Source organism: Pezoporus flaviventris, unplaced genomic scaffold (genome assembly GCF_033815535.1).
Source record: "Pezoporus flaviventris isolate CSIRO_AGI_PZ_B2104156 unplaced genomic scaffold, CSIRO_AGI_Pfla_v1 ptg000078l, whole genome shotgun sequence".
NCBI lineage: Eukaryota > Metazoa > Chordata > Aves > Psittaciformes > Psittacidae > Pezoporus > Pezoporus flaviventris.
This window is the reverse complement of record NW_026892626.1, coordinates 15,069,139-15,575,458: the sequence shown is the minus strand read 5'-3', so window position 1 is coordinate 15,575,458 and position 506,320 is coordinate 15,069,139. Positions and strand designations below refer to the sequence as shown.

Below are 506,320 nucleotides of genomic sequence, written 5' to 3'. Positions count from 1 at the left end.
GGGGAGCAGCCCCAGGGGGAACTGGGGCAGGGAGGGAGACGACAGCACAGTTCTTGTGCCACCCCAGTGATGGGCCCAAGCACTGGTGCATCACTTGGATGTGGGAACAGCACCTTGGCCATCTCCATCCATGCAAACGAGCCAGCTGTGGGCTTGCTCCAGCCAGAACTCTGCTCAGGCACTAGCATGGCATGACACCATGTACAAACATGACTGCCTGTGCACATGCAGAAATAATCCCTCCTGGCATGTTGTAGCAACACCTAGAGCCATTTTGAGATGCTGCCCTGCTCTGTTACATGTGTGCAACAGAGCAATCTGAACCAGGAGGAGAAATTAAATGTTCAAATCAAGCAGCTGTGAAGGGGACAGAGAGAGCAGAAAGAAGCTGGGGTAGAGTTTGGCATTACCCAAGAGAGCAGTGCAAAACCTGACTGTCCTTTGTCAAATATTTGTTTGGCAGTGTCATTGCTGACTCTTTCAATACAGCGATATTCAGCAGGAATCTGTTTTGCACTATCAGTTGTGAGCAAATGAATGTAATGGGTTGTTATGGTCACCCAGATACCACTGTATTGGGCAAACAGAGATCTTGCAAAAATGGTGATAAAAGGGTATATTTCTGCATTTATCTGCTGGATAGTGTCTGCTTAAAACCACTTAGTTCCTGTAAATGAAAGGCTGCATTTCTTGAGCATTTCATATGGCTGTTGCTCGCTATTCTGATGCATGAGACTTAATACGTATTTATCAAGCCCCAATTCAGCAAAGAAGCTGCCTGGCTTCAACACTGCAAGAAATCTGTTCTACCCCCAGACTAAAGCATGATTGAAAAGCTGCTTTGACAGAAAGGAACGATGCGAACTGCACACTGGGCATGAGCTGCTTGATGGATTTACCCAGCAGCTAAGCAACACATTGATGCTCGCAAGGAAAGCACAGCCCTGACCCGGGGAAGGCAGAAAAGAGTGAAGGAAAGCAATTACTCTAAGGAGGACTCTGCTGTCTCTGTGCTAGTCCAGTCCAGCATTTCTCCTGAGCGCAGTGCCAGTCTAACGGGCTTAAGGGCGATACAGCTTCCACTGATGTAAAGTGTGTGTTATTAGCAAGAGAGAAAAGACTTCAGGATCTGCAGCACACAAATACTTAGAATACAAAAGAGGACAGTGTTCCCTCAAATTCCTGCCCACCTCCCTGCAGCCCTTTTCCCTTTCCCTTATGTCAGCTGTAAGTAGGCTTTAAATGCTGTGGTGGTTTTTGTCCAAAGTGATTTGCAGCAATATAAGTGATGAACAATGTGCCCTGTATCTATGGAGCTGCTTTCCCCAACGCACCTGCGCTCAGGAGCAGCCTCATGTCCTTCTCCAGCTGGGTGGGTTTTAATTCTGCTGTGTGTCACAGGGAAATCACAGGGCTGTGACACAGGAGCAAATGCACTTATACACATCTCATAGGATTTTCTTCCTAACCAAGCGGCTGCAAGAAGTTAAATAGAATTCATTGTTTTGAAACATATTCAAGTGTATGATAGTATCTGTCTCACACACACACACTTGCACCATGTCTGACCCAGCCTCCCATGAGATTTGTACCTTTTTTCTCAATTCAATTGCATGACTTTTAACCTTGATCCTTACATCTCTGCAGTGTCAGTCCTTGGTCCTGATCTGGGACAGCCCATATAAATCTGCCTGCCCGCAGATGCTCCATCCACAACACGGATCTCTGACCAGGAGGTACCTGTGAAGCTCACAGTGGCATTGAGGATGTGGCCTGCTACTGAGGGTCTGGGGAGCACAGAGCAGCCCTAATCCCATCTGGGACACCTGTAAATACCCCTTCTTTAACTAGAACAGCCTTACAAATCTTTCACAGTGGCTCTGAGCCAGTTTTAATCCAGATGGCCTGATAAGAAAGGGTTGGCCTGTGGAGGAGGTGATACAGTGATAGAGGAATTCTTTCTTCTCCTGCACAGCTTTTAATCAGCAGAAGGTTGAAGAAATAACAACACCAGTGAGTCAGAAATGTGGTGGGAGCGCTCATGGTCCTGAAAGCACACAAAGGATACAAACCCACCATTTTTTTCCTAATGCTAATAGGCTGCTATGCTGAAGGAAGCGGTATCAGAGACAGTAAAAGGCACACAGACAGCAGAACCAGTGCAAGGTGGGCATCCTTAAATCCTGCTCGGTCAGGGCTGCTTCCTACAAGGTGCTGTTTGCCTTGTGCTGGGTGCTGAGCAGCAGCATCAGCGCCTGGCGAGATGGGGCTAAATGAGATGCTGCATCTGTTCACTCCCTCCCAAGAGCAGCACAGCCTGGAAAGATTGTTCTTTGTATAGTAATGAATTTCTTCATTTTAAAATCAGCTGTGATCCTGTTTACTGTAAACTCCAATATGCTTCAAATGTTTCTATCACAGTTTATTTAGGTTTCACAGGGATTTTTTTCCTTTCAAATCACACTTACCAAGAATATATTTTCACAGCAAGTTCTCTGAAATACAATAAAGACCTAGGAACATCTGATGCCCAGACTCTGCCATTCCCTGAGATAGTCTATGATTTGCTCATCCCCCATGCAGAAATGCTGTCGCTTTTCTAGAATCCAAGCCAGAGCCTGTCTGATGTATGATAACCCATTTTGGAAAGCCTCGAACAAGACCATTTGTTGTCGAGATAATTTTACACAAGCAATACCATTTCATGGGTGGCTGTTAAAAGAATACATAACATTTACACTGGCCTGTGTGCTTTCAGCTTTAAACCCATTCAGCTAACTTACCTTCATTTTGGCTGGCAACTTAGACCTCAGTGAAATCCGTAACACAAGCCAGGTCTAAATTATTTGCTTTAGTCGTTTTTGAATGATCTCATTTTCTCACTTTCCATCGATGCAAAGAGGGAAAAATGCTCTTCAACAGCTAAAAACAACTGAACCAGTAAGTATAAAATCTGATATCAAACACGAAGCATTTCAGCCCAAAGGGAATATGGTTTTGGACAAGCTTCATGCATTGTCTGTAGGGTTGGAAGCAGCCGATCTTAAACATCTTGCTTTACAATCTGCCCAAAAAGCTAGAGGAGCCGGTGAAGCTACAGAATTTGCCTTCTATTATTGCAGAACATTTAAACAAAAAACACAGGACCTGTGTGTTTACTGTCCCAAACCTTATATCCTGATTCACACCTATGATGATGCATGATATACAGCCAGTATATATATCATGATATATATCTGTATACAGCTCAGACCCAGACGCATTGCCCAAGGACCCATGTGGGAACAGTCCTGGACTTCAGCCAGTGTAGCATGCCAGTAGAGGACCTATTCTTCGCTTTGGGCATCACTGGGGACTAGCAAAGACACCTCTAAACCATGTTTGCTTTCAGTAGGTCCTGAGCATCCTTTGGGATCACTGGAGCCTCTCAGCTGGGAGAAGATGCTAGGGGAGAGACTCTCCTGCAGATGTCCCATTGCTTTGCAGACACTTCTAAAGCTCTGAGGAAGCCTCACCATTGATGATATTTCCAGCACTAATGTTGGTTCCCAGTAAAATCCTGGATTAAGCATGAAACTCATTCCTTCTCCCATTCTGTGCCCTTCTTTCCAGTTGGTTGTATTAATTAGACATGTTAGTGCAATGAGAGCATTTGCTGTAAGTGCTGGAAACCCCTGGGTTTGCAATCATGACACATCACTTTAAGGGCACACTGTCAACTCCAGGAAAACTGCTATAAACAGTTTCACTTACTTACATGACTAATAATACCACAGAGTATTAAAAGTGAAAGGATTTTTAAAATCCAATTTACTTGTCTTTCATCTTGGCCAGTGAAAAAATCAATGAAATGCATCTTAGTTTAGTTTAGAGTAATTTTCACTTACCAGGTCCCTCATGCTAATGCGCCTGCTTTACAGGCAGGAGGGGACATGTTTACCTGCTTGGAAGAAAACCCCTGTGCACCCTGGGTATTGAGATAAATGCCAACTCTCCAAAAGCAAGGAGAGAGAAGTAAGGCGGCATGAAAACACGTCCATCGATGTGCTTTATAAATATATGTTTTACACAAATGAACCAGTTGCTGAATTTAACCAAAGACCATTCTTCATCAGCAAAGTCATAATCATGTGAGGATTTAATGATTGAATTGAGTTCGGTTTATGTTAGCAAGAGATTACAATTATAAAGTAATCTTTGATGAAATTAAAGGTGCTATTTTTCTTTTTAAAGGTAGGATTTCAAAACCCCAGCCATTAAAAGTAACCTATAGAAAGTTTGGATCTCAAGTTTGAATTAGCCAAACTAAAAGATAAAAACAGGGACTCTGTAGCCTTCAGAAACATCGACTGTAATCTCAAGGGCTTGTTTATGCCTGGGTTATATATCCGTTTGGGGCTAGAGAGGGAATGTGATTTGAACCTAATTTAGACATTTTGGTACCTTTATTTTCCGTATAGCTCAGCATGTAATTTGCTGGATGTCGTCTCCCACCAGCCTCCTTCCACCTGCCCATTACTCTACCAGCAGACCTGTCCCTATCCCATCCCTGCTCAGCATCTGGATTTTACTGGCCGTGCCAGTTTAATGCATCACTTTGACAAGCACGGACCTCATGGTCTGCTGCTGCAGGAGCCTAGAGCCCACAGCCCCAAACACACTGATTTCGGGGATGTGCCAAAGGGCATTGATATGTGACCAGCCCAAGCAGTGGGGGACCAGGCGCTGTGGCTCTCCCCAGGCTCTCTGAGCCATGCTAGAGCCTGTGGTCCCTTCAGCACATTTAATTCCCAACATAGAATCATAAAATCAAAATATGGTTTGGGTTGGAAGGGACCTTAAAGCTCATCCAGTTCCAACCCCCTGCCATGGGCAGGGGCACCTTCCACTAGAGCAGGTTGCTCAAAGCTAAATGCCCGTCATGGTAATTTGGTATTTTTACTCTTTCTCCCTGTCTTCTGGCTGCACTAAATTGGGATGATGCTATCTCAGGCTTGCTCCCTGCTTCTCCTGGAGCTTTTAGCTAAAATCTAGCATTAGCAAAATGTGCCTCTGGAATAAGGCCTCATAAAATATTGTTAGGATTGCTAGGCAACCCAGAGGCATGTTGGGAGCTGAAAGGAGCCTTAAGTGGGCGTAGTGAGCCTGTGCTGGAGTCTCAGATGAAAAAGAGAGGCTATTCTTTGTGCTTCCATTCTAGCAACACTTTGCCTTTGATTTGCTTTTGCAAAGAGGTCAGGACGCGCTGCTTCTGCACGCCCAAAGGTACATCTCTCTGTAATTGTTGGTGCGGTGGCCTCTACCCACAGATTAATCAGCTGGATGAGAAATGAACCTATCCAGGGCTTTTCAACAGCAATAAGAGTAAAATGAAATTTTTATGGTCATGAAGATACCCATATTCCAGCTTCTTGCATCTTCCGAGGACTCCTTTTGCCATAAAGAGGGGCCGTGCTCAATAATAACTTGTTTTATGTGGTCAACAAGGTGTTGCCTCAACCCTTTCTACATGCTGCGAACTGACTCCGTGAGGAAGGGAAACAAATAAAAAGCATATAATTTATTGGCTGGGTCTAACACGACTAATCATCTATTTGCAGATACATGCACAAGGATAAAAAGCAAACTAGGTTTGCAAGAACAAGAGGAGGGATTACTGTAGGCGTAAGCAGGGGAGGTTTACTGCTGATTTTGTTAGCTAAGAGGCTAAAGAGAGTCTCTGGTTTACCCCTTCCTGCCTCCAGCTCAAAAAGAAGAGATGCTGTCCCTTCCTGAGCACACATGAATCCGCATCTCATCCTTCCAGGAACATCTTGGCTACCCAAAGGAAGATTCCAGCCCTTCCCTGGGCAAGCCTCTTCCTTTGCTTCCATCCCAAGCCAAGCCTCCAGCAGGCAGCCCTGTGCTGTGCTTTCCTTAGTGGAAAACTTGGAAAGCTGGAAAACTACACACACTTAGCAGCAAACACAGCACCCACGTGCTGAAGCTGCCCTCGTGACTCTGGCTTTTGCTCCATCCACCCAGCATTGCTAAAGGCAAATCCTAGTGGCAGGTCCCATAGGAGGTGGATGTGCCTCTGCTGAGAAAAGCTGTCTCTGCCAGAGACTGGCCTTTGAGCCAAGCTGAGTATGTGATTTGTTTCCCAGTGCTTGATTTAGCATATGATTTTCAGTTCAAACAGCTAATGGCCAAGCTGACTCATGCATCCATCTGCAAAGAGCCTGTCCGGCTCCTCTGTGCAGAACTCACCAGATCCTTTTCAGGGGTCATGAATGGCTTCCCTTCAATCTCCAGTGCTCTTGGGTGGCTGAAATCCTTTATTCACCTCACTTTGCTCCCATACTGTCCCAGGACTTTGTCTGCTCCATGTTCAGACTGGGAGTAGTTATTCATGCCAGACATTTCATCAGCGTGAATGAGGGGCACTGAAAATTAATTGTGAGAGCAGGAGCTGATGATTTTGGCCCATCCTTTGTCAATGAAAAGATTTCCTAAGCATCCAGCACTCCTAGATACTCCCATATAATACAGAAAGGACCATTAATGAATATTACCACGAGGCTGTTGCTGGGATCTGACATCCCACACAAGCTTTCTGTTGGAAGCTGGTTTTCAGTTCATCTTGAAAAACAGAGAACTGAAGGGAGCAAACCTTGGACTTTTGCACATTACAAGGTTTCTTAGACAATGACATATGGTATGTGCATGCTAGAACTACACCTTTTATTTCTCATGGCCTTTTTGAGCTAGATTTAGGTCGGGAAAGGTGCCTGTAAGGTATTTATCCAGTCCTGGTGGTGAGCTGGCTGTGCTGTTTTTCTGCTCTGTTAACATTGCAGGTCTCATGATACATATTTCAATGCCAAATGGTCCAGGCCAAAGCACTTGACACTGCCACTCTGTTCCTCTGTCATGAGGAGCACATGGGGGTTTCTTCTGATTTAGGGCTCTCCAGCTCCTGCAACCTCCATCTCCTTCCGCAGATTCATAGGTCAGTTTTGGAGGAGCATGAAATTGGACCAGACCTTGGCTTTCTCTTACTTTTCCCAGCAAAGCTCCCTCTTCAGACCAGAGGTGACTTGGTTCTTAGTGTTATTTTAGTAGCTATTTTAATTAACAGCGTGGCAGCTGGAAGTGTCAGAAAGATGGGAGCCAGGCACCATAAGAAATGATAATTGCAGACTTGGAGCAGTGCTAAGAGTTAACAGAGGGACATTTAATCCAATTCTCAGCTTCCATTCTAAGAGACTTTTAACTTTCCAAATCAAGAAAAGGAGTAGGGGAGGGGAAGAAAAATCATCTCCATTGCAGTGCAATTTCTTAAGCTTGTTCACAGCCCAAAGGTGAATTTTTGTGCGTGAGAAGTTTGAAGAAAATCCATTCAGCTGTTTCCGAGGTTTCAGAGCATGAAAGCAGCATCTGCTTTAAAAGGAAAAATAAAGAGAAATTCCCTTTGCTCATCAGAAGCAAAAATGGGTTTTGGTTTCACGCCTCTGATTTAGTAGATCTTGAGCTGTCCCCCGGAGAAAGCTGTCCGTTTCTGTATTGATTTGGAGGGGATGGAATTGTGTTGTGAAGCAAAAAGTACAAAATTAGGGATGCCCAGACAGGAGGGACTCACACCCCAGGCTCCTCCACTCGTGTTCAGCCCAACGCAACGTGTGCCGTGGTCCCTGAAGTGCCAATGGAATGCATTGCATGAAGGTTTCTCGCAGCCTCGTTGGGGTGGGTTATTTTGGCTTCTGGAGTGATTTTGGGAGCGCTGTTTGCTGTGCTCAGGGCTGCGCTATAGATGGCAGTGCAGGATGGAAATTGCGGAGCCCTTCGCTCTTGAATAACAACCCTGGGCTGGGCTGGCTCCTGCAGCTTGTCCCGGCGGAGGTGGCCAACCTCAGGTCACTGATTTCTGCAGATGTGCTTGCAAATCTCACTCCGTTTGTTGCCTGGTGCCTAATGACAACCCAAACGTGAGCCCCTGCATTTGCAGTGGGCAAAAGGGACGAGGAAGCTCTCTGCAAATCAACTCCTGCTTCTGAGAAAACACACCCGTGCTCAAAATCCACTGGCCGTCATGTTGCAGCACAGGAACGTTTTGCATTTCAAAGGGAGCAGGCAGGTGATTTCTATGGTTCTCAGCACAGGGTCACATCTACGGAAAGACTGCTCATACTGGAGCTCTGCTGCTATGACTGAAAGCGTGATCCTTCTCATCATCCCATTGGTGTTTATAAGGACACTAAAATCTAGCCAAATGCAACCATTTGCAACGAATTTTGCCTATTTTATTCTCCCTTTGTACAGTTCCCTGGAGTTTGAGGACTAAAAGTAAGAAAGGAAGCAAAATCCAACTCAGTTCTGCAATAGGAGATGCAGTGCTGGCAGGAATAGGGATGCTTCCAAACAGATCATGATGGGAAGTGAAGAATATCATAAACAATTACAGCAAGATGCTTTTGAAAAGTCCCTGCAGGTACCCAGCTGCATCTGTCGATGCTTAAGCACCTTCAGAAATCTGGCCACCAGCCCGGTACTCAAGATGCTAAGAAATAAATCAGTGAAGAGTAAAAGGCAGATGAAAGACAAATTCCTTTTGCCATTGGCAGGATGAAAGGAAACCCCCAACTTTTTTAATGATTGGGGTGGAGAAAACCGCAGACAATAAATGCCTGAAGTTGTCCTCTTCCTTTGGAAAACAGGATTAGGTACCAGCAGACTTTTTTGTTTCACCTTCAGTGAACTGTCCAGTGAACATCTCTCCTCCACACTCTCCGGGGCTGGATGCATGATCCAGCGAAGCCCTCTCTGACAAGGACATGTGCAGCACTCTTCTCTTACAGGAGTTTAATGTGATCTTACACATCAAGGGGATTCAAATGATGAGAATGAATGGCAGTAGCCAACCTTATGGCTTGATAGTCTGATGAAATGATGTCCTGGCACATCCATCACATTGTTCTGCTGTCAAGATAACTCCCAGCTCTGGAAGATGAGTGTATTTTTCTTTTACAGCGTTAAAAGAACGCGTGTGTGTGCGTGTTTGTGAGGAATCTGTCCTCAAGCCTAACTACTACATAAGTGCAACACAGCCAGATACATAGAATCTATGGTTCAGCTCCAAACAGGGAGAGCGCAAGTGCACCTAGCTCCATCTGAAGGCACATGCATGGGATGAAGCCCACACTGTGTGTAAGCAAGACCTGGGACTTTGCATGGCACAGCAGGTGAGACAAAAGGACTGAAGGAAGATTCATTTCTTGCCAGTGGCATATGTGGACTTGGGGTGCCAATCCCTGCACGTTCACCTTGGAGCTGTAGCCTTGAATGAGAGGGAGCAAGGTGTAAATTTGAGCGCATGCATGGAAGCACCACGGTGAGGTTATTTGCTAAGCACAAGGGTTGGGGAGTTGTGTGGATGCAGATGCTCACGTTGCCCAGGCAACATTCACTTTTGCAAGGTGCCCCTTTGTCTCTGTGATTTTAAGTGCGGTGTCTCACTTGAAAACACAGATTCTCCAAGCTGTAAATAAGGCTTATTATGCCCTAATGCTCTTTCCCCACATCTTTTCAGAACTTGTTACCAGCAGCACTGCTTGTGGCTAGGTAACACAGGAAATTAAAAGCAGCTCCACAACTGTGGCTTGCACAGAGTAGGAGAGATCTCCAGAGAGAAGCACAGGTAAGATGTGGTGCCTGGGACAGTGGGTGCAGGACACCCTGTGCTGCATTCCCTGTGCTGCAGAGCAAATAGTTGGGCTGTGGGGTTAGGATTTAGAGCAAGGATGAACCTTTACAAAAAGCCTTGAGTTTATCCTGCATAAAGTCCTTATTCCAACTTCCAGAGCCCCTCTAGCATTGCATATCGTGTTGCTGTTATTGCTCTGACTGCAAGGCTCCATACCCAGAGAATAAGGTTTAACGCTGCACTGTCCATGGACTACATTTGTGAGCAATAACACAAATGTGTGCACTGACTGGGGACAGCCAGTGTTTTCCCACCACGTCCCATTTCCCAGGATGTAACGTCGTGGTTTGCACTAATTACGGGATGCTGATCCCGTTATTATGGAGCAAAACTGCCCAGTCCTGGAAAGAGCACAACGAAAACCATTGGAGTGGTAAACTTGAAATGAAGTGGAAGTAATATGTGCTGCATACAGGAGGCCAGATTTGCTAATCAGACATTGCTGAGGTCAGTAAGGTAGAGTGAGGAAGGGAAGACATCTTGAGTGGGATGAAATTACCCTTCCTGATGAAGGGGCAGGCAGGAGGTATATGGGATAAATCATCTGTCTGCACCTCCCAGCCAAAAAGCAGGATTCAAATGCAACGTGAGAGGAACTGCATCAAGCAAGGAACCTCTTCTCTGAGCGTGGAGGTGGCATAGGAAGAAGTGGGGCAGCCAAAGGGGTGCACTTGCATTTGAAGGAGTGGGGAAGGATGAATGTAGAGCAAACCCCTGGAATGTCCTCCTCATCCCTTCCCATGGTCCCCATGGGTCCAACAGCCTCTGCAGGCAACAGCCAACTCCTTTTCATTGTTACGTAGCATTTAGTCGCCCTATTTTGCTGCTTTCCCTTTGATGCAGTGAACCTGTGGGGAATAAAGCCCAGTGGGAGATTACTTACGTGGTTTCTAACCCATTAGTTTCTTTTATTGGCTGTTGCCTCAATAAAAAAAGGAGGAAAAAAAATAAAAGAAGAAGAAAATCAAGGAAAAGTAGTTCAAGGTGTGGAGAATTCACGTGGCAGGGAAATATATAAAATGTTCTTGGCTTTGTCCACCTTGGCTCCAGTTTCAATCATCTCACCATGCCGTGCATTTATCCTTCTATTATTACACATAACGACAGGGAAATTTTAGCTAGTCCTATGCAAAAAGCCAGCCGGCCCCTCTCTCCACAACGAGAACCATCCTGGCTTGAGCTCGCATCACTTGGCATCTGATTTCAGCCTAGCAGGGGGTTTCAGTACCAATAAACATCTTGCTTTCATGCGAAGAGCTGTTCCAGCTACATTCTGTCCCATCTTTTGTGAGCATTCAAGGCTCTGTGTTAAACTTCGTACTGATCACGTAAATAGCAGCTCTGCTTCCCTACAGGGCCCGACTTCGCAAAGTGTTTTGATACCTGGAGTATGAAAGGTTCAATAGGAAACTTATTCCCTTGGCTTCCCAGGACTGTGAACCCAGGGCTGATGGCTTTTCCTCTCCTTGGCAGAGTATGGTCCCGGGAGGAGAGCTGGGTCTTGTGCTGGGTCTGTTTAAGGCAGTTTATACACAGGCATGCAGCTAGAAGGCAACAGAGGGAGACCCAAAGCCACGGTGCAGAGATGATCCTTAAAGATTTAATTGGTCTGAAAGCTTCCTGGAACACTAAGGAGAGACCAAAACAACACAACTTTGAGCAGGAAGCATCCCAAGCTGGAAAGCACGGGTGGCTTTGCTCCTAACAGACACGGTTATCAGTGTGATGGGCAGTCATTTGCACTGCTGCCCTAAGAAATCCTCCAGGGATGGGATGCCCTGGTCCCACTGGTGAGAAGCAGCTCCCTTCACCCTGGAGAAGCTGTCTCAAGCCACCACATCTGACAAGCACAGACCAAGACCTCTCCCTGCGGCTGCATTTCCCCAAGTCATTGCTGAGATCTGACAGAGGAGCGCTGTGAAATCCATGGCCTGAAACCCAAATAAGATCCCCCCCCCCGGCATCTGCATCCTGGCTGCCAGACCCGTGCCACCCTCACCTTTTGTGCAAATAAGTGAGAGCAAACACAAAACCTCTTCAGCTGCAGCCATGCAGAGCTCGTGGGGAAGAAGATTAATGGGAGCTACGAGGGAGCCTCATCATTCCTTGTTTGGGAATCAGAAATTCCAATTGAAACCTGCCGTGACTCATAGCTATGTGCTGGCACACATTCGACCCTGTTTGGATAAGGAAGGGCAGATCCTGTTTGGAGCTGTCTTATAAAACCTTTGTGACTGTGTGTTTATCGCAGCAGGCTAAGAGGGCACTAGCAACTTTGCTGACCTTGCTGTTTGCAGATGGCAGCGCCTGACAGCCCTGGAGCTGATGCTGCTGTGGTGGCAGCTTTTGCAAGAGACAGGATAGCAGAGGCAATGCATGAAATCCTCTGAATCCCGGCCCACGAGCCTGGTGCTGAGCCACCAACAAATGCCACAAAGCATAGAATGGTTTGGGTTGGAAGGGACCTTAAAGCTCATCCAGCCCCAATCCCATGCCATGGGCAGGGACACCTTCCCCTAGATCAGGTTGCTCCAAGCCCTTGGGTAAAATGAAGCTGCTTTCCTCTGTGTGAAGGTCCAGATGGCTGGAGGGTACAAGTGGAGTGATGGCGATTTCCCCATGAGATGGATGGGAAAAAAGAGTCTTTTGCAGGTATAAAGTCTCCCCTCCTCTCAAAGACTACACTCTTTGTTATGTGAGTTATTTGAATACCAGCAATTACTTGAGTCCCACGTGCCTTGGGAGAAGGGAAGATTTGAGGTATCTGTGCTCAGCCCTTGGGGCCAAAGAATGGACTCATCTCTATCTTCCAAGGTCCTACCAGGTCCTCTGGGAGGACCCACTATGAAACTGCCCTTATCCATGAAGAAGACATAGAAGGAGGCTGGAATTTGGTGGCCAAGCTAACATACAACCCCCTTTCACCTCAAATACCTGATCCTAAGTATTCAGACAACTGAGTTTTAAAGCCTCACCTCCAGGAAGTGACAGCAGTGAGTTACAGGGTGGTTGTTTTGTTTTGCATTAGTAATTTTTGAGTGTTTAAATAGCTTTTTTCTTATGAGGAAAATCCACTCCCATACATAAGGGTGAAGCCTGTTTCCGCACCAATGTTTCCCCTTCCCTGCTTCTCACACAGCTTTATTTGTTGGCTGGTGATAATGAGAACTCCACTGCTATTGATTTTTTTAAAAGCACATATAACTTTAAAACACTGTAGATATTGCATGGACTTTGGAGCAAGATAAGAAGTAATCACATTCACAGCATCTCCAGCCCTTTCATTATCTGGACAGCAAACTCCAGTTGCATTTCTGGAACAGACTGACTAGCTCTCCTGAATATTCTCATTTGCTACAGAAATGATACTGGAGGTAAATGAGCACCCCACAGGGCTCTAACTTCTGACACAGTGTTTTTCTGACAGACAGGAGAATTGACATGGCCAGGTTGCTGCACAGCTCTGTGGAATGGGCTGGAAAAGAGAAATATTGGCTTAACTTCTGCTTAAATAGTGAATGGTCTCCCTTTCTTAGTATAACCTTAAGGTGGAGCAAAACAGTTGAGCTGTAAGAATGTACCACAGGGGAAGAATAATAGAAAGCAGAAAAAGAGAGGGTTATAGTCCATCTTGCCAGTGATGTGACTAAGGCAAAATCCTTTATTCTGGAAGAGCTTGTCCCTATACACTGGTCCAGGGGTTTTCACAAGGCACCGGGGCCCCAAATCCCCCTCCCCCCCGTTGTCTCCTGGGTACAGTGCAGGGAGAATGAGGTGTTCGAGCCAAGCCAATGCCCTGAGCTGTAGCCTGCAGAGCCCGTTGCTGCCTTCCTCCTCACCCTTAGCTCCAGTGGAATCAATGGGATTAAATGAGCACAAATGAAACAAGAGCTGGCTCCTTCACTGCTGCGGCAAGTCAGCGTGGAAGCTGGCCTCGATTCATCTATCTAAAGCTCTGTATTGAATCTCAGCTGACAGCTCCAATAATGATAATAGATACGGCCAAAGCTGCTTCGTATTTTCTTTGGAGGAGGCCAGGTTCTTCCTCCCTGCTCGCAGACAGGCTAACTGTGCTGCCAGCTCCCATCTCTCAGGTGTTCTGAGGGTTCAATAAGCAAACCGCGCTCCTCATGCTGCCAAAGGTGACAAAGGAGGACCTAGCTACCCTGCACAGTTATCCCAAGCCCTTACCAGGACGTTTACAGGAACCCCTCTGAGTTCAGAACCTCAATAGCAGCCAGGGACATCCCAGGCTTCACCTTTGATTTAGTCTGAAGCTTCCCTACCTTGGCATAACAAAAGAAATGGTACCTTCGGGATGCCACAAACGCATCCCACGAACCTCTTCTCCAAGAGGACGCGGCTGCTGCAGCCAGCTCCCAGCCCACAGAGCCAAGGACAGAAGTGCCAAGGGTGTGGTATGGGTACAAGGACACACAAAGCCAGGCTAAGCTAACCCAAAGCTCAGGAACGTAAAGTCAAACCACTTCAATATGAAAAGCATCGAAGAAACAAAAAAAATCATGCAGGGAAGTTAAAGCGTCTGGACTTCTGGCATTATCCACACATAGATGGTGAAAATCACTTCTGACACTTAGCCCTGCAGCCAGCCATGCCAAGTTAACCCTGCCCAAGCACCGCAGCCCTAGCAGTGGGGTTTAGCAAGGCTCAGGTTTTACCCCATCTCACAGCCCAAGCTGAGCTCAGCTCCACTGGGGATGTATCACTAAACAAGCTGGGTCAGGTAGCGATGCAGTAGCTCAGGGATGTTTATACAATCAGAGGAGATGAACCCTAAAGGAAAGGGCATCCCATGTGTTTGGAGAAACAAATCAACAGGGAATAAATTGGTCTGCCTGCAATAAATGATGCTTCAGGGAGGCATAAACAGGGAAGCAACCGGGGCACGTGTGGCTGTCCCTGCACGGGGTCTCGGCACGTTCTGTCTTCCCTGTGTTTATGCTGGTGACTGCGAGCTCTCCAGAGCCTCGTCAGGTTTTATGGTGTGTATGCATTATTAGTGCTTCACAGGTAAATAATGTCATATTTCACTGTTTAGTGCTGAAAATGCACGGTAAAAGGCTAAAGCCTGAAAAGTGCAGAAAATAATTTATGTGGGAGGAATGAATTTCCCATCATGTCAAACCGCTGCCAGAATTTATCACAGTCCCCTTCAGTCTGGGTCTCTGTCCAACATTTTAAAGGTCTGCCTTTGTCATACATATAGGCCTGGGGAAGCTGAAGGTTATTGGGAAGAGGGGGAATTGCTGCTGGTGCTTGGAGTGAGAAGGAGGAAGGTGGGGGCTCCAAAGGGCTCTTCCCTCAGTTAACATGGAAGGAGGTGCAGCAGCAGCTATGAGAGCTGCTGAACTTCACGTTAGTTATCACAGAATCATAGAATGATTTGGGTTGGAAAGGACCTTAAGATCATCCAGTTCTAACCCCCTGCCATGGGCCGGGACACCTCACACTAAACCATCTCACCCAAGGCTCTGTCCAACCTGGCCTTGAGCACTGCCAGGGATGGAGCACTTACCACTTCTTTGGGCAACCCATTCCAGTGCCTCACCACCCACAGTAAAGAACTTCTTTCTTGTTTCTACCCCAAACTTCCTCTGTTTCAGTTTAAACCTAATTCTACAGTTCTTGAAATGCGTAAACTGGCATGGAGGGGGATGCCAGCTGTCAGCCAAACTGTCTGTAATGATCAGCACCTCTTAATTAGGGTCTGAGTCTCACTCTTCACTCAGACACTCAGCACTGGTAACTCGGAGCAGAGATGTAAGGATTTATCGCCTGTATAAGGATTACAGGATAAAGCCATAAAACTTCAGGAAAATGTTTTGAAACTGCCTTCTCTGCTGCTGCTTTTTCCTCAAGAAGCTGCCGTGCTGCTGAGCAGGAGCATCAACCTGAAGGAACAATTGTGGTTTAAACCCGCTATTTCTGTCCTTGCCGTTTATACACGTCTTGTCGCATCTGCACCTGAATTCACCTCCGAGGCGTGGGTACCAGCCAGCGTGGAACCACAGCCGGAGCTCTCCACCGAGAGCATGCCGAGCTGTTTTCCAAAATACACTTCCCTCTAAATCAAAAGAGCAGCAGGAACAGCCTACAAATACTGGGAGCAGTGCAAGCATCCTCGCTGTGGAGAGACTCTCTGAAAGATCTGGGGCTTTGGGGCTGGAGATGCCCCCATCGGCCAAGCCAAGCCCTTCTGCATACAGCCATGGTGCCTCCTGCCAGGAAGGGGGAACTGGTATGGATAGGATAAAAGCTAAAGGGGCACAACACTGTATTAAGGCACAGAAGGGTCAAAGAAAAGTCCCCTGAGAGACAAGATGCCTGTTTTCTTGGGACTGGTAGAATTTATTCCGATGGGACCCATCCTCTCCCAGCCAGTTAGGGATTTCCAGGCTCAGCCTTTTGAATCCCATCACACTGGTTAAACATTCAACCGGGTGTCTGCATACATGAATCAGGCAGGGAGAGATGTTTTTAAAGGCAGGCCTGAGATCAGAACTTGTGACACCACAAAAGATTTATTCGCATGAGCTCCTGAGTTCAGATAAACCAGTTCCAGGGGCTCTTTGTCCTGGGTCAATGCTGCTGGGTACTTAAAATTCATTGGAGCTCTCAGACTCATTTCTAATCTGCAATAGACATGACACAACTTTTCTCTTTCCCTTTTTTTTTACAGCAGAACTATCTTAACACAAATGCATACTGAAAAGGACTTATCACAGAGTGATTCTGTACAGCTCAGATGACCTAAATGCCCATGTATTTTGCTCACATAAGATAATTTTAGGGGCTGGTTCTCGAAATAATGCCATTTACTTCTAACAGAAAAAGCCAACAGTGTGACTTAAAGCTGAAACTTTAGACCCTGAGGAAATTCTGTTTAGAAAACAGGAGAGAAAAAGGATCTATTTGGATGCACTGACATGAGGTAAGAAAACAACCTAGAGATAATCCTTCTCTAGCATTACAGGGAGCAGATCAAGTAGCTGACCAGAGGGAGTGGGGATGATAGAGCAGCAATTTGGAAACACTCTTTTCAGGTCAAATGCATTAAAAACAAACCATCTTTGTTATCATGTACAGTCCTTTCAATGAACCTCCAAGCATGACAGCCCTGACATCGACCATTTTTATACATCTTCATCTTGGGAGGCTGCCTCATCTATCCCAGTCCACCAAAGAGCAATGAAGAAAACAAGCCCCTACTCAGGTGACGGAGAGGTGAATGATCTGTGATCTGAAAGCACATTGAGAAAGGATTCTGGTTTCTTATATTACAAATACTGGAGTCTCACGATCCTTACTAACTAGTGCAACTACAACCACAGTGAAGCGTGACCTGAGAAACAGTCAGGGAAGGGGCAGCAGTGGCAGGGACACTGACTGAAGACATGATGTTATTCCTGCTTTAGGCACAACCTCGTGCAGTGCTTTGCTTTATACTTTGGATGAACAATTTGATTTGTCACCCTGACAAATCCATTGTTCTGAATGAGTCAAGTGCACTGACTTCACCAGGCTGTGACATACCAATGCAGAAGTCTCCTTGGGCAATGACGTGCACAGACACTTCTTGGAATGATTCTGCCAGAATTATGGTGCAACAGAGCAGCACTTGCACGCAGTTGCCCCATCAAGCTGTCTTCCCAGAAATACCCAGGAAAGAACCCGATCTTGTGTTAGAAATACATCTCTTCTACTTTGCATTTGCCCAGGGTTCTTGTTGCCCCCTCCTTGTGGGATGTAACCTCGTCATTCATTGCATTGCAGGTAAAAAGTCATCTGTGGAGCTAGCAGGATGCTTCAAATGGAGCATCTGAATCTTGGCTTAAATGCTCCTTCCTTTTAAAGTCAGAGAACCTCAAGCAGATGCCTGTATTGGGTTGGGCAAAAGAATGCAGTGCTCAGTTAATTAACTACCCAGATATCACATAGCCTTTGTAGCTGTCATTTCTTACAATGAAAAGGAATATAATGATATATTGTAAAGATTATGAAGAAGTATCAGGGATATTAATTTAACTGAAAAAAACCATCAGAAAAAATGCCCTAGTTTCCGTGTAGTTCCAAAGCTCAATATATGGAACAAAACATCCAGGGGAATTAATTATGTTTTGTTGAGGTTTTTTTTCCTGGTGAGCTTTTGAAATCTACGTGCAGGAGGGTATCAGTCATCTCTATACAGAGCTCCATAAAGTATCATTAGAGAGTCCTCCAAATACATTGATTTTTTTTTTATCCAGCAGCAGTGTATCAGTATTTTAACCACTGACAACAAAAAGTACCCTCCATTATGAAGTGTTCTCCTGTGGGTAACTAAACCACTGTGTATCAGGGAAAACAAACAGTTGCCTCCCCACATCATCTGCTTATGCAGAAAGTGAACTCCTCACACTGCTCTGGCAGGAGAGCTTTGGTAAATTTAATATATTGCTCCCTCCTCCCACCAGCTGCCTTATTTAGCCCCATTTTACATTATCTGAGCTTTTCCCCCTTTCTTCTAACCCCACGATAAGACGACTCCTGAGCTTTCCAGGCCACGACTGTGCTCATTTCCAGCCTAGCATTTATTTGTGGCTGGGTCATACCCGTTTGTGTCTGCGCCAACATCATAATTTGATTAAATAGCTTTTCTACCTGGCATTTATTTCATAGCAACCTCCTTTCAGCCCAGTTATCCCTTAGCTAGAGTAAACAAAGGTTTTCAGGGCACATCTCCAAGGGAGTGAGGAGTGCCACTGAGGTGCTGGATCCCCCCTAATTGGACCCCAGTGGGCTCGTATGTTCAAATACCGGGCGGCTCTGTTTTGGGCACAGAAATGAGCTCCCATCCCAGAAAATCTTATGGCCAGAACATATAATTGTATACCCTGAACCACAAAACCATGGTTTTATTGGTTGTTTTATTTTTGTCTCTGTCTCCTATCTGGCTGGTTTATTCTGAGCATCCTTTTTAATGTAGCTGTTCAGGCAGTTGGGTGCAAAGTCTGTTCTGCAAGTCTCTTGGCATACAACTGGCTGATAACACTAGCACTGTGGACTTAAAAGAGGAGGTTAGACGCAATCTACTTTGAAGGGTCTGAGATAATCCATTGGTTTGTTTCATTCATTTGTTCACTTGAAAAAGAGAGCCTTAGTTATAATCTTATTTTTGCTTATGCTTCCACTTATGTTAAACTAAATGATTGTATTTTGTTCAGCCCAAGGAGGTTTTACTCTGAAATTTTCTTCTGGAGTGTCCTGAATTACTTATCAACACAGAAACTAAATCAGTTCCACTGCTTGCCACTTTGGTGTTCCTCCAGTGCAGAAAACTGCCATCTACCATGCAGATCACCCGAACTCAGCATCACTGATAACATTTCTCAGGGTCTGTATCTAGACAGTTTAAACTACTCCATAACGGTACAACTCCCCAGCAGTATTCATATCCCAAGTAGCACTGTAGAGTCTCTACCACAACCGGTCCAGCCCTGGGAATCTAAAACATATTCCCAAAGGAGAACTTCTTCCATGACCATACTCAAAAGTAAGGTAGACCTAAAGATTCAGGCTTATCCAGCCTGGCCCTCCTTATGCCTGTGTAGTCCTTTTCGTCATGGACCCAAAATGTTAACCACTGTGCCAATAATTCTTTCTCTTCTGAACTGTTCTTTCTCCTTCACACCTGTGCCCCAGTCATAATTGCTATTCCACATTGGTTTTATTACCCTGCATCATTTGGTTTCACAGCTTATGGAAGAAATACCTGGTTTTCCATTGTACTGCCCAGCCCCCAGTCATTATAAAACAAGAAATCCCTCCTGCTTATCACACCTCGCTCACAACCTGGGTTAGGAGCACTCCCTTTATTACGCTGCACGTAACAGCATAGTGTTATTTTGCTCTCCTGAAAGCCATTAATCTGAGATACTTAGAAGTGGAAAAGCAGCTCAGTTCTCTTCCAAATTTGTGGCAAACTTTGGCTCTTTAAACCTCTCACCTTCAACCTGTGTCTGCCGCGGAAGCACAGTGGCAACACAGGAGCTATCGTACAGTGCAGCAGCCTAAATGATGAGGGTGAGCATCACCAATCCACCATGCACTGCATCTCGTGTGTGACATTGTGAAGTCTTTGGGCTCCTCTCTGAAGGTGCCCAAGCCATCTCTCAAACACGACCTCCTGGCTGGCTTGCCATACCCCTTAGCAGTTTAGTGGGCACCACAGCCAAGAGCTGGAGGTTTTGAGTTTTAGTAGAGAGCAAGTTGGGGCATAAATGGAGCTCTGAGCTAGATTGACATGTCATGTGAAAACTGGACATTCGTTCTTGGGTCACTGACTTTCCTCTGGCAAGGATTGAGGTCTTGAGGTCTGATTGATTTCCTCTGGCAAGACATGAGATCTTTCTGTTTATCTACCAGCTTTCTCAATAGGGTGGTGGTTTTTTGTTTGTTTGAAGTCAACAGGCACAGTCCATTTGGCAGAGATCATATGACTGCAACGCAAAACCAGCAGCAAGACTTTGCACCTATCTGGGATTTTTCTACAAGTTTCTTCCCAGAGACTATTTTGACCCTTAAAATGACTCAAACAGGACAAGGACTGAAGCTTATTCTTACTGAGGATGGAGAGGCCTACAGCAATCCTATTTCATGAATAAACTGATAAATGGTGAGTCAAGAACGTTTGGTGCCTCGTAAATTCAGATTCCAAGGCTATGTCAAAAGTGCACAAAGGAAAACAATCACTGCTGTGATAAGCTCCTGAATGAGGAAGCACCTATTTAATCACATGCTCTTTCAACATCTCTGAATCAAGAAAGGTGGTACTTGACACGGGCTTGCATAAGTATGTCATGAACTTGCCTGTTCATGTCAAACCAAAGTAGACTGCTTTCGTCACAAAATAATCTACAACTGAGCTGTCTCTGAAGGTCAGAGCAAAGGCACAGGTGAACTGAGATACAAATGCTGCTAAGTCAAATGGTCTCTCCCAGGATGTGTCCTGTATCACTATGTGGACCGAGATCAACTTATCAGTCAACCCAACATCAATTACAGCATCAGCTTCGGAGACAAGTATGCCAAGCATCTCTAACACCCAGTTACTTGCACCCAGTTCAGTCAGTAAACACCCTTTTGAAGATGGCAGCTCTGCCAATAGGATGGGAATTACTCATTTTAGAGTTCTGAATGAAGCACTAAATATCCTGTAGTGCACACCTGTGCAAATGTACAGCCTCCTGCCCTAACATTATGGCCATTAATAAACACCATCCAAGTAGCTCAGCTTTCTTCATCAACATAATCTTCTCTTAGCATGCCCATTCCTCTAGGAAGCTATCGCTTTCCTGCACTATCCTTACAGAAGAATCATCATAAAATCTGTGTTTTGCCTTTGACTGTCTCTTTTGGCAGCTGCTGCCGTAGGGCGGGTGCTGGTTTTGTTCACGAGCCAGTGTTTTGGACATGGTGGTACTTTAACTGCTTACACTTGTGGAACGACAGGATCTCTCTTACAAAATGCCTGGCCACAGGCCATCAAACGAGGTGGGCTTCTAAAGCCTTTACAAGGGCCAAATTCCTGCCTTTGTTAGAAGCTGCTTCTGACCCACCACAGGCAGCGTTTGCTCCTCACATCACAGAAAGAAAGAGATTTTAAACAAAATCTTGAATTCTGCCAAAGTCAATTCAGCTGCCAGAAAAGACCTTGCCATCCAGCATAGGAATAACCTTTTCACGTCTCTTTCCCCTTTGTAAACAAACTCTGACACCTGCTTTGGGATTTACCTTTTCATTGTAATTTAATTTAATATATTTTGGTGTAGGAGCCCATGAGCATCAATGAGAAGTCAGTTACTACTCACTATTACAACAGAGACAAGAGCTGAAATGCCCAGCAACGTATGTATTAAATACTTTGAGCCTTAGACAGTTTACCCAGTCATTTATTCATCACATGAATCTTGGGTTTCAGGTTGCCATACTTTGCTATCTTTGTGTTCCACTCCTCCTCCTTTGTGACAGAAGGACAGCCCCTCCATCAGCTGATTGGACACAAAAGGTTGCACGCTGCAAAACACTCCTATTTCCCCATAGACTTAGGACAGACATCAAGACAGAACTCAAAGGCAACCAGAGAAGAACCAAAATGAACCTTCTTCCCTCCTTCCTTACGGACACATGGGCCCTTTTGCTTGTTTTCATAGTCCTCCTGCTAGTGTGAGTAAAATACTCTTTATTGGTTCTTTGCTCATGCCATATTCCTGTTCTTGCTACTGTTTGTTTTTATGCAACTGGTCAGCTGAAGAGCAAACAGGTAGGTCTGATTTCCAGCTTCTAACTAGGCTCTGGGAATTGCAGAGGAGTCTAAAGACCATAAAGATGCGTGATCTTGCTCCAAGGTTTGGAGTATTCCTGTGCACTTATGATTTTGCTGCTAAGCATCAAAGCAATAATCAAATAATAATGGTGCCAAGCATTCATTACCAGCAGGGTGCTGGCTTCAAGTGAGGGTTGTGCTCCTTTAGGTCACTTTCCACAGAGATACAGCCTAAGGAAAGCTCTACTTCCCTGACTGAGGTTGTCTTATGGAGGGGAACAAGCAGTAGATGACCCTGCTGCATGACCTGCAAAGGTGGGAAGCAGCAGAAAGACACCAGAAAAAGAGCATTCATAAGATCAGCTTTTACTTCTCCTGACTCCTTCTGTAATGCCCATGTAAGATGCTCCACACAAGGGCACCTGGACCAGAAGGGATGCTTGTAGAAGCCAGATTTGCCACATGGGGTGCAGGGGCAGCATCTCCTGCCCCATATCCACAGCCCAGCCTTGCTGTGTGAAGATAAAAGCCCAGAGCAAGGTCAGCTCCCTGCTCCTGGCTTTTCCTATCCTGGCAGTCTGCAGTGTACCCTGCTGCTTCAGGGGAGCTGTGATAATGAAAAATGCTTTTCTCCGCTTTGCTGATGCCATTCGGTGCTGCAGCATAGCAGGGCTGGCTGAAAACCCCCTTCTGCTGGGACACAGAGCATCTCTGCTAGCAACCCCTGCCAGCAAGGCTAGACTGACAAACTTTGTAGCATTGACAAGCCCCGAGGCAGAGGCAGCGTGTTGCTAGCCATAAACCTTAACGATTAATGTGGTACAAACAAGTACAATCTATTTGTCTGCTCTGGCAGTGCTCCAACCACAGCGGTTCAGTAAGCTCCGAAACTTTGCTGACCTGTTTTTCAAACCTTTTCCTGCCATTTTGATCACTCAAAAGCCTCTTTGGGGCAGACTTTAAAAAGAAACAAAACAACAACCAACCAATAAAAAACCCCCCATCCACTCAAAAAAAGATCCACCCTCATTCTTGACCCAAACCCTCATATTTCAATGACGCTGTGGCCGTCTCCTATTGCTACTTACGGGACTCCCCATCTTCTGCAGCCACTTACAACTTAGCTATGACAAAAGGGATGAAGCCCAGAGCCTTCTGCTCTGCTATCTGAGCAAAAATAGAAATTTCACTGCCCATTAGCACAGGGAGGTGTTTCAGGTGCTTCTTGTCCATCTGGGGTAACTCTGTTCCAGCTCACACATGGAAGAGTATCAGGCACTTCTGGATCACTTCCTTGATAAGAAGTAGTAATGATTATTCTCTAGCTTTACACTGAATTATCCTTAGCCTGCAGAAAACCATGTCGCATTTCAGTCATAAGAGCATCAGACTGAGTTTTTCTGACTGTGTCTCAACTGGATTAAGCCTAGCATACATTCCAATAGTGTTCTGGGGCTTTGTGCCCAACCCAGCCTGGCATTTCCTGGTCCTCCCACAGCAATGGCTGTCCATGAACATTACAGATAAGAATCCCCAGCCATTTTATACCTAGTACTGAGTTAATGTCTGACAGAAAAAGGTTAAACATTGACCAGCTGAGCTCTGGGAAACCTTCCTGCACCTGCAAACACCCCATTCCTTGGTTCTTTCTTGCTCTGTTTGGACTTTAATGCGAGGGTGGTGAGGCACTGGTATGGGTTGGCCAAAGAAGTAAATGCTCCATCCCTGGCAGTGTTCAAGACCAGGTTGGACAGAGCCTTGGGTGCCATAGTTTAGTGTGAGGTGTCCCTGCCCATGGCAGGAGGTTGGAACGGGATGATCTTCAGGTCCTTCCCAACCCTAACTATTCTATGTTTCTATGACTATAAGGTGAGGTCTGCTTTTGTGCTCTGGCACAACCTGTGCTGCAGGGACCGATCACATTTGTGGACCCCCAGATTTAGAAAAGCACGACTATTGCAAGGGAAATCCCTTAAATCTCAGCCTAGACTGTGGCTTTTCAGGAAAGCATCCCAAAGATGCCAGCTGCTGCCACATGGCCCAAATAGGATCTTGGATAACATCCCTCTGCCAAACCTTTGCAGTTTTACATCCCTTCTGCAACCCCGCTCGCCTGGGAAGCGGCAACTACTAAATAAAACCAACTACTTTGAGGAGCTCTTTCAACACAGCCAAAGACAACCTTGAGAGGGCTGCAGCCCAGGCCCTTGTTGAGAAACAGAAGGCCCCGAGGTAGAAGTAATAACTTGACAGCTTCCAAAAAGGGTGCTTCAGAGGAAAGAAATCTGCAAAGCTGTCAATAAAACCTAAAGAGAAACCCATCAAGACAAGGCTCCCCGATGCACCATTGAGCTAGCGCTGGGTTAAGGGGAAGGAGAACAATAAATGAAATAAAGTCCAGCTTGAACAAAAGCCTGTTTGGGACATCCCTTCCGGCGCTGCTTTGATTCCTGTTCAATAAAAACATGTAAGCTTGATGTTCCTTGTTCCAGCTCTCTTTTCTGCCTCTCGTTTGGTTGGCAATGAGCTCCGCTTTTGACTTTTGCTAAAGGCTTTAAGGTCCTGTTTGCTCCAGTGCACCTCTGCCTTCAGGAGACAGCTGCTGTTATATCCAAGTGATCCCTCCTAAGCTCTGTATGGCAGCAGTAAGCTTTACCATGTTTATTAAGCAGTCTGTACAAGGCAACTTTCTTCTGGGCCGCTTTTCCAGCTCCCCGATCAGCCTTCTCTACCTTGGCTCCAAAGGGACGTTGCTGCATCCTCCAGGTTTAGTGAATGCTCTCAGCCCCAGTGCCACTGAGATGTAGCACTCAGTTGTGTTTTCTGTCCCACAGATATGGGACCTGGCCATTTGGTTTGTTCAAGAAGCTGGGTATTCCCGGGCCAAGACCTCTGCCGTTCTTTGGGACATGCCTGGAATATCGCAAAGTAAGTGACTGAAGCCTTCCTTGTTCCAGAAATATCTGCCCTTTACTCATACAGCTAAACAGATAAGTGGCGATGATAAGTTATCTCCAAATGCCAAGCTCTGCTCAAAACCATAAGTGCAAAGGCCAATGTGGGATCAGGGCACACCACCACAAACCACAGGGCCTTGACTTTACAGCATCAAACACGCACTCCTGGGTGGCTGATTTAAGCTGCCCTTTGCCAGCATCCTGGGAAACATCTCATTCACAAGCACAATGTACATTTATGCTGTCCTTTGTGACGTTTTCAGGAGGGGCGAGAACTCAGAAGGCAGCTCTGAAGATCAGTTTACAGATATTCCTCCCAACTCGCTGTCTCCAGCATCATCCCCTCCGCTGCATCATCCCCGAGATAACTTCTAAATTGCTTTCCACAGGGTTTCTTTGAGTTTGACGACGAATGCTTTAAAAAATATGGGAATGTCTGGGGGTGAGTATGAACCACTGGTCTCTTCTTAAGGTAAAACCAGAATCCATCCAAAGGGGAAAAGAAATTCAGTAGGAAAGTTCCCTTTTCTCTACCTGCAGCCCTGATGGCCCCAGCACAAGTACAGCAGCAATAGGGTGCTTGTGGTGGCTTAAAGCCTGATGATGGCAGGGCTGTGCTGCTGTCATGCTACATGGAAATTGCTTTGACATATACTATGAAAGCTGTCTTAAAGTTGGTAACAAAAGGCACTCACCTGCTTTTAACAAAATCAGCATCAAAACTATTTACTTAAGGGAGAATCTAGAACCAGGAGGTCAGGTTCCTCTGGTTTACCAACAGCACAGGAGCATGAGTGACTCCCAATACTGAGTTAAGAAGCAGATCTTGTGCTGCTGGTCCTTACTTGCCACAGTAGGACCTAGAGCAATTATTGTTGCTGTGCTCTGGACACCTCCTAAGGCTTTTGTTGCTGCTGTTGTAACTCGGGCTACAAACTCGTGGTGTATCCTCTATAGTACATCCATCGGTCCCCTATTGCAGCTTCAAAAATGGAGTCTGCAAAAGATATCTTTACATAAATGGGGAAAGTGCATCAATCCACTTAATCTACATCTGTTCCAGGAAAACATTCAGAACTGGCAGCTTAGACAAAAACAAGGATTGAGTTTTATCTCCAAGGATATTTCTGTGCTGTCAGCCCAAGTCTCCAGACACCCAATTCAAGAGCCTGAAAGGGGTCGAACAAGTTTCCTTCTAATACTGTAATGTGTTTAAGTGCCTGGAAAACCACAAAGATTCAGGAGAGAAAGTGAAGACACTTGCTTCATTTAGTATCTGGTCCTTTGAGGGACTGAGCCCTTTTCATTTCCTAGCAAATCTGGGAGGTGTTTAGCCCCCTTTATCTACAAAACCAGATGGGAGAAGGCCTGGGAGTCCTTTTCCATCTCCACTTCCTATGTTTCTGTACTTAGGCATCTGCAGAACAGCAAGACTGTTGATGTAGGAGCATTTAACACATTTTGTTTCATGGGAATCAGGCAAGCTTCACACTTCAACTATCTGGGGTTGCTTATCCGTCTCCTCTCCCCACCAGGATTTATGATGGCAGGCAACCTGTGGTGGCCGTCATGGACCCCCAGATCATTAAATCTGTGTTGGTGAAAGAGTGCTACTCCATCTTTACCAACCGAAGGGTAAGAGCTGAAGCGTGATGTACCAAAGAGTCCAGAAAATAAAGTACAGAAGACAAGCACGTAGCAGGGCTCCCACAGGGGCTGAGTGACTGCACTATAGGGATTGCTGTAAATGGCCACTGTATGTCACTGTTCCCCAGCCTTACAGCCTGGGGACTGCATACCCAGGCTGGCAGAGGAAGCTGGCTGCCTGCACATCAAATTCTGTTCTCATCCATATATTTAGATGGATGAATTCGAATCTGTGTGAGCATGCAGGAACCTGTAAGGGTCCGGTTAGCACATGTGCCACAGCCGGAATGCAGGCTTTAGGTGGTACGTTCAGGTGTGGGTACAGACAGTTTGTACACATGGATGTTGGGCTTGCTGGGTTACTTGGTCTGGATACAGAAATGGCATGTCACAGCTGGTTTACTGCAGGAAAGGAGATTATTTATGTATGTGTGTCTTGAGAGAGGCTGTTTATAAGGCCTTAAGCCTGCTGCCTGTACTAAAGCCCCTGAAATAGCCTAGTCAGGGACTTGCATGCTACATTCCCATCCTCGCTAGGAAGCTGCTATCTTTCCTGGGGTTAACACTTTGCTTTCTTCCCCTCCAGCGCACAGATCTAGCAGGGGTGCTGAACAATGCCGTCTCATTAGCTGAAGATGAACACTGGAAAAGGATTCGTACTGTGCTCTCTCCAACCTTCACCAGTGGGAAACTAAAGGAGGTAAAACACAGAGGAGCAGGTACAAACTAAATCAGAAAGTCAGTGGACAGTATGTTCAGGCTGGGATTGTCACAGGGATCTGATTTCTTCTGTCAGAACCTGGCAACTGAGCTGGCCTCTTTAATTTATGCCTCATTTAAGATGAAAAAGGTTTAAAATAAAACCTTAGCAGAAAGATCATATTTGTAAATATTCATGACACTCCTTGTAGCCTTTGTAAGCTTGTCTTAAAGGAGGGAAGTGTCCTATACTTAACTGACGGTATCTGGCTTCTGTTACAGATGTTCCCTATAATGAAACACTATGGAGAAATTTTGGTGAAAAATGTCCAAAAGCAAGTAGAAAAGAACAACTCCATATCTGTAAAGGAGTAAGTAGCTCCTAGGAGCAGCAGACTGCAGCAAACCTTGTTAACTTCATTCTTTACTGGCAACAAAGCTTGTTCACTGGGTAAACCAGACCTCCGAGATGAGGAATGAGGATGAGGATCCAGCCAAAAGCCTGACTAGATTTGAATCAGAAAACTTAAGCTGGGGTGTTAGTGAAACTTCCTAGAGGCACATCCTCAGAGGGAAGTCTTTGAAAGGGGATTAGATAGGGAGAAAAATGCTCCAGCACAGTTTTGTGGCTCCACAGATCCAAGATAACGCCAAATCCGCTGGGAAAACCCAGTTTACCCTCCATAGACTTCAGATCTCAATACATTATTATACTGCAGAACACTGGGGTTGCTGGTGCCTCTGCCCCAACACACACCACTACTGGATGTCCTGCTGCTGGGGGTAGTGGGGAGGGAGGCTGTAGTGTGGCCATCCTCATCAGTGCCCTCCATATGGGCTCTGGAAGAAAACCCGTGTATTTCACCCTTGGTTTCAAAGCAGAAATGCAGAAGCAGCAGACACATGCAAGGAAAGCTTTCCCCTACTAATAAATCCTCATAAGGAGAGGGCTTGGACAGTTTGCAGTATTATAGAGCTGTGCTGGGTTGAACAAGAACATTTGCATGCCACGTTTGAAGCAAGGTATTTTACCACCCCTCCTAAGAGGCTAACACATGCTCAAGAGCCACAAGCTGCCCTAGCACTAACCCATTCATGTAGCCACACACCCTCAGAAAAGCTGTGCTATTTCTAAACGCACAAAGGCCTGAAACCAAAGCTTTCAAAATCTGTCCCTTTCACTCTAAGTGATTTCAGTTACCACTTATCCAATTTCCTTTTCCAAACCAGGGTGGGAAGCCTTATGAGACCTTTATTTGAATGTCCCATAAGCATTAGGAATAAATACACCCACTTGGCCTGAATATTTAACCACAGTCCATCTTTTCCATCTTTCCTCAGCATCTTTGGAAGCTACAGCATGGACGTCGTCACCAGCACTTCATTTGGTGTGAACATTGACTCCATGAACAACCCCAAAGACCCCTTTGTCAGAGAGATGCAGAAGCTGGTCAAGTTTGACTTTTTTGACCCACTCTTCATCTTGACATGTGAGGGCTTTTTGTTGATAACTTCATTCAAGTGTTAAAATGCAACTTTGGCATATTAGAGACTGGTGCATTCTATACATTAACCAATCAACTATTGCTTAGATAACCTTACTAGCAAGGATGGAAGTTCTAAAGGCTCTTCATTGTTAGCTTCATGCTAAAACTCTGGTAAGGAGATAGGTAAAAGCTTCCTCCACCTTTGGCATCCACAGTGCAAGAAACACATGAACATCCCAGCCAGTATCCAAATAAGTGCTGAGAAATGATTCAAGGGTGGAAAAGCAAGTTGAGGTGTGAGGCTTGAGTGGTGCTATCTGAAATGCATTTTCTGGGAGGTAGTTCTGAGTGGGGACTGTAATTAGATGCAATTTTCTAGCAGTGAAATAGTTCAGTAGTGATGGTGATGGACCTTAAATCACTCGCAACCTTAAAATCAAGATTAGATACCTTGCTAAAACACAGGGAAAGTTGTGATCTGTGCATAGGGGAGGTTCTGGCGCTGTACTGAAGCTATACATGAGCTCAAAATCTAGTTTCCACAATTAAGGAAATGCTCTGATGGGCACTTGAAAATGTTTGCATGAACACAGCATGGCAGTGACTAGCTCAGCCTGCAAACAGAGTTCAGGATTTGCACTGTTTCTCTTCTAAGCCGCATTCCTGCTGTAGTGCTGTACAATGTACAGAAGTACCCTGTCCTTAGAAAACAAGGCCTTAGAAAAAGGAGCTGACATATGCTTTGGTCATCTCTTAAAGCAATGACTATACCCAGCTCAGCTGTTCCCACTGGGAGAGGGTTGCATCAAGACAAACTATCGAAAGGGAAGGAGAAAGAGTCAAAAAGGCAAAGTCCAGACTTTTCCCAGGTAAAGAATCAAGAAAGGAAATAGTTTTAGTAGCATCATTGCTTCCTCAGTAACATCCATACCTATCTTCTGAGGTAGAGTTTACTTACAGCGTGCGATTTTATTCTCTTCCCCCCCCCAGTTGTATTCCCATTTGTTACTCCTCTTTTGGTCAAGATGAAAGTAAGCTTCTTCCCTACTGATGCTGTAGATTTCTTCATGCGATCCCTCTCCAAAATTAAGCAGGATCGTGAAAAGGAGACCCACAAGGTAAGCGAGTGTGGACTTGCTAGAAGCTGTGCCAGGCAATACACTTAAGTGGAATGTAATTAGAGTAATGATATCAAAGGTGAAGCCAATGTACAATGACTGAATCCATTGAATCCACTGGAGTGTAAACACCCGTTCTCAATACCATCAGAAAAGCCTCACCTGAGCAGTCCTGGCAGAGCAGCAAGTGGACATAGCGCATGGATCTGAAGCTAAAGCCAGATAAAGGCTTGGGACAACCCAACTAAGCTCAGGTTTGCAGAACTTGTTACAAGTCAGAGTAAGAGACTCCCTGAGGATGATTAGACAGGGGATGAGAGAGAGCAGAGTAAGCAGCACCAGAGCAGCCATACCAGCTGTCAGGTTTGTGCCTTTTCCTCCCACTTTTCACACGCTGACGCTGTTTAAAGGCAAAATGCTCCCATTTACAGTTCAGATCCCTTTCCAAAAATTCATCCAAGACCCTCCTTTCCCACCCAATGGCTTCACAAAAAGGACAGACACGTCTCCAAAAAGAAAAGCAAGTGTTATGTTTTTCTAGTGAGGAAATCATGTACATTTTGAGGATGCTTTTGGTTTAACAATTGTGCTTAGGCTATGAAATCTGCTTATCTGAGCCCGTCGAGGGACCCATCACCAAAGAAACTCTCCTGCTTTTCTTCTCAGGGCAGAGTAGATTTCCTGCAGCTGATGATCGAATCCCAACACTCCAACGATCACGGGAGCAATGAAGCAAATCACTCATATAAGGGTAATAGAATCATAGAATAGTTAGGGTTGGAAAGGAGCTTAAGATAACCCAGTTCCAACCCCCTGCCATGGGCAGGGACACCTCATGCTAAATCATATCATCCAAGGCCTCATCCAACCTGGCCTTGAACACAGCCAGGGATGGAGCATTCACAACCTCCCTGGGCAACCCATTCCAGTGCCTCACCACCCTTACAGGAAAGAACTTCCTCCTTATATCCAATCTAAACTTCCCCTGTTTAAGTTTTAACCCATTACCCCTTGTCCTGTCACTACAGTCCCTAATGAAGAGTCCCTCCCCAGCATCCCTATAGGCCCCCTTCAGATACTGGAAGGCTGCTATGAGGTCTAATACTATTTAAATACTCATCACAGCCACAGGGGCTGTGGGAATGAGGGGAGTTGTGGACCCATTTTGCAGGGAAAGGCTCAGTGGGTCACCACCATAGGTACTGACTGGCTCCAGGCAGAAGCTTTTGCCCCTTGCTGTCAGCATGAGGACTGAAGGGAATCCCCCAGGTCCTTTGTCAGGGAGTAGGACTGCCGTGTCCATCCCATCTGGCCATCATCTGGCTCCTCTGTCAAATGACTTCTTTCAGACAGACAGAGCAGCTCGATGTTAATAGAAAGCAAACGCAACAAACCTGCCTAAACCCCCCCTCTGGCTCCCTGTTCCTAGTTGAGACCACCAGCCAACACTGGTTTTAATCATCTCCTCACGTCCTCTCTCCTCACAGCCCTGACTGACACAGAGATCCTGTCGCAAGCATTCATCTTTATGTTCGCTGGGTATGAGCCCACCAGCAACATCCTCTGTTACCTGGCATACGAACTGGCCACGCATCCCGATGTGCAGCAAAAACTGCTGGATGAAATAGACACCGTTTTACCCAACAAGGTAAGGGGATGTTGAGGGGATGGTGAAGACCCTCTGAGCCTGCTGTCCTCCTTGTCCAGTCAAGGCAATGAGAAATCTTTAACTCCTAAACATCCTCCCGTTGGATCAGGCACACGCAAAGACAACTCAGCCCTGCAGTGATTTTCTTTTTGCAGCTGAAACCCTGCAGGTACCCCACTCTACAAACCCATTTGCCTTAGTCTGCACCCATACACAAGTGGATGTGGATTTCCAGGCATTGCCATCACTGAAAGGTGGAAAACGAAAGCAATTCTGCAATTTCTACCTTCCATTTTGTTCTTCAGTGAGTCTGAGGCATAGCTGGCGCAGTACGAGTTGGGCACACTGGTCTCCATAGTCATTTTAGGACAATCCAATCCTCACACCAACATACCTGGTCACCTCTACCCTGTTGTCCTACAGGCTCCTCTCACTTATGACGCCATGATGCAGTTGGAATATCTTGACATGGCAGTGAGTGAAACCCTTCGGCTCTTTCCCCTTGGAGGACGACTTGAGAGAACCTGCAAGAAAGACGTCGAAATCAATGGAGTGACCATTCCCAAAGGAGTCATTGTTATGATCCCACCCTACACCCTGCACCGCAACCCCGAATACTGGCCAAACCCAGAAGAATTCAGACCAGAAAGGTACAAAAGAGCATAATGAAAGCAAAGAACTATCACACTGCTTTTTCCTCATGTGGTAATTAAGTATTAATCTCTGATTAGCTTCCTAATGGTGTTCTTCTTATCTTTTTACAAACAATACCGATGAGAAACTGCAGGCTCATGGGAATGGCATTTGAAGAAAACGAGCTTTGCACTTATAGTAGGGTTTCAAACAACATAATCTTATTGGGAGAATGACATTGATACCTCACAATGTCTTGTACACAGTGGTGAGGCTTGCCGACAGAATAGCTGCTGAGCTTTTGTGACTGCTAGCCATTGCCGAGCCTGTTCCCTTCACACAGGCTTTGTTACCAAATACACCAGAATCAACCAGCACTGATCCTTCCGGAGCTGTTTTCCCTCCTGTCTTCAAGGCAGTAATAACTTTTCCCTAGTTGGTCATTTTTATGTGTGGCGTCTACCTCTCATTCCCAGCAAGACTGAAGCCATATGCTGCTATCCTAACCAACATGGCTTGCGGTTTAGAATCATGGAGTGGTTTGGGTTGGAAAGGAGCTTAAGATCATCCAGCTCCAACCCCCCTGCCATGGGCAGGGACACCTCACACTAAACCACGGCACCCAAGGCTCTGTCCAGCTGGCCTTGAAGGGAGGGATGGAGCATTCACAACTTCCTCAGGCAACCTATTCCAGTGCCTCACCACCCTCACAGTAAAGAGCTTCCTCCTTATATCCAGTCTAAACTTCCCCTGTTTCAGTTTGAACCCATTACCCCATGTCCTGTCGCTACATTCCCTAATTAAGAGTCCCTCCCCAGCATCCCTATAGGCCCCCTTCAGATACTGGAAGGCTATGAGGTCTCCACACAGCCTTCTCTACAAAGCCCCACCTTTTTCAGCCTATCTTCGTACAGGAGGTGCTCCAGTCCCAGATAGGAAATATTGGTCACTTCGGGAGAGCACTTTGCCTAGATTTTTACCTTGCTTCCAACTTCTAATCGTCTGGATGGACATAGTTAAAATCACTCAAGTGGGATCCCACCATGTCCTAGACACTCAATTGCTGGGGTACACAGAGACACAAAAAGCCAGACAAGGCTGTGTAGGGTACCAGTAAGAGATCTCTGGATAAGTAATACAGTTATGTAGCTTTTTGGGGTTTTGCTGCCTTCATTTCTCTTCCCCAACCATATCATTATCCAGATTCAGTAAGGAAAACAAAGAGGGCATAGACCCGTATACGTACCTCCCCTTTGGAGCTGGTCCCAGGAACTGCATTGGGATGCGCTTTGCTCTGCTGACTCTGAAAGTTGCCATCGCCATCCTCTTGCAACATTTCACCTTCCAGACCTGCAAAGAAACTCAGGTGAGGAGTACACTATGTTTTGAAACTCTCACATGAAGAACCAGGTGCTTAAGTTTCACACTCTGGGTGCCAATGCTTTGCACCTTCAGGTAGATGCCCTTTCAGGCACTACAGGTTAAGTTATGGCCAAACAGTGGCCAAGTTTCTTTCCTTTAATCTCTACTTATTCAATTTGTCTGTTTCCAAGCGTGTTTCCCTCTTATTGTTGCAGATCCCTCTCCAGCTGAGTTCACAGGGACTCCTAAGACCAAAGAAACCAATTATTCTGAAGTTAGTCCCCCGGACCAACGCTGCATCAACAGAGGCATAAAACCCAGCTGTCTCTGCAACAGTTCTCCAGTGTCTAATGAGAGCTGTGCTAGAAAAGGGATCACACATCAGAGGACATCTCTCCTACACGTACAGACACACAAGAGCAGCTCTAGTTAATTCTGGAAGCAATTACTACATATTTACTAATGAACATAGCTGTCAGAAATGCATCATGGATCACTGGGCAGTGACAATACACAGCCTCCTTAAATCTGATTGCAGAAAACAAGAAATAAATCCAAATGAGAAGCTGATCATCCTCTTCTAAGGGAACTTCTCCATCTGGAGAGAAGGAATTACTGCTGCAGCCAAGAGAAACAAGGTGTGATGGAAATTCAAGTCACCAGACCCTGTGAGGCAGGGATGGGCGACGTTCTTGGTCTATTGATGCTTGAGATTTCATGTGTTATAATTGAGATGACTGGTGCGAGACTACATCCTAGTTACCAAACCTCTCTTGTGCCATGTGTTAATTAAACTAAAGTGTGTACAAATACTGTCATTAAAAATGTTTGAGAGCTGCTCTGTGTTGTGTATAGCAGCTGATCACTTCCTATTTAAAAACCGTATTCAGCCTCAACCCTTGAAATTATCCATGTACATTGCTTTCCACTTAATTTAATGAATCTGATCCTTCATTTAATGCTATCAAACCCTCCCATTTGTACAGTATTTTACAAACACTGTAACTCCCACCTCTTAGTGTGATTAAGAGGTTGCCTTCAGTTCAGCATTAGCCAAACCTTTTCCACGCTGGAGCGACAGGATGAATTGCAGTGAGCAGCAGGAGCCACTGCAGGAGGGCCACTGCTCCTGGCAAAATTGTCTGGACACAGCTTTTAGCTGAGCCTTGCCTCCCAGAGCCATTGGTGGAGTTTACACATTACTCATGGTAGGATTTTATCCTGCTGTGAACTGCTTTGCTTTACAGCTTGGGCCCTATGGGCCAGTCCTGCCGTCAGCATGATGCTTTGACCAAAGGACTTCTGCCATCCCTGACCATCTAAACAGGGAGTATCAAAAGGCAGGTAGGAGGTTGCCCCAGGTTTGAATTTCACATGCCAGTTAACCCCAGTATATTGTGACACCTACAAACCAAGAGGGATGCTAATAAAATGGGAAAGGATTTTAGAGGGGCTGCAAACCAGACCGAGGCACCCCTTAAATCTCTTCCAGCAATACTTGCCAAATCATGGTCCCTAATTTCCACCCCCCAAAAGCTACATGCTTCTCTCTTTAGTCTAGCAGACAGAACAGCAGCATGACCCTAATGCCCCCATCCAACATAATACACATTCACTCAAGAATTCATGTCCATTCTTTAACAGTGGCAATGGGCTTGGGAGTAGCCAGCCAACAGTGCAAGGGACTCCTGATCACTGGAAATCCCCAAACCAAAGCTGTCCGTTTTTTCAGTTAGATACAGCAACATTCACCAGCCTTTAATTCAAGAGTAAGCAGCTTGTGCTGTCCCAAAAGGCACATTAAACAATTATAGTGCTCCCTTCTGATTCATCATGTGTGAAGAATTGTTTGGGTTTTGCTATGTACACAACAAGGCATAGTTAGGAGTGCTGCCAGTACAGCCCTTCCTCAGTTCAAACTGTTGTTCATCTCTTAACAGAGGTTAAGAACCATCACTGGAAGATACAGAATCATAGAATGGGTTGGAAAGATCATTCAGCTCCAACCCCCCCCGCCATAGACAGGGATGCCTCACACTAAACCATGCACAAAGCTTTGTCCAACCTGGCCTTGAACACCACCAGGGATGGAGCATTCACAACTTCCCTGGGCAACCCATTCCAGTGCCTCAGCACCCTCACACTAAAGAAATTCTTCCTTATATCTAACCTGTCCTGCCCCTGTTTAAGCTTGAACCCATCACCCCTTGTCCTATCGCTACAGTCCCTGATGGAGAGTCCCTCTCCAGCATCCTTGTAGGCCCCCTTCAGATAGGTCTGTCATACCTCTAATGCTGCAGCAGCTCTGATGGGGAGAGTGCAAAGTCCCTGTCCCTAACAGACTAGTTAAAAAAAGCATTTTCCCTATAGAAAGATAGTGCTAATCAAACCCAACTCCAGATTCAAGGAAAGGGAAAGAAAAGGGAAGCCATCATGAAAACAGCAAGTCACTCGCATGCCAAACGATTGCTTTGAAGTATCTCCTGAACCAAATCAAGCACTTCTGCATGGCAGTCAGAACCAGAAGGGGTTAATCCAGCCACAGCCCAACACAGGCAGCCCCTGCCCAGCTCATGGCATCTCCGGGAATGAAGTCATTAGCGTAACTGTACAGATCATTCTTCCAAATGTGAAGAATGTGACTGATTCTCCGGCTTCAGCCAATTATGACCTGCCAGGACTATCATAACAGCCCATAAATAATGTGTAACAAAATCATGGTAATGAGTCTTCTAGAGGAAAATTAGATCCTCTGTGTCTTAACACTGTAAAATTACTTTGCTTATAAGGGCTGCCTCCATCATTCCCAGCACTTTCCATTGCTTTGCTGGCTGTTCCTCAGAAATGGATGTAACTCGAACAGGAGTCTGTTGGTCCTGGTAGCTGTGCATTCACCACGTTTGTTTTCAGCTGGTTGGGCCGTTTCCTCTTCACCCCACACCTATCACTGCTTAACCTGACTCTCAAAGGTTTTCACTGATAAAACTTATTTACTCTACTTAAACCTTGTTGACTCTTCAGCTGCTCCAACACAACCTGGACAGGCCTGGGACTGTGCCAAGAGGATTGAGTCTTTGTCAGAAGAAAGCTTCCAAAACTAATACAAGCTAGAAGTTAACTCTGGGGGCACTTCTGTTTCTCTTCTGTCCCTAAATCCTCCCAAACCCTAAGTAAGAAGGAAAAATAACTAAGAAAATCAATGTTACATCAGCGTTTTCTTTTAAATATGCTTTTCCCTATGTTTTACAGCTGTGTCTCATCAGAGATGTTATTGCTGGATCACTGTGTGGGCTTAATGGACTCACACCCTGGTAAAACACAAGCATCACTCAGGAAGACGTCTGTAAGTATGCAGAAATAGAGTCCCCTCAATACAGAAAGGCTTGCTGGGAACTTCCCAAAGGAGATATATCCCCTATGATATGAGAACTGCTGTTGTTTCAGTCCTGATGAAAGACAAAGAGGTTGCTAAGTGGGGAGATTTGTTTCCTGTTTCTTGGTTCACTACAGCAGAGTAACCATTAGTGCTACAGTAACTTGCCCAAATGATGTAATGCTTCCAGTTGATTGCAATGATCAAATGGATTCTATGAAAAACAGGTTTCCTGCTTACAGCAGAGGAACATTTCATGCGCTTCACCAAGTCAGTTATTGGGCTTTTCAATACCAGCCTGAGTCCTGACAGATACAAGAATGAGCTGACTGTTACCAACCCAAGTGTCCCTAAAGTATTGAAGCCTTTTGCAATTCCACCTTGCCTTTAAAGTACAAAATGAAACATTTTGGGCCATATTTCACATGAAAGGAAGAATAGCCAGCATTGCTCCTTTTTACCTTACCCACTGCTGAGGCACAGTTTCTCTATAGATAATGTGGCATCAGAAGCCTACAAGTCAGAAAGGGCACAGGAGCCAGCATGCAGAATCTCATATCCCCTCCTTCCTCTCTCCATCTCCATAGAATTAACACGCCAGCATGGGGGAATTACCAGGCTATGACAGATAGATTGGAAACATGGAAAACCTGTAACTGAATTTACTCCCTGACATCACTTTTATCTGCTGTAATGGAGAGAATGAGGAGCACTGAATCTCTCACCATACAGATATGGAAGTTTGAAAGCCCTTAGCACTGCACAAATGTTGGCAGCATATTTTATTTACTGCATCATTAGAGGTTAAAGAGACTCGTTCTCCAGAGGATTCATTTTTTCAACCCTTAATATCAATTAAAGCTAATTTCAGCTCTACCCTAATGATTAACATAAAGTATGGGAAAAGCTCTAACTGAGCATTTCTGTTCATTACTTCAATTCTCTTGCATTGCTAGGGCACTTTATAGGTACTGATGCAGCTTTACATCATGCATGACACAGTTAGTTTTCCCTTCAGAGCTTTTTCTTTTTGTTACTGAGCACTTGAAGATGTTGCAAAAAGATGCTCAGAATACTTTTGATGATCTGGATCAAAGTTTGCATTTAACCAGTTCATAGGGATGCTCTCTACAGGCTTTCCTAGATGGCTGGGTCCAATATCTAGGTACAAATCTAGCTTGTTGCATGGCCTACAGCTTCCATTTCTCATGTATATACATATATAAATATATATACATGTGTGTATGTATGTGTGTGTGTGTACTCTGATATATTTATGCAGCCAGAAGCTTACAAATGGAGTGGGGAGGACAATATTACTGTTCAAGGGAAAGTGAAATACCTTGCCTGCCACTTAAGAGCTGAAGCCAATCCAGTCCAGCTGGATGCATTCACCCATCTTTGCATGGCAAAATACTAGTTCCATCACGACACCATTGAGTGCCCAGAAACACAAGTTGTAGCTCATCCCCTGCATTATATCAGGGCTTCATCCAGCCCAGCTGAGAAAGTTCAGGTGCCTCACCACAGCTCTTCCATCCTGGAGTGCCCAGCTGGTTTTGCTTTGGAATCATAGGTAATAGGACTGCAAAACACACTTGGAAAACAGACCACGCAGAGCAACCACCAGAGTCTTGCACTGACTTACCCTGGACTCATCTAACCTTTCCAGAACTTCTCTACTTGTACCCTAATTTTAGGGTATTTATTGTTAACAAACACTAATCTGGGATCAATCTGTATCCAAAGGTCACAGCAAAAAGGCAGAGGGAAGATGAGGAGTGATACAGATGCTCCTCAGAAGGTCAGCTGCTGCCACTCGGGCTGCTCTCTGGTGGTAACCACACATCAATCAGCCCACCGACAGCCTTAGCAATATGTATGGAAGCAAGCAGATGTCTGATGCTCCCCATGATTATAACAGACTCCAGTAGAAATCAGCAGAACGTGGAAGTAGGAGGCATGCATTTGCAGATTCCCCTTGCCAAGAAGTGAAGGGTTTCCCATGCTGGCTGTTGTACTCCTGTCCTGTCCTACAGCTCTGCCCCAGGACTCCACACTGAGCTATGTGCATCTTCTCAGACAGGTCACTGACCCCACCACACCTGGTTTTCCTCTTTTCAAGACTGCAGGTGGCTTTCTGCTTCCCCCTCCTGAATTTCCATGTTTAGCTTTCAATGACTGGAATTCATTTGGCTGGGAGTAAGTGAAACAGCTCTCTTAAGTGGAAGAGCTACCTAATAAAGTTTTAATGGAAGGTATTATTTCTGATCTTTACATTACATTAAAAGCCAGTCAGGAAATGAAAGCCCAGGAGGTTCAGGAGTGTTGGAAACTCAGCAAGAGAGTCTTTTCTTCAGGGAGTTCACAGTCTAAATGTTGCCCCAAGAAACAGAATGTGTGACGAACACAGACAGCTTGTGCTATTGCAGACTTAGCAAGCATGTGTAGATATATATACACACATGTGAATATATACACACACAGGGGTATCTATATTGTCTTCAGAGAGAGTCTCCAATACCAGGTCTGATATAGAATCATAGAATAGTTAGGGTTGGAAAGGACCTTAAGATCATCCAGTTCCAACCCCCTGCCATGGGCAGGGACACCTCACACTAAACCATGGCACCCAAGGCTCTGTCCAACCTGGCCTTGAACACTGCCAGGGATGGAGCATTCACAACCTCCCTGGGCAACCTGTTCCAGTGCCTCACCACCCTCACAATAAAGAAGTTCTTCCGTATATCCAACCTAAACTTCCCCTGTTTAAGTTTTAGCCCGTTCCCCCTTGTCCTCTCACTACAGTCCCTAATGAAGGGTCCCTCCCCAGCATCCCTATAGGCCCCCTTCAGATACTGGAAGGCTGCTCCGAGGTCTCCACGCAGCCTTCTCTTCTCCAGGCTGAACAGCCCCAACTTTCTCAGCCTATCAACCAAGGCAGTGTCTGAAGTGAGCAGCTTAGCGCTTAGACCACGGCACAGTGCATTTACCTGCTCCAACGTATACAACTGCTTTTTACCAGTGGCATTTAAACACCAAACCCGCTGCTGTCTTAAGGGGCTTTTGTGTGTGCGTGACAAATAGCATTGCTCAGTTTGGGCTCTTCACTAACCCACAACCTGAACTTAAGAAACCTTCTCACCACCGGGTCATAGCTGTGATTTTCTTGCTGTGCTAAACTTGTGTGCAGCAGCAGCAAGAGCATTACAGCAATCTGGTGTCAGCAGCAACAGCAAATCCAAGCACTCCTCAGCCTCCCCGTGGAGGGACAGTGACATTCAAGCACATATCAGGAAAGAATTAGAATGGGTCAATTTTCTGTGACATTGGCCTTTATGTTTCAAGTTATGGTTGGCTGCGAGGGACCACATTTACTTATTGATGTTTAAGATGGTTTTGTACCAACTTAAAACTAAAAGACGACTGGTTTTCCAAGATGGAAAGTAGAGATTTACACTGTCAGCAACTCCAAGAACTATAAAGACCCAGCACTTCAAAACCTCCCCCTCAGCTATAGTATCCAAATACTTTCAGTCCCTGGATCTGGGCTACCGCAGATCCCACCCTTACATATACCTGTCCCTAACCTATGCTGCTAATCCTGATGAGATGGCTCTCAACACATCCAAGCATAGCTTGGGTGCCAACACTGTCCTCAAGTCAAACAGATTTTAAAGCTGTTTTAAAGCAGCAAAAGGCAAACTTCAAAATGCCAGAGCATAAATCTTCATAGGGATCCAGCAGACCCAGAGGAGGAAGCAATGAAGTTACAGCAACGAGAACACAATGCTTCAAAAGACAGAACTTGGCAATGGTGTCCAACAAGAAGCCATCACAGGGAAGAGGCTGGACCCACTGCTGTGCTAACCCAGCTTTAAGGACAGCAAGAACAACAGTAATTAAAATACAGGGTAACAACCCCCTGCACAACAACTTCTGGCACGGGTTTGGCTTGTTTACTACACAGCCCCATCAGCTCTGGGCTGGGTTTTCTGCCTTCTCTCTGCTCGCTTCGCAGCGGCTCCAGAGAAGATACTTGGAATTTCACTCCAAGTTTCAGATATTGGTTTCCTCTGCAGCACCTCCTCCTTTACAAGAGCACAGAAGCTACCTCCAGGCTCCCTCCCTCAGTACACGCTGCAGCTGCACAGCTTATCATTTGCCACGCTTACTCAATACTTGCAAAACTCTTGGGGGTTAAACCTTGTTGCCTCTGCCCATCTACGTATTGACTCCCAGGTAGACTTTGAGACCCAGCAGCCAGCCCCTCTGGGCTGTTGAGCCCAAAGGGAATGTTCCCATTCTTTAATTCACCCCTGAAGCCACAAGCAAGGAAAATGAAGTCATCGATCAGGCCTCTTCCTTCCTCACTCCTCATTCACAGCTGGAAGAGCAATGCAGGAAAGGACATCAGGCCAAAGAGCAGCCGGCTGAACACGTGTCTGAGTGTGACCCGCACATGCTTCTGTCCCAGGGCAGCAATTGCCTGGCCGGCCTAATCTCCCAAGCCTGAAGCTTTCCCTAACAAATAGGTGTCGAGATTGTACATTTCAGTATTCCTCTTTCATTTGTAAGTTCATTTTAAATCCATTTCCGCAGCATTTACTGGAGTTCAACTGAAATTGCTTTCAGAAACATGGGAAAACTGAGGGTGACTGTTTTTCCCAGGCCAGCTTTATCTCACCTCTGAAGCCCAGCCAACCATCCAAGTCAGAAGGTGGGACAGCTGGGAAGGGTCCATCAGAAGCAGCATTCTTACAGCACATTATGTACTTGTTAAACCTAGCCTGTCAGGTGAGAGTTCATGTTTGATGGCTGCCACTGAACACCGCTAATAAAAGCATCTGGTTTTGAGATAAGTGGGATCCAAAAGGATTTATAACTCAGGTGGTTCCTTGGGAAAGTTGTGTGGAAGAGGGCATACACAAGCAACGCTGTGCTGAGATGCAGGGGAGAGGGGCAGCGAGGCAGCTAAGCCAGCTAAAAGGGATCTTCAGCTTCAAACACACCACGAGCAGTAGGGGGGCTTTTTGAATAAGGAGAAAATTCATTAACTTCATGTCAAAGACCACATAGAATTTAATGAAATCCTTAAGTAAAAGATGCTAAGCATTTCCTAGGCCTCCTGGATCTTTTCCTTGAAGATCTGCTAAGAAATGTGAAGGAACTGCTCCACTTCAGCGCCGTGCTGCGAGACGAGATGCTATCCTGCTATACGCTCTTTTTTATAGCCCACTTTCTATTTTTATTCCTGTTCTCCTGTGGAAGTGTTTGCTAATAATATGATAGGATGCTTTGTCATGAAAAAGACTGGTATCATTTATCTGTTTTTGAACAGAAATTCTCAGTATAAATCTAATAAGGAAGAGCAAAAAGAAAACCCCTATTCTACCTCCTGTTGGAGGAAAAGGATTCATTTACGCAGAGAGATGAAAAGCACTAAGTATGTATTGCTTGGCAAAATGAGGAATTGTAGAGAGCTGTCTTTATGCATTTGAAGGGTGTAAACATCAAAGAGGCAGAGGAGCTATTTAGAGCATTAGGAGGAGGCACATCTAGGAGACAAGAGCTGAAATTAAATGAACATCCTTAACTTAAAAATCGTACTTCTGCCTGCAAATCTGTTTCCTGGTATTATTACTTGTAGCACTCTAATGAGTATAAATGAAGCTGATAGGAAAAATCTCATCTATTTTTCATATCAGATCAGCAGACCTTACTGTAAAGTTTATAAAGCCCACATCCTGCACCTATTCCCAAAAATTTAGGAGAAAAGCATCCTTATATCTCCCCCCTCATCTTTCTATTTCCAGCAAGGAATGATCAGTGTGATGGGTTACTTCCTCCCCCAGTGAAGATTTCAGCCTGTCTTGGCTAATCTGGGATCCAAGTCATTGAAGTTGTATGGGTGTAACAGCTTTTACCCCAGTGGACTGATGTGTTGCCAGTCATTAATAACAAACAACAGCATCCTTGCCCACAGCCCACAGGACACACACACGGTCCTACAGGATACCCATGCTTGGCTGCTTGGGATGCAGTCAATTGCCCCACTGTCCCAAATGAAAACACCAGTGGGGGGAAAAGCTCTATAGGAAATGAGCATCTTTGTTCTCATCGAGGCTTTGAGCCACACTTCAGGAAGCTGCTGGGATGTCAAGGACAAAGTTCTGCTCTCCATTACACCAGGCTGGCTGTGCCCAACTGCAGGAGCGGGCCCTCCGCTGCTGCGGAAGCACAGGGCATGCCAGCACTGCAGGGGGCTGCACATCCCTGTGTATGTGCCTGGATAATTGGAAATGTCATGCAGCTGGAGGCTCGCAGCTGAAAAGCGTCATTTTATTACATACCTCCCCCTTCTGATTCCTACCAGACAGCCCAGGATAACAAGAGCTGCTCCTCTCTATGCTTTCATTTCTTAGTAAGCATTTTACATCTGACTGACATGACACTGACTGGGGAGGACTCCCCACTCTCAGCCTCCCCAGAGAAATTCTCAAATCCATCCAAAAGAACATTATTTTTCTCCCTCTTTTTTAGCCTAAGGAGGATACTGGCCTCTGATCCCCTATTAGCCTTGAAAAAGCAGTAGAGAAGAGGCCTTCTGTGCTCCCTCACTACCTCCAGTAGAGGTAAAACCCAAGGGAGCAGAGCAACTACACTGCTAAATCAGAGCACAGAGGCCATGCAGGTCATGACTTTGCAAGCAGCCTCATCCCTTCAGTCAGAAACCAATTCATTATTAAACACAGTATTTCATGTGTGTAAATAAATGGGAAGGGAAATGACTGCAATAAGCTTCTGGCAATGGCCAAGATTCACAAATAAATGTATGATATTTTAACAGAGAACATATATTAATGCAAAATAAATGTGATTTTTGTGAATGACAAGCTCTGATTTAGATTCCTGAGGTTTCCAACCCTAAAGCATCATAAAAACATTATAATGAAAAATGCTCCAAAGCAAACAGGCAAAGATGAACTTTTGTGTGTAAGAGGGGAATTGCACTGCTTCCCATGCCCCCTGCCTGGGGGGCCTAATGCTTGTTCACAGCCCAAGCTGTGATCCTAAAGGAATTGAGCATCTGATGTAGTCACAGCTCTGTGCAAAGCCTGTGCAGCAGGATGAGGAAAGCTTATCTAAACAGGAGGCCAGTGGCTGTGGTACTCAGGCACAGGGGTGAGGCTGGGAAGGGGACACAGACACTTGGGGCAGGGATGTCTCCATCCTTCCCTGGGCACCACCATGAGCACCCTGCTCCCCTCTGCAACCACTGCAGCAAGCTCACATGTACAAAGCACAAGTCCCAAACCACCAGTTTTAATCCTTAAGCAAAGCAAGGCCTTACCATGCTGGCATTAGGTGAGAAGACCACTTTCTTCTGATGGGTTATGGGATTCCATGGCCAGCAGACACATGGCTGTGCCTTCACTGGAGACCTACACCCAGCTGAACTCATGGAGAAGACTGCTGCTCCTAGGCTGAGCTTAAATAGGCTCTAGGCCCATGGGTGGGGGCAAAGAACTCAGATGAGGCTGCTCAGGGTCATTAAGACCTGTTAGAGCCTGGGCAGGTTCACGCTCTGCCCAAGGCTTTGAACTCTGCCTGGCCCCACCAGCCATGGTAAAGGCTTCTCCATCCTCTGCAGGAGGAAGTCTCCTCTGGACACTTTACAGCATGTATGGTTGAGGTCTGAGTGTCTTCAAGCTTGGTGTATGGGTCGGAAGCAGAAGATTATAAAAGCCCATTTCTGGCCTTAAACACTAAATCTTTCTTATCTTTTCTACCCTTTTCCCTCCAGTGTGTTTGGATCTCATAGCCTGGATATGGCACTAGTACTCCAGACAGGGCACTGGGAAAACGAGCAGCCCCAGCAACCCCTTTGTCAGGATAAGGAGTAACTAGTTAGTTTTGAAGTTGTTTCTTCTTTTTTCCTCTTGGCAACAAGCATTAAAAGACTAAAGTACTGCTTCAGCTTTCAGGTGACTGGAACAGACTTTTAATGATCAAGTTGTGTGATCATCCATGCCAGGCTTCTCTTGCTGCCTGCATTTACTGAGGGAAGAGATTGGCTTCAGTAGTCAGTGGTATCGATGCACGTAAGAACAAAATCGAGTCCATCTAACATAGAACAGGTAAGAAAGACCATTATAGATCAGCAGTTTGGCAGGAGTTCCTACAGCACAGGATGTGAGTGACAGGGAAATTCAAGATGGCCAAACAAAGGGAAGGAGACCATCCAACGCTCCCAAGTGTTTTCATGCCGAGCCTCCTCTGTCCTTTCGCCTCCCCTTAACATGAGAACACCATTTTCACTGCAGGCTTTCATAAACTGCAGCAATAACTGGAGCAGAAAGGTAGTAACCTGCACAAGGGCCAGCACACGACTGCATTACCCGCAGGAGAGCTGAAGAAGAAATCACCCTGCTGTGTGTTTCCCGATGCCGCAGGCTACCGCAGAAGATGCACCATGCCAGGGCATGCGGCTTGGTAAGTGAGAGATGGGTCCATTTATTTCAGGAGTGAATCTGGCCTGGGGCTGGTGCTATTTGGAATGAAGTTGGACTCAGTGACCTGTGGAAAGCACTTGTTCAGCACCTGGTTCAGTTAAGAGCCCCATTTGCAAACAGTAAAATCTGGATGTTCTACCGACCAGAACACGTCCAAATCCTCTCAGAGTTTACTGCTGAAGTTAGGATTTTCCTGTCTCTTCATGAAATGGGCTTTTGTTTTCGGGGCTCATACCCATTCCACAGCACATTCCACTAGATGAACATCCTTTCCTGAGTCCTTCCCTAAGAAGAGTGAACATGAACGCCCTCCCCAAAATCTCTGAAGCTCTTCTTGTGTTGAGCTTTTAAAGCAAAGGCACAAGAAAGATGCTCAGAGGGGAGGAGATCACAGCGAGGCAAGGAAAGTCAGGGTGTGAAAGCACCCAGCAGAGAAGGAAAGCTGGAAGAGGAATGTGTGAAAGACTGCCTTGTGCTGCTAGTCCCTGTGCTAGCGGCTCATGGAGAGCACAGCGCATCATATGCAGGGCATTCATACCAAAAACCCCACAGGACACACTAAAACACAGCCAGAACAAAGGGCAGACTGTTGAATGAAGCCATTCAGGTGACAGGGGGACAGAGACACAAAGCAGAGGAGTTAAGTGTACCTTAGTGACTTGTGTGGGGGCTTAGGAGAAGATGGAGAGACAAAACATCCAAACATCCCAATCACTGTCAGCTCCTAATGGGTACAAAATGCTCGTCCCAAATCCAGTAGAATGTCAGTGGCCTCAGGAGAGTACAAGCAGGAGCCAGCAGCCAGCACCAGTTGCCTTCTCTGTCACCACAAATAACCTTGAACCAGATACCTGCACACCTTGGTGCTTGGGAACACATGGGGTTGCTGGGAAAGGAAAGCAGGTTTGTTTTACAAGTTCACCTTCCTCCACTGCTCCGTCTTGGGCTGAGGTTTGCCACATTGGCTGGGCCATGCTAGAGCATTAATTGCTACCTAGGAAATGTATAATGGGGATTTTGGAGGCTCACTTACCTCTATTTATCTCCCTACTTCTGTTAACTGTGAAGCTGTGGGATGGGGATGTGTGGCAGGACTGTGTGGAATGGCTTGGATCTCCAACAGCTTAGACACCCTTGCAGCAATCACTGCTGCAAGTGGTTGCTGCCTTTCTTTGACCAGAGTTAAGTCCCTTGCAGTTAACAATAAACTCTATGGGCTTAAACATGAGTTGGGAAAGTAAGAAGCGAAGTTCTCATCTAAAAGCAGCATCACAAAAGGCTCCATCATCACCAGGCTCCTGGCGGGGGGAGGCAGCAGGTCTGCAATTGTTCCCCCACCTCAAGTGCAGAGAGACTGTTCCTTTGCACGGTGTATATGCTTTTGCATGAGAAAAGCTTATAAGAAGAGTAATTATAGGGGAAAAAACGTGTCTCTTAACTAAAAGAAAAGGCAAGAAAAGAATAAGCACATATGACACCACCTGGGGTACATCAATCACAGCAGACCAGTGGAAGATAACAAGCTGGATAAACTGTTCATAGGAGCCGCCAGCTATTTATCTAAATCACATTGCTCAGCACTGTTGAGAGGCACTTCCCCTTCTTCCAAAGGACAGATGAAAGCAAGGCTCCTGTGATGTCTCTTTCCCTCATCCCTTCTCACACCTTCCCACCCATCTGGGAGCTGCTCTCTCCTTTGGGAGCCTAGCGGCTGCTTGCTCTCCAGCTCACCTCACACAAATGAGGCTCTTCCCTGAGGACCAGATTTACTGCTTGTTAATATTCTGGCCTCTGCTTTGGCAATGATGGGCTAATTTGAGAGCCAAACACAACTGTTTGTCTGTGTAGCCCTATTCCAGCCTTGCCCTGGATTTATACTGCTTTGGGGGTAGGAGGATATAGGGAATACGCTCTCTACATCATCCTCTTCATCGGGTAGCGGAGCTGTGCTGCATCCATCCATCCCTCAAACCAAGAACGTTTCACCAACTGATTAAATTACATGAAGCTTATGCAGGAGTTACAGAAGGATTATCTGGAGTTTATCATGGTTATTATAGAAAATGATTGTATTGTTACTATAACAGAGCTACAGAAAGTAAAGAGGAATCACAGGAAACTTGGCAAGAGCTCATTAGCAATGTGGCACAGTCTGTAGGAGCTAATTAAAAATGTCTATACCTCATAATAACCATTTATCTCATCACAGCCTCCATGCCCTATGTCTCTTTGGATAGAGTGAGAAGGAATGATCTCTCACTGGTGAATACAGCAATACATACTGACTACAGCATAATACAAATGGCTTTGTTCCAGGATATGAAGCCACCTGCTCCACCTGAGCTGTGGGCTGAGTGTCCTTGCCTTGCACACGAGGCCACATTAGATGCTCATGGATCTCCTAGAGCCACTGTAAGAGGTATCTCAGCCAACCATGCCAGGTTGAATGTGAGACGATGGAGACAGTCACTGGAGATGCTGTTTGAGACATGAAACGACTATTAAACCAGCATAATAACAGAAGCATTTCCATTTACTGTGCTCAAAGTCTTACAGAAATCACTGGCACCTCTAGTGTCCCTGTTCCCAGCAATCTGCTGCTCTGGATTCCTTACTAGCAGGGTGGGATTTTCTCAGACAACATCCTTATCCCTTCTGCAGGCTGGCTCCTTCTGCACCCTTTCAAAGCAAACAAAACAAATGACACAGCTCCCAGTTAATCTGTGTTATCTGGAAAGACAAAATCAAGGTGAAATTCAGTTTGTCAACAGGGATGTGAATGCTGACAGGAGATGGATCGGAACAGGAGAATGCTAGCTGTAGTACCCCGACAAGTCATTTCTCACACTCAGGGTGCCTGGATGCAGACGGATCTTCTTGAGATGACACTTGATGAACTTGTTTTGTTTTGGAGTTTGGATTGACGGGATCTGTAGGAAAAGCAGAGAAATAAATCTCCAAAGCCCCGATGGTTGTGGTATGGTTTTCTGTTCTGCACCACGGTACTGACCAGCATGGAGGAGAGCAGGACTGAGAGGCAGAGCCAGTCTGCCTCACTCTCCAAGGAAAGGGGGTACTTACATTCCTTAATCCATCCCAAAATATCAGTCTCTTGGAAACAAATTTCTTGTCCTGTTTAATCTTTGCACACCTCTGCAGTAAATCAGATGGAATGGGTGCTGAAAAGCAAAATCCTTGAGCCTGCTTCAGCTGAAGTCATCATAAAATCAGCATCAGTGATACTGAGATTACACTTCTTGGGACAGCAAGGACCAAGTTTGAAGTCCATTGGCCTCCAATACAACCTGGCTGATCCTCAGTCATTCAAGACATTGCTCCTCTATGCAAGAGTTTACAATGTCTTGGCCAACTAAAGGCTCTCCCTCTTCCCAGCATCTCTCTGACATCGGTTGACCATGGTTTTACTGTGTTTCTTTGACCAGATAGAGATCACATCCATAGCCTCAGGCAGAAGCCAGAACTATTTTACCCCAGATCATTTATTCGTTTATTGTTGCATCCTAAGGAGAACCTCTGTGAACTCTCCTGTTATTATTATCATTATTACTATTAACGTATGTGAACACAGATGATTAGATGAGTAGTTGCTGCTCTTAACCAGTGCATACAGCCTGGCCTCCTTGGCAATGGGGAACACTTTCTCTCAAAGCCAGCCAATTGAATCTCACCACTTTGCCCCTTGGGCAGCCCTGTCTGAAAACTCAGGAAAGCAAACCAGGTACTGCAAATCCTGGCACCTCTCCCAGAAATATCACCCTCCTTTCGCACACAATATGAGAAAAATCAGGTTTTTCCTCCTGCAACCTGTGCACACTTTCCCCTTTTCAGCTTTCCCTGCCAAACTCCATCCTCGCATGCGTTCCTGCCTGAAACTGTGTTGTGTCAACCTGTCTCCCAGACGTCCTCTGCTTTCACAGGCAGTTTCAAGCACAAACAGCAACCCAGCTGCTGCCCCAGATGGGGAAATCTCTTTCCGCAACAGTGGTGGTCAGTAAAGTTCTTGGTGGATGAAGCAAGCCACGACTCACTTCTATGGCTTTTCCAGGAGATGCAGGACATTGAACTTAACCGAGATTTCCCAACAGAGAGTAAGAGTCATGGGGCTCCTATATTGTTTGAGTGGCCAAACATGAGCCGTTTCTAAACTGATGCTTTCCTCCCACTGAACTCAGACTATCTGTTAAACCAAACCAAACCAAAAATTCCTGGTGAAATCAAGCTGGGCCAGCTTTCCTGAAACGAGGACAGTTAGGAGGAGCATGAACTTCTCTCCCCTTTGACTTTACCTGTCCTCATACCCAGGACCAGACTGAGAAAAGAGGCAGGAGAGAGCACACATCCTATAAGAGATGTCCTCTGGGAACTGTACTGGGATGAAATGCTTCAAAATCTCACCTGAAACAAACCAACCTCAAAAGACTGCTGTAAAATCTAGATTTCCTTGTGGTAAAACACAAAAAGAGTAATTAAATGAACTATGTAGGTTGTTTAAGGACGAACAGAGCTAACCACCATGGTATAAACTGTTAATACAGGCTAAGAAAGACAACAGGGTAGTCTGTAGGATTGTACATGTATTCACTGCATGTATCATGAGACATCTTGACATACACACGCAATGGAAATGAGCTGGAAGGAAGAAAGAGCACGGAGCGTTGACAAATTAGGAGACAGAGAGAGGGAGGGGGATTAATCAGCATTAGTGCTGCTTTCAATCACTGCTTCCCTATAGAAATTGAATTTCTCGACTCGTACCAAGTCACCCATTATCAATACACGCTGCTGTTTTCATTCCTCACTTCTCTGAGCAGGCGGCAGCAATCTCCTTGTGCTGCAGCCCTGGCTACAGTGTAAAGGGGTTAATTTGCTCTCACTTCCCGTCCCTTTAAATACAACCCATAAATTTGATTGTTTGCTTGTTTTTATTACAAGAGCTGTAGCTCTTCTGGAGAAAATGCACCTCACATCAATACCCTGCAGTTTTCCATAGTGAAGTTTAATCCTCCTTCAGCAAAGGTAATGGTCACAGGTTCTAAAACCTTATGGTGGGAGAAATAAGCTATTACTGGCCACAGCATAAGAGCAAAACACAAGTCCTCGCAACCCAGAGCCTGCAGCTCCAAACTATGGATGTAACATGACATATATATAATGTAATCCTTTCTGTATCTGTTATACATACATATGGCTCTTGCATACATATAAATACGTATACATATATATATGTATGTATAGTTCGGGTTTAAACTTAAACAGGGGAAGTTTAGATTGGATATAAGGAGGAAATTCTTTACTGTGAGGGTGGTGAGGCACTGGAATGGGTTGCCCAGGGAGGTTGTGAATGCTCCATCCCTGACAGTGTTCAAGGCCAGGTTGGACAGAGCCTTGGGTGCCATGGTTTAGTGTGAGGTGTCCCTGCCCATGGGAGGGGGTTGGAACTGGATGATCTTAAGGTCCTTTCCAACCCTAACTATTCTATGATTCTATGATTCTATAGTTGAAGTGGCCACAAATGATATCTGAGAAAAACAAGTCTCTGTTTTTCATTACCACCTGTAATTCCACCTGGGCTCATTACTTCTTTCATCAAAGTAATGAATAAAGCTATAATTCTCCCTAAAAGCTGTGCTGTGTCTTTCACTGCTTGAACACCAGCCTGGCACATCAGTGGAGCACAGGGATGGGAATTAGGAGCGGTTACATCCAGGTGTAAGAGCTGAACTTTCCGCTTTACCCCGAAAGAAGAAGAAATGCAGCAGTCCTAGGAGATTGACATTTGTTTTCATGCTGTAAGCCAGACCAAATTGGAGCTGGGGCCAGGCTGCAAAGCATCTGGATGTCTTCACAAAGCCAGCACTCAGCATGAGTTGGAAATTTGGCCTTGTGTCTCTGAACAAGCCAAATATAGTTTGTCCATGGGGACCACCTGACCTCCGTGCTCCCTTCCTAACTCTGTGTGTTTTATCTGATGGGCTTCAAGGGATTTCCTCCCATTATTACAAATGTCTCCTGAGATACACTGAAAAGGATCCTGAATGCCTGGAAAACCTCTCCCTGTGAAGTCAGCCCACGGAGAAGCCTCTCAGAGGAGATGTAAACCTTAGGAGGGTTTATAGGAGCTCTTCCAACATCTGTAATTCCTGTATCAGCAAACGCTTTACATGTTGCTCTGGGAGCGGGATGTGGAGAAGGGAGAGTTATTTCAGAAAGCAACTACTTAATGTCTACAGCTCTACATGACAACCAAAGAAATGTAATCCCAAATAGGTTTCCTAATTTGGACTGTATTAAAATGTATATATATATTTATATATACATATATACACATGTAAAGTAACAGCATTTCACTCACACAGTCATTTTCCACTGGCTGATGATGAGTAAACTCAATCACACCCAGGCTCTGCTGTGCTACCAGGATGCTGGAATAGTGAAATAGTGAAATATTCGTGCTGGCTCTGTTCTAGGGGTTTTCTTACCTAAAAAGAGGAAAATGATTGCCCCACTTAATGTAAAGGAGGCATCTGGGTTAAGAGCAGAGCTGCACAAGGGGTTTTACCGTATGGTAACAGGGGCAACATCAAAAATGAGGGAGCAGCAGGAGGCTTTTGGTACAGGTTGAAAGCATACTTAATTCTGGTCAGAATGAAACCTCAGACTGCTTTGTTTGCAGTGAGGTGATGGGTTTGTAGCCTATCCTACAAACCCAGATTGGTTCTGTATAAAGCGTGCCATAGCCATGAGAGGAATCAATAGAGATGCCTCTGTGTGTGCATGTTTTATATTAAGACTTAGTTGATGACTTCTCATCAGTTGAAAGAAATGTTCGGCATCGCTGCTTGAAATTATCCAGCTGCAGCATTTGCTACTCAATCCAATCTCCAGTTAATTTGATCCTTCATTTATCTTGAACAAAGCCTCCTAATAAAAACATTTGTATTACAAATGATACACTTGATCAATGGGATTGCTTTAGGCAAGTATTTGGTAATTTGAGCACTAACTATAAAAACTTCTTATTTCATCAATGTAGCTGGCCAAAATTTGGAGTGAAAGCCCCAAAGCTGTACATCACTAAACAAGCCAAAATACCAGGTTATACAGATGTTCTTTTCAACATTATTGCTAGAACTGGCGAGTGTAATCTGTGTCATATTAGCCCTAATTATTTTCTGTAAGATGATTAATTATTTAGTTCACTCAAAGTGATAAGAATGGAATGAATCAAAATAAGAAGCTGGATGGGCAGGGAACTATTATTACTCTTTCAATCCTATAACTCTTTTGGTCAAATCAATGAGATAAAGACGCAGATGGGAAAAGCCAATGAGCAGACCCAAGAACAGTACCCGGGTTTGGTAGGTGATGGTAGGTAGATGCAGATCAATAGTAGACCCATTGCAGGGGCTGGGAAGCTGCCCTTGGGAGCACTCAGGTCTGCTGCATCTCTGAGATGGCTTTTGAAACACACAAGAGCTTCCGTGTCATGGGCTGCTCTGCAATGGGTTGTATGGTCTCCCCTCCAGACTTGGGTCTGAAGTAGGAAACATTTTTTCTTGGCGGCCAAAGTGGATTTCTGCTTTATTGCATCTGTTGCTGTCCCTGGATGCTTTGAGAAGCAATCACGGTGCTTGGAATTTTAGCCCATGTTTATTCTCATTAATGGTGCTATTAATCTGCATTTTCCTCTGGTCTCAAAAGACCATTCACTCAGAGGTGCTCCTGGAAAGCAAAGACAAACGCTCTTGGAAAGCAAACCCAAATTCCAGGTCATGATTCCTGTTCTATGCTATACATGTGAAGAATGAAATAATTCCTCTATTTGCCCAGATTTGTGCATGAATCCACTGAAAACCTTGCAGTAGCTCCAGCATCCCTCCTGAGCCTTGCTCAAAGAGCTTGATTTGACACAAGTACCAGCAGATACATTACGAAAACAGTTCAGAAGGTCTAAAAACTGCTCCCAGTGTACACCGGGCTATTTTTCTCTTTGTTTCTCCATCCCTTTTAAATCAGCATTTTCAGGACCCCATTTCAAACGGAAGGCCAGGAAGCAGCGGGGTGAGGGCTCTCTCCTGTCACATCGCGCGCCGACTCGTACAGCTCACCAGCCTCAAATCTCTTTCAATCCATCACTTATTTCCCTCTAGAAACTTTCTTCTTCCTCCCCGCATTGTCTTTGACTGTTATTTATTTATCTGGTTGGTTGACTTCAAGGGACGTTTCTCCTGGCTGGATAAAGACATTTTGCAAACAAATGCATGGAAACATTTCTGATAGCTCTGCAGAATGAGCGGGCACGTTGGGTCCCCGTGGGCAGGTAATGCTTTGTGTCAGTCAGCAGCCACTGCTCTGCTCGATGAAGGAGCAGCATTTTTACAGCCGGCACGGCTGCTACAACAACAGACCCCCAAGCAGTGGCAAGGACCAAAGCAGGAGGAATTAAAGGGCTGCTCGAGGTTCCATGGGGCTCTAAGGACTCCGCTGGGGAGGATAAAAAAGAATTAGGAAGGGCTTTCATTGACAAGGATATGTTGCTCGGGCTTTGATACGCACACTAAAGAGAGTAATTGTAAATACGGGGGAGGAAGGCTCTCCGTGGCTGAAACTATCATTTATACCCTGCGGAGAGTTAAAAAAACTCCTCAGCTAAGAACTTGGGTAGAGACTCTACCTCTTGTAGTGTTTTACAAGACACCCCAAAGGGCCCAAGACCCAAACAAGGGTAGCTAAATAGGCAGAAAGGATTTATAAAGGAGCAATGCATAACAAACACTTTTTCACCCTGTTTCAAGGAGCTCCATTTCTCCCAAGACACGGAGAGGGAAAGATGTGCCTCGCCATCATCAAAGTGTTCTGCAAAACAATCACCTTTGGGCGAGGCTGCTGAAGGAGAGGCAAACACGGTGAGGCATCCGTTCAGCACCTGGAGAGGGGAGAATCCGCTCTGAGGCACCTCGACGCTTACTTTATGTGAGAAATCATCTCTCTAGCTGCAATACTTCACTAGCGAGACATATCAAGTGAATGGAATCCACACAAATGAGGTCGTTAGCATAACCGAATATGCTCTTTGTTCCTTCAAGAATGAAAAATATGAGTAATTCCCTGGCAAGGCCCAATTACTGGCTGCCAGCACTAGCACATGGCTTATATCTATTATGAAATAATAAGATAACATTAATAAGATTCCCAGAAAGAACATTAGACAGCCAATCTCCCAACTGTGTACAAGCAGTCTAACTATTCAGGCTGTCTCCCGCCTGCATAGCTCAACACTTGCCAGGTGTGTGTTGTCATCTTCAGTGGGAAAAGTTCAGGTCCAGCAGCTTTTAAGCAGGAGGCGCTGAGTGGGAAATGGGGTGGGAGCTCTGGGAGTGCTGAAATATACCAGGTAGCTGCTCTATTTTAAGGAGCTTCCCTATCAGACATAAATGTGAGAGCTACAGCAAACACTCACACCGCTCATGAAATGTTACTGTAGACACAGAGCGATGCCGGCAGCTGTATATCGGGTTGTTAAGCTGCACAGGCATGGCTCAGACGTGTGCTGGCAGTCCTTCTCAGAGTGTCTGAATCATCCTTTTTTTAGCCCATTTCCTTGTGTTCTTGAGGCTCATGACCCTGTATGCACACACAGCATCCAGATCTGTTTCATGGACGTACCAGCACAGGCAAGGAATTGGGCTTGTGGTCTTTTATATGAGCATCACCCCCTCTTCCTGAGATACCTATGGAGACAAGCTTAAAACAACCCAAAACCAGACCAAAAGACAGACATATAGTTGAGCATAAGAACACACTTTGCTCAGAAGCCTGGTAAAACGGGAGGCAGCTGAGATTTCCGTCACTGTTATTTAGCAAGATGCATCTCAGGCATCCAGCTCTCCAGGGCCAAGGGCACATTGATACCAGCAGCCAGACACTGCAAGTTTGGCACGCAGCTAAATTGGCTCCACAGCCTCACTGGCCCTTGTCGGGGAAGGGAAGATGCTGAGTCTCAGCACATAGGGTTGTAATGAGGATTAATAAGGCGTGTGAAGACACTCTGTAATTGTCCGGCTGGCTGTTTCCTTTGCACCTTATGTTATCATTTATGCTCGTGCAAAGTGGCTGTAAAATGCTCCAGGGCTGATTCAATATAACTCTGCAGACTCTTTGTACAGGTGTAAATTGCTCTGTGCTGTTCAAGGCAGTGTCTAAAGGCAAACTAATCTGATCACCTCTGTTGTCTTTTTTTAATCCCATAAACTCCTCTGCAGCCAATTGAACAATTTAATGCCCAATAAACTACAAAATATCAGTTATTTAATGCATTAATTTACTCTCCAGAATCAGAATTTGCAGTGCTGGCCCTGAGGAAGGCTGGAGCTGCTGTGGTCCTGTGGGCTGGCCTCTGCCATAAGACCAAACAGAGGAACATTCACATCACAAACCTCAGGGGCTTGGTGCCGAGCGGTGGTGAGTCTGAACCCAGGTGGAGGCATGAAAAATGAAGTAATGACATAATTTTGGAGGGAATGGGCAAAAAACAATACCTGACCCTGCCAAGACACAGGAAACAAACAACTGCAGCCCTACAGGAGCTGTAAAATGAGCTTGAACTAAAACATATGGGCTGATATTACAGGGAATAACCCTTAAGAGGTGGAAGGCTTTGAGAGGTGCACTCCTACAGGTAGCTTTAATCCCTGGCAGCTGCAAGGCTTCAGTAATGAATGTCAGACTGCTGGCCAGCTGCGAGGGGAATAAACATCTATTTGCCTTCAGTGGAAGTAGCATCAGTTTGACACATGACATTCAAACGATATGAACTTTAAAAGTGCGGCTAAATGACTGCTGTTTGACTTGAAACCTTGAATCTGACGGAGGAGCATGACAGCCCTTTACCTTAGCTCAGTGGGGGATTGAATCACTGGGCTTAAAAATGGAAGATCAAAGTGTTTCTGCAAATTCAGGCCGTGGCGTGTCGCGTGTCCAGCTGATAGTGTATGTGTGCCTGAGCGACTACAGGGGTAAAGATGGGTCCTCGTGTTGTTGTGCCCTTCAGCTCTGAAGACGACTGTTGGCACATGGAGGACTGAGGAGCCACAGAGGTATCTCTGCGTGAACAGATGAGGAGAAGCTGGGGAGGGATGAAATTTTGGGGTTGGGATGGAATGGAGTGAGAAAAAGGGGTTTTTCCCACCTGGTCCTGTCCCATGGTCCAGCACCCCTTCTCCTAGCATCCTCCTCCTAGCATCCTTCCTCTAGCATCCTTCTCCATAACGGTGGGCCTCTCATCAAGGCTTTTCTGCATTTTGCCTTGTAGGACACCAGCTGAGCCTGCACCATGTCCATAACCAGCTTGGTTTTGAGTTGTCCAAGAAGATAGCTACAAAGAACTTACCTCTCTATTTTAGGCGAGTTTGTTATGCACATGTTACATTAACCTGTCAGCTTAATACCCCTGCAGTCATAACACTTTTATAACCTACCTGCTGAAGTGCTTTTGCTTGCAATCCTCATGCTAAAACAAGAGCTCAGGACCAAAGCTGCTGCAGGAAAAAAAAACCACTGCTTCCTGACCTTTCGGCAGACTCTGTGGCCTGATTATTCCATCAATAGTAACTGAATCGAGCATTCAGAAAGGGTGTCTGGAGGCCTGATTCTCTTCAGCAGCAGGTCCAGTGTAGCACCAGCAGCTATAATGTGGACAACCTCTATGCAAGCCTGGGTCGGGGTCAGGAAAGTTCCAAGTGTCTTGGAAATTGTGGCAGGCACAACTACTTTAAAAGGGACTTTTAAGGTCCTTTTACCCAGGGACCTTGTGCTCACTGGCTTGCACAGTGATGAGAGAGGACTGAGAACCAGTGAAGCACTCAAGCACGTTAAGCCCAGCAGTGATACCACTTCAATGAGTGAGCACCATCTCAAGTGCAAGTGGGTGCTCTTGCTTGAAACAAGCCTAAATAATTGAAGCGCGAGTGAACAGATCCGGATTTGGATGATGCAACTTGATGGTGAACTATGCTTACAGCAGGAGCTGTTGCTGAGCTGAAGCTATGTTTGCATTAGGAAGCAGTCCTGTGCTATAGGAGGGGGATGAGCAGAGAAAAGGACTTGATGCTGAGAGCCCTATATTCATCCTATGTGCTTTTTTTTAGGGGGAGTAGAGGACTTGCTTCAAGCTATTAGCAGCTGGAGCATGCGAGATGGGCTCCTGAAACACTTCTGCTTTAGTGTCCTCCAAAAGGAAACCCATTTGCTCACTCCATGACCTTGTCGTGATGTGAATCAAAGCATGGCATAAAGTGGACACACAGCAAAGCTCACTGTTGCCTAACTGTAAGTAAGCAATAGTAATAGTAACTGTAAGTAGTAAGTTTCACCCAGGTAGACTGAGGTACATGGCTGTGGAAGAGCACAGCCTTCTGGCTACAGGGCAGGGGTTCATGCTCTGGAAATCAGACCAGAAAGGATTGACACAGAGCATCCCCCAAATAGCTGCTCAGGCTAGAATAAAGCCAAGAAACTGTCCCGTGTACCATGCCTGCTGGAAAACTCACAGGGTCTGAGTGATTCCCCATTGCAAGGTCCAACCCAACCACTCCACAAAGCCAAAACCTGATGGCAAATCTCCCTCTATGACAAGTTGGAACCGACGAAGGTGTGCACCTTCTGCTCCTAAGCACGACCAAATTCAGCAAAATGAATATGAGATTTGGCACAGCCCAACCTTGTTTCGCCCCTTGGCAGAGTCCTGTGCAGGTGCTGGGAGATAGAGCAGTGCTGTGCACTCACCACTCGCTTCATCAGCATGGGGTGCCAGCGGATGAAGATGCTTTTGAAGAGAGATGAGAGAGGCTGAAATCCTTTGACACCTGCGAGTGAACTGTGTATAACAGAAATGTTAAGCAGCTTTGTGAGAAAGATTATCCTGAAGGATGTTTTCCCTAATGTTGACATTTGTGTGCGAGTGATTAATTCCAGCACAGGCGTGGAGTGAGGAGGCAAAACGCTTCCTTCGCTGTCACGGGGCAAGCTACGGCCTTTGCTCCAGCAGGGGTATTAATTCATCCCTGACCTGTGACACTGTGCGTGGCTTGATCAGCCTCATCTCCTCGGTCACCTCTCAAGGCAGAGACGTGAGGATTTTCCATGCCCCTTTCCATGAACTGCTGTGACAGCGCAGGCACTTTTGGGCTGTTTGTTCTCCAGGGGTCTGACTGCTTCTATCTATTGCTGCTCTCCCCCGAGATGTGCCATCACAGTCAAACACAGCGCCCTGGCTTTAGAAAGGGGACAGTAACTGCTGAACATCAAGATGAATTGTCAGTTTTATACGTCGGGGGCAGAAGGGAGCTGCACTGCAGCAGGTTAGGGAGGCACAAGGGGAAGCTGCGGCTGCCGGAGCTGCTGGGAATTTTCTGACCCTCTCCCCCAGCTCCTCGGTGACTCTCTAGGGAAGCAGCCTCACTCTCCCCCTGCACTTCCAGCCAAGGGTGTCTTTCACTGGGGGACTCAATCTGCTGCAGGAAGGTTATCGTGCCTCTGCAGTTTTCTGCTCAGTTCCTAAAGAATATAGAAAGGAAGTATAAAATCAATGTCTAATACTGTATGTATAATATATCTATATATAAAAGACTATAAAAGAAATACAAAAACTGCTAAGTAGTGAATAAAGTTCCTAAGCCCATTTTTGCAATAGGAACCACTTCACACTATCCATGACTCTACTTTGCCATTTATTTTGGACTGTTGCACCTTAAACTCTGCATCTCCAGAAGAATCTCTTAGTACTGATGATACACACAGAGATTCGTTCGGGTTAAAACTAGGTTTCGTCCCCCAGGAATCCAGGCAGCATTCTGTACGGTACTGACTGGGTTGGATGTATACGCGCATGCAAGCATTTCACCCAGTGCTGAAACGTGACAGCTTGGAAGCAGAAGATATCCTCCTGTGGAAGGAAGCAAAGCAGGCACATGAGGTGTTTAGGAGTGAGCATGGAGAGCCCTTTGAGTCCTGCAGGACAGGGTTCTGCAGCATGGAGCAGATGCGGGGCTCAAACCCCTCCGCTTTCACAGAAAGACAGAGGGCTGAGACTGGCAAGACCATGCACTCAGTAACTTGTGGTGCTGCAGGGTGACAGTGGAAGAATGAATTGCAAAATGAGAACTTTTATCTCCACTCTGTGGTGCTGATTTTGAGGACCCTTTGAGGATCTCATCAAAGGAGTGAAGAGGCCCAGCTGGCAGAGGTGGTGGGGCCACATCATTATCGAGCCATTGGCTTATGAGACCGACAGATAGATTCATATGTATACGGATGAAAGAGCAGAAGGCTGGCATCAATTGGTTACAGAAGATCTAGGTGAGCTCTTTATTGCAGGTAGGCCTCCAGTAGCAGTTTCTGGGGGAATAATATGATAAGCTGGCACAGAGATATTCTAGAATCTATGTCAAGCAAGAATTTGCAGGTCTCAATAGCCAAAGGCAGGATGTTTCTTCCAGACTGGGGTTCTCCAGGGCATCTGAAGGCTCTCAGTGCTGTATCCTGCATCGTTATTAATTCAGTTAAGTTGGTCTTACGCTGGCCTAATATAAATCAAAGACTAAAAGGTGTTACGTAGCAGTATAGATGGTGCCTGTGTTGAGAAATCCATCTAAGGGAAATGGCTGCATGCCTGTGGTAAAATAAGCAAACAATCAGGAAACGCACGTGGGGCACTTCTGTCCCACTCTTGCAGATCTCCAGTCATTAGGAGTAACTGCTTGTCACTCGGCTCCTCATCTGTGCTCTGAACCATGCCGAAGCCATCTAAAATCACAAGAAAATCTAAATAAATCAGCATCAGGAAATCTGCTGCGGGTGTTCACTCCTGCAAGGATGCGACCATTCCAACGCTTGTCAGGGTCAGAGCACACAGCTGAGGAAATAGCCCGGGACAACTCTGCATTCCCGAGAGAATAAAACCAGAAGACACACAGAGTCACCCAGCAGGCAGTAGGAACAGGAGCAATGGTAGCATTACTTAACTATGTGCAATTTGCTCTCACTATCTTGATTTAAATTACACTGCCAGAAGAGACTGACAGTGTCTGGAATCAAATTGCTTAGAAAAGTGCCTCTTCAGAGGGAGAGAAAAAAATATGCCCAAATAACTTGAGTGCAAATGGTCTTGCAAGATGCCTATTGTGATCCGGGACAGCAGGATCGGGGGCTCATATTCATTAGAATAATGCTCAAGTAATTATGCTGAGCCAAATCCCTAACGCCCTGTGGTGAAACGGGGGGGTTGCAGAAACAGGGGGGTTGCACCACTGACTCTTCTACAGCGCACACATCAATCTGGGCCTCAACTCAACGTTTAGAGGAGGCACCAACAAACAAGAGCCTCTGATCCATTCTGCTTCCTTCGCTCCTCCACATCAGCATGGGCTCTGGGGACCAGCTTCAGGACGATGGATTTCTTTGGCTGGGTGAAACCGTTCGTGTCCAGAACCAGCAGGATCTTGAGCAAGAGATAAAACCAAAATAGCCATATAAGCTGGGAAAAAGGACATTCACGACACCGACAGGACCCCTGCAGCCCGCATACACCGTGATCACCTCTTGTTTTCAGTGCATTTCCTAACTTACAGGTGTACTTATAGTAGGACTATTACTATTACTGACGCAAAGCGGCTATGATTTGGGGTTTAATAGCCCTCAGCTCTTGAATAAACTGCGTAGTGAATTCTGGCTTTAACATGGCATGGTCCTAAGAGCTTGGTGCGCTGATAAATACTACACACAGAGAGGAAACCCAGCCAAAATCCATCTGGGAGCTGCAGCTGAGGAGGGACACGCAGTGACGTGGTTAATGCTGAAGTGTGTAAGCACTAAGGGGAACTAGATCGTAATGGGAGCTGGAGGGGCAATAAGCTCTCCAGAAAGAATGAAACTAAGATTGCTGCTCAGGCTGAGTACCAAGGAAAAAGCGATGGGCTCTCATGGGATAGGCTGGAAATCTCAGTAAAAGGAACACTGAAAGCGGGTGTTCAAGGGAGTCATCTTGCAGAGGAGGGAAGAGTGTTTTACCAAGTGTCCTCCACCAGTTCAATCCCAGCTCTCCTCTCCATCAAGACAAGGGTGATACACCCCCAACCCAACAAGCTACATTAACATCCCCACATCCCAGTAAGCTTTGTTTCAGGAAATTTAAGTAGTGTGGGTCAGAGCTCAATGTGCCATCCATGAGGAGCGAGGGGAGGCTGCAGCTTCTGTATGTATCTATTCCATGGGCATGCTTCAGCATGAATTTCCCCCTCCCTCTCTGATCTCATGTACACGACATCTGTAGAGAAAAGGGCTGAAAGAGCCCCCATAAACCTATGGGCACCAATAATACAATACATATTTAACTTGTCTCCTTTTAATTAAAGGCAGTTATAAAAAGAATCAATTTTATGGATTGCAGAGGACTAGGAAAATGTCATTAGACTTGGGGGAGGGTGGATAGGTCACTGCATTGTTAATGGACTATTACAGTCTTTCACCTCCAGGTTACTAGTTGAGCTGCAATCTGAATGTGCAGATATTCCAGCTGAGCACCCGTGCCAAGCAATAATTCAATAAGGATTCTTCTGTTTCTTACAACAAATGTCCTTTGAATACACTTGCTGTCCCCTCTGCTCTGATTTCCCAAGCTCGCCTCGTGAATGAAAGGGTATTAACGGCACAGCCTTTTGCAGCAGCCAGTGCAGCAAGCCAGGACGGGGCTGGAAGCTAACACCAAAAATAGAGCTACCTGCCTCTGAGCCACAGGGATATGCCATTATTTGAGGAGGATATTCCCTTTCTGCTCTCTGCAGCAAGGTCTTCCTAAGCCCGGTCAAGGCAGACTGGCAGTGCACCCCTGGGGAGCGAGAACCCCACAGCTTAGGTGCACCCAAAGGGAAGCAAAGGACTGTAGGGATTTCAGCCTGACGTGTTCCACCAACATTGAATTCGCTCCTCTAAAGGCTTAAAAAAATGTATCAGTAACTCGTGGTGAACCATTTAAATTGAAGGAGAAGATTTAAATGCAGTTATTCCCGAACGCCTCTCCAATCCCCAGTGAAATCTTCCTCCCTGATCTCTGCATGAAGTAGTAAAACCCAAGTCTGCAGACAGGGTTCAGTGGTTCTGAAGCTAGCAGCCTCTGAACTCCCGGGGGGGAAGAGAGGGATTTAATGTGCATGAGAGACAGATCCCCGTTTGTCCTGAGATGGATGCAAAAGAAACTGTAGAGAATCATCTCAGCAGGACTAAAGGGCAGATAATGAAACACATCATCCCATATCCTCACCCGCCTGTCTTTGCATGTTCTGAATGAGAAGTTTTGCAACAGGGCAACCACAGCCACTTTCATGATGAGGAGAGCAAACCTCATTCCTATGCAGTTCCTAGGGCCAGCCCCAAAGGGCAGGAAGGTGTAGGGCTCAATAGACTCTCTGCTCTCTTTACTGAACCTGATTACAACAACAGCAAAAAGAGAAGTTAGAGCTGTGGTTGCACAAGGTTTCGGTTCTGAAGTGATGAGGGGTCTGGGAAGGCAAAAGCTTTTTGTGTTTCTGTGCATATTAGAAGAATCAAGCAAAGTCCCTTAGTTCTGTCTCAGTGGACACCTTGTGCCTCTGCTTTTATCCTGCTGCTTGGAGCTGGTTGCGCGTCTCCCGGTGCATCGGGTGAACAGGGAATACGTGGAATATGCTAATGGATTTTGTAACTACTCTTTTCTCAGAACTCCCTCTCAACTCCAAAAACTGAACCCAGATTTCAAACCCTAAGCCTCACAGGTCTGCAGCTTCGCATCTTCCTTCCCTTTAGATCAAAGCACTGAGTGAACACAAAGATGTTCTCCCCCTGCATGACTAAAGGCAGGCTTGCTTTTGAGACATGCCAGCCGGTCCATTCCTCATCATGAAAAACAGGGAAGAACAATCAGCTTCACAGGGAAATTTGCCACTGAGCATTTTCAGTCATACTTCTTAGTGATCAGTTATTTTTCATGTCAGAAAGCTTTTCATTCCCAGTGCACGAGGTCCAGGTACAAACCTCAGCCACGCTAAATCAGCAGTGAAGTATCTCGCTGCTGAGACACCGGCACATCCCTCTGATGAACTCCCAGCAAGCCAAGTGATCCCTAAAGGGCTCCTGCCCAGATACCCATGCCCAGTAACATGCCCATTGCCAGAGTACTCCCATTTGGGTGGTTCCCTCTGCATTCAACACAAGGTGACCATAGGGGTCCATAGGTGATTTCAGCAGCAACCATCTCCCTTCCCAACTTCTGCCTGATACTGCTATGTTTTGTCCCAGAGATCACCACATCCCCACACTGGGGTTAGCTTCCAGGGGTATTTCAGCTCCTGGTGCAAGGGTACAGATGTGGTCCTGCGCTCTCTGGACCAGCCCTCAGCATCTTTGTGGCCACCAGGTCTGCCTTGGGCTATTGCTTCATTTCACAGGGTCTGTCAGAGACTCCTAAGCAAGGATTGTTTCATGACTTGAGCTGAAAAATCAAGTTTTATTTCCTGCCCATCTTTGCCCTTCCACTGCTGATTTGCATGGCATCGTGCCAGTCACCCAATGGCTCTTGTTATAATATCTGGCCGTAAACCCCTCAGTGTTACAGCTGCTGGGAGCTGCTCTCACTGTTGCTGCCTTCAATGCAGTTAATTAAATTCCATGCACAGTTTATGGATGTAGATCATAAAACTCCCCTCATGCTAATGCTGGGACTAGATGTCAGACAATGATAAATGCCTAATTTAAATGTTATAATCACGCATTCCCCACTTTCCCTGCCATTTCCACTCCCAGGGCTAAGGTTGAGCATGCAGCATTCCCCCTGCCTATCCCATCACCTCTCAGGCCTGAGCTCCTCCAGCTGCAGCCAGTATGCTGGGTCACCATGCAGCATGTAGGCTGGGATCATGACCACCATGAGCTTTGGAACAGTCACACACCGTTGTGCTCCACGGTCTTCTTGCAGACCCTGTCAATTCATTCACCACCCAAGGGATTCATTCAGCACCATATCGAGGTACTCCATCTGTGTGATGGCATTGTATATACATGGGAGCAGCCTGGGGAGAGGAATCAGGATGGTTGGGAACATGGGACTTCAGCTGCCACCCCAACAACCCTGTGATGCTTCTGCTCCACACACTACAGTCCAGAGGAGGGGAAACCTCAGAGCCAACATCTCCTCCATTCTATCTTGTTTCCAACCTGCCTTTTGGTACAACCCCAGCTTCTCTCCACCTTCCTTTTCCTTGTTGGGCAGGTATTGATCTCATCCTGGAGTCAGGGTGGGTGGCCAGGTTGTATGATAAATACCTGAGCATGGAGCTGGTGGTCCCATAGCCAGCAATGACAAGAGCCTGGGCCAGAATATCCTCATCACTTAAGGCTGAAAAGATGCATAAAAGCACATGCAAGAATCTGGAAACTACAATTTTGGTCATTCAGGATCCCACTTGTCAATCTAAGCAGTGTTATTCATATACTTAACAGTTGGTAAAGGAAACAGGAAACATCCAGCTAACCTTCTGGTACCACAAAGGGGTGGATCTGTTGTACAGCCAGAAAACTGCTGTCGAGACCAGCAGTGTTACGTTGCTCTCTTCAAGAGCAGAATCAAGGTATGTGCAGCCCAAGAAAGTCTCTGCTATCTTCTGGGACATATTCCAGGGAAAGTTAGAGATGAAGAGATGTCCAGCAGCTGCTCTAAACCATGAGGTGGGCTTTGTGCTGCCGAGAGCTTAGTAGCCCTGAGCATATTGTGGCAGTGCTAGCAAGGACAACTCAGGATTTAACACTGGTCCTGGAGTAGTGTCCAAGCACTGCCAGGATGCAGCCTGTGGTGCAGGACATCATGCAAATATCCTGCCTTGGCACCTCAAAGTTTACAAGCAGCCTGCTTCAATTGAGATTGATGGGCTGGGACTATGCCTTGGCTGAGCCATTACTTTCTAAATCTAACAGTTTACCTAGGATGAGGGACAGGGAAGAGCTCAGAGATGAAGGCACACACAGCATATGTGCTTTGTGTGCATTATGAAATACAGCCAATGGAGCTGGCCTTGAGAAGACAAAAAATGGGAGTAAGGAGATACTCACCCTGTTTGCTTTTTGCTGTACAAACAGACCTCAGGATTTATCACAGGAAATGGGATGTAATAAAATAGAGTTGATATGAAGACAGGCTGAGAAAGTTGGGGCTGTTCAGCCTGAAGAAGAGAAGGCTGCATGGAGACCTCAGAGCAGCCTTCCAGTGTCTGAAGTGGGGCTATAGGGATGCTGGGGAGGGACTCTTCATTAGGGACTGTAGTGATAGGACAAGGGGTAACGGGTTAAAACTTAAACAGGGGAAGTTTAGATTGGATATAAGGAAGAAGTTCTTTACTGTAAGGGTGGTGAGGCACTGGGATGGGTTGCCCAAGGAAGCTGTGAATGCTCCATCCCTGACAGCGTTCAAGGCCAGGCTGGACAGAGCCTTGGGTGCCATGGTTTAGTGTGAGGTGTCCCTGCCCATGGCAGTGGGTTGGAACTGGATGATCTTAAGGTGTTTTCCAACTCTAACTATTCTATGATTCTATGACATCCAAAACTACCACAAGTTCTGGAATCAGTGCTGCTCCTTCCTCAGGATGCATCCACAGTGAAATGAAATGGGGAAGAGAGCACAGCTACCCCATTTGAGCAGAGCAGAGCACAGCAAGCTGAGGAACATACCATGCCCATGACCACGATGGGGTTTGTCTTCATAGCTGACAAGGGGTCTATTGCTGCAGCATGGAAAAGGCTCTCCAAAACGGCCCTTTCCCCACACTGAACACAAACTTTCCTGCCAGCCCCACACAGTTTTACTCACTCCTTTATGGTCATGATCTCACCCTTGGCCACTTTCTTCTCAATGTTTTTCACTAGTTTTTCACCGTAGTGATTAATGATAGGGGACATCTGAATTGCAAACCAAAGCAGAAGGCACTTCTTGACTCTGCTACCTCCATCAAAGAAGGCTGGGCAGTTCCCCCATTTGAAGGGAAGGGCTGTACTCAGAAATGGCCCAGCCCTCCGCCAGCTGTTGCAAAGTACCAGTGGCCTCTACTTTACCTCCTTCAGCTTTCCACTGATGAAGGTTGGAGACAGCACAGTACGAACCTTTTCCGCCTCTCATCTTCAGCCATGCTGATGGCTGACCCCAGGATCCCACTGAAGCCAAAGTTCTGCGCAGGAGGAATGTTACAACAAAAGGGACATGGTTATAAAAGGAGATGGGTGAAGATTTCCAGCCCCCTTCTACACCATAGAAACATAAACCAAAAGAGACCCACCAACAGCTGTGACTTAGCCCCTGAAGTCACATCAGCTCTACCTCAACCAGCTAACGTAAGTGTTAAGAGTCATAAGTGACATAAGCTTTAGGGTACATCCAGGCTGATGTCCCAGTGTCCCAACCAGAGTGGCCTCTACACCTTCCAAACAGGGTTTTATTGCTGATACCATCAATACACAGCAACTACTTGCTGAAGGGCTCAAAGAACACTTCCTTTCTTGCTGCAAGCACTCTGTGCTGGAGAGCAAAGCACGGGGCTAAATACCTACCCAGCGATTAGTGAAAAGAGTGTAGCACTCTTTCACCAGGATGTTTTTGAGGAGGATGGGGTCCAAAACGGCCAGCACAGGCTGCCTGCCATCAGAAATCCTAAGCCAAGAGAAACACACAGTCAGACCATTGCTCACGGTCAGTTAAAGCATAAGCAGCCTACTCTGTGGCCAGAGCCATGCACATCAACTGCTGCAGCCCGAAGCGTTTGAGTCAGCTGAGTCCTCTCTGACTAAACAGCCAAAGGGATGATGCTGAAACTGGTTTATCATGTAGTAAAAGAGGAGAAAGGGAAAGAAAGTGCCAAACCCAGGCAGCAGGAGCACTTCTAGCAGTTGTCTGAGTTGCCAAAGCAGTGTGGGTTTAGATAAAAGGCAGCTTTTGCCATAACACTGATGCCCTGCACTTGGGCTGTGTGAGCTGTTTCCACAACTGGAGTCAATAAACCCACACCTAAGAGTCTACGTGCAGGGTAAAGAGATTTCCCTGCCTGGCACTAGGAGGCAATGAGAGGGGAAAAGCTCATCTGTCTCCTCCGTTTGCCAAACAACAGAGTCAGAGAAACTTAAAAGCCACGGTGCGGGCTAAAGAGCAGGGAGCTTTGGTCGGCAGCTGAGGGGAGCTGCTGTCTTCAAGAGGCTTGAGAACATTTAATCCTTCCAAAGAATGCACTGGATGTCATGAAGCCTCCCAGGGTCTGTTTTTGCACAACAGTTTAGCTTCAGCTTGAGAGGGTCTCAGTAGAAACAAGGTAAGAGGCTCCTGCACAAAACCAGCGCTGTGCAGGGAGCAGGGAGGCAGGTTGAAAGGTAGCTCATGGTAGCTACCTTAGCTAGTTGAAAGGTAGCTCATGGTTGAAAGGCAGCTACAAGGCTGTGGGAGAAGCAGGGAGCAAGATGAAAACCACTGTGGCAGCCTGCAGTTTGCTTTCTGCTCAAGACAGCCAGAAAAGCAGCTTCAAAGGCGTGAGGCTCAGTGTGACACCGAGCAGTGGAGGGTGTATTCAAAGCTGAGGCAAGCAAATGATTCCCTGAACTGGTCACCGTTATCCAAGCCCTGCACCCTGCTGAAATCCCAGCAGGAGAGAAGCCTTGGAGAGGTGGCTGGAGATTTTGCCTGTGGTGAACCTGTATTTTCATTCAGTGCAGGATTACAGTGCTGAGGCATGGAGGCAATGTACCTCTTTCCATTGTATTTCAGGGCCATTGAGCACCCCCAAATGGGCAGTTTTGTTCTGCAAAAGGAAACTCACCCCCAGATTTTGCCATACTTTTCAAAGCACTTCTGATCAAACTCCAGGACTCCCTGCAAAAGAAGCAATGAACAGTTTGCCAGCGAGGAGTGACTAAAGCAGGGCACAGCTGGCAGTGCCTTATGCATCCCGCAACCCCGGTGTAAGCGGCAGAGGTTGGGGTACCTCTTAAGCATCATATAGACATAGGGGACGTTTGTGCAGGAAGGAAAAAGAGATCATAGAGGGAGGGGAGAAAAAGCACTTTCAACTTCCGCTAGCCATCCTGAGCTACAACTGCAATGAAAACAAGGTACCACAGGGTACACAGTTTCAGTGTGAACAGTTAGCAGGCACAACTAGATACCATGGGGTCCTATCACCTTCATCTCAACAAGTTAGTGCTGTCACTGCCTTGTTCTCACAAGAACTGCACCCACAGTTACAGACCTGGCTTGGTGATGGCTTTTTTGGTTTGCTTTGTTTCCATTAAGGTTTTAACTGATGCTACAGGTAAGGATGAAACTTATGGGACACAACATTCACCATGCATTAAACCATTAGTAAGAGATTACCTGCGTGCTGTAAACCCAGCAACCACAACCTCTTTCATTGAAGCTAATATATTTTGGTGTGCATTTACAGTCAGCTACCTGGGACCATCTACGACCTACTTACTTGGTAAGGTGTGGGGACTTTGTAAGATTTGAGTTTTATTTAGAAACCTATTTGTCTGGCTAAGTCTCAGGCTGGCCCATCAGCAAACGGCTTTAGTGGGCATTGCTGGGGCTAATTCAGTCCCCCCCATGGGGATGACACAAAGCACATGCAGTTCTCAGGGATTAGCAGTCTCAAGCATCTCTCCAATGTTTTTCTTTCTTTGTTTCCAACAGAATTCCAGCTGCTGGGGAGCAGGTACAAACCCAGGGAGAAACTAACAGCTGAAATTACAAAGTAGATGAAAAATACAGCACGCCTCATTCAGGTCAACCTGAATTTGTGCGTTCTCTGTGTGCTCAAATTGCTCCCTACCTGAAAGCATCGTTTCCATCTCACTGCATCAAGGGCAGAGGAAAGAGATGCGGTAAAAGAGCACCAGCTACAAATAAGCATCTAAGACAGCTTCGGAGCAGCAGCAGCTGCTGGTACTCACATGCCGGTACTCCAAGAAAGTTCCCAAAAATGGAAGTGGCCATGGCCCAGGAACACCCATCTCCTTGAAGGTCTGGAGAGGCCATACGCCATAGCTGCCAAGCAAAGAGCATGTGAGATGCATTTATGCAATGAAAAGAGAATATTCTTCAGCCTGAGCACAGGGAATAGCTTTAATAACTGGTTTGTGTTGCCCAGAGAAAGATGGAGTTAGGGACCAGCTGAGGACAGTCCTGCAATAAATGTAGGATCATGTGGGGTGCAAGATAAGTGGGGGTACATTGTGATAGAAGACAAGGGCTGAGCGGAGCTGCAGCCCAGCTTAGGCAAGCACAGCGTACCTGGGCACATCAGGGCTTTATCCAGGGGCCTCATTTTGTTCCCCAGATCAGACACCAGTGACTCAGGTGACTGAGGAGGGATCTCAGAAGGATTAAGTTCTCAAGCTGAGACCTGCCCTTGTGTTTGTCTTTGCAAAGACCAACTGTGATGCTCAGGTGGTAGGGCCACAGCAGCCCAGCAGCCGAGGAGGGACGTAAATTACAACAACAAAATGAACTTTTTTGCCTGTATAGCTCACTACAGCTCCCCTGAGCAACATAAGCAAAAGGGCAATTTTGCCAACATTACTATTTAAACAAGGGCTTCTGCTGGCACAAGCACGCAGGCAGACACAGACATCACCCGCTGCCCTGCTCCCAGCTTGCAGAACCCAAGGACACCCTGTCCCCTTTGCTGCCAGCCGGAGCTTGATGTGGTTAAGAACACGGAAGTCCCTTCTCCTTTTGGATCTGATGAGAACACCAAACAGATCAGGAAGTTCTGCTTTAGTTGCCTCCCCCCCAGTCCATCTTCCTTCTTCCCTTCCAGGTGGCAACGGGAAGGCACAGGGAGCCCTGGAGCCCCCCTTTACCAGCCTTTGGCTCTGCCCTGGAAGACTGACGATGAGGTTTTGACACTAATCATGTACTTGGGCACTTCATACAGAGGGTGATGACCCCAGTCCCTCCCCAGGTGCAGGTACAGGGTTCTCCTCCTCCCAGTCACACTGAGGGACCAGTCTCTACTCACACGACCAGGAGGTTAAAGAAAAGGATGAGCAGCAGCCAAGTGACAAGAGAAAAGTTTGGCATGAGGTCCATTGCGCATCCCAGCCTGCCCTGAGAGCATCCGTCTCCTGTGAAGCCTGGCCTTCAGCCACGGCCAAGCTCACATGACAGAGAAGGAGGAGTTGTCTTGCTTGTTGGTTGCTCAGACTTTAACCCTTGGGCAGGTTCCTCCCTGGATTGAGATGTCAATAAGATGCCCAGCTCCGAATGTCTTGAGAAACTGCTGAAAGGAGAGATTTTACAGGAGGAAAAGTTAATACAGTGTGAACTCCGTAACTCCTTTCTCCTGCCTCAGGCCCAAGCTCTATGGGCTTCACAGGGGACTGCAAGGGAGCCCCTGGCTGTTTCTACAACAGCAGTGATACTGAACCAGACCTGCTCCTCCTTACCCTGTCCAGTCTTGCTTTTGCTGGCTTCATCCCTTTTATTGAGGGGTATAATTGGGAGAGCTAAGGAATTGCTACTGTCCCCCCTAACCCAGCTCCTGCTCCCGGCTCCCTAACCCAGGTTTCTGGCTGTGCGGATGTACTTTCCCTTGTGCCTCTTCCTCCCATCTCCATTTATCTTTTCCTCCTGCACCTCCTCTTTAGGGCCCAGGAGATAAGGGGCTGGAGGAGACAGACTGGCCGGGAAACACTTACCTAGGTTGAAAGGGGTCTCTTATCCTCAGGATCACAGACTCAGTGGGGAGAAGGATGAGGTCCTGTGGCGACACAACGTGTGCTTGCCCCTGAGCCGATGGGAGTTCTGCCAGGGTCCCACTGCCTGGGTTAGTGGTTTTGCTGACCAGGGCTGGGGCATGGGGCTCACTGGGAGGTCAGCCAGCACCAACGCTCCCCAGCCACGGTGCTTAAGGATGGGTTCCCATTTCCCTTTTATCCCAAACATTGTTTGTTCTTGGGCATCGCACATGATGACTTCTGTTGTTTCACTGTAGGCAGCTCAGCATCCTCCCGCAGACACACACGTGGGACCAGCTGCTTTCTACCAGAGAGCAGGATAAATCCCTTACACCTATGAGCAGACTATGCTGGTGGGCAGCTGCAGGGATGGGTTGGGACATGGCCTTCTTTGCCCCCATCACACTGGGAAGGGCCATGAGTCTCCTTCATGCAGCCCAGCTTGGTTCCCTTCCCCATGTCCTCTGAGCCCACCAGCAGACCCTCATGGATGAGGGGAGATAACAAGCAGCCAAGGACCCCACATACGCATCAGTCTCCTGCGCCAGGGTTTGCTCTCCTGCCTTTGGCACACTCAGCCTTGAAGAAACACAAGCACACCATTGCCTGAATCCACAGATCTCAGCAAATCATAGTTGATAAGTAGTCCACATCCCACCTAAAATTGCTGCCACGGCTCAGAGCTGCAGGTGGGGTGATTCTGAACACTCACTGTCACATACCTGTATACAAATTGAATGTATTAAAGTGGTGCTTTTACACTTCCACAGCCCTTTGGACCAAATGCTATGGTAGAGGATATACTTGCAGAGGCTGGTTTTTTAATGTCTGTATCACTGAAATGACACCCAGGAGGGATAAAGCAGAGGGGAAGGCGCTCAGATCATGTTTCCTGGCAACATTTAAAGGGTTTTAGCATTGTGGGCAAGCAAACCACGCAAGAGTGCTGCAGGTGAGGCTGCATTTTCTAAGACAAAGGGAGAAGATTGCCCAAGTTTGAGCTACACAGCTCTTGCCTGCCCAAGGCAGGGAAAACATCTCATAGTACTGAAAGGGGGAGTGATGAATGCTCCCCACTGCCCTTGTGCAGCAGATGTGCTAAAACAAGCGCAAAATCACAGCAGCAGCAGACTGGGTTGGTATCAATGCTTCTCCTAATTTCACCTGTTTCACAGAATTGTTACTCCCCCCCCCCCCCCCTTTCAGATAATAACCTTAATAGGAATTGTCTCAGAAAAAGCTCTTACACCCCATTGTTAAGTCGCATTAATGGCTTTCAATGGCTTCTTCAATGCGCTGGGCTACAGGCACAGAGATGGTTTATAGCCCCCCTGATGCTTCCAGGGTTAATGATCTGTATTTGTGCAGGGTCCAGAGTGGTCAAAGGGAACCTCCTTTTCCAGGCCATGCCCAGACATGGCCTCAGACCCTTTGACATCTCCCTTTTTACTGACACCAACATGGTGCCATTGCTTTCCGCATTAGTAAGAAAACCCAAGGACTCTAAAGAGGCTTGTGGGAGCCCTGGCGATATTCACAGTGCATAAAAAGACTATTCTGACACCATGGAGACAGGAGTGACTTAGTGTGAACCCTGCTTCTCCCCATGGCAAGGTCTCCTATAGTCCTGGACACTGCCATGGCCCCACATGTTCGTCCACTGGCCATCATACAGTCCATTGCACCGCGGTGACTCTTGGCATGTTTGCTCCTGTCACACCACCCTGACAGCAATCCGGGTTCAATATTAACCCACATGATATCGACCAGTCCTTATTGCAGCAGTGGCAGGGAGCTTGGCTTTCATGTGCTGGATACTTTCCCTGGGTTTGTGTTCCTGTCCTCAGCACCCTGCTGCTGTGGTCAGCACCCTGCACTCCTCTGCACCAAGAGGGGATGTGTGGCCAAGCAAGGTAGGTGTGCGGGGATTCAAAAGCTGGTGGTCACCATGGTTAACATGAAAAGAAGGGGAGTTGAGCTGTGGTATCTGGCCATAGTTTTAGCTGCTATATTGTAGACTCAAAGATTTTCCTTTCCTCCACATGCTGTGGAGAAACCCATGTTGTAACATACGATAGCCTCCTAACAGATACAGCAAAACGTCAGCCTTGCTAAAAATCAGGCTTTTATTCACCGATTGTCCCATCTTTAACAATTCTCTTCTCGTGTTCCTCTTGTCCCACAAATGGGATAATGAGCTGTTTATTTCTGGCTCTTCCTTACAAACCTTGCTCTCAATGAGCCTCTTGAAAGGACTAAATGGGCAAGCACCAGATGTACAACTTCCTTGAAGAGCTCCAGCAGCCGGGGGATGACGGGGGGCTGGCACTGCTTTCTGCCTGCCCTCTCGCTGAGCCTGAAACCACACAGTGCTTCATGCCTGGCTATTTCTGAGACCTCCGCAGAGAAAAAACACCACGTTGCTCCTTTCATCCAGCAAAGCTGCTGAATGCTCCTGTAAGCGTCAACAGCTGAAACCCATCTCCCTTTCACTCCTCTATAATTTCCAAGAAAGGATGGAAAATGACAAGCCACAATCAGTGTTACAGCATAAAACCAATCACATAAACACAGAGGGGACAGTGCTGTGTGCACCCCCCACACACTTGGACACCAGCTCCTCCAAGGACAGCCTCTCCTTTGCCTGCCAGAGAAGAACTTCTCTGTCTTTTCAGGCCTCCCAGCTGGTGGCTCGGGCTCACTTGTAAAGCAGCCAGTGCTTTACAGAAAGAGAAGTGGCACTGACACATTTGCAATGACCTCAATTTCTGCTGAGCCTCTTCCAGATCAGAAGTCAAGCCAGAATAAAACAAAAGTCATGATGCAGCCCTGAAGACATCAGCTTTAAACACACGACATACAGCCCTTTCTACCACAATCCACTTACCTCCAAGCCCACCCTATCTCATAGGGACACATGTTAAAGCCAGCCCAGTGGGTGTAATCTATCTTAGAGCCAGGATCTCTGCTCAGCCAGACCCAGCACTCAGAGCAGCATCATTGCTCAAAGGCAGAGTTTGGTCCATCTCTTCTCTGGTGCCTGGGCTCTGGTTGATTTTTGCAGGCACATCCTGAGCATGGACTAAGGGGCAGGGATGAATTTGTTTCATTTGTGATTCATTCAGCTTTGTGGACAACCCACCAGCAGGTGCTGGATTCAAACCACCCTGAGTATGCTCAGGCACAGCCCATGCCAAGAATCCAAGCAGGTATGGCTGGAAGCTTCTCACTCAACCTCACCAGAAGGATTTTTCAGTCCACATCCCAGTGATTTTTCTTACTCAATCCACCAGGAGTTTTCTATAGGAACTAAAGCCAGATGTGTAGCTGGTGGGATTAACTTCTACTTGCTTCATGAAAAGCTTTATTGAAAATGAGCATCTTTTTCTCACCTCTTTAATTTCTTCTGTGGTCCAGAGGCAGCTATGGATCAATAAAAGTGTTTTCATCGATCACCCTGGATGTTTTTTGCTGGATGGAAGATCGAAATGCTGAATCCTGCTTCTGCCAGTCCTTTCTATAGCGAGGAGTTAAAACATTTCCTAATTTCCACCAGGTTACGTGAGGTTTTATCCCGGAGGATACAGTCTCACAGCAGATTAAGTCATAATCTTGTAAATCAATCCAGAAATTTGCCCTGCTTCATCCCAAATTCTCCATAGTTTAGCTTCTCCAATGACTCCAACTGCTCTGCTCCTCCCCTGCCTCTCACCTCTAGGGTGTCTATACCCATCATATCTACCATTCTATACCTATATAAAAACCAATACAAAATTATATATAAAAGAGTTTGTGCTTACAAGTTGGGTCTTGTACTGTTGGAATTAAGACTCAAATTAGGTCAGTCATGTTCCCCTGGTAGGGAAAGAATGATAGTGCTGGAAAACAGACAGTTTAGAGGGACCCAAAAATAACTCAACCTGCTGTTCTGTAAGAAAGATATGTTTCCTTCGCCCTGCACTGAGGATATTTGCAATTGAGGCCACTTGGGCACAACCAGTCACACAAAACGTGGCTTGGTCCCACAGGCAAAGCTAGCCTGTGCCTCAATTTCCTCCTACCAAAGGAGGGATATTAATCCTTCCCAATTCAATAGGGCTGCGGTGAGGTTACCTGAGTTTGTAAGGCATTTTATCACTGTTGGCATGAGGCCCCAGGCTATATTACACATGTCGTCTTCCAGACTTGCTTTTAGCCTTATCTGCACTGTCTGTTCAGTGCAGAAAGTGCAAGCATTTGCATGAACTCAGATTATCAAGGGTCAGGGTGAAGGACAAGCCCATGGCTTCACCACTGTGAGCACTGTTGCTTTGCTAGATAGAGTGCACGTCCCAGCCAGATCAGCACACGTGGTGCACTGAATGCCCTGGAAATTGCACAGTGTAGGGAAGAGCCTTTGAATGAAATTGTGGGTGTTGGCTGCTTCTTCCTCTGAGCTGTTATTGTCACTGGAATGCATCAATAGTTTGTTGTTTGCTCATTCCTCCATAAGACAGGTGCAGATTCTTGGACTGTGCAGATGACTTCACCAGTTTCGGTGCTGCTGAGAAACTTGCCTTGTGAAACCTCACTGAATGACTTCATGCATCAGACTCTTCCGATTTAGGATTATCCTAACTCATTCACAACCAGTAATGAACATGCCAATTGCCTACTTAATGAAGGTCTCTACCAGTGGCCACATCGCCTTGGCTTAGCGGGACATGGCCTGCATTGCAAAGGAAACAAGACAGCGAAAGGACTCCTGCTGTTGGGGCACAGTGGAAGTGAACCAAACCTCAGCAAAAACATGTGTTCAGCTGAAGTTCTTTTTGATTTTGTGGGAAATGCAGGTTTCAAATGAAAGTAATTGGTGAGGCAGGAGGTGCAGAGAGAAAAACCAACAAGAGGCAGGCTTAAAAAGAAAGAAGCAAAGAGAAACATAAATAACCCTGGAGCAAAAATGCAGAAGGAAGAATCAAATGAGACAAATAGGAGGAAAACGATCAGTAATGAAAGCCCAGATTACTTGATTCAGTCAAGCCACTGCCTGGGCTGGTCAGGGCAGGGCAGGAAGCCAATCTCTGTGTTTTTTTCTGATATTGTTTAGACTACAAATGCCATGGCAGATTTCCCATCCACTCCAGTGTTTATGTCCATGCTCCAATCCTAACCACGATAACATGTGCGGAGGAAACACGTTCTGAGAAGAGTAAGGGCTGCAAGCGGGAGGATTACGCACTTTGGAGCCGGACGACTTCAGAAAAGCACTTCTGCATCTCCTGGCAGTTTTGCAGGATGTCTCATTCACAGAACGCTGCACTGTGAGGATTTTGATCTTCAAAATGGGTATGTTGATACCTCTGGGTTATTACAAGCTATCAGCCACACAGGACTGCTTGTATTTATACAACACTGCATTATTTATAATATCCCTTTCAGGAGAGATATTATATGAGATACGAATTCTTTACTCAACAGTTTGACTTCTTCCTCCCTCTCCCTCCACCCCTCAACTCTCCCACTTGGAAAACATTGATTTCTCCCCCTCATTTTTCCCACCAGAGCTGTAGCAAACCTGACTGGGTTTAGTTTACTTCTCTAGGCCAGATGCTCAGCTGGTGAAAATCCCCAACAATCAACCTGGAATAACAGAGCTGCCCTGATTTCCATCAGCTGAGATCTAGTCCTGCACCCCCATCAGCACCTTTGTGGGAATTGATCAATGGCTGCTACCACTCTGCAGGGGAGGACAAGTATTATTTGAGGGGATGAAGGTGTACAGAATAGTGGCCCCACTATTCTGTAAGTGGCTTCCACTTCTGAATGGGTTTCGACTCTCCCTTATTCAGGATCTGGAAGAAGCTTCTTACTGCAAAATAACAAAATATTTAAGGCTGATCAAATTTCAGGTGGAAACCATTAGAGTCAGTTTAGCTGCAAAGCAGCAGGGGTTGTAAGATTTTACAGTCCAGAACAGTGAGGAATTTCAGTGTTACATTTTCACTGTCCTGAGCTGTTAACTCATCAGCATGCTGGCAAGGCACCCAGAAACTTCCTCAAGACAAAAATAACAGAAAGAGGCTAGAAAATATTTTCTTTTTCCCCAAAAGAAATGTACCAAGGACACACGTTTCCAAAAGGGTTCTTTTAATTAGAAGCAAGTTTGCAAAAGAAGAAGTAACTCTCTCATATAAAATAGTGGAGTGGTGAAGGTGAGGCTAACAAGAGGTGTGGAACAAAAATCCAGGGCAAATCCCCAAGGAAACACTGAATTAAAAGCAACGATCCAATAACCATAGTACACTGAAGGGTAACTCAAACACAGCTGTGTAAGGTGGTCCTACCCCTAAACTGACAGCAGATACCAAATCAGAGGACGGATTCCACCCCAAGAGTGGCAAAGTGAGCGGCTACAAACTCACCGTAACATGGTGTCCTTGTATCTTTCTGCTACCCAAGAGCTCCCACCACACTGTGACAGCTCCCAGCACTGCACAGGAGCATCACAACATCAAAGGGGGAGCACCCGTGGCACTTCCTAGCTGCCCCTCCTGCAGAATGCCACCACATGGTAGCAGAAAGGTGTCATTCCCAGATCTAGAGAATAAGACATAAATGGGAAAGCGCTCCAATATAAAGCTCTGTAACCCCATTCTAGTCTCTATATCCAGTGATTCAAGCCCCAAGAAAGTGCACAGTGATCAAACAGCATCAAAATAATGAATTTCCTGCCAAGTCTTGAGACTCCAAGGCCATTTAAGATGGGAAGGTGGCAGCTTTGAAAAGACAGAATTCTGAGTCAGAGACTGAATTTCAAGTCCCAGTGGTATCTCACTTGTTGTTCAAACAGATCTCACCTGTTCAATGTGTTATGCTGTGCTTATCAGTTGTGGCTCTCTTCTACCAGGAGGAGCAACCTTTACACCTTCACAAAGTACAAAGCCAACTTTGTCTGGGAGGGCTGGGGGTGGAGATGCAGGGGAGAAGGGATACAGAAGTACAAAGAACTGATGGGACTTGTCAGGTGGAGCCATTTAACGCCCATGCCCAGCCCAAAATGTTCAGTAAATGCGCTACCAATTCAAGGGTGGCTTTCCCTAAGGTGGTTTCAATGGGTACTCTACAACCACGTGGTCATGCATGTGGCTTTGTGTAAACACCACGGCAACATACCTCTCCCCACGTGACCTCTAGTATTGCCGTGATGATGTATGGACTCCACACGTCAGCAAAACCCTATAAAAACAACCTAAGAAATGTGATTGAACTAGCAGGAACTCCAGGTTGAACGAAGCTGTTTGCAGTACAACCTGCCCATCCAGCAACTGCTCTGTGTTGGCTTTTCCTCTCCAAATACAACCCCTCATTGCATGTGCCCTTCTGGCTGCTATTGACAAAGGAGATCACTACAGATAGGAGGTCTAGGAATCATATTCAGTTTTGGATATCACAGGTTTCTAGGACTTCAAGAAGTCCAGTGGCCCTGATAAGGGTTATCTTTCTTGTGGGATATTTTTGGGATTTAGTTTTTGACATTTCCCAATAAATTCCTTTTCTGAAAAGATTTTTCAGAAACAAGTTGCCCTGCATGATCTAAAAACAGCAAGTGGGAGAAGACACCAGCGCTCTGTATGTATAAACAGCCATCCCCCCTCCTTTTTTTGGAGAGCAGACTGGATAATCTTTGGATGACTCAATGGATTCCTTGAGGGAAGCAATGACAAGGATAATAAATGTATCCCTGTGTCAAGACAGATTTGGACATTTATTCTAAACAACTGCTGGAGCAGCTTCTGGCAGAGACCTGGGTATAAACAGGAAAACGAGATCCTGGCCCATCTGAAAAGCATCACTGGCTTTAACACTCAAAATGAAGAGGGAAAAAAAAATCCTTTTGGGTAATGGATTAGTTTCTTTTTCTGGATGTTTTTTTTCCTTCTCTCCAGTAATGCCAACTGCTTCCAAAAGTGGGATCACTGGTTGTGGTGTGATTCCTTTAGCAAACACTGATGAAACCCCTTGCTCTGGGCTCTCCCTTCTTCATGCCTGGCCCATGAAGGAGTTTCACAGAGGTGACTCTCAGGGTAGGGAAAAAGAGACTTCCAATGAAAGTAAAACAGTTCCCTCTCCTGTCCCTACTCACTGCTGCCACTTGCACCCGAGCAGCACTGATAGTGCACCAAAATTGGAGGATTAAAAGCTGGGAATGGAAAATATTCCACCCAAAGGTGTGGGCTGTGCTGAAGACTATGTGTCATACTGACTTTTGGGGGATAAAAATGTTCCACTTAGAGTGGAACAGTACAGCTTTTTCACTTCTGTGCTCTTTTGCACATGATTTATGATAGGTACAACCTGAGGTTTGGTGCCGTTGGGAGCAACAGGAGCATTGCTGATGGTGATGGCTGGTGTCATCTCAGCCCTGGGAGGGGGATGGACACTTAGCCACATTTTTCCTGCAGGGAATTGGATATTTCCATGGCTACTGCATGAAAAATGAGCTCCTATTAAATCCAGCATCAAAAGACCCCAAGAATCATGGCAAAGTAAATAAACAAAATATCCTAAGAAGGTGTTTTAAATATAAGCCTTCATTTTTCAAGACTGTTCTAAACAAGAAGACAGAAACAGAAGTGGATTTGATGGGTGAAGTTATTGTAACAGGACAAGTAATGTTTAAAAGGCATATTTCAAGGCTGTGATTCCCAGAGATTACACGTATGAAATAGAGCTTTCTTGCTAACTGATGGAGTGCTTCCTTCCAGATAGAACAATTTAGCTGATATCTGAGGTAAATAAAATCTACCCATTAATCATATTTTCTAAGGACAGCACGTTAACAAGAAGGCACAGGCATCGTGCATGTAGCTATACAGGATCCTGGGCAGCAGAACAAACATCCTATGCTCATCTTATGGATGAGCAGGGCAGTGCACTTCCATGCTCTGCAATTGCTTAAGTAAAATAAAACCACTGTGGGCTGGACTGGAACAAAAATACCTTTGTTTGGATCAACAGGTCCTAAAGGAATCACACCTAACCTATTATTTTGGCAGCAGCCAGAAGAAAAGAGCCATACAGCCAACTCAGCAAGCTCAGGCTTTTGAGCAGCAGATGGTTCTGAGAAAAAAGGAACAGTCTCTTCTCCTCACTTTGTATAAATCGTGCTGCTCCCCACGCTGTCATTCAGTGGAGCAGTGGCCACAAAGTCCATTTCCTTTATTCCCCATTGTTCCCTTGCTTTTTTGCTCAATGAGGTATCAGATCAGCCCCAGGGAGTAACTGCACCCTACACCGATACAGATCTGGCAATACTCAGGAGATAACAGAGCTGCTTGCACTATGCTTTCCTTTGGAACAAACTCTTCAGTGTTCCATCTACTTCCTACTAATCTATATCCCTAAGCCCTTAGTGGTCCTTGAACAGCACTACTTCTCATACCCGTTGGATAAGCACCACTAAAATTTCAACAGCAATTGCATTGCTATGTCACATGGATATAAAACAAGGTGTTTAAAATATGTAATCTGATGCAAGAAATAACAAAAGAAAACAAATCAGAAAGTCATGTAGATGATTTTCTCTAAGAAACAAAAAAAAAAAAACAGACTGCAAAGAAATTTTGGCAGCTCAGTAATTAAAGCAAAGTCCATATGGCTTAAGAGAACAGTCAAAGTGCACAGAAGGCAGTGGGGGTTTTGTTTGCTTGGCATTCCTCTTCACAGTGAGCTCAGTCATTCTTTTAGAGCCCCTTCTCCATCCCACACATATCCTATGCAGGTGCAGAGAGGGGGATGGCTCACAAGGTTTTGGCTCAAGCTCATGTCTTTGTATATTCCTTGCCATCTAAGGAGCTGTGTAGGGATCATTATCCCAAACTCAAAAGCCCTTAAACACACCCACTGGACTTTTTGGTTTTGAACTTTTTCTTTCTGGAGCCTTTGGAGAGGAATAGCAATCCAGTGCCAAAGCTATCCAGAATGTGTATGCACCAAGAGCAGCAGCGCTTGGAGGCATTGCCAAAGAGGAAAAGCAGTTCTGAGCTTGTCTGCCCTGTCCAAGAGGCACTGAAAGGCGACAGCAAGGCTGAGCTTGCCCTTGGACCTCAACTGTTCAGGTGAGATGCCGCCAGGCTACTTCTAACCAGCCCCTGTGGGCAGGAACAGGCAGCACTGTAATCAATGTCAGGTTGATTTCACCAACCTGCCTTGAAGACACCAGCACCCTGTGCCACAGCTGTCCCACATCCCTCCAGAGAGGCCAGGGACAATTTGCAATAGCAGCAGTGCCCACACGTGCCCTGATGGGATGTCAGGAAGCAGCAGGGTATCAATTGTCCTGGCTGACTTACATTCATCTGGGAGGACATGCCAGATGCTGGAGCGGCAAGGACTTGCCTACTTCCAAATTCAGCTTTCGAACTCCTGTGGTTAAAATGTCTGGTGAGCCAGGGCTCTTGTTAGGTCCAAGGGCTGGACTTGGATTCTTTAAACTCCTGATAACTTCCTTGCAAGTAAACAACTTGCTGCAAAAATGTGACAAGACTCAGGAAAAGGACAGAAAAGAATAAAACAAAAAGTGACTTATACACAAGGATGGAAAAGAAACTAAAAATCCTCTCTCTTCTTTCAAAGGCTATAGCTTCAAGGGCACAAAGAAGATTGTAAATGCGTACAAGGTAATTCATGACCCTAATGCTTGCAGAACCTGGTTAGCTGTATTTGGAGACACTTCTGCCAGATACAAAGCTGAAGAATCAATAAAAGGCACCTGTGGACACCAGAACTCACCCAGTCTGTGTGATGTGTCTTTGCACAATCAACTCAAACAAACCCAGCTACTGTGTACTGGTTTACACACCAGTCAGCAGTACCATGGAGTCTGGGCAAGAAAGGGTGTTCAACTTCTATTGACAGGGCAGGATAACTTTGATGATCAGAAACCTCCTCAGTTAGTAGACTCTCTAGCCTGTCGGTGCAATCTTAACTGAGAGATTCCTCTGGCTTCCTGGGTTGTGGCCACTGACTTCTTAAAAGTGACCAATTCCAATGGCACAAGGAGTCCATGAGGGAGGATCAGAGCCACACCAAAAATAAACTGACCTTGCATCTGAATTCTTCCCACTTCCTTCACCCACTACTGCCTACAGCGCTCTTTTGAGTCATCTCCTCTTCCAAAGGTCCTGTAGTTGGAATATTTAAAGAATGCAGCAGGTCCCATTTGAACAACAAAGAAAAGCAGGTCAATAATTCAGTATAAATACACTGGGAGTGAGCCTAGAGCAGACACAGTGACACATCTGAGCCTAAATTGATCAGCCAGTGCTCCTAATCTGGGGAGCAGCAATGAGGAGAGAGGAGATGTCTGCTTTTCATGTAGGGTTTTGTCCTTTTTATGTCTTCCTACTTGGCTTTGATGGCAGGGAAAAATTAAAAAGAAAAGAGAAAAGCTAGAGAAAAAACAAAAGAAAAAGGAGCCTGGGAGGTTTTATGTTTTCTCTTCAAATCACATTACAAAGTCACTCATTGCATCTAGGGAATTCACCTCCTTGTCTGGGAAAGGCAGGACAGAAGGAGGGGAGAGAAAGAAAGAGGAAAGAGAAGGGTGTGGGAGCTGCTTCCTGAAGCAGTGTTACAAAAAGCAGTTAAAAAACCCCTACTATTCACAAGTGGTTAAAATCATCACTTTTCAGAATTCCTTTTTTTTTTTCCTCTTTTATACAAAGGTTCAGCTCGTTCAGCTCCACGTTTTTAGAGTTGATTGTCTTCAGGAAAAATACCCAAACCCCAGCCTCATCCGTGTTCCCATCCATTTCTACCCTGATAGAGAAGTTACCCACAGTTCACCGCACGCATAGTCACTGCGCCGGGTCCCCCCGAGTGCCGCCGGCAGTTGGGCTCCATCCTCCATTCCCATCTCAAACAAAGGAGGAGAACCCTGTCACTGGAGTCCGGGAGCCGGGCGCGGGCTGTCCCGTTGGGGTGTACACCCCTCCTGAGCTCTGTGTCGTGATGACAGTCTGGAAATAGGGTTCTGTCTCGCTGGCGGCACACTCCTCGTATCTGTAGGATGCTGGGTGCTTCACACCTTTCTGCTGCCGCTTCCATGAGTTGTAGTAGGTGGGGTCGCTCATGTAGTGGTTCACAAAGGAGTGCTTTGGCAACTCATCTTCATAATCTGAGTCAGTGGCCTGGAGCATCAGGAAAACAACAAACGTAAATCAGCCATTAGCATCCAGGATTTAGCCTGTTCCACCTTAGAAGAAATCAGAGACAAGTTTAATATCACCAGCTGACAAAAGCTGTGATTATAGGGTAGGATGGTTTGTAGTCCGAGTGTAACACATGCTGGCCTGTAGAAAAGCACTGTGCTCTGGTTTAGCCAGGCTTTGCTGCTAGAGGGAGAGTCCCCTGATGAACACTGGTGATAAGAGATGCAGAGAAATCCCTCCTAATTCATTGCAGAATGCTGTGACGGGAGCTATGTTGACAGAAGATGCACGGAAGTGTAGAGATGCCACAGAGAAACCAACAGCTTTCAATCACATAATCAACAAGACTGCAATTACAACTGAGAATCTCTTTCCTGATGCAAGGACATCCCTGCAAACATACTGAAGTTAGCCAGACGTGCTGTTGTTTGTGGTGGTCAAACCAGGGCACTTGCACAGTGCTCTGCATTGAGCTTTTAAGCATTGAAAATTAGTTCTATCACTGAAAAGGAATTATGCAAAATCACCGGGTTTTTTTTCAGGCAAACACATCTATCTGTATATGTTCAGGCTGATTACTGGTGGTACAGCAAGATGCATAACCAGCGGTGACAGAAGAAAGAGAAGGCAAAAACTGGAGAACAATGGCCAGACAGGAGGGGTGGCTTTCTTGGGACGGCTTGGGAACAGCTCTGTGTTCAGAGTGAATCTACACACTTGAAACATTGATGCACGACGGCTGCATAGCTTTAAAGCTCATATCAGTAGTGAGTGAGAGCTCTAGTGAAATATAACCAGCTAAGCTTTGTGCATCTGTCCCTCCTCTGAAGTACTGCTGCTGTGATACAGCTGGAGAAGTCACAGAGGGCTTGTGCATCTCCGAGTGCAGAGATCACAGCAAAGCCACAGTATCTAAGTGCCCGTTTTCCTTCTGTTCCCACCTATAACAGACCCATCCCATACAGCACACAAGCATTTACCCAGTCATTTCTGTATCTCATGCCTTCTCTCAGAATCAATCCTTTGAGCATGCAAAAGCTTTTATTCCCCCCCCCCCCCAATAATCCACGTAAGCAATTCTAAAGGCAATTAAATATCAAAGTAGTAGCTGCCTAAGACTTGCAAGAGAGAGGCAGGTAAGTGCAGCTCGTAACAGTTAGTTGCTGCAATCAGTTTCAAAAGGTTGGTATCATTCTGATCTATGACACCTCACAGCAAACACACACCCTTCTTGATCCTGTCTGTCACACAACTAGTCTCTCCTTCTCTAAAGCTCCTTTTTAATGGTCTCTGAAGAACAATCCTCAAATGCCTTGCAAACCATCGTTTGAAAAGGGCACCGCATCCATCATCCCACTTCTTTGCCTAGATAGCTGCTTCAATACTATTTTGTGCCCATTTTGCAGCAGAGTGTGATGGACAGAGCTGAGAAATTTTTCCCAGTTTTCCAAAAGTCTGAGTAAAGCAGGTCGTTACAGCTTGGCAAAATTGCCCTTCCTCCATTACCCATGCTTTGGCTCTTTCGGAATGATGTACTGTTTGATTATTTGAAGACTACAAAGCCTCAGGTGCCTTGACATGTAATTACTATTACAACAAAACCCTACCAGCATTTAATACTTATTCCACAAGGAACTCGACAAGTCTATCTCCTAGAAAAACACTCCTTTGCACCAACTGCCAGCCTTGAGAAGCCAGCACCCAACTCCCTCTACTGACCTTCCTGAATAGGTGTTTTTTGTGGCGTGCCTGGAATATTCCCAGATTTGGACCACTTCATAGCCAGAGGGTGCAGGCAACAGTTCCAGAGCCTTGGCACCAGTGCAGGGAACATCCTGCCAGCACTGCCCAGTCTATTTTTGTCAGGGGCTCCAACAACAGTGCCTCTGCTGACTGCAGATGTGGCAGCATGGCAGGGCATAGCAGCAGGCAGCGACAGCTCAGGCTGGCTCATTCTTAGCTGCAGATGCAACCAACTTTACCTGCAGATCAAAGATCCCCAAACCCTGGTTTCTTCCATTCTTATCAAGAAAAGAGTTGTTAACACTTTGCACCAGCCTACACTTTCAAACATTCTGCTGCAGCTCCACCGTCTACCTTTAAGGTTAAAAGTGCCTGGGAAGATGAGGGGTGATGTGGGCATGCAGAAGAGAAGTCTCCGCATCCTGAGCAGGTTATGGGTCACTCCTTCCCCAGTCCACCATCACTATGACTGACTTGGACACTCTCCAAAGAGACAAGCCCCTGCTGTAAAGATGAATTACAGCTGAGCTGAGGCATCACAAACATAACGTAAAGAAAAGAAAACCCACCACAAACTTCTAGTGGCTCCTTACTGGTCTCCCTGATGTCCCCACAGACATATAGAAACAAGACAATTTAAAGCTCTAAGAAGAAATGCTGAGAAGTTGCATCCAGAAGACCAACACAGGACTTGCTAGGTGTAATAATATACTGATGGTGGCCCTTGATTTCTGTCCATTGCTAGCAGAAAAACACTCATCACAAAACTAATATAATTTCTGTACCTAAGCCAAGTTCTTTCAAGACTGCCAAAAGTCAACATAATAAAGAGGAGAAATACTGGGAATGCTTTTAGATGGGCTGCTGCCATTTGAAACTTGGACTTACCATGAACAGAAAGAGGGAATTCAAAACAATACCCTCTGCTGATAATCTGTTCGTGATACCAAGTGAAAGAGAACACTGATTTGGTGTAAATAAGGCCAGTGCCTTTCAGAAGCAACTTTCATGAAACATATATAGCCGCATTCGACTATTATTAGCACTGATGCTGGAAAGAATAACCTACTTGTTAGTGCCAATTCAGTCTGTTTTCTTTGTGTTTCCCACAGAACAGGCAGGAACTGACTATTCCAATGTTTCTAAAGTATCTTTAAAGTTCTGCTCTGAACCATGCTTACCAGCAAGGAAATTCCTAAATTTCCATCCCACATCCCTCTCTGCCCTGATGAAAATCAAGAAGTAGCAAGATAAACCTGTTTTGCATGACAATGCAGACAGCTTATACTAGAGGATTACTTTTTAGTGGTTTTTAAACTATCGAGTAAATAGAAATGCTGCAGGGTTTTTTGCTTTGTTTTCAGTTTTCTCCCTTCCCTGACTGTGGCTTTGTTACCTTGGAAACCTCCATAGGCTGAAGCGGGATTGGGTGTGCGGTGACATTACCAACTGTCAACCAAAGGTGCATGGATGCCTTTGAAATAACAAATGCAGAAAATAGGAGCCTATTTAAGTATTTTATTGATAGCATAAAGTACCCGAGTGCTGTTCAGAGGCAAGTCAGCAACCAGAGTTGGCCAGCTTAGTGAATGGGAAATGTGCAAATAGCTCCAATTACCTTCCATTTTTTTAAAGTGACTGCATAAGGAACAACTTTATGAGATTATTTCTAAAAATGTAGAAGGCAGCAGTTTCTTCTGGTTGACATGAAATGAATGTAATTGAAATGAAATGCTGTAAAAGAAACAAGGTAGCCTAGTATGCAAAAAGATTTCTCTGGACACAAGGAGCCCTTGCTTTTTTAATGTGCCACCTGCAGCTGGTTTCCACACAGTGCCCAACTTGTCAAAATCATGAGGACTTTGTTGGAAACAAGTTAAAACATATTCCCTATTAAGTGTTAAGTGGAAATTTGTAATATCTTCCTACTGAGCTGAGAAACCAAAAGCCAGCTGCAGAGAGCACCTGGAAAGACCAGAGCACCACCAGCATTTAGCACTGACTGATAACATGTGCTATGTGGGAGAATACTATCTCCTCAAAACAGGTTTTGGGAGACCACAAGGACAAGTGAGAACACACAAACAGATACCATTCCCTTCTGTAAAACTGCTCTTCCATGACTGGGTGCCATCGCAGATATATCTTCACATTTCTGTACATGGTGAACACCAGATTTCTTCAGATTATCTGTCCAGAACCTCGTCCACTTGACTCATTATCTAAAAGCCTATTATTATTAATCACTTGGAAATTACACTCTTAGCACTCTCTTGCTCCATACCTGCCAATTAAACACTTTAACCTCATTAACAGCACTAGTGCTTGGCTTTCATGACATGGAGTAAGTTAACCTCTTGATTTATGGATACTGAGTACTGCTTGGTCTTCTTGATTTTCTTTGTTTCTCTCTTGCTCTCCTCGTCAGGAGGGAGCTCGGAGGAAAGCTCCCAGGCAGATGAATTGCAAGTGCAGTCAGTCAGCCTGAGAGTTTTTCACAGACTTCTTCATGCTCAGTAAAGCCCATGAGATTTGAAGCCAGAGAGCTTCCTTCTTTTCCATATAAAATCTTCACACCTCAGGCAACAGGGGTAAGACTAAGCAGCAACAAGATGACATGGGGGTTGAAAGCAAAAGCACAGATTTTGGCTCTGCCTGGCCTTTTGTGCATGGTGTTAAGTGGAACTTGATATCCACGCAAAGATGTATTAGAGGGAACAGCATAAGGACCCCTTTTTGCTGCAGATGACCCAACCTGCGTAGAGCTCTTATATAAAGATATCTTTAACTCTTCATATAATGGGAAACACTTCTTCTGCCTGTTAAGAGAGATGGAAATTCTGAAATTCTCAGAAAACAGAACTTGTTGTTAAGATCTCCTCTGAGAATAGAAACATACAAAAAAATAGAAAAGACAAACAGGAAGAGCTAATAGGCACAGGAATACTCAAAAAGAGAGTGGTCAAACATGTATACCCACCTCTGCCCCAACTGACCCTCAACTCCTGTCTGTACAAGCAAACACAAACAGCATTTTCAGGCTGATCAAAAGGCAGCATCTCCTATTGCTACCTCTACTGGGAGTGTATTAACATTTCATGACTAAAAGCACACCCCACCACAAGAAAAACCCGACAGGCATCAAAGACATTATACAGAAAGGCTGCATATCTAAGCCCCAAGGAAAAACAGGAGGCATATTTTGTTCAGATACTCACATACACACACAGATTCACAGAAACATTAGAATCTCAATTGAGACCTTCAGGCTTGACTGCAATACACAGTAAATAAATAATATTAATAATAGCCTGAGAAAAAAACCAAAACAAACCCAAAATTACTTTCTTCTATGATGCACAAACAGTGCATACAGAAGGCAGTAATGACACCCTGCAAGTAGACTTCTGCACATTACCAGGAAATACCACATGGGGCACTGAAATGAATGTCAAAAGGTGCCAGTGCTAAATTTGTGATCATGCTCAGCAAACTCTTTTAATGACAGGTTTAATGCCGAGTTGTTACAGTGACATGACCAAAGCACTATGGGTTTAATCTGGAGGGTAACATCGCACAGACAGCAGCTTGAGCTGCACCAAGGAAAGCTGCCTGCATGACAGGTCGGCCACAGGGCAGCACAAAGCAGCAGGCTGTCCATGGTAATTAGCAGGAGGTGAGAGCCAGGTAGCCAGGAAAAGCAGCTGTAGCTGCAGGTGCAGAAAAGCTACAGATGAAAACTGTCATCACCTTTCACTATTTGCTGCTCTTGATTTATTCTTGCTAGAAGGGTCAGGTTTGGAGTAGTTTGGCCCACTGCTCACTTCTTGCGCTGTCAGTTCAGATTTGTCAGGATCTCAGCTGACAACACAGTTTTAGAGACAGAATTACCTTTCTGGATATCCCTTGAAGTCTGCCTATTCACCCTTGGCCCCTGTCGGACTACAGACCACATGCACTTTCTTTCTTCTTAGAGGGGATATAAGACACAAGATGGAGCACTGCCAGATGGATAATGCCAGCATATACCCACCTTCCTTTGATAACAGAGGCTAAAAGCAACCCGAAGAGAAGGCTCCACTTGAGTTAAACTAAAGCTGCAGGCTGGGATGTTCAGAAACTTGAACGCTGAGTGCTCACAGCTATGGCCATGTGCTCCCTGGCAGGTTACTCATTCCCCACTTACTCCCCCTATAACAGAGGCAGTAGTTACCATCACTCAAGACCACTCTTCTGAACCTTGGTGCTTGCTGTAGCTTTCTGAAAAAGGCACTGTGAGAACTTCAAACCACATCCCATACTTCAGTCAATGCAACAGTCCAAAGTGTGTCTCCACACAGCTGGTAGCTCCAGCCAGCTGGTTATTTTGCAGTATATGTAGATTTTCCTAAAAGTGCTCCAAGTCTGCAGCCCACAGGTAGAAGGGGAGGTCAGCACACACTGGCTGACTGACTGACTGCACTTGTCTTTTTGTGTAACACTGGAAAAACACAAATATCCACCAAGGCCAGGTCTGGAATCTCCCCTGGTTAGGTCCTGCTTGTTATTCTTTCCTTTGGCACTTTAAGATATGATGTGAATAGCCCAGTGAATTGGACATTTTAAATTCCCCAAGACAGTGAGAACACAGTATAACACAGGTATGGGATTTGGACTTCAACGACCTTCCAGGATTCAGCAGGCAAATGAATGTCAGCAGTGACTGGCCACCATTTGGTAAGGCAAAGGGAAACCCTTACCTCTGACTCTGATACCTCTAGGGGCTTCTCGTTGAGGCCCAAGCCTTCGGTCAGCACAGCTCCATTGTACTTGTTGCAGATATCCTCATCAGAGTAGTGCAGCCCCCCTGGGCTTGGGCGAGGAGGAGACCTGGGAAATGTAAAGGGTGAGTGTACGGGATGTGACACAATTAAATCATGCTTAGAAACCAGAATCCCAGCCTGAGGCAGTGACTTGGGCATTAAAGTCCACCCTAGATCCTACAGACAACATTCTCTCCCCTTTGCCTATTTCACAATTGCTTTAAGCTAGACAAAAAGCCACTTCCAAGAGCTTGGTGTTGCCAGCTTCTTACCTGGTTCCATTTTTCTTTGAGAAGGTGCTCTTCATCAGGTGTCTGCTATTGAGCTCCAGAGCAGTGAAGCCTCCATTATCCAGGGTGACCGACTCTTCCACATTGGAGATGGTTTTACCTGGACCCAGGCAATGAAAGATTCAGCTGAAACAAAGGCACTTTTCCTCCATCTACAACTGCAGGAACTAACTTTCCCTTCTGTGTTCTGTATGACACCATTAATGATTTAAAAATCTCTTTACCTTTATTAGTGGCAAATGAGAACAATCAGAGTGAAGGAGAAGAGTTTATTACAAGTGTGAATGAGCAGAAGGAACCAAAAGAGGGGAAAGAAGGAGTTGTTGATGGCTGCATTTCATTCCAAAATATCTAAAATAGTATAGATGAACTATGCTACAAAAGTTCTTATCCTTGTCTTTTGACTATAAATAGAAATGAGGTGACTAATTCAGGTAGTCACTGAAGATGTCCTAAATCAGATGCTGTGAATCCCATTCATGCTAACTGAAGCAAAGCAAGAGAAAGTAAAACTACGAAAGACAGAGAAAGAGGAAAAGGAGATAAAAAAAAGGCAGGAAAGAAAGTAAGAGAAAGAGTAACTGGATAGGAAAAGGGAAAAAGATGTCAGAGCTGTAATGAGGATAAGATGTAGATGTGAGAAATCACTGGACAATGTAAAGCAGGGAAAAGGACAAGGGACTGGAAGAAGAGGAAAAATACAGCAAAGTATATTATTTTTGGTGATCAAATATAGCACGAGCTTATTCCCTCCCATGTTCATTCTTTGTAATCCCAAAGGTGCGAGCTCAGCTCGTGCCCTGGGGAGAAGGAAGAGGTTGCATATTGGTGCTTTGCAGCAGACAGGTACTTTATCCTTGGCTTCAATTTCAGTGCTACATTAAGACTCTGTGAACACTGGTATCTGACAGTACAGGTCAGACCTGTCTTTTCATGTCTGTTCCTCAAATACAGAGCAAAACTAAGAAGATGAGAGATTTCCTATGAGCTATGCATACAAATACGTAATAGTATTAACTTGGTAAAATGCCATGGTATTCATACATCTTACATCTCACGGGACTGAAATCTGATTTTCTAACACCTGTTAGAAGTGAGTTATAAAGAAAGAAAAGATCTTCACTTTGGGACTGAATTACTAAATACTGCCTGGAAGATTCCTTCATTACATTAATCACTAAGAACAAGTAGTGCAAAGACCCATCCACCTGATTCTACTCATTAACATGCCTTCTCTGGCACCTCCTGGCATTAGCACAATTTCTTGCTGGAGGTGGAGGAGGCTATCAGAGAAATACACATTCGAACAACTCTTCCAGGACTTTTTCATGTAAGGAGAAGAAAAGGTAAAAACAATACTCAGAGCTCAAGAACGAGGCCTTTTGAAAGGGGACTATTTTAACATTCCTAGTCATAGAGCAGGTAGCTCCTGTTTCCTTTCAGAAAGGAACCTGGTAGAAATTGTAACTAAAGGAAAATTCAAAGCTTGACACTCATGCATTAAAGTCTAACAGGTTCAGATATCCAAAACACCTCCTAGCTGCTTGGCCCTGTAACTGCAGCTTGGCCTGGGTATGAATGCGACTTGCAGGACACTATTTAATACAAAGGAGCTGAGACACAGTCCTCACACATACAGACCTAGAATATCTGCACTGGGTACAGCCATGGAAAAGCAGAATCTTTTGCCTTCTCCCCATCTAGCAGGGAGTCATGACAAAGCTAAATAAAGTCTCAGCTTATTCCTTTTTGTGGTCTTCTGCCAAGCATTTCACACAGGCTCCTTGGCTTTTGATACAGTCCCTGGGACCTCCAGATGCTTTCCTGTCCAAGCCCACGGTTGGGTATCATCCAGAATCTGATAAGATCAGGCACTCTTTGCCCAGTATGGCTATGGGCAAAAGCTGTTTCTCCCAAACCAGATAGAAAAAAAAATAAACCTGAGTTTTCTGCCAAACAAAATACCTATAAACAGAGTTCACACTGATTAAATCAGGGTTTCAAAAGGAAGACATTTCTAATTCCCACAGCTGTTGACGGCATGTGCACAGAATGGAGCCAGTGTCTTACCTGAACTGCAGTTCTTGTACTTCTTGCTCTGGCCATGCAGGACCAATGCAAACACCACCAGAAGGATGAGGATCAGACTTGAAAGTGCCATCACCAGTAGGAACCACCACTCCTCATAGAAAGGCGATTCTGTTTGCGCTGAAAGAGCAAAAAACCAAATAACAATTCCTTCTTTATGCTCCTTCAAAATTTTCTCTTCTTCCCCACAGTGAACAATGCATCTGGAATAGTGTTCAGGAGAGAGAGGTGCTCAAAGGAGTTAACTCAGCCTGCTCTGCAGCCAGGCTTGCTGACACTGATGGCAAAGAGAACAGAAATTTACCACAGCTCCATCTCTGCGAGCATCTTTCACACACCCAGAGCCTTAGCTAAGAAGTTATCGCCGAGTGAAGAAATGGAGGTTTCTTCCTACTGGCCTGCACACCTACATTTCCTGACTACTGTGGTATGCTTAGTACTCCCTGGGTCAAAGGAACCACCAATATATCTATCATGACCCAGAATTATTCCACTTTTTATGAGGCTTAACTTGCCAAAATTCTGCTCAGTGTCTCTGAAAAATACAGCTAGCACCAGGGAACAAAGTATGCTTGGTTCAGTGTCTTTCACTGCTTCCATTAACTCTAACTTCCAACATTCACTGCTCCTCTGTATCTTTTCCCCATCAGCTTAGCCAAGCCTGATGTGCAGTACATGGGTATCAAATCAGTTGCCTGGATTTTGTGCAATCTCAAGTCATTTCACCTCATTTGACTTCAATTGGAGACGCAAAGTGATACCAGCTTCGCCCTTCTACAGTTACCTTGCCAGTCTTGGTTTAAAGTAATAAGTATTGTTATTTTCTTGCAGTGATATTCTCTTTGTCAGCATCCCTCAGCTTAGTGGGAAAAATGCTGTTGCTGGAGCGCAACCCAGCAGCTGTATGTAATTTCCCTGTAGTCCATAACGTAGGACACCACCTGGTAGGAATGGACAATGCCAGGAGACCAACTTCAGCCCCTTACTATCATGGAACCCAGGCACTCTCTTTCCCCAACTGTCCTGAGCTCTGGATCAAAGCATAAGTCTGGGGTAAGCCTCATGATACAAGCTCAAATTTGTTCCAGATCACTGCATATTCTGCAGCAGTGAAAAGCAGCCACAATCCTTCTTTGCTAGGAGGCCAGCCCATGCCAATAAAGTCCTAAAGGCAAACTGCACAAGCCATGCTGGGCTGAGCAGATTCAGTGCCATTTATACCTCCCTGTGCTAGCTGAAGTGGCCAGCCAAAAAGGCTTTATACTTTTATGACTGTGAATCTCAATGGAAACCTCTTACTTTCATGCAGCAATTTGAGATGAACACTGAAGCATCAAAAGGAAGTGAATTAAATAGTTCTGTTCAAGTGGAGAACTTACAAACAAGTAGCTTATGTATAAAAAACATCAGAAGGAGATGCATGCCCAGCTTCAGAGGAATAATGTCTTTCAGGAAAGGGAAGACTGACACTATTACCGATCCTTTACATTGTGTTATAGCCTCTGTGAAACCAGAGATAGGAAAAACATTGACTCTAGGTGTTTGAAGTGGGTTGTCTATGCCCTTGTCCTGAAAGAGAAAAGCAAGGGTAGCACTCAGTCTGAAATCCATAGACAGCTCTCATGGGCTAAGTGGTTAATTGTGTAAGGACAAACAGAGCCTTGATGGCGACAGCAGCTTTTACTTCTCTTGCCTGCTGGTAACTGTTGAATGCTGTTTATGCTTCTCACTGGAGGAACAGAGATAAAAGCCACTCCAGGTACTGGAGCATTGCCAGGTTCTCAGGACTCTCCAGCATTTTGAATCACAAAGCTGCTTTATCAGGTTCTTTTATTCCTCTTGCCTGTCTTCACTGACACAGCAAGGGTGAAACCTGTTGCTCAAAAGGAACCTGAAGTACAGCTGTCTCTGCAAGGGTAAGAAGAGACCTGAGTAAAGCACCAAGCTCTCCTACTTCATAACAGGCCACTGAACTCTGGCTGTCTAGACATGGCAAGCTGAGTGGAATTTGCTTTCTGAGGTACTGAAGTTCCCTTCAGAAAACCAGAGCACTGGGCTGCTGAAAGAGATTTTGAAGCATGTTTAAACCGTAACTCTGTTTACAGGGAATAAGCACAATAGAGCAAGGAGGCTGGGAGAAGCCTGAGAGCATCACCAACAAGCTGTTCTGACGAAGGAGGAGTGGAGGCATCATGCTGTATTTGAACTGCCAGGCAGAGGATATCAGGAATGATTTTGTGAAACTAAACTTAATAGTTTTGAGAGCCAAATATAAAATAACACAGAAAATATTTATCAGAGAACCTTAAGGAAATAAATAAAGAAGGAAGCAGAGCAAACAAACCAACAGATTAGGAAACGTGAAAACCCAAACAGATTGTAGACTGTGTAAATTAGTCTTAGGGCAAGAGATCTCATATATAAACACACATGAAATTCCTGAGAAGGTTCTTTGTCAAGCTTAAAAATGGCACACATGCATTTTTCTTCTTGAAAGTAAAGCACACTGTAAGAACAAGCCTCGATTCACCACAATATTACTCTGGTTTCATCCTAAAACAAGTGAAAACAAGTTGTCCTTGGTTATTCATTGCAACTAGAAAATATGGGTTGGGGCTTTTCTCCTTCTTTTCTCCCCAGCCCAAGAAATTCCATTGGAAAAGATATTAAAAAAAGATTTCCATGATTACCTGATACTGCCACAGAGGGAACACTGGGTTCTCCATAGCCAAATTCATTGACAGCCACCACCCGAAATTCATAGGTCACACCCTGTTTGAGCTTGTCCAGGCCAACTGTGTAGGAGGTAGCACTGTGAGGGATGTCCTTCACAAACATATCCCACAGTCCTTCATCTAGGAAAGCAGCAAGGAGAGAAATGGCATGAACTGTGTGACTTGGCACTTCCTCTTGCTTACTGAAAAGAATTGCTATTAATGGTGTGTTTCAAGCATAGGCAGTGGACATGCTTACCTGAAGGCTGCTCAGTGATACACAAAAATGTCAGAATGCCCTGCAGGACCCCATCTGTAAACGTACTTATTTATGATGAGGTCTAATAATAATAGCCCAGATGGAAGAGGTCTCCTCTAAAATGTGCAGCAGCACCCCCAGTGACCCGAGCTGGCTAGAGCAGCTGCCAGCCATCTGGGTCCCTCCCCATCAGCTAAGATCACCGCATTAGCACGCCTGGTATTTGACAGAGCAAGTAAACCTAAAGCAACCTGCTCCATCAATGAGTCTTGATCATACAGGTTTTGCCTGCTTTTTGCATTGCAAAATCGACTTCACTTTCAAAGTGCATAGGCTTTGCAAAGTAATGTAAGATTTGGGTCTTGGTAGTACTGTGGCCTTGCATGAACTGGTGCCTGCTGGACTGGTGTCACTGGAGTGCTGCTTGCTCCACAATATCAGTAGTGGTATGTCCTTGGCATGTGCTGGCCCACAGCACAGCAAAGCCCACAAGGTGAGACTTCAGCGCTGCACTTCTGTACCATGCATTTTTAAACAGGAATGAGCTTTTGTTTGTATTATAAACCTTTGAAAGTTCTTACAAACACGAGACCACTCTGATGAGAGTGTTTCAATGGGATAATCTTGGTTCTCAACAGCCATACTGACATTAACCCTGATGCACATCCTCAGCAGGCACCAGTCTAGCCCCTGATCCATACCTGTAATCTTATATTCACTTGACTACATTGGAAAGAACTTTCAACAGGATGGATGCTCTTATCAATGAGAAAAAATCCCCAAACCAACCAGAATTAAAAATGACAGTAAATGATTTTGAGTGCAGGAACCAATCATTAATCTAACTGGACTGCTCCTCAGTAACAACTGGTGCCCAGCACTTTCTCTAACAAAATGGACTTACTGTCTATGCATAGGGCCAAACTCTCAGCTAGCTTAAACCAGTGTAGCTCTGATAGACCTGACCTCACAAGTATCCCATTGGGCTTTTACTTTCAGTTATCAAAGCTGTTCGAGCAATGTCTATTTTTCTCTGCATGTCCCACAGCAATGGGAATATGATGATAACCTCTGCATAGATACGACTCCAACTGCCTGCTTTGAAAGAAAGTCCTCTGCACTGTGAGATTTGAGCATCAGCATGACTTCCACAGCTTCAGGTGTTATCGAGGTAACAATAAAGCAGGAGCCAGCAGCATACCCTCAATGACTTGTTCCACTGCTGCAATGTAAGGCAGGAATCTGTTCTCCTTTGCTTTGCATTTACCTGAATATAAACTAATTGGAGTCACCACAGCGATTCCAGAACTGTGCTGCTGTAACAGGGCAAAATTTGGCCCTTAGCCTGTGCAACAGGGCCCTTCTGTGCAACAGGGAATAGCAGCAAAGATGGATTGATTAACACTGCAGGTGCATTTCCATGTGGATGTTTTAACTTTGGCATCTGTAAATATTGCCTCAATAATTTGTACCATGCTGCACTTCTAGCAACACACAGAGTGACTAACAGCCCCCAGTCTACATCTTTTCTGGTCATGAGGACTGACAGTCTCAGTGGATGCAAAAAGCAGGCTGAAATGTTACTGTTCCAGCTGCATCTGAGAAATACCAAAGAACAATAAAAGCATAAAAACAGGTAATTTTTCTGTCATGCTTAAAATTCAGACCAATATATTATTCACCAGCATGTTCAGAGTATAATGAAGTTATCATAATGTACCATTGTTATGTATTAGTTGGATATTACAATGGCTATAAAACAAGAGATAAAATATTGACTTCCTTTTTACAGGGCAATAGAAGGCTAGATTATTTCTACCACGTAATCTTACAATGTAATAAAAAGGGAGTTTGGGATTTAGTTCTCTGAAGTGGATGGAGTGAAGGATGTTTTTTCAAAGTTAGATTGTTGTAACCACCACCACTAGGAAGATGCATCTCAGACTATAAAATATTGCCATAATTGCTAGAATTGCCTGAGCTTTCATAAACACATTTGTAAACAGCAATAAGAGAATTTGAGCCCATTGTGAATTGTCTGAAAAGCAATTTGTTTGCATTGAAAGCTACTTAGATGGGGGAAGAGAAGGCAACAATAAAAATGAATGTTCAACACTCATTGCAACAAACACAACTGTTCACACATGCACTTTCTCACTCATTTTCTCAAACCTATCAGGGTGCGCAGTGCAGAATATCCTACGGACCAAGAAGTGACATTTAACCACTCTGGAAAGCTTGAAGTAAGTTGGGAAAACTGCCCTTAGAAGTCAACGTTGCATTTCTACCTCTCTGTCCTGTTGGCTATGGTGGCGATGGTGTGGGACAGCAAAGGCTGCTGGTGGATGCTTCTTCAGAGGGGATTCCTGTCTTGCAGGGACTCGAAGATGCTCCAGTTGGTGGCCATATCTTCTCTGGCCCATCCCTGTTTCACCCACTGAAAAAACCTTTGCTCAAGCTTATTTTTCTAGGAAACAGGGCTTGGTCAAGATGGAACCCAGTGTGTGTGACCGTGGGATGCCAGAGAGGTGCTGATGCAGCTATAGTGGTCAGTAGTCTGCAGGGTGACAGCCTGGGAAGAGGGATATCCTTTTATTTCCTCCACTGCTGACCTCAAGCCAGTGCTATTCACAGGAGAGTCTGTGGCCTCCCAAGACCTGGCCAACAAGATTTTTAATTCCAGAGCCTCAATTAATTTATCTTATCTCCATCTGGAATATTCATGTCCCTCTTCGTAGACGGATCACAATCGGATATATCCAAACTAAAAAAGCATTTTCAGTGGTGAACTTTGAGATTAAATATCAAAAACACAACTTGTGAATTCATTCACTGCATCTCTTCTATCCCTCAAAACCAGGTTTGCTCTAAATGTTAGAAGTTCAGCTGAAAGAGAATTCATTAAAAGGTCACTTATGATAGCAAAGACTGGCCTTTAAGTTCAGTAGAAAAATCATTAGTAAACTGTACACAGTATTTTCCACTGTTTAGGGAGGAAGGACACACGTGCTGTAGCTGGGACATCAGCTGAATATTAACTCATAGAAACTGCCAAGAAAAGCAGTTTGCCACACCACACTCTTGTGAAGAGGAGCAAGGCTCACCAACCCCTGCCCCTACTGGGAAGGAGGCAGCAGAGCTGTCAGTCGGATCACTAGCACCACTCAAATACTTTTCCTTCAGTAACAGCTGCTCCTTTCTTCATTTCACACTGACTTTCACTGGGCACTTGGTCTCTTGAAAAAGGCCTAAATGTGTGATGGAACAGGGAGGGTTCCTCAAAAAAAAAGTGGTTTATCAACACTTCACCAGACCCTGTCTCAGCCTTATGTCTTGCTGATGGGAGATTTGATCTTTATCTCCCAGCCTCAACTCCTTCATCCAAACTGGGAGGCATGTGCATGGGGAGATGATCTGAATGAGAGGGGAAGGTGAAACCCCTCTGACCCAACAGCCAGCCTGTCCAGCCTGTCCCAGCCACCCTCTGGCCAGGTGCTGGCTGTCCTGTGTCAGCGAGGAATCATCATAGAACGGTTTGGGTTGAAAGGGACCGTAAAGCTCATTCAGTTCCAAATCCCTGCCATGGGCAGGGACACCTTCCACTAGATCAAGCTGCTCAAAGCCCCGTCCAACCTGGCCTTGAACACTGCCAGGGATGGGGCAGCCACAGCTTCTCTGAGCAGCCTGTTCCAGCTGCAGCCACACACAGCACCCACTGGCCAACCTGGTTTCACAGGCAATTAATCGGGGTCTCCACGCCGAATAAAACTGTCAGTCAGTAATGAAGGCTCCCAGCTCTGCTAACTCAGGCCACTAACAAATAACTGCTGTGCGGCAGCTGGGGAGATGGAAAGCTGTCAGTTATTTGGGTCTTAAACACCAGCCTTCCCCTCCTGGAGTAAAAGGAGAGCTGAGCTGCAAAACTTTCTCCTAATTACACATTAGGAGGTTTATGAGGGGAGAAGCTTCTGAGAATTAAGGACTGGCTAAATGTGAGTAGTGTTCCTCCTGTATCCAATTAAAATGTGGATGGATTTGTCAGAGGCAAAGGGTTGGATTATCATGTAAACTAGTGAAAGGATGAGAATGGGAAGTGAATGCTGACAAACTGTCAGCCTTGGCATGTCGTTTGGGAGTGGAAGTGAAAAAGGCCCCATGGCAGATGCCGGCAATGCAGCTGCACCCTTCACTTTGAATTTACTGACTTCTGCTGGTTTGCGTCCATGTTTGACACTGCACTCCCTCATTTGTTTAAAAATAAACAGAAAAGGAAGAAAACAGGAAAATATTACTCAAGATACCAGAAAGAAAACTAAAGTGAGATCTGCCCTCAGGGTATGAGAAATGAAAACCAGCATTTATGGGAAGGACTATCCCCTCTCTGAGTAGATGGGTTCTTCTTCCCCAAAACGCCTGCCGCATTCATGGAACTTATCTTCTCGGAGAGCAGAAGAAAACACTGTCTTGACTTGCCTGTATCCTAAGCTCATGATCTGTGGCTGATCTCAGGTTTACTGGCCTGTTCATGCCAGCCAGCCAGGGTGCTAGAAATACTGATATTGCAAACATGTTAAGATGCAATTCTCTTCCACTGGGCTTAAGTTATCCCCTGCTTGGGAAAAGCAAACAAAGGAAGTCCAAAATGCATGATGGGAGAGGAAGCAGAAGAAGAAACCTCAGCTTGTCCTGGGTGAGAGCCTTTTCCCAAGGCAACACAAGCCATGAAGCAGATTGACTGAACACCTCCCTGGCTGTCCTGAAGCTGAGGATGACTGCAGGCCAACACACACACAAAGGTTTCCTGCTGGCAGTTAAGTATCCAAATGCACTCCTGGCAGTGTGGATCTGTAGGGTGTTATACAGCAAATACCTCCTTTGTAGATAGGGGATAACTGGGAAGGCAAGTCCACATGAGATGCTTGGTACCTGACAGGCCATATGTCCACCACTGAAGCACAGTACAGAGAGAGGAGCCTTGGATGGGGCATGGGGCTGGGAAAAGAGGGATGAAACCAGTTTCTCAACTCCTTCCAGCAGCACTGGGAACCTTAACATCAATGTGCCATTTCTGTCTTTTCCTCTGTAGGTAAAAACTGACGGCATGATGTAACACCCATTCCTCAGCCAGCCTAGCTGATGTCTAGGGAGTGCTTACAATGGCAGTGACAGAGGCTGCTTAATTGCATTTCTTGTAATGCACGAGGAGCTAAACTGGAATCCATTTCTCCGGGGACAGAGAAGTTGAAGGAAAAGAAGAACTCTTCTGTTTCCGTAATGTCTTTCTCTAGCCCAGATCACTCTGGAAAAAAAACTGGTTTGCCTGCTCCATCCCCATGTCTGAGTATACTCAAAATGCAGAGAAGGCAGTCAGCATGGTCACCTTCCATAAATCTGGGAGAGAAATGGGGAGATCAAATGAGCAATCTCAGCTGCCTGCTAACTCCATTGCTAAACCCAGCAGGGCAGCTGGAGCCCAGGAAGACACAGCAGGGCTCCGAAAAATTCAAAGGGAAGGGACAAAAGGGGGTAGGGCTTGCTATTTCTGACAGAAAGCCACCCTCCTACTCTGATGGAAGAGTCTTGGCAGGGAGCTAGAGCAGGGAAAATGAGATGATACAGCATTTAGCGTTTGGGGTAATGAGGCCTATAATAGATGACACTTGAGATGTGAAACGCTAAGGTAGTGGTATTGCATTTAAATATTGGCAACAAGCTAAAGCTTTTCATCTGTCCAATGTCCTTTTTTTTGATCTTAAAAAGACAAATAACTTTTCCTTCCTTGATTTTATGTGAAGGGCACAAGTCAACTGCTCTTCTCTTGGACAACGACTCCTTGAAAACAAAAGTTGCTCCAATCCATGTTCTACTGCCCATACAAATCAATGTGCAGAAGCAAATTCTTAGAAGGATATTAAAAAAGAAGCTGCTCTCAATGACCAGCCCTGACAGGAGAAATTAGTTCCCTGCTTTTGTTAAGCTCACAATTCAGATTTCAAACTTCTCCATGCAGAGATGAGGAAGAAAAAGCAGCACAGAAAGGAAGCTGATGCTTGGGTGAAGTAAGTAAATGTTCCAATTAGGCTGTCTCCTCTCCTGGATCACATTTCACGCTTCCTACAGCTGCAACCAGAACGAAGGATAAGAATCCAGCATACAAATGCCTAGTTCATTTCCTACAGCAGCATGAATAGGATTAAAATAATCTGGAGAGGAATTAAATGCCTCAACAGTCAGGTTGCAAGAACAGGAGAATAAGACCTCCTCTGTATGTTCCCAGATCAGTGGAGTAGGGCCAGTAGAAGTGACCCAGGGTTAATGCAGCTCAGACCTGCCTTGGAGGGACTATTTTCTTCCTACTCAAAAAGAGCGGGCCACAAATCCTACATCCTTAGCCATGAACTGTGAAATGTTTGTTCACATCGAATGGCGAGACAAGCCCAGGAGCATCAGTGTCACCATTGCAATGTCACCAGCCATATGAGCTGAATTTCCACCTTGCAGATAATGTGTACATGGGCTGCAGGTTTCCCTCTAAAATACTTGTACTCAGAAAGCCCTGCTTGGGGAAATCAAGCCAGTGAGTGAGCTTCAGTGTACAGCTTTGGTTTAACTTGTTATCTAAACAATGCTGTTCAAATAAGACAGTATATTCTACCTATGAAGAAATAAGGGCAGAAATCAATAAGCAATGTAAAAGAAATAGAAGCACAGCAGTGTCATGCCTCTAATTAAATAGAAAAGTAATCTTGAGTGCTTTGGGAAACTCCAGTGCTTTGAGAAGGTACCCATTTTCCTTGACTTTGTTTTGAAAACAATTCTCAAGTTAAATGACAGAAATAAGGAAGAAATTTTAGGGTCATGGCAGAGCCTCACTACAGAGCAAATTCTATCAGACGCAGGTATGGGAAGCTGCATTTTCAGTGATGACCACAGAAACGCAGGCCATAATTTTGTTACTGGTCTGTTTGAGTATAATTAAAACCACTGGTTTTAAATGCAACTTTACATTCGAGACACAGACAAGAAACAGGATTTTTTTATATAGCCAAATAGATAAGCACTCACTTAACCAATACATAATCAAGCAATGGGCAAGCACCTAGAAGTAAAAGAGGAAAGAACAAGCAGCCAACATGGATATGTCAAGTATAAATCATGTCTAATTTCCCTCTGTGACAGGGTAGCAGACCTCGTCAATAGAGGAGAAAGAGCAGACATCATCTATCCTGACTTCAGCAAAGCTTTTGACACCATGACATTCAAACACAGCCTATGTGAAACAAGTATCTGGTAGATGCATCATCAGCTGGAAAACTGCACTTGGCGAATGGTTACCAACATCCACTGTCAGAGTAGAATGGAAATTAGCGAGTGATATTACACTGGGGCATTCACCAGCTTTCCTTAATGACTTGGTTACCAGAAAGTGTGCACTTATTCAATTTGCAACAGGTACCAAGCTGAAAGAGGCTGGAGTATATCCTTGCTTTTAAAAGGACTTTGTCCAACCGGAGAAATATTCTGGAAAAAGCAAGAGAGCAGCTTCAGTAAAATCATATCCCAGAAGCAAAGTTGCTCTGGGAAAGCGCTAAGAAAAACTGTGGTAATGAGGGGATTCCTTTTCCCCTGCTAATGCCCTCCCTGCAGAACAAATGGGGAAACCAATGTGTATGTGATGCTGAAGTCCTGGCCCTAGTCTTAACAGTAAAACAGCAATTAGCTGTTGTGTTCTGCTGCAGAAGAGGACAGACTTTTACCTTTGGTCCTCAAAATACAGCTTGCAAGTACTTATTAGTCCTTGTACATGAAAGATGCTGTAAGCATTTAAGTAGGTTTTAATTATTAACTATATTAGCTCATCAGCTGGATAATTTACCAGTGATGTAGCACAGCGAAAGCCAGACTATTCAGGGTAATTTTCTGTGACTACTCCTAAGCAGATGAAAAATCTGATAAACTACATAATAAACCAGCAATGGTTTAATATTGGCTCACAAAATTCTCTCACAAAATCCCACTGCCTTACTGGGATGACAAACAATCTCTCCACTGCGGGATGCTTTTAGTGTTGACTGAAGGAAGGGAACTCATGGCACCAAGCTCTCTGTGTTTCCCATGCCTTACCTGAGGGTCGTGCCTCTATAATGTAGCCAGTTGTAGGTTTTTCTCCTGAGTCTCCCTCAGTCCATTGTAGTGTCAGCCCAGAAGCAGATTTTGTCACCAGAATTTCCTGAGGGGAGCCAGGAGACCCTGAAGGATGAAAAAAAGAATAGCAAATGGTGGTGGCATCAGAGACAGATTGCAGTATTAATTTCTTCCACTGATACAGGGGAAAAAAATTGTCTAGCAGTATTGATCAACATATAGACACCTTGATCCAGCTCAGTGGGTATTGACCTAATTTTTTCCACTAGTTCTAGTACCAGTATCTAGTATCCATAGACCAATGGCTGGGTTTTACAGGTACCTGTGTTAAGAATAGAAGAAAACACTCTCATTTTGACCATTAGCATGTCAGCAGGGGTTGCACATTGCCACTGATATTTCTGCCTTTAGAGGTGAACCCAGCCTCCAAGTTTCAGGGAGAGGTTTGTGAGGACAGCTGCCTGCCCATTCACTTGGGAAGATGCCATGGCCACTTTGAAGAGGATTCCCACTTTATACTATCTGTGGTGGGGCATGAGAGTTCAACTGTGGATCCACAGTGCTGTTGTCCTAGATCATGGCTATGGAGGGTACTGTGATAAAACGGAATCTTGCTTGCACCCAGAAAGGTGGAACTGCCACATGTGGCTCTCATGGAGGAAGCAAATGCTTCCCTGAGCTGGAAAATCAGAACTGTGACCATTGCACTGATGCTCTGTGATTTACTGGACAGGCTGGTATCACTGGAGGGCATCTACCTTGTTAGATTATCTGCTTATCAAAATCACTGACCAAATAAGAAAGCCAACTCTTTTATACAGACATTGAGCCAAGAGGGGAATGTTGCTGTTCTCTTGACATCTCAGGAAATTTGCAGACTTCTCTATCTGCATAAGCCAGAGTCAGGAAAGAATAATTGTAAATTCTTTTTGGCTTTGTATCCAGGAACCTCTGCTGGTTTCAGTTATTCCAGTTTGACTCCACCACAGAGCAGTACAGTCAGAATTATGCACTGTGCTGTCAGGCTGCAGCTTAGAAATCCCTGGCTAGCCCATTTGCATTATGATTTATTCACACTGTTTTGTTTATTCACATAAGACTTCTTGATTTCAGGAAAAAGGGAAACATGTTTTTTATGGGCAGTTGCAAAACCCACTGAATCATGTCCTGAGCTCCTGTGACTCAACTTCTCCTTGGCTTGGAAATTTATGTGAAACCCTGATTGCACTATTCCCCACTGTTGGACCATCTTTGTATAACTGATGCTTTTATTGTTCCACTTACCTTCTGCTGGCCCAGCTGTAATGTTGGCTTGCAGCTCAGGTCCATAGGCGATGGTTCGGGCTTGCACTTTGAATAAATAGGTCATACCTTTGGTGAGATCTCGGACCTTCAACCAGCGTTGCCAGTTTCCTTTTATGTCCACAGTCACCACCTTACTTACTCCTGGAACAGTCACACAGATAAAAAAACATAAGAGAAGGTTGCAACGCAAAAAAACGAAATCAAGTGGAGTTTATTACATCTAGATGGTAAGTAAAATTATCTAACAGTTTGCTAAGAAAGTATTTCTTACAATTAGCAGGAGTTTAAGTAGTGATAATAGCCAATTTTCAGCACTGATAAGTATAATTAGAGTTTAAGCTTGATAAGTGGGTACTGACAAGAAAAAAACCTTACAACACAACTGGGAAATTACCAAGAGACTACATGCAACTTCACTAATTACTCTGGGAAGAAAGGAGGAGGTAAATGAAGAGGACTGCATGTCGTAGATAGCTTCCTAAGCAAGCAGTTCTCCACTGCTTCTTTGCCAAGTAACCTGCAACATTGCCTGAAGGAGGAAACAAGGGCCAGTTTTTTTTTTTCCATCCAACTCATCCTGTCATTTCCACCATTGCCAACTGAATGCAAAATGAAAGATGTGTATCTCACAGGTAACTTGTGGGTGTGAATGCCACTGCAATAGAGGATGCAATCAAAGCACTATTAGCTTGGACAAGCCTGAAGTCGTGACTTCAGGGTGTTTCCCTCTTCTCACTCTCCAAGAAGTTTCCTTACACGGATGAACTAAAATCAGTGGTGTTTCCTTTATCAAAGTTCATAGCTAGTTTCACACTTAGGTTCTGAATGCTACATAAAGGGCAGAGTGGAAATGAGTGCTTTGAAAACACTGAGATTTTCTAAAAGTCAGTCAATGGAAAGAATTTGATTTATAAAATCAAATGAACAGAACAGAAAGTTTGATTTCACAGAGTCCTTTTGGCACTTTTTCTAGTTCTGCAGATGTACAGAACACATTGCAAACCAAGAAGATGGGAAAGGGAGAACTTTTTTCGCACTGACAGACAGAGAAGTCTGCTTGCTAGTTTATCTTTCCAGAAAAATGCACAAGGAAGGTATTTCTCAATCCAGATGCCTGTTTTATGCAAATTGAAACAATAAGTTCAGTTTTATTGGTTAAATAAAGAATAACGTCCAAGCAATTTCTGCTCAAAGTTTTCTCCCAGATACCATTTATAACTCAGGGAATCTTTCCTTGGATAACAAGGAAGCAGTAAAAGTGTTCCCTCCTTCCCTAGGTGTACTATTTCGTTTCTCTAAGACAAATCAGGAAGCATTTGTCATTTTGAAGTTATGGTCTCCCCAAAAAAGGAACTGTTAAAAAAGGCTCCAGGGCAATTTTGTTGTCTATTATTGTGTAAAACATAAAGCTGTAAAGCTTAAACAATAAAAGGTCAACCAGGGAGAAGGCTGTGCTAAAGAACAGATCCCTCTTAGAAAGTTGTGCAAAATGAGCAGCTTTTAAGCAGTGGCTTCTGAACGGGAGGACAGGAGATGTCACAGTGAGGACACTCAGCTGAATATAATGAATGGGTGTGAAGTCAAAAGATGCAGAAAAAAAGCTCCAGGGGGGTCTGGTCCATCCATGTTACTGCACTGTAGTGTTGGCACAGAGGAATGTAAGACTTGGGGCTGCAAGGACCCTCTGGGATCATGGGGTCTGCATGATCTACCTACAGTCAGCACCACTACATGCTCTATCTTCAAATGAGCTTGGCTCTACCTTGTTCTCTAAATAAAGGAGTATGGCTTTGCTACAGGAGGAAAATGATGGCATCAAGGGAGGGATTTCTTACCATGGTCAGAGAATAAATATGTTTGCTGAAAGAAAAATGTTGGCACAAAAGCAAATGGATAGAAACTGGGAAATAAATTTAGGCAAAAATTCAGAATCTGAGGCAAAGCCCTCCATAATGTCCTTGCTTACATCAGAAATTTCTACAGGGGAAGGAAAGACAAACTAGAGATGGAGATAGTATAGGCAGAAGTGGGGGAAAGAAGAAAAGAAAACAAAGATTCTGAGGATGTTAAGTCAAATACATACAGAGAAAACATGATCTGACACTTCCACATTTTCAGGGGAGAAAATGTATTCTTAAACATTGTGTAGGAATGAATAAAAGGCAGGAAATGCCCAAACATCCTGAACCTCCTGTATACTCTGTATACATTTCTTGCTCAGAATTAGAAAAGCTTTCTGCATTAGTTCTTTGTGCTCAGACCTGCCAGCCATAAAGGCTGAAAGTGCTTTTATTCTTGTATTTTCATTCCTGAATATAACTTTCTCAGTGCATGAGACATGGATATTTAGACAATATAGATCTTTATTCCTTACAGAAGAAGCAAATACAAGTGATTGATATCCTTATTTCTTTGGAAAAGATTTTAAAATGGCTTGGCAATGGCTGAAATCACTCTGCCTGCTGCCACACTGCCAAAGTCAGACATCCTATTGAACTACTGGCAATCTACCAGGAATATACAAATATTAATAAGACCATCCACAAACTTTTGCAATCTTTTCTAATTCTCCTTCGGAATGAATTTACATTTGTTTTCAGAGAAATTGCCAAATCTTTCTCTGTTGTTTTTCTGGCAAATTAATGAAACATTTGTGGGCACAACACTGTTGTGGTCTAGCTTAAATCTAGTGCTGGGGTAAAAATGCTGCTTGAAAACTCCATGTAAATAGACACAACTAAATCTCTCACACAATTATTCTACCCTGTCAAAAGCAGCAGAGGTACCAGTGATGACTAGCACATTTGATGCCCCTGCAATCTTTGTGATAACAGAAGTGACACATGATGTGATAAGCAAGGCAAATGTGTCTGACTGATTATTCTGGGATGGAGCCTAGTCAGCAATTTCAAAGTGCAACACAGGGAGACAATCAGGCACTCTCAGGCTGAGTTTCTCCTTTGCCCACACCAGGTAACGATGGCTGTAAAATGACTTTTCAAATCACATAGAATATAGTTTGTGCAAGAAAATGAGAGGGGGCAGAAAAATACCTATAATCCACAATATTACAGTTTGCTGAACAGTTTTGGTCAAAGTGGAATTGTTTTACTTGCCCTCTGCCACCTGGCTTCCCTTGGAAAACGACAGAGAGTAAGTAGGAAATTGGGCAGAGATAAAAGCTACTACAGTACTTTTCTGTCATTTCTCCATGAATATGTATGATCAGAGGTCTGTCTTACCCTGGATGGGAGCCAAGGGCTCATAGACTACTCGATAACCCTGCAGGACTCCATTTGCTGCTGTCGGCTCGCCCCAGGACACATTGAGTGTCGTGCAAGTGATCTCCGAGAACGTCAAGAAGCTGGGAGCACTGGGTGCTGAAAGGATGACAAACAGAAATGAACTCCAGTAGAAATAGTTAATCTGATATATATAATAAAACATTGGTTTATTTGCCCAGCCTGAATGTAAAGGAAACAAGTTGAAAATGGAATTTTTCAATTGTATTCCAATGTCTGGTAATCAATTAGAAAGCCAGGTGTCCTAAAAACACCCAGCAGTCAGCTGCAAAGCTGAATCTCAAAAGCAAGCAAGAAGATAGGACACAGAAGGGAATGATCCTCAGAAGGGTGCTGTGTGAGCATACAATCCAAGTGTACACCTCCACTGCCACCAACAAGGGCACTACCTTAATCCTCTGCTAGAACACTCCCACCACGGAACCAACACAGAACCATCACATCCAGCACAGAACCCAGTTCAACTAGGTGGCTGCTGAGCCAGCTTTAAAAAAGGAGGAATGACAAAACGCACAACAATTCTCTCACAGGACTGCCTGGGCAATTTCCAGGCACTGGAGATGAGTTCCTTTATATTTTCAGGTGTGATGGCAGAGGCCAGAAACAGACCCATAGATGCTTTCTGGACCAGCTTGTGAAGAGACTGGTCCTTCTTGGAGGTCCATTTATTTCCTCTGCATCACTCCCTTTCCCCCATGGTCCACATATTTGATCCTTTTTAACCCTCCATGACCACTGCAGAGCAATGACGCATCTGAAAGCTAAATCTGAACACCAGTGCCCTCCTGCATCCACCCATGTCCTCAGCCATTGCCCAGTTACATGCTGGTCACCACCAAGGCTGTGCTTTGAGACAAGACAATGATCCCATACCCGCCTGGTGTGTCCTGCCCTGTGAGGGGCTGCTTCTGGGGCCATCCCCGGCTGCGTTGAACGCGGAGATGCAGACCATGTACCGTGTGTGGCTGGTCAGGTTCTTGAGCCGGACAGTCGTCTCCGGAAGGAAAAGGACCTTCACTTTCTCTGTGTCATTCTGGGTGTCGCTCTCCCAGTAATAAATCTGTTGTAACACAGAGATGTTTCAGTATATCCTACATGTAGAAAATATCTGGGCACTGCAGCTATAAAAAATGAGGAAGATGGCACAGTCTTGCTCTGGACTCCTACACTAAATGGGATCCTAACACTTTTCACCATCTTCCCAGTCTTTTCTCTTCCTTTGGCAAATTCCTAGCATCAAAGTGGTCCAGTGACCACATAGCTGAGTACATCACTCAAACATAGAGCACAGGCTGAAGAATGTGGCCTAATGACAGCAGATATGAGCTGCCAGAGCTCAGCATGAGAGGGCAGTTTTTAAATTCTCCCTGAAAAGCTAGCTGCCTGTCAGCACTGGCATCCTGCTATGATGGTCCATAAATTCACCTTTGTATGCACACAATGGTTTCACCATTTGTGGTCACGGACAGCCAAACAAATGTCTTCTTGACAAGGGTAATAAAGACTTTCCTTAAAGTTTCTTGAGGTACTTTTTCCCATTCTTCACTTACGTAATTTTTATCCTGATGCCATAAAATTAGGCTTTGGAGAAATTGTTTCCAAGAGGAAAAATGGTGCCAGCCCTACTTATTGGACAGGCCTGGCAGCGAGAGCATTACAACAGGCCAAAGCAAGCCAGAAAGTTGCGAGAATGAGCCAAGGCAAGACTCCTCCTTGGCTCTACAAGCCAGGCTGTTAGAGCTCTCTATATGTACAAAAGGAAAAGAACATGAATTGATATATAAGGATGCTTGCTACTGCCAAGAAGGGATGCCAGATTATTCACACTGGCTTGGTTTTTCTTTGCTTATGGACCTAAATTCATGGAGAGAGGCAGAGCCAGACACTGAACCAAAGCCAAGCTCAAGTGTTTGTAGACTTGCCCATTTCCACTCTCTGAGGGTCCATTCTCATGCTGGAGAAGCTGAACAACATGCCTCTGAAACATGCTCATCTCCTATGAACCAAATGCAATTAATACTATGATTTAATTTTGTTAAAGTTAAGGAAATGAAATCATTCTTCCGAAATCTGACCTGGCTCAGGCTTCTAGCTTAGAGAAAGTTCTGCTTTTCCTAATGGCTTGTAACAGTTAATTTTCTTCAATACATTTCTTGCCCCTAGCTCTCATGTCTGTTGCTTTTTGGAGCAGATATGTTGCCTGCATAAGTAAAGCTGCCTCCTTATCTGCATACCCTGTTTCCCCATGCTCTCCTTCTCCACAAAAAGCAACATACTTCTTTTCTCTCCCCCTCATTCTCTTTCTTTTTGTTTTGGGACTCAGTGCCATTTCTGTACTGCAATCTGAATGCTGTTTTAATTTGCCTTATGCAGTGAGGGCAACTGTGAGATAGCTCTATGAACTACAAGTAATAGCAACGCCAAGCAAGATAAATGAAACCAGGAGAAATGGGAGATTGCCTTGTAGCCTTGGATGTTCCCATTCTGGCTGTCAGCCGGAGGTGGGTCCCAGGTGAGCTCCAACTGGCTTGCAGAAAGGGAGTTTATTTGGATGTTCTGCGGGGCCAGTGCTGGTGCTAGAGAGAAAGGAGGACAAAAGAATTAACAGTGACAAGCAAAACTAGTTCATATCCAGGATGCAATTTCCCATTTGCAGGATTCAGGATGGGCTCTGTTTACGCCACAAGTCAGCTAAGAGAGTCAGCCCTGGAGGAATCTATCACACGGAAGTCTCAGCACACGTGGACTGAGGAGCAGCCAAGCCTCCAGAGGTGGTTGCTCCCACACAGGCTGGGTTAGACATAGAACCAACTTGATCCTGCCAGCAGCTTTGAAAAAGAAAAGAGAATTTCATCTTCATTCTATCATTCTGGGTTTGCCTTGGGCAGTGATGCTGGGAGCGACTGGGAGCAAGGCAGCTCCCCTGCCACCATTAGCCTGGCCACCCTCTCAACAGCAAGTCTTTATAACAGCCTCTTTGCAAGGGTCCAAGACTTAGGGCCAAAATACTGTCCAAAATTACCTCCCAAACCAGTCAGATGCTAAGCAATTCAATTAATATTTTATGTAATGACAAAATGACTTTTAGTTGTTACTCGCTAGCTCTTTTCGATTATACCTTCACATACACACACTGGCCCTCTTTGGCTCCTGATGATATTTCTTCCTTGGATTGTGCTATGCCAGAAAACTAATCTTAGAGTGCACCTGGGTCACACCATCCTTCCCTTTGTCAGGATGCAGCTCGGTGCAGGTGGATTTTCTTCCCCAGCGGCTAGCAAGGACAGTCTGTTCTCCCGACCTGCTGTCTCTGCCTCGGGCAGGTCTCAACAAAACAGCACATGTTCTGTTTACAGAAAAGGTGCTGAAGCATGTCCTGTTCAAATTCCCGAAGTAGGGAAAGAAAGGCAGGGCGAAGGGTACACTTCTGTACGTTCACAGTGCCATAGCCTTCACCCTGAGCACCTGAGAAAGCTCCTCTTTTCTCTGCCCCTTTATGGGCCATAAATAGAAGTGTTAAAACATTCACTGCTCGAGTTAGCTCCCCTTACCCCTTCCTCTGGAGACTTCTTTCTTTAGAGAGAATGACCTTCATAAGTCACACTTTTCTACCAATACTCCCTCCCCCCGAGTTATAAAATAAAATAGTAATTAACACCCACTCAGCCTGACACCAACTATTTATTTTGTTCTAACTGTGTGGTTTCCATATTATCACTGCCCACCCTGCCGTTAATGGAAATGTTAATAACCAGCGCCAGGTTGTTGTGACAGATGCTTGGGCTCATTATCAGAAATTCTTATTTACCGCTCCATTAAACGACAGAATTGCACAAAAAACAATTCAATCAAAACTAACTGGAGGAATTTTAACAGCCACATTAATAATCCCAAACATAAATAAAGTTAATGTCTTTTGCATGTTTGCCATCGGCAACTCAATTGCAAAATTATTGCTGTACAATTAAAACGTGAACAGCAAAATTGAAAATAGCCTTTATTGCGGGGCTCAGTTAAAACTGTTTGTTTATAATATTTGTTTCTTTTTTAGCTGCACATAGTGAGTGCACAAGGTGACAGTGACCACCAGTTAAATACAGCTTGTTCAGAGGGGTGCACTCGTTTAATTGTGGCTCTGTCTTCTGGGCTTCATGGTGGAGCGCAGGAAGTTCAGGGCAACAGTACTGCTGTCAAAGACCAAAAAGCTCGAGATTTTGAGACTTCCACAGCATACAACAGAGCGTGAGGCCAAGCTGATCACACAGTACAAGCCTGAAAATGCATCGTGGAGATTTGCAGACGATGACATGCTCAGGGAAACAGGAATATGTGCAATCGCGGAAGAAAATGGACCACTTTAACAACGTATTTTCTTTCGTGGTAGTGACACTACTGCCTGTCCTCAGCTGACAGCTTCAAAGTGCTCTCAATACCCAGGTCTAAAGCAGCATCTTTAATAGTGTTTTTCTTTGGATCCCCTGCGTCAGCCTGCAACAATTGCTGCTTCTGAGATGTGACCATTAGAAGAGTCAGCGTGTGCGACCTGCTGCCAGAAAAACACCATGTTTCCTCAACCCCTTTTTGGAGCACATCTAAGAAACACAATGGTTAAAACCTGCCAGTGATCACTCTGCAGTGACACACTCACTGCTGGAGCTGCACTTTTGCTGGCACAGCGGCAGACAATTTGATGGGAAGGAAAGAAAAAAGAGGCTGATGTTGAAAACGACATTTCTTTTCACTACCCCAGATCCGCCATGAGATGTAAATTGTTTGGTTTTGTGCCATGTGTGTCTGTCCCTCTGCTCAACTTTCAAAGGCTGATGTGTACCTCCTCTTCTAAGCACAGATTTCTTGCTGACAGAAGGACAGCAGAACAGTGCTGCTGCTGCTCGATGTGGCTCTGTGCAGACAGCACATTACATTAAGGGTGAAATGAAATACTTTAAAAAGAAGGAAACGCACCCCTAAGGCCTCTGCCTGTTTGAAACCCCAAACCATTCACTGTATGTATGGACAGCCTGTGCCAATAAAAAGCAATTTTAAAGGTGAATTCAAAAGCCTATTACCTTCTAGGAATGCAGTTCAAGATTACTGAGCTCTGAGTTTTTTCATGACTGTTGAAAGCATGAATACATAAAAATCAAGATTAAAGCTAACCTCACATGGCTTTAGCTGTTAGTGACATTATCAACTATAGCAGGAGTGACACAGACCCCTGAGGGTCCAAACTCAGCCCTTGGCAGGTGGAAAGCATTTCATCTTCAGTACGTATCCATGAAGTCTAATTCTGTGCACATATCCTGCCTTGGAATTTCATGCAGATATTTGTCTGATTCCAGTTCACCTTTGAGACTGTCTCCTTGAAACACTTTCTCAGCCAAAACCATAAGGAGAAAGGCTGAGCAGGTTGTATAGTAATTTGGAAAAAAAATAACAATAACTATGGACTGGGATGAGATTGGCAGAATCAAGTAAAAACAACTCTATTGGGAAATGCGGTGAGTGTCAAAATGAGCCCATAAATAAAGTTATACATCTAAATTCACATTTAAACATATCACTGCCCTCATTTTCCAGTCGTGCTGAACAGCCTCTGCTCACACTGCAGTCAATTTGAGCTTGCAAATGCTTATAACCTTTAAAGAGAAGGTGCTTAAAATCCCCAGTGGCCTGCCTGTGACAGAGCTCTGTGCATTGCAGAAGGTTCACCTTACTTTTTCTCACTGCTTCCTTGGGATATTTGCTCTCTGTGTCACCCAGAGCTTTTTATCAATACAAAACTACTATTCCTTTTCTCAGTGACAGTTGCCACGATGCTCTGTAGCACAGGTAGGCTACAAATCCTTGTGATTCATTTGGTATACTCGGTAACTGTTTTTATGAAGCACTCCTTGCTGCTCTTACATCTGCTGCAATTGCCAGCTAGGAAAAGATTTCTCCTCTACTGATTTTCTAATTGCTTCTGTAATGCCAGTATTATGTCAGGAAATTCACAGACAAGACTGGGACAAGGTTTCCTGACACTCATGCCATTTAAATAAACATGCAGGCGAAAAAAAAATGAGGAGAAAAATGCAGTGAAAAAGAGACTGAAGATTTTCTGTGCATCAGCTTGATCCCACAGTTCCCAACAATCCCAAGCAAGTTTCAGTTTTGTAAAGGCCTCTGATCCTTTTCTGTCTAGCAAGCACTTCCTCCTTAGTTTATCAAAGCATGCCTTTGTGAACATGCCTGCTTTTATTCCCTAGTAATCAATATATTTGCATTTTGGTGTTAGCACCTAGAGGCCAGAATCTCATTGCGAAATGTGTTGCATAAACACAGAACAAAGACACAGCTCCAGGCCTAAAAAGCTTCTAATCTGTATGTCTACACATTATAATGGAGGGGTGGTTCTGACATCCCAGCTGTAATCTTATCTACCTAGTAACAACAGAAGAGAGAAGACACAGCAGTAATATTCAGTTTAGCATGTGCTGACAAATCTTGCATATGCAGCACCTCTGAAGTTTACACACTGATTCCTGGCACACACAGTCATGGAAAACAGAGGTGGAAAGCCTTTGGAAAGGGCTCAGACATCCATCCCCCTGTGTCACACCGGGATCATCTCTGCTGCTCAGATGTTGGTGTAAGCTCCATCCATGACCTCTCCCCGGATTCCCCGGCCACCTCCACACAGATTCTGCCAGCATTCCCCTATTTTAATAACTCTTAAAATAACCCTCATATTATTGTTTTTCAAATGTCTAGCCTATCCTATCCTCATCTTATTGAACTTATGTCCCCAGTGGCATGGAGAACAGATTGTTTCTTCTCCCGCTGCAGCCACTGCCCTCAAGTTATGGAGTAGGCAAGCAACAGTTAAGTGGATTTTAAAAGCCAAACACAACATAACAAACAGAAGGACACAAGATAAAACAGCAAGACTTGATCTGCAGAATGGGCAAAGCAAAACGCAAGGGGCTTTCTTGCAGCATGGGTTTAGAGAAGGAATGCAAAGATGATACCTCCCAAGAAAGAACAAAAAGGTGCATCTGCAGATGTTCGCAGTCACTCCTTCCACGATGGAAAAGCAGCATGAGAGAAACATGTTCAGTGTTTATTGGCCATTTTCTTGCAGTGGCTGGGAAAGAGAGGTGGGAGTGAGGCACACTTCCCCTGTGCAGCAGTACCTCTGCCATAAGGAATGCTGCGTGAGCGATGCTGATTAGTTCAATAACAATTAGTTAATTGTGCTTTAGAAACGGCTACTGCGAAGCAGCTTTCCGCTGTGACAAAGCAGCACAAGCTATCTTTAGAATGTTTCCCACCATTTTCTAGCTGGTTTAGGCTAGGATATGTTTTGTGATGGAAGTATGTGCTTTTTCCAAAGACTGCACTTTCTGGGGTTACTTTGTATTTCAGAGGCAGTAAGACAAGCAGAGACACATATAAAGGATCTTAACTCCCTCGACACAACTCCATTTGCTAATATTAGACTTGAGTGCTCCTACCCTCATATTCAGGCATGACAGTTTGGCACCAAAACCTGGTGTTATTAGCTTACATAATTATTAACCCAGTTACTAACTTTGCCCGCCCTGTGTTACCCCCTGTGACCTGAAATGAGTCTCAGGAAAGGAGCGACCTGGTCTCCCCCACCTTCTACTGGGTGGGGAGGAGGTTAAAGCAGCTGGAAAAGCCAGGTTTTAGTAGGAAATAACCCTTTTTTGGGGGTGTTGATAGATGTGTTGATTTACATGATTGTAAGAGAAACTGAAACATTTCCTAGGGTACAAGAGACCAATGGAAGTCAATACAAGACTAACTGGAACAACATCTTTCTCACCGTCACGAACACTGATGAAGAGGGAACACAAGCTAACCAATGCAAAACAGAAAGACAAACAGGCAAACCTACCTTGGTGGACAAGAAGGGGTGGAGAGGAGGAAAATATCTGGATGGAAAATTTGGGAGTCTAGCACACCCACAATTGCTTTACTCTGTGCCATATTACTTGGGTAGGCAAACACTTGGTCCCCTCCCTGTATGCTACACTTGGTAATTTAGCTGCGTTCTGACACATCAAAATTTTAAGGGTACTGAAGTCATGAAAAAGCATAAATAAAAGCAGCTGCAAATGATACCCAAATGTAACATCCCCAGCTTCTCTGCTTAGTACTGGGAAGCTTCCCAATATTGGCTAGGCCTGTCTTCAGCATCTGCAGAGACATGAAAAGGATGTGGGGGTGGAGGGAGGAAGGAGGGAGAGATGACATTAACCACACATAATGGAAAACACTGCAATGAAACAAGGTCTAGAAATGGAGTATCCTTTCCATGGACACAGACTCCATGGAGTGGAGCCATTTTTTTGAACTGAGAAGGCTCAGGAAACCTCCATGGATATGACTTATTCATGAAGAACCTTCATAAACTGGCAAGTGACTGAAGTAGAAGTAACTCGCATCCTAAACCTCACTCTCTCTTCCAGCGGTGGTGAAATCACAGTTGCTGTGATTGCTAATCTTTTAATGTGGGGTTCAGATTTTCCAATTCATGTGCAATCCAGGATTTTCAGGGGACAGACATGATCTGAAGTTACTGTGACTGCATAAGAAGTTACTGTGACTGCATTACCATGCCTACAAAGGAAGCAAATCTCATGGAGCAGTACTGTGAAACAGTTACAGCCTTCAAGCAAAACCTACACACTTTTCTTTTGCTGAAGCTCACAGTTCTACTTAGCTAATATAAACCTAAAATAGGCTATCACATTGCGTACTGAAATTATCCATCAAGGGACTGAGAGCTGTTGGCCCTAAAGTAAAGCCCTTACAGAACTGTCAGACTGCCTCTGGAAACAGCATACAGGTGGCTAAATCAGGAAGGGGATAAATAATATAAGGAGTTTTTTCCTCTTTTTCTTTTGTGTCAACAAGGATACGATCACACACAGGGAGGCAGCCCATCAGTCAGCAGAGACGGCCCCATGAGCAGGAACAGCAAGAGTCTGACAAGCATTGGTATGCACAAACAAACACACAGGCATAAACCTACAAGCTAAAATCCCCTTTCACTTACATAAATGCAAATGAGGATTAGGTCTGCTAAAGCTAGTAGACCTAAGCCAGTGTGTAAGTGAGAGCAAGGGTCAGCTCAGATGAATGCAGGATTCACCCACCATGATGTATTGAAGATTGTTCAAGGGTGAAAGGGATGGTGAAGAACTGCTGAGTGTTTGATACTCTGGCCTGATCTTCTCTCGGGAGCACTGGGAGGAGCAGGAGCAGCAGGTGGGAACATCCTGCTCTCAACTCTCTCAGAAATGTCTAGCCATTAGGCAAAGGCAGAATTACCTACCTACTTCAGACTATCTCCCCAGGCTCTCTGGTTCTCAAGACTCCTCCTCCTCCATTTAGAGCCATGTCCCAGTCATAATCATTTATTAATCCCACACTCTAATATCACAATACCACAAGACAGGAAACAAAAGCACCCACTTAATGTTCAACTGTAATGGTAGCACCTACTAAAGCCTTAAAAGCACCAAGAACTCCTTATGCTGCACTAAAGCCAAGAGAGCACACAGAATAATTAGGGTGAATCTCCACTGGGTTTGCCACAGACCAAATGTTAAAAGCCATATTAGAAAAAAGTCCAACTGAGCAGGTGAGATCTGCCACTGTGAGAACCTTTTGCTGTGGCTTTAATGCAAGTTTGGGTAGCTCACCTCCATGAGGGATTCATTTAGGATTTACAGATTGCAATGGGGAACCCATGGAGGGCTGTAATCTTCTGCTTCTGAGAGAGATTTCATTTACATTTTCTCAACTCTGAGTGAGAGTCTTCTCTTTCTTGGTTTATTTTGCAGACATAGCAACCCTGAGTTGAAAACAGTGGTCCCATACCCGCCCAACATCATCTCAGTGTCCAAATTGCTGCAGCCAAAATATTTTAGGATATTGCTAATTCATTCTTTCATTACAACAAAAGGCAACTGTCTACAACAGAATCATAAAATCATACAATCGTTAGGGTTGGAAAGGACCTGAAGATCATCCAGTTCCAACCCCCATGGCATGGGCAGGGACACCTCACACTAAACCACAGCACCCAAGGCTCTGTCCAGCTGGCCTTGAATGGAGGGATGGAGCATTCACAACTTCCTCAGGCAACCCATTCCAGTGCCTCACCAGCCTCACAGTAAAGAACTTCCTCCTTATATCCAATCTAAACTTCCCCTGTTGAAGTTTTAACCCGTTACCCCTTGTCCTGTCACTACAGTCCCTAATGAAGAGTCCCTCTCCAGCATCCCTATAGGCCCCCTTCAGATACTTGAAGGCTGCTATGAGGTCTCCACGCAGCTTCTCTTCTCCAGGACAAACAGCCCCAACTTTCTCAGCCTGTTCACAAAAAAAAAAAAAAAAAAAAAAAAAATAGAAAAAAATAGAAAAACAGAAAAAAATGGACAAGCTGAAAGTTGCCAGTTCCATGACTGACGACAGACACAGCAAACAGATGTCAGAAAAGAAAACCAACTGTGTTTTCTCTACAGCTGGCTTCACAGCAAAGCTGTACAGAGGAGGCAAAGCCACAGGAGTTGAGACCCATATGAAAATATGATGTTTTGCTCACATGTCACAGGATGACTGAAACCAAGCAGAGCAGGGCCGCACAATTAGAGGCAATAGAAATTTGGCTGCAAATATAACCCTTTAGTCAAAAATACTCAAGCTCCAGCCTGCGTGTCCTTGAATATGAGTTATCAGCCAGGGGCTTCCCTACTTCTTTACCAGTGCAATTTATGGTTTGTCTTACTTTACTACTGATTACTCATATATTTGAAAGGAAGGTTAATTCCTTTGCTTTTAATGGAGTAGGTCTGCTGTTAGTTCAATACAGCTTTGCATACATGATTAGGCTTCTCCTTCCTCCACCCTCTGTGCACTGTGCAGGGATGTCCCTGCACTCAGTTCTTCACAGGCTATATAACACTGCAGCAGAACAGCTAATTTGTCCTACCACTCCCACTGCTGCTTGCACCTACTACAGAACAAACACAGGAGTCCTGATGATGAATTTGAGTGCAGAAAAACTGTCTGTCTGTCTTGGGTTACAGTCAGTACTAACAATTGACATCAAATTGTTGGCTTTGCGAGATGGAAGTTCATCACCTGAGCAAAACGTTGCATGGCAATTGCAGCCTAATGCCACCCTCACCAGCAATAGCAGTGACAGAGATATAAGCACATGCAGTTGATCAAAAACTGATGATATTTTTGCTTGGACAGAAACATCTCTCCTACACTGAGACGTGATAAAGAGAAGCAATTACACCACGGCTAGGCAGGAGCTGCCGCACTGTATAAAGCATTCTGCTGTACCAAAGACTGCTTATGACCAATATGAACAACTTAATGAGCTGTTAATGAAGCACGCATTCGGCTTTTACTTGCAGCATGAAAACATTGCAAATCATTTTAGGGGGCTTCTGGATCATCAATGGAGAATTAAAGATGTCAAATAAGCCCATCAAATCTATGTCTCAATCTGGCCACTGCTTTCCACTGCATTCTCTTAAAATTCATTTTCCTATATGGTAGAATAACTTGCTTTGACAGCAGTACGACTCTAACTCAGACCTCGCTTCCTTCTGCCTTGACATTAGATTTCAGTCTCCAGAGAGCTGCAGGGATGCCTTTCTGACACATTGACATTAAGGACACTTCCTCCACAGACTCACATTGGCACAGTTACTTTCTGCCTTACCACTGTAAGAGCAGCTACTGAGCTAAGCTACCAAATTTGGAAGTTTAATTATGAAACCTTTGTGCTTATCCGTAAACAGATTAAGAATGCAAAAGTAGCCTTAAAAGAAAAAAAGCCAATTTGAATAGGAAAGGGAGCAAGGTTTATATAGAGAATTCATATCCAGAATTCCCCAGCATTGCAGCAATACCAGTAACACACAAGGAATGACTAATGCTCCAATGTAGGCACATTTTAGTTATTTTTTAGGTTGTTTTTACTCTCCTGTCACAGCCCAGTGGGATTAGATAATGCAGCCAAGTGCTATCTATACTGCTATTACAACCAGTGGAGCTGCATTGATGGGAACAACAAATCCAAACTGGATTTGCTGCAGACAAGCCCCAAGTGGAAACCAGCTATAGAGGGAGTCTGGAGGAGTTTAAAATCCACCAAGAAATACTGATGAGATGTACCCAGTGGCTGAGAAATGGAATGCTATTGGCATACAGGTGTAATGGTTTCCATTAATGCAAGAGAAACTAAAGAATTTTCTTCCCCAAACAGGAAATGTCTCACCATTTCTTTTTCTTCTTCACCTTCCTGTGCTTTCCCTTTCCTGCTCTGTCTGACTTTACTCTCTCTTTTAGCACACTAAAGAGAGGTGAAGAACACAGCTGGGATCTTTAACTCTGAGCTCAGATGAGAAGTTCTCCTTCCTTAGGAAGACAGACACTGGGGTCAGCATGAAAACCCAGTGTCACACCTGGAGCAAGGCATTTCCAGAACAGCTGCTTAAAGATCATTCACAACTGAGCATGATGTTTGAACAGCTCTCCAGATTGAGGGGAGGGGAAAAGGAGACCAATGTTTTAAACACCCTGCCATCCTGCAAAAGTAGCCTTTTGCTGATGCTCAGAAGTGTCAACAATTAAAAGGTAAATACCTGAACATTTCAAAGGCTTGGTGCTTTTAAAATGCCAAGGAAGGTCAACTCCCTTTGTTTAAAGTTTGAGGAAGTAAAAGCACAAAGTTATTTATGATACTACTTTCCAATAGCTTTCCTCCATCCCCTTTTGTTTATCAAGGGAAAATACTGTCCCTAGGCTGACAGGTTTTAGACTATGCGAAACGTGAGATTTCACTTATGTGAATTGGCCATGATAATCCTTCTTCTTCCCTCCTTCAGTGGCATCTGGGATGGAAATGCCCACCCAGTTCTCCCAGCTTTGCCAGCAGCAATGTGCTCCCTATCTGCATACGCACAGTCGGCCACTGAGAGACATGGCCCACGTGTCCCAAACAGATAGGAGAAAACAGCCAAGGGGGCCACAGCACACTGATGGAAGCTGCCAGCTCTAATGCACTGAAATGTTGTCATTCCTCTTGTAGGCTGCTAACAGGGAAGCACAGGGGACTTCTCTGCACAGCATCGTCTCAGCTACATTCAGGGCAGGGAAGGAGATAAAGCTTCTGTGCTATACAAGAAAAGGAGGTAGTGCTGAGGGAATCCCTAGAGTAACCTATGATGGAGAGGTGACACCAATTAGGGTATTTTGTATGAACACAGGAAGAGAGTGAGGCCTGGAGAAAGAGATGAAAACACTGAAGGACAAAGAAGCCTTGTTCTGACAACCTTCTCTGGCATTAGCATGAGAGACAAAGGGACATAGTCCAAGCACATATAATCAGGTAAGAAGCGACAAGAGCTCTTTGGTAGAAGCAGTTTATAAAGGGGAGCCAGGTGCATGGAGTTAAGTCTTTGCTTCCTTACTCTTTCCTCCTTAGGAGGAAAACCTAAATCACTATCTTTGGCCTTGGAGCTTTCCAGATGGTTTTTATTTCTTGCCTGTAAAATGCTGGACATGGTCAGGCAGCTCTGAGTGTGTCCCCTGATGCTACTGGCAGAGCAGAGCTTCCTTACATATGTCAGCTATGGTGAACAAAATAAAGACTGTGAGCTTCAGGAACAGGTGTGGAGCTGCAGGCAGAAGGGCAGAGGATAACTGGAGGTAACAGTGGGACATTTGCTTTGGTGTCTCCTAGCTTTGCACCAAGAGGTAGACTCAGGTTTTCTAAGACAGTAAGAAAAGAGAGGTAAGAAGCAGCTGACCACCTGTCCCACCCCTGTTCCTTTCCAAGCTACAATTTCACTTGGAAGAAAGCAAGACAGCCACGAAACCTTTTCTGAAAGATAATGGTACAACCAAGGCAGCATTTCAACAGCTGACTTCTAAGAAGAGGATCTGTCTCCCAGCTCTTCTTACTGCTTGTCTTTCCCACTGCTCTACCTGCATTCAGAGGTTGTTATTAAAAAGAACAGTAACAACAACAAACCACCCTCATCATTTCTTGTGAATTCTGAAGGTCACCAATGTCACCATCAGTTATAATGACACAAGTCACTCCCTTCTTCACACAAATGGATTTACAACCAGTTTAAAGGCTAGTGTCTCTGGGTGCACTTCACCCCTTCTGCTACTTCCTCTCCGTGCACACACACTCTCCTCTGGCAGCAGCTGCTGGAAGAAATTATGAATTCCATTATTTTTCATCCAAGCCAGCTTTGAGTATATGGGAGAAGCACTGGAGGCTGCAGGCTCGTTAGCAGAGGATTTGTATTGTTACCTTCCATTTTATTCACCTTCCCAGATTAGGTGAAGCACGCCTGCCCCAATCTCTTTAATTAAAATGCAGGTGGTGGACTCTCCTCAACTCCAGAGCCCACCACACAATCAGATAGTGACAGCAACCTGGTAGAATAAAGCTCTTGATATAGTGGCTGCTCTAACAGAGTCTTAATTTCAGTTGAGCAGAACAGCACCTCTGGTAGCAGCTGCATTTAGGGCTGGGATGAATATCAGTACCCAGCCTCTTGCTGAACACTCACTGACTTTCCAATCAAAGCCAGCATCCCTGACAGCTGAACTGTTAAATGAATTAACAAGGCGAGAAGGGGGTTTGCAGTGGGGCTGTGACTGCCTTCCTAATTTCTGCAAGTGGTGGCTTTCAATTTTTCTGTCATTTGTCAGGAGATGCACATGATTCTCTAATGAGCAGGGCAGAGCTGCAGCCAGCTCTAGAAAGGCAAAATTACAAGAATCTTCTAGTCTGTGAAGGAGAGAGATCCAGATGCTTGAGGCAGGTGGGGGAAGGAACTGGCTCTGTTCAGACTGAGCAGGCAGCGCATCCTTCCTGGCTGTGCTGAGAACAAGGAATCCCAGCCCACCCTCCTGACATGAGGAAGAATTGCTCTCCATGCCAGTGAGTTTTGCAAACATTCAGGCAGAACTCAGTTTTGAGCCTTTGATCTTATGGGCTACTGTAAAAAGAAAAAGGTTTTGCTCCAAACCACATCACCAAACCCCAAACCATTTGCATCCAGCTCCTTTATTCACCAGGCAAGTCAGGATACAGAGGTCTGTCACTCTGGTCTGGCCTGTTGCGTACGAGCAGGCTGTTCTCTCTCCAAATCTCCCCCTGCTCATCAGTCAGAGGCAAGTGAGACCTGAGCACTTGGGCTGCCTAGGGAGGCTGTTGACTAGGGTACAGCTCAGTGGCACTCCAGGACTTAAGGGAACCTTCCCATTGGGTGTTTTTTGTTTGATTGGCCAATCTGGCAGAAGGTTGGTTTTAATGTTTTTTCTGTTCCAAATTTGCCAGGAGGTTCCATTACTGGAGCTTTTATTGTAAAAATCCAGATACGAGGATAGGAAAATCTTCCAGTCTAACAGAGGAGAGGACAAGGAGGAAGCAACGAATTAGACACATTTCCTTCTGCATCATTCATCTGCCTGCACCAGACACAGAAGCTGAACAGCCCATCAACCCTCTGTATTATTCCCAAGTGCCCCACACTGTATGAAACACCAACCAAAACTGCACAGTATTGGGTATTTGACTGAGCTGGTCTAAACCCAGCACACTTTCCCAAAGGCAAGTGCTGTATATTCTTTTTTACAACTGAGAGAGGAATGTTCTTGCACCTACCTGAATTACTGGAACACATATGGAAGAAGGAAGCGTTATTTAACAATACTGAGATACATGCTATATGGGCCTTTCAGCCTGGAGACTGGTTCCCTTCAGTCATTTTGTGTTTAGTGCTATGCCTGTGTTGTCAGCACTTGTTTATTGGGCAGGTTTTCTCTATTTTTAACATGGATGCTCCAGTTGCTGAAGCTAAGCAGACCCATTTTTTCCAGCTTACTGCTTAACTGCCTTTACCAGGGGTAAGAACATCAAGCAAACAATAACAACAAAAAACTTGTATTTCCACAGCACACTTAAACTCAAAGGTGTCACAAATCAATTTGAAACTTAAATTGCAATACCAGCTCCAATCACTTTACTCACAGTATAAATCACAGCCAGTTCTGGAGGTGGAAGAGGCAGTTCTATAACAAAGTGTAATAACTTCACACAACAAGAGTGAAAATTGGCAGGAAGATCCTACATTCATCATTTCTACCACATGAACCTGGCTTGTCCCTAACCAGAGGTAAATGCAGGATCTCTAAAAAAAACCATCAGAGGCATGCTAAAACTTCAGATACACCAGTCCTGCCTGTGAAAAAAAGCCTTCTGGATGTATCAGTTTCCTCCCAAGTTTGGCTTCTTTCACTGCCTTGTTCTCTATCTGAGTTATGATAAGGAAGACCTGGACAGTGGGATTAAAAGACACTATGTATCAGCATTTCCTTGTTTTCCCCATCTGACTTTCTGTGCTGTGTACATGTGTATAAATGCACGTGCTGGTCCATTTGCAGCAGTGAGATATTGAGCTCTGAAACAAAAAATGTATTTTGAAGCCAGCTACAGTTGGCTCCACTTGGGGCTTTCTTCACTGCAGTTGCACAAGTAAGAGCAGCAGCAAACTAGAAAAAGATGTAAATATTGCCAGCTGCCTGCAGAACCATGCTGCTCTGATTAATTTATGATGTTTTCAGAGGCAGACAGTGAATGTTTCACCATATTTGAAATGAAAAGGTTAAGTAGAGTTTAAAAAATGTGCAGTAGGGTTTAAAAAAGATGTGCTTTGCTTAGTTTTCAGCAATAGAATATTTAATGAATAAGAATAAAATGAATTATTGCTGGGTTTGATAGCTTCTACATCCTAGCCTTGAGACAGAAGAACAGAAGTGTAATCAGATCCCTTCACAGCAGCAGAGTGAACAACAGGAGGGTGTGTGTTGCCTATTCTTGTTCTAAGCTTCAAAAGATACTGCTGCAGAAATTGATACCATAACTAACAACTATTTCAGCACCAGCCTCTTCCCAGCTGGGGTCACCATAAATACAGCACTGCTGCTGTGGCTGTGAAGAAGACATCAGCTTTCCAGTCCTGCGCTTCTCTGGGTAGAGTTACCCAGAATAGACTCAGCTGCAGGTTATCTGGGCTCTGCAAAATCACCAGTTTCACAAAGCATTCAAAGAATGTGTCTGGTTAACTGTCTCATCCTTATTTCCACCTCCAGCCTTTCAATGGAGGGATTTTAACATGATGGACAAGTTACATTTCATAAATACAGCCTGGATTCATGCAGTAGACCCATAATAAGCAAAGGCATGACCCTCAGCTTTTGTAGAGGCTGGATGCAGCTATAAAGTCTGTATGTTCCTAGTGTAATCATCATCTATGCCTCCAAAGCTAGCAGTAAACTAGACATAGTGTCTTCTTGACTTCAAGAGTATAAAAATACAGCAAGGTGTGGCACAGGCATGCAGGCTGTATGTCTCCACACAGGCAATGTCTCTACACAGAGAGTTATAAAATAAAAGAAGCAGCTTTTCAAGCCTCCCTTGTTTTGTAGTTTTGTTTCTTTTCCCTTGTGGCTTCCCTGTGCTCCACTTTTCACTTCTTTAACTTGAGTCAGTTTTTCCCTCAAGCTAATTTGGTATGAACAGTCATCCTCCTGCAACTCCAAACAGATTTTCTCTTCTTTCTTTCAAATGCCTTTTCTCCCCTTGTTTGTGTAGACCCACTGGCTTTCATATGGCAAGGAACTGTCAGTGACAACCTATTCCTGGAGAGGATGCTAAAAGAAACTGTTAGTGATCATGACTGGGAATTTTTCACCATCCCTTTTCTGGGACAAATATTGAATATTCTCTGGAGAATACTAAAACATTCTGGTAACTTAAAGAAATAAACTAAACTGATTTTCCTTTACCTACCTGCTTCACCCACAAACACTTCCACTGGTGCGCTGGTAGGGCTCTCACCAATTATATTATATGCTGTCATTAATACTTCATATCTCTTGTATTTCTTCAACTCTGCAAAAGTAAAATATTACATTATTCTATTACATATTATAGAATATTATTTATATTATCAAGACTTCATCACCCCTTTATCACCAGACTTCCCTCTTGTGAAACATGGCATTAGAACAGTACAATGATGCAACATCTACTTCCTTTCTTCCTTAACTCACACATCACTGCAGGATTTGCCTAATTATGAAAGATCTTTGCAATGAAACGGCAGGGTTTTCCAGTGTTTCCTCACATTGTTGCTTCAGTAGGAGGAATCATTCCTGATGAGTAACTAGCTAGAAGAATACTGCCAGGTCATTTTCAATGACCCCAAAAGGCAGGACTTTGCTTTGAATGAGCTTTACCGGCTCATTGTGATCTCGTGGTAGAAAAGCGGTTTCAAGCCTTTGCCTAACCCCAGGGACTTTGACCTAAGGAATGATTTAGCAACTGCACGGCTCAAGAATGTCACGGCTGAAGCAGGCTGCAGAAGATCTCCAGTGGGGAATCTGGAGTCCCATCTGAAGCACTGCATGGGTAGCTCTTCTTCAAAGTGACCACAGCCTGAACATCAATCACAAAGAGAAAGGAGAATTTGGAGTCTAGACTCAATTTGGCAACCAATTTCTTTGCCAACATACAGAAGTTACTCTGACAGATGAGGTAGGAGAGTGAGAGCAGTGCGAACAGATCTAGAGAACCCAATTGTATGAGGGTAATTAACAGATGCAAACAAGGGTGAAGGAGAAATCATGTCAATGTCAGCAGGGGAGGCAGCGCCTGAGCAGTTTCAGACTTTGCTTTTTCAGGATGAAAGAATCAATCCTAACAAATATTTATCAGCCACAATATTTAGCAGTGAAATTAAGAGTAAGGGAGAGATCAATAATATAAATTGCCCTATTTAGATGAGCACTGAATTGATTAAGACACACATGGCCAGGGGTCCAAGTTTCTCCCTTTGCCAATAACATCCGCTGCTATTTATGAATCAGATAGTACCTTTAACTCTGTGGCTGACAGTATGCCATCAGTTTGGCAAGGTTTAATAAGCCTAATCATACAGGTTCATCAGATTCAGTTTCATGGAAGTGTTTACAACTGTTGTGCTCCTGTATGTGACTCATAGTCCAGCATCATTCCCCAGTCTCAGGCACACCACAAATGATATCTGATATATGTGATACCATTAAACTCAGATGGACTGCAAAACATGGAGCAAGCACACCAGCAGTAACGCTACTAAGTTTGTAAACAAACAAATAAACAAACCCCAGTAATATATATAAGATATAGTACTGGGTAGCTTGTACAAGGAAACTTTAATTGCTGCCATGAAAAGTCAGAAAGGAGATGTTAGTGTTAACGGGATGTGGACGAAAATGGAACACGTGAGAGTTCATGCATGCAAGTTTCAGTGGGGATAGGGCTTCATTTTTTTTTAGCTCATCACAATCTGTGACTCAAAAGCCTTGGGCAAAACCTATCTAGTGAACCATCACCACCACAAAGCAACTTGCCTTTTAACTCTGTCGAATGCTATTTTATTCATTTCCAATTGAAAACACCTCTGGAGATGCACATAAATTCATTGGGCTCACTCTAAACTGGACTCCTACTCCACAGAATGCCTGAGCATTGCAATGCTCGAATCACAGGACTAATGATGTGATGCAGCTAAACTCAGATGGACTGCAAAATATGTAGCAAGCGAATCAAAATTCATTTAGCATCAGCAATACTGGGTTGTTACAGTCAATAATGTTTTACCTTCCCAGCAGCCACATTTTTACAACAGCTACCTACTTGCATCATCAGTGCCTCTTGGTGTAGGGAATGCTAAGGCTTAAAGAAAAAGAAGCTCAAAGAAGCAGAATCATTAATCTGTGTTGATTTCTACTAGATCCACTGAGGACAACCATAGGAGTTTGCCTGTAGTGTATTTTGAACCATTACAAAGAGTCTCATCTAAAGGCAATATGCACTTACGTGTTAATTCATACGTCGTTAATGCAGAGCTGCTGTTCACTGTCTTGAAGCTGCTTTGGGCTATTCAGGGTAAGCAAAGCAGAAAGCTTGTTACAGTGCAAGGAAATAGTTATTGCAAATGATGTACAGCAGACAGAGGCAAATGATGCAGCACACACATACACAGTTTGAGCTTTAGGACTATACCTTGAAGGGCAATAAAATCACATCACTCTCTCATAACACATCAAAAGCATGTCACTCACACGGGGCTGTTTCATTTCCTCCTCAAACAGAGAATCTCACAAATATACAACACAGAAATGTTCTGACACTTCTCAACACACAAAATTCAAAACCTTAAGAGCTGCAGGGTAAAGACCTGGAACGTGGGCCACAAAAAGCCAACACTTACAATAGAACAGAACCTATTTCTTTAAATGTGTGTTAGATTCCCCACAGCTTCACTTACAGAATTCAGTATTCCTGCTGTGAGTGAATTGTAATAATATGCTAAGCTGTGCAAAACTGCAGGTCAGTGAGTAACAGAGGTGTTAAGGTGAGGATTGTCAGATTATGAGGAGAGAGAGGGAAATTCCTCTTAAAATACACTTTTCTCCACCCCTTTCTCTCTTGACTTCCTGGAGAAGTACAGCACATTTTTTTCTACTCTACAGCTATTATGAACATAGCTGCAGGGCCAGCCAAGAAGAGGGAAGACAGGAAACCAGTAGGTTTCACAGGTTCCCTGGCTTGTGAGACTAGAGAGCATCCAAAGTCATTATTTCATGATTATATACATAGCCAGCTTTTGTCTGGAAAAATCCCTTATGAATACTTACACCTGTAGGAGCTTTACATCTCTACTCTCTCCTGGTTAAAACTGCATGCAGTCTGAGAAGTCTCATTCATCACTGACTGCATAAGTGAGGTCAGAGTTAGGTGCTTACGTTATATTTAAAGCATCCACTTTTTCCATACCTCCATACAAACTACTCTCCCTCTGTAGAAACCACTTTTATGGGCTCAGGGAAACATGGAAGAGGATTTAAGATATTAAAATAGTCTCACTCAACCCTATTCTGCTGCTCTTGGAGTATTATCTTATTCTGAATATTCCACATCAAGCAGGACAAAAGCTGACCCCTCTGTGAGCACGTCTCATTCCTGGGCCATACATATCTGTCAAGCTACTGAGTGCTCACATCTTTGCCTCAAATCATCTTATTCTGCCTATTCTTCCCTCTGATTTCCTTTCTAGCTTTTACCTAAAAATCCTTTTTATTTTTCTAGCATTCCTCTGCACCTTCCTTCCATGTGAGCCAAAAAATCCCAGTGACTAACATGGCAAACATGCACCTTAAAATTCTTGCTCATTTTTGCTATTGACTTCCAAAGTAGGGACAAGCACTTTGAAATTCTAAAAATTCTGTTTAACATTTCTCCTCATCTGTTTTCTGGTACTACAAAACCAAACTGTCAATTATCAAAAATACTAAAAAATAACAAGAAAGGAAAAGGTTCCCACTGAGGAATATGTACTCCCTCTTCTGACTGATGGCAGAACAAAGTATACCAGGGTAATCATGAAATGGAGGTAGCAGAAAGCAGGAAATCAGAGGCTATATGGGGGACAGAACATAAATTTGAGCATGCTGGCATAGATTAGCAGGTACCGTTACAAGTGATGCTGATTAGACAGAAGTTACAACCATTTTTCAGCATCTTCAGCCTCAGTTTGTAAAAGTTAGATTATCCCAAGCACTCTTAGACATAAATGTGTGTTACTTCCATGGGGCAAGAGAGCATACAGTGCTTGGCATAATGACAGATTACCATTCGGGGGTATTACAAGGTCCAAAACACAGGCTTACGTGTGAGCTCTGCTCTTAAAGCTGAAGGGCTCTGGATGTTTTTGGTTTCTGTTCCAGATCCAGTGTCATAATCCAGCTCCCGATAGTAGATCCGGTATCCCAAGAGCAAGCCATTTAGGCTCTCAACTTTGGGTGGCTGAAAAACATTCGTATAAGAAAAGGCTTGTTAAGATGAGCATTGCAACAAACATCCATCACAAGAGGCAGTAGCTGACACTGGTCCTGTGTAAAGGGACATAGTGCTCTCTGGTGAAAACAGACATGAATAATATAAAGGGAATATACAGCATCAAAGGTTCTGTGATTTGAAAAACACAAGTTAAAGGCAACTTTGATGATTTCACTCAGCTGTGGCAGTTACAAAAGGCTCTTTATTCAAGACTGACACCTGATGCACTACACTAAGAGCTAAGCTCCTTTCCTTCTTGGTGCACAGAAACTTGTGTGTGACAAAGAACATAAATAAGCATGCCCCTGAAAGTGCATAGTGCTGGCCACCAACAGTGGAACAGCAAAACAGTATTTCACTTCTTCTGAGACAAAAGGAAAGAAATTATTTTGTCAAAGACAGCATTTCTATAGTGGTTATTTTCCTCAGGGACTGTTCATACAACATTCTTCATTTGGCATGATTTTACTGAAAAGACATGAGAAAATAACAAAGAATTGGTGTATTCCAGCTATGATTAGGAAGATGAAAATACATCTAGTAGCCTCAGACAGGTATTTAGGGAAGAGTCACAGTACAATGGACTCTGGTGTGTTGCATAGGTCCAATCCAATAGGTCTCCCCCATAACAGCTTGGAGCAGTACAGGATGTATGACCACAGAGCTGACCTAGATATGAGGTTTTTTTCCTTCTGCAACATCCTGGAAGCTGCTCAAAGACATAGTACCTCAGCAAGGATTATCAGCAGCCCCTCACATCTTGCTTCAGATAGAGATACACAGCCAGAACACTGAAAAGGAGATTTTTGTCTGAATGGCTTGCTTAAATAGAGACAAGCAGAGGGATTCTTTATGTTTGGTGAAAAAAATTACTTTCATGAGTCTAATACAGGCTAAGAACTGCAGAGAAGAAAAGATGCCCTGAGCCATTTATCTTCTAAAGATTCTTGTACTGAAATTTAAGAGGCTGAAAGTATAAATGAAAAGGATTTTAATGATGATCTCACCTTTAATCCAGAAAGATCCCTAGCAGTCTTGAGAACTCTACTAAGGAAAACCAGCCCAATGTGGCTGGTGTGTAACGCTGTCACAATACAATGTAATACCACATGTAATTTTAATGAAGAAAGGAAGACTAGCAAAGGGGGAAGATATTTGGTAATAACCTAGTATTCTGCTTCCAGAAATGACAAGAATTTTCCATTACTTCATTATGATGGCAAGAGGACAGCACGGGCAGTCCTGTCTCAGGGCAGAGGCTTTGCTTTGGCTGAAGGAATTAAGTAGAAAGATTGTAGTATATGGAAACCAAAAAAGAAAATTACGCAAAGCAGTGTGTAAAAAAGCTACACAGCTACTAGGAAAAGGAGGAGAAATACTCCTGCAAGAAGCAGCCTTCTTTGGCAGTTGCCCTGCCCAGAGCCTGCTGAAAGCAGTCCAGTAGTCCTAAGATTTTGCTGTATTTGCTCTGCATGGTTGGAGAACCTCATTCATCATCATTTTATGCTCATTATTGTGCTCTATCCCTTGGAGAAACTCTGACCACCTTTCATTATTACTTAGCATCTGCCTTACAGAATGACCTAGGAATGAAGATTGTGAAAGACCTCTGGAATCATCAGGACTAGGCCTTCAAGATTGCAGAAAGTCACCTTCTTAAAGTCCATTTCACAATCAGAAATTCCACCAAAAAACATGGTGATTTTCCTGCTTCCCAGTATTTCTACTGGAAAGCTGTTCCAAGCCTCACTACCTGGGTGGTTAGAAACCTTCATTTAATTTTCAATTTAAATAATTCATAGCTAGTCTATAACCATTTGTTACTGTGCTAACATTGCCTTTTGGGTTATACTGTTCTTCTCCCTAAGGGGTGTTTACACCTGTGATGTATTTTGAAAAGGGCAATCATATTCCCTCTCAGGCTCCATTGTACAAGGCAAATAAATCAGCCTCTTGTACAACAGCCTTTGCTAGTCTCAGATTAAGCCCCCTTGTCCAAGAGACTAAGCAAATAGACCAAACAAAGTGACAGCCTTCTCCAGGGCTGCCTGATGACATGATCACTCATGGACCAACTGAAATGTTCTCCAAAGGTGGAGAAGATGAGATCTGGTTTACTGGAAATTACTCATGTATCTATCATGATCCTTTTTTTCTTTTCCATTCTTCTGACTTTCTCCTTTGGTTTTCTGTATTACACTGAAGTTGCTTTAGCTCTGACGATGCTGTAGCAGAGGGCTCCACACCACAGCAACATCCTTGCCTCCCTCTATCCTGGCAGGGAGAAGTCACAACACAAAGCATGAGGTGCATTTTCCAGACAGGCTAGAGGGAAGCACTATCCTACCAAGATACAACTTGAGTGCATCACCAAAAGGAGAAGAGAGGCTGCAAGAAAACAAAGCCTATCCAGCATGGACATGGACTTCACACAATGAAAAAGACAGTGACCGTTCCATGGATTTGTGTTTCACGTAATTGTTACCTAGAAGGAAGGTGCTCTTGGAAAGATCCAAAATCTTTTCCTATTTATTTTAACTATTAATATATTTTTAAATAATAATGATAATAATAATAATAATAAAGGTTGAGGTGGAGTATCTGACAGAATCCTAAAAAGAAAACACTGCTGAAGCTGAGAAAGAGATTGTTACTCCCTGCTCTGCCATATAACAGCCTAAAGATAAAGCTTAATCCCTCATTGTGGTACAACACTGATTTGTTGATAGCAAGCATTGTTTTCTTATGCTTTCATATGTTTCTCCAGTTTTTTCTTCCTTTAAATTTAGGACAGGAAAGCTTAGAAAATAAATGGCTTGAAAACTGCCTTTCTCCTTGCCATGGAAATGATAATTCCTTCCTGAAAAGGGTACTCTGCTAAAAGGTCAGGTCTTCCCCTTCCTATCTGTCTTTCACGGACAAAACTCTGCTTTTGATGTAATGGATTATTTAGGGGTTTGCAGGAAGGCCTGAGGGATCTGCTGAAATACGTAAAATGATTACGAGTGGTAGTCTGTAATGTTGTACAGAAGTAAGAGAAACATTTTCATGCTGCTTTAAAAAAAAAAAAGAAAAAGAAAAGACTAAAATGTAAGTTTGAATAATTGCTATCTCTAAGGTAGAAGCAGAACTACATGATCCTGATGTTAACCGTAACATCCTCCAGAACATCTGAACTAACCTTGCATTATTGATACCACAGATCTCAATGGAAATTACATACTTTCTTCTACTTGAAATTTAAAAATTATGGAGTGATTGGACCCAGCAGCTGAAAGCCCAGATAGTGCATCTCCAGTTTGTTTGGTGAATTATTAACACAGCTTCAAGTTAAAAATGTAGCTTTGCTCAGAAATCTACTCCCCATTTAGCTCAAGTGCTGGTTTCAGTTTACAGTATTTCTTAGGCACTGTTGTGAAACTTTCTCCTAATTGGAGGCTATTGTGGGACTTGAAGATTTTTGTTTATTTGAAAAATATAGTATAGTTGAACTACCAGGACCTATTAATACACACGTAGTAATGACATATAATCGCCCACAACTCCCTTGAGAAGGCTCTGGCACAACAACCCCATTTCATTTTCGTGAAATAAAAAGCATCCAATTACCTAAACAACCATCTATTTCACATTAACTACACACCGATAATCAGTCAGTTGGGGGAATGTTTTTTTCTGCAGTATATCATGCCTCACATCCTCTGTCCTCTCTTGGTATACCTTTCTTCCTTCACTGGGGGCTTTTATTACTAGGTGGGATGGTAGATTTACATCTCTCCAAAATTCCTTTGGTAAACCTGTTCAACATATCTCCTATTTATTCAACATGCTGTAAGCAATGCTGCTGCTCAGTATTCTGCTGCATAAACTTGGGCCAGGAAGCCAGCAGTACAGCCAGGCATATTTTTAAAGTGCTGCTGCATAGCAATAAACAGACCCTCATACATATATTTTTCTTCCAAAAATGCAAGGAGCCTCATCTGTACTGTAAATGCATATGTACATTTTTCACTACAATGTAATCTGTCCAAAGTTATCCTTATTATGTGTGTGGGACACTGTCCCGAGAGCAGGGTGGGCAAAGGCTTTCCAGGATAGGTTATGGATAACGTGCAGTACCCCACTGGGTTCCCTCTGTTAATGCTCACTCTGCAAAAAGCAGCCTCAGGCACTGGGGTCACAAAATGTTCCAGCATCTCCCAGGAGGCCACTATTGAAAGATAAAGGAAGGCAGAGGAAATGCCTGTATAAAACGCACACTTGGCATGAATAGTTTCATATCCAACTCAGAGATGTTACGAAGAGCTCAAACTTCCTTTCTTTTCTCTGAAGAAATCTCAGATTTTAGCCCTCAAAGAGCCAAAAGGGCATGTGGAGTTCCTCACAGGTATGAACAGGATCTCAGGCACAGCAAGCACTTCTGATTATTTCAGCAGCTGAAGGAGGATAATGCGACGTGAGTGACAGTAAGCTTTTGATTACCTGATCTCTACCAATTCCACACTCTGCTAAATGTTTTCAGTGTAAAGCTGCGCATCTATTGATATCAATGGAAGGACAGGAGAATCTGTACAGGCAATGAACTTGGGCACCGCTACAGCAACTCTGTTAACTCTCAAGCTTCCCCTCATGGGACACAAAGCAGTAGCAATTGCCAGAAATTTCCATCCAGTGCTAAAATATATGCCATGATCAGAAAAATAAGGAAGTAGCTGCAGTCCTTCAACTTTACAACAATGCTTCCAAGCTCAAGAAAATGTCCCTTGAACTGTACCACCAAGTCAAAGCAGCCAAAAAATTGTTCCAGAAACATCAAAACTTTTCATGTTACTTACCTGCCACTGCACAAGTACAGATGAAGTTGTATGAGGAGTTACTAACACAGAACTGGGTGGTTCACCTGGAACTAAACAAGAAATAAGAGGTAACCAAAGCAGTTATAACATCAGGGTGGAAAAAGGGTGGCTTTTATTCATCAGGTTCTCTTTCTTCACTGCTGAAGAAAATCTTCTATCCCAGCTACTACATGGTGGGTCTCAAAAGCGACGTGGTGGATATGACTATTACAATCTGGACAGAAGCCAGCCACTTCCCATACATTGCTTGCTCTACCTGTGGCCTTGGCAACTTGAACAGGAGAAAAGCTAAGGGCATAAATCTGGAGGGGGCTGCAGCATGCCAGCTGCTCATAAACAACTGGATACACATTTGAAAGGAAGTTCAACCAGCTGCATGCAAGTGTCAATATCCATGATATTTTTGCCCCAGCTGGGGGAAGCCCACCTTGTTTTCAGGAGTCTGTGCCACATCATCACAGACTATTTTAGGTAGGACAGCTTGATTTACTATGGATTAACCCATTCCTATGCCCACAGCCTACAGCACATACCCCCACACACCAGAGCAGCTCAAATACGGCTTATCAGGAGCTGACAGCCCTCCACAGTGCAATGCTCTAGTGGCAGAACCAGGTTTGCTCAGCAGAATAAATGTACAGTTTGTAAGAAGGTGAGAAGCTTTCCCAGCATTTCCCCATTGCATTGTGAGGAGGCCAAGCACAACTCTGGATCCACTGTAACTAAATTCAAAGAGAATTGAAAATAAAATCTTAAATTCTGAAAGAGACAGTGCTGCCTCATTAGCTCCAGCCTGCACTGACACAGCAGCTGCTGTTGAGGAAGGGGGAGAGGAAGGATGCATTTAAAAGGCTGCTAGGCATGTTATTCAAGTATTACACAGGTTCTTTTTGAACTTAGGATACTCCTGAGCTCTGTTCTCTGTTTTTCTGACTTCAAGACCAGCTTCTTGAAACATTCTTCTGCAAAACTGTTTCCTGTTTTTATACCTCAGTGTCATATTTAACTAGCCATTCCTTGAGCTTCATGAAATACTGGTTACTTCCCAGCATAATATATATGGATGCACACCAGTATTACCCCATTTCCCAGGCCAAGGGTAAGTGGTGATGCTTTCCCACACTTCACAGAGTTCCCTTCTCCGTTCAAGACATCAGAGCTACTTCTGCATTCAGGCACTGACTTTATACAATCAAGGAATTAGAAGTTGATCTCTAAGGCTAAAAATAAAAGCCTTGTCAATGTCATTCACAGTTTATTAGCCCTGATCTGCAGAATTATATGCTTGTGTTTCCAGGAGCTTCATACTCTTTCTTACCTATGCCTCAGCAATTTTGCCATATTGCAGACTGATGCAGATTGTATGGGAAAACAATTGAAGAAACTTCTTCAAATGTATGCATGGTTCTGCATCTATTTTTAATGATATCTGGTAAATTATTCAATTTCTGCAAAGATAATGGTTAGTGCAAAGTCTGGAAGCCAATCAAATGGAACTTAATTCCATTTTGAGACTCCTGAAAGTATGATTCATGATAAGAGGACACAGCAGGACACTTAAGGTTGCCTGCTATTAATTCAGCCACATCTCATTACTACCTGTATCAATCTCCTATGAACAAAACTGATTTGGCTATAGAATTTTCACTCCACAGTCCTAGTGGAGAATGCATTGCAGCAGATCCAGCAAGCCCAGGAACAAGCCCATTGCCCATCCCATGGTGATTCCCCTCCTTGCTTACCATCCTGCAGAGTTGTGACTGCCTCAGTCTCTGCACTGAAGTCACTGTCTCCAATGTCATTGGTTGCTTTCACTCGCAGTTTGTAAGAGGTGAAGGGGTTCAAGCTGTGGAATGTCAAAAAAAAGGTTGAAATCTCTCTGCATCATTGCAAGGCCTCAGAATAAGCCTCTACACAGAACCTGCCCGTTGGCACCTAAAGACATTGAGCAGTTTGTCTCTTCTCCACATCGCCTTTTCTTTGCAGACTCCCCCAGCTTCCTCTGGACATGGGGCTGTTTGCAATCTTGCTGCCATCAGCATCAACTCAGATTTCCATTAGCCTGAGCTCCTGAAGACATTCATGGATTCATAGCTGAGTTAGGCTCCAGAAAACAGCCATGAAGTTGCAGTTCATGGAGCAGCCTATGACTGGGGCTTGTTGGAAAGGACAAGATGTGCTGACATTCAAGTTTTCCATGGCTACGCAAAACCTGGCTTTCAAGGAGCTTTGCCTGAGATGTCCTCAAAACAGATCTGTGGGTCAGCTCATGCTCAGTGCATGGATGAGGAGGATAAGCAGAGAGGAGCTTGGCAATGTGCCCAGGGCCAGCCAGGGCACAACAGGCACTGGAATTCTGAGCACCAGCCTTCTGGCTAATCCTCTACACTATACTGTTTGATCAGTGTGTTTTATTCCTACTGAATTTCAAATTAATGCTATTACCTGGATTATTTAATAAAGAGCATAACAACAGGTTCCCTACAGATCTTTTATCTATGCAGTGCTTTAAGATATGCAAAGAGTGATTTCCAGCTGACATAACCTTTGCAAAGATCCTTCTGTCTTGGCTTGGCATAGGAACGTGGGGGGGGGGGGGGGGGGAAGGCTGATTTTGAGTCACTTGCAAAGGCTAGAAATGCAGAGCTGTGAGTTATGGGGGATTTAGCTAATTAATTGGTAGCGTCTAGCCATCAGCTGGCAGATAGAACACCTACTACAAACGCAAGTTACTTGGAAGGAATAATTAAACAGCAAGGGATAATGCATTCTGATGGGCAGCACTCCCATCACCTGTGTACTTCTCTTCTGGACTTTGACAGGAAAATGCTTTTAGCAAGGGGGAGAAGAAATCTCCTTCAATAGTGCCACTCTATTAGGATACTATTAATTACCTACAGCAAGTTGAATAATTTGAGCAATCTCAGATAATTTCTCTATCTTTTGCTTTCAGTAATGCCAATGTCAAGTCTAAATGACATGGTTGGTTTCCTTGATTTTACAGGTTTTGACTGGAAAGATACTGTGTATAATTCAGGGTGGCTGTAAGACCTCAAACGTCAATGTATCAGGTCTATATTTGTACTTACAATTAACAAGATTTATTTTTTCTGCATTTAAGACAAAAGAATAGCAACAGATCTGTATTTTTTGGCACATGACCAGCGAGCTGCCATACACCATAGCCACTGATATTTTTCTAACAGACCTGAAAAATCTGCATCCGGATGCTTTGAATACTTGATTCTCCAAAAGCTCATGGCCTTTTAGAAATAATCTGATTTGTACTAGCTCGTCAACAGAGAAATGGACAGCAAAACAAGTACCTTTGCACAGACATTCAATTGCTTTCACTGCTGTTCCAAGGAGTTTAATTACAACAGCATCACTGAGGATATAATGAAGCCTGAGTAACAAAGTTTAAACATTCTGATGCTATCTATAAACTTCAGTATGGAAAATACAGATAAAAATGGTCCTCATTTCATCTGGAAAAGCTTATATAGAGATAATTGCATTGCAGCATTGAGAATGGATTTTAATACCAGTCACTGCTGAAAGGATTTTTAACTAGTTGTGTATTTTACAGAGCATTGTGTAGCTACCTATCGTTTACAGCCTCAGGAACGTTATCTATGGTGCTGAGCTTTCAGGAAAGGCTTCAAAAAGATGCACTGCAGTCCAGCTTTAATTAGATTTATTGCATGACCTTCCCCAAATCTCTCAACTGCTGTTCATAACACCACCTCTAAAACAGGAACAGTGGCCTCACTTAACCTCTCTCCCCCCAAAAGACTATGAAGCTGAGTGACGCTTGCTTTGGTTTCCTAACTCTTGGAAGGGGAAAGCATGGGAATTTCTAGGCTGGCCTGAGATCATATGGTACCTTTCAATAATGCAGGATGTTGCCTCATGGCTGATGGAAGAGGAGTAGGTTTGCCAGTCTCCGTTCGGCAGCTCTCGCACTTGGACTGTAAAATACCGTATTGGTGAAGATCCATCACTTCCAGGGACCCACGTCAACAGCAGACTCCGTGATGTCACATCACCCTGGGGGGTCATCACCTGCCTGGGAGGTGCTGGTCGTTCTGCAAGTAAACCACAATTTGGTGCTGCTTTGACAGGAAATTCAAGCTAACATAAAACGTGTCAGCCTGATCAGATTTTCATAGTGGTTAACGCCACAGAAGACTGAAGTGTTGGATTTGCCCAAAGTATAAAAGCCATCCCATTCCTTAACCTTCTACTGCAAAGATCAGTAAAACCGATTCTGCATACAAGGTCTCAATTGAATATATACCTTCCTAGAAACAGACCTCAAACTTGGTCTAAGCCTGGCAGGTTAAGGAAGAATCACTAGGACCAGCAGCCAAGCAAATTAAGGAAACCTCTAATTAAACTCAGCTATGCGTGTACTGCAGTTGCTCTTTTGACTGAATTTGCCTGTAAATTAGTTAACTTTTTAACCTGTGCTTACTACTTTTTTAACTACTTACTACTTGGTACCATGGGACTATGTTCTCCCTCTGCTATGTAGCATCCTTTTCCACCGGCTGCTCCCCAGTTGAGGCATGAAGAAGATGAAGAGATGAGCTGGAACAGGCTGCTGTGTAGGGGACTCCAAGTGCATGACTTACATCTGATACTGAATTCCTGCACCAGCTCACTCTGGCAAGGAACTGGGAATCATCAGCAGCTCCTGCTGCTGATGATTCCAAACCCAAGCTTGGATGTGGTGCAGAGCTGGGGCTTCAGCACCTGCTGCAGTTCACTTCCAGACCTCCCCAGTTCTTCCCTTCATACCCACTAACCTTGAACCAGCAAAGTCAAACCAGCCAGTGCCAATGCTAAAAGAGATCTCTCCAGAGTAATTACCCGTACACCTTTTAGATAAGACAGGGAATGATAATGCAGGTGTAAGCATGCCAGTCCCCAACTGTTCCTATATAGATCTCCTTTCCCGTCACTGTGTCTCTGCACTCCATCGATTTCAATAGAGAAACTCTATAGAGTGAGGAATAATTGTTTAATTGTTTATCATGAAGATTATTGATTCTGATTAAAATGTGTGGCATGTAATAAAGCAGGAATTGATTGGAGACACCACAGTGACTTGCTTTTGAGAAGCAATTCAATTCAACTTCATCAGCACTTGTTTCCATAAATACACCTCTGCCTGCCCAGTTCCTCACAGTGCCGGCATGGCGAGCACTTCATTTCCCTGCCACCCCCTAAAACCATTTCCTTTATGTTTTGGCATTTCTCTGCAGCATGCTCTTGCTGACATCAGTGCCCAAACACTTGTAAGCTATTAGCTGGAGGAAGCCCTCAGTGCCAGCAGCCTGTGAGCCAGAGCACAATGCAAAAGGTCAATGCCTTACACTGACAGGCTGAGACAGGTATTCAGGGTTATTCTACCAGGGGAAGCAAGTGTCGTGCAGGGATTTAATACTCTCTGCTGATAAGCTTTAACCAGCTTGCAGTTTTGGGCAGGTCAGATCTTGCAGTCAGTCTCCCATGATTGGGTTTCCTTCTGCTGCTAATGGGAGATCTTAAGATCTCATGTGTTGCAAGATACACTTCCTGACTGTTTGTACAAATCCATTTGTATAAGGAGTTTATTTATGGGCGTTTAGCCACAAGCAAGTGCTAAGGTGAGCTCTTTGTGCAGGAATGTAAGGCAAGGTCATATGACTCAAGGGACTACTTTTAGTTTCTCACTACATTTACATTTTCTGACTCTCTTCTGCCCTGATCACTGGTGTTAACCATTGTGGAGGGCATCACACCACTGTGCAGATTCAAAGCACTACAGAAGAACCTCAGGAGAATACAGCTACAATGCAACTTGGGATCTATAAATCACAGGTATCATTGCAAAGATTTATACTGAGATCATCCAAGGAATTTCTAATGACAAGAGTGACTGATTTTGCTAATTTTCAGGAGAATTTCTGTGACTGCCATCAAGGACTATAAGGATATTAAATGCATTTTTATTAATGGAAATAAAATATCGTTTCACTGTAGAGTATTTATTGCCATATATACAAGTTTCAGGTTGGTTTGTTTGTTTCGTTGTTGGCAGAATAGCTGCAGTGGATAAATTTCTTTATCATCCCCTCATCACTCTTGCTGATGTGAGATTACACATTCTTCTCTCTACACTTTACATATGGGATCACTTCAGTTAACTCTCAGTGCTTTGGGACTTGGTTCCATAGCATGCACAGAGACACAGCAGAGCCATCCATCAAACAGAGAAAGGGTTCATTTTATACTATGACTTGTCTATTCAAGATAACCTTAGAACATTGATAGCAACAAGGGATCATTGTTTCCACAGCGGAGCTGGAAGTTCTGCCTTGAGCTACTGTGTATCCAGCAACAGCTTGCGCATGTTCTGAGAAATGTAAGCACACTTCACTGAAAAGGAAAGGCTCTGACCTTTGAGTGCTCACATTATTGGCATGGTGGATCATTTTTGAAACTTCCACATACTCGACTTTAAACTTTGACAGCAATCAAAGACAACGGTGGGCAAAACCTTGAGCTGATAATTCTCTTTGATGGACAGTATCTTTAGCAGAGGCAATTTAAGTTTCCTAATACAGACCTGGAGGTTCTTTCTCTCAGGACTGCACTGTTATGCACTGGGGAGGCTGCACATGACCTGGACAACTGTGCCAGTGGGAATTTTAACACCAACCACACAGGACAGAAGCAGCTGAATTGCACCCCACAGCTCCTCGCTGCTGGTGGTTGAATGCCAGGCCAGTATCTTCCCTTTTAGAAGAGTTATAGGAAAATAATAAGGAAGATACTGTGGGCAAATAGCATGGGAAATCCTTACTCTTGCTCTAAGTGACTTGCAAGGTGTAGAAAGGACTTAATGCAAGAGTTTGCTAAGTAAGCACACTTTAAGAGCTAAAACTAAATATAATTGGTTGTATTATAGAGCAAGGCTTGGGCAAAAGCCAAGACCAGGCACATAAGCACACGCAAAAGCGGTAACAATAGCTGAAAGACATCAATGGAAGTCTGCCCTAGTTACCTGTTGAAGTGTGCTTCTCACTGAACTATAATTTTTATGAATCTCAGAAGTTGAATGGTTCTAATTTTTGAGGACATTTTCTTAAAGATCAATATTCAACAGTGCAATGGGTGAGGGTGGCAAAAAATCCAGTGATGCACAAGGGAGTCATGTTGGCATATGGTACAAGACCAGAGGAAAACCCACACTCATGCTCTCTATCAATATATTCTCTTTTAGCACTGAATTTTAAAAAATAAGAAATGCTCATGCAGAGGTAGAAAATACATTTTTTTCTAACTGGCAGCTCTAGAGATCTGTTCTAAGGCTGGAGAATGGAGCAGTTACTTGAGCCAAAGCATTAGAAACAATAACGATGCAGAGTGGATTCTGCAATACTTTATGTCTTTCACATTTTGATATGTTTGGTATCTAAGCATCTGGCTTCATTTATACACATGTAACTCCTGCTTTCTTCAAGTAAGTTCCCTACAGAACAGAATTTGATCGGAGATTCAGAATGCAAATAACCATTTTATGGCTGAGACAAGAAGGAGAAAAATTCTGGGCAATCCAGATGCAAACACTCTGCTTGAATGTGCAGCAGAGAAAGGCCAGAATGATTACTAACACGTTAGGTCAGGACTGACATACAATGGAGGGGCTGTGGAGAAATCCTGCAACATCACCTCTCATTTTGCATTCCCTAATCAATATAATTCATCCATCACTTACTTTCTTAAGATTTCAATCTTTCTAGAAAATGAGAGAGTGGAAAAAAAGATCTGACTGCAGAAGGAGGCTGCATATGGCCAATATAGCAGCTGATGGAAAAATCAATCTCTAACAGCCTGGCAGGTTAGAAGAACTGTGCCTCATAAAAGTCTGTCTTACTCACCCGGTTTCTCAAATCATGATGTTGCTATGGTTTGGGGCAGGTTTATGGGGTGAGAAGGAGGAGGTGTATGGGCTGTAGCCTGTTATTAAAATTCCCCGAAGTGCAGCACAGGCTCCAAGGCATGCAACAGGAAGTCCTTCAACTTGTGGCTGCAAGCATTACCTCTTTTTTCTGTTGTGATCACTGTGGCTTCCAGAGGCTCCCCCCAGCCCTGCCTGGTCTTGGCAGATGTCCGAAAGATGTATGCTGACTCAGGGGTGAGATCTGTAGCAGTAAACTGCCTGACTGTAGAGCCAACCTCCACCGTTGTGAACTTGTTCGGGCTGCTGCTGGCCAGACGGTAGGCGATCTGATACCCTGAAATCACAGCAGCAACAGGAGAGAGGAAAAGGGTTAGGATTTTTTTCCGAGCAGGTACAAAAGAGCACTAAAACTATTAGTTTATCATCATTACTTGTTTATCTGATAACCAAGTAAGTTACTTCCTTTAGTGCTATAGAACTGTTCTATGGCAGCTCTCCTCCAGTCTGGCACCATATATTAAGAGGTGAATCACACAGTGGCACATAAAGGTCTACTGAATATTATCTGCTATGAAACTGATTTCACTTTCCATCCTTTATACCAACAGGATGCAAAACCAGCTTTATCTTTTCTGAGCATACTGGTAACATTTTGGAAAGGCAAAGGAACAAACTGAGTCTGTGCAATTAATGTCACCTGGTTAAGCATTTCAAGACAACACTCTGTTTCAGTTTTCCACCCAAGCACACCTGTGCATGTGCAAGCACACATGCTTACATGCTGTTCCACCCTCTCTCACAGGCTCAAACTAAAAGTTCTTCAGCTGCAGAGCAGTTGGATTGCCCAAACCATGCAGCCCCCACAGCGCTCAAGTAAAGGTTTGCTCCTGCTTTTAGCGCTGTCTTTTCCTCAGTTCTCCCACTCCCCTGTATCTCTACAGCGAATGCCAGAACTACCAACAAAAGCAACCTTCTTCTGTCATTCCACATTGCTTCCTCTGCCCACAGCCCAGGGAGGAAGCCTGCATGCTGTAAGGTCCTGCTTCAACCAGGCAGCACTTAATAATCAATTCTGTTGATGCCTGTAAGTGATAACCCCCATTCCAACCTGCCTGATAATTAGGCCTTCACAGTTTAGTCTGTATTATTAATGATCCAACAGTGCAAAGGAGGGTTTCCAGAGTTCTCACGCACCACTAGCAACAACTGTCCCCCAAAGAGGGGAGGGCGTTTAATATTGAACACTGCCAAATGTTCAAACCCATTCTGTAAACCAGCAATTGAATCAGGCTCTCACTTCTGGAGCTCCATGGTAACTTTCAGTCCAGCTGCTGACTTCCAAAATCAATTAATATCAGAACTGGCGTGGGGTTTTTATTGCCCAAGCTGAATACAGTTGTATGATTAAACGCTTCATGGAGTTACACAGGGCAGAGGGCAGCCAACAAATCCAAGTCAAACCAGCTGAAAACAAAACAGTCATGACATGATTCTGCCAGCCCTCTGCTCATCTTCTGAATGAGAAAGGGATCTGCAGCACCTGAGACCATCTCTTTTTCTTGGAATTAATAGCCCAGATAGAGTTTGAACTCCCACCACATTTTGGCTGTAACAACAACAAGGAGAGCCAAACCTGGTGTGCTTCATTTGTGAAGGTCAGTGCATGAAAAATGTGATTTTCAGCTTACCTGTGGCTATTACACGAAATCAATGACATTTATTTTCCCACTGTGAATACGCAACAATTGCCACATGCCTACTCACAGACAAAGCACAGAGTTCCAATGCTCTCCTGAATGAATGCCATACTTGCATGGGGTGCACGCTGTCACAAACAGTAGAAGTTAATTGGGATACAGATGGTATTAATTTTGGTGTGCTGACTCTCACAGTGCCATTGACGATGCACCAGTGTTTCCCTGTTCTCTTTTCTTTGGCAGCTGCTAGGGGATGTGGAGCAACAGCCGTAGCTGCCTCACATGGAACAAATTTAATGGCACCAACACCTCAAAGAGTGACTTGGTTTTTCCAAGCACCTGAGGCTTCAGTCTGAGCTCTCATGGGCTGCACTTACAAATAGGTTTGGGTACAGAGCTGATTCACTGCAGTGCCTTAACAGGCTGTGGGCACCCATGTTTGAAAAGGGGCATCAGTAGTGAAAGGCTCCCAGCATCTGCGCAGGCTCACCTTGTGCTGCCTGGGGTATTCACACACCCCATAGCAGCTGCTCTGTCAGGCATATTTCTACAATAACATCTCCAGAGATGAGTGGATAGCATTAGACTGCTTAAAGGGCTGGAAAGAATGTCCTGTGAGGAGCAGTTAAGGACTTTAGGCTGGTCTAGTTTGGAGATAAAAGAAGGTGAGAGGTGACCTCATCACTCTCCACAGCTTCCTGAGGAGGGGAAGCAGAGAGGGAGATGCTGATCTCCTCTCCCTGCTGTCCTGTGATATGACGTGTAGGAATGGTTCAAAGCTGCACCAGGGGAGGTTTAGACTCAGCATTAAGAAGCATTTCTTTACTGAGAGGGTGAACAAACACTGGAACAGGCTTCCCAGGGAGGTGGTCGATGCCTCAGGCCTGTCAGTGTTTAAGAGGCATATGGACAATGCCCTTAACAACACGCTTTAACTTTCAGTCAGCCCTGAAGTGGTCACGCAGGGGGACTGGATGATCACTGTAGGTCCCTTCCAACTGAAATAGTCTGTTCTGTTCTACTAGCTAAAAAGTGGCCTAATTTTTCAGTTCCTGAGTGTGCTTAGATCCCAGTGAAGTCTCGGGGTCTTAGACTTTGAGCATTTCTTTTACCCACCTTCAAACTACCTTCTTTTATCCAAGACACCAGCTCTCCCGTTACTGACCCAATATATCTCACCAAAGTATTTCTGTACCTTTAATACTACAATATTTTGATCATTTTAGACAAATAGCAACGGGCACAAAGAAGTGATATACTAGGATTATTTTGTTTATACAGATAGGAAAAATGCAGGAGTGGAAACCCTGGTGTAGGATCTTTGTAAGGGGGAAAAAAGTCAAAGAAAAGCACTGGGGAGATTTTTACAGCAGCAGAGAAGATGAAGAAAGAAGCAACAAAGATGGCTAAAGAAGTTTGATAAAGGGACATAAGACAGAAAGAATAAGACCTGGAGGGAAACAAAGAATATTAAAAGAATAGAAAAATTGATTTATCTAGTTATTAAAAGATAAGTCTGATATCTGGGACACATCCTTGTCGAGCAATTTCCTCACTTTTCTAAACCTCTTAAAATACAAAGTGTAGTTAAAATGTAAAGAGGGAATAGAAAGATAACTATTTATTGCTAACTGGTGGTACTTATGCTGGAAAGCCAATTACGAACATGCTCAGATTAGGCAAAGCAACACATACATATCTAGGCCATTATAACTTACACAAGACTGGATCCTTGGCTAGTGTAAAAACTAATTTAGCCATGAGAAAGAAGAAATCACTTGTCACAGCCTCTCTCTGACATGCTCCGCAAACTCCCTTTCAATGCACCCCTGTGAAAAACACTATCAGCCCTCACTGTCCGCTCCTGTATCTGCTGTGTTGGCTGACAGGTTGGGTAAACATCTCTTTTCCTGGATATCTCAGGCAGAATTTACACAACCAGAGCCATCACCTTTACAGATGTCTTCAGAAACTCAACACTTCCCTTGCTCTGATTCAAAGGTACATATCCAACCTCTGCACCTGAACTCAGTTCACTCTTGTTGCTGCCTACAGCCCACCTGAGAGATACCCTCTATCTTCATTCTGATCCCCCACATCACCTTCTCCTATTAGACAATTTGGGACAGCCAGGATACAGACTAGCATAAAAGGCATCACTTTTCTATGAGTGGTACAGAAGACACAGTATTTAAACTACAGCTTGGATGATAGTTAGGGCTAATGTAAGATCAAAAAGATAAAATTATTACGTTGATGAATTTCAGCAACAAGGGAAGGGAGAAGACAGGAAATGTTAAGTGAAATCAAAAGGTAAATCAATAGAGGTAAATGGAAAGTGTTCAAAGAGAAATTAATGTATGCTCGAGGGCTATGAGAGGCAATAACTGCAATTGCTGCAACAGAGGAATAAGGAAGCTTCTTTCCCTTACTAGATTATGACAATAAGATGTCACAGGTATTTTAGATTTTAAAAAATTAATAAAATCAAAGGTTATGAATGAAGTAAAATCTTTGAAAGATGATCAGTTCTTTTTGGGGAAAAGAGTATCTTACAGAACATGAAGTATCTGGATGGTCTATAAGAAGACTTCATATTGTTTTGCTCATTTTCCTGTCTCGCCCCCAGCATTAGATCCCAAATCTCTTCAGCTATTGGGAGTTCTGCCATTCACCAGGCAAAAACAGCATTAAAAACCAAAAAGCCCCGAACTCTTCAGGAGTTTATTTATTCATTGAAACTTGGCTTATTTTTTGCATTAGCATTTTCTTAAGTATTTTTTGCACAACTGCAAGAACTTTCATGAGCTGTGCTTTCTGAACTCAATAAATGGCAACAGTCTGAAATGCCTGTTAAATGTTAGGTCATTGTAACACAACCAGTAGATTCCCCAAAGCAAACAGGCAGGAAGATGACAACACACCATGAATATAAAAAAGCTTTCAAGTTCATCACCATACAAAGCCCTTCAGAACTGAAAGCACCCATTCATGCAGGCCGTGGTGCAAGCAGAGATACAAACACTTATTAATTTGTCACAGAACTTAGGGAAAGCCAAATAATATATTGGGAGGTGATGCTCTGCCCAGTGGAGCAACAATCCAGTGTGTTGATTTTACTGCTTATCTGTTTAAGGGCCAGTGGGTGTGCAAATGCAGTCTAGGATCAAAATATGAATTTGCAAATATGGATTACATTCAATTGCATTCTAATTCTCAGTGAAGTTCTTACACTCTTTTGCAATAAGCTTCAGGTAAACGCTAAATACAAAGATACCATGAGGAATACTAACCAGGGCCTGGAAGGAATCAAATTAAGCTCTTGCTTTTAGGGGATGCTCATAGCTAGAAGTGAACATATCACATTAACACATCTTTTTTCTTTAATAGTATTTGAAGGAACTAGGTTGGGTGCTATAAGAACTGAGTGCAAAGAAGAGGGAGTGAAGCCTCAGTCTAATATTCCCAACAGGATTAATGACCATACCTAGCAGTCTTCCACAGTGAAAGATTTAAACAAACAAACAAGTAGTTTTCCCTCTTGGTGCCTGCCAGCATTTTCATCCTGCTAATCTCTCTCTGAAATGCTGGAACGTGTTTTGATATAGACTACAAAAATGTTAGCTGCAAAGGTGCTTGTATGCTCAGAGGACAAAGCTAGAAGAGCAGGAACATTAGTTCAAAGGTTTTGAGTAAAAGTTGCTCTTGCAAAGCGAGTGTTTTTTCTTTCCAACCCCACTGGTGAATAAAAGGGCACTGCACAAAATTATGTTAACTTATTTTTTTCAACAAGTCTACTTCAGTGCACTTGACTGGGCGGGTTACAATGGTGTTTTCAAAATTCATTACAGTAAAGGGATTTAAAAGGTGTACAGGAAAGAAAAAATAAACTTGCAGCTTTTATTTAGAATGCCACACATGGGGTTTTGTCTATTTTTGAAGCACAACTTCTTAGGAAAGATCACAGATGTAGCCAGCATGAGCAATTTTGACTTTTCTCTCTGCCATTGGCAGCTACTTCTTCCGTGAACCTCAATATTCTGCTATCAAAAAAAAGTACGAGTGAGAACTATTGAATAAAGACAATCGACTTCAAAGAGGTGGAGTGGAGGAACTGGCAGGTAACGTCCCCCTGGGAAAGATTTCTAAGGGAAAAAGGAATTCGGTTTAGCTGACAATTTTAAGAGACAAAAAGAAAAAAGGTACAATATGTTTGCATTGAGAGCTCACTAATGACCTGAAAATCAAAACTGAATTGGATAAAAGGTTGAAATAGGACACATGTCTAAGGGAGTGTATAAATATACAGCACAAGCATGGAGGGACAGAATCAGAATAGCTGAAGTGCAAAGCGACTTATAACTTCAAGGGCATCAAAGGCAATGAGAAAGGTTTTATAAATACATTAGAAATCTGAGAGACAGGAGGAGGACAGGTCAACTACTGGGAAGAAAAGGCTGAAGGAGCGCCAGAAAAGAATGGAAGGTTGATACCTCCATTGTTTCATTTTCACACACACAGAAAGTTGATGCTGATTAGATACTTAACACAAATTAAACCTGACAACAATGTAAGTAGGGATGTAGGCTGGAATAAAGAACAGGTTAAGGAGTATTTAGCTAAGTTAGATGTAATCAAGTCAGAAAGGCCTGATGAAATTTGCCCCATGGTGCTTTTATATCTAGCTGGAGCCATCTTCAAATAATTACTGATTATCTTCAAGAACTTGTGGATGACAAGTGACATCTCAGAATAATAGACAAGAAAGAGTACCCTATCTTTTAAAACAAGGAAATACCAACCAGAGGAATTATGGACAAATCAACCTAAAGTTCAATACCTAGAAGGATCCTGGGAAAAAAAAGTCAACATAGAAGCATCCATGAAGATAATATAGTACCAAGACACAGCCAAAATGTATTTGTCTGGAGCACATAATAAATATCAAATAATCTGTTTTCCATTTTGCCAGTGTAACTGGCCAGGTGGGAAGAGTAGATATGATCCACATTGACTTTAAGTCAGGATTTAATGCAGCTGCACACAGCCCCATCAAAAGCAAACAAAAGAAACAGGATCTAGGAAAAATACTACATATTTTGACATGAACACTTGAAAAAATAGGTCAAAATATTACCAATAGTTTTTTCCAACAAATTGGGAAGACATTAAGTGAGCTCTCATGAGACCTCATGGATTGAGTGGTCCTGCTCAATATCATTAATGACCTGGCTGATGGAATTGCAGTCTACCTGCAGACTCCAAAACTGAAACCAAACTGAGTGGCTGTGCACATTTTCAAGGCCAAGAGTGTCATTTAAAGTGATCTCGATAATGAGGAGAGATGGTCTGGAATCAGTAGGATGAAATTCAATAAAGGCACCTGCAAATTATCATGCTTACAAAGAAAAAGCTTAATGTACCTATAAAACAGGGACTGACTGACCTGGAAGTGTACTGCAGAAAAAGGGTAAGAATTAATAGTGGGTCATAAACCATAGTTACACCATCAGTGTTGTAAAAAAAAGTCAAGTCAGAACTGTATCAAGTATCTGGGATACGTTACTGGGAATGGACTGAACTGTGCAAGACATCAGAAACATCAGTCTATATGCTAAGCATGTAGGGGACATCTTTCTCCTTCCCTCCCAACCCTGCATTCGTATGATCTTATCAGCAATGTAGTGGCAATGAGCAAGAACAAACTGAGAAGGGGATGAACTGCACAAAACACTCTGCAAAGACAAAATAGAACAGAGTTCCTACTCCACCAAGCTTGCAACTTCAGCAAATAAGGCTGACAAAGTGCAGCAACATGAGACATTGAAACACAGTGGGGAGAGCAAAATCGCTTTTGTACCTTCTCATCATTTCTATCAAATGATTTTTCTTCCTCCTTAACCACATCCTGTGATTCAAATCCCCATCTCTACTGAGAACAAGTTCTAGGACGCAGTTTCTTAAATAAAGCAACAAATCAAACCCACAAGACAACCTGGAAGTCAAGCTTCCTCAAGCTGCAGAGAAACCCTGCATGGATCTGTCTCTGACTGCTAAACTCTGCCAAGCTTCACATGGACTCTTTTCGCATGCCTAGAAAACCCCTGCAGCATCTGCCTTCGAATCCCATTTGATGATTTCCCCGCAAATGCAAGCATCATGATCACTTTGGGAAACTATATACTGGAGCAAACACTTTGAGTTCTTGACTCTTATATGCAATATAAGACTGGTTCGTTATTTTTAGGGATGCCACCAAGGCAGCAGCATTTGAAGCAAGCACCCTCCAACAACAATGAAGGCTTTTGGGAATATTGCTAAAACACACAAGCCTGAAAAATGGCAGTGAAATTAGAAGCAGAAAGGCCTGGCAGAGTGAGAACTAAACAAAACCCAAAAGCTTTTGCTTCTGTTTTCAGAATTGAGAGACAACTCTTTACTCACCAACTAGAACTACTGTTAGATATGTTTACCATCAGCAGAGGACAGAATATTTCTCGGTAACTACTAGCTACTATAATTTTAGAGGCAAGAATGAATTTTTACATTGTAAAAGCCTTCACGTTTTAAGTACAAGTAGCAGCTGGTGTGCATACTGCAAAGGCAACCGAGGAGTTAGGAGAGCAAGAAGGTAAGAAGGTTTTTCCCAAATTCCTGTCATGCCTTGCTGCCTCTGTATCCCTTGATGAAAAGCCAAGCATGAGTTAACTCCTTGCAACCTGTCAGGCAGTATTATCCAAAGGAAGCAATAAAATGGAAGCACACATGAAACAAACACTGGGCATGCCTGGGAAAGGGAGAGAAGGAGGGGGAGATCCAGCTCTCCCCTGCTGCAGCTCTGCAGGCAGTTTGCCCAACAGCAGCCAAATAGGTTACAAATCCCAATGTGGATGGGAAGAGAGATGACAATTCAGTGACATGTGATCCTGGCTGTGGAAAACAAACCCTATGGAGCTTGGCAGACTTCTCCTCCTCACCACAGGATACCATGTCTCTCAGCTGACACCAACGTGTTTTCTTTTCTTTAGCCACAGATTTGCTTATGTGTGGTTTCTAATTAAACATGCCAGGGGAAGGAAAACCCAACAGCCAGAGCTCGCTCTGGTCTCCAGCCCTCTCCTCCCAGCCCTGGGTTTGCAGCTCCCCCTTACCCAGAATAATTCCATTGGGCTCCTCCGGTGGCTGCCAAACGATCCGTACGGATGTCAGCCTCACCTCGGGGAACACCAGCCTCACAGGTGGCCCAGGAGCTGGAAAGAAAGACAGAAATCATGCTAGCAAGGATTGCATGTCAGAATTATAAGTCTGCTGCTCACCTTGCACAGAAGCAAGATCCTATTGGTATCTTACCAACATTAAGTAGATAGTGAGGAGTGCCTATGTACATACATAACACACGTTTTTTCTGAGGAATCCTGTCCATGGCCAAATTCCTATAGCACCCTCGGACACCAAACATAATGCAGAAACAGTGCATCCTACAGTGTATTCCTACACCTGTGTTTAGCAGGATGCTCTGACAGAGGAGCTTTATGTTACCTCCCAGCAGTATAGTGAGGAGTCCCCGTAACTGACTGCATACTACAAAGCAAGTCATGAACCTGCCTTTACAGAGAGTTATGTGTCAGCTTAATCCACTTCATACCTGTTGGAATTGAGTAATATCTCCTTTCTGTGTCATCAGTACCAGCTCTGAACTGCCTTCCGATTTTACATGTGCATTTTAAGCACTCAGGTCTGAGCAGGAGAACCTGAGGCAGGCAAGATGCACATTAATACAGAAGGCTGGTGGCTGCACTGACCATCCCAGGTTCACAAGGTGAGGAGATGCTAATTCATACATTAGCATCTGCAAAATTTCCCCTGCAGCACAAATTCCACCTGCATTACCCCTGATGATACTTTTAATTAAGTTGAGCCCAGAGGAGACACAACATATTTCTGTCAGGAGCATGGAGATGGGAGTACAATTTGTATCATTTGCCAACATGCACTTAAGGAGGTAACTGCTATAATGGGGTTATCCTAAACAAACAGTTTTAAACATTTCTCATTATAGCCTGATATGTACATTTCAGTGTGTGCTTTTTCTCTCCCTGCAGAGTTCTCCTCACAGTAATTTCTCCTTGTTTCCTTTCAAAGAAAAGCCATGTCCCCACACAAGCAGTATGAAGAGGAAAGGGCTAATAAAATGTCAGGGAGCTGCTGTCCCTGTTGCCATCCCCATCCCTGTTCCTACATGCTTTTACTCTTTCCTTGCACTTCACAGAAAATATCTTGTTAAGCCAGAAGTCTGAAGGTGTTTTCAGCCCAACCAAATCACCTTAATGAAGTCGCTTGTAGAAACCAATGTTTATTCCATTACTATGCTGAAAAGATTTTGATGAAAAGAGAGACATTTCTTTTAGTTCATCTTCATTGGGAGCAATAAGCAGAAGCCTCTCACACTGACATTAACCTTCACTTAATACTAAAAAGGTAATGAAGCTAAAGGTAACTTCAGCATCTGCAAAGCCAAGAATATTTTAACAGTTGGACTGAATTTCTGTAGAACTCCATCAGGAGGAATGCTCCCTCCACACTGGTGTGATCACACAGCACTGAGGTAAGGGGCTCACTTCGGACCTGGGAGTGCTGGAGGCACTTGCGAAAGAAAACTGGTATGATCATCTTCCAAGGTAAGTGCCTTATTCTTTTTGGAAATCAAATGGGAATGGATTACTGAAGCTGCAAATTCCATCTCTCTCCTTCAATCCAATCAGACCCAAATTTGTTTATTGCTTTCAGTTGCAGCACTCTACTTCTTTGTTTTTTTTGAGCATGATTGAACTTCAATAGGAATTTATAACTGGGCTTTAAAAATTGTCTTCAGTATAAATTGTCCACACCGAGCACTGGAGAACAATTTTAGAAGTCTTTTTCTTCTCCTGATCTGCAGGGAAAGAGGAATGGAGGGACTCTGGGTCTCCATGGTTTTGCTAAATCCTCAGCCCTTTAGGTTCAAAGTTGAAAAAAAGATAATATATGTATCTCCAAACAGCCTTAGTTTAAACTTACCATCATCCTTTGTTCTTTCTACAACTGCAGGAGAGCTGGGGACTCCATCTCCGATACGAGTGAAAGCCAGTACCTGGATCTCATAAAGCACATACTTCCGCAAACCAGACAGGAGGAAAGACTGTGTGTGGTTACCTCTTACTACTTGGCTCTTTGGCTCAGAGTCTAAATCTTTTGCTTTGAAAAGTATCTGCAGAATAAATGTATATAAAAAATAGAAAGAAAAAGGTTGCTACATGAGGACTGAAAAGAGGGCTACACAGTTTACATTCACAGAGTCATAGAATGGTTTGGGTTGAAAAGGACCTTAAAGATCTTTCAGTTCCAACCCCTGTCATGGGCAGGGATGCCTCACCAGACTATGTCACACAAGGCTCTGTCCAAACTGGCCTTGAAGACTGTCAAGGATGGAGCATTTACCAGTTCTTTGGGTGATGTGTGCCAGTGTCTCACCACCCTCACAGTAAAGAACTTCTTCCTTATACCTAACCTGAACTTCCCCTGTTTAAGTTTGAATCTATTATCCCTTGTCCTGTTGCTATAGTCCCTGATGAAGAGTCCCTCTCCAGCATCCAAACCCTCCTTTGTCACAAAATATGAGATTATAATCACCAATCACCCCTTTCAAACAGCATACTTCCTACATCTTCTTCAGCTGACTTATGAATAATATAAATAGCCAGCAGGTGAATAATGAATAACAAATGAAAAACATATCTAAGTAATGCATTAAAAATTAAATAAGCATGAAACTCCCATTGCATACCTTGTAACCCAGGATAAGACCATTCTGCTCGGGCTCGGGGACTGCGGTCCATGTCAGAAGGATCTGGGTTGAACTCACAGCTTCAGCAGAGACATTCTCAGGAGGAGCAGAGGGAACTGGAATCAAAAAGCAGAAATCGGTAAGATATAACAGGTCATTTTGCTCAAGATTGTGCCAGGATCCCATAGAAGAGTATTCAAATACAAAAGGACTGGAATAGGTTCTAGATAATCCCTTCCTCTCTTGTACTGAATCTGCACCTTTGTTATATTTCAGCCTGCCTCACAGTTTCTTGCCAGCTCATCTCAGAAACCACAATGCTTGTAAAAAGCTAAACATTTAATCCTAATCAGTGTCTACAGATAGTACAGATGGACAGATATTAATACATTTCAAGTTCTCTATATTTGCATTAATGAGAATTAAGTTTAAATAGCTGGACTTCCACAGAAGTCTATCTCTTTCCCATACATTTCATTTCCTTATGCCAAAAGTTAGAAATCTTTATGAATGGGAGTTTACCTTATGGTACTATCTGTTCTAACAAGAAGTTTTACACCACCCTAGCTTCCTATATTATCTGAAAGGAAATTATAGCATCTTTTCTAGAGTTAGCAATAATTTCAATCACTGCACTGCACTCCCCATTCAGTGAGAAGTTCTTTAACCTCAAAGCCTTTTAATTATGTGATAGTGCTCAACCCTTGCAATATATCATTTCTAGGTGGATACATTAACACAAGGTGTATTTTCAGGGACTGGTACAGACTAAATGAAAGACATGCCTATTTCATTTATGATGCAAAATTGGCTCTTACGAAATGAGAAACATCATTAGAACTGATGGCACAGGAACACTGTAATTTTCTCTGACTCCAAAGAGCAAACTTGCATTTTCTCATGGCATGAAAACTCTAACTGCTGCAAAACCACCAAACAACTGCAGGCTTTTGTAGGCAACCTTAACAGCATGCCATGTTACACAAGCACAATTTGAGGCTATTTTTAAGAGTTCACATTTTATGCTGCCCTTTTGCATCTTTTTTTTCCCTGTGGCATTTCCAACATCCGAAGGGTACAATCTTTTCTAAAGCATGATACACCTGTCAGACCTCAAGGGAGCATTCACCAACTTATGTTAAATGAGCACTTATGGACAGTAAGGCTTGATTAGGTCCTGAGTATATCACAAAAAAGAGCATGAATCACTGCCAAAAGTAATGCTTTCCTGGCTGTCCGAATAAAGGAACAGATCTGCTGCTGTAAAGGCGAGCTCCTGAAGCTCCTAGCACTATGAATGAAAGAAGTGTGATACCAGAATTAATATCAATTGAAAACCAGACTGTACCACTCCCAACCCTTGTGCACTCCAGGTTAACCACAGAGGTGGTAATTTCTGAAACAATTTCCCTGCTACCAATTATATGGGACATGAGAACCAGTGCACCAGCACATAACTGCAGCAGACTAAAATCCAATCTTTTCCTAGCTCCAATGCTGAAGTGCCCTTTCTTATTTCAAAACAATCTTACCCTAGATTTATCCCTCACAAGGATACAATTACGTTAAAGGAAAATAGATCGCCAGGAGCCATGAATGTCTTTGCAGAGCAGCCATAACATTATCTGTAGATCTCCACAAAAGCTACTCCCACATGAATCATTACTTCTGGTGAAAGGGTGTAGGTGAGTTGCAGGAAACCAGGATGTGTAGAGGAAAGAAGCCCTTTTCCAGCCACATTTATTTTTATTTTATCTGGTTTGAAGCCTCTGAAGAGAGAAAAAGTTTATTTTACCAGTATTTCATTTCCTCTTTGATCAGCAGCCCTGAGATTTCCCCAATTCACAGAAGGTGGAGGCTGTGCCCTGAGTGCATGCTCGCTTTAAGGTGTGTGTACAGCAATACTGCTGGCAGGGGCACTCAAAAGCTAACAAAGGAGAGCATGGTCTATCTGAAGATTTCTTAGCCCATGTTCCTCTTAATTCCCAGTGCCAACCAGAGCAGCAAACTGTCCCTTCTCTGTGGAAAAGAATCTAAGCCCAATGCTTAAATGGCAGAAATAACTTGTGTTCGTTGAGTGCGCTTTAGTTCTACAGTTCTTGTATTAGTGTTGAGGATTTTATTCTAATGTGACTGTATGAATTCAGGACGTGCAAGTGATGGATCTTGTTGTTGTTAGGCTTTTATCAAGTAACAGACTTTGATCAACCCTTTAAGAACTAACTGAATCACAACATTCATTTCTCTGACCTCCCTCCTCTCTCAGGATATAGTAATAAAAGAAATTACAGTTTGCTAAGACTAATTATGGCTTAAATGAGACCTAAAGAGCCCTCTTTCCTCTGGCAGCTCCCTTCTGTAATGCTGGTTTCCTTAACTGTTGCACTGAAGACTTTATTACAAACTCCAAAGCAGAGTTCTCATTAGTAACCTGCAAGAAGAGTTCTGAAGCCAAGCAACAGTGTCCAAAAAAAAATAATCTTAAAGCTTGAACAAAATGAACCATAAATACTGAAACTAAATGATGAGCTAATCCAGCAAACTGCCAGCTGCACAAGGTACTTCAGAAGATCAGACATAAGAAATTATAGAGCTACTGGTGCTTTGTACTGGAATGTCAGTAAGAACTCAAGTTTTTAAGGTTATTCCTGTTTGCATCTGGGATCATGCATCCTCTTTCTACATCTGACATTTGATATATAGCAAAAGGTGCTGTTTCATGTCTCTAACAGGGCCAAAAGCAGCTTTTAATAAGCCAGCCTGCATTCTGGCTTTCTAAGAAAGCTAGTGGGGTGCAATGGTTCTCTCTTTTGCAGCTCGTTTTAGCTCAACATCCATCACTGTTTTTTGACAGTAAAAATTAAAGTGGCATATTGTACATCTGATGTCAATTAAGAAGTGCAAATTTAGAGCAAAGTTCATGGCAAAAGCAGCAGAGCTGCAGTACACAACCATTTTGCCTATAAAATTAGCTACCACAGGCCAAATTCACTGCTTGTATAAACTGACAAATCCCCACAGTGACATTGGAGCACATTTGAATTACCAAGCAATGCTTTATCACACCAAAGTAACTGCTCCATGAAGGTCAGCCGCTGAAAAATCCAGAGATTGATCCTTGCCATGGATATGTGACCATGCTTGTATAGTAGGTGCTTTTTGTAAGGCAAGTGTATACACATTTATATAGATGAATACTAGAAGCCAAAAAAATATTACAGCACTGGTTAGGTGTATTTGAGATGAACTGTTTGAAAATAAGAGGGTTTGTACCTAAAAGGAAGCAGCCCTGTCAAGGTTATTCTAATATATTAGAGGGCTTAGTGTTTTTTTGCTTTCTCTATACTGTACCTACTAACAATGTCAGTTATTGAGCAGAAACTGAGCTTGTTCCTCTGCAGTTATTTTATACTGTAAAATTTAATGAGCTATTTAATTTCTAGCGTTATAAAACATTCTGGATTGATAAAACCTGTCCTGTTTAAGAATCCTAATTCATCCCCCTCCATCTTCAGCTGCTTGCAACTCTTATCCTAGATTTTCATTTTAGGGTTTTCCAACTGTTTTTCAAGCCTGGATTACCAAAACCTCCAGCATTGTTTATTTTCTCATAGCTCCTTTAGTTTCAATTTGTTTTATATGCAAAAGCTTCACAAACCAGAGAGTACCTGTAAGGGCATGCTGCTCCTTTACTGTTAGCATGGGTGCTCAGCTATTAGTGATAGGACCACATATCCCAGAACAAACAGGAGTGCTCAAGTACAGCTTTATTTTCAATAAAGGGTTTGGACTCCAGTGGCTGCACTGTCATTAGATGCAATGAGCTGATTTAGTGCCTGGACTCTAACTTAGGCTCTTTGGACAGTGTAAAATACAGAACCATGAGTTCTGCCAATGAATAATCCTGGCCAAGGCACCTCTGGCCAGCTGTGAGGGATGTTTACAATCTGCACCAGGGAACCCTAAGATTCTGTCTATAAAATGGAGAAAGAAATACTTAAGCCATCTGCTTTTAAAGCACTTAGAAAACATACGTGATACAGAGAATTGTTCTTATAGTTCAGAAGACAGACCTAAAAGTGCTTTGACCTTTCTCTCTGACTTTAGATATTTTTTATTTGCATTTTAACCCCATTTGATTCCATACAGGTTAACTGCAGATTCTCTGAACTTCTCCCATGCAGCTTGCTGCTATGCCAGTGCTTCTTCTATATTCTAAATCTAAGAAGATACAGCCAAGCCTGAGCCCTGACTTGCTCTATTCAAGAAATCAGATGTTAGTATCAAAGAAAACACATGGAAAAAAATAAATGAGTCTTTATGGCCTAGATCACAGCTTTGTGTTATTTTGATCCCGATTTCTGTGTGCCTCCTATCAGTTTCAAGTCAGCCTTCTTTTAATACTGCTAGAGGAAATGCCAAATACACATGTAACCTCTGATCTTCAGATGCTCAGCAACAGCACTATAAACCTAAGGTTTTATGAAATGACTTAATCTTAGTGTTTACTACATTTCAAAAGAATTGTTTGAAGAACAGTGGAAAGGAGAAAGTGGAGAATGCGATATCTTCTTATTATAATACTGAACACTTCAAAACTATTCTGTCTGGGTCACGCTATCTCTAACTCCAGCACAAGCATGCCTTGTTTAGAATACCTCTGGCAATAGCTTTTCAATTACTACTTCCCAAAAAGCAACACTTTAATGGAGGGGGGGAGATTTTGTTTAGACTTCTTCTCAGCTAGTTCAAAGGGTAGTTATCTGCACCAGCAGACCAAATCCTGCTGTGTGCAGTGGGTTCACACTTCCCACCAGGTAAGGCTGCGTGGTACAGAGTTCACAGACATGCATATACATGTATCTATGACTGTAGGGTATGCACAGGATTAAATTCCAAAACACATTTCAGGAAGAAAAATGGGGAAAAATAGTAAGAACAAGTAACAGTGTTGAACCTGGCATAACTAAAGCTCACTATAAGTTTTTATGATTAAACTTTTAAACCATATATGTCATCCACTTTGTTATTCCCTTGCAATATAAATTTTAATCTATCAGGTGCATGTAGGGTAGGTTTGGAAATAGGTTTTGTGGAAGTTAACAGCTGGAGAGCAGCTTCTCAAGATCTGTCTTTACTGTTGCTACTAAGCTAACAATAATTTACTGTTCTCTGAGACTGAGAGTTTGCTTCTGATATTTGAAGTCTCTATGCTAGTATGGATAATTCAGCAAGACAAGACAGTACTTGTGCTCTAGGTCTATATGCAGGTTATGTCTATATAGCCTTGTACACACAATTTGAGAAGGCAGTTTTGAAAATGTGCTATCAAAAGCTCAGATAATAATTTTATTTCAGCTAGATAATGATTTTATTTCAGCTCTCTAAAAGAACTTGTGCCATTTTAGAGCTACTGGGTGCTTGAAATTAAATTTCAGATAATCACAACTGCAAGAAAATCCTCCTGAGCCTGGAAGCAGACAGGGAAAGGTGGAGAATGAGGGACAACAGTGCAGTGAGGAGGGAGAGGAAGTGTGAGAGACCTCCTCAGCCAGACAAGGTTCTCTTTGTGTTGCCTGTACTGCTGCCAAATGAGGGCAGGAATGGGGAGAGGTTGTTTTGTTTGCTTTAAATACATAACCTGCAGGTTTATGCAATAAAGCAGGGTAGGAATAAAAGAAATAAATAACACCCTCAAATGTCTATATGTCTTTTTGCCTTCAGTGCAACTAGAGATTGATTCTTTTCCTTTCATTTTAGATTTAATGGATCAACAAGCGAAAAACCCCACCCGAAACCAACCAAACAATCAAGAACAAAAGGACAGAAAACACTGAAGTTCAGATGTGCCCTTCATAGCAGCTACAGTGCTTTGACTTACCAGACTCCCGTGTACGACCTCTCACTACTTCGCTCCATGGTCCTGCCCCAATGGCATTGAAAGCCTGGATCTGCAGTTCATATTCTGTCCACTCCTCCAGATCTTCAATTGTGCACTCTCTTTCCAAGCGGTCATTAATAACCTTCATCAGGGCGGGAGACTGCACATCCACACGCCAGAACTTTATCCTGTACCCCACTGACTCTGGATTGCCATTATACTGTGTGTCAGGGAGGGGCTGGCAAACAACAAAGAAAAGGACAATATTCCTATAGAGACCACACTTCCAGGGCTTTCCAAACTATATACCGAGGCTGCCTGAATTCATATAAGACTATAGGAAAGCCAAAAAGATCAAGAGGTTGATTTTCTGTTTTCTTTATGTTTCATGATCTCCAAATTTCTGTGTTGCTTGAAATTCTCTTTTCAATTTTTTCCTTATTTTTACCAAACACATATGCCATTGCAGTGGGTGTAGCAACAGAGATGATATGAATACAATGTATTTCAGAGCTTTGTGATTAATTATGGAAATGAATGATAAATTGCTGAAGCATGTGACAAATTCATTTATCGTAGAGTTTTTACTGATTCTCTGCCTACTCATTTATCAGCAGAGATTTCTTCTGGTATTCTAAACTCCCCAAGCAATTTCAGAGATTAAAATGTGAAATAATTAGCCTACTTCATGAAGTTTAGAGTTTTTCCCCTGTTAAACTATGTGATGCCATGGATGGCTGAGATTCAGTTCTGTGTCATGGGAAAGGTTTGATACACATTAACATTTCACAGCTTAGAAGACTATCCCGCAGGTAAGCAGGGCTAGAAATGTGACCCTTATCCCATATGAAGACAGGCTGAGGAAGCTGGGGCTGTTCAGCCTGGAGAAGAGAAGGCTGCGTGGAGACCTCATAGCAGCCTTCCAGTATCTGAAAGGAGCCTATAGGGATGCTGGAAAGGGACTCTTCATTAGAGACTGTAGTAATAGGACAAGGGGTAACGGGTTAAAACTTAAACAGGGGAAGTTTAGATTGGATATAAGAAGGAAATTCTTTCCTGCTAGGGTGCTGAGGCACTGGAATGGGTTGCCCAGGGAGGCTGTGAACACTCCATCCCTGGCAGTGTTCAAGACCAGGTTGGACAAGGCCTTGGGTGATATGATTTAGCGTAAGGCGTCCCTGCCCACGGCAGGGGGGTTGGAACTGGATGATCTTAAGGTCCTTTCCAACCCTAACTATTCTATGATTCTATTCTTCACAAAGGAAGGAATTCCCAGCTCCCAGGGGTACACAGATTCACTGGAGGGTCTTGAATAAAAGAAGATATTAAGCACTTTCAAATACTGATATTATTAAGCATAAAAAAGGTGTATGAGGTCATTTTTAGCTGTGGCTGTTGCTCCTCCTGAACACTGCACAGTCTGACTCACGAAAAACAGGCTTCTAGGTAGCACAGAAAGGAAATATAATCCTAAAAATGTTTTGAAGTGTCTTAAAACAACCTTAAGTGAATTTTGATGGGAAATATGTAGGTCTGGATAGTACCAAAGTTTTAATGATGTGGGCATGTTGTTCACACGGTAAAGCCACAAGTGAGTGATGTGGGTCTTCTCCAATGAACTGCAACAGCTTTACTATGGATAGCGAGGTGACACCTTCGAGTTTTCAAGGTTGAGATATAAGTAGAGTGTCCCTCTGAAAAACTGCAATTATTCCTCTCTGACAGGAAAAAAAACCTCTTGTTTTTAAGCCTGATTTTCTTGACTTCCAGCCATGATGAGTTTATGCATGGAAAAGCTAACATTTGGGCAAAAGAAAACCTGTGCTTCATCAACTTCACACTATAGTAACCCCAGTGGAAAATTCTGCCTAACAGGGGAGAAGAAAAACCATTCTGGAGCAGGTTAATTGCCAAGTAAATCCCAGTGCAGCAACTCTGCAGGCAACTGAGACAGTCAAAGGGGGATAACAATATCAGCAATCACTGCAACTTCCCAATTAATCATTTCTTTCTATATTTTATCACATAACTCCACACCTTTTCACATAAATATAATATTCCTACAGGAGTGTAATGTGCTGCCTTGGAACTGTTAGCTCAGTATCTGCAGGATGATTGCCAATGGCTGGTGTGTACCTTCTGTTTTGTACAAACAACTGAGCCCTAGAAAACTGCAAATTGGCTCAAGTGTTATATTCCTGTCCCACACGTTGACCCAGACCGTGCTACTAGACTCTCAAAAGCCAAGGTTTTACACACAGGCATATATTCATAGATTCAGAATGGTTTGAGTTGGAAGAGACCTTAAAGACCATCCAGTTCCAACCCCCTGCCATGGGCAGGGACACCTTCCACTAGAGCAGCTTGCTCCAAGCCCTGTCCAAACACAAACACTGCCAGGGATGGGACAGTCACAGCTTCTCTGGGCACCCTGTGCCAGTGCCTCACCACCCTCATAGTGAAGAGCTTCCAAATGTCTAATCTACATCTCCCCTCTTTCAGTTTGAAACCATTTCCCTTTGTCCTGTCACTACACGCCCTTTAAAACAAAAAATCCCTCTCCAGCTTTCTTGTTGGCCTCTTTAGGTACTGGAAGAGTATATCCTCTGATGAAGTGGCAGAATAGGGGCAGTATGCAATTTCTGTGATTAATAAAGCACTTAAGGTAAGTCTCAGATTTCCGACTATTCTGAAAAGGAAATAATCTTGCTCTTACTCCTTCTGCTGAACACAAGGAAAAGGCATTCTGGAGCACTGGCCTGACCCCTGGGGAAGTGGCCACATCCCAAGCACCAGTCCCTGGCTCCCCTCTGCCCCGTTCCCCTGCCCAGCTCACCACCCATCGCAGCCGGAGGCTGGTCTCGCTGGCTGTGCGCGCGGTGACGCTCCCAGGGGCCACGTCTGGTGGGGCCTGCAGTGTCTGGATGACACGGGAGGGCTGGCTCAGTGGGCTGGGGCCCACCACGTTCACCTGCCTCATCCGGAACCTGGAGCGGAGGAAAGATGCAGTGCACGTTGTAACAGCTCAGTGAATGGTACCTCTCTATCCAGAATCAGAAAAAAAAAAGATGGAAAAGTACAAATTAGGTCTTTCTAAATATTCCACAAAGGTCGTTGCGCACTGGTCCCCTTTGTATTCACTGCTGAATGCTTTATGGTAACTGCTTTCAGATCCTCTCAGGTATTGAAAAAAATGAAAATGAGATTAGCTGGAGGTCTATTAGAAACGTCAGTATTTGTGTGAGAAATTTATGTTAATTATACCAAGCCTGATGAGCTTATGCTAGCGGTAAGTGATTTTCTCTTGCAATGCTTGTACAATACATTCAGAAAGGTATTAAAATATCAAACTTCAGATATTCTCATTCCCTGTCAATATAAAAAATATACTAGTGATAACATTTCCCCTCAATTACTGCTTGAAAGAAGCTGATTTATCCCTGTGCTGCATTTTCATCCTTCCTGCACGGGAAAGATTAAGTTAGTTAATATGGGTATGTGCCTTTAAAAAAATACCCTGTCTGCTTGAAATGATCTTTTCTGCAACAGAAATTCCTACTGGGTCACAAAAGATTTAGGGAAATCTTTTTGTTAGGAAGCACAAAATAATTAAGACGTGCTGTGTATTTCAGATACTCCTATCCATCATAAGCAATGACAGGTATCCAGCACTTGTACATACATATTTAACCTGTTCATACTAAGCACAGCAGTTTGGGACCTAATGACTAAGCTTGGGAAAAGGGTGAGTTAGTCAACATCACAGTGTTTATTTATCTGCTCTGATCTCCCTATAAAATGCATTAAAGGAAACACATTAAAAAATACTGTTTGTTATAGATCACTCTCAAACACTGGCACCATATATAGAAAAGAAGCTGGTTGATAAAGACGTGGTCTGAGAATTAGCGCTCATGATGTATTTGCTCAGTAGGCAATGACTGAAGTTGACCAGAAGACAACAAATCCATTTGGCAACAACTTTCTAGGTTTCAAACTATTATATAAAATTGCCCTACACTGAAAGGAAACAAAATAAGGTCATAGCTGAGGGAAAAAAAAAAAACACAGGAAAATTCAAGGAGCTGATTAATGATGAAAAGAATCAGAGAACTGGAAGTGTGAAAGCTCCCAGCATAACTGAGATCACTCCAGAATTCAATGGATACAAGACAGAAATGGCATTTAGCAGTAAAATAAACCAAGAAATTTAAGAATATAAAAACCCAACCACTCTGAATGCCTCATATACTTCCTCATTATTTTTTTATCCCAAAAACATTTCTCCATCACCTGCTAGATGTGCAAGTCTGGCTTATTTTGCATGGACACTGACTGCTGAATTCTGGTACGACTGCACTTTACTATTCACCTCTGCCTTTTCAGCTTTAAGGATCCACCTTTATGAGAAGAAAATCTTCTCAACCTGAAGATCATTTTTCGAAACCTCTGCACCAGAAATCTCTGCTCACACTCAAAAACTTTCAAAGAGCTTTCAGTAAAATGTTTAGCTCTTGAAGATGGGGTTTAAAACCACTTCAATGGAGAGTCTGTGAGAAATTTAATATTCTATGCTGCTGACAAAGGGAAGAAATTAGTGTACCAGCACTGAATTAGTTGTAAATCATATGAGCTTTACTTGGTTGCACCTAGTACTAGCTCACATCACACTGGCAAGCTAAAAGGCGCTACAACCAGCACAAAATGGGCAAGTTTCTAGTAAGCTGATGTAACACTTGCCTCCTTGCAACCCCAGCCTTCACATTATTTCATGATATTTCATGAAACTATTTCCTGAACGTATTTTCCATTGGGATTAAGTCACTCAAATACTCAAATCTTGTCTATATTAAAGCAACATATCACTTGAATTTAATTGATTTAGAAATCAATCTTGTTTAACTGGGGTGCACCCGTAATGTAAATTCACTTGAATCAGATTAAGCACTGCATATATCTATTTAGCTTAAGTTGGTAAATTCTTATAAACAAAGGTTTCATCTAACTGATGTTATCAAATCAAGCTAAATCAATAAAATGACGTTTAAACCGATGTAAATATGTAATCACAAGTTTGCATCAGTTTAACCACAATTGATTTGTCACTGACGGATGTTATGCTGGTGTGTAACCCCTTAGATGAGGGAAGCCAGAGGATATCAGTTATCCTTAAAAGCATTTCACTGTGCACTTGGATTTCCTTTTAAAGTTATGAAATGTATTGTATGTAAATTGCAATTAACAATATTAAGCGAGTAATTTTAAGTATAAACTATGAAAACAGGAAAGCTTTTCCCTTTTGTTTAGAATATAAACCACAACCAGATGTTTCTGATTAGGAAAGCTGTTCCATGCTGCTATTTACTAATTTTTTTCATGCTGCAGCTAATTACCTGCTGTTCTTACCTGTAATGAGTGTAAGGAGTAAGGTTTGGTACCTCTAGCATCTGAGCATCAGGTTCATTCTCAACCTCACGAAGGCTCACCCACTCTTCTTCATCACCCAGTACACCAACCTGTACATGGAAAGTCAGAAGGAACACAAAGCAGAATAAATACAGATAAATGATTATATATATAATATATATATTATATATATAACCTCTTTTAGAAGGTGTGCCATCAAAGCAGTGGAAGGACAAATGCTTTTAAAGGCATATTATCTAATTAATAGTAATTTTTATATGACAAGGAACTAGCTATTTACAGCCTAATTTCCTTGTACCTGCTGGGACTTCACTGGGATCCTCTGATAAGACCTATTCCAAAAAACCACTGTGGAAGCACTAATACCCTGTTCAATCTCACTGGCACAATACAAAAGTATTGAGTAGTGATATAAGGAAATGAAAAATAGCCTTGCTAATAACTTGCAGGAACTGATGCATACTAACCAAGTCTCAATGGAGGCAAAATGCCACAGAAATGAAGATCGAGAGAGAAGAACAAAGTCAAAGAACAAAAGTGTTTTATCCTTATCTGCTGGTCTGCACTTAGACAAGATTTTTCCATATGCAATCCTTTGTATTAATTAATCACAACATGTTGCCCAACACAGTCCCTCAGCTACGGCAGTGTTAAAAGGGACAAAATGGTGATGAGAATTGGGAGCATTACTTTCCATACAGCTTTCTAGAGGAAAAATGAAGCTGAATTGGGACTTAAAAGGAAGTCAATAAGGCATGATATGAAGATCAGAGTCTGACTCAGGACCCTGGACTATGGCAGCATCAGTAAGCAGGGCTGTGGAGGAGACAGAAGAGATGTGGTAGAGGCTGGGCTTTGGAGATTCATAAATGCTGAAACACAGGGGATCCTCAAAAACACTCACCAACAGAATTCCCTAGCACTATGTACATTTTCTCTGGTGCTTCAACCATAGTACAAAGGGCAGTACCTGTGGTGCAATTCCTTCTCCCTACTCCAGTATCCACAATCATGGACTGAGGGATATCAGAGGGTACATAGACAGCTATTCTCTTTAGCATCTATTTACAGACTTATTATTATCCCTGAAGATGCCTAATCCTTTTTCAACCTAGTGACACTATCTGCTCCCACAGACTGCTGTGGCAACAAATCCAGAAGCTCACAACCCACTGTGTAAAGAGCTATTTCCTTTAATCTTTTTTAAACAGATGCCTTACGAGTTCTGAATACTGGTTACAGCCATAGACGCTGTCAAAGCACTCAATAGCCAACATAGACCAAGTACTTAGAAACAAAAATTAGGTTTCATTCACTCTTTTTATTTTCCCCTTCAGGAGAAGCAGCCTGATTTATTTATAGATGTTTTAGTTCTTTGCTCACCCAGGACTTGATGTGCTACATATTTATGTTTGTGCATGAAGAAATGACACAAGGAAAATTAGGTCAAAGAAATAAGTTCTGCATTGCACTGTGAAAAGAAGCCTCTGTGATCTTCTAGCAAAGGACTGCTTTCATGAAGGGATGTGGTTGCACAGGTCTGGATGGGCCTTTCAGTCTTCTTGGTTACAAAGGACATTGCCACGCACCAAACAACATATAGAATAGATGTGAGTGAAGATTATGAGCCTTTCAAAATCCCCAGTCCCAACTGAACTCCATAAGTTTTAGTAGATTTGAGACAGGTCTGCACGGTGAAACAGAACAGCCCTAAACTGAACCCAGAGAACAGAGAGATGATAAAGAGCATTTTTCAAAACACCCTATCTGAACAAAGAAAGGAAGTGACAGCTGATCTCAGTGAGGGAAACAGAAAACACTTTTTATTGATGGAGTTTTTGATTAATACTTTAAAATGTCTGTAGTAAATGCTTATTTTTGCAAAACTCCTTGCTCTTAACAACATCACCTTGAAGTGCTGCAGTAATTCTATAGCAACAATCCGCAGTGCTTTGGAGGCAGCAAATAATCTCCAGTAGTGAGGTAGCTGTCCTTTTGTATTCTAAGAACAGTAAGAGCTTATTAAAGTATTTCTTGCATAGCAAAAATCAAAAAAAAGAAATGAAAAAAAAAAAAGACTGCAGGTTTCAATTGTCATGCAGCAGCAGGCAGGTCATTAATACCCATTAAGGACCACATGGTGCAGACCCAGAGCCCCACAGGGCTGTGAACAATTGACATCGACTCAAGCTTGAGAGGTGTCCAAACTCCCATCCCACCCTGCCTGCTCTGCAGCTAGACATTTACCAGCTGGCTGCGAAGGTGGAAAGATTAAGGTTTTTTTACTGACTGAGAAGCAGCAAAAGCTGCCATGTGCCCAGGACTATGGCAAACCCCTCAAAAGCTATTCCATGAGAGAGCTTTCTGGTTGTGAATGCTCTAGGAACGATGGGTGCAGCCTACTGAGGAAACGGCAGATGCCAACCACGCCCATCACATTTGGCTGTTCCTAAGCTCTGGTGGCCACCACCTGTACCGGGAGGTGGGAGACCCTGGGGCAAAGCATCAGTGCTGACAGTGCCCATTAACCACTTTCAGACTCATTTTCTGCCAAATCATAGTGATGGAGAGGCAGCAAAACAATCAACCACACGTATAGTTCTGTGACTCAGCAAAAGACCTTAAGAAAAACATACTAGGAACTTGCTTTAGTTAGAATAATACCTTGTAATGTTCCCAGGATCTGGTGCCAGCATTTGGGAAACTAACTCAGCAGGTTAGATCTCATACTGAAATCAGCAGTATCTTTTAAGAGAGTGCCAATTGTGTGGGGAGGATTAAAGGGTGAATGTAGAGCAGCTTGGTGAACAGCCTGGGGACTTATGCATGACCTCTGCCTTGTACAGCCAAGCAAATCCAGGTCAATGTTACTCAAAATCAGTTTAATTTATAGCAATAATCTGAGAAATGAGTCTTAGAAAAGAACTTTCAGTGATGGACTTCCGTATTTTTAACTTCCACGAGATCTATAGTAGATTCCAATTTCAGGCTCTTCAATCAAAAGGAAATTATTTCTGCTGAAACACTCTGATGTCAGATCAGAGGAAACATATCAGTTTCAAGAATCCGAGTACAAAGGGATTCCCATGGGGCAAAAAGAACTATGGGCAGTGGTAAAGATAAAAGAGTCCTCTGAGGGGCAAGAGAGTCCACTGTGAGCTGCTCTGCATAGAATAAAGTCAGAGGCTTCTTCCTTGGAACTGTTTTTTGGATAACACTGTACGCAGACTTCACAAGAGGATCATGTTTGTTGAGAGATGCACATGTGTGCGTTGGTTTTGGAGGCAGATGAGAACACCAACTGCTTTTCTGTTACTCTTGGCATTAAAACTCCTTCAGAAATGTACTCTGCATCTCCACAGTTCTCTGTAGGATAGGGCCACAATCCCCAGGAGGCGCCAGGACTGCCACAATGTAAACACCTATGTCCACTATGACACTTCATATAACTCTTCATAATGATCAGCCACCGCAAGTTAGCACATATCCATTCCCATCTCTCAGGGCATTACATTCAATAAAAGGGCATATTCATTTACTATTACGGAAATGAGGCAGTATAAAACAACCCTGGGAGTGATGGCAGAACCCTTCTCCCTGCATTAGCTTCTCCAAAAAGGAAAACAGTACACATTTTATAAAGCAACTCAATGTTTTCTGATGGAATGCACTAGATGAGCAAAACTGCAGACATGTGACTTAAAAGAAACCCAAAATAATTAGAATTCGGAGTGAAAAATTCATTTGCTATGATATTTTGTACAAGACTGTAATGCTTCCAAAATTTTGACCAGTTATGAAGTACTAACTGCAGGAAAGGAAAACACAGTGTTTCTGTACATTATAGAAGTACCCTGTGTTCTACTATAGTTCAAGATATGTCACAGTTTTCATTTTAGAGGTCCATAACTCACAGTCTGAAGCTACTCTGGGAGAAATCCGGTTCACAGGGTGTCAGCCTGGGTGCCATTTTTTAACTTACAATATCCTTAAATCGATTCAGCCATTTTTGATTTAAAGATTGGCGAAGGCATAAAATTGTCAAGAGTTTCAGACACTTTATTTATCAGGTCCAAAGTAAAACAAGACACAGCAAGAGACATCACCTTGTACAATGGATGAAGCCTGTTCGGGTCACTGACTTAACCCACAAAACCAAATCAATTCATGGTTAAAGTTACAACGTCTTTCCCAGCTCACAGCTTTACAAGCAAATACAGTGATAATACTTTAAAGGTTTTACTATGCTGAAACTCTGCTTCTGCTCACCATGATATTCATACAAAACCTCCCTAAAATCAGCAGAAAGGCTTTAAGCAAAACCACTCCATATTAGTGCATATATTCATGGCTTTATGACTTGCAATAACTCTTCCTAAGAGGCCTTCAGCCATTCCACAGGTCATCTGCTGTCTGCACAGTAGCATTAATCACCAAAACCCACACCAAACTCAGAAGTTAGCCCAGCTTTTCTAATCAGCCACTGGAAAGACCCAAGCTGTGGACTTGTGCCCCCGCCCACCAAGGGGCACTCATGATGTCACTTACGCACTTCTCCTGACAAAACCCCAGGAAAAATCCAGTGTGCAAAGAATAAGCTGAAACTGGATTGCAGCAGACAGAGACTACAAACATGAAACCACATGAACAGCAGCAGGGATTCATAGTCATGCTTGGCTGAAAATTGCCAGAAAAAATATCAGCAATATATAGTCTAACTGCATCTGAGAGTACAAGATGATTGGAAGGATTTACTGGAATTCTTTGGGGATCTACATATTACCCGTGAGTGTCAATGCCACAAGACAGTTGCTGCTGGTCCCTCTGAATAAGTCTCAGCAGAACCTTTATATTACATTACACCCTCCTCTCTTTAAATTATACCGTATGTAATGGAAAAATAATGTTAGAAATCTTCTTTAAATAGCATTCGTACATTTTTTTAGCCCTCTGGAAATCCAGTTTCCTCCACTCCTCTGAGTCTAGATTGAAAGATGGAAAAAAACCCAGCCTAATGTTCAAGAAATCCCTTCAGAAGTACAAAATGCAGCTTCAGTGGAAACACAGACACAGGATTTTTTTAAAGCTTGATACTTCGGTATCTACCAGCCTAAAATCTTAAAGACCTGGTTCTCTCCTCATGCTCACTGACATAATTGAGAATTAGCTCCACAGTGGCCTCTGTGAATTTACACCCCAGCACAAAAAGCAGAAGCCAAGGCCAGATGTACAAAATTTCACGTCATCTGCAATTCCCAGCTGTGTTTTTCATACAAATTGTTCATGAAGTATCAGACTTCAGAAATGGCACTTAGCCAAAATGGAATACTTGAAACATTTTCTACACCTGCCCTTATCTAGGAAGCTTCATGCCATATAAAGGAATAAAGAAAAACATGTCAGTGGCAGGCTGTTTGTGTGTGTGAATATAAAATAGCTGAAATTTGTCTGTAAGGACTTGGACATTCAGAGTAAAGAGTGTATTCCCAGTAGATACGGAAGAGAAGACAGAGTATATAAGGAATGTCCAATGGAAAGCTATCACCTGGCCACACAGTCAGACCCCAGATAAATGCACGACAGTACCAGGTATTTGTTGGTCATGCTTTATATTGAACCCACCAACAGCAGAAGTACAGTGCAGAAGGAACAGACCTGTGTGCGAGATCAATCTAGCTCTCCTTCAGGAGAGGTCATGCTGCACAAGGACTTAGTAAACTGCATCACACTTTTTCGCAATCTATTAGCTGTTTTCAGCTACTGTGCACCTTGTTGCAAGCTTTCAGAAAGGCCAGTGGTCAAAACACTTGTGAATGGTTGGAGATATAGTGCCTGTACCTGCTTGGACAGATTATTTACTCTCTAATTCGACTGATTAATTGCAAAGTAGAACACATAGATTAGTGTTTTAATAGTTAATTGTGATCCTAACACTTGGCAATTTCACCTGTTTTAAAATCATAGTATGCAAAACCACACCTTAAGTGGCTTTTAATTTAACGCTAAGGCATGAAACACAACGCTGCTACTAAAAGCTGTACACAGGCCAGTGAATAAAAGACCCAGCAGGAAAAACATCCTGCCTATATGCTCATGTTCAATGTTCATAGAAAACACTGGGGTGGCTTGGGTATACCTACTGCCCTCCTATCTAATGTGGTCCTGAGGAACAGTTATGGTTGTCTATGGTAAAATAAAAGTGTTGCAACAGTAGACTGCATCCCAGCACAGATTAACTCCTTACAACAAACTACATGAAAGGCAAAAGTGAACACTGTGGTGTGACTTGCAGCTGTTTTGTGAAAGCTTGCATGTCTTTGAAAGGTAGGCAGGGAAACTTGTGAAGTCCAGAAGGCAGGTTCAAGGCAGCTTAGATCAACGTCATTTTTGCCCTCATCTCTGCTCCCACTACCATATTCTCATCTCCTCCCCCTGTAATGGTGCTCTTCTGATCATACACAGCCTGTGCAGAGTTGAACTGTCTGAAACTCATTTGTTCTTGGCTGGATCAAGTTTTGTAGCAGCTCTGGGTATGATCACACCAGAACTGGTGTGTGCAGACGGCAGGAGTAAGAAAGTCATTACAAGAGTGATGAGGATGAGGAGAGAGAATGGGAGCAGAACACCAGAGCTCTGGTTTAGACTGGCTAAGGATGCTGTGAAATGCCACTTGAAGAGAGAGAGAGTTTGAGCGCTGGCAGAAAGGGGCTGTGAACAGAGGATTATATGCAGCTGTCATGCTGGGAACAAGATTTGCTATATCCTTAAGGAGCCACCAATTTACCTGCATATCTGAAAAGATTTTTGTTAATCACGGGAGCAAGATTACTCTTTCTTTTGCTTGCCTAATTGAATCCACTTGGAACAGCATTTCTTGTTATGCCAAAGCCAACGAGGTACAGTGCACAGAAACTTGCAGGGTAGCTGGTGAAAAGAACTGCCCAGGCTCCACAAAGATTTTGCTGTGCTGCTTCCCCAGATGGAGCAAAGACTCCTGGATCCAGGATCTATCAGAACCACTAAGCCCCTGACTTTTCTAGCAACACATGAGATGATGGTGAAGTTTGTGAACAAGATCGCCGTTCCTCCCTGCACACCAAAAATCCTTCAACCCCTATTTGTACCTGGGACGCTTCAAGCATGCAGATGAACTTAATGGGAATTATTATCGCAGTTTTAAAGCATTCATTTCACTTCAGTGGTGCTCTGAAACTCACAGAATTAACAAATTCCTAGCAACAACAATTTATCCATCACAAAAATGCTTCTCAGAATGTGCCAAGCCACCATATTACAGGATTTCAGTGTTTGATTCTGTTATATGCATTGTGTATGTAAATGGTACAGAATGTACCAACTTGTTCACAACAATCGCATTACCAAGTAAAGTGATTGTATCAACATGTCGAGGTGGTGACGATGATTTAAGAAGTCCAACATTTGGTCTTAAAAACAGATTATATTATTTATAAAGATCTGTGGGTGGGAATGAAGAAGCAAAGCTCATCTGTCAGGAGAACAAATGAGGAATGTGTAACTCCTCCAAGGCATAATGACAGCAGAAAGAGGGATACTGTTTAAAGCTGATGAAGAAGAGAATTCACCCTGTTCATATATAGAAGCCTGGACAGAAAACCTCAGTATATTTCATTACAAGATAGAAAAATACACTCGGTCTCATGAACAATGGTATCTTTACTGTTCAATGCAATTCTTCCTATACCTCTGCATGTCTGAGATAATAATTCCAGGTTTGCATCTGGTTTGAAAATACACCCAACAGAACCTAAATACAGGTTTCAAATCCTTTTTGAAGTAAATGGATGGACTGAAGTTCTACTGTAGGTGCTGCTTATGATGCATCTGATGTTATTGTGAACTTAAAAGCTACTTTACAAAAATCCATATGCATTATTTAAAGGATAAGCATTCTCTCACACACACACATATATATAAATACCAAATATTTTTCTTTTGTTCTTTTGAACAGAGGTTACAGCATTCATATGTCCCTTTTGTCACACAGACATTTCTCAGCTAAGCCTCTCAAGCTACCCCACACTCAAACCTTTCCAGAACCCCCTGGACAGCTACCACCAGGCCATTTACTGAAGAGCTTTGATCCAAAGTTAAACAAAACTTGTAATCAAACAGCAATTCACTAATTAGACCCTTTTTAACTCCACTGAAACTTAATTAAGAGCTTTTTGTCGGGGACATACCTGGCCTTCAACTATCCACTTGGAGATGGTGGTTTTGCCATCATAGCCTGGCCGGAACTGAAGCGTGGCAGAGCGAGGGCTGATGTTGGAAATCACCAGGTTGGATGGAGGACCTGGAAGCTCTGAAGAAATAGAAATGTAAATGAGTGTGGAAAAGCTCTTTGTCTAGGGCCCTGTAACACAGGCTGACGTTCAGTGTTTCAGCATATAAAATACCCTGGTAACAATTGCAACAGAACAAATAGTTGTGGGGTTTTTCTTTTTGGTAGACTACTACTATATTTGGTAGACCATTACAGCATTACTCTTTCTGCTGCTCTGGGCACCCACCACATCTTTACAGATCAAATGAGAAAAGTAAGAGCCCATCTACAGGATTACTACTACTATTTTAGAGAAGCTGCACAAGTGACAAAGCGTGGCGGCTCAGGGAGGAAGGTACTTCCCAATTCCAGATCTGCCAGTCACTCACCAGGTCACCTAATTCCACTGTACTTCTGTTTCTCTAGAATCAAAGAACAATAATTTTTACTTACCTCTAAGAGTACAGACAACTATGACGTATTAACAGCAGAATAAGACTCTAATTTTAGTGTAGTGAATGGGGAAGACTTTGTGATACTTACATTAGCCTATAATAAGATGGGGTTTAGAGAGCATTTCTGATGCCTGAATAAAGTAGATTTTGTTGTTGTTTCACTTCTATTCCGGATAAAGAGGGTGACCTTCTACAAGGAAGAATCTGTGGCCTCAATCAGATTTTTCCTTCCCATCAGTCAAGCTCACAGCAGTATGTACATTTTTAATATTATCTGAATTATCAGCAAAAGCAAGCCCAGCAAAGAGATTAAATATAGATTGCTTAGAATAAATTCCCAATAGTACCTGCTTTGGTAAGTAATGGAAATTACTTACCAATTATCAGTAATTATTCATAATACTGCACTATGTGCAAATGCAACAGGTAAAAAATAAACAGCTTTTTGGCATATACTTCAAGTCTGCACAAACCCACAGTATTTCTTGATTCTTGGTTCAAGTTTGTGGGAACTACAATCAATAAACTAACCCTGACCAAGCAGGATAATGCTGTTATCTGGCTAACAACAGGGAGCATGGCATTGATCCAGTCTACAGCTTGTCACAATTACCTGTGATTAGGGAAAAGAAAGGCAAACATACTTCAAGACATACAGAAAAGTTCAAAAATACCGGAAAAGGTAAAATGTGGATTACCCTCAGTGATGTACAGTAACTGCTCCACTTTTGGAAATTCTACTTCTATAACCTATACATTAACTGAAATTGCTTGTTTGCGTGAATTGGCTTTTCAGTTTCCTTTCTAGACTGGTTGAGGGAGAGGGTAGAATGTTAAAACCAAAATGCAAACAAGGCTGAATTTAGAGGTGCCCAAATGGTAACTCAGACAGTGCAGCACAGGACAACCTCCTCCCAAATCCTTCTTGGGCCACAACTCCCTAATCTTGTAAATAAGATTTTAGTTTCTTTATACAAGTGAGCTCTTATAGGTGACATAAGCTATACAGCATAGAAATGAAAAAACCTTTCCCATATACAAACTCTATTTCTCCCCCAAAGCAACACTTTTTCAAATGATTCAGGTACATTCTTGTGTTACTTTGTAAATGTCAAGAGATTTTGTATGGCATCCACTTTATTACTTTGTCCATTCCTTCTGCCACCCCTGTAACTTTTTTTGTATTTGTATTAAACAGCCTAAACTTTCCGGTAATCTCAAATTGCAAGTTTGTCCATGTTCACTTTTTCACCTATTCTAAAAATGAAATTGGTGCAAAGAATTCCAATGCTTTATAAATAAAACCATTTTTATTATTACTGAATCAAAATAATTTGTGATCTTTGGAACACAGAAACTTGAAGATTCATAGAATGGTTTGGGTTGGAAAGGACCTTAAGATCATCTGGTTCCAACCCCCCTGCCATGGGCAGGGACACCTCACACCAGACCATGCTGACCAAGGCTCTGCCCAATCTGGGCTTGAACACTGACAAGAATGGAGCATTCACAACCATCTTGGGCAGCCTGTTCCAGTGTCCCACCACTCTCCCAGGAAAGAATTTCTTCCTTATGTCCAATTAAAATTCCTTGTTCTATCAGTACAGTCTCTGATGAATAGTCCCTTTCTGGCATTCTTTTAGATCCCCTTCAGATACTGGAAGGCTGCTATGATGCCTCCACGCAGCTTCTCTCCTCCGGACTAGCCCTAGCCCCTCCAAACAGCCCTATTTTAACTTGTTTCATGCAGTTTCACCAACCTGGAGGCACACCAGAAGAGATGGTGGAAGACGTAACCCATCCACTCCCTTTTGCAGTCACAGCTGCCACCTCAATGGTGTAGGTAGTGAGTGATGACAGCCCTGTGATCTTGTACTCCAGCGTGGTGTTAGGTAGCACGCGGGCAAAACGAGACTCATTCCTGCCATACACCTCCCAGGAGATCTGGTACCCTGAAAAGCAATCACACAGAAGTCAGGGGGCTCTGAGCAGCGGTGGGCTCTAGTTTTTCTTCTAAAGCACAGTTGCACAATAACCTAGACACTGGTAAATTCCTTCATCTGCAAGACTTGCTTGTGATCCATGCTGGTATGACTTTTTTCTTACTCTGCTCCATTGTGGTCACCTTTTATAAGCAGAAAAAAAGGTTGAAGTAAACATTGGCTACAATACCCAAGTATTTTTTCTAATCTTCTTATTTCCAATACACAATTGATGTACGTACCCCATCTGGTATCATCTACCCCCCAGATTACAGAGGGAGGAGGACATGGAGTCTCAACAGACTGTCTCTTTTTATGATGATAAAGTGCTTATTATGAACTGGCTAGAAAATCTGGGGATAATCTTTCTGAAGGGTGGTCTCGCATTCTGTGAACTCTGTGAAACAAATAGGAAGAAACACTGGAAAATACAACATCTTCTCACCAGCTGGAATACCTAATTAAAAATCTGTGTGTGCTTAGTAGGGCTATCCCCCTTCCAGGCTGAAGTAACCTTTGCTGCTGTATATCTAGAAATACTTACAAATCTGACAATAACAATCAGGCAGGAATAATGTGGAAATCTTCTAGGAACTGAAAAACCTCTACTTCCCACTGCTTGTTCCTTGCACAAATCTTTCAGCATGGTGAATCATTATCCTTTCTTTCAAAACCACAGTGTAGCCCATGTATTGTCCAAAACTGACTCACCTTGACCTCTGTATTATTCTTCTCTCATAACCAGGCTTTCCTTTTTGTCACTTTTATAACCATTTGCCTTGCAAGAACTTTTGAAACTTTCTACTGGCTGATTTGCTCAATTTTACCTCCAGATCTGCTTGTCCTCCTCCTGCCCAGCCCCACTTTATTCTCGTTTGAACCCATTTGAACCTCCCTGTGCCAGTCTCCAGAAAGATTGTCTGAAAAGTTTGCCTGATTGCAGCTTTCTTTTGTGATTTGACTCGGGGGGGAAAAGCCACAACACAGCTCTTGAATGCCTGTGAAATGGAAGTGAGTGTAAAGGACTAACAGAAGGGAACCCCACTGAGTGAACCATGCATGAGGCAAGCTAGCTAGAGAAACTCCCTACTGGGTTCCTGTTCCCATCATTTAAGGTGAGGAATTCAGCCCAGTTGGGGGGCTTGAGGGTTTTTTTTTTATCTTTAAAAATATCACGACAAGCTGATTAACATATACAAATTGTCATAGCAAAATACCTTATGGCATTAATCAACACGGAAACATCAACTCAAAAAGCATGGTGAGACAAATATTTCTGTGAGTTTAAGAGGTGTGAGCTGTTATCCTTCCTCTAAGCTAGCTGCCATCACTGACAAGGATTCATGATAATCTAATTTTGCATGAACAAATAGTCACTAATTGCGTTTCAGGTAGAGGGCAGAGATACAGAGAGGTGATACTTCACTGCAACTGCTTGCCTGACTTTGCACTAGCTAGGGGAAAGGGAAAACCTCCTGAATGCTCACCTGGAATCAGTTTTAAGCAAGTGTCTGAATGGGATTTGATTAAGTCAGCAATTTATCAGTATCTCGGCGATACTGTGGCATTCTGATGCTCTCTGAAAAGGCTTGAGCATTGATTACCAGGGATCAGAGTTTATATATTACAGGCAAAATTATAGTCTATATGAAGTTTCTGACAATGTTTAAGCACTCTACTGCTTTTCTTAACAGAGAGCAAACAGAAAGGTGGAGGGTGGCTGTTCACTCTGATGCTCAGTGAAAAGGCATGAAGGAGTTGTGAACAGAATGATGATCACCCTCCTACACCCTTTCTTTTAGAACCTGTGGGCAATGTGGAAGAATGAGGAGTCTGAGGAAGGTGCAGTTGTGCATCTCCCCGCTTCCCAACAGAGGACACAAACCCAGCAGCTGTGCCCCCAGCCAGCAGAACATCCATGTGCAGTCATGGATGGAGCAGAGGCTGGGCAAGGGCCGTGATACAGCTCATCTGTCTGCCTGGGAGCTGCGGGTGACCTGGCTACGCCTGCTATGAACCTTACACATAGGCTGGCAGAGGGAATTGAGGAGTGTCACCTCAGAATAAAACAAAACAGGTTGCTCAAAGCAATAAATAACCAGAAGCAAATAAGCAGGGAATTTTTAATGCTCTCTCTATCCATTTGTGGCTTATGAACAACAGAAAGCTTCATCCACCATGCATTAGGCAATATGAAGTGATTGAGACATCTTCTCTCACGTCTAGTAATATTCGGATATACATCAAATGATGGCAATTATTCTTTGAACATTTTGTTTTCTCCCTTGTGACCACAGGGATGAGACCCAGCTTTCTTGCCCATTAGGTATATAGTTTCTATGTATTTATTTTCTGAGAAAATATTCACCAAGAAAAATATCCTGACTTCATACGCAAATTGAAGACAAGGCAAAGAGGCATCATTTACTGTTGGATATTTCAGTCCCAAATGTACAGTCAAATTCTAGTCATATAAAAAAATGCAAATAGAAAACAGATACACACAGAGCAGACACAAAGCCAAATGTAATCATGCATAGCAAAACCACAAGAAAAAATGTTGAAGGAAAAGAACAACATCCACCATACCCCCAAGTAGCACTTAAGCCACAATGACTGACAGATGGGCAGGACTTTAGGACATGTGGTTGGTAAAAATGTGCTTGCTGTTTTACAGATGTGAGCACTGCCAGAAATGTGCACAGGGGAGCCCACGGCCTGCACTGAGAGTGTTTCTTCTGGCTTCAGTGTAAATGAGAACAGAATAGGTGCCACAGAGCCTTCCTGTATGCTTTGGCACTCCACCCTCGCCACAAGATGCTGCCTAACGGAAACTAATGACCAGGGGAGTTTCAGAAATAATTTTCTGTTGATCTGGAGTAAATTCTCTACAAGAGAGCAGTACATCCAATCACAAACTGTCCGTCTACATCCAGATCCTCATAAATCAATGTTTACCGAGAGAATGAGGAAGATACTGAAATTTATAGCCAGAGTAATGGGCAATTTCCCAGCACAGGCAGCTGCCGGGCACCACCCTTCGCGCCTTCTTCCTCCCAGCTCTGGTGCAAGGACCAAGAATGTCCAGTAAAGGTATCAATGAGCAGAAATGATGAATAATTGCCTCTGTGAGCCCTCAGGTCTCCAAGCAGCCATCTATAAACCTTTCAGGCACTCAGAGCATGAACAGTTTTGCTGTTCTTTTCTTCTATCCCAAATGCAATTTGCCTCATTTAAGGATATTTCTTTTTCCTTCAATACTTTGCTGGCCTTTTTTACTCTGGTGTTTCTTTATGAACTACAGAGCTTATTGAGTTCATTCTTTCTGAAACAATTTGCCCCAAAAAGTCCATCTATGTGTTCCACCAGGTTTCAACCCATTCTGGGAGGCAGCAGCTTGTTTCTAGCAAAGCAATTCTGGAACAATAAGCATAATGCTGCTAACTTGTGCTTAATAAGGATGAGTATTACATCATCTTAGAGAGCTAGGCTGGATTTAGGTACCAAAATTTAAGCACTCAGGCTTGAAGGCTTTGGCCACCTTCACTGAATCAATACTGCTCTTCTTTCAGAAGTCATTAGTTTCTGTTCTCAAGCCACTTAAATCAATGGATATTTCAGGGAGGTTACCATGGTATACAGGCATAAGGTGATCTGCATAAAGACTCCACATACACTATAGACAGCAAAAAGACACGTACAAATGGTGCATGTTACAGGTGCACAGAGAAAACATTGACAAGTGCAAGTCCTACCAAAATAATTAGACCTGTCAAAGTTAAAATGCTTCAGGAAATCAGACTGACAGAACATTTTAATGTTCAGGAGCCAGAAAGTCTGATATTTTTTTAACTGCTGAATCATATTTTGTTCGTATAAATTATATATATAAATTTTTAAATGAAACATTTCAACGTCAATGCTCCCAAAGCAAAATATTTTGATCCATGTGAAATGATAGTCTTCCTTCCCAAGTATGATTTTTAACTCCAGTAATTTAAAATTGGGAGCTTTTCTGTACTTCAAAACCTTGAAAGCCTTTGTTCAATGGAATGTCTATCCTGTGCAGCTCTAAGTTTTCCATCTGAAAACAATATTGTCCTGTTGATAAGAACTAGGGTTTTTCTCAACTACTTATAGCTTCCTTTATGAAAAATAATGAAGTTGCTGATGTTGTATCTACGCTGGCATAGAGTAAATAGATAAATAGATTGTCAAATGGTAAGCTCATCAAAGAGAAACAAGAGAGGTTTGAACCCTTGTGATGGTTTATACAAGATTAAGTAATGACATGCAAATTCTGTTACGCAGTCCACAGCCAGACCACTTGATCACAGATGAAGGATTCCACTGATTTCAGGCTCAGGCTTGATTGCAAATCTTAGCAATCCCAATACAGTTTTTGCAGCTGTAAACTCCATGTAGGAACCCCCCACCCAAACAGCAAAGACCAAACACTATCTCACCAAGTTTCAGAGATGCAGTAACACAGGTGGTAGTCATGGAAGATTTAACAAGACCAGAAACTCCATGGGGTGCTGATTTCCAATACAGAGCTGCCAATAGTGACCACAATCATGAAGTACCAGTAATTGGACCCATACTTTTTATAACGTGTCCTAACTGACATTTCAATTACAAAAAAGAGGGAGCAGGAAACCAGTGCTTGCAGTAGCCAGATCTCCCTAAAAGATCTCCCTAAAAGCTCTATTCCACAAACATTTTTTCACTGCAATGGTACATTCCACCATACACGCACTTAAACAAAAAGAAAGGAGATAGCAGCCGATACTTGCCTGTAATGATGCCATTTTTCTCCACTGGTTCCTGCCAGCTGACCTTGAGAGATGTGTCCAGAATCTCAGTAAAACTCAGATGTCCCACTGCTCCTGGCTCTGGCAATCAGAAAAGAAAATCTGTTAACAGTAGAACCCCACTTACTTTTGATCTGATTCATGTGGCAAGGGTAGGGCTGAAGAAATTAAACACTGAGCCAGGGCCAAGGGAAGCCTTCTGGAAACATCTGTGAAAGCTGTAGGGAAGAGTAGAGAACACAAGGTGGTAAGAAGCTCTCTGGCTACCATCTCAAAAATTATTTTATCCAGTATTCATCCTAACTGTGCAGCGAACTAAAGAGAGTGGCAGCAGGAGACTTGCACACAACTTGTTCACTGCCTGCCTTCTTGAGCTAACCTAATAAGAACAATCAAGCTGGCTATCCTGGAAGTGCTTGTGTTTGCTCTTTTCCCTTAGTGATGGCATTCAGCATTTCCTCATGCCTCTGTGGTAGCTTATCTAGCCTTAGGTCTGTAGCAACATCACCAGCACGCCCCTCATATGAAAAGAGCCTTTTGCCTCTGCAAGGTCAAAGCTACGACAAAGTCACCGAGCCTCTGCTTGGATAGGTTCTCCTAAAACAACCCTAAAAAGTCCAACATAATGGCAACTGTCTTTTGGAAAATGAACACAAGTGTGTGAAACTTTTAAAGGATTTTTATGATGTAGCTCAAGAGCTCTTAAAAATTTCAGCTCCCCAGTGTGCAATGAAAGAGTATAAAATGGAATGACTGTCAAGAATATGCCATCCTGACTCAATTTTGATCTTCAAGGAAGACATCCTGACTGATTTTTGATCCAACTGCTGTTCTCTCTTCAATCGTTGTACTGGAAAAAGGAGTTTTTGTTCACTTTATATTCACTGTGCTTCTGTCACTGGATCCCTGCCCGAGTATCCTCCAGCTCCACTGACATCAGTTGGCAATTTCTCGTCTGCAATTTCATATTTTGTTTCCTCTTCAATTTAGTCCAGTTTCTCATTCCCCTCCAGCTATGATGAAAAAAAAACCCCAAGCCTGCCAGTAGGTCAGCTACAACCACATTTGCAATTCTGCAATCCTAGTGAGGAAAATTTCCAAATCCATTCTGCAGTATCTAGTAGTCTAAGCATTACAGAAAGAAGTGCTGATCTGGTACTGATCTCGGGAATACCCAACAAGAGCACAGCAATTATGTGCTATTCAGGACTATGGATCTGCAGACATGCAAACCTCATACTCGCAAAGCTTTACTCCAATTAGCTCCTTCAGTTGCAGTCCAACTTTCATGTCATCATGAAAACCAGGTGCAGGTTACTCCAAGCCAGGATGCAATGCTTCTGACTGGACATCAGATTTTATTTGACCTACAGTTCATCAGCAAACGGATCTGTTTGCACTGTTTTTTTTTTCCTAAAGGATTGCCTAACTTTGCTATATAGACAGGAAATTATCACCTGAAAACATGAACATCAGTCCTTTCAAATATTTTTTCCCCACCACATAAATCCTGAAGCAACTTAGATTTAACAAGTTCTCTGCAAAGATGCATTATACCATCCTGCACTTGACTTCTCTGCCACCAAGAAAACTGAGGAAAACAACTGTGAAGGATTAAAAAGGAAAAAAGAAAACTGCTCATCTTTACTGCTGAGGCTCCTTGCAGCATACAGCTGCCTGCACCAAGAAATGTTTTAAATGTCTTACAAAATACAACTCTAGTTTTCTCTTGATTTATGCTTCATGATGGAATTTCCTTGTGTTTAAAATGGCACTTGATCCCAACCTCTCTCTGAGATACCCTCAAGGTCTTTGCTGTGCTCCTTCTCCCACTTTTCTGCAAAGTCTTTAAGGCTCATTTCTGCAGCCTTGCCTTCAGCAGAAATATTAATAGACTCTTTCCTCTTCCCAGCTGATCCATTTTCACAAAATCTTAGTAAGTCATATCTTTGGTTTCTTATTCTTCTTTACTCACTGAAATTAGCCACAGGTTTCAAATGTTGTTGGAGGGAGAAAGACAGATGAACCCAAGACAGACAGTCGAATATATTTACAAACCCTCAAAGTCAAAAGCTCAATTTCCGTAGGAAAACAGGCAAAAAAGTTAATACTACACAGAGGAATGTAGTGCATGTTTCTCACAGAATCATACCTTTTCTCCACGCTTTCCCTTTAACCACAGATGAACAAGTATGAGTTCATATTCATGGTTCACATGGATTTCTGTTAGGTAAACTGCTATCTCTGTGATCTTCTAACAGTCAAAGGTTTAAGCCTACAATCTGTTCTTGGGGCACAGGTCTGGCATATGGAGAAGACTAACCACAAAATGAAAATCCATGGGGAATTATTTGATTTTCTTCATGTTCTTTCGGAATATCTCATGAAAAATTGGATTAGTACTTGGAGACTTACTTCTGTGAATGTAATGACAGAGTTATCTTTACAGGAACACTGACTAACATAAAAGATGCCTGTTGAAGCAAAGCACAATTTCTAAAAACAATTCCTTCATGGATTTATTGGACTTTTTTTCCTTCTGATTTGGATCTGTAAACATGCAGCATTTTTTCTGATGAACCATGACAGGAAGATACTGAAGCACTGGCCGGAGCCAAGATCACTGTGGGGACACAGTTAGCTGTGAAGGCCACCGCAATTTAGTTGTTATCTGCATCAGATGCACACTAGACTTGTTAGTTGCAAATATGTCTTCAGCAAAAATTTCCAAGGGGCCACAGAGGCCAAAATATTTTCTGATGCAGGGAAGAATTTATATGCTGAACTATCTATTTCATTTTCTTTCATCCTGACTCCAGTTTTGCAGAATGAAAGTTACTGCATTGTTATGATTCTGGTCCCTTTATACAAATAATTGCAATATAACATAAATACAGATATTTTCAATATATTGATTAACAGAAGAAAACAATTGAAAATTAAATATAAACCTGTGGCTGCCCTAACCCTGGCAGTGTTCAAAGACAGGCTGGATAGAGCTTTGAGTAGCCTGGTCTAGTGGAAGGTGTCCCTGACTGTGTTAGGGGGTTGGGACTAGCTAAGATAGTTTTTAAGGTCCCTTCCAACCCAAACCATTCTATGAATCATTGACCTCCACAGGAAGTTCCAGTGCTCAGTTCCTCAGCAGATCACTTCACATTTACTTGGTGCCTGAACATGGATTTAAGAGCATAAGGATTCACAGACATAAACAACACGTTCTGTGTTAGCTGAACCAGACCATGAAGCTTCCAGCTTCCATCAAATTCAGATTTAATCCATAATGAAAAAAACATTAAATATCATTAATTTGGCTAAAGGAACACAACTGGACAACTGGCTGAGGTCGTTACGCAAAGTAACTTGACAAGAGATTGCAAACTGACTGTGAACCTGAGGTCAAAATTTAAGATTTAAATATTCTGGCTTTAAGTCCAAGCAAACAAAATCTCAGCACTGAGATTCTCCACGAGTGCTGAGTACTCACTGTCTTCAAGGGTGCGCAGGAGCTGGGGTGTGCTGCGTGGTCCATCGCCAGGTGTGGTGAAACACAGAACCGATGTGTAGTAAGTAGTGTATTTCTTCAGGTTGGTGATGCAGCCACTATGAACACCATGAAAATCTGGAGCAATGGTGACTATAGTCACAGTCTCTGGAGTATCCACTGGCCATGCCAGAAGCTAGAAAATTCAAACATGGATGAGCTCTCATCAGAAGTTGTGTCTATTTGGAATCAAAGCATGCTTGGCTGCCAAACCCATCTTAATCTGATTGTGAAAAAACAAGCAATGCTGTTAAACTACTGTCAGCTCTGACGCTGAACAGATGGATAGAACACCGTTACTATGAGAACTGGAGGGATGTGTGTAATACTAGTGATGGGAAATATACAGATACCATGGAGGTACTGCAATCCTCAATTTTTGCTACTGAACAGTGCCAAAATTATAGCAAATTATTATTTGTATGACACAAGTCTTTTGGCTTTCTCTGGGCTGCTCTGACTAGCATGGACAGGCTCTGCTGCTGAAAAGAAGCTGAAGGAAGAAAAATACTTTCAGTGCTACCCTGAGATAAATACTTCCTCTTATTTTGGGATTACTTTAAGATCCCACTAGTTAGAGAGGTTAGTGGGATAAGGGGGGGAAGGATGAAGGGGACACACATCCCTCTACCCCTCTTCTACGCCCTCCCCAGTATACCATTGACCAGCCTTGCCTAACAGGCTAAGAGTATTTCAGCATTGGGTGGTTTGGGGATATCTATCCTGTGAATGATTCAAGCAGTTCTGGAACTACAGAAAGAATAGAAAATGGTTGGAAAGATGATTACTACAATTTTCAACACCTGGGTCCCAAAAGTTCAACTTCTGAAGACATTTTCAGGCATTTAAAGTAACATGCTTGTCAGATGTGCTCAGTCCTTCAAGATTTCATTTATCTCCGTTGATCTTCTTGGTGATGGATACGTTTTAGAGTGGAGTACCTTATGTGTAGGTACTTAAATGAGGGCTTAAAAAATTCATTTTTGGCAAATGACTTTGAAATTTTAAAACAATTTTTGAAATTGCCTGAACAAGCTCCAGGATCTAAAGCTTGAAAGTGCTGATGAAATTTTTATTTTGTCCAAAAATCCTTATGGTGTGGCCTGTTAAAATTCTAGGCCTTACTCAGTGTCTGTGTAAATCTCACTCCTTGCATTGATTTCAGGCTCATAAACATGAATAGATGCCTGAAATTAATGAGCCACAGTTGACAGTTTTGCCAATGTCTATAGTTTCCGATAATCAGAAAGCAGTGGGAGGACTGTAAGGAGTAATTTTGTGAGGGATATTTCATATTTGCAAAGGTGCACTTTACAACTTCTTGAAATGCAAATAAATTGCAAAGAAATGGTAAAAATGGAAAATGGCTGATGGGATAGTAAGTTTTATTTTCTTTCCTAAATCACCTTTGTGGATTACGGTTGGCACTTAAAACTTTGGAGGACCCGATCGCTCTTTTTTGAGTATATTTCATTGCACATTCTTTGGGAAAGGTGCAGGAAATACAGGAGAACAATTCTGTCAGTTAAAGGAAAAAATGGGTTTCATCCTTAAGGAAAGGAAAGGCACAGCTTTGACTACTACAAGTGATTTATAAACTATGCAAAAAACTATTGGAGTAACTGACAGACATGCTCTCACAGTCTTCGTAATGCAATTCACAACCCCTGTGAGAACCAGGAATGATAAAGTTGTTGCAATTTACTGCAAAGAAATCCAAAGAAAAAAAATTTTGATCATTTCAAAAGTTTTCACTGACCACTGACAGATAAAATCATGGTTTTAATTATTTCATACCATTACGAAAGAAACAGAAACATAAATTAGGGGCAGCTATGCAATGAGACTAGGGATCTTTAGACTGAAACCCTGTTTGAATAAAACAAAGAATCAAAATCACAAATATGACATTTCCAAATCTGACTGGGCTCACAATGCTTGGACTTGCACCAGAAAATTATAGCGCATTGGAGACCACTAAGCCCCAAAAGTGCTGTTATTCTCCAGAGTCTGAACAGGAGCCAAGTACTACTTCTGTATTGAGGTTTCAGGATACACTCCTGCAGCCCCGTCAGTCACCTAGTCTTGAAAGCTGATACTGTCTCTGGGAAAAACAGACATACACACGATCTTAAAGGTCTTTTCCAATCTAGTTGATCCTATGATTCTATACATGTACACAGTATTTCAGCAGTGGGAGTCTGAAAACATTTAATGAGAAGAAATCTGCTCAAAAATACTAAAGCTCCCATGCATGCCTCTGTCTCAGTTTCTCCATCACTTTGAGAGATGCTCAGAGAAGGATCAAGCCTTGTGAAACTTCTTAAATCCACCTACAATCCCCCAATTCACAGCTTGTCTTCTGAACATTCTTTTCAGCCCACTCAACATTCCTGCACCTAACACCTAAATCCGCCTTCCTCCTCCCTGCTCCTAAACCATACCTGTCCTCCCTTTCCCTGCTCTGTGATTCCTACAAGATTCCTCTTTGTTCTTTCCATGAATGTTTTTAAACCCTTCACTTATTATGCCCCTACTGCTGAACCATTGAAGGAGTTTCTATTAAACAGTCCTTCCTGAGAGACAGAAATAAACCACTCCAGTTACCTTCTCAGCATACACTCCACTGGTCAAAGTACCAACAAGTGCTCTGTTAAGCACTCTCTGCTCTGCGTACTGTAATAGATACTGCCAGTTGCCACATCAACAGGGACTTGCCATGCTAACTCCATGTCATCAAGCATGATTAATACATTTTACATTCTTACATCTCCCATATCATCACAGCAGGAAAGTTAAGACAAATATTTAGGGTGATGTCTTGGTTTCTAATGAAACTACTGGGAATTTTGCATTAGAGTAAATAGAAATGTCAAGGCTGATTTTCAGTGGCATGACGATCTGTATCTCCTGTGTTGACTTTCCAGCCTGTTTGACATTGAACTGTGTTTTGGCTTTGGAAACTCTCCAGATAAATGACAAAGGTATTAAGACTTTTAGTCTATGACATATTCCTTTTTTAGAACTTACATAAATGGCAAATGTTAGGAGCAACAACTGCTCCCTTCTGACTTCATTCTACTTCTCTAAGATACCCCTGAGGATATATAGTCACTTTGGAGATTCAGAGATTATTAGATTCAACTTCTAATTGTTATCTACCAGAACTGCTAAGGCAAATGCTATTTGAAGTCACAGAAATCTTGTTTTTATTTACCTTGTATCCTTGGTTAATACCATTGATGAACTGTTGGGGTGGAGGGGTCCAGAGGAACTGGATGGTTGTAGAGTTCACGGCTTCCACTTGCACATTCTGTGGTGGAGCTGTAGGCACTGAGGCAGCAGAGAGGGAAAGAAAATAAAACAGTGTGGAGGAGGGATGAGGGGACAAAAGAGAAAGATGAACACAGCACCCACTAACTGTCACTTGCAAGTCATAAAGTAATAACAACCTTGAGAGAAGAATGCACTTCCTGTGCAAGAGTAGCCAGCAGTGACTTGGAAAGAAGAGTAATTGGGTTAATTTCTCATTCTGTATTGGAGATTCTTTCAAGGAGAGGGGGTGAAATGATTTCTGTAGCTTATTATTCCACAGCTGAGTTTCTCATAGAGACTTGACATAGAAGCTAGGTAATGATAGGTAAACACATCTCTTTCAATTATCCATGACTGCACAGAGAATGAACAGCTTCAAAAAGAGATTTCTTGGGTCTTAATACCACTCAATTCCCCAGATCAGACAAAGAAACATGGAGTCTGCACAATTAACAGTTCTAATTGAGAATTATAATCTGGCAACAGCATCTGTTTGTTATTTACTGCTGCTTAAGAATTAAGACCAGTCGTATCACACACAATAATGATTTTTCTTGGGAATTGGAGATGTTCTCATTTTATCTTGATATGATATTCATTCATGTATATTGAATTGATTACATATATTCTGAGCCAATACATCTTCTAATCTACTAGAAGTTGCATAAACATTTTAAGCCAAGTATTTAATTAGACAGATGTTTTCTCAATACAAAAAACTCACCATAGAACATAAAGGCTTCAAACAACAAAAAAATAACACCTAAATATTTTGCCATTTAATATAATGTCTCTTTAAATGCCTTCCAGGCAATTTCTTCAACTTATTGCTTTAGGATGTCATTTCTACAGTTCTCAGAGGAAAGAATACTAATAGACAGGTCTAAATTTCTGAAATTACCAACCTTATAGGAAGTTTAAGAAGAAAACTGCTATTTGAGTATAAAAAATGGACTAATACACTTTGAATCCTATAAAATAAGTTTAATAATGCTTCAAAAATATTACTATTGACAGTCATGTGCATTTGTATTCCACAAAAAAAGGAACTATCCACAAGTGGTTTTGAAGCCTGAAAAGCTTTGCTCCTTCTGCTTCCAAGGGAAAACTTGTACCAAAACCCAATGATCTATGATTCTAAAAAGTATCCACAATACCCACTGAGAATAGTGGTTTGCTCCATACTTTTCAAAAACAGGTCACAAACTTTTAAAGCTTCAAAGCACTTTTGGAAGATGAGTCTTTGTACGGAGAAGAAATTAAGTTCAAACATGTAAAGATGCCCCTTTTTCCACCAAAAGCTGTTTTGTTTGAAAGACACATAAAGGGTCACTATTCTTAACTGGTGTACAAGCCACAGTAAGGCTGCAGCCAACAGAGCTAGGGCAGGGTACACTTATCAAAGACATTGACAACCTCAAATCTCAACACAGAAAAGTGGAGAAACCCTTAAAGATGCCAAGTTTGGAATGTCAGGAACATCCACTTTCATGCCCTCTGTCATTAAACCCCCCTGATGACTACACCATGGCTTGAAAATTTAGCTCTGCCTATATTTTTAACCTCAGAAACCACACACTATTCAGAATTTTCTGACCCTAATTTAAAACCTGATGTCACAATTTATGAACTGCGCATAATTATTGAGTTCTAATAGCAGAATTTATCTGATACTCCTCTAATGTCTCATTAGAATCTGGGCCCTACTTCCTGCCATGTATCATAACTCTCTGTATGCTTTGTGAAGGTTATAATATCATCTTAATGGCCTGTAGACATCATAAAGTTTTTGTACTTAAAAGAGATTCACCAAATCATCCTGATACAGAGTCATAAATATTAAAGTAATGACAAGCTGCTTTGGCTACAGTCCCCTACTAAAAAGTATTTTTGTCTTCTTCATGTCCTTTGATGAAACTGTTTATTATGAGAGCCACAATATATGTTTCAATTTGGTTTTGTGTGCAGCACTTCACATAATTAATGGTTAAAATGGTTAATGTGAACCAGATTTCTTCCAATCATCAAAATTCTTTCTTTCCTTCATATTTGCATATTCAGATAATGTTAACAGCCAGAGTTTTGTTCTTGTGGAAGAAAAAAGCCTCCAAGTTAGTTTTTTTATCAGAAAGTTACCTCTATTTGTAGATGCTAGGTTGATTTTATAATGTAATTATTATACAGAAAATTTATACATAAAGCCATGTGTTGCTCAGTGACAGCCACACTTGAAGAAATGTAGAATTTCAGCAGTGGTAGTAAAAGCCTGCTTTTCCCAAAGCATAACATGCACAAGGAGACCTGAGTTGACAGTACAACCACTCCCAGTGCCTTTGGTTTCCTGGAACATAAATCAGCATGCACATTGCTGCTTCATTTCTGTGGCCATTATTTTCTTTAGCAGAGGATCCCACAGATGCTGTATAAGGAACAGCAAATTTCCAGTGATTTCAAAATCAGAAGGATTTTATTCTAAGGGTTTGATGAGTCTTTAAGATACATTTCTACTTAACATTTTCAAACTTAAACGTGGAAATTCAGGTTAGATACAAGGAAGAGTTTCTTTACTGTGAGTGGTGGGGCACTTGAACAGGTTGCCCAAAATAGTGGCAAATGCTCCATCTCTGGCAGCGTTCAAGGCCAGGTTGGACAGGGCTTGGTGCAACCTGCTCTAGTGTGAGGTGTCCCTTGCCCATGGCAGGAGGACTGGAACAAGATGACCTTAAGGTCTTTTCCAACCCAAACCATGCTGTGCTTCTATGATTTCAAAATATTGAAAATTGCATCAGCAAGCTCCAAGTTTTCATTTGCAGTCCTTAAAGTCCCCCAAAAAAGCTCAGGCAGGCACTCCAGGACAGGTTTAATAGTTTCAGAAATGTGGATAACCAAATACATTAGTTATTTCTTTCATTAGGAGTTAATTTCCTGAAACAAGAACAAATGATCATAGCACAAAAAGTACCTGCTCCAAAAGGAAAAATAGTTAAAATTATGAAGAGAAAGCATAAAACATTCAGAATGTTGTGAATCATTATTTATATTACAATTCCTCTTTGGACATCTTTATTGAAAAATCAACATCTGCATCTCAATGAATGCATTTAAAAGATGGAAAGAACATGGTCCATCTGATATGCATAAGCTTAATTATACTGCAGAAGACATAATATATTTTATATTTTTAGTCAGTAAAATATTGGCATTATAATCTCAAATCTAAGTGCCAGTATGAAGCTCTCCTTTTATGTCCTGATATTAAAGCCTTCCTTGGGTATCTGAAGAGTTTTGCATTTAAAAAAGAAAAGAAGTTTGACAGAAGCTAAATAAGAACTGATCTCCTAGCCACTTCAAAACTCAAATACTTTTCTAAGATCATGGTTAGTATCTCACTGAAACTGTACCTGTCCACACAATGGATTTTCTAATTTAGTGGTAGATATCTATTGTCTCCCTGCAAGTATCTTGACAAGCAGTATGGAAGCTACCAATGTCAAATAAGCGTTCCAAGAGCAATCCTCAAGCAGCTACATTCTTAGTCTTTAAACCTGTACTTCATCATGTTTGCACTCCTGAACTGTCTCACAGCGGAGGTCCATCTGGGAGTCATCTCAGAATCGCAGATCAAATTGGTCAGACAAAACCAACTGTTACTTTCTTCCCAATAAAGCTCACGTGGTTGGAAATCTGTTAATAGCTCAGCCACTGGGACTGCAAGTTCATGCAAAGCATTACAAGTAGAAAAGGTCATAGAAGCACTCTCTATAAAAGTCATTAAAAGGGCTTTGCTGATGAGCTAATGGAGAGAAGGCATTATGGTTAAGCATGTGTACATGTAATTGTTCTGTCTCTAGCTACGTGCAAATAGCATGTAAATCCTGCAGGGATTCTGACAGCCAGACTCCTGGGCTTAAATACAGATCTTTAGCAGAGGCTTGTAGAAAAGTCTCCTACTTCTCTGGAGTGCCTGATCTTTGAAGTAGCAGCTTCCATACCTCAAATAAGGCAGACTCGGGGAACGTCAGGTTTTCCTATATGTGAAGATTTGGTTGTTCTTTTAATGAACTGGATGGAAGTGCTAAAGCTGCACATTCCTGGTAGGAACGGTAAGGAGAGTCTGCCATGGAGGCATGAGATTCCTCCCACAAATTCTATTCCCCTACAGGCCCGGCTGACACCTTCTGCTGTGCTATGAACTGCAGCATGTGTGTAGAAAAAATGGTCTGTACAATTCTACACATGCCCATATTTGAAATTCAGTACTATGAGGTTTGGCACTACCTGATGAGTTTTGCTTCCTGAAGCTGGGAAATGCCCTCTTCCTTTCTTGCATGCCTCTCCCAAGGACAAGATTTTATTTCTTAATTAAGAGCTGGGGGCCAGGACCTCACTGAGACAACTGCTCTTTTCACACCCTTTGTCAAATCATTTAACCCCACCCCACCCCCAAATCTCCCAAAACAACAACCAAACAAAAAGAAAGCAGCAGATGGCAAATGACACCTAACACTGACAAAGCAGAGAGATAAAAAATCCAGCCACTACAATTCCAACCTGCTTCTGCACAGGGGCAGCTGGGCCCAAAATGGCCATGGATGCTCCCCAGCGGTCGGTAGGTTCCCAAAAGGAAGTGAATGAGGAAGACAGTTTTGCCAAAAATATGTGAGGGAAAACTAAAGGAAGTATCTTTTTAGTGAGATGAAACTGAATGGCTGCAGAAGACTCTCCTTATTCAGAGATTCCTTTTTCAAGATTATTTCCTATATAAAGTAGGAAGCTTTCAGGCAGCCAGGTTTTCTCTAGGGTTTTTGCCTCAGTCTTATAAACGTCTCTGATTCACCTCCCACTGCCTGACGAAGAGACTACTTTGGACCTGGCTCATCTTGCTTTAATCTTTCTCTCCACACCCTCAAGACTCACTAATCTGGTGACTCTTCCACGTTTTAATGCAGGAAGGGCCCTTTTCTCAGGCTTTCCTATCCTTTCAAAGTGTCCATGCAAGGCACAGGAGGGAAAACAAAACAGTAAGAACTAAACGGTGAGACCTATGAACTTTAGGACATAAGACTGGCTTTTGGGATATGCATCACAAGAAAGCTGTAGCACTCTTAATAGAAACAAAAGTGGGCTAATGTTAATACAAAGAGCCTAAGGAAAGTTTAGTGTCTGCTTTCAAACCTTGCCTTACCTAAATCTAAGGAGCAGTGTGAATTTTTCAAAGACAGAGAAGTTCAGAAGTATTCATGATAGTGAGATAAAAGGAACAGACCCAAAATAAAGAATGGAAGCTTTTGCTTTCTCAAATCAACCTGCTGGAAAAGGTAAACATGCCCAATAGTACAGAGCAGAGAAAATATCATCACCATCCAGAAAGATTCTTATATTTCTCAGAAATCTATTCTATAAAAAGGTATCGAAAAACTTCAGCTTTCATATGTTACTGGAAAGTCCTGCACAACACTGTTTAAATAAGTAAAAACTGCCCTATGCAGAAGGCTGGCACAAATCCCTGTGAAAAGTAACATCAAAGTAAGGAACAGCTGGAGAAACCTCTGATGAAGAAAGATCTGTATATACAGAGCATCAAAGGATTAGGCTTAATATCACTCTGAAAAGACTTTCGAGATTTAGTGACAGTCAACCTGCCTGACCTTAGTGTGAGGATGTTCAGTGCTTTGCCAATAAGTCTTTCTGACATTTTATCTAGGTGATGTTATATGCCAGCTCCTCTCTAAGTTTTGATTTTTCAGCATCTTCTCAGTTCAGCCACATTCTAGAAGTTGGTGATTTTTGAAGAGCTTTGAGTAGCTGATTAGTTATCAGTGGCTAAAGCAATGCCAGGGAACTAATAAGGGATTAATAGACCACGTTCTGGTATAAATCCACAGCTTATATGGCCAGTCAATATTCCCTGTGACAAAGATGCCAACATGCTGATCTGCTCCTGCCAATGAGTTGATCTGCTCCCAGTACTCATTTCCTCCCAGGCTGAGCTGCATAGCACACTTGATTAATATGAGGTGTTTCAGGTATTTTTCATCTGCAGACAGACAGGTTCTTGCCAGCACAGCTCACATCATTTAATGCATGTCAGGATAGAGGCAGCAGCAGTCATAGTAGGAGAGGGGGATGGATGGGACTGTATGTCTCTGACATTTATCTCCACTCATATTAAAATCAGAATATGATTTACAAGGCAGTTTTACACGACTTTTTTTTTTTTTTTCACTCCTGCTGGTTTGGTTTAGGAAGGACATTCTGGAGCAAGAAACAGTCACTTGCTTTTCCTGTCATTTCCCAACTACAAGAAGGATAAAGGACCAGAGTTTCGGTCAGCAGTGCGTGACATACGGAGACAGCATTAATCCAGTTTCAAATGATACTGATACCAACCAGCCTCCCTTTTCAACTCTAAAAAGTAAAAAGGCTCCATACCCAGCAAGACATTCATTAGGAGATGGCAGCACCTGTGAAATAGTTAATTACTGCTATTATTAAATACTGATATAAAATAAATAAGAAATATCCATTATTTCTTCTAAGTCTATCACCATTGAGCATTTAGGAAGTACATTAAGACAAACAGGCCATTGCAGGTTGTCCTGCAGTCTAAACTCTCTTGCTGATTAATATGACTGACTATACTTAATTTATTACAGAGGATTTATATCCTTATAAATGACAACAGACAGCCAATAAATAAAGGATGATAATAACAGTGCATAACATCAAGGGAAATTAGAGTCAATTGACAGGTTTAAGAACAAGAGTGTGAAGTCCAAACCTAAGTCTTAATAGATTGAAGGTTAAGGTGCTATGATAGTTTAAAATGTGCAAATAAACAAAGTGATGAATTACAAGCCTATTCACAAAAGAGATTCAAATTCTCTGGGCAAACCAATTCTTAGCAGAGATCTGGTCTTTAGTTGGATGAAAACCATTAATCCTGGCTGTGAGGAGAAGACTAAGAAAAACATTTCAAGGTCTGCTATAAATACTTCTAGAAAGAGTGTGAGTGTGTCTACACTCCTCTATGCCTTTACATGCCCTAAGACAAAATATAGCTTCTTTCTTTAATTGTTGTGGTTAAAGAGTGTTGCACATGAATAATCTTTTCTTAAATATCTCCCTACACCTCAAATTGTATCTAATCATGTTCTAATGTACTCCTAGTAACAATTAACAAACAACTACATCTTCTTCTCTCATTGTAAATTAACTGATGTACTGTAAATCTGCAAGTTGTTAAAATACTTTAATTGTTTTATGACCAATAAAGTAGAGACCATCTACTGTCCAGTGCTCAGCACCCAGCACAACCCTGTAATGATGGGAATATATGAAAGCTTTAAGTGCCTGGTGCTTAATTATCCTATGGATTTTTATACCAATCTAGAGGTGTAAACATGCCTTACACTGGTTATAAAAAGTAATTACATATCCTTTTGTTGATGTAATTTATACTTTTCTTAAAGCATTTAGCAGAAAGATATGTAGGAGCTGTAGCATAAAAATCAGGGCTTTAAAGATAAAATTATCTTCCTCTGTGCAAATGTATGCACCATTCCTGAAATACTACAAACCACTCTTTTCTCCACAGGCTTTAATTCTCTTAGTATAGTTTCCTTATAAACTTATTCTGTATTACTAAAACAAGGTATCCTATGATTATCTGAATATAGCCGGTTTACTCAGCTTTTGTCTCCTCTGCTGCATACATAGAATATTGCATACCTTGACCATGATAAACCCAATTCCCTTCCACATTCTCTTTGACTCTCCTGGCAAAGTAACCTCAGTCCCTGCTTGTCACAGGCCCTATAAATCCATTCCCAGCTCTTTTCAGCATTTCTATTTATTCCTCATGCTGCAGTCAACTCTGACCTGCAAGGGTCATCATGAGGGTCAAACAGAACAGATAATTTTTTAATTCACTCACAGCTTCTTCTACAGAGATAACAGCAGAGACTTATCTTGTCTCTACTCCAGCATTTGAAATTCGTAGGTGTTTCCTACCCCAAGCTGTCTGTCAAATTTGACCAAAATGACCATTAATTTTACAAGTTGTTAGTGGGACTATCAGAGAGCGCATCTCCTTAGGAAAGCATGTTATAAATTGTAACGCTAAAGGATATATTGGTCCAATTTGCTCACCTCCCTGTAAAGTGTACTCTGTCACAGGTCTGCTGAATGCTCCCAGCCCAGCTCCATTGTAAGATGCCACCTGGATCTCATACTGGGTCCAAATGATGAGGTCTTTCACTAAGCAGTAGTTGATTTCTGCACTGGTGATGTTCTTATACTGGTATTCTCCAGGGAGGCCAGCCAGGCGATACCTACCATATGGGAAGAAATATTTGCTAGTGAATTAGATGGTATCAATTACAGCAAATATCCCGAGCAGCGAAACTGCTTCCTTTGTCAAGAGGCAAGACACAAACTTCTACAGCAGAATTATACAAAGAATAATTAAAAATAATCAGAAAGAACAAACAAACTCCTGCTAAAACCGTATCATGTTTGACTGCTATAGTATCGCTAATCTGATCTCACTGAGATTACATGCTCAGGGCTGAACAAAATGGGTATTTTATCCTGTTTTATGGTTGCAGAAAAATTACAGCTTTTTAAACGTAGCCTGTCTAGTAAAAGCTGTGATTTAGTAGAAAAAATTGCCCAGATGTGATTTTTTTAGCAAGATGCTGCTGTAAATCAGCTTGAGAAATGGTTTTTTTTCCTTCTCCTCTGAAACCTGAAAAGGAAGAGCTCAGAGGGCTCTGACCTTCCAGAGACTCATTCCATCTCATTCCGCTTCCTTCCAGGTGTTGTCATCTCTAGCTTCTACCAGGATTTACTTCATGGATAAAATAAGGATGGAATATAGTTGAGACTGAAGGGTTGGTTAAGCATTGGAATTCCAGAAGGGCTGTACCAAACACAGGTGAGTACATGTAAGCATCCTGCCTGTACAATTTTTTGCACAGGTGAGTGGTAAACATCCTGCCAAACTTTCTGCTAAGCCATAGGAAGCTGAAACACTTGACTATATTTTCCTATGTAAAAACTGCATTGCAGAAAACAGGGCCCCTTTGATATGTCTCTTCAGCCTAAGAAACTATGGAGAAGAACTAAATTATAGAAAACAAACCATGCAGATCTGTGAATGTGAATAATACTGTTGTTTTCCTTCCTTTAGGTGCTTACAATATGCTAATTCACAAAAAGATAAACCAGAAAAAAAACAGAGGCCAAGCAAGGGGCACGAGGCATTACTATTCCATCAGAAAGACAAATCTGAGAACATTTGTGTTTTTATTCACCACACCACTTTCATGCACTCTTACTCATCTTTTGCTTCGCAGTAATGACTAAAAGCTTACTGACATTGAACAATTTCATTGACATCTTACAGTCTGATTTTAAATTCATCCAAGTTAAATTGGTGCAGTTTCTATGACTAGACAACTTTGTGTATTTCAGCCACAGATTTTGTTCTAAAGTCTTATTATAAAGAGATCAGTTCTTAATCACTGACAACCCCTCTATTTTCTGCTGAGCAGCTGCTTGCCTGACCGTATTTTGGCATATTTAATGTTTGTAATGCTACACTGGTGCGATTCAATTTATGAAGTACAAATGGAAATAAAGAGATATCAGCCCTCATTCGAGTTTATCGAATGCCGCCTTCTTCTTCAACTTTCACAATATCTTTTTCATTCTTCTGTCCCCTGGGAAGGGTGGATGCTTCCTGGCAAAGTCAATTCTTTGTGCGGCAATGTTTTGTCTCACACCTAGCAGACAAGGTGTAGAGTGCCCCTGTGATTTAATCCATTATGCTGTTAGCATGGCAGTCCTCTAAATGCAATACTGCCAGCAAGAAAAAGGGCAGAGGAAGGAGGCCAGCTCAGAAATGTCACGTCTTCATGATTTTTCTCACCATGGACTTTGATGTATACTCCATATGACTTGTGCAGTGCACCTTCACTTTTAAAGATCAGGTGTTCCATCAATTTAGTATCTTGTGTGTCTTGAGGATTGGGTCTCTGTGACGCATGGTGGTTTTTATTTTGTTATACCCCAATTCTACAGAAATCAGTGCAAGAAGACTTTTCTTCAGAGCACATTGCTGTCACCACACAATTTGACTTCGAAGAACAGTCTGGTTTATTACTTGGGACAGTTGTGCTTTTACATGATAATCTTAAATTCCTGTTGAATAAATGGTTTCTCTGCTCTGTAGTCAAGACAAAGCATATAGACATCAAAAATGTTCAAGGACTGAGTAGAATGAATATGATCACTCTCTGTTGAAACGGAAAGAGATGTTACAGCAAGGACAGGGATCAACTATGCTCGTAGATGTAGAAAATACTTCAGGTAAACACTGAAAACACTATAGGGAGAAAACAGAACAGGTTACCAGAATTAGGAGGCTATGGGATTGCTTTCTCATAGAACTTAAAGCTGAGACTGGGTTACATTCATTGGGAATAGCTAAGGAATTAATCATATCATCAAATAAACCAGTTTAAATGCAAGAATCGTACAAGCAACAGTTGTACCCTGTGCAAATAGGTACCCAAGTCTCATGACAAGATACTACCTATAGATAAAAATTGAAGCACCTCTTCCTGCCTGTCACTAATGACTGGTACGGCTTTCAAACTGAGTCCAGCTCTTAAAACTGCAGGCACTTGTACAAGTGGCCCACCAGCATAATAGGCTCTGTGCAGGTGACAGACAGGTTAACAGACTTACAGCTCTGCCTGCAAAGAGACAGAACTTTCCAGGACTATTTTGGGAGCTCACCAACACTCTTAACATCACAAAAACATTTCCATCCATGCCAGCAAAAGTAGTACAGCATGAACAGGATGTTGGCATCTAACTGTAGCATTTAGTTATCTTTTAGCAGGTGTGGAGGACACTGTATTAAAAATGTCAGCAGCCAGCCCACAGTAGGCTGTAACCATCACTTGGAAGCATGTCAGAGTTGGTGCAATGCAATGCTTGGGAGTTTCTCACAAATACCTAATTTAGATAATGCCTCTTCTACTAAAGGTGTGGCCCTAGCTGGCTGCTAGCACCACAGGATATGTATGCTGCCAAACAAGCAGGTGAGCTGTAGCTGAAGTGGGCAGGAGTGTATAACTGAGTGCCCAAAAATTACAAAAGCGAAATGCCCTGCAAGGTTACTTAGAGCGGCAACACCATTTCCAGCACAATATATGCTGTATAAGCAGAAAGACTGGATGTATTCTAGATTCCAAATTACCTGTTGGAATCTGCTTCTCATTAATAAATACAGAAGGGGCTGAAAGAATCTTACTCACCTGACTGATTTTTAAAACCACATTAAGGTCTGCCATGAAGCATCTGACCTGTCATTCTCTTTTCATTTTGTTTGGCACAAAACCGAAGCTTATTGATTCTATTTTTGTCTTCCATCGTGAAGGAGACCTATTGTGTCTTTGATAAATTTAATTAACCTTTCTAGCAGGAAGCTGAGATTGTAATAAGCAAATATACATCTCCAGTGCATAGGCTGCACTGTACTAACCTCCCATGTGAACACTTTTAGTACTTGTTGCACTTCACTTTGAAAATGGAAAAAAGCTATCTGGATGTAGAGAGTCTCCATAGGGAGCTAGTCCACTTAGGCAGTCCTTTCAGAGTAGCTAGCAGAGACCCCCAGCTCATTGACTCTCTAGAACAGGCAGGCTAGAATTTAAGTGCCTACACTCATGTGGCCACTTGAACAGAGGTGTTTTCTTCTGTAATAAAACAGGGCAGCCACAGCATTTGTAAATAATAATGAATGTATTTACAGAATCACAGAATCATTTGAGTCAGAAAAGACCTTTAAGATCATTGAGTCGAACTGTTAACCCAGCACTGACAAGTCCACCGCTATGTCCCCAAAGCACCACTACACATCTTTTAAACACCTCCAGGGACAGTGCATCTGACACTGCCCTGGGCAGCCTGTTCCATTGCCTGACAGCCCTTTGGGTGAAGAAATTTTTCCTAATATCCAATCTAAACCTCCCCTAGTGAAGCTTGAAGCAGCTTCCTCTTGTCCTATTGCTTGTTGAGAGGAGAGACTGACCCCCACCTCACTACAGCCTCTGTTCAGGTAGCAGTAGAGAGTGATAAGGTCTCCCCTGAGCCTCCTTCTCTCCAGGCTAAACAACCCCAGTTCTCTCAGCTGCCCTCACAGGACTTGCCCTTGAGACCCTTCACCAGCTTTGTTGCCCTCCTTTAATTTCATGGAATGGAATTAGAAGTAGTTTTAAGTACACTCTTATGTCACACCATTCTGAATTCCCTCATGCACACATGGATCTATCTCCAGACTTTCCAGGTTAGGAAATTACTTACCTTAGGATGTATCCATGAAGAACCCCATTATGTTCACTCTCAGGAGGAGGCTGCCACTGGACCATGATAGACTGATTGGTGCGCCCACTGGCCACTATGTTTTTAGGTGGGGCACTGGGGGGCTCCTCAGGTAACATCAACCTAAGTACAAAAGAATGTGATTGAGGTGGGTGTTGAAATAAATCACTGATAACATTTCTATTTCATGTATCCATTCCATGGGAACCAGTTTCTTTTATCAAAGTCTGATGACTAGAAGGAAATATAACTCTGATCAAACTGCTGAAGACATGCATGAAATAGTTACAACAAATCAACATAATAGGAAATCAGTTAAGCAAGCAACAAGACAGACAGCTGAGGTAACCTTATTCTCTCTGAATCACTCAGGCTGCTACAACTCTTTAAAAAGATTACAAGCCTGAATGAGTTAGAGCTCAGGTCCAGTGTCTGTGACTCCTTCCAAATTGTTTCTTTCAGCTCTTTCAATATTTTTCATATCAAACTCCTACATTTTGAAAAAGCCATTTAGAGTTCAGCTCTTCTGTAATTCAAGCTCTCAGCAAGCTTTGGTTCAGAAGAAGGGGGATGCATCTAAAACTAAATTTGATGAAGCCATCCTTCTATGTCGCATCTGGGTGAATTCCAGAAGTGACATTAGGAGAATGCTGTCCTCCTTCCTGGACTAACTGCTGGGGCTTAGCACAAGAGCAAAAAGATTCTGCTTAACTGATACTCTGGAAGTATGAGGGCACCTCTTTCATGGTGTGTTGATATCCTGCATCATCTAATTGCCATGATCACTAATTACTGGCAGCTGCAGAGCACTCTCCAGAGGCTTGGGTAATGCTAACTGCTCCCTTCCCCAGTTATTGTGCAACAAGTAACTTCAGTCATTCACGAACAATGAGCAGGTTTTTTTTCCCCAGTAGTTCTAGGTTATTGTACCTCCAGTACACAGATATTTATTTTTACTGTACCTGCTGGTCTCAGAGCTGTACTGGCCCTTTCCCACCTGGTTAACAGCACACACTCTGAACTGGTAGGTTCTGGCTGGAGTGAGTCCACTCACAGTGACACCGGTCATCTTTGGGTCAAGGTTTGAGAGGTGAACCTTCCAGGGAGAATCTGTTGGAATAATTTACATGTGAAAAAAGATGACAGTGCTTGTTAAAAGCCCTGCAGAAGTGAGAAAACGCCTCTGACTGCTCAGAGCTCTTTGTGCTTGTTTTCCTCAGAGGAACTTTGGGAAGAAGTTTCTTTTCAGCAGAAGAAACCTTCCTGTCAGCCCACACGGTTATGCAGATTGCACATTTGTCTACTGGAAAGTGATGCTGCACGTGTCATGGCATAATAAATAAAAACTATATTCATTAGCATTTTAATAAAAGAGTAAACAAGCATGATAAAGACAGATGGGCTGTGTATTTCACAACCCATCTGTTTGGCAGGCCATTACACCACCACACCCATGAGTGGCTCTGGTGGAAGGCCTGTAATGAAATTCACAGTCAGTTTGGAATATCTTCCTACCCAGCTTGCAAGCAGGTGTAGAAGCATGACTCTCTCTCTGCCAAATCAGACCTTTGCTGTAAGACCTAAGAAAGCTTCTGCTGCAAATTCTACACGTCTGCAGTTTTTTCTTTTCCTAGAGACAGTATATGGCATTTGGTCTACTCGTTTCCTAGGAAGATTGCCTGGTATAAACAGCCCTGGCAGCACTATAAAACCCTCTTCGTCAGTTCACATACTTGACATACTGAGCTCCTCTGATGCCCAAATTACATTTTCAAGTTTTCAAAGAGGTCAGAAAATGAAACATGTTGAAAATTAAATATCCTGACTTCTTTTCTTCATAGGCTGGTGTCACACATTTTCCCTGAAGCCATGACTGAAAGAGTCAGGGAGAAGTGACATTTGGTCTGTGTTGCAACAGTACAGCAATGGAATCAGCCAATTTAAAGATTTGTTCAGATTTTAAATAATACCAGCTGTTTCCATGCTCCCTGCTCAAAATTACCAACACTTCTGGAAATGACTGAGGAGCTAGCTGTAGATTTTGGCAACATATCTGTACATGTTGCTCATCAGAAGTGCATTGCAGCTCCTGGCAGGTCACCTAGACGTCTGCCTGAAAATGAAGATGAGATGTCCCAAATGTGGAAGCCTGCTAAAATTCACACCAAGATATAAACCACTAATTTAGCGCTTTTCTGGCAGATTCTTTAGCAAGTTTAAGTCTTCTGGGGTCTGCTGCCAGTGGAGCTATAAACACTGCATCTTTGAATTACCCAAAACATATTTATTCCAGTAATGGCTTTCTGAGAACAAAATCTTTTTTAAGAGGAAAACTGACACAGCAGAATACTGGGAATGTTGGAGAGGGACATTTGCACAGCAGTCAAGTTCTGTCCTCACCAGCTGATGATTTACCAGCAGTCACTGCAGCTGCAAGATCAAGACAGCAATTCTGAGCATCGAACTTCTTTTAGAAAGACCTTAGAGGACGCACTCCTGTGCTGTCTAGAAAAGCATTGGTTAGGAGGTTTTTGCATCACAGTTCCCTCTGGATTTTATCAAGCTTCTCCTGAGGCTTCAGAAACAACTGTTCACCTGGTTACAGCCAGAGTACATAGTAACAAATCAAGGTAAGTCAAAGTTAAGGTATGGCTGACAATGCCTGAAGCAGCTTCCTGAGGAAAATGTAAGAGCAGACACCACCAAGAGAGTGAAACACCCCTGTATGAGCTACTTGGGTAGTGGTCCATTTCCTACAGCATTTCATTTGTTTATTGCGAGTGTAAACACCACCTGAGAGTGCTTAACCCAAGTGCTCAATGTAGTGAGGAGTTTGATTCAACAACAGGGCCTATTAATCTCTTCAGCACCTTGGGGCTTTACTCTGTTTATATGCTGCATCTGTAGAATACTTTATTAATTCCTTTTCCTCTCCTGGTGGAAGATAAAAGATCTGGCAGGAAGAGAGATTAAACTGAAACCTAATATAAACGGAGCCTATTCATCTCCTAGGCACTCTGATTCAGAAAGGAAGGTGGTTTGGGGAGGATTTGCTTACTCACAGAGCAGTGGATACAGAGACTATGCAGAGTAGCTTTAAAATTTAAATGTCAAGCCTTTTTTCTTTTGATAATCAATAAACTAAACATTTCAAAACAAACCCCAGAATTGCACAGAGCAGCGATTGTGACAGCAGAAACATGCCATAACATTTTTAACACTCTTCTCCTCCAGGGGTGACTGTCACTTGCCCGTCCCAGGAAGCCTGGAGAAGCTCCATGGTGACAAAAGAGCTGCAAGGTCAAACTATTAAATAAGCCTCCGTTAGATTGAGCAGACTGTGCTAATCCTTCATTTAATTTAAACTGCCTAGAATGTACTCTGGGCTTTGTTTGCTCTGCTGCTGCAATTGCTACTGTCTGAGGCACTTCAATGTTTAGCTGGCTATCATCTTAAGGAGATCAGGTATTTTGAATTAAAGGGGTGGAAGGCCAAAAGGAAAGTAGAGGCTGAAAATGAGTGGGAGGCTGAACAAGAGTGGGAGGGTGAAAAGTGAGGATGATCAGGGGGCTGGAACACTCCCCATACTAAGGCTGAGGAAGTTGGGGCTGCTCACCCTGGAAAAGAGAAACAGCACCGAGACCTCAGAGCTGCTTCCAGTATCTGAAGGGGGCCTACAAGGACACCAGAAAGGGACTCTTCATCAGGGACCATAGTGACATGATGTCCTGGGTTCAGCAGTAGCAGTCAATTTTTCTCCTTCTTGGTAGCTAGTGCAGTGCTGTGTTTTGACTTTCAGCCTGGGAACAGCGCTGATAACACCGATGTTTTCAGTTGTTGCTAAGTAATGTTTACCCTGACCAAGGACTTTGTGAGTCTCATGCTCTGCCAGGGAGGAGGGGAAGCCGGGAGGAAGCAGAGACAGGACACCTGACCCAAGCTAGCCAAAGTAGTATTGCATACCACAGCACGTCATGCCCGGGGGGGTAACTGGGAGTTACCCGGAAGGACATGGGGTCTTCTGGGGTGGACTCGTGTTTTGGCGGGTGGTATCTTATTCTCTTCCCGTGTTATTTCCCTTACCATTATTATTATTGGTGGTAGAAACAGCGGTTTTGTGTTGTACCTTAGTTACTGGACTGTTCTTGTCTCAACCTGTGGGAGTTGCATTCTTTCGATTTTCCTCCCCATCCCTCCGGGAGTGGGGAAAGGGGGCTTGGGGTGGAGGGGAAGGAAAGAAAGAGGGAGGAAAAAGGGGGGAGTGAGTGAATGAGCTGGCTGGCTGGGTTTAAACCATGACATATGACAAGGGTGAATAGGCTGAAACTTAAACAGGGGAGATTCAGGTTAGATTTAAGGAAATTTTTCACCATGACAGTGGTGAGGCACTGGCACAGGGTGCCCAGAGAAGCTGTGGCTGCCCCATCCCTGGCAGTGTTCAAGGCTAGGTTGGATGGGGATTGGAGCAACCTGCTCTAGTGGAAGGTGTCCCTGCCTGTGGCAGCGGGTTGGAACTAGATGGTCTTAAGGTCCTTTCCAACTCAATCCATCCTATGATTTTTTTATTTTAACTCTGAGTGCTTCTCCAAGTTAATTTATTGGAAACAAAGAAATCTCACAGGCTACTCTCTAGTTTACAATGTGATTTGTGAAGTTTTAGAAATTACTTTTGTTCTGTCAAGAATTTTTGGATGTATTTGTGATATGTTTCATAACACTGGTAACTCACTGCCCTGGGTTCAGCAGTAGCAGTCATTTTTCTCCTTCTTGGTAGCTGGTGCAGTGCTGTGTTTTGACTTTCAGCTCGGGAACAGAGCTGATAACAATGATGTTTTGGTTTGGTCAAGGACTTTGTGAGCCTCATGCTCTGTCAAGGAGGAGCGGAAGCTGGGAGGAAGCAGAGACAAGACACCTGACCCAAGCTAGCCAAAGAGGTATTCCATACCACAGCACGTCATGCCCAGGATGTAATGGAGAGTTACCCGGAAGGGCTAGGACAGTGAGTGAAGGAGCTCTGCCCGGTTTTAAACCACGACATTCACCAAGAGGCATTTCTTCTGTATTTCCCTATCTACCTTACAACTCCTGCATTAATTGCAAATTCTTCAAAAATAATTTCTAATTTGATATTACAGATTAGGTCTATTGCAAAAGGCTGATTTCTGCAGGTTTGGAGTACATTTCCGTCTCCTTCCTTCTCCAGGGTGGTTTTGCGTAGACGGTAGTATTGGAATTTGCTATACTGCTGTGGTTCACTGAAGTCATCTTTCAAATCTTCATGACCATACATGATACTGCAAAAAGCTCAAATAAAAATTAAGTGGTTCATCCTTTGTTTGGTAGGGCTTCAATAAGGTCTACCATTGGCCTGAGAAAAAGTATCTTTTAACACTATCATAGAATCACAAAAGAGTTAAGGTTGGAAAGGGCCTTAAGGTCATCTAGCTCCAACCCCCCTGCAGGGACGCCTCCCGCTAGACCTTTTTGCCCGAGGCTCTGTCCAACCTGGCCTTGAACACTGCCAGGGATGGAACCTTCCAGTGTCTGAAGAGGGGCTATAGGGATGCTGGGGATGGACTACTCATTAGAAACTGTAGTGACAGGACAAGGGGTAACTGGTTAAAACTTAAATGGGGGAAGTTTTCATTGGATATAAGGAAGAAATTCTTTACTGTTAGGGTGGTGAGGCACTGGAATGGGTTGCCCAGGGAAGTTGTGAATCCTTGGCAGTGTTCAAGGCCAGGTTGGACAGCGCCTTGGGTGCCATAGTTTAGTGTGAGGTGTCCCTGCCCATGGCAAGGGGGTTGGAACTGAATGATCTTAAGGTCTTTTCCAACCCTAACTATTCTATGATTCTATGATTTACCACTTCTTTGGGCAACCTGTTCCAGTGCCTCAGCACCCCCACAGTAAAGAACTTCCTTATGCAGATCTGAGTCCCAGTTGTAACAAACTAAATAGTTTTATTATGATTTTTGCAAAGATTTGTCAATGTGTCCCATTTTTGTCATCTGAATATTCCTACCAAATTCAGGATGACAATTCCTAGGCTTTAGGCTAAGCAGGTATAGACACTTTCCATAGGAGCTTTTATTATCTCCTCATTGGCAGAATGTAATGAATTGGTGTTACACGATTACAGCACACAGCATAGACATCCCAGAATATGATAAAACAAAAATGGGCTTTTATCTTCATTGTAGTCAGCAGAATTCTTTAAGTATTAATTTATTTCTTCAGTTAAAAGACTACTCAGAATATTTTTTGATTAATCCCTAAAATCTAAACATCTTTGGAATAAAATAAGCAAATCCCCTTCTAACCCCATGAAGATACTTCACTGGAATTCCTAGATATATCGCGACAGGGGCTAATGCAGGTCATGAAACACCCCAAAACCACATTAGTGCAAATGACAGCAATGCATGATCCTATTTATTTAAAAATCCTATTTCCAATGAAGGTTCCCATTTCTGGCTCTGTGTGGGCAGGAATACTTAATGACTGTGCTCTCAGGAACTGTGTTTTTCAAATTAGGTTATAAATTTGCCCCCAAATGTTTAAGGCCATATGTCTCGAGTCACCCACAGACACGGGCTACTATGAATACTTGTAATTTGAGAATTATTGCATTGTGCCAAGTACATTCATTTTAAAAATTAGGTGACAAGAGTTGTTCATAGTTCCAGCAATTTATGAGCACGATCTGCTACTGTTTTTTTTTCCCGCTAATTAAAATAAGGGGTTTATATCTCCTTTCTGAAATGATATTAATGAAAAGGAGTTCTAATCCATGCCAGGTGGAGCGACACTCCTCTCTCTAATGCAGCCAGTAATTAGCCCCCTGAAATTTAGTCATTATTTTGAACCCTCTTCAGCTATTTCTCTGAAACAGATACTGTTATTATGTATTCATTTATGGTACATGCTTCAGAACGTACAATGGTTCCTAAAGCTATTAGAAAGTGATCCAAAACAGGTAAAAATTAACAAAGCTAGACTACATTTCAGCACCTGTAACTGCAAAGCAAAGCTCATGTATCAAAACTCCACAGAACTAAGAAGAAAGTCTCCTACGCAGTTTTGCTAACTGGGAAATAAATCATAATTTTGATGTCCCTCCCTAACATTTACACGTGAAAGGAAACGGGGATTAGGAGTCAAGCACATTGCACTGCTGCTGACAGTGAAGGATCTACTGATGCAGGCAGATGAGCTCACAGAGGACATATGTTGACTCCTTGACAGTTACTCTTTCTGTGGCACAAAACAGGACTGACAGAAAACTTGAAAGGAATTTTTCTTTGAAAAGCGAAGAGAGATTCTGCACAGTCATATCAGAGAAAACTATACCTACACAAGATGAAATATCAGCTTCATTCACAAACATCACTTGGGATGGGTGGGAACAAAGGCAAGGTGGTGTTTTCCAAAGGAGTAGGAGGTCTGTAGAAACTAAATATTAACCACACACTACTGAGATCAAAACAACTCTGAAAAACAAACACTTCAAGAAAATAAAAACCAAAACAAGACAGAGACAATACGCAGACATCAAAGTCAGCTTTCCAAACCAAAGTCACTGCTGACATTGTTTCTACTATTCTACCGGCATCCATACAGCTGAGCAATAATATATGAAATGAGAGAACACAACAATAGGAGAATATTTAAGGGCTTAGATTCCTCTCTTCTTACAGAAGTCCTACTTCTGCGAGTAACCACTTGTTGGACACCGTATATAAAAGCAAAGTAAACAAAGATAAAGATGAAAACTGAAAGGAGAGCAAGATCTAGAGTATTCCTGGGAGTTAAGACGCTCAATTCACATTCACAACAAGCCAGCTCTGTGTTTGTTTTTTGCAGCTACAAGTTTGCTGAAGTACATCTACCTATGATTTGTGATAATGAGACTCTCTCAGTGGCAGACTGCAATGCCATCAGCCAAAATTATTGGATCTATCATGGAGTGAGCAAGGGTTCACAGGATCCTGTGGAGTTCTGAGGGACTGTCTGCACGATTTCTGGAAAACTACTGCTGTTTTTTGCTGTGCCTTCCACATATTTCAATGAATGAATTACAGCATTTTTAGAATGATGGCACATTTACCCCATTCCTATATTAGACCAACTGCAAAGCATCCTTGCTAGAAAAGCAGCTGAAGACCTTTCAAACTTCTCCTGGCATCAAGTGAGCTGCCTCTTCTTTTAATGACTCTTCGCAATCGAGAAGATTCCCAACCAACAGTCCTGCAGCCCAGTGCAGGACCCGCATTCTGCCAGCTGGGTGATGTCTCTATGTACAAACTTACCTCTAGTACCTTTGCATCATGTTCCCAGACTGCGGCTTTATTAGCCTGTCATTGTCAAAGCCTCTTGGAAACATGAAACACAAGTGTAATGTCCTTGGGTGAAAGAACAGGTAAGGAAAAGCTAGAAAGCAGTTACTGGCTTGTAGCTCCTTAATAGGAGGGGAAGGATAGAAGAGTCAAAATAAAAAAGAAGGTGGTGATAAAAAAGGTAGAGAGGGGTTGTGAGTGCAGAACACTGCATTTTCTCAGTCATTTGCTTCACCAAAAGATCAGGAGTCTTTGCTCAAAAAGAAATGTTTTAAGGACAGCAGTCCTGGCCATGACTTGGGATTTCTGCTAGGATTAGAAAACTGCACTGTGCTTAACAGATGTAAAGATCATCAGTTCTGGGACCTCCACATCTGAAAAGCTATGCACTCCTGCCTGCCAAGCAAAAGGGCTGTATGTGATCTGAAGCTCAAGTTTCATCTCAAGCTCTCCGTGTGGCGAAACAAAATGCTTCTTTCTCATTAATCAGAAATCAGGACTGCTTCACATTCAGTTATGCAGTGGCTAATTTCCACATGTCAGAAAAAGTGATGCTCTTAATTTTTTCATCAAGAATCAATTGTTAGGCTTGGATTTTCACCTTCTACAGTGATAGAGATTACAAAGCATTGCCAAGGTGACTGATTTCCACAAAACCTCATCTTTCCATCAACTCCTAAAGAGGCATTAGCAATGACCCTGAATAACCTTGCAAACCGAGAGCCACAAAGGACCAGATACAGCATGACAAAACCGTGAGAAATGGCATTTCGCAACGACCAGGTCTGTAATCCATGAAGCTAGGTATTTAGATATCTTAGAGTTAGGCATCCTACTCCTACCAAAATGAAGGGTGTAAAATTATGACCTAGGGAAAGCAGAGAAAATATATGAACCCATATACAGTTAAGATAGTAGCTCCTACTGACATCCAAGTATATTCCTCTGACAGACCATCAGTTCCTTCTTATTATCCTCCTGCCTGCATTTTTCAGGTGAAACTGGGGCTCTGAATGCATCCAGATATCTATGAAACCAGAGCAAAAGACAACAATGGGAAGACATAAAACGACTACTGCCATTTTACAGATGCTGAATTGAAGCACTGAGGAATGAACTGCTGTGCTTCAAGTCTGGCTGGCAATGCTAGAGGTGGAATTAAGGCTTTCCTGTATCACATTCCATATCTCAAGCCTCTTTTTGTTGTTTAACTCTTACAGCATGCACATAGTCAAGTGTAAAACCCTCCACGCACAGTCTCTCATTTAGCATACAACATACAATGTTTTGTTAGTAGCTCTGGTAAAAGGTGAGTCTGAAAGAAGGCTGAATAATTGAGAAGAACATGAGGTTGAAATTTCACTCACTGTTCTCAGAGAGCTCGACCATGTAGTAGAGAACAGGGCTGTTTCCATCAAAGGGGCGAACCCAGGAGAGCATCACACTGCGGCTGTATGAGGAATTTAGAGTGGCCAGAAGATTCTGAGGGGAATGAGGCAGCTCTCTGTGAAGGGTAAGAGAAAGGGAGAAAAAACAACAGAGAAAAATCAATCTACGTTTCATTCAGCAACAGCCTTACAGGCAGTTAAAGGTACATTACATCAGACTCACATGATGATAGATATAAAACTACCAGCAGCTATCCTCCAATTAAATAAATGAAAGACATCTTGGAATTCTTCACTATCTTATCCTATTTGGGGGAAAAAAATAAATTATGCTGAAAGACCCAAGGCTGACTCTTAGAACAGCTAATGGAAATGTTGTTAAATGTGGAAAAAAGCCAGTTTTCATACTGGTTTTGATTAAGACAAGTTGGTCAATAAATTTCCTCTCTCACTTTTTTCCCCTTCTTATGATGATATCCCAGCAATGTGACAGCAGTAATACATATGAACAGTAAAACACATGGGAGATACGATTTAACATGGAATTTTTCATACTCAAGGAAGCAGAAGACATTGACACTATCCATACAGAGCTACTAATCAAAATTACCATATGTATTCTTAGGCTACAGAACAGCTTGATTTACTCATGGATTCAGGCTTATCCTGTCATGGGTAGAATCTTTCCTTCCTATAATAAGGATTTTTTTGGAAGCACCCAACCAGAAAATGTAATGAAAATGCCTGAAGAAACCCCATGGAAATACAAAATGAAACATTTCAAAACCCAAAATAAAACAGCAGCTCAATTAAAACATGTAATTTCTCCACATAAAGGCAATTTGTGGAAAAAACATTTCCTTTGTACTCATGGCTGCATGGTGCAGTGAGAAAACAAAATTCTGCTGGGTCCCTTAAATGCTGATGAGTACTAAAGGATAAGAGCCCTTCAGCCATTATATTTTAGCCTGATTTCTGCACCGTATCATCAGGGTTCCTGAGGAGGACAAGGATCTCAGGGTGAAGAAAAAGCAAGGAGGGCCAGTTTTCACCCATTCAACCTACTTCTCCTACCTAGGAAAGCTGAGGGCAACCCTTCCTCAATGAGTACTGCTTCTAATCTGCTCTGGTCACAGCAGAAATCCATGAGGGCACCTCATATGCTTAATTTAAAAATGCAGTAATTCCTGGTTGTAAAATATCATGCAACTGAAGGCTTACAGTTACTTAAAAACCACAACTCCTTAGCCACTCACAAAAGCAAATAGAGACTCTGGCTTTAAGCCAGAAAAATAAATGTGTCCTGGAGTGGTGTTTCTACTGGAAGACTGAGGAACATATGGAGAGGCAGACAATAGTTTGATTACTTTTCTGTTAAAACTGTGAATGCTTTTGCTTATGTGTTTATGATGGCCTACACTGTGGAGTTAGCACCAAAACAAAAAAGGCATGCACCAATCAGGCTTCAGACTTCTGATACACAGAAACTTAGGATCTGGTTGCTTTTAGGCTGGAAGAAACACCAGGCACAGGAAACGGTATGTATGAGCCCAGAGGAAGCATACTTTGAACACAGCACTGCAAAAGCTTGGAGAAACAAGTTTAGGGAAGAGGGGGCCCTGGAAACAAGCTGGGAAGGCAACTGACCTGCAAGGCAAAAACGGTAAAATAAACCTGTCATTTTAAAGCGTGGAGTGGGGTTTTAATATATGGCCAGAGAGTACAGGGCCATGCTACTTAATTCTGAATGAAACATCAAATTATAATAAACATTTATCCTCCACTACAATTTATCATTATGCCCTAAGCAAGCTGGTTGGGAAAGCGTTTTTGTGATTAAGGTGGCAAAGGGAATTACTGAAGGAGAGTGAAACATCTCAGTGTGACATGACTCACAGAAGTCCCAGTCCCCACTTCATTTATCACCAAGCCCTATGAGGAAGAGCTCAGAGATGGGTTGTGGCTTCAGCTTCTTCCAGAAGATGGTCACACAGGGAGCAATGTAGGAGGGATGGCTGAGGTGGAGCTCACAGCAAACTTTTCTCCATGTAACTCCTTTTCTGGGAACTAAATAAACACTCCTAGTATATATTAAGGATATTTTCAGGGCATGCATTTCACTAGTCTTGTTTCCCCACACATTTAGAAGGGCTGAATTAACAACTCATTTGAGGACAGAGGCTAAATAACTAAGAAAAACTTTACAGCGCAGTCTCTTTTTCTTATCGTACAAGTCTCAGAAGACTTTTGGAGGAAAGGGGACATTCCCCTTTTCGTATTTTTTAAAGCACAAATTGAGTTTAAACATGGGTTCTGTCTTCCTTAGGATTTGGATTTCTTTTATTATTCTCTTAGCTTGACACAAAATTGTAATCGCTCAGCAGCATGAAGGAAATGGGCACTTTCTGTTCAGAGATTGAGTAGCATGAGCTGCAACAGCCATACCCCTATCTCCACTAATATCTATTCTTTAGCCATATGTGTCCACACCAAACAGCAACAGATGGTGCTTACAAATTTAAATCCCTCAAGGCAGACATAACAAGTGCCTAAGAAACACACCTGGACAGAAACAAATATTTAAAACTACACAAACATTTCAGCACAGAAGTGTACTACTTCGCAGTATACAAAAGCAGAGATTAATAAATAGCAATTCCTACTTTAGCAAGCTCTTACACTTTGCCTCCTGCTCATTTGCTACCACATACTGTGTGGAAGGGATGATAAATGAAACCTGTACCACCATCATGAATATTCACGTTCCCAAAAGAGATCATTGCTTCTTTTTTTCCTTTAAGAGAATTACTTTTCCTTGATGCTAACATCCAAGAAATCGTTGCAGGGAATGGTAATTTCAACAGTTCTTTAGGATGAGAAGGACTGCAGACTAAAATTGCTCAACTTCTGATACACCAAGGAAGAGGATGAGGTTTAGTATAACAACGCACAGGGCACAGAAGAGCCCTTGAACGGACACTGGAAGTTTAATTCCAGCATGATCATCTTTCTTTTGTTTACTAAAGCCCCAAATAGGAAATACATGAAGGTTTTTCAATATAGGATATCTTAAGACCTCACTCCTCTAATGAAGAGTTGCATAGAGGCAAGTTTTCCATAACTTATTTTGCATGACAGCAAAATACGTATACGGACACTTTTAAATCTGTAATTGAAAGATAAGCCCAAGGTTAATGGCATAGCCACCCAGGTGACCTAAAGGGCCTCTGACAATGCAATTAAAGTACCAGATTTACAAGAAAGGAACATGAAGTCATTGTGACAATCTAGGAGAGAAATATTAGCTAGCTGCAGATGATACATGTTCAAAACAGAAACCCTAATGTTTAGAGTCAGCTCATCACTGCCAGAGGGCAGCTGAAATATTCACTCAGCAAACACATAGAGTGTTTTATAAAATCAGCTAAAAGGAGACTATTTGCTGAGGGAAATAAACCAGACATGGTTTGGAGAGATTTCTGAGAAAAAGCATCTAACAGCAGGTAATTAGAGAGACTGGGACTGAAGAGGGGATTACGCAAAAGGCAAGGGAGATTAAACAAGTTTTCTTGTCAGTTTATAAAAAGTCCCACTCCTATTTCATAAATGATTTCCTAAATCAGGTCCACCACACAAGTTTTACTCAGGAGCAGGTGGTTCATCTGCTAGCCCCGATAACGTGCTAAGATGTTGAGGCAGGAAGCCTAGCAAAGCACTAAGCCTAGCCTGATGGTTTTGCTCATGTAAGTTTATAATGTTTTAAATTAAGGGATGTTTCATCTGTTGCTCAGGAATTTCCAATTTCTCTTGCAAAAGAATCTTCTCCAATTTCTAAACACAGGAAGGATTCCTGCAAGGCATCCACAAGTTCTGAGGCTTTTTGTCTCTTGTAAGCTTATTTTGAGGTGGACTTGTGAAGCTGAAGGTTTGACAAGTCCCAGAGTGCACAGATGTATTTCCCACTTCATTTTGGTGGCCACCTCAAACTCAAATCTACAGATGAATTGGAAAGGCTTTTGAATTTTATGCTTTCTTTTTGCTAAAACCATGTTTCTGATATACCTTCAATGATGAACATACACAAATGTATTTCTGAGTGTATTTGCAGGTGGTATTTCTCTTTTGAGTATCAAATGCATTTAGACTTGGCAGTGAACCTTACTTCTTGGATGACACCTCAACAGAGAGCTTGGAAAAATAAACAGAAGCTTTCTTTCTATTGAGGAGGGACTAGTATATTTTCAAGTTTGACATCCTTCCTGCTTTCAGTCCCTGCAGAAAGAGAAAGAGATGGGCTACTGGATCCAAGGGATATGGGATCTATATGAAAAGTTTGCAATGAGACATCATTCTGATTTGTTACTCTGCACTGCTCTTACTTATTTTACCTTTATTAAATCAAGCCATTTTTTTATGGGATATATTGGGGAGAAATTTGGAAAAGTAGCAATTAGAAATACTCTGGTAAAAAGAGCATCAAAATTCATGTATAAATGACTGACAAAGGCAATACTGCACATTCCTGGCAACCCACTGGGTTTTATTGTAACTGGTTGCTCCCCTCACCTGCTTTTGATGAAGACAGACTGATAATAGTTCTTTCTCTGGCGAAAGAGAACTGAAAGATGATGAACTCGCTGCCAGGAATAAATTGTCTATTTTTATATGACTTTGTCCTCCCCATATTTTTGCATAGAGAAAGAACCTAAAAGATTTTACTGTATGTTGTGACATAACAGAGGCTTGTACAGGGCTTTGATTTTCCAACAATGCAGCATTACCATACTTCTCAGTCACATTCATACAACAAAGAATTTCTTTAGTATGGACTGCAGACAGATTGATATTGAGCAGCAGTTCTCATCATGCATAGACAGTGGTAATTCTGCATATTTTATATACACCGAGAACCCTCAGGATACTTTAAGCTGGAATCGGCAGAGTTTCCTGTCAGGTGAGTGATACATGGTGATAACTCAGTTTTTGCAGCTATTTTACCCTCTGTATATATTTCAAGATGGTATTTACAGAACTATAAAAGTAAACTAAATGAAGGTGGGATGTTTCATAACATAATTACTTCCAGGATCAAATTCTATGACTTGTAGGAATGCAAGAGAAGCACAAGCTCATCGACAAAAGACCTGCAAAAGTTTCTGTATTTGCAGTCAAGAAGCTCTAGTAGGAAAAGGGGGAAAAAAAGTAAGTAAAAAATTAAAATCTCTCTCATGCAGAACAGAAACATCACTCGCAAATGTTTCACCTCGTGCAAATCAAATCAAGTAACGTACATGAAGAATAAACACATTTAGAGGGAAGACAAATGAATGACTAGAGTATCTTGACTAGCAATTAGTTTCTGTGCCCAAGTACCATCAGTGAAAAACTGATGAGCGAGGTAACCTTTGGCTGCACTTTAGCAAGTTCTTCATTAGTTTTCTGGCTTTCCTTTTCAAATATTTTACTTCATCATAGACACACTGAGAAAAACAATCCATCCTGCTTGCACCACCAAAGTATACTATGCTGTGCTATAAGCCTGTGTTCCTTTAACAAGAAATGGTACCTTTTCCCCCAGTCCTGTCTTCTAACAAGGGGAGACAAAGGAATAGTTTTCTTCCCTTCTTTTCACAGATTAGAAAACCAGATCACTCAGAGATTAAATAACTGAAGGTCAGCCTAGAGGGTAATGGTTTTGAATTGAATCAGTTTGAATAGAAATCAGTAACAAACTTATTTGTGCCTTTGGAAATTCCTCTTGACATGCCTCTAAGTAGAGGAGGGACATGCAGGTTCCTGGGGGATAAAAAGGTGATGAGACAATTGCAGTTGTCAGATGAAGCTAGGTATGCTATGATATTATCCGTTGGTAGACTGCTCCAGTCTATAATTGGTTGAGAGGCCTCCTTTGAACATTTGTCTGACATTAGTGCTACTCAAGGCACTGAAGTGTAAGTGCTCATCGATGGGAATGTACATGCCCTGTTTGTTAATGTTCTGCACAAGAGAATTATCCAGGAGAATAGGGAATGTTATAGATCTGTCATTCATATACAACCTAGAATTTAATTTAAGCTTTACTTCAGACATTTCCTTTCCACATATTTTCTTCTTCATTTCACTTCTGTTGTATCATGTATCTCTATTTCTTACAGATTTGTGCTGCTGAGCCACACTATAATGATGAAAGCAGCAAAGGAATGCAATGTTCTTTGGCATTATTGCACTACCTGCAGCACTACTTTGAAATAAAATGTCACAATTCAAGGTATGATGGAGTGACTTATCAGTTACTGAAGTCTTTTAAAAGAGTGAGTCTGATTTATTTCTTTAATTCCTTCAGGAAAAAGAAGTGATAGGTGATGGGCAACAGTAGATTGGAGGAAGCAGAGATACAGGCTTAAGAGCCAATCCCAATGTATGGAGAGCCAGCCAACACAAGTGGAACAAGCTGGGGTGTAAGAAAGGCAGCCTCAGCAACATACACAAGATGTGCCTCTCCAAGCTAAATTCTAGCCTGAATTTTATGGAGTATAAAACTGTTCCTCATTGGTCAACAGGGAACTGCAAGTAAATACACCTGCTGTGCTGTACTGGGTAGTGTAGGGCATCTTTTGTTATTTAGGATTAAGAAATGGTTAGACTGCTGAAGTGTTTAGCACATATTTATAGCTTTGCTTCAAAGTCCAAGTTTTAACATTCTTCACTCCATAATTTTCTGCCCTCTATTCAAAAAAATGCCTCAGAGAAAAGCAAGTATGATTATATAGTTGCAATATATTTTGAATTGTCTTCTGCTCTTGGATTCAAACCAGCAGTAAAATGCACTCCGGCAGGAGAGCTGAGGAGTGCTTAATTAGAGAAAGGATGTATGACCGCTCTCTGAAAATGGGCATCTGATCTGGCACTGTCACAGTAATGCTGTACAAACAGCCTTCTGCATAGCGGATCTCAGAGGTGAACTCATTACACTGCCAAGAGAAGTTGCCATTTTCTCAGCGAGATCAGGCATGACCAGCAGAAACAGATGCAATTTTAGTTAAACTGAAGCATGTAGCATTACTCAAATAACACACACACAAAAAGTCTACATAAAACATTACCTCCTTATTCATTTGAGCTGCTCCACACATGTACCAAAAGCACAGTTGTTGCTTTTAGTGATAAAAAAGGGAAGTGCACTTCGCCTCAGTGGAATAACAGAAATGGAAAATGTGGAACCCCATAATGACATTTTTATAAACCTTCTTCAGAATGGAACTGCACTTTAAACATTTTCTTGGTTTTATTTTTAAAGATCCTTAGGAATAAAGAAAGATGTACATAAAAATATTTTTCCCCTGAAAAACGATGTGTAAAGAGAATGCAAGAGTAAGCAATGCCTGTCCAGGGACCAGCTACTCTGATACATGCTTAACTGAGAAAAACTACTAAAAGGAGGAAAACATTTTTGTACAATCCTGGCATTACAGCACAGCACCTGGACTTTACGGGAAGGCCTTACAGCTTGGGGATGACAGAAGGATTCAGGCTGGAAGGGACCTCAGCAGGTTTCTGCTTCAACCTCCTGCTCAAAGCAGGGTCAACCATGAGATCAGATCAGTTTATTCATTCTGGTCTTTAATAAGACTGGAGACAATATTCAAGTTGTAGACTAGTAAGTGCAATAAAAGGGGGTCATTATCAATCTACTATGCTTGTGTTAACCATTTTTGTTGCCAGGGCACATGGCTGGCTCTCTCCCAAGATCCCCAGTTTCTTTCCAGCAGAACTGCTGCCAGCCACTGAGTATTACTACAAAATATTATCCCTCCCAGATGCAGACATTGTGTTTATCCATGGTGAATTTCATAAGGTTCCTGTTGGCTCATTTCTCAGCCTACAGCCCTCTGAATGGTGGTCCTGTCCACAAGTATATCAACTGTTCCCCATCTGTTTTGTGCCATCCACAAACTTGATGAGCAACTTCAGCACCTCCTCCAGGTCACTGATGTTGGACAGGGCATGTCCCATTACACTCCCCTATTGGCTACAAGTGGACCGCCACCTCTTAATTGTTCTCCCCTGAGCTCAATCACCCAACCAGATCGGTATGTACATGTCATGATTTGGAGAGAGAACTTCCAAGGCTCCAGCTATTTGGTGCGGGATGGCAGCATGCAAAATAAGGACATTTCAAGGCAATTTAATTAGGAATGAACTAGGCCTAATTTCCCCTGAAAAGCCCCACAACAAATATCAAACTTAGAAGCTCCCAAGATCACCTAGAATCAAATGCTAAAAAAAATGCCCAAGGGTATCTGAAACAAAACATGGTGTGTTTAAGGAGGAATACTCACATCACTTCTAGTCGAGCCATTCTGGAGTCATTTCCTCCAAAAGAAATGACCTCACAGGTATAGTCTCCAATGTCACCAGACCATGTCTGGCTGATGAGGAGGGTGCCATCTTTCTCTACTGTGATCCTGGAAGTGCTGGATGGATTTATTACAACACTGTCCTTCTTCCAAAGATACCTATGTATTGCAATATTTCAGTTATTAATTACTTAGCAGATTATTTGAACTGTGCTGTAAGGTATCAGCATCTGTAATCACATGTTGAAAATGACAGGCTCCTACAGTTACTTTCAGGAGCAGCGTCTTTTACGAATTTAAGTTTCAGATCACTGATCAGAATGAGAAATGTAATTGCATCCAAGATACTATGTATTTTATAAACAATACCATGTGTTTTACATGGAAAAAGTGCAGTACTTATAAATGTCCAAGTTCTTACACCCACCTGCATCAGCATTTTAAACCAACCATCACACTCTGCAATTAACAGCTGAGGTGTTGGCCTATCTCTGCTAAGGCTGTAATAACGTGAGACTGCCATGATCAGTAACATCATGAAACTGCTGCAGCAGAGTCCATCAAAACACTCACAGAGATGACTATAGCCCATGGTCTTACAATTAAGTATGTCTACATGACATATATACACCTGGATTTCTCTTTCCAAAGTTCTTTCTGCAGTTCACCTGTCTAGCACCCTTCAAGCTGTTCCTTGCATTTTCTTTCATTAGTGTTGCTTTCAGACTACATGAATTTTCATGGCAAATTTATTTTAAAATGATGAGCTTCCTCTAAATGCCCTAGTGAAAATTTTAATAGTTCAGGCAAATTCTATTTTCTTTTACACAGTTAAAGCAGAATATAGCCCCTAGTTATTAAGTTGTTTCCAAGAACATGGGCATCTCTTGTGTGGCTTTCATGCACTCCAATGTAAACACTTCAGCAATCCTATTCCTTCTCTTTGACTTTTACTCTCATTAAGTATCAGCTTCTGACAAGTTGGTTTTATTGATAATGTATTAACCTTGACAGTAAAATCATGAAAGGCTATATTGAAGTCATGAAGTGGAACATAGCTCATTGTAAACAATATATAAGGCTGAAATGGAAGATGGGATTTATATGATTAATGATACAGTGTACAACTTTATAATGCAGTAATCAGGGGTTTGGTGTTAAAATCTGGGGTCCTGAAACTTTTCACCTAATGCTATTCATATAGCTTATAAAATTAAGCTTGGATAAACCACACAAACAAGAACTGACATTACCAACCTGATTGAAATTCTAGGATCATGAGTTGCTTCACATCGCAGAGTTGCTGTGGTTCCTTTGATCACTGTGCTATCCTCAGGAGGATGAACAATGACAGTGCGATCTGAAAGGAACATAAGCCATGGTACAGGTGAAATTACAGCATTTTGACTTGGGTATTCACTCAGAGAGCAGTCAGCTTAACACCTGTCACTCAAAGCAAGCAGGCCATTCCTCTTCAGGTCTTCACCTGGAAGGCTCCCCTCCCTTTAATGTCATAGTGTCAAGAAGAGGTGGTAGGCTGTGGGGTGCAGAGAAGCAAACACAGCAGAGGGTACGAGTCTAAGTTGGCAGTGATTCAGATAGGAAGAGTGCTAAAGCTCTTTCACTTGTCTTGTGGTAAACACTGATGTCAACTCCTTACAGTCATAAGGCAGCAAGTATGTTTGTAATGCATTATGAACGAATTTGAACATACACTGTGTCAGGAAAGAAGTCACACTGTTTGGAGCAGGGAAAACAAACAAAACCAAAGAAAATCTGTGCAAAGAATACAACAGAAAAATACCCAGAAAGAGGAATACCTAAATGGCACCCTACAATCTTGTCAAATGCAGGAAAGAGGTTAAAGAAGGAAGAGCTTCTGGTAGTCTCATTTTTCCATATAAGAAAGATTTGCTGTTTATCCAAATTTTTCAAAACATCCTTTTTCAAGCACCTCCTGGAGACCCAGAACACAGTAATTGCTGTAACTACAGCAACCAGATCTGGTGTGAAAGATCTCTGTTATGCTTAACACACAAGAACAGCAGCAGATAACATCAGCTGAAGCAGGTGGCCAACTAGGATGAGTACGGAAGATATGTGGATAATGCTAGTCAGTCCCAAATCCCTACAGAGATAACCAAGGTCTACTGAGATATCTCATATATGCATAAGAAGAAGTCACCAAAAGCTAAGTCTAATAACATGGAATTTTTATCATTATTTCTGATATACTTACGTATGCCTTCTAGCTTTATAATGGTGCTGTTGCTACACAAATATTAGGTTATAGTCACTTTTCTTTTCCCTCTCCAATGCAATACAATGAACAGGAACTATCTTTAATACATATAAGAACCATGCCTTTAAGAATTAACAGGAAGGATCTCCTTCACTTGATCCATATACCTGGCTATCACTCAGTTTACAACATCCTGACACATATACCAACTTCATATTGCCAGTAAGATATAAATATGATGGCCATATGACACAAGCACATTTCATTTACTGCCAGTATTGTTTTCAGATATTCCCAAATTCAAAGGAAAAAAATGTTGTTAACTTGCAAAGTTTTGGGATTAAAAAAAGCCAAATGTGCACCACACATGAGAAGCATAATCAGCAGTTTAAGTTCAGGAAATGAGAGAAGGCCACAACACTTCTGTATTTATCACCATCATCTTCACAGGTTTTAATTATTTTCAGTTCCAGCTCAGGGCTCATTATTTCCTACCTTTAGTAGCAAAAAAACATTTTATACTTAAGCTGAACTGACGAGTAACACAGGTGAACCTGTTGGATCAGACTCTCTTCCCCAACAGAAGAAAGGAAAAAATAAAGATCAAGGGCAAATCATGAAGGAAAAAATCATTTCATGGGTTGCCCTGTGCCGTGCCAATCTGCAGCAGGAGAGACTAGCTGCACTGTGGTTTGGTTTCAAACAGTGCCCAGGACCACAAAGAAATACAAAGGTATGAGGAAAATCATACCCACTGGAACTGTGGCCATAGCCTTAGTAACAGCATGGGCTGGTCTACACTGTGTGCAGAGTGTCCTGGAGTCAAAAAACAACCGCAAACAGCGAGTTAAAAAGTCTAATCTGCAATGCAAGACGCAGCAAGGCAAAACCTGAATCAAACTGCAGTTGTGATTAAAACTATATTTAAATACACTTCCTTTCACAAAATACAAGAGTTTATATGCATAATTTTACAAACAAAAAGGGTATTTTTGATAGGTTTCCTAAAATAGAGACATTATTCCTATTAAATCATACAAGTATCTCTATTAACTAGAAAAGCATAATTACTCATGAAAAGTTCCTGAGCACACAGCAAAAACTGATTAATACTTGATTAAAGTTAGACTTTAAACAAAGCATTATCCTTACTCCACACTGTCAGCATCACAAAAGCATTCAGAGCTCCTTCAGAGTTGACTGCACAGCAAGTATAATTGCCAGCATCCTGAAGGAAAACGGGTGTTATCTGGAGCCCTCCAGATTCAAGAAGAATGAACCGAGGAATCTGAACTGAGCCACTGGCTAAGATCTGGCTTCCTGAAACACAGAAGAGAAAAACAGCGTGATTAGTGTCACGTAGACTGCACAGACTAAGCACTGCAATTCTGGTTCTTCCAAAAAGACTATTACAGCCTATCCAGGCCATTGGCTCACAACAGCCCCACAACAAACCCTCTGCTTGCGGAACCAGAGAGATGAAGAAATATGCACTAAATGGATCTACAGCATCTCAGTAATAGGAAAGGACAAGAAAACATGGATTACAGCTTTTCTACAACTTAATAACTGGCTAACCTTTCTTCCAGGAAATGGCGGGTTTTGGAGCCCCTGAAACTTCACAGGCTAGCACTGCGGTCATCCCCTCCGTGACAGTGGTATCCTCTGGAGGCTGTATAAATGCTGGTTTAATGTCTGGAATCAAAAATTCAAAAACCTCAATGCATCAGCTACCAGAAAGATCCTTTAGTTATTATCATGGACTACTTTACATCTACTTTTATAGAGCTGATCATGGAGAAGGACATGACAGTAATACATGAAAACCTTTCAGCAGTGACTGTAACCTTTCATTATTCATCTCCTAGGAATTGCCTAATTCAGTTTATTACCTGCACAGAAAATAAAGATCTATCAGTGCTTGTACATGTACAAGTAAGATGTCTTTTAGAAAAAGGAAGATAAACTTCAAAATGGGTGTTTGGGGGGAAGTTGAGAAATCTAGATAAACAAAATTATTTTCTTTCATCTTCATAACAGAGCTCTTTAAGATGAAAAGCAACTTGAGAAAGGCATTAACTTTGAACTTAAATGTCAGCCAAAAGAATTTAGAACCTGAGTCTTATCCAAGACATTTCCCAAATTTCCTTCTTCCTTATTTCCACCAGTTGCATTTTATTATGTTTTTCTCCTGCAGTTTCCTAGCTATATATTGATCTGGGGATGATCTATTTTTGAGGCCAGTAGGAATGCTGGTCAGTATGTGCAAACTGCTCTCGGGCTAAAAATCAGTTTCCTGAAGAGGAGTGAGAGTATTAGAAATGCCTGCTAATAACTGCCTTTAAAATAGACTACTAGGATTTGTAGTTTTTCCATAGAGATGAGTGTACTTCATTAACAAAATCATTTAGTCAGACATTTCGGCCAAAAAAGGCATTTAACCTGAACTTTCTTTCTTTCCCCTACTAAACGTAGTTGTAGACAAAAGGCAGATAAAATGATACGATGCACAATCATGAAGCAGTAGCTCAAGTTCAGATCAGAATTACATTAGAGTAGATCTAAATTATTTAAGAATAAAGGGAAGATAAAAGTATTTCACAATTAACTTTTTTGTTTTTTTTTTTTTTGCTTTTCACTGATTTCTCCTTTTGTAGTGTTAAATAGAGTTTATCTCAAACTCTTACTGTCAGAGAAAGTTTTTCAGGCTTCATCAGACTGTGTTTAAGCCACAGAGGGCATTTTGGGGTACCTTACAGCTCGGGCGGATACACCTGACAAAAATCAAGGCTCTATGAGTTGAACTACAGCAGCACAGAGCAGGGGAGAAGTCTGATGGATACAGAGTCACCTACAAGTGAGTTGTTACAAGACAACTCACTGATCTCGTGTCACAACTCCTTACTCACTGGTCACGTCCAGGTAGGTGTACGTCTGTATCTCCCCAGCTTTATTACTAGCGAAACACTGGAAGATTCCAGCATCCTCAGGATGCAGCTTGTGGATCCGGAGCCCACCACTCAGCAGTACTTTGTAACGGGGGTTTTCCAGCTTGCTGAGGGGAACAGAGTCCTTATACCAGACCAGGGTGGGAATGGGAACACCTATTTAAAAAAGAAGAATTTCACTATTAGTTTTCGCAAAACTTGTTTTAGGTATTCAAAATACCTAGCACTGTTGTAGTCATATCCCTTCTGCACCAATTATTTATATTTTTACAAGCTGCTTTTGATAAAAGGAGGCTGCATCTTTCATTATCAATGGTAACAATACACTGCAGAACATGTGGGAATAAAACCAGCAAACAGTGAAAGGGGGAATGTTGAGAAAAGATGTTATCAAATTACTTTCCTCACCCAATCATATTTCATGCTACTACAAAATAAGATTTACAGCAATTTCATGTTGAAAGCCAGAATCACGCTACTTAAACAGCAGCAGCATGGCAATGCAGCAATTCTGTAAGACTTTTCCATCCCAAATAAGATTTCTCTGTGCTACTGTAATGAAGATGTCAAAATAAAAAGGAAATGGCAAATTACACATAAAAAATTAAGTGCTCACATGGCTGTATCTAAGCCCTAATTTGGCAGCTTAGTTCAAGCTGATGTACAAAGAGCATGTTGCCAACAATGGGACAGCTTTAAATTATTTTAATTTTTATTCATTCTCAAGCTTCACCTGTTATTTGACAAATGCAGAAATTAGGAGAAACAAAAATTGTACCCTAAACATCACTTGCAGTTCCATTTATTCCTGTTTTCTTTCATGGGCATGTTCTACAAACCCTGACACAGTTATTTTACGCATATTTTTGCTGCAGTCATATCCCAGTCAGCTGGGATGAAGTGGCTGTAAATTCAGTATATACAAACAGTGTAGGATTATCTTTTCTTCAAGAGATGTTGTGGCCTAGGACAGTCAAACACAGATGTTCCCATCCCACTCTTCTTATCAGACAATGTTTTATCTTTACGTCCCAGAAATCCTTAACTGATCAAATGCTGAGGGCCCTATGCAGGGATCTGAAGCGAAGCATATATTTTGTGATTAGATAATCACAGGATCACAAGGGTATCAAACTGATTTAAGTTATCTCAGCTCCAAACACAGCATTTTCACAATTGGTAGGTATTTTTGAATACTTCTCACTTAAAACCTCAGAGCTTCACATTCCCTTGTAATAAGGGAAGGCACTATGGACTTAAATTCATGGATGACTGCAATTTGCCTAAACAGAAAAAAGCCAGGTATCACAGAAGTATTAAGGATGGGATGTCACTGATGAACTGAGTGTCTGCAGACAATGAATTTTACTGTAATGTAGGCAATGACTTAAGGGTTCTCACAGTGAAAGCACTATGGGAAGATCTATATTATCACCCTTATAATCTTAAAAATCCTTAAGTTAAATACTATTGCATTATACTTTCATTCATATTTTCTCTCAGTGTACTTATTATACAGATAAAAGCTATACAAACTCCTAGAGAGAAAGTACAAACAATGTATGGGAGGACTGAAAATCAACACTGAATTGCTCCTGTTACTTTCATAAACACGTATAATTTACTACAATCACCTCTGATGCTTTTGTTCTGCTGATAAAATAAAATGTACTCATAATCCTGAAGGTAATCATCTCAGGAAGAAATCCAATACATAGAATGCACTGCCTGACAGAAGATAGATGTAGTGTATGCTTGCAATAGGCATAATTTAAATTTCATACAACAGCCCATATACAGAATTAGCGTAAATTTCAATGTTCAGAATTCTTGGTGAGAGTGTTATTCATCTCCTGAAAATCCTCCTGGGCAAATACAAATTATCACTGAGTAATGAAGAAACAGATGATGCAAAATGGAATAGTTCTCCTGATGCTGAGAAGCCTGGAAATGATTTTAAGTTTAAATAATAGCAACTCCATTTTCGCACACATTAGCCTTGATAGGCACCTAGGAAATAATGAAATCCTGCATTCAGTACCCTCGAACCTTTAACACTGGTGTCATTCCATAAATCCCATTCTACTAACAGTATTGGCAAACCTTTTAATCCTATAATCACCTTCCTATCACCAACTCAGCTGACAAACCGAATATTACCATCTCTATTTTTCTGTATTTCAGTTACAGATATCTTCCCCTACTCAAAGTTATGAGTCGAATAATAGGATCTTATCTAAGCACTCTGATGCCTGTCAGCAGCATTCATTTGGGCTGTAGTGATCTTCCCAGAGATATTTGTCTTCCAAGTTATACGTGTTTTATCACTATGCTACCTCTTTGGCTATAAGAATGATTCAAATCAGCTTCCTTTCTTCTCCCGCTCTCCTACCCACAGCCTTTCTTCTCCCCACACTGCCAAAAGCATTTTGTTTCTTTTCCTCTCTAAACACTTCTAGTAAAAAAAATATGAACAGAAGAAAACACTTTAAAGATCTTTTGGACTACACTTTTCTACCCAGGCAGCATCAATCCCACCTTACTATTTTGAGAGATTAGAGTGGTCTAAAAGACTAGTAACAAATAAAATAAGCTTATTTCTCAGCATGTATGCAGCACTATTCTTTTACTCACAGACAAATCAATCTAGTGTTATGGAGGAGAAGGCAAGGCAGGAACCTTAGACTCTGGTGCTGGCTCTGCCGCTTTCTCGCTAACCTTCGACAAATGATTTATGCAATCTCAGGCTCAGTTTTCCCATCTGCCAAATTGAACTTACTTAAGAAACTGGATAAAAGACTTGAAATATTCACTTTGTCATTTTTATTATTTATTTTTTATGGCCTTCTCTAGATCCCGGTGGGCTACTGGGGAATCCCTGAAGCATCTTTGCATCTTCTTGTCTAAACAGGTAGAACTAAAGTCCAATTAACTATTCTCCCTAGACACCACCACCGCTGCCTGCAGCTCTAAACTTTCTACAAGCAAATAAGAAAAAGCATTCAAAGGAAAGCCATTGAAAATGCAGGCAGCATCAGCAGCTGCTGAGAGATATACAGCAGAGCGTGGTTACCATGCAGCCTGATACACTAGAACTCCATTACAGGGAAGTATAAAGCTAGTCTGTGCAAGTTGCAATTTTATTTACAGTTAATCTCTGCTTATACTGTGGAATTAATCTGTCTCTCACACATTCAAAGTGCACCAAGACTTGGCAAATGGTCTTTGCGCACAGAACTTGATGGGGCTGGGGAAATACAATCTATCTTCCTATTTGTAGCAAAGGTACAGGGCAGCTTTGCAGTTCCCCATGTACCTTATTATAGCTCCTAGCTCAGAGCAGGCAGGCAGCCACCTTCATTTACCCTCTTTTTAAATGCTGGCAACTGCCAGATTTGGGTAATAATGGATCAAAACTCTATATTAACATTAGCACCTGCCCCTTGTAAGTCTGTGTTACAGATACTTAGCAAAATAGCAGGTTTCCATGCTCCTGCACCACATTCATCAGCAAATTGGATGTGCGCTAGAAGAGTTCAGCAGCAATAAATGTTTTTTTGTCTAGTAAGGGTTCCTATATAGAATCATAGAATGGTTTGGGTTGGAAAGGACCTTAAGATCATTCAGTTCCAACCCCCCTGCCATGGGCAGGGACACCTCACACTAAACCACGGCACCCAAGGCTCTGTCCAGCCTGGCCTTGAACACTGCCAGGGATGGAGCATTCGCAGCTTCCCTGGGCAACTCATTTCAGTGCCTCACCACCTTTACAGTAAAGAACTTCCTCCTTATATCCAATCTAAACTTCCCCTGTTTAAGTTTTAACTTGTTACCCCTTGTCCTCTCACTGCAGTCCCTAATGATGAGTCCCTCCCCAGCATCCTTATAGGCCCCCTTCAGATAATGAAAGGCTGCTATCTCCAGTAAGACCCCATCTTGTGAGGTCCCTATTAATTCCCTTGGGAACTAAACTGCTCAGAGTTAGGGTAGAAGAAAGAGTTAGAAATCAACCTCTTCTCTTCCCAATCCTTCCAGGTTTAGGGGGTTTTTGTTGTAATAATGAAAGATATCTGAGACAGCTGGTAGGGCTTTTCAGTGACAGTGAGACAGTCCAGAGATTCATCAAATAGCTGTGCAGCACTGAAACAAAAATATCTCAAAAATGCTTTTTAACTCAATTTCTCTAACGATACCACACTTAGATTTAATTCTGCTACTTGAGATATCTTTTCCCATCAGAAAAAAATGACAATATATTTGTCATAATGCAGGCTGAAACATGAGCTTGGTGACACACAGAATAAATGTCTAGCTAGTTACATCCTTTGGAATCCTCCTGCCTTGGATGCTCAGGCACAAAACTCAAGAGCAGCCCAAGGACAGAATGCTATTTCCACGTTCTCAGCTCCACTAACCTGTGCTTCAGCTATTTCCTGAGCCAGAGGTTGCATACACACAGCTCTCTTTAACAGTGCTTACTGGATTTTTCTGCCATAAATTTTGTTTTTTTTTTTCTAAATACTTTTTATTTCCGGGCAGCTACACGGTTATGAGGGAGCTCTGTCCGGCTCACCACGCCCTTTAAGGCCAGCAGAAAACGTTTCCTTTGCTTGCTGCCGAGCGGCCGCCATCCTTTTGCCCCTTTCTTTCTGACCAGGGACTGAGTTTACCTCAGGCTTCCCGCCCAAAGTCCCTGAGGCGCCACGCGCCGCTCCCGCCCTGAGGGCGCCCTGGGGCTGCTCCGTGCCTCCGGTCCCTCAGGAACGAGACTCCTGGGCTCGGCGTTTCCCCCACGCTGCAGTGCTGAAGGCCGCCTCTCCGGAGCTGTTCACATCAGTAAACGGTACCGTGTCTCTTATAACCTCATAGCTTCATTTTCATAAGAATCTGATCAAAGTCTTCTGAAATCCTAAGTCAGCCAGAGCACCCTTACACACACGTTTGCTTATCACACTGCTTGCAAGGCTTCCATCTAGAAAAGCAGCGTTGGGTCTTTCCTACATAAAGCATTAAAAAAATGCTTAAATCACAGTGGAAATATTATAATCGCATAACAAATAACTTTATTGGCACTGATCGGAGAAGGAACCCATCCAAACAAGCTCTTAAGTTAGGTTTGAGTGTGCCTTTAATCAAGGTTGTGTACTTTCTACCTAAGGATCTCATGACACTTTTATGTGTATTGATTGTTAAACTCAGCTTTGGGGAGAGTGAGACAACAGGAACGTCAGTCACTTGCCAAAGCCATGAAGCAATTTGGTGCCATGGGCAGACGTGCTCTGATCACAAGATGTCTCCTGTCTCACCAGAGTGCTAAAACAGGAGATGCTTCTATTTCTCCGGAACTGAATCTTAAAATCCACTTTGTTTTAGGTGGAATTCCAGACACTTGAAGCCTTTTATGTTATTAAAACCTGTCAATTAAAAGCTGCCTATTATAGACCTCCTGCGGGATTCTTAACTACATTTAAATGGTACAGTTACTGACATTTCTATTTGGATGAAAGTTCCATAATGTTTAGAAAAAAGAGCATTTGAACTGTTGACAATACTGCTTACATTGCAAATGATGGGTTCCATAACCACACTTTCACCTCAGCCGGTATTCTGGCTCAGGAGAATGATGCCTATTATATAGTGACAGCTAAGCAGCAAAGGCAGGCTACCAGAGGGAAAGGAGCAGGAGTTGCCCTGCCCAACAGACAGACATGAATGTGCCAGCATTACTTGTGTGAAGCGAACTACAAAGACTGTCCAATTTTCCAAGGGCGGAGTCCATCCTTCTCCCTTGTACCTGGGCTCTGCGATGAAAAGCAACAAGGCAGAAGCCTTCAAACATTAAATGTTTCTATAAGATGCTTTCTTCAGTACTGGATATACATACATGTATTATAGATATCCAAGATGGAACACCAATGCACACTCACCCATTGCCTGGCACAGGATGTCCATGTCTTTCTCCGCTTCAGCCAAAATCACACTCTCAGGTTCAGCGGTAAAATACGGTGGTTCTTTAGAACAGGGAAAGCAAACAGGAGTAAACAAGCAAAGTCACAGCAAAATGAAAAACTGCCATTGATTTAAAGATATTCATCCTATAAACCCCCCCCACATATTGCATTTAATAGTGTGTTGCAAACAGACTAGTTTCTAGTCTCAGTGTCTCTAAGTTCGTCTCTATTTGGAGGGATTATTTTCAGTAGTAAAAGTATCATGAAAAAAAAGCCAACCATTTTTTGCTACATGGAATTCCAGAGTCAGGTCAATGTAAGATAAGATTTAGGGGTTTGCACTGCAACTTAATACTCAGAGCAGGGGCTACTTTTCATTTTATAGGCCTGAATCACGGAAGATTTTAATTCTTTGTTCAGAAAGGCCTTCCCAAGAGGTTTATAAAGGTTTATTTTTACAACACACCATTTTATAGGATAGTTTGCTTCAGTGTCTGAACTAAATTCCACCTCTTGAAGGCATGAAGCATGTCAAATAAAGTACCATAGCATGTCAGGAAGCTGGCACCAGAGGACAAGTGCAGCATGATTAAAAAAAATTCTTCTCAACTGTTTTATTTCTTGAAAGCAAACAGATTTAATGCTTTAATTGAAGTTCTAGTAATAATAATAAAAATCCACACTTTATCATTAGGACTAAAGAAAAGATATTAGACATTTAATTAAAGAAAGACAAGATTTCAGAAACTGTAGAGTATGCTGTCATGTAACTCTTTCTTCTATGCAGCATAAAATTGAAGAGCATCATGTCAAAGTCCCACAGGCATTAAGGTTGCAGTAATTATCATGGTAACTAAAAGCTGTCATAGTCTGTTCAATGCAATTATCATCTGAGCACTGTTTTTAGAAGTATTTTATTTGATTATAACTAGAGTTCTATTGTAGTGTAGACAAACTTACTCGTAAGTTTTAGAAAATACAGAAAAGACAATAATAAGTAGCTTGTGAGAACAAGTTACTCAGATTTTCAGTTTTAAGGAAATCAAGTATGTTTGAAAAAACATAGTACACTATAATGAGATCCAAGGTCATCTGAGCTGACCTTCTTTCAAATCTCTTCACCAGACATGTCTGAAAACCAGACGTGCAGTTTGTATTATTGATAGGACATTAATATTTTCTTAAATAAAATCAAAATCACGTAATTTCACCCTGCAAAATCTTATTTCTCCTGTTACCACCTGCATATAGCAAGTGTTGCTACCATCTCACAGGGATGACGTGGCATGCCAGCAGGTACACATCAGTAAGCATCAGATTAGAACACAAAACGCCCTTTCCTAGCCCTATTTCCCACTAACTACAGTAAAATACTTGCTGGAGTGTATAGACAGGGGTCTTACTTGAGCACCAGTGGTTATTACGATTCTGTATCCATCCCAAATAAAGTCAGTCAATATAAGTCTTAAACATCCTGTGCAGAGGAGGAGGGGAGGTTGCAGAATAGCCTGGAATACTCATTTACCCAGCAAAACCAATAAAACAACCTCCCTGATTTATTATATTCTAATAATATACATGTGTTAACATTATTGATCCTCGCAGCCTGAATATAAAGCTATTAATAAACATGCATAGTAAGTTGTGATTTATTGCATATGATCTCATGTGTTAGTCTAAACAACAAATTGAAAAGCTGACCGTTTAATTGCAATTCACTGATGGCACAATTTGACATGTTTGATCAACTAAGTTGCTGAATCCTCTGTAATTCATCTCAGTCCATGTTTAGCTCTGAGTACACCCTTTCTTCTCACACCATCCTCTGAGCCTTGCCTGATATTTTCCTTGCGCTCCACTTTTCAGAATGTTATCTTTTTCATTTTCAGACTTTTAGCCTAGTGCCCTTGCTTATATATGTATCTGTCCTGGACACAAGGGAAAGTGTCCATCTGCCCATCTCTCAAAACAAAAGTTCAATCTTTCGTTCTATGGCAGTTTAATCTGATCATCAGGCGAGGCAAAGGTGAAAGGTGGCCACAGCAGCACAGGACCAAGGCAGCATCCAGACACATATGCTACATTCACTTCTAACTTTGGGCTTATTCTATGGATGTCTGTTCAGTCAGTGAGATTCAAGTGTATTTTTCTCCTTTTACGGAGGCCTTTGACTGCACATCTTCCACTCTCCCTTTTGTAAGGCACTTTGACCTTAACAGGCAACCTTCAACTATCAGCTCCCAAACTTTCTCCTAGATCAGCAACATATTCTCACAGCAGTGGTGAAATTGCAGATTTATCTTCAACATGGGCCTGCGGTCCAGCTGCAAAGCACTTGATGTGACCTCAAAGATGCTAGTGGTTTCATGACCACTGCTGCTGTTGCACACTGTTTCTGCAGTTATACTTGGCATATTTATACAGTCTTTTTTCCCAGTGTCTCTCTCAAAATCCTCTCCTACAATCTGTGCTCCTTCCTTTAAATCCCGTAAAGGCTGTTCTGCCACCCCCGAAGAAACTTACTACATTAAGAGATGCTTAGGTGAGCAATGAATTACCTGACAAGGAACTTGAAGTCAGTGACAGCTGTCATTTAGCAAACGGAATGTAATGTTGTAAAAGGAAGAGTCACATCAGCTTTTTTGAAAGAAGCAGGGGAGAAATGTTAGCAGAAGAGACAGAAAAAGAGCAGGAGCAGCAGAAAGATGCAATCTAACGGCCAGAGACAGCTCCCAGAGGACTTTCAGGGTCCAACAGATGTGCCAACAGATACAATTTCCAGTCTTCATCAAGCACAGACCCACCTTTTCCCTTACACTAAAGCTTGCTGAACTCAATTCTCACAGCCGTTCCAGCAGCTGGAAGCCCTGCCAAATGCTACAATTGATACAGAAGGGTCAAGAGGCTGAGGCAACAACTGCACATAGAAGAGTTGGATATAATTCTTGTGTGATAAGCACATACACAGAAAACCTTCCAGAAGCAACTCTACAATTTACTGATTGTTTACTACCTGCTTCTGCTGCCTGGAGATAGAAATAAGCCTAGGTGGGAAGACAAGGCTAATTCATAAGAGAATTCTGGAATTTCTAGAATACCATGTGGACCTAATTTCTGTGGCATCCCAAGTCTAATATAAATGGAAAATTAGGCTTGGTGATTTGAGGAATGAGAGAATCACAGCAGGTATACTCTTAGGGCTTTAAGGGAAATGAAACACTGATTTCCAAGCAAGCTCTGCTGCTTTTCCACATGCGTCTTATTCTAGAGCATGGATGCTCAGAAGGGTCCTTTGCAGTGAGGCTTCAACAGAACTCAGGCTGTGGAAGAAACAGCTCTAGTTACAGGTGGTAGACAACTGAAATCTAGGCTTCTCTCTTTTCAGATGAGTCAGATCTATCATCTGCACATCAAGTGTGTGCCTGAGGGCCTGTAGCCCAGCATGAATTGCAAGTGAAAAATTCAGGGTATCTCAGTTTGGGTTACGCACCACCTGGTGAATACCTATCAGAATGAGGCCATAAAAGCACAGCAATATTTACAGGGGTCAGATGGCATTCTGAAGGGGCATTCTGGCTGTCTGCATATATGACTTTATTGCATATTTATAAGGCTTGCTTTGAATCACACAGTATGAATTTGAACATTTATTGTTGTAGGCAATAATCATGTGTTGAAATTTAGTATGTGTGGTGAAATTACAATGTCTTCCAAGCTATATAACATGCCAGACACAAGCCCCCAGACACTGCAATTTCGAGGAATGACAGTAGTCTGTCGGAATCAGGTCAAACATTCAAATTTTTTTGAAATTATAGAATGACAATAGTCAGAATAGGAAAGGACCCATTATACTGAGTTCATGCTGCTGGCAGTGCAGCATGCTATGCAATGAGAGAGGTCACATCACCTACTAGACTGAAAGAAACAGATACTCTATTGTATTGGTGTTTGATCTTAACTAAAGGGTCAAGAACAGGCAAAGGGGAAAAAGAATATTTGAATATAAATGTATGCTTTTAATAGTTGTTGAGGGTTTCAGGGGGGTTCTGTACTACAGACATCACTGAAAAGATAGCCTCTCTGTAAAACCCTTGGGAGCCTGCAAAATTTGATACATTTCTAACTTCCCCCACGCAGAGTTACATGGTCACTGATTTTAACATTCAAAAGATAGCAGTCAGCATCCATTACATACCCTTCAAGCTGCACTGGAGATGTGTGACCTAATCCCAGATACATAAATGAAAGTCAGAAAGAACAGAGGAAGCCCCAGGGACTTCTCCAAAGCTGAAATTCCTGCATCACTCAGAAATTCAGGCCTGCATGTTTTAGAGGAAAGTTGAGCATTAAAAATGGAAGCCTTTCCCCAGCATTACCATAAATTAATTGTCCTGCTTTCAGCTGGGATTGAGGTAATTTTCTTCCTAGTGCCTGGTACAGTACTGTGCCAGTGATTTAGTATGAAATAACACTGATAATGTACTGATGTTTACTTGTTGCTCAGTAGCACTTACCTCGATCAAGGACTTTCCAGTTTCCCATGCTCTGCCAGCGAGGAGAGGCACAAGAAGCTGGGAGAGGGCCTTCAGACAGGCTTTAGCACTCTGTTCTGTACAACCTCATCATACCAGCCTATTCTTCCTAATAGTTTTTGTCCCCATTTTATTCAGACTTTACTTTCTGACTGCATCTGATTTAAACAGCAGTATGGATTTCATGTAGTGGAAAGGTTTCATTCTTCATTTTCTTAAACTCCTAAAATTCATAATTTCCCATAGAACAGTCACTTAAAAAAAAAATTACTATTGCAATTTGTCGCTAACAGAACTTGCAGAACTGAAGCAGGAGAATTTAAGATTAGCTCAGTTTTCAAATTGGTTTGCTCATGAGAAGACTCCTTAAATTACTTAATCTTCAAACTGTTAGTGATAAAACAAATGTGCTCTTATCTAATCTGCAACAAATCTTTCCCAAACTGTTACTCTGCCAAGTGAAGAACATGCTACCCTTTAAAAATTTATAGCAACTGCAGCTAATAAAACCAAGGTTTGGAACCACCTCAGTTTATCTTTGCTGGAACAATATGAAGATGTCAGAAAGCTCTTTGCCACAGTCAGAAGAAAGCTGCAGTGCAACACGAGTATTTTCTTCTTCCTTCTGCAATGCTACTCTATTATATTACAGATTCAGATTTTTCAAATGTTACTGTAATGCTGATTTACAAATCAAGATGTACTCTCACAAATAGTCAGAAAAAGCTTCAGAGATAATATTGCAGGTCACAGATAATAGTTTGAACTGAGTACATGCCCTTGTACTAAGTTCCACTGTCTTCTGATAAAGCTCTTGTCACCATCTAAGCCCACTGCATGACTCCTCTTAGCTGGGAAAGGCAAGAACTGATACATTTTTTAAAAAAGCTTTCATTAACTCAGTATTTGTAATACCTTTAATGCATCTTTTTATCACGACTCCTATTCTACCTGTACACAGCAAAATATTTTTCTCTAGTAATCCACGAAAGTTCACATTACCATACTATTGAGGGTCTGTACTTGATTTCTCCCAATGACTTTGGAAAAAAAACTCTTCTATTAACGTAATTTCCTTCTTCTGTTAGTCAGACCCCTTATTAAGTCCACACTGTGTTATTCACCGCAAAAGTACAGCTCATTATCAGGTCACTATCAACATGTACACACTACAAATATTTTATGTATGCAAATAGACAAGAATACTTGATTCTCTGTAAGTACTACTCCAATAGACTATTGAGGGATACACTGCAAAAATCCTCAGGTTTGAATCTTTCCTCTAGAACCCATCCCTTGACTAATTAAACAACAGCCAGATACAGTCAAGAATTCTAAGGCAGAATATAAGTTATGCATTAACTACTAATCCTTTGATTTGCCTTCCTGTTTAGAATTAGAGATCCATCCTGCAGCTTAAGAAACTCATAAATAAAGAAATCTATCAGGCTTTGCTGACACATTGAGTAAACACCTGCAACTGAAGTGTCTTGTTCCATCAGAAAGAAATAAAAGTAATTGGTAACCAATTTGTTTCTGCTTTCTTTCATCTGCTTGTTCTTATTTATCTACAGGCCTTTTCATAACTTTATTCCCTGACAGCCCCTAAAACCGGATAAGAAATAAATAAAACATTTAAAAATAAGAGAGCAGGTAAGCTACTAAAAGAAAGGCAGCACTGCGAGATTAATGATTCCCTGATGATTGTTTCTCAGTTTTATTGTAACTGTATTAAAGAATCTTTTACATTAATCAAGAGGCTGCTTTAAGTATCGCGTTAGACTGGTTCTGACAGCACAGAAGCAAAATTAAACTAGTTACAGCAAAATCTTGTGAATAAGAGTTTAAACAAAAACCGTAAATAAGTGAAATAAGTCTTTGCTCCTTAAAGGAAAGAGAAGCCACGAGGTAATAATTCTAAGAACCAAAGTACAAAGAAAAAGACTGGAACCAAGCTTCATCTAGTAGATAATAAATATAATAGACACACAGTGCTATGAATGAGCCTGGAACAGTGCTTTAAAGAGAGAGAAGAGCCGTTTTCTCATTTAGCGTGAACTACTATAATAGAGACCATACAGCAGTCTTTAAAACTGTGTTTTCACAAGGCTAAAAGAATCTAGAGAATTGCATGCTGAATTCCCTCTGCAGGGCACTACAGAAATGCATGTGCATGAATTCTGATCAACACCAAGAACTTGTATCACTGCCAGAGTAATAACCTTTCCAGGACAGTTGCACAGTTATTTCTGGGACTGTTAGGTAAAAGCCAGACTTTACATGATCAGCTCTGGCTTAAAACATCTAAAGGCCTCTATTCTAAAACATCTCTTTTATTTTAAAAGTCCTAAAAAACTGCACTGTGTGCAGTGTTCTGATTTGCATTCTTGTATCAGGATATGACATACATAGTAACAACCTTTACCAAACGACAACCTCCTTGCTACAACAAAACTCCAGCACAGTCGTGATGGTGGAAACAGGCAGTGAAAAGGCATCAGTGTCCCTTTAAACATGTTACGTCCAAAGATTCCTTTGGAGTTGAACGTCTAGCGTGTAGCACTGATTTTAATGGCATTTCCTTTTTCCATTTGTTACCTCACTAATGATATCTGCCTGTCTAGGTGGTCAGGAACATCCTTAAGCCCCCTGACTGGCACTTGGAACAGACCTAAAAGGCTTCTTTCGGAAATGCAGGTACTTGACATAGTAAAACTAGGTGTAAGCAAGCTGGGAGTTAATCAGGATTTAATGCATCTAAAAGCCAAGATGGAAGCTGCCCAATAAGGATTTTCCTATTGTATTTCCCCAAGTTCTGATTAAAAATATAGTTTCACAGGGGATTCACAGAATCACATCAGTATTTAAAAAAATCTATTTGATGAATTTATATTCATGGGGAAGAGCAGCTGAATTAATTTGGAAGATAACCCTCCTTCACCTCCTTTGTTCTGTTCTCTGAAGAAAGGTTCAAATATAAGATCAATGAAATATTAAGATATCAATTCTATTTCCTATTATACCTCTAGTCCAGAGACTGTTTTGCTAAAAAAACACATTGCCTTGAGAATTACCCATTATAGAAAGGAAGGCTTTTGCTCTTGCTGGCTCCTCTGTGCTGTCTCTCAATTTTGCTTCACAGAAGTAAACCCCCACATCAGCAGAGGTCGGGTTGGTGATAGTGAGTCGTCTCCCAAAACTGCTAATGCCACTGGTTATTTTTATTCCATTTCTCTTCCAGGTCATGCTTAGCCTCTCCAGAGGTCTGCCAAGGTTTAAACACACAAACAAAACTTAAGAATTCAACAATACAACATATATATTACAGAATAACCTTGCTGCAGTTACATCCAAAATACAAAACTTCTCTGTTTCCACTGTCCCTGAGGTTCACTATTAAGCAGTGAATTCATATATAACTTGTACACGAAGATTACAGACTACGCAAGTGGCATTAGGCAAGTACAGATAATTGATACAGCAACAGAACTTAAGTGCTAATAATTTGATTTCTCTAAGCAAAAGGAGTAAATAGTGCTATGGAAATCAGCTGCATGGGAAGTGCTTTCATTATAACTCAATTACCAAAACAACATTACTCATATCAAGAACATCTCTGCCCTCATAGGAGAAAGTGAATCAGTTGGTCTTATCATCATCCAAGGACCTCAACCCTTTACTTCCACTGGAATTTAATGTTATTCAAGGCCAGCTAGATGGAAACATAGGAAGAATGCTGTGAACTCTATTATTACAGTGCATTATGAACAGTTGAGGAATAATCACTGTAAAATGAGTGTCTAATAAATTACTTCATAGCGGATCCTCACTAATTTATTTACTAAGGAGCTCAGACTGTTCAACAATATCACCTTCCATGTCAATAGGCAATACAGCTGAAATATTAACCTTTAACATAAGCTCTCTATATATCCTTATTTGGCCAGAAAAATCAGTATGTTTAATTCAGTAATGTTGGACAAACAAGATTATTCATAAGGTGACTTTGAAGAGCAAGAATTCTGGTTTGAATATTAAATTAAAAACAACAAAAAAAGAAAACAACTTTCTATGTCCTTCTCCAACAGAGACAGTGCATTAAAATTAGCTCCTTATAACCCCTCTGTGGCTTTTACAATACCTTGCATTGGCCACACACTCCAGTGTCACTTCGCTGCTCCCTGCCACGATGCTGGTATTCTGGGGAGGGATTACAATGACGGGAGCCACCGTGTCAGATGGGTCTGTGGCACCTGCATGGGCAGAAACAAACCTTGTGAAGACCCCATACATCTGCAAACGGATGGGTTCCATAGAAAGGATCTTATCAAGCAACACAGCTGCAAATTTCACTCTTCAGTCTCACCCTGGATTTTAATTTCCTCATTCAGGGGAGATCTTCAGCATGACCACTTTCAATGGCTTTCATTAACTGTACAAACACACTGTTTCAATATACCCAGCTCAGGATCACTCAAAACACGTAACTCACACGAACTACACCCAGATGGAGTGCAGGGGCCATTCTCAAATAGAGAGCAAATAAATTAAGCATCCTAAAGGTTTTCTATTGTTGAGCACTTTTATTTTTATCAAACACTTGCTGACTTATATTTTTAAGACCTTTTCATGTTTTGTTTAATCTTGCCACTTCCACACCATTTCAAAAGAGCCTGCCAATACTCATGTTAGTTCTTTAAAAAGATTTTACACACTGGGGAACAAATATAAAATTAACAAAGCAGCATATCACAGCAACTTCAATCCCTTTTTCTTATCAGGAAAGTAAATAACCCAAATCTGCTACTCTTTTGTGAGGCATCATACTGTAAATAATTTAGCTTATGCAACAGTCAGGAGACACTTAAAAATGGTAAAAAATCTGCTTGTAAATTTTCTCTGTATACATTTAGTAAGTGAATTAAAATACCCATGCATTCATAGGTACTTTGCTTCAAGCAACTCATTTGGGAAAGAAAAATTAGCTATTTTTTAGCTTGAATAACAGAGTAATAAAATTCTCTAAAGAATCCAGAATCCAATAAACAAATTATAGGGAAAAGGAATGAAAATAAAACTAAACTGATGGAAAAGCAAGCGAGGTCATCAGATGTTTTCTGTAAAGGAGGCTAACCCATGCCCATTAAGCAGAATGGGAAAAAGTCAAATGCAAGGCATGAACCCTGACGTTTAAGATAATTCCCTAAATAATACAAAATGGATAGGATATACTTTGCTTCTCTTTTGCCCAGCACACCAAAAGCTATTTGACTTTCAATTTCACTCTTTGGATAGACAGAGGTTTTGGTAACAGGGCTCAGAGTTCAAGATTAGCAGATTTCTGACTTACTGAATGACAAAATTTTTACCTACTGCTGTTTTTGTAATTGATGGCAAATAGTGACTATGGGAGATGACAGCATGCAGCATAAGTTTAAAATTTTAATACCATCCACACTTCTGGATAAATTCAAGCATCCAAGAATAGTACCTAAGGAAGTGGTAAGCACATGCTTATTTCTTCCCATAAATATACTTTGTTGACCTGACACGGCATCGACATAGAACATGCATGGGATCTCAAAAAAAAAAAAAGGTTGTAGTAGATTTTACTTCTGCCCAACAACATTCCTGGGAATATGATGCTGTAAGGTAGCAAATTTATTTTCTATGAAGATTTCCATGGTGTTTCAAGAGATATTCATGGCAGGAATTTTCCAGATAGTACTTGAAAAAATAGAAAACAAGCAGTAATCAGATTAGTAGCTTATTACTGATAAGAGGAAATAACCTCAGCATTACTGGTCACCACTACTTCTGCACAAGATGAAGGTTTACAACAGGAAATGCTAAAAGATCAACAACCAATTTACTAATTTGGCAGTAAGCATTTCTTATCTCCATCTGGAAAAGAGGAAAGCCACTTCTTTGACTATAAGCTCCCTTGAAGAATGGCCTAACCCCACTGTAACCAGCCGGAGAAGCCAGCTTTGCTGTAACCTCTATGAGTTCACCATATGAGAATGGCTCATTGTGCATCGAGTAGATAAGCAGGGGCAATAGCAGTGCACATTACTCTGCCTGCAACCAGGAAAATGTGAGTTTTATTTAACTTTCTTACTGACCATAACAAGAATCTAAATAAAGTATGTGCATATTTTAATTTTTTTACCATCCCTGAAACAAATCTATTAAAAGCAGGCTGTTGATAAAGCTTTTGAGCAAGTGACGGAATACAGATGTGACACAGGGCTCCTCAAAATGGTTACTGCTTGGATTCTAAGTAATATACCTACAAAGGTCAGCTGCAGAGGTACAAGCATGTACAGAACAACAAAATTTCAAACTATTACATAACAGTACATAGGCAGCATGTATATTCATATTCAAAGACAGTTTCCCTTTGCAGCATAAAGAAACCACTTGCCGTAATTCCCTCTGGCCCCTGTTTTGCCAAATAAAGCTCAACAGGGACATTCCCACAGTTTGCAGCTTTGTTTTGTGGCTGATCAAAATATCAAAGGATGATTTACTTTTACTTTAGAGTAAAAATCTCAATAAGGCAGTAAATGTGGGATCTGTGTTTCCACCTTTAAGAACTTCATCCTTTGTAAGAAATCCACAGGTTGGAATATCAGAGCAGCCAGCCTCCTAATAGAGATAAGGAGCAACACTGTGATTTCGTTTTGATGATGTGACGCAGCAAATTAGATTTCAGTCTGGCCATGGAAGGCAGAGAGCTATTTCAAATTATCAGATAAAGAAAAATTAGCCAGACTTTCCAGGTTTCTTATCCTGCCTGTCAATAAAGCCACCCTATCCTTCCCCTACACCTCTTAACTCACTACACTGACATGATGTTACTTGACTGGTGTTACACTGAAGTACAATGCAGAATGTCGTTGTTGGTAAACAGGCATTTTATTTGAAAAATCCTTAGTAGAAAACAACTGATTTTTTTTTGTCTCCTCATCACTGTTCCTTTTTTAACTTCCTCAGACTTTTTCTCATCCCAGTTTTCTAGGTCTCTGCTGTTTTCTTCTGGCTTTTCACCACCTGTTTCTCCTCTCCCTCAGGCAGCTTCTCTGCATTTGTCACCAGCCATTTCCCCCCCTTGCCATCCCAGACATTTCACATTATTTAAGAACTGCTCAACTGCCCATTTATCCTTTATTTAATGATTGAGCTTCAGTTTCTCTGAAGAAAATATTTGTCAAAGACACTGAAATGGGAGAGCAATACAAATGCATACAAGAACACAGTTATAGTGACAGTAATTTGCTAACACAGGACCACCATTCCCCCCCATACTCTATGTTTTCTGTGAGAAAAGATCATTCCTTCCTGTCTGCTTTTTGAACCCCTTCTTTCAGCCAAGAAAGCAAAGCAACTTTAAGGAAAAAACACCCCACTACTGCAGCCAAGGGATGCCTTGCTATTAGACACAATAAGCATGTGGGGAGCTTGTAGGAAGCTGCAGAGACAAGGCTGAACAGCACGGAAGGACACTTAAGGCATGTGCTCTTAATCCTGATTCCAGTCCTTAATAGATGGCTGGACAGAAGGACTGCTGCAGGCAAGAGTCCTAATCCAAACAGGGACTTTTCTCCAAAAACCAGCACATTCTGCTTTATTTTGCATTCTATTTTAGCCACAGCACTGACAGTATTTCCAATCTTCCCTTTACTTCGAGACGTTCTTATTAAACACTGTCTTAATTATTACCAGTGTGTACTAGGGCCCAATAACTCAAGTGCCTTCAGGCCCAGCACAGCCAGCCTTTGAGGGTTGGTTATTTTAACCCCAGAGACTCACAAGGGGAGGGAGCTGACCTTGCAGGTTTCTCAGTGGTTCCCCTCCCCAGCTCCTCATGAAGCAGCTGCTAAATATTAACTCCTCTCTAGACTCTGGAATTCAAGAATCTGCAATCCTGCACAAAGCACAGATGTACTGAGGGAAGAGGGAAAGAGTGAACACTTCTCACACAGTCTGGTTGGTTTTATCACCAGCCTCTGTGTGTAACTGCACAATGCCAATACAGGATCACAAGGAACTTCGCCTTCCCACCTAACCAAGAATGAACCCCATCCCAGGTGGTCTGTTACACTGATTTTTTTAATACTGATGAGCTGTAGAATTTCTTATCTGTTATTTAACTACAATAATTAAGCAGACTGCTCTATCATCTCTGAAAAGACAGTGTTTTTATCTCTCTACACATATTGCCTTGTGAGGTATGGAGAATTTAAAATATTATAATTTACCATTTATAAAGATCATAGACTCTATCAAAACCATTTGAGTGCTTGATTTTCCCAACAGTGATGAAATGTCGTCTCTCAGGCCGTATGACTGAAGATACAAAAGGTGCTCTTCCCTTCAGAAATGTGTAAACATTAGGTCCTTTCTCAGATTTTACATTATGGTGTGCCAAGTTTATCTATACGTGTGTTTGCAGTGCAGAATATTAAGAATATTCCTTCAATGAATACTAAAATACATCTCAGAGAGATATGAGACAAACCAGACTAAATAGAAGGTGAGAGAAATTGTTTCTCTCTTGAAAAGAAGCAATAGCTTGAGCTCAGACTTGAAAAACACAAGAAGTCTTATTTTTGAGGCTGGCTTATAGGTCCCAACCCTCCAAAGACACTTACTACAAACAAGGTGACCATGAGCAAGAGGAGGGAGGGTTGCTCAAATAATCATCGCCAAGATACCCTTCATTTACTTAGTATGGGGTAGAGCCTGGGATGCGATGTTGACTGCTAGTGTTGGTTACTACTGCAGTTACTTATCAGTGTTCTGTTTTCAAAACCCACAGGAATCAGCATCCAAAAAATGGATTTACTTCTTCATATTATGAAATTTGTCTATGAGAGAAAAACATTTCACAGAAGGATCACCAGTATGCTACCCTCAAGGTAATGGAGAAATTGAATACTTTAACAGAACTTTGAAACCATTTATAAGTTATCCTGGGAGAAAAAGATTAGAGAACCTTCAGCATAAACTTCCTATAGGCTTTCAGACTTGCACAGTACTCAGAAATGCCTTTGCAATTACTATGCAGGCTACATGCAAAGCTTCATGTTACCAAATTATAGATACCTATATTAGAAAAAGCAGAATGTGAGATAGGAGTCCAATACAAATAGCAAAGAATATTACACATAAATAGTTCAACTTTGTGGCATCAATATGCAATCTCTGCCTCTGTACCACAGAATATGAGAAAAGAGGAGAAATGACAATCAGACGGTATCTCGAGATCACTTGAGGGAATAAAAAGTCCTTACAAATACAAACTATCTAATGGAATAGATTTCACTTTTCCCAGATACAACCTGCAGATGATTTGGATTATCAACCCATAATGGATTAATGCCCCTTTCCCTTTCCAGTACCACATGCACAATGGGAATTGGATCCTGATCAATAATAGATTAATTTCCCCTCCCCTTTGCAGTAAAAGGCACACCACAGGAACTGAAGCCTGATCAACAGACTAGCAAAATTGACAACCACCTGCAGGCACAATAAAGAGGCATTATGAAAATAATGAAAAAAGTGGATTTCTCAATCATAAAATTCCATCTTAAAACATGGCATTTCTCTCTGTTCCCTAGTTATTAGTGTGATTATTAAGAGATTATACAGTAAAAGAGTATTAAGATAATAAAAAGTCACCATTTCATTTTTTCCACTTTTATTCTAGCAAGGACTGCATTCATTTTGAAGAAGAAGAAAACAGTGATGCTGTTGTGCATTACTGTGTAACTGTGCAGGTCTCTGCTCACATTTATAGACATAAAAATAACAGAGATCTTGGGAGGATTCTTGGTCATATTTGTTTAGTTTGATGAATAACATTAAAACTCCACATGGAGTTTTTTTGAGTCAAAACTATGTATTTATAAAATAATTAGCAATGCAATGGTACAGAGTTGGTGTAATGAATTTTCAGTACCCGAGGATATGTCAAGACTTCTCAAACATGTATGTATTATCATAATTTCTGATCTTGAACCTATGAGAAACTAGACTCAAAAAAATAAATAAGCAACAACATAAAAACTTAGCTTTGTGGATCATGTTTATAAGGAAAATGGCCTAGTTGTTTCAATCAATCGCAGCAAGTAAGTCCTCATCTTGATCCAGACATCAGACATCATGACATATGAATAAAACATTAGATATGGAAAGGGTTTACAAAACATAATACAAGCGAAACAAGGGATGATCTAGGTCAGTTACATTTATTGACTCAATATACTCTTGTTGGTGTGACTAAGCTTTGTCCATATCAGATCAAACACGATTTGTTCCCCCTGAAAGTAAAATAAAAGGGGTAGGATAGGGTATGAATAAAATCATAAAAATCAAAACAAAATCCAGCAAGTGGATCGCAGATTAACCACCCAGTGTATGAGGGGGGGATATGGTAAAGAGAAGCAATTAGAAAACATGTCATCGACAACTGCCAAAGAAGCCTTGCATGAATTAATCTTGGCTGAATCACCCATGTCATAAAGCAGTGCCTGAAATCTGCACTCCTTCCTTTTCTATCCGCCCCTTCTGAGCCTGTGTGATAGGCCTATCTGTTACAACAGAACTTCTGATGCATTTACCTTTGAAAAATAAAGTTACCCAAATAAATTAACCTATAAAATGTGTGATTTACTCAGTCAGGCTTGCAGTTCTGCAAGCAGTGTAAAACACACTGAACTTCAGGTACTTGATGGTTGGTTTGAAGAGAATGAAAATATATTCCTAATTTAAGTAGATATATATTACAGAAACAGAGCCTTAAAGGAGAAGTGTGAAAAGCAGGTTGAGAGAGATTAGTCTCCCCCTCTACTCCACTCTTGTGAGATCCCACCTGGAGTCCTAAGTCCAGCTCTGGGTACCCAACACAAGAAAGATGTGGACCTGTTGGAGTGAGTCCAGAGGAGGCCTTGAAGATGCTCTAAGGCGCTGGAGCACCTCTATTATGAAGACCAACTGAGAGAAGGCTCCAGCGAGACTTTAAAGGAGCTTCCATTGCCTAAAGGAGCCAATAAGAAATCGAGAGGGGCTTTTTACAAGGGTCTGTAGTGACAGAACAAGGGAGAATGGCTTTAAACTGACAGAGAGGAGACTGAGATTAGACATTAGAAAGAAATTCTCACAATGAGGGTGGTGAGACGCTGGCACAGGGTGCCCAGAGAAGCTGTGGCTGCCCCATCCCTGGCAGTATTCAAGGCCAGGTTGGACAGGGCTTGGAAAACCTGCTCTAGAGGAAGGTATCCCCGCCTGTGGCAAGGGGTTGGTACTAGATGGTCTTTAAGGTCTCTTCCAACCCAAACCATTCTGTGATTTGATGAAAATAGAAAATACATATTAACCATGCAAAATATTGGCAAGAAAATATTTTATGTATGGAGCACTCTGCTAACTGTTTGGAGCAGAGGACTAGAAGCACCTCCTGGGTCAGGCTAGTTCCCTGTGTCTCTGACATCCCATCATGCAACCCCATTTTGAATGTACAGGGGCCCATGATAAAAATACTGAGGTTTTTTACCACCACTTTTCTGGTTGGAAAGTTTCCTAGAGCTTTCTTTTTCAATCTGTTAAAAACACTCCTAATTTCTAGCTTAAATGTATTCATGGCCAATGTACCCCATTTGTTCTTCTGCCAAAGCTGTCCTTTAGCTTAAATAGCTATTTTCTCCCTCTGTGATGTTTCCATCCTAAAGTATTTATAGAAAACAATCATGCTCCTTCACAGTCTTAATTTTACTCAGCTAAACAAGCCAAACTTTTCTTGTCTGACAAGTTTGAAAGGATTCACTGCAATATATGCAAAAAAAAAAGGATAGGAGCAAGAGTAAAAACACAAAAAGCCAGAATCATACTATAAATGTTTCCAAATTTTAAACAAATAATACAGAAACAGCTTTTTCCCCTCTTTGTAAGCACTTTCACACAGACTGCAAGAGGTGTTAGTTTCAGCCCTAGGGAAAGCCTACTGGAGAACTCAACTCTATCCACAAGACAACTTAGACATTTTTGTGTGCAGATACTACAGCAAAGAGCAGCTTTATATATTTTATCAGATAGGACAAAGCCTAAAATGCAAGCTAAAAAGCTTCCGGAACCATTTAGGGAGTTTTTAGGGTCTGTTCCTGGGCATAATGAGAGACAGGGGCCTAAGTACAGTTGATTTACAAACAGAAAACATATTTCCATAAGCAAGGAATAATGCAGTGCCCAAGGAGAGGCATCACGGCTAGATGGTTCATGGTGACACAGTCTCTCCAGCTTATCTCTCACCAGTTCTGCTCCACAGACTGGGACACGGATGGGAGATGTGGCTGTTTTTCCTGATTTTGGCCTTTTCCTACAGGCCATTAATGCAGATAACACAGCAATGTCTACATTTAGTGGGGTAAGCCTTCAATAAAACACTTCTTCCTCCTCTTTCATACTACCTGAGGTCTACAAACTCACTTTGTATTTTAGGACTACTTCAAAAATAAATTTCTAGTGTGGTCCCATGTAGTTTTAAGGAAATTAAGCCACCACTTGGTTAAACAGCTCCCTGTGATGATTCAGCAGCTAAACTCAAAAGCAGACCATATTTCTGCTCTGACACTCTGAAATTCCCTTCTTGCAACTCCTTCTGCAAAAAGAGCAATTTGGAAGTTCTGTCTCTGTCACTGACCTGACCTTCCCCCATGCACAGTGAGGGGTTTCTTTCTGCCTAAAAACTTATCATCCAGCACATCATTAGAGCTTTTAACATGAAAAAAATATATAGCCTCAAGCTATTCTAACTAAAGAACACTCAGGTGGCTTTCAATTCACCAGATAGCTTTAATATTGGCTCTATAAGTGGATAGAGTGTGTAATCTTAATCAAGAGCAGTTAAAAGGAGGGAAAAAATATCCATGGTCTATCAGTGGAATCTATTAGCCTCAGAGTCAGCTTCAAAGTGGTGTGAGAGGCAACAGGTAGAGCACAGAGCCTCTGCAGCCAGCATCCAGGGGCTGTGGGGTTTTAGGAGTATGATCCAAAACACATTCATGTTTACAAAGATTTTGCAATGACTCATCGGTGGAAGTGATTTTTAAGAGGCTATATATTTTTATGATGTGCTTTAGTGCATTGCAAGTGAAGCATCCTTTTAAATTTAAACAGGCATGCATCTAGAATGAAGAAACAGGTTTGAGGGATCTGGCAGTGGTTGCAGGGGCTTCTGCAGCAGACAGCAAGAGTCATCTTCTGCTGAGGCCAAAAATGAACGTGTAACATCTCATCTCTGCCCTTCACATACCTGGTATGTACTGCTTGCTTTCTTAATAAAAGTAAACTCTCACAGCAGAAACTGGATGCTAAATAAAATAGAGCTGTCAGTTAATCATAATGTCCAGAAATGCAAAATTCAGTGGTGAGACAAGAGCAGAGAGAAGAAATATAGAAGGAAAGTTGAGCTAAGGACATGGCTGTGTTACAGGAATCAGAGAACTGCTGCTATTTCAGATGCTGCAATTCTCACCAGCAGATTCTAGTTTACTGTCAAGCAGCAACAAAGAAAGAGGAACGGAAGACAATAAAATGCTGCCTTCTGTTTTCAAATGCATCTTCATATGTGGCTTCATTTTTTTATTAATAAAAGCAGTTCTTAACTCCTTTGGCACAAACAAAATCACAACCATTGACAATCTACTTGCTGCTTCCCCTACTTGTAACAGGCTTAAACACTTTTCTACTTAGAAATGAAGGGTGGTAAACAAAGAAAAAGAGAGAAAAGGAAGAAACCCACATAATTCTCATCTATCCTTCACCAGACTTAAATAAGAGCATCTGCAGTGACTTCAGGGGAAATTATTTAAGAAATGCCTTCAAGAATTTATTTTACCACAACAATAACCGAAGCACTGTTTTCACAGGGAAGATTTAAGATTAACTATGCTCTGTAGAGCATAAAACAAATACGCACAATTGATCATATGCGAGTTTCTGAGATTGATTTCTGTGTAGCATCTTTTAAATGAACCTGATAATCGTGGTGCAGTACATTGGAAGCAGACACTTGCACATATATACTGATCATCTGACAAACAGTCCTGATAAAGTTAAAATTAATACTAAAGTTGGAGTTTTTATTAGGTTTTAGATACCTGGCAAATCCATTAAAATAATCAGTATTATCGGATTTCTGTAGTCCTGGCTATCTACCACACCTGGCTGCTTGTTTAAGGATCTGTGGTCTTCCTGAAGGATCGAAGAATTTAGACCTGCCCTCACTTAGAAAAGGCAAAAGACAAAGCTGAAAGTGCCCCACAGCTGATCTGTTCTTCACAATAAAAGGAAAGGCTTTTGTGTCATAGACGTTTGGTGCTAGTAAAGGTGCACAGGCCACCAAATTGGCCATTGTGATCTAAAGAGTGCACGTAAGAGACAGTCAAAGTCATGTGAGCACATTGTTACAGTTACCGGATAAGCCAAGTGTGGATCAAAGCTTTCTCCAGAAAATCCACTCTAAGAACAGGGATTAAAATTTGTTATATATAAACATCATTTGAATGTTAAAAGGGAAAAAAAAAACCCAAACAACCAAATTTAAAAGCTGGTACTCAGATCCTGGGCACTACAATTTATAAAGGCTTAAAGGAGAGCAGTTTGTAGAAGATATTTATAACATTGAACTAAATAATCAGGTTTGTTACTGAAGTGCACCAAACCAAGATGCACTCACTGAGCAACATTTTAAGCTGAAGGTCAACTATTGCTGCATTCTATTTATATATATATTTATCTACAAGAAGCATGTTTTGGGATCCACATTGCTACCTTGCTCCCAAAGGTCTGCTGTTTCCAAGTCTTTACACAAAGAGAGCAGATCTGAAAAACGAGAAGATCCCCCCCAGCCATCTTCCAACAGCTAACTCAACCAAACATATGGAATGACTTATCAGAATAATATTTTGAGAAATAGGTTATCAGGGGCCTCAGGTCCACTCCATATGGTCTAAAGTTCTCCATCCCCTGACCATAACATGCTACTTTTTTCCACTTTGTTTCATAAAGGGATACAATCCTTCATAAAATTAGAGTTGTTCAGGTCACACAGATTCAGAAGCAAATAAAATTTCATTTATATATTTAGAGTACTGTAAAATAAAAAAAGCAGGGCAAAAACCACTCACAGCAGAGCTCAGAATCCAAAGAAATATTTTCCTATCAAAAGAAAGAATTTTTCTTTCTCTTTATAGCACAGATGTTCTTCTAAATAAAGTGCAGCTTTCCCTTTGCAGCCTTTGTGATTATCAGTCTCTGGTTATTTTATAATATAAGGTTGCCTCAGACCTCAGCAGGGAGAAAAATACACATTGCTGTATTTCCTCTGTAGCAAGAACAAAACAACTGTGAAAGCAAAGAATGTTCCAAAAGAGCAAACAATAACCCAGCTAAAGAAAGTCTACAAACTTATTCATTCAAAAATAATTCCACAGATGGATAAGCATTTAATTTTCTGAAGTGCGAATAAACCAGCGTCTCTCTTCTCTGGAAGATGGAATAGGTTTTTGTGTCTGCCTATTTATACATAGTGTATAAATGCCTGCTCAGAGAATGCTGCAAGTACTGTAAAAAGAAATCTAAGGGGAAGTTATTACTTGAGGCTCTTTGTTAGTATTTCTGCAGCATGGGTAGTGTCAGCATTGTTAAAAATAGATTGATAGTTGTACCTTACTTGGCTGGTACAAACGCTGTTTGCATTAATGTACTTATGATTTCCTATCTACTGCTCCCAGATAAGAGTGGAGTTAAAGAGTATGATGTCTTTTCCATCTTGCATTGACTTCTTACCCTCTCAGAGAAGGGCTGGGTCACTGCTTTAGCTGTATGGATAGTAAACAGCCTCTCCTGATTACGACAAGGACTCTTTGCTTTGCTTGTGAAAAACTGAAGCTTATTTCCACAGGGTGCTCTTGTCTCCCAGCTCATCCAAAACTTTGCACTTTGTGCTGCTCCTTATTTCAAATTTCTATCATAGTAACATGACACTTGGATGTCACAACAGAATTACAGTTAATAAGAAAAATTATGGGGAATAAATGAGAAAATGTACTGGTGTCTAAGACAGGAACTTAACTATTGCTGAGATATCAGTGACATCTATTTCATTTTGGTTTAAAAAGAAATTCACCCTAGGTTTAGAAAAAATGGCCTTGGGTTATCAGATTGAAACCAATTGTCAATGTGTGATTAGGCAGAACACAACAACATTGTTTAGATTTCATCAACCTGTTTTATTCTGATTTGCCCCCCAAAATAATACTTAACAATATAATTCTGCTATCCAGATGGTTATGGGCTGTGTTAGTGCAGAACTATCAAATGTTAGAGCAACTACAATGGCAAGAAAATGTTGCAGGGTCCACTTGACAACAAAACTGTCACTTGCTTTCTCTCACACATGTACAATCTCCTCAAACTACTTACGCACAATGAAGAAGGACAAATCACTTATACACACCTATAAAATGCATTTAGATATGGATTAAATTAAACTAAGCAGCTAAAACAAAACTGGAAGCTAGGATGGGAAGAGCTGGCTGTTGCTGGCACCTGGAACCTGAATTCTGTAGGATGCCCATTAGCCTACAACACCGAGCTCATTTTGCCTTGTTCTGCTTTGTGACTTCGGTACAGCTTTTTGATTGTGGTATTAGTTCTGCACACTCACTGTATCCACATCTATCTTTAGTGAAAGAAAATACTAAATGAATAAATCACATGTAGTATCAAAAGCAATTGATCTATCTCTTCTCCATTCCTTCAAGAGTAATTATAGAGAAGAGATTAAGGTTTGCCAGGCCATTTGGCCAAAGAATTTTACAGCACAGACCAAATTTAAGACAATAAAAATGCATTACCTACTGAAGCACAAAATCTCTGAGAAAACTCAGAAATACAAGCAGCCTTTTGAAATAAACCATAATCTCTCCCTCCCACTGCCTCCAAAGCCTGTACCCCCCCCCCCCCCCCCCCACACACACACAAAGGCAAAGCTGAAAAAAGCAAAGTCTGGTGATATATAAAAATAAAAGTACAACTGAATCATTTTTGACATTTCTCTATCACTCTTAAAAATAGTAATAATCTTGAGCTATTGAAACAGCTGAAAGAAAATAAAAATCGATGTGTTTTCACTTAGCAACTTTGAAAAAGAAAAGGATTACTTGGTATTTCAGCAAAATGCTTTAATGCAGCTTTGTAACAGAGCCCACTATAACTTAGAAACTTTCTTCACACTTAAGCATTTACTGCACCCCAGAACTCAACACTTGGAAGGGAACAGAGGCAAAACCATAATTCCCAAGGTGACACGGCCAGAGCAAGTTACCGGTACCCGAATCGTGTCCAGGGTACAAATCCTGCAGTGTTCTGGGCTCTATAAGCAGCTGCCCTATGTGCTAATGCGAACACACATAAGGCAGGGACTTCAGACACATCTCCTGAGGATTTTATACATTTAATAAAGCAATTTCTTCACACAATGTGGAAACTGCCTTGGGTTTATGCTTTCCTTGTTTACTACTTAGCCTCAATCGAGCAAGCAATGGTGAACAAATTGAGAATGGGGTTGTTGTTGATTTGGGAAGGGAAGAGGTTGGTTTGTTTTATTTATGTTTTTACAAGCTTCAACTTCAATCTGTACCCACAGCTCTGCAAATGTGGGCTTTTAAGCATTTCTCTGCATCTCCTATTTTTTTGGCTGGTCACATGTTTTAGGTTTGTAACCAGGGGCAGGATAAAAATAACCCCATTTCTGATAGACGTTAACTTGATTTGCAGAAGATTCTTAAACTACTCAAAGCTGTCTTTTAAAGTGGTAAAGTGGTTGAACGTTCCCTTATTACAAGCAGAGTGGACATAAAATTGTATATTTTACAGTGAATCACATGTATTGCTCATAATAATTAATAGCAATAGGCAATGTAAAAGACAAGGAGAAAAAATAGTAGCTTGCAAAGAAATCTGTTTCCTATCTCATCTAGGAGAACTGGAGTCATCAAAAATGCTTTAAAACAAACAATTTTAAATGCCATCAATTTTTCTGTTGTTTCCGAGTCCTCTTTGCACATATAAATGCATAAAATGTAAAACCCGGCAGAGAGGGAAAGTGGAACATTTAAAAAAGCTGATTTAATTCTGCAGAAAACCTTTACTCCTACCATTAAAAAGTACAATTTATTACCACTGGAAAGTGCGAGAAGTAGAAAGTGCTCTTGGAAAATAATAACTGCTTCTACCAGTACACCAGAGACCTCTGCAGAAGATGCAGGAACCATTATCTCCATTTTACATGTGGTGAAAATGAGGCAAGGACAAACATTACTGAAATGAGGCTCCGGCTGGTAAAAGTCTGACCTGTTCATCACGACCTTTTAACATTTTAGGCTGTAGTCAAATACAGGACAGAAAACTTTCCTTTCCAAATTCCAACTGGAAAAAGAAGATGCTCTACCATATCCATGGGGATCTTGCAAGCTCTGAAGCTGTCTCCCCTCCTCACACTCCCTTCTCACATCAGTTCTCAGTTGAAAGATTTGTTAATGTGCTATGCCAATCTATATTAAATTCTACTACATATTTTCAGGCAATGCTGGACAGTTCACAGCATCTGTGGCCAACAGCAAACATGATAAGGGGAAAAAAGGTAATTCTCCCAGGTTTTATCATAGTATGAGAATAAAAGAGGCAATTTGCATTTCCCAGCATTATTGTTTCAAGCTGCCTGCAGACTCTGGCATATGTCATCACACAAATTGAACTGAGTTTTAGCTGTTACAAGCATTACAAATGAATCATGTCTAAACCCTGGATCATAATGTAACTTAAGGCCATTCAAACAGCAGGTTACATTCTAGTGTTAAAAATCTGCTTTCCTGCTCCTCAATCTCTACAGTAATTTTCTGCCATAGCTTCTGTACTTTTTCAAAGAGATCAATAGTATATATTCAACATATTTTAAAACAAAAAAGCCAAAATGAAACACATTGCAGAACATGGATTCAGTCAGTGTGTTCTGCTGTTTGCAAGCACTTGGATTCGCTGCCTGTCCTGTCCTGCCCTGACATAGAGCCAGCAAAGGAACTCAGGGCAGGAGGCTCTGCTGCTCTCAAGCCTCTGAACCAAGTCCTTCAAGATGCAGACCAGCAACATCTCTTTGCCAGCCCAGTTCTCCTATGAACAATGACACGGTCTCAGTGCTGTACATTAAAAATCAACTCCTGGCTTCTGTTTATTTGCACATGGCAGTTGGAATGTCAGCCAAAAGGCAAGAGGCCCAGAGTGCACCAGTAGGCTGTGCAGCCTTTTCCCCCCTCCTGGGTGTCACTGCCTGCAGTCAAGGTCAGGTCCAATATGGTGCAGCTGTATAACCTTGGATCAGGCTGCTGGCAAAAACAACTAACTTGTGAGACCTGTGTGAAATCTCAGCCAAGTTCTCTACCTGCTGACAGAGGAGCTGCATTAAAGCTCAGGACCTTGGTCCTTGCCTGAGCTATGCCTGAAGCCAGCCTTGTACCTTCCTCACTTGACCTCCTGGCTTTAGGTTGGACCTGCCCTGTCACTGTGGCTTTGTCTGGTGATGGCTGGACAATTGGGCTTACCCTTCTTCAGGCAGCGTAGGACTGTGTTCCTTGTCAGGAAGGACCTTGCTGCTGGGTCACTGTCAACCTCAGCTGCTGCCCAACCTCTTGCAGACCAGCTTGCCCTGGCTGCTCCCTGACAACCAGCACTCAAACAGCAGGCTCAGGATTTGAGACTTTCACATGGTATCAAAGCAGGTTAATATATTTCTTCAGATCTGAGACCTTATTAAATTATCAGTCAGATGTAGCCTTATCTGTAACCACTTGGATTAGAAGATAAAAAAAAAAGTTAAGTACAGGTGATAAAAGGAAACACAGCAGCAGCAAAACAAACAGGGGGAAAAAATGATCAGCTACATGTCCCCTGGAAAAGCCTAAGCCTGACCCCTGATAGCTTATGGCAAGTGCTATCTCTTGACTCAGATAGCAAGAGAACTGAAAGCTAAAAAAGAAAATTATTGGACTCAAAATTGTTAATTAAAATTTTATTTTCCAGTCTATGTCAGCCCTGTGATCAATGACAGACTACAAAACAAAAGGGTTAATTGAGATTCTGGGTAACCTGCTGTTGCTTTGCTTAACTTTTGTGTATTGCTGTCCACAGCTGGATGGGCATGCTGGATGTAACAGGCTAGGTGCTAGATGGACAAGGCTCCCAGTGTCTCCCAGGGGAATGACATTATTAGTGACATTGATGCTTCAAAGATAATTTCTATTAGGGAAGTCTCCTGGGTAGGAATTCAATGTTTTTTTATTTGCACATAAAAATGGTTTTTGAAGATATAACTAGATACAACTTGGGATGAGGATGTTTCTCCCTAATCGCTTGATTACCACAACCAAAAGTTGGAACTGGGACAAGAGTACTTAGAGAGCTTAAACGACAGATGTCATCCTATTTCTGAGAGGATGTTAAGGGATATTTGAGAAGGGATATGACTTTCTCTCTAGAAAGGATGAAAAAATATATTGAATTTTCTCTCTGTAAGCTTTATGAATCACAGTTTCCCATTTGTCTGTGCTGACAGATTCCTGTATTTCCCATAGGAAAATATAATTTTCCTTGAGGAAGGGAAGTAAAAGAGAAGATGAATCAAAATGTTTTGATTCTTTGAGTTCTTTCAAGGACCACTTTCTATGGAAGAAACCTGATTAATTCATCCCTACAGCTGCCCCTTTCCCAAGGGTCTTGTACCTAGAGATAAATCTGCAGGGTGGGATTAAGTTCCCTATGCCACCAGAAAAAAAGAGGGACACTTAAATACATTACTAGCTAGCACATCACTCTGATATTGAAGACTTGATTCAGTAATCCATCAAAAACTATCCCTTCTAATGGAGGAATATTAACATGCATTTGATCTAGGTGCTTTCCAGCCTTCTCTACATATATATCTTCTGGCCACTGAGTTATTCCTCTGCTTGCTGACAGTTCATACTGAGCTGTCTTACTGAACACATACATGTATATATCCATATACATTGGACAGCTTTAGGGTGGGCCTTTTTACTAGATTAAGCAGAGACTAAGGGATACCCTGAATGCTGGTGATACATAGAAAGAGCTGCAAAGTTTCACAAAAACTCCTCCGTTCATGAATAACCTCGGTAGGGTGGGAAAGTCTTTAAAAAAACCCCATATTATTAACTTACTTTTATAATGAAGGCCAGAATCTGCAACCCTTCTCACAGCGTTACAGGAGAGGCATCCAAAGATGAAAGGGCATATTCAACATAGCACAAATATATGTTACCATTATTTGATGATCAGCTTTCAGGTTAAACCTGTCTGCCTTGAGACTGGAGATTAATAGTGATAGCTCCTTTTAATGACTTTAGAAATGCCACAGTGCCTGCCAATAACAACTTGAGCAATGAACAGGTTGCTATAGAATGTATTGTTTATGCACCACTGACTGCAATCTCTATACAGAAAATGTAATAGACCCTTTTTTCCCTCTCAGCAAGCTTATGTGGTTGGGGATTTAGAACTGCATTATTTCTTATGACCTGACTTATTTATCATGTCAATCATAGTAATGATGTGTCAAAATTATCACAATTCTGAAGCTTTCCCTTTATCATCATTTTGAGAGTGTTCTTTCTCAGCATTATAAGTACATATGACAGAAGAGACATCGGAGCCATAGATTTCATGCCTGGCTCTAATAAAATCACAGGGTTAAATAGCTACTTCTAGAGCCAAAGCACCATGGAATAACTTCTTCCAGTTTTCTAATTCAGTTCTTGTAATAGCAGCTAGATACACAGCTGCAACTGCAATTAAGGAGGAAAGATGGGGAATAAAACTGCACAGAGTCAATTGCCAAAGGTCACATTAAGATGCTGGAATTTGCAGGTCCTGACCCAGCTAACACCATGCAGTTGGCCTTCTGATACCACCAGTCAGGTTTAAAATTACAACTTTAGCAATTAGTAAGACTGAAGAATTAGACAAGCGGGCAATCTGTGAGATTGTCCTTCCCTGTCCAAGGAAAAAGCTTTGTCAAGGACTCCAGTTAGGGAAGGGGAAATAATGCAGATGGAGGGATGTAGCCATTGCAGGAACAGCCATTTCAGACACACATGCCTGCAAGGATGCTAATGGAGGGGACTGTTCTCAGCAGCTTAGGTGCAGCATTCCTCAGAGCAGGTTTCTGAACAGAACACTGGCTGCATCAACACCAGGTTATTGACTAGGAGAAATTAAAGGATGAGAAATAGTTAACAACAGGAGTTCTGTCAGAGGTAACAACATATATTCTTTTGGTTCAATTTTCTAGAGCCCGAGGTCTGAAAGGATGGAAGCCTCTTGGAAAGGGTCTGGACAGCGTTCTGAATTTCATGTGCCATAAGTTTCCCTCAGTCACAGATTAATTCAACACTTATTCTGTAGGCTAGGAAGAACTTGAGAAGCAGACAGCGTGTGCTGTCCTGGAGATTGCAAAGCCCCAGTTCCCTCTGGGGCTTGTAACCATGGCTGAAAGTATTTTAAAACATAGTTACAGTCAAAGAGAGTTTTAACAAGTTTGAATGCACACCTAACATTGTTATATCCTGAAATATGGATAGGCTAACCAGTAGTCTGTGTTGCAGCATAATTTTTGCTACAGTAGCTGTCTCAAATGATACTAAAACCAAGCTAACTCTAGACCGGTTGAAAAATACCTGTCAAGTACAGCTCCGGCAGCATCACTATGAAACCTGTTTGAAGTTTCCAACCTATGGATCAGCAAAAAAAAAAGTAGCTTAATAAAGGTTAATAAAACAGAAACAGCTTGTTCTGTGGAAACTCTGATGGAGCTGCAGAATACTTGCTGCTGAATTTCAAGGGTGAGCATGTCTCAGGAGACCCTGGAATCAATGCAACAGAAATGATGTGGCCCTCCACCAGGTAAAGACAGACAGATCTACAAAATGAACTGACAACACCCAGAAAGAGTTGCTTGGTCAGGAGAAGTAAAGCTGTAGGAGCAGCTACTCATTGGAGGGAGCTTTAAGTTAAGCATATAACCTAAAAGGAAAACGTTATTTCCAAAGAAGATTTAGGTTGGAATAAAATGAAGATTTCACAATTTAATGTGTGTAGAGTTTTAGCTGGCACTTTGGGGTGCTTCCTTTGGAAAATAAGTTACAGTGCAAAGTCATTCCCATATTGCTGATTCACTACTTTCAAGCCTCAAAACAATTCATCCACATCTCAGGGAAACCCATCTCCTTAGGACACTTCTGTGAGCATCTGGGATTGTAAACCTCCAAGGAGACCCTCTTCAGACTTCACCACCAACTTGCCTACCACATCTGGTGACCCAGCACTAACAAAACTTTTAATGTAGTCGCTATTTTGGTGTCTAGCATAGGGCAGGAAATCTTGGCACTACATGTCCAATTCCCAGTTATAAGATGGATTTTCAGACCTGCAGTCACATAATTGTATTCATTCTCATGTGCAGACGCACACCCTTGTACAGAAGCCAATATTTGCTCTTTGTATCTATACAGGTTTAGAACTACTAAATATAGACATGAGTCAGATCCTCAGAGAGAATACTTTGGTACCAATCCACTGAAATTCAGGAGACAAAGCAATCTATTTCATCTTACGTTTTGGTGTATAGCTGCATATAAATCCAATCAGGATAACTTAATCTGCTAAAGAAACGTTGCTGTGCAGAGGTGAAGGAATGGTTTGCTGAATGACACAAATGAGGTGTGTTCTGAACAAGCCTTGAGAGGAAGCTGATGAGCACTAGTGCTTGGTCAGAGTTTGCAGGCTAAAAGTCACAAGTGCCTGCTTCACCAGAGAAGAGTTCCCAAGGAGAAGAGCTGGTGAAGACCCAGAAGCTCACCTGCTGCAGAAAAGGTCTCCTTTGGAATGTGACAGCAGGATTGTTAAAGCCAGGACATGAGACCACATGTCTCATCTTAAGGCACAAATCCAATTTCTAACTAAAGGCTCATAGAATCATAGAATAGTTAAGGTTGGAAAGGACCTTAAGATCATCCAGTTCCAACCCCCCTGCCATGGGCAGGGACACCGCAGACTAAGCCACATCACCCAAGGCTCGATCCAACCTGGTCTTGAGCACTGCCAGGGATGGAGCATTCACAACTTTCTTGGGCAACCCATTCCAGTGCCTCACCACCCTTGCAGGTTGCAAGAACTAAAAATGAAGTCAAAGTAGAGTTCAAATCGAGATGGGTCTACACCTGCCCACAGCAGTTATCTCTTCTCCTACAGACGTAAGAGAATCATTGTTACAATTGTTAACTTATATAAAGCTCTATATACATTTATAACACTACGTTTCAGAGTTCGTATTATACCACAGTTTTGTGGCTAGGAAAATACCAACTGTCTGAGCAACAACAGAAATGCATTTCAGCTTGCTCACTGGCACCACACAAACCCTCTCCCTCTTATTTTCCTCTTTTTCTTTTTGAGATGTTCACTAATTTGACAACAAGCTTTAATATTCGTCAGGCAGCAACTGTAACTGTGATAGCATTAAGATCAATTTTCATTACTGGTGCCATGATTACCTTTCATTCATCTCCTGAGATAGCCCTTCTAAAGGAGAAGTGTCTGCAAAACACATTCTATTAACGTACATTTGTGCTTTCTTAGTCAAAAACAGCAGCTGAAAAGTTAACTTCTAACAGACCTCAATCTTCTTTCAAAATTAATTTTTGTAAATGAAAACTGTAGCCTTGCTCTTTTAATACCTTGATGGAGAACTGACAGAGTTGAAACATATAGCTAAATCTACTTAAATAAAAGGTAAAATGAACTAACAGAACAGAATGGAATCTATAGCATAAATCCCATCTAATTACTTTCCTGCTATTGGAGGGTGCTCAAGTATATCCTGGTGTCTCCTGTTCCCGAGACACACTCCCAGTTAACTGCTCAAAGACTGAAGGACTTTGGTGTTGTGCTTAACATAAGGTATCTCAGTGAAATATAGACCTGTTCTATAGAGAAGGTCAGATCCGATTAGTACATACTTTGATATAGCTTCAGATTAATGAATCTGTCATCAAAAGAAATGCTTCAATATCTATGGAAACAACTCTACAGCATCCTCTCCATTTAGCACTGCAGCCGCTTCAAGCTAGACTGAGCAGTACAGAAGCAAGAGGCAGTAAGGGTGCCACATCTACCTCCCCAGTGTGCAGCCCTGCCCAAGCCATACTCTGGAACCACACAGGGAATGCTCCTATATGCTTATGCTGTGCCACACATGCATCAGACCAAACAGAAGTCTATTAACATTGCTGGGCCCCTGTTGTGCTAATAGTGGCAAATAAGCTGTGCAATATTTCTCAGGAATGTTCAGATAAAAGATCCTCTCCATTATGAGCTCAGGCGACAAGAAAAGTGTGGAAGTATTTAATGAAACGAAAACAATATATAGGTACAATTCACAAAGCCACGAAAGCTTGATGTCTTCGTTAACATCATATTGAGGCTGAATTAGGTTGCATGGTGGTTTAAACAATATAAACCTACTTAAAAAAAAAACCGATAACATCAACTTGAGTGACTTAAATCTGCAAAAGTGAAGAATTTCACCAATCTGATTGTACGGATCATTTCTCAACGTTCCATTTAGCTTTTAATTACCCAACAGACTGTAATAGCTGCTTTGGAGCTATTACACTCCATCGTGTCAATTTGGCTGCTACAAATGCACAGCACTAAGTCCTCAAGCTAAAAACCATTATGAAATTATTGTTGAAAAAGACTGTTGGGCATGTGCAATAGCTAACATTTGAACTTCTATGTTTCACTGTTCCTCTTTTTTATAAATGGCTCGAGCATTAGATGCTGTTATGGAGCTATTCAAAACCTTTCGGTTTTGAGATCCAAAATATTTCTTGAGTTATAGAAGTGTAAAACCAATCAGTTGAATTAGCAAAGTTGTGTCTGCAGTCTGTCACAGCCTCGTATTCTCTCTTTGCTTCTGCATATGATCTGTTCAAGTCATGTTTTTCACATATTGTTCCATCAGATAAAAACACCAGAAAATATATTAGAAAGAGAAATCTTTGGAAAAATCAGGCCTGCACTGGAAGCTGCACAACACCAACAAACAGATGCATGTAGAGATGGATAAAATTCAAAGCATCATGTAGCAAACCTACCCTTTACCTGGACACTAGATTGGGCAAAGAAAGGATTTAAGAGCGTGCGAATGCAAAGATAAATGAAGGTTCATGTAAATCACAAGCCTAAAAGAACAAGGAAATTGTATTGGTGGGATTTGAAGTGAAGGAGCAATTAAATGGCTTATGGATTTGAGAGAAAGCAAAGCTGTACCTAGGCAAGATATTTTCTCAGTTGTGCTCCCTAAATCATGGAAATTCCAGCTCAAAACACAGAACAGACTCAAACTGTTAAGGACACGGACCAGGACTTTGCAGCGTAACAGCTCATCAAACAATATGAAACAGACTGTCACTGCCTCAAAGATCATGCAGTGCAAGGAGAAGTCGTAAGTCCCTCTCCCAAAGATGATACAGCCAAACTAGACAGCAGAAGGAAATTATTCAACTCTATTTGACAGCATATTAACTCGCTGGATTGTGCTCAAAGTTTCTTGTAGGCTTCCCAGCACAGAAACACCTCCAGAAGGCGTTTTGTAGTACTAATGAGGCAGATTCACAGGATTAGGGTTTTTTTTTTCAGCAGAAGTCAGGAGCAGCATAGGAATTAGCACAGGTCTTTGAAAACAGAACAAGAAGCTAACAGGGCTGGCAAGTGGCTGACTGGAGCCAGGAGCTGATCTCTCCTTCCTGCCTCCAGGATGGAAAGGTCATAAACCACCTCGAAAGAGAGCAAGAGGGAGACAAGCTGAGGGACAGAAAACATGAGTGTAAATGTCAAAGCAGTAGCCAGGAGCAGCTTTCTGAAGTCTTTAGACAAAAATAAAAGGCACTGCAGTAATTGAGGCATGTTAAAAGCTTTGAGAAGAGTTCAAGAAGTTTAGATTTACTGGAAAGGCTGTATCATCACAGGACTATTAAAAATAAGAGGAATGCTTAAATAATAGATACAACATAAATTTGAGGGATCTAGATCTGTTTTCTAGGCAATGACATCCTTTGGGACAAGCAGCATGTTTACATTCTCTAGGGAGCTGGACAAGAATAAGAGGAAGAGGTGTGGCAGGATCTGTAAGAACTGCTATGGCAAGATAAATCTGAGTTTCCAAAAGTGGTTGACAAATGGCTGATAAATATCAAAGAGATTAACAGGAAGGGCAAAAAAAGATACTCCAAGAAATCTGAGACAGGGATAAAGTGGGAGTTCTCTGACAAGAGTGATTAGATTGATAAGAAATCAAGCAAGGATGTTGTCGAAGAAGCAGAAGTGGTCAAGATTTCAAGGAAGATATGTAATAAAGCATCAAAAGAGATTACCACTCCTTTTGTTATATAAGCTCTTGTTAAGGACCAATAGCAAAAAGCAAAAGATCAGGTAAAATGAGCCTCTGTACTATCAACTTTTACCTAAAACTAGTAAAATCAAATGTCTTGGCTGTACTGTGTACTTAAAGCACCTATGAGTTTACAAAATTCCCCTTTATTATTTCAGCATTTGAGTATAAAGAACACCAAGAGAAGCATAAAAGGTTTAGAGAAGAAAGGTACAGAAAGCAAGTCTTTGGAAAAGGACCTCAATTTTGAAATGGATGCAAAAAGGACTAGCAAACAAAGGTGAAACATGGGGGACACACAGAAACTCACTGAAATACTTTCATTATACAACACAGAAATTAATACTATGCAAAAATTAAGGTATCAAAAGTTTTCTTTCCTATAGCCTTGCATTTAGCAATGCTGACTGGCTTTGTAACATGCAGATGTATTACTAGCAAAGTCAGTTCACCGGAGTGCAATGCCATTCATCTCATGCAATGTAGAGAGCAATTTGGGTGCCTGTAACTCTGCTTGAAGAACACTTATTTTGTAAGAGGTGGCTATGAAACGCTATTGTTGGGGAGAGAAGTAACAACACAGTGCAACAGCCTTTTTATGTCTTGCCTTTGAAAAGGTAAGAAAACAAATCCTGCAATTCTGCACGTTGTTTGCTGAATGCAGACACAAAGTACTACAGACTCCACAGAAAGCTGCTGACACAGCACAGTGCCAAAGAGCCGGGCACATAGCACATGTGGCATTCCCTACAACACAAAAAGAAACAGTTCTTCCACTGCTCCTCTGAGGAGAATTTAACAACGTTCTTGGACAGCTTTCCAGATGCCCAAACTACTCATTCCTACCAGTCCCCCCTCTTACTTTACCTCCCAGCTCATGTCAGTACCATATATGATTTGGGATGTACACCTGAGAGGTAACTGTAATTAAAAGAACAGGCTTAACATCTACCTGCTATTAACAAATAATGAGGGAATAAGGAAGAGCAATATTACATCTCAGAACATGAGAAGAATCAGCATTTTGATTATCAGCTGTGGAACAGCTCAATACAGTGAACAAACACACACAGTGAGCTAGCCAAACCCTCATTACGAGGAACAGAGATGTGTTTTGAGTAACCAATACAACACGCAATGCTTTTTTGAGCCTCTACGCTCTTTCGGTGAAAGCTAATTTAAAAAGGTCACTGTCAACACAGAAAAACGTGTCTTTGCTCAAAAATGGCTCTTTAATGCTTAGCTATTATCGTTTAAGATACAGGTTGTACAGACTGGTTTTGCAATTAAACCACACTGGTTTTCTTTCCGTCAGAGAAATATAAACCAATTTGCTTCTCTCCCTGTTGCTACACCCTGGTGTCTGTCCCCGATGCTCTCACAGTTGCCAGTACACTGACATGCATAGGAGATTTTCTCCCTGAGGCGCTCAGAAGAGTCTTGTATGTTTTTATTCTCAGTACCAAGCTGAAGCCACAACTTTGAATTGATGCACTCGGAGAGGAAAGAGAATCTGCTTCTCACTCTCACAACCAACTCAGGTCACTGTTTCAAGCCTGTTAGCTTTGGGGGTTTGGCTTAGAATCACAAACACCTAACATTTCTGTCCTAGATAACACTTCTACAAGTATTTTGTGATGCTACATGCAATCTTGTAGCATAATTAGGACAATTCTGGATTACAAGTGATAGACAACCCACGCAATAAATAATGCACATAATATTTAGATTAGCACTGCTGACAGCATTTAACTTTAGCACTCCTGCAAGCCTTTGATCTGACATCAATATAACTGACTGCAACTCTTTTGCTTAATTGCCATCTATAGAAGAATCTAATTAGACCAAGAAATATTAAAATACTTTCAACAGTTAACATAAAGCTTCATAAAAACAATCACTGCTGGTTCAAGGACACTATCAATATCCTTTCGCTTGAAAAATATTGTGGTTACAATTATAACCAGGCTGGTGCTCAATCCATCCTCTCTCCTTTTTCATAAAAATCAGTATCTTGATGAATGTTCTTGTGGCACTACATGCACTGTGATTTTTCACTCTTTCTCTAAATCTCAGAAAACGTGCTGTAGATGGCCCCAGGAGCAAACACTGCAAAGATGAAGTAAAACTCGAAAAGGAGCTGTCTGGTTTAATCTATGAATGTTCACAGCAATGGCTTCGCACAGAAATTTGTAATCAGGATTTCCGCAAATGATGGTGGCAAGGTTTCATTGGAATTGGTGTTCTTGTCATCCGCAGAGCCTGTCACAGCAACCTGCAAGCACTTGCTGCTTCTCTGATTTGAGAATTCCCAAGCATTATGTTTCTCCCCAGTGCCCAAACACACATACTATATCTTTCTGTTTAGAAACCACCCCGGCTTAATAGCCACGCATTTGTTATGGTCTGCAGGGAGAAGTGCAGTATATACTGAGACGAGCTGCTAGAGTTTCAAAATGCTAACCAAACCCTACCAAATTAAATCTGTCCAGGATATAAGTTATCGTGTCAATTAGGAGCAAACTCTCTGCACTTGGTGATGGGTAGGTAAGGCAGCAGGGGGACGCCTGGGAAGGAACACCGCTTGTCACAGTTGCTAACAAAGAAACTGCAGATAAACCAATAGCACAGAGACTGTGGGTCTTGTTTTTTAAGCACATTCACAGAATCAAAATACCTTGGAAGCAGGAAGACAAAGTTATCCTCCAGCTACCCCATTCTGTATTTGTATGCTATTACTTCAATGTAGTCAGCTTTGCAAGGAATGGGGTGGAATGTTCATAGAAGCTTTGGGTAGTCCTGGATGCTCCAGTATATCTGCAGAATGGCTCTGACTCATGAAAAACAACCAAGAAATGGTGACTCATGCTCACCTATGGCCACCTAACAGAATCACACCCTGAAGCTGATCCTCATCCACAACACCAAAGAAGAAAAACACAGCTCTGAACATCACCTTTTCTTGCAATCATCAGACCTCAAACAATGGCTACTTCAAAAAACATTCTATCAAATGAAAAAGAAACTCAAACAGGGGTAATCAAGCTAAAGTGGTACAAGCAAGAGGAGAATCAGTTCCTTGCTGTCCTCCTTATATCAACCAAACCCTTCAGGCAGATCTCAGCCTAGCTTTCAGTGATGTTTTCTCACCTTTTAATCTTTCCATTCTCATATTTGCCAGGTGTATAGGCTGTATGAGAACAACATGTTCAGAAGAATCCTCTTTTAAAGCACACTCACCACAGGGGGCTATTTGCACGTATTTATCTGGAGCATGATCTCACTAAGGTAACTCTTCTCACCAGTATGTTTATGAAAAGCTTCAAAGTTTGAACCATGATAATTGGTATCATGAGATCATCATCACCCTAAACATGAGGGATTCTCACCAACTGTGAGAACCAATGGGGAACTGACATGACCAAGGCACCTGCAGCCCTCATGGGATGTGCTGTACCAGATCACTTGGCCTCACTGGTACCAAGACTGAAGCAAGGAAGAAGTGCACACAGTGTGCCTTTCCCTTTTCCCCAGCAAAGAGCTACAGCAGAAAATATCATTTTGTGTGGATGAGAGGATCATAAGAAGAATGTAAGATGAAAAGGAATTATGCTTGAATAAAAGACTTGGCAGAGATTCGGGCTGAAACCTCCACAGGGCAATCTTAGCTCCCACAGTCAGATCAGACCAGCTGGGGTCAACATAAAACAGACACAGAGTGACCTCTTGCCCAAAAGTTTGAATGTTAATACTGCTGTCATGTGGCCCATTGTAAATTCACTATCATGACACATTAAAATAGGCCATTTATCTGCATAATTTGGAGCTTGAAGAGTAATCCTTTCCTTCTCAACATTCCTTAAAAACAACAACAAAAGAAATGCTTGCAAATCAAAATGCAAACACTTCAATAACACATTGAAATCATTCTTCCCCAATAATTAGTCATATTTTGTAATTTCAACTTAGGGTTATGTGCATAGGCAGAATGGAAGGGTGGAGGACAGAGATGTGTTTTATATCAACAATTCCCATTAACATTGATGGGAACTGCACCCATAAAAACTCTGGTCACTGATGCTTTTCTTTACTCATTAGGTAATTTCCAGCATTTTATTCTTTTGGTTTATATCCTCTTGCCCTATAATTTCCAATGTAGTGTTTAGATTCTGCCAAAAAGCATCATTGTGTGCTAGCTGCCTCTTGCAAGTAAATAGCACTGTGATGAAGTATCTATTTCTCCCATAATTGGCTGGTACGAGTCAATGCAGTCCAGTAACAGAAAATATGAGGAAAATACATTGCAAAACAAAATTAGCTGATTCACATACTTCCTGAAAATACACATATTCTACCACACGTTCTCATTACCGGTGAAATACTAAAGAAGGAGTATGATATTACATCAAAAATAGCTGCCTCCTCAGCTTGAAAACTAAAGGACGAAGATTTGTATCTACACTACTGCTTCCTGGTAAAGAGAAATAAAGCGAGATCTGTCTTTTCTTCTTGCTTTCTAGCATCGAGATAACCTTGCAGACAGCACATGGGACGTGGTGTTCATGGCTCCCTTGAATGTCCTTCATAAAATACTTTGTCTTTTATGAAATCTGTGAACACCATTAATTTTTCACTTTATTTACGATTTATCTTTAGAGGATTTGACCCTCTGATTAAGTGTTTCTGTAAGAATGCTTAGTGCACCACCATGTAGCACTCATAGCAGCCTTCCAGTATCTGAAGGGGGCCTATAGGGATGCTGGGGAGGGACTCTTCATTAGGGACTGCAGTGATAGGACAAGGGGTAATGGGTTAAAACTTAAACAGGGGAAGTTTAGATTGGATATAAGGAGGAAGTTCTTTACTGTAAGGGTGGTGAGGCACTGGAATGGGTTGCCCAGGGAGGTTGTGAATGCTCCATCCCTGGCAGTGTTCAAGACCAGGTTGGACTAAGCCTCGGGTGAGATGGTTTAGTGTGAGGTGTCCCTGCCCATGGCAGGGGGGCTGGAACTGGAAGATCTTAAGGTCCTTTCCAACCCTAACTATTCTATGATTCTATGTGCCAGGGATCAGGGAGAAAGGGACTCTTCCTTCCAAAAGAGTGGATGTTTTTCAACATGAGAACACAAAAAAAAAATTCAAAGTCATAACTTGTATGTGCAAATTTCACTGATCTCTTAGGATTGGTGCCTCTGGTCTTTAAGTGTATTACTCAGATCAAGTCACAATCACTGCTGATAATCATCCTTCGACAGAACAATGCAGATCACTTTTGACCTGTTAAGTGCATCTGCCTTTATTATACCAGTGTCCCCTAAAATGACAGATACCAAGGTCAAATAATAGAAATTATTTGACTCAGCTCTTAAAATGTCTATAAAATAATTATCCTTGTGTTGTATATCGGAGTCAATTTGGTTAAGTGAGAAGAGCATGGGACTGGGAATTACAGAATGTGATTTCTAACCTTGTTTCTGCCCCTGATTCCAAGTGATCTGAGGCTAATCACCTTTATCTTTCTGTGCATCAGTTTCCTCATTTTGATATTGGAATTAATGACATGCACCTTGGTAAAGACTTTTGAGGAATACTGATGAAAAGCAGTAGATATGAATCAGGCCTTATTATTAATAATAGTAAATTGCTTTGGGAACCTTGGATGATAAGTGCTATTTAAATTCAAAGAAAATATTAGTACTTTAATTGCTTCATCTTTCAGATCGATGCCAGTTTTACTTACTCGCACACTGACAGGTAAATTGAGCTCAAATTACTTCATAGCAGATACACAAAATTGTAAGTATAAGAGATACTAAACCTCTTCCATTATTATTGTTGCAGCTTCCAAGGCTTTAGAACATCTACTTTGTACATATGGCAAACATCCAAATTTTATGGTGCTGTTGGGATAGTCAGTATTAATGGAATTATCTCCACAAACACTGAAATCTCCAAATTCCATCAATAATCAAACTTCAGACCTTCCATTTATGCAACTGTTTATCAACATCATTACTATTGTGATGAAACTGTTGTTGTTTAGGAAATGATACACTGAACAAAATGCCATTATCAAGTAGTTTCACTGAGTGGAGAATACAGCCATAGTCTATTAACGTATTGCCATTGATTTATTCACTAATGTGCCCTATATTTTCATCTGCAAAAGCCTTTGTAAATTCCAGTGTCTATTAGCGCAATTATCCAAGAGAACTACTCTGCAGGGCACAGCTCATTATGTTTCTTTTCTTGCCTTTAGTGCTGAATGCTGCCAATAACATCTGGGCTACAGGAGAGCAGACTTCAGTATGTGATAACAAGAAAACAAGCATAGCACTGGCTTGGGTCTGCTCTGAATGGGAGCTTCACCCACTGTCTTCATAACGAACTGCAGAGAAAACAACTGTAAACTGATATTATCTTCTCAGCGGTATCCAGTGATAGGGAAAGAGGCAACAGCCACAAAGTGAAATACAAGGAATTCTGTTTAAACATAGGAAATTTGATGTTGGGTTTGTGTTTATTTCTTTTTTACTGAAAGGGTGATCAGACACTGGAAAAGGTTGCCCAGAGAGGTTGGATTCTCCATCCTTGGAGATGCTCAAAACCAACTGGACATGGTCCTGAGCGACCTGTTATAGGTGACCTGCTTTAGCAGGAGCCTGGACTCCAGAGGAGCCTCCTAGCCTCATCCATCCTGTGAGGCTATGCTTATTAATTCCTCTCAGATCGCCAGGTTGTTGATGTGCAATGGATATTCACTACTGGAAATTAAAGAGAGCAGCTGCAAACACTTAGAAACCAGACTGGTTATAAGAATACATCTCCTTCTAAAACACTGCAGAGATTTTCCTGTTTACACATCCTCCACCTGAGCAAAGTAAAGCATAAATACGGCTCTTTTTAGCCATCCTAATTCCGGCAAAGCAGCAATGACAGACTTAATTACTAATCAGTTTGCATAAGAAATTATGCAGAGGGATTTATCACTCAGTTTAACACAGCCAGCACCAAAACTCTTCAGATTTCAGAAATCTCTCTTTTCCTCAAAGTTACGTAGCCAGGAAACTGTTACCTCACTACAGCCTTCCCTTCCAGGAACATTATTTCTTCATTATAACCCAGATTCCAGGTTGAAAACAAGAAGAGGAAACCTCACTGTTTGCCTGAGTCTGTATTAATTATTGAAGAATCCCTGCCTGCCCCAGTGCCATGTTCAGAGAGCTTGTCTTGTGCTCCTCAGATGCAGTAAGAGCTCCATGGGAAAACGTTAACATGCTTTGGTTTTGTTTAATAACAAACCAAATCAATTGGATTAGCAATGATGGCCTTGGCCTCTGGCACTTCTGAGGAACTTCTGGGGAATTAACAAGCCACCAGCATTTATGGCCTGAAGCAGAACTCCTCCAGGAGGTTGGGATCTAAATAAGTAGCCTCACTTTCAGTAGTATTTGCTTCTCAATGGGGAAGAATGTGAGAATAACTACGAGAAATTTGGATGAAAGGAACTTCTACAATACTGATTAAGCCCCTTTTCATCATTTATCAAACCTGTGACACCAGAATAAGCAGCTGTCATTTCTATTCAGTGCAACTTCAGCATTTCAATGGAAATCATTTGGGAATTCAGGACTTGTACATTTTTTGTATACTTTAAGGTGCTGCTACAACAAAACCAGCAAATCAAATCAAGCTAACGTGCTGCTTGGGCTTGAACTGTGCGCCCTGGACAGGACCTTAAATATTGCTAACATCCATTTCATTTTCCAAAACAAATTTAAAAAGCCATGCATATGTGGAAACAAGAATAATGATTTCCAATACCTATGGAGAAGGACGTGAAGGATGAGAAAGTGCATTACTTCAAAACCAAAAGGGCTATGTTCCAGCCATAGGCAGGTATGATGAATATTTCAGCTACTTTTATAATTGCATTAATTTAAAACACTATCAACACATAAAACACTGCATTCAAAATGTATTGTGCAGAATAACTCCCATTTGTTTCGGTCACATCAAAATACCACTCAAAAACACATTAGGTGTTTTTTTTGGCTGTGAACCACCACCTTCTCCCCAAGACAAAAAACAATGATGGTGTAGAACACATAAGTCATCTTGCCCCTGGATAAAATGACTGATAGAAACAACCTAAAATCTTCCACCATGGAGATAAACCAATGTATATTATCACGAGAGAATCTAAATTCCTCGACAGCACCTTATCTAAACCCAGCGGTTAAATCCCGGATTACCTTGAATGATGATTTTTCTTCATCCTCTGAAGAACAGAGCCAAACTACGCAATATGGTAAATCTGAGATGCACAGAAGCCAAAGCTTTGTCACTTATACCTGAAAACTTGTGCTTATATCTCAGTTAACTAAGTTAACCTGGCCTGCACCAGGTCCTGCAAAAGGCAGGACAATAGCACGACAGGTACAACTCTCATGCAATAGCGCCATACAAAGCCTTTACCTTTGAATCCTTGGCTTTTGCTGGATTAAGTGAAAATCTCCAACACGGATTTTATCCATTTCTAAGTTAGTATGTTTTAAGATGCACTTAATGTTTTTCAGTGGGAAGCTAGCAATGAGGGAGTCCGGCATGCTGAGGACCTGTATGAAATGGAGCATCCAGTGGTGTTTTTGATTTATTTGGGGTTTTTATACTCCCATTGACTTTAAATAGGGGGCTTCATGGTTTGGATGCTGTAGGTTACAACATAAGTAAGAAGTTAACAGTTCCTAACAGATACTTCTAGAAGAAAGGGTTTGTTTTGCACGAGGCAAAAGTGTTAATATCTTCTGCACATTTCTCAGCATTTAGACATTATCAACCATGAATGTGAGAAGAACACAGAAGAATGTAGGATTAACCAACACGTTGGCTATAGGGACAAACCTGAAAACTCCCTGACGCTGTTTTCTCCAGCCACAAATACAGCTGATACGTTTTCTCATGAGAAGAGCCCACTATTAACATCCACTCTGCCTTTTTAGCACTTTTAGACTTCAGTCTTGGTGACAGACATATCTTTCACTAGTTCTAATCTTGAAAGCATTGCAGAATTAGGTTAAATGTGACAGTAAGCAGCATTATTTACAGCATTGGCTTTAAGGTATTCAGAACGGCAGCTTTCAGGAAGCAGTTAGAAAGCTTTTTCACCTTAGTTCTGAAACAGAAAAAAAAATACACCGCATACTTTTGAAGGGTTTTTGTTTGTTTGGGGATTTTTTGTATGTTTGTTATCTTGAGAACCAAAAATGTGTCAGATCGAAACATATTCTGCGGTCTGGTAGCCTCCTTCCTGTCTGGCATGGCAGGAGCTAATGAGAGTGAGCATATGTTCTCACCATTCCTTGTTACAATCCTCCTGCCCTCCTGTTCACCTGCTGATCCCCAGAAACAGCCTCTTTGTACCTCCTGCACAAGCCCTGGCTGACTGGGAGCACTCACTTGCCCCAGCCTTTCCCAAAATAGCCTTTGTCTGCTGTGGCCACCCTGCTGCCCTCACCAGCTGTTAGAAAATGATCAAAATGGGCCAATTATTACTCCAACCAAGCAGTATTCTGCTAGGAATAAGCAATCACATCCAGATTGCCAGCTCCAAAGTACACACGGAAAATGACATTTATTAACAATCTTTTCATCCTTACTATCAAAAGGCTCAGGGATGATTGACCTTGGTGTCCAGAATTAAGCCAGCATTATTTTTCTTGATTACCAGCAGCAGAATAGTGGGGAAATTATAAAGTCATTGAGAGCTTTAATACAGCCCTGATCTCTCTCTCCTGGCTTTTTATCTCAAGAGATTAAAGTTCTCTAGGAAAAAATACCCAAGTCATGTAGCATCCTCCTGCTGCCATGGAGAGGTACAGTATCAGCTCCATGTATCAGCTCCCCATGACAGCCAGGGCAAAGGTTAATTATGCATTCAGTATATAGGTTTAATCACGGTAATCAGATCATCGCTCTGCTCCATCCCAGGCTATAACTTGCTAAAAGCAAGAGAAGCACTTCAAACACTGCAATGGTTGTTTGAAACAAGGGGAGGGGGAAGAAGAGGAGGAAACATGCTACATTAACCACACAAAAACCACAGTGCAAAACCTATCGACCGACCAAGATGAGGCTGATTTGGTGTGAGCAGAGGCAGGATGGCATAGAGTGGTCAAACAGAGGACATTAAGGTCCTTTTCCAATATCGACCTATACCCGGGTAGCTTTATGAGATGCTGCAATAAAGTGCATTCTCAATACACAGTCTTCATGCTTCTCTCCACCTTTATCCCTGCTTTCAGAGCTTTACTCTAGCAAAGGCAAAGACAAACAAGTGGAATAATTGCACAGTAACAGGAAAAGCGGCATTAAAGGAGTCGGAACTAACTGGTTGGAAATCACAGGAGTCATCGCTCTCTACTGACGTGGGAACAAAGGACTGCTCCTTTGAAAATTGCTGCTGTAATTATTATAAGCTCCATTCAGTGTTTTGTGCTTACATCTTGCACAGACAAATCTCTCATTTACAGACATTCGGTTTAAGAAGAGAGTTGAATAGGGCTCTTCTTTTAAAACTAAGGAATATTGGCCCTCAGGATGAAGGGAGGAAGTGCCATCCCTGGAATGAAGTGGGAGAGAGAAGTCTGCCTTTGTTCCCTTCAGAGCATACAGAGACATTGTTATATTCTATTTCAATATTTTCAAAATGGGTGGCATGAGGAGAGCGCTCAGGCTTCTCACCAGCAGCCAATATTTATTGCAACATAAAACATGTCAAACATGGGTTCTGACTTTTAATAGTATGGTCTCCAAGCCAAACTTATCCTCATTACAAGGCTCTTACACATCACCAGACATCATCTTAATACAAGGCCACGTCTTCCCTGCCAGGTATAGTTTTCAGGGTTCTTTACTTATATATCAGAAAGCAGAACAGCACCAACATCATTCAGCCCCAAATAAGCTCCTTTTTATAAAAGCATTCAAAGCGTTTGACAGCTCTTGGGGACTCAAAGCTTCTGCAGTGTTTTATCAAGCAAGAAGAAACCTTGATGTTAATTTCCCTTTACTTCACCACAGCCCATCAATTCTTCTGCCTATATACATATATTCTGTCTATAACGCTTTGGATCTACCTGGCTATTAACAGGGGACTCTAAAAGTGTGTAAAGATAATATATTAACTTTATTTTTAAATCCAGCCATCTGGAGCTATGAACACATTTAGCAAATTACATAACAAGACCAACATCAAACTAAATCCTCCCACGCCTGCCCAGAGAACTCCATCATCCAATAAACCAACTCATCCTTAATCCTAAGGCTCTCGTATTCTCGTATCCCAGGCGCATGAAAAAGCTCACGTTTGAATTCCTTTTACTTCTGCTTTCTCTTCATTATCTTTTGATCTTGAAAAATGCCTGGTATGATTCAAAGAAACAACTAACAACAAAATCAGTGTTGGGGGTGAGGAAATGGGAAAGGGGAAGAAGACATACCAGAGAGATATGCCTATGCCTATTTCTAAAGTCAGATCTGGATTTCTGACTGCAAGCCTTCATAGGAATATCTACCTCTGGAAGGAGCCTCTACATCTTCCTACGCACAGGTGGAGAGTGTTTCTTCTAACAGGTGCTGAGCATCCAGGTACCAAAGGTGGCAAAAGACAAACCTTATGCCTTCCTGACAGTTTGAAAAGCGATGGCAAGAAGAGGAGAAAACCTTTAGCAACTCTTAGTTTTCTATGGAAGCTGTCACAGCTATGAAGCAGGAAGTTCTGGTCGGTTTTAGAACAGAATTCTACTTCACCTGTATATTTCTGAAGCAAAAAACCTCAACCAACTGGAAAGATTTAAAAATGACTTGTCTGATTTTAGTCAATAAAACAAAACACGTGAGTCTCTGAAGAAAACTGCACGATGAGGGCATTGGTCACATTCAATGTATGCAGGAGTTTTATCTCCAGAATCTGGGGAAGCTGACAGAAAGATAACAGGATAATTTCAGGGCTCTGTCAAAACTGGAGTTGTTAAGGGCAGGGTCAATTCCAAATGTCACCAGCTCTTTATGCAACAAGCACCACTGCAGTTCTAAGATAAAAAACACTCCCAGCTCAAAGACTTTGCAAGTTGATATTATCACTATCAGAAAAATCACTTTAGAGCTTAGCAAGTAATGAAACACCTTTCAAAAGCAACTTAAGAAGAGAGGAGGTAATAGCAGGGAAAACAACTTTGCTTCGCAGGAAAGATGCTGCTTTCAATAGAACAAACGGCAAACCAAACCAAACCCTATTGCACAGAGAATGACCTTTAAGGGAGTCTAACCTTAGTTCAGTATAAAGGAAATTAAAGTCTGTGGTACTGATGCAGACATAGTCAAGAGCATCTTGTGCTGGCAGCAAGAATCCCCATTGCTGCTTTTCTTTTGACCTTTTGCATCTAGTAGAAGAGAGGGAAGAGAAGGGAGGCCATCTGGATTTGCTGCAGACAAGATGTCTGTTAATATACATCAGGTCCCAGCCAGTGAATTTAAAGAAACCTCATGATAGTCATGATAAGCACAAACCTGTACTGCCAATACCAGTTCACCAGGTGAGGCATATACTTTGCATATACTCCCCAGTATACTTTGCATATACTCCCCATTCTCAATCATTTGCTCATTGTCTACAGGGGAAATCAGATTTCACATACATTTGCCCTTTAGTTACTAGAGGAGCAGACTGGCTGTCTTTTCCTTTTTCCCCAAGTCACTGGAATAGCAGCCTTTCTAAGCCTGTTTCTCTAACAAACTTGTTCTTTCATCTCTCAATATGACATTTGTCCAAAATGCTGTCTGTCAACATCAACACAGGAGGGGAAGCTCTGGCAGAAGAGAAGATCCCTACCCCCAACCAGTTCATCACCTATTGCAGTTTACCCTCTTCCTCAAAATGTGTGCTCTGGACAACTCCTAATCTCATGCAAATGTCTTCTCCTTTCACACTTCAGTCTGTGTGAAACACTACCATAGCCTATCTGCTCAAATCCCTTCCATTAATAACTTGATAATCCTATAGGAAACAGTAGTTATGAGGAAGAGAAAGAAAGTTTCTAATGTTTACAAGATAGTTGTGATCAGTAAGAATTCCAGGTCAACATCCCAAAGAAACTCACAAAGGATACATTCCTAGAGAACCTGATCCTCATCCACTGTATTTCCTATAATGAGGACCTGCCTTGAAGACTGCTAGGATAACGTAAACTACCTGCTACACAGAACAATTCCACTGAAACATATTTATCTGAGTGGTGTAACACCTAACAGAGACTTTGGACGCTGCTAAAATAAGAAGGTTACTACAGCCACAGAACCACTGACACTCTCCTCACACAGTCATGATACCTTCATAATTGTCTGTGATACTGTTGACGAACCCAGCAATACCCATGCTGCTCAAGCAGTCTGAGACCAAAGCACGTCTGCGCTGTAGGGGGCACATTGGGTTATAGCTAGAAACTTGCTCAGTTGTTCAAACACATCAAGAAATCTCTCCCCAGTTAGACCTCAGGGTGCACAGGAAGTGGGTACGTGACTTGTCAAGAGCACTTAGAGCCTCCAATGGGTTTAAAATAAACTGTCTTGTACATTCTTGCGGATAAAAATATACCTTTGCTTTGTAACTCCCATTTCACTCTGTGATTTGTTGTTCTCTCCAGTCTCCTAATCACAAAAGTCTTCTTTGTGGGATGTGTTTATGTAAACCTAGATATGTGTCCATGGCCTAATCTTCACATTTTCATTTTCAGCACTCTACAGCACATTCCACAAATGCAACGCATTCCCAGCTTTAAACAAGTGCTCTGTTAGATTTTGTGAAGCCGTGCAAGGAAACCCAATGCTGAGGGTTATCTGTCCTGCTGGAAACCCAACACTGATGATTATCTGTCCTGCTGCACTTTGTAAGCTTATATAGCTAAAGCAACTTGTGATTTCTTCTACCTACAGAATACATGACTCTTCAGAACATCACACTGTTCAGAAGGAGGAAGTAATCTTCTCTTTTCCCACCCTGCCCTGGCTTTGGCAACATGAATGTCTCCAAAGACTTTTCCTTGCTAAAATTTACTTACTCAACAAAGGTAAGTAAAATAACAAAGGCAAATAACTTAAGTACAGTTATTTCTTGTCTCTAAAGAAAAAGGTGTTCATGAAGGACCCTGCCACAAGCAACGTAACCCAGCCACTCTAGATAGCATATAGAATTAAGAGAGTATTAACACTAAGGAACCTTTGGGAGCATCATATATTTCTCTCAAACATACCGATCATTATGGATTTTCTTAATTTAAAAATGAAATGCAGCAGACAACACCAGTAATAATTACCTCTATGATAATGCCATAACCCATTTTATTGCTCTGAAAGTCAAATATATTTATTAAATCTGCATAAATTACAATACTATTAAACTCTAATTTAAGTGATACCGTGTAAATGCGAGACTGGGCCTCTATGCTAGTGTGTTGTAGCAGATAGGATGTAATTTGTATTTGTACGGTGACTACTTTCAGTTTATTCCATAACAACATAACTTAAGAGTCAAAATATAGTAAACCATTAACTGAGTAGCACCAACACCATAAAACCAGCCTTCTGTAAAGTAAATAGGGATGAGGCAGCCTTATCTCTTGTTGCTTAAATAAAGTTTTCTTAAGGAGACAGTTTTAATCTCACTCGACTCCAGATTTTGTTCAACGATATTTAACAAAGCCAGTACTACCAAGAGACACATACTCCTATAAATGATTTCATTTCTGCATAGTGTAAGTTATATGGCACATTTTTCAACATCAGCGATTGGTGACAGGCTTGTTTACTGCTCACTAATAAAATATAGAGGTATCCTGCTGGATACTACCAGTGTTCCTTGTTTACTTTTCCTTCCAATTACTGTAATTGACCTATAACTCACTGGAGTTGCGGGCATTTATTCTGAACTTTGCACAGAACGCAGCAACAATCCTTCAGCGTGGCAGCTAAATATGTCAGGATTAACGTTCTGCTAAATATTCCAGCAGGAATGACACCGCTGCGGTAAGCCGGGGGTTTATGAGAGGTTTTATGCAATTTGTGGATGCTGATCAGATCTGGGATGATATAAAGGGTAAGGAAAGGTCTGGCACAAATCTGTCTTTATCTCTCTAAGCTGAAAATAAAAAGCCTACCAAACCTCAAAGTCTGGTCTGAGAAAGAATTATGTAATAAGCCTGGTATGTTTTTATAGGCTCTTCTCATTAGAAGTCAAGCAAAACACCAGTAACTTAAAGTAGTTCTACTCAGTAGCAGGGAAACACCACCTCAGGATAATCAGATTGTTAGTTTCATCATGCAGAGAAGCTTTTCCACCTCTGCTTTCTAGAAAGCTTGTCACTATCTGGGAACTTCAACATTAATTCCAGGCTTTCAGAAATTGCTAGGATTTTTTTTTGTAAGCACCTGATAAACGCTCAGACAAGTAACTGCAGGTGAGATTCCGCCTTGAAAATCCAAACTCATTTTAAGCACAGGGGAAAAAAGTACTCTCAGTACTAGATCTTGTGTAGCAGACTACAGAGCTGTTGGGCAACAGCCTCCAAAGCTCGATACAACTACAAACCTCTTCCAAACCTGTATTACCAAACACCCACATCACCTCCTGCAAACCCCTGACAATTTAGTAGCTGCCTCAAATTGTCTTTCAAAGCAGTTTTCTCTTTTTTACATAGCGATGGAATAAACACAAACTCTTCTAATTCAGTAATCAGGACAGATAATTACATCCCCTTAATTGTTTTCTTTTTCCAGTTTAGGTTCAAGTTGATGGGAGATGGTAAAATTAGTCCACGAGCCATCTGAAGTTTGCCGCTTGCTGATTAAAGCCGTAATTGATTCCGAATGCTTTACAAATCAATCTCTGGATTACTGCAGGATCGTGGTGGCATATTGTAAGAGGAAAAACCTAATTCACACACATGCTTCCCCTGTGAATGAGAATCGCATTCCCATAAATCCTTAACTGCAGGAACAACTGGGTTATGTTGTTTTCAAAACTCACTATTTGCTAAAATCAGAGCATAAAGGCAAAATAAGAATTACTTACAAGAGTAACCTGCTGTGATTTAGACAGGATTCTTATTCTTCCCTAAGCTTACTTTGACATTTCTGAAGGGACTGCATGCAATATATTCTTGGGGAGGGGGAAGAAATATGGATGTATATTAATAAAGAAAACCCCAAAACCTGTCCCTATCTTCTGCAAAGCTCATAAAACTGGGATTACAGCCTGGTGGAAGGAATGCATTCAAACCCATATGTATTCCTGTGATTCAGTGCACTCCTTCCCTGAATCAGGATCTGCACTTCCCTTTGAGACTTTTATAGTACCTATCATGCAGTTTTGGTGAGCTCTGCATATTTTCAGAGGCTGCTACCCAGGATTCCTTACTGAAACATGGATTTTAAAGTTCCTGTGGTGATCAAGGATGAAAAGGAGATATATCTTACATTGTTCTGAAGGTCTTATCAAAAGGAACAAGTCTGGCTCTAAAGGCAAGCCCCCTCCTTTCATACTGCTGAGTTTGCAAAGGATAGAATGAGTATAAGACAACTGTGATGCAAGCCTCTCTGCCTTTTGAATTGATTGCTCAATTCAGCTCACCTTTACCTCATGCTAACCACAAACCCACTGTGGTTAAGGATCTGGAGACCACATAAACCATACCACTGAACCCTTAAAGAAAAAGGGGGCTTCTGCCCTATTTCAAAAGCTGGTTTCATAAAGTGTCCTATTCCTTACAACACGCAGTCTATAATAACTGTATCCCACCCCCCCCCCCCCCCGTTTTTTAATACCTATGTCAGAAAAACATAACGGGATGATAAAATGAGCTATATTTCAGAGCCAGTTAATTATAGGCCAATGTTTTTCCAGCCACCACTTCCTCTGGAGTCCAAAGGGTCACCAGCACAGGCAGGTTTGCTGCTTGCACTCCTTCACAAACCTTCCTGTAAGTCCCACAGCTTACGCTGCACCACAAAGGTTAAATTTACTTATGAAAATGGTTAATAAAAGATATGACTGACAAACTTTTACCTCGCTAATATCACATAAGGTAAACCATATACATTTCTGATTTGTATTTTAACAATGCCACCCAGTTGAAGTATAACAAACCCAGTATCTTCAGCACTAACACACAAATGAGATTTGCACTTTCCGTTCCACTGGGATACTGTGACATGAAGCATGTGTAAATACTGAGAAGTCATCAAGGTTGCTTGTGGCATTACAAAGAGAAGCTCAAGTACCTGATTCACACAAAACTAAACCAGGATAATCGACTCATTAAACCCCAGTCTTTTAAAGACCATTGCAATAAAGTGCTGTCAGCTGACTTCATAAACCTCTACTTTAAACACAGTCTCCTTTTCTAGGAAAGAGCCTTATTGCTTTAAAAGTAGCAAAATACAGCTCTGAAAAGAAGTTGCCTTAAAGAAACAGTGCTTGCAAAGGCTGACAGGAAAACAGCTTGGTCGTTATTCACAGTAAACCCAGAACTTGTATGTTTTATGTTTCACAATGCGGAAATATTTTGACAAAATTAAAAACACCTCCTCTGGTATGCAAAGAATTAATGAAGACAAACACTATCTACCTGCATCTGCCAGCCATAAACACTAGATAAACTGTTATTTCACCCCTCTCCTTTGTGAGCACATACGCTACAGCATCTCGTGCTGCCACGCTAGTCAGAGGTCCGTCACTTCTTCCATTACAAACACCCTTTGAAGGCATTTCTAACAATCTGGTAAAGAAGACTTACCTGAGAAATTATCAAATTACATTGCTTTTTCCATCTTTAAACCATGGAAAAAGTCCTCATCAAGTAGCCCAGCTGACTGTTCCTGTGGCACTGAAATTGGCATGGTATCGACACTACAAGCTCCAACCAAAATATATAACCATCCCATCTGCAAAATAAAATCTGCATCATACGCAAGATAGGAATTGAGCAGTCACTACTCTGCAGTCCAAAAAGGTCTGCCCAATTCCGTAACATTTCTCCTCATTAGCCTATGAAGTGCATATTGCCTTCTTCATTGATGAACATACCACATCTGTCAGGTACAATTGAGTCAAAGGCAGTCTTCCTCTCCTCGTCACATCTAATGCAAGTCTTTGTGCTTGCTGATGACAGCCAATTGTACCAGTTTTCAAGGGTTCCCTCACAGTTGCAACATGCCATATTGATCATCTATTAAACAGTAATCAATATCCTTTCTAAAAAGCAAAGGGGCAACTGACAATCCAAGTCTATCAAGATGCTTTCAATTTTAAACAGCCTGCCACATTTACTGTGCTTATAGTTGGTACAAGACACTTGAAGAGTTAAAATTCACATTTTGAGGGTGAAAAAAACATAATATTGTCATATTCTAAATCACTGCTTCTTTCAGTAGAAAAAAATGATCCTTTTTATTAGTTCCTTATAGCTTCTTGAGTATTTTCTATTTGCATTACAAGGTGGAACTCATCTTTTCACAGTTAAAGGGAAGCGCTTTACCTTTGAACATTTGTTTAGGTCATCTCTCCCTTAAAACCATGCCTGCTGCACTGGTTAGCAATGAACCAATAATAAATGGTCCTTTCCAAGCCTAAATCATTCTATGATACTTTTTAAAACACTTGCATGGTACAAACATTTTTCTCAAGGAAGCTATAGACAGTTCCTAAACCACTGTGGTCAGAGGTAAGTGTTACGGTACTGGTGTAAGCTGGATTCACTATTAAATTCACCAAGGGAACATCCACAAGTAAAAGAATCTTAATTTAGATGAAGAAATCAATGTGCAGTGTAACTGCTAACATTACAATGACCACAAAATTCAGCTCAGCAGAAATATTATCTGAAGGGGAAAGAGATCCTCAAATGAGTAAGCAAATGAACCCGTCACACCAAAGTTACTAAACAATAACTGCAAAATATGCTTATATGAATCTTCACAATAAATCCCACAGTGTTGTACAGTTTAAGAGCAGATCAGATAGGTCAGCATGAAGCTTGAGATCAGTACAATAATAACATGTTGAAGTATAAGCAACCATACAAAATGATTTTATATGAAAGCATGAAATTAATCCAGAAGTGATGAGTCTCTAATCACAAAAAGCACAAGAAGAAACCCTCAGGCTCCAAGTTCACAAGCTGTGTAGACACATGTGAAAGCTCTTTGCACTTGCATTAAAATACACATGTAAGTAAGCAAGGCTTAAAATGAAGACATTCATTTTTGAGTTTTCTCTACCTTTATCTTTGTTTGCATCTGAAGTTCCCACTTTAAATTATGGAACAAAATGAACCTCACATTTTTCAGCTATAAAGATTCCCACATAACCTTTGCTTTGTGACATAAAGATCACCAAATGAAATTAAGTCACTCCACAGTATTTCTTGGCCTTGTTCCAGGGCTATGTGGAAAGGAACATTTGTCATAATCACTTACAATTGGAAAAGAACAGGAAAAGATCACTGTTAATGACACAGCATCACACTGCACAGGGAACTTTGCAGACCTGTCACTGCTCAACGACGACAGCAATGGACCTGGGATAATGTTCTATATAAAAGAGTGAGATGCAGTAAGTTTTCTGCACAATGCGATTTACAGCCTAAAAAGGCAGCAGTTTAGTTCCACCACATTTTATACAATAAGTCCACTTGACTTATTTTGCTTCTTCCAGTTTTTGGTGTTGATTGATTGATTGGTGGGGGGGTTGAATGAGCATAGCATGCCTGCCAGATCCTCCCTTATGCAATTATCCTCAGCATATTCCCTTTTCAATTTCATGGGCCTTTTTAGATAGCTTTTACAGACTTGATTTAACATTCATAATCACCTTGAAAAGGCCATCTGCAATTTTAATCACTCGCTACCAATTACTTTCTTTAATAGCTATGACAGTATCACTCACAGAGATCTGAAAGATCCACAAGGATAGCTGAAGGCAGCACTGGGAGAGCAGTTTCTTTCCCACCTTTTATAGAAGATACAACATCATCAGCTTCTTAAGCCTTCACTGTCTTTACTAAGCCAGGTTTCTGAGCATGTGGCTTTGCAGAGTGGACTGAAATAGAGCCAATGTGGAGTAAATAAGCAAGCTTTTTGTTTTATCCCTCCTCAGTGCATAATAAGTGGGGAGTAAAGAGAACCACCAAACACAACTTCCCTTTCCTTCTTCATGCAATGCACTGTTCACGGCAGTACAACAGCAGTTAAGTTTCCCATTCTCAGTCTGCAAACGTATTTATTAGCAAACGTAGCTGGACAAATGTAATAGCAAGTCTGCAGAAACAGGGCCTTAGAGACCAGGACATTGTGTTCACCTTCCTGGCTGTACTATTCCTTCATTTTTATCTCACGAAGCTTGCAGCCCTTTAAAAATACACTGTTCAACAGCAATATTCTCCCAGATTATATGAGTTGCAGCTTTGTTCCCACATTCCTTAGCTAAACTGATTTATCCACCATAAAAAGGCACAGTTTGGGATTACGGATTGTTTTTAAGGGGCTTAAAAGCGGAGACAATAGTTTGCACATGAAAAGAAATCAACATTTCTACCACCTGACAGCACAGTCTGTAGGGGAGTGTGGGGGAATCAGAACTTGGATTACTCTGATGTTGAACCGGTCCCCAGAGGCAAATGACAATATGTGAAACGAGCAGTACAAAACCAAGGGATAACGAATGCCCTGGATTGGCAATTTACAGCTCCCACGGTACAACCAAGTGGACAAGAAATCGATGCAGCTTTTACATACATCAGGTGAAGCGACCCAGGTTGCAGTCAAGCTCAACTTTCTCTTCCTACTACAAACAGGGTAGGAAGTTCCAATTATTCTGTATTCTAAATTCTCTGCAAGTCCTTCCTAAACCCTAAAAAGATTTCCAATTCTAATTTTTTGTTCAAATTTGGGCAAAAACTGGTTATCTGATTTAAAAAACAACCCAAACCCAGTTGGGCAGTGCATGGATAACTTTCATCTTGCCTACTGAACAACCAAATCTAATACCTTACCAGTGTGTATCTATGGAAAGGATAATATGTAAAGCTTTCCAGATGACCTTGAATCTTGCATGACCTGACTCCCCAGTGGTTAGGTGGTGGCTGCAATCACTGTTCATACACAGGGCTACTGTCTGCACTTTCAGCATTAGGCAAATCAAATCTATCTGCCAGAATGATGAGATAGACACATGAGGGGTTCCCATCCGCATTCCATTTTCCTGATCTGTGACATACATTGAGAAGAAATTAAAAACATCTTTAATATGAAGAGCTTTAGAAATGATAACCCTAAAGCAATAATGTCTTTGTGCAAGCTTGAGATGAAAATTGGCTTTTGTAAATATGCTGGGGAGGCAGTTCTGCCACATAGACATATAGCATGTGTAATACAATCTTAAGGATAGGTTTAGGTTTTTGCAGTAACTGAGTTATTCTATTAAACATCTGTTTTGAGCATATTTATTATTCCTTATGTTTATTGTTTATAAGGCAGTTCAAGCTTGCCTGATACAATGATGATTTAAGGAACACGATCAAACAGCTCCTAAATTACCCATTTTCTAACCTGAATAGTGAGTCCTGCTTCTATCACTAAAAATACATCCAACTGGGTAAAGATGGGAAACAAAGGAAAAGATTTCAAGTCAGCTCCTCAGAATACTCCAGCAGTATGGCACAGCAGAACAGGGCTCAAGAGATCAAAAGGTGATGTTCAAAAGAGGTAAACTGATACGCGAGTCTCTAGTAGCTCTTTCTTCTAAAGCTTCAGAATCATGATACTCACACAAACCAAAAGACAAAGCACTTCCCAAATGCCTACAGATCACTGTGCTTGTGTCTCCTCTGCAAGTTTTTAGAAAGTGTGATTTACCTTGGGTATACAGGATAAAGAAGGATCCTTCGATGATCCTTCGATGTCGGCTCTTCCTATCATTGTGAAGCAGAATTCACCAAGTGTTGGATTGTTCACCCACTAATAAGGAACGTGAGCTGGGTTTAGACTGTCATGAGACAGGTTAGTTTTACCCTACTGATGATGTGTTGTTGCAATAGTAATCCTGCTCAGTACGAGTGGAACGGCAGATTCAGACCCCTGGTGCGTGCGCTTGGCTGAGGAGCCACGGGTGCGAGGCTACCATCTGCGGGCTTATGACTGAACGCCTCTAAGAACCTGCCTAGATGCTTGTTGTGCTACTGCGTCATCGGTCGCTTGTGTTTGACCCAGGAGATGACAGTCTTGTTCAGAATGCATGGTTAAAGGTCTTTCCGAATCTCGTTAGCGAAGTCAGGCCTTCTTACAGGAGAAGGAAAACTCCCTTGAAACCCAGGCAGATGGAGCTCATCTAGCCTTGTATGGTCTTCCATCAGAGAAGGACACTCTTACAAAACCTACAGACCTGTAGACTTTGCTGTCACCATCCTAGCTAACTAGGCCATGGCGGTTAAACCTCAGGTTTAAAGGGTGGGACCAGTTCTGCACAACCCACTGCGCAGGCTGGAAGGGCTCACTGTCACTCATCTGTATGGACGGGCGAGGGTCTAAACGGTAGGGGACAAGGTGCATGGGAAGCTGCAGATTCGACGCTGCATGTGGGCAGACCAGCGCATGGGTAGCTCAAATTGGATCAGGAGTTGACAGTCGTGGTCAGACACTTCCCGATTGCCTAAGCAGCCTTTTTTCCAATCAGATTTGGATATCCCACTTGCCCTTGGTCATCGTGCTTGTAGTAAGCGTGGTTAAAGCCCTTCCCAAATCGTCACTCACGAAGCCAATCCATCAATCACAGGACAAAGAAATAAACACTTCCAGAGAAAGAGACTGTTTGCCAGTCCTGCAGTCCCAGCAAGTGGCCAACATAGGATGGTGCTTGATTTCAGTCTGCTGAGGTTTATTTCTTCTATCATTGCTACGATGTGATTTATCTCTACAGCAACATTTTCGTGGCAGAATGCAGTGAAGTTGGAATTGGACCTTCAGGTTCACCATTTTTGCCCATGAAAGATGATTCAATGTTGAGTAACCAACATCATCTTTTTACATCTGATCAAAACAATGTTTATTTCAGCAGTTCCCTTTCACCTTACTCCATTCTAGTGTATTAGTACAAGACTGAAGAAAAACACTGATCAAAAATGATACTTTCTTTGTGGCATCTGAAGTATTGTTTAAAACCTTGCAGGTGAAGCAGCGAGACTGAGCAATACTTTGCCGACCAGAAAAGTTTCCTGGCATTTCTCTTATGTTGGTCTTCCAACAAATCACCGCAGTTTGCTCAAGATGGCATTTCCTGGCTGGCATGTATAATTGATGTATGTCACATTTTATAAAGCGATTGCAAAGTAAATTCAATTTTCTCTTTTCCTTCTTTGTGTCCTCTAAGAATCTCTTATCTTCACATATCAATTACAGAGCAGTGACAGAGATAGGATACAAATCACTGCGATGAATGTAATAGCAAAAGTGATTAGAGATAGGAAGAGATTAATTGCATGTGTCAGATATAAATAAAGGGTTTAGGAGACAACCCAGCATTTCGAGAGTATGTGTGCATGTATTCCAGATCTCTTCCAGGCACACAACCCCAAACCTTACATAAACAGACAAGTGTAGCATGAAGCTGTGTTAAAATAACAGTTTAGACCATAGAAACATCAGCATTTGCCATTTTTTTCAGAGCTGTATGCACAATGTATGCACATATGCCAAAGGAATGTACCCTCAACTCGGGTGCACTTCCTGAGCTTCAACCAGCTAGCAATGAGTCCCCGTAACAATCGCGTTGCGGTGTTGCTGTTGGGAGGAAAGGAACTATTTTTTCCATAAACCACATACTTAAAGCTGTATTAAATTTATCGATGCAACATGATGAAAAGTGACAGATATTTAAATACGCTTTATGCTGATTTTGGAGGTTTTAAGTTTGCTGTAATAGTAAGAATGAAAAAAATCTCATAGAAAGTTTATTTTAGTATCTTTCCATTGTAAAACCCTGCTAGCAGACGACACACTACTTGCCTGGGATAGGGGTTGTAGCAGATGCAAGAGTGCACCATGTGTGGCAGTAATAACCAAAAATAGCTCAGGGGAAGAAGAAATTGGAGACCAACCAATATTCCTATGTATCAGGAAGATCACTGATAGAATGCTTTGGCAAAGCCAAAGAAAAGCTCATGGTACCGCAGAGGTTTCTTGGCTCCTCTTTATTACTCCTGTAGTTGTAGGCTCCTCTTTATTACTCAATTTTGACCACGGGTTTCCTTCTGTATCACTGTGGTTAAAGTGAGGAAAGTTTTCCTCTAAGGCCAAGACAGGTAGAGAATTCTGAACAAGATCTTGGCTGGAGCTTTAAGAAAAAAGGCAAAAGGCCCAACAATGGAAGCTCGAGTCTAAGAATGCTGCTAAATCCTGAACACCTCTGTTAGTCCTTTATAATGCGCGTAAAAATGATTTGACACTGCAATACAGTATCCTTTTTTGCAGCAGATAACAAGGTAAACCATTAAGAATATCAGCCTCCACAGGAATCCCTAGCTCTGGATAAAGCTTAAACTAACAGTTGTTCCAACATATCAAAACCAAATCTTCAGCACTAACTCAATTTAGTCCTTTTTGTTATAGCTGTGATTGTTACTAAAATGCATTTGACTTAAACAAAGACATATTTACCCATCTCAAAAGCACAGTGAAGTTGTACTCAATCTGTTCTCACAATAAGAAAAAACAAAGATCCCCATTTCGATATTTATGCCCTTTAGTATTAGAGCAGATAAGCATTAAGTCAGTATTTTGTTAGGATATTAAGGATGGTGTTTACACAGAATTTATTCTTAAGGTTCAATTTTAAATCCCAAAACACTTCCACAGACTCCTTCAAATTAACATTATGGATTGCAAAAGAATAAGTGACCATCAAAGTGAGAGTCACACCTTTGCTCTTGAGCCACACATGACACAGCACTAGGGTATCCTTTCTGGAAATTCTTCTTGACAAAGGGAAAGCAAAACCTGCCTAGAAAATGGGAAAGAAATGTTCTTACTTGGAAGAATGATTTAAAGCCAGTCCACAGAGGGCTGAGCTGTGCTGCCTTTGACTTCACCCTTACTTGGACAGAATTGCAGGCAATCACAATTATAGAATCATAGAATGGTTTGGGTTGGAAAGGACCTTAAGATCATCCAGTTCCAACCCCCCTGCCACGGGCAGGGACACATCACACTAAACCATGGCACCCAAGGCTCTGTCCAGCCTGGCCTTGAGCATCACCAGGGATGGAGCATTCACAGCTTCCTTGGGCAACCCATTCCAGTGCCTCACCAGCCTCACAGTAAAGAACTTCTTCCTTATATCCAATCTAAACTTCCCCTGTTTAAGTTTTAACCCGTTACCCCTTGTGCTGTCATTATAGTCCCTACCACTACTGTCCCAATTGTGGCACAGAAATACAATTTCATTTCATTCCACAGTCCTTCCTACCCCACCAAAGAAAAAGCAGCATCACTGAAGCACTAATTTCACCTCAGCATCACTGACCCAGGGAGGCTAAGTGAAGCGAATTCCCTTGGCATGAACTAAGAACAGTTTGACAAGTTTACAGAGCCTGTGTGAATTTGCCCTCATAATAGGAATACCTGCACCCTGGGGGTGCCAGCCCATTCCGGTTCCTTTTTTTTCCTGCCTGTACCTGAAAGCTGGAGCTAGCTATGAAAAATTCATGCAGCAGGAAGCTCCAAACTTATCCTCAACATCCGCTGACTCGAACAAACCTTGATGGTTAATACAAAAAAACTGCATTAGTGAAATGCTCTCTTCCAGAAAAGATGACGTCTGCTCAGAAACTCCTTAACAAACCTGAGAGAAGGATGCGAAAGTGATATTCTACTAAATACACTGACAAGTAACGTGGCGTTTTTTCCCCCACTTCCTTTCCATAGGACAAAAAGGACAGGTCATTTTTACAGACACTGAAAGTGACCTGAGCATCCTGTGCTATCGTAAGAACCTTTCTTTAGATTGGAAAACCAACAAAATTTCCGTGCAAAACCAGTACCTTGCAAGTGTGAAATGAGACTCCCCTTCTGTGACATTTATGCTTTGATGCATTCAATGGAAGAACAAAACAGACGCCAAATGAGACAAACACAACTTATTTATCCTTACGTCAATGTTTGCTGTAACAGAACAGTTGCAAGTAGAAGCTGGGCAGAACGTGACACATTCCTATTTTAAACTAATTGCAAAGCAGTCAAGCCAGAAGTTTAATTTTCAGTCCCCAACTTCTTTTTTCACTTCTTTTTCTTAAGCATTGCCAATGCCCAAGGGGAAGATTTATCTTTGTTAAATGATAATTGCCTTTATCATCCTTGATTCCTCAAAAACGCTGGCTGGCGAGGTTTGGGAAACTTTCATCAATCTTTGCTGCTTTCACAAAGCCTGCATCAGAAAGAGACATCAGTCTGCAGAACGCTCTGTATCCGCTGGTGTTATGAGGAGATCTCGAGACTGCCTAATTTACTAACAAATCCATTCAAGTGACATGCATCTTAATATTTCACAGCTTAACGAGAAGGTCCAGCAGCAAGGCCCTGAATTGCTGTTCCAGCCGATTAGCGTTGCAAAACCAAATGAAGCAGGAGCATCTGAGCTGTCACAACAGCTTACATGTACCCACCTTCTGCAAACCTGCCATTTAAGTCATTTACTGCAGGACACTTCCAATTTTTTCCATAAAATACTTCAACTAAACTCAGAAATATCAGTACATGCTGGGAAAAGTTTCCAACACAGGGCCAACAGTGTTGCATGGAAGTTAATAACAGAAAAACCTCAACAGGGCTTTTCAGACTTCTAAAGTGGCACCAGAATCTTGCCGTGTCATGTTAGAAAGTAACAAGGACACACACTGAGTTCATTGGGGTACATACTTCAGCCAGCTCCTTGCAGTAATAAAAAGAGAAGGAAGCCACTTCTTAAACTCTTGACTTATATACTAGAAATCCTTACGGTTTCAGTACCAACCTCTTAACACCCCTGCTCCCCTTTTCCTTAAAAAAAAAAGGGAGTAAGGGTTTTATGATGGCCTTAATTTAATGAACACTCGATCTTTCCATGTCCGGCCAACACTGGTGAGATCAAAAGCATGTCACTTCATCCCCCTGACTGTCTTTAGGAAGAGATCGGACCATCTGTGCTGCAGTGTATGGCAGGAGAACGGGCACAAAAGAACACGTCTGAAGACCACAGGATCCATTTAAGAGATTGCCATCAAATCTATTGTTGGCCAGACAGAAATTGGGAAGAACATTAAGGATTTCTCACTTGTTTATTGAAAAACAGCATTTACATCTAAGAAGCTTGTGACAACTCAGTGAGAGATCCGTTCCCACACCTTTCTGGTTAAATCAGGAAGTTCCAGTGATGGAGTTAATACTGAACTCCTCCAAAACAGTAATAGTGACTTTTAAACAGGGAGTGATGTATTAGCCTCAAAAAGCAAATTGAGTTTTGTTACTACTTCTGTTGCCAAATTCCCGACTTTCAGACTTCCCAATTTTCCTAGCCAGAATTCTGTGTTATTTACATGAAAGCTTGGACATATGGTTAAATAATGAAAAAAAAAAAAGCCAAGATTTCCATTAGTGCAGCATACAGTTAAAATGATTTTAAGACATTTTAAATTAGGACTAATCTATGACATCTCATACTAATATCAGACGTGACGTTATTCCTATTATTCTGCCTGTTGGTCATCATTTCATGGAGCCTGTCACCTCAGAGATGATCTAATCCTCTTGAAATCAGTGGAAACACATCCGCTTGAAAGACACGATCACTGTTTTCAAGCATGGTTGGACTGGACCTCGTGCCGAGACCTGGACTTTCACATTAAGAAACGTGATTTTAGAGGGCAGGCTCAGAGAACACCAGCGTTTAACCAAGCCAGGGACTCGGCTGTTAGGCAGAAACACTCATCAGTATTTGGGTCTCACCACAGAGTGACCACATCTACCAGCTAATACATCTTCCTGTGCAAAGTGTATTTAAGGAATGAACCATCCCAGTAATGTGCACTGGGTGTGTATCTTAGAAGCCCAATATGTCCTAAAGGTCTGTTAACCCTCATGAAACCCAGGCACTCTCATGCCTTCACTTTCAATGCCTGACCAACCTCCGAACGTATTGAAAAGCAAACCCAAACACGGCAGACCCACAGAGACAAGCCAGTAGGCTTCTTTTTGAAGCTGTTTTCCGACTTCTGTATGTTATGCTTGTAATCGGGGGCCACGGGTGGATGTAAGACTTCACGCTGCTTGGGACTCAATGAACTGTGGGTTAGGCTGTCAAGAAACAGAATGTCTTTACCTTTACTCAGAGCTCTACTGGAGAATTCATTGCGATTCGGGCTTTCAGAGCGTTTTTGATACATGTTCAACATCCTCAGGTCTTATGCAACATGTATCAAATATAGTTATTAATTGAAGGACAGTTTAGTGTCTTTTCCAAGTGTCTCTCAAACTCCATTTACTTTTAGGCACAATTCAACATTGACTTTAATCGGCAATATTTTTCAACCTAGTTGATTCTATGATTCTATACAAGGCCCCATAACTCATCCTCTGCTTAGCTCAGGGCTATACCTTTCTCTTTCTGTCATTCCCGTGTTTCAGACCAGAACAGGACAGATTACAGCCTTCTGAAAACCCTTTCCTACAGGCTGAAGCAAGCTTGACACTGATATCCTTCAAGGACTAACAAGCTCTGCATATCTAATACTGCCCTCAGTGGATGACTGCCCTGGGAATTATCCACAGGTTTTGTTTCGCTTTTGCCCTCAGCTGAAAGTGGCAATATGCATGCTGAGTCATGTAGCAAGGTTGTACTCAATAATTAATATATAATCCACTTACACAGAAATTGGATACTCCACTTTACTTGGGGTTTACTTGATTTTGATTAAACTGTTTGAGTTTCACAATGTCCTAATGGAAAACGACAAGTGCCATCACTCTCACCACCTTGTTGAATGACAACAAGTGGTATCCATACCTGCATGTACCTTTAATGATCTGTTTCACACATGTTTCTTCTTCAGATCAAAGATCAGACTGACCACAGGATCACAGAATAGTTAGGGCTGGAAAGGACCTTAAGATCATCTACTTCCAACCCCCCTGCCATGGGTAGGAACACCTCACACTACACCATGTTAATCACTTTCTTTACAGGTGCTGTAACTCCTTACAGCCAGCGCCTTTCTTCCACATACACACAGCACTACTAATCCAAGATATCAACATACCAACTCAAAAACCTCATTGGCTAATATTCATTTCAACATTTTTGGCTTTCATCCTTCATCTTCCTTTACCAATTTAATCTTTCCTGGTTTTCATGTTCCAGGGAGACTTTGCATTCATGCTGTCAAATCTGTACACATTTTGAAGTGTTTTCTATTCCATATGCCCGTATTACCTTCTACTTTGCATAGTGCTCGTTATGCATGCATGATCACAGACTATTTCTAGCATTAATTAGGATACGAAATTAAAGTTGTAAGTACATTATTGGTCACAATACAAGCAATATGAATTTGCTTTAAAAATGAAATTACTAAAGTGTTAAACCTATTTAATAGTGTCAGAAATAATAATGTTCACAATCTACGTGCCACAGTACAGCCAGAGTTCACAAGTGGCTTTGGAATATTATTTCCACTTCAGAAAGATACACATAGAACCCCCCGAGAAGTTTATTTAGCTTATAAACGTATCTGGAAGAAGACACAGGTTTGTTTCTTCTGCTGGCTATAGAAGCCATGCAGCTTCTCTGACCCTGATCCCACTAACAGGGCTTCCATTGCTTAAGAACAGCATTCCTTGAAAACTGATTAGGAATTTTAGCAGGAAAATCTTATTTGCATTGACATTAAATGTTTCACAGGGACATAATGTTTTTGATGAACTTCTACAAACATAATCATATTTCCAAAAGCAATATGCCAGGTACCCTGACTAGAAAACAGGCTGGACAGGGCTTGGAGCAACCTGGTCTAGTGGAAGGTATCCCTACCTGTGCAACCCAGGGGGGTTGGAACTAGATGAGGTTTAGGGTCTCTTCCAACCCAAACCATTCCATCATTCTGTGATCTTATAGAAGCCCAAACCATAAGAGCAGCCTGTCAGTAAAGCTGCCAGTGTCAACAATTTATCCAGCCATTTCTTCCTTGTTTCTACAAATCAAACCCAGACACATTCACACAACAGACTAACATATTCCCTGTCTCAGTGCTACATTAAAAACACCGTGACCTAATGCACTCAGAAAAGGAGCAAAACCATTCTACACGTTTGGAATGTTAATTTTCCCTACAAACACATTTACTAAATGTTTTACAAGAGTTTAGACACGCGTCTTTTTACTGAACATGCACCTTAGTTTATTTTATGGGCAGTCATCTTGCAACCCTGTCGCTCTGCTGCCTCCCCCTCCTCTTTGCTATCAAATCTACTCGTAGAGTACCTCTGTAATGGGAGGTGTTAATACAATTTGCGCAATGTAAAATAATAAGTAGTAACAATGAGATGCATGTTCCCTGGGCCTCTGTGATAACTCCAGGTAAAAACAATGCCATAGACTGGGAATAGGCTCATAAATAAATTTGCACTCAGAAGAGTGACTTGTTTACTTACACGCAATGGAAAACAATACATTATAAACCCCTGCATTGAAAAGAAATGATCACAATTTCACAACAAACAGTGAGGGATATCATCGTGTACCTGCCTCGCACAAAATAAACCATTAGACAAGAGCCTCTGAGAGTCATTTGTTGAGGGCATGTACTCTCTAAGGTCCCTCTTACTGCACAAGGAGTTCAAGATACTCCAAACCAAGCAGAGAATGTTGACCTTCTGTAAAGACCCAATCCTTTGTTAGCAAGGCTCTTTTTACTAGGGCAGACTTTTGTCTGCAGCCTCAGTATGACAGCATATTATCCACAATTTGGATACTCACTTGCTATGCTGAGATGAATAAAGGGACTTGTCTTGTTCTCTCCATTCTTTTCATTGACTGCCTGGACATAGTAGGCTCCTGCATCAGATACTGATGTTGCAAGGATCACCAGCTGATTCTCCAGTGTGATGGCTCTGTTTAGGAAAGAAAAGGATCACTCTGAAACCAGGAGAATGGTACCCACTAAGCAAAACCCATACAACACTTGAGACTTGACAGACTGATAGGATATTCAATGGTCATCTAAATCAAGACATTGGGGAATCAAAACCAGCCCCGTTTCAAATACATTCACAGGTAATACTTAAACCTGTGATGCCTCTTCTCTGTTTAGATTGTACAAGATGATTATGGTGCCATGCAGAAAGCTCCAACATATGAAACTAGAATTGTTTAAGTGAGAATAAGAAGCTACACAAGAAATGGCAAATGACAACAGAGATGAACAGCCTGCAAACTGTATCATTATGGGTTGATGACAGCCCTGGCAAACATCAGTATGCTGCAAAGTCGGTTTTATTGACAGCCTTCAACATGTGAAAGCTGGACTATTACAGACTGGCACTCAGGATGTAACACCAGAGAAAGTAGAAATCAAAGGCAGCAGAACCTCAGAGGGTAAACTTTCTGTATTTATGGCATCGCTAATTATCACAGCATCACAGACACAAACATCAGCAAGTTTGAGCCTAATTGATATACACAAGTGATCTGTGTGTAGATAGTTTTCCTTTAAAGCAGGTATGAAAGCACAACCCTGCAGTTGGCACAGGTGTAAGCCTGAAGGACTCAACAAATGTCATCATATAACACAAGTCTGTTCTTGCTTAGGGCTGCTACATAACAAATGTCTCTATAAATTCCCTTGTAGGCAGCGTCACCCCTTTGCTCCACAATGGGGTCGGTTACTTTGCATGTTACATCTGTTAGATGGTCTTTTTCATGACTGTAAGAGATAAAGGTTTAATCTAGAGATAACAGGTAAAAATTTAAGGGCTTCACGGAATAGGACACAGGAAGCTCAAAACCAAGATAAGAATAAAAGAACATGAAAAGTTCCAGAGAACGCCTGTGGAGCCAAATGCTGACAGTCCTATAGACTGGGACAGGCTCAGACTTGGAAATCTGAATGCAAAACTTGGAGCAACAAACTCCTACTTTCACTTACGTTACTTGATGAGAAGCCACATTGAGTTCATCTCTGCTACCAGTCAAATCTTGGAGCGTGAGGTCAAGACAACATGTAAAATTATTATACTGGATCAAACAAGTTCATACATCAATAGGCCTCAAAAAAAGTCAGCGCTAAGTCAAAGTATTTGTGCACTAATCAGTCAATAATAAACTTCCCTGCACTGGCACAGTGTGGTTAACATTAATAATTCACAACTAGTTTGCTTTTGAAAACTCATTTAAAGCAAACGGGGAAATCACACATTCCTACTTGCTTTCCTACATAGGAAGGGGAATGAAAAAACTACAGTGAGAACACAGCAGTATTCAAAGGCTACACATATTTTATCCATAACCCTTCAATTTTCTAATGTGGATACAAAGAACACTGAACCTCTGTAATGCTGTCACAGAAACACAGGACTGTTTAGGTTGGAAAAGATCTTTAAGGTCATTGAGTTCAATCATTAACCCAGCACTGCTGAGTCCACCACTAAAGCATGTCCCCAAGCACCACATCTACGTGTCTGTTACATACCTGCAGGGATGGTGCCTCCACCCACTGCCCTGGGCAGCCTGTTCCAATGCTTGACAACCCTTTGGGTGAAGAAAGAGTTCCTGATCTCCAATCTAAACATCACCGGTGCAGCTTGAGGCCATTTTCTCTTGTCCTGTCTCTTGTTAATTGAGAGAAGAGACTGATCTCCTCCTCACCACAACCTCCTTTCAGGTAGTTGTAGAGAACAATAAGGTCCCCCTGAGCTTCCTTTTCTCCAGCCTAAACAACCCCAGTCCCCTCAGTTGTTCCTCATCACACTTGTGCTCTAGACCCCAATAAATACAAAGCTCCTGAAAAATATATAAGGCCGTGTTTTCAGCTTTAAAATCAGTCATTACATATCAGCTAAAGATCCTGTTTGAATTATCTTCATTGACAGTTTTATTATAAAATAATACTAAAGAAGACCCCACAGGATGATTTTTTTTCCCTTTATTCAATGAACCTGTGCTAGCTTAATTGACTTAGAAAATGAATCAAAGAAACTGTGATAGATTTAGAGTGGGGATATAAAATGCAATTAATATGATACTTGATAAAGCAAATAAAGATAACATTCAAATGAAGTGCTAATAATTGAATATTAGAGACAATGACATCCACATTCATTTCTACTTTAGTTCAAAAGAAAGCAGCATTAAAAGACTCTTTGAAATTACTGAGGTATACGTCAGGCTCCTTTGATGCCAGCTGCAACTGTACCCAGGGTTTTAAAGGTGAGCCTTGAATACTGGTGTGATGCGCGCTGTTGGTATCTGCATTAAACTGGCTGGGAATTTTAGACTTTTAAACCATTATACTCATCTACTAATCAGGAGCAAAGGGAAAACGTATTTATTAAGAAAATTGTTCAGGATTAAGTGGGTTTTTAAATATAATACGCTAATACTTAGTGGAGCGTGAGCAAAATGTAACGCCTGCAAGTGAAATGTAAGTAAATTTCAAGTATTAAATGAATCTAAGTATATTTGAACCAAAAATATCACTGCAGAAGGGCTAAACTGTATAAATTACATGTTCAAAATAGTGCAAAACAGCTTGCTATTCATTTGCTGTCCTGGGTTCAGCAGTAGCAGTCGTTTTTCTCCTCCTTGGTAGCTGGTGCAGTGTTTTGACTTTCGGCTCAGGAACAGAGCTGATAACACCAATGTTTTGGTTTGGCCAAGGACTTTGTGAGCCTCATGCTCTGCCAGGGAGGAGGGGAAGCCAGGAGGAAGCAGAGACAGGACACCTGACCCAAGCTAGCCAAAGAGGTATTCCATACCACAGCACGTCATGCCCAGGATGTAACTGGGAGTGAGCTGGAAGGGCTGGGAGACTGCAGGGTTGGAGGAGGTGTGGGTTGGTGCTTGGTCAGGCTGGGGGGGGAAGTTATCGGTTGGCTGGTGGTGAGGTGTTGTATTCGCTTCCCTTGTTATTTCCTTTATCATTGTTATTATTGGTGGTAGCAGCAGTGATCTGTGTTATACCTTAGTTACTAAACTGTTCTTATCTCAACCTGTGGGAGTTGCATTCTTTGTGATTCTCCTCTCCGCCCCTTGGGGAGCAGGGGGAGGGAAAGAAGCGGGGGGAGCGAGTGAACGAGTTACCTGACTGGGTTTAAACCACGACATTTGCATAGAAAGAAAAAGAGTTAGAAGACAAAGCAACTACTGAAGACAACTCCTTGGGGTCATCAATTACGCAGTCAAACTAATGCTCAATTACAAACCCCACAGTGAGCTATTGGTATCTTAAAAGTTCTGTGAGAAATGGGATGTTTCAATTTCATTAACTAAAGACAGGTACAGGGCAAGACCCGAGCCTTCAGAGGCTGCAGACCTGGGGAGTTTTATTTAGAGCAAGCCTGAGCCTTGTGCATCAGCAAAGTCCATGAGTCACGTTGTAAAGACTCATTAATTCCAATGTTTCTGAAGCATCTGCAGATCCGTGCCCTGGTCCTTACCAGGGTTGCAGCCACTTTTTGCATAACAGCTGCACAGAGCACCCCGACGTTGCCTTCACACGTTGTCTTGGGTTTATTGTTTGTTTGCACTGTCTGATATAACTTCTAAATCATGACAGCGCCACGCTGATGTTGCAAAGCAAATCTGATTGCTGGCTGCTCAGTTCACCAGCACATTGAGGGAGCTGACCGAAGCAGATGGAGCGGGCTTGTCCCTAATTCATACCCAACACTGAATTCATGAACATTTAAATCTTGCTTTCTTTTCAAGCAGTATCAAACTAGGCTCTATCTATTCTTGAGACGGAAGCAACCACACTGATCCTTCGGGATTTCTTAAACGTAGGGGAAAGGAGCATTTTAAATCCTACATTTTAATAGTATCTTAAATTTCTTTGGAACGCAGTGGAAGCCTGTAGGGAATGGCAGGCAGTATACATACAGCAACGTGTCTGCGAGTGGTAGGCAGTTACAATGGTGGATTCAGTATTATCTCATGTCCTACAAGCATTTCAGTGACACCCTTACCTTAGGGGCAGCCAGGGCCTAGGGCAGATTGACCTCAAAGTGAGGGTGAGTTGGAACTTTGAACAAGCTACGTTTATGACATGCTGCCTAGCCAAAGAGTTCACTCCAACGGGATGGGAAAGGCAGCAATGATGGGGACAAGTCACTTCATCTACCCACTTCTTCAAAGTATGTGAACATATAAATAGGAACCTAACAAGGTTTTCATCATTTCCATTATTGCAACCACAATTTAGCACTTAGTCACACTCTGGGATTTTCAGCCTTCCAAATACTCCAAAAAATTCTGGTCCAAATAATCTCTAAATTTGATCTAAAGGTTATGGAAATTAATCCGTTAACATCAGTGGAATGGTAATCAGGCCTTTAGAAGTGATGAGAATTTTCCAAAGGGGATACCATTATGAAGGCGTTTGAGACAAAGTTTTTGGAATGAAATAAATTTTCCCTGCACTGAAAATTGCATCACTTACTAAAACGCTGCAAATGAACTCTTCAGTCTCTTAAATAAGTGGATTTTCATTAATAACGGGGGTTTATGTGAAAATACTTGTGTGTAAATCTACTCTACAAGATAATTCCCAAAAGTCAGATATTTGCTATGGTTATTAGTCTATGAGATTACAGAATAAATAGATAATACTAGGTTATAAAAACATCACAAAATGAAAATCACAGAGTAACCTGATTAGGCTTTCTCTTAGCAGGCTGCCATCTGCTCATGAACCAGAGTGCACTATTTTAGTACAAAGGCCTTCATAAAGCCTCTTTTCCAATATTATCTCCAGCTAATACGAATATCAATCCCTCTTTACAAGCCATATTTTACCAGAAAACCTCAGTTCCCCTTTTAAAAACTTTTGTGCACATCACATAGCTCACATTGATCTTTCTCCATGCGCCAGACGCCGCACGTAACAGTGGTGTTAATAGAAAAAGGAGAGATTATGGAGCAATAACAACATAATTACTAAAAGACTTCCCCCACGGATTTCCCCTTTTGGAAAAAAAAAAACCACACGGATACACTGCAGCTAAACCCACAGCTGTTCAAGTGAAATCCTGCCTCGGAGTAGTGCATGCATGGCTTAACAGAGTGAGCAGTTCAGCACCCTTGTGTCCTCCAGTTCTGATGGGGAATTACTATTCAAAACCATTTAAATACATGTCTTTCACAAACAGTTCCTGTTTTTCAGGACTCAGAGCAAAATTCTAACCTATGTGCTAGGGCAACGTGCCAAGCAACAAAGCACTAGGAGTTGTGCCTGGATGCCGCTATTCAGGTTCCAGGTTTACCGTAGCTCCAAATCAAGCATCTATTAACAAAAACTTCATACTTACACAGCTGAATATTAAAGTGAATAATAGAACCTGAACATTCGGTCTAACTGCACAAATTAATGTGTTGGTTTTACAACCCATGCCAGTTAATACTACTGTTTCTCTAGCTATGCCATGGTACAACACATGCTTCTGGGAAGCAACTGGCTTTCTACTCATGAATGTGTCCCCAGGCTACACAAGAATAACCAAGAGAGTCCTAATTGCCAGGCAGAGGTTGAATGCTGTTGTGAAATGAAGGAAGACAAGCTATTAACAGGTTTAGCAGACATGTTTCCAGAAGTAAATGAGAGAAGCAGTAGAATTCCCATGTTTTAAGCTTGGCTTCACTATTCTTCTCTAGCGCTGGTTTTAGAGTTTCAAGGTCTGGGTTAAGCAAGGCTATATTCCCTATGCTTGCTCATGAATACATTACACAAAGCCTGTTCTGTGCAAAACAAGGATAAGGCTGGAATGGAAGTGGATGGAAAACGGTACTTGACAAATCATCAGTGATCCACTATCTGACTGGAAAGCTGTATCAGGTAGAAACCCATAGGGTCTGTCTTTGGAATGAAGGAATTGTTCTGGAATTATTTAATGTTTTCACTGGTGTTTGTTGACTGATTATAGATTTCACTTCCTAAATCTGCAGCTGAAGTCCCAAAGACTGCGGAAAACAGCATCAGAATTCCAAAAGCGTAAGTCCTGTTTAAGCCTCTCTCCAAGACTGAGGTTTGCAGCTCAGTGAACAAGTTCAAAGCATTGTATTTGAGAAGGAATTCTGACTATGGAACAGGCAAACCTCACAAGAGATGCAAAGAGTGGTATCATTGGAAAGTATATTAAATAACCCTGTTTCTCATCCAAGTGTGGCCTCCACTCAGTTTTGACTACTAGATTTAAGCACGTAGGCTAGTCAAACCCCCCAAACCACATCAGAACCATCCGCACCTCCTCCCAGCCATCCAATCCCAAAGCGTAATCTAGAAGCCATGACATGCAGGAGACTACTTGAAAACCACCCCAAAAGTCATCACAAGTGTTTTCATATGGGTACAGGACTCTTAAAAAAAAGCATCTCTGATTTAAGCAGAATCATCAAATATCAAGTCCGTTATAAAAATCTTAGCAGTTTGCTTCACAAAAAAAAGCTTTTTTTTAGTCTTTGGAGATAGAGACTCCCAGAAAGGATGCTCAGATGAATTATCCCAAACACATATTTAAAATCATGCTCATATCAAGCAATTACTGGCCTAGAGATTAAAAAAACCACAAAACCAACCCCAAGATAATCACTATATAACAGATCATGACAGAGGAGATGTTTGCAGTGAGAGACAATGCTGCCGATCCAGAAGCAAGCAATTACAATAACAAACTAAAGAATAATCATAAGTGAGTTACTTATGTTAAAATGTTCTTTTTCTCCCCCCCCCCCCCAGGAATTCAGCCGCTTCAATTCTTGTTTAATGTAACTTAATCATCACACAAATGTACTCTCTTTTTAAATTATTATTACATTTTAAGCAAGAAGATTTAGTACAGCTGATATAAAAACCCATGTGTGCTTGAAACACAGCTCTTGGGTGTTATCATACTCAACACCACTGATGTGTGCCTGGATGTGCTACTCCAGCAACAGCAGTTCTCAGACTAGTAGAAAAGATCCAGACTTTCAAGACAAAACCTATACCTCAGTCAACAACAGAGACTAAAGAATAAAATAAGTCCATTTTCTCCAGTCTTTTCTTCTAAAACTCCTACTACATTAAAGATACTTGTAAATAGAGTATCTATTTTCTTCTCTTTCAGTTTATCATCTAATCAAAACACTGAAATCCTCTTTCAACATCACTATCTGTTGCTATGGACAAAGCTAGCAACCACTGCAAAGAATAATAGTGGAAACTCTCTATTATAAATGGGTTATTTAAACAAAACATTGCAGTTAAAAAGTATCAGAGGCTGTTGATCTACACAGCTGGCTGATTTCACTGACAGCAAGCACAATCACTTGGGATTTTATAGCTCAGCTTTCAGATACAGGCATGAATATTGCTCCTTTTTATGCTATTTCTCCTGAACCCATTATTCAAGATGCTGTGTTTTTCTCCTAAACACCATTTTATTTTCCTTTTCCTCCACTGCAAAAGGAAAACTTCTGCTCTTTAATTGTAGCTTCACTTCCGATGCAACACATCAACGTAATGGTATGTGGTAGAGTGGTTTGTAGTCAAGTATTAAAGAGCTTCCCGGTCAATATTGTATCCTCATACCATTATTTCACTGAGACACATTTGGTTTTATTCTGTAGTATAAAAGGCATGACTGTGAACTGCACTAACTATAAAACAAATTAGTGCAGGCCTGTCACAGGGCAACGCAGAGAGATGAGTGATTATACAACGATAAAGAAAGCTTTGTCCTCTCAAAAACAGATTTAGCAGATACATTTAGATGCGCCACAACTGTGCTTGCTCAGATACTCCCAACCTCTGGTTATTCATGTTCCTGAATTTGCCTCAGCACCACCTCTGCCATTTTATTCCCCATTCTCCACGTGTCTCACTCAAAACCATCCATTTTCACATCGATGCAGCTGAGAATAAGATGTGGCACAGCTGCTGCTGTCCAAACGCACCGCAGGGATTCACAGCAACTGAAGTATCTAGTTTGGAAATAAAATTGCAAATCTCTTGACAGGTCAATGCAAATCTCCAGCATGTTGGGTCAGTTCTCTCAGCTGAAACAAGCTCTTCTTCAGCAGCTGAATACACACACGAGTATATCTACAACTGATATACTGAGTAAACAAAGCACCGACAGAAATCACCTGGCTGTAATCATGAAACCTAATGGCAGCTGTGTATCAGTGAAGATGAAACAGCCACACACATGTGGAAGACCTCCAAGAGGACACCTGCAATGACTGTTCAGCACCACACATGCCAAAGGCTTTGTTTTTCTTCTAGTGCTAGAAAGATGTGTCCATCTTACAGACATCATCCAAACTTACCACGCTAGCCCTACAAGTGAGCAGAGCAGTACTGAACTGGCCTTTTAGCTCCTTTAGGTCACCCAAAATACAAGTATGTTGAAATAAATGGGAGGATTTCAAAGGGCAGGAAAATCTGTACAGTCGTAACATATTACACCCCTGTTCTGATGAGTAGTAGGGAATGTTATGCTCCAGAACTAACAGTCTAGCAGCCCATTAGTTTTTAAGATGCATTACTTCTCCTTTTAATAGTACCAAATCTTTAGACAAAGATCATGGCGACGGTAAAAAGGAGCAAGTGACTCCGGCATCAACGTCTGCTGCTGCCAAAGAGCACAGTACCGAGTAGCAACAGAGCAATTTATTTAGACAAGTTTTACTATGAAAGATAATTAAAGATTTAGTGGCCTGGATCGATACAACAGCAACACCAGCTACCCACAGCTCTGCAGGCTGCTGAGACTAGCAAGCTGCAGCACTACACCTAGCAATTTGTGTTACTGCTGCAAATTCCTTGTACAGTTATTATACAGTACCGTAGGTTTGCCGTCTACATCAAAATAGTGATTTTGCGTATTTATTTCTACTCACACACTATTAAGACATACACTGCTGCTATGCAGCATGAACTGAGCACAAGCCCTAGAGCCAGGTTTTGCCAGTGACACGCAGTGTAGCACTGGGTGAGTTATTTAGCTTTTCTGTCTGTTTTGCTGAGAGAGAAAATGGGTAATACATATATGTATCTCTTTCTATGGCGAAAAAATTTATCTTAAATAGTTAATACCTCTTAAAAGATGGAGAGGATTATGCAAGTGCTAAGTCTTAATGCTCCTTACTTTCCCCCTTGCATTTCAGTTTGAGTATCAGGCATTTTGTTATGACTTGAGGCAAAGCATTTTCTTGCTTTCTGATTTTTAACTGCTTTAACATCTCCTGCACCATACACACTGGGCAGGTGAGCAGTGCTTTCCAAACATCAGTCTTCTAGTAACTCGTGGCATTGCACTACTTCTTTCAGCATAATCCCCTCAATACCGACTACAGATATGTTTAGTAACAAATATGTCCATCACAGACACTGCAAAATCCTGGGCTTACTGAAAATGAAACAGCTTTATTAATGCTCTTAATGCAAACATTTCAAAGCACTTCAAGTTAGTGACAGCAAAACATCAAGAAAATATGGTTAATATATAGATACATATATATAAGCAGAGCTTCAGCAGAAATTTAAAAGGAAGCAGTGACTCTGTATGTCTATCATAAATAGGCTGTACAGTGACATAAAAGCAAAGCCAGGTTGGATGCATTCAGCCATATGTTAAACATCCATATGAAGCCAAACACTGGAAACTTTGGAATAAAAAGCAAACTGTAACAGCACCGCAGCATTTGGTGTTAGGGTTTCTACCCAAACATGATTTCCTGTCACTGCTGTGTGAAACAGAGCACAGTAAACAACTAGAAGATATTGCTCTGTCGATAGCAGTTTATCTATTCGGTTAGGTATATACACTGCTGGTCAAAAATAATACAAGACAAAATTTCTTCAGAGAGAAAAGGAGAGATTCCTCTCTCCAATAAATGAGGCAAACATACAAAGCTGCTGCGTAGCACAGCTACACGGTTCTAAAAGGTGGGAAGAGAAGTTATGAGGGGTTTATGCAAGAGATGGAGAAATGCAATTATATCTAAAGCTAACCATTCGATCCTCCCTTGCCCAGGCAAAGTATTACTCTGTATATTAAAATCTATGAACCCTCAATGTGAGCATCAGCGTATTTTAAAATGAAGTGTGCTGGAAGGTAGCCTTTAGACATTCAGAAATACAGATCCCTTTTGGGATCCATTTGTACGTTGTGTTTGAAACCCGGCTGCAGCCCTCGACTCCAAAACTCATAAAAACCAGTTCAATGGCCAACTAACGTGTAAATAATGGGTGATTAAAAGTCCAACAGAACAGACAGGTATTTTTCTTTCTTTGCTTTCAATTTGGATGGTGCTGCCAAAACCAGGAGGAGAGTAACCTATCAACTCCAATTATTTTTCAATTGCTTGAAATCAATACACAGATGTGCTCATATGACTTATTGTTAATTTGACTTCTGAGTCTAATGACACAAATTTCCTTGTGGTAGAGCAGTGCCATATATTCAGGACTCTTGGTTGTAAAGCTTAAGGAAGTCAGAAGGCCAAAGCTTGCATAGTAAATCCTGCCAGAATGACAGCAACTTCTACTTTAGAAACAGCCCCAGTGGTAACATAGAACTTCAGCTCCCTTCCTTTGATACTAAACTATAAGCTCCACACACTCCCTCTAATGAAGAGCAATAGAGAGCACAGATCTGAGCACCTGCCTTGTTTACATCTGCTGGATGATCCATAAACACCATGCCCATTGAGCAGGCAAATGAAACCCTGAAGCATCAGTAGATGCAGTTTGGTCTCTCTAATTTTATGGCCACAATATGCTTTGCAGAGCATTTTTATTTTCAGTGCTGAAGAAACACTCAGCTGTGAGTTACATGGCACAAGAACTCACAAATCCTGGGAGAGACGCATGCGTGGTACCAGCCTAGTTTATATTCTTGGGGTTGTGAACAGAATGCTCAACACCCTGCCGATGCAAAGTGATTCTACATAATAGTTAGACCGGAACAGAAAAACTCTGATGCCCCCAAAGTCTCTGCCGCAATCTGTCTTCACGTATTTATCTCCTTACTTGCAGACATTCCTGCTGCAGAGGTTTTAGGGATTTGCTCCTGCAACACAGCAGGATGCTGCTCCCTGCTATTCCCCTCACAGGGAGAAGAGGTGCTATTCCTGAGTTAATGAACAGTAGGCACAACAGTTCCATCATCTTCAGCTACTGACTCTTTTTATCCACTTCGCCCTGTAATGAGGATCTCTAGTTGCTCACATTTACCTAACGGCAGCATCAGCTATCCCCTAATCCTGCAACACATTAGAATGGAAAAAGATAGATGCAGGAAAACATTAAAATGCCCTTATCACTTGGCTGCAGGGGTATAAACTTAAAATAGGAGATTGTTTTCCTGTTGAAAACAAACAAATAAATAAATGTACTTAATTTTCACCTTAAATAATCCTTATGAGTGTTGAATGGATGCTTTGATTATTGCTGTAAATATGAACAATGAAACATTCCGTTATACCTTACCTAGGTTAGAGAGAAGCAAATTCAATTCCTTCCTGTACCTGTTTTTCCCAGGTGCATTAACACACTTCTTTACATTCAAGAACCAACTTTTATTACAAGCCGAGTGTGGAGGGAACATGGAGATAGGGAAAGAAACCAGGATGAACAGAATGCTAATGAGAAAGAAAAATACAACCGCCAACAGCCAATCCCTTTAATTAGATGGACGTCTACGTGTTTAACTTCCAAGTTCTTAATCCTGTTGTTACTGAACTCAGAAGTTGGAAAACAGAAACGACGCTCAAAATCACCCCTGCAGGATCCTTCGCTAAAGGAAATGTGAAAACTCACCTCTTATCTCCCAAGACAAAAATGCAGTCCAAAAGAATGACAAAAGCCAGAGCAATGAGGCCAGTGACAATGTACAAACTTCAGAAGGTAATCATAAAAACAGAGGTAACAAGGAGACAGGGAACAAGGCAGTCACACAGGATTGTTAGGTAGACGTCTTGTTTTCTTTCCTACCCAAACCCTAAGAGCCAAAACATGTATTTGGTGATGCTGCAGCCCTTCCTGAATCATGTAAAACAATCCAAAAAATGACCATCTGCAACAGATGTTAACTTATTAGTAACAGGGAACAAAGACATCTTCTTGCAGTTTCATCATACTTCACATGGTAAATCCTCATTCACTGATAAGAAACTTTATACAAACAACAGAAATAAGTTCACAAGTAGGCCTGTTTTGACGTAACAAAAGCACACTGTGCAAGTGCTTAATATTTAAGCCAGAATAGAACATGAACACGTACCCAGGAACTGTGATTTTTCTTAAAGCTACGATGAGCTACGATGCAGGAATGTAAGCTCACAGTTGCTCAATACACTCTCTGTAAAGCTAGAGGGACCACTGGAGGGGGGGAAGTCATGGCACAGCTCGTTTCCAATTGAGTACCTGTGTAGGAGAATGAGCTGAAGAGAGGGCACACATCCATGCTAACACACACACGTCCACATCTCTGGAGATGCGTCAGAGCTGCTTCTTGATTGATCCATCAACTGAAGCACTGAAGTTCCTCCTTCAGCTCATTCAACAGCCTGAGCTTCTGTAGTAGATAGTTTTAATTCTGTTCCCTGATGCCTCAAATGAGCCAGTAGTGCCTACATGAAGGTAGGGTTGTTACAAGCACAGAACTAAGTTTCAAGACCTAATGATACTGCTCTACAGATAATTACAGCATTCTCATATGACTTAACCCAAAAGGTCAGCAATACAATGTTTACCTTTTCCTCCCTCTTTCTTTACTCTTCACTACAGACTGGCAACTGAAAAGGAACAGCTGAGGAAAAAACATGGGAGTTACCTCACAAGAGCAGAAGTGATACCAACACCACTAACACCATCTCACTGGGTTCCCTCTTAAAGCAGCAGAGGGACTGTCAGGTTAAAGAAACTCCTCATTCCAACAGCACTGGAACCAGAAGAGGAAAACTCTGTCAAAACCAAACCCTTCAGTAATGGAATTCTTTTCTACACTCCCATTGCCTCTCAGAAGCAGAATCTCTGATGCCTCAAGGACGTATCACAATAATATTTGCTGGTAAGCTCTATGGCAAGAACAACATTAACATAAAGCATTTTCCCAAGAAACACCATTCTCTTTATCCCACACAAAGCACCTGGATGTTCACTAGCACTGCTGAGCCACCTGAAACCCTGCTCTTCCACCCCATCATCATTTTCTGCTATGCACACTTCCAGCCCATGACACAGCGGTGACTGTAAATGTGCAGCCCATGTTGCTCAGTCTACGTTATGTATTCAACCCTGAAACAAACTGGCAGTGAACCCCCACAGGGAGCGTGCAGCAACAGGAAAAGGATAATGTTAGGATGACCTGTGAAGATGGATGAGCAAACCCCAAAGCTCTGTATTTCAGTACTTCACTGCTTTAAACCGTATTTCATCTGCTTAATGTAGGTTTAGAACAGGTCCTTGAGACTGCTTTCAACCAAGAATGTACTTTTAGAAAACAAAAGGACATAAAACACTTGCTGAAATGTAATTCTACGTGCCTCACATTTCCACATTCCTATTATTTTCTGCAAACATTTGCTTGTAGTACTAACAAATGTGAAATGATGCAAGTCTCTTGTTCAACTGAAACCACCTGACAGGGTAAAATGGTGCCGACGCCAACCAAGCAGCATTAAACAACAGCTGCTCTATTGCATTGGGCTGCAGAGTACAAACAGAGTCTGCATCCCAAAGCAGCACCTGACACCAGGAAGACAAATACACCATTTTGAGCAGCAGAAATAACACGGTCAGAATTTGCATCTTATGCCCCTAAACTTTCCAACCAGCAAAATAGACATAATATCAAAACAGAACCTTTATCTTCTTTAACACGGACCCCGCAGCCCCGCTACCTTCCGTTGTTACCTCACCATAAAATAGAAGACTTTCCACTCTGCCTTCAATCCTCTCTCCAAGCAGCTCTCTTGTTTTCCAGCAGTCAAGCCAAACCCTCTAAGCTCTTACTTCCTCGACCTCCCCTGACCATGGGGCTGAGCAAATGGCAGCACCTATAGCTTATATGGAGATAACTGTCTGTTGATGAACCCAATTCAATTCAGCTGGCAGCAGACTTCCTAGCAGCCGGGTGCTGCTTTAGGGCTTCTTCCTCTAACCCAGCATCCAAGTCCTACTTCTATTTCTAGCCTTTGCTCAGTGGGGCTACTTTTGGCCCAGAGATTTTGCAGGAAGAAACCAGAGGCAGATATGGACACACAGAACAAGCAGTACTACAAAGGCATCAGTCTTTTAGAAGGAATCTTTGTAAAGATGCCCACATCATGCCAGATCCCATCTATTCTGTGGCAGCTGTACAGCATCACATTGAGTCCTGTGGATAATAATCTATCTTTTCCTGACAAATTCCAGCGCTCTCATCATCTCAGAGCAGAAATATTCAGAACTGAAATCCATGCTTGCATGGCTGTATTTCATGTCTCAATGAAGGTCCATATAAACTTCTGATTCCACCATATATCGTCTATATATATTGAGCATACCTCTCTATATATTCTACATCTATAGACTGTAGCTATTCTATATCTATAATAAGAAATCTAATATACTCTGTTTGGAGGTTTCACTTAACAGAATCTGAGCTACTGCTCATTAAAAGAGGCACCACTCAAATTATAGTTTACTCTTTTCATTTGTGCCTTCATACTGATTGCATTTCATTGTTTAAATAGTTGCTTCAAGAACTCCAGGGAGAAGAAGAACGTGTTACTGTTGAGGGTACGCCTGCTCTCCTATTTAAGCTTTGAGTTTTGCTTCCGACAGACAAATAAGTAGCAGGGAAGTGGAAGGTTAAAAACTTTGCCTTTCATCTCTGCCAAAACCATAAGAGAAAAATGAGATTGCTGAATTGCTGACAATGACTGCAGAATCAACACGGCAGTGATTTGCCTGTAAACTGCAAAGAGCAAAACCAAGGCATCTCCTTGAAAGCTTATACCAACTGTGGGGTGAAAAAAAGAGTAAGGAAGCCACAATAAGACATAAAGATTACAGGAGCTATAATTATGGCATTATTCTTTGGCGTACTCACTGTTGTGTACATTAACTGTTGTACACTGTGAATATTTTACGATTATATGCTTACTCAGAGCCCTAAATGTCCTTAAAATACAGGTATTTTTCATGTCTTAAGAAGAAATTGCACATAATTTTTGTCCTAAGGATCTTCAGCTGAAATAGATGGACGACATTCTGTGAGTCTTCTGGAAATGCTGTATGTTTACAGGCACTCTGCATGTCAATTTTATGTACTTTCTGAAACAACAATCCCCCATCTTCCCTTTCAGAAAACAAAAGGTAACCTTTGAGGGGTCAACTGTGGCTATGTTCTGTGTTATCATCTATTAGAATTACCCATGAATTGCTACCTCCAATTACTCTGGTTGTAGTAGATCTCTAAGATGTCAAGAAAATCTTCAGATACATGCAAACATTCTTCAGTAGTAAGAAGCAAATGACATATTTCTGCAATAAATAGCAAGAAGCATGATTCACTAAGTGTCGACATAGCATAAAATACTATACTTTTCTATAAACCATGCACCCAGCAACCATCGAAAGACAGATTTTAGTATGCAATGTAGTATAACAGAGGCCAGACATATAGTTTTCAGTGTGGTAAAAAGATATAGGTGAAACATTATTTCATTTTTCTAGTATGCATTGAGGCTTTAGTACCCTAAACATTGGCAATGGATTTACTGCATGCTGCGCATTGCATCCTTAGCTGAATGGAGAGCACTACAACTTGATGTATCTGAGTTTTATACGAGGAAAGACTGACATTTTAAACCAGGTTATTTAAGTTCTTTTGGCAACAGCTTGGGCTGTTGTAATGGCTTTGCTCCAAATCTGACTTACTCCAAATAATAGCCTTTGAATCACTGCACACACAAAGCAGAAGAAACAGCTTCCAAGGCTCAGGATGGGCATCTTGCAGATCTTACAGATTACTTCAGTTTAGCAGTGAACTCCCGATAACTCTTGTCAAAGTGCAACGTTCCAGTTTTCCACTCCTTTCCTACTAACTTCTGCCAGACCACGCTTTCTTACAACTTACGAGGCAGTCTCAAAAGCCTTGCTGAAATGAAGATGTGTGACATCTGCTGCTCCACTCCTACCTACAGAGCCTGCTCCCAAACCCCAGGAAGGTTCAATACATTCCATTTCTGACATATATATATATATAAATGACCTTTTTTTTTATAGCAGATTGGAATTAGTTTCTTTGGTTGCTTATTACAGTATTTTTCCAGGAATGAGAGGTAAGCTGACTGACATTTAATTTCCAGATTTCTTTTTCCCCTTCCTAAAAATAGGCATGACATTTCCTGGTATTTTGCATCCCAAGCTCACATTCTGCATTCGTTCCCCAGGATAACTGCCAACAATTCCAAAACTGTTCAGCAGATTCTTTACATAACCTACATAAACTTCACCTGGCAAATTGATTGAGAAACATTTAAGGTATGACATCAAGCAAGAGGCACGGTTATGTATGTAATAAAGATGAACTTTCGCTTGTTTTCAAAAGCACCGTGATGTTCTCATGCTTTATGTTATTACTTATTTCCAATTTATTATCTCAGCAATACCAAATGATCTATCATTCTAGCTAGCCAGAGAGCACTTCTGATCCTCAAGATATGGTTTGTGGCCTTGAAAGGATATTGAGTTAAAAAGAAAATTAATATGAACTAAATGAAGCCTCTCAGTGCATGCCTTATGTTTCTGAACTGAAGCTAAATCATGTTTGATAATGCTTCCCTGTGCCTCCATGGCTTTTGTGTCTCTGTGAGCAACCCAGTGATGGGTGCGGCGTCTCTGCTGTGTCTGCTCGCAGCTCTCCCTCTGGATGACTCCAGTCATCCCACAGAAATCCCAAGGTGAGCCTTGGGCTCTGGGAGCTCCTGAAGACGTTTTGAAGCTTGCTGGAGCAGCTGCTTAAAACAACAGATTTCTTCATTCCATGCTTCACAGCACTGTGGATCAGGACAGAGGGAATGAAGAACATGAAAACCAGTGAGTTTTCTGCCTGTCCTGGGTGATGCTGCCAGATCAGAACACACCAAGCCCCACCTCCAGAAGCCAGATGCTCTTTCCCTGCTCTAGAAAATGTGGGGAAGCAGGGAGAGATGTGAGGAGAATTTCTAACCTTTTCCTGCAGTTATTGCACAACAGGAGAACATGACAAAGAATGTGCTCCCCAGCATTGCCTGGGGGCTCTGGGCTATGCATTTCTTGCTCTCCAACTAAAAAAGCCAGTTGATGCTCTCCTTTAGAGTCATGAACCTACTGAAACATCGGTAAACCTCTGCTGTACCTATATGCAGAAAAGCAAACCAGCAAAGAACAGCAGCAAAGAGCAATGCAACCCCCAGAACACCTGGGTAAGTTACATACTAAATACTAATGCAAATTCCACACACAGATAATTATTCAGCCAAATTACACAACTAATTAAAGTAACCAAACACACATAAAGAGGCCATTTACACAAGCCCAGTTGTTTGCAGAACTCCTTCAAATGAAGGTTCAAGTGCACTAAGGTCCGCGATGGGAATTCTTTCGTGTTAAGAAAAGGATGCTGAGCACAGCTCTGAAGAACAATCTCATTTGCAAAGTCTCTATGTTCCCCAGTCAGATTTGGAATCTGGGGTCACAAAGACAGCAATTTGTTTGGGTTTTGCAACACAACAAATGAGTTAACGTTTTCTAAGAGTAGTATTTGTAGTATTTGAGATCAGCCCATCACACAACCTTCTATCACTTGATATTTAAAGGCCTGCAGATAATTGTGGAGTATTTTGCATATTACTTGGTAAGATGCACACTGTTCATAAATATGTATTACCTGGTGCACTGTGTGTACTATTCATAAAAGTTTAACAGATCTAAGAATTAGCTTAAGAAGAACAAGAATTGTACTATGTATTTGGGCATTTATGAGCACATATATACTCTCCTTCTCAATATAGTTGTAAATGAAAAGGAATTTTTCTAATCACACCTTTGGCAAAATAATGTCATCATTATCCTGCCTACAATGCATAACTAGAATATTGCACTTGCGATTATGTACTTTCACTGTTTGTTTCTCTGAAACATTTTCTTCTACCTGAATTGCATCAATGTTTTCTTAGAACTCTAAAATAATCTGCTAATTCGAGCATGCAGTGCTCTAAAAATATCTCTGTTATCAGAGTTTTCCAGGAAGTAGATGTAGAAAGGGAGAACTAATTCTTAAGATTATGGAGTATACTGATACAAAATCCATTTAAGAATATAGAAAACTTTTTTTTTTTTTCACCAAGCCATGCATTTGATTTAGAATCATAGAATAGTTAGGGTTGGAAAGGACCTGAAGATCATCCAGTTCCAACCCCCTGCCATGGGCAGGGACACCTCACACTAAACCATGACACCCAAGGCTTTGTCCAACCTGGCCTTGAACACTGCCAGGGATGGAGCATTCACAACCTCCCTGGGCAACCCATTCCAGTGCCTCACCACCCTTACAATAAAGAACTTCATCCTTATATTCAATCTAAACTTCCCCCATTTCAGTTTTAACTCGTTACCCCTTGTCCTATCACTACAGTCTCTAATGAAGAGTCCCTCCCCAGCATCCCTATAGGCCCCCTTCAGATACTGGAAGGCTGCTCTGAGGTCTCCACGCAGCCTTCTCTTCTCCAGGCTGAACAGCCCCAACTTTCTCCTTTGTCACCTTCCCCCAGTTTTCAAACTAACAGCTCCAACCTGTTGCTTCATTCCAGTCTCTTTCATGCCTCCAAGTCTAATACAAAAAATCTGTAGTCACCTAAAATATCCCATGTGTCACTGCTCAGCATCCCACTGCCACTCAGAGCTTCGAAGCATCAGGACAGACCAAATTGGGATCCTTCTTTTTCAAAAGCACTGGCTCCATGAGATAAGAGAATCTTCATTAGCTGCTCTCTTTGTGGAGACAATGATCAATTAAGCAATTCTAAATCCATGCAACAAAGGGCACTAATATGAATGCATACACCAGATAACTAAGAGCTGTAAAACTTTCCATGGTTTAGATACTGCTGATATTAGAACTGGTTGCAGGATGACTTCCTGTTTACTGCAGGCTTTTCAGTTTGACTTCTATTGACTAGCATTGGTGTATGGCCATAATCCAGGCTGCTTGTTTTGTCCTTCTGGATGGTTTTAGAAAAGAAGGATTTGGATGAGTGCTTTCTGTTTTCAATGAAATATTTCACAGATGAGAAAAACTCAGATGATGTATGGTAAACATTTGCATTCCATAGAAAGCATCACATGTGATAAAACTGTTCTTAGTTTTCAGGAGTGGAAGCTTTCCAATTCACTTTCTGGTGTTTGCAATCTAGCTGCTGAAAAGATGGTACTCAAGGATTCTTACTGTGCAATATAAATTCGAATAGTTCATTTTCTGGAAGGGTTTGAATAAGTAGTTTTCTTATGCATTTATTCTTTAAAATTACTTAGTTTAATATAGTCAGTGCCACTGTTCTGTTGTTCCACTTTTACATTCAATTTTAGCGCCAATATACAAACAAAGCATTATAACTATAAAACCCATAGGCTGGTTTAACTTGGAATTAACAAAATGCAGCGTTAACAGGGGCAAACAGAAGATACTGCTTATAAATCACACACCTAAAATAGGCAGAAGAAAATGAGGTTGCATTAGTTACTTTTAAACTTATATCTGATACTGCAGTTCTCAGTTCATTCTGCAATATGTATTAGCTGTAATCAATACAGCAGCATGGTGGAATTACTAGAAATCTCAAGGTAAATTAGCTACTATGTGTAATACTGCAGAAGTTTTTCTCCTTCATAAGGATGAAGCCCCATAGAGGAAAAAAATACACCTTTGCAAGCATTTTCTCCATTACTCCTGATTAAAGCTACTGATTTCTGTTAGAAAACCCAAGGTCAAAGCATTCTTGCATACCTCCTGAAAGTTATATCCCCAATGCACAAAGGGGGCCATCCCTGGGAATTTTTTATGGAAAAGGAATTTTTTAAGGAATTAACCTATTTGCTATATGGGATTACAAGGAAAGCTCACATAAACGTGATGTAACAAGTTAGTCTGGAACAAAAATAGAAGAGAGAAATTCCCTTTTTTTCTAATATGGAAGAATACGTGTTTTTCCCTGAATTACGGGCCTAGCATCTAACAAAATTCTAATTATTCCCAATATCAAAGTGAGCAAATATATAATTAATGTTTTGAGCTGGTTCGCTGCTTTCCATTCTGCCTACAAGCAGACAGCAATATGTGTATGATCACAGTCTATATATGATTGCATGAATTAATCTAATCCCTCGATGAAAACAGGTTTACAAATGGAAAACTGCAATACATTCCTTGTCAATCAGGGCAAGTACCAATTGCATCCTCCGTGATTAAAGCCAAATTTTGGTTCTCTTAGCTGATATTGGCCCACCTCCATTTGACCACTCAGTGCACAAGCTAAGAAAGATTCAAACAACTGCATCAATAGCTCTTAAAGTGTGACTCACACATAAGGAGAACATTTTGTATTCTCTTTATAAATACCAATTTTCCCAGGACAAGTCCTAATGTCCTCATGACATTTCCTTTCTCTGCTTTCTCTAACTTTAATGTTTTCAGAAGTTCTGAGGAATTTTTCACCTATTGAAATGATTCTTACAAACGTGGATTACAGGAGTATGGAACAATCACATTTCCTACATGGCATTAAACAGGCCTGCAGCTACATACAGACATCTTAGTGTTTCTCTATTAGCCTATGAAAACATCCAAACATTCCCAACATCTCTGGCCAGTATTTCCTTTTGACAAATGAGTATTGCAAACCTACAGCATATCATGCAGACCTTGGTTTCCAACAGCAAAAATGGAAGTCGTATCTATATATGAAGAACATACTAACTAATGAGGATTTCAACAGGACTTGAAAATACAAATACTACGAGTTGGAAACCCTGTGGGAGTTGGCCTGCAGGAGAAAAGTCCTAACCCTCTAAGGAAAGAGGCAAAAGACAACCCACATCCACATGCAGCCACTGTGATACGGGCATTAAAGGTGCTGAGAGGAATTCAATTTCAAGACTGGAAGCAGGAATATCAGGCATGAGAGGGGATTTCTGCAGAGACTCAAGAAACTGCTTCGGCTTACAGATATTGATCACAGCATGCAGACGAAAGGCAAACACATTGCTGGTCTTACAGACAAGCCAGAGTGTTATTACTGTAACAAAATCAAGCTGTCTCCCTTTTCCCCTTTTTAATTAGATACTCCATTAAGTATGGAGTGTACAGATTCTCATCATCTCACCAATAACTGGAAGTAAATTCTCTCTTCAGTTTAAATACAGGATTAAGCCCATTGCTGAATCAGCTCACCCTGCCTCTGAAAACGCCCAGACTGCTACAAATGTAGGAACTACTTGTTATAGATGCAGAGTTAGTCAGAATAAATCCTCTATCGCCGTTCCCTCAGTCACTCTTAGCTTTTGCTTTTAAGGGATGGAAGCAATGAACTGCAAGGAGCCAGGCTTTCCATGTTCTCCTAACATGTATTTTCTTTTTATTACTGTTGTTTTGAAAGTAACTGCCACAACAGTCTTGCCAGGAATCCCTAAAGGCTCTCTGTCCTCTGGACACATCTGAAAAGCAGACATTCCTCCTTGATTCCATGAGTTAACCGGTCAGACTGACCATATCCTGGAAACACAGATAAATACCCTATAATGGAACAGGGCAGGGCTTGGAAAGCAGGGATAGGAACATCACTTCATCTGTGCCCCTCCTGCTCCCTATGGGAAAAAATGACACATTTTTGCTTTTCTTGCTTATACATTTATGCATTGGAATTACAGAATTATAAGGAACTTTTTGTGCACTGTTACTGCAGACATTTAATGTCCAAACAGGCAATATATCTGCCACAAACAGCCTTTCTCAGCAGATTCTGAAGCTGCTTAGGTACTGTGCCATTTCATTAATCAGTGTTTGCCTGAGGCACAGCACATGAACTTACCTACATCGCTGCCAGGCTTCCTAGATCATCCTCTGGCTTCCTGGTATGTACCAGAATGAGAATTGCTCTGCAGTCACTCTCCTACTTACCACATCCATTCATACAACATCAAAATATATGCAGCACACACACAACAGACAGCAGGCAGTTGCTACTGTGTATGCAAACTAAGTCTCCTAAGACAAGGCGCAAGAAGAAAACATGACTTGTTATACACAAGTGGCGAAGATACGGCAAAGGAGATTGAGTAAACATTATTGCATCTAAAACTGATTATAAACTATCATTCCTGTAAGGCAGAATTTGACATGAATTCTAGGAATGTTGTGAGGTAATCGGAGACAGATGCGACAAGTCCTGACTGTAAAGGACATTTAATACTTTGCAAGATCAGGATATTAAACAAATCTGATATGAGTTGACTGTATCGTATATGGGAAACAAGGGGCTATCTTCTGCATCCTTACTGCAGCTCCACTTGAATCACAAACCTTGACTGACCTAGGAAAGAATATTCAAAGGATTCAGGCCTTGTGGTTTCAAAGCATCTGCTTATCAAAGGTACATTTCTGTGCACTGCAATGCACTGCAAAGAATGAACAAATAACCTGCATGAACTTCAGATACTTTGAAGACATCCTACATTCAAAGGTTATATCCTTCTCGGTTTTAGTTTTTATTTGAAATAACATTGATGTTTCTTCCTAAACACATTACTCCCATTCTATAGACCCAGAATACTTAGACACAGAGCGCCCAGTGCTGATACTTACACCTAGATCCTGGAGAACATAAAGAACAATCATCTATTGTTCCTTGCTTTCTGTTAAAATCACTTCTTACTGTTTCATATCATAATCTTCAGTAAGTTAAATGGACATTAATTAAAATTCCATTTGAGAAACTAAAACAGCATCTAGAGATCTACGTTCTTTAAAATTAAAAGGCGATGATTAAATAAGCAATCAAGCAAGAGTGAAAGGCTGAGACATCTTGAGGAAGAATCTGAGAAGCCCCAATGGCCCCTACACAATTTCCAATTCCAAGTAGCAAAACAAACCCAAATTAGGTTTAAAAAGATGAAAGAAAAAACCCACCTAAAAGAGGGGAAAAAATCCGGATGCTTAAGTGAAACCAAGTTTTCCTCTACATAGCAGACGAATGTGCGATGGCTTTTGACATCAGCTCTGTCTACTTACAGAGTTCTTTTTGTACTTAACCTGCCAAAACTGCTCTGACTGATGAGTTATGTCACTGGAATGTCTCATTTTGATGTGTGATAAAAAGTCATCACCCTATTTGAGAGCGTCATAGGGAAAATAGCTTGAGCAACACTGAAAAGCAACTCACTTTGAAAACTACGACAGTAAGGAAGTTTCGTATGGAAAAAATGCTGTGATTTTATTTATTATTACACTTGAGCTTCCACAAGTGTTAGACTTTTCACCTTTTGGCATGGACTGAAAGCTCTGAGTTCACAGACATCAAAGAATTAGTGAATTCCAGCACATGGCTCATCTCTTGCACATAACTATTTTATAATAATGGAAAAACACTACTAGGAAGTGACCACAGTTGATGCATCTGAAAGATACTACCAAGATGTTTTCAAAGTTGCCAGTACTGTATACTATTCACCTAGACTATAAAAAACAATTACAGCTTTTAGAGGTTAGCTGAATTAAAAATTTCCCATATACTGCATTGATGCTCCCCAAATCCCCAGCTACACAGCACTTTTGATACCTGCAGAAGCAGTTGGTGTTATCCCCACTTTCTGCTCCTGAAGATCATTTGTAATGCTGGAGACCATAACACAGAAGACAGGTTTGACTACAGCACTCGCCCACACAAGAGCAGGGATTTATTACAGGTTCTTTTTAAATGACTCCAGTCCTAATGCAATTCACTGCTGCAGCCTAAGATGGACAATCTGGCAGTCTTAGCACTGGTAGTTTTTCTATTCAAAATCTATTTCACCGATGGATGTCAAACCACGTTGCAAGACAGATTGGATGTTTATTTCAGAAAGGCAATATATGGGATAACTTTGGGCAGAAGGACAGAAAAGGAAGGGAGAAGGGAAAGAACATTCATAATTTAGCGTTGCCTTTGTTAATTCAATATTACACCAAGGTATTCTATTAAAGTGTCATGTACTAAAAGCACCTCTTTGAAAGGGATGCCAAATTCTCTTCAGTGTTAAGGAAGTCAAGCCTACCAAACAAACAGATACCTGACTCTAAGAGCATTTAGCTACTTTGTATTCCTGCCTGGTGACGTCCCACGTGAATTGGTTTTAGTGGCAAATTTTGTCTATAATGCGCAAGCATTGCAGCACTTGGAAGTAATGAAACCCAATGGACCCTTCAACCTTATTTTGTTTATGTTGTATAATTATAAACTTGTTATTTTTATATAAAATGCCATTCTTATCTAAAAAGGATGCTACAACATAAAGCAAACGTATCTGTCAGCCCTGCAAACCAAACATCTGCCAACTACACTCTGATGACAACTGCTCTGCTTGGAATGGAAAAGATATTTGGTTCTTGATAAAGAAGAGCAAAATTCAAAAGGAAGCTGGAAATTGAGCTGAACTCTTTTTCTGCCCATTTTTCATCCTCACCAGCAAGATACATTCCAATACCTAAACCCTGCTTGCTTACACCAATGTAGTACCATGCTGTACTGAACTGTAGCACAAACACTCAGCACCATTTTGCCACTCCTAGTGATTTGTCACATCACAGCCCCAAGCATATTTTAAAAGCACTGTCCTCCCTTATACTGGTATTAATATCTAACTTTAAGCCCCATGACTATGTATGTATTCAAATTAGTTTTTCAAATGTGCATTACTTTTTACTTACATGTTCATTGCTGCTTATAGGCATTTCCTACATTATTTTGGCTAAATTAGCGAACAAAACTCTAAGGACTGTGCTTGGTCCTTTTTATCTCTCCTAATTATAGTCACTATTAGAAGAACAGCTTTGTATCACTGAGATTTCTTATCAGTTGTGTAATTTTGCCAGAGGAATGACTATGACAGTCACCACCACAGTCATTACTATGGTAGTTAAGCATCAGGAAGAGCATTTCTGTATACTCTAGGTTTGTTCTGCATAACAAACCAGATAAAGAACAGAATATGCATGCATAGGACTATATTCACTGCTTCACAGATAACCACATCAATGGTACAAGACAAATAAGCACAAGGAAATCTATTTTCAAGGCAGCTGGAATCCCACATGCAAAATCCTTGCTCATTCATGCAAAGAGAAAACATTTTTGTTGTAAATTTTTAGGATACTGAAAGCTACTTGTGAAAAAGCAAAGGTTTGTCTAGGAACAAATTATATGTGCAAGATAACACCACAGAAGGATGGAACTTAAATGTATGTGTACAGCATTACCATAATCAACACTGATTTTTTTAGACGCTAAGTTTTGTGAGACAACACTATGACTTGCTATGAGCATATTGTGCCTGGTACCTTGATCCAAGATCATAGTTTATCCAGCAAAGTAATCTTTCCATTTAAACCTGCTGTCACAGCACATTGAGAGACAAATCTCGATGAAGAAATAAGGAAAAAGATGCAGTTGACCAATAAATTGTTCCTCTCATTATTATTTTTTATCTTAAAGCTTTTCTCTTGCAATTATTTTATGCAGTTTATTTTTAGGATGTTTTATTTGCTCACAAGAGACACTGCTTCTGAGTGGTGTCTACACTTCAGTAAATACAGAGCAATCCTGTTACAGAATACAAGCCTTAGTCTCTAGAGTTTCAAAGTAACAGCTTTTCTGTTCAGACTCCAGAAGACAGCGTGTTTCCTCCACTACCCTTCACACTTCCAGCTGCTTTGACAATGATGTTACTTACAACTGGGGAAAAAATGGTTAATAAAATTAGAAGTATCTGCTGAAGAGGGATTCAGGCACTAATGTTCTGTTATCTTGGTCTCATTCTGAGATGGAAGAGTAACCCTTCTTCTGAAACTAAAGTCTTGAGTGAAGTCGAACTACTCAGTTCCCGTTCTGCCTGGCTTTCACTCTTTATATTGCAGATACAATTGTATTTGAAGACAGCATGTGAATCACGCACAGGAAATGACAGGTATGGTCAGAAAAATTGCCTTACCTCACACACCTTAATTAATCAAATTTCAAGTTTTATATCAAGTCCCCAAGTCCCCTTAATAATAACGGAGCATTTGAAAGTAAAAGCTGCACTTACTGCAAATGCACAGCAATGTGTCAGTGGTAACACCAGTTTCCTGCTGCCAGTGCCATTTGTGTTCTGAGGATTATGGTATGAAGCAATTAGTAAGGGGGGGGGAATAAAGCAAAATTAGTCTTTAATGTCTTTAATCCCAGACAAATACAATTCATCTTGTAGTAAGGATATGAGATGCGAACCCATCTGACACTGTGCCTGGTAAAGGCTCTATCTTTAAATAGATAACTCTAGCAGAGTCCACAATTTGGAAGAAACACTAAACTATGAAGACACAAGATACAGCACTGCCTGCCTCACAGGCAAAACCAGCAGGTAGGAGACATCTCAGACATAGGAAAACATATGCTCAGTCTTTCCCAAGTAACGTCAGACAACTGTGTACAACTCAATCTGGATAGTCCCGTTGAACCTGGGACTCAGAAGTTTCCATTGCTTCAATCTGGTCTTTGGGCCTTGAGAGGAAAATGAAAATGGGTGAAAAAACAGAGGAAGATGTCTGGATGACATGTTAATTTTCAGTCCCTGCATGAAAAGACTGAACACGTTGGTACACACAACTGAAAGACACACTGAGGTATGCGTCAAAATGGCTTTACTGCTCCTGCCTACAGTTTCTGCTCCTAAGTTCAAACAAAACCCCCAAATACATGTTTTCTAGTCCTAAATACCATTTGTCATCCACTGTCTTGTTCCCTAATGAGTCCCACTGTCTCATAAACAACAGAGCGGATGCAGTGTATATTCCAGCCATTTTTAAGGTCAGTTTCTATTCTGTGTGTCTTCTCAGCACAGCTTGACACTCAAGAAGATTTCTAACCAAGCCCAGTTACTCTCTGGAGAATGCTTCCTTTAATAGTTTCAAATCTGAAGAAAGAATAACTTAACTTGACTCATCTTCCGACACTGTGATATATACCTTCCAAAGTGCCTCTTCCTTTGGATTTGGTTTTTGCCTGTCATCAGCATCCTTGCAGTAATCTTATCACTGTCAATCAGGATGAAAATATTAACTGGGGAAAACCCCATCTATGCAGACATCCTTAGTTTCCTCAACTCTCTGGAGGTTAATTATGGATAATGTTAAGGCATAGGCAGAGATTTATGCACTGTGTGAATAATATATACGGATAACAAAAGAGAAGACAGAATCAATAGTCAATGAAACTACAAGGGCCAGGTGAACATTTTCAGCAAGGCAAAAAAAAACCCCAGATTTACTTTGTCTCCCTGACTGTGCCCTGATCACATCTGAATAAATTCATCCTATCACTAAAGGTACTATAATTTATTTAGAACTGGGTGGAAAGGTAACAGCCATAAACCAGCTTTCAACTGACAGCTCATCAGAACATACTGCTGAAGACTACAATGTATTTTGGAAAAGGCTTTAAAGATAAGAAGAAAAGGATTTTTAAGGCTGAAATAAATATTTGTAGGTATGATAGTTCAAGAGTTCCGGTTTACACACTGAGGTATATTTTGTCAGCAGAGAAAAGGATATTAAATAACTACTTCCCTGTTTTTCCTTTACACACACCACAGTTTTACAGAAGGGGAATGCAGAGCAAGTGGCCACCATTCGCTGCTCCTCGGCAGCGTATGGACTTCAAACTGGGTCGAAATATTGGAATGAACACTTGAGCTTAATCAGCACACTCACAAAACTGAAGTGGTACCTACCTTGCAGTAAAGATTACTGATGTGCACGGAAGGAATCTAGCATAGTGTATCGACCGGGACAAAGATTTATGAGAGCAGGAGAGCAAAAGAATATGGTGACTACATTTGTAAGGCCGCTATGGTTTTGTAAGGTTGTATTTGTATTTATGTATTTGTAAGGTTGTTATTCAACTCAAAATCCAACAAAGTAACATGCATCATATGTAAAATTACATATTAGCAAAGCTCTAACATAAAGCTTAAGCTTTAGCTTCCATCTACTAAGAACCCAGAATCATATTATAGAATAGAATCATAGAATAGTTACGGTTGGAAAGGATCTTAAGATCATCTAGGTCCAACCCCCCTGCCATGAGCAGGGACACCTCACACTAAACCATGGCACCCAAGGCTCTGTCCAGCCTGGCCTTGAACACTGCCAGGGATGGAGCATTCGCAACCTCCCTGGGCAACCCATTCCAGTGCCTCACCACCCTCGCAGGAAAGAACTTCCTCCTTATATCTAATCTACCCCCCCCCCCCCCCCCCCCGTTTAAGTTTGAACCCGTTACCCCTTGTCCTGTCACTACAGTCCTAATGAAGAGTCCCTGCCCAGCATCCCTATAGCCCCCTTCAGATACTGGAAGGCTGCTATGAGGTCTCCACGCAGCCTTCTCTTCTCCAGGCTGAACAGCCCCAACTTTCTCAGCCTATTCAGAAGATCTTCCTCAAAGTTCACAACTCTGATGACAGCTCCTGTTCCCACCCCCCAATACCTTGTCTTTCAGAGCAGACACCACGGAAAAGGTGCTTTTCCTTGTGGTCTGAATTTGATTTGCAACCATTTAACAGCAAACATAGTCTTTGTGAAACATCACTCTGCTCTCCATTCTGCCCAAGCTGCTTCTAGCTCTTCTTCACATAGTTTCTGAACTTAAAAAAATCAGACTTAAAACTGGGTCAGAAGATGCTAAAGATAGACAAATATTTTCTCTCCAATGGTTTACACCATGTAGCCAACAGCAAGCTACACCTAAAGGACAAACAGCTTTCATAATTCAATGATCAGCTGTAAAGACCTGAGAACTCTTTTAGGGTATTTTTGTGCAAAAGAGAATTAGAAGAAAGTGCAGTTAACAAACTCCTGGGTCAGACAGTGCTGGTCCTTTCTCACTGTGAATTAGGTGAGGCAAACAGGAAGGCAGTTTGCAGAAACATCTGATTCTGAACAAGCTTTCATCAGCTGCACTGGGAAAAGCTGTTTGAATTTCAAACCATCATTTTTCTCCATCCCTGCAGCACCAGCTCACTCTCTAATCTCAAATCTTTAAAATAAAAGATCCAAGGAAAGGGAGGACATGCAGTTTGTAGGTAATGATATTTGGAGTGTATGTCGGAGATGGATCAGATTGCTGAAGCGTGAATTCACAAAGCATTCAAACTGAGATGGATGAAAAACTAGTTTGCATATTTTGTATTACCAATGTATATGAAATACTAAGGAGGCAAAGCTGATCTTATTACACACTGACAGTATTTTCTGTACATGGAAAGTTCTTGTTAGCTTGTTCGAACAATGCAAGAAGCCAGGCTTCAAGTACAGAATGTTACCTCTGACACTGAAAAATGTGGCAATGTGTCACTGATGTCAATCTCTGAACATACACTGGCCAACATTAGTACCTTTTATATAATTGTTAGAAGCCTAGAAAGTGCCAAACACCCACAAGCCCTCTTGAAGTAATGTCATTAAACTACATATGTAGATTGTTTGAGGATTATAATTATAGTCTATTAATACAACTAAACAACTAATGTGTTTGTTCTTTCACCTACAGAGAATGAGCAACAAAGATTTACTTCAAAGTTTTCATCTTTGGATTTCACATTTGATTGTTATGATTTCATGAGTTAATAGTGAAAAAATCCTGTTATGCCAGAAAATGTGTTTAAAAAAGACAAAAATGTCCTTCTCCCAATCTTAATTCAAGTTTTATACCACTAGAAATAAAATTACATTATAAAATTTAAGAGTCCATTCCTAAGTGTAAAAGCTGAAAACTAAGAAATGTTCTAACATGTCACATATGCAAACAAAAGGGCAGGGAAACTGTGAAACTCAGCAGCTGACCTATAGAATCACAGAATGGTTTGTGTTGGAAAGGACCTTAAGATCATCCAGTTCCAACCCCTGCCATAGACAGGGACACCTTCCACTAGAGCAGGTTGCTCCAAGCCCCGTCCAACCTGGCCTTGAACACTGCCAGGGATGGGGCAGTCACAGCTTCTCTGGGCAGCTGTGCCAGCGCCTCAGCACCATCACAGTAAAGAACTTCCTTACATTTAACCTGAACTTCCCCTGTTTAAGTTTGAACCCATCGTCCCTTGTCCTATTGCTGCAGTCCCTGATGAAGAGTCCCTCTTCAGCGTCCGGATACCTGGCTATCTCTAATCAAAAATAATTTCATAATTTTAATAAAGATCCCCATTAGTGTGTTGGATTACCTTCAGCATTACCAAGATACAATGCATTGTATCCATGTGAACAAATGTAATTCAGTCATCTGTCATTTGATCAATCTATCAGGAGCCTATCCCAGTTTCAACTCAGTGGAATCAACGTGTTCCTCTACAAAAAATTAGTTTTCCTTCCCTCCTCTCCTTTTCCTTTTTTTAAACAAGCAAGGAGAAAACATTCAAGAATCTTAACATGGAATTTTTTTTTTTTATATGCTATGAATTCAATTATCATTCAAAAGACTGTTTTATTAATAACATTCAGCTTCTTTAGCAAGACTTCCATTATAAAAATAGAGTAAATTAATTCTCTTTTTACCATAAGACTTCGACATTGTCTCCTCTATCAGAAGATATCCGAAGAAAATCAAGGCAGATTCATCAAGCTGGCTGGATATTCAGCTACTCTTGAAGCTCACAACACTGCAAAGAATCATGTTTGCATGGCTCCACTAGTCCAAGAAAGACGGCACTTGCAAATTCATTGACAAAATCCCCTCTCTTTGCTTATCCCTGAAACAGTTCAGTGTTTTTCAGCTCCAAATAGCAGACAAACAGAATCCAGTCCCTCTATGAGAAAAGTCAATCTTTACAACTCGCTCAATTTAAGAAACCTTCAATATCAGTGAGTAAAATACTGAGATTTACTCTATTGTGAAGTTCTAAAGCAACAATTTTGTATCCATCCATTTATTCCTCCTTAAACTTCTACTATATTAAATGCTACTTTACCTTTCTACAGTTAAATTTCAACTCCATTAAAAGTTTGGAGAAGTTTTTTTCCCATTAATTACCATTATACCTGTGTGGCAAATGGATTTTTAAAGCTTCTTTTTAGTCCCTGACAGGGCAATATGAACAAATTGTTGCAAGAAAACACATCTTTGCTAATTTGAAGAGAGCTCCATTTTTATGCCACCTCATCTTTAGTCCTCCAAACCCAATGACAAAGTTAAGACATTTTGCAAAGAGATCTCTTCTGTTCATTATTTATGCATTTTCATATTAACCTCAAACATTCAACACCTGACAGAACCACAGGCCTTCATACAGTATGTGTAGTTACTGGATCACTTTGTTCCAAACTCATTCCAGTTCCTGATGTACCAATGCCAGAATATTTCAGATGCTTCTCCTCATGGTCCTGAGCCTTCAGGGCTTCCAAGTGTCTAATTTTTGACCACTCTAACTGCTGGTTGTCCAAAACCTACATTTTCTTCCCTATTTGTTGAAAGACAACTTTAGTTTAGGATGTGTAGAGAAAAGAAAGAAATACGTTAGCATAGAAAAGAATAGCAAAGCCTAGCTAGCAGCTCAAAAGGGAATAATCAGCTCCATAAGCAGAGGAACTAATAAAGCCTTCTCTCTTCCCAGGATGTACCTTCAGGCTGAGCTCCCATGTGGATACTCTAATGTCTAAAAAAGGGCTGTAGCTTTTCTCACAAATTGGTCTCTTTCTTCCACCCAGCTTCAAATTATCATCAAAACTTTTTAGAATTCAAGACATCTCCCCCGCTGTCAACTTCTATTGAAATCAGCCACGAGCTTCCAGGGGGATTCTGGAGGCCAAGACCAAACAGTGTCAGGGAGTCAAAAGGTGTGGAACTGGGTGAAACCAAATGGAGATGACAGACAACAAGAGGGGAAGTAGAGAATTGGAGGGAATATTGTTACTGCTTTTCTCAAGGTTCCTTAGATTGTAAAGCCCACTTTCACGTTCGCCTTTCCCATTGCAAACGTCAATCAACTTACTTAAGTTTCCAGTTTCAGGTTTTGTAGATAAATAAAGTATCTCCTATTTAACTTTTCTGAGCAAGAGCTATATTAAAGGGAGGTGAAGGGGAAAGGGATGGTAGCTTATTACCCCTCTTTTACGTTTCTGTTCAATGCATGTTTCTATCCTATGTTTCTTTTGCAATTCAGTACACTACCTATTATAGAATTTTTAACATTTTGTCAGATTTTTCTTTATTTACAAAAGTAATTCGAAAGATTATAATGTCTGGGTGCAATATGGTGCTTTTCACTACTGCTTTCTTTCCTACATGCCCATAGTTGTTATTAAGAGCTAAAAAAGAAAGCTTCTTCAGCATTATCTGCTGGAGATACCCCACATCAGGAACAACTTTTTTAGCCAAAGTGTCAAGATATGTATGTGATTTTGGTCACTCAGAGCCTTGATTAAGCTTCAGTGAATGACAAGAAGTGAGATGCCCTCTGAGCCCCTGGTTCCCAAGCCAGTGAACCATCCAACCTCACTTGTTGTTCACTAAGGTAATACTGCTGCTGGCTGATTAATTCATTTTCCTGTAATTTCCCACAGTACTGAACCACTCTTGCTCTATTCCACCATCTGAATATTTCAGTTTTACATAATCTGCTTCCCCACTGAGTTGCTTCTATAATTTCCCCAACCTCCCATTTCTTTTGCTGTACATTGCTTTCATGTTTCCTACTGCTTCTCCAGATCTCAGCCTTTAGAGTCATTTCATGTCCCACTGTACATGTTCCACTTTGATACTGAGATACTCCCCTCCCTCCTTTTCCAGCTCTTTAGTCGGGAACATCATGGATTTGCTGACCTCCAACAGGAGCAGTAATAGCAGGAGATAAAAAGTCCATGTACCAGGTCAACAAGATCAATGAAGTGGCCACTAACTAAAAAATTGTGGCCAAAAATGTAATCACTTTGTCATTACACACCGCAGTTTCACATAGCTTATTACGATTCACGTTGTTAGATATGTTCAATGTAGAACGGACTCAGTTTCTTCAGAGACACAACTCTTGCATAACACTTCCACAACTAGCTGTAGCTGAGAGCAGAAAGAGATTAAGAGCAATAAAATCATAAAAGCTGGCTACCAAATAAATAGGAGACATAACAACCTGTCTCTGAAGAGGAAACTGGTGACGGCTCCCTGTGCTGCAACTGGCTTTCAAAAATCACAAAACCCCTTTTGAACCTCTTGTATTCCCCTGACTAATGCCATCATTATTTCAACACTGGCTGTTCAGAGTGAAAGAGGTGCTATCTTGTCAAATGAACCTCTCCCGCTTTCATCATCCCCCAGTTATTCTTTGTGTATTGTTACCGCTGACAAGGTTTTGGGTTGCCTGGATACCAGGTCATGCTGATAGAACTGCTAGTGATCTCTGCATAACCAAACTTTTTTGGGGGAGAAGCAAGGAAGGGGAGGAATAACGTGGAAAAGAATTGTTCTATTCCCATATGTCGTCCTCCGAGCAAAAGAAGTTCCAGGAGCTTATCTCAGAGGGCTGTGGAGAAAGGGCTGGTGGAACGCTTCCAGCGCCTGATTAAAATGATTCACTCAATAATAAGCTAGCATTTCTAGTCTCATTTCTAAAAGCTTTTCTTCCTCACTACTTACAACAGACTGTTAGATTCCTAAATAGAAGGGAAAGATTAATCTGTGCTAAATTACCTGATGTGGGTTTCAAATTATTCTGACAGAAAAGTAGAACAAAGTTTGCCCAAGGAAGCAAAACATGTAGTATCCACCCCCCTCCTCCAGTTCAGAATCCAGTCATGAATACCACATGAGCTGCCAGCACCATTCAATTCAAAGAAACACTTACAGCTACCTCCAGAAAGTAGTTAAATTCAGTGGAATCAGATTTTTCTTCTGAATTTTCTTTATTTCTCTTATAACAGATGGCTTTCAGAAAGAAATGGTTTCAGCCACATGCTTGCCTAAACTTGCCCAGGAAATTTTTCTGTAAACATGATGTGTGTAGAAAGATTGTTATAGAAGAGGTTTTATTTTATGCAAATTGTTTTCTGTTTTTCACAGCAATGAAGTTTTATTTACCAAGCATCATTTTTCAGCGAGATGCTCGAGGCTCATCTTGCTTGAGTCCTGGGACAGGAAGGTTTTTGACAGTATCACTTTAGACAGGAAAAAAGCCCGACCTCAGTGGCAATTTCCTGCACAAAATTCCATTACTGAATTCCCTAAAACAAGTAAAAACACGTAAAGAACTGTTTCTTTACATGGTTCAGACTTTAAAGACACGAACTGTAAATCTCCAAACTCCTGAACAACAGGAAAATCTCACAACAGTGAAATCCATCTTACTCAATCAATGGCGCTCATTCTCATGTAGCCTGATAAAAAGTATTCCCCTAAATAACAGACTTTGGCAGCTTGCTCAGGCAGATCAATTGAAATATTGAAGTTGACTGAAATGATCCTCAAGCCTTTAATGTTTTAAGCTAATGTGATATGGAAGCCATCATCTATCATACACAAGTTTAAAGTCAGACAGGCCAACTAACAGGTTTTTGTGGATGATGCCTGATGATTTTGGGCAGGCAGGGTTTGAAGAAGTCATGAGAACCATCTGCTCTTCAATGGAGAAAGGGATGTGCAGCCATGCACTTGGTTCATCAAGTCTGTTCATTAATAAAAACCTTCTCAGTACCTTCAAGAAAGTAATAATTAAACACAGCAATTGAAGAATAAAGATAAAGGTTCTTGACCACAACTGGTGAAGAAAGAAGATGCACAATGGGTGAGGTAGGATGCAAGAATACAAAACATATTTTAACTTCAAACCAAACTTTTAGCTAAAAGTCTTGGGTATTACAAGAAAATTACATTTACAACAGGTAGGAAAAGGAGTCATGTAGGAACAGGGGAGGGAAGAAGTGAATGGAATAAGGAGACCTGGCATGTGATGGGAAGAGTAGAAACTGAAAATGATAGCAAAAAAATCAGTTCAAATAGATGTTATTTTAAATGCATTAATGTAAAGAAAGTGCAAGGAAGTTAGTGGATGTTTTTTACTAATCTCAAACCATGTGGATAACTGTTTACAAAGAAACAATCTTATTATGTCTTCAGCAAACATGGCACTGCTTTCATTGAGAAAAAAGGTGTCAGGATACTGAAGTTCGTGTCAGAGTTAACGTGTATTGTATAGCATGAATCTGATGGAAGGAATTAATTTGACTTCCACCTCCTATGGCTGCTATGCTGTTGGAAAACTAAAAAGCCTATGAAGGAAAAACCTGCACTTTAAAGCGCAGCAGCACAGATTTGAAATTAAATGGGAAGAAAAATACATAAGGAAATGGACACATCAAGTGACTTCCTGCCCAAAGTCTTACAGATGTTTTGAACGTGGACCCACGACTCAAGTAGAGCCATTAAATTCCCTGAGCCCCTGACGGGCAATAGTAATAGGCATGCAACGTGCAACACTTTTTTAGCATGTAGTTTTAATTTAATCCATTAGAACCACAAAGGAATAATGTATGAAAGGGATAAGTTTGTACGTTGAGTAAATAAATATCAAAGTGAATGTCATGAAAGCTTTTGGAAAAAAAAAATATAGCCAGAAAAGGGAAAAAAAAAGAAGGAAATTTAAAGCCCTTGGAGGAATACATCACAGGAAAAAGAATAAATTGATCTACTAAATTAATTAAGTAAATTGATTGTAAAAATTTACTACCCTACGCAGTATAGAATAAGTCTCCTGGGAGGTAAGTTAGCAGAGTCTATTTGAGCCTTTCAACCATGGGAAACTTGTAAAGCACCTCATAAACTCTTTCAATAATACTGTAGAAGAAAAACTTTCTATACGTGCTAAATGCCTCAAGCGATAATCTACAAAGCACCTCCCTGCATTGCTTTTGCTAAGTGTTCCTAGCTTGCCCAGTTTTATTAAAACCAAAATAACAAAATATATCAACGCACATTTATTTAACTATGTTCACAGTATGCAAAAAAAAAAATCGATATACAAAGTATTATTCTCCTTTTAGTTGACTTGTTGAGTCTTTTATTTATTAGCTATAACTTAAATCATAACTTCAGAAACTCACCCGTTTCATGATGCAAGCACCTTCCTAAATTTCTTGTCCCAACCTTTTGACAGAAGAACTGTCTATGAATAATAACCCACTCCTTTTAATCACAGTTCAATGAATCACAGAATCAGCTACTTGTGTAACGCAACCACAAGAGATCATCTAGATAATCCTGCAGTTTAGGGCAGGACAGCAATACCTTGATTAATGCAAAGAGAAGTTTGTCTTACATATCTACAAAAGTTACCTATAAAGGATGTACCAGAAGCTCTTCTCTCAGAGAATACTAGTATCCATTTTTTTCTGTTGGTTAGAAAAATCTACCTAACCGAAACCTTCCTTACAATAAATTATGCTGATTTATTTTTCTGCTCTATCTCTTCTTCCCAACATTTATACTCAGAAAAACTGTTCATCATCCACTTAACAATCTTACATGCACTAGAAGACGTTAACATGCTCCTTCCTAATCTTATGAAACTAAACAAATCTCATTCCTTCATCTTTTCATCACTTCCCAAGTCTTCTGGGAGAGCTGCTTACTACTCAGTGGCTGTCTCACATCTTTGAGATCTGATCTTTTTCCAGTTAACCCGGCATCAGACTCGAAAGAATTTCTAAATTCATAAAGAACTGGTTGTGATCATGAAAAGCACTTCACTCAATGCTTCTAATAGATATGCTAATTAACAGAGATAACCAGTCTTAATCAAACTAATTACATTACAGATTAAAGGTATTTGGAATTTAACACGGTTTCTCCTACGTATCTACATTTACATTATGGTGACCTTAAGCAGCAACTTGGAATAAATGTTAATATGTATCTTTTAAGAATTCTTAACACATCATTCAACCATGAAATTTAAAAGACAAGACATAAATAAGAAGGCATCATAATTTTTATCATTTCTACTCTTGTTTAGAACTGTGGGGGAAAAACACCACCCCTGCCAGCAACATATTCCTCAGAATCATTGACTTGAATTTCAGTTGCTTGTTATTGATTCCTGGATCGTGCATGTCAGGCGAGTGCAATGGCTCACCGACACAGCCGGGCTGGAGGCCACGCTAGGAATACATAACCTATGGTACCTGGGGCATTGGGGCTGGACTGTGGGCATCACTTGCCTCCGTGGCAGCCATGCATCCTACAGCTTCAGTATGACAGACGATGAGATCATTGTGCAGGAAGATGGAGGCCACGGATGCTGGCAGAAAGGACTGTGCTCAATTAAGGCACTGCAATCGCTCTCCCAGAGATGCTCCATTCTTTATGTCACTCTGAAGTGCTCACAGAGTGCTCACTGAAACAGTGTCAACTGAGGGAAATGAAGAACAGAGTACAGAAGTTTTCTGTAACCCTCTTTTCATCTCACTTCGTCCACTCAGAGGGTTCTCTCTTGAATTCAGCACTTCCTTCTCACAAAACATCTGACATCTCTCAAACTACACTGCATAATTTTCTGTTAGAAAAAAGGTCTGACAAGGTGATTCTTAATTGTAGAGTACCTGAAATCACTGTCTGCGCTGGGAGAGGTATTTAATTTATCAACTTTGCTGCAAAAATCTCACTCACAACTCCACTTAAATTGCAATCTCTTTGTTCTCCCCGTTTTGATACCAAGTGGTGTCCTCCTTTTTGAACTTCTGTTCATGAAGCTTTACATGAGACCATCTAACTGATGTCTGGGATGTGGAATGATAAAATCATGGCCTATAAAATATTCTCCTTACTCATTGTTTCCATTCTGCATTATGTTTTCTTTGGCTTTGCATTTCCACAATAAGAAATCCCATGACAGGATCATTGATGCCAAGAGGTTTCCACAGTAAAGAAGAGTAGGAACATGAAACTTAAATGTCTGTGGAAGCTGGAAGGAAAACAATGTAGTAATTTCATTCTAATTGCTACCTGCACATGTTGTCATAAGGTCATTTTGCAATGCATATATTTAAACTAATTAACCAACTTACTTGTAAACACTGTATTTGTTCTTCTTCCACAAAGAATAAGAGCTGAAAATGATAAGGCAACTACAGCTTTCCTGCACCAGATAAATTAATACACACATAGACGTGAATGGAACACCTATGGGAGAAAGGAATGGTGTAGGAATCCTTTACGCACGTTGCAATTATACGAGTAAATAAAGTAAAAATATCTAACATTTCTCAGTATTCTTGATGCAACTCTGGCATTAGCACTGAAATGAGCAAATAAAGTTTATTTCAGATGCAAATGACTAATGGCCTATTGACACTTTCACCCTAACTACACCTCTAAGATGACTGTCGTATGCTTTTGTGGAGTAGTATACAGGCACCCTTAACGGCCAAGCTCTCTTCTCTCCAAAGACAACATCATATAAACTGGAATAGTTTTAACCTATCAAGAGTAATCACCTCCAACATGCTACCAATCACCAGCAGCCCTTCCCACCTGTTGTCATTGCCTAAAATTACATATACGAGGAAAACTATTGTTTATTTGGCTGTTACTACACTGTATCAAGAAATCAATACTCTAGGACCTAATTCTGAAAGAAAACCAGCAAACACTCCCATTTGTTGATGTCTTCCTACCCTCCCAATTCATCAGGATATTGGGTTCTTGTCTAAACCAGGCAACGAAATGAAGTCTCACCTCACACCACCTTTCAATAAAAAGCAAGAAGCTGGATGAAGGCTCTGTTTAGTCACATAATACATTTTATTGATTTGAATTAGAAATGGATGGTTGCTGTGATAATAACTCCTCCACCTTTTAATGTTATTATGGAAGTTCAGGCTTTCTTTTGTATACTGTGAGGCCACAGAGTGTTCTAACACATTCAGTTCAGTATGAGCCCTATAACAGGAGACACACATTCTTTTCCATAAGTTTAGTCTCTTTAGGCAAAAATCAGAAGTCTCATGTAACAGAGTCTAACTGTGCCCACTTAGATCTAGTTTAAGTTCTTAGGTCCACCTCACTCTGTTCCTTGTGAGATGTACAAGAGTTGTAACACAGGACATGCACATTGTGAAGAGGCAAATTAAATGCCTGATTAAAGAAGTTAGTATCCTCACTGGTTTTGTTCTTGTCCTTTTATTTAATTAGTTTCTTAATTGCTCACTTGCTTGAGTCAGGTTGGTAACAGAATACATCTACACCAGTTGCAATAGGAGCTTATATTCTATATGTACAGGCAGACATTCGGACTGAAATTTCTTAACCTGTTTTAGATTGATTCCCCCCCCAAGATTTGAATCACTTGCCTAAAACCAGCTATGTAGTACCATGGGAGGTTACTTGGGATATGACACTCCACATGGTAGAGTACACATGACACAAGACATAATGGAGACCTATGTCCTCCTGGAGCTGCAGCTGGAGGCAAGTGGGACAGTGTAGATTGTCTAAAATGGCACCAGACACTACCTTCAGGCAACTGACTCATAACTTCAGTGTCAACACTCATAAGCCAGAGAAGCTGGAAATAAATGGCAAGAGACATAAAGTACTGAAGAACTGATGGCTGCTTAGACAGTATTTTTCTAGGTGTCAGATAGGTTCACGCAGGCTCCCTCAGTAATCAATGCGGCAGTTTAACCAAGTACAGAAGGGATTCCAGTAGTAGCAGAGAATACTGTTAAACTGTTACAATTTCTAAATGATATCCTTTAATTCATTTTTTACTGAAAATGTATGCTAGATTTGCTTCTTGGTTCTTTAAAAGTAGCAAGATTAATCTAAAGCCTATTTCATATCATAAAATCACAGATTCATAGAATCATAGAACAGTTAGGGTTGGAAAGGACCTTAAGATCATCTAGTTCCAACCCCCTGCCACACTAAACCATGGCACCCAAGGCTCTGTCCAGCCTGGCTTTGAACACTGCCAGGGATGGAGCATTCACAACATCCTTGTGCAACCCATTCCAGTGCTTCACCACCCTCACAGTAAAGAACTTCCTCCTTATATCCAATCTAAACTTCCCCTGTTTCAGTTTTAACCTGTTACCCCTTGTCCTATCACTACAGTCTCTAATGAAGAGTCCCTCCCCAGCATTCCTATAGGCCCCCTTCAGATACTGGAAGGCTGCTATGAGGTCTCCACACAGCCTTCTTTTCTCCAGGCTGAACAGCCCCAACTTTCTCAGCCTGTCTTCATGCAGGAGGCGCTCCAGTCCCCTGATCATCCTCTGGACTTGCTCCAACAGTTCCATGTCCTTTTTATGTTGAGGACACCAGAACTGCACACAATGCTCCAGGTGAGGTCTCACGAGAGCAGAGTAGAGGGGCAGGATCACCTCCTTCGACCTGCTGGTCACGCTCCTTTTGATGCAGCCCAGGATACGGTTGGCTTTCTGGGCTGCAAGTGCACACTGAAGCTGGCTCATGTTCATTTTCTCATCAACCAACACCCCCACGTCCTTCTCTGCAGGGCTGCTCTGAATCTCTTCTCTGCCCAACCTGCAGCTGTGCCTGGGATTGCTCCGACCCAGGTGTAGGACCTTGCACTTGGCATGGTTAAACTCCATGAGGTTGGCATCAGCCCACCTCACAAGCGTGTCGAGGTCCCTCTGGATGGCATTCCTTCCCTCCAGCGTATCAACCGAACCACACAGCTCGGTGTCATCAGCAAACTTGCTGAGGGCACACTCAATCCCACTGTCCATGTCAGCAACAAAGATGTTAAACAAGACCGGCCCTAACACCGATCCCTGAGGGATACCACTCATTACTGGTCTCCAGCCAAACATTGAGCCACTGACCACAAGTCTGCGTGTGGCCATCCAGCCAGTTCTTTATCCACTGAGTGGTCCGCCTATCACTGGCTTGTGTTGGAAGGAATCTTAAAGCTCATCTAGTTCTAACCCACTACCACAGGCAAGGATACCTTCCACTAGAGCAGGTTGCTCCAAGCCCCATTCAACCTGGCCTTGAACACTGCCAGGGATGGGGCAGCCACAGCTTCTCTGGGCACCCTGTGCCAGTGCCTCAGCACCCTCATAGTGAAAAGCTTCTTCCTAATTTGTAATCTAAATCTCCCCTCTGTCAGTTTAAAGCCATTCCCCTTGTCCTGTCACTACATGCTCATGTAAACAATCCTTCTCCAGCTTTCTTCTTGGCCCCTTTAGGAACTGGCTTACATTTTAGTTTATATTTTCATGTAAATGTTCTTTTAACAGGCAGGTAAATTTGTGAAGTCTGTCTCAAAGCATCAACTCAATTTCTTTGCTAGCTCAGAGAATGTTTTTATTCTATCCTTTCACTTATTTAGAAAGGCCTCTGGCTTGAACATCCTTGTGAGCCAAGTAATCTGATCAGAGTTAACTTTCTAACAAAGCTAAGAATTTACTGCTATATTTTCTTACTGATGTTGATATGGTATCAAGATGGGAATTGAGGTTATAAGAGAATGCTGTAACCTGAAGTTAAAATGTAGCTGAACAGCTACAGGCAGCAATAAGAGGGTGCAAAATATCACATAGTATAAATACTCCTATACACCTTTTGTGTGGTTAGTAAGAACTGGGGAATGCGATAGTCTCTCTGGAGCTAGGCTGAACGCACCACTTCTCCTCCCCTGCCTCCCAGACAGGTTACTAAGCCACAGGCCAACTCTCTATCTGTACAATGTCAATTCAAACTTAGCTCAAATCTTTCCCTGTGGTTTAAACTGGAACAACACACTTAGCCCTTAGGCACTTGGGGAGTGTTCTTACAGCCAGCTCTACTCTAGGAAGGCAGTCTCTAGCTGAGCAGGGACACTGATACCAAAAGGTTTAGTAACTTCTTCTATCACATGAGCCTACTGAAAGTGAACAGAAACCTAAATCCTAAGTGACCCAGTCACATTTTTTGAAGTAGTCAGTGTTTGCTCTCTTCTGTTTAATGGGAATCTGGGCAGGACACTGAAGCAAATGTCGTCCCCTGAGGAGTCACGTTTACCTGGAAGAATTATTCCAAAGAAAGGTCAGATGTAAGCTTCAGCGTAACAAATATTTCAGAAAAGAACATTGCTATTTTAAGAGATAATTCTGGCAACCGTCCCTTCTGTATACGTGTCTTGAACTTCGGAGCATCAGGAAGAGTGAAGAGGGGATTTCTTAGGACACTTCAACTGACTGAACAACAATCCATTACTTCAGTCAGCTTAGCTCCTACTGATTATATTATTGCTGACTAGATGTAACTACTATAATATACCGCCCTTTTGGTTGATACAAAAGTTTCATGTACAGAACATGTTTTTCCATTATCTAACATCACTACTACTGACTTGTTCTGTTACTCTTTAGTAAGCTAGAGCAACTCTGTGAATGCTAACCTCCCTCAAGCTCTACATGGAGTTGAAAGCATTCAATAGCTTGGAGGAGTGTCCTACAATGAACAATAACGATCTGTAGTTGGTTTACAATTGCTTCAGACTAGGGAGCATTGAAACTGGATTGGAACTGAAGTACCTGGAGCAAAAACCAAACTGTTTTTGCCATCCTGTCCATCGTTATGAGTGCCACTGAAGGAAATCTAATGCAAAAAAATCTGATGGCTACATCTGATTATGGTTAAATTAACCCATTCTAAAAGTTTACAAAAAGTCAGGACGTGTCTGTGTCTTTTTAAACATTAACAAAAGCACTCAAGTTCTACTCTGAGCTCATCAACAGTATCTGCTGACAAATATCTCCAAAAGAAGTGGTAATTCATATACTTCTGGCCATAACATGGGAAGCGTTAACTTCTGTCAAGTTGCACTATTTGCCACTGTAAGGTGCTGAAACTAAGCTTGAATAAGACAAGGACTAGAGGCATAAATGCATAATGGAGACAGTTTACTACTGTACTTTTGGAGCCCTGTTTAATGCAAGCTATGTTCTGAACCAGTTTCCTCTTTTGATGTTAAAATGCACCTCACTTGTGAATAGTCCTCAAGACATCATGACATTTATTCAAGGTTACTCCAGCCCTATACCATAATCAGTTATTCTCCTGTTAGATGCTACTGTAACTTAAGAATAATTATTTGATAGAAGTTAGCAAGACAGTACCCGATTCACACACATGATCATTCTCCTTAGAATCCACATCTGGGCTCTCTCCTTAACATGCCTGTAACCTTTCCAGGCTAATCCTCCTCCTTCTAAGCCCATTTAACAAATACTTAGAATAACTTCTTAGTACTGGTATTTTATCTCCACAATCTTATACTTAGATCAGCTAAAGACACGGCATTCAAGTGATATTTATATGCTTGTGATTTCTACCATCTTATTGTAGGAGACGACAGGTTGACTGCAAGATGATAGGAAATTTATCTGTAAAGCCCTTTGTGAAGGTGCCTAAGAAGGGGAATCTCACTCACAAAGTAAATTAAAACATGGTGCGTTTCAGCACAACAGAATTGTGACTGAACATGTCAGAATATGCAAAGGAAAAAGCAAACTGTCATCATGACAACTCTAAGCTTCTCAGGTGCCTCTTTTCATTTTATCACATTAACCATTGCTAACCATTTCCCCTTGCATTATGGAGGCTTCATCCTGCTCCCCATTCCTATCTTCCAGCTCAGGGGGTTGAGTACCCAAAGAAGAACTGTCTCACTATTAAAGACTGAGGGCAAAAAAGTATCTCAGCCTTTTCCTCGTCCTTTCTCACTGTATTTCCCCCTACATACAACAAAGAATGGAGATTCTCCTTAGCCCTCCTTCCATTGTTAATGAACTTACAGAAACAATTTTTATCGTCTTTTATAGCACAGCCAGATTAAGTTCTAGTTGGACTTTGACCCTACTAATTTTCTCCCTGCTTAACCTCACATCAGCCTTGTGGTCCTCCTGAATTTCCTTCCCCTTCCTTCCTCTGTCAACCAGCTTACTGAACAGGCCAAAGTCTGCCCTTCAGAAGCCCAGGGCAGCAGTCCTGCTGACCCTCCTCTTCAGTTCTTTGAGAATCAAAAACTCTATCACTTCATGATTGCTATGCTCAAGTCAACCCCCAACCATCACATCACCCGCAGGTCCTTCTCTATTCACAAGCAGCAGGTGAAGCAGGCACCTTCCCTAGTTGTGAGGAAGCTGTGGGGAAGCTCCCTTTCACACACCCCAGGAACCTCCTAGATTGTTTCCTCTCTGCTGTACCGTATTTCCAGTGGACACCTGGTAAGTTGAAGCTGCCCACAAGAACAGTTTCTTGACGTCTGCCCTGTATCTCTGGCTGCACAAGTGATCTCCAGCAATTCCTCAACTAAAGCATTGAGAGGCTTTTGTGTCTGCCTTGTCGGGGAGTTCACAGGATCAGCCATAAATTGAATGACATGAGTAGTGAAGTTTCAGGAAAGATAAGAGTCAGCTTTTTCTCTTTAGACATAAAAGCTTATATTCTGGAGACTGCTACACAAACCCTGTAGCTGCTTTTTCTGCTAAGGACCAACTCAGTGCAAACTTTGAAGGATAGAGCTCCATGGATAAAAGCACTTTTGATGAAAATGGGGTGACTGACAGAAAAGCTGGAACATCACTACTCAGGTATCACAATGATGAGGAGTCTTATAAAGACACTGTTCTTCTTTTGACTTAGCTGGGAAACAAACAGCTCAGGAGAGCAAAAAGCCTGTCCAAAGGTCTGTAGCAAAACAAAAATACGCCAGGGAACTCCATGCAGTGCAGGGGCCTTTGCCATTTCTTCTGGGCTGATTACTGCAAATATGATCTAATAGACAGGAAGACCTTCTGCAAGACAGGCCAATTTATGGATCATGGTTAAAAGAGGTCGGGGGGTGATGAACTGAAGAAATGCTAGATGGAAACATGAAGATAGAATATGTGGAAAATAAAGGAAAACTGAGACATGTAAGAATTAATGAGTAATAAAGATTTATATAAAAAGGCTGGGGAAAAAAATGGTGAAGACTATTAAAAAAATGGACCAAGACTAGAAATTAATCCCAGTATTTCTTGTTGCACTTTTCAATATTTTCCACTCCTTTCAATCTTTCTGGCATATCCTCTCTCATTCTAATTCTGGGCTTTTCTCCTCAAATGCCAATGAAGCCTTGCAAACAGGGTTTCATCTCTTTAACTGGGTGAGACATACATCTCTCATCTCTCTTAAGTGGTTGCTTACTTTCAGTTCTTTATTCCTTTATTCCTGTGACAGTCTCCTTCAAGGACTTTTCCATATTAGAAGAACCTGAATGACAATTAATTTAGCACACTTACCGCATTTGCACTGGCGATACTCTCCAGATTCCAGAGTAGCAATGATTTTGCTCTCAGCAAAGGCAAACCCACCATTTTTGGTGTTCCAGGAAGAACGTGTCATTAAATAAGTGAAAATTCTTCCCAAGAGATGAGAAAGGAAAATGAAAAATTGGTTGAGATGGCAAAGCCCTAATAAATGGTATCAGAAGTTCTGTTTTCTCTCCGTTGTATAATTCTCTGTGACAATTCGAGCGTGAATCTGACTATAAAGCAAACACTTAGAATGATTAAAGTATTTAGATGAAAAGTCTTCCTAATTTAACAGGCATTTTTGACATGAAGAGAGGGTGAAGAAACCTTCTGCACACAGTATTGAAAGGAAAAATGTGAATATAGCCCAGAATTTTCCCTTCCTGGTCACCAGCCTGTTTAACTGCTGACATTTGCAATGGTGATTTGGATAAATGAAAGCCAAATTCTACATTACAGTTCCGAAAACAAATCTCATGTTTTCTGCTACTGTAAACCAACATATAACGTGATTTACTGTCTTCCCTCTTTAGTGATTCTAATTATACATTAGCTCTGTACACAGAAACAAACAGCAGTCAGATAAAATCGATGCAGCAACAAGATTCCCTTTTAAATAAAAAGCATCTCAACTCCCTCTTGCCATGCAAACAATCATTGAGCAGTACTTTTTCTCAATGTCTACTTATGATGCAAGCCAAAATGAAAAAATCAATGCCCTGCAACAGAGGGAGCATCACTGTCTCTTTGTAAGCACAGTAAAGGACCCATTCTTGTTCCTTATCACAGCCATGCCACTCTTGTAAAGCTTAAAAAACACATTCCAAGGAATGTCAGTCACAAGAGGAAACCTCTTTAACAACCCTTCACTACGAAAGAGGTTATAAAGCTTTTAACAAACAGTTCTTCTGTTCTACACACAGATTCCGAGAATCTCCTAGGATACTGATTGGTTTGCTTTATCAGAAAGCCAAATGTGAATAGTATATAAACATAAAAAACCCTGATACTACCAAAATTCAGTGGAAATATTACACCTGTTTTTTTAAGCTGTGGCTTCTTTGCGTTTGATCATACAATTGATCCTTACTTCTTACGAAAGAATAGAATCATAGAATCATAGAATAGTTAGGGTTGGAAAGGACCTTAAGATCATCCAGTTCCAGCCCCCTCCCATGGGCAGGGACACCTAGATCAATTGAAAGGACTCACAAGATATTAGAGATTTTGAGAAGGGCAAAATAAAGTTGCTGAGGATATTTCATTCTAAACAAACTTGTCCACAAACCCTTGCGCTGGAGCTTAACGGCAGCTACAGAACAAACACATTTGCCACTGATTGTAACTATGTTGTTGTAGATCCTGCTGATCTTGACTACATCTGTAAATGCGCTGTAAAGCAATCCATTTATCTGTAAAGTCATTAACTACTGAAGACTGTTCAAAAAGCTACTGAGTGTTGCTAAGATTAAAGATCGAACGGCTTCATATAATTATCAGTATAGAGTGCAGAAACACTGAATGAAGGGTTAATTTGCACCAGCAGAAAAAGCCAAATCAGAGATGACACTTGGGCTACGAGACCATCTTCAGGCTGTGGAAGAAAACAGACTATGTTTTTGCATAGCCCTAAGAAGAGCTTACAGCTGAAACGTCTTCTCTAATCTTATTGTTTACTTATCATCTGCATTTATTATCCTCTTTGCCTTTATTTTGCAGCTACCGTCTTCTGCAACACCCTATTTGTCTCCAGATGTTGATCAGTGTGCAAAACGTCTTCTGAATCTAAAGCTTTTTTCATACTGGGACTTGGCAATCATAACCTTTTATATCTTCACTCTTCGTGCAAGCCTGCTCCTCGCAGGAACAAGAAGTGAGGACACACACTGGAGTCAGATGTGGTACAAGCACATTTTTCTGTATGACATTTTGCAGATGTACTTCCTCATAGCATTCTGGCTGGCAAGTGAAATGGAAAATTTATAGTTCCTTCCACTCCCTTTCTTAGTGTTGTGTAAGTACATTCTAAAGCGGATTCAATTTAATGTTTTATGAAATTGGATTTTGACTGCTGTAATTTCAGATACTTAATTGCAATTACAAGCTCTGTTTTTATAGTAACTGTAATTCAGTAGAGTCCCATGGTCCAAAAGGCTTCTTCCTGCAGGGAACAGTAAATAGAACATTGCCCAGAAATGTTTACCTAATAATATCTTAGATGTCTCTGCTGTTTACCATAGAACATAATTGTCAAGCATGGAAATATTAGAAGTATTCAACAAATCCCTCTTAAGAATAGGGGCATTTTGTTTAGTTTCTGTTGTCATCTACTCTTTCATGACTGAGGATGGATGTCTCAACAGTCAACAGTTCTAAAGCTGACATCCAAATAACCCAGGAAGCTGCTATGGTTTGGAACCTCTTTGACAGAGGAAGAAGCCAATGAACTCTGTTTTAACCCAAGAAAATATTCCAAGCTATACATGGCTGTTCAGTGCCCTTTTTGCTCATTCATCAGTTATTGCTATGGATTGATGCATAGCTAATCCCCTTCCCGAGTGGAGTGTCTTTATGACACATTAAACTCTAATCAGCTCAATGCAGGGATGACAGGGCAGATTGTGGAAATGCTTCAGCCGGTATACAGCAAAGTAAGAGAGTTCAAGGCATTTCTTCCACTTGTATTAGTAAAGGCTTAGAATTTTTGCCAACACAGTAAATTCAGTCAGAGATTTAAAGTCATTCCTGCATCAGCAAAATGTATAAGTAGCTGTATCAGGAATATCTGTATAGGGACAGGTGAATTCTATCCCTGTTGGTTTTCAGTGATTAAAGGGCAATTTATTTCAGGATACAGGTATAAGCATTCCCATATTAGTAATGCGCAGCTGCATGTGTTAGGAGATGCTGTCAGCATAACACCCAGGAAACCTTTTCCAACTCAGCCCTTTAGGAAGCAGCCTGGAAGAAAAGATGAAAGAAACAAGAGGAACCTACATTTGCTCTTTCTGAACCACATTTAAAGAGTCAGATGAATGCCCTGAAAGATCATACAAAGAGGTTTTACTTTTTCTTTCCTTCCAGAAGTCCTGGACTCACTCTTCCTCTACCAGAGAAAGTGCTCCCTCTTGATTATTAAAGCGCTGGCCAAGGTTTTCCTTTCCTGAAAGAGCCTCCTTTCTGCAACCAAATGTCATCCTGTGATTACGTTGTATAATATATCTGATGCTTGCTTCAGTCCTTTAGCATTCCAACAAATTCAGTTATAATCTGGGAATTTTACCATTCCTGGTATTACGTTTTCTCTCTTTCCTAGATATTTTCCACAAATACCAAGTAGTAAAGGCATTTTCACAGATCTGTGCTGACATATTGCAATAGTTCACTGTTTATACATTACGTTTTCCTCCAATTTTTTTACTAAGTCTAAATATTGAAGGAGAAAATGATGTTGTGAATATGCTGCCTTCCTGCTCCACAAGTGCACAAGGTACATACAATCCTTCCGTTTCTTTGTAATATTCCTTATGTAACCTGTGCTAAAGAAATAACATTTATGATTACATAAAGCTGTGTCATAATTTTAGTCATATTTAATAACAGAATTAAATACGGAGGCTGACAATATCAGCAGGTCCAAAAAGAGGATTAGACAAACTCAAGGACAGCAAGTCTGTAACCAGAAACTGAAATAACCAGGCAGGCATGAACCCTTCAGCATCCCTAATCTAAAAAATCTGGATGCGGGAGGAAAACGAGGGAAAACAGACGCATGCCCTCCCTAAAGAACACCTCATTTTGCTGGTGGCAAGGCAGAATACTGGGCTTGATGGATCATTACTCTAAGCCAGTAGGGCATTTCTTACATTTTAATGGGAAACATAATTTATCTTTTCTAAAAGCCAATTAGACACCATAAAAGACAGATAATATTATCAAGTTAGGACAATCTGTAAATGGACATTCAGACTTAGTAGCAGTTAGGAGAAATGTAACTCATGTTAACTGAATGCTAATGATATGTGCATTTATTTTGGATTATATTGAGCAGTAATACAGTGTATTAGAAGTTAGTGCTGAAGTGTCGCTCAACGCTGCTACAAGTTAGTGTACAAGTAGAACGGAATCCATCATTTGAAAACTTGAGCAAAATAAGATGATTGGATTCCCCTGTATCATTTTACATATATTTTTCTTTGGGTTTACCTGTCGCATGATTTAAACTCATGTTTAAAACTTCCCTTCCATAATCTGTATTTCAAAGACAATTACAATGGACATGCCAAGATGAAGAGCTGGTCCTTTTTTACCTAGTAGGGTTGCAATGCAGAAAACACTAAAGATGTGCAAAATTCCTGAGGCACATGGGCAGATGGGATATATACATCATCCTACTTCAGGAATCATTTAGAGAACTGAGATACATCCTGAAGTTCCCAACTCATCACTCAGGAAAGTGGAGTTAAGATCTGTGAAACAAAAGGGTCGAAATGGTGTAACTTCTGTGGTTGTGCAAATACAGCTTCATCGGGGCCAGAGACAAGCCGGAATCACTAGAAGGCTTAGAACAGCAGCTCAGATCCTGGCATAGCAGGGTAACCAATTTTAATTCAGTGATAGGAGTCTAAGCTAGCAAATCTCTGAAAATCACCTACAAAAGGTAAAATACTGCTTTATGCAGCAGATAATGAAAGCCTGCAATCCATGCACTGCAAGTGGCAGAAAAGAAGGGAGGCAGGGGGGAAGGCAAAAGGAGTGAAGGAAGGGAAAAAAAGAGTAAATGTGGTATCAGGAAATTCTTCATATTTGTACTGTTCATGACTTTGCTTTTCCAATCTGTGTCATTCACTGAAGCTGGTTTAAAGGACAGTATTTTAACAACTTAGCCTTAACTAAATTTGTACGCCTGACAATTTGAATGGGGTTTCGCCTGAGAAGGCATTATTCCTTTACAAAGCTCTTTGCTAACTATGCTATTTTTATTTCTTATTTTAAATGGAATAACATCAGGTCCATCTGTAACACAGATTTCCTGGAATTTAAGTCGCTTATGCCAATTTAGCAACTTTTTCATAAGTTTCCTTGATCTGTGTTTGTGTCCGTGGAAAAAAGATGTAAAAGCTTTATTAAAAAAAACATAAAATCATGAAACCATAGAATATGGCATTATCGGGACAGAAAAATACTTACTACAGTGTTTAATGCTACGGAAGAGGCTAGAGAATACAAACAAGAAATAGATGTTTCAGAGGGATAGTAACGTTAAACGTTTCAGACAACATTTTCAAACAGTCGCTTCCTCATTTCTGCTTCACCGGTTAAGCAATGGTAGAAGCAATGAATCCAGGTACCACAGTTTCACAAATCATGTGTAATTGGCCAGAGGAAAACCAAATAAGCAGCTCAAAGTAAGTGTGGTTACTGTTTTCTCTCCTAGCACCCATCACCCTAGAGCCAGAGCAAGGGAGGTTTCAGGGGAGGTAATTTACCTGGTTCAGCCCAGGTCCAGCAGACAAAAAAATGCAATGTGTGCTCTGTTCCCAATACCAGCTGTTCAATAAGTGCCAACATCAGGCAAGAGAGTCAGGAAAGGAGGAGATAAAAATTACTCATCTTTCCATACTGTGTCCAAAGTCTATCCTATCAGCTGGATCTGCATACGTAGAAATAAAGCTCAGGCAGAAACAAATAAGTCAATGACACTCTAAAGAATTACAGTAGGGTGAATTTACCATTTTCAGTTGCTACAGTGCCAACAGAGCCATTCAGCTGCTCTGCCCAGGACTGATGTCCTCTAATGAGATTGCAATTCGAGTCATTCTTTTTCCTCTTTTTTTTTTTTAAGGACTGGAATTACACTGCAGTCATATCAGCCTCTCCATTTTACCAGGCTCTGAAAGCTTTGTTAAAAACTAACACTTGCAGATAAGAAAATCAGCTGGGTCCTTTAACACACTTAGAATAAATTACCAGGTGAGCCTTCTATTTAATCCACACTATTGTGTGGCTTCCACCTATCCATCTATTTAATTCTATACTATCTGTTATAAATACAGAGCACTTATGTCTATTCTAAATAGTCTAGTTTGCATCTCACAATAGATCCATACCCGATTTAGTTTAAATGTGGTCCTGCTACATTTTTATGCTTGCAATGGAGTCAGCTATTAGTTAAGTTTGAAATTTCTCCTTCATGAGAGCCACCGGTTTGCAATCCCTACAGAGGAAACATCTTTCCATGCAACTCAATGGCACATCAGTGAAGACTGTAACAGCTTGTGATTCTCAGTCCATCTTTCTTGAGCAGCTGAAATACAGCAAAGTAGGTCAGCATCGTCCCCCTATAGGCTCTATCAGTAAGTTCCTTAAGTGAAAGCGCAAACACCAAATCAAAACCACACCTAGACTGGCACAATCAAGGGTCCCTTTAGAATGTGTTTCCTTATGAAAAACTCCTGTAAGGTTCCACAGGAACTTAAAGCTCGCACAAATGAAACAGAAATGTTTCCCTGTTGTTGTACTTTACAGCTCCTTGAAACGAGCTGTTATTCTCTCCGAAGACTGTAATTGAAAGTTATAAGTTATAAAACCTGATTTATTCTTGCTGAAGGACTATTTAAAATGATCTGAACTAACTGAAATTTAAAGTTGAAAACCCACATCAATAGTTCTATCCTCAACATTTATTTAAAACAGGTTTCGAACAGAGCAATATGATATAATTTAAAAATGAATTCAACAGTTGCTTTTACTCCCTCAGAGAGCAGTTACTGCCTGTCATATAATTAAGTGAATATGCCAGTGACAGAATAAACAAAGCAGCAGGGAGCACAGGAAAACACTGAAGCTTTTTGTAGCCCATGAGCCTTTCGGCTCAGCACAGTGAGAAAAACCTGTCTAATGTATCAGAAAGAGAGAACTAAAAGACACGATCAGAAAAACAAGAATTTGCCATGGAAACACTCTATATTTCATACTGGGTGTGACTCAATCCAGATGATGCTCAGTAAATTTGATGACACGTTGCAAAACATACTGTTAACACTTTATCTCACGCAAACATTTATTTTAAATCAGTGGAAGCCAGCTAAAAATAATAATAATGTGCCTTGAATGAAAGACGTTCATGTAGCTTCAGTCTACATTGAAGTCTGTAGTATCAAGAATTCATCTACTCTATTCAAGTCAGCCTGATGTGTACGTTCAACTGTAGACACGTCTGACTTCTTTCTTTGTTTCCAATTATGAGACTCTCTACAATAATTAAAAGGGAATAGGAGGTTCTTCCTCATCTCTAGACAACAACAAAGTGAATAGGAAGGTTTGGGTTATTAAATTTTGCTTCTGAAACAAACATCCTTGTAAGTTATGGTTCTAAATATCCTGATTACTCAAAACAAGAGGAGATACTTAATACAGCAACTGCAAAGCCAGTTCCCTATGAGATACAGAACTGACTTTAGCACACCATATTTTGGACAGCATAGCAGCCTGTAACACTTCCAAGAATATTTATTGGCCTGTCTCATCTCCGCTGTTGCTGGTGACACAGTAGTCTCACCTTAAGCAATGCCATCAGAGATCACTGTGTTCAGAATACGTTAGATTGAAACATGTTAGCCAAAAATATTTTCCTCTATAACTTTTTTGAAAACACCTTTTAAAACAAAATTCTCCTTGACATAAAAAGATAAAAGAAGAAAAAAGAAGAAAAAAGACCTTGTCACAGATTTGGGTATTGTTCCATTAAGTTTCAAAAGATATTCAAATATTCAGTCTACTCACATAATAATATTACTCAGCATTTCTTTTCTCTTCATATATGATAAAGGCATCCAAGGCCAAAATTTAGGCTGCTTTTGAGGAAGGGATTTGATCCTCAGGGATGTATTACTTCAGCACTTTCTACATTCTGTACGGTAAGAGGCTGCTTGCCTTAAAACACTGAGCGTGAACATATACATCGCATTACTGGCTTGTGCTCAGTCTCTGAAAATAGTGAATGATGTACCAAGCAGTCCAGATTTCACACTGATAGACTCCTGGCTTCTCCAAACACCAAGTGATCTCCAAGCAAATGATCTCATGAGCACTATGGAAAACAGACCCTGAAGGGAACAAAAGGCGGGGGGGGAAATATCTAAAGTAACACCAAATGAGTTTATCATGATAGCTGACATCCAGGTTGGAATGACAGCACAGCTGCAGGTTTTTTGCAGTGTCCTACTTCAAGGGGACTACACAGGTGGTATTTGTTCCATGGTGATTTTGCTAAGCAATATTTATTCCCATATTTTATTGATCCTCCCAAATGCCTATTCCAAATGTAGATATTCCCAAAATCTGTTGATTTTTTTCAATCTATCTTTGAGAATTCTGAAGAAGTTCCATGAAAAATGCCTTCAGAAACTTAGACTAAAGTGGCAGGAGATAAAAGTGAAACCCTAGCATGAAAGTTAGTGTGTGAGCGAAGTTAATAATACACTAACTGCTTTTCCAGAATGGAAGCAATTCTTCATGGTCTTGCCAGGGGAGATAGGCACAGCCACAGAATACTAAACTCTGACACCAATCTCGTTGGGCCACCAGTGTCACTGATACTCTCTGCATGTGCCCATGTCCTGCTGTTAAGGGATCCGGAAACACTGTGAAGAAACACAGGGTTCATGACAGAAATTAAGGTGTGTTTCCTCAGAGGTGAGCTGAGCTGCTGTTCCATCACCTGGGATGAATTCCACCCTTCAGAATCCACAACCTACAAGCACATATTGGTCCTGTGACTCTTATTGCTGCCAAGCGCCACATGAGAAATGAGAAGATTTTTCAAGAAGCTTCCAATTACCATGGAATTTCTTTTCTGTGGATTATTTTTTTGTGTCACTGATTAAGGATAATCACGAAAGGAAAACTATGGCTACTAATTGTTGAAGTTGTAAGGGAATATATTGAGATGATTATCGACTTAATGAAGCTGGCATTGAAATACATTTTCCTGATCTGCTTACTCTGTGTACTGTGCCTTCTAAGTGGATAATACGCTGTGTTTTTACTCAGCCTCAGTAAATAACAGACTGATCTCTCTTGTTTGCAAATGACAGCGAACACAGTTCCAGGAAAAATAATAAAACAAACAAGCACAACATGGAATGGAAGTATCAGCCATTTCAGTCCCAGTGAAAAGAAGCTTTAGAGGCAAAAGCCTATTTCAACGAACTTAAAACTTGATGCCAGTTTGCAATTATAAATCTAATTGTGAACTATTTACTGATTAAAAATAATACAGGGCGCAGATTTCATGCAAATGCCTTTTTTCAAGTGCCTCACATATTGATTTACAAAGGTAAGTTATGTACGCCCTCTGAGAAGGAAAAACTGAAATGATCAGTTAAAACAGTCCACTCCTCCTCTAATTTCAGTAAGGTTAACATCCCTGAACCAATTTTTCAATGCATTTTCTCCTGTTCTGTCTTTATTCACTGTATTGTGAATAACCTTTTCACATGTAGTGAGCATAGAAGGAAAAAGGGTTGGTTGTGACTTCCCACCACCAATCTACCATGGCTATTCAAAACTTTGCCTGTGAACACCCACTCTTTTACTTCATATATATATTCCAGCTTCACTTCTCATCTTCCTAATATCAATCCTCTTTTCCAGTCCCTTTTGATGTCTAGATGGATACAAGCACACCCTTGCAAGAAAAAGGCCAGACCATTGCAAATGACTGCAAATTCTGTTCCAATTGCCAGGAAAATAAGAGAGATGCACAAAGTACAGACATGGTACGATTGCCTTTTCATATTCTAAAAATATTAGGACATTTTCCTTGTCATTCTCTGGATTACTTCTGTTTCTGTATCCTCTACAGATTTAACTAATTATATTTGACAATTCTATGTGGGTATATACAAATAGATGTCTGTAATGGCACTATAATAATTTTTGTTCTTATTTAAGGCACATATTATCTTCCCTGTTAACAGCACTACCTAATGGACAGATGTCTACATTATCAATAGAGGAAATTGAAGCAGAGATTTCAAGTGCTACACTTCACTCCTGCTCAGTATTCTGAGTAGGAAAACAGTTCATTACAGCATTTAGTTAGAAATGTTACCTAGAAAACTCAGATACATGGTTACAGTCTCTCAAATCCTTGGCCACTCTCCACAGAATTCATTACAGAAATAAAACTTAATGTAGAAGCAGAGGCCTGAATTTTTAGAAGTAGCAATGCAATCTCAGTTTTAAGCAGCTGATATTTGTAATACAATTACTTTCCTCTTGGAACCCTGAAGGGAAGTTGAGAGACTTGTGGAAATGTAAAGGACCCTCTAAATTTCCAATCTACTGTTAAGAGTAGAGTCAAGTGATTGTGTAACAAATGCCTTGAAAACCCAATTGTGTTGCTTTTCGTTACTGCTTAGCAACTTTTTCATAGATCTGTTGCATACAGCAACGGCATTATCTTGCAAAACCTGTTTATTCAATTAAACAATGCTTAACTAAAATATGTGGTTTAAAACTTCTAACAGATATTAGAGCCTATAAATACTTATACAAATAAATGCAGTAAATTCATCACACATGCTAAAGAGAAGTACATGTTTTAGCAGTGTTCCATTAGAACACTATATGCAGGGATCAAACGCAAAATGTTTCAAGGACTCATTAAGTGCCCAAATCTCACAAGAACACCAAAAACATTTGCTAAGAATCTGAGTTTAACTTATACTCCGCCCTTATTCATTTTACTAGGTTATGTGAACAAAGCAGTGAAGGAGAACCACATGGTACTACATTAGGACCTCCAAAAACTCTAGTAAACTGGTATTAAGAAAAACACATTCTCATAGAGTAAGATAGAAAATAAGGAGATGGATTAGAATACTGACTGAGGCAACAAAGCTGACAGACAAATGGCCAATTCAGAGTTTGGCAGCGTTAATCCTGGACGATCCTGATGTTTCTATAATTGGCTGATACTGAGTGATTAAATTGTGATATGGAAAAACTGCAAAGCAGAAGGCAGCATTTATCTACTCATGACAACTGAACAAGAAAGGTTGAGAGGAAAAACAGATGTTAACTAATGTAAAATACTATGGGGTTTTGGAAAGAATAACATAAGCCATTCACATTCCAAAATGGCTTAGAACAATTCTGATATAATAGTAGGCAACTAAATCATCTCTTCTGGTTTGTTCTATTTTGAGCTGTTCTAATAGAGGTTTCCATTTTTATTTTCTTCAGTTATATTGCCAATGACCGTTATTTCACTACCTAAATATACTCCCAGCCTCTGCATAACTTCCCCTCCACTTTATGGCTAGCATAGCAGAGGGTAAAATAATGTAGAATAGTTAAAAGATTAAGGTACAAAGAGCTTCCTGAGTGCGACTGTATTAAAGGAATAGGAAAGAGTTGGAACAGAAGTAAACGTCAAAGTGTGAAGCTGCACTTTCAAAGTTCACCCAATGCACTATATTTAAAAATGTAAAGCTAAAAAACTTATTAGAATACTGGATTTTGTATTAGCATTTATAAAGCACAAGTGAAAACCACAACCCTTTGGGAAGTACTTTGATGTTATACAAAAGAAGATTTTTATGATGATGTTATTTCAGAGGCAAAAATTAAGTACGAGGGAACTAAAACATTCAAACTATTAGCAAATTATCTGGCATCCAGCTGGATAGCTTAGATCTGTTGTCATACTGTTTGACCAATTTACATACCGCATATGCTCTTTGTATTACACAATTATTACACACAAAACAAAGTGCAGCAAATGCAAGGTGTCATCTTTGGTTTTGGCATAAAACAATCTGTGTAATGCAAACCTGCCAAAAGAACAAAAAAGCAGAGCATTTGATGAACACACATATTTTACTATCGAAATGATTAAAATGCACACCTACCAGTAGCAGAACGTATTAGAACAGATGAAGTGAATATCCCAACGGGTGCAGCAGGCTTCAGAGTAGATGACAGCAGTCTCAGAGACCCCATAATTCATTACTATCTCCCAGTGAGAGAAAGAGAACTCTAAAAGGTTTTCCTCAATCAGAAATTTCCCTACCAGTGAAATGATTTTGCCTAAATAATTAAAACCATCAGGAATTACCTTCAGATTCTTTATTCATCCAGTATTACCTCTATAGGTTTCATGAGAGAAGGCAAGGTATATTTTACACACCAGTTTTGGCACTTGATGCCCATGGGGCTTTTCCATTCAGGAATTGTTTCCTGAATAAAAGTGGCTTCCCAAAGAGACAAGAGGATGACAACTGAAATTGTACCTTTATGAATGTTGATTAGTGAGCCTTCAGCACCATAAAGTCTTTTATTTAGTAAAATTAACTCTGACAGCTCTGGATTAGAAGCTATCAGGCATTAAAATATTAAACTGCCGCTTCTCTTTATTTCACTGAAACAAGATTTTGCTAACTGCCTCTTATTAAATTATCAGTGGCATATTAGTTTATATCGTGTACTAGAATTTTTAAGCCATCAACAGATAATAAAGGCCTATTTACAAGATCCATTCAAGGTATTTTCACTACTTCTGCTAAAAGGTTTCTGAAGATTAAGTTAATACACTCTTCAGATAATGTCCTTGAAACCATACTCAGGTCCAGACAAAACACCAGATCTAGGACCCAGCAAAGAAGCTCCACAGTATTCTCTACTCATGTTCCTGCTACACACCCTTAGCCATGACTTGCCAGGTATTTATCATCCTCCTCACTGCAGCATGGTTTTAACTAGACATATGCATGCAGAAAAATCCATCTCTGATAATACAGCTTGATTTCGTCATAATTACACTACATGTGAATTAATTGTTGATAAACAAGCAGACACAAAGATATGAGGGCAGATATTTGGTTTAGAAAGTGGGTTTTGTGGTGAATATTGCAACAGTGAATACCGTGATCTAAGATGAGCTTCTGTGAAAGCACAGACTACATAAAAAAGCAGGAACTGAGAATTTTCAAGGCACTTCCACTGGCCTCCACATGTTAGATTTGGGCAGAAAGACATTGCAATGAGGGATAGAATCAAAGATATAAAGACTTGCAGCAGAATTAGCAACAATGTACTTTTATTTTGGGGTCATTCAACAAATCAAGGAACTGTGCCATTTTACTGAAGGACAGTTAATTTATCTAGATGTGACCAAGTAAGATCTAGTGTATTAGTAGCTGACAAATGGGGGTAGGGAATGTTTTTTAGTGGCTTCTACAGTAGCTTTATGGGACGCTTCACGTTAGTGGAAACTCTTCAGAGAGAATTTAATAGCCTGGGGAAATCAGCATTTCTCCCCTTGTACCTCAGCACTAAATGGAACATCTAACAATTTCCCCTCTCCTCCTATTTTGCAAGACAAATCATCTTCAGTTTTGTTCCAGAATGTTTATTAGTACAAATGATCTATTTTGCCCCAAAATATTTCCTTGTTAAGCCAACTTCCATCTGTGACAACAAAAACAGTCTAAGAAGATAGAAGAAGATGACAGGGTTGCTTGTTCAGCATAAGGTCTCGTAGCACAACAGCTTTTCAAGATTTGAGATTTGTCTTAAATGGCTGTCTCACTTCTGAACCAAAATAATGACAAGCTACAAAAGTACTGGTTTTCATTCTAAAGCTGTTGGAAGAAAAGGAAAAAGCTGGATAGATATGCATATAAACAGTACATTCAATTAGTTGCTCAATTATTCTCTTTGATACTTCAATACTACATATAAATCTACAGCAAAACAGCATATTTAAATCCACACTACCACTACTTACTAATTTGGTAAGTAGGTTTTAAAAATGCTAGTGTTTATATGACTACCTTTCTCTTGGATTTGCCTCCTTTCTTCCTCTCAGCTAGCTGCCTGTGCTGATGTATGGGCAATGACTCAGCCTACATTTGTGCTTCTCTTCCAGCATCAAAGGTAACACGGGTTATGCAGGGAGCACCAGGGAGCAAGATGGGCACACCTGGCCACACTCACCAGAGAGGACAGCAGATGGGGCCAGCAGCAGACAAGGGGACAAAGAGCAGCAGCAAGGTCTGGACAAGAATTGCACAAGTACTGGACCCCTGAGTGAGAGGGTCTTATGGAGAAGGTGACAGAGAGGGTAGAGAGCCTGGCTGTAGATGACAGGAATAGTTGGGAAGCAGGAATTACAGAGTGATTTTATGGAGCTCTGAAATAGCATGAATTAGGCGAATTTGAGCTCTGAGCAGGAAGGTGAGCTGCAGACTTAGGGAAATGGTTGTTCTGGGGCAAAAGGTAGAGGAAGTAAGACTTTGGATAGAAGAAACTCTGGGATAAGATTACCGAAGGTCAATACTGTACCTGAAATCCCTAAGAGAAGGAGCTTCCACCTGTCTTTTGCCCTTGTCAAGGCAGGATATTTTTCCATTCTTTTTTATCATAGTCCCAGTTGAAAGAATCATAAGGACATTTATTGGAAACACACAATATTGACTGCGTGTGTTGGACATTATTGACATTTCCCTCTCCTTGATCATAACATTTCTGCTAAGTTGTGAAAAATTCAAAGAGAAACACAAATAAATTAAAATGAAAAGTACAAGTGTATTATGATGTTGTTGCTGCAATATTGGTCGGGTAAACAGAAAACGCAGCCATCCAACAAACAGCCACTGAAATTTATAAGTATCCCAATAAACTCTGCTTCTTGTTGCTGCTAAAGCCAGTTCCCATGGAAACAGCTGATGGATGGCCAAAAAAGAGATTTGATATTTTAAAATAATCAGTGATTTGAACCAGTGATTATTAGGAAAGCATTGGACTCTTCCTGCAGTGAAGAGGTGCTGGAAGTCAGAAAAGAACACATGGCAGCTGGCAGACAGCAACTGAGTTGTTCAAATTCTTGCAAATGGTATTGGGTGCTCGATGACAACAGCAAATAGAGTTTCCTGAAAGATCACCGACAAAAATGTAGCAAAACTCTAATTTAAAGGAAGGGAATAGGCTCTGAAGGTTTGGAGAAAAGTACACAAAATTTTGTTGTACAGATCTTGGCTTCAGTGCGTTCAAGCGCTTCTCCTAATAAGATCTCCTTTGTACCTCTATTCTGAGAATTCAAGTAGCCAGGAACACACAAGCCAGATATTGCTAGATATTTCTCCTGCTGCTTCTTGAGCTGTGAATTTATTTGTCAACTACACACTCAGTTTCACTTCTACAGATAACCCACTACAAAGAAAGACAAAATGTTGGCAACGCTTAGTTTTCCAGTGACAGAGAGGACATTTGACTGGGAGGGATCAGTGGTAATATAGGGGTCTTTGATGGGTGTTTGGATTGGAAAGGTCAGCAAGATTTTGGGGGAAGACATTACAGGAGAGTGAGGCAGCTCATGGAACAAGTGTGGGGTTTTCTGATCTTTTGGGGAGGCTGTGTTTTCTTCCTATGGGGCTGCACAATATGGTGACACGAGCATGGGTCACACCCTCAGGACACCTCTGCCATGTGAGTGAAAGCTGAAAACCACCACTCCCAGACCACCATCTTCTCAGCTCCTCCTCACCCACCCTACCCTTCTCGTAGGATTTGCGACCATTTCCCCAAGCCATGCCACCTTTGAATTCCTCTCTTTCTCTTTTCTCCATCTAGGTTGAAGAACACAATCCATCTTTCTCCCAGTATTCACAGAGTTCACACATGCGCCATCCAACTATGGTATCCTCCAGCTCTGTGATGACACTATGGATAAAGCAGGTGGAAGCGGAGGAGAGGCTTAGGCTTCCTTCAGCATCTGCTTTTCTCACCCTTTCCTCTTGCCACTGCTATGACGAAAAGCAGACTGATCTATTCTACTCTTCCCTCATTCTAGTGACACAAGTTTAGAGGAAAAAGCAAAGAGAATAAAGTTGAGCAAGCAAGTGATGACTGTGGACATCCCAATAAACAGATGCCTTGTTTGTCTACCTCTAGAATTGACATATAAAACGACAGATTTGTGTAATGTATCAAAATAGCCAGAAGGGTCTATTAAGAAATAAAAGGTAGTGCTAACATGAAGCAGATAAATATGAATATTGGCAGAGTTTGACTGTTTTTTCTCACTTCTAATTGCTAGATGCTTTTATAGAGTCTCATCAGAGCCTAAACCACCCCTCTCATATGAATCAGTTAGACCCAGTTAAGGCTCAGACAGGGCACTTACAATTTATTGAAATTCATTGGGAATCCGTTAGATGAAGGCTAAACACAAACCAGATAAAGATTCCACTCACAACCAAGGATCAGAGATAGGCCATAGGCAGGCTGCCAGCTTCTTCCTTTCTCTGCAGCATTAATTAATATAAGGTCTGTTTCACATTTGCTTCCATGTACCAAATTCCTTAAATTCAAGTTGAATGCTGTTAACAAAGTGGACTTGATGCAAATCAACCACGAAAGTCCCAATATATCCCCAGAGCCCAAAGCTCTGTGGGCTTTTATTTCCCCTGCCTGAATCACACTACAGTTTTCAATAGGAAAGCGAATCTGCCAAAATGATAGGCTTTTTAAATTATCCTACATAAACCTGTATTATAAAATGACAAACTTTTGTCTTGACATCTTTATACATCATATAAAAATCCACTAGATCCATAAGGAAAGACAAATGTATTCATTTGTGCATAGAAAGAAAATTAATAACCCTTTGCAGTATTTAGCCAGAAGTACTGACAAATAGATTTTATTTCAGTCAGCTTTGAGTAATAAAAGTTAATCGGTAAACATAAGACATTACCTTCTGTTATATGTCATAAGTCACAAATGTGACTTATCAAAGCATTTGCATCTATTTCCATAAAACCAGGAATATGTGAGGGGTCATAAGAGATAAATTGTTCCCAGGGATTTGTGAACAATTGCTACTTTTTAAAGCAAGAGATTTCTTTTGCATATTTGCTCTTAAGAACGACTGCAAGACTCTTAAATAGTCTTATCTTGCCAGCATATTAAAATATTTCCATTTGTAGATGGAGTACTTCAAAGATGGACAGAAAAATGCTGTCCCAGAAAAGCACAGTAGTTGTTAAAGGATTATATGCACTATTTGTCCTTAATATGATACTTGATTCTGATTAGAAAATGCAGCAGATGCAAGAAGCGAGCCCCAAAGTAGAAAGACAATGGGTTTTCATATTTACCCACATCTATATTGGATATAAATGTATAATTTACTTTCAAAGAGTAATGCTATTAACACCTTTTTTCATAGTCCATATTTTCTCGCTCAAAGTACATTTGTCCCCAGAAAGCAACAAACTCATAAATCAATTTCTACTGCAAGCTGTGATAACTCAATCACCAAACAGTTTCCTTCTACTGACACTTCCATTCCCTTTGCTTTACAAAATCCAAATCTGTGATTAATAAATGTGGTGGCACATGAAACGATTTCTTTTTCAATGTGATCATCTTAGGAAAAACAATACCCAGCTGTCAGATTTTCCCCTTAGACAATGATCTTTCAAATGTCTAAGTTTTATTGTTCAAGATTGCACTGAAAGATACTGTGAGCAGCCAAGGCCCGTTAAAACGTAATGTTAGTTGCAAGCACCCACTGTTTTGGTTATTTTAGCAAAAAGGATGGATTTTACAGTGCTAGCATAGTGGCAGCAACTTCCCCTGCATTATGAAAAACATACACATTAAAAAAACCCTCTGTGGTTCATGGTCCAAATTTGTAATGAAATATGTTGCTCAAATCCCAAAATGTGCCTTGCATCTCATCAGTGTCTCTCTTGGGAGGAATCCTCTTCCAAGTAAGCCTTGCTAAAGGTATGCTCTTTGGCAGCAAGCTTTTGATACTATCCCTCACCCACACTGTGATGGACCATGTTGCTCCTACATACCCTGCATTCAGCACATACATGGTCCCCAAATATGACTCTTCATCTAACCAACACATGAGAGTTCACCCTGAAAGTGAAGAGGTCTGAATGAACTAATTTTTGAAGCACATGTTTAAAACCTGTGGCAAACAAATTATGAGCAGAGAGAAAAACAGTGAGGTTGAATCTAGACAAGTCAAACAGCTTTAGAAAATAATCCTGGGATTTGCTTACCCTGAGGTGTTAACGTTTTTCTCTACCAAACACAGCTGGCAATAATACTCAAAACAGTCCACTGACAGCATCCAGGACTACCCAAACTGAGGACTTGAAGAGATGATAGGAGATTTCCCTACAGTCTTTCGTATGCATACGGGCCTTGGGGATAACAGTAAAATTTATGTAAGATGATTCCTAGCGCTGCCTGTTCCTTCAATTTGAAATCACTTGACGCAGACATTTGATTAAATAAATGAATAATAGGCACTAATGAATTTCAGTGTAAGGAAATAATTCTACAAAATAGTCTTCCTTTTTTAGGTACTGAGTTTAAAATTAACGTGGAGCCTGTAAAAGGTACGGGCAGATGAAACCAGCACCTAGGCTTTCTGTCACATCTCTTACTACTGAGAGGTGTCACTCCATGATGTCAGCAGACCTAGATCTGCAAACTACTTACAGTATTGCTCAACTAATACACAGCAGAGTTGACAGTCTCTGAATTTATTGTTCACTAATGATAATCATCACAAGTTTAATTAAAGTATTATCCAGTGTATATGGAAAGTAATTATGTGCAACTAACGTGAGTCGTACAACAGGCTGGTATTTGTAGAGAACTGCTTTGCTGGCACTAGAACTGCTCATACAGAAATGAAGTGGTGTTTGTTTTAAAGTGAAAAATAAGTATATAGCACACGGTGAGCTGCTATCATCAAGGCGAAACCTAATCTAGTGCTAGTATCAGCCCCAAATCTGTTGTACTATTCATAGGTACTTTAATTATTCCTCATCTTTTAAAGCCTATTTAGCTACACCTACTTTTTCTGAGACTGTCATTAATACAGTTACAATTTTACCTTAACAAATGGCTAGGAAATCTGCACCAGCTTTGCTTATTTGCAAGGTATTATGAGTGTTCAAAGTCACAGCAAGTCTTATTTGACAGTTGCTTGTGCCTAACATATTTTCATCCACAATCTGTCAGCACATTTAGTCTCTATAGGAGACTAAATAATGCAATGAATGTGTAATGTAATGACCACACACATTCAAATGCATAAGTAATTGTTCTTACTGAAAAAAAAAAAGATATTAAGCTTACATATACCTAAAGGCAATGCAATCCATCTTCCCTGTTGTCGTGGTTTGAATACTAGTGGGATGAAGTGCGTTTCTAGTGCTTTGATTCATTAACAGCTAACTAAGTGACAAAATGTCCACCCAGCTGAAAGGGACAGCCCAGAAGTGCCTTTCCATGAAACTGGAAAATGACCTTTCCTGGTTTGTGTCAGACATAATTCCACTAACAAAAGACATGAGTTAATACTCATCTCACTGCAGCATAATAGCGGAAAAAAAAATAGTTTCACTGTAAGAAACATAATGAAGACAGTACTAATGTCTTCATAGTAGAAGTTTTCTTCTAAAAGAAGGCACCAATAAATGAATTGACAGCTAGAGTGAACCTTTTCGGTGAACAACTCAGCCAAAGGTAACAAAATCCTCTAAGAGTATTAGGAATTCCACTCCTCAATACCACAACTGAAAGGCAATTGTAGACCTTGACGGTGCTACTGTCCTTTGTGCCTCTCCAAGGCACGGTACATGCCTTGTGTAAAGTTAAATGTGCTCTGCTTGTAAGTCCAATGAAGTACACCCATACAAGGTAAGCTGAAGACTTGACATCTCGGAGTAGCAATTTCTTTTGATGCAGTTACCTTTTAAGAGGCTATTGTCTTCTCTAAGATATGAGGGGAAACAGGTGAAATCACCCCATCAGTCAAGGCCCTGGATAATAGTGCACTTGTAATTCCATATTAGTGTGATGGCGTATTTGGAAAACATTAATCCGTCTTGGAGTAACGTGAAGTCTTTTCTAAAACTGCTTGGGAAATTCTCATGTAAGGTAATAATAAAACCCATCCTAAACCCTAACGCCTCCCTTTGCTCCTTCTTTTCTCTTGCTCTTGATCTGTTGGTCTTCTCTCTGATTCTCTACTTCGTACTTCCATAGCATGAAGACAGCTTTCTTCAGATGATCTAGAAATTCCTCTACAAAATATCAAGCTGAGGCTTTTGCGACAGACAAAGCACAAGAGCCAGACTTTATATACATGCAAAGTGTACTAAGAGAAGAGGAGAAAACTTTAAGACTTAAATTTTTAAACACACACCATCACGTCACAGGAGCTCTGCTGCAGATTTGTTAGTTGCCTTAAGTCATAAACTGTAACAACAACCCCATGAGTATACGCAGGCCATTTGCTTCACATTCATATATTATACAGGGATTTCTGACTTCACATGCCAACTCATGTAGGAGGAACCTGTCATGCTATTCTTGTCTTTATCCAGAGGCTTTAACAAAATATTATGGCATCAACACCACTAAAATGGGAATGAATACATAGTTATTTGCTGTCAAATTCCACCATGAGGTACACTGGCAGTTAAATCAAACAGAATATGCAGCTTGAAAAAAACCACCTGCCTATGTCTCAAAGGAAATGTTATATAAAGAAAATACCACAGCCATGCAGACTCATAGAGCAGGACACCATTCTGACTCAAAAAAGGTGAAACTTAACTTAGCCACAGAATCTCTTCTATTTTCCCCAGCCTAAACAACTGACACTTTTTAGCCTAATGATCAGTAAGAGAAACAGGAAATTACAGGGATTTTGCATCTGGTCATCAGAATTAAGGAATATCTGCTCTGGTGGGAGAGTGTAAGAAGGATGTGGAGCTGTTGGAGAGAGTCCAGAGGAGGTAACGAAGATGCTCTGAGGGCTGGAGCCTTCTGCTATGGAGAGAGGCTGAGAGAGCTGGGCTTGTTCAGCCTGGAGAAGAGAAGGCTCCAGGGAGATTTTCACTACTTGAAAGGGGCTTATGGGAAAGACAGGGCCAAATGTTTGAATAGGGCTTGTAGCAACTGGACAAGGGGCAGTGGTTTTAAACTAAAAGAGGGTAGATTTAGACTAGGTATAAGAAAGAAATTTTCATGATGACAATGGTGAGACACTGGCTCAGGTTGCCCAGTGAAGCTGTGGCTGCCCCATCCCTGGCAGCGTTCAAGGCCAGGTGGGACGGGGCTTGGAGCAACCTCGTCTAGTGGAAGGTGTCCCTGCCCATGGCAGGGATTTGGAACTGGATGAGCTTTAAGGTCCCTTCCAATCCAAACCATTCCATGATTCCATGACTTGTTAGAACTGGCAACTGCATTAATGTGCATAAATAACTGCTAGAAAACACAAAAAACAAATAGGAGTCTTTCTTAACATATTGTAAAGTATCAGTAAAATAATACATGTAGACAATTCAGCAATTCTGTTATCTTGGCTCCCTAGAAATACATGACCTTTGAAACACTGAACAGTTGGAAGAACCCCTCCCATAAATGTCCTAAATACTGATAAACAGTGAAGGAGAAAGATGACAGCATATATTATATTAAACCTGCTAGGGAAACCCTCCTGCAGAGCCAATTATATGATATTCCTCAAAGCATGTTATGAATTATTTTTCTCAGGACTAGTCCTTACTTTCAATCTTTTGTATTTCCCACATATGGACAACCCAGTGCAGTCTCTGCTTCCACATAAGTGAAACGCATTTGTTCTAGTGGTGACAGTAGCTCTGTGTAAATAAGCATCAGGATCATTATGGCATAAAAGTGGTCCAGGGTTAAGTACATGTACATTAAGACTTCTGAGTGCATGTTAACTTGACCAGCTATTTGAAGGAATTGTACCATTAGCACCACTACTGACCTCATTTTTAGCACTGCTTATTTCCTTCGTCTACATACACTGCAGCAATGTCACTCTTAGAAATCATTATTACAGCTGACAGACCAGCTGATTGATTTAGCCAAATCAGTCTAAGCTTGTTTAAGAGCATTAAAAAAGCCTTACATTGATTTAGCAATATAAGGTACTTTTAATCAGTTTAAGGAGCATCCATACAAGGTGCTTGTATCAATATAACTGATCAGTTTAGGAGATGACCCAGGCAAACCGATGCATCAATCTAACTGAATCACCTGCTAAACTGATCAGTTAAATGGATACACCTCCTTGTGTACAGAAAACATGTTAAATGCACAAATTGTTCCACAGATAGCAAACAGTTCTTGTAAGATATTTTTATATTTCTCATAGTTTTCAATGCATCTTCTCCATGTCTCAGGTTTCCTGTATTTATAGAGCTGCCATACACCCAGAATTTCACAGACAGCAATAAATGAGTGGATGCTATATGCTTTTTCCAGTACTTTGAGGGACCAGCAGACCTACTACACAGAGTGTACATTGATGGTTGATATGTGTATCGTAAATCCATCACTTCCTGAACTTATCAGGCTTACTATACAGTATATATCAAACTTCCAAGGAGGTTTATACTTCCAGCACATGTACTTCTACTGCAGAAGCTTTTGGAAATTCCTACACAGACCAGACGAATGTCATCAAATTCGTTTCAGACAAAATTTCTGACCAGGGAAATAAATATATGTGGAAACCTTTAGGCATATTTCACTCCCCTATAGAACAGCTTTACAGTTTTCCCATTGTAAGCATTACCACAGAGCCATGAATTACAACTGATTTTACTCCAATAATCCCAACAGGGTAGAAGTAAGAGTAAAGTAGAGCATATGAAAATTAGGGTTTTCTATTAACGGTTACACACATCTCTACCTGCAATTTTACCAAACTAAAGGAACTCAGATAAATGGCATTGTCAGATATTGCATGCTTGCCTAGGTCATTCAATTCTGCTCCTCCATAGAACTTCCCAAGAAACTGCCTGTTACCTGGACAACAGGCTTTATTTCGCAGCCGCAAATTGCTGATTTGTGTATTCTCAGCATTGACAAAAGTAAATTTGCAGGAGTGGAGGAAGCAGATTCTTAATGGTTAATAACTCAGGATTTGTCACTTAGCTCTCTTCAAGAGATTGCCCAGAAACCCATTGTTTCATCTTCCAGCTGTTTCCCATCAAATTACTATTAAATTATTCATAAATTATTACATAGTTTCTTCACATCCCTGCAACACTAATTTTAACAGTTCCAAAAAGCCTAGAATACCGGCTTTCAGGTTGAAAAAAATGCACATAAGCAGCAGCAAAATATACAGGACAGATTGATAACATTAAAATCCAAGAAGAGTTTTCCCTTTCTAATCTAAACTCTAAGAACTCACCATCTCTCTGGAACTTAGCAATATCCCATTACCGTCGGTTGCTAGCACATCTATCCCTTTGAATACAGGAAAATATAGCACACAGATATAAATAAGCACCAACATTCATAGCATTTCAACAGCTTCCTAATAAATTAGGCAAGTAAAAAAAGATTTTTATCTCCAGTTTTTAATGGTGCAGCTAACCCCTTCAGTCTAAATAAAACTGTGCAGATAAAAACACAGGATGGCTTCCTAACTGTTTCAGGAAAGGATAAATGAGCACACCTTGAGATAATAACTAATCAAGGTGCAAGTACTGTGCCATTAGAGGGTGAGCTGCTAATGAGTCATGAAATAAAACTGTCAGTGTAGGCTGAAAAGAGACTGAAAACTAATCAATAGTTAGAATTTTATCATAAGGAAAACAGTATTAAACAAAACTCTAAGTAAAAAAAACCCAGACGTATATTAAAAAGAGAAAAAACTTAGTATTCATTAAGTTAGTGCATTCAAGTAAACATAATTGAGAGATAAGCATTTACTTTTCCAAAATGTATCATGAAAATGAATAGCGTGAAGGCAGCGCAGACATTCCGCATATCTAGTGCCTTATGCTGCACCAGGACCATTAAAACCACATGAATTATTTTGTCAAACTGCTTAGGAAGTTCAGAGATGGTCTTAAAATAGTAATTTATCTCAAACTTAGTATGAACAAAGCTACTTTAGTCTCTTTAAAGCTTAATCAGTGTACTTAAAGTGTAAGCTGTGTTATCAAATATAATGAATCATACTTTAGGGTGGGGGTATTTTAAGCTTTAAATTGACTTACATTCTGCTGCTTGGTATAATCTTGTGCCCGTCTCTAAACCATGTCACTTGTGGTCTTGGGTAGCTGAGTATGTGTAGGAGGTTTAGAACTGCAGCTTGTCCTTCAGTCACTGTTTTTCTCTGATTTGTGTCCATGAAGTTCCCCATGTCTGCAAAGAAAGAAATTATACTAAGAGTCATGGAAGTTGTTTTTTTTCTCCACATTTCAGTGGACAGAGAAATAAATGTGTTTTACAATAGTCATTGGCATTGCTATAATTAGTCAATATGATACTACAGATCATGAAACAGTTTTGATTAATGTAGTTTTGGATGAATATATGGCATAAGGTAAATCCAAGCGCTGCTAGTGCAAGTCAGAAGTGCATCAGTCAGCACAGTCTCAGTATTCTTTTGCAATAATGGAGCAATTTTAAGTGAAAGTGACATTTTAATGACGGTTTGTTTTGTTTTAATAAATCCTTGATTAATAAATCCTTGCACGACATAAAAGAAATGGTATATATAAAATGTATATAAAAGGAATGGTGTATATAAGTTTATCAATTTTTTAGTCACTGTTGAGTTTTTAATGCTTTTATCCATAGCTACACAAACAGACAGCAGCTGCAGTCAGAGCTATGCAGGTAAGCCACTCTAGCCAAATGGAAACCAAAATAGCAAGTCTCTAGTCATGTTGGTAGCTCTTAGTTCTGGCACTACACTATAATTTAAATAGTGCATCCAGGTCTCTGACATTTACAAAGGCATCTGTAGAATTAAAGAGCAGCTTTTAACAAAAAATTTAATGGAAGAAAGAAAACCATTGCACAAGCTCTGCCCCTGAAGGTTTTATTTCAGAGACAAGTTCATGTACCCATGGGGTCCTTGTAAAAATTCAGTGAACGTTTGCTTGTTTTTCTTTTGCCTTTTGTATCACATTCCTATCCATTAAAATAAACGGGGCTTTAGGCTCCTATTTTTTCACAATCCAAAGAACTTCTATGCATTTTAATTTGCTTTAAACCAAAAAACTGACACACAGAGAAAACTGCTCTCACTTCTGCCACTGAATTCCCTTTTTATCTTTTTTTAGGACCACAGGGTTCTCTAAGAGTTCTCTGTTGCAGAGAGGGATGCAAAGGACATTGAAACATAGATTACTCTCAGGTCTGTGATGGCAGGAGATGAGAAGAGACAGAACCAGAGCAGAAGTTAAAAACACATGGTATTTTAAAGAAGCTTTAATCATCTTTGTGATGTTCAAGTTATTTATTCAGACATAATCAGCATTGTACTTCCTCTGTTGCTCCGTATTTCTTACAACTGTAATCAGATCACCTACTTGAAAAGGAGTTTCAAACCGCGTAGGTGGATCTAATTAACTTCACTGTCATGTGATTATTTCAGTCTTCACAATCCAAGAGGTTTTAAGCCCATTCTGTAATTAAGATTTACCCAGCAGTTTTCTCACAAATAGCTGTTCCCATTCAGTTAAATAATACGTTAGCATGTGTTGAGAAGAGATTTTTAATTACTGAATGGGTTCCCTGCTACTTCAGAGGTCTAGGACATGGAAAACACCTCAGATCTTGCTCAGTGCACATTAAGAATTGCGCCTTTCAACTTTTCTCTAGCAATCTTAGTGTATTGGAAAGCATCCTTTATTCAGTGGCAGCGATAGTTCCTGTGGACCCTTCTGAGGGTAACATCTAACATAAAAAACTCCCTGTAACTCTTGATGACTGGGAAAGATAATCTTAGTAACCCTTTGGAATACTGCTTTCTGCTATGTTTTCAAGAATAAACAAAAAGTAAAACATGGTAAAATATCAGGTATTTCATTATATCCACACAGCTTAAATGAATTAAATTAGATCAAAAAGTAAGAATGCAGAAAACAATGGTATCAGTAGCTACCATTAGAGCTACTGGGTGGGAGAGGAGAAAGAAGGTATTTAAAACTTGTGAAACACTTCACCTGCAGTGAAGTGTTCAAGTGCAGGTCTGACTGGCAAGTTTCAATACAGAAGCCATATATGTCACTAAAGGTTTGAGATCAAAGGTCTCCCTTAAGTCATGTAAGATCTGCTTTGCTTTGTCTCTATGTCTTTATCAGGGAAATAAAGAGGTCCCTTCCAGTCCTAACCATTCTATGAAATAAACGGACTGCTTAATTCAGACACAGAAGCCTTCAAAAAAAGCTTTTTAACTTTGTTCAACAATGCAGAACTACAAACTAAATGGGAAAAAAATTATAACTGAAGTAAACAATGGCACTTCTTTCTCTCTCAAGAACAACCAAATGCATACACACACACAAAAGCCTGGAGAAACAAAACGCTTTGTTGCAAATCTTTCCCTCATTCAGAGGGGAATAAAGCTGTCTTTTCAGGAGACTAAATTCTTTAGCAGCAATATCACGGTAAAGTATTCCTGCACCTCCTTCTCACTACCGTTCCCACAAGTACTTCCTCAAGAACGGTTCCCCCCACTAGTACAAGTGCCGGCACAGCTGCACAGGGAATCAAACCGGAGGGGAGGAACGGTTTTAACGAACCCTACAAAATAATTGTTGCTCTTTTCAAATTTTGGAGAAGTTTCCCAGTTCACAGCTGTACAAACAAGTTTTCCTGCTGAGCCTAAAGGGATAGTGTGCTCCGCTGCAATACAAGAGCGGGAATGATTAGTGGGATGGAGGAGAAAATGGGTACATTTTTCTCTGGTACTGCTACCAGAGCCTTTGTCCCCTGAAACCACACCTGTAGATGCAACTTCACAGGCATCTAGGCTAATCTAATGGCTCACTGCTGCAGAAGAATCCCACCCACACCTTCCCCTGCTCCATCTTCGCCTCCTAACCTTGCTGGAGGTACCCCATACCACTCAGTTATGCTCATTTGCACCAGCTCTCACTAAATCCTCTGTGACTGAATATAATTCACTCAAAACAGAGGAAGACTATTCACAAAAGTGCTTGCAAGGGTCTGACACACGTCAGAGTGAGCACAAGGTCATGAGGAGGTGTGTACAGCAGGGGCATAAGGGCTGGTAGGAGGCAGGGAAGGAAATTACTATTTTAGCAGTAGTTTACTTTGACATTAGCTCCCAGCAGTTCTGAAACAGTACCACTGAGAGATCAAAGTATTGATACTACTGACATTACAGATAAGTAACATAACATACCGGAATACAGCAAACTGGTGAACATGATACCAAAACTTACGTAGTGTCATTTGTAACTGTTCCTATATTAAAACACAGGAAAATCCATGTCATTTCCCTCATGACACAGTAATTAACTTGAATCAGTTCCTTGCAATTGGGTTTCTAATAAATAATTCAATTTCCCTAAATTCCACTTACCAAGTGACATTTACTACTACTGAATTTCCAGTAACTGACCCTGAGGAAGAGAAATTTGATCCATGTATCAGATTGCTTACACACAGTATACAAATCTATCGTTTTTTAATTACTTTATGGTTTAACTTTGAAAAAAGAATAAGACCTAATTCTATGATTATTTCAACACAAGTTATTTGGATTATATTTCCTATATGTTAACCGACAAAAAGAAGATTGGAGCATATGATCATTTCTAAGGTCATGTTAACTAGCACTAACTCCAGAGCAAATCGATTTAACGTTTCCAAATGCAAGTTAGATACCAAATCAGAGATCAACTAAAAAATTCTGCATAGTCCAAATCAACACAGTACAAACATTGGGGGGTTTTGTTCACAAAGGTGCTGAGAACAGATGCATAAATTTTTATAGAATGGTTTGGGTTGGAAAGGACCTTAAAGCTCATCTAGTTCCAGTCCCCTGCCATGGGCAGGGACACCTTCCACTAGATTAGGTTGCTCCAAGCCCTGTCCAACCTGGCCTTGAACACTGCCAGGGATGGGGCAGCCACAGCTTCTCTGGGCAACCGGCACTCACCACCTTCATAGTGAAGAACAACTTCCTTATACCTAATCTGAATCTCCCCTCTTTCAGTGTAAAGTTCGTTGTTAGCAAGGGTTTTGTTGTGAAGCAACTGCTTCTTTTGTATCACAAGGATTGTGATCCGAAATCTTCATGGAGCCATCTTCACCACACAGTTTTCTTTCAGATATCCTCTGCGCTTTTATTTGTTGCTGTTATTGTTGTTTTGATTGATTGTTTGTTTTGTGCTATATGGCCTTTCTTAATCCCTGTATATTCAGGGAAAGGTATAATAGTTTTTTCATGCTACAGCTATCTCCAAATGATCTCATTTTGATGGCTTTGAACGGCTCAGAGCTTGCTCTAAAGACTTAATGTTGCAGCGCTTTGAACTGTTTCCCAGAAGAGAACTTCTGTGATGCAATAATCTAGAAATGTATGAAAAATGGCATCTAATAACTTTTCAGACTAGCAAATATTATTGGTATATTGTGTTTTTTACCCACAAAAGGAATTAGTTAACTAAAGAATGACAGAATAACTTCCATTCAAACATACATGCCACTTGAACTTCAGATCTTCTTTGCAGCAATGCCCCCATCCTGTTCCGTACGATACACTGATAAAAGCCAGCATCAGACCTCTGCAGAGCTGGGATGATGTACCTACAAGACAAAATGCAGAATTATAGTGCACTTCTTCCTAAAGGCAGATCAATGCTACTTTATGTGGTATTTCTTATTTCTCCTCAAATATTTTACACACTGTCTCAAATGCTTATTGTATTTTTTCTCACAAACAGCATTCTCATATAATCTCTGGTCTTTGGCTGTAATATGGTCCGTAATATATAGACGAAAAAATACCTAAAAAGCATAATATAACTTTCAGTCTTAAAATCCACATTTGATAAATATCAATTAGTTCTCCACAAATTCTCCTGAAATATAGACTTACATAGTTTCCTTAGGTTTTTATCTACCCTCATTCTTAAGGCAAAGCTGCCTGGTAATTCGTTCAGGGGTGGCACAAGACAACTGCAATCTAAACACAGGCATTAAGAAGACTTGCAAGGAATATCAAAGCTTTCCAATGGAAAAATAAAGATGGTTACTACACTGTGAAACTACTGTAATTCAGAGGAGTACTAGAAAAGAGGCAGGGGAATCTATACTGTATCTGTTCTGCCCTTCACCGTGCTTAAAGTCACTTTAGTCCGCTAATGCCCACCTTCCTGGTTCAACCACATCTGATTACTTAACATGAAAATGAGCTGATAGGCACAGTTCTAATGTGAATAAAACACATGAATAATATAGATAATCTTGTATTAAACAAACATTAATCAAAGCACATATTCCCACGGTCACCTTCTGGAGATATTACAGTAGGATTAATGAAAGTCTTTATGAGAAAATACAGAAAAATAAAAGTGCTGAATTTTAATCTTCAAGATTTAATTCCACTAAAAGAAATCATCTCTCCTCATACACTATACACACCCACATACAGAGCTTAGTATCTGAACAGGATCAGACAGCATCAAAACAAAGAAGGTAGAAGAAATCTAGTTTAAGTGATAAATGAAGACCATAATCACTGCATTATACATACAATCAAATACACTATAATAAATACGTTAGACAACCAAATACAGTGAATTAAAACAAAGCCCAACACCATGGACACATTTCAGCATCTCCTGTGACTCCTAGGAGAGTCTGGCTTCCTGAGTATATGAGTCGGAGGCAATCGTGCTGTCTGCATGCCTAAGCTGACTACTCTGGACCCACTTCGGAGCAACTGGCACATTTTTCCCAGTGATTATGACAGTTTGCACTGGAAAGATAAAGAAGACTCAACTTGTTTGGGATTACAGCAACCCCATCCATCAGCACCCCAGCACTTGCTGGCCAGTGAGCATAAAGCTCTGAATTAGCCATGGTGCCTGTTGCCTGATGAATGTGCCATGAGAAAGAGAGTGAGAAAATAGATAATTTAGTATTGTACGTTGCTAACATTTGTTCCTTTGCTTGTCTATTAAATAGAGCCAAACTTAAAAGCTTCTTTCTTTGGTCTTCATCTCTACTAAAACAGTAATGCAGAGTTAGTTTTTCCTGCCACTAGGACAAAACAGATCAATTGGATCACAAGCGTCCTACTTGAGTTTTCTTTTCTGACTCGCTGATGTTTCAGCAGGAAACATTCTTAATATGCTGCCTGATGAAAAGAAAATCCTTTAAAAATCTACAGTGAAAATCCCATTTACTATGGGAATTCCACCAAGACAATCCAAACCTACTGAGCTCTTGGCTTCTCAGTGGATCTACTGCATAACCATGTGCATGGAAGGCAAGCAAAATTAGAAGAATTAAATAACAAAAGTATTAAAAATAGAGATACAACATACATTTACATTATTTAGACCATCTTGAAAATTGCAAACCTGGGCAAGAGCTAAATAGATATTACTGGAATTTCTGTGTTTACGAGTCTGAATAGTCTTTATGTACCTCATATGTTGGATTTTTTTTTTCAAATATACTTTTCTATTGACCTAACACTAAAAATACTGCTTTCTGTGCTACGCTTCCACCATTCTACTTATTGTCTGAGATGCAAAAAAGGATACAAACATTGCTTTCTAAATTCAAAGTAAGGCTTACTTCACAGACTGAATTCCTGTCAAAGACTAATCCCACTTTTACAGCGACAAGACATAATTTTGCTTCGGTTTTGTTTACAGTTTAACTTTCAGGATAGAAGATTTTTCCATTGTACAGATGTCAGAGGCTATTTAAAGTTTCTGAGGATCTCTTCAAGTACTTCAGAAAGTCAGACCAGTTTCCCTGTTTTGAATGGTACAGCCAACCAGAAACTGGCTGCTTAGAAAGTTTCCATAGAAAGATGTAAAGTGACAAGCGTAAAAGAAAAAGCTTCAAGGGAAGTTTTCCAGAGCGTAACATGCTCCATCACCAGGACTGTAATGAGTTAGAGTTTAGGGATGAAGTGCTATCAAACACCTAAGGAGAAAAGATGGCTAACGCTTACATTTCATTCTGAATTTCAAATTTACACCCTAATTTTAAATGCTCTAAGAGTTAAAAGTGAACCTTTAGGCTACAGGTTTTTAATAGCCATGATAGTGAAAACAGAATTAAAATCAAATGTATTTAATTAGATAGTCATGTAACTCATTATCTATTCAAACTTTTAAGGGACTTATGCAGCAACTGATCTAACTATTTTCATAGAATCATAGCATAGTTAGGGCTGGAAAGGACCTTAAGGTAATCCAATTCCAACCCCTCTGCCATGGGCAGGGACACCTCACACTAAACCGTGTTACCCAAGGCTCTGTCCAACCTGGCCTTGAATACCACCAGGGATGGAGCATTTACAGCCTCCCTGGGCAACCCATTCCAGTGCCTCACCACCCTAACAGGAAAGAACTTCTTCCTTATATCCAATCTAAACTTCCCCTGTTTAAGTTTTAACCCATTACCCCTTGTCCTATCACTACAGTCCCTAATGAGGAGTCCCTCCCCAGCATCCCTATAGCCCCCTTCAGATACTGGAAGGCTGCTATGAGGTCTCCTGGAGAAGCCAGGCTGAACAGCCCCAACTTTCTCAGCCTATCTTCACACGGGAGGTGCTCCAATCCCCTGATCGTCTTTGTGGCCCTCCTCTGGACTTGTTCCAACAGTTCCATGTCCTTTTTATGTTTCTTAAACTCAAGGAAATCAATATCTTCAGGCCACAAAAGCAAACATGGAAGGCACACTGGGTGCAGATCTTAATTCAAATGAAAACAAAGAGAGGGAAAAAGAGTCACTGCCTGAACTTTAAGGACTGTTAACTTACAGGCATAACAAAAGTTGCTCCTGCAGTCAGCAATACTGATTTGCTTTCATTACATGTGTCTCAGATCACAAAGAATTTATAAGGTGTTTTTATAAATTCTTAATACAAACTAGAGTATGCATGGTCACTATAAAAGCCAGGCTGTGCACATCATCAGCATCATTATGCAAGGAAAAGCTGTTCACTCAGGGTCACCAATGTCAAAATGCAAAAACTCCAATTTCTTCTTTCCTCACTTGGTATGTTATAAGAATCTTTTCAACACTTTTGGCCTGTTACAATATAGACATTAACTGAGACACATCAAGTAATAGCAATTACAAAAAAAGCTTTGATTGATGATTTAAATTGCAGCAGAAGTCACACTGGAAAGATTCATGCATTTAAACAGAGTATTTAGGCAGGAGAACTGCAGAGCAAACTATTATGGGGTCAAAGTTTAAATTCTGGGACTGGAATTTTTACACCTAAGCATATTTTTCCTTGCTTTCTTCCATCCTAATGTACCTATGCCAGATAATCCTATTTGAAATTTAAAGTTTTGCATCCCTGCAGAATCGAAACCCTGTTTCACTTATTTCTGACTGTGGCATGGTAATAGAAGTGCTGCAACTTCTAAACTAGTATTTTCTATCAATGTGATTTTATTATTATAAAGCAGTAGTTTTCTATCCTCTTACCTCTGTAGCAGATGAAATCAGAAATAAAACCAAGAAAAATATAAAAATGCAAAATTAATATATGCTGCTTAATATGCAGATTAAATTAAGTCCAATGATAAGAAACAAGGTACTACACACAGATATGTATACGCACAGCTTGGGACAGTTGTGTCCAACACACTGATTCCAACTTGGACTGTAATACACAGTCAAATTCTCATTTTGCATTAGGATGTGCACTAATTTAAGAAACACCATCGCATTCTGATCTTCGTTTCAAAATGTCACACATTCCTATTTGGGTTTCTCCTACTATGGTGCAGTGTGAGTCTCTCAGTGACTAGCATATCTACAAAGCTCGAGTTCCAACCTTTGCTTGGCTACTGATTCCACTTTCATGTTTTTTGTCCTCCCACACCATTTCTTTGTGTTACTTTCTCAGTGTCTTACGTGGTTGAGAGCTGTTGTCAGCTCCTTCTACCAGGAAGCTGCAACAGACCACTGTTGATCAAAACAAGTGGCGTTTACACAAAGTGACATTCAAACCTTCTGTGATTAATTGTGCTATTAGAGTTGGTTTTTTATTTTCTAGTAAGTATTCACAAATCTTTTCTAAATGTGTGTATGGCTCAATTTGAGATATCAATGGATTTCAAGGCTTGAAAACAGCAAGCATTAATAGATGCAATTACTCAGGACTAAGTGGTCTCATCTAAATCAAGTCTTTAATTTCTAGGAAAGTACACACAGAATTGTATGTTTGGTTGGAAACTGCTAAATGCTTTACGTGCTAAATGGCAAAAAAGAGTTTTAACATGTTATTTAAGGGACTTTTTTCCCTACTACTCTATAAACATCAATTATATCCAAAACAGAATTAATGTTAGTTACAATTTTGAAAATCATTGAAAAAATAATTACTACCTTGTGTAACAATATAGAACTTTGTATCATTACCTGCATTTTTATACTAATCTATACTATAATTTCGTCTATAGTGACAGAGCACAACTTTTCCTTATCTTAAGCAATGTAATGATGAAATTGCAGCATTTAGCTTGCTTGGCTAAAGAGACAAATGCTATACAAGGGCTCTGTCTGTCACATACCCATGCCTTTTAACTTCTGAATTCACTGGGTAACTTCAACAAAATTTCAGAGCAACAAATAAGTTACAGAAATACTGAATTGCTATAAGGTTATGGAAATTGCCAATTGCATAGGGGAGAGCCTGTTAATGCTCCCATTAAAAGGAAAGCAGATAACACTTGGCTGTTTTGAACTTTGATATTTGGCCAGCCATCTGCTGCCTGTCAGCGAAAATGCAGCTCTGATTAGCCCCAGTATGTTTCTTTTCTCTTCCATGATGGGATGTACTGTGGAATGTGAAGGGAGTCAGTGAGATCCTGGGGGGCAAAGTGCACAATTACAGAGGAACAGTTTGTTAAAATAGAAGATAAATTTTCACACTCTCAGAAGTAAAACCGAAAATTTTGTATGCAATTTAAGATAGGCCACATTCTAGATCTTATTGAAAAGAATAGTCCCACTGAGCTTATCTTTGCTCAAGGATGAGTAGCACATCATATGTAACATTTAGCTAAGGAATACACCTGCTATTTATTACAAACACATGAAAGGTTGCATCTCCAGCAAAAAAGCATTTTTGGTACTTAAAAATTCTGTTAGGACCTTTGGTTTGAAATGCCAAATATCATTTTTAGCAAAAGGCACTCTCTCATAGAGATCTAATTTCTTTGCAGAAACCAGTCATTCTTCATGCCAAAAAAAAACCCCTGGCAATGTATCAGTAGTACCTACAAAGCTGGTTGGAGGTGTTAGGGATTTGGGAGAAAAGGGGGGTGTTTGTTTTGGGTTTCCTTTATTTTGCAATTACACTTAGAGAAGACTATTATATAGTTTTTATTTACTTATATTCACTGGAGTAGGCAGTTATTTCACCGTCGTTGCGTAACCACTTAAATTCCAAGGGCCAGCTGCCTTCGGCAAGGCACGTAAGTACAAGTCGATTTCCTTCCAAGTGTATCTGAGGCAAGCCTGGTTCAGTCTTGAAGTACGGAGCAACATCACCTGAAAGGCAAAGAGAAAATGGCCCTGTAAGCTATTTAAGTGAGCATAGTATAAACCACCAATATTTAGCTCATTTCTTCTCAAAATGGCCATCATAAAACAAGAACCACCATTATTCAGCAGTCAAGACCTACACTCTTATATTCCTAACTAAGCGTTACCTTGAGAACTGGAATCCACAAGACCTTGATAATCTTAGTCCTTGGTACTTATCGAGAAGTACCCACTCAGACAAGCTTTTGTCCATGTTTTCTGTTTACACTGATAAGGATTTCAGCATTGTCTACTGCAGCAGGCAGTGAACAGCCCTATATATCAGGGTTTTTTTCCCCCCTCTCCTCTGTGAGGATTAAATCCACTCAAAGGTTTGGGTATTTTTATTTCCTGAATAATCTTGGATAGAAAAGTAATCTTGGATAGAAATGATTATCACAGCAGGAGAAGTCTCTGGGTAAATGAAGAATCTGGGCAGAAAAACGAGTCTAGGTAAAAAAACACCTCACAAAACTGCAAGATTAATATGTTTTTCAAAGTTATTGCCAACCAAAATGTGTTAAATTATATTACCTGAAGCCACTAATAGATTTTGAATGAGGGTACTTCAATAACGCTCAAGGGTCACACAGACTCCAACTCTTGCTCTCCCGTGGATCACAAATGCTCAAAATACTTCCAAGTAGCAAAATTCTCGACTGGTAAATTGCCAAAGCTCCACTCAAACACGTATTTACTACAAGCCTACACCTGCTGGAGACCCACCCCTGTCACCTCTGGAAGACGAAGGTTTTCATACCTTATGTGTTAAGTTTCCACTGGTAACTATGCAGGAACTACAGGCTTCATCTTAGAAATTTATAAATAGCTTCGAAGTTTAGAAATACCTCCTATAATCAAATTAACTTGTTTATGTATATATATATATATATATAAAACATACAAAGTTGGCCATTGAATTCAAAATACGGAATAAGATTTAATAGCTAGATGTTACTGCACTCTTTTATGAGTATAATGCTTTCGTGTGTATTTTATACGTAAGAAACACCGAAACACCAAAAAAAAAACCCACAAACCACAGCCATTGTCCTATTGAACAAACCATTCAATTGAATTGCTAACCTTTCTTTTAAATCTGAGTTTAGATAAAGCTCACGTATTTTCATCCTGACTACTGAAAGCATTTAGGCTCTCTTCAGTTTCTGGGGAAGTGATCTCATGTACCCCTCAAGACTGACTGAGATTTTTGAATCCACAGGCCACTTACGATGCTCTCTAATAGCTGATAGCCATGAGGCAGCACCCATGTGCACTAGGAAAGGAGGAGCTCAAGGAATGCCAGGGGCTTTTGGGGTGCCCCAAGGTCCCACTGCCGATCAGGATGGCAGTGGGTACACAGCTCTCCCTGGTGACTTCAGCCTCTCTAACTTATCTTTTGCTTTGCCCCTTATCAGGGAATTGTTGTGACTTGACATGGCAACACAAGGTCACCACCAGCCAAACCACACAGCCCCAGGGTAGCAGCGGTGCTTCAGCTGAGCACGGTCAAGGCATCACAGGTCGCCAAACTCTTTACTGGCAGTAAAGTTGCAGATCAGCTGCATACACTCTTGATGGCTTGCACTAACAAATTCTCTTCCTAGTTTTTAGAATTTAACTTCAGAAAGATACAGTTATTTCTGCAGTGAAAAAGCATGTCATCTCAAAGCAATATGTATAAACTACTGCACAAAATGCAAACTGAATTAAGTATTTTGAGGTAAGGCCCTTTGCTGATGCATAGCATGTTAAAAGATTTGTTTTTCAAACAACCTGATTGAGGGCTAGTGCAGAGCAGTAATATTTTCTTTAAATTGGACATACAGGAAGCTATGACAATTCAATGGATGAGAAAATAGGAACAGTTCCATACTATCAGATAGTTCCTAGCAAACCTAAACTGTTTTTTTTGCACTCCTTCACTCTATTACATGACTAAGATTACATTCTGCAAAGCTGCTTTATTTTTTTGGTTTTTAATGACTGCAAATACTGCGAATAAGTCTTATCTCAATTCCCATTTTCTCCAAACTCATAAAATCAACCAATATTTTAAAACCTTATAAAGAAAAAATTAAGTCAGGGTTAGACAATGTTAGTGGAATACAGTCATTTTACCCAGAGCAATAAGCAATTTTTTACATGGCTATTTCTAAACAAGTGAGGAAATGTTAAATCCTTTCAGAGGCTTCACATATATTTTGGGGAGTCTCCTACTGAGTTATGAGACACACATTCTATCCTTGCAACATTACAGATGTCGGACTTCCTCTGGGCGTAGAAGGCAGGGAGTTGTGCTGGTATTTAGGGGAAGGGGTTGCAACAGAGTCCTTTGAAACAGCGGTGCCAAGTCATAGAATCATAGAACCATTAGGGTTGGAAAAGACCTTGAGATCATCCAGTTCCAACCCCCCTGCCATGGGCAGGAACACCTCACACTAAACCATCTCAACCAAGACTCTGTACAACCTGGCCTTGAACACCACCAGGGATGGAGGATTCACAACTTCCCTGGGCAACCCATTCCAGCGCCTCACCACCCTTACAGTAAAGAATTTCCTCCTTAGATCCAATCTAAACTTCCCCTGTTTCAGTTTTAACTCATTACCCCTTGTCCTGTCACTACAGTCCTGAGTGAAGAGTCCCTCCCCAGCATTCCTATAGGCCCCCTTCAGATACTGGAAGGCTGCTATGAGGTCTCCACACAGCCTTCTCTTCTCCAGGCTGAACAGCCCCAACTTCCTCAGCCTGTCTTCATACGGGAGGTGCTCCAGTCCCCTGATCATCCCCGTGGCCTCCTCTGGACTTGTTCCAACAGCTCCATGTCCTTTTTAGGCTGAGGACACCAGAACTGCACACAATGCTCCAGGTGAGGTCTCACAAGAGCAGAGTAGAGGGGCAGGATCACCTCCTTCAACCTGCTGGTCACGGTCCTTTTGATGCAGCCCAGGATTCGGTTGCTTTCTGGGCTGCGAACGCACACTGAAGCCGGCTCATGTTCAGTTTATCATCAACCAACACCCCCAAGTCCTTCTCTGCAGGGCTGCTCTGAATCTCTTCTCTGCCCAACCTGCAGCTGCGCCTGGAATTGCTCTGACCCAGGTGTAGGACCTTGCACTTGGCATGGTTAAACTTCATGAGGTTGGCATCAGCCCACCTCACAAGCATGTCAAGGTCCCTCTGGATGGCATTCTTTCCCTCCAGTGTATCAACCGAACCACACAGCTTGGTGTCATTGGCAAACTTGCTGAGGGCGCACTCAATCCCACTGTCCATGTCAGCAACAAAGATGTTGAACAAGACCAGTCCCAACACCGATCCCTGAAAACAGTGATGTTCACTTGACGCATAGAGAGGTTCATGAAATGAGCTCGTTAAACTACTCCTTCCTTCAAGAAAGTTGAGCCATTCAGGGAGATTACACTGAAGGTGGAATCTGCATTGTAATTTTCTACCCAAGTAATTTGTTGATCCTGTTTTTCAGCAATTTAAAGACTCGAGCAGCATAACCTCCTTCATTATTTCACTCTGAATTACCCATTTACTCCTCCTAACCTACATCTTTCCAAGAAAAAAATGATTTATTTGAAAGACAAAGACTGCTGCCCACAAGTCTATCATTCAGCCTTACATTTGCTACTTAAATATTCCAAACCCAGTGATGCTGCAACCCACTCAAGAGCTATCTCCCATTTAAAGTATCACAATCAAGCTCGTATTACATGAAAATCACTCTCAAAACTCAATCCAATTCTGGTAGAAGCTAAAATTTAATAGACCTACAGGAATATTTTTATAAAGAATATGGCATGCTTTATAAATTACCCCAGCTCTCTGGAAGATTTACTTAAACCCTTGAAGTAATTTTATCTTCTAATCTTTTATTCCTGATTTTCTCATCAATCACATACCATCAGTTTATCAAATTCAATTATATAATCAGAGCTCACTAAATATTCACTGAAAGAAATGAAAATAAAATACCAAGCAAAGATTCCATGAAGAGAGGTAGCAGTAAAGCTCTGATGACTTTGGCATTTCTGCAGCACGGTGCTGCTCTCACCTCAGACACGGGATCAAAACAGCACCGCATTCTAAGCGTTGTATCTTTAAGCTGTAATGGAAAGTGGGATTTTAAACTGGACCTACTGGGACAAGCTTAGTTGTTACAGAGCATCCCAGGGAAACAGGAAAATTGGCAGGAACCATGGAAGAAAGACACCTCGGACAGAAAAATGTATGAAAGGAGGAACTGGCTAAGGGATTGAAGATGCAAGGGGGTCATTTAATAGGTATAAGGTACTTGTGTTTCATTAGTTAAATACAGGAAGGGCTCACCATGAGGCTGACCTTGGCCAGTCAAGGGTTTAGAAGCCATGAGACCACCTCAGTTTTAATTCTCTTGAAGGCTGGAGCAAAAATGCTAATAAAAAGCCTGAGTGCTAGAAACAGGGATAATAAAATACTGGGATTAATATTCTGCCTACACAAAAAGTGAAAAGCAGGCATTCACGCAATACACTGCTGCTTACTTCTAAATGCTAAATGTGTTAATACTTGAGCCTCGCTGGCTTTTCAGCTATGCTGATTTAAAAATAAAAATAATAATGACAAAAAATTATCGGAGTTGCAAGGAGGTGTGAAAGGAAAAGGCGCCAGTCCCTTGGCACATACAGACAGCTTCTACAAGTGTTCATAAAGTCTGCTCACCAAACTCGCTAACATCCTCCCTAGGACCCTTAAAAGCATGGTGTAGATTTATTTTTATGTAAATCTCAAGAAAAAACAGGGTTGAATATGCCAAAATTAACCAGAAATCTGCTCCAAAACATGCCTGCCTTGCTTTTGTACATCATTAAACTGCAAGAGTCCTATTACACTGCCAGGTTAGCTCACCTATTTTCTTTCTTTGGTACATGCAAAGCCTAACATTGATTTTTATCTCATAACATAGCTTCAGGACCCATTTCAACAACACCCATACACTTTTGTTTGGATTAATGCTGACATATAAATACAAAAATGGTGCTATATGCAATTGTTACCTGCTTTGGGCTTCTCCCCAGCCCTTAGCAGACAAGATGCATCACAGAAAAGCCAAGAACTTGCTCATATTCTATTCTCCCTGAAAATCATGTTCAGGCATGAGGCTACAAATGCAGTCTGCACAAGGGGAAGGCAGCCTGACCATACAGCTTTGTACTGAATGGCACAAAAGTCCCAAGAGTTGCTATTCATTAGTTAACCAAGGAAGCATAACTCACAAGGACAGCGTGAGTGAACACGACTTCAGAAACTGAGGAGAGTAATGATTCTTAGCCTTCTAACAGCTCACATTTGTAAAATACATAAAGCAAAGTCAGATCAAATAGATCTTGTGGTTACTACAGGGTGCTACAAGATCTTGTAAGCAGTGTTGCAGTCCTGTCCCCCAGCAATACATATATATTTAGGTAAAGTTGCAATTTGATTTTGAACACTTCTATCCTACTGAGAAAAGGTACCCTGCTCCAGAGAAGTACCACATCACCTTCATCAGGGAAACCAATTCAGCTACACCCTCAGCATTTTTTGGATACCAACAGTTTCAGGTAAAATCACGCGCTCACACCTTGAGAAAATCAGTTACCATAATCACAAACACATTCAGAGGAAGAATAATGTAATGGTTGCCAGGAACAGGTTAAGAGATCCTGCCATTGCTATTTGTCTCTATTATGTCTCTCTACTTTTAAGTCATTTTTAGGTGAGCCAATATTGAATGTTAGAAGTAGATTAACCTGTTCATGAATCAGCGAGTCAGAGCAAATACAGCTCAATCACTAACAAATATCATTTGAGCAGCTGTCTTTCCATCACTCACTTCACCCAACGGATCTGAAACTGGAAATAAATCTTTGACTGAGATACATTCTTCAATAAACTCACGCAAAAGCACAACTGGTTTATTAAAAAACACACCTATATTGACTTCATCTTATTAGTCCATAGTCAAAGCATGATGCTCATCACCCCTTCCTCATATGCATGTCTGAAGTTCCAGTCTACTGGCACAGAAAAATAGAGAACAGAATTTCTCCAAGGAATTTTCCAGGAAAATGAGACTAGATAAATAAATTACATACGGAGACTGAATGATCAGCCCAGGAGAAGAGCAACAATACAGAAATGCTTTTGCTCTCCCTGTTTGCAGGGAAAAGGGATGTGAGCCATCTTCAGGTAGGTTAGCGATAACTGCTATAAAGGAGTATTTTAAAAGATCTGTCTAGAGGATTGAATGTGTAATACAAAAGTACAGTTAAATTAAAACACAAACTAGAGTCAGGAAAACCAAACTAAAGACAAGAAGAATCTTTTCAGCAATCCGAAGAAAGCAGGTACAAACTGTGGAGAGCAGAATCCCATCAGGACAGATTAAAGTTCAGCTGTGACACTCACAAGCTGATGTTTCAGAGCTGAGTGCAAGCTGCTCTATACTGATTGACAGCTGGTAACAGCAGCCTTCTGGGGAACAAGGACCATTTTCTTCTTATTCCCCATTTGGATATGGAAAAGTTTTTTTCCTTTTCAAAAGGACCTTGTAATCTTATTATCTTTGTTCCTGACACAGATGCATACATGTGCTAGCTCTGGATGCAAGCTGTATTCTCGTGTGGAAATGAACTTCAATAGCTTATCTAGCATAGGAATTCAGCATTACTACATAGTAAATCTTGGGCAATGTACCAGGAAGTCAGATTGAACTCAGATATATTTGAATCAACCTCCTTTTGAATTCAGACCTAAAAATGCATCGGTGAGATACTGTGAAAGTTAGTACATGATCTATTCATAAACTGTCAACAATGTCAAACACACATTAGAGCATTCAGTCACTTTAAGTGCATTGATTTGCAGGAAGGCTATTCCACACAAAATATTGGATATTTGAGATTCAAATTTTCTTATTTGGACGTCTGACATAAATCACCAAGTACAACAATTAAATTTAAATTGCATTTTACTACCATATTCTAAGCCTCGATCTGAAAGGACTGATGCATCACAGGGAGTATTTCATTAAAATACCAGGTTATTTTTCAAGTATACTGCCACAGTTAAGATTTTTTTTTTCCACAAAATGGCATAAAGCATTCCCTTAAAGTGGATTTCTTGAACTTTTATCAAAGACAGTATCTGCTTTTATATTGGAATGGTACTGAAACAACTGTATTTAAATCAGTCTTTCTTCCTCAGTTTCATAAGTCAAGTAAATGAGCCCAAACTACCCATTTTTATCCTCCTATAGATGAGAAAGATAAGCTGCTTGCTGGATACCTCTGCTATCATTTCTAAATGCAAATACAGTATCAGCTGAGGTTGATGGATAGTGCTTTTAAAGGTTTAATTGGGGATGGAATTAAATTGGTTTAGGACTCAGCAAGTTGTGTGAGGAAACCTACATATTTCTAGATGAAGTGACATTTATTTCTTTTAAATGCACAGTCACTGGGAGACACAATTTCAATGGGTAACTTTTCATGCCTTCAATAGGTCAAATGACTAATTGGCAAGTAAGTTATTGGGTAATTGCCAATCATATATCTGATATGGATGGAAGAAATACTGAATTTCAGATTGCATAACTGTTGCACGCTACCCCAAGAGGAAAACTAAACCTTCTGTAATGCATAGCTATGACTAGCTTTCATCAACTCAGTAGAACAGGAGTCCTGAATGACAAGAATGAATGTTTCACACTGACATTAGATTTAGGGTTTTTTTTATGGTTTTTTTAATTGAAGCATCACTTCTCTATTGCAGTTACCTAAATGGCATTGCACGTTCTTAAGCTCCTAATTTCATGTAAGCAGTTCAAATGTTTTTCCCACCTTCATTAATACATAGTATTGTTTAAAAGAACAAACATCACAATTCATTCCCTTTGAAACTTCTAACATTCAAAGATACATGCCACAAAATTACTTGCTACAGGAAAACGTGTTTTAGCATTTCAACCTTTCTTCCCTACAAACAGCTTTAGATGGGCCACAAATACGTATTTGCATACTATGCTAACACAAGGCAACAGGAAAAAGCTAGAGCGGGCTTTTTATGATAAAGAAAATCTTACAATCACTGGTTGCTTAAAGTCTTCACAAATAACCTTTGCATTCATAAAATCTGCTCCCCAACGCTCTGCCATCTATTCAAAAAACATCCTTTCATTCACTACAGGATCCTTCCTGAAGAAGAATTCCCTTTAGGGATAAGATTTCTGATGTTTTATTAGAAACACTCAAAACCAAACTGAAAGGAGAGCCCACAGAAGCACAAAAGAGTTTTTATGGGACCTGGATTCTGACAGACAAAATAGAGTGGTTGGTACATCACTCCATGTAGAATTCACCACAAAACTCTCCTGGTTATCCCCAAATACCCTGAGAAAGATCTTCCCACGTGCAATTGTAGCATTCTTTTCTGAAAATTGATTTCTATAGCAGTTCAGCCAAGGAGAAAAAAAATAATGAGCTGATATCATTTTAACTGAGCCTCAAGCAGCTCCTGATGTATTAACTTAAAGTCCCACTAAGGTTTCTTTTTCCCCCTTTAATTCCTACACCTCTTGTTTTAGTTTCATTTTCTGGCCTCCTGTAATACTTCAGCTGAGTCAAGGGAATAGAAAAGAAAGGATTGTTGTATATCAGAAACAATTCACAATTCATAGTTTCATGAAGTCATGGAATATCTGCTGTAAGATTTAAATCAAGAAGCTACAGGTGATGTTCTTAATTCTGCAGCCCTTTTTGAGAATGAACTACACCAAACAAAGCTTATTTTTGGAAATACTCATGAGGATACCTTAAAGGAAGATACAGGTGCACTGAGAGCAAAAGACGAGAGCGAACAAAGTGGGCAAAGAAAAGAGAATCCATTAACTATCAACACCAAATCAAAAACCTCCAAAGAAACATACAACATCTCTGGGCTGAATGTGACATTAAAGCACAGCCTCCACTCTTTTTATATTCTCTTCATATCTAGTGATGTTTACAGAGACTTGCGGAGCTCTCAAGGAAATAAGTTGTTAGTGTTTAAATCTCGGCACACAGCAGGTGGAAAGCAAAACTGCCTCACAGAGAGAATCCAAATATAGCAGGATTTCCTTCATTATTTTAACTGCAGAGGAAGCTGCTGTTGCTACTCCATAATCTACAATCTCCAGCTACTGCAAGGCCAGTCCGATCACACTGATATTTATCCCTCAATATATACATACACAATAAATACTCCAGCTGACATCAGGATGAAGGCAGGATGAAACCCCACAGAACATTTAACAGAATAGAAAAGATGAAAACATAAACGTGTTTTCCACAAGCTCATCCATGGTGTAAGAGGCGTTCTCAGCTGGTTATTCTGCAGAAGAGAAATCAAAAAGGTAAACAGCTGAGGAGTGCCTGCAAGTACCAGAACAGAAGTACGAGTGCAGCAAGAGGAGACAATGGCACCGCAGAGGCACTGCCAGACTTGAAAGCCATGTAATGCCGCCTATTTATTATTTCAAGGACAGAATGATTTCTAACTAGCAAAGCAGCAGCTATGAATAGCCATCTAAGATACAAACACAGACCTCTTTTGATGAAGGGGGCTGAAAGGGAAATGATTCATGCACAAGCATTTCTAGGAGACAACACCCACTCCTCGCTGCTATTGTTATTTTGTTTACATGCAACTTGTAATTTTCTGTTTAGAAACCCAGACTGGTTTGGGTTGGAAGGGACTGAGAGATCACCCAGTTGCAACCCCTACCATGGGGCAGGGACACCTTCCACCAGACCAGATTGCTCCAAGCCCCGTCAAACCTGGCCTTGATCACTGCCAAGGATGGAGCAGCCACAGCTTCTCTGGGCACCCTGTGCCAACTCCTCATCAACCTCAGAGTGAAGAACAACTTCCTTATATCTCATCTCAGTCTCTCCTCAGTCAGTTTAAAGCCATTCCCCCTTGTCCTGTCACTACATGCCCTTGTCTCCAGATTTCTTGTAGGCCCCTTTAGGAACTGGAAGCTGCTCTAAGGTCTTTTTTTCCCTTTAAACTTGAAAGCTGTAAATAGGTCTATAAACTGGATAAGGCCTGCCTCAACAAACTCCATTCAAAGGATCTCAGTGGTGCAACTGAATTCAAGGGTGTCAAGCACACGATGATACACTATACTGCACAGAGACAGGACTGTTCATATCCTTATGTGATGCTGAATTAGGACAAAAACACAATCAAAGCACAATCCAAAGTTCACAGAATTCAACTGATTTATTCCCATCACCTTAAGCAAAGTCCGGAACAGGCACCTGACTAGTGCTTGAGTGAGACACTGAAGCACAAAGTGATTCTTGCAGAGCTCGTGAAGTATCTCATCGTGTAACTTGTGCAGAGCTGGATAACACCCCACACTGCAAACAAACCAGGAGGTGCACCTTTTCGTACCTTCATGCAGAAGAGAAGCCACTAATTGAGGGCCAGATCAAAGGCTCTTTGAAAGCCTCACATAAAGTGACTACCTTCATTTTCCTTAATATCATCACTTATTTCTGCATGTTTTACACTAGGCCCTTTCAGAACTATCCAAGTGGAATTCTTTCTCCACCTCAGGGATAATACACATAACGAGAGACTATAGAACTATTTTCAACAATACTGATGAAACACGTAATTTCTTCTGGTCAGAATTAGAAGAAACATATCACTGTTCTTGAAAACAACTTAGCTTGACGTATCTGATAGCAAAAAAAAAAGGAGTTAGTTTATTAATCTGGATATTTTATTTAATTTTCTTTGGGTTATAAACAACAGCAAGTTAATATTGTTTTCAATTTTTGACAGTTATAATGTTAATTACATGTACTGGATTTTATAAATCAATACTTCTTACATAAAGTGTTATTTAAGTTGCCAAGTCTAGCAATAGATCAATGCATTTTACTGTTCTTGCTAACATTGATGGATGACATACATCAAAAGGATACATAAAGGAAAAATAAAAGATTTAATAAAAGAGAAGTCAGAGAGGGTTAAATCGCTGTTAGGCAGAGAGGGAACTTAAATAGTGTTTTGAAAACAACACCAGGACTTTACTAAGGTTTGAGAGGTTGTGTTCTTGTTTTGCTTTTGGGGGTTGAGGTTATGTTGGTGGGTTTTATTTGTTTAGGAGTTTTTGTTTTGTTTTAAATGGCAAGGCCTGAAGCAATCCCAAGCAGACTGCTCTGCATACAGAACTGCTATATTAACTCTGTGTATCCTACAGGATGTATAAGCAACGAATTGCATCTCCCAAACTTCAAGTATATTCTTACTTAAGCACCATATTCCTACATTCAGCTCACAGTACCTGTATCTAAACCTGCTACTGTGTGATCACAATAAATAAAGTAGAGTTGATAATCACTTTCCTATTTGCAAACATGCTCTGGGTAATGAGCTTCAAAGTCTAAAGGATGTACAAGTAAGATTTTGGTCATAAGTCAACTTCAAAGATTGCATTCTTTGAAGATTTGCACTCTGAACACTACTGAAAGAAAATCATTCCAAGAGTTACTACTAATGCACCTGAACATCTTGAAGGGATATCCAACTCATAGTGTTACTAATAGTCATTATTTGTGCCGTTTGCGAAGAAGACATTGTATTAAAATTAGGGAATTCCAAAGAACTGAAAGTTATTCCTCTGTATGTAACAGCAAATCAATAATATTGGTTAAAACCCATTATTGGAAGATCGTATATATATGGAATGTATAATTATGTAGTGAAAAAGAAGGGAAAATGGTTTTCCTCCTAGAGTACATAGATTTTATGGGATAGAAGTAATAATTACACAATATATTACGTCCACATCACAGAACAGGGGGAAAAAAATCCCGTTACATAAAAAAATTATCATCAGGAGGAGCTTTTTACAGTTACAAAAGATTAAGGAATGTAAACTTGAAGAAGTGTTATCCTTTGGAAGTAATTCATGTCATCATTATATTTTAGTGCCATTTATCTGACTACAAAATTAAAAGACACCTCTGTGTTGTATCACCACAGCACTAAATTAAGTACAAGTAGGCTCTACTTCATTAGCTCTATTACTTTAGACAATACTCATGAGAAGCAGCAAGTAATGAGACCATCTACCAGTCGTGTTAGCATGTTTGGGGAAAAGCTAACAAACCAAAAAGGAGTAAGTAAAAAAGAGTGGTGAGTCTAAGTTAAAGAAAATAAACTTTCCCTTACACCTAGCTGGAAGCAGATTTAGTTAAGCAAACTGTGTAAAGACAAAATACGAAGCTGCTTTGTCTATCAGCCAAGGCACGTCTCTGAGGGCAGTGATACCTGTAATGAGACTGCCAATTAATGCAAGAAAAGGCACAAGATTGTCTTCAGAATCTGAGTATTTTGCCTCAGACAAAAGACTTCCCTTCACAAAAGTCGCTCTGCTGAATTGTTGAAAGGAGGGTGGGTATAAAAGAGAGAGGGGATCAATTGGTTTAGGTAAAGCTTGGGTTTGTAAGTGTGATAGAATCTTCTGCAAGCCCCCAGTCACCTTAAAGGGATGAGAAATATTGTCCAAGTGAAATGATGCAATTCTGCACATGCAACCTTTCTGTCCAGCTTTAAACTGAAAGTCAGAAAACAGGAGGAATTCATGAAAGCATGGCTGAGAGATACAACACAGAACACCTACTCACAGAAATACAACATAAAGCTTAGTCCCATCTCACTGGTGCAATAATATACAGGTTGTCAAAGAAGAAAACAACCACCACACTCCTACATGTTACACTTATAATACTATATCATAATCCTGCTTTCTTACAATAGAGCTCAGAAGCACCTGATCGTTTCTGCTGGTGCCTAATCAAACAAATGCAGATAGTTTTGCTAAATCCTGCTTAGCAACGTTCAACAAATAAAGAGCAAATCTCTTCTCTGAACCTAGACAACCTGACAATAATGAAGATGTATATTCAAGCGGAATATGGAATAAGCCTGAGCCTCAATTCATGGGAGCTCCTGTATCCTGCAAGAGGCGAGCCCTGGGTGGGTTTACAAGTTCTATAAAATTGCTCACTTGGGGGAAACAATGTGAGGATGTAATTCTCTGCAGGATTTCCCAAGCCCCTCCAGTCATCTGTTTCTGCTGTATACATTCACATACATCCTCAAGCTCACCATTTAGAAACGAGGCCAGATGGATGTATAACCCAAACCAGTGTTACTTGCTGAATTTAAAAGCTATTAATCAAAACAATTTCCTTTATTAAACTGCATGGGAGAACAGGACAAATACAGTTGACGTATTACACATATTTACTGGAGTGCACCTCAGGACAATACAGGCTGAGGTTATTTTCTCAAGGCTCCACCAGAGAAAAACGTTGATAGCAAAACGTTCTTCCTAAAAAAAAGTGGATTACTGCAGGACAAAGCAAGCAGGAAAGGGCATCTTAAATGCTTTCCTTGAGTAGATAAGGCATGTTATTTTCCCCAGAGGAAATAATTACACTCGCTGAAAGGACTGGCAACTTGAAGTTATTTTCAAACAAAGAGCAGGTCTTTGTCTAACACAAGCGCTAACTTGCTTTAGGAAAGCAACTTGTGAGACTAGATCAACAAAGTCAGCTTCACCTTTCACCAGATACTTCATGCCAACCCAGCTGGAAAACAGCCTGGGCTATTTGAGGCTTAAGATTCACAAATAATAGTTCTTATTGCTCTCCCACTTCTGATGCTGCAGTTGCCACACGTTTAAATACAGGATTAAAAAAAATACCAGCTTGCAGTTCTGCTTTCTCTATCTTAGAGCTTGACAATAAAATCATTTATCTGAAGTACATACAATGAAGTTCCAATTCTAAAACCACCAACAACAAAAAAGCCCTTGTCCAAATAAATTACAGAAATACGAGTCCTCTAGAAATACCTGGCAAATCCCAGACTGGTTTGGGTTGGAAGGGACCCTAAAGCTCATCCAGTTCCAACACCCTGCCACAGGCAGGGAACCCTTCCACTAGAGCAGGTTGCCCCAAGCCCCTGTGTCCAACCTGGCCTTGAACACTGCCAGGGATGCGGCAGCCACAGCTTCTCTGGGCACCCTGTGACGGTGTCTCACCGTCATCACAGGGAAGAACTTTTCCTAATGACTATTCTAAATCCCCTCTCTGTCAGTTTAAAGCCATTTCCCCTTGTCCTATTACATACCCTTGTCAAAAGCCCCTCTTCTAGCTTTCTTGTCTCTCCCTTTAGGTATTGGAGCCTGTAGCTATTTGTTTAACAGACAAACCCACAGGTTTTTCATGAATCAATTTAGTTTGGAGGAGGTCACTGAACCAGGACCCAGGTGTAATCCTGAAGTGATACTCCGATACATCACTGCAAACAAACCTAATTTTGCAAGTTGTAATTGCAGGCAGAACACATGGACCCTGGCACTGCAGAAATTAAAGGGATCCCAGTAGGCAAAGTCAGAGGGCGGCCGCCTGGGCTCTTCCATTCTTCTACTTCCCCTCAGTAAGCAGAGGGGAATAAGAGAAAAACATTTAAGAGAATAAGAGAAAAAGAAGGAAAAAGTGCATGTAATATACCTGTTCTTATTCTCACCTTATTAGCATCCAAATTGAAAAAAATAAGAGAACAATTTGGCCAAAATCTCATTTAAATTTCTGTTTAAATTACAGTTATTACTTTCAGGGGTTATCACATAAATACTCCTATTCATATATTTTTCATAATCAGAGTATTCATTGATGTAGTTCATGAAAATGTCTTCTACTAGCATAGATTTTTAAGGGCTTCTTTATGGTGCAGGTCTTCCAAAATAGATGCTCAAGCAGAACCCTGTCAGACTTAAAGTAGGCTGAAATGCTGGCACATCATTAGGGGCTTATTAAGAAGCAAATTTGTTGTTTTTCCTCTGTTTAGCAATACTCAACAGGTACTTATTTTGACACCATTTTCATTTGAAAGCACATTAAATTAACATGTTCCATGGTTTAGATTGGCTATAAGGAGGAAGTTCTTTACTGTCAGGGTGGTGAGGCACTGGAATGGGTTGCCCAGGGAAGTTGTGAATGCTCCATCCCTGGAAGTGTTTAAAGCCAGGTTGGACAGAGCCTTGGGTGCCATGGTTTAGTGTGATGTGTCCCTGCCCATAGCAGGGGGGTTGGAACTACATGATCTTAAGGTCCTTTCCAACCCTAACTATTCTATGATTCTGCTGGAAACATTGCCTGGACAAAGGCAAAGCCAGCAGCCTCACAACAAAAATGATTATTTCTAGATTAATGTAACATACATTAAATTACACATTTCTCTACATGTTCTTCCTGTTAACCCATTGTATCTGACAAAGCTGATGACTTTTAGACTTCTATTTCACATTTACAATGTACTTCAAATACAACTCATTATACAGTAAATAAAAACAATACACACTGACCTCCTCTGCACATACAACCAAATCATGAAAACTCTGTATGCAAAGTTCAGCAGCAAACTCTGTTCTCTCTTGTCACTATGCAAAGAAAACAAGTGCTATTAATAGACAGACTAAATTAGCACTAACATGCTATTTATTTAGTTTAGACTTTTGGCCTTTAGTTTATACCAGCTTAGAAGTAAACAGAGAAAAATGTAATAACAGCAAACGTACAATGAAGCAGTAAAAATAACATAATGATGGATTCAAATATATTGTTCCAGTTGGGAGTCAGTAGGGCAAGCGCTTTAGAAAAATAATGTTTTCCTTTGACAAAATCAGTACAATACTTGCTGGTACAAGCAATAAAAAAACCCCTCCCATAAAACACTTCTGACTCTGCTTTCCATTTTAATGGCTGCAGGCAAAATTCAGAATACATTTGTCAAGTTGATATTATCAACACAACAGGGGCATGCCTGACTTGCTCTACATTCAAAGTTCACTTTTAGAGGCCATTAGCCAAGAAAAGAGAACACAGGAAACCAAAATCACTCATAGCAGGCTGAGACAGAAATACACCTTCAAATATTAAAGATAAGTTTATATCAGTATTATCCCATATTACTTTCAAGGCATCAATCACATTCAGTTTAACATTAAAGACCAACCAATATGAAAATTAAAAGTGATTTGCACTCCCTCTTTGCTCAGTTTAATGAGACATCCTAGTCTGATCTGTGACAACTAGTGCCAACATCTTTAACTTCTTTCCTGACATCTGAAATTGGTTTCAAAGACAGATACCGAGAAGGCAAGAATACTATGTAAAAGGACATAATAAAAGCACTGTAAAAGAGAAAATCAAATGTATAGTCTTAGCTTCTTCCCCCCCTTTAGCACTGCAGCATCATTTGCACCATTAAGCAACTGAAAGAAAATTCCATTAAAAATTCCTCTATGTATCTGAACCTTTCTCTTGTGCCTCTGAAATTAATACCAGGCAACTATATTAAAAACAATTCTTTGCTGTTATACATTGCTTATATTCCATTTTTGTTCTCACTGCTAATACCTGGACAAGGTTTTTTCACATACTTACTGAAAGCCTATTCTTTCATAAAAATGTATGCCTTTATGTATGTAGGGTTTTCCTATTTTAATTTCTCAGATTACTTCTTTTCCAGACTAAAAATCAAACAAAGAGAACAAATGTATTAGAGAGATCAAAAACCCCAATCACTTGGATTGTGTAATTCCGTGCTTTGCCCACAGGTGGAACAAATGCATGGCTAGTTGACCTGATGCTTGATAAAACCAATATACATCATACATATATATTATATACATAATCCAAATAATTCATATACTGGCTGAAAATACAATGAACCCTGTGCATTGAGGCTCTACACATGACTACAGTAGACTATTGTAACCTGAATTACCATATCATTTAATGGATTTTAAGGATAACACAGGCTGAGTTTGGGCTGCTTATTTTTAATGAGGGCACAATGATATTGGGGCAAGAAGCTTCACTTTGGCATCAATATAATGCTTATAAAGGAGGGATTTCAACAGCTGCCCTGTACAGATGGTTGCTTCTACTTACAAAGCTTTGAACTGAAGAAAGATTAAATCTATGGATAAGGGACCTTTACCTTGCTGCTTTGCTTCCCTAGTTGGCAGAGAAAAAATAGCTAAGATAGATTATAACAAATGTCTTGTTTATGTTATGCACACAATATTTCTTAAATGCCCCAAACACAATGTCTGTTTGGTTTTAGCAGCATGTGGTTTCCACTCAGCTCCCTGGAATTCCCCTAAAAGAATAAGAAATTTCAGCTTTCCTGAATTCCCAGCAGAATGGCCAGTATTCAAAAAAAGGGGAAAAAACAAACAAATTACACCGAGGAAAAGAATCTGAGTCCAAGTCAGTAACAACCAGTGTAAAAGCAGAATGCCACACATTGCGTGACTAATGGTATATGCCTTTGTTCCAAGGTAATTAATCTTATTTTTCATTGCAAGTTGAAAGCCTTGAAGGAGCCATTCCTGGGGAAAACGTTGGTTTGCTCTAAAACCTGGCATAAAAGTCAAGGATTCGATTTGCTGGGCTGGCATAACCTTAGCAAGCAGCAGTGAACACTGTTCACTGCAAAGGTATCGAGTTCACAAAACTCAAACTCCTGTGCACCTCTGAGCTGAGGTTTCATTCCTGAAAGCCACTTTTCATACTGACTTACAGAATCGTAGAATAGTGAGGGTTGGAAAGGACCTTAAGATCATCAAGTTCCAAACCCCTGCCATGGGCAGGGACACCTCACACTAAACCATCTCACCCAAGGCCTCGTCCAACCTGGTCCTGAACACTGCCAGGGATGGAGCATTCACAACTTCCCTGGGCAACCCATTCCAGTGCCTCACCACCCTCACAGTAAAGAACTTCCTCCTTATATCCAATCTGAACTTTCCCTGTGTAAGTTTTAACCCGTTACCCCTTGTCCTATCACTACAGTCCCTAATGAAGAGTCCCTCCCCAGCATCCCTATAGGCCCCCTTCAGATACTGGAAGGCTGCTATGAGGTCTCCACGCAGCCTTCTCTTGTCCAGGCTGAACAGCCCCCACCTTCTCAGCCTAAAAGACTTCTTAAAGATCTTGGTGAATTCCTTGGTTTACTACAAATCATCGTCTGATAGCAGCTGTGCATGCATCACAGGAATATCTGCAGCAGTAACAGAGGGTTCTGTGAGCCTTAAACCTGGATATTAATATACTAGATAAAGAAATTAGAAAATCCATGGCAGCTATCACACAGCTTCCAGCTGTGTACTTCTAATGAGTGCTTCTAGTGCACACCAAGGTTCAAAGGAAACACTAATGAATTCTATTCTGGCAGCAATACACTATTTGGAAGCCAAAATGGATGAAATCTGTGGACTTCTAAAGTCAAAATTTCTTTTAAATTATACAAGAAAATTTGAAAGCTCTAAATTCTCTCAAGAGGTTTAAAACTGAAACTGATCTTTTGATTTTATCAACTGCATTTGTGAGAGAAATTCCTTTTCCTAAAAAGAAGTGAAACAATAGAACACTACTGAGGCACAAAACCGAAGTTCTGGAAATCAAGTTGAGGTTTTTTGTATATTCTTTGGAATTAGTAACTTTGCTGGAAACTCAAACCCACATGTTCCTCAGCTTACAGTAAACAAATATAAAATGTACCCAACAAGCAGAAAGGACTGAAGAGCAAAGGGTGTGGAACAGGGTGTTTGTCTCAGTGGGTCCAGATATTGGCACAACTGACCTTGAAAACAAGAGGCACATTGCAATTTCTTGTAATTTCCATTTCACAGGGGCTGATTCTAGAGCAATTGTTTTCACACTATCTATTGCAGAGGGCCACATACTAGCTCCCTCCTATTATAAATCACACTTGGAGGACTTGGTTTGTGGCATCGGCCTACTAACAAATGATTTCTGAAAACATGACAAGTTATGGGTATATATTCATGTGTATCCTGTAGGATACAAACCTCAACAGATCACATTTCTCCTCCCCTTCATTCCTTAGTGAATGCTACTGATTTCAAGATGGTCTGATTGCGAATCTTGTTGCTAAGGTCCCCATACTGACACATAATTTGAAAACCTGAATCAAGAAACCATTCAAAACGACTTTTTGTCCTCATTGTTCAATGAAAGAATACTGCCTCACTGGTTCCACGTTTCCCTTCTGATCTTACTTAATTCAAACATGCTTTTTGTAGTGCCACTGTGCCTTCAGACACCAACTATCATCAATATAGCTACAGGATATATCAGATAACTGTGCCTCCTTCAGCTCCTGAATATCGACCACCTCAGAACAGATGTCCACTTTGCATTGCAGCACTCACTGAACGCTTCTGAAAGTGAACTAAGGGACATGGAAGGTACCAGCCATGATTCAGGCTTAAACAAAAATACCCAAAGACATCAATAAAAAGAGCAATCTCCTCTTTTATTCTGAAGGTGTCATCAGGGATAAGAATTATAAAGTATTTATATCACATGCTTCTAATAAACAGTGTCGGATCATTAATGAAAATAAGCTTCATGAGCTCCAAATAAATCTTTGTACACATTAAACTTCTGCACTTCATCTAAACCGATGCAGGTTTAATTTTTAATAGCAGCAGCGGTTTTGCCATGTATTTCTCAATGCAGAAAGACTTGAACTATTCATTTTCATTCAAGCTTTCAAAAAGACTTACCCTCAAGCACAGAGCAGCATCAAATATTTCAGCTCAAAATTCAAGCAATTAAGAAAAAGTTTTCTGCAGCCAAATATGCCCTATGAAAAGTAAACATACATAGGCAAAATAAACTGGAGTAGCTGCACTATTGTAATGACATCGGTTTATGTATCAAGACGCATGTTTCATGTTTCATTCTTCTTAACACTTGCACTCTATTTACTGCCAAACACTGAAAAAAGACCTTTTTTTCTCTTTGAAAACATTCCAGTCATATTCCAGTCACTAAATCTATGAATTTCATGAGATTTAATAATTTCTTTCATGGGAATCTTTGTGGGTCTAAACAAGCTATTTAAAGGAAAATGCAGTAACTGTATCAATTTATCCTTCTCTCTATTGGTACAATCATAGAATCAGAGAATGGTTTGGGTTGGAAGGGACCTTAAAGTTCATCCAGTCCCAGCCCCCTGCCACGGGTTGGATGTCCCAGCCCTCTTCCACTACCAGGTTGTTCTTCCACTACAGCAGGTTGCTCCAAGCCTCATCCAACCTGGCCTTGAACACTGCCAGGGATGGGGCAGCCACAACTTCTCTGGGTACCCTATTCCAATGCTTCATCAGCTCTCACAGTGATTAGAAGTTACACACATCTGTATCTGTACGTACATATACCTTGGTGAACACATTATGAATCCGTTTATTATCAAGGGTGGAAATAACATACAAATTCATAAAGAAATACATCATCATGGATCAACAGGATTCACAGTAATGAGTACTGCCACTTCTTGACAGAAATCAGCAGTAAACCAGAAGGTACTTAAAGATACCCATGTTTTGGAGAACATGGGGGTAAGCTGTAGAAAAAACAGCTCCACCAAGTAAAACTGCAAAGAAGTAACAGCAGAGACACTGCATACATTTACCAGGGAAAAAAGGCATGGTAAGGGGGTGACTATGAAATGTGCTGGGTGAAACCAGGTTAGCTCAAGGTCAGTGAAGAGATGGAAAAGAGAGAATGAGAAAAATCAGAAGCTGACTGTGTCCTGGTTTCATATCTGAGATGAAAACAGATCAAGAAATGAAACTTGAATTCTTAAAGGAACATTGGCTCAAATATTGAAAATACTCCAAAATAGTGAGGAACATCATGGTAAATTTTCAGAAGAATTTTGATTCTTTGTCTTTAATTCTCCTAAAATACACAATATACAACACAATTTCTCTTTGCTTTAACTTGAGACCCACAGCGCTGCATGGAAATTCCAAAATCCAAATAGGACCTACTTATTCAACTACATTTTGTTCATGGTGTCTCTGGTTAAAAAGATGGTGAAAAAGCAGTGCATCTTCAAAATCAGAGAAAAACAATCATGCATGAAATAGAAAATATGGATTCACAAGCTTATATTATTTGTTAATCGCTACTTATCTCTTCAAACGTTACAGCCTTTCAGATGATATATACAGACTTCCATTAGAAAAAAGTATAATTATGGGGATGACTAAAGGCAGACCTTCAGTGGCAGGGTTTTTTGTTTGGTTTCTTCTCTCCTTTTTAAATGTACTTCCCCCTTTCCTCACAGCTCCACGTAGCCACTGGAAGCTACCATGGCCGTTCCTTTCTCCCTAGTACACCCCTTCAAATCTACCCCTTGAAGACAGGATTTCCCAAGTGACTGAATTGTTTCCAAATTACAGCCCCAAACTGCACTGATACAAAAAGTTCATTCCTTTAACCCTGCTTGAAAAGCAAACTTTCCTCCCTCTTATCTCGCCTTGCCACCCAAATAATAGATGACAGTCATCTGTTTTATGTTAGACTATCATTCCTAGATCTTTCATGCTGATTCATTCTCAGCTTTCACAGCACAGGCATGAGTTGTCAGGAAGAGCTATGCTGGCTTCATTTCCCATATGGAACCCAACAGCTGGAGTTCATTCATTAGAGCAAGCAAAAAATCCTGATATAAGTTAGAGAACAAAACGACACAGTGACAAACACATCTTCCTGAATCCAACAAGTACCACACTGAAAAGTACTGTAAAGCAAGCACATCGTTCTGTCAGCCAGGGAATTGCTGAGATCCAAGTATCTATGGACACGCTTGTGTATACAAAATCCCATTTTCAAATCCTAATAACCCCCAGGTCTTCCCCTTCGTTCATGACTCCCTAAGTACCGTTAGCTCAGTCAGTCCCACACACAGCACCAGGTCTCCTTCACATCCCTTCACCATTCTTCATCAAGTCTCCAGTTTGCTCTGTCTCAACCCTGTCCCTCCCACTGACACTGTATCAGGCTACAGAAACCATGAGAGGCAGCAGGAGGCTCCTGCTTGCTCTTGGGCTAACTGGTATTGATACCCTATGTGATGAGCCAGTAAGTCAACCACAAAAGACAGTATCTCCATATGTAAAAGATTGCATTTAATGGAAGTAGTAATTTAGGTCCTCTATACCAACCGTCAGGAATTTACAGGAAAATACAACTGAGGTTTGTACCTTAGACAAATGATAATCAAATTATTTTCCTGTCTCTAGGTTATTCCTAAACAAATCCAATTATTTAGCTAAATTCTGTTGACGGAATGATCAACATTAATGGCTTTTTCAAATTAGCTACTATGGAAACTTTTATACTTAATAAACTTTCTGCTAGTAACACTTAAACATAGCCTGCAATACTTCCCAAGTGATATTGAGCTAACACATACATCCAAGCTTCATACTTTCTCACTGACATTTTTAATCGCTCTTCAATTCATATCAAGGAATTTCCTAAAATTTCATGTAGTAGCATGGAATACTGTTCACAGGTTTAATTTTGTTGCTTCCGTAAATACATCTACTTTAACAGAGGATTTAAGAGTTTAACTATTATCAAAACAATGAGGACAGTTACAACAGTATGATTTTGTTTCAGAAGGGGAAACTGTCTGAAATAAGGAAGCTGATTAAAAGGGCCAGAAAGGTTAAACAGCAGGAGTCAGTAGGTCTGAGGAGGTCAGTAAGAAAAGGTCCTTCAAAACATTAAAGTTCACACAATAAAACAAAATAAATAACTCAAAGCCTTTTGCGGTAAATGCAAAATAATACAGTGAGGGTATCTGCCCCCATCCAAATAAACACCACCCACATAGCTTGTCACATCCATTTGGAAACTAGATATATTACAGAACAAGCCATTTAACCACAGGTTAATGCTTCTTTTACAGTGATAAGGGACTCAGCACAAATAATAATAATGACCCTTGAAAGAATACTTGATGTTAAACTGCCCACTGCAAGCTGAATCAAAGAGTTTCAGAGAACTGTTTCAATTTAGGTATTTGAAAACTGGTGAGCCCCTGCAGATTTACATCTTGGGTCTGTGAACAATAGTCTCTCCCATTTGAGCTTCAGGATGATGCTTCAAGAATTTCATAAACCTGGAAACTGCAGCAGTCACAATACTGCAAAATTTAAACAAAGGCTGCTCTATTTGCCTTGTGCAAGAAGCATAGCAAATACTATTTGATCCAGTGAACACAGAGAATCATGAAAATAACTTTCTATATTAATCAGGAATGGGTTTAGTGTTAAATGGCCGAAAGAAGTGAAAGATAATTTGAAGACTGTCAGATAAGCTCTGAAGCCAGGGAGCAGACGGTACCACTGCAGTTTTTTCACTCTGTCCTTCAACACAAAAGACATCTCTGTGTTTTAGCATAAAGAAGTTCTACTGTAGCTCCATAGGTACTATTATTTCTGCTGGAATAACTAATATATCCCTATGAAAAATGTTAGTATTGCATTGACAGTTACTATGGAGGAAACTATATCTGGCAATATTCCTCAATTTTCAACTCCTTCCTTTCAATTTTAACCTTTTCAATGGAATTGATCATTAAGTTTACTCTAGAAAAAGCTATCAGTATCTGATACAATTTTTATATATGCTGCTGCCTTTTTTTTCCCCCAAGAACAATAATGTGGATATTAAAAATCAAGGTACTTATAGCTTATTTAGGTGGAATAATTTGAGGTGGGAGAGATCTCTAGGAAGACAGCTCTTAGATGAGTCATAACTTGCACCTTAGCTGAGCAAAAACTAACATTGCTGTATTGCCAAATAGATTAAATAAGCAAGAAGAAAACCCACGGAAAAGTAGCACATCAATACAGAAACAAACAGAACTGTCCTTTATGAAACAGAGGAAAGCGTGCTGTATTTCAGAGGGATATTGATCTCAGGAACGCTGACGGCCCCGAGTCCTAGAGGCTTTAATTAAAGGAAGTCTTCAATGCAATTGCTGGTCTATTTTTTAAGAATTATAAAAAGAAACTATAAGCCCATGCATGATGAATTGGAACAACTTCTGATGGATGTAGCGTACACTTGTGGATGAAAAGGTTTAACATGAGAACTGTAAAACAGTAAGTCAGATAGAAGTCAGGCTCACAAATACCAGATACAACAATACAGGTTAGATTTATCACCAGTCTCTACCCTCATAATACATCTCCTTTGTCAAGTTTTAGACATGACTACCATTAGTGCAGCCTTGGCCTTGAAATTGTATTAGTTATCAGGCATGACGCTGTGAATGACAGTCAAAGTTGACTGATTAGAAAGGAAACACACAGAGATCGCATGCCCAAACCCAGTGGTTCACTCCTTCTAGCAAGAGAGCTGAAAATAGTTTGCTTAAGGGCAATTCAAAAGAGCTGGCAAAGAAAAATTATGCTGTTAGAAAGACCTGGACCTCTGTATTTTTTTATGCTTCTGGTTCTTGCTGTGTGCACTTTGCACCTTTAGAGAAATGAGTAATTAATGCTCTCCTTTGATGATGCCGGTTTTGAGTCATTGCCATCATGTTACTAATCACAGACTCGCAAGTGAAACAGCTTGCAGATGCTCTATACAATTGGGCATGTGGTAGTAAAATAGCTAGAAAAAAACCATCCATAACATCATGTCTATGAAAATGGATACAGAAGTTTCACTGAAAGAGGGAAGAGTGAAAAGAAGTATCACTCAAGGTATGCAATGAGGGGAATCTGAAAGTGGAAGAGAAGTTTCACCCATCACTATTGACACACCTCATAAGGAAAGGCCTAGAACTAATGAAGTAACTGTTTCTGAATTACAGGCAGAGAACCCATAGAAATAGAACTATTTTATGAACATACTACATTTAAATTCCATCTTCCCCATCCAAACCATCCAGTAGGGTTAAGATGCTTAAAAAAGGCCTGGGGACTTCCTAAGTCAATTTAATTCAGTTTTGTAGCTGAATTTAGTTGTAGTAGGAAGATATGCTCCAATTACAATTAAGCAATTTATTTTTCCTAGTTTATTATTTATGATTTTATTATAAGGCTTACACTTGTAGTATATAATTGCAATCCATATCCTTGTATCATTCTGTCTTATAAAGCAAAACTGCTGAAGTGTTTAGCAATTTACCACTTGGAATTATACTACAAATGCGCCTGCAAGTTGGTTCTTCTACTTTGATCTAAAACTATTACCCAAGTCTTGTACAATGTAATTAAATAAATTAAATCAGCCCTTGGGGACCTTTTGCTCTAAAATGAAATTTCAGATCCAAACACTGCCTGTAACCTTTACTGTAGCCACATCTAGAATGCTACTTGTAATACCACAACTAATCAGATCTTGACAGAAAGGCAGACACTTGCTGATGGAAATCCTCCTTCCTGATATCCCCAAGGATGAATTTACTACATCATGACTGAAACAAATCCTATTCTATCAGAGCCCATATTTTAAAGAGGGTATTACAAGTTCTGAAGCAAGGCTTCTGGAGTAATGCTGCTCATTTATAACACATGGACATCACTCATTCCCTACCCCATCGCTGGACTGCTCAGCTCACTGAAAAAAAACTTGGTATTTCATGACATTTAACATTTTTCTTCTGATTCAGACAACCTAAAAATCAGGCTGATTGCAATGCCCAAGTCAGTAGTGACTACTCACAGTAGCTAGTACCAGAAAAAGCACAGTTGAAGCGCCAGTGTAAAAGGCCAGCTTTAAACATGAATCACTGACTTTGTGAATGAAAGCAAATGCGTTTTAATCCTACCTCTCAAAAAATATCAATAATCATTAACTGAGAAGCAAGAATTAACTGAACAGACAGTAGCGTATGTGTCATTATGAAAATAGGCTACCAATATACATGCAAAAAGTTATACTCATTACAAACATGAGCATGATAAAATACTGCCTCAAGACAAACATAAGAACCAGTCACAACGATTTTTTACATGACAGCTGAAAATTTACCTTCTTCCCTCGGTTCATTAATCAGGATGTTTAACACTAGTGCTACCATAACCATTTGTGATTTCATCAGTTTGTACATAAAAGTAACAGGCACATGATAACACACCAGCTGAATGTATGCTTGATGCCTTGATTCTTCCCTGTAGAAGTACTTAAGGAGAAGCTCCAGCTGAAGTCAGATGTAGCACTGGAGCTGGGGTACCACACAGCCCTGAAAGTCAGTTCAGAAAGTTATTTCCAAAAGCAAGGAATAGCTACTATCCACCCCTAGCATTTCCTCTGATGGTATTTGCTACTACTGACACATTAGAGTTCAATGGCTGTTGGTGGCTATTGATCAGCTACATGGTTTTGTATTTGATCTCGATATCATCAGCCACAGAAGTGCAAGAATCAGTATTCACTGCTCAAGACTGCATACTTCACTTAACATGCTTTTCTTCTCATTAGAATGCCTTTTACCTGAATGACATTGAGCAAGAGAACATTCTGCCACCTGAAAAGCTTGCAATCTTGTTCACTGCAATAGGATCCTCATCCCTCCAGGGCAGCCTCCCACCTCTCTGCCCCTGCCTGACAATCACTGTGCTCATCGACTCTCACATTAGCAAAACATGCGGTCAAGGTGTTCCTCTTCAAGGTGGCACCACAATTGCATAAACATCAGTTGTACTCCTTGAAGCTCTGTACAAGCAAGAGCTGCATTCTCACCCAAGATCATAACTTATTTTTATGCCAATTAGGCAACAGTCTGAAAAGCACAAGAAAGACTCTTTTACAGTCAGTGGGACAGCTCCTATGTTTTAAGTACGAAGTAAGTTGCTAGACTGAATCTTCAGTGATCACTGTAACCAAAGACAGAATTACCACTAAAAAGATATTGTACAAAAAGAATCCTCATGGAGGTTCAAAGAAAGTGTTCTCATGCAGGTATTTTTGTTCTTTCCAGCTACAAAAATAACACATTATCCATCCTGAAACACAAAGGTAACCAAGGAAGTATTATGTCATTTGCAATAGGTTCTTTTCGCTAGAGCAAAGTGGGGCTTTATTATTGTGATTATTATTTAATTTCAGCTACTTCTATATATTTCAGCTTTGAAAGCAAGACCACAGCATCAACACATTGCTGATGAATAACGAGCCTGTAACAACAACAACAAATGAGGAGCTATTAAGAAAACGTTAATTCCTCCAGATAAGTATTTTCAAAGGTCACCTCTGCTTTTTCGTTTCTCCAAACATGATTCTACCTTTTCCAAAATACCTCAGGCTTCCATCCCATTTATTTAGTTTTGCTAGAGACTAGAAAAAACTAGAACGCTACAGCGATTTCATCTCCCCAGCAGATGAATCAATATGTCTGAAGAGCATCACCAATTATAATAGAATTATGTTCATTAACAGTATTATGCATTTTCAGCCAAAATTGAATTTTATTTTTTCAAACACATATTCCAGAGTATACCCTTACAGTGTACTCTTATGGATACCACAGTGTATCATCAACGCACCATCTCAAAGTGCCTGCATTCAGGGAAGAGCTATATAAGCACAGATTTGTTGCATTACAGCCAGAAAAGTACATAGTCAGCATGCAGCAAACCAAGAATTTCAGGAAAATGGGTCATTTATGTCATGCATTTAAATAACAGGCGCCGCTCAAACCACTCTTGCCAAATGCTACAGTTGGATTATGCCAATCACTGTATTGAGCAGTTGGGGGTACAGACTATCTTACTTTGCACCTTATAACAAAGGAGCAGCATTTTTTGATCAAGCTCCCTGCTCCTTACAGAACCAAGCACCACAAGAAATGACATTTCACCTAAGTGCTGGTGAAGCAGGATACTCCAGTATTTGCAGTCTTATCTTTGTAGATATGATTCAATATGACATAACTCACTAGGAATTAAAGACCTGCACGAAATAACTGCTGCTCCTAACTTACAAATCCACCAAATGGGTTAAAAGTAACTTAAACTATTGAGTCTCAGAGGGGTTTTGTATCTTCCAAATGATCTTTTACTCACATGGTAACAGCAGGTAACAAGATGTAAAAATGTCTGCATCTGTTCCCTCGCTCTCCAGAGGCCTGGTACCTCTGTGTGACTTGATACAGGTTATAACCTCTGTGGATTTCATTTACCCATCTCTAACGTGAATAATGCTTAACTTCCTCCTGGGAATTGTGTGGAGGCTTAGAATATTAATCCTGGTAAAGTGCTTTGAAATCAGTGAACTGAAAACAGCACAAAGCACCAAGTTTTAGCTTGTGAATCCACTTCTCGCCGTTACTTTGTCAAGCTCATACAGAATCAACTATGTTCATTTGAATCAGTATAGCTTCTGCAATAACAACTTTGCCTATTTCAATAATTTAATGAAAAAAGATGGTAAAGGTAAAATAACTAAAACCAATACATCAGGTTTTTCCACTTACAGATGTAATATGCCCTGTGATATTGCATACTGCGTATCTCTTGTGCCAGTGCTGGGTTTAACACTTATAATAGCTTCTCCTCCCCAGCCTTCTCTATTGAAATGAACAGTGTTTAAGGAGCCTTCTAAAAGCAGCAATCTGTTTCATTATGAAAGCCTTCTTTAAAGTGGTTATGAAGTGGCCCTAGTGGATGATTTTCTGTGTTGATATCAAAAAGCTTTTCCTTGTATCGTTTTATGCATAAAATACATGAAGAGCTTCAATTCTATGCAAGATAAAACATTCCGTTAAAAAAAACTCAGTAGGTATCACTATAAAATGTAAAATATTTTCTAGTCTCTGTATAAATTAATGACCTCATGAGCTAAGGAATAATAATTAATGTTTTACGAAACCCCTTATGACATCCATTAGATATAATACAGTGGCAATCTGATAGATTTGATCAAAAACGTTAAAAAAAACATAGAATTCACAAGTTTTTATGTTCTGGAGTGAGTTCAAAGGACCAGAAAATCCTTAAGTTCCTTTCACAAGGACTGCTTGTATTATATATGTGTCAAAAAAACCCAACAGAATGTGAAATCATATAAACCCCAATTAAATACATTGGGAAAATCCACAATTAAACCCAACATTTGCAATATATATAGAGAGAACTAGCTAGAAAGAAACTTCATGGGCTAAGCAAGCATCCAAATGAGCAGATATCTTTTCCAAAGCTTATTTAAATGCTTTAGTACTTTTTTCCACTTATATCCCACCTGCTTCTGCCTACATCTCTCCCAAAATGCCTGTGATGTCTGCAAGAACAGCTCATGAGCAAGCGACTTCTGCTGCACTCACTTCAGCTAGGCCTTGGTCATCAGTAAACCCCTCATAAATGGTCATGAAATGTCACCTCTTTGATGTACCCTTACTTCACCTTGATCTCATGGAATTTCCATTCCTATTCCTTTTTGCTACATGTTAGTCTTAGATAGTCCTTTTCAAATATTCTCCAGATTATAAACATAAGTAAATATGATTAAATACTACATTATAAAAGGCATTTATCAGTTACGACACTGCATTAGAACCCGGCTGGGTGCCAAGAACAATCCCCAAAGTCCACAAGCCAGTGCAGAAATGTATTTACAACAGAGATCAGAGCACTTAGTTGGTTGAAATAAGAGCCAAACCCCTGCACAAACAAAGGAGATGGACTGAAGGGTTCTGTACCAGATCTTACTCAACAACCGTACATTTTGATCTAGCAATGAGCAGCAACTAAACTACATTTTTACCATCGGTGTCATTCGTCATGTTAAAAAATAGCTTTAAAATCCAAATTTGCCTTTATAGGGAATGTTAAGAAAGAAACTGGGAGAATTTCAGAAATACACTGATCAGAAACATGAATTTTTGTTACAAACTCACAAGTTTTGGCATTAGATTTAATAATAATTTGTTCAACAGATTTCCTCAACAAGGAAAGAAAACAATCTAAACACTCAATCCCTGAAAACTACGCAGGAAAACATTCATCTAAGTTTGCTGTAATATACTTTAAAAGGAGCTTCAACATAATGGCAGTTAAGCCTCTGAAAAGCTACTCCATGTTGTTCTATATTGTTTTAGCGGACCCACGGGACTATGTCTTTCTGTATGTTTTAGTGATGCACACAGCTTTGACGACACTTCAATTATCTCGGGCTGAAATTGAATCTGTTAAGAACACTGTAAACTGAATAATCCAATTCCTTTTAATACAGCAGGCTGAATCCCTAAGTCCTAATGAATATTTTTCCTCTTTCATTCCCTCTCCCTAGAGCTAACTAAATTGTTGAGTCAAGAACCCAGCAATTACGTATCATTTAAATATTTTTAGTTTATATGTATTCATCATTTGCAAGTGAGGACATGATTGCAGTAAGCATCCCAACAATGCTATGTAATTCTAATTACCAGAAATCCAGCGTGGTAGGTGAAACAACGACATTAATATCTGAAACAATGCACGGAACATGGTTGGCAATATTGGAATTGTAGGAAAACAAGATTTATAGTATAGGCTATATGTAGGCTTTTATCAATTATGTGTCTTTATGTACTCTGTATTACATACATAAAAGTTTATATTAAAAAGAACAATAAGAAACAAACAAGAAAATCCACAAAAAACAGTGCTTAAAACGTTAAATTCCTGGTCAGCACATGGTCTCCAACACACTTGAGAGTTAAATACAACATAACCTACAAGGATGCTGGAAAGGGAGTCTTCATTAGGGATTGCAGCAACAGGACAAGGGGGAACGGGTTCAAACTTAAACAGGGAAAGTTCAGGTTAGACATAAGGAAGAAATTCTTGACTGTGAGGGTGGTGAGGCACTGGAACATGTTGCCCATCAGAAATGGTAAATGCTCCATCCCTGGAAGCATTCAAGGCCAGGCTGAACAGATCCTTGGGGGACATGGCCTAGTGTGAGGCATCCCTGCCAACAGCAGGGGGGCTGGAACCAGATGATCAAAAGGTCCTTCCCAACCCAAACCATTCTACGATTCTATGAACACAGAACTCACTAGTTCTGAGGAGACTTTCCTATTGCTCATTACTCAAAACATTCATAAAACTCAGCTGGACAAGATAATGAGCAACTGAAAAATAGTAAGATTAAAAAAAACCCCAAAGCTGTGATGAGATCTTTAGTTGTGCAGTTAAAGAATGCATTTTAAAATAGGGCGAGTTAGTGATCCTGAAATAGTGATCACAACACACAGTGATCTCAATGTTCTTGAAGAATGTCAAGACATAACCCGGGTCTCCAAAACTACCGTTATCAAAGTAAATCAACATTTAGTAAGTAGTCAGTGTAATCTTCATCAAGTGTTATCAATACTTATTTATCTCTAAAAATCAATTATAAACCCCAGTAAGTGTCTTTTCAAAACCAAAATGCGTAGCATTTAGAACAGTGTGCATCTGAAGTGACTAAAAAGATGTGATCTCAAAAAGCATTAGCTTTTAGCAAAAAAAAAAAAAAAAAAATCACTTTTACAAGTTTCAAAGCACTTCCCAGCGTTTCAGTGTGAGGAGTAAAAGCCAGTCATTTTAAAGATATGTAGCGATATCATATCTGGGAGAAAAAGTTGGCTACAAAAAACAGAGAATCAGAATTGAAGAGTGGGAAGGGTGACAGGAACGGGCTCTCTTTACTGTTAATTTTCTACTTCAAAACAGTTACGTGGTAGCTTGCCACAAATAATCCAATCAGGAGGATGACAGGACCCACCTGTTACATCAAGCCTGCAACACGCATCCAGAGTCAGCTTCTGTTTGAAATTCAGCCAGAGTCAGTCAGTTAAACAGAATCACTCTTGCAATGTCTGGTATGGCACTAAATTGGAGAATCCTACAAACTGCTGTTAGATTTCATGTTAGTGCTTGGAATCAAGGTGATTCAGAGATACAAATCACTGCAGTTTCTTTGAAGTCATTACAGATTTAAGCAAGAGCAAACGGCAACATTAATTTTGAAGCCTGGTTTGATCAATATGATTACATTGATAAAATTTTTATGATACTTTACATGCCTAAGACAAATTTCTCCAGGAATTCCAATCAATATGAAAACATTTGCTTACAAGCCAAACTTAAGTTGTTGATTCTGTAAGATCTTCAAGATACTTTGATGCCTTTAACCTTGCACGTTATAAGTAAGTACATCTTGCTTCAAAGAAGAGTGAAACTCTTGACTTTTGGTCACTGTATGGCCTATTTCAGCAGGAGATGTATCCTTCCCTGATCTTTCAATTCTATATCATCTGTACAATAAAAACCTCCATAATACAAACATTATAAACCAGTACTGAGAAATCGTCACCTCTTAGGCAAATTGAAATACTTGGATTTTCGTATTTAATGCTGCCATTGGATTATCTAGGTGAATTTTGTATTAGTTTAAATGATGCAATCACTGTGACTAAGAATGCTCTTCTGCAACAGCATTTTAAAACATTTTCTACTCCTTTTTCAGTAGTCAATTTAGCAGTTAATCTGATGATACAGCACAAGCAAAACAAAGTGTCACAGCATGGGGGTATTAGTTCCAGGCTTCACACAACTGGAGAACATTGAGGACAGGCAATTATCAGACACAGAGGACAACAGGAGCGCTTTTCTACATGCTCATTAACTCTATTTAGACAAATGAGTAATGTCAGTCATTTCCATAAGGAAGCATGTATAACCTTCCTCAGACATCGGACATCTTCATGTGCTCTCACAGCCACAGCCAAGTTTTCCTCAAGTCTTGCTTCTTCATTAAAAATAAAGAATAATATTCTAAACAACTCAAAGATTTTTCACAGGACTCTGGTATCTGCTCTGCTTTTTTATCATCAGTAATTCTGTGCTTTTCATACTTCAAATAATCTCCTTTCTGCTTAAAACCATCCTCACTGAAGTTACATGAAAGCTTTTCTTCCAGCCAGCTCAGAAACTAATACTAGTTAATTCCGGTTTGCAGTTATTTTCCCATTTTGTTTGCAAGTTTTACTCTGCATGTGCTCCAAATGTTTCCCTTTGAAACCACCCCTATCAACACCACAGTATGCAAATTTTAGTTATCTCTTTTTAACACTTCAGATGTCTACACGATTTCTGGTAAAAATCATTGATACCATCAAGAGCCTTGCACCTTTTTTGGTAAAATTATAATATAGTACAACAGGATTGTGATTAGAGGTGACTCTGGGCCTGGGCAAACAGGTAACTGGCATTGCAACTGAGTGCTTAGGGGAAAATAAAGTATTCTTAGTATGTGATACCCTGACCACTTGCCTATGAAAGAGGCACATCCATACTTTCCGGAGCATTAACAAACATCTGCAGCACAACATTCTGTTCCCACTGTTTTGACAACCTGACTCTTCATTTCCCCTGTTTCTTCTTCCTTTTGACAGCATCTTAATATCCTACCTGACTCTTCACACCCTAGAGATCACCTACCTCCTGTTGCCTGCATTACTCTAGCAGAGAATTTTTGGATTTGCACAATCCTGTTGTGCCTACACTTGGCGAGGAACCTTGAGACAGCTCTCAAAGCAATGTCCTTTAGGACTATCCACTCCGTTTTCATCCTGGTGAAGATAAACAACATTCCCAGAGATCTCCCAGGTAACTCTGTTTCCCAAGGAATGCATTAAGCAGCAATAAAAGCTCCGTGTTGTCATTTTTTGGATGAGGCTGAAAAATTAATCCCTAGAAACTGATACCCATTCAATAACACAAGGGATAGGGAGAGCTCCGTAAGGGGGTGGTATTCTAATGAATTAGTATTTCGTGTGTCTGACACTTCAGGGTTTATCTGAAACTCAGGACACAAGTCCCCCAGAGTTGTCTGCAAGCACTACTGATTCATCATGTTCAGAACAGAGAGTGCTTTGTAATTGTCACCTTCATCCTGATTCATTTGCAGCCGAATAATGTACAATTAATACTTGCTTAATTACCACCACTTAAAATTCTCAGTAAGTGCCCAAGTCATTCAACCCAGATAGTCAAGTGTTCACAGTAACTCCATAATGGCTTTACCTGAGGCCAGGCATCTGGGATAACTCATTATGACACTCCCCTAACTTCCATCCCTCCAAATCAGCCTTGTTCTGCAAATGATCATACAAACATGTAAGCCCATGACTCTTGATTCTTCTTGAATCTAGGGACCATCAATGCTTATTTCACTTCTGTTTGCAGACAGAATAGATGGAGACATCTATTCCTCATCCAACCTGAAATGCTCCATCCACATAGTTGACTAATGACTCCTTTCAAATACATAATTCATCAGATACATACTTACCTTATGTAATAATATTATGTGCTTTCTTAGAATCATAGAATAGTTTGGGTTGGAAAGGACCTTAAGATCATCCAGTTCCAACCCCCCTGCCATGTGCAGGGACACCTCTCACTAAACAATGTCACCCAAGGCTCTGTCCAACCTGGCCTTGAACACCACCTCTTCTTCCCATTGAGACCACACATAAAACACTGGTAAGACAAATGACATATAGTATTGTTATTCTGCTTTAAAATGTTTTGAGACAAAAATCCTCCCTTTCACCACTCTGTCGCACCTCACAGTATCACACACCTCAATTCCTTCTCCGGTTCTCCCAGAATTTAAAAAGATAAGGAGGAGACCCGAGTCTTCCCTTTGCGATTCTGAAAATCTTCCCTCTGGGATTTCGGAGCTGACACCACTGGATGTTAAACTGCCTCATCCTCAGGAGAAGCACAAAGAGCAAAAAATGCAAGTTTCCTTAGAACTGTCCTCTGGGCGAAATGGTAGAAACCATCCTCAGTGATGAAGACACCATTCAGCCCCATCCAGTACTTGAACTAGGCTGGCTGCTCAGCTCCTTCAGCCAGAGACCTTGTTCTCCAGTTCCTCTGGCAAAGCTCTGCTACAGTATCACTGTGCGGGAGCAGCAGCCCCTGGAGACACCAGATTTTTAGTTCTCAGTGATGTGATTCTTATTCACTGCTGTTCAGAACAGAGAGAATTTGTATCTCCAGCATTACATGGTCCCTCCGTGACTGTCTCCATATACACATGCTGAAGAATTTCTAGTGTAGGATTTATACTTTATAAAAACCAATACCTTTTTAATGAAATCTTAAGTAACATATTTAAATTACAAATGTAAGAGATTTCATAAATTATCAAGTCTTAATGTCATAGAATCATAGAATCATAGAATAGTTAGGGTTGGAAAGGACCTTAAGATTATCCAGTTGCCAACCCCCCTGCCATGGGCAGGGACACCTCACACTAAACCATGGCACCCAAGGCTCTGTCCAACCTGGCCTTGAACACCGCCAGGGATGGAGCATTCACAGCCTCCCTGGGCAACCCATTCCAGTGCCTCACCACCCTTACAGTAAAGAACTTCCTCCTTATATCCAATCTAAACTTCCCCTGTTTAAGTTTGAACCCGTTACCCCTTGTCCTGTCACTACAGTCCCTAATGAAGAGTCCCTCCCCAGCATCCCTATGTCAAATATATTCTAACTTTAAAGACCATTACAACTGAAAAACCATTTATTTACTTCTGGTTTGAAAAATAAGTAAGAAAAAAAGACGGGAATATAGAGCCAATTTGTGCCTGTTAGTCACAGCTACTGAAATATTACAAGAAATCATTTGATTGCATGCAGAAGTATCTATATACACAAAACACATGAAATTAGTGACAGCTGGAGAACTGGATAAAATATTTACGTTGTATTTGGAAAATCACTGGAAAGATCCTGTTGCTTTTCAGGATCAATGACTAGCTATTTGCTACCTCAACCGTGGTGAACCCCAGTCCTGTTCTTACATTCTGGAACTGGAGTTGTTTCAGATACTTAAGGCTATGTTTGAGAAAGACAATAGCATTTCACCACCAGAAGACAAATTCTCAGATTATGTTTCACAAATCAGATTGAAATGGGAGAAAAACCACCCTAAAGGTTAAAGTCTCCAAATGCAATGTCTATTTAGCCATGGGGTTTAACAGCACCAAGCTTTGGAGGGTCACTTTCTTTAAATCAATTCTGATCAATAGGAGCCAGCTGCTGGCCTGTCGCTCCAGATAGAGCTGTCTGCCTGATAAGGTCACTGCGTCTGTCAGCGGGGAAACCGCCGCGAAGGCGTCACATCGCAAACTCCCCACACTCCCAGCCCTCCTATCTGAGGAGAGAGCACCAGGGATTGAGATGTGCAGCGAAGGAATTAGATGAGGTTACCCCATTTGACGGCGTTTGTCAAATTATCTTTTACCACCTTTGCAGAGAGATACAAGAAATAAAACTGCTGTATTACCCCTTTAGTCAAAAGACATTTCTAACAATTTTCTCCTATGGGGAGGTATCATCTTTCCTTCTATTTCCAAACAACATTTTGATGTAATTTCTCACAGACAGTATCATTTTAATGCACACCATACTGTGTATCAGCTATCAGTAAAGTTATTACCATAATTAAATGTCATCACTTGGAAAGGGACAGAAATTGCAAGTTCCCGCTGTATCATAACTGGTATTGTACAGACACTTGTAAAATAATCTGTCCTGCTGCTCCAAAAACTCACTCTAGAATGTCAATGATTACACCAAGCTACATTACTCCTACCATTTCTGCTAGTGTGTAAATGCAATACACATATTGAATCGCTTTGAGGAAAAAAAATCAAGAGACAGTTAAACACTTCTAAAACCAAGTACTAAAACTGTCTTCTAGGAGACTTTGAAATGCCCTGATCTATTCTTGGGTGTTTTGGTCATATACACCAAATTATAGCAGATTAAACCTGCTGCTCTCTTTGTTTGGGTTTTTTTTCTGATGGCCTCTCTTAGAATCTTCCTTTTCTTCCCTAGTCTCATAATTAAAAATAACAGAACGGATAGGACTCAAGTGGAAAGGAACTGGTATATCCAGGGTTTTTCCACTTAAGGTTTAGAATTAGTAGTCGTGTTGTTCAGTAGCTTGAGTACTAATCTATAATTTACCACAGAACGACTTTAAAATAGTCAAAGACTGTTTACATGGGACACTTAGTCCATAATTTACATCAGTTACTTAATAAAATTGTTTTCCATTCGTGTTCTTTTTCATTGTTTCAACTGTACACCCTGCAACGTTAATAAATGTTCTTGCCACATGTGAAGAAAATAAGAGCTACACTTCGTAAGTTCATGAGTGTAATACTACTGTTGAAAAAACACCGTTTTCTCTGCTTCACTGATACAGGATGTTTTATATGTGTTCCAAATTGCCACATATTTGTTGAACTACATGGTTTTAATAGCAAGGTTGGCACCTTCAATAACAAATGTGTTTGCAATACAAGCTTTCCTGATTTTCAGGTACTGCAGATTTATTGGCTTCATAACAAGTAATAAAACATGACTGTTAAAGTTTAAGACATGCAAACCATGCTGCATTGCAGGAAATGTGCCAGCTAGGAAAGGCTGTTCATCGTATGTCCTAACCTCAAAGTTTAAATCCTATTCTGTGGTCAGCTGGTTTCTTCCTTGATAAGGAAAACAGCCTGTTCTTCAGGAACACGCTCTGAGGGTCTAAAGTTGAGCTCTCAGAGAAGAATATTGGCAAGACAATTTTTGATTCCCTGGACAAGTAAATATTTATTAATTTGAATATCTTATCTCTATTTTACGTGATAAAATGATAAGAGACTTATGCACCTTTTTTGACTTGCCGGGAAAAACTTACAGCAACATTTCTGTTAAACTTCAGAAAGTTCTTCATTTTTTGACAAAATAATCTGCTGCCGGTGGTATTTCATTCCCCCAACTTTAAACAAAGCTTAAAACACCTGGGTGAAATGAAGTCACCCAAGTAAACCAGAAAGTGTTAAGGATGCTGGGGAGGGACTCTTCATTAGGGAGTGTAGTGATAGGACAAGGGGTAACGAGTTCAAACTTAAACAGGGGAAGTTTATGCTGGATATAAGGAAGAAGTTCTTTACTGTGAGGGTGGTGAGGCACTGGAATGGGTTGCCCAGGGAAGTTGTGAATGCTCCATCCCTGGTGGTGTTCAAGGCCAGGTTGGACAGAGCCCTGGATGCCATGGTTTAGTGTGAGGTGTCCCTGCCCCTGGCAGGGGGGTTGGAACTGAGTGATCTTAAGGTCCTTTCCAACCCTAACTATTCTACGATTCTATGATGTCTGGCAGCCAACAGGAATTCTTCTAATGCATTAATACATCTATATCATTTTATTCAGACTCCATTAAAAGAGGTATGATGTGGTCAGAGTTTCTCAATGAAGAGGTACAAAATCAACTCCTTTTATCACTGACCTACAGAATTCCAGAGCCCTGGGATTTGATAACAGAATATCTCAAATTGTTGCCCTGAAGTTCCTCCCAGTCCCAGATAGTGACAGCACAAGGAGGAATGGGCTTAAACTTAAAACGGGGGAAGTTCAGGATAGATATAAGGAAGTTCTTTACTGTGAGGGTGGTGAGGCACTGGAACAGGTTGCCTAAAGAGGTAAATAGAATCATAGAATAGTTAGGGTTGGAAAGGACCTTAAGGTCATCCAGTTCCAACCCCCTTGCCATGGGCAGGGACACCTCACACTAAACGCTCCATCCTTGGCATTATTCAAGGCCAGGCTGCACAGAGCCTTGGGTAACATGGTCTAGTGTGAGGTGTCTCTGCCCATGGCAGGGGGTTGGAATCAGATGATCTTAAGGTCCTTTCCAACCCTAACTATTCTGTGATTCTATTAAAATCCTAGACATTGACTGCTTATGGCTAAACACTTGTTTTGTATATAGCATTAGCCAAGATGTAGATGTTCATAAATAAAAGCAGAAGGCATAAAATGGGTTATAGTAAGCACTGTCAATACATACACACACTTCCAAATTTCTCGAGTCCCACATTCTGAATTTCTATTTTAAAGTTTTAAATTACCATTTTTAAATGAACAAAAGACTTTCCACTGATACATCCTTCTAAATTTACAGCTTCCTGAAGAGCTTCTATGCATCCATTAAATTAACAGATAGTCTAAAGAGAGCAGGGTAGAGGGAGAGGAGATGGTGATTAACAAATTAAGTACCAAGGATATGAAAGAGAGAATGCCTCACTAATATCTCCCTCTAAGCAAAGGCAGACATCATAGGGAAGCACTGGAAATATGTAGAGCATAGAAGTCACTCAGAGGAATTTATGAAAACTATAGCAGAATATACAATTCTGTTGCTAAATTAGTAGAAAGGTTTCCCTTTGATTTTATAGCTTTGAAATGTAAACTCAATTCTAAACAAAGTGGATAATGTGCTGAGGGCTCCACACAGCACAGGTTTGCTGCAGAAAGCACAGGAGACGTGCTTGCCACTTACATGCATTAAGATCTGAAATATGAAAAACACTTTTCATGCTGATTTTTATTACCAAATGAAGCTTCTGGTTCATACAGTTATGGCCACTGATTTTAGCTGATTTTGCTCAAGTTTCAATTTAACCTTTTATTACTTTGGAAATAAAATAGCCACTTCCTAATTTGGTAAGCATGCACACAGATTTATTATTTCACTTCATATTTCCATTAAATATTAATGCAATGTAAAGCAGGGATAAAGACAACATTTTTCTACTTCTGTATAGTTACCACTGACTAGTTCCATTGACCCCAAATAATATGGATTGTTTGCTTTGTTCTTCCATTTCTGCATGCAAAAACAAACAAAAAAGGAATAATAACATAATAGTGGTGTTTTGCCCTCAACAAAGCGTTTTAAGTAGCAGTCTTGGGCTCCGTAATGGTCAGAAGATATTCAGTACTAGACAAATGGTCAGTATTACGATACAGCATCTAACTATAAGGTAAAAAGATGGTTTACTTTGACTCCAGTTTATGCTCAGAAAATAATTCTTACAAGTATTTCGGCTCCTCAGTAGGTATTAACCTCAAAAAGGTTTTCAGAGAGGAAACTGCTCTTTTGAGGTACTTTCCTAATATAGTTCTCTCATAGGATTGAAAAGTGAAGCATGAGGTTTTTAAGAAAATGTATTATTTTCTGTGATACATGAGCAAAGAAAAATGCTTTAGTACTCATTCACAGGTGGAGAGATGAGATTCATACACAAAAAGAGCTTAACTTTTATTAAATGGAGAGGCTGGGGATACGTAAGATATGCAGGGGAGACAGAAATGGAAGAGTCTTTTCTAGAGTCAATAACCTTATTGCCTTACACTCAGCAGGTGTAATCCTGAAACACTGCTTGATAAATCACCAACTTAATCTTATTAAAACACTGATGGGATTCTGAAATTTCAGAAAGGCTATGGGAAAAAGCAAGCACCTTGATCTCAGCCAGACAATCCAAAGGTGGGCAAAACACAGCACTCCATGTTGAACCAGAACACATCTGCAGAAGAAACTCCTTCCAGCAATACTGAAGGGAATTCTCTCCATACTCTGCCTCTCAGTTTTGCAATGTAAGAGGTGATTTACAAGCTATGAAATGCCAAAGGACACTGGCAATACTGGGTAGATACACGCTACAGCACTGAATGTGACCACAGGTTTAAACTTGCAAGCAGAGGTACCAATACCAACATATCCACAGGAGAAAAAGCTGCTGTGATTTGGAAAACATGTAAGAGAACTTGAGGAAAATACTCCGGTGCCTGTCATATGCAGAATATGGGGCTGCTATAGCTAATTATGTCTAAACTAGTGCTGGTTTAAGTTAGCTATGGTAAAATCAGACCCAAAAAAATCTTTACAGGCTCAGATCCTATTTGTAGCATATCCTTATTTCACCTTCCATTTGTATTTGGTAAACTAAACATGAAGGATGTCTTTGATACTCACCTTGCTGTATTTATTCATCAAACAGCTCTGTAGCTTCAACAAAGGATTATTGGAAGATACACAGCACAGCTTTGCTTTAAATACTACTTTGTCTTAGCTCGATATGCAGAGAACAATAGTACAATATTTCCTGCATGGCTGACAGTTACAAGTAGGGGTCTGGTTGCTTTGGGCGACCTTCCTATCCCTCTGGGGTTTGTTCAGGCTGGGTTTTTAAGAGCAACAGCCCTTCTGTGTGGCTTACTTACTGGGAGAAAGAGATGTCAGCCTGTAATTGGGGTATGGAGCTTGACAAATACAATAGAGACCCTTAACAGCACAGAAACATTTATTTTCTCTAGGGGTAAGTACTTCTGAGTTCTGTTGGTGTTAAGGAGCAAATGAATTGGGACTTTAAACTATGATCCACGAGAGTTCCTTCCTAGATGGCAAACTGAACAACCTAGAATAATTTCTTTAGACCAAACTAAGCAAACAGACTACAGAAATAGTAATACAATACTGTTTTTCACCTTGGGATGTGATAACGCAAGAAAGTGGCAAATACCTTCAAACACATCAGCAAGTCAGCTGTCCTCGGAAAGATAAGAGTGTGTGGGGGGAAGTAAATAGAGTCATTGTTTCCTCTAGCTGCCATTTGATGGTGAGGAATATTAACCTAAATTAATCCTAGTCCCTTTAAGAGACTTTCAGTACCTCAGTTACTAGGCCTTACTAAGGCAGCCGAGTAGCTGTACAAAAAAGCAGCTACTGCCAAGCCCACGCAATGCTTGTGGTCGTTTCACTGAAGGCAGACTCACAGCTAATGGGAGCCTAAACCCAAGTATTCGAATTAAAAACACAAACAGGAAGGAAATGCATCATATATCACTCTTGATTATTCCTTCTGTGCAAATAAAATATAACAGCACTTAAAGGGAACCACTCAGAAACTGGGTCTGTCAGTGTATTAACCTTATGCTGCTCATACCTGATGGATATAACTAGCTTTCATGGAAGAATGTTCTCCAAGCTTCCTGCTTTGCATATTCATGTAAGAGAACATTTTATGGGACTTGTTACTTTTGCAAAAGCTTCTGTAATACATCTCTGGCTAAAAGACCAGTGTCTACTTTTAAGTATTCATGGCTTAATAACTCTTCTTCATCTTCATCAGCTTATTTCACCAGGTGAATAACCGAATGGCTTGGTTAGAAAAGTTCCTTTTCTAGATTTTCACTTACCTTTTGTTTCAAAAAAAGTTGATGTTTAACAATTAGAATCTTCAAACTGTGGGATGTTGAGGGAAACAGCATTAGATATGCGGATACTAAGCTTCAGAATTTGGTTTTTCAAATTCAGGACAATGTATTACAAATTCAGGACAATTCTTTGAACAGATATCAGATCTACTCAGTCTTTGACCAAAATGACATCCAAATCGACCAGCTTCTGTCAGGGATTCTATGGGCGATACCTACCAGACACAAAATGTTCAGCACTGTTTGGGAAGAGATTTTTTAGAGTGAAGGACTGATGCAGAAGACATTTGCTCAAGGACACTCCCGACATCCTATGACAGCTCTGAGCATTCCCATCAGAACAAGCTGTCTTATTCTTACCTGAGCTATTTAGTGTGAAATCCTGCTCTGAAAAATGACTGTGCAATGATAAGAACATCTTTCTCCCTTGTGTCCTAAACAGTAACAAAAGTAAGGTGAATAATTACACTACAGTACAGTGTTCTCATGCTGAATAAATCCCCTGCAGATGTTAGCAGTAATACCAGTGCATCACGACCTCATAACAACTTTTATATCTACCCACACCCTTAATGCAATCTTTTAAGCACCCAGATTATGGGAGAAAGAACGTACTGGAAAAATTATTATTATACATTTGAGACTGCACACCTCAATATCCTCAAAGTTCTGATCATGGGAATAAGGTACAAGTTCTTTCAGCATTCCTGAGTCTACTCGTACCCTTGTCACGCTTATTTGTAATGCGAAGCAAAAGTTTCCCATGTTTACCTCCAAGATGAATTGGCAAAATACAGTTACAAATTCATCCAACTTAATATCAAGCAATATCTTCACTGCAACCTCCTTTCGTATCACATTTACTCATCAGAAAGCCTATTTTAATTTGAGGGAGCTGGCATTGTTATTTCTGCATCACAGCGGGCTGAATCTGCTTGCTAGACAGTGCACAAGAAGTGTAAGCATACAATAATACTGTTCTGAGCAACCTATTCTAGTTAAAAAGCTCTAGTATCAGCTCCTGAAGCTGATACCAGAAGCTGCCTTGCCAGCTGCCCTACAACAAGCAGCATCTTGAAAGCTATTTCATAGCTCCTACATCCAGAAGGCTTCACTGTACCCTGAATGTGGCCCTACCCATGGACAATCTTTCTCCTGCTTTGCATTAAGTATTAGCACTTGTACGCTTCAGTAGTTAACAGTGGCTTTAGCGGAAGTGAACTACACGAGGAAGAAACACAGCTACAGCACTACTTAAAAGAAATAAAAGAGCATTATTTGCACACGAATGTATGTTTCAGACGAGTTCCCACTGCACAGCTAATAGAGCTAAAAAAGAATTGATCACAATTCCATTTCTTGGAATACTGACTTTTATTATTATTGTTTTTTAACATGAGGAAATTTAAAGAAACGTAAATGAGAGGCAACCAGCTTGAAACCTTATTTTACCATAGAGACCGAGGCAGAAAAGGAGCAAGAAAACACAGTATGTGCAGTTCTGACATAGATGAACGATCCATTCGAATCTGAAGTGTGGGGGCTGAGGAAATGCTTAACTTTGTTTATATAGTACTGGTTTAACTTGTAAATACATTAAAAAAGAAGTTATTTCTCATCAACCTCACCTTATAAATGATGTAAACGGAACAAAGCAGAAGAGGAAATGCGATGATCTTGTTTACAGGAAAAAAGTGGATTTTAAAGAGTCGTTCATCTTTCCTTGCATATCACAAGTCAAGCAATTTGCAACCGAACATGAGAAAACTTGTGTAGGTCACACCTGCTGCTCAACGCGTTGACATTCTTGCCATGTTTCACAAATACACTGTCAAAACTTGAAAGCACAAGACAAATTTATGCACTTCAGTTTTTGTTTGGAGCACTAAAACAAGCCATAATTGATTGCTCATATTCTTTACTTCATTAATGACTCTCTAATTAGCAAAAACTTATCAGTATCTGTGGCTGGAGGGTTAGCAGTCAATGACAGAAATACAGGTGTGAAATAACCCAATTACGATATCAGATGATGTTAATGATTTCACACAAAGAAGTAAGGTCCCATGAAATATCCTCTCAGTTCCTATTACTACCTACTGACGATCACAGGTTTATATCATGAAAAGATTACTATACTTATCTTCTCATTAGAAGCTAATTTCACTTCTTCCTCTTGCCAAACTAATTATAAGGATTTTTTTTTTCAGGCTGAAATAAATTAATAGGGCATTTGGACCCCACTCATTTTACTCAGGATAAAATAATTAATAAGCACTTATACATAAAACTCAAAACAGTTGTGTTAACTAATTAGGAGCACTAAGGACAATAAAACCTGGAATACACTAGAAGTAATAAAACTCCTTGTAGTCAGTAATAATCATCAGATTTCCCCAACTTGCAGTTGCATTATGACAAAATAGGAGAAATGAAAGCAAAATAGAGCTATTATAAAAAGAATTCCTTTTCAAAATCTCAGTATCTGCTCCTCCAACTGGAAAATGTCATTTTTTGCAGTAATAAAGCTAAGTGTTTCCTCAGCCCCCACACTTCAGATTTGAGTGTATCGTTCTTCTATGTCAGAACTGCACATCTTGTGTTTTCTTGCTCCTTTTCTGCCTCGGTCTCTATGGTAAAAATAAATGCAGTAACAGTGCACCCCTGAAATTAGTACTGAAAGCTACTGACTTATTAATGATTTAGAGGCACTGATTAGCGAGTTGATGAATATCACTGATAAAATTACATTGATTCATTAGAAAAATAAACTGAGAGTATTTTAAAACTCCACAGATATGGTGTAAAAGCAGGAAGACAAAACCTAAGTGATACTTATCTCCTTTCATAGCTCTACCGAGACTCCTCATGTTATACCACATCCACACGCAGTGTCCATGCCACTGTGCAGACTGGTAAATGCACGGTGCTTAGGAGAGCAGTTCTGACGAAAGAAAGTGTTTAGAGCATGAGACTATCTTGCCACCAACCAAAACAGTCTATAAGTACCTAAACTAATCCTACATAGTGTCTAAACCTTTTGGTAAACCTTAAACAAAATTCTTGTGCCTCTCTTTATACTCAAGAAGAAGTTGGATTAATCTGTGTCTGAGACAGAGCAGCAACTGATATTGCGATCTCATGAAGTAAAAAGCAATAACAAAGGCTGTGTGATAAATCAGGCATCTATCTGGAAAAAAGTAAAGAAAACAGACATTTCAGCTTAGACAGACCAAGTGCCTCAGCACAGCACAACTGAAGGTACCCACACTCAACTGGAAAGCAAAACTGATACCTGACTGGTAGCAGCTACAATGCAACGAGGGGTAAACATGCCCAAAGTAAATAGGCTGTATTAAAAATTCAGGATTTCTGGATTAAAAAACCACCTATTTGCAAATTATAACTACTAATTCAACCATATCCAGAAATTACAATGCCTTTCTGCTGCTTATACCTGCTGAACACTACATAAATGGTCAGGTTACTTAAACAATCCTTCTCCTACCACCGCACAAACAGATATACCCAAAGTTGTGAATACTCCATCCCTGGCGGTGTTCAAGGCCAGTTTGGATGGAGTCTTGGGTGAGATGGTCTAGTGTGAAACATCCCTTCCCATGGCAGGGGCCTGGAACTAGATGATCTTACGATCCTTTCCAACCCTAACTGTTCCATGATTCTGATTCACCATGCAAAGACAAAGTGACTGATTTCTGGAGTCTCAAAGAGGAACACAGATTATGTGAAATCTCAATGCAAATATGTGGTCTCAAAGGAAGAAAAATCTATAAACACACATGTTCAAAATAAAGGCTGCAAACTGATGTACTGATTACATTTTCTGGGTTACAATAGAGTCTGTAAGCATAGCAGACTGTTTTTATCTTGCAGGAGCAAATTTTGATTTACCCAAACATCAGTACCTCAATATAAACTTACAGACATATTCTGGTTTCATTACTCTATTGGAATCAAACCTTTTGTAAGTCTCTTCAAACATAATTTGTCCAGAGGGTACTAGATTCATCATCCCTCTGGATTTTCACTAACACAAAATGTTCCATAGAGGGCTGGTTTGGTTTCTGGGGGGTTTGCTTTCCAAAGGGCACCATCCACGTTCATGTATTTTCAGTTTCTGTTTAAAGAAAAGCTATGATCACAACTCTGAATCTCAATTCCCCAAAACCAGCCAAACAACCCCCCAAAATACACTATCTGCCTTGAAACCATAGGCACTATTTTCATTGGGAAAAATTGCCTGATAGCTTTTTTTTTAATCTATCTTTACAAAGCTCTCTGAAGATCAAAGAGGTCTCACTTAGACAGATGCATTTTCATGCCAATGGCTAGCTGAAAGAATACGCTTCAAGGAAACTGCTCAGTGAATCCCTAAGTAATCAGGCAGCAGAACAGAGCATAAAAAACCTTCAAAAAGGTCAATGGATATGGGAAAAAGAAAACCCCAACCTTAACTTTAAAGGGGTTTTGATTCGGGTTTTGTTTGTTTAGCTCCACTACCCTACAATTAACTGCTAGCTGTGGAATTCAGCCACATTTGGCAGCAATTCCTCTAAAATAAAGAGATGTGTTAATGAAAGTAACAACTGCTGAGAAAGAACAAGAAACACGTAAAATTCAAATCACTGCACTGTTTCTGCTCAAGATAAAATGTCTTTTGTTTCTTCTTTCTAGCACTACTGCTTAAGCAAATATTTAAAGAACAACAGCAAAAATCCCTCAGGATATTAAGAACTCAACTGAGCAGATGATTAACCTCACTATGCATTTAATATAAACAATTACAAAAAAATATAGCGCTTCATAAGAATCAACTGTCTTTTTGTAGTATAATGAGAATCTAACAAAGTAATTCTAATCACACATCTACTATTACAGTTTGATCAGATCTTATTCTTCACTGTCTCATAAGTACTGAACTATCATTTATCCTTGGGAGGCTCACATGTGGTGTTTATCTACATTTCTACACAGGATTTCTGAGTGAGCATTTATACAACACTTGTGTCTTCATTTTCTATGTATCTCAAACTTATCAAGCCAATGGCAACTGTAGTGCATTAATGGCCTGGTCACACACAGTAATTCTGAATCAATTCTGCATGTGCTATGAAGTTGAACCGAACATGGACAACTGCCAAAACCTTTCTCTACAAAAACATCATTTCCAAATGGAATTAGAGAACTGTTGCAGTACAACTAAGCATACAGAATGAGCCCATGCCCTTCACATGGGGCCAACAAAACAAATGACATTGAGATCATCCTTAAGAAGCTTATCAGCTTTTACTGCATTGCATATATTGTATCTTTATTCCTTAACTGAAATCATACGGACGTTTTCTTTCTTTTACATAGTTCTTTCCCCCAAAGTGAGTTCACACAACATGTATGCCTGTGATTGACTCTAAAGCTCTGTTGTGATGAAAAGTGACCTTAAACCTTCAAGATTAGCACAACAAGCACTGCAGTCATATCAGCACAGGTCACATGAGCACTCCCAGCTTCCTCCCTCCACTGCCCTTTCTTCATTCAGATGTATTGTGAAGGGTCTGATGGCAAGTTTTTCACTGACACACCAGAATTACTTTTAAAACACTGAAGGAATACCTGCTTTATGAGCAGGAGTACTTTTTCTAGCATCATTTAAACTGACAAATGGGAGGAGACAGCTCTGCAGGATCCCTGACAGATCTCCTTGAAACTCTGTACGATGGGTTTCAAATGAAGACAAAGTGAAGTGCTTACTAAAAGTGCCTGGGAGTTTTAAGCCGGTTTTTATATAGGCCAAAAGGTACTTGATGAGGTTACAGTTCTTTACATCAACCCTAAATTTTAAATAATACTCTATTACAACAGATTTAAATAAAACTTTCTAAGCTTTCCTCAAGACCTTTGAACAATTGTTCTTTGCCCCTCCTTTCACTGCCCATACAGGCTTTCAAGATGAACGAAGCATGAAGATAATACTCTTGATGCATCTGAACCATGTAAACAGTTTACAAGGTTTCAGTAAACTCCAGGCTTCAGATAAGACACAAGACTTGACTGTCACAGTAGAACTGAGCCACAGTTATGTGTGGGAGCTTAACCAGAGGGCCAAGTCTCCTTTCCCGCTATCCTATTCAACAAGAATTGTCCAGGGACCACATCCCTGAAGGAAGGTGACACAGGCTGGCTCATATCCTCGCTGCATCGACAACACATTTCTTGAGGGGAAGGATTATGTTACTGAATGTCCCTGGGCATACTATAGATGCTTGAAAAGACAATTTTCTGTGTATTTGTCTAGTCAAAGTATGTGAAACAGTTCGTGCCTGAAGTCTGAAATAAGGCCATGATGTGAGGGTGTTTTGCCTGTCGTATCACATGTCCCTGTTGTGTTAGTGATTCAGGGCAAACCAAGTCTTGCGCAAAGGACATGAGGAGGGAAAGATTTAAATCAAACCCTTACTTGTAAGTATTCCTAGGGAAATCCAAGAAACTGTGTATGATGATTCAGAATTAATTACAGAACTATTTATAACACATCACTTGCATCATAGATGCACTCTTACATTTCAGAATAGACCCAAAGTAAACATCATGTTCCACAGTTAATTTTAGTGGCAAGATTAGCTTCACGACTGGAATAGCACTCAATTTCAAGTATGATCCACAAAGCATAAACTCTATAGTTGTTAGGAAGACAGAAAAACCCAAGTACGATTCAGTGAGTGCTGAAATGAAATCTCTCTATGTATCTAGCATTCAGTACTTCTCTTCTAAAATATTCCTTATATCCAAGATGAGAAACAAAAAAATATTCATTGCCTTCAGAGGTACTTCACTGAATTTGCACTACAGCACTGGGAAACCAGCTGGGCTTCTCCATTTGAAAGGTTCTTCTCAAGACTAACTGATGTTTTGAGCCAAAAGAACCTGTACCATATGCATGGCTGACTTTGTTGTTCCCTTTTTAATATCATACATTAACACCAGCTCTGCAAGACAGTTTGCATCCTTGTTCATATGCCAGCAAAGTAAAAAAGAAATTAAAGCAGATGCTTAATGAGTGTTCTCAAGTTCAGCAAGGACATCATTGATATTTATTATACCTTCCAAATCCTGTTCCTGAGTTGTACTGCCTCAGGGGGTGTAGCACTTGTTCTTTGACAGACTGGATGCTGTGAGCTTCAGAGGTGTAACAGGGAAGAGAGTTGCCCTGGACTAGCCTGAAGTTTGAAGAACACAGAACCGAGCAGAATCTTTGAGATTCTCTCTTCTCTCTGCTTCTGGAGAGTGCTAGTTTAAAATAGTAAAATACATACATATACCTCTCCCTTCTCCAGGGTTCTCGTTGTGTGTTCTCTGTAGGCCATCCCTTTTCCAAGTCACAGTGCCTTCTGCTAACTGCGTGCCTCAGGCCCTGTGTTGTATCTGTCCTCCTTCCATGCTTCACAATCCAGTCATTAATCCCCAACAAAACTTTTTCAGAGCCCAGTATGAACCAGTCCCAGATACAAAGCTTCTTCTCCCCCAGAATGCATTTACCCATTACATCACATTTCAACTAAGAACTCAACTTGCAAGAGAGAGACAGCAAGTGTGAGATAAAAAGAAGACACTAGAGAATAAGCATGGAAGAGCATATGAAAGCACATGAGAAATCTCATGTGGAAAAGAAGTTGTAGCTAGGTTAGTGTCCTGGGTTCTGCAGTAGCAGTCAATTTTTCTTCCTCTTGGTAGCTAGTGCAGTGATGTGTTTTGACTTTCAGCCTGGGAACAGCGCTGATAACACCGATGTTTTCAGTTGTTGCTAAGTAATGTTTACCCTGACCAAGGACTTTGTGAGTCTCATGCTCTGCCAGGCAGGAGGGGAAGCCGGGAGGAAGCAGAGACAGGACACCTGACCCAAGCTAGCCAAAGAGGTATTCCATACCACAGCACGTCATGCCCGGGGGTGTAACTGAGAGTTACCTGGAAGGATATGGGCTTCTAGTGCGGACTCATTTTTCGGCGGGTGGTATCGTATTCTCTTCCCTTATCATTGTTGTCGTTGGGGGTAGTGGTGGTGATTTGTGCTGTACATGGTTTGCTGGACTGTTCTTGTCTCAACCCGTGGGAGTTGCATTCTTTCAATTCTCCTCCCCATCCCTCTGGGAGTGGAGAAGGGAAGAGCCACCAGGGTGAGGTGGACACGGGCCTTGCCTGCTTCCAGCCCGGCACCACTCACTGGGAGTGAGTGAACAAGCTGTCTGGCTGAGTTTAAACCACAACAGTTAGAAAAAAACTAGATGGAATTTTCTCATTAAATAACTGATACAGGACAGCTGATCTTTTGGGGATTTCAGAGCATCTCAACCAGGATCAGTCAAATGAGTCCAGAAAGGGGGATGGAAAAAAAAAGTGGGGGGGAATAGCAACAGCTGACTGACAAAATTCCCAAACCAAGTAAACAACAATCAAGAAAGCAAAAAAAGCATAAGAAAGAACTTTGTCGTTCCTTCCAGCTTTATGTGCTCCTTCTGAATGCTAATTCTAAGCCATGAAGGAAAGGATGCCACATGCTTGAGCTTGGACTTGAGCCCTTCCTGGGCTGGGAGAGAGGGGAGGGTGGTGAGACAGTGGTACAGGGTGCCCAGAGAAGCTGTGGCTGCCCCATCCCTGGCAGTGTTCAAGGCCAAGTTGGACAGGGCTTGGAGCAACCTGGTCTAGTGGAAGATGTCCTTGGCTGTGGCAGGGGGTTGGAACTGGATGAGCTTTAAGGTCCCTTCCAACCCAAATCACTCTGATTCTATGATTCTGTAAGCTTTCACTATCTTTTTTCAACATACAAATTCATAATCTCCTTCTGATAACGCATCCCATCACTCATCTTCCTTAGTGTAATACAAGAACTTGAATTATTTTCTCTCAGGGGACAGAGCTTGATTCAACTTCTAGTACCTGGTGCTTGTGGCAAGCGCTAAGGCCACTGTCAACTGCCTGACAACTGGCTGTTGCCCTGACTGCCGGTACAGCAGAGAAAGGACCAGATCTAAAAAGCCTTTGAAGAAGCACAGAAAAATACTCTTGAGAAAGTGGGATGACAGTCTGCTGGTGACTGAACTTGAAGCTGATGACTCACACTTTTTCCCCCTTAGGTTAACTTGTTTTATTTATGTAGAAAAAAAAAAACAAAACTGTATTTTGCCAAATTACTCTGATTATTGTGATCCCATTACTGCTGAGTCAGTTGCCAGCTCACAGTCCTTTGCAGATAAGCACAAATAAATAAATCAGGAATACATAAAGTAAATCAAAGCAAGGAAGCATAAAATAGCATGTGAGTGGAATTGACTGTACTCCCCTAGGAAAACTCTCTGCTGTGGTTTTAAGCAGGCCACAAAATAAAGGAACCTGGGAGCTTTTCCATGATGTTCTGTTTTAAAATGGTTCCAACAATGTAAAATATGATTAATCCGAGTTTTTGAAACCTCAAAGCAACATGGGTATGCTTGTTTGCAAGTGCTATAACAAATCCGACAGTAGTTTGACATTCCAGTTATTTCAAGTTTTAATCAAACCATCTTAATATTTTAGGAGTTCAGCTGCCATGTCATCTTGTCATATCAACATGCATTTCAGACTGTAGATAAGTAAAAATTATTCAACACTTGGTTCATAGACATCTCAGCTTGCTCGATTAAACCTCTTTGTGAAACTCACCCACCTTTCGCCCCATCTCCAGTGAGCATTCCTTTAGTATGCTGGGTAAGAGGACACAGCAAGCCATTAGGGAGCTTAAGGAAAACAGAACAAGACAAAGGAAAAGAAAACCCCAGCACACAAAAGCAAAACCCTAAACCCAGGAGCAACTGCAAACCCTTATCCCTCAATGTTCTTAGAACACCACACAAACAGGAAACCCAAAGAGGATATGGCAGTTCTCAGTCTTGGTGTAGGCAATACTTCATTGCACCCAGAAAAAGGCATGACAAAAGCACATGCTAAGCAGCAAATTGTGTCATTTCTGAAAGGAATGAAACCAGCTAAGAAATACTGGGCCAATAAATATGTCAGATATTTATTTTAGGAAAATAGGAAGTTTAAAAACTGGTATTTCAATTGGGAATTTTAATCTGTTATTGTGTGCGTGTCAATGAGTGTGCGCAAACAGTAATTTATGCCACTTCACAGATACAAAAGAAACTATTAAGACTTCATATTTCCCAGAGAAAGATGAAAGAAAAACAACAGTTTTCAGTGAAATTTTCAGTGAAATTAAGCTCCATAAATACATTTTGATGAGGTTTTTTGACAGGCCCTAAGGCTATGGGGTCACAACAGCCGCATGAAATCATCAGATAATTCATTTGCACCAACTTGGATCCCTCCAGCTCATTTAAAGTTAACATTTGTTAACTTCAAAATCTATAAAAAGCAAAACCTGTGGAGAACACACCACTGTCATGACAGGTTAGACCAAAGGCCAGGCTGCTTTCAGACAATGCCTAGCTGTGACACTCTTTCTTGAACAGGGACTACAGCTCCCAGGTCCCATAAACATCTCTGTGCCTTACTGCTGTTACCACTACTATGATGTTATCTTTAACAACTTATTTACTCTCCATACCATCACTACTGCATATGCAAGATAAATAACATTAGGACTAAAGGATGAAGCAATCCTTTTTTCGCTTCTCTTTCACCTACAGCTTGAAACTGTGCATGTCACTACTACCTCCAACATCATCACATCTTCTCATAATTCATAAAGATACTAAATAATGGCCTGAGTCACCCAGATAAATTGTGTATTTCTAGTATTGTCCTGGGTTCAGCAGTAGCAGTCATTTTTTCTCCTTCTTAGTAGCTGGTGCAGTGCTGTGTTTTGACTTTCAGCCTGGGAATAGAGCTGATAACAACGATGGTTTAAGTCTGACCAAGGACTTTCTGAGCCTCATGCTCTGCCAGGGAGGAGGGAAAGCCAGGAGGAAGCAGAGACAGGAACCTGACCCAAACTGACCAAAGAGGTATTTCATGCCACAGCACATCATGCCCAGGATGTAACTGAGAGTTACCCGAAAGGGCTAGGACTGCAGGGTTGGAGGAGGTATGGGTCGGCGCTTGGTTGGGTTGGGGGGGCAAGTTATCAGTCAGCTGGTGGTGAGGTGTTGTATTCTCTTCCCTTGTCATTTCCTTTACCATTGTTATTACTGGTGGTAGCAGCAGTGATCTGTGTTATATCTTAGTTACTAAACTGTTCTTATCTCAACCCGTGGGAGTTGCATTCTTTTCGATTCTCCTCTCCATCCCTCCGGGAGTAGGGAGAGGGCAAGAAGGAGGGGGGGAAGTGAGTGAACAAGCTGTCTGACTAGTTTTAAACCACAACAAGTATTAATACGCATTCCTAAAGGGCAAGACTCAATGAGAGAGAGTAAACTATGTACCATAGTGCATAAAATACTTAAACCTAGAACTTATCACACTTTCATTATTGGGTATTGATTGAGGTTTTTTTAATGGATCAGAAACGGAAAGAAAACGCATCCTTATTTATTCAAGAGCCATTTTGGTTAAAAAAAAAATGAATTCAGATCTTAATTATATACTACCTTGTCTGAGCTGCATGATGAGACACACACATTTCAAACTCACTTGAAATTTTCCTTCAAACACCTTGTAGCTAAAAAGTTCCTTTGTCAGGAATCAAAGGCTTCCCATAGATCAATGAACAAAGCACCGACCTTTTGATTTAGACATATTTACTGACTTGTTAACAAAGGGAAACAATACAAAGCCCTGATCATCAGTATAATACAAAACACCCAAAGCCAGCTTGTTCAGCACAGAAATCATGCAAGTTTCAGAATGCAAAAGTCTTCTCAGAAAACAAAAAAAAAGCCTGACATACAATTTGCCTCAACACCAATAAAACTAATAATATTCTAAAGGTCCTAACATCCAGGATCAGTTTTGTCACTCTCCTTGAAAACCAGAATTGTGATATTTGCATCCCACTTCCTGGGAAAACAGAGCAAGATCTTATAATTTATCAAAAAACAACCCAAGACACACCTTTCTGTTTTGAACAAAACCAAATCCCAACAGCTGTAGGACCTGTGCATCCCACTGGGGCAATTCAGTGGCCTAAATATATCACAGTGATACATGTGATATACACATGATCTCTCTGATACGTACCTATTTTGTTTATAGAAATCCAAGAATACTCCCCTCCCTTCCCTTCTTACTGCATGTTATGGAGTGGTGGGTAGACCCCAGACAGCAGCTATGCACCCACACAGCCACTTGCTCACTCCCCCCACAAAAGGATGAAGGACAGAATAAAGAAAAAGTGAGAAAACTCATCAGTGAAGACAAGGACAGTTAATAACTGACGGAAACGGGGAGAGAGAACAAACAAGTGATGCAAAGACAACCACTCACCACCTCCCACAAGCAGGCTGATGCCCCCCACTACACTGGAAAACAAAACCCCCACACTTTTTACATTTGGGGAGTTGAAGGGGATGTTATTGCTGAGCATTATGTTTTATGGGATCGAGTGTCCCTCTGGCCAATCCGGTCAGTTGTCCTGGTTGCATCCCCAGCCTCCAGAGAAAGAGACAGCCTATACACTGGGCAAGCGCTGCTCAGCAACAGCCAAAACGCTGGTGGGTTATCAATACTATCTGAGTCACAACTTCACAACACAGCACCATATGGGCTACTACGAAGAAAGTTAACTCCATCCCACCACCCAAAAGGATGGGGCAGAAGTTATTAATATATAATACTGAAGTTAAGAATAGATCTGTTTAAAATTCTCCTTCCATCTGCCTTCTCTATAAAAATGTCAGCATTTGATGTGAATTCCACTTGTCATAGCCAAATTTCATGAGAATTCCTTAAATCTGACAAGTCTTATTTTTAAGTAAAATCTTCTATAATTTCACTGAAAACCTCCAACGCTAAAAACACTTTTAAATTTCAGGAATTCTTTCTGTTATCCCCCTTGTTTTACTCTTCCCAGCAATACAGATTACAAATACTAACCTATTTCTGCATCCCAAAGAACACCAATGAAATTCTCCCTCATCCCCAGAGTAACCACAAATCTAACATTCATGCAAGAGAAACGTGGACCCTACAGTACCGAGTCAGGTACATCATATTCACGTAAAGCCATTAAAAAACATTTACTGTATTTATTTCTGCAAGTATCCTGCATGCCAACACATTTTACAACTTTATGCTCCTATATGCAGGAAACATATGTAAATGGAGTATCCACTGTGAAATACTTATTTTCTGCACTTCTCATCTTTTTCTTGGTTGGGGGAAGAGAGAAGAACCAAAGATTCTGACCGAGGTTTGAGAGAGAAATATTACATACTGTGGATTATCTTGAGGAATTAAAATGTCCCTTGGTTATCATATTCCAAAGCAAAACCTATTACACTTATTCTGCATATATTATGGAAGTCTTAAATTCCATCAGACATAAATTCAATTAAGCACACCCTTAGAAGATGGTTATACAGGTAACGGAACAATTCATAAGGAAGTTTAAAACTTCATTAAGGGATACAGGTAAATTGTATTCAGATTTATTTAACTGACTCAGCATTAAAACAATTCAAATATACTGTAACTGGAATCACGTTAGCTGACTAATCAGTGCTTTCAGAAAAGACCAAAGAAAATATTGGGAAGCACCCAGTTTTTACAATTCCTTTAGAATTTTCTTACACAGAATATATAAGCAGACTGAAGGACAAGGCTGTAACCAAGTTATAAAATGCAGCAAGTCTAATGCAATGACACAGACAGGAACAATCAATAGGCAGGGAATGCTGTGAGGGATGTGAAGGATGGCAGTCAGATACAGATAGCAAGATCCCAAAATCAGGATGAAAATCTGGATAAGTTTAGTGAAATTACATGCATGCAAGTGAGCTGAATTTTGTGATATTAGGTGAATGCAAATAAAATGGGAGTACACCACATTACCTCTAGAAATTCGAGAGACGATGACAGAAGTGCTTAGGTCACAGCTACACACCATATGTCTACTGTCTAAAGCATGAAGCCAAGCAGATAAACAAGACAACAACAACAAAAACCCAAAACCCCAAACCCTCTTTGCTCTGAGAAAAACATGTTTTACAACATAATCCTGTCAAGTAAAAGAGTTATATAAAAGTGTCTTCAAAATATAACTGGTGATTTCTCGCTAATACTGAAAATAAATCAGGCTCTTGATTCTTCTCTGCCTGTTTCAAAAAAGCCAAAATGGCATATTACTAAAAAAAAAATAATTTAAATAATTGTATAGATGTAGTGGGTTTGGAAAACAGTCATATTAAACTTATTTCCAGAATTATAACCAAAAGTTATCTTTAATCTGTATATAGGAGTATAAGTACCCTAATCAACCTAAGTACCTTAATCTATAAAGCCAGTCATTTACAGAACAATTTTATTAGAGGCTGGCTAGTTTGACAACACTATTGGGCCTTATCATTAAGTGCTGTAGTGCTTCAAACATGGTCACTGGTATATGTTAAAACACTTAGGAATACACTTTGCTGGCATCCAGTTGAGGATACTTAATTTTTAAGGACATTTCATTGGAGATCTTAAATCAGAAGTACTGTTCAGGTGATAGTTTCTTTCTTTTCCTCTACCCGCTCATTATGGAAGAGTATCTTTTATCAGTACACAATGCATCAATAATTCTTTTTACCAGTTCTCAGAAGTACCATATACTTGGTTTGTAGTTAAATGGGACTGAACAAATATGCTAGAAAAGACTGATGAGAAAATGAATCTAACGATTAAGGTAAATTTGTAACCATTTTTATTGCCTGCAAAAAATATACATATCTGTATACCATTAGTAACAAAACACACTAAATCATTTTCCTAAGCTACTTTAGCAGCCAGAACAAAAAACATGTTTTATAAAGTCCTATAGTTACTTTGCATATTTTGAGTTCGAATCCCAGGAACAGTTTAGAAATATACACTCACAATGCCTCAAAATATGCATCTTTTCTTTATGACGTGTATAATTTCAACCCCCCTGCCAAATAACACAATAACACAACATCCTTCTCAGATTAGAGAGCACGTGGAAGACAAAAGTACTACTCTTTATCTCCAGGTTCTGTACCTGCTCTCAGCAGAGCAGCATCACTGCCTTGCAAAACTTCTGTGAAATTATTTGTACCCCCTATAATGTACTGATTGCAGAAACTGGGCACAAACTACACGAACACTTGTAAGGATATATGCTTAATCTGTTTACATTCAAATTAGTTTTACTGTCGAAAAACCCCAACAAACAACAGAGTTACAATGGCTTTGACCTTAAAAAGTGGTTAAAACACTATTTTCCAACGAGGTTTTTTCTGCTTTAGCTATTTATTTTGCCATTCCTCAATGTAAAGTGAGTTTGTTCTGAGAAATAACAATTTTCTTCCAGGTTCAAAGCCAACATATGGCTTATCTGTAACCTGTTATATAGTAAATATAATTTCTGTTGAATAAAACTGTAACATAGATCTCTCTATCTTTCAAAACAATTAATTTCACACTTGTTCACTCTGAAACAAATTCTGATTAAAACAAACTAACCAGAACAATAGCAAAGTTCACCGATATAAAGTTTAAAGCAAGAAGTTACTTTCAGTTGTCTTATATTTACAAATATTGTTTTGAAACAAAACCAGAACAGTATCTCCAGCACTGATGCCTCCTTTCCTTTCCTTAGAAGCTAAAACGAAGTCAAGTTTTTAATTTAGCTCTTGAACAATCACACCAATAATGATAACAGATGCACCCTTTATCAAGGCTGAAAAGACATCCTGCTGTGCCTATTCATCAAGAACATGAGGCTATTACAACAGAGGTAGTTTAAAACTCTTTACTCTTGATTATGCAAGTGGAAAGTAAGAAATGTCTCATCCTTCCATACAGCTGGAGCCCCATTTGCTGTCTTTCATTCCTTTTAGGGAGAAGTAACAAGTATAAAGCAAGACTAGTAGTTAGCGCATAACCAGAAGGTCAAGCGATGTGATTACTGCTCTCCAGTCAGCACTTGGGAGACACATCTGGAGCACTCCATCCAGCCTCCCATTCTCTTGAACATGAAAGACATTGATGAAATCAAGCTCATCAAATGGAAGGCCACCACAACAGTGGAAAATTGAAGAAAGCACTGTATGGGAAGAGGCTGAGAAAGATGAATTTGTTGTACAGACTGAAGGGACCGCTCAGATGGCAGGTGATTGCTTTCCTCAACTACCCAACAGTAACTGTTTTGCTGTTGCAGATGTTTCAGACTGTGCTAGGAGGACTAAGCTGCAACACTTGCAAAATTCCTGGAAAAGTCAGATCTGCTGAGACAGAGAAATGAGAAAGAGTATACATTATTGACTTGAGTATCATAAAGCAGCTAGGCTTAGTCTTTGGAATGGTCCCTCCCAGAACACCAGCTAAATCAATGCTTAGGAGTTTACATCGCCTAATAGGGATGAAATGCAGGCACAAACATTTTGTGTGTGCTTTCAGCAGCCACAAAGGTTAATAAACTTTAGCTCTTCAGTGGGATCATTAATAAACAGGGCTGTCTCTCACAGTACAGGAGAAGGTTCTCCAGTTCCTGCCTAAAATTTCATTTGATAGCTATCTTTATGAAAAGAAAAGCTAACAATTCCATTTCAGCAACAATAGAGGTTTTTGCTACCAAAAGAAATGACAAAGGAGCCATGGAAGACTAAATGTATTCAAAACCCAAACATAATTTTGCCCAGGCTTTTTGGCTCCATTTAATAAGTATGATGGGAAGAAGCAGAACTCTTATTAATAGCACAGAAAGCAGAAGGTCCCTTGAAAAACTACTGCTGGCTGGAGTTAATGACTGCAAATGGAACGTGTCCGGTTGTTTATTGATTATACCATCGTATTTAAGAATACCCTTACATATAAAGCAGCAGTCTGGGAAAGTGATATTGATTTTAGCTTGATAATTACAACCCAAATAGTCCTTTTGTAATACAAAGCTTTATTCAATATAATATTTACAATCAAGTTCTTTGGGCCATACAGTACAAATAATTACCACCCATGATCCCTTATAACAGCAAAAAACGTAGATACTACCAAAATACTAGTCACTGTCTTCACCACGGCAGAACACACTACATATTCCAAGCTTCCTATTCACATTCAGTAAATAATCAGCCTCAATTGTGAGAGATACTTACAAATCCCTTTGAGATTAAAAGGTACTATCAACATATTAAATATTTACTATTTTTTTAATTCCCACTAGCCTACGCTACATCGCCTTAAATACTATTGCACTCAGTACAGTGGGCTAAGTATATAAAACCTAGAGAGATACAAACACAGGTAAACAAACAGTTGATTTATTCCTATTACAAAGTACTTTTTCTGAGAACAGTTGGTACTCTAATTAGAATGCACTAAAAAAGAATGATTGATAATTCAGCTAAATGCTACCTTTTCCTTATCATCATTTGCGTTATGATGAGCTGTAATTAGAGATGACTTTCCATCAATTTAAATAAATCTGCAGCCACTTAATGAAAAATAGTCTGAGAATGTTTCTGTCTCCATTTCTCAGCAGGGAGGGTCAGGAGGCCATTAGAATACTAAATCTGAATGGCCATAATACAGCATTCAGGATAAGGAAGGATATTTTATTTTTATCTAGCACACTGACAATGAAATGAAAATACACTCAGTATATTAATTCTCATTCAAAATTGAAAGTAAGTTTAAAATAACTTATTCTAAGATAAGCTGCTCCAGTATAGGATGGATGTCCAGGTCCAAATAATCATTTCTTAGATACTGGCTGTCAGGGTTCAGACAAGGTCAATACCATGAATCTTTTTGGCAATAAAATAACACTTTTTTCACTCAATATATTAAATATTAACACACTTTATACAATATAATTATGCGCAATGCCTTGTAAAAACATAAAATGCTGACACATTTGCTCCAAAATATATACATTGTTTTCAGAAGCTAAAATCGCTCCCCACCTTTAAATCACTTTTCTCCTTTACTTGGGAATGTATTGCTGCAGAAATAAAGCAAGCAAAAATAACCAGGAGAGCATTGGTACCGTGCTGGCCTGCTCCACTCTAGTAGAGAACAATCCAGCTCCATCTCTGAAACCACACATTGAAGTCAAACGTTCTCCTGAGCATCGCATCAAGCAAAGAAATGGAGCTTTGTCGCTCCTCAAAAGCGTATTCCATCCACTGTTAAAACTGAAACTTTAAATCTTTTTTAAAGGCAATACTATGAAGTCTGTCACTTGCCATCACCATAGGAGTAATTTAACTTTTACCAGAACACTGTTGGCACTCTGAGTTCTACCTGCAGGAAAAATAAATACAATTTGTGAAAGAAACTGATATTTCTAAGTCAAAACCATTTTTCTAAGGTAGTTGCATGAAGTAATATCAGTATGCTTTTATAATACACATAATTTGTTAAGGATCAAATTGGAATGGCATGAAGTTTCTTACATCTTTTAAATTTGTTCAGTCTATTGACTATTTCCCTGATTTATGTACTCAGATGAAATGCTGGTGACGGCTACATAGAGATCTTCAGCTGTGGTACAAGAAAATCTCTTCACTCTAATGGTTCTACTTTATATTCTCTTTAAATCATAGAATGGTTAGGGTTGGAAAGGACCTTAAGATCACCTATGTCCAACCCCTTGCCATGGGCAGGGACACCTCACACTATACCATGTTGCCCAAGGCTCTGTCCAGCCTGGCCCCTGACCCCAGGGATGGGGCATTTACCACATTTGGGGCAACCTGTTCCAGTGCTTCGGCACCCTCACAGTAAAGATCTTCCTCCTTCCATCTAACCTGAACTTCCCCTGCTTACATTCAAATCCATTACCCCTTGTCCTATCACTACAGCCTCTGATGAAGAGCTCCTCTCGGGCATCCTTGTAAGTCCCCTTCAGATACTGGAAGCTGCTCTGAGGTCTCCATGCTGAACAGCCCCAACTTTTTACAGGTAGAAATGGAAAACTATGAATCTACAAATTAGAAATGCTCATCAAATATTTTGTAGATAACTTGCACAACAGTATTCATCCTCATTTTATTCATAAATGCTAATGAGAGCCCTTCAAGGGGAGGTCTGAATGCTATTTTTATGCTACCAATAGAGTCAAAAGCTACCTGGAGAAGCATTTACCTTTCCAAGGTCTTTATAAGTTCTAATATGTTACAGTACTTATAAAATCAGTAAGGCTCTCGCATTTAGCAATGCTTTAGAACTTGAATTAGTACTTTGTAAAATCACACAGCAAAGTTTCATTAAAAGCAAAAGTACATTAGTTCTAGTTGCGGTGGTGCTTGTTAAATGCCCAGTTAATGAGAAACAAACCAGAATCTGTAACCTGTATGTAGGTTATTTCACTGTTGACAAATCCAGGCTTTTTATATATTTGTGCCCAAGCTCAAGAAACCATATCAAAATACACCTCCAAATACTGATGTCTTTTGATCATCCAAGAGTGATCATCTTGAAGTGAAGTATGTACAGGAGATGAGGAAATGCACAAGTGGCATGTCTGTGATTTCTGTTCAGCACTTCAGTCAAGGTGAATTCTCAGTGTGCAGCATCTTTAAAAATCCAGTCACTTACTCAGGCAACTGTATCTCGGTGTTAAATTTAGACAGGCATATATTTATATGAACATTATAATTTATCTCCACAATGCTTCCAAGATGCTGCACACTCTAAATTTTTTAAGTGCTACTCTTGTTATACCTGTTGTAACAGCCCTGTATTTTAGACAAAAAAAGAACTGCTGTACTTTGTGTTTTCACAAATTATTCCAGAAAAGATGACAGTACCCCTCTAAGATGCCGCATCAACCAAGTTCGCATTTCTTAAAATGATTACTCTTTATTAAAAGACAGAAAAAAAAAAAGGGGGGTGGGGGAAATAAAGAGTAATTTTAAAAGCTGCAGAATATACTAGTGGATCAGCAATTAAAAACAAGCCCAAAAGACATGCAGACTCTTATCATAGCTTCAAGTAGAGGCCAAAATGCAGAACGCTTCTCTCTTGCTCTTCAGCTTTAACGGAGAATACATATTCTCAAAACAACTGTTAGGTTTCTTTTACAAGACAGACACAGAAGCAAGCTCATGTGATGCAAAGTTACTTAAAGACCAGTACCAGGTCCCCTGAGAAAACTTGTGAAGGCATCAGTCTATGGCAAGGAAGAAGGCAAATCAGCTTCCAGCCTCTCTGCTGGGGGACCAGCAGTGCAGGTAAGTCTCATTTAACCAGCTGTTTTCTACAGGAGGTTTCAGGTACTACAGCAGTATACGATAACTAAAAGTTCAGTACGTATGGAGCAGTTTCAGCACAGTCTTTATGGTCCTGGGCCAAGAGATATAAAAAGACCCGCTTAGCATCTGAAATCACGCTTTCAATGTAACAGCCAAACATACAAGCGATCTCTCTACTCTCTTGGTAGCAATTTGGTATCACCTTTGCAACAGCAGTGCAGCTTTGAAACAGCACTTAAAACTTCACTGCTTCCTTGCTAATGCTTATGTCAAGCCATAAAGGTATAAGTAAGTTCAGACAGAGAAGGGAAAATTCTCTTTGTGAAGAACACAGGCAGAGAGCTGCTTCCACAGCTGCATTTTGGCTGCAAGTCCTTGGAAAAGTCTAAAAACTTCTGCCTCGGGTATTTTACTCCTGCTGGGGGTCAAATGACTCTTTTCTAACTGGTTCTTATGCAACCAGCAGGAATCCTCACAAGACTCCCGCATGTTCCTGTATTAGACAAAAGCATCCAGATCAAAGTTCAGAGGTTATTACTTCCAACTGACTTCTTTTTCCAGCTCAATGGATCCAGTTTAGAACAGGACAAAATCAGTGACCTTATAAATAACTTTATCTTTTTATAGTCTGGACTGATCTTGTGGAGGTACATCTGCCATTCTATTAGACAATGCATTTTAACACACATCTTTATTTTGCCTCATATCCCTCAAACAAGATAGCATATTACAATTAGAGAGATACAGCAGGTATTCCAGCTACGTTCTGAGCCAGACATAAACCAGTTACAGTTTTGAACTACAAAGGCAGACTAAGGCAGTGCGGACTTGTTAGTTTGGGAAGTTAACACACATACTATGTATTAGAAACTACAAAACTCTTAAGGAAAACTCATCTCCAAACCTATATTCAGCTAATAACATTTAAAAATAATTTCAGAGAACCTGATTACTTGATTGAACAAGCTCATTTTCACTGCTCCTTATTTTGGCTTTAACCATAAAAGAACGTATCTTACTATGGCAAGAACAGCTCTTGCACCTTGAGGCTTCTATAATTCTCCTGTGAATCACCATCATTCTTTAGTATGTTCCATCATATGTGCCTGAGGCAATACAGTGTTAAACACCATTTTAAAAGTGTGAGTTTACCATGCGCATTGCACTCAGTGCCTGCACTAATGTGAACCTTTTACTGAAGAAATCACGTGCTGTATAGGATACAAAAGATCAGTTTATATATACAACTGTATTGAGCATCAGTATTCTGGTCATAGTAAGGATAGACAATATTTATTCTGGAAACTTGAAAAGAAAAAGAAAGCAACAGAAGCCCGACTGAGAACAAAGATAACAGCAGCACTATGCTGATCTTCCTTCAACTCCCTACAGTCCAGTGAGAAAAAGGTTAATTTTCCATATTAAAAATGTTAGTTGAGCTGTTGCTGACTCTATCAATGTTTGGATCACATTCCAAGAGTTATAGTTTACCAATGCTGCCATGGTCTTTGCAGTAACTTCGTGGAGTTTTATGAAACAGACTCAGCTGGTACATAGAACTTAGTCTTGTTATTTGAATGCAAGGCAGTACACTGTAATCTGTCTGTTTTCCAATGTATTAGATTAACATTTATCTCTTTAAGCACACAGCTTATCTGTCAAAAAAATCCTCTACAGTGTCTGGAGCTGTGTCTCCAAAGAGAGTGTCCTAGTTCCACACAGACTGTTATTTAGTGTCCCAATTTTCTTCACTTTGATAAAGAATAAATCTATTCAGTTCTGACAAGTTGATTAACAACAATCAGCATATTTTCAGGAAAACAGATCAGCTATTCCCAGAAAAACTGCAAACTATTCTCATCTGGTTTTGACATGGCAGAAATGTACATCAATTCCAAATATGAATGGCAGTGATAAAGTCAAAGCAGAATTCAAGAAGGGCTACTTGTGTAAGAATTAAACCTACTAGCAAGTATTTTCATGCTCCAAATGCATGACTTGCCCCCAAAATTGTTCTTTGAAAGATGAAATATTTTCTATAGTTTCTAAAGCTTTCATTTCAACATAAATCTTTCTAACTTTATAACCACAAAATCAGCTTCACAAACTAGGTTGAAGCTGTTTCATTATATTAGCAAGAGTAAAAAACAGGCATTTGTCTTTGCCTTTCCAATTTCTAATCTCTTCTGCCATAATAACGTGTGACACAAGTCAACCCATCTCTCCACCAACCAGCAGCTGTACCTCTCCTCATCCACTTCCCTATGCTTGGTTTTATTGCTGTATCATGAATTCTTGGGTCGATTTGGACTTGCTCATTCCCACAAAACTTCACTGCTTTTCAATTAATCCTAGAACAGGATTCAGAAGCTGCACTGCTTCATAATAAATCTCGTTCAAAAGGGTATAGTTTGGCACTCGTGTAAACAATGGAGTTTCTCCACCCAAAACTGAATATTAAAGATCTGAACTCCTTAACATGTTATAATCATCTGCCCATAGAGGTACGGTTACAGTACCAGAACATATATATTTTAACACTTAAATCATGTAATGTTTTATTATTAATATAAGAATGTTATATATTAGATTGCTATATAATACATATCATTGTTAGATTAGCACTGCTGTTGTTGAAAAAGCAGAATACTATTAATAATAAACTGAGGGATGTGCAGCATATGATTTTTGCTTATGGAATTATATATGTGGATTGAAATTTGGGCTACTGCTATCAGCTTATATTATGCCATAAACTGTGTGAAAGCTAATGACATCTTATTTACCATGGTGTTCCTGGCTCTAGGTTAAAAAAGCATAGGATTCTGTGATAGGAAAAAAAAAAAAATCTTAGTAGGAGCAGATGGAAGCAGGCCCTAGTGTCCTACGCCTTATTAACAGTGCTGTTCTGCTGTATCCTGAGGAAGTGGATAAGCCTTGTCTGTCATTGGCTACATACAGAGCATTCTTCTATGAAAAGCATTCCGAGAAATTCCGTATTAATTACAGGAATTCATTGTGCAATAAGTTGTAAGCAAATTTCAGAAACAATCTACCTATGTGACTTACAGCTCAAATAACTGTACCTCATCTTACACAGAAACCAAGAGTGAATATATAGACATAGTCCTTCTTTTAAGATGGGGAATTCATTGAGAGATTAAATAGACTACTAGCAACAAGGAATATTGGATTTCAAAAGTTTTACCTCTGTCCCTGTTACTCAGCAGGAGATAACCTTCTTCAGCAAATGTTTTTCCTACCACTTGCATATATTTCCAGTGGTTTAACAGAATATATGTTACATATTCAAGAACAACTGCAAAGTGACAGACAGAGAGATTTGACCTGATGACCATTACAAGTACTTCAATTGTTCAAACGGGGGGGCAGGGGGGGGAGGGCTTCGACTTTGAGGCCAAGCACTAAGTTTACTAATAAGCTAAAAAGTTTCCTTTAACACAGAGATCTATCTCCCTTTCCAAGCCTCCAAACCCAAAGAACAAGACCAATGGCAGAAATAGTATATTTGCTTTTCTTTTTTTTTTTGCTGCACTGATGATTTCATTTTCTCTTGGGAGCTGATTGCATAGAATAGTTAGTTCTAAGGCAAGAAAGATAGGATTTGAGAACACTCAAAAAAGATTGATCTAAAGGACTACAGAACACACTTTGTAATTCACAATGATGCTGTCCATAGCATGTATCCTATATTCTGAGTTCCCCTCACACCCCTATTTGCATTCAGAACACAACACACACCACTCCGGTAATTTAAAGCAATATTATTCAGGTTATCCTTTAGATTATTATGATTAAATATAAATAGGTCAGTTCTACTCTGCTTCTTCACTGACAAATTTTGGAAGCCAATTTTTATTTGATTATACATAGAAGCTGCATCTTCAAACATCAAGACACTCTTTGAATATCAGTGTCATAAACAGGACTCAAAATTCAAAAATAAAAATGAAAAGCCAGCCTGTGAACTTGAGCTGAAAAGCTGGAATCATACGCAGTCCTAAACCACACCAGAAAGAAGACAGTTTTGCATATGCCTTTGTCCACATCAAAAAGACACAAAATAATACAACCTTGCTGGTAAGCCTTGCTCTTAAATGTAATACTAAAATAGCCCAGTTGGGCATAAATGAAAGTGATACAGCAATATTTTAATAACATTATGACACCAAACTGAATACAAAGTGCTCTATACCTACCCTTAACCAATGCTACACATTCTCCATGTGAGTGGTCACCTTAATTCAGTTATAGCTTAGCTGTCACAATTAATGTCTTATTCTATAAATTAATGTCATGATATGATGAATTTTATTATGGTTCCTATTAACCTTCTTAATTTCACATCCTCCAAAACACTTACAAAGAATAATTTTTCTGATCACCACATTTCAAAGGAATAGTCACAACACGTGCAACAAGATTTATCTTTTAGACCCCCTATGAAAGCAACTGTGAAAGGACAATAGAACACAATACAGGTAATCTGGCATTTAATTTCCAAACGAAATCACACAGCTCCATAAAACAAGATGTAGAATTTGTACAGTATTCACAGCACTCTTCCACTAGGGTTTTTCCTAAATAAGCGAGAAATTTTGCCTTTAAAACCAACCCAAAAATACTTCATTGATTTTTTTTAAGATGAAAGTAAAAGTAAACTGATATAAATCATCTCAGGTTCAATGACGCCAAAACCATGCCATAGCCTTGAGGCACAAAAATTGTAATTACTACTTCAAAGATAAACATAGACTATATGGTCTTACCAGTAACAAATTGCACTATCTTGAACACAAGCAGTTGATGTAAAATAAAAGCAGTTGCATTAATTGCAACAAGAAAAGCTTCTACAGCTATGTTGGTAATAAAAGGAAGAGTATGAAAAACATGGGCCCTCTCCAGAAGAAAACAGGAGAGCTGGTTACCTGGGACATGGAGAAGGCTGCAGTATTCAATGACTCTTTTGCCTCAGTCCAGGCGCACTGGATATTTCTTTGCCTACTGGAAATCTAAATGGATTTCAGTATGATATCTCTTAAATTACTAGTAAGAGAATACTCTTCGAGAAGAAAGGATAAACAAAGAGTTACGAATGGATACATTAGCCTTACTACCTCCCACTGTCACCTTATGCTCCAGAATTCATTGCTACTTACAAGCAAGCAGTTGCAAAACCCATTTCCATACACAAAAGGGAAACTAGAATCAACACATAAACCAAACTAAAACGGGACATAAAAAAAAAGTTATAGGTCAGGTATCCCCATCCTTTATATTTGAAGTATTAAAGGGCATTGCTGTGAATTCAGTATGACACAAAGATTGCAAACTGCCAGCAGTACTTGGGGCAGAGGCAATCCAAGACATGATACAGGAGTTTCTTTGTACAAAAGAAAACAAAACTCCATCACAGAAGAAATGGCCATTGCAGGTGGGCATTAGATACAACTTCTGGGGGTTTAATTACTTTTATTCCTTTAAGCACAGACCCTCAAACAAGCATTCTTTGGGAAAATGAATTGACAGTAAGTTATGGCACAGCCAGACCACGCACAGGAATTCCCTTTATCTGACTTCCAGCCATCTTTGCTGCAATGTTTGTGCTCAAATAGTAATTTCCTTAAGTTTCCTACTTTCCAGAAAGAAAAAGAATATGAAGAGATGACAATATGAAAGAGGGTTTGAAAAATAAAAATAGCTTTCAGCATGACACAGAAAGAGGATACACACAAAAATCACCACCTTGATGTTTTATAGTACTTTTTATTTTAAGAAGGATGTAACATTACCTGTGGAAGATGAGCAGAAAAATCAAGTAACAATAGAAAGCAGAACACCTGGCTCTGCAAAGAGAGGAGGATATGCTTCAGAAAAACATACTGTAGTGGTTATAGAGAGAGAAAAGAGCAAAGATCATGTCTCAGCACCATCAGTTTCCCCAGGATGATGTTTTTCTACTCAGTACATTGCAGATCTGAAGTACTTCAAGGACTAAACTTCCAGAGAGCTGCTTCATTTTCTTGGAAAAGGAGAGTAGCTAATCTACATGACAATGCAGAGCTTAAGGAGTAATTCATGTTTTCATGAGATTATTAAAGACCAGGAAAGATACATCAGTCTTATTCCACAAGGACAACTCTAACCATCAGGTTTGAAAATCTTATCTTAAAAAGTCACAGTATGTTGAACATAACTAGTGAGATTCCCTTATCCCAGGGGAGAGAGCAAAGGGAAAGTACAGCATGGGAAATACAGCTTTCTGACCACGGCGTGGTCTCGCTCACAAGTTACAGCATTTTAGAGACTGCATTGAGCAAGCTGTCAAATGGAGGGCAAGAGACTTTAAAACCAATACTTTTCCCTTTATTCATGATCTTCCTTAACTGCCCAATCCAGTCTGCCTGAAAGCTGCCAGGATGCAGGATGCATTCTGTTAATTTAAGCAGCCTTTTCTCCCTTCACAGCTCCTGAGCAATCCAGTAAGAGCCCTCCCATCACTGTTCCAAGCCTCCTTTATTTTAAAGATAAGTGAACCGTTTCAGGTACTTGCTATTTATGCTTATTTAGGTACCAGTCGTGCAACCAGAAGGAAATTCAGTGGAAAGGGAGATACGAACAAAACCAAATACACAAGGTTCATTTCCATGACCAAGTTATAACACCCCTCAATATTAAAAGTGAGAAGGCAGAATCACTTTAAGGTCTATCTTAATGAGTGGTCAAAGTGTATTGAACACTCAAGATTAATAACTATACAGAAACCAGATTTTCTAGCCATTTGTCTTCACTTAATAGATTATCACCTTAATTTATCTCATGATGTCACCTATCATCAACTTCCTGACAATTTATACTGGAAGAAATTCTTCTCCTAATTATATTTTTATCTATACAATGTAATTTCTGTTCCTATTGAGGTGTGTTCAACTGAGCAATACTGCAGTTTAACGGTTTGGGGGGCACAAGGTTGGCAGGTACTGCAGTGAGAAGCCTGTACCTGAGCACAATGACAGACAGCCCAAGTCTGAACTATTTATATATGCTTGAGAAGCCTGTATGGAACCTGACTTGTGAGAATGCAATAGTGTTATCTACATTAATTCTTTGAAATGCTCCTATTTTTTTATTTTATCTTAGTCATAATGGTACCCTCTGCAGTGATTTATAAAACCTACATGACATTTTAATCATCACTGGCAATGCCTTTCCAATCTGGCAAGAAACCACCCACTCAACAAACAACTCACCTAAAATACACTCATGCAGCACAAAGTACACAGATTCTTTCATAGTCTCCTCCTTAAGAGCAAGAGTCCCTGGCATGTAGTCTATCAAAATCAAACATTTTCACACCTTTATTATTCCTGTTAGTAATATATAACAAATACTACATATCAAATATTGGCCTCAAATCCACAGAAAAATGGTATAGAATCATAGAATGATTAGGGATGGAAAGCACCTTAAGATCATGAGGTACAGAGAGTCTTACTAGAGGCATAAGACTAAGAATTCCAAGTTAATTGTCAGTTCTGACTGTCATTAATCTCTGGTTTTGCTTGAGTTGCCTTTTTTCCCCTCTTTTTTCCCCTCATTTAATTTCCACAGACCATTGAAGGATTAGCTCAAGCTCATAAACCATTATAAACAAGAAGGGATTTCCTACAATCCTGAACTGAAAGGAATTCTTTTGAGCATGAGTTTGCTTTTACAGCATACTTGTTCTGTTTATAGGTCTTTATGTCCCAGTAACAACGAGGAAAGCATTTAAACTGGATTTACTATTTATACTAAGCCTTTTGTATTATATGTAAAGCATAACTCCTAGGGGTCCAATGCGGTTTTCTTTCTTACTCAAAGAAAAATAAAAAAAACCTAAAAATATATTTAAAAGGTCTAAAGGAGGCAAAAAGCAAAACAAAAAATCCAAATCAACCAATCTTTGCTAAAGCATGCAGCAATGAGGATTCTCATATAAAGAGTTTGCCTAAGGTATATTCACAAGCAGACTGTTTTTCCAGCTTGCTTAAGCAGGCTAAGAACATTTTTGTCTGAAACTCAACCCACATCCTTAGAAACGTCAGCAGTAGACTACTACTGACATTAAGGTACAGTTCGTTTTGTAACGACAGCAAAAGAGCAACTCTTCCATCCACTTCATCAGGAATCTTGGAAGCCACAACCCTAAATCTGTGCCAAACATCATTTGCATGAAGAATCTTCTGCTAGCTCCAGGTGAAAATGAGATGAAGCCACACTGCAAAAACAAAAGTCAGCCAGAACTGCAGTTTCTCCTCATCTTTGAAAAAACAGAGTCTACCTAACAGCACAGAACAATGTATGCACTAACTCAGCATGGATCAAAAGAAAGAAGAGGAAAAGGGGAATAAAAAGACTTCCGGGCTTTAGAATCTTACCAGTTTATTGGAATAGTTGGTTAATGAATATAAAACAGAATGAAGAAGCAGAAAGAAAACCAGTACTTATATCAAATGGCCTAAGTCTATTGTCTCCAATAAGGATTATAAAACAATGGTACATGAATAAAAAGCAAAAGTACTTTGAAAAATTAATCTTAGCAAGCTCTCCCAGATTCACCCTTTTCACTGCAATTGCTTTTAAGCCACACAAATGTCACGAACTTTATATGAAATACAGAAGAAAAGGTACTGCAATACATTAATTGTAAAGGTAGGCCAACCTTCCACATTTTCATCCCACACAATTAGTAGCATAAAAGATAAAATATACTTTCAAATCAAATAGACCTATCATTTTAAACAGAACTGGAAGCCTAAGCAAATACAAGACAAATACCAGGTTGTCAAGACTTGTAGTAAAACTAAAACACACTGAACAAGAGAGGCCGAAAAAACACAGGCGGAGTTCACCAAGAATTTCAACTGCATTCAAAAAAATTATTACTGCTTTAACAGGAACTAAGGAGTTGCAACTAAAACCACAGAAAGAACACAAAGGTTCTGACACCACCTGCTCTGTGATGCCCTTTACCACCCCAATCATAGAAACATGGCACCATCCCCCCTGCCACAGGCAGGGACACCTTCCACTAGACCAGGTTGCTCCAAGCCCCTGTGTCCGACCTGGCCTTGAACACTGCCAGGGATGGGGCAGCCACAGCTTCTCTGGGCACCCTGTGCCAGAGCCTCACCACCCTCAGAGTAAAGAGCTTCATAATGTTTAATCTAAATCTCCCCTCTTACCATTTTAAAGCCATTACCACTTGTTCTGTCACTACATGCCCTTGTAAGAAGTCCCTCTCCTGTCAATTCATCAAACAAAAGAAGTAAATACTGCTCTAGCTCATTCCCATTAGCTCTGTTTAAAATTCATTAAATTCAGAAAGTCAATTCAATGTACACCCTCAGAGTTCAAAAATACAGACTTAATACAGAAGTAACTGACAAGAAAAATACTAAAATATTTACTGAGAGTACCATTTAAAACTTTAATTTTAATAAAGACATACAAAATCTTTACATTACTGATAGATCTCACTGCTACTATCATGCGAAGTCTCCTTTGTTCACCAATGGATGGACTTAATCAAAGTAAATACTTAAGTTTTATTGAATTTATTATCTTCAAAAATGGGTGCAAAAACAACTCCTTGGAGTTTTTTTGTGTCTGCTCTTTGCCTATTATCTTTTATGTTTCTATATGGTGGAGCAAAGTCCCTAGTCTGTAATGGGGAACTAGATGGGCAGTGATGACTCAAGTCTCAGAAATAATAAGGAAAACAGATTTCCTCAGATATAGAAAGCAAGTTCTGTTTGTATTTATATCGTGGTCAGTGAGGAACTGAACTGTTTAAGTACATGTTCTTGTATATTCCTTTTGAATCACTAAAACTAACAGTTATTTTGAATTAATAAGCTGGTGAATAGTCTTTATAATTTCTCATAATTTTTATAGGATAGTCATGAAATTGATTTTAGCCACTACTTAGTATAACTGAGGTAAACATTACATTAATCTTTACTTGTCAAAGATGGGGAAATTAATGCCCGATTCTGCTTTGCACTTACATGAAATCAGTGAAGAACAATACTACATCAGAATGTAGGGGGTTTTAATGATTGAACTTGCATTTACTTCACATAACTGAAAATAGCTACCTAGTGTGCAAGTTGATGGAAAATTCATTCTGTTATTCAAGTGCAGTTTCAGTGCAAACTTCAGTACAGCCTTAATTATTGAATCACAGAATATTTGCCATCAGATCCATTTGTCAACTCCATTTGCTGTCCAAAGTTACAGATGTCAGAGATTTGTTTGTGTCATCAATTCATTTGTCATATTTGTTGTATGTTAACATTAAAAATCAAGTTAGCCAACACTGACATCTAAATTGCCATCTTTAGGTTTTGGAGTCAATAACAGATTTCAGCTAATTTCATACTGATCTGAGATGTGTCAGCGTGATACAGATATAAGGAAGTTAATACTGGTTTGTACTTGCTTTGCTTTTAGGTTTTCTTCATAAGTAAATCATGATGAAAGCATAAAACACAGGTTTCCCAACCGGAATTTTCACAATCGAAGGTTTATGCTGATGCTGGAAGGATAAGAAAGAGCTCTTCAAGTTACAGCATGAAATGGATTCCAATTTAAAAAAGAAAAAAGGTGGGGGGAGAGAGGAGGAGAAAAAAGGGAAATGTGAGGAAGAAGGAAAGAAGCATTTTTCCCAGTAACCTGTTACTGTGAGCTTACAAAATTGATACCCCTTAGATAGCAAGTACAAGTCATTTACATAGATTATATAAACAAGAAAACTAACAGCTAAAATTACATGTTTCCCAATTTTTAAATGACGATTTAAGATTGTTAGCAGGTCATTACTTGTATTCATGCAGCAGTACAAGATACTATTTTAATTACAATTTAGGGTATTGCAAAAAATCCATTTTGAATCATCATGTTTTGAACACATGACATTGGCTCAGAGGAAAAGCAAAACAAATTTAGGAACTTGGATCTATAAGATGCATTATGAGCTTTCCTAAAATTTAACACAGAATGGAGTTTTATACTTAGGCTTTTTGTTTCTTCTTTGTAACTAAAGCAATATGTATGCAACTGGAAGAAAGGGACCAAAATGGTAGGGGGCTGAGATGTGGCTTTGCAGGCTGTAAAAAAAAAGCTTCCTTGTCAGTGTTATTACATGACTGCGATCAATAACTGCAGTATCAACAACTGCACACCCAGTAAATGATCTGAATTAAGACCAATCACACTATGTCTGAGTCCTTTAAATGTTGAGATAATTCTCACTATTTTAATCAGAAGTAAATGTAAAAGCTATGCTAGAATTTTGGAAGAAAAGGTTTAGTCTGGCTAACTTGGGAATCTTCCAAATGCAAAAACTGTTGAGCTTTCAGCTGGACTGCTTAAGAATGTACAGACAAATCAATAGATTTGCTGTGCTGTACCTTTCTCAGGAATAATGAGACCAGGAGTTTGCAGAACACCATGGTTTCTTTTTCGTGTCTGCGTTCTGAATATAATTCTACCAAAGTAGTTATTAAAGCTTTCCAGAATTCCTAACAAGAAATCAGAGAATAGTTAGGGTTGGAAAGGACCTTAAGATCATCCAGTTCCAACTCCCCTACCATGGGCAGGGACACCTCACACCTGTAGCCCAAGGCTCTGTCCAACCTGGCCTTGAACACTACCAGGGATGAAGCATTTACCACTTCTCTGGGCAACCTGTTCCAGGGCCTCACCATCCTCACAGTAAAGAGCCTCTTCTGTAGAGCTATCCTGAACTTCCCCTGTTTAACTTTAAACCCATTACCCCTTGTCCTATCATCCAGCCCCTGATGAAGGCCCCCTCTCTGGCATCCTTGTGTCTTTTAGGGTGGGATGGGAAAAATGAGCAAGAACTCCCAAGTGGCTCTGATGCCCAGGGAAACATAAAATGCATATGGAAACCTGAAGTTGTTTTAAAGGTCCTAAACTGTATTTACATTTACAAAACGTACACATGCATTTGTAGAGTTACCAGGTTTTTTTCTGCTGGAAGCTCATGTGTGCTTTCCCCTCATCACCTAAGTCTTTATAGAGTTCACAGAGCACATATTCTGTTATCCTGTGCTGGCCAATTCCTGTAGTAAAGTGGGCACCAGTTTTAGGTACCACCTAAAGTAAAGCACCCAGCTCATGAGGCCGCTAACTAGCTAACAAGCTGTGCTGTTTCTTGATCTAGTTATGTTCGGATGTAGCCACATTGACTTGGAAGAGATGTAGAATCCATTTGGGTGTAATCTCGCTTGCACCAAAGCTAATATCACCACTGCTCCTCATTTACATACTACCAGCTTTATTTTAATGGCGAAAAACAGAAACCTAATGCTTGAAGCGTGGTCTGCAAAACATCTGCTAGCAATAGAGGGGAGGAGGTCTGTCATATCATTCCAGTTCTTTTTTTACTACTTCCCAGTATGTTTACTTTCCTACCATACAAAAGGTTTCCTTTATTGATCCTGGGATATTCTGTAGTCAAAAACTGGATGGGAATTGTCTGAGAGAGTTGTCAATAAGATAGAGTACTTGTTTTAAATATAAATAATGAGTGATGTAGTAAGAGGCTCTTAAGTAGGAATTACATTCTACGTATCTGTCAAGGCCAATCTCTGCTAGCAGCACAAATGAGTAGAGTAGACAGCTAAGGGAGGAAAAAGCAAATCACAGTTACAATAACCCAACGCGTAATTTGTTAAGTAGAAACTGTTGTTAGTTTTAGTTACATCAGTTCCCTCAAACATGTCCACACACTGCAACTTCCACAAGCAACTATAAAGAGATGAGAACAATCCTTAAATAATCACAGTTTTTGTGTTCAAGTGTGCCTTGTTGGTTTAGCTTCTGCTGAATGAGTACAGCCAGCTCCAAGAGAGAGACACCTAATACTCCCCAGGCTCTTGGTGTGCTATGGTGGATCAGTCAATTAGACGCGCCTTGTTATGGAGCAAGACAGCTTGATTCAACCGCCACGACACTGCTCCTACTGTCTTAGAGTAAATCTGTTGGTCTCTGTGGAAGCAAACCGATTGTTTGCACTTATTTTGTATTCTGGTTTGCCTTATCAAGAAGTTCGTGGTATTCCACATTACAGACTAGGAGAAATAATCTGCTTAGTAAGCTGGAAAGAAAAACCACACTCCTGCATGGGTAATGTGAGGAATTCCTATGTAATGAAAAATAGATGTGTTTCTTACAAATTCAACAAGAAAGGTAAGCAACTGAGTAGGCCATTTTGTGGCAGAAGAAAGGGAAGGAGAACACAGAAGGAAGAGATGCTGGTCAGAGAGCCAAGACTAAATAAAGTGAGTGAATTAGGAAGAGCTATTAATATTTGAATGGAGTTATCTAGGGAAGACAGTTACCAGGCATTAACTTTCAGCTATTGCCAGCCAGCAGAGGGAATTCACATGAATTCACTGATTCAACTTGCAAAAAAGAACTGGTATGTCAGAACATCCGGTTAAATACTTGCCCTTCCAGCACAGTAAAAGAAATGAAATCCAGGACAGTGTCTGGGAGAGGACAACATTGCCAGTACATGTATGCATTTCAGTTTCCCATTCCACAAGAACACTAAAAAAACCTACATTGTAGACAGATGACATGGGTTGATTAATGTGCTGAGATGGGTAAATCCCTGATCAAAACTCAGATTCTTCCTGGGTTGCTGTAAGAGCCAGGAGGTGAAGCAACTGTTAAAGACAAGAACTTAAGAGTGGTGCAGCCCCAAGTTCTCTTGGAGAAAACTATGTGGGCATAGGTCCCAGGTCCCACAGTGTGTACCATTTACTGTGTTGTACACACAGAGAGGTAGAGTTGACACATTTATCCCTTCCCGCTGTAATGAGGCAGTGAGGAAGTCGGTGCTGTTCTAGATACTCTCTCTCTATTCTTTGGGTTACAGAAGCCTGGAACTCCAGCTGTGCACAGAGGGTGAAAGAAAAAGGAAAACAAAATAAAATCATTGTTAAGGTATCCAGTTACTTTACACGTTTAGGATGCAGACAGTCCATGATAGGAAAAAAAAAAGGGAAATGCATCAACCTGTGAAGGAAAAACAAATAGTGAAAAAAGTAAAACTTGCATTGTATACCTTAATGTGTCTTCATAGTTATGTTAGAAGAAAGTTAACTTCTATCTAATTAGAAGTTAACACAGCAATAACTTTGTAAGGCAAGCATGTGCAGGCAATGAGCTGATGTCACAGGAAGGAAAACGACAAGTGCAGAAGAGCATAAATCAACCTCTAGCTGAAATCTTTTGTTTTTCAAGAGTGTATGAAGGCTCTATAAAAATTTTATACCCTGAAGTAGTTAGTTCTTAGTTTCCAGATTTGCTAAGAGAATGTTTGTAGCTTTCCAAGTCATGAATTCCAAGTATCTGAAGGGGAGCTATAGGGATGCTGGGAATGGACTTTTCATTAGAGACTGTAGTGACAGGACAAGGAGTAACAGGTTCAAACTGAAACAGGGGAAGTTTAGATTGGATATAAGGAAGAAGTTCTTTACCGTAAGGGTGGTGAGGCACTGGAATGGGTTGCCCAGGGAAGCTGTGAATGCTCCATCCCTGGCAGTGTTCAAGGCCAGACTGGACAGAGCCTTGGGTGACATGGTTAAGCATGAAGCGTCTCTGTCCATAGCAGGGGGGTTGGAACTGGATGACCTTAAGGTCCTTCCCAACCCTAACTATTCTACGATTCCATAATTCTATGATTCTAGATGAAGTTGGTCTACTTAAAGTAGAGGATGTGTACTTGACTGAAGTGAGCAACACCTCTGCACTGAATTCAGCAAAGCTTTGAATAAAACATTTAAGTCCAGCTGATTTCCCACAGGAAACAACAGGCACCATTTGGCACAGTCCCAGTGCAAGTCCAGCTTTGCACACATTGCCATGGGTCACACCAAGGCACACACAGGAACAGACCTTCTGCACAGGACTCTAATGGGGGTATGATACACACTCCCCAAGCTCTCGTGGAGCACTTTGCTTCCTTAAACAGGTTGAGGTGAGAAGCTGGAAAGTAGCCATGATGCTACAGTAGGAACAATGCTGAAGGGCAAGGAAAAGGGAAGCAGGGACTAATTTGGAAGGTTTATGTTCCTTTAGCTCCCCTGTAATTCCAAAGCTGGTCTTAAGTACAAATTTAAATAATACCATGAACTGGGCAATAGTCCTTCCGAGTCTATAAAAATCCCCAAACGTCCTATGAACAGTCACATTCCTGTTCCATTTCTGGATTTCACCATTCAATTTGCCATTCCTAAACTGTAATCACAGATTATCTAGTTATAAAAGTATCTTCACTGCGGGCTATTTGCATACAGAAGGAAACTTCAGCTACAGAATCCTGATCCCTCTCTATCTATGCTACCTGTAATAACTCTGCTTGACTTGGGTCACCACAATTTAGCAAATGGATACCACCATGAAGCTCATCTCTGAGATGCTGTTTGCAAATGTAATAACCAAATACTACAAATCAAAATCCTGCTATAGTTAGTACTCTAAACATGCTTTTCTAAAATAAACACTTTCTAGACCGTGCATTGCTGATAGATGCTCTTAGTCTCCTATGGGCATTTGAGGGGGAAAGCAAGCACATTACTCTTTAGAGTACACCTGATAAGAAGAAAATCAGGATTCCAAGGTATCAGTCAAATGTATTTCACATTTCTTCGACTGCCCGGTATAATCCGCTCAACAGCCTGTTGTAGATCTAAGTTTTGAACCTTCTAATTTCTGTGTTTAAAAAACAGACCACAGGCGAAAGAAACGGATTATTTTTATTCTTAAGCCATCTGATTCCTTTAGAAATCAAAATTGTCATCATGAACTCCCCATATTAAAAATAATGCTTCAAACTACTCTGCCTTCACATGGCATATTCCAATTTTACTTGAAGAAATATAATCTTATTTTTATGTATGACTTTTACAGTCTTTTTCTCACAGCTCAATAAAAACTTCCTGGCCATTTCTTTACACACAATGTTCAACTTTACTTCAGGAAAACAATAATAGAAAACTTAAAAAAAGGAAAAAAAAAAAAAGGATAATTACTAATTCTACCAAATGCTTAATTTTGGCTTTTCCACCTCTCAAATTCATGTTAGATTTGACTTTCAGGCAGTTGAACTTACAGAAAGCATAAGCAGACTGAAGGACTGAAAACACTCTGATTTTAAGGGCATTAACAACACAGCCATTGTGGTATGTCAAACATCATTCATTAACTTACAGGTAACCGATACTTCCTTGCTACAGAAGATTCTGTTCTTGTGTATATTAGCTGATTGGCGACTGATAGCTCTAAAGGCTTTTACAATGTTCATATCTTTTTAAATGAAAAAATAAATCTGTAATTCTCCATAAAAACCAAGAGGAAAACCTAGTTTAGGCTATCCTAAGTTTTTTAATTACTGCTGTAACCAAAAAACTGCACTTTCTTTTTTGATAAACCCTGCCCTACACTTACAGTTTCCACATTTGACCAGAATTACAGTGTCAAAAAGCCATTGTTATTCACTGACAATTCCTTTACTACATAATACCTTCTGCAGTCTTCTGAATTAGCTCGGAGAACATGTAACTACTGAAAGAACCTGTGGCATTTAAAATAAGGTTCCACATACCTTTTCCTCAGTAGCAGTGCTGATTTAAGGGTTTTCCATTCCTCTTACTCTACTACTCATCCTTTGTCCCGATTCTGCCCTTCACTTGTACTACACAACTCTGTATGGCTGCATTTTGAATGTGACTGGGGAACTAATCCAGGTTGGGAAAGAGAAAAAAAAGAAAGGGATAAATGAGGGAATGATTAAATCAAATCAGCTTCCTGATTCAGTGCAGAGTGTACTCCCAGAAATAGCTATAGGAGCACATCAAAAGGGAGAAGGTGAGTTAGGATAGGCATAAGCAGAATGGAGAGTAACATCATAAGCAAATGTTACTGCTGAATCCAAGTTATGGTAAAATTACTGATGAAAAAACTGACAAACATTCCAGAAATTCTACACTTCAAACTTCCAGTATTTAAACTTTGTTTTGGTTTTTTTTTTCATTTTTCCAGGATTATTCATTCCAAAAAACCCAAACAATAATTTTGCCAATTATTTTTCTAATAATGAAAACAATACATTCTCATCCCTCTTGAACAAAATATTGTTATTTGTGCATCATGTGAACAAACAAAGGGGTACCAGAAGGGAACATTAAAGAATCTAATCTTTTAATATTTATGTCTTATTCTTCCCAAAGCCATAAAGAGCTTAAGACCACTTCCCACCCCTCTCAAATTAAAACCATACAGAATAGATTACAAGGTATGGAAAGCATTCACCAGGTTTCTGTCCTTGACCAAAATCATTGTCAGCACACTGCTGTTTAGCCCTTTTACTTTCTCAAGTGGACTGACATTTTCAGTGAATGCCATTATTTAAGTAATAAAAAATAATTACAGACTATGATTAGAATTTGCTATGAAAGCAGGAACATGAAACATAATCTTTTAATATATCAGCCAAACCTGCGCCAAACTCTGCAAAGGTATTCACGTATTTCATCACTGTTTTAAATGTATATTTCTTTGCAGTAATTATAAAAACCTTGCACAGCTCTAACTGTAATTACCCAGTCTTTAAAAACAACATACTTATCATAGAATCATAGAATAGTTCGGGTTGGAAAGGACCCCAAGATCATCTACTTCTGACCCCCCTGCCATGAGCAGGGACACCTCCCACTAAACCATGCCACCCAAAACTTGATATAACAATATTTGATATAACAAGCATAAACAAATGTTCATAACAAAAGTTATAACAACACAGAACACCCTGTTCTTCACCCTTGGAATCTGGAAAACATAACATTGCCAACACTGCTGTAATACACACCATACCAAATATTTAAGCTATGGTTGATTAGGTCTGTTAAAAATTAACACTAACAGAAGTGAGCTTCACAGAAGAGCAATAAATCAGGGGTCACTGCAGAAATATAAGAAACAAGCCATAAAACCAGGAACTGTTTCAGTATGTTTTTCCCCAGACCTGACTTCAGTGTTGATGCAGTATGTGCTCACCCATCTGTCTCATGAAGGCTCAGACCCAACATTAATAGCAATCAAATTGCTGGTTCATACTTAATACAATTATATTGTCTTCAAAGCAGAAGTTTTCCATAACTCATAGTAATATTTCACCTCGATTAACAATTTAAGATGTAAAGCATGTGGGCCATACACTTAGATTACAAAGCACAGCTGCCTCAATTAAGCTACACAGAGTCTTCCAGACAGAAAGACGCAGGCATCCACTGCATAAAATTCAAGCAATAGCTTCAAAGCTTCCTAGAAATTCACTTGCTGGGTATGCATGGCTCAAATACACACAGAAGTCCAGAAAACAGCTTTCTAAACTACTAGACTTTCTACATAGCAAACACTGAAGTTGCAAGAAACATCCAGTGGTGTCCAAAACTAAATTTAGCTTTTCCAATGGGCACAGTTAATGTGTCTGGGGCTGCCTAGAATGCAGCAGCCCAGCTCTGACTACCAAGCAGTAGCTGTGTCCAGAAATACTGGGCAAATGCAAGAGAGCAGAGCATTATATTTACACCAGCAAGACTCCTACCCTCTGCAGCTAATATAGTAAATTAAACTTATGCTTACTTGTCAAGCTGTTTTCTGAGAATTAGTACCTCTCTAGAGCTGAATTAGGTTCCTTCAAGGCTCTGGAGGAGCCAGCATGTCTAAACAAGGGTAAAGGAACCCAGAGCATTCATCTAAATTTAATATCTCTATGAATATATAATTTAGTACATCATATAGTAAAACTGAAGAACTAAATCTCGTAGTTAACATTGTTTCCAAAAAGAATTTAGAAGCTGCATATATAATTATGTGAAGATGACTTCTGGTTCTGTAGCAGAAGATAGTAATTTGAGGGAAATCAATGAGATTACACTGAAAAATTGGAAATAGCCATAAGACTAAGCGTAAATTTATGTGCTGCCCTTCCTATTAGTTTCTATTAAGTTTATATTTATTTTTTTTAATTTATTTATGCATATAGCAACTTCCCAGCAAAATTCTGCCTTTGGGAACTATTAAAATTGCAGCTACATTTCCATATGAAATTTGCTTTTGTATAAAGAGCATTACACAGAAGATGTAATGGGGCTCCCTGGTGCAAGTGATGGGTGTTAGATCTACAACCACACAGTTTTAACAACACACTAAATGTAGCTCTAATAACAGACAGATCAACTTACATAAAACTCAACCACTTCATATTTTTAAGGGTACCTCTGCAAACAAATACTCAAACATTTAAATCACAGTTTTAGAAAGCCAGTCTTAAAGCACAATAACTTATGGTGTGGCTGCTTGTTTTCATAAGTAATGTGGCCCAAACAGGATTAGGCAATAAGCACACAGGAAGATAAGAGCATGACTGTGGAATACATAACAATACTATGTTAGTTTTAATCTAGTTAACAAAGAAACACAATCAGTGGCAACATGGTGGCACAGGCTACTTGGATTCCATTAAATGCCTTGAAGAAATTACTTGAATAAGAGGATCTACAGAGATTCTCTTTGGAAAATTAAATGGCTTCCGTGTTAGAAGTAGAATGGTCTAGAAACAGGAAACAGAAAGAAGACTTACCTTTTCTGGAAAAGTATGTATCAAATCAATACACTTGCTACTGTGTGGTAGAAAATGTGACTGCAGAAAGGTTTTGCTCAGGTTGACTGCCCTTTGAGTCAGGGCCCTTCACCGCTGCTCCCTTCCTACTCCATCACTTGAGCACCAGGCTTGCTGCTATATAGAGAGAATTAAAGCCACAACAGTTGCTTCCAGTTCAGCTTCTTTGGTTAGGAACAGTGCTAACTACTTGCTCAAACAGCCCCTTCTCTTGACCATTTCCCTTCCTCTTGCTCCCTTAGGATTACCCCAGAGGCCCTGACAGTACTATACAGTAGCATTGCTGTAGTACCTAATTCCTTGAAATAGTAGAGACAATAGAAATTTAAATCTGAATTGTCAGAAGAATTATAAAATTAAACTAGAAGTTAATTTCACAGAACAAACATTGCCTGAAGCAATCTCTGCAAACTGGGGAAAAATGCTCATTAAAACATTGGCAAGATTTTTCCAAGCATCAGAAACAACCGTGACATCTTCTAGAACATTCTGCAATTGAACTGAACTATTGAAACACAGGCGAGCAGTAGTACTGTCAAGAGCTGCATGTAAAAGGAAGCAAAATTCCCTAGTTAAAAACTGCAAAGTAGTTGGTTGCGCCAGCACTTAATACAGAAACACAGAGTTACAGAATGGTTTGAGTTGGAAGGGACCTTAAAGCTCACTCAGTTCCAATCCCCTGCCACAGGCAGGTACATCTTCCACTAGATCCAAGCCCCGTCCAACTAGGCCTTGAACATTGCTAGGGATCGGGCAGCCACAGCTTCTCTGCGCACCCTGTGCCAGTGTCTCACCGCCCTCACAGGGAAGAATTTCTACATAGAATCATAGAATGCAATCAGCTACTTCTGTTTTCACATATCCATGCAGCCCAGGTGGCCAGAGTTATTCAGCACAGCAAATGATCAGTGAATGATGCCACTGTCAGTAAGTATTAAACAGCCTAAAAACACCACCTTAACTTTTCAGGCATCCAGACTGATGCAGACATTTGTCCAAAACACAAGGAGTTATTTATACAACGTGAATTAACTGCTAACAGCTGAAAACTGATCATTTCACACACTGGAGGTCAGAAACATTGTGTAAATGTTTTCAATCAGCTGAAGGGCAACAGGAGGGCAAACACATCACCTTCCTACTTGACTCAAAAAGCATCACAGCACAGGCTCAATATTACTATAAGTGGTAGGGGGTTGGGAGGCTTTCCTGGTTGGTTTGCTGATACTGTAACACTGGAAAAAAAAAACAAAAACCTGCAAGAAAAGAAACCAACCAGGATGCTGCCTTTCCATATTTAATGCGCCAGTTCTTCGAGATTCTCTACAAAACTGAAATTGTCTGGGGAGAGAAACAAGCATTGATTACTAGAAAGTATTTCAAGAAAGAACAGTTTGGTCGGTTGGGTTTTGTTATAACAAAACAGAAAATTATAGATTGTAACAGCTTTTCTTTTTATCCCTATACAGGAATAAGAAAAGGATCAGGATTCTACTAAAATAACAGCAATAAAAACAAATATTTAAGTGTTACTATAATTGAAATTGAAGCATCAACTATACAGACAATTGCCTGAGAAAATGAGAGGTCAATGATTTACTATCTACAGTCTATTCAATGGAATATAAAACTATAATTTGAAGTAATATTTAATAATTAAAAGGACTAAATTGCTTTTTACAGCTTTCTGGCTGTCAGGTTTTAGTTGATCAGACAAAACAGTGTAATAGGGTTCATTTTCATGCAGTTGTATGCTGATTTTGAAGCCCCAAAATAAAACAGAAAGGTCAAAGATCATCATCTTACATTTTGTTGGTTATGTTGGTGATTTAAAGGTTAAGCTCGAAATATGACAGGTATATTGGCCTCTGGTTTTCTCAAAAATACATACTCCTTCCACAGTTTTTAAGTAACTAAAACCAACCCTGTATTCTGACATTCTAAGGATCATTCCTTAAGCAGGTAAGGCAAACTGATGGACTGCATAGAGAATCACTTCACAAGTCTGGAGTACAGATTAGCATGATACAGTTAATATTACCTTTATTATATTTCAAGTTGAACAATGACAAATTTCTTTGAGTAAATGCTCTATGCAATGTTTTGCTGAAAGGCAATATATCCTGAACTCAAGTTTGTCCCGTGACCTTTTATAGTTTGCCTACATCTGCTCATTTCATTACCTCCATCTTCTTCGTGCTACAAACACAACCACATGTGATCCTCACCATGCCTTCTGCCTTTTGCCCTTGTCTGCTTAACAATGAAATGCATATTCATGTACTACTGACATTTACAATACCATGATTTTTATTTGTGTTTTCAGCAAGCTATCTGGTAGAACACTAGCTAAGCAGTAATGACTCTGCACAAGAGTCAAAAATCATTTTATTCTCTGTCAAGATTGAAAAAGATTTTAAAATATGCAAAATATTTAATTCAAACTATATGAAACAGGAATTTCTTCTAAAGTAGCACTGGAGTCTTCCTTTGAAGACTGACAGATTGTGTTTTGAGCGTCACTAAATCATAAGCAGCAATAATTCAATGATACATTTGTTTTATCGCATTATGATCGAGTTAGGAGCGTGAGAGGACAAATCATAGAATCACAGACTGGTATGGGTTAAAGGGACCTTAAAGCTCATCCAGTTCCAATCCTCCTCCCATGGGCAGAGACACCTTCCACTAGAACAGGTTGCTCCAAGACTCATACCAACCTGGCCTTGAACACTGCGAGGGATGGAACAACCACAGCTTCTCTGGGCAACCTGTGCCAGTGCCTCACCACCCCCATAACGAAGAATTTCTTCCTAATGTCTAATCTAAATCTCCACTTTTTCAGTTTAAAACCACTCCCCCTTGTCCGATCACACAACATGCCCTTTTAGAATGAATGCTAAGCTCAGAAAAAACACGCACTGTTTATATTAAAGTAAGCTCTTACAGCTTTGAAACACAATTCACACACACACGCACACAGATGACTCCAGCTTCAAGATCCATTTTTTAATCACATATTGCTAGCTAATGTTTATGTAAGCCTCTGAGGTTCCTGGATCAGTGCTATCATAGCCTCTTCACTGTCCTTGTAGAAGTTGATAAAATGTATTCATTTATATATATTCATAAATGTAAAGAATGCTAAGGCAGAAAGCTTATTTCATTATTATCATTGAATACAAAGTACAGTGCCAGCAGGTAGTAATCAGCAACCTCATACTCCTGTGCATCCTTAACTACTTCACTCTAGAACAAACACTTTTAACAATTTGTTTGCTGCAATTGCACTGAACTCAAATATAAATCATCTTTCCTGAAATTTAAACAATTTCAGGACATATATTTTCATTTAGCTTACACGGACATAAAACTGGATGACTTCTATGTCTAAAGAGGTTTATAATTTATTTGGTATCGCCTTGAAAGAGTTAAAGATTCACACAACAGATCAGAGGGCTTCAATCAAGTATTGCAGTCCCTGCCAGCCCTAAGACACCTTTATAACACTATTCCTCCTGGCTACACAGATGTATGCAACTTTGTTTTGGGGCGAGCAGAATTCACAACTTCTAAATCAAGTGAGGCATCTCATTTATAAAGTCAGAATGTTCTGTTACCTCTATGATTCCTCCCTGACCGATGATGTTTTCAGATGTTCTACTGAGCTTCTGACCTTCCACTTGGCAGAAAGAAGTTTAATGAGATTCCACAACTGAGAAGTTATACCTGCCTTCTATTACACTAATAAAAGGGAATGGAAAATGGGAGACACAGGTACAGACTCTTCAGACAGCCTTCCTGTGTTTCTATTGATCCAAAAATCTGTCTTGAACGGTTCTCTCCCTGATTGCACACTCAAACACTTCAGAAAGGAAAACGACTTTGCCTGGCAAGATTGTACCATACTGGGCAAGTTTCTGCTTTCTACTTCACTTCTAAGGATTGCTCTGATTGCAAGAACAAATCACTCAGAGTAGGTGAATAGATTCACTGCCTGCAAATGAAGAATCTTCAGGATCTCATTTTTTAAGACCCTTTGCTACCAAAGTCTCATGATTCATGAAGATAGGCTGAGAAAGTTGGGGCTGTTCAGCCTGGAGAAGAGAAGGCTGCGTGGAGACCTCATAGCAGCTTTCCAGTATCTGAAGGGGGCCTATAGGGATGCTGGAGAGGGACCCTTCATTAGGGACTGTAGTGACAGGACAAGAGGTAACAGGTTCAAACTTAAACAGGGTAAGTTTAGATTGGATATAAGGAGGAAGTTCTTTCTGTTAGGGTGGTGAGGCACTGGAATAGGTTGCCCAGGGAGGTTGTGAATGCTCCATCCCTGGTGGTGTTCAAGACCAGGTTGGATGAGGCCTTGGGGGATATGGTTTAGTGTGAGGTGTCCCTGCCCATGGCAGGGGGGCTGGAACTAGATGATCTTAAGGTCCTTTCCAACCCTAACTATTCTATGACTCTATGATTCCTTCTCAAGGATTTTTTTTTGTCAGAGGAAATCATTCTCTGAAGATACCATTGTATCTTTTGCTAAGATTTAACAGTTTCATCTAATTTTGTAACTTGAATAAAACAAGTGTTGTCATTTTGAAACCTGTGAGATTTTAAATATTAACTAGTAAAAACCATCTTTTTACCACAAACCATTCATTCAAAACTCAATTTTGCACCAAATGCAAGCCTTTGCAAAGAAAGGGGGAGGAAGCTCTCTGTAATTCCGTATTTTGAAGCTTGCCTAGTCTCCTGATTTGCCTTATCTCATTTTGCTGGGTTTTTCCTAGACTGCTTGCACACTTAGTAGCAATCTTTATTTAACAGGAATCAGCCCAAGAAGGGCAACGCAACATGCAGTATTCAGAGTCATTATTTAGGGACAAATCAAAATGCTGCATAGATAGTAGACAAGTCTCAGTCCTCAAAGGAGACTCCCACAAGCCATTCACCCAAGGAACATGCACTTCCTCATCTTGGGCCTCCAGCATACAGCCTCAGAAGGAAGTACATGGACCTAGAGCCAGTAGAACCAAAGCACTGTTACAAGTGACATTTTCACTACTTCACTGGTATTTTCCGATATATCTGGCTTCTCCACAAGATGTTTTCACTGTTTTTTTTCCCAAGCAGCTGTATTTTGAAGAGGTCAAGTGTTGCTCAGAAACAGCCTTGCTCTTACCATTAACATTTCAGAAGACAAGCAGAAATAGGTAAATTTTCTCCCCAAAAGCATATCTTTCTGTGCAATGTCAGAACTCCAGAAATGTAGCACAAGATGACATTTGCATGTAGTAGGAAGGTTTACCTCACTTACAAAAGTGAAACCTCATTAATTGGGAAACTATACAGATTTCTGTACTTTCTTATCCCTCACTGAAAATTAAGGGAGAATGAAAAAAAAAAAAAACACCAATCCAACCTGCAGACAAAAATCATGCCTATGGCAAAAGTGAAGAAGTCAACATTGCCAAGTAACAAAACTCCCGATGTCTGAAATTCTTCAAGAGGCAGGTTTTAGATCACAACTTTGGTCTACCTGCTGCTTAACATACATGGTGTTTAACTTTGTGCATCCTCTTGAAAGCAATCAAAGCTGGCCAACTTGATAATCTACATGTTGTAGATTAGCAGCCATGAATTCAGGAACATCAAATGAAAGCAAGAATATTTCTTGATATGTAGTTGAGTCTTTAGGTGACACTATTCTTTCCAAGACCCCTATTTTTATATGTACTCAATGAAGACCACCCTCAGACAAGAACTCTCCTTTCCCTTGCTTAAGGGATTGCTATTTTGTGGTGTATTGTTACTTCTCAGTTCCACTTCTTTGATGATGAAAATTGAACTTCCTTTACATTTGTTGAGACTTGGTCTATTTACAACAAAAAAGTTAGTTCAGCATCTCTAGAAGCTCCAAGAGTCCTCAACAAAGTAGTACAAAAAAGGAGACATAATATTAAATTACAGAAATAAAAGAAAAATGTCTATTTGACAACCTGTTTACAGAAAAACAAAAGTACTGGACAAACCTTTCATTAGTGCTTCGACAGTTACAGAATTAGTTTAAAGACATCACACTGGCTTGGTTGAAGGTCAAACCTTCTGCCTGGAGGGTACGGGTTAGTCTCCTAACTGACTTCCCAGTACAGTCAAGTTAAACTACATTTTCTCTCATTCAGAAGTATTATAAACGCTTTTTTAAGCGACAAATTCTATATTGTGTTCAGATGTGAAAAAATACATTTAAATTCTATTTCCAACACAATCAACCATCCATTGCTGCCACAATACTTGACTTCTTGAAAAACATAAGACACTCACATGTATCAAAACAACCTGATCTGAAATTTTAACAAATATCCTATAGATTATTTTTAACTAACGGTCTGAAAGAAGAAGCATTCACATTTCTAACTGGTCAATTAATTGCATTTGGAATGGCATCAAAATGAAGTAACTAGACTGGATATAAGGAGGAAATTCTTTCCTGTTAGGGTGGTGAGGCACTGGAATGGGTTGCCCGGGGAGGCTGTAAATGCTCCATCCCTGGTGGTGTTCAAGGCCGGGTTGGACAAGGCCTTGGAGTATATGGTTTAGTGTGAGGCGTCCCTGCCCATGGCAGGGGGGTTGGAACTGGATGACCTTAAGGTCCTTTCCAACCCTAACTATTCTATGATGCTAACTCAAGAAGAGCATCCTATTTCATTGGATTAAGTAAAGGGTAAGCCCTAAGAATAGGGTCTCAGAAACTGAAGCAACAGGTCTCTACTGAGAAGTTACGCAACCAGACACAGCCATTTAACATCAAGGAATGATCTTTCCCAATGCTGAAACAAATGTATGACTCTCCTTCTTCCTGATCTTCACAAAAACCAACCCACCCCACCACAGAAAATCAAACAGAAAAACTCAGGGCCAAGTTCCTCATTTTCTTTTAAGAACATACATGTGTTTGTTCTTAATATTTAATAAAAGAAATCAAAACTGAGAGACTGTAGCAGTCACACTGCAAACTAAGGCAAAACCATGGCTTGTAGAAGAGAACACTTGAAAACAACTGAAAGTCTAAAGAGTGAAGAATCTACAAAAATAATCTAGAAGGAAGGTGCTTGACTTTCTTTGAAATATAAAATATTTAGTAATTGCTAAAGGTGCCAAAATTACTCTTCCAGCTACAGAAAGCTATGCCAATGCAGATTTCAATACACTGCTTTGCCTTAACTTATTTCACTATAAAATTGGCCTAAATTCTACTCCAGCAGCAATGAAATGCTTCCCATATTTGCAGCACTGAAGCACAAAAACCACAGTGTAAGTCTCCAATGAGAAAGCACACATAAATTAAGAATACAACCTGCTGTCATTCGATCTGACTTTTTATTTCACTATAGACCAAGGCCAGTAGAGAAAAGCTCAAGTGTAAGCAAGCTGACACAATTTGATCTTAAAAAGGCCCTTTCACAGACAACAGGCCTACTTGATATAAAGAGGAAAATGGATTGAAAATAAGACAGGAATAGAGAAGGTTGGCTCCTGGTTACCACCACCATGAGTTAAATCCAGTTCAGGGTCTGCTGTCATAACATGCTGACAAGCAGTTTGCAGAAATCATTTCTGCAATGAGAAAATGTGTGGATAGGCCAAAAATAACACCGAGTTGGCTGTTTAAATAAGTAAATAAATTGATAAAAACAGTCAAGCGGGAAGGTCCAAAATAAGAAAAGCTTCACTGACTGTTGAGATTTAAAACTCTGAGGCTCTCGGAAAATACATAACATTCCACGATTTTTGGTATTACCCAAAATTCTATTTTATTCATACTTAAAAGTTACTGCAGTATTTTGAATGGAGTAATGCGGAGCTGTTCCCATACACAGAAGAAAGAATATAATAATATCTAAAACGCAAATATTTTGACTTGAAATATTTGCTACAGAACAAATCTATTTGGGTTTACAATGGGTCTTATATTAAACATTATGGAAGGTGTAAATGCAGAGATGAAATGTGAGCAGGTTCCAAGTGAACACAAGCCTCAGGAGTCTGTGCTCGTTCAGTTCCTTCAGAAATCAGGGGTTTGAACTATCCAAGATCTGGTGGCTGCCCAGTCCCAGGGCTGCATACAACACCTGATGCACCTGGGACATTTGAACCACCCAAAAAGCTACAAGACATACTCTGCTGTAAAGCCAAGAGGTGGTATAAAGCAAGAACTGCATAAGAGCTTTCACAATATGGAATGGTTTTAACAGTTCACTAATTTGATAGAATTCACATTCTACCCCTGCCATCTTCAATTAATGCCACATTATAAGTCACATACAGTTCATTCTTAGATTGTACTATTTACACTATATATAGCCTGCTAGTGAGGCTAGCAGAATCCAGGAACATAAACCAGCACACTGAAAGGACAGAAAACGCAAATGAAACATTGAACCTGGGTATACTGGTTAGAATGACATTTAAACTAACAGACATAATGCTAAAACTGGAAAATTTCCTTCTATATTCTATACGGTTCATATTTCCTGTAAATAAGCCTTTAATAACTAGATTTTTTAATTTGTCCTTCAAGAAAACTTTACTGCATACATACAGAATGTAATTTAACCTTGCATCCAAATCATTATTTAATTAGACAACAAACCCTCCTCCCTCATACTAACAGTAAATAACATTTCTGTAAGGTTATTTTGCAATGTTTCCACACTGTGTTAATTTTCTTTAGCATTTCAAATTCAGCTTTTTACTGTGAAATACCCTTGAAGCACTAACTGCAGCTATTTTCTTATGCTTCACAAGAGCTACAGTTTTTCTCAGCTATGAGACTCAAAACTTTCGCCAAACTGACTTAAACAGCGTAAGTCAAAGATTTACACTTTCAACTAATTGAACACTGAAACCAAATAATGCATCAAATTTCTTCATCACCAGAATCTTTTGTTTTAGAGGTCCAAGGGTTAACTTTAGATTAGAAACATTTGAAAAGGTAAATAAATGAACAAAAGGGATGACATTTGAATACAAAAATAACTGACCCATCCTGCAAAGTCTGTCTTTCAAAGGTGTGACCTCTGAAGTTCTGTCTCACTGGGTATAAAAACAAATCCTAGTGTTTTCCAAGATGTTATTCATTGACAATGTAAATAGAAAGGTGATTAAAGAGACAAGATTAGCATCTGGATAGAGAAGAACCACAAGGAAGAAGTAAAGATACTACTTGAGATGCAGTAAGTTATCTTATAAGTACAAATACAGTCACATAAAACTCAGTTACCACTGCAGAATTCATAAATATTCTGAAATATCCCACATAGCCACTCTCTGCTCTCATCATTGTTCCAGTTTTTAACTACTACTCTGTCCACACACCTCACCAACTTTCCACCACAGAAATATATCTCGCAGCCCAGAAAGCAAACCGCATCCTGGGCTGCATCAAAAGGAGCGTGACCAGCAGGTCCAAGGAGGTGATCCTGCCCCTCTACTCTGCTCTTGTGAGACGTCACTTGGAGTATTGTGTGCAGTTCTGGTGTCCTCAACATAAAAAGGACATGGAACTGTTGGAACAGTCCAGAGGAGGCCACGAGGATGATCAGGGACTGGAGCACCACCCGTATGAAGACGGGCTGAGAAAGTTGGGGCTGTTCAGCCTGGAGAAGAGAAGGCTGCGTGGAGACCTCATAGCAGCCTTCCAGTATCTGAAGGGGGCCTATAGGGATGCTGGAGAGGGACTCTTCATTAGGGACTGTAGTGACAGGACAATGGGTAACAGGTTAAAACTTAAACAGGGGAAGTTTAGATTGGATATAAGGAGGAAGTTCTTTACTGTAAGGGTGGTGAGGCACTAGAATGGGTTGCCCAGGGAGGTTGTGCATGCTCCATCCCTGGCAGTGTTCAAGGCCAGGCTGGACAGAGCCTTGGGTGACATGGTTTAGTGTGAGGTGTCCCTGCCCGTGGCTGGGGGGGTGGAACTGGATGATTTTAAGGTCCTTTCCAAACCTAACTATTCTATGATTCTATGTAAGTGCTGTGGACATGCGGGAAAGTTAGAGACTACCTATCCTGCCGGAATAAGTAAGAAAATCCACTGGGACTTTGGTGGAGTAGGAATTTGAGCACAATTTTTCAAATTTAACTCAAAGAAATTATTCAGATTCTTCAGAGAATCTTCTAAGTTCTACCATTGCCAACATCTATTGAAAGGCAATAAACCCCAGTTTTCACCAAGCAGTTATGTGGCCAAACCTTCACTATGATACATAAGTGACAAGAACACATCCAGCTCTCTCAGTGTTTTGATCTTGAAGGTCTCTAACTAAATTTTAGTTAAACCTGGTGTTTTAGGAGCATGGGGCTCCTATTCTAGGAAAAGGCTTTCTATATGCATTATAATTTTATAAGAGAAGTGTGAGAAATAGGGAAAAACATGACTGAATGCTTTTGAAGTTGTTTGTTAATATTGCTTTACCAATACTTACTAGTAAGTAAACTTTCTAAATCATCATCACCTAAATATGAATGCTTAAAACTTCACTCTAACTGCAAGATCCCCATTTCCAACGAGAGCCGAGATTACTTTTTTACAAAGTCGTGATTTATTGAATTTGCTTTTAAATATCCCACTCATTCTCCTTTCTCTAGCTGGCTGCTACTTCATCAATACACGATGTGATGGAAAAAAGAGGACTGGCTCTTCAGTAAGTAAAAAAAAAAAAAAAGCTTTTTTTGAGATTCTCATTTATTTCTGTGGACAGAAGGAGTGGGAAATATCATATACAAAAAGCCACAATGAAAATTGATCTGATAATTTAGGAAACCATTGGCAACAAGAATCTGGAAGTATGTGCCGAAGTACCAAGGTTACTTTCCCAAAACAGAAATCAGATATTCGGATATCAAATTGATATAGCTCCTTACGACAGCAGCCACAATTTTTGTTATTTTTCTTTTCAAGTCCCACCATGTGCAAAGATCTAGAACCAGGGTGCTTGTTCCCCACTTGATCCTTGAGAATTTTACCTAGACATACGGGACACAACAGGGGAAAGTACCTGTAAAGGGCACCAAAATGTGCATTTATGAAACATCTCATTCATCCAGGAGTTATTCTCCTAAACAGTAAGGCAAATCTGGTTGTTCTTAAAGCGAATAATTTATGTAAAAGGACACTTTTCTTCACATAAGAGTGGGGAACTCAAACTCCATAGAACACTCGGTGTGCTGAGCTAGTTTATTTCCAACCAAAACAAATGCATGTTGTAAAGATGAGAACAAGTGTTGTCTTTTTAATTTTCAACTGCTGTATACACAACCCTGTTCTAAACAACTAACCTTCCCATCAACCTCTGTCTGAATAATTTTCCTCTTTTATTCTGTTTCAGAGACAAACAATAACTGCTTATTCTGTCTGCAGTATCTCGGACTTCCTCTTTCTCAACAAGAAATTAAATTTCCCTTGTACACCCTGTTAGTCAAGGCTCTATTATCCAAAGAAAAGCCCACCTAGAAATCCAGATAAGAAAACTGCTTCCTTATTTTCAAAACCAAAAAAGAACAATAACATCAATTTGAATGGGCACAGAATAATGCTCAAGATTTATTGTAAAGGTCAAATGATTTCAAAGAATGGCAGTTTTGTTTTTAAATTATTATCTTACAAAGAAAAATAAATCCTGGCACCCAGAGGTCACTTCTGCAATTCTTGAAATTCTTTTTCCAAGATCCAGAGTTTTTCTTTCTATTGCCTAAAGTAGTTATTTTCAGACAACAGATTTCAAATTCTCAGTCTCAGTAAAGTACATAAAACAAGTTAATTCAAACATCAGAAAATACATCTTGTTATAGTCCATGCACAAATCAGTTCTACAGCAAGTTACTAACCACTTCTCTTAAATATATATTAGCATCTTGATGATGCTGAAATTGATATGTACTTGACCTGAGGCAAATTTGGGTTTTTTTTCATGCTTCATTATCTACACAGCCACATGTTAAAACACCAGCTCATCAACTGCATCGTATTTCTAAACACAGGTATTGTTTGAGAAGACGGTGTTTGAAACCTTACATTTAAAAACCTGATTTTTCCAGTAATTAGATCAAAACTGCTATTTTGCTTTTCAAACAGACAGTTGGGGGAGTGGAGGAGGAAGACTGACAGAGATTTCTCTATCCCTTAGGGGTTAACATTTGTATAGCTGTCTCTCTTTGTTGGCACAACCCAATTTGAAAAGAAAGGACCATCTGCCCAGCTGTCTGGAATCCAGCCCTGTCTGGTAATTCCCATGTCGAAAAATAAACATTTCACAAACCCATGCACTAAAGAAACTGATTCACTTATCTTACAGCTAAAAACAAGGCTATCAAGCAACACCTTTGAAGCCATATAGAACACTGAAGTTTTCATTTTGACTTGAAGCTCTGATGTTTTTCTTCACTTTTCTGTCCCACAGTATTTTTAAGAGTGGCAAGTTTTGCAGTTTGACTCATGAAATCAAACAATTACATTAAAAAGACTCAATTAATACAGCTGTTCCAGTTTGCTTGATTACTACCAGCACTACTATGACTACTCCCGAGGAGGAAGAGATACAAGTACGATATTTTAATAACTATTCTGGTGTGTACTAATTAATTCAATACAAAGCATATAAAGTGGCAGTAATAACATGTTATGGAGTGATTATCAGAAACTCTATTCTGGTGTAAATAACTTAAAACAATTGGTGGCATTAGGATCTCTCCAAACATTGCAATTAATGTTCAGACCAATTAAACAGAGGGATGCTCTCTAAATTACATACATATTCCTACACATCTTTAAAGAAATGGCTCTATTTTTATTAGGTTTTAATACTTCAGCTTGGGTTTTAGGGTTTTTTGAGACAGGATGGGAAAAACTGTTTTCTTATGTAGCAGAGAATATTCGGACATAGTGGACCCAGTCAACTCCCTCGTCTTCTGGGTATCTTAAACATCACTTGTACCAAACCTAACTACTCGAAGCTTTTACACTTCATTAAGTTAAAGCTTGAACTAAATGCACTTTTTGGCCTTTCTTTTTAAAAATCAGTGAGCAATGTTGTCCAGATTCCAGAAAAAAAAATAAGAATCCACAGAGCCACACAGTTTAGCTCTGAGGTAACCCTGTGACCCGGGTCTGTACTTGAGGCAGCCTTTTCTACTGTGTCAATTATCATTAAACAGCGTAATAACAGCTTCTTCACTTAGTCTGAATGACCAAATGATGCCTTAGGAGTGTAAAGGTTCTGAAACAAGAAAGAGGGCTTTTAACTCTGTTGTATTAAAACCACCTCTATATTAGTGGTTTAGGTTATCTCCCGTATTCTCAGGTAAATTGAAAGTGAAATAATCTAAGTATCAGAAATGCAAACTTACATAAATAGGCTATTATATTTGTGTACCAGATCAGACAATTGTAGATGATCCAGTTAAAAGGCCATTGCAAGATATTTTTTTTCCTTTTCTGCTTGTTAGAGCAAACCGAGTAAGGTCTTTTCCTATGGATTTTTAAATCTTTTTATCAGGATTAAACACGTTACATGTTCTCAGATCTCTGCATTCAGAAGCTATGTCATCATACACAGTATCAGTCAGAGGGAACTAAGATGCCTATTAAATCACAACAAACATATTCTTTCAGGGTGTATGTTTGTTACAATCTAAAAGAGTACATTGCTGCTCCCTTTACGCATCTGGCTGGGCAACTCTCCTTCTCTGTTTGCTTCTGGTAGGGAGGAAGTATGAGTCAGGTATGTTTGTGAGGCAATTTTCTTTGTTTGTAAAAAAGGTATATATACCAAATACCTTTCCTTGAGCAGAAAAGAAACAAATTAGGAGCAGCAACTTCTTTACATAGCATCTCCATCTCTCTAATAGAAATTAGCTTTTCTTTTTCCCCAGATAACTTCCTGCCCAGCATACAGACATATTGTTTCTATAATGATTTCCCTCTTGTACCTACAAATTCTTTTCTTTTACACACACAGCTGCAATAATTCAAGAGCTTCTGCAATGACCATCTAACGAGATCTTTCCAGATGCACATAGTTCAGGTAACACACACATCAAACTCCCTACACAAATGGGCTATGGAAACGGATTACTGGCTACAGATGGGAAAGGCTCAGCTTCTATTCCAGCACTGTCAAACCACTGTGTCTTCAACATACCCATTAACTCCATGAGATAACTGAGAACTACTGATATCATATAAACATATGTGTAACCATTTCTGTAAACAGCAGCAGTAAAACTAATTTTCCATTTTATTTCTTTGCCACCCAAACAATGGCTATTTCAAGCAGGATTCATCAGAAAAAATACACACGCTGCATGGCATTATGTGGTTTTTGAGGGGCCTCAATATAGACCATCTAATTCTCCATCTGAACCCTGGAACAAGGTGTTAGGAGACATTAGTTTAAGGAAATAAGTTAGTCTAACTGCATTCCTTAAATTGCAAAATGGCAATAGCTTGTACACATGAAGCCATCATCCTTACAACTACTAACTGTAGACAAACAGTCATCAGGTATGAAAATGGGGGTTTAGCCAGTAATTTTCTTACAGATGTTTTGTCTAGTGCTTAATTCAACATACTGCCCTACCCATTTCAAGAGGGTGCTTACTCTTGGCACAAATTTAACACACAGTATGAATAACACTCCAGAATTATGAACCAAATCTCTTTCCTCATCTTTCCTTCCTCATTACAAGCTATTATGCTAGTCTAGACTATCCCTTCTCGTCTTCACCTCTGCATTGTTCCTATTGCAACATACTTTTAATCTGCTTCTCTTCACCTACAAAGAGCAACTGAAAATTTTGGCACTGGAATATTAAATTTTCCTGTTCCAGTACTGCTCTGAACTCTGATTTCTCAATCCTACAGCACCAATATGCTTAGATTTGTATGCATGAAAAATTCACGATATAACCTTACCATACATCCAAAAAGGAGTCCACTCTCCTCTCTGATATAACTAAATAAGAACAATGTAACTGCACTTCTCTAAGCGCAATACTATTCTATATCATCAAATATCCACGATTAATTCTTCACTTGGGTGGATACCAGCCTAAATTCAGAGAAAATGTAGTAAATTAACTTTTGCACATCATTAATACTGTCGGCTTCACATAAACAAAGAAAACCCTCAAGCCCCCACCACTCCACTAGATGGCCAAGAAAACAGAAAGTGTATTGGATTTAAATATATACATTTTAGACCAAAGAAAAGTGTGTGCTGTTAAACTACTAAATCTTAATTCTTCACTAAATAATGCTTAGCCCCAGCTCCAAATGCAAAAAATGTACTTAAATTTAAAGAAAAAAATACTATTGTGTTGATTTACAACAAATTATTCACTGGTCTAATACCAATAACAAGACTTGAAACTGTGATAAAAAAGGCAGCACATGATAAGCATCTGAGATGCTGAATTCTATATAACATTGTCTGCAGAGACAAAACATTTAGAGGCAAAACCTCACAGGCAGATACAGATCTTATCCAGAACCTCCATAGGTGTGACACTCGATTTCAGGCCCCCAAAGTAAAAATTCAGGATGCCAACACATAAATCATCTTTGCATCATGAATACCAGGAGCCTATTAGTAACCCTCTCTTTTATTCAGGAAGGGAAAAGAATTCAGTAACAGTTCAAAAGCATCAAAGTCTTGCTCCATAAATTGCTTTCCTGAAAACAGCTAAAAGAACCGGCTTACACCTTCTACTTCAGAAGAAGAAAACACAGAGTTTGAGAAACTGTAAACTCAAGATAACTTCCTTGAATTTTTATAAGCAGCAACAAAAGTCATATTACACACAGGTCTAGTTAAACCTTGAAAACTCTAACCTAAATAGAAAACACACAGAGTGATGGTTATCCCAAGTTTTATGTGTTATGAGCAGAATTTTTGAGTTGTCAACTGAAAAACAGACCAAAGCCAGCTTAACTAAACAGCAGTAGCAATGGGTCTACCAAGGAAGCCTAATCTCTATGGGTACAGCTCTAACATCTCCAGCCCTTTTAATAACATTTCCAGCTGGATGTAAAACGCATGCCTAAGCTCAATAAACAAATAAATCATTTGACTTGCACTCAATGACAGACACACTCAAAACATACCTGACCATTTTGCAGGTAGCTATGGGAAGAGTGGCCTTAACACACCAGTTTCCTGAACAGAAAAGTATGTCTACTTTATCTTATTCAGGGCCTAGCCAAGCTTTGTGAAAAACAAAACTATGCTGTATATTGTATCCTAAGTTCTCAAAGACAGAGATTTATGGAATGAATGTTGCTCTATGAGACTTCAAATGGCCCTCTGCTACAGAAGTATACTGGAGAAACAATTAGGTTACCCATTGCAAAACACAGTCACCTCATTAAACAATTTTTTTTCAAGTATCATCTAAAGTTCCAACTGCTATTACATTAAAAAAACCTCAAACCCAACAACAGCTTAAGCTGCTTTTCAAAGACATTCTGATTGATTGGAGAGTGCAGAAAATCTCTACCTTCAATACATCAAGGAGGTATAACACAAAATAGGCATTATTAAGAAGTTGACAGCAAACCCAAGCTTTCTTCCTCTTTTCTCTCTTGGAAGAGAGACAAAATGCTCAAGTTCGGTATCAACAAATTTCCTGTTGAAAACAAGAACCTTCACAAGCACTGGGATATTGTTACTTTAAAAAGTTTATGAAAACTGCGACTTTTACAGAAGGCTTTTAAGGCTTCTACATTTCTTCTACTTCTTAAAGGTGAAAAGGAAGCTTGCTGAAGCATTGCATATATTACATTTTGAAATATGGATTTCCAAAGATTTTCATCAAAATGAAAACCTTATAAAAACTCTCTACTGTTACTGTATCAATTAAAATGGTTCTGTACAAATGAAGCAAAGCCATATGATGCTGGCTGGTTATCCTGATCATTTAACCATAAAAGTCATTTAACTCCCTACATGCAAGTTGAGTGTGTTCACTGGGGATTAGTTATATGTGTAGCAATGCTTTCAAAGGGAGGAAGCTACATCCCTGCAAAGGTTAAAAGAGAAACAGCACTGCATTCCTAAATACCTGTTTAAAGGCAGATATACCAAGAATTATATGGAAAAAAAGAAAAGAGTCAAGAGTTTCTCAAGAAAGTGAAAACTTTCTGTGTTGAAAAGAAGGGAACTGGAATTCCTAAACACCAAAACAACACTTTAATCAAGTACTTAAAAAAAGGAGAAAAACCCTTAGAATCCAAACTTTGAGGACCTCAAGAAAAAATCTCCCTAGCAAGATAAATGTAAACTCAACTGTCTATTGCATGCAAAACAGGACAAGTAGGGGAGGGTCCTGCCAGCTCACTGGATTAGTCAGCCTTCTTACCCACAAAAGCTATGTGACTGATCTATTACTGTTGTTAGCAAAACAAATCAACCACACAAAGTACTGTTTCATTCTCCAGCAGACCGAATGTCAAGGTTTATCACCTACTGGAAGTACCTAGAGATGAGAGCTTCAGATTCTATTTACCAGATAAGAAAAACTCATCATTTGTATGGGTATAGGAGTGAAAAGGGGCTGAGGGAGTGGGTTTGTGTGCTGAGATTTCTATTCAAGCATTTCATTTAACATAAAACTATAAATTTCAGTACAAAGCAGGAGGTTGATATCAGACTGGATACTGGTTGAATACTTAAGAAACAGGATATTTAGAAAAACAGACACACTGGATAAATGCAGGGTTTCTCATCATTGGTTCTCTTTTAATTACAGCTTTGATGTTTAGCTGTAACAAATTCTTTTCTAAACTAATGGAACTGGACTTCCAAATTCAACAGCAGCTTTGCTCATTTTGATACCACTAGGCGGGTAAATAAACTGCACTGTGCATCCTTCATTGCTTCTTCCAGACAGTCAGAGATCTATGAAGGATAATACAAAAGACAAGTTCTAATAAAATCCTGACCCTGTTAAAGGTACTGGAACTTCAGCTGTACACTGAATGTAGCAGAAGGCCTTGCATGAAATATTGCCTTCGCCAAAAAGCAAAGAGCATTTTCTGGGATCATTTTCTCTTAAGATACCTGGATAGCCAACAAGTTATTAGTTAGCAAAAAAAAAAAAAGCTTTCTGTAATTCTTAGCTCATCAAATCCTTCAACAGGTTAAACATCTCTCCTGACAAATCCAATGTTTTTATGACAGAAATCAAATGGATTGTAATAATCTTGCATTATTTGTTGGGTTAGTCTATACTGCTCTTGGACTGGAAATACCCATTTCATAACTAGAAAAAGACTTTAAGACATTACCTAAGGAGATATGTTTTAAATTTCAAGTTTTTACTCATACATTAAACCGCATAAGATCGTTCATCCTCCTAACTTTAAGCACACACAACCTCATACAACACGGTATTTTCACTGCCCACTGTGTTATTACTCAAAACACTCTCCTGTAGGCACACGCCACGACTCTGCGGTCACCGGGCTGGATCACACCAGCACCCGCAGCGACGTCCAACAGGGCCGGCCCCGCTCACACGGGGCATGCCCGGGTCCCCGCGGGCGGTTCCCGAGGCGGGGCCCGGGCGCGGACCCGACCCCAAGCGGCGCCGCCGCAGCCTCCGCCCGCCCGGCCCTCTGGCGCCCTCTGCTGGTCCTCTCGGGGCGGAGACTCGCACCACCCGCGTGCTCCGGGGCCTTCCCCCTCCGGGCACTCACCGAGATGCTGCCTCGCCACGTTCCGCTTACACACCCAGCAGGTTTTCTCCAACTCGTTAAGTTCCAACACTTGCTGCTCGTTTTCTTGTGGCAGCTCGAAGTGACGCTCTGGGCTTGGCAGAGCCTGATCCCCCAGTGCAGGCTGCCATGAGCACACAGCAGACACTCACCCAGCTCTCCTCCAGAGCTCCGAACCTCTAGCCATGCTGACAGACAGCTCACTAACTCCTAGAGTTGAGCACTGAGGCACAAAATAACTTCACAGTTCAGAAGAAGTCACTCTTAATGACTGTATGAGAGATTAATATGGAAGCAAACAGTTATCACCCGTTTCCTTGCACTTTCTTCTCACTCTCGAGTGTTCTCAGGAATTTCCAGACTTCTTACCTTGGGCCTCTGACCTTGTGGCTTGCCCTGAAACATAGACTCCAGTCCTTCTCCAAATAGCTTTCTTTGGCAAAAGTATGACCTTCTAGTTAACAAAAAAAACAGACACCTTCTTCCAAATTAAACATCTTGGCCATTTCTTTGGGAGGAAAAAAAACCCCTTACAAGTCAAAGTAACAACACAATGTCATTTTACTTGAGCCACACCTAATATTTCATTAAACACTGAAATCTTCTGTTCTCTACATTTGAATACACTTACTTTATAGCTGCCCTGTGAGCATTCAGTCTTGGAGAAGGCTTAATGCACCTACCATGAAGCAAGGAGAAAGAAGTCACAGTTCAGGCTCTAAGAACTGAAATTTTGCATCTCAGTTTACCTGAAGGAATAAGGAAATGGTGTTTCCTCCCCAGCTGAACAGCCTGAAAGTTTACAGGGGGGGCAACACTACACACTGGGGTGTGCCTGATACTCAGCAAACGAGTTCAGAGCTGAAGGATTCTGAAGAGACATTCCTGAGAGATGACTGACATAAGACACAATATACCAAGAACACGTCAGACTGGAAAGAATCAAGTCTGAAAGCATAAAACTTCACCACCAGCTCTGCCTGAAGGCTGCAAAAGCACAAGTGTCTATAGAAGGTTATTTTCTTGTGGGGTTTTCCTGTGTTATTTTTTCTTTAGTGAAGGTCCTAATGGCTAACTCTTCCCCAGCACTCTCATGACTTTCCAAGTGGTTTCCCAAACCTTGGCTCAGTAATCCCTTGAGGATACAGTCTGGATAAGTGTTTACTTCACTAACAAAGGATAGCTCGGTTGAGTTCTTTTCAAACTTCAATGCAAGAAGCACAGGCTCATCAAAACCATGAAACAGCAAAGGATTATTATAGCAGGTGTCTGAAACACCAGCTATTTCAGCAAGCTGGAGCATTAGTAGCAGAAAAAGCAATTAGACTCTGAACTCAAGAATATTCTATCTTTACAGCTTAGATAGTTAAATGGTGAACAGATTGACAATGGAATCTCTGGAATCTCCCTTACTGAAGTGCTTAGAACGCACATTAAATAAATATCTGCCAGGAACTGTGTTGCTGTGATTGATCCTGCAGTAGCCCAGGAGAATACACTGTCAAACCTTTGAATCCCCTTCCAGCCCCCCTGCTTTTTTCCTTTGAGTTGGTGAATTGCAGCATCTGCATCATTGTATTTTAGTTAATTTACCTTTTCAAAATACAGTCAAAACTAAGCATATTTAATTCAGTCATGAAGCAGCAGATGATCATTAAAAGCTCACAGCCTTATGGCAATAGCAGAGAAAAGTTACACCTGGAAGAGGGTGGTTTCAACAAAGCAAGGAAGGTGAGATAGGCTTGTAGACAAGGGGCTAGGAAGTAGGAGTATGGAAATGGAAAAGTGTGCTGGTGCCAGGAAACTGCATCTGAGCCAGAGAGCTGTATTTGTTGTTCCTACCACTGATGAAAAAGGGCAAGAATAAAAGCATTGGCTGCCAGTGCCAAGTCTCCTTACCACAGTAAAGAACAGACTACAGAACATTTAGCAGTGTCAAGCGGCAGCCAGGGCTGGCACAGGAAGGTGCTGGTAACACAACCCACTGACAATCCCACACAAGACACAGGATAGCAATACCCAGAAAGAGACAAAGAGAAATGGGTACAGAGACAGCAATAGCCACAAGTTGTAAGGCAAGTCTGAGGGTTCATCTAGGAAACAAGCCACTTACCACACAGGCCTGAGGTCTGTCCAGGAGGCAGGGCAGGAGGCAAGCACACCTACAGCAGAGCTCAGCAGGGACTAAACACCCAGCCCTGAGCTAGGCCTCCTGGGCCCAGGGATGGAGGCCCTGGGAGTGGAGAACACTGGTAGTACTGGTCAAGGAAATTAAGACCTACTGTGCTCAAGGCTCCGACAGATAGCACACCTGATCTTCATGTACTCAGAGAGGCAAAGCTGACAGGTGAACCACAGCCACACCTTAACCGTCTGTTACTCTAGATAACTGCTAATTCTGATTAACTGAAGCTTGTGTACTACTAACTGCAGATCACTTTGTGTTAAGATAAAACACGATAGAGATGTTAGGACAAAAAGACTCCCTTAGTATAGAGCCAAAATGTGGTAACACTTGAATGATGCTCCTGCCAGTTTTCCAATAAATACTAAACTAACTGCTCAAAAGTAGAAGAGCAAAGCCAAGCAGACTGATAGGAATTTGTCATTTACTAAGAATAATTTGCAGAAATTTTCATTATGAAAGACCTTAAATGATTGGGAGGGTTTTTTTCTACAAATGATCCAACTTCAGTAAGATAATGCATGCTTGACTTATCAATAATACCACTTCTCATGTAGTTGAAATTAAGCTTTTGCTGCAGTACCATACTGAATCTGGCCTATAAACACAGTATTTGTTTCATTAGTTTTAATAAAATTGCATGGAATTATTGCTCAATGATTTAGGAATAGAACTTAGCTAAATGAAAATCATAATCAAACCAACCTTCCAAAACCAAGAATAATGAATTAACTCTTGGAAATGTTCATCATTATCAATTTCTAGCAAAGAACCCTTTAACACCAAGAGTCAAAGCAAACCACACATTGGTTTCTTTCCCTGGCTTGTCATGTATCTCTCTTGTTGCTAAGACCAAGAAAACGTCTGTAAGAACAGGCAGAAGTCTCCACAGAACAATACTTAGTTGCTTCTAATTTGAACAGAAAGCACTTAACAATGAAAGCAACTGCAACTATTTCTACTGTATTCTACAATGGCAGCGTGGTGGCAAAATTGTTTCCTGGAGCTTTTTTATTTCATTTAGTTCAACTTTTTTCATTCACTGGGTCTATATGAGTAAAAACCTACAAAATTTGCATTTATCATTTCATCTTGCTTCACTTCCTAAGATAATATTATGCTGAGCCTTGACTGAAAGATTAAAGAGCAATTTCAACTGATCTCTTAAACTTGTGACTCTTTTCTTTCCTGCCACTCCTCCTTCCCCCTCAGAAAACTATCTTAATTACTTGCAAGTTAAACATATATATATAAAACTATTTAAAACAAACATATGTTTAACTGAGTTTTCCCTTTTATTGACAACTGTTTAGCTGTAGTTTTCCATTCAAACCAAAAGGGCCCAGAAGAAGTGCTATCTGAAAAGGAGCAACCATACAATTAGCAGAGTCCTCTTCCAACAGCTGTCTACTTACAGTGCACATGAATACCCCAGATACTTCTCAAAGTCTTATAAGTATCATGCCACTGAACATACTAATTTCCCTTGCCAATTGTACATTTTTATGTAACAGTAACTAGGTTGATGTGAAAGAACTGAAACAAAATTATATACCATATGTCAGATGAGAAGCAGTTTATGAAGATTAACATATTCATAAGACAAAAAAAAGGCATTTTAAGCAATGCAAATATATAAAAAAAACTTTTTATTTGTAAAAGCTTTATTTTTCCAAATCAATTTGAAGTTGATTTGTGCTTTTCTACTTTCCTTTTAAAAGATGAAAGAAATTCAATTCCATCCTTTAGGAAAGATCTTGGAGAGAGTAACATCTGATATTGCACAAAATGTCAACAATCAATAATTTATCCTCTCTATCTGTAATGCAGGGTCTAAACAAAATGCCATTTCATCCACTGTAAGACAGAGAAAAGTCAATTTGGTCAAAATGGCCCAAAACATTCCAAGCTGAAAACCATGAAGGACACAAACTGAATATATAAATCTTAGTTTCTAAGTATAATGTAGTATTTTTGACATGAGCCCACTTTTGCACATTTCTAACTGTATCTCAATTTATTTAGGCAAACTTCTAAAGCTTTTTAAAACCCCATTAAAAACTCTAAAAAGTAATGTTAATGGAAGGTGAGCAATTCAAAGCATGTGTGTTGAGCAGAAGACCAACATGCAAATTAAAAGTTTAATTATTAATGGCTAATTAACAAGTCATACATATCTTTCTTGTGGCCATTAACTCCCAAAGCAGCAATAAGGTTAGAATAATATTTGTCTACCTCGCAGGGACAAGGTTCTCCACAAAGTTGATGGACTAACATGTACTTCAACGTACTCCACATGTATTTTGTTATATTGCCTTTGGTGATGATATATTATTTAGCTAACCTAATTTAAAGTCAATATCAAAATAGCTTCCCAGAGAAAAGTGTATTCTAGTTAAACATGTATTTTTCCTAGTAGAAACATCATTTGTTATACAAGAATCCTCACAAAAGAGTTACAATTCTCTGACAAAGTTTTCAAAATGTGAAAACTTACTAAAAAAAAAAAAATAGATTACAAATTAGAAGTACCAAAAAAAAATTACAAACTCCTTTTGATGATAAGGCCAATTTTTCCCATTACTGTGGCATTCATTTAGGAATCCAAAGCTGTGAGTGGCTGCTTTGTGTGTAGCAGATTTTTGTATTATTAACACTACCATATGAACTCATCAATATAATAAAGTCTCCAGTAAACTCTGATCAAACCATCTTCAAAGGTTTGGTTCTTCAGTCTTTATAACTTTCTTCACTTAGGCTGAAAGTAATCTCATCTTCATACACACTTTATGAGGTACTACTAATAATCTGTAATAGAATTAATAGGGTACTTTCCAGGAAGTAAGCAGGACATCTACACAAGTATTTCTGTTACACGATTCTTTCAATGTACTATTCATAGCTAAGAAAGTACTTTAATTTCCCGAAATAGCTGTTCTGTAATACAGAAATATGGTTATTAAAATGTATTTTTCTTCCCTTAAATTATGTTATATTGTCAAATAGATATAAAAAGTGAATGAATGCATGAATGATATTTGCAATATCAATGCAATACTGACACTCTGCAAGTGCTTCACCAGCCCTAGCTCAGATTTATTTTGCCTTGAAAGTTTGCGTGGGTTAATTGTTCAGAACTTAATAAATAATTCTGTGGATGATGCATGAAGAGAAACAGGTTCCAAGATGGTCAAATAGCCATCAAGACTCTAAAGAAGATAAATGACAAGGATTTCTCTGCCACTCTAATCACAGTAATCAAATAAAACTCTCCTACCTAACTCCAGTCTTACAAACAACATAGATCTGAGGAGTTCCAGCAGACAATATTTGCTAAGGAAATACCCTTTACAAAAAAGGAATGGACTGAGCTGTACTCAACTATTCCAACACTAATCCGTGTTTGATGTACAGAAACTTGTGACTTACATGCAAACCCAAAGGTTCTATGTTCATTCTGATAAACAGGTTAGGCTAACTGGAACCTGAGCCTTACATCTGCATAGGCTTCAGGATTATGGCAAATATTTACGCCTCTGGAGTCCCTGCTCTAAGGAAACCCTCTGCAAGAGTCCACAGTTTTTAGCTGGTTTTCCCACTGAACTTTTTTCTCTGTAACTTACAGTTTGTGAGATATGTAGTCTATTATCTGCTCAGATGGACAGTATCAGGAATTTACAGATAAGAACTCAAGAAAGATTCATCATCTTTCAGCATGGAAAAAGCCATTTATGCAGTATCTCTGTTGTCTCCTACACAGGACATCCTTTCTGCTAATAGAAGTTCCTGCACTACCTACAACATGGGGGGAGGGAGGGGAAGAAAACCCACAAGAACAAAAAAAGCAGGCAAAAAACGAAAGGCAGGGGTAAGGGGACAAAGCTCCTTGGTTTTTATGGGAAGGAGTTTCTACAGAAAGGAGAAAGATACATAAGGACATTAAGTATTGTGAATTCTTTCACTCATTTTTAAAATCATGGCAATTAGAGGAAGTCCTTCTGCTTAACTTAGTTGCATTTCTTTGGACACCTAAAAGTAAGATAAATCAAAACCCTTGAGTTACTGAAAACATGTCTCTTTCCCTTTGATCTAATGAAAGGGAAGAACAGAGTTTAGAATAAATACTGCCTTCTTACCACTGGGGATCTACAAATCTCGAATAGCCAAGTACAGTAAAATTGTGCAACTCACAGTTCAGTACTGCTGGTTTTGCCTAGAATACCTTCATAAACAACTACGTTTCAGACTTAGATACCTCATTAAAAAATAGAAAAAAATATCCCATTTTATGAAAGAGCTCACATGCCCCACTAGAGGACTAGAGATTATGGTTGTCTATGCTAAGCAACATTACTCAAAATGTACTACATTCTTTTGCTTACTAAACACATGAAGATACAGTCTCATGTCTTTTCCTGGTTCAAACAAAATTTCTGTTTAAAAAACCTTCCATGGTTTTGATCTTCTCAACAGCCTGATTGTGTGTATCTTCTTAAACCTATTATATAGAGCCAAAATATAACATTAAAAAAACCAAGACAACAAGAAAAAAAAAAACCAAGCCGCAAAACCAAAACCAAAATAAATGACTCCTTGGCTTTATTATGAGCTGCTATGCAAAATATGTATAACAAAAGACAAGTATTGGCATCATAAACCCCTGACATTTAAATTTACTTTTTACCTGGAAAAAGTACTACTTCCATTACCAGTCTGAGTAAGTGGATAGATTAATTTTTCAGTTGCTGAAAGCTGCTGAAGCATATCCTTTTTCACACACAAAATCCCCCATAATTACTTACGTGCAAAAAAAATGTATCAGAGTGACAGTAGGAAGAGGAGAGCAGTTTACACACCGATGTTAAAGGACTTCACTGGAATTAATTTGCATAGTTTCCATAATACTTATAAGTAACCCTACTCCATACATTAATTACTCAATGGAAGAAGTTTTAAAGCACCCAACACAACTGAAGCTTTCAAATGCCTAAAGAAAAACTATTAAGAATTTCATACCAGTAATGCAAATGTTTAAAGCTTATAACCCTTCAAAAGACTGTAAAGTAAAAATCACCATGTCAGAGAATGTTTCTAACGTGTAAGCCTTACAGAACATTGGCTAAAATTAAAATCATCTACTTTTATACATCACATTATGGTATTAGTAAAATTACATTAGTTATCATGTTTAACCAAGCCATATAATTCTTAACCTTCCTTTTTATGATATTAGTTTAGATGGTCATTAGTTTTCTCCTACCAAAAGGATTCATTGTAATTAGCCTAATAACTTTCCCAACTTCTAAAATATAGGGGATGTATTCTACAGGAAGAATAATGTATTCTACGGAGGAAAAACAGACGACCTTTTTGTGCATTATTTAATAATGCACTTGATTTTTCTTCCCAACAATGTAACAGCCCACTTCATAAAAACGACCACTAGTGATGATAGACCATCCTTTACCAAGGACTCAAAGCACAAAGGTTTCAAAGAGCTTGAAACCTGTTGCCTTCAGCTGTTTCTTCAAAGATGGTACATCTGAAAGACCCTATCTCTTTGTTTCCGAGAGAACTGCTGCACACATAATGACATAAAAAGCAGGACTAAGTAACTGGATAACCACAAGTGTTTTGACTCTAACATGATTACATTTCACAATGCAGATTTATGAGATCTGAAATCTCCATTTAAGATCATGCAATTTCATACAGTTTCTCTCTGACAATTTACAAGGTACAAAACGAGGCTACATTTAGATGCAGACATAAACACAAATTATGGCTAGAAATCTGAAATTCTGCAATATATGCATTTGAATCACAAAAATTGATTTTATAGCCCCCTCCAATAAATTACAGCATCACACATAACACAAGATACTGACATTAATGTCATTATCTGAAACAAAAAAAGAAATATGCCACCCTGTTGTATGTCATTTGGCTTAAGAACATCTTAATGTTTATTAAGGCCACACTGTAGATAATTACTTCAATATCATTGTTTTCATAGTTTTAGACAACTAAGAAAGGTTATAAAGGACCATTATGTTTATAATAGCAACAACTAACTAAATGTGAAGCTAAAACTCTTAAAATACATTCTGTTTTCTCTCCAATATAAAGAAAACAGATTTTTTGTGGGGAAGTTTGAAGAGTCTACAAAGTTAAATATGGATTGACTGCACAGAGCAGAATGGGTATTTTAAAAACTCAGACATTCAACAAAGTTAAAATTTTTGACTTAAGTCAAATCCAGAAGCATTTTTAAATTAATTTTGAGAAATTTATGTGAAACAGGACAAATAAACCTCACAAAAGGAAGGAGAAGGCCTCCAAAATGAGTGTTGTAAAAAATGAGGTGTTGTTAGATGGCCTTAGTTAAGGCTGAGCTCTATTCATACTATCTCTGTCGCTTACCTCCATGGTTTTTTTCTTTTGCTTTATCACCCCACTGCTTCTGGCAGCAGAATTTAGAGTAGCAGGTGAAGGCAACTGAGTAAGGTAGAAGGAACTAAAAGTGGCAGTTATTGCTGGAACAATATTTTCCTTGTTACATTGCACCCCGAGGGTCACGGTTCTGAACACTATAAGGGTACAATTATTTAACTCAATGCCAAATGAGTCAAAACATTCTTTCAGAGATGCTAAAATAACTTGTTAAAAATGAATTATTAAAAACAGGGCAGAGGCATTGAAATGTAATTTTGGAAAATACAATTATGCAAAGCACTAACATGCCTAATAATAATATGTTAATTTAAAATGTCTTTTTATGTAGACGTAATACTTTGCCTGGAAAAATGAAAACAAAAGTAAAAGAACTTCTGACCAGCATCACTAGTAGGACTTAAGAGGGCTTGGAACACCCTGAAGGCTTCAAAACTCCCCAATATATCAATCACTACGGATGGTTCTTCATCTTTACAGTACATTCTACTTGTCAGCTTCCTACATGAGCTCTGACTAGCCATGTCTTGTGGTATATTTGCTTTGATGCAGCATCTGACCAAGCATGCACACACACAGCTGATTCAGTATGTAGACACTTCTCCAGATTTTCCAGGCAGCTGAGACTGTTGGATGTCTGGAAAAGTGACTGAGAGCTGCAAATATGTATGAAATCGACATCTGCCTTTCAAACAGAATATAAAATTTGACTGAATTATAAGAAACTCTAATCTGCCAACTCAGGTACTGGTTTGGGGAGCTCTTTCAATCAAGTAGGCATGTCCTTAGAACAGCACTGTATCTGGTCTTGGAATAAAACAGGTATAGCACACATTTTCTTTCTTTCCAGAGTCAGATAGCATCCGCTGTCTTTGTCACATGTTAATAGCTCCAGCAGAACTCTTCTGGTAACACAGAGATATGGATGTTAATTAAATTCAACTCAAGTGTGAGTGACAAGTAGATGCATTGCAGGTGCCCAACACCAACACTCACTAATTGGTTATAAAAAAATGTGCACTATGCCATAATTTACCAAAGCACCAATTCCCAATCACTTCATGCTGCAATGAATTGCAAGTAAACATGAGTAGTTATGCCATTAATTCTAACGAAGTGACAGCTAACTCTTACTCCACTACGGCAACCATTTGCACAGAAGCTGACTTAGCGGAATTTATATGTCCAGCAGCTTGCTAGCAAGATATTTAGAACACTACCAAGAGTTCTTGTTCTTATACATAAGAACACTGTTCACATCTAAGTGTGGAAATCCAGGAATACTCAGCACTTTATAAAAACTCTGACCTCATTTGTATTAAACCATCAGGACGGATATTAAATAATGCCACCGATCATTTTTTAACTTAGTAACTCTTTTAGACCAGACTGCACAAGCATAAAATGACAGTTACTGTTTTCCTTCCAAGATGTAACTGAAAAACGGAATAAAATTAGAAGATGAAAAACACTGTCTGTCTCCCAATTCACCTGCCACCAACTCATACTGATAAATCACTCCCTTTTACTACAGTGGGTGAAAGCTTTTGTATTTTGTCATTTGTAAGTATAGAAAAATTACGCCTATGTACTGATGTTTGATTTTATCCCTCATATATTTACTATCACAATAAAACTAACAAATTAAAGGGCAATGAAAACACAATGCTACTTAGCGAAAGTAGAACCTAGACCAAAGAATTTCCTTCCTTCCCTCGTTGAGCCCATTTGGACTCAGCCGTTTAGAGGAAGCCACCACTGCTGTTGAGGTAATTTTAAAAGCTCTATCTGCCTACAGCTTCCTCTGCTGACAGCTTTTACTTTCATTTGCCTGTGGTTTACTTGTGTTTTTGTCTCTTCTCACTGACTCCCAACTTATAGAGGAAATCGCTGATAGGAAGGAAACTTTAAAACATGTATTCAGCATAATGTCAAATGTGTAAAATAAATTGAAAAAACTTTTAAATCTCTATTTGGTCAAAGAGTATTTAGGGTGAAAGCGATACCACATTTGTTGGTGGCATCGAGCTCTCATTCTGCACTGTTATCAGTGAAAAGTATCCCATCTCTGCCTCTAAGATGCTCCAATTGCAGAGCCAGTTTATATTTTCTCATTGGCTGCTCCACTGATTTATTTTTTTTATAGTGGAGCTCAGCAATTTGAAAATGTCAAAAATTGAAGTTTTAGATCTTACCCAGATTTATGTAACAGAACTAATAAAATTTGTACTCTTCAAATTTGAACAGGCACAACAGTTAACATGGCAGATTTTTATTGACACCAGCATGCCATAAATATATCTGTTGAGGCTTTGGGTAGCAGAAGACATAGCTATATCTGGTATACAAAAGCTGAAAATTATACTTACGACAAACCTGAATGGGATTGACAAGGTATCATTTTAATTATGATACATTTACATAGTGAATGTAACATTGAATTACCAGCACTTAAAACTTTTGAGGATGACATGACTGTCATTAACTCAGAATTCTCAACTCAAGATTCAGAAAAAAAATGCATAAATATTTGACCCATTCAATGCTAATAATAAATCATCTATAATGACAATAATTAAGTCTGAGGAAGACTGCTATCAGCACTAGTAGAGGAACCTGAAATAAAGATGTTAGGTACTACATAAATTATTTCGAGATAAGCTTTCAAAACACACAGGTATGAAATCTATCTTGCTCTGTTATTCACTGCTACTTCACAGTTGTGTATAAAGGGAAGATTTATTCTCAGAGTCACCTGAAATATTTTGTGCTCATGACTTCATTGCACAATAGCATCACAGCTACTTTATTAATCGAATTAAGGCAGAATTATTAACCTATTCTCCATTTCTATGAACAGAAACCCTAAAAAGTGAACTTTTACCGTTGTTGTATGGATAACAAGCACTAGCATGAAAAGGCTCTGGGAACAGGCCTTCTCTCAGGCTACAACTTTCAATAAGCTACTATATAACATATGCATTCTTTTGAAGAGGAAAAAAAAACCTCACATGCCTCTCAGTAGTTCTTCTAATCTAAGAATCCTACATATTAGTTCCAAGAGAGAAGACAGTACACAAAAAACAGTCTAAGATAACTACAAGAAATGTTATCTTTCTCTTTAAAAACTGTTATTTTAAAAGTGATGGTTGTAAATGCCATAGCAGGAAGCAAAGAATAATCCAAATATTTTTCCTCCATTTAAGATGTGTCTGATGTTGCTCAGAATAAAGAAGTAACAATTATGTTTGTAAAAAAATAAGATCTAAAAGGAAATGGGAAATTAGTTGACAGGGTTCACCTTAAATCTGGTGTTTGAAGTGACACATATTAAAATTATTTTAAAAAGTAACTTCAGTTACTCTCTCTTCAAAAACAAAACTAACTTCTTCGAGGCAATAAAAATAGCAAAAGGTAAAACACAGGAGTAACAGTTCCTGATCCCTTGCCCCTTAGTCTTATCTGACATTTCTGGAAAACAATGCCTAGGATAATCTACTATTAAACAATCTTTCTGATTATCTGTAGTGAACAAGGTCCTCTAGCATAATAAAAGCCCTGCTTCAGATAATACAAGTGTCCTAGAAAAGCTATTCTGCTCCCAGTTAGAGGATAACTAAGGAATCTTTTCTACATTTCCCACGTAGAAGCAGTTTTACACTATCACTTCAGTCATTTACTAGCAGTAGGTATTAGCTGTATTACAATAGCATGTAGGAGCAGTAACCAGAAACACATTGTGATAGAGGCTTTATCAGCTTGGGATAAATAAATAAAGCAAATAGGGGACACAGCGAGACATGCAGATGGGCATACATGCAAACAAAAAGACAGTCTTCATTACGGGACAATGGTATTTTCAGTGCATTATCAGCTGAGCTACTGTATAAGTTTCTTTAGGCAGCATAGAAAGGGTGCTTGAAGACTTTAAAGGACATATTTATTCATGGACAAATTGTTTCTAAACAATAGGGACAGCAGGGAAGAAAGCAACAGGGTGCTATTTTGCGAATGTTACATTAGCACAATAGGGTAGGATCTGATTTGTCCAATCTCTTGAAACTGAAGAAAAGTCCTGAACAATCTGCAAGAATAGTTGTACCTTTACATGCACAGATTCAGAAAGTCTTAAAATTACACTAATCAGTCCACACATTCAGAAATACTGACAGAGAATTCCCCTTAACCTCCTCCCACCCTTCAATACTACACCACTGTGTCACTTGCCCTGTGTTCCATGTTAGGATAAATGTATTATCTTTGAACTGCAAGTACAGCATAGCACCATATATTTCTTTGCCAATCACTGCATACCACTTAGTTATTTCAGAAGTATTTAGTCATGAATGTCCTTTGCACTTCTTCACAGATAAGAACAAGGGACATTCCCCAATGTGCAAGGAAGATAGCAATAAGTGTTGTACTGAGTCTGTATTTAACACAAATGTTAGGTGAACATATAGTACCAGTACAACAAAACGTGTTTTTTCTAACTGTCTAAACATCTGAAATATTTGCATTATAGTTCCATCATTTTCTTGGTACCTTCCCCTAAAAGGCAGCAAAACTACTGAGTAGATTTCCTATGAATTTAATGCCAAAACCACATATCAAAGCCACAACATTCTTGGCTAATAAATATAACAAGGTAGACAAATATGAATCTGAGGGTGAAAGCTGTGTCTACCAGATCATCTGATTCTGTGTGTAATGAGCTGCAAACTTCAATTTCAGCCTGGAATCAATGTAGGACCATTTTGGCAACATGTACTGGAGCTATGTATCATTACTTTCTAGTCCAAGAGGGCTATACCCAACAAATTATTTTTTAGATAACTTGTTAGACCTAGGAGTTTATTAGAAAAATATACGGCTTATGACTCGAATGACCATAAAGTGGTTTAAAGAGACCTAGGGGACAGTGATTTATCTATCAGAATCAACCTTCTCTTCAGGCTACTGCAACAGAGCATGGAAATATTGAGAAACAGGATTAAAGATTCAAGTTGTCTGCTTAAAAACCAAAAATGCTTTATTGTTTATCAAAAGTGACACTTCGGAAGTTATCTGGATGGGGTGACATAAGACTGTACAACCCACTTCCACGTTTTGCATAAAGTGGTGTTAACAGACTTCCTTTTTTCAGAGTTGCTGGAGCTCACACCCCCATTTTTACCTGCTGAACACGTGTATTAGATACAAATGTTAAAAAGTAATACCTGTGGACTTTGCAACTTAAGTTACGAAGTTTCTTTTCTTAAGGAAAATACATTATTCCCATAATATCCCAGGGAATTGATATATACAGGGATTAAAAGGAATATTCCTATTACCTAAGTTTGGCACTTCCCTTACAAGTGCAGGTTAGGAAGACTTTCTTTAGAAAAACTTCATCTCACAGAGGAAGAAGCTCACTGAAAAGGTCTTTCAGAGAAGAAATCCAAAGTTAAGTCTTTAAACCACCCCTTTAAAGGCAGTAACCTTTCTATTTTCTGCCCAGGCACAGCGGCCTCCAGGTGTTTTTCAGAAGTCAGGCAGTGTACATTCCCCTGTGTTTTGTCTGAGTATGGAAAGTCTCTGACAATTTAAACCGATCTCAGTGATGGCTGCTAGGGTCACGCCCCTTGGCCATCCATTCCCATAGCCTCTTCTGCATTGTCCCTGATGCTTTGTGTGACCCCAGTTTAAGCTAGTTCAGACTAAAGTAGTCTAATCCAATGCCATGCTATAGCTGCAAACAGATCTTCCTTTAGTCCATACAAAGTCTTCCTGTGCTGAATTTGAAAGATTTGAAGTAGATAAAAGGCGGAGCCACTGACCAGAAAACAAAATACTGAAAAACTGATCAGTGAGCAGTATTCAGCCTTAGGTCTGACTAATGTAGACAGTAAACCAGTATGTATCAATTTAAACTTAATCATAGTGCACAAACAGAAAGAATTCAGATTAAAGATGCACATGCTACCTTAGTTCTGGCATTTTCTGATCTCTCCAGAAATCTGATAAAAATTACTCTAGTTTATATCTGCAAGAAAACACAATTTTGGAAGGACTGACAAATTGTCAATTTGTTCATTTGAGACTATTTCAACACATATTCTGTCTGTACCTTTGAAGAGGGAGTAAGAAATGTCTTGTTCTGCAGTGAACCCTACATGAACAAGACTTTGCTCTATGAGGAATCTAATTGCCTCTCGTCTGCCCATAGATTCATTACAGCAGAAAGGTCCAAGTGAACCAAATAACCAGGCCATTCGGAATGGGATGTTCAGGTAAAGCAGCATCAAAGTCACTAAATGCATTAAAATCTTCTGTTTGAATCCAGAGTGTGTTCAAGACTTGTATGTGTGTGCTGGTAAGAATAAAACAACCAAAAAACCCCTCTGAGACATACAAAAGCCCAAGCCCTTCACATGGCAGCTTCCTACTAATTCACTTTATTTGTTTATTAAAATTTCTACGGTTTGTTTAATCAGCAAACAATCTTTAAAATATTAACCAATACTTTGTTGTTCAAAACGTATGACTATACACAGAGATGACAGAACCTTTCAGAACAACCTTTCAAGGACTACGAGTCACAGACACAGATTCCCTTCCATTCTTCGTATGTGAAAGGCACACAGTGTAACTGCCACAACCTCTCTCTCCAGGTCAGTCCTAGGCTAAGCATCTTCTGGTAATGCATGCAAACAGTACTGATAAAGACTTACTACATACGCTCTTCCTTCACCTCTAATAAGTACTATTACACTGCACTCTCAAGAAACCCTGTACCTAAAATGTTACTAGAGATATATATGCATCTTTCTGAACTTGCTTTGAAAAGTCTTGAGAATAAGCCATTTTCAGAAGAATGTAAGCATATAAACCAAACCTAGATTGACCACAGCAGAGAGTCAGAAATCACATGCTATGGCCACAGAAACGGCCAACTCTCTCCACCCCATTTCTATTTAGACAAGGCTTTCATCTACTCCTCCAGATCAATTTTTCAATTATTATAATAATATACACAAAGAATTCACCTGCTTAAAAACTAGCACATACTTAAAACGTTCATCTAAAGAAAGGAGATACAAGAGGTAAATCCAATACAAATTAATGAGTTTCCAATAACCAGTAACAGAATCTTTTTGTAATTAGAAATGCATCATTCTATACTTAAGTCAGAACACTCTTCACTCTCCATTAAGCACTGCCCTCATATTTAACCATTTCTGTTCTTCCAACAACTATATAGGCAAGTTGCTTACCATCTCTGCATCTGATGCAGTTTGAAATTTGCTTGAAAACACTTCCTATACTTAGCATATTCAGAAATTACACCGGATCAAATATTTGAATTAAAAAAGTTGGGCCCCAGGAACATTTTCTTCTATCTACCATGTCATGGCTTCTGTCAAAGTATAATAGGTATCAGTATCACCTTAAATGCACATTCGGGTGCACGTAGAATTCTGAATTACAGATTTGATCAAGGAGCATAAAAAAGATTATACTTCCATTGCTGTAAAACTAAGAAAAATCAGACAGGCTTCACTTTCTTAATATTTAAAGATACCCATCTCCTGCAGGAAAAGCTTAAAGCTTTGCACTGCTTTTATCTATTCCGAAATCATTCTGAACAACAGCCATCAATCCCAGGGAGTATATTTTTTAAGTATTCTTTCACTCTTCCACAAAAGGAAGATGTTGGGAAGATACTTAAAGCCATTAAGATGCATGTAGAGTAGCCTCTAGCAACTTCCAACCTATTTAAATAAGCAGAATTTTTCTATTTCCACACAAATATTCTAGTATTTTAGTAAACATTTTGTACCTCAGCAGGCATCAGTGTTTGTTAATCTCATACATAACTAATAAATTCCAATCCTACAACGACCTCCATGGATTCAACAGGACTATGCCCAGGCACGCTAGACCCCTGAGCTAGACGTCACTGCAGGAAAATGTTCCAAGTACAGCAGTCAGTTACTGCGTGGAAATGATTCACTTCTACCATCACCTTGCAAATTCTAATTTGATAATTATAGTGATTATCAATTAGCATCTCATCACTATTTGATGACACACAATGACTTGAGGCTAACTAGCACCTAATACTCAAATTTAACAAAACTGCCAAGAAAAGAGGCGCCATGGTAGAGACTGGCGGGCATAAAGAAAGAACTGAGTAAACAAAGAAATGTGCAACAGTTTTCAGGCTCTTACAGGTTAATTTTTCTGACAAGCTTCCATTCACAGACAGGCCAGTGTAATGGTGAGATACACACAGTCTGAACAGGCATCTCTGCAGGTCTGCAGCCATTACAGAAGCAGGAGAACCATCCTTGGCTGCGCTCATGGGACAGGCCACAACATTTGTCATCTGTATATTTCTTCCACCCAGAAAATCATTCACACAATGAGGTCTGCACTGACAATACTAAGGTTTGAAGAGAATGCTTTAATACGCAGTACAACAAACCTCTGTATGCTCTGAAATAATTAAATTCACTTTGAAAAGGAAAAAGAAATCAAATAAATCATTATATGTAATTATGTAACACAACTACCGGAAGACAGAGAAGCTGGAGAGCTAAGTACAAAATGAATTTACAAGTGGTTTTATCTACAATTTGCCTCAGATCTGCTTTTACCAGGATGATCATTCAGGTATTGGAGAATACTCAACCAACCTGTTGCTGTAGAAAACCTTTTCTTCTGTTCATCTTACAGTATGAACACTTAATCTCAACAGCTTTATCTAGTCTGTTTCCTCTGAACTAAGAACCTGTATTTCAGTATGCCCAAAGTATTTATTTCTTTAATGCTGAAGTAGTTATTACAGAAACATTAGCTGGTTATAGCATAGGATTATGATTCATTCAAAACAGCCATGGCCCATATATTTAGAATGCTCATTTTTTTTTTATCAGACAAAAAGATTGGAGTCATGTAATTCTCTCATGCATATGACCACATCGTTCCATTAAAAACTTTCTGTGGCTGCAGCAAAACTTCCATTTTGGTGAAGGACTTGTATGAAAATTGTCATTTTCTCTCTAAAGTAAATCTTTGTATAAAAATGATGAATGTATTAGGATCCATTAGAATTCAGAGTGCAGAAAGAACAGTAAGTTATGAATGAATACAAATTTTGTGAAAACCCAGTAGAAGCTCTCTGCCTTAAGACCTCCACACTGGTTTACGTATCAAAGAATTTTTAAAGTACTAACTGTAATGTAGGCTTTTTGGATTATATAAAAAAGGTATTTTGTTTCTGCATTATATAATTGTCCTCTAAACGCCATGCCTTCATCTGCACCAAAGTTTCTCAGAAATAGTATTTCTCACTTTGCTCCCCCTCTCCCTCTTAAATACTGATGTGTCAAACTAACTTGGTAATAGGACTTTAGGATACTTTGTAAACACTACAGAACCCCTCGAGATATGCATTACCTAAAACTGATACTACTACAAATACTTAGTAATCCAAAATATGCTATTGAAACATTTTTCTATAGTATGTGCTAAAGTTTCAACTCACTTTTTAATCCATTAATACAGCTGGTTTACTACTAAGCCACACCAAACTGGTTTACATGACATCTAAACTGATTCCTGAATCACTAGCACCTTAAACTGCCTTATATGATTTTTTTTTTTTGCATTTTTAACATAAACAGCAAGAACCATGAGCATCTGTGCTCCAAAACGAAGCACCACGTTGTCATCTATCAGTAACAAGTACCAAAAGGAAAGAAGGTAAATTTTAATCTGCAGAGAGAATCATTTCAGGTATGTCTTGCTTCAGAATAACAATGCCCTGTTAGGGCTTGCAGGCCTCAGCATAAGTAGTTTGGGAGTAGCAATGACAGCATAAACAAAGCACTGAGAAAGGTTTATGAGGGTGGAGTCCATTATTAAACACTAGATTAAAACTCTTCTGTAACCTGCGGCTCCAAACTTTCCGAGGATGCAGTAGTAAACCCTGAGCAAGCAATCTACAGCAGACTTGGCTTAAAACCCCTCTTCCTCAACACACAAGCCCATCCAGCTATTAAAACTGAATGCACCGTTGTTCCCTCTGACATACTTGAAAACAAAGAACTAAAACACAAAGACCATTCCCCTTTATAGAGTATTAACTTCCGCTTCTAATAACTAACGCCTCGTCCCACAAGATACAGTTCTGCATTGTCCAACACACACCACTTCAGTCAGACAATGCACACAGCAATAAAACTCAACCCAGCAAAGAAAGTGAAAGCTGCGTTTGTTCAGCATGTTATTTGGCGCAGCCAACTGTAATGCTTCTGCCTGCCATTTATTGTTTACTCTGTCAAAGGATTATTAAGAATTAAACTACATTTGGCAATTTTTTGAGAAGGCAATTTACATGCAAAGTGACTGGCACTTGATATTTAAAGTCTATTGGTCGACTCTGACCCTTCCTTTACAAGTGACTCATTTGACTGCAAGGATCTGTGATGTGGAAATGCTCAGATACGAATCAATTGCAGTTTTTGTCTCGGGTAAATGTTACTTGGCAATCCAAAAGAAGCGAACAATGCTGGAACCAAGGTTCACATAGAATAGTATTCATATGTTTAAAGAATTCCTTTTACATGCCTGATTTACTTCTAGTTGGCGGATTTATGACTCCCCTTCCCCTAATAACTTATCTCAGTGCACAGTGTTTTTAAACACACACACACACCAGCAGTTAACTCCTTTGCTGCCTAAAAGGACAGAAATGTACGGGCATATTTAAGCAAATAATAAAAAGCAGGTTTGGTTCTGGTAGGGCTTTTGAGTCTCAGTGGAAGGCTGGAATAGGGGAAGGATAGGACAAGAAAGGGAGAGAAACACATAGGTACAGTTTGCAAATCCGTGTTCCATAAAGAAACGATTGTGTGTAAGAAACGACCATTGCTGGATGAAATCAGCTCAGTGCAAATTCTGCAGTTTACCTCTGACAAGGATAAAGTAAAAGGGTTTCTCTGCACCCGAGCGAGATTCCCTTCCTCTGAGAAGGCAGATGCGGCATTTCTATAAACAAAAACGTCTCTAGCCCTACCTTGTGCCAGTGCTTGCAACATGTGGAGCTGAAGCAACAGAAACGCCCACCATCCCCGACAGAAGATGAAACAGAAGTTTAACTTTATCATCATTCCGCCTCGCCTGCTATTCCTCCGGGCAGTAATTTCGCGACCCACGGTTCTTGCCTCACTGCTCCCCATCCGATCCGACTGCCTGCCACTCCTGACAGCACTTTGGTCATTGCTCATTCCGTACCTCGAGGCCGGGCTGTCCGCGGTGGGGTGGGTACATTCCCCCCTGTCTTTGCCCCGCAGCCTGGGGGGAGCCGATCCCCCCACTTCACAGGAGCGGCGGACTCTTTGATTTGTGCTCACTCCGCATGCAGCCCGAAAGCAGCACTCCCCGTGCCTCCCGGTATGATAATCGCCACCTAAGTCAATGTTTCTGGTGGAGATATTGATTGCACCAAAACAACCAGTCAGAAATGTGAAACACATGTTTCCCCGCGCTGTCACATCCAATGCCTTCCACAGAAAGCGAGTAAGTTTATGGGCGTCAGTATTTCAGTAAATCCAGATCCTTCAGCACATCGCTAACAGAAACAGAGAGACTGATCCATCTCAGCCACCAGCAGACAATCCAAAGAGTACCTTTCATACCGCAGCGATGATGGAAACTGCTCCCCGCGTGATTCTTATGAAGCGTGGTGAGTTTTCCAGCATGTGTCCCATTCTCCTGTGGAAACCTTCCCGGTAGAAGCGTTAAAATTCTCGTGGCAGGAAAAGAAAAAAAGGGTTGAGGGGCAAAAAAAAAAACAACAAAACCCACCAACTAATTGAAAGTATCTTGTTATTCCTTGCACTAAGGATTTATTTCAGACAATTTCAAGATTAGCCATGCAGACAGGGTAGTCTCCAGATATCCCCGCAAAGCTCTGCATAGTTTATATTAATCCGATTTTCCTTTGGATACAAATCTCTGTCGTCAACAGGAGGGTCTGAAGGGTCCTCGGGCAGGTAAACCCAGCAGCTGTGGCTGTGATTCCGGCTCGCTGGGCAGTCAGTCCGCCACAGGCCAGCGGCGATGTCACTTGAACTCTCACGTTCAGCCGGAGGTAGGGAAAACCTCAGCCGATCGCATCTCCCTCCTCCCCCTCGAACACTGGTGCCGATGTCTCTCTTGCAGGCACACCACGATAAAAAATCACCTCTAACATGTAAAGCGCTGTTTTTCTGGCCGGCTGTGGAGGCAGCAACGAAACAAATGCTCAGCTGGAGAGTGTCCGGGGCGGGGGGGGGGGGCGGAGGGATAATCTCCCTAAACAAACAGCAACAAGGTGAAATCCTTCCAGCTTTGCTTAGATGGACTCCTGTTCTCCTTGTTTATGCAGCCTAGGAATCCCGGTTCTTCCTCTCAGCGTCTCTCCCTCACAGAAGCTGTAAACACAAGAGGGGAAAGCGCTATCACAACAGCGGCGGCAATAAAACCCTACCGAAAAAAAAAAAAATATAAATAAATAAATGAAAAAGGCGCTGGAGGTTTTACATTTAAACAATGCATCGGGTATTGTTCCAGTCCCGCCTTCCGAAAAGGGAAAAGTTTCGTGGGAGAATCCCCCCCCCCCCTTATTTAAAAAGAAAGGAGTAACTGTAAAAGAAGTGCACCCAGGGTAAACGCACGTTAAAAACAAAGCACCTAAGCGCGAAGTTGATAGAACACAGTTCGCGTCTGCTCTCCCCCGCCCCCAAACGCAGCCTCAACTTTTCTCGTCTCCTGCAGCACCAGCGCGGTTTAACCCTCTCCTGGCAGCGCTCGCACCTCACAACACCCCCACACGGCCGCCTGCCTCCGCCCCGCCGCCGGCTCCCCCTCAGCGCCGGCTCCCTCACCACAGCCCCCTCTCTTCTCACCCCACCTTCCCCTGACCTACACCTCAACGGGGCCGTGTCTGTGCGGGGAAACATCCTCCGCGGAGCAGTGGAGGGAGCTATGGGCATGGGGGAACGTGTGTGGAACACTGGGGACTGGGCGGGAGAAGGGGGAAAGTGTTTCGGTACCGCTTTACCTCCGGCTCCCCACAGACATATTCCCCCCCGCCTCACTCCCCTCAGCGGGACCTGCCCGCCGCCGCCGCCCCGCCCGCCTCACAAGGCCAGGCCGCTGATTGGCCGGCAGGGGAAAGAGAAGGGGGGGGGCGGGAAAGGGGGAAAGGGGGCGCGCGCGCCGGACCCGCGCAAGGCGGGAGGGACGTCGCCGCCGCCACCGCGTTCCCGCCGCTCGCCAACGGCCCGCGCGCGTGCGCGCCAGCCCGGCAAGACGCTTTCCCGCGTCCCCGCGCTCGCGGCGCCCCCGCTAGGCCTGTGCCGCGCTGTCGTCTCCGGCGCCGGTGCCGCGGGTTCGAATCCCGGTCTGCCGGCTGCGGCTGGCAGGGGGCACGGCCGGGGTGCGGCTGCCTTGAGCCGGCGCTGTTCCTGGCGGCTGTGCTTTATTTTGTGAGCCAGCGAGGAAAGCAGCAGGTATGTGATGAAGCCAGCGAGCCCGGAGGTGCAAATTACCCCCCCCCCCTTCCTGCCCTTTGTGTGGTGTCTCATTCAGCCCGCGAGGTTGGCAGCGCGGCGAAGTTTCAGAGCTCGGTTTGGTTTCATTCAGGGAGTGTTTGAGTCGAAGATTGGCAACCAGCTTTTGCGCCTTCTTTTCCTTTCTGACAAGCTGTCTCTTATGATAGAGCCGTGCAGGCAAAGGCGGTAAATTACCCCATCAACTGCAAGGTCATTTTTTTTTGTGTTGTCAAGCGTTGGCATTACGGGTTTCTCACCGAAGTGTGGTATTCAAGAAGTCTTTTACATCCTGCTTTTATTAGTCTTTAGCATAAAAGAGTTGCAGTATCTTCAGTTTTCACACCACCCCAGTGCAGGTGAACAGCAGTTACTAGTTCTGTGATAATGTCCATCTCGTGTGTATGACACATGCTCCACAGTTCCCCCTCTTTTCTATCCAGCCATCACACTCAGCCAACTACTGATAATCTTTCCCCTTGACCCTCCCTTTGCATCTCACAGGTAAATCTTGCCTGCCACCTCCTCATCTCCACTGGTGCCTGTTATTAAGGTTTATGACATCCATTTTCTCCCCTTCCGTGTTCCCTGTGTGTTAAACCTCGTTGTGCCTGTGCTCAACGAGTTGCTGTACTTAAATTCTTCTCCTGACACCTTTTCCTGGTAACTAAAAGATACGAGCTGTACTTCAACAGCCGTCTCTCCCCTGTGCTCAATAGGGTGCGAACAGCGTTTCTGTTCTATCTCTCACACCATGCTTTCCTTTTTTTGTGTGTTGACCACATGAATAATTATCTACAGATATCAGGCCCCAGTGCTTATGATTTTCCCTTCAATATGTCCGTTTTGAGAACAATGCAGAGTGAACCCGGATTGTTTTCAGCTGTGTTGAGAACTGACCTCAAGGAAGTAACAGTCCGGTTGTCACTCCCTTTGCGCCATGAATAGTCGTTAATTTACTGCAGCATGAAGAAACTTTTTTGATTTAACTAGTAATGTGGGTGGGACTGATTTAACTGGAAATGGAAAGTACTTAATTGTGTTTGGGGGCTGCTTTCTTTTTAAAGTACCATTAACAAAGGAGCATAGAGCTGGTGATGGAAATTTTAGCTGAAGATTTCAATCAAAATCAGTTTGATCTCTAAGGAGAGCACTCGCTGCTTCCTTGTGAGCAGTTTGCGGTGGTTATGTTGTTACTGTCTCAAAAAGAGTCATTGTCAAGCTGTTAAGCTTAAAAACAAAGACGCTACCAAAAAGAAATACTGATTTCTATTACCTGGATGAATTTTAGTGAAAGCTTGTTTCCTCTTGGAATTAATACATTTGCCTTGTAGCACTTTAAATCTATTCAACATGCAAGTGTTAAGAATGGGAAGCTAACCTATTTTCATCGTTTAGGCCATGGTGTTTAAAAATTCCTTTAACGTGGTAATGTGTTTTGTCATTGCCGACTCTACATCTTGGGTGAAGTCTTTTCAGTTTTTTTCCTTATTTTTAGCAATAACCACGTCACTTTGACATGTCAGGGAGGACAAAACTTGTGGTTGGTTTTGTAGTGGTTTTTTTATTTGCCTTGGTTGGAATAACTGTACTTAATAGTGTTCAAACCAGAAAAAAAGATTGCCTCAAGCCTTGCTATTTGGATTAGTGAAAGCATTTGATTATTTTACTACCTTTGTTGTGTACCTGCTTCTATATTTGCCTATATGCATGTAACGAATGAGAAACTAAACCATTAAACATGCATATGGAAGACTGAAACGCAGAAACAGCAAATTTGATGCTCATAAAGACTGAAAAAAAGAAAAGAAGGGCTTGGATTTTCAGGGACTCTGAAAGTAAGTAAAAGAAAAGAAGCAGCAGTGTAATTAGTTTAATTTAAAGATGGAGAAGAGGTAAAAGAGGTTTTTTCCCAATGACTGTTATGTTCTGCAGTGAGGTGTGAATATGGTAAATCTTCTAAGGGCTGCTGACTTTTGTATAATTAATACAGAATGGTGGAACATTTTATTTACATAAGTGGCAAGACAGTGAGCCAAAAGAGAAAGGCATAGAAAGCTCCGCTACTTAAGACTGGCCGCTTAATGGAAGTCAGCTTTCTAGCCAAGAAAATGGAATCATAGAACTACTTCCAGAGGAAAATCTTGCCACTGTTGTACACCCTTAATTCTTAGTTTCCTTTTACAAGACTTTATATCTTCTAGGGTATAGTTTATTGACTCTTTCTAGTATTTGGAGCTAGAAAACTAAGGGACCTTTCTCCTTGAGAGAGCAGTCTCTCATACAAATATTTTTATATGGTTTTTTGAGAGATGCAGCAGGTTGTTTTGACCTACTGTATTTCCTGATGCAGTGTCTGGTTCTTGCAGTCACTGATGAGTACTACTCAACTGGGTTGTAGATTACACCAAATAAGGTTTTTCAGCCACGTAATTGCTATGGTTTGCTTGCCTACTTGAGTCCTGTAAGCCAAGTAATTATCCGCATTCATTCTTTGACATATATATGATTAATATTGTATTATGTGGTATTTTCCACTAGTGCACTTCCTTGGATGATGGCTTACTCTACTTGAAAAATGTAACTGGTAAGGAAAAACCCTTATCAAAAACTTGGAAAGCTATATGGAGAAAGCTATGAACGCTGTTAACAGGCAAAATGAAATTATACCGTTGCAACCGGAAAATTAATATTCTAGTAAGATCTCATTGAAAGTAATGTAGAACAATTCATATTTCTATTTTCTTGGATAGAAGTGTTTACTACAGAAGGTATAGATCTTGTAGGTACCCTGAAAACACCATTTGATGGTTTGTTCCTGCACTTCCATTTTCCTTCACTCAAAGATTCACAGTGCAAAACCAAGCAAGTGATTGCATTGACTACTGTGGGGTTGTCCCAGCAGACTTTTATATTGCCTTCCCTTTTCTCCCAAGAGGGACAGCGCTTTAGAAAAAGATGAGTATGTGAGTAGCGAGCAACTTCAAATGGGGTTGTTTTTCACCTTACTGAGTCAACCTGAATGCAGTAAACTCTTGGGATGGGGCTAAAATCTCCCTTAGCAAGGGTATATTCCCAAGGGTCACTAACCAGCTGCTTTGCTTCTGTGGTGTAAATATACTTCTACGTCAATAATGAACACTAGAAGAGAAGGAAAAAAATATCACATTACATAGCTGGAAGTCTCAGGGGTGACATTAAACAATGACTTCACCATACTTCTGGAAGCATCTTCTGCAGTGAACACTGTTGCAAGCACAAGAATAACTCCGGTTTAAATAACTTAATACGGTGTCAATTTATGAAGCCTCAAACCAAGCAGAATGACAGAATTTTGTTTTCTCCATGTAGTTTGAATTTACATTAAAAAAAAAATAGATTTGTATACCTCTTAGGTCTGATTTTAAATTCAGAAATGCTAGCAAGCTCACAGTTACATTCTTTCGCTTCCTGCTCAATATGATTGTGCTTAGGAGTGCGGGAACAGAGGAGGTGCAGTTCTAAGGCACAGTGGTAAAAGTTGAGGGCAGAGTGAATAGATCCAAATGTATGCTTCATGGCTTTTTTGAGTCCGGGAGCTATCCTGATAGTACAGCTGTGTTTCTGTTCGATACTGCTAAGCTGATATGGACAGTGTCTGTACAGTCAGGAGAAGGGGCTGGTGTAGTTTCTGAATTATCCCATCTTCTGTGTTACACCGATGTAACAATAGGCTTTCCTATTCAGCTATCAGAAGACGTTCTCAATGACCTAGCCGTCTTGCCCTGCTGTGTTTTACGGAGTAGAGTTAGTGAAGTAACATAAAAGATCAAGGCAACAGGTTCTGCGTTTTTGAAATGTAAACGTTTGAAAACATTCTTAGAGCCTCCCAGAGGAAGACTACAGGGGCTGTAATAATTCTACTCCACACTAGTTTGGCTACAATGTAGAGAGAGATCTTATTTTAAGAAGTCTGTGTCTTCAAACACCAGCTGGTCTGGCTATCCAGCCATGGGTTGCTGGGATTGCCCTTTTCATGATTCAGATGATGCCCCAGGTGTAAGTGACCTGAACACTTTGAAGAGTCCCTGAAATTGCCCATAAATACTAGGGAGGACTTTGGACAAAGACTAAATGTTTTGGTTGTACCTAACCTTTACACGTACAAATGCCATCTTGGGGACTTTCTCAAGCTTCTAGTCGATCGGGGGGGAAAAAAAAAGAAAGCACAACCTGAAGCCGTAAGTACAAAAGGAATCTACTAAATTGGAGCTGAATATTACTACTGAAATGTGTTAATGCATCAGCTTGCACTTGATCACACTTGTTAGAAGACTTTCAAAGATCACCATGAGACTATAGGGAGTGTTAGCTATGCTCTTCCCACCACCACCCCCACCCCTTTATTTTTCTCCAGAACTGAAGCAAAACCCACCTACAACATTAAAGGCTTCTGCAGGATGTGCTTCAGGTACACATAAAATGTTAAGCACTTTGAAATGAGACTAGATTTCAGGGTGGTTTCCATTCTTCAAAGTGGTAACTTTGATAGAAAAAGTAAATTTTTAAGGAAAAAAAATAAAGAAAAAGCTGAAGTCACTGCACACTCTACAAGATCTAGTGGGATTTCTTCTGGTTTTCTTAATCTGCTGATTTTACTGTATGAAGATGCTATAATGGGACCATGGTTTCACCCATCAAGGATGCTGGTTCAGTAGTATTGTCTCCCGTATGCTTACTCACAAAGATATTGTGAGAACTTAAGCAACATCCTTGCAGTCCCTGGACAGTGTTGTAGAAGACTGTGTTTTTATCAAGCACATGTTTTTTTTCAGATTGCCATGGATTCACAAACAGCCCTTGCTCACACAGCACCACACCCCCCTTGAGGGACTGGAGAGGAGAATCAGGGAAAACAGGTAAAACCTGTGGGTTGTGATAGGAACAGTTTAATAATTGACATAAAATACTATAATTATAATGAAAAGGGAGACAAGAAAAAGAGAAATAAAACCCAAGAAAAACAAGTGATACATAAATCAGCTTGCCACCTGCTGACCAATGCCCAGCCCATATGGAGTATCCCTTTGGCTAGTTTGGGTCTGGTGTACTGGCTCTGCTCCCTCTCAGCATCTTATGTCCCTCCTCGCTAGCAGAGCATGAGAAACTGAAAGGTTTCAAATGAAGATTTAAATCCAGAGAAATCTGCCGCTATGGAGATTTCAGTAAAGAGTTTTCTGCTGTAATGAGACCACTGCTTTTAATTACTTTTTGTCTGTGTTAAACTTTTGGGCCTGCACACTTGGGTATATCCAGGAATTTTCCAGATTCACTGATGACTGTGGTTGAGACATCAGGCTTAGATTCCGTAACTCTGTAGAAATAAATGGACCAGACTGTGTCAGTTCAGGGTGATGAAGTAAGAGGGCTAAGGTGAGTGAGCCAGTGTGCCAGCTGGTTTTTACAAGTACTGCTATTCTGGCATAAAATTAAGGTTGTCTCAAAATATTTTCCTCCAGTTTTTGATGCAGAGGATCTTCACCAGCAGGTTCTTATCTTTAGCAGCTAAAATAATGTATTTGTCACCACTGTTCTCCTTGGTCGCATCCTTGCGTACATCAGCTCATCCCTTCTCCTGACTGACTGTCTATAATTTGACTGGCATCTAATCAGTGCTTCACTGCTTTTCAGCACTGCTTCTTCTCACTTCTGTGATTCTTCCCTATGAGCTCTTTTTTTTTTTTATTTCAAGATGATCAAAAGCAATTATATTATATCTCTGAATCTGTTCAAGATAGGACAAGAGTCCAGATTAACACCAGAGAGCTTTCTTTTCCACAGGTCTCTTATCATGATTCTACTGCAGAAATTAATTTTGTGGAAATCCAGGCTGGACACAGACAGTACATTTTACCATTCTCATAGCTGTAGCTCAAGGTTATTATTGCTGTTCTGTGCTCAGAAGAGAGGAATGCATACTAATTACAGAAATTTTATCTTAATTTCCAGAGCATTTTAATGTTGTTTTAAAAGGGTAATTGAAATATTTTCCAAATGATTCCTTGCGCCGTTCTTAGGAAAGCTGTAGGAAACTGTATTTAAATGTGTACTTTGTACTGGATTTAAAAATCTCACTTTTCAGTAGTAAACAGAATATGGAATGCATAGTCCTTGAAAAAACCACCCACAACAAAGGAATTCACACTAGTGGTAAACCTACACAGCAGCAGAATATTGTGGTAGCTTTGACTTCAATGGCTGAAATAAAGGAGAAATAATAGAGTAAAAATACAAGAATCTTTAAAGATTGTTTTAAAGAAAGTAGCCAAGTTTCATGGTTATTTACATAGGATCCACTGGTTTTTCTTAACTGCTCTGTCATGCGTCTATGCAGTAATTTGGAATGCTTATACTATAACCAGATGCCAACATTATTCTTCAGAGAGTACTCAGAACGTAGTGAGTGCAAGACAGATGGATGGAGAAGAATCAATAGTTCAGAGAACGACATCAGATGCATGCATTTCGTGTAGGTCAAGTTTGATTCATGCAACTTAGGTTTCATCAACACTTCTGGTGTAAATAATTCACAGTAATGGGGAAAAAGCCCACTTTGCGTATATGGGATGAATGTATATATACTTTTAAAGTAACGATAATGTGATCTAACTCTTTAGTTGATTTATATGTGCATGTGATTCTACTAATACAGGGTTTGGGGACACCAAAAGATTGGAGGTTTTTTCTTTTAATACTGAGTTCAGCAAGATACGAAAAACTTCATGAAATTTAAACTCAATGGCAGTTGCAGTACAATAAAGCTACAGGTTTTTGCCTTTTTAATTCATATATTGTAAAAAAACACTGTAAATCTTCACATTAATATTTAAACCTGATCTCACTCCTGACTTTGTATGCATATCATCAGCTTCTAAGTGTTCCGAGATGACTATAATGTGACCTTCCTTTGGGAGCAGCTCCATAGTGCTCTCATAGGTACAAGATGAAAAAGTACATACTACAAGGTGAGATTACATGCTATATAAAGCACTTAGTAATAAGGACAGGAATCCCTTTGCCTTACCAGTAAGATAAAGTAAGGCTTAGCCCAGTCTGGATTGCTACAAAGAAACAGAACTTAATTCTCATCTAGCATGTTAGCTGAAACAGTTCAGCTCTACAGATTTTGGTGGTGTTACTCCTGATTGTTTATACTGGTAAGGTGAGGAAAGATGGAAATTCACACCATTTTTTTCCCAGAACTATAGAGGATTCCGAGTCAGACACTATGTAAGATTAGAATAAGGGCTACTTTGTTTTGCTGAGAATGTATATCAGAGCTTTTCATGGCAGTCTTATAAAGGAGCTTTTCAAGTTCCCTCACAAGGATAAAAATTAATCAGATAAGGGAGAAACTTGGATATTGAGTTGTTACTTGGGTTCATTCCCTCACATCTGAATGAAATGATGAGGTTTATAACCTTAAAAACCTATAAAAGCCTAAATATTAATAACTACGGCTAAACAAATTGAAGAAAGATGGTGCATACATTATCCCTTATAGGCACAACTCTGGTGTATTTTTCTTCTGTGCTTGGAAAGCGATAGTGATGTATTTCTTTGTTAGGCAAAATTTAATACTTTAGAAGAGTCACAAGGAAGAATGCAAAATACCTTCAAGTTTCTAATGCTTGGATAATAGAATATCATCAAATACAATGCCTGGATATACCAGGGATTCTTACAATAATTGCCTAAAGTTCTGTGAACTATCGGTGTTCTTTGTAATGAATCTTGAACTGCCATTAAAAGTTCCAGAAGAGCAGGAAGAAAATCCAATGTTGTGTAAATATTTTAAGGTTAACCTTGATGCCATGAGGAATCCCAGACATGTTAATTGAAGATCAGTTCTTATGCTCTGAAGGGCTGAAACAAAATCAACAGTCCGGGCTGACTGATACTATTTTTATGGAAAACAGATCCTGAACAAGCACAGTGGTGCTTTTGATGAGATTGGGAGGTTGACAGATAATCTCCCGTTGTTTGATTTAATGTACTTTGACTGCGGCACTGTCATTTGGCCATGACATCTTGCATGATTATGGTTATTTTAGAAAGTGTGTTATCTGATGTTTAGCCTTTTAGAATTAGAATGGAGAACTGAAACTTAAGAAAATCATTATCTGCTTGATGGGTAAGCAGAAGAACATTAGAGACTGTAGTAACAGGACAAGGGGTAACGGGTTAAAACTTAAACAGGGGAAGTTTAGGTTGGATATAAGAAGGAAATTCTTTCCTGTTAGGGTGGTGAGGCACTGGAATGGGTTGCCCAGGGAGGTTGTGAATGCTCCATCCCTGGCAGTGTTCAAGGCCAGGTTGGACGAGGCCTTAGGTGATATGATTTAGCGTAGGGTGTCCCTGCCCACGGCAGGGGGTTGGAACTGGATGATCTTAAGGTCCTTTCCAACCCTAACGATTCTATGATTCTATATGGGGAAACTTTGTCATATGTATTTTTTTTGGCATGATGTTATCCAGGGTCCTTCCTGGAGAAAGATATTCTGATAGATCTTTAATCTGTCAGGCAAAGGATACTTGATGGGGGAAAGCCCACAGCTGAAAAGTGATGCTAAAGTATTTCATATTACTAGAAGAGTAGGGGTTGTCAACAGTGAATTTGCATCTCTATGGTGGCACTTGGAAAAAGCTCAGTGGAAGCAACTGGAAGTCTGAAATTAAGAAATTGAAGAAGGATAACTCCCTTTGTGGATGCCATCATTCCTGAGTAATGTGAGCTCCAGTATGCTGGAGTTCAGAATTTAAGGGATTTTAATATCTGAATGAAATAATCTACATTGAGTTTTACCTGTTTAATGTATTGCTGCTTGGCGTACCAGCTGGTCTTTGAACGCTGCACCTAGAAACTTCCCTGTCTGTAGAAGACATTGCTGCTTATTTGGAAAATAAATTAGATATTTCTTAATGCCCACTATTGTTTCCAATATAAGTAATAGTTGTGTTAATATTGTAACAAAAAAAAATTTGTGTACTTCTTTTTTTGCTTTAAAAGCCAATATTATTTAAAAGCCAGTTTTCAACATAAACCAACGTTGCTTTTTCAGGTCTTAGAAAAGTCACTGTCCTATAAGATGGTGTAAAATTTTGACCATAGTAATGGGAGCTTAGCATTTAGTTTCAGGGAGAAGAGGGGAAAGGCAGTTGCTATTGCACAGTGCTTGATCTCAGTTTTGCCTGAATCCAGTGATCTTTGTTGATCACAGTAGCACCCAAAGAACTAATGTGCAATGAAGAAAGAAAACAAAAAGTTCCAAGTTCTGAGAGAATTGTCCAAAAAAAAAGAACACCCAAGATGGTTGCTTTGGGGAGAACAAAGCCAGCAGGGAAGGACATTTAGAATTACATCTTAAAAAAAAACCAAGTTTACATTAAATTAATCTGTGAAATGCATTCCACAAAGAGTTTTAGTTTGGAGTCTCCATATTCCTCTTATTTGACAAGAGAAACTCTGCTTTATGGCACTCTCTGAACAAACATCTTGTTTCTTCTTTCTCAGCTCTTCTGCCTTTCAAA

At 40.8% G+C, this 506,320-nt stretch overlaps 2 protein-coding genes and 1 pseudogene across 2 annotated transcripts; 1 reads left to right on the top strand and 2 right to left on the bottom strand.

Moving 5' to 3' along the window:
- Positions 1 to 21,807: 21,807 nt before the first annotated feature.
- On the top strand, positions 21,808 to 34,457 carry LOC133279558 (cytochrome P450 3A21-like). Its single transcript, XM_061473379.1, has 13 exons — positions 21,808 to 21,967; positions 24,902 to 24,995; positions 25,414 to 25,466; positions 26,560 to 26,659; positions 27,258 to 27,371; positions 27,653 to 27,741; positions 28,712 to 28,860; positions 29,848 to 29,975; positions 30,642 to 30,726; positions 31,463 to 31,623; positions 32,047 to 32,273; positions 33,460 to 33,622; positions 33,834 to 34,457. The coding sequence occupies exons 1-13, from the start codon at positions 21,897 to 21,899 to the stop codon at positions 33,930 to 33,932; spliced, it is 1,533 nt and encodes a 510-aa protein (XP_061329363.1). The 5' UTR covers positions 21,808 to 21,896; the 3' UTR covers positions 33,933 to 34,457.
- Positions 34,458 to 60,843: 26,386 nt separating this feature from the next.
- LOC133279838 (cytochrome P450 3A29-like) lies at positions 60,844 to 70,961 on the bottom strand (annotated as a pseudogene).
- A 6,473-nt stretch (positions 70,962 to 77,434) lies between these two features.
- Positions 77,435 to 496,273, bottom strand: SDK1 (sidekick cell adhesion molecule 1). The gene is made up of 46 exons (XM_061473901.1): positions 496,126 to 496,273; positions 494,233 to 495,631; positions 373,370 to 373,529; positions 367,471 to 367,577; positions 363,005 to 363,152; positions 293,083 to 293,216; positions 238,524 to 238,635; positions 237,457 to 237,647; positions 229,824 to 229,907; positions 223,858 to 224,052; positions 222,527 to 222,643; positions 222,101 to 222,268; positions 219,964 to 220,066; positions 218,689 to 218,865; positions 210,329 to 210,465; positions 201,585 to 201,732; positions 200,605 to 200,745; positions 196,378 to 196,559; positions 188,129 to 188,244; positions 184,855 to 185,047; positions 181,350 to 181,448; positions 176,332 to 176,523; positions 174,034 to 174,155; positions 165,791 to 165,900; positions 163,221 to 163,371; positions 160,385 to 160,622; positions 154,504 to 154,619; positions 153,738 to 153,927; positions 151,832 to 151,930; positions 143,123 to 143,317; positions 138,916 to 139,117; positions 136,772 to 136,875; positions 135,009 to 135,079; positions 130,005 to 130,140; positions 128,152 to 128,211; positions 126,079 to 126,180; positions 110,625 to 110,740; positions 109,038 to 109,224; positions 108,105 to 108,242; positions 104,842 to 105,003; positions 103,537 to 103,662; positions 95,130 to 95,294; positions 92,422 to 92,559; positions 90,334 to 90,451; positions 89,999 to 90,128; positions 77,435 to 83,495 (listed from the first exon to the last, which is right to left on the bottom strand). The coding sequence occupies exons 2-46, from the start codon at positions 494,690 to 494,692 to the stop codon at positions 83,223 to 83,225; spliced, it is 6,813 nt and encodes a 2,270-aa protein (XP_061329885.1). The 5' UTR covers positions 494,693 to 495,631; positions 496,126 to 496,273; the 3' UTR covers positions 77,435 to 83,222.
- Between the last annotated feature and the right edge of the window lie 10,047 nt (positions 496,274 to 506,320).

Bases quoted from the DNA above. Each gene is read 5' to 3' on its own strand.
- SDK1 (XM_061473901.1), bottom strand. From the start codon at position 494,692: ATGTGTTTCACATTTCTGACTGGTTGTTTTGGTGCAATCAATATCTCC. The intron at 130,141-135,008 runs GTAAGTAACATG...AATGTTTTTCAG, and splicing joins CTGTACTTGTGCAGTGGCAG to CCACCCAAAGTTGAGAGCCT. The intron at 90,452-92,421 runs GTAAGACACTGG...GCCTGGGTCCAG, and splicing joins GTACAAGAACTGCAGTTCAG to GTAAAACCATCTCCAATGTG.
- LOC133279558 (XM_061473379.1), top strand. From the start codon at position 21,897: ATGAACCTTCTTCCCTCCTTCCTTACGGACACATGGGCCCTTTTGCTT. The intron at 30,727-31,462 runs GTAATAGAATCA...CTCTCCTCACAG, and splicing joins AGCAAATCACTCATATAAGG to CCCTGACTGACACAGAGATC. The intron at 32,274-33,459 runs GTACAAAAGAGC...ATCATTATCCAG, and splicing joins GAAGAATTCAGACCAGAAAG to ATTCAGTAAGGAAAACAAAG.